The sequence below is a fragment of the Eschrichtius robustus genome, chromosome 4 (assembly GCF_028021215.1).
Source record: "Eschrichtius robustus isolate mEscRob2 chromosome 4, mEscRob2.pri, whole genome shotgun sequence".
In the NCBI taxonomy this organism is placed as follows: domain Eukaryota; kingdom Metazoa; phylum Chordata; class Mammalia; order Artiodactyla; family Eschrichtiidae; genus Eschrichtius; species Eschrichtius robustus.
Genome location: NC_090827.1, coordinates 148,777,223 through 149,319,814, shown reverse-complemented (window position 1 = coordinate 149,319,814; position 542,592 = coordinate 148,777,223). Strand labels below are relative to the sequence as shown.

The 542,592-nt window shown below is 53.1% G+C and overlaps 3 protein-coding genes across 5 annotated transcripts in view; 2 read left to right on the top strand and 1 right to left on the bottom strand.

Annotated features, from left to right (window-relative positions):
* Window positions 1-68,626: 68,626 nt before the first annotated feature.
* ABLIM2 (actin binding LIM protein family member 2) lies at window positions 68,627-170,475 on the top strand. Its single transcript, XM_068542349.1, has 18 exons — window positions 68,627-68,648; window positions 75,262-75,377; window positions 82,309-82,435; window positions 85,067-85,160; window positions 96,442-96,529; window positions 100,834-100,892; window positions 109,246-109,323; window positions 116,684-116,830; window positions 119,014-119,046; window positions 120,703-120,823; window positions 130,596-130,649; window positions 136,934-136,986; window positions 137,489-137,630; window positions 147,848-147,909; window positions 153,376-153,430; window positions 154,808-154,815; window positions 155,039-155,119; window positions 168,732-170,475. The coding sequence occupies exons 2-18, from the start codon at window positions 75,311-75,313 to the stop codon at window positions 168,843-168,845; spliced, it is 1,383 nt and encodes a 460-aa protein (XP_068398450.1). The 5' UTR covers window positions 68,627-68,648; window positions 75,262-75,310; the 3' UTR covers window positions 168,846-170,475.
* Window positions 170,476-187,006: 16,531 nt separating this feature from the next.
* AFAP1 (actin filament associated protein 1) lies at window positions 187,007-338,719 on the top strand. The gene is made up of 17 exons (XM_068543488.1): window positions 187,007-187,198; window positions 244,245-244,373; window positions 247,567-247,664; window positions 258,508-258,616; window positions 266,395-266,606; window positions 270,456-270,635; window positions 286,816-286,911; window positions 290,414-290,495; window positions 296,923-297,072; window positions 304,622-304,833; window positions 309,652-309,797; window positions 316,799-316,916; window positions 323,009-323,126; window positions 327,787-327,951; window positions 330,131-330,321; window positions 333,369-333,533; window positions 336,286-338,719. The coding sequence occupies exons 2-17, from the start codon at window positions 244,247-244,249 to the stop codon at window positions 336,310-336,312; spliced, it is 2,196 nt and encodes a 731-aa protein (XP_068399589.1). The 5' UTR covers window positions 187,007-187,198; window positions 244,245-244,246; the 3' UTR covers window positions 336,313-338,719.
* A 15,114-nt stretch (window positions 338,720-353,833) lies between these two features.
* The window catches only part of SORCS2 (sortilin related VPS10 domain containing receptor 2), a 501,532-nt gene continuing 312,773 nt past the window's right edge, over window positions 353,834-542,592 (bottom strand). For 2 of the 3 annotated variants that reach the window (XM_068543485.1, XM_068543487.1), the window contains 24 exons: window positions 439,566-439,730; window positions 429,009-429,082; window positions 424,690-424,754; window positions 420,883-421,001; window positions 418,299-418,388; window positions 408,453-408,632; window positions 403,555-403,701; window positions 398,285-398,387; window positions 391,684-391,760; window positions 385,915-386,006; window positions 384,881-384,988; window positions 377,396-377,516; window positions 376,400-376,533; window positions 375,509-375,637; window positions 372,928-373,099; window positions 367,463-367,649; window positions 366,522-366,655; window positions 365,231-365,354; window positions 363,765-363,877; window positions 362,650-362,775; window positions 359,724-359,823; window positions 359,131-359,233; window positions 356,342-356,487; window positions 353,834-354,544 (listed from right to left, as the gene is read on the bottom strand). In XM_068543485.1, coding sequence (XP_068399586.1) covers window positions 354,480-354,544; window positions 356,342-356,487; window positions 359,131-359,233; window positions 359,724-359,823; window positions 362,650-362,775; window positions 363,765-363,877; window positions 365,231-365,354; window positions 366,522-366,655; window positions 367,463-367,649; window positions 372,928-373,099; window positions 375,509-375,637; window positions 376,400-376,533; window positions 377,396-377,516; window positions 384,881-384,988; window positions 385,915-386,006; window positions 391,684-391,760; window positions 398,285-398,387; window positions 403,555-403,701; window positions 408,453-408,632; window positions 418,299-418,388; window positions 420,883-421,001; window positions 424,690-424,754; window positions 429,009-429,082; window positions 439,566-439,730 — 2,874 coding nt within the window. In that variant the 3' untranslated portion in view covers window positions 353,834-354,479. The remainder of the gene's footprint in view (window positions 354,545-356,341; window positions 356,488-359,130; window positions 359,234-359,723; window positions 359,824-362,649; window positions 362,776-363,764; window positions 363,878-365,230; window positions 365,355-366,521; window positions 366,656-367,462; window positions 367,650-372,927; window positions 373,100-375,508; window positions 375,638-376,399; window positions 376,534-377,395; window positions 377,517-384,880; window positions 384,989-385,914; window positions 386,007-391,683; window positions 391,761-398,284; window positions 398,388-403,554; window positions 403,702-408,452; window positions 408,633-418,298; window positions 418,389-420,882; window positions 421,002-424,689; window positions 424,755-429,008; window positions 429,083-439,565; window positions 439,731-542,592) is intronic. The other variant, XM_068543486.1, reaches the window with a different exon arrangement.

Below are 542,592 nucleotides of genomic sequence, written 5' to 3'. Positions count from 1 at the left end.
GACACTCTCCCTTCAGTCCAGAAACCTGGGCTCGCTTCCTGTGACCCCTCGGGCTCACCTGGGCTCACCCTGTCTGGCCTGTCCTGGGACTGGGGCTCTGGCCTCAGGGCTCACATTCCTGCGGGTGTCACCAACCATCAGGCCACAGGCGAAGGGCGTAAAGACGCTGATTCGTTTTCAACCATGGAAAGTAGAGATTTCACACTAAGATATCTGGCTGTTCTGGAAAGTCGGGAAGGCTGGACACACGGGGCAGCCTTCCCCCACCGCTCACCAAGGGCCTGCTGCCCCTGCACGGAGGGTGAGCTCTCCCATGGCCACGGCCACCGGGGGCTCCCCTGGCTCCCGAGTTGGCGCCCTGCGGGCACTGAGCTGTGACCCCGCTTCCCTGGGCCAAACCCTGGCGGCTTGGTTCCCAGGAACCTGCCCGATGCGCTGAAATTCCTTCTCATCCCCACCAAGCTCTCTAACGCTGCAGGCCTAGGCTGACCTGCAGGACCCCACCCAGTGGCCAGGGGAGGGTGCTGGTCCCTAGCCCGGGGGAGGCCAGGCTGGGGGCTTAGAGGTAGTTAGGTCCTGGCCACCCTCCTCAGGGGGTCCTCCCCCAGGTCGAGGGCTGGCAGGGTGCCAGGCACCTGGCTCAGGCTTAGATCCCGAGGGCACCCATCCCCCAGCCACTGCCCATTTCCAGGGATGGAGACCAAGGCCCCGAGGGGCCCGGCAGCTTGGACAGAATATCCCCCTGGAAGTCCCCTAGCCAGGGTCCCACTGTGGGATTTCCCGCTGCTCAGGTCTCGAGTCTGGAAGCCCTTTTGTGCTAGAGACCCATCCTCTGCCCTTCCCTAGCCCTGTGGGTCCTCTCACAGGGCTGAGCTGTGTCAGGAGCCCTGTGTTTTCTTTTCCTTTAAAATTTTTTTTTTTTTTTTTTTTGGCACTGTGCTGCATGGCTTGTGGGATCTTAGCTCCCCAATCAGGGATCAAACCTGTGGCCCCTGCAGTGGAAGCGCAGAGCCCTAACCACTGGACCGCCAGGGAATTCCCAGGGAGCCCTGTATTTTCAATCCCGGGGCCACTTCGGACAATACACAGCTCTCTCTGGGCCTCAGTTTCCCCATTTGCAAGTGGGAAGTGGATGGCCTGGGAACCTTCTGGGGACCACGGCTCTGGAGCAGACACCTTCCCAACTACCAGACCGCAGGCATCACCGCTCCTCTCGGCGGTGTGGGCTGAGGGGCCCGAGGCCACCGTGAGCCTGCTGGGATGCCCTGACTCCTCTCCTCAGCCTCACAGCAGCCTCACATCCGCCTCCTTGAACCTAATTCTGATGGGCTCAGGATTGGTACAAGGAACGCGAGGGCTCCCTGAGGTGCGTGAGATGTACAAACCATCTTGCCTCGGGGACTGGCGCTGTGGAGCCCAGAATTCACTTATAAACAAACAAATCACCTACGTCCTAAATTTCTTGTCTTAACCTTTTAAAGACCATTTTGGAAATCTTGCTTTAAAATAACGAAAGCCAAGTGCACCAGCCGTGATCTTAGCCCCAAGAGGGAGCACGGTGGACTGGGGCTGTCGTCCGGGTGAGTCCCCCCAGTGTGGAGGAGCCGGGGTGAGCCGTGCAGTGAAGGGCAGAAGGTGGCCTGAGGGGCAGGCATGATCACTCCACGAGAAGCTAGAAGACCCTAGAACGTGTGTTGACAGGGTGAGATACCCACAGCCGGGAAACGAAAGCTGTGAATTAAACGGACGGTACTTGGTCTGATCCCTTCTGGGATAAGCATTGCTCCCTGCAGCCAGAATGACATACAAACAGGGGCAAAGACAAGGCTGAGACCTGCAGGCCCGGTGGGGACAGGCATGACCCCACTGGCACAAAGCAGCTTTATATGTGAATAGGAGGTTGGGGCAACACCCCAAGGCCACGTGGCTTGGACTTGGTTCCTGGGACGGGGTCATGGGGGCTATCTCAGCGCACTCCCATGAGGTCTCTGGGGGCTCCCTCCAGGACCAGGGTCCATCCCAGCCCACAGACAGTGGGAAGTTGCCAGACAATTACTGTAGATGTTATGGCAGGATAAACACTGACTACACGAAGATATTCTCAACGTATCCTGCGAGGCCAGGCTGAAGGAGGGGATTTCAAAACATCATGGATGATCGGAGCCCATTTTTGGTTTTGAAAATGCTCTTTCGAGGAAGAAAACTGGGCAGAAGAATATGAAAATGTTCTCTGTGGTCATCAGAGTGATGAGGTCGGGGCCATTAAATGTTCATTATACTCTTTCTGTGTTTTCAGGGTGTATCACTTTTAAAATGAGAAGATGATTACTTTGTACTCAGAAAAAATGCAGCTGGTGGATAATGAAAACCATCTTTTGGATGCAAGTTTATACATGAAGGCGTTCCTGAGCAAGTTTCTGAGCCCAGGATGGGCACACTGGCAGCAGCCCTCAGAGTTCGGGCTCCTGGAGCCACTGTCCTCAGGAGGCCCCGGGCTTGGGACCCCCGGCCCCCCTCCCCCCAGTTTTTCATCCTTTAAGGTGTTGTCACTTGCTCATGGTGTATCTCCCCCCAGACCCCCACTGTGAACAGGCATGTGGATGAGCCCCAGGGGAGGGGGTGTAATTCTCTCCCTGAGTGGCTTTGAGCAAGTCCCTCCCCTGTAGGTCCCCGTTTCCCCCTCTCTAGACATCAGACCAGCTCCCTGGTGGTCCCCACTTTCACGCTCAGGCCAAACCCGGGGGTTGGGAGGACAGGGGAGTGGTGGTGGCTCCTGCCCGCCACTGCCCTCTAGTGGACGACTGAGCCCAAAGCGCCGCATGGGTCACCCCTCTGGGGCCCGCAGGGCTAAGATCCCTGTGGCGCCCTCAGGAGGTGCACCCCAAGGCTGTGTTCCTATAATCACCACCCACTCCCCAACAGGTGAGAGGGGCGGGGCTTGCCCAGGAAGTGCTGAGCTGGCTTCACCTGGTTCTCTCTACTTGCTATAGCCCTGGTTTTTCATCATACAATAGTATAGAGAATTTAGTGAGAGATAACGCATATTAAGAGCTTGCAGTGACGATACTGTCCCCAGCCACGTGGTCACTTGGGTCCTCACCTGATCACCAAAGCAGCCCTAGGAAGTGGGTGCTCTGGCCTCGCCTCCTTAGGAAGGAGCTCAGAGGAGACAGAGTGAGCCCAAGGTCAGCAGCTGGCGAGAGGGGTGAGCCTCAATATGGCCAGGGGCTCTGACCCCACTGGCGGGACTTGTGGCCTGCCACAAAATGGCTGGTGCCTGGGGTGCCATGTTCGGGGTGACGGGGTCATCGGCTGACCGAGTCAAGGGGAGGGCCCGGCACGAGCTCTCAGCCATCTCTGTTGCTCCAGACAGGGAGCTGACTGAGGGCAAAGAAGGAAGACCTAGTCTGAGTCCCACTTCCACCAGCCACCCAGCCTAAGTAACATCTGTGAGGTCACGGCAGGGATGCAGAAAGAGCCTGCCAAGCCAGGACTCAGTGCGGCAATATCCATGGAGCGTGAGTGAGCCCCCAGCGGTGGGAACTGCCAACAAGGACAGAGCAGGTGCCCTCCCCTTGGAAACTGCAAGCACCGTTCCCTCCTGGCTGCCCCTCGTGGCACCCACCTTTCAGAGGAGGCAGGGTGGGGTGGAAAGAGAGAAACTCACCCGGTTCTGACACTTCCGGCAGTATTTCCTTGAGTCAGACACTTAACGTCTCCAAGCTTCAGGTTATTCATCTTCAAAATGAGCTCAGAAGCGATCCTCCCCACCCACCAAAGCTTCGGATGAGACCACAGCCCTGCCGATGGCCTGACTGCAGCCTCCCAAGAGCCCTTGAGCCACAGAAACTGTGTGATAAGAAACGTCAATGGCTGTGAGCCACTAAAAATCACAGGGCTCACCCACAGGACAGGAGCATGGACAGTGGCATCAACCACACTTGGGGTCTGTGCACTTCTCCACTCTGCCATTTGCTGGCTTCGGGAGGACCTCAGTCTCCTCATCTGTGAAATGGAGCCAGCAATATCAGGGGCTGCCAGGAGGACAGATAGGGTAACTCGGGTAAAGCAAAAGCAATGCCTTCGCTAACAGGAGCGCCCATTGCTCTGGGGCCGAGTCTTTGGAAGGTGGTCATTGCTTCATCAGTGTCTACTCCCTTCCCCCATTGCCCTGGAATGTCAGCTCCTTGTTTGGAGAAGGAAACACAGGAAGGCCACAGGTCTGTTTGACTGCACCTTGGGAGAGCAAATGACAAACAGGACCTGATTTTCTGGAAGGACGAGGATGAGGGTGATTTGACAAAATGCTCTGGCAGACCCCCTTGGTCGCCACAGTTCACGAAAAAGCAACTGGGATTAGAAAGCACTTGATCTTGGGGGTGTTCCCGGCTCTGCTGATGGCTGGCTGTGTGACTGCAGGCAGGGTGCTCACCCTCTCTGAGCCTCGGTGCGCCCAGCTGTGAGGTGGGTCACGCGTGGACCAGGTGACACACGGACATATTGTGGCTCTGCCTATTCGCCCCCCACCCTGCCTGCCCCAGGAGTCTGTCTGGGAGTCCCTGGGTCCCCAAGTCTGCCTTCTCATCTGAGTCCAGATTTTACTGAATCAATCAATCTAAACTCTCCAGGTCCTGCTCTTACGGGCGGACCCTGTCTTATTGTACAACCGCCTGCGGATGGTCCGTCTTCAACCGTATCCCCCCCTCGACCTCCCTGTGAGGCCAACATTATCATCCACATTTACGGATGAGGAAACTGAGGCTCTGCGGGATCAGGAAACTTGCCCGGGTCACACGGCTCGGCAGTGGCCCAGCGGGGCTGGAGCCTGGGTCTCTGGCTCTCCCGGGAGCTGCCTCTTCTAGGGACCCGGGAAACCCAGCAGGAGCAAGGCCACAGGTGAGGTGGGGGCCAGGAGACCCGAGAGAGGTGGGGAGAGAGGACCCTCCCGGGGTGTTGGCTGCTCTCCCTCGTTCTGACCTGGCCTCCTTGGGGCCACCTTTGCCAGGCTGGCCGGTGCCTCTGCTCTCACCCTCCAGCTCCGAGGGGGCAGGCATGGTCACCTTGGCACTGGGCAGCCGTGGGCAGCTCCAATTACGGTCAGGTAAGCGCTGCTGTAGGGGATCCTGGTTAGCCAACCACGGGGAAGGAATGAGCCCAAGCCAGCAGGCACGTCCTGCTCACACAGTGGACGGGCTGGATGGCTGGACGGGCTTCGGCTGCCATTCCAGACCTCAGCCCAGCCCTGTACGCCTACTGTGCACCAGACCCTACAGAACACAGGGTGGACCTGGGTCTCCGGTCCCGGTGCCCTGGCCCCCAGTGCCATGACCTGGGGAGACCCTTCCCTTCGTCAGCCTGTTTCCTCACCTGTGCGAGGTGATCATGACACAGAGTTGGTGAAGGACTGTAGGTAAAGTATAGGAATGCGGTGTGCCCAGCACAGGGAGGGCACTTACTTCTTGCTGTTTTCATTATTTTTACAAATTTTACGTACAGTAAAATTAATTTTGCTCTGGTGTCCAGTGTTGAGTTTTAACACATATAATCACCCCACGACAATACAAAATGATTCTGTCCCCTCTCCAAACACTCTTTGAACTACGAATGCAATGCTTTTACCTGGAGGCGGTCAAGCTGGTGGGCTGGGCCCTGCGTCCCTGTCCGGTCTGTGTGGATGGCAGTTCCAAGGTCAGTTCCGCTTTTGAAGCCTTTGCAGGGCTATTTGGATCTGACTCTCGTGTGCGTGACTAAGACTCTGACCCAAACTTAGTCGGGCCCCCCGACCCCTTTTGCTTTCTTCTTTTTAAAAAATTTTTATTGGAGTATAGTTGGTTCACAATGTTGTGTTAGTTTCTGCTGTACAGCAAAGTGACTCTGTTACACATATACATATATTCCTCTTGTTTAGATGCTTTTCCCATATAGGCCATTACAGAGTACTGAGTAGAGTTCCCTGTGCTATACAGCAGGTCCTTATTAGTGACCTATTTTATATATAGTAGTGTGGATATGTCAATCCCAATCTCCCAATTTATCGCCCCCCCCCCCATGCCCTGGTAACCATAAGTTTGTTCTCTACATCTGTGACTCTATTTCTGTTTTGTAGAGAAGTTCATTTGTACCCTTTTTTTTTAGATGCCACATATAATGTGCCCAGTGTTCGTTCTAGCTTTGTCCTAAAGAGCCAGAACCCAGCTAAGCCGGTCCGACGCCTCAACCCCAGCGCCCCCTAGTGGATGTCCAATTCCCAGCCTCCAGCAAGGATGCTGTCTGGGGGTTTAGCCAGAACCTCTTTCACCCCGATGTTCCCTCTGAGTAATCTTCCATCCAGCGGCCCCACATGCTCCTGGGCCATAAACCCCGCCTGTCCACCCTGTATTCAGGACTGAGCCCACTTACACCTATTGCAATTGTCCAGAATAAAATCCCTTTTCACTGCTCTAACTGCCATCCAACTCTGGCTCTTCTCCGACGTGCACCCCCCAGGATTGTCTTTATGGTCAGAACCTAAAGCTCGCGCAGCTTGGGGTGGGCTGCCTCCTTGACCCCCCACCCCCACCCCAGGCCCAGGGAGAGCACTTCACCGAGCAGTGGTGGGTGTTCTGCTCATGGTCGGGACTTCTGTGGCGGGAAGTCCACGGAGGCCAGAAGGACTGAAGCTGCTAGAGCCGGGGGCACTGGGGGGCTCTCACGCCCCCCATTCGCCTGTGGCAGGGAGGACAGGTCGCTGAGCACCGGCTCACATCACCTCATTATTCCGTCCCTGCCAGCCTGCGAGGGCCCTAGGATTGTTCCCATTTCAAAGATGAGAAGAGTGAGGCCCGGAGAGGGATGACAGCATGACAACTGCAAATCCTTCCTCTGTGGCTGGCGGTTCGGGTTGTGGGCATAGTTGCTCAGAAAACCCACGTGCGGGCTTTTCCTTCGTTAGAAGTTGGGGGCTGCAGGGCCGCTACTGTCTTTTCTCGGCCTCTGTCTCTCCCTCTAGCTGAGTGTAAGAAGACAGATAGTTTGCTGTTCAGAGAATAGGTCAGATTACCTGTTATCAGCAAGAATCCTCCTAACTCCTCCCCCTTCTCCCTCCCAGCGGCCTGGGACGGGCTTAGAGAAACGAGAGCAGTATCCAGGGTGCAGGATTCTAACGCCAGTGAAACATCTCTTGCCTTTTTCTTCCTTTCAAACGTTCTCATCAAGGATTCCTTGAGAAAATGGAGCTCTAATACCCTCAGGCATCCATCGTTCTAACAAATTAACCCCCTGCCACCCCCATGCAGCTAGAATGTCCTCGGCTAAGCATCCCCGAGAGAAAACAGGCCCACGAATCACTGAGTCCTGGGTTCAGAACTTGGCTGGAGAAAGGCGGCTCGGCTTCCCTTTCCCATCACTCCCAGCTCCCGTTTCCCTTCCCCTACCCTCAACTTCTCCTCTGTTTTTTCTCTGCCTCTGTGTCTCTCTCCCTCTCTGCCCACCCCTCCTCCACGTGCTTGACGTCTCTAGTCTCTGCCATCTCACAGTCACTCAGATAGCTCAGACATGAGACTCGGCCGCTTTGATTCTAAGTTTCCCAGGAGCCCCGCCGCCTGGGATCTGCGCCTGGTATTCAAGGCTCCCACCCCCCAGCCTTGGCGGCCTCCTCTCCTGCTGGCTCCGACCCCTCCCTGTCTAAGCCTGGTCTTCCTTCCCTAACCCCACTCCAGAAAGGGAGACAGGGCTTTGAAGAGGAAGTTGACTGTGAAAGTGAACCCCGGGGACAGGAGTGAGGCCCGAGGAGAGGGCCACAAGGCGGGGTGGGGGGCAGTGATGAATGGACGTTGTCGAGCTGGTCACCCTGGGCCTTGATCGCTCTGAGATCTTCTAAGGAGCCGAGAGGAATGTGCCTGGGAATTGTTCACTCGAGCCTTGAAGAGGGGCCGTGGGTGCCCAGACCCCAGCCCCCTCGGTCAAGGGTGGCCTTGGCTGACGGTGGTCTTGCACCACTGGGTTGGCGGACTGGCCAGTCATGCAGGCATCCACACCACGCATTAGCGAAGCCCAGGGCAGAATCGAAGAGCCTTGCAGGGCAGCGCCCGATGTGCCCACTACAGTCCTGCCCTTGCGTGGCTCAGCTCTGCTCACGTCCCCGTCAAGGCCAGGCCACCACGGGGCCTCTACAGAGACCCACTCAGGAGGTTCAGCAGAACAAGGTTTGGTCCCGCAGCTTCAGGGGAGGCTCCTGTGGACACGCGTCCTCTCTCTCCTCCCTGCCCTTGGCCGGCACTTCCATCAAGGTCGCTTGAGGGGCGGGAGGCCCAGACCCTCAGCAGCCCCTACTGCCGGCCCCTTTCACACAGCGGTCCTTGCCCTGCCTGTTTACTGCCACCTCGGGTGGAAGAGCCCAGGGCTGCCGCCGTGGTCCTCCGGGTTCCAGGCTTACTCCCCCTGCCCTCACCGGAGGGGTATCCCTAGCTCCTCATGATGATCGGGGCAGTCACCACCCCCTCCACTCCCACCCCCGTGAGAGTACCTCTGCCTTCTGGTCCATCGGTCTGAGGTCGCCACTCGCAGTCAGTTTCAAGTTCAATGGAATCTTTACTCCGCCCCCTGGTGGAAGCATCCCCATCCCCTCCGCCCACGCTGAACCAGGACCACTAATCCAGCAGAGCCCAAGATCACAGAGATGAGCAGCACACATCCTACTAGCGGGTCACTGCGGATGATGGTGACAGGGGCCAGGCGCGCTTCTGCTCTCGGTTCGGTCCTGTGCACCGCCTGCTGGTTCCGGGCATGTACTGCATCCTGGAAGACAGGGCTCCATCTGCAGGGGATGGTCCCTGTGCTGAGCCTTGGAGGGGGCATTCTATCAGCTGGCAGCTTCCGGAGATGTCTTTTGGGGCAGGACAAGTAGATCCCTTGGTCTGGGACTCAAGGTCATGTCTTCCTTGCTGCAAAATGGTACTCTTGGTCTGAGGCCTCTTCCTCAGGAGCCTACATAGACAATATTGCTGATTATTATTCACAAATTGAGCACTGACTTCCTATCAGCCCCCACTGGGTGAAGAATTGGAAACCCAAGGAGTATTCCATGGTGAGTGTACTTCTCCTTCCAGCTCTTGGCAGGTTGACCTCTAAGAATTTCCCTGACACACAGCAAATATTCTTTTCTTGCTGAGTCTTGCCTGGAACAGAGTTGGGAGGTGTCACCTTTCTTTCCATCTCTGATGAGGGTCAGGCAAGCCAGAGGCTCTCAGGAATTCCCCCATCTCTCCTGCCAGACCAGGGAGCAGGTGAGTGGGAGGGCTTCCTGGACTGTCCTGCCACTTAAGTCAAGCGCAATCCAAGCATCATTCCATCTGGAGGGAGATTCTGCCCAGGACACTTCAATGTGATGTCGTTTCAATGACATCCCAAACAGTGATGCCTTAGGGGACTTGAGGGTGGTGTAATAAATAAGAAAAGACTCAAGTCCACGTGGCTCAAAGGTCTTTCTTGGCTCATGGACTTGGAAGTCCAGAGATAGGTGGGTCTCAGTACCGGCTTGATACAGGGCTCTGGCCCCACTTCTCCATGATTTCCTCCTGATGTTGGCTTCATTCTCAGGCTGTCCATATGGGGACAAAATTGCAATACATCCCCCATCACAACATCCATACCGGGAGAGAAGAGGGTGTTCTGGAGCTCTCTCCTAAGGAAGACAAATATCTTTCCCAGCATTTCTCCCTACTCGCATCCCATTGGCCTGAACTGGGTCATATGCCATTCCTGGAGAAAGTCCTGTGTCCAGGGAATGTTGGGTGCTAATTGGCGTAGCTGATCCTTGTCTCCAGAGGAATGGAGTCGCCCTTAGACCCGTCAGAACCTTCTGAACTGGGCCAGCTGACTGGGAAACCCATGGGAACTTCTTACTGGGGCTGCATGGTGAGAAAGAATAGAAATTTGGGTGTGTGAGAAAGCAAGGAGCAAGAGAAATGGGCATCAGGTAAACACCAGTCGGGAGACAGAGAGTAAGGAATTCCCGAGAGCTGCCCCACCTCTCCACACTCATATGCTTCATTAGGTCATGATTACAAACTACATACAGCCTCTGCAGCCAACACCTCAAATATCAGGAAAGGGTGAGAGGATGGCTGAAGACCTTGCATGAAATTGCACCTTCCTCTCTCTCCCCTTGTGTTGGCTGAAGGCAGGTGCGTGGGTGCTCTCTACCAAGAGCAATGTCTGCACACCTATCCTAGGCTGGATCTAAAGGCTGGCAACACAAGAGAATTAGCACTCTGCAGTAGCATGCCTGCAATTAGAGTACTCCACCACATGGGGGCAGTGAAGCAAAGAGATTGATTGGCCTTGTTGAAACAATAAAGCTTCCTGTGAGAACAGTATCCTGAGAAGTGTGGATGATAGCATATTTTTCTCCATGAAGTCATGTTACCTTTCTGTTAAAAATATGCCTCTTCATGAATACAACTGAGTTCCTTTTAGGAAACTTTTGCTCCTCACCTGCAAAGTGCCAGGCTTTCTGTGCCCTGGACCCACAGTCAGTGCCCAGGCCTCTGTGTCCAGCCACACGAGGGACAGACCCAAAGGGGTGGTTCGGGGAAGTGGCCCTGGGGATGGATGCTGCATGAGCTCTGGTTCGTGGGTGAAGCCAGGCTCGCCTCACCCCAGGGACAAGGAGCAGACTCCTAGAGTGTCAGAGTGGAGGACACACAGTTCTCAGCAATTGTTTTCAGTGCTGTGGACACAGAGCACATGGGGCTGACCGGGTCCCCTCTCTGCTGGGGCAGTGTTCCCACCCACGGCGGGATTGGGAGCCAGACCTCCACCCTCACTTCAATAGACTCAGCCGTTATGGGGAATCAATGCACCTTTCTCCTTCCATCCCGCCTGGAGAATTCAGGTGAACTGCAGGTGTGTGATGCTGAGCTTGGACCCGAATTGGCTGAATAATCCAGGTGTGTGGACCTGTGTTTGAGGCAGTGGGGCTCCAAGATGTGAGTCACATGTTATTTTTACTCCTGGTTTCATATGGCCTGGTTTTAAATTGAGTGGCTGGAAAGATCCCACAATGAAATCATATTTCATTTGTTTCTCCATTTGGCTGTTAAGTGAATCAATTTCTGGGCTGTATTTGGAGGTGAAGAAAGGACAGAGAAACCCGCGGCTTGGGCAAGAGAAGGCCTGGAGGTTCCCTGGGTTATTCAAGGCCTCTGGATGTGGCTTTTCCGTGGGCCGGGGGCCTCCCACTTGCAGGAGGTCTGCGCAGCTGGGTTTCCAGGGTGACACCTTTCTACACCAGGCCCCAGGTGAGCCCAGCCACACTGTACTCTCCCTGTGGAGAAGCAATTTGTGGGAAGCCTCAGCAGGCCCAGGGCAAGGTCAGGAATGTCGGGAAGGGGCTCAGGGAGTCTTACATCTTTCCTTTTGCTGTGCTGAGTGAGAGGCAGCAAAGGGAATGTCCGTGGGGTGCACGCTGACCCTGGAGTTCAGTGGCTCCTCTCCTGCATGCTGGAGACCCCGGGATGCACTGGAGAGCCTGAGATGTTCTGGTCTGAGACCCCTTGATAAGCCCAACATAGCCCTGCTTGGGTGGTCTGATGTCTGGTGAGGGAGTCAGGAAATAAATGGCAAGAGCATAGAGTGACCTGGCAGGGACAGTCAAGGCCTCGGGGAGCAGAGGTGGCCCCTGGTTTAGGCTGGGGGTTCGGGGGTCTTCTCCAAGGAGGGACTCTCCAGTGGAGTCCAGTGGGTGAGGCTGAGCTGTCAGGTGAGGAGGGGGCATCCCCCAGTGCAGGGGGCAGAGGGCCTGTCATGGTTTGGATCCAGTGGGGCAGGTCCCTGTGGACCAAGCGCCTCACCCTCAGCTCAGGCCCCTCAGCGTTGTCACTTGGCCTCCACAACGCCCCTTGGAGGCCCGACAGATCCAGGAGGGGTGTGTGCCGAAGCCCACAGGCTCGCTCTTCGGAAGGGCCTGGGCGTGCGCCCCAGCTCTTCCACTGGGGAATAGTTTGCATTTGGGCAAGCTAAAGCCTCGATTTCTCCATCTGTTAAATGGGTGTGAGGATGAGGATGAGGATGGAGGGTTCTCTGGCACAGAGTGGTCCCAGGGCATCACAGCCCTCCCTAGTCCTGACTGCTTGCCTCACCTGGCTTGGCCCTGGGCATCCTTCTCAGCTGCAGGGTTTTTTTTTTTTCTTTCTTTCATTCTTTTTGGGTCGCACTGCACAGCTTGTAGGATCTTAGTTCCCCAACCAGAGATCAAACCCAGGCCCTCAGCAGTGAAGGCCTGGAGTCCTAACCACTGGACCTCCAGGGAAGTCCCTCAGCTGCAGTTTTATACTTAGCCTTGGTTCCCTCTACCTGAGCATGAGGCCGGCCCCGCTGGGGTTAGACAAAACCCCTCCACCCAGGCTCTTCTGCCCCATTTAAGAAGCCCTCTGGCCCCTCTCCCTCCCAGCCGCTCCTGGGCCGGCCTCAAGAAACCCAACATAAATCCCCACTGCCCCCCAGACTGTGCTGGTCAGCAACGGGGTCTGCTCCAGCCTGCCCTGGTCCCACCCCACCACTCAGCATCCTTCACTTCCCAAGACCTTCAGGCTCCACAAAAGGGCAATAAACATTTGCAGGACAAATACCCTAATTTTGAAACGATTTGCAGGCCCTCAAAGCAGTGGTGGGGTAGGGGGTGGGCATTTGTCACAAAAAGAAAAGGTCTTTACCCACAGGTCACTGGACTCATTTCTTGAAAACCGTCACCCTGCACAGCCCATGCAGGAAAAATATTCCCCAAAGGTACACCAGGAATGGCTGTGTTTTTTTAGCTGAGCAGGGTGTTTTATGTAGTTAACAGATGCGTGGAAAGGAACACATCTGCATTTATTATTTTTGTGTTTTAGGATCACCTCTGGGTTACCAGGAATGGAACCTCCAAATTATAGCCTGGTGCCCACAAGAGAGCAGCGTTTGGTGTAGGAAGCTTGACCTTGGAACCAGCTGGGGCCAGGGGTCTGAGGCTGCCCCCACCATATTCCGCAGCCTCCATCACCAGAACAGTCCACATCCCATAAGAAGTGGTAGGAAATTTAGAGGAGGCGGTGGAGCTCCCCGTGTTTTCTCCAGGGTCCTACCTGGGCTCTTCCCATCTGCTCCTGGCCCCCTGTGCTGCCTGGCACCTGCCTGCTGGCACTGGGCACGCCCCCCCCTTTATGACCCAGGGCTCCCACATCCCAGCCCCAATTACACCACTGTCCTCCAGGTTCAGACAAGGAGGGCACCAGGCCACAGAGCAGGGGAGAGTGGAAGTGCCCGCTTCTAAGGGCTTCCTCATTCCAAAGGTGACCATGAGAGCCCCAGAGGCGGCAGGCTGAGTGCCCTGAGATCCATCCCAGGAGGAACGTGGGCCAGTGCTACTGCTGGAGGCTCTGGCCAGGGGACTTAGTCCACAGATGTCTTGGAAAGCTCAGCTCCTTCTGTGCTTCCCCTGAGTGAAGCCTGGCCTGGTCGCATCCGCTCTCCAAGCCTGTAGGGTAGAACACCATGGCCCTCCTTCAAAGGTTGTGGGGAGGATGAAACCAAATGAGAGCTGTGAGTCCTTAGGCAGGAATGATGGGGCAAAGGCAGCAGGAGCGGGTAGAGGGCCAGGGGCCCCCTGCCTGGGGCACCCACCTTCCAGGGGCTGGAAGGGGCCCCTGTGACATGAGCTGGGAACTCGCCCAGGGGGAACGTTTGATAAGCGCTTGAAGGGGGAGGGGCCCCAAGGAGCAGGCGTAGCCCCTACTCTGTGTCCCTTCTGTCTGCAGGAGGTGTGAGCCCGGCAGGGGCGGGGTGGGCGGGGGGCACAGTCCAGGGAAGCTCCCGTTGCCTCATGGCTCCTCCCTCTGCATCTGTACTCAACAAGGCCCAGCTGTTCCTCTAATATCTGAACGCACTGGACAAACGTTGAAAGGGTCTCGGTTTGACCGTTAGCCTGTCTAGGACCTCCTTGTGTCAAGGAGGCCCTCTGACACCCCTTCACTCAAGGCCTGCTTGAAAAGCAGGTGGTGGGACTTCCTTGGTGGTGCAGTAGTTGAGAATCCACCTGCCAATGCAGGGGACACGGGTTCGGTCCCTGGTCTGGGAAGATCCCACATGCCGCAGAGCAACTAAGCCCGTGTGCCACAACTACTGAAGCCCTCGGGCCCTAGAGCCCGTGCTCCGCAACAAGAGAAGCCACCGCAATGAGAAGCCCGTGCACCGCAATGAAGAGTAGCCCCCGCTCGCCACAACTAGAGAGAAAGCCTGCGTGCAGCAACGAAGACCCAATGCAGCCAAAAAAAAAAAAAAATCAGGTAGTGGCACTTTCTCCAATGAATCATGTGACTCGTGATATAACTTTTTGCCTGTTTTCTTCATTAGAATGGTGCCCAGTTCACTAAAGGTGTTGAATACATGGTGGGTGGATGGACGGATGGAAGACAGGTGAGAAAAGACAGTAGTCTTTAAGGGCTGGTGATGGCGCATACTGCTCTCTGGTCTGCTTCAATGACAATAAATATAATAACTATCATTCATTGAGCCCTGACTTTTTGAGCTTTTAAGTGTTTTAGTCACACTACTCATGGGATCCTCCCAACAACCCTAGCAGGCAGGCACTGTGGTTTGAAGGCTAAGGAAGCTGAGGCACAGAGAGGGCAAGCAAGTTGCCCGAGGTCACAGCTGGTTCACAGCACCACGGATGACAACCGAAACCTGGTTCAGTCTACCCAAACCAACCAGTCTCTGCGGGCCCCGTGCAGCAGGCCTGGCCCACTTGGAGTTCCCTTGTGGGAGAACCAGCTGAGACAGGGCAGAGGCTTGGCTACAGGACACCTAGGTCAAGTCCCTGCTTGCCAACTTGCTGGGCGACTCTGGCAGGACTTCCTTGGGCTTCAGTTTCTGCCCTTGTGAAGAATGGAACCATGTAACCCCGAGGTCCTTCCTCAAAGAGCTGAGAACTGCTGTGACTCCCCAGTCCCTGCCCCACTTGGAGGTACCTGCGCAGAGAGGTGGGGCCGGCTCCATGGGGAGGTCTGGGTGGCCGCCTGGCAGGCTGAGGTCTGGGATCAGCTGAGAGCCAGGCCACCCACACCCACCCTCTGACTGATGGGGACTTGGGAGCAAGTGCCCGACCACACCTTTCTGTGGGGAACTTGACGGAGAGCTTCCTGAAGAGGGCGAGTGGAGGCAGGGGTGCACCAATGTTGGATGGGCTGCTGCCCAGGGTGATGACCCAGAGGTGCCCGGTGCTGGGGGTCAGCACCCTCTCTCCTTCCCTCCATCCTTCTCTTCCTTTAGACAACAGGTACCCGTGGAGTGTCCACTCTGTGCCAGGCCCTATGAAAGGCACTGAGAAGAATAATAACAGCCTGATAACATCAAAGACATTTATTGATCTCAACTCCTGCTGGGGCACAGCACGCATTAGCTCGTGGGATCCCCAGAAGTATCCTGAGAGGCAGAGACTGCTAACAGTCTAGCGATGCACACCGAGGAGAAGCCAGGCTCCCCACCAGGCGGTCAGACGCCCGGGCCCCCCCACCCCTAGTGGCCTGCCTCTGCTCTAGCCAGGACTAACCACCTGAATTTAATGCTCTCGGCCCTGGTGGATCCTTCACTCAGCCACTTCATGGATGGGGCCCTGATGCCCACAGAGGGGAAAGGGACTCGCTCAGGGCTGCACTGCTGAGAGCAGAGCTGGGTAGAGAACAGGGCACCTGCCCCTCCTAGTCTCCTTCCGTCATCACATCCACTTGTGTTCTGGGCAAAAGGCTCCAGGGAACAGGCATTGGAGCTGGAAAGCTGCAGGACAGCAACCCAGCCAGGCCTTCTGGGTTTCTAGGGTACATGGGGATTTGTGCGACCGGCCTTGCCCATGGCTGGTTCTGCAGGGCTTCGGGTCTCCCCTGGAGCCGCTGTCCTCGGGCCTCTCTGCTCCTGGCCCCTCTTCGGGGTACATGGATGCTGCTGGGGGCCAGGGAAGCATATCTGCTTCTGCCTTAGAGTTGCGTTCAGAGACCACATCTTCTGTGGCCAGCCCCCCTCCCCCCTCGGTGCCAGGTCCGGGGAGTCCGCCTCCTGAACGCTCCTCGGGTCCAGGCCCTCCGCACCCCCGCAGACCTCTTCCATCAGTACCAGACACTCAGTGGGGTCCACGTGCTCCCACCGCGGGGCCTTCACTCTCCTGTAGCCGGACCCACGCCCTGGGCTGGGCACCTGACATCACAGAGGACAGTCGGCCACTCGGGGGCTGGGGTGGGGGGTCGGGACTGCAGACTGCGCCACCCGAGCCAGACCAAGGCGCCAAGCGGTGCGGAGCTCCGGGAGCCTGGGGCAGGCCACCGGGCCGCCGCCGAGCCCTAGACCTAGAGTCGGGAGCGCAAGCCTCGCCGGGGCGGGTGGGCGAGTCCTGCCGCCCGCGCCCCCCGCCTCAGTCTCCCTCTGCGGACTGGGGAAGGAAGGAGTTGACCCTCTGCAGCTGCACGACTCAACAAGAGCTGCACCAAGCTTGCTTCTCACTCGGCCGCCCGCCTCGCCACTCGCTGGATCTTGAACGCCGTCGCCAGCCAGGCCGCCAGCCGACCCAGAAGAACAACTCCGCAGAGCCCCACGAGCGACTGCGGGAGGCCGCAGCGGCGTCGCCCGCCTGCGCATGCGCGGGCCGCGCAGCCTGCCGGGACTGTAGTCCGTCCCTGCGGCGGTCTGGGCGTGAAGGTGGAGCGGCGGGGGCGCGGCGCCTACACTTCCCAGGGTGCGCCCCGCCCGCAGAGGGGGGGCGGGGCCTGTGGGGCGGGGCGGGGCCTGAGGGCGGGGCCTGTGGGCGGGGCGGGGCGGAGCGGACGCGCCGAGGGGCTGCGGCGGCGCTGCGGGCGGGCGGGCGCGGACAGGCGGACAGGCGGGCGGACAGGCGGGCGGACAGGCGGGCGGGCGGGCGGCCCTTCGCGCCGGGAGGCGCGGCACCTGCGGGCAGAAGCGTCGGCTGCCGCAGAGCCCAGACGACCCGACTCCGAGCTGCCGCTGAGATGAGCGCAGGTGAGTGTGGGGACCGAGGGACCCGCGCGTCCCCGAGCTGGGTCGCGGCGCCGCGAGGGCTGGGGTGGCTGCACCTGCAGACTGGGGGTCTGCTCCAGCCAACTTTTGCTCCAGGGTGTTGCAGTCCCGAGGGTCCAGCGCGCAGCCCCCTGTCCCTGCGCCCCAGGCGGTGAGCTTGGCAGCGCGGACTGGGGACCCTTTGCCGGCGCGGCGCCGGGGTGACTGCGCTGGGCTGTCTGGAAGGCGCCACTCCTTTGCTTCTCCCTGGCGTCCGGGGTCGCCACAGGCTTCAGGAGGCGGCCAGGGTCCGGCGAGGGGCGCGGGGCCAATGTAGACCCTGCCACGGAGAGGTGTGGTGACATGGGGCCTTTGCGGCAGGGGCCGCCGCCCTTGTGCGGCTCCAGCAGCGCCTGGGTCGGGGGGCGTCAGGCCGACGCCCGGCGCCCAGGGCTGGCCCCGGGGCAAACTTGGGGGCGCGGAGCCCGCAGGTGTGTGCGACCCGCCCGGATGTGCGCGCGTCCTGTCTCCGGCCCCTCACCACTGCGTATCCCCACTGCTGGCGCTGGCGCCGCACCCACCGGGTCTGACAGCCTCTGTGCGGCGCTGGAAAATCCCACGTCGCCACAAGCCAGCCGCGCCTAGTGCGCTTGGGGAAACTGAGGCCTAGAGCCGGGGGCCTTGGGTCCTGGAGAGAGTCTGGAGTGACCAGAGCCCCTTTTCGAGAGCCTTCTGGGGCTCGCCACTGGGCTGAGGGCTTCTGCCTACATTCCCTGGCAGGGAGGGGCCGTCACCCCATTTTTAAGGGTGCGACCAAGACTCAGCAGACTTGAGTCACTTGTTCAGCTCATGCAGCTGGGCCAGGTTTCGAACCTGGTGCTTCTGGACGCCTGTGCTCTCCCCTGAGCCTGTCCGGCCACAGACTGCAGTATGGCCCCTGGCCATGGTGCACAAAACAGTGGGGACAGCTGTTTCCCCAGGGGGGGCAAATAGGACTGGGGAGGGAGTGTGCATTTAGCGAGCACTTACTGTGTGTTCTCTGCTTGGGGGGTGTGCTTCCAGGGACCACCCCTTCCCAGGGGGAAACAGTTCCCTCCCCCTCCTAGGTGAGGAAGGAGGGACCACATGGGCGGTGGGAATTGGGAAAGTGGCGGGGAGCAAGTGGCAGGCCCTAGGAGGCAGAATTCTCTAGAAGAGGATTTCTGAAATGGCCAACCTGTTCTCTGGAGGTGTCTGGGGAGCAGGGCACCCCAAGACTTCACAGAACCTCCGGACGCATTTATCTAATGGCAGGTGGGGGTAATGGCAGGGTGCACACAGGGGAATTTTAGGCTTTCCACGACCATAATTGATACCTCCGGCCTCTCCTGTAATCAGGGGGATCTCTGGAAGGCGCACTGGCCTTTCCCCCTCCTCATGTGTGGTTGTCCTGGGAGAAGGGGTATGTGGGCACCAGGGCCCTGGGGGATCATGGGCGGAAAGAACAAGGAGACTGGGGTTTGAATCATAGTGCCCACCTGCTAGTCTTGGACAGATTGTGGCCCCTTCTGGAGCTTGGCTTCCTGATGTGTAAAAGCAGTATTGCTTCTTCCCTGGACGGGATAAGGTACGAGTGGGAAACCCCCCATGCAGTAGGTCCTCCCTCGGTAGCTTGTAAGGGTCAGTAAACCTCAGCCTTGCTGAGTTAATCGAGCCCTTCGGAACTGGCAGTGGGCATGCTCTCCCCTCAACCTGTCGCTCATGGCCCAGCTGATGATTTGCACTGCAGTGGTTTTCACACACAGCCGTGGTTGGGGAGAGCAGATGGTGGTCCCTTGTGCAGGGCTCTTGGGCTCTAACGTCCGGCCACTGTGCACATCTGGCGGGTCAGGGGCTTCCATCATCAACAAGGTCAGGTCCCCTGACGGCCCTCCCCAGGGAAGGCTGTCATCACCCCCGGAGCTCGGCGCCAGTAGGTGTGGCTGGGGTCACGTGGTCCAGTCTCCAGCTGCCCAGGCGAGCCGATGGTCAGACTCTGAGGCGACCTGTACAAGCACCCCGGGGGGGAGGCTCCCCTTTCCTTTATGCCATCGGGGCTGCAGGCATATCTTCCTTCAGTCCGATTACCCAGAGCGCCTTTGAGATGGCTCTGGCGTTGGCATCAAGGGCGCATGCAGTTGCCTACGTGCTTTGTTGCACGATCATTTTGAGTGGTCAGGGAAATTGTTTAAGTGGCACCATGGTGAGGTAGAAGGAGCTGGCATTCTGCATCAGATAAGCCTGCATCCAAGTGGAGAGCACTAGCTGTGCTTAACTTACTGTTACCCCCGCCTCGGTTTCCCCACTGTGTGCGGGGAACGCCTTTGGCTCTGTGTGCAATGCTGGTCCACACTTGGTGGGACCCAGGAGATGATGGTGAGTCTCGCGGTGGCTTCCTAACGTCACAGCCCAGGTGGTCACGGCAGGGCAAGGCGGGGCAGAGGAAAGAACCTGAGCTGCGAGGGGCCCCGGTGCCAGCTCTGCCACCGTCGGGTCCATGCTCTCTTGGAGCCTGCATGTCCTCCCCGGGCAGCTGCAGGCCTGGTGGGTAGGATTTCCCCAGGTGGTCAGAGGTTCGTGGGGGATTGTGTTAGTCTTCCAGGGCCGCCATAACAAAGTAACCACAGACCGTGCAGCTTAAACAGCAGAAATTTATCTTCTCACACTTCTGGAGGCTGGAAGTCTGACATCAAGGTGTGGGCAGGATTGGTTTCTTCTGAGGCCTCTTTCCTTGTCTTGCAAATGGCCGTTCCCTCGCTGTGTCCTCACATGATCTTCCCTCTGTGTGTATCTGTGTCCTTATTTTTTTTTATAAGGACACCAGTCATCTTGGATTATGGATTTGGAGGAGGATGCAGTCCCAAAACAGGAGTGCAGGGCCAGGTGGAGAGCTGGGTGGCCGCTCAGCCCTCTTCTGTTCCTCTGGCTGCTGTGTTAGGATCACGGAGCTGGAAGGGGCCTGGGGGATGCTGCAGTCCAAACCCACCTACCCACACAGAGGGGAAACCGAGGGCTGGGGAAGGAAAGGCAGCCATCCGGGGGCCAGGAGGGTGTGTGGCAGACAGCCTGAGACCCGGTCCCCTGCTCTGGTTGGCTCAGCCCCGGCATTTGGAGCAGAGAGACGCATTTCTAATCCAAGTGTGGGCTCTGCTGTCACCACAGACATTCACCACGGCGTTCCTAACAGCAGCAGAAAGTTAGAAACCAGCTACATGTGGAGGGGAGCAATGCGATACTAGCCATGCGATCGATTGTTCATCCAGTCGACAGATGTTTACTAAACGCCTGCTGTGTGCCCTGCACTGCTCCGGGCCCGGGGCTCAGCCGTGGATGAGAACAAAACAGCATCTATAGCCACCTGAAACCTGTCCTCTGGGGGTGGCGGGAACATTCTAGTTAACTGTATGACAGGAGTTTTTCATGTTAGGAGAACGTGCTTAAGAAAAGCTTAATTTAGAAAACAGCTGAGGACAAAATTGTATATCTCGTATGACTTCAACTTTACAAGACAGTGGAGGAGAGCAGACTAGAAGGAAGTCGGTCAAGATGTCCACGGCGTCGTCCTCTGTTGGAGGTGGCAAAAGAGCCAGTGGTCCCCCCTCTGCATCTTTATACTGCCCGTCACTTTCCCCAGTTTTCCTCATCGTGTGCGCCTTTCTTTTGCAATGAGAAATCAACTGAGACAAGAGGGCGTTGCTTCCAGGTCTAAGGCCGGCGCGTGCTGCTTCCGGAGTCTGTGACTTGGTGAGAGGTCGGATGATTCCATCCGCAGGGGCCGCTGTCCTTTGCTCGGATGGAGGTCTTCCAGATGACAGCACGTGGATCTCAGCACAGGTAACGACACTGGTGCCCACTTTCCGTGTGTGACTCCATCTGAATTAGGTGTGGCCAAAGACAAATCATCCTGACCCAGAAACTCATCCGAAATGGCATCTGAAAAGGATGGCCGTTGCCCAGGAACCAACGGGACGCTCTTTAACCCAGCCTGGGCATTCTGATCTCCGAGCTGTTGGTCCCTCACGTCCAGGGTCACTTCCTAACCCGCCCCCCGAGACCCTTCGATTCTTTATGGTTTCCGTCCGTGAGGTAGTCTGGGGGTAGATGGCATATTCTCTAGACCCAAGCCCTGACTTTGGTGAACTCTTGGGAAGTCCAGTCTTACTGTCCCAGAAAAGGGAGTGTGACCCTCACTCTGCAGAAGTCGCCTGTCAGACACCCGGACCGTCCAGAGCATCGTCTGCATTGTGGGAGAGCTGTGAGCTGGCGAGAGGGAATCAGCAAGTCTGGTGGTGAAGGGAGCGGGCGGGGAGGGGTCCAGCCTCTGGACGGGTCTGTCCTGCCGCTGGGCCTCAAGGCCAGGCCAGCTGCCGAGACGCTGAGCTGCTCGCCGGATGCCTGACCCCAGAGCCCCGGCTCTGCACAGACACGGGCGCTTCCTTGGGCTCAGATCCCAGCTCTGCCGCCTGCCAGCACAGGGTCGTCAGACCTCTCTGAGCTTCTGTTGCCGCCTCTTCTGGGGTCTCCGTGGGGGCCGAGGGTGCTGAGTGCCTGGCATGCGGAAGAGCCTGGAAACCAGTTAAAATAGTTGTAACAGGAAAACTTGGGTGGTGTTGAGACGGCAGCTTGTATTTCTTGATGATGATCGCGTGGTCTCGCGAGCTGCTGTGGGGACCGGTCAGATGTGTGCCCAACCCGCCGGCTGCGGCCTCGGGCCGCTAGGACACGAGGCAGAGCAACCTGAGCGCTGCGTCTTTGTTTACTCAGGGATGTTTCCATTGCCAAGGTCTCTAGGGTGTCGGGCAGCACCCTACTTCAGTGTCACACAGCCTCGGCTTGTGGGGTACTCCCTTGGGGCCCATGCCGGGACCAGATGCTCCTGGGATCCCTCTCAGGGCCGCTGGAGTGTCCCCACCTACAGATGGGGAAACAGACGCCCGGGAGGGCCCATCAGGTGCAAGGCATCACTTCGTGACATTTGCAAATGACGGAGCTGCATTTGAACCCTTTTCTGCCTGACTGGGTGGGCGCTGTCTGTCTGTCCCCCTGCACGTGTTAGCTGGTTACAATGGTAGCTTTGTAACGTGTGGCCGAGGTTAGGATGGGTAAGGCTTGACCCACCAGGGCGTCACGATGACGCTTTCTAGCGTGAGTGGTGGTTGCAACCCGTCTCCTCCCCTGAGCCGAGAAGCGTATTCCCGTTTCCAGGTGTGGCGCCTGCCTGCATAGCCAGGAAGCCAGAGCCAGAGCCTGCCCTGCTCTGTCTGCCCCCAAGTGTGTGCTCTTTCCCTCCAGCGGGGGCTCCTGTCTGGGGTCATGGCGTGGCCCCAGGCATCCACCTGGGGATGGACAGCTCGGACCGTGAGAGAGTTTCACCAGGTCAAGTCCACATGCCCCCCTGTAACCTTGCCCCCTGGCCCCAGTTCTTCCCTCTGCTGGGTCCTTGTGGCCTTCCGGAGCTGGAAGGCAGCATTCATGGCAGTCCCAGGCCTCTCCAGCCCCAGCTCAGCCCTCCAGCATCAACCAGCCCCATCAGTGCCTGAGTTCCTTGGACTCTCAGCCCCACCTGCCGGACCTCTGTGTGACCTTGGGCGAGCCGACTTCCCTCTCTGGGCCTCAGTGTACCTGTCTGTAAAAACAGGGACCACTGCCATCCTCAGGGGTGTGACTGGCTTTCTTCTGACAACACCTTTTCCCCCACTGACCCAGAGAGATCGTCTGGGTTTGAGGCTCAGCCATCGTTTCAGGGAAACACGCCATGTGAGCCAGGAGGTCTCCGATCACCCTTCTGTGCCACGTAGCCCTCATCTGACAATTTCACGGCAGGAAGCACTTTGCCCTTTACGCGAGGGTCCCAGCGTACGGGGGTTTCTCCACAGCCTTCCAGGGAAGCGCCATCTGTGGATGTCTGACTGATACCCAAGCCAGGAGAACATCTGAGTCCATGTCTGCAGGATGGCCTGCGGTGGGTGGAAGGTGTGCTTTGAGTTCTGTGATGCTCGCTTTGCCTTTGACTTAGCCAACAGCAAGCCCTGCGGGCGCCTCCTGCCCTCGGGGAGGCTGCTGGGCTAGTGGGGAGCCAGACCCATGTTAAACAGGTCCTGTTGCAAAATGATGTACTGGGGGGTTTCATGCACCATGTTGCCTTGGCTGAAGATTTCTAAGCAACAAGGGAGGTGGTCTTGATGCCCAGGTGGCTTTGGGGTCAGAACACCTGGGCTCCGGTCCCAATTGTCACCTCTAGGGGAGCCCAGAGGCGGGATGAAGGCGGGCAGCACTGTGCAGCCGCAGCGCCCACAGAGGCCTCCACGGGCCCCGATATGGTCCAGCCTCAGTCTGGTCGGGGCCACCTCTGTTCCCAGCCATCAGCCGCCTCTTGAGGGCTCACAGCTATTCTGGAATGCTCGTTCACTCTGTTTACTGAGCACCTACTGTGCGCAGAGCACTGTCCTTGCTACTTATCCCCAAACACTGCTGCCACCTTCTCCCATCCTCCCCACCCCCAGTCCTGGAATTCCTCCTCCTCCTCCGTCTCCCACACTTCCCCCGGAACCCAAAACATCCAGGACCCTTTCCTCCACTCCTTTAGGATCCTCCCTCATCAGGACCGTGGGCAGCAGGCGGAGCCAGGGGCTCCTGCCGAGGACTTGCGCCTGGTCCTGCCTGCTGTGTGACCTGGGGCTAGACACTGCCCCTCTCTGAGTTGCCTTATCTCAGACTGAATAACGGTCCCCCAAAGATGTCCCTGTCCTCATCCCCAGACCCGGTGGGTGTGTCACCTACATGGCAGAAGGGACCTCGAGGATGTGATTAAGTTAGAGAGCTTGCAGTGGGGGTGAGGTGATGCGGTGGGGTCCATGCCATCGAGGAGCCGGGGGCAGGAGGGTCAGAGAAGAGGAGCTGTGGTGGCAGAAGCAGAGGTCAGAGAGGAGAGAAGACGCGGCCCTGCTGGCTTTGAAGACGCGGGAAGGCGCCACGAGCCAAGGAAGGCGGGCGGCCCCATTTTGCCAGCTGAAGGTTGTTCTGGAGCTATGTGCTGTGCTGTGGTGTCACACGCAGCCGGGCCTCTTCCTACTCAGGCTGCCTCTGCCTCCAAGGGCTTTAATGAGCACCTGGGGGGGCCAAGGAGGAGACAGTAGCACGGAGAACTGGCCGATCCAGGCTGCGGCCTTACGCCCGGGGCGTGGGATCCCCCGCTGGGCTCAGGACATGCTGGGCCCACGCCGCGTGGTTGCACCCCTGCTGAGCGGGGCGTCGGGAACCCTCGTAAATATTCTGAATGTTACTCCTGGTTGTTTGCAGTTTACTGGTAAGGCAACTGAGGCTTGACAGCAGGGGTGTGTCCAGTAACCTGACAGCCAGGATTCTAGCCTGGCAAGTTGCCTGGTCCAAAACCCGCATGGCCTCCTGCTGAAATAACCCTCCCGGCCCCCGGTCGGCTTCCCGCTCCTGTTCCCCGAGTGAACACCTGACCCGTGGAGCTTTGAATCGTCCACACCTGCCGGTTCTGCGGCCACACTCTCTGCCAGCTCAGGTGGCCCAGTCTCCCCCGCTGGAGAGGGCGCAGTCTGATGCCCCCGGCGTGCGGGGACCCAGGGGGGGTGAGGCTGTGTGAGACCCGTGCGCTCACACGGGAGTGGGACCCAGGTAGGCAGGGAGGTGGCGAAGGGTCAGCAGACCGTCCCGTGTGGCTGGAGTGAGCCAGCCGCACGGGAGGGGCCGGGCTGGGCAGTGAGGGGAGGGCGTCAGGATGGGTGAGTGGGTGTGAGCCCAGCGGTGGGCCCAGGGCCTCGACACGGCCAACGCCCACAGCCCTGAGAATTCCTGCTGCTGCTCTGACCGCGCCCGCTTTGACTCGGGGCCCCCCAGGCCCTCTGTGACACCCCACTCGCCGGTGTTCCTCATCGTGTTGCTCTCCTCCAGCTCTGAGACCGGCCTCGCCTGCCAGGCGCTTGGAGGGTAGTTGTGGAGTGCAGGGTTTCAAGCATCGGTTCCCTTGAACACACCTCCGACGTGCCGCGGAAATCAGGAAACGTGATATGTGTGCAGAAGCCCGGCGTCCAGCCAGGTGCCTCCGGGGCTGCCTGTGACGGGTGTGGGACGGGCGTGGGGTGCAGCACAGGCGTGGGGCACAGCATTGAGCGTGGGGTGCAGAGCAGGTCTGTGTGCTGAGGCTGAGGGGTGGCCCTGCCAGTGCCCCCCAGGGCTGCCTCTGGAATCCTTGGGCAGGTCTCCCCGCCCTCCCGACCCCACCAGACCTCAGTGTTGCTGTGACTGCTCTTCCCTTCCAGCCCTCTCATCCCGCCGACTCGTTCTCTCCCCTCTGGCCAGGCTGGGCCCCTCTGCAGCCCTGCGAGGCCCGGAGCTGCCACGTGAGAGCTTTATTCTGCCCCTGCCACGGCTGACCCGTCCTTTCCTCCATTGGCACCCATCTCCTGACCTGACACCCCAAATTCCTTCTCTGAGAGCAGCTCACTGGGGCACAACGGAGCAGCCAGCCCCCAGCCTTTGAAGGAGCTACGAGGAATTAAAATAGCTGGCAGCAACACACACGCCGAGCCCCTAAGTGAGCCCCTTTGGGAGGCACTCTGCAGCCCACGGCGAGGTTTTCTGACAGCTCATGCTGTTGGTGAGGGAATGGGGCTGGCGAAGAAGGGCTCAGCCTCCGTCACTGGGGCGTCCAGTAGGAGGCGGGCTGCTGGAATGGAGCACCGTAAACCTCGGGGCTGAAAACAACAGAAGCTTATTCTCTCACAGTTCTGGAGGCCTGAGGTCCAAAATCCATGTCACTGGGCTGAAGTCAAGGTGTCGGCAGGGCTGTGCTTCCTCCAGAGGTTCTGGGAAGAATCCGCTCCCCGTCTCTCCCAGCTGCCAGCGCTCCTTGGCTTGCGGCCGCCTCGCCCCGACCTCGATGCCAGCATCTTCAGATCCCTCCCCTCCCATCCGTGTGTGTGGTCAGATCTCCCTCTGCCTCTCTGAGGATGCTTGTGACTGCAGTTAGGGCCCGCCCAGATAATTCAGGATAATCTCCCATCTCAAGGTCCTTAACTGTATCACATCTGCAAAGACCAACCCCACGATTTTTAACCATGTAAGGTCACATCCACAGGTCCTGGGGATTAGGACGTGGATATATCTGGGGGAGGCATTATTCAGCATACCCCAGGCAGCTTCTCAAACGTTCTGTTTCTGGGACTGAAACCCTTTTTCCTTCCTGTGCGGGTCTCTAGAATAGCTGAGGGTTAGAGGAAAGACCCGTCGTAAGTTAAAAATTGTTACTGTTAAGTCAGCTAATTGTACACATCCCCCGATCCCCTGAGCTAGATGCCGTCAGGGACGGCTGACCATCAGTGTGCATAGTCTCTAAGGAGCAGTTAGGCGAGATGCATTGAGCCTTAAATATGTTCATGCCCTTTGGTAGAAGAAGGCGGCTGATATGATTTGTGCATAAAAAGTCGTTTGCTGAAGGGGTCACGTACTCTGCAGGGTGAATGTCCAGCCACAGATGCTGGGCCAGTTAATCATCGTCCGTCCATCCGTAGCAGCTGTTCTCCAACTTTGAGGGCTTAGGACCCCTTCACTCAAAATTATTGGGGACCCCAAAGAGCTTTTGGTTGAATGCATTGTATTTATTGATATTTACTGTATTCGACCTTAAAATGGAGAATTTTTAAATAGGCTTAATTCATGGAATAAGAATAATAGCCCTTTGTATGTTAATGTAGGAGTACTTTCAGGGAACAGAGTGGCATTGCTTTACCGTTTTGCAAATCTCATTAACGTCTGGCTTAATAGATGTCTGCTGGAGCTCCTGTCCGGCCTGTTTTCTATCAGTTGTGATGTCACATGTCACGGGGCTTCCAGAAAACTCCATTGTACACTCAGGAGGGAGTGGGAGCGACGGAAGAAAATAACATCTCAATCTTTTTTATTTTTGCCTGCGCCGTGAGGCTTGTGGGATCTTATTTCCCTGACCAGGGATTGAACCTGGGCCCTGGCAGTGAAAGTGCCGAGTCCTAACCACTGGGCCTCCAGGGAATTCCCCATCTCAGTGTTATTATGAACATGGCTTTGACCCTGCCGGGTGCCCTGCTAGGGTATTGGGGATCCAATACCCTAGAGCAAACTTGGAACTGGTGATAAAAGATGGAGTATTATGTAGCCATTAAAATGATTGTGAAGGAGGAGTACAGTGCATGTGTCCATGCTGGTGATAAATGAAGAATATAGATTACACACCGCGTCATCTGCAAAACATGCAGACAAAATGCACCGGAAGAAAATACATCAAAATGCAAGAGTTACGGGCAACTCTGCCTTTTTTCCTGATGCTTGGCTGTTTTATTTCCTTGCTTCTTCGTTTTAAGGATGTGAGGGGGACAGGTTCGTGCTCGGTATGGGTCTCAAGAGGCTTGATCGGGGCGCAGCTGTCTGACCTGCTGGCACCAGCCGACTCCTGCCCCAGGGATAGGACGGCGTTCTCTATTTTGGGAGGTGGACTTTCACTGTGAACTGGGCCTTTGAGTGGCACTGACATGATACAGGAATTTGTGTGTGTGTGTGTGTGTGTGTACTCTTGGGATAATTTAGTCTACTGTTATAAACAAGGGGAGTTGTGCTCTGGGGCCAATTTCTCGGTGGCCGATGAGGAGCCGGGAGCTGGTCTGAAATTCAGCGTCCTCTGCAGGAATGCCCAGCCCCGGCAGGGCTCCAGCGGAGAGCTAAATATATCCTGGGTGTGTGCTGGCAACCTCGGGCACCCCAACACCCACCCGGCCGCGGAGCAGAGCTCAAGGGAGTAATTGATTTGTCTAATAAAGTTCAATGTCTGCCGTTGATGCAGCATCTAGTAACGCCAGGCCCGGTAGAGAGGTCGTCCAGGCTCCGTCTTGAATGCCACAGATCCCTGTGGGGCGAGGATTCTTGCTCCCAATTTACAGATGAGGGCAGGCAGACAAAGACAGGAGGCAAGACCCCCCCCCCAAGGTCAACCCAAGGTCAACGGCTGGCAAGGGAGGAGGTGCCCCGCTCTGGGAGCACCCCCAGTGCAGCCTCCTCTGCGTGCGTGTGTCTCCCCACTGGGTCTTCTGAGAGACCAGAAGCATCGTTAATGCTTTTCCAAGGGCTCAGGCCTCGCAGGTGGAAGAGAATGGCAACAACAATAATAGTAACAGCCCCGGACAGTATCACTCATTGAGTCCTCCCGACGCTGCGGGGGTGGTTTCCGTGACTGCCCATTTTACAGGTGGGGACACGGAGGCCAGGTGACCTCGAGAAACCCGCCCCAAGTACCCAGCTGGCGGTGGGAGAGCCGGCCTGTGGACCCAGGCAGCCCCTTCAGACCCTGGGCTTCTGCTGAGCTGTGTCTTCCCTCCCTCGTAATCTGCGTTAAATGTAGGTCAGCTTGCTCTCGGCTCAGTATGAGCCGGGCTTTGGGTGCCTCCACGCCTCACGTTGCAGAGAGGGTGGGCTCCTGCTCCTCCGGCTGGATTGGGGCGTGATGGCACAGGGATGTCGTCACCTGGGAGGGGGCATTGGGGGGGGGCAGCCTCTGAAAGGGACTTACAGAGAAACTCTCCCTCTTTTCACTTAAAGTATGACCCAAAGCCTCCAAGATTGGCACCTTGGGCAGGACATCTTGCTGGAAATTGGGCCTCCAGGACATTCCTGCCCCCCGTCCCCCAGGCACGGGGGCTGCTTGCCCATTGATGCCCTGCTCTGAGCTTTGCCGCCCCCCTTCCCCTCACTCCCAGGGCACCCCTGCAGCCCCGCAGGAGACCTCAACAGGGCTTTGCTCTGGATTTGGGGCTGACGGTGGGAGAGCCGGGCCTCAGACTGCTTCCTAGCCGTGGCACCTCCTGGGAACCCCCTGAAAGCAGTCTGCAGGGAGGGGGTGGCTCCCTGAATCCTCCCCAACAAAGTTCCTGTTTCCTCTGTGAGGGCCTGCCCCTCCCCAGGGTGACTGACACCGGGAAGGACACCCCTTTCACAGGAGACCCTCCCCCCCCTCCCTGGGTCTCATGGACAGGCAACGAGTCAACCCAGCATCCCCGGGCTGGGGGTGGGGGGCAGAGCGGGTGGTTTCACTTGAGTGTATGGATCCCTTGGCCAGGCGCTGGAGGTGGCCTTGATGGAGTTCTTCACTACAGGAGCTCCCAGCCTAATGAGAAAGGCAGACAGCACGTGAGGAAAACACACCATGAGAAAGTACGTCTCTGGGGAGGCTGTGGGGACAGAGAGGAGGCAGGTAAGGAACTGCTGTGAGAGAGAAATCCTGGCAGGCTTCCTGAAGGAGGTGACATCCCACTAAGTAGGAGTTAGCCAGACAAAGCAGTAGGAGAAGGGCATCCTGCAGGACATGCAGAGGTGTGAGTAGAGGGAGTGTTTGAGGAGCTTCATTCACGCCTCTGCCCCAGGCTAGGCCCTGGGTAAGGTACTGGGCCCATGGCAGGGGACCACAGCCCATCTGCCTCTCAGGCACTATGTCACCTCTCCAGGTACCTTGCACGGCACCTCGCTTGCAGGAAGCGCTCAGTGATGACGTGGCCGCAGGGACCGAGGAGTCACCGCATCCAGAGAGGAGAGAGAGGGAGGGAGCGTGGGACCATGTCTCTGCTGAATTCAGGCTCCTGGGTGTCTGCTAGAGCTGCACCGTGTTCCCCCTGCCCGCCCCCCCGTGATTCCGGGCAGAGCCAGGGCGGGGATGGGGGTGTCAAGCCCTCTCAACACGTCTAGCTGTGAAGGGAGGGAGTAAAGGCCCCAGCGCAGGTGTGGCCAGGTGTGCGGGGAGGCCACACCTGTTTGTCACTATGGATGGGAGGGGAGATGGGACCAGCAGAGGGGACACGGGTGCCCCACTCAGCTGTCTTCCTTGGCCGCTTGTCCTCCCCCAGACCTGGGGCTCATCAAGGGCCATGCCCAGCCCACTTCCTCTCAGAGGGCGAGGGGCCTGGCAGCTTGATTAGGAATGGTGGCCCTGTTCTCCGGGGGCAGGGGGAGGGCAGAGGGAAGCGGCACCTTTCTCCAGCCGTGCAGGGACAGCACTGGGGGTCCAGGTGGAGGCGCGGCTCCCGTTTAGGAAGCCTGGGCCCCCTCCCTGCCCAGCAGCAGGGATGCCCACGACCCAGTGCTTGACAGCTGACCCCACGAGCCCTTGCAGCCCAGACACAGCCCTGTGCATCATTTCATTCAAGAGTAGCAGACGGCTTGGGGCACAAGTGGCCTCTTCTGAGGCTTTAGCACATCTTATTAAACCCGGTAGCTCTTCAGGTCTGGGATGAGGAGGGCCACCCGTGACCCTGGGTGATGGGCATGTGTGCCCACCGCATTTGAGGTGGGAGCCGCGCGAACGGCTGTGTGCTTACCCTGGAGGTTGGGGTCCCTGCCCGGTCCCTGCTGGGTGATGCCAGGCAGCGCCCCCTGGAAGTACAGTCTGGCCAGGGAGGCGGGCCTGGGAGTGGTGGGTCACAGCGGTGGGCTTCAGTGCCGTATAGACTGGTGAGACCCAGAGACGCAGAGAGGGGGCTCGGGACCCACTGTCCCAGTTCTGGGAAAGGGGTTACACCAGGAAGAGAACCTTTTATTTCCCACGGCACCTCCTGACGCTCGGGGCCACAGCAGTTTGGAGAGGAACGGCGCTAGCGGCTGGGATCTGTGGCTCGAGGTCAGGGGGGACTGTCACCGGCCACCTGGGCAGCATCAGGACAGCCTTGTCCAGCAGCGCCTCCCCTGCACCAGCGCTCGGGGTGTTTTATCGCCTCCTGCTCGGAGCCGGGGAACAGAGCTCGTGCCCAGACAGTCATCCATTCTCTGTCCAGTGTGACGGACCCACTTGACACATAGGCTACCCCTTGGGAAGTTTGGGGGGCTTGGCCCCAAGCACACGGATGGAAGAAATTTCACGATGGATCCCTGGACCCCGCCTGGCAAGCCAGCGCCTTGTCACAATCGTCCTTTTACTTAGGGCTCTGAATCGCCTTCACTTGTGGATCAGCTGTGCTCAATCCTGTTTACAGGTCTGCTCGGGACACTAAACACAGTCTCACCCACCCTCCCCTCATCTGTGGAAGCAGAAATATTCAGATAGCGATTCCTCGGCTCTGCTGGAGCAAATAGACCCGAATCCTGTTAATATTTGGCAAAGGCCATTTCCCTGGGTGCCCGCGAGCTGCAGGAAGATGAATTGCACAGCAGGCTCTGAACGAGGCCACGCGTGGCCGTGGTCCTGCCCAGAAGGGGGAGGGGCTGGTAATTAACTGCCAGCCACGTCTGGGACCCAGACTTGTGGGTCTTTCTAGTTCTTTTTGTTTTTGTTTTTGTTTTCGCTGCGTTGGGTCTTCGTTGCTGCACGCGGGCTTTCTCTAGTTGCAGCGAGCGGGGGCTACTCTTTGTCGCAGTGCGCGGGCTTCTCATTGCAGTGGCTTCTCTTGTTGCGGAGCACGGGCTCTAGGCGCGCGGGCTTCAGTAGCTGTGTCACGTGGACTCAGTAGTTGTGGCTCGCGGGCTTAGTTGCTCCGCGGCATGTGGGATCTTCCCGGACCAGGGCTCACACCCGTGACCCCTGCATTGGCACTTAACCGCTGCGCCACCAGGTAAGTTCCTTTCTAGGTCTTATAATCCATAAGATTACAGTTCACATTCGCTTGGGCCATTACTTCTCTGAGCGCTCAAATGTTTGTGACCTCATTAGAGTTTCCCCAGAATCCTCAGAAATCCTTAGGGCTCTAGGGGTTGGGGGGGAAGGGGCGGCTGAGGTCACACAGCCAGAACGGGGCAAAGCTGTGATTCGAGCCCAGGGCTGTCTGTCGGTCCCAGGCTCTCCCCACCACCCGGCGATGGATCACAGGAGAACGGGGTGTGCAGACAGCGAGAGCTGGAGGTCAGGTGTCATGACCTTGCAGAAGGCGTGTCCGCAGGGAAGCAGGCATTGCCGTTGGTTTTAATGAGAAAAGAGGCTTAAAAAGACCCTGGTCACACACCCAGGCCTCCTCGGCATTGATTCAGATTCTACTGGTCCTCCAAACTTCTTCTCAGCTGCCACTGCGCTGCCCTGACCCTCCAAACTGGCAAGCTAGACCATGGGCATCTCTCTTTGGAAACAGCTGGCTCTTGCCTTCCTTCCACACATATCTGGGTGCCACCCTCTGCCACCAGGGACCTTAAAGGGGGGACCTGACCTCTTCTAGGGGTGTCACGCTCACCTGAGTTTTTCAGAGTCTGTTTTATTATCATTAATTGTACAATAAACAAGACAGGTGTTTGTTTTTGCAAGAGCGGACGATTGAAGAGGAAACAGTGCGTGACTCTGGGGAGGCCCGTGGCCGGCTCTCCCGTCTGCGTGGACCTCACCTCGGGACCCCACCCGGCAAGCTTCCCTCACGCAGGACATAGGGTCCTACAGCACGCTTATTAGCAGCTGCGTGTGATTCCGTTGAGTGGGTTTTCTGTGGTTTGGCCACGTTCTCTTTCCGTCACTAAGTGCGGAGTGTTCTTTGCATTCAAAAAACTTTTTCTATTGTGGTAAAGTATACGTAATATAAACTATGCCACTTTAACTGTTTTTAAGTGTGCAGTTAGTGGTACTAAGTACATTCACATTGTTGTGAAACCTTCACCACCATCCATCTCCAGAAATTTTTCCATCTTCCCCAACCAGCTCTGTCCCCATTAAGTTAACTCCTCATCAGCCTTCCCACCCCCCGACCCCTGGTGCCCACCGTTCTGCTTTCTGCCTCTGTGGATATGGCAACTCTAGGGTCCTCATAGAAGTGCAGTCAATCATGCAGTGCTTGTCCTTTTGTGACTGGCTCATTTCACTGAGCCTAATGTCCTCAAGGTTCGTCCATGTTGCAGCAGGTGTCAGAATTTCTATCCTTTTCAAGGCTGAATAATATTCCATTGTGTGGATGGACCACATTTTGTTGATCCATCCATCCTTCCGTGGACACGTGGGTTGCTCCCACCTCTTGACTGTTGGGAATGATGCCACTGTGAACACAGGTGAGCAATATCTATTCAAGTCCCTGCTTTCATGTCCTTGGGGCATGTCCCAGAGTGGGATTGCTGGGTCAAGAGGTGTCTGCTTCATTTCTTGAGATGCCATGATGCCGTTTTCCTGGTGGACTTTACCATCGGCGAGGGGTGCTTTGAGGGCGGGGCCTCATCTGGTGGGCCTCTGAGCCCACCTTGCCCCGGCCGGACTCGGGATGGCTGAAGAGCGTCCCCACAATCCCGCGTGCTCGCTGTGCCCGGCCGCCAGGCTGGGCTCTTGGAGGTTCCCCAAGTGGGCCACCCCCTCCCCATCCCCACATCCTTGCCCAGGCTGGTCCCCTCCTGGGGCGCCTTTCTTCCCTGCCCCTCCCCGCAGTCCTCTAGCATCTGCCCTGCGGGTGGATGTCCCGCTGGCTCCCTGACCCTGTCCCTCTCCTGTGTCAGGGTGAGGGTCCCAGGGCCACAGCTCCCAGGACCCGGGAAGCGTCTCTGTCCAGCAAGGCAGCCTTGTCCCCGAGGCCTGAGCGGGAACACGGCCATGCTGGGGAAAGTTGCAGCTGGACCCAAGGCCACAGTGTAAGACACTGCCCCAGGCAGCGAGGGATAAATTTAGCCACGTTGATGAGAAAATGTCCTGTACCTTCCTTCCTCTACTTCCCTTAGCCTGTGGATGTGACTCAGAGGGGTATAGTTGTAACTCCCCTTAACCTACCCCGTTGTCTGGTGATGCAGAGATGCTGGTGGGTGATGGTCCCCTGACCCATAAAGCAGACCCGACGGGGTCAGTGGGTGAAGCCCCTTCCTCCCTTGGCTCAGCCAGACCTCCCCCGCCCCCCGACCGCCAACACCTTACTGCTTTGGAGTTTTCGCTGACCTGGACACTGGGCCAATTAACTTGTGGTAAAATAAATACAACATAAAATTTACCATCTTAAGCATTGTTAAGTATACAGTTCTGTGGCATTAAATACATTCATCCTGTGCCACCATCAGCACCATCATTTCCTGAACTCTTTTCATCTTGCAAAACTGAAACTCTGTCCCCATTAAACACCAATCCCCCACCCCCTCCCGCAGCTCCTGGCAACCCCACTTCTTCTTTCTGTCTCTATGAGTTTGATGACTCTGGGGACCTCATAAAAGTGGAAACATATAATATTTGTCCTTTTGTGACTGGCCTATTTCAATGAGCATAACATCCTCAAGGTTCATCTGTGTTGTAACCTGCGTCAGAATTTCCTTCCTCTTTAAGCTGAATAATATTCCGTTGTATGAACAGGCCAACTTTTGTTTGTCCATCCATCCATCGGACTGTGGACACTCGGGCTGCTCCCACCTTCGGCCGTTGGGAATAATAACGGGTATGCAAACACACAGTTTGGGTTTTCATGGTCCCAGCAGCAGCGCTGTGGCAGGTGGTCCTGTGGTCATGCCACAAGCAGACCAGGCCAGAGCCCTTAACATGTGGGACTTCACTGGTCCTTCCCCACCATCCAGTGAAGTGGGTACTCCTTGTGTCCCTGGTGTAGATGGGTAAAGTGAGGCCAGCAAGGTGAAAGGACTTACTGCCATGCCAGCCTCTAGGCGAGGTGTTGGGGCACTGGGTGGAGGGTTTTCCACATTCAGAACCCACGCCATCACCTTTCCCATGGAGTGTCCAGTCGCCTATGTGCATTCATCCATTCTCTCGGCTATTTGCTCGTTCATCAGACAATGAGTGGATCCACTCTCCTCCTTGCCCTGGGATGGGCCAGGCGAGATGCATCAGCTCCATCCCACCCTTAGGAGCGCACAGGATGGGGACCGAATCACACGGACACAAAGAATAGTTGATTGACTATCTATGTCTGCCACAGATACGGGCAGTGGGGGTGTGTGTGCAAGCCGTGCATTTGCCAACTACAGGTGGGGAAACTGAGGGCCAGGAGAGAAGACGGTTTCCTCAGCCACAGAGCCAGGTGTTCTGAGCCCCGGGTCTGTCTCTGTTGCTGCAGGTTTTTTCCAGGATCCGTGAGGGTAAAGTTAGCGGGTCATGGTCTGTGCTGTTTCTGGGGGAATTCTTTGTCTTCTTCATCAGTTTCTCCCCCAACTCCTTCTTCTGAAAAGTTTTAAGCATAGAGAAAAGTTGGGAGGAAAAGCCAGTACAATGAACACCTTGTAATACTTTCATCTCGATGCATCAGTTATTAACATTTTGCTACATTTTGCTTTCTCTCTCCATCTCTCTATCTCTTTTCTGAGCCATTTGAAAGTGAGTTGCGTCATCACACCTACCTAGGCTTTAGCACATGCCTGTACCCAAATATCACCCACAGAAAGTTCCCGGTCCCATTTCCCCGCCCCCAGGGCTCCTTTACGGACGTTTGTCTACCTCTTCTTCTTCAGGAGTCAGTCTAGGGTCACACGCCACAATCGGTTAGCATGTCTCTCTGTCTTTAGTCTCCTTTATTCTTGAATGTTCTTCCCACCTGTGTTCTTTTGGTTTTCTTTCGTGCCATTGACACTTAAAGAGTCCAGACCTGTTGCCTTGTGGATCGACCCCCATCCGGTTGGGTCTGTTTCTTAGTGATGGGATTCGGGCTGAGCATTTTTGGTGAGAGGCTGCTGTGTGACCTGCTCCCCGCTCGGGGGGGTGCACAGGGCCCGTTGGTCCCACGTGCTTTCAGATTTTTAGCACAGCCAGAGCGCATCCAGCGGGGATGAGAATTCTCGCACGTTCGGCTTTGCACCCATGTGCAAATAGACCGGTGAGTGGAAGTTACAGATATTCCCGGAAGCAGAAAGTTAAATGGGAATATCGTCTGCCGACCTGCTCTCCCTGGAGGCGGACCCAGTTCACACCTTTACCAAAAGGGCACCAGAGTTCCTTGTCCTCGTCTGCTCCCTGCCCAACACGGGGCACTGTCAGTCTTTTCATATTTGCCAGCTGATGGGAAAAGAACACCTCCCTGCTTTCATCTGCCTTCTCGGGCACCCGAGGGTATTTTTCTAGCTTCCGGGCCATTTGTGTTTCTGTGAATTTGCTGTTCCCTCCGCAGCTTATTTTCTGTGGGGTTGCTTGTCTGTCTGTATCGACTCAGGAGGCGGATGGGTGTGTACCCGGCGCTCTGTCCAGCAGGGACATGGAATGGCTCTCCATCTGAGCGTGGGCAGTGGGGCCTGAGAGGGGGTGTGTGTTGGGGGCAGTGGGCAGAACACGGGCACCGCAGGGCCGCGTCCAGGTGTGTTGTCGGGCGGGGAAGGCAGCATTGGCTGAGGAGGGGGTCTTCGAACAGGGAGACAGAAACTCGGTCACCTCCGATCAGCCTCACGGGTGATTTCCCTGCTCACCAGGCTCGGGGGGCTGCTGAGACCCTCTCCCATGAAATCAGAATGCGTCTTGGCACGCAAGGCCACCTTTTGGGGGCTCCGGGCAGCCTCCTCCTGGCCTCGGGGGCCTCACACCTATGGACCCCTCTGCTGGTCTCAACCGCCTACTCTTAAGCTCTTTCTCAGCCTTCAAAGTTCGTTTCGGCTTCATTTCCTCTGCGAGGCCCTCTGATCACCCGAGCCCAGCGGCTGCCAAGCCCCGCTGCCCTGCAGCAACCGCTGGGGCTGGCCCTGCTTTTCTCCTTCGTTACACTGATCGCAGGTCGGGCCTGCACGTTCATTTGTTTCCCTGGCTGTGTTTGTTGCCCTGCTAATCTGCCAGCTCCCGGCGGGGGGCTTAGGACTGGCAGATTCCCCCCTCACCGGGCAGAATACCCTGCCCGACTCATTCCTCTGTTAATGTGGACGGGACAGCCTCCAGGTAGCCCAGCCCTTGGGCATCTGGGTCAGTCTGGCTGAAGCCACCTCCTGGCTGATACCTTGGGGGGCCTTGCTGTCCTTTGCCTTAGGGGACCCTGGACTTACTGTCTCAGGGGCATACATGTCACAGATGGTCCTGCAGATGCTGTGGGGACCCACGGTGTGGCCCTTCGTGAGCACAGCTCCCCCGTGGGGATGGGGGCAAGAGGAGTGGAGTGAAAGGCTGTGGTCCAGCCAGGCTGGGTGTCTGCGGCAAGGCGTTTGACGGGGGCAAGAGGAGTGGAGTGAAAGGCTGTGGTCCAGCCAGGCTGGGTGTCTGCGGCAAGGAGTTTGGTCCCAATCTGGGAGGCCTCGTGAGCCCCCGGAGGTGGTGCTCGGCGCTGGGGACCCGGAAGTCAGTCTGGCAGGGCGGGGAGGACCAGTGATGGGGGACAGAGTCTCAACCAGGTGAGAAGGGGTGGGTGGGAGGGGCCAGAGAGAAGGGGAGGCCCCGTGAGGTACAGGGAGAAAGCACTACCGGTAATGCCGACGTTTCGTGCTGGCTGCTCCGAGACGACAGATGATTTTGGTGACAATGGGAAAGTCCGTGTTTTGGGTTGAATTGTGTCCCCAAAGAGAGATGTTGAAGTCCTGACTCCGGTCCCTGTGAATGTGACCTTATTTGGAAATAAGGTTGTTGCAGACGTAACTAGTTAAGATGAGGTCATATGGAGTAGGGCGTCCTGATAAGAAGAGGAAGAGAGACACAGACACAGAGACACAGAGGAGAGGCCACGTGACCACAGAGGCAGAGGTTGAAGGGCTGCAGCTCCAAGCCAAGCATCGCTGGCGACCGTCAGGAGCTGGACGAAGCGAGGAAGGATTCTCCCTTACGGGTTCCAGAAGGAGCACGGCCCTGTTGACACCTTGATTTAGGACTTCTGGCCTCCAGACCGTGAGAGAATAGATTTCTGTTATTTAAGCCACTCGGTTTTTGGTCCTTTGTCCCAGCAGCCACAGGAATCTCATACAGTTAGGAATTGGGAAAGAAAGATGCCACTTACCAAGTGCCCATCATGTACCAGGCGAGGTACCCGGCCCCTTCACACGTATCATCTTGTTTGGTTTCTCTGCAGCCAGCAGGCAGGCACCCCCATTATATACATCGGAAATTGAGGCTCAGAGAGGTAGAGCCACTGGGCCAAGGTCACACAGCTAGTGAGAGATGGAGTCGGTTGCAAACACAAGTCTGCCTGAGTTGCAGAAGGGGAGCCAGCTGGGTGAGGGTATTGGTGTGTGACCTGTGGCCCTGTTGGAGGGTGGGGAGAGGTGGGGGAGGGAGGATGGCAACAAGCCAGACATTCTTTTTTCCGACTGTGAGGTTCCTGGGGGGCTTCTGGGTGGAGGCATCCGGCACGCTGCTGGCTCTGGGGGTTGAGTGCTCAGGAGAGGCCCGACTGGGCTCTTAGGAATCCTTGCCCAGGGACTGGACGATGTCTCAGATCCCTTCAGACCCAATTTTTTATGCCCCTGGGAAAGCGCCGGTGTCTTCCTGGCCTTAAACTCACCTGGAAGATCTGTACCATCTGTCGTAAAGTTTTCAAGTCCTTGATTTCATTTGTTTCTCATCTTTTAAGAGGCATTCAGAAATGAAGATGTGAGTGGGTGTAACTAGTGATGGCACAGTGATGAGTGGACGTGGTGTGGGGCTGTCAGGGGTGAAGAATTATTCTGGAATGTGGATCAGGGGGTCTGCCTGGAGGAGGGGGAGTCAGGGGCTTGGGGAAGCAAGTGGAGCCACCGAAGCCACCTGCGACCACGCTTCCCCTTGCCTTTCTGGTCCGGGCCCCTTCCCAAGTCACCTGATGAGCCGGCCTGCTCGGAGGATGCAGGCCACTGCGGGGGCTGCAGGTGGAGGGCCGTCCATGGGGCAGGGTGGCCTGGACCATGTCCTCGAGTTCAGGGGTCCTTCCAGGCACCAGTCAGTCCCACCCACCCTCTGTGTGCAGAAAGAGCGCGTTTCTCTCCTTTCTTTAAATCGTCATCATTTTTGCTGGGTCCCCCACCCTAGCAGGGGTACAGGCGTAGAAGTTAGGATGGAACTTTCTACACTGCAGGTGGCGACCCATTTGTGGGCATGAAATCAGTTTAGTGGGTCACAGAAGACTTTGTTACGTAAGAGGTTGAATCGAATGAAAAATAGCAGACCCAGCCCAGGAAAAAAAAAAGAAAAGAAAGAAAAATAGCAGAGCACATCCCGAGTAATAAGGCTAGGTATTGTTTGGTGAAAAAAATCTGTTATGTATTCACATATCATATAAACTATTGCTGCGTGTGGTAGGCTGAAAAACGGGCCCCCCGAAAAAATATATCATGTTCTCATCCTGGGACCTGTGAGTGTTGCTTTATTTGAAAAACAGGGTTTCTGCAGATGGGATTAAGGTAAGGATGCTGAGCTGGGGAGATTATCCTGGCTTATCTGGGTGAGCCCTAAATGCCATCACAGTGATTCTTAGAGAGGTAGAGGGAGGTGACAGACTGACACACAGAGGAGAAGGGGATGGGATGTGGGGGAGGGGCAGAGATGGGGTGATGCGGACATGAGCCAAGGATGCCGGCCGCCCCCAGGATCTGGAAGGGGCGGGAAGGATCCTCCCCCAGAGCCCAGAGGGAGCCTTGCCCTGCAGACACCTGGATTTCAGCCCAGTGGTACCGATTTTGGACTTGTGGCTTCCAGAACTATTGTTTTACCGGTTTGTGTTGGTTTGTTACTGTAGCTACAAGAAACTAATACACTTTGGAACGAACAACCCCAAAGCTCAGAGGCAGAAATCAGCGATCAGTTATCCTGGCTGGGGGCCTGCGGGCTGGCCGGGGCTCAGCTGACCTGGCTAGGCTCCATGGGGGTGGCTCTGCCCCATCTCGCGCCCTCCTCCTTGGACCAGCAGGCTGGCCTGGGGATGCACTCCATGTAGGGAGGCAGAAGCACAGTAGGGCAGAGGGAGCCACCTTAGGCCTGGACTCAGAACTGGCACATTGTCACTTCCACCCGCGTGCATTGGCCAAGCCAGCCGCATGAGCCAACACAAAGCTATGGAACTGGAGGAACCCTCTCCCCCAGAGAAGATCCTGGCGAGGGTGAGGATGCAGGGAGAGCCCAGGCTCAGTTCATCCCACAGGTGTGCACACCTGTGCCTGTGAGGCCACTGCCTGGTGTACCCCTCTCTCTGGGCGCTGATGTTGGAACAGTTTGGAAGCCACTGGCCGGTGGCAGAGGACCTGGCTCCAAGTGCATGTCCCCCGTGCCCTTGACCCTGGCGTTCACGGGTTTTCAGGGCCTGGCTCTGCCTCTCTGCGACTCTTCCTGAGAATCAGTCCGGAAGGTTCCAGGTGGGGCAGGAACAACATCTCGCCTCACCCCCTCAGCACCACATCCTCGGAGGAGAAGAGGGGCCCATCCTGCAGGGTCCAGGAGGGAAGAGGACTGCTTCCCCAGCCCCAGCCAGTCACGGCCCCAGGATGGGACGTGCAGATCCAGAATTAGCATAAGCTCCTCTGGGTCCTGGTCATCTGCCTTCAGACCACACCAGGGACCTTGGAGAGGTCATGGGGCAGGAAGCTCCCACGAGGCCGGGCGCCACGGCCTTTCCTCCCCATGGGTGCTGGCCATGCCGCCCCTCCTGCCCCCTCCACCCAGAACCGACAGGGAAGGGGCAGGGCTCAGGCGCCCCCTCCACCCCTCGGCCCTGGGAACCACCTGAGGCCGTGGGAGAGGAGGCCATGGGTCTCTGGACCCCTGGACCTCTGTGGGTAGGGGAGGGGTCCCCACGAGCCAGGGGCGGCCTCCCAGGGGCCCGGCTGCCACTACAGATAGGGGAGCAAGGTGCGTGGGAGCTGGGCTCCATGGGGGCATTGGTGTGAGGGGAGGGGAGCAGGGAGCTGAGGGTCGGGCAGACGCCTGGAGAGGCACGAGCCAGGCCCTGCGCTGATTTCTGCCCAAGGGTCCCAGGGGCCAAGAAGCCCCTACGCTAACATGCCCATCTCCTGGGAGGCTCTTCTTGCAGTGTTGTGGCAGATGGTCCCATGCACAGGTGTCCTGGCCTCCGGCCCAGATGAACAGGAGGCACCAGGCCCGTGGGGGACCCTGGTGGGGAGGATGCCGGCCCTGGGGAAGTGTGGCCCGAAGGCAGAGGGCCGGCCTTCTCTGGCAGAGGGAGCCAGCGGGCTCGGGGTTCGCGCCCACGCTGTCCTCAGGCGGGGCTCGTGGGAGGGGGAGGGGGTCCTTCCGAGGGTCCTTGTGACGTGCTGTTTCCAGAGCCGGAGCAGCGCCTGCCCAGTGGATGGATGGTACGCACGGCTCCTCCTGCTACGATTCTCTTTCAGACGCCTGAGCAAACCCTCAGCCTCCCTCATTCTCAGGGTGAGACCCATGCTTTTCAATGGAGTGCCCGTTGCCCTGGCCCCTGCCCACCCCCCCCCCACCCCAGCCCCGTGCAGCCGAGGGCGCCCGTCCTCCCGGGAATGTGGACTGGCCTCGCCCCCTTTCCAACCTCGCACAGGCTGTTCCCTCTGTCTGGCTCGCCCTTCCCGCTGTTGAGCAACTAGCCACCCGTGGGCCTCTGAACCTCCCGGGGCTCTCTCCTCCAAGGGATCCCGTCCACCCTCCGGGAGCTCACTCTGTGTTACCCTCGATCGGGCACTGGTCACCCACCGTGTTGCCCCTCGTTCCCCGTCTGACTCTCAGGTTGGGAAAGTAGGGACATGACAGTTCCTGTCTCAGGTGTGGTGCAGTGTGTGGGGCTTGCTGAGCGGGGGGCTGCTGTCATTGTCACCGACACTGTTGTCGTTTCTGCCCTGAGCTGGGCACGGGCCGCAGGGCGTAGATAGCTGCAGAATAAGCGAGTGGAGAAACTCTCCTCATTTACAAGCGCGAGGGGCTGTCATCCCCTGCCTGGGATGCATCGTCCGTGCCCACTTGCGGGGCCCGTGGAGTTTGCCGCAGGGATGGTGGGTACCACCCCCTGCCCGCCGGGTGGAGAGCTTCAGACCAGTGTGAGAAATGAAAGTCAGATCAGGCCAGGGAAGTCCCCACTGGCTGCCAGCACCTGTTGCGACTCTTCAGAGCCGCTGGGATGAGGTATTTTCTGCTGGGTGCTGTTGGAGGGGTAACGCGGCCCACCCAGAGCCTTGGCAGGCAGAGTGGTGGGAAATGGGACTCGGGCTTGAGGGCGTGGCCCCAGAGCCTCTCGGCTGTGGGGTCCTGGCCCAGGTTCACTAGGCTCGGTTTGCACACGTCATGTGCATGATTGAGCAGGATAATGCCTGCGGGTGCTGTGCGGCCGCGTGCTGGGGGCAAGGTGGTGCTTCCTGCTTACGCAGCTGACAGGTCACGTCGCATTTCTGCCCCCAGGAGATCTTAAAGCCGAGTCTAGCAGAGGGGCACCAAGGAGAACGGGGGTCACCTAAGGGACCAGGCTGTCAGCCAGACCTGGGCAGGACCCCAGTGCTGCCTTTCATGCCCCGCGGCCTCCCGTTGGTCTCCCGAGCGTCCCAAGCCTCAGTTTCCCCTCTGGCACGCTGGGGCTGTGGAGTGCGTTAAGTAGGTCGGCCCCAAATTCATGTCCACCTGGAATAGGGTCCACCTGTGACCTTATTTGAAAGAGTCTTTGCAGATGTAATTAACATAAGGATGGAGATGAGGTCATCCTGGAAGAGGGTGGGCCCTAAATCCAGTGACTGGTGTCCTTATAAGAGACAGAGAAGGACACACAGAGACGTACAGAGAAAAGACAGCCATGTGAGGACAGAGGCAGAGATGGCAGTGATGTGGACACAAGCCCCCAGAAACTGGCCGATATAGGGCAGTATCCTCCCCCAGAGCCTTTGAGAGGGCGTAGCCCTGCCTACGCCCTGATTTCGGGCTTCTGGGCTTCTGGCTTCCAGACTGGGAGAGAATAAATGTCTGCTGATGAAGCCCCCTGTTTGTGGGGCTTTGTCGCGTTGTCAGGCAGCCCCAGGACATGGGTGCTGGCTGGGAGGTGCTGGGAGGGCTTGTGGGCTGCGCCTGGCACGTGGGACAGTAGATGGTCCCAGCCCTCCCCCAGTCCCTCCCCCACTGCCTTTGCAAAGTCCCTTTCCCGGACGCCTGGGAACAGGTGCATTCTGGAGCCGGGTGGGAGTCTATTTCGGTGTGCTGGGAGGGGCTTGGCCCGTCCCTCCTCGGGCGTGAGGGTGGGCAGCTGCCACGTGACCCTCTGGCATGTCCCTCTGGAGCAATGTTGGCCTCAGAGGCTCGAGCCGTCACCCAGCTGCCGCCGGCAGCCTCCAGGGTGCTGGCCCTTCGGGTGGAGGCCACAGTCCATGGGGATGCCGGGAGGAGGGACAGGTAAGGCCCACGCTGCCCTGTCCACTGGAGCCATCAGCCCAAGAGGACGGCTTCTTTTCTAACTGGAAGTCTCGAGTCCCCCAAATAAGCTCGGGGTCCAACACGAGGGGGGCAGTGTGAGCTCTGCCTCTGTTTATAAAGGCACAGAGGACCAGCGCTCACGCATGCCGACTGTATGCCCGGCCTCGGGGACTCTCTCGTGAGCTCCTGATGACAGCCCTGTGCAGTGACCCGTTTTACAGATAAGCAAGCTGAGACTCGGGCAAGGGGAGGGTCTGGCCCAGCGTTGCGCCGTGGCGTGTGGGTGTTGGTGCTGGATCCTATAGTCTGGGCTGAGTCCCTGGGCCCTCGGCCCCTGCGCCTGCCCTTCCCGCCCTCCCTTTCTTCTTTCCTTTAAGGCGGTTCCTGGTTCTCAACCAAGGGTGATTTTGCTCCCGGGGTGGGGGGGACATTTGGCAACGTCTGGGGTCACTTCTGATGGTCACAACTTGGCGGGGGTAGGGGTGCCACAGGCAGCTGGGGGATGGAGGCCGCGGGTGCCACTCACCGTCCGGCAGTGCACAGGGCAGCCCCACAGAAGAGGGCTCCAGCCCAAAATGGTCGCTGGGCCGAGGCTGAGAAACCGGCCTTAAGCAATATTGCACAAGACTTCAGTCCTTCCGGTGTCGACGCAAAGAACAGGGCCCATCAAGCAAGTTAGACAGAAACAATAAGTAACTTGTAATCCACTCAAACCCCACCTGTTGACACGGTGGCCTGCGGTGAGGGTGACGGGGAGAAAGCTCTGGGGCAGGGTCGGGGGTGGGAGGAGGAGACAAAGGGGGATGGAGAGTGAGATGGAGGAGGGCAGGGGGAGGGACAGGGAAAGGAGCTTGGAGCCCCAGAAGCAGAGAGGTGGGTAGAGCCTCCGCGGGCCCAAGGTGTGCAGGGGCTCCAGCCGGGGTCCAGCCTCCATCCTGAAATGCTCCCACCCCTGGTCCTCAAGCCTCCGTCCCGGCGCGAGGCTCGGTGCCCAGCGGACCCCTCCTCTCTGGGCAGCCACGGCAGAGCCCTGCCCTCACTGGCGTCCTCCTTTGTGGCTGCGGAGTCTGTCCAGAGGCAGGATCCGGGACCCCTCGTCCATATGGCCCCGTCAGCGTCCCGCACGCTGAGAGACTCGGGAGATTTTTACTGAAGGAAGCAGCTCTGGGGTGGGGCAGCAGCAATGGCTTTGAAGCCAGACCAGTGAAGCGTCCAGCCCTGCCTCTGGCCTGACCTCACTGTGGCCCTGATCAGGGCGCTTCCCCGCTCCGGGGGGGCTCAAGGACCCACTCTGTAAAATAGGGGTGATTACATTCCTCCCTCCCAGGGTGCTGTGGACCAGCATGGCAGACCCTCCATCTTTGTCCCCCCAAAGCGTGTAGCTGTGGGTGCCCCCTGGCCTGGCCAGGCTCAGCCCCCCCATGGAGGTCTCACTCCAGGCCTTACAGCACCAGTTGGTGTGGGGTCAGGTAACATCCCCCGACCCGCTCAGTGTACTGGATTGTTCTGAAAATAGCGGCAGATTCCAGGAGCTGAGACATGTGACGATCTTCATTTCTCAAATGGAATTTCCATGTTGGTGGTTGGGCGGGTCTCCCCGCTCAGCTGAGAACGCAATGTCCTTCACTCCCTGCTGTGCTTTCACCAGATGATGGGCCGTAGTTCTGATGGCAAAGGGCAAAACAATAGTAATATTAAAAATTGCACAAACCCGATGAAATAAGCACTGTTGTTCCCGATTCACAGATGAAGAAATGGCATCTTGTGATAAAAATAGCAGTAAGGGAAATGTGATTCTATTTATGTAAGATTATAATAAGAGCTAAAAGTAAAAAAAGACCAAAAAACTATAAAACTTTTAGAAGAGGATATAAGGATAAGTCTTTGTGATCTTGGATCGGGCAGTGGTTTCTTAGAAATGACACTACGTACACAAACAACACAAGAAAACATAGATAAATTGGATTTCGTCAAAATTAAGCACCCTTGTGCTGCAAAGAACATTATGAAGAAAATGAAAACACAGCTCACAGAATAGGAGACAATATTTGCCAATCATATATCGGATGGGGGGCTTGTATCTAGAATATGTAAACGACCCTTATAACTCAGTCAGAAAAAGAACCAAATTCAGTGGACAAAGGATCTGAACAGACATTTTTCCAAAGAAGATATTCCAATAGTGAACAAGCACATGAAAAGATGTTCAACATCATTAGTCACCGGGAAGTGCAGATCCAAACCACAGTGAGACAGACTTCACACCCACCAGGGTGACTGTCATGGAAAAGACCAGCAGTAACCGATATTGGCAAAGATGTGGACAAGCTGCTGGTGGGAAGGTGAAATGGTTCAGCCACTCAGGAAAATAGTCTGGCACTTCCTCAGATGGTTAAACAGTTACCACAGGACCCAGCAAGAAAGGGAAACGTGTCCACACAAAAGCGATTGTGCATGAATGGTCAGAGCGGCTTATCTGTAACAGCCCCAGAGTGGACACAAGCCCCAAGTCAACGACGAATGGGTCCATGTGGTACGTTCATATAGTGGAGAGTTATTTGGACATAAAGAGGAATGAAGCACTGACACCTGCTGCAACGTGGGTGGACCTTGAAAGCGTTATATGTGTATATACCTGTACGATATGGGCTCCCACGCTGCGGTGTCTCACGGCACACCGCCTGGAGAGTAAGGGTCCCTGGTGGGATTAGCTCAGCCCTCACAGACCCTCTCGGTGGGAGTTGACAGCTGGGGCTTGGGACCCTGCAGGCCTGGGCTCCAGCCCCAGCTGTGCTGTGTGCCCGTTTCCAGCTCTGTGACCCGGGTCATTGGTGGAAATCGCCCAGCGCAGTGCCTGGCCCTTAGTCTGGGCACAAGAGCTGAAAGACGACATTGTCACTCCGACTATTCATTTTCACCCCCGCAGGGCGCTGTACTGGGCCCTGAGTCACCAAATGCATATTCTGTTTCCCATTAGATTTAAGGAACCTTTATGGGGCCCCTTCTGTGTGCTGGGCCCAAGGCACACATTGAAGACCCAGATGAGGTCACTGGTTGGTCCAGCGGTGGCCGCCCTGGCTCACGGCAAGGTGACACCAGGGACATGCACTGGCCTGGGAGCCCAGAGCCCCAAGCCCTGGTCCTGGCCTGGCCTCAGACTTGCCATCCGTGGCTCCCCCTGTGTGTGTGGGGAGAGGGGATGGGCCCAGGTGCCCATTAAGCCCTGACCTTCCGGAATGCTGCCCGTGAGATCCTCAGACACCTCTCCGGTCAGGAAGGGCTGCTCTTCCAGCGATGAAATAACACCCTCCAGGGACGTGGGTGGCCAGGGCACCTGGACCAGCTGCTAGAAGCTTCAAGAGTCTGTGAGTTGCTAGAAACTCAAGCTGAAGGTAACTGGACGCCCCTGTGGGCAGCCTGAGCTTCCAGGGGGCTGTTCACTGCCGTGTTCTCCCAGCTTCTGCCTCCGGAAGGAACCCCCCAACCCAGCACACACCACCCCCGCCGAGCCCCTGCCATGTGCCAGCCTCCAGAAGCCCAGCCTGGGGCAGCGCCACTGTCCCACGCTACAGAGGAAGACAGGCTCAGACCGGGAGCGGGGAGCCGGCACGTCCCAGGCCCTGCTCCAGCTCTCTCTCCCCACAGGGCTGCTTTCCTGGGGCCACCGTAACAAATGCTGCAGACGTTATTCTTGGACGGTTCTGGAGGCCAAAAGTCCGAGATCAAGGTGCTCCCAGCGTGGCTTCCTTCCGAGGACTGTGAGGACAGATCTGCCCTTGGCTTGCAGATGGCTGTCCTCCCCCTGTGCTTCACACCATCTTCCCTCTGTGCGTCTCTGTGCCCTAGTTTCCCGTTTATAAGGCCACAGTCATATTGCATCCAGACCCACCCAAATGGCCTCACTTTAACTCAGTCACCTCTCTCCAAATCAGGTCACGTTCCGAGGTGCTGAGGGCTAGGACTCCAGCACGTGAGTTTGGGGGACATAATTCAATCCATCACAGATGAGTTCCTTTCTGTGGCCTCGTAGGAGCTCCCCCCGGCGTTTTCCAGCTCACACACTCTTAAGAGTGAGGGAGACAGGGCGGCTTGCTGGTTTTCCTTTCCCTGCCACCCCTCCTCCACCGCCCGACCCCCGGCCCCAGCCCTGAGTAAGAGGCTCATTTCAGGCTCAGTGGGGCTGCTTGTGACCCCATGGCCATCACGGTATGGCTGAGAGCGACTTTGTCCGAAGGCTCCCCTGCTTCAGGACAGGAAGAGTCCTGGGGCTTCAGGGACTGCACCCCACCTCACGGGGCCCCCCGGGGGTCTGAGCTGAGTTGGCTGGAATCTAGAAGCCAAGCTCTTCTCGCTCAGCTAGAAATCCCTTCTGACTCTTCGGCCTCCCGGGGTCAGTGGAGTTTAACCTCGTGAATGTCCCCCCACCTCTCGGTCATGGGGGGGATCTTGGGACCCTGACCTGCCAGAAAAGGACCCAAGTATCAGTACCGCCACTGTGGGCATGGGGACCCTGGATTCATTACCCAAACTGAGACACGTTGGACAGAATAATTGTGCTGGGACAGCAAGCAGCACCCAGGATGGTCCAGGTGAACTGGGTCATTTGTTCCCTGGCCCGGCGCAGGTCTTTAGGGGGACCCGGCAAGCAGACAGGAGCCTCCAGGGGTGTCTCCACCTGGGGAGCCCAGACTACCTCCTGCGAGTCAGAGGCTCACTCACCGTTGTGGAGAGGTGACCTGACTTGTCCAAGGTCGCACAGTCCGTGACCCAGGGGGACGATGGGCAAGTCCCCTCACCTGCTGTGCCTCGGTTTTCACATCTGTAAAATGGGTACAGGTTCTTACAGGCTCACTGTGCTATGGGAGACGCTCAGCACACAGTGGATCGGTACGGAAGAGGCCCTGGACGGGGGCCTTGAAGGTTGAGCTGGGTTTTCACAGGCGATGATGGGCAGGCACAGCACCCCCAGGAGGGGACGGTGGGAGCCAAGGCTGGTGCTGGGACCCCTGAGGACAGCTTTGGGAGAGAGTCTGGGCTCATGGGGCGGTGGAAGGTAAGTCAGGGGACCAGGTGGGCACTGGGCTTGGAGGCTCGGTGGTGGCTCTGGGGCTGAGCTGTGTTCTGAGGGCTCTGGGGAGCCATGGAAGGTTCCTGAGCAGGGGCGGGACCTGCATGTGCTTGTGTTCAACGCCACCCTCCCCCATCCTGCCACCTGGCCAGCTTGGAGAGCTTGTCTGGGGGCTCTATCGTCCTGGCTGTCCCCCTGCCGTGGGCTCCGTGGGACTCAAGGGGACACTGTCCCACTGGGTCAAAATGGAGAACTTCTCAGATACTTGAGCCTTTAGAGGTCAACTCAGATTAGACACTGGGCGGGGGAGGGGGGACGGGAGGGCAAGGGGGCTGCTCCAGCTTGTTAGGTAAGACGGGCCTCGCTAGGACTGTAGGACATGTCTCCCAGTGGCCAGCTTCTGCTCAGGGTCTCAGGGGGCGCCTCTGGACATAAGCATCAGGGTGTTTTTCTGCAGCTGTGTGCCCTTGTCTCCCGAGACTCACTAGCCACCAGGTCAGTGTCCAAGGACTCCCTGGGTCCTGGGGACTGCGGGGTGGGCTCCTGCTGTGTGCCTGGCTTGGTGTCCGCTCCCTGCCTGCACTCTCTGACCCCCACTCCATCACAGAGCTGTGGCTGCCCTGTACAGATGATAGGCGAGGCCCAGGGGTGAATGGCCACCCAGAGCCCTTGGCCCAGAGCTGGCCTCCCATTGCCCTCACTGGTTGGACCTTAAAAGCCTCCTGGGAAATCCATGGTGGCTCCTCTTCCTGGTCACTCTGGGGTTATCATGTCTGGCTATGGGGGTCCCTGCATGAAGCAGGAATCTGGGGTTTTCCCCCCAGTGACTCCACCTGAGCTCTGCCCTTGGTCACTGGGGGCCAGGACAGCTGGCCTGCAGTCTAACCTGGCATCTCCCCAGGCTAAGCAGCTGGGCACCAGGCGCCTGGGGGATTTAAGTGAGATTGCCTCATGGGAACTGGCTAGGACAGCTCTGGTTGAATTTGGAGCAGGCAGGACCAGTTTCTGGAACCAGACCCAGAAGGTAGTAAACTTGTCCCAGTGCAAAGAGAGCTCAGAGCTGTCTTCGCTGGATGGAGGACAGGTGAATGACGTGCCTAAAGAGTCAGACAGGTCTGGCAGTGCGGGGACAGCCTGAGACCCTCGCAGCCGGCTGGCTGGGTCCAGGCTGCTGATGGCCTTGCTGAGAACAGGTGGGAACAGAGAGCCGCTTACTGGCTCCTGGTTATAATTAGCAGTCAGCCCTTAAGGAGGTTAAGATGGAAGTAATGACGTGTGATTTGGCTTGATTTTCCAACACATAACGAGTGGGAGGGCGGGAAGTGAGGCCCCGGCCTATTCCTGAACCAGAAGAAACCTATAGAGGACGTCCTGAGGGCAGGGGAGACAGACCCCCTAAGACCTTTGTGCCATTAACTCCATATTTAGAAAACCAGTCTAAAGAGCTGGAGGGTGTGCTAGCTGCAAGGATGCGTGTGGCCACATGTTATGTGAGAGCCGTCTCTCAGCCAGGCCTGGCTGAGTGCACCTTGCTCTGTCTGCACTGGTACCCAGTCCTAAGGAGCTGCACTTCTCAGATCCGGCCCCTGGCCCTGGGGGACTTCAGGCCAGGTAGGCAGATGGCCAGTAGGCAAGGGCCACCCAACATGGTCAGTATTGTGATGGAGATGAGCACGGTGATGTGTGCTTGCTGCTGTCCCAGAAGGCACCTGTGCATCTCGTGTCACCTCCTCCTGGAAGCCCTCCCTGACTACACACAGGTTCACCTCCCCACAGCCCTGTGCCTCCCGCCATAGTTCTCTGCTCATTGTCACGGTTAGAAAGAAAGGCGTGAGGGGAGGCGAGAACGGTGAGCCTGGGAGCCGCTCTAGGCAGATGGGACTCTGAGGAGAGGGTGTGATGCATGGTCATACAAAGCTTTCAACAGTAGAACAGAGTCATACGATGTGGAAACCCCAAGCCAGCTGTTTGCATAATACAGAGAGCAGGGTGGAGAGCTCTACAAAACCGCCCCGGCTGATGGAGCATGGGTTCCAGTTAGATCCCCAAGGATGCAGGGAGCTCCACCTCCTGATATCAAGGTGGATTTGCCTCAAGAGCAAACCCTGGAAAACTGGGCTGTTGAACGTGACTGAACGTGGGCTGTTGGTCTTTGGCCAACCCAGCAGTGCCTGCTCGGGGGTCCAGCATTAACTGGGCCCTTCGAGAAGGGACAGGACCAAATGCAGAGCCTTTGAGGGAGAGCGGAGATAAACAGTTGAAAAAGTCCCCAAGGACCACAGAACGACATGTGCTGTGCTGTCTGGGAGGTGAGACGTGAGATGAATCGCTGGAAGAAGAGGGGCACCTGCCCCCTCCACGCCCACTCCCTGGGCCCAGTGTGTCCCCTCTCCTGCCGCCTGCCACACCCGTGCCTGGCCAGTTTGCATACCCGCCTCCCCGGATGCCCACCAGCTCCTCTTTTCCTGTTTGGTGAACGAGCGAGCCCATGATTTGGGACTTGCAGACCAGCAGGTGGCAAAGGGGATGGTGGCGTCAGACACCTGAGGGGGGACCCCAGCTGAGTCCCTAATCCAGCCCTGTGGCTTTGGGAAAATCCCCGTGCATCTCTGAGCCACCATGTCCTCGTCTGTGAAATGGGGGTGATAGGCCATTCCTGTGGGGTGTGGTATGGACCAAATGATGGCCAGGACTGGGTCTGTTTTGTTCCAGTGGAATCCAGGCACATAGTAGGTCTCAGACATTTGTTGGGTGAATGAATGAATGAACAGCAAACAAGAAGAAGAAGAGCTTTATTGTTTGGTGTTTGGAGTTGAACGCACTTTGGCCGAGCACCTTGCAGTTTTGCCGTCAGAATGAAGTCGAGGTGACCTGCAGCGGTTTCCGTGGTTAGGGCACCGTGAAGGGTCAGGGTAGACGCTCCTTGGCAGAAGGCAGGGCCCGCCATGCTCCCTGCACAAGCAAGGATCCCGTGGAGGAGAGATGGTGGACACGTGTTCACGTGGCATCACAGCTGGCTTCCAGGTCCCATGACAGGAACACATGGCACATCTGCTTGTGCGTCTTGACCGATGCCAGCTTGGTGAATTTCTATGAACAAAGTGGGAAACCGCACCCAGGTGGGTCTGTGCGAATGGAGTGGAGGGGAGAATGGAGTGTTTGGTGGGTAACCCGGCCAGAGGCGAGCTCCCCCAGCTCGCTGGGCAGAGGGTGTTGAGGCCCCATCTATCGAAGTAAGGAAACCTACAAGCCCCCTGACGCTCTTGCGCAGCGTCCTGGGGGTCCGCCCACCAGGATGGACACGGAGCTGAGAGCCTGACGTTGACCTTGGCGGTGATGCTTCCGTCACCATGCCACCATGCCTGCTTCCCGAGGCGAGCACCAGCGAGGCCCAGTGCTGGATTTGGGTGGATCCCATTTGGAGCATCAGGACTGGGCACAGCTGGGCCAAGCGCTGGGGGGCAGAGGTCAGTGTCGAGAAGCCCCCACTGATCCGGAGGTCGCCATCAGACCCTCTCTGCAGGGAGCAACTGTGTCACCTGCACCCCGTCACAGTCCTTGCCTCCTGTGCCTGCCTTACCCAGCAGGCGCCCAGGGGGTCGCTGGCTTCATGTGTGTTCTTATCTGACCCAGACAAGGGTCCCACATTCGGGAATACTTACCCCCATTTTATAGAAGGGAAAACTGAGGCTCTGTATGGTCACATGGCCTGCCCAGGGTGACAGCCAGGGAGGGGGGCAGCTGGGGTCAGTGCAGGCTGCCCCCTTTCCTGCTCACCCACCCAGCCACTGACTGAGGCCAAAGACAAACCTAGGACAAGCTGCCGATGAGGCTGCCGAGGGAGCAAAGGTGTGGCCCCCGGGAGCTCCAGGTCCCCCTCCCGACAGCCTCTGCCCCTCCCCACCCCCAAGTCGCGGGTTTGCCTCTGAGACCCGGAAGGACTAAGCCAGCAGCTGTTGGTCCCCACACCTGTCAGGCATTGTACCAGAAGCTTTCTCCACTTCACTGGGTTCTAAATGATGCCTCCTGAGACCAGACTCCAAATTACAGTTGTGAACACAGAGAGGCTTCTCAGAGCTCAATCAGCTCTCAAGGTCACACAGCTGCCCCTGGACGGTGGGTGGGTTCCAAACCCGGCCCTGCCGGCTGCCGTCCTGGCTCCTCCAGGCCCCGTACCTGGTGGCAGATCAGGACGGTACCCGGAGGGATTATAGAGGCGGGATCACAGCGACTGCCTGGTCAGACCCGAGGAAGCCACGTCCCTCCACTGTGAACGTGAGCTCTGTGCTGATGTTACCGGTAATCGTTCTTTTACTCCCAGCAAGGCTCCCCAGGCTGGGATTTCATTATCACGGGGGGGATTAAGTAGTCACGGCCCCATGTGATTGATCCTTACCACTTGACTTTATGTTTTACGTTATTATTATCATCGCAGTCAGAGACTTGTTAAATGAAATGTTACAGCCGATCCAGAAATTGTAGAGAAATGAGCCTGCTGCCTTCAGGGTTAGGTCTGGAGTGTGGTAGTTTGCGTCTCTCTCCGTTTCTCTCTCTCTTTTAAGTTTTTTTTTTTATTTTTTAAATAGACTTTATTTCTTAGAGCAGTTTTCAGTTTATAGAAAAATTGAACAGAAAGTAAGGAGTTCCCGTATACACCCCACCCCAAATCCCCAGTTTCCCCTGTTAGCATCTGCCTGTTACATTGTTGTAATGTTTGTGTGTGCTACGTTTGTTACAACTGATGAACCAGTTTTGATATACTATTTTTTTTTAAATTTATTTGTTTATATTTTTTATTTTTGGCTGCGTTGGGTCTTCGTTGCTGCGCGCGGGCTTTCTCTAGTTACGGCGGGCAGGGGCTACTCCTTGTTGTGGTGCGCGGGCTTCTCATTGCGGTGGTTTCTCTTGTTGTGGAGCGCGGGCTCTAGGTGCACGGGCTTCAGTAGTTGTGGCTCGTGGGCTCTAGAGCGCAGGCTCAGTAGTTGTGGCGTACGGGCTTAGTTGCTCCGCGGCACGTGGGATCTTCCTGGACCAGGGCTCGAACCCATGTCCCCTGCGTTGGCAGGCGGATTCTTAACCACTGCGCCACCAGGGAAGTCCTTGATATACTGTTACTAACTAGAATGCACAGTTTACATCAGGGGTCGCTCTTGGTGTTGAGTGTTCTCTGGGTTTGGACCAATGTATAATGACGTGTATTCACCCCTGGGCTCCACCTACTCACCCCTCCCTCCCCACCCCTCACAACCACTGATCTTTTACTGTCTCCGTAGTTTTGCCTTTTTGATGACGTCATAGGGTTGGAGTCACGTGGTGTGCAGCCTTTTCAGACTGGCTTCTGTCACTTAGTAGCATGCATCTGAGGTGCCTTCAGATGGCTTCATAGCTCATGTCTTGATAGTTCTTGATGGAATGAGGTCTGGCCACAACCGCCCCATCCCTGTCTAGGGGCCCACTCCTGTCCTGTCCTGCCACGCGAGGGTCCCGATCCCTCCTTGTTGCAGTCACGTACCAGCTGGGCCGGCGCTCCCGATCCCTCCTTGTTGCAGTCACGTACCAGCTGGGCCGGCGCTCCTGGCCCCAGTCCGCTCTCTGGGCGGCAGCAGCAGTGACCACAGCACTTGCTCTGCCGGCTGTGAGCACCAGTCCCCTTTGCAAAGCACCCAATCGGGCAGCTGCAGGAGGTTCGAGGAATAAGTCCATTCTGAGGGGTAAGAAGGCCCACACCTCAAATCCACAGGATTCTCAGGCTGTGATCCCAGGGCCAAGGGGACAGATGCGGGCTGGAGGGGAACACCTGCGCGGGTGGTACCTGCACAGACAGGCCCCCTCTATGCAGTGTCTACTTCCCACCACCAGGGGGCAGCACCCTGCTCTCTCGCCCTGCCACCAGAGGTCCCAGGAGGTTTTGGAGGAGGCTCCAGGCGGGCAGAGTTGGTGCTCCCATAAAAACGATCCTCTTAAAGCAGCTTTCACCCCAAATCAAACAGTATTTCCAGTAACCAGGAAACTGGTGATGTCAGGCTGTGTATCCTTGAAAATAACAATGGCTATTGTGTATTGAGCATTTATGGTCTGCCGGACCCTGGGCTGCTTGCTAGACAGACATTTCTGCCCATGGTCCTAGCATCCCCTGGGGCAGATGCTGTGAGCAGGGGGCGGATGGCAGATGGACAGACGGCTGGGAGTTCCAGGTTACTGCGTGTAGGAGGTGAAGCTGGGCTGCACCCGGCCGTCTGCCCCCAGGGCTCTGACACCGATTTCCCCCCCCCCACGTGGGTGGAGGGTAGACCTTGCCTGGCTATTCATGGAGACATGAGGCACATTGTCCTTTGTATGCCTAATGGATGAAAAGATAATCGTGTTGAAGATCTTTGTGGCCACACCCTCAAATCTTGATTTAGCCTCAGTGTGGACGGGGTGACTCAGGACCCCATCAGCCCCAGGTGAGCCCTGGGCAGCCGTGAGCCGGCTCTGCCTGAGGTTTCAAACTTCAAGTCCAATGGCTCGTTCTGCACAGGGAGTCTTAAATTCTAGCCCAGGACATCCTTGCTCTCTGCCCCCTTATACCAATTTTATTAAGTACTGGATGAGGCAGTTTCTGTGATTATCGTATGTTGACACTTAAACCAGAGTGGAAGTGTCAGCACAGCTCCCAGGACGGCAGACGGAACTCTGGGGCCCTCGCTGGGCTCTGCGCTGCCCAGTTTGCCGTTTGGTCCTGACACCCTTGGAAACGCAGGCAGGCCTTGACACCGGGCCTGGGGTACTAAGGGCGACACCAGATGATTTTTTTGTGCCCATCATCTCCTTTCTGGCACCTGGTTCTCCAGGCTGTGTGGCTTTTGTCCCCAGACAGCTGGCACCTGCTACCCTTGGGGTCTTCAGAGCCGCCTCCTGGAAGGCCTGATGTCCCCAGCGTGGCCCAGGCCCTCGCGGGCGGGACCCAGAGGAGGGAGCCCTGTGCTGTGGATCCGGGGCTCCTGGGGCGGGACGGGGTCTGGGGGGCCTGGGGGGCAGGCTGGAAACCGGATGGAGAAATGTCCTCCTGTCTGACATCCACCTCCTCCGCTTTTACAAGAATGAGGAGACCTTCTGGGGCTGATACTCAATCAGGGCTGGCGTTCAGCGATTTTGTAAATGTGTGTATGTGTGCATGTCTGTCTCTGTGTGTGTGTCTATGTGTATTTGTGTGTCTGTGTGTGTATCTGTATGTCTGTGTCTGTGTGTATGTCTGTCTATGTGGGTGCATATGTATAGTTGTGTCTCTGTGTATGTATGTGTATTTGTGTGTCTGTATGTGTATTTGTGTTTGTGTGTGTGTGTATCTGTGTGTCTGTGTGTGTATGTATGTGTATCTGTGTGTCTGTGAAAGTATCTGTGTGTATACGTGTGTGTGTGTGTATGTGTGTGTCTCATGTGTATGTATGTGTATCTGTGTGTACGTGTATGTATGTCTGTGTATCTGTGTGCCTGTGTGTCTCTTTGTGTATGTGTATGTATGTATGTATGTTTCTGTGTGTATGTACATGTATGTCTGTGTCTCTGTGTGTATGTACGTATATGTCTGTGTGTCTCTGCGTGTGTATTGTGTGTGTGTGTGTATGAATACGCTTAACTCTACAATGAAGCGTGGTGTATCTGGGACATCCCAGGTGGCGGGTGTCTTCTGGGCCCGCACCACCTCCCCTGGGCCCCCCATGGCTCCAGCGATGTACAGGTGGGCGGTGCACCTGGGCCTGCGGACTCCCCGCCTCAGGTGCCCGTGGCTCCCTGGCTCTTTCAGCCTCTGCTGAAACCTCAGAACTCATTCAGCCCAGGGAAGGGAGACAGGAATTCTAGCTTTGGGGCAACCCTCACCAGGGGGTTAGGACCGGTGCCCCAGCCCCCTTCCTTCTGAGGGACGCCCTGGAGGGGCTCCGAGGGAGTGACCAGCTCAACAACATGCCATCATTGCCCCCACTCCTTCCTGCCACCCGGGGCCCCCTAGGTACACCACCTGCACCCTGCCCTTGCCTCAACCTCAGGTCGGTGACCCCAGATCAAGACGGGAGCGTGGGACAGAAGATGTGGATCTAAGCGGAGACCCGCACTTGAGAAAGGCAAAGGCTGTTTGCTCAGAGCTGGCTGAGCGGGGGGTCAGCCTTTGTCACTGTGCCTGGCAGAGACCAGAGTCAGGTAGAGGAGTGGGGGAGCTTCCCAGTGGAGAAAAGGGGGCTCAGGGGCCTCTGATGGGGGCTGGGAGCCTGGGGAGGCTGGGGGGCTGCTACAAGGGGTGTCCCAGGTGACTGGCTAGAGGCAGGCTGCGCCTTCTTGGGCTGGTCCTGAGTGGGAGGTGGATCTGGGCTGCTGGGGCCCCGTCGTGGGCTGTGCTCTCTGCCTGCAGCTCCACCTCCTCCTTGTGCTGGGAAGGAACTGGTCCCCAGCCCCTAGGCATCCCCCGACCACAGCTCTGCCGCTTGGCTTGCAGCTGGTGCTCCCCTGGCTGTCGCCACTGCTGGGCTGGAGCTCCCTGCGCACAGACCCGCCGTGGGCCCCAGCGTCCTGCACGCCCGGCCTCCGCGGGCACCTTTGGAGGATGTGGGTGAGCGACGGCCCTGCCCAGACCCCAGGAGCCCCACAGTCGGGCCCTTTGACCGTCCACCCTGACCTGTCCCTCTGGGGGTCTCCAGTGCCTCCTCAGCCATCCTAGGTCATGACTGGCTCTAAGGGGAGCGGTGACAATTTCAGGTCACTGTCCCCAGGGCACAGAGGGGATTCAGAGCGAGCTCGCAGGAGGATGTGATTATTGCACTCTCAGAATAGAGGACCTGGGTCCCTGGCTGCGGAAGGACTGGCCAGCTCACCAGGCCCCTGAGGGCCACGGTCGTGCCAGGTCAAGGCCGCAGGGGGATCGGCTGCCCTTTGGGAGGTGGGCACACAGAGGTGGGGGACAGGACCGCCGTCGGGGTCTCACATTACCCGACCTCCGCTGGTCCCCCGACTCCCTCTGGGTTGTGCTGGGAGATGCGCTGGGCCCCGAGTCCTCGCACCGTTGCTGTTTGCTCACCGGTGCCTGGCATGTCCCGCTTTCTAACATGGTGCCTTTTCCACACAGTGTCGGAGCCCCAGGCTGCCCACAGCCCCCCGGAGAAGCCGGCCAGCACGGCGATCCTGTGTAACACCTGCGGGAACGTGTGCAGGGGGGAGGTGCTACGGGTGCAGAGCAAGTACTTCCACATCCAGTGCTTCATCTGCAAAGGTGAGCGCCGACCCGTCTCCGCTACGGGGCCCGGCACAGCCCTGCCGTGTGGCCAAGCCCGCCTCCCAGCTGCCACGCTGGGCCCCGGAAACTCATTAGATCTGGGAGGCTGGAAAAACTGATCCCAAACCTTCAAACAACAGCGTGATCTTTTCATCGTGGCCCGTGTCCCTTATGGGGGTGACGGGGGCATCTGCCCAAGGGGGAGGGTCAGAGGACGAGGTCCAGGTCCCGGGCAGTGTCCTCGGATGGCTGTAGCCATGTCCATGATCCACCGGCCAGAGCAAAGTGGCCACTTGGGCGCCGTAGCCGCACAGTAAATGGCCGTCACTGGTGGCGTGAGCTCAGCACCGCAGGGTGCACGGGACCTAAGCTGGGCCACGAACCTCGGGCGCCCCGCACCCTCCCAGAGCGGGACTGGGAACGTTACTGTTCACTCTAAATGAACATGGCTTTTTCTCTGATTGTAAAAAATAACACGAATATCACTAAATTCAGATAATACCAAAAAGATAAGAAGAAAGTAAAACAAATCACGTGAAGTCCCTCTATCTGAGCCAGGCTTTGCTCAGAACATCCTTCCATCCTGCCCTTACTCCCTACACCAAAGTTAGTGCACATTCTGTCGTGTACAATGGGGTTTTGTGTATTTGCATTTAGTTTCCTGAGAATAAATGAAAAGTAGGACTTTGGGGAAGGGATGGGCAGATCAAACCAATTTGACACAGTGTCCAAACCCAAAGGATTTGCAGTTTTAAAGAAAGAATTCTTTCAGTGGCCCTGCAGACCCCTCCCTACCTCTGGACAGCAAGCGGTATCATCACAGCCTGCTTTCCTGTGGGTTTGAAACGACGTCCAGAGATGCACAGACATTCGCATGTGGGCCTCGACGGGCCGCGGGGGCAGTGAGCGCCTGGGCTTTATGGGCAAAGATGGGAAATACACCACGTGTAAGATAATCCAGCGCTGTGGCTTTTATCAGCACCACGGGGCCCGTTAACTGCCTGAGTCCCCTCAGCCCACCATGGTCTCAGGAGGCCCTACTGGGCACCAAGCCCGGCTTTGGAAAGCGCTAAGTAGGAAGGCGTGAGGTTTAGCTTTGACAGATGAGGTCTGGTGAGGAGATAAATCTACCAGCTCGCCGGGAATAGTTGGGTGTTAGCGGTAGAAGCCGAGTGCTGGGAAGGTGGCCCACCGGGAGGGATCTGGGAACTTCCAGAGAAGGCTTCACGGAGGAGGTGGCGTTTCGGCTCTAAGTTCAGCCAAAGAAAGAAGAAGAGAGCTGGGCCGTCGGAGGCGGCCAGGCCTGTGCCCGCGGTGTGGGGCGCAGTGTGGAAGGTGCAGCGGGGCCGAAGGAGGGGGACTGAACCTCAGGGGCTGCCAGGGAGCCTGCTGGTTCTGCCGAGGAGGCTTCCTTCTCTCACCTTCTCTCACCTCCTCTCACCTCTGCTGAGCACTTCCTGTGAGCTCAGTGCTTTCCGTGTGTTTTCTTCCGAAGTCCTCCAGTATTAGGGGGGGCTGAGGCGTTATCTCCACTTAAAGATGAGGAAGCAAGGGTGACGTGACGTGTGACCTGCCTGGTTGTCGCCTGTGGGAGCAGCTGGCGAGAGTCGGGGGAGCCCTTCCCACGAACCTCAGCTCTGCCCCAGACCCAGCGTGGAGGGACGGGGTGCAGGGCCCCCAGCAGGGTCTGCGTCCTGGTGAGGAGGGGCCGGGGGGCCGAGGTCAGGGAGCATCGGGGAGGCCACGGTCATCAGTGAGCGAAGGCAGATGCTGTGCTTTGGTATTGCCGCCTCGCCCAGCTGCCCTGGAGTTTCGGAAGTACAGATCTCCTGGTCCACACCCGTCCTCTCCCAGCTGGGGAAACTGAGGCAGGGGGGAGGGGGGCGCTTCTTTTCCGAGGGAGCACATCCAGTCAGCTGCTGGGAGACTCCAGACCGGAAGGTCTTCAAACGAGAGAGGGAGAAAGGCGGGTGAGAGAGGGACAGGAGGACAGATGCGGATAAACGGGCACACGGTATTTCCGCCGAATCAGAGAGCAGCAACAAACCTCACACGTGCTTTGGAAGAAGGAGACGAAACCCTATGTTCCAGCAGCGCTCCCCACCCCGCGCCCCGCCTACCCCTCACCCCCAGGTCAGTGCCACAGTCCCCAGCTGGCCCCCTGCCTCTAGCCCATTTGCCCTGCAGGGGCCAGAGCCGGCTTTCCAGGCAGACTGGCCTTGGCCTGCCCCATCACCCAGGATGAACTTACCTGGCACCAGGTAGCAGGATCAGTGTCCGAGTCACCTCTGCTTTCAGCTGGTGCACACGGGGACTGGCCCTCAAGCGCGCACACAGGTCGGAAGCGGATGGAGTGGGGAGGGGATGGAGGAGGAGGGACAGGGGGAGGGGGGATGGAGTGGGGGGGAGGGAGGGAGATTGGATTGATGGGCACGTGGAGCGTGGACAGTGGGACAGACAGGAGCCAGGCTGGCTGGCTGGCTGGCTGGGTGGACACGGTGTCACTTTGTGCTCTAACATACACCCTGAGGCCGGCCAGGCCTTCTGGAAGGAGCGAGTGTCGGGGCTGACCTTGCCCCATCCCGCCCGGGCCCAGGCTCCCGCCGGGCCACATGATGGGGCAGCCCCCGTGGTGCCGCCAGGGCTGTGAGCCGGGTTTCTCGGGAGCTCAGGTCCCCCCGTCGGTGTCCACGTGGGGAGCCTAATGGCCACTCTGAGTCTCCCCAGGGGCGAGCCGGCAGCTGCCCTGGCCCTGGATCTTCCATCCTTATCTCTTGCTCCTCCCATTTTCCACAAAACACCCCTTGTCCTCCCGCTGGGGACCAGTCACAGGCAGATGGTGCTGGAATGGATAGACGTCACACTTCAGGCTGGCTGCAGGGGCGGTCACTCTGCCAGCAGCCCAGTAAGGGACGTGTGCCTGTCTACTCAAGAGGGGCCAGCTGAGGCCTGGGGACGCAGGAGCACATCCAGGGCTTGATTCCAGGGCCCCTGCATGAGGGTATTCCATCCTGGGTTCCGTGGAGGCGCCTCCTGGGTGGGGGAAGGCAGCAGGTAAGAGTCCCCACCCGCCATAGGAGCTCTGCCTGTAGCCACGTCAAGTCACAGGTTCTGTGTGTGGACTTGTGTTGAGTCCCGTTGTTTGAAAACTTGAGGACCACCGGCCTGGATGTTTCTGCTGTGAAAGGGGACACCCCCAAAATGGCCCTGATGCCCCGGGGCCTCCTGGCCCGGAGGAGGTTGGAGTCTGGCCAGGAGACACGGGGGTCTGCAGGACACCGGTGACCCGGGGAAGGCAAGGAGCCACCAGTGACCCTGGGGACCCCGGGTGGGCTGCCCCGTTCCCGACTAGTGGGAGGGCCTGGGACCCTCGGTTTGAGGTGGGGGTGGAGATGGTGAGTCCTCAGCATTTCCAGAAACAAGAGCACAGCCCCCGCCCTCGCCCATGACTCTGTGCCCACTGCCTCCAGCTCAAGGACCACAGGCCTGCGTCGGCGTCCAGGGACCTTTCCTGTGGAGCGGGTGACCTGACGCCCTGGCCGGAGCCCGGCCCGACGCTTTTCTTCTGCTCTTCAGAGCTTCCCAGGCGATCGTGGGGTCTGCCTGGTTTAATTTCCTCTACTGTCCTACAGATGCATGCTCTGTTTCTGAAAAGCCAAATCCATTAGATTGCTCTTTTTAAAAGCTGATTTTAAAAGGCAAAGGAGAGGTGCCCACTGTATTTAAAAGGATTGTCTGGGAGCGCAGACCTTAGGAAGTTGATAAAAGGCATTAGTTGCCCAGAACCCAGTCCGTCACCTGGCGTGACCCACGGGGTCTGGTCAGAGGTGGGGACTGCCCCAGGTGGCCCTCCCCCAGTGTCCTCCTCTGAGCTCCAGCCTTCTAAGTAGACGTGGCATGGCTGTGACCCCTTCCTCGGCAGCCCGGCAGGGAAACAAGCTGGGGCGGGCAGTGCTGAGCCGGCACCTGGGCCTCACCTTCTGTCCCTGGCGGCCTCCAGAGGCGGGCTGCCACAGTAGTGGTGGCAGTGGCAGGAGTCTGTGGGCGCACAGGCCCGATTCCAAGAGTTCCCAGTATTAGGGGGGCTGAGGCGTTATCTCCACTTAAAGATGAGGAAGCAAGGGTGACGTGTGACTCGCCTGGTTGCCACCTGTGGGAGCAGCTGGCGGGAGTCGGGAGAGCCCTTCCCACGAGCCTCAGCTCTGCCCCAGAACCAGCGTGGAGGGATGGGGTGCAGGACCCCCAGCAGGGTATGCGTCCCAGTGAGGAGGGGGCGGACACGCATCCGCTCACCCACAGATTCATTCTGTGCCAGGTGCCTTGTCAGCCTGCAGACACAGTGGGGCCCCTGCCCTCAGTAGGTGGCATGTCTGCTTCACCTGCTGAAGGATGACGGAGAGCAGCTGAGATTTCCTGCAAGCTTTTAAGAAGTTGTGTTTTTTTAAGCTTGAGGATTGCATAGTCTTAGATTGATCTTTTATCCAGGGTCTCATAAAAATGCAAAGTCTGTGAATCATTGAGGGTGCCCTTGGATGAATAAAAAAGAAGACCCAACTTACAGTGTCTTAAATTACATGGATATTTATCATCTTAACAGGATTTCTGGAGGTAGCCTCCTCACCCCCAGAGCTGGTTAATTTAACAGCTCAAAAAAGTCATCAAAGACTAGGTTCTTTTTCCACTTCCCCACCCCCAACTCTCCCCCCCCCCCATCTTATACATGTCAGCAGTGCCTCTCCTCATGGTCTCAAGATGGCTGCTGTAGCTCCAAACATCACATCCTCACAGGTTGACACTCAGCCCTGGGGAAGAAGTTGGGCAGGGGTGTGCACAGGCAAAGGGGCCCTCCCCCTGCATGATTACTCTGATTGGGTAATCAGGGTAATCTCCCTTCGGTCAGGGAGGAGAACCTTTTCCCTGGAAGCCCGCACAGGCTTCCTGTATGACTCGCTGGCTAGAACTAGGTCACACATCCACTCCACCGGCAAAGAGTAATGGGAGGATGGGGACTGACTGACTCCAGCCATGTTTGTTCCAGGGTGGGTGTGTTGCCAGGCCAACCGAAGCAGGGTCTGTTAGCACAGAAGACAATTGTGTCTAATTCTGATCCAAGAGATTCCGGTATGTTGGGTTCCTGCCGCCCAGGGACTGGCTTGACGTGCCTTGGTTTACCTAAACCTGAAAATCTGTGAAAGAAATCACATAATTCTCCAGACCGTCTTGGCTGCCTCAAGCTTGGGCTTTGATGCCAGAAGGTCTGGGTTCAATTCCCCCCTCTGCCACCCCCAGCTCATGTGGGTCTTAGACATGTTTCTTAGCCTCAGTTTCCATTCAACAACCCAATTGGGCACATACTCCGTGCTGGGCAGTGTTCTGGGTGCTTGGGATGCATCCATGAACAAAACAGACATCCTTGTCCTCGTGGAGATCACATTCTAGGGCAGGGAGAGAGACAATAAGCACTAGATAGAATAAACAAAGAAATTTCATCATATGCTGAAAGTGAAGTGCTAGGAAGGGGAAGACAAGGAGCAAGATAAAGACAGGGTTGGGAGTGCCGGGGAGTTACTATTTTAAATTGGGTAATCAGGGCAGGCTTCGTGGAGGAGGTGACCTTTGCTTGAAAACCTGAAGGAGGTGAGGGAAGAGGATTGCAGCCAGAGGGAACAGCCAGTGCAGTGACACTGAAGCAGGGAAGTGTGCCTGGCAGGTTCCGGGACAGCACGAGCCCTGTGTGTCTGGAGTAGAGTGAGGAGGGGGAGTGGGGGAAGGCTGGGGGGAGGGGGTCCTCATGAGGACCTGGGCTCCGACACCGCGGGAGAAAGAACACAGGAGGATCCTGTCCATTTTAGTTTCATGGACCACTGGGTGCTGTGCTGATGCCGGGAGGCCAGGGCAGGGTGGGGAGAAGGACCCGGGCCCCCAGCCCGAGACCATGGCAGCTTGGATGAGAGTGTGAGGGGGCGTCTGCTTCTGGATTGTCTTGAAATCCAGCCAGCTCCAGTTTCACACTACAAAATGGGAATCTGTGTAAGATAGAAACATAGCAAACATCCAGCACATAGTACATCCTCAAGAAAAAATGAAATCTGTTACCATTGCTACAACTGAAATTTGCACAGAAAAACAAATCTGGTTCTCTTGACCTTTTATGTGTAGTGGAGTTCTGAGCTTTTAGAACTTTTGTGGCAGGGGGGCCGCACCACGCAGCATACAGGATCTTAGTTCCGCGAGCAGGGATTGAACCGGCGCCCCCTGCAGTGGAAGCACAGGGTCTTAACCACTCGACCGCCAGGGAAGTCCCTAGAACATTTGTTTTCAACCAGAATCTTTCGTAGCCCTGCTCATGGTGCCTTGGAAACAAGGGCCCCGACTCTGAAATGATGAAAAGATGAAGCCACAACCATGTGTGACCTCAGGAAAGCAGGCGTTTTCTGATCTGTGTGGCAGCGGGACTGAGCACACTTATGATTGCAGAAAGAGCGAAGGAAACAGGAGGGAGGGAAGCCTGTGTGTGTGTGTGTGTGTGTGTGTGTGTGTGTGTGTGTGTGTGTATTGGGGGAAGAGGCCACCAGCTCTGCCTGTAACTTGGTAACAGCAGGTGGGGTGGTCCACAAGGACACAACCACACGGGGACCATGAAGAGCCACACCCAGAGCTGGTCTTAGCGACTGGGGGTGACAAGGGAATGGGGCAAAACGATTGCGTCCCAGGGACATTTATGGGAACGGGATCACATGGCATAATTGTGGAAAGTCACGGCAGGAAGGAATCTCCGGTGACGTGGGCCTGTTATTTCCAGTTGGAGCATCTGAGGCAGAGGTTAGGTTAGGACCTGGGCTGGCAGTGACCACGCTGCCCTGAGCCAGCTCCCTCCAACTCATGTGAACGCCCTGGGGTTCTCGGTCTGCTTTGTGTTTTGACATCAATCGCTCTCTCCTCTTCCCAGACACCAGTACAAGAGTATCCCTCAGCTGACCACCCCAAGGGAATTGCCGTCCGTATTTGGGTAGAGAGCCTTCCAATCTTTTCCTTTGTAAGAGTCTTTTCAATTTGAAGTCCTGTTGTATATATACTTCTGTGTCCCGATTTATCCTCTTTAAGGGACCGTGTAAGCCCTTTCCCCATCATACATCCTTCAACATCAATTTCAATATATACCCAGATTCCTTCAGCTGCCTGGCCGCAGCAAACTTAGCCATTCCTCAGCTGTTAAACGTTTACATGGATTCCAGCCCAGCACTGGGCTAATCAGTTTCCTACGCCTCATCTCATTGATTTATTGTGACAACCATGAGCGATCAGTATGCTTAACCCTTTGTTACAGATGAGGACTCTGAGATTCAGAGAGGTTAAGTAACTTGCCCCAGGTCACACAGCCAGGAAGCATTCATGCCCAGGCTGCCTGTCTCTAAAGCCCAGCGTTTATTTACTGCATTATACTGTAGTGATGCTGCAGCCAACCCCACTCTGTGGACGTTCATGGTCAGTTCCTTGGGATAGAGTCCCAGAGAGAGACGACTGGGTCAAAGGGTAGGAGCTGTTTTCACATTCCTTTGCGTCGATGCCAAAGGGTATTCCAGAAAGTGGTACAGATTGTCTTCCCACCATGGCCCGCCCCCTCCCGACCGTTTCTCAGAAATGACCACAGTGACCGCCAAAGACGGGGGGCGGGCCGCTCCGAGTCACCCACAGCTGCTCGGTGCCCTTGATTGGGTCTCAGCTACTTGGATAGGCAGATGGAATGTAAGGACAATATGTTGTCTTGATTAGGACGTTAAAAATTATTAACGGATTTGGACTCTTTATTTTTAGCAGGCAGAGGTCTGGGTTTACTGTCTGGCCCTGACCTTAGTGGACCCAGGCAGCTACAATCCGGTCAGTAGCAGAGATGACTGGGGCGGGGCGGGGAGGACGTGGCATTGGCCGGGCCCGGCTCTCGGGGCAGGAAAGCTGCTTTAATTCAGTCTCCTGGTGCCTCCGTGATGTAGGTGCAGGTTTTAGTGGGGCACTAGATCCCTCTTCACATTTTTCTCCTTCGAGGAACAGTCAATACCGTCATATCTTTAAGAAGATTAGAAAATGAGCCCTGGAGCTCGCACGCCACTAGAGAGAAGCCTGCGCACCTCAACGAAGATCCTGTGTGCCGCAACTAAGACCCAACACAGCCAAAAATAAATTAAATAAATAAATAATAAATCTTTAAAAAAAGAAAAGAAAATGAGCCAAGTACCAGAGCCAAGGGTGTCGGTGAACCAGCCTATCACTCAAGGGCTGAATTGTTACAGGCGGCGTTTACTGAGAAAGACACTAATTCTCCTACAGAGGCCTCAGGGAGCCTGTTCTTCCCGAGTCGGGGTACATCTGCTTGGCCTACGCTGTGGTGCAAGATTTTTTTTTTTTTAATAAATTTATTTATTTTGGCTACGTTGGGTCTTTGTTGCTGCACGCAGGCTTTCTTCAGTTGCGTCGAGCGGGGGCTACTCTTCGTTGCGGTGCGCGGGCTTCTCATTGCTGTGGCTTCTCTTGTTGCGGAGCACGGGCTCTAGGCGCGCGGGCTTCAGTAGTTGTGGCTCACGGGCTCTAGAGCGCAGGCTCAGTAGTTGTGGCTCATGGGCTTCAGTAGTTGTAGCACGCGGGCTTCAGTAGTTGTGGCTCACGGGCTCTAGAGCGCAGGCTCAGTAGTTGTGGCTCATGGGCTTCAGTAGTTGTAGCACGCGGGTTTCAGTAGCTGTGGCTCACGGGCTCTAGAGCGCAGGCTCAGTAGTTGTGGTGCACGGGCTTAGTTGTCCACGGCATGTGGGATCTTCCCGAACCAGGGCTCGAACCCGTGTCCCCTGCATTGGCAGGCGGATTCTTAACCACTGCGCCACCAGGGAAGCCCTGTGGTGCAAGATTGAACAAAGGGTTTTCACTCTGGCTGGGTGAGAGAAGGATTTAGAGCTGGGCACCGGCTTCGGGCCTCCTGGGTCCTGAGTGACGTCAGTAAAACGATGGCCTGGATGGTGGCCCCACACGACTTGGGGCTTATGTTATGCTAGCGTAGGATGCGCCTCTGTGCTGCCCTTCTCACCTCTGAGTAGGCCCAGATGAGGACTTGGGGGCCCAGAGAGATCAGGGACTTGCCCAGGGGCACACAGCATAGTGCACGAGTGGAGCCTGCATCCCCCGGGCAGCCCTGGAGTCTGGGCTTTCAGCTGCTCAGCTTTATGTCCGAAGAGCCAACAGCTCCTTGGCGATGTGGAAGGAAGGATTTCCAACCACTCTGGTGGCTGTAACCGGGGAACAGCACGTGCAGCCCTGTGGCCCAGGTGAGAGGACAGGGACACCCGGGAGAGGCCCGCCACCTCGCCCTGTGTAGGGGTGGGAGCTGAGCTGAGTGGGTCCCACCTGGCAGGGCCACCCGGAGCCCCCAGGTCCCGGGTCGTGTGCACTGACCGGTGCGTGAGCTGACCAGACCAAGCAGACCTGACCCCCGGGGACCCCAAGACCCTTGGAGATTCAGACTCCCACAGATGCTCTTCCCAAACTGACCAGCCTGAGAAGCCACCTGCAGTGGAGGAAGGCTGCTAGGCTGCCCTCGCCTTCCGATCCGCCAGGGCACCAAACAAGGTGGAGTTTCAAAGTCGGGGCTCCCTTGATCAGACACCAGGAACTCCCCTCGACCACCACCATCCGTGTCATCAAGAGCTGCACTGTGAAAAGCTTGTCCTCTATCCACGTAATAATAATTTACCAAAATTTACAACATATGTGTTGTTTTGATAGCTTTATACTAGTAACTGTCATAACAACCCTATCCAGAATAAGCTGTTAAATATTTAGAGCCTTGTGACCATAAGAAATTCCTAATAAATCAATTTCCACGTAGACTGAGGGATTTTTGCTGCAGAGAAACATGGGCGCTTTCCATCTCCAAAACACGTCCCATGTGCATGCAGTTCTGTGGGGGAAAGAGATGGAAATAGGCTTTCCTAGCAAGAGAGGAACAAGGTGAAATGCCTGCTTTTACTCAGAGCCTGTCTCTGGGTTTTGTAAACAGAGGTCGGTGGTCTTGCTTTGGCATCTACGATCTACTAGTTAAATTTAAAGATGCCAGTACTTACAATTCACCAGAAACTACATCCTCTGCAATCAATTAAAGTTTTGATGAAAATTTTTAGGTGTTGATTCAAAGATGGGCTACATGGTATTTCAAGACTCTGGCTAGGGGGCTGCAACCCACAAAGACCCCGCCCTGACCGGCTGGCAGGCTGGGCCTCCGCAGGGAGGGGCTGGGGGCAACCGGGGTGCGTAGGCTGCTCCCTCTGGAACCAAGCCCGGTTCCCGTGTGCCCTGGGGCCTGTCCTGAGGGCAGGCACTCCATCCTCCGCCTGGCAAGGTCCCCCAGGTCCTCCCTGGGGCAGGAGGTATATTAGGGGTCAGTGCGAGTGTGCCTGGCCTCTCTCCCTTTTGCAGGCGGTCTGGCCTCGTCCATGTTGGGGGAGACGGGTGGACGGGGGTCAGGAAGCCTCACTGTGGTCAGGGGATCCTCCCACCCAGAACAGGGCCTAGCACGCAGTAGGTGCTCAGGTGTTAACCGCCTCCCCCATCTGTTATTTTCCTGCTGGGAACAGCCCACCTGGAGGAGCGGGGGTTGGGGGGGGCTCATGGGGCATCAGCACTTCATCCCTGGTGGGCTCAGGAGGCGAGGAGGCGCTGGGCTGGCCCCTCAGCGCAGCCTGCTTCTCATCCCAGGTCCGTGCCCCTTTCTAGAATCTTCCACAAGAAAATCCACTCATCTCCAGGCTGAGGGGCCGGAGCTGGAGTCTGTGCTTGGGGCCTGGCCCCCCGAGGGTTCAGCGAGCCACCTTGAGTTCGCACTGAGGCCTGTGTGTGGTGAGGGATACGCCTGGGGCCTGTCGGGACTGGGGAGCTGGTGGTCACCTGCTACCCTGGCTCCTCCCGTGTGTCCCCAGAATGCGGCTGTGACCTGGCCGAGGCGGCTTCTTCGTGCGGCAGGGCGAGTACATCTGCACCCAGGACTACCAGAGACTGTACGGGACCCGCTGCTTCAGCTGTGACCAGTTCATCGAGGGCGAGGTGGTGTCGGCACTGGGCAAGACCTACCACCCCAACTGCTTCGTGTGTGCCGTCTGCCGGTGAGTATGGGACCTGCAACCGCTCCTCCCCAACCCTCCTCCCTCCCTCCTCCCTCCTCCCTCCCTCCTCCATCCCTCCCTCCTCTCTCCTTCCTCCTCCCTCCCTCCCACCTCCTCCATCCCTCCCTCCTCTCTCCCTCCTCCCTCTCTCCTCCCTCCCTCCTCTCTCCCTTCTCCCTCCTCCCTCCCTCCTGCCTCCCTCCCTCCTCCATCCTCCCTCCCTCCTGCCTCCCTCCTACCTCCCTCCTCCCTCCCTCTACCTCCCTCCTACCTCCCTCCTCCCTCCCTCCTCCCTCCCTTCTCCCTCCTCCCTCCTCCCTCCCCTCCTACCTCCCTCCCTCCTCCCTCCTCCCTCCCTCCTACCTCCCTCCCTCCTCCATCCTCCCTCCTCCATCCTCCCTCCCTCCTCCATCCTCCCTCCCTCCTCTCTCCTCCCTCCCTCCTTCCATCCTCCCTCCCTCCTTCCCTCCCTCCCATTGTCTCATATGGCTATGAGAGAGGCGGGACCCAGCCAAGGGATGGCAGGTGGACCCTGGCCCTGCTTCGAGGCACACCTTCGTCCAGCCCCACACCTTGCAGGCCCCCACCCCTTGCCCGCAGTACAGGACCAAGCCCTCTTTCTGGGATGCAGAGGCCCGTGGGTTCTGAGGCTGCCAGCACGAGGCCTCTGATGGCTTCTGGGGAGGTGCTCTCCCCCCGCCTGTGCCTTCTCGGCCCTCTCCCTCACCAGCCCCTCTCCTGTCCGGAGCCTCCGCCTTGTCTCCTCTCACGTTGGTGCCTGCAGTGTCCACGCTTTGGCCTCTCCGTGCCCACCCACTGCCGCTCCCCTCTCCTCCACTATCCTGGCACATCCCACCTGCGCACCCCGCCTCTCTCTACCCAAGTCCCTGATCTGTAGGTGGCACTGGCGCCCAACCCATCAGACACACGAGCCCCAAGCATGGGCGTCTTCCCAGGTCCCCCCCACCGTGAACTTCCGAAATCTGCCCAGCCACTGCCTTACTCAGACCCAGAACTCACCTGCCTGGAGTCCTGCCAAGGCTTCCACACTGGGGTCCCTGTTTTCCCTCTGCCTGTCACTCCTCCGCGCCACCCCCATGGCCTCCAGCCTGGCTGAGACGAGCTTCACAGTCTGTTCCAGTCCCTTCATTCCTTTGTTCATTCATTCATTCATTCGTCCAGGCTTTTCTAAGCGCCTACGTGGGCCAGGCCCCAGCCTGGCTCTGGTGACTTGGAGCTGCATTAGCCCAGACCCTACGGGTGCAGCATCTGGGGACACAGCAGTGCAGCAAGAGCTGCCTCCCCCCAGCCTCCCCCCGGGAAAGCAGCCCCCTCCCTCTCCCTCCTCGCGGACCCCCTGCATCCTGGGCCCTACAACCCTTCTCTGGCACCGTGTCCCGGAGCTGCTTGACGGGAGCCCCACGTGGGCAGGGACCGGATCTGACTCTTCTCCGGCGCCTGCCGCCTGGCACGGAGCAGGTGTCCAGTGAATGGCCGCTAGAGACAGAATGAGGTCCTCAGCCCCGGCAGCAAGGCTACACCCGCTCCCCTCTCTGCCCTGCACCTCTGGGGCTCGGGGGTAGCAGCAGGCAGCCCTCCCACGTGGGCCTCCTGCCTCCCCCCTCCCTCCCTCCCACCACAGCCCCAGACACATTGCTCCCAGGGGGAATGTTCTGTCTAGAAAACAAAGAATGAAACCCCCAGAGTTTATTCTCTGTCTGTTCTCTCTGTCTCACCACACCCAGTTGAAAGGGGACTTGGCTGAGTGTTGTTACCACTGTTTTCTGTAGTTGTGGCACGTGCTCTAGGTGGAAGGGGAAGCTTTTGTTGGGGGTGGGAAGAGGTGCTGGGCCAGGAAGGAGCAATGACAAGGGACATTTCTAACGGAAGAGTCACTGTGTGTCATTGCAGCGTGCGTGGGTCAAGGTTCCCCCAAGGATAATCTGCATGTTTGATTTCTGTGCACGTAGCTTAGAGACAAGGGGTGACATAATCACAGTGGGTTTGAAAGATCGCCTCTGTAATCCGATATGTTAAAAATAATAGCTGACAGCTGTGTCGTGCTGGAGTCACTGGGCCTGGACTTATCCACCCACTATAAGCAACTAGAAAACTGGAAAATATATACAAAACAACTGTTTTGGGATACTGGGGCACAGGCAGCTCAGGACTAACAGAAGGCAGCCGAATGAAGGGACCCCTGTGACCACCCAGCTTTCTGCCTGGAGGCTGTTTCTTGAACCAGAGGACAAGCAGGGAACCAAGTAGGGCGTGGCATCCTCCCCAGGCTAAGAGACAGTGATGTGAGAGACAGAACAGCATAGCAGGGGGGAGAGAGCTATGCAGAACGAGACCTCAGGAGAGCTGCATAGAGGTGCCTTTGAATCTTGGACTAAATACGAAGCCATGTAGACAGAGAGGAAATTTCACAAGGTTGGGCAAAAAATGACCAGGTTGCTGTAAGCTAAACATTCCCAGGGCTGGGAGACATTCGAGTTCTGGCCAGGTGGAGATTCCTTGTGGAATACCCAGGCATGCAGTGGGGACACCAAAAGCATCATGCCTTATTAGTGGAACTGAAATTGCCCTAGAGTGAAGGCATAAACCTGCTCGAAGTTCAAGAACAAGCCTCGAAAGATCACGCTGGTCTGCAAGTGAGCTAACTGCCTGCCAAAGTAAAGTATAACACTCTTTGTAGAAAGAGAAGAAAACCCAGCCCTCGACAACATAAAATCGACAATGTCCAACACCCATCAAATGTGACTGGTCATAAGAAGAAGCTGGAAAACGTGACCCAGGGCCAGAAGAAAAAGCAGTCAATAGCAACAGACCCAGAAATGAGATCAATGGTGAAACTAGCAGACGATGACTTTAAAACAGCTGATGTAAATATATTTAAGTATTCAGAGGAAAACATGAACATAAGTAGGAGCATTATAGAAGACATAATATAGGAGAAAAGAAACCAAATGGAAATTATAGAAATGAAAATTGAAATTTCTGAAATAAAAAATTCCCTGAAAGGAATTAGCAGTAGATTATATATTACAGAGGAAAAGATGGGTGAACCTGAAAACATAACAATAGAAACTATTCAAAATAAAGCAATGACAGGAAAAAAGACTGAAAAATATGAAAAGAGACTCAGCGATCTGTGGATATAAATTTTTCTGTCTAGATTGGGAGTGGGGAAGACTGAAAATTTTTGAAGAAATAATGGCTGGAAAATGTCCAAATTTGATGAAAACTATAAACTCATCTCAGTGAATCCCAAGCAGAATAAACACAGCAAAAACCTACCAACTTCATCATAATCAAACTTCTGAGTGACAGTAAAAAGAAGAAAATCTTAAAAGCAGTAAGTGGGGAACAAAATAACCCAGTATGTAAAATGGAACAGAAGAATGACTGCAGACTTCTCGTCTGAAACAGTGTGCACCAGAAGATTGATAGAATAGCATCTTTAAAGAGCTGAAAGAAAAAAATCTATCAAACAATTCTATACCAAGCCTCCCCCACAAAAAAACTTTCAGAAATGAAGGCATGACTGCCAAATGGTATTGCATTTATTTTTGGGGTGATGAAAAATGTCCTCAAATTGATTGCGGGGATTTGATTGTGTATTCACAACTCTGAATACACTAAAAACCATTGACTTGCACACACTGAATGGTATGTGAATGTTATAGAGCACGTGAATAAAATAATGTCAGTAAAGCTGTCACACACACAAAATGAAGGCAAAACACTTTTGTAGACACACAAAAGCTAAGAGGATTTGTTGCCAGCAGGACCCGCACTATAGAAAAGTGAAGAAAAATAATATCAAAAGACGTCAAGAAAATGAAAAAGCAAGCCATCAGCTTAATAGAGGATATATATCTGGTGAAACACAGGTATCTACAATATATAAAGAACTTCTACAACTCAATAATAAGAAGACCAAAAAAACTATTAAAAATGAGCAAAGGAGTTTAGCAGATACTCCACAAAAATGTATGTAAATGACCAATAAACAAGTGAAATGATTACATTAACATCACTAGTCATCAGGGGAATTCCAATTAAAACTTGTTGAAATACCATCCAGTGTCCTCTAGAATGACTGACAGTAAGAAGATGGATAGTGTCAAGTGTTGGTGAGGATACAGAGTGAAAGGAACTGTCACACATCTCTGGTGGGAAAGCAAAGTGGTACAACCTCTACAGAAAGCAGTTTGGCAGTTTCTTGTAAAGTTAGACACACAGTTAGCACATGGCCCAGCAATTCCACTCCTAGGTATTTACCCAGGAGAAACAAAAGCACACGTCCACACAGACTTGTCAGCAAACGTTCTTAGCAGCTTTATTTGTAACAGTCCAAACTGGAAAGAATCCAGATGTCCTTGGACATGAGCACCTCACCCGTGCAAAGGAGCAGCATTTGACAATCAAAAAGAACAAACCAGTGGTGTGTGCAGCCGTGTGAGTGAATCTCAGAAACATGCAGCAGAACAAGACATCAAAGACTGCATACTGTGTGATTCCATTTATACGCAGTTCCAGAAAATCAAGGCTGATCCATGGGACAGAATGCCGATCATAGCCGCCTGGGGCCTGGGTGGGGGGGTGAGTGTGGACGGTCACAGCAGGCTTTTTACAGTGGACAAAAATGTCCCATACCATGACTGTGGTCCTGGTTACATGAGTGTGTACATTTGTCAAAATACACTTCAAGGAAGTTGAACTAATAAAATAATAGCTACCATTCATTCAGCCCCTCCTGGGTCCCGGGCGTAATGCTAGAGCTTTCCGTGCTATAGGTCAGATGCAAGGATGGATTAATAACAGCCCTGAGACATAGATGTTCTTAGTCCCATTTTACAAGTGAGAGGCAGGAACTCAGAGAGGTTAAGCAGCTTGCTCTGGGTTACACAGCCACAGATTCTCTCAGAGCGCATCCAGGGATGGCAAGGGACTCCCGCTGTGGCCCAAGACCCCCCGTTACCAAGGCAGCTGCAAGACAGCAAGCAGGAGAGAGGTAGACCCCAGCACTAACCACGCATGATGCAGCGCACGGCGTCAGATAGCTGCCAGGGCGGCTGAAGGACGGAGAGCGGCAGGACCATCTTGCAAGTCTTGGGACGGGGGTCAGCTCAGCTTATATATGTCCTTGCTCCCTAAGAGCCGAGACTGGCTGGTTGGGGCCCAAGAACACACCTGCTGAATCCACCTAGGGCCCTGAACGCCAGCCCCACAAAGTGGGGGGCTATGGCGGGGCTTTTTCACGGGAAGGCTTGGCAGCCTCATGGGTCAGAATGCTCCTCTGGTCGCAGAGTCGGGGCTGGACCAGAGCCGGCGTGACCCAGGCAGGCTCCGAGAGGAGGCCCTGCAGGGGAAGGCGGCTGAGCTAGGCCTCCAGGGGGACCTTCAGTTATTGACATATTCACTTACTTGCTCATTCATTCACTGACAGTGACCTGTCGAGCGCCTGGCATTGTCCAGTCCCGAAGGAGGCAGTGGGGACACGACAAAGGCTTAAGCCAGAGGACGGGGCGTGTCCTGGTCCAGATAATTCAGAGACTGCTGCCCGCGGGGCTCAGGTTCTCTTGCCAGGCTGAGCTGAGGGAGGAAGTGGCCCAGTGGCAGTAGGTGGGCTGACCCTAGCTCACCAGAGGCAGGCACCCGATCCACCTCTGTCACCAGAGGGGAAGTTCCGGGGCTGCAGCGGGTGGGCCGGCTCTGCTGCCCCCACCGGCCTCGCTTGGGCAGCCCAGGGCCGTAACTTCACCTTGCCCCAGGGCTGGGACTAGGGTGCAGCCAGTGGGTTACTTGCTTTGGATGCAGAATTTAAGGGGAGGCCAAAAAAATGATCAAGGTAAATGATATTTTAATGTGATATTTTAAAAATTGAAATTAATGCAAAAAAAAAAGCCATGATGAACAAAATGCCAGACTTTAAAGACGGAATCCAGCATACAGTCTTGCATGCTCCTAGCGGCACTGCTTTCTGAGAGACCCAGGTAGGCAAATCACGGTGCTTTGGAGCCAGACAGGTCTTGGTTTGAGTCTGGTTCTGACAGGCAGCAGCCGTGTGGCCTTGGAAAAGTCAACTATCCTCTCTGAACTTCAATTTTCTCACCCATAGAGAAAAATGAAGCAAAGACCAACTTGGTCAAGCATCTTAAAGGTGACAGATGAGGCAGGCATTAAGGAATCTGTCATAGAACCTGGCCTGGTACCTAGTAGATGCTCAGTAAACGGTGCTGTTGCCATTAGTATTGAACTGACAAAGCATCCTGGGCGGTCAGAGGAGCCAAGGTTGGATGGAGGAAGCCAATGGGTGAGACTGCCCAGTTGATCGCCGTGTGCAAGCACTGGCCGGCCCCCACTGCTCCGGCCCACTGCACCGTGATTCTGCCTGCCGGTGCCGATGAGGAAACTAAGGCTAAGATGTCAGTGACCAGCCTGAGGTCGCCCAGCGGGGCCACGGCAGCGCCTGCATGCAGACACCCAGCGTCCTGGGCCTGTGGTCCCCGGGGAGGTGACGGCGTGATGTCTAGGATGGGGCTCCCCCCACCCAGGAGAAGAGCCAGGAGGTGGTCCTGGCTGGTAATGCGCTGTCTTATTTCAGGTTGCCCTTCCCGCCCGGGGACCGAGTGACCTTCAACGGCAAGGAATGCATGTGCCAGAAGTGCTCCCTGCCCACATCAGCGGGCAGCAGCGTGCCCCTGTCCCAGGGCCTCTGGAGTAAGTGGACGCAGAGCGGCGTGGCGGAGGGGGCTTGGCAGTGCTGGGTGGCAGGCCTGACAACACTGGGACTAGAAGTAGTGGAAGCGAATAACTGTGGATGAACACAACGAAGGGAACCAGGGCCAGGCGTCTCTGGGCTACTCCTGCCTCTAAGCCTTTGCTCAGCCTGTGCACTCCCCGCTTTGTGCCACTCCATATTTCAGCCCGGCTCTAGCCCACCTCCTCCAGGAAACCTTCTGGCCTCCTTCTGGTCCTCTCCCTCCAGCACCCACACTCAGCTCCCCACGGTTATTTCCGGAGCATCCGGGAGCCCTTCAGGAGAGCCACTAGGAGAACAGTGACCTCTGGGCTCCTGTGGTCTGGGGCTCTTAGATTATCTGCTCCGTCCCCTGGGAGCTGGGCCAGGGTGAGTATGCAGTGGGTGCTCAATACATGCTTCTTGAATGAAGAAGGGGGTTGTTAGTGAAAAAGAACCAGTAGCAGGGGCATGTCAGGAGCTTGTGGATGTGGGGCAGAGAGTGAGGCGGGAGCAGAAAGGCGCTGGCCTTTCCCTGTGGGTGGCTCTTCCGGGACCAGAGATGGGACACAGGGACAGGGAGGGAGCCCAGCGCCCCAGGCCTGCTCCCACCAGGCTCCCACTGCAGAAACGGGGTGTTCAGAGCCCACCCTGTGTGCAAGGTGGCTGTGGTGTCCCCAGTGCCAGGGCCACGTGTCCTGGGACAGAGGAGGGGTTTGTATTGACTTCCGGAGCCCGCCCCTGGCTCTCCTCACTCTCCTGTCCTCGCCTGCCTCCTTGTCCGCGACACTGAAAGTCTCTACAAAGGAGACTGCATGTCCTCCCAGGAGCCGAGTGTTGGCTTCAGGGGCTGGTAATAATTTTATCTGGGAAATGAGGCGAAGCCTTCATCCCTTGGGGAGGCAAGCTCACAGCAGTTGCAGTTGGTGAGGCTGTTGCTTTGGGGTCTGCTAGGAGAGTTCTCCATTCAAAACTTTCTCTCCAGCTGAGGTCTGGATTGATTAAATTTTTGAGAATTTGCTTCAACAAACAGTCCTATTATCATTAAGCCTGAAATAGTAATCAAAAACTACAGCAAAATTTGAAAAGGCGGGGATTAGTTTGAAGAGTTTGTCCAGAGCTTCCTGGCAGCCAAAGTAAAAAGGGAAATATGCCCAATCACAGACTCACTGTCTGAGACTTTTTTGAGATTTTTTAAAATGTCATGGGCAGAAAGGGTGCCCTCTCCAAATGGAAATTTATTTTAAAATATCAAATTTGTGTTTTCAAAGAACAAATGCTGCCCTCACCCCCAGATGGGTCTATAACCTACCCCTTCTATAACCTATCCCTTCTCCCAGTCCATGGTGATAATCCCAAGCTTAGAACCGTTTTTGTGCCTAGAAGGCATTAAACATTCATCACCAGCTCTTGGCTTCTGTGTGGATGTCTACATTGCCTTCCCAGCTCCCACCTCCTTTTGTCCCCAGAGCAGCCTGGCCAGGCAGGAGTCCCTCCCTCCTTCTGCAGGAGCATAAGTGCCCTGAGCCTGGTGGAGAGCAGGGGAAGTGCTGGGTGCCCAGTGTCCAGCTAGGGAGGGGTGGGGCTGAGGTTTGAGCCAAGGCCTTTAAAGTCCAAAGCAGGGGAGCCCGCCCTGCTGTGACCAGAGGCTTTCTGAAGAGGTGGCCTTTGTTCTGAAACCTGAAACACAGGTTTTCCTAAGTAGGCATTGAGGGAAGGGCACTGCATGAGCTGGGCCCAACTGCCACCCCCATGTGAGTGGACAAGGGGGGGGGTTGCTGTGTGGGAGCAGGGAATGGAAGTGAAGAAACCAGGCGGCAAAGCCATGCCAGGGAGCTCCAGCTGCATCCTGGAGGCAATGAGGAGCCATAGATGGCTGTTGAGGGAGGTAGTGCCGAGGTGGGTTGGGAGCATGCTAGGAATGTGAGCCTGAGCAGCGTGGTCTGCCCTGCAGGTGGTGGCAGCTGGGGGAGGGACGCAGCCCTTCTTGCATGGGGTGGAAAGCCGCAGATGGCCACCTCTGGGGGCCGCCTTCCCTGGGGGAAGCGGAGAGTGGCCGGCTGCTCCCGTGGAGGTTAGGCTTGGTCCCAGGGACCGGAGCTTCCCTCTTCCGCTCATCGGCCTGAGCCTGTTGCTTAGTAACAGGATCGGCGCTTCCTGCTGGATGCCCGCGCCTTCCCCGGGGAGGGCGGCACCCCTCCTTCCGGGTGGCCAGCTCCTCCGCGGCACCTGAGCTTTCCACGCTGCTTCTGCCCTGGACTGCCTCCCCGACTGCCCTGGGGGGAAGGCCTCCTCCTGGAGAGCCCGCTTGGTGCCCATCCAGGCTCCCCTTTTCCGGGCTCCTCCCGGACTCTCCAGCTCTGAACCGGTTGCTGGTTGGAGCTGGTCACAGGGCAGCCCTCAGAGGGGCCTGGCGCCACTCCAGTCAGGGCACAGCTCTGAGCCCGGCTGTGAGGAATAGACCCCGCCACTCACCACCTGGGTGCCCAGGGCATGCTGTGTCCCCCCTCCGGGCCTTGGGAGTGGATATGGGGTCAGCGGTGGGTGTGGGCGGTGGCCCGGAGGGGTAGCCTGGTGTGGCAGCAGCCAGGAGCTGGGAATGTGGGGCCTTGGACCAGGCCAGCCCTGTCCAAGCTGAGGAGCCCCCGTGGCCCGTTCTCGGGCTCGGCTCCACCTGCTGGGGCCCAGCCCAGCCAGGACGGGGTCACACCTGGAACCTGGGATCACACTCGGAGCCAGGATCAGGAGGCCCGCCAGAGTCAGGAGGGAAGGGGCAGGAAGGGGCAGGGCCCTGGCATCCAAGGCCTCTGCTGGCTGTGTGCCGACGAGGGGCCGTCCTGTGGATGGGGCGGGTCCTCAGGCCTTCCGACGTGCATCCTCACCACGTGGGCTGTGGCCCTTGGAGCCTCTGTGTCTTCCGCCCACGTGGGGTTGCACTGTCCATGTGCTCAGGGGTGGGTGACGGGATCAGAGCCCCAGTCCCCCTTCTGGAAATGGGGTGAGCCTTTCTTGTGGCAAGGCTGAGGTTAAATGAGGGGACGACGTGGAAAGATGAGGAGGGGCCGGGCCCCATGGGGGGAGCAGGCACGCGGGCTGCCTTGTGGGGTGCATCTGCCTTGTGGGGTGCAGTGGCTGCCTTGTGGGGGTGCATCTGCCTTATAGGGTGCTGTAGCCCCCAGGAACCAATGTCCCTCCTGGCCGCCACTCCCCGCCCCCCAGCCACCGCGTTGCAGTCAGGGGGTCGAGTCGCCAGTTCAGTGCAGGGCCCAGTGGGTGGGATGCACTTGAACCTTTTTTATCTCTCCCAGCAGATGGCTTGCAGCTCCTCCTGCTTGGCCCGGGCTCCTTAGAGAAATCGCAAGCCAAGCCCGTGGCGTGTCAGGCATTTTAAAGTTAGAACCCAGTCGGTTCCTTGCCATCAAAGGTCAACCTCAGATTCGACCCAGACGCCCCTCCACTCCCAGTTAGATCTGAGGAGGACAGTGGGCAAGGGAGTCCGATCCTGCGCCCCACTCCCACCCCGAGTCCACAGCTGGGGCTCAGAGAGGCACCCGACACGTCCTGGGTCCCATGCGAGTTAGTGGCAGAGCCGGGCCTTTGAACCCATGACCACGTCTGCTAGAGGAGGGGGCACTTGAGGGGAAACAAGGAAACTTTTTGGAAGGTTCTAGAAGGGTCATGCTGGGGAAGGGGCCCAGGTCCATCCTGTTGCTGTGATGGCAGAGCCAGGCCCAGGGTGTGAGGGCGAGTGGATGGCAGGCTTTGGCCCTTCCAGGCCAAAGTGTGTCCCCCTTCTGCCCCCGGGCAGTGGGGACACACTCCCACAAGGACGTCTGCGCGTTGACAGCTGTTGTCAAGCGGATTCATCACAGAAGATTCACCTGTCATTTGCAAAGCCCTGCGAAGCTATGCTGAGCTCCAGATGTGTTTAGAAAATGATGATTGCCGTTTCCATGACAACAGTCCTCGCACCCGGCTCTGGCCTCCACGTTCACGGCTCACTATTAGTGAGACTCTACCCCGAGTTGATGGGGACGAGGAGGGGGTGTGGAGGTGCGGGCCACGTCCCACCTCGGCTGCAGGTGGCACGTTTGCCCGGAGCCTCGGACCCTGCCCTGGGGGGGGCACACTGCTGATACAGGAAGAGGCAGAGCGGGGGGCTTCCCGCAGGGAAGCAGCCCCTCATGAGGTATCCCCCTTGAGATAACAATGGTAATAGTTCGAGCGTTCGGCTCACGTGCGCTTATTCATTCCTCAAACGCTTCCTTCACACCACAGGCCTGTCTCTGTTAGCTCATGACAGCTGCGTGAGGCTGGTACTGTTGCTACCCCCATAAAATGCGTCCCTGTCTTAGTGGGCACAGAGACGTGAAGTGACTCAGTCACTGTCACACAGCTGGCGGGGGCAGCCTGGCTCCAGGGTCCGTGTTTCCAGCCACTGCCGTGCCCTGCCTCTCCCCAGGCCCGGCGTGGTCCGGGATGCTCCTTTGCTTTGCCCATCTACGAAGACCTGAACCGAGGCTCCGAGCAGGCTTTCTCGACTTCAGCGCTGTTGACATTTGGAGCCTGACGCTTCCTTGTGGTGGGGCCCAACCTGTGCCCTGGAGGGTGTTGAGCAGCATTCCCGGCCTCCGGGCCCCTGGGGCACGACCCCCACCTTCCCCGCCCAGTTGGGAGGACCAGAATTGTCTCCAGACACGGCCAAAAGCCCCCGGGAGCAAAATGGCCCTGGTCGAGAGACGCTGGCACAGAGCGTACCGTGTGTGCCCGCGGTCACCTGCTAGGTGAGGGCCCAGAGTCAAAGCTGTACGGATCCAGCGCTGGGAGGTGGTGTCGGCCCTGCTCTGCTGGGGACGGACTGAGGGGGCGGGTGGGGAGGGGTCTGGATGCCCCCTGAACTTGAGGAGGGAGCTTCCTCTTGGCTCCGATGCATTCAGGCGTTCGTTGACTGGGCTTTTCTCTGCCGCCAGCCTGGCTGGGCTCCAGGATCCTGAGATGGCTGGGAGGTCCCCTCTTCACTCCCAGCCCTGGAGCTTGGGGTTTGAGCCTGTTCTTCGGGTCTTTTCCAAAGTTGCCAGTGGATTTGACAGTGTTGTAAATTAAGAAATCTAGAGTTTGACCAACAGTTCTGTAGATATTAAATATTTTTTATTCTTAAAGATAACGTGACGCTGGGCTCTGCCCAGAAGGAGAACAAATCCCTGTCAGAGCAGAGTCTGGCGAGCCCGCCGTGCGTCGGGCGTGTCCCAGAAGCATCAGCACCTAGGCGTGCGGGCTCTGCTGTCTTCATATGAGATCTGTCGTTGAATGTGACTGCCCTGCCCCACCCCCCTGCTGGAAACAGGGCTCCACACGGAGAGGAAAGAGGCTTGTCCAGTGTGACCCCGAGGAGTAGGGCCAGGATTGGAGCCAGGCTGCTGGACCTTGGGCCTCATTCTTTCATCTTGGGTAGGTGGGTCCCTGCCTGGCTGAGCCCGGGAGCTGCTGAGTCCCTCAGGGCACCCCCTCCTCGCCTCTGCTCATCAGGGCCCTTTGGGGTCCCCAAGGCCCCACCCTTGTCATGTCCCTGACACACACAGATGTACACGGACATACTAGACACACACAGACACACACACAGACAAGACACATAGAGACACACACACGCAGCCACACACATACACACGCAGAGACGGATAGACCTACATCCAGATATACACACATGTATGCCACACACAGACACACACACACACAAATAGACTCACGCAGGGACACACATTCACACAGAGACACATACACTCATGCATACACATGACACATCACACACACAGGCACTAACACACGCATACATAGATACACTCATGCACACACACCCCTGCACACAGTCACATACAGATATACTTGTTTGCACACAGACGTGTAGTCACGCAAAGATACAAGTGCACATAATCAGACACAACACATGCACATAAGACACACGTATACGTACTCGATACAGACATGTTCACACACCCCAGGCAGGTCATGCTGCCTGTCTCTGCCCCTGACGTTGCCCGGCCTGCTCCACCCCCTGGTCCTTCAGCACACGTGGCACTGACTGTGGGAGCCCCCGGTGCGGCTGCCCGTGGCTGGAGGGGTCGGGAGGCAGCAGGGCCGTGTACTGAGCACCCGAGACCCCAGGGGGGGCTTGATCAGGGACGGGCGTGGCTGGAGGGGCAGGGGGGAGACCGGTCAGGGGCCCAGACCAGGCTGGGGGCCGTGGGAGGGAGAACACCCATCACCCAGACATGAAGGCGCTTCCTGGGGCCTGGCTCCGACCTGGGCTGAGACCGGGAGCAGGAGCGCGGGTGGTCAGCGTGTCCCATGTCCGGGATGTGGCACGGATGGCCACAGAAGGAGCTCAGAAGCCGGGGCCGGAGGGCTTCCTGGGAGGGGCACCCTGGCAGGCGAGCGCTCGGAGGACAGGCATTGGGGCTCCAACCTCTCTAAAGCGGCACCTTTCCTGGGGGGGCACAATTAGGTTCAAAGTCCACCTGCCAACAGAGCAGGACAGGCGAGGCCACCCAGAGCTCCTGCCATCATGGCACCCTGCTGCCCAGGCCATGCTTGGGGCAGTGCCCACGGCAGGGTGCCCATGTGCAAGTCCACATCTGCTTCCGCAAGCCCGGACGCGCATCTCTGGAAGGTGGGGCCTCTGTCTGGTTCATCCTGGTATCCCGGGCTCGCGGCCCAGGCTGCATGCAGTCGGCGCTCAATGCGCGCTCACACCGGCCGTCGTGTAACGCCCGCAGCTGGACGGTTCCCCCTGTCCCGTCCCCCGGCCCGCTCTCACTGCCCCTGTGGTGTCTGAAGTCCTGGCGGTGCAGGGCCGCCACCCCGCTGCTCTCGCCCACGCCCACGAGGATGACGGCTGTGCTCCGTTCTTTCTTCCAGGTTGCAAGGGCTGCGGGGTGGAGATCAAAAACGGCCAGTCCCTCGTGGCCCTGGACAAACACTGGCATCTGGGCTGCTTCAAGTGCAAGACTTGCGGGAAACAGCTGAACGCGGAGTATATCAGCAAGTGAGTGGGCGGGGCTCGCTGCCCTGTCACCTGGGGGCGGGGCAGGGCTCGTCCTGTGCCCACCCTCCTGCACGCTCGGCCTTTCTCCTGCCCTCCTGCCAGCTCCTCCCGTCCGTGCCAGGGGAAGAGCCCCGGCCGGGCCCCTCTCCCTACCAGCCTTGCTTCCTCAGTGTGGTTTGCAGACACTCCCATGCTGTTTCTGTTCACTGGGACAGAGACGTTAGCGCTCCCACCTTTGACCTTGTAAAACACCTCCCCGCACCGCCCCTGGTGTCACCCTCGCCCGTGGAATTCGCCCCCCTTGCTGGTGCCTGCATCCCCTGCAGAATGCAAAGTGGGCGTCAGCTGAGGCCGGCAGCAGAGCAAGGAAGAGAGGGCTGACCGGGCTCAGGTGTCACAGGTGTGACAGCACAGCCCCGTCTTCTGCCACGGGGCCATCGGGCAGCTCCCGCTGGCCGACACAGGGTCCCTGATGTGTGCACGTGAGAGTATACATGCATGCACACACGTGTGCACGCGAGAGTGGGTGTACACTGGGGGAATCCGAATCGGGCCGCTGCATGCGCCAGTGTCAATTTCCTGGTGGACCTTGTACTCTAATTCTGTAAGATGGGATCCTTGGGGAAACCTGGGGAAGGCCATCCTGGTTTCTCTGTCCCGTTTCTTACAACTGTGTTTGGATCCACAATTATCTCAAAATCAAACATTGCCGGTGAGAGTCCCCACACCAAGATGAGCCTCTGTCCAGGCTGGGGGGGTTTCTGGCCGCTTGGGCCAGGACCTGTTGCCTCTCATAGTAAAGGGAAGGGGTGAGTGACAGGCCAAGGCAGCCTCGGGGACAGAGCACTTAAAATAAAACAGAATGATGCCCAGCCCCCAGAGCGCTGCAGCCCCTCTCACCCACACAGCGTGTATGTTACTTAGCAGCCTCCGGAACAGCCCCGGAATTGATGATGAGGGCGCGGTGGTGTTGCCATGGAGACGTTAATCTTTGAACCTCCTGGATTTGCTGCATGTGCAGCCTTTTGTGGGGAGAGGTCAGGGCCCTGAGGTCAGGGCATTTGAAGGTGGACCCTAAGGGCCCAATATACACGTCCCCTCCCCTGCGGAAGGAAGGGCTGCTTCGTTTCTGAGGCTGCAGAGAAACACCGGGACCTCACCCCTCCTGCCGGCATCTGTGTGGCCCAGACAAGGTCCCGAGCTTTGAGGAAAAGAGGGCGCCACTAGCTGCAGTCTCCCAACAGCTTGAGAAATCTCACGTTCTGTTAGCAGCTGAGCAAAACTCAAAACCAAACTGGGGCTAACACGGCAACTTCAGCAGTGCGGGGCGGGGGGAAGGTGCACCAGAGTAACGCCCCCGACCCTGCACCTGCCGTGCCAGTCGCCTCCACATCCAAGTCCCATTGGGCTGGACCTGGGGCCAGGGGGACAGCCCCGGTTGGCGATGACAGTGACAATGGCCTCAGCCACCGAGTGCCAGGCGCCGGCCATACCTTGTCTTACTTAGACCTTGCTCTTACCAATCGCACTTTACAGCCAGGAAGCTGAGGCCCAGACAGGTTAAGTGACAGCTGGGACTGGGCATTTGAGTGCAAGGCTGTTCACTCACCGCTGCCCAGCAGGGAACGCTGGCACCACCTCCGACATCGTCACTGCCCCTCGTCCCGTGGTGCTGACCGCATGATGATAATTAAAGAGCTCCGACTGCAGGCCAGATGCTGTCCAGGCCTTGTGCCTGCGTTGTCTTCCGTCCACCACCTGCAAACCAGCTGTCTCTTTCCAGTTCAGTGAAGGGGGCTCAGCATTTGAGCAGCCCGCCCACGGCTGCCCAGATATTCAGGAGCAGCGCCCACGAGGGTGTCCCGCTCGTCCCAATTGCCCAAAGCCACAAGCCACGCGCGTGGCACGTAGTAAGCCCGCCATTGCTGTGCGCGGGGAGCGTGGACGCATCGCCGCCGTGTGGTCCTCCTGCTCCTTCCTGCGCAGCCTGATGCCCCTCGCCCCTCGGGTTTCGAGAGCAGGAAGCTCCCAGCCACGCCCAGGAGGGTGAGGGTCGGTCCCAAGGCACACCTGCCACTTGGCATCTTGTCACCCTCAGACCTGGTCTCCAACGTGGGCGGCTTGGTCACACCCCCTTGTCGGCTCACGTTTTTCTCCAGCACCCCAGACCCCTTTCAGAAGGAGCAGGAAGCCACCCGATGGGTAAATAGACTATTTCCCACCCCGGATGTTAAACATCGGGCAGAATGAACTGGAAGGAAGAGCCACGTCTGCGGAAACGTCTTTTATTTCCCAGACGCAGCTTTGATTCCTTGGGCTCAGGCTTTGGAGCCCTCCACCAGCCCTCGCTCGCCCCCTGGGAAGGCGGCCCCACCTCTTGCACCTCAGTTTGTCCACCTGTGAAATGGGACGATCTTTGTGGTATTTCTCATGGGGCTGCCCTGATGACCGAGGGGCCGTGCTTTTGCCCGTAAGTGCCCCATACATGCTGTCTAAGGGCTGTGCTGTTATCCAGAGTAGGAGGAAGTGGGCGTTTGCCCCTTGGACGTGGCCGCTCTCGTTGGCGAGGACTGTCGGGGCCTGGGGGTCCTGGGGGTGCCCCCGCCGTCCTGACTGCCGGCTCTGTTGCAGGGACGGGCTGCCCTACTGTGAGGCCGACTATCACACCAAGTTCGGGATCCGCTGCGATGGCTGTGAGAAGTACATCACGGGGCACGTGCTGGAGGTAAGGAGGCCTGCCTGGAGGCCGTGAGCGCAACACTCGCCTGCTCGAAGTCCTGCTCCGGGCGCTGGGGCCTGCCCGCCCCCTAGGAGTTAACAGAGAGGATAAGAAGGTGCCTCTCGTGGCGTCTGCGGCGTATGTTTGTGCAGGAACCCGCGCCCCTGAGCCTTTGCCTCCCAGCTCTGCCAGAGGACACCTTCCAGGGTCGGCCCAGTGAGCGCCACCTCCTCCAGGAATATTTCCCTGCAACACTCTCTCACCTGTGCCCTTTACACGTTGACAGAGAGGTGGGAAGAACTTGCGATCCTGGTTCAGCCCTTTGGCATCTAGATGGGAAATCTGAGGCTTGGCGGGTTGAAAAGGGAGCCTGGGAGGCAGGGCTGGGTCCACAGAGGCGGCCAGGTCACCCAGCGATTTCAGGTTGGGGCGTTTCTGGGGTGCTGACAGGTGCGTTTCTTGGTCTGGGTGGTAGTTACATGGGTGTGTCCCTTTGTGAAAATAACACGTGTTACGCACTTTACTACATTTGTGCAGTAAGATCAGTCCCATGGGGTGAACAGGACCAAACCCACCCCCCTGATGCTCTGGCCCAGCCTGCCCCTCCACCCCACTCTGCAGCCCCTCCCGGGCTCTGCGCAGGGGCAGGTGGATGGGCCATCCCTCGGCGAGCATATGGTCTGTTGGGGAGGGCAAAGGTAACCAGAGGACCTGGGGGATGGGGAGGGGGCAGAGCACTGGGAGGGGAGGGGCCCTGACCCAGCCTAGGGGCCTGGGAGCCTTTTCCGAGGAGGTCACAGAAGCAGCCTCTGGGGGTGGGAAGAGAGGTTGGGGTCTGAGGCTGCAGGACCCAGGCCACCCTCCCAGACAAGGGCTTCTGAACCCTGGAAACCCTGGGTCAGATTTGCATACTAGAGAGCTCCCTCAGGCTGCCACTGAGGCTGGACTTGAGGCCAGAGGCCGGGAGGCCAGCCAGGAAGGGCTGGGCATTCCCGCATCCCCAAGGACTCCTGCCCTGCCCACCCCACAGCTAGAGCCCAGCCATAGCAGGGCTCAGAATGCCTTGGTGAATTGCACATTGAGCCCTGAGCTGCTTTTCTTGAAATTACACTTGACATCAGAGCTGCAGGGAGAGAGTTGCCCCGGGGCCTCAGCTCCAGGTAGTGGGGAGGGTAAGGGGGTGGCCACACCCACCCAGAGGGCAGTGAGGCCCTCCCCACCATCTCCCCATTTCCCAGATGCCACAGCGGGAATGGTCCCAGGCTCTGTGCAGGGCTGTGCCCTTCTCTGTCCAGAGGCCCCTGCGGGGCGGCTGTGATTACACCCTCACTGACTGTGGAGAGTTTGCAAAGCACAAACAAGGGGGGAAGTCACTGACATGCGATCATATTTAGCTGAACTTTTTGGCTGGATTCCTTCCAGTTTTTTCTCCCTCCACGTGTCAGAGTTGGCATCAAACCATTTATACATTATATCCTGATTTTTTTCAACTCCCATGTTCTATTTAATAGAGTCCTATGTTTTTGCTTTGTGTTTTATGGGTCTTTTTGTAAACAGCTTTATTGGAATATAGTTCACATACCATGCAATTCACCCGTGTAAAGTGTGCGATTCGGTGGTTTTTAGTATCTTCACAGAGCTGTTCACCCATCCCCACAGTCCATTTTAGGATGTTCTCATCACCTCAAGAAGAAGCCTGTACCCCTTAGCTATTCCTCCCCTACACCCTGAACCCGTGGCAGCCACCAATCTACTTTGGACTCTGTAGAGTTCCCTGTTCTGGACACGTCATATAAATGGAATCATCCACTATGTGGTCCTCTGTGATTGACATCTGTCTCACAAGATAACATTTCCAGGTGCGTCGTACGTAAGAGTGTTTCAGTGTTGCATCGTATTTCATTGTAGGAGTAGACCAGAATGTTTTAGGCTGATCATTCATTGTTGGACATTCCACTTTTTCACTACGATAAATAACACTGAGATGAACATCTTTTTTTTTTATTGCATTTCTAGTTTTCCTTAAGATTAATTCACAGAAGTGTAGAAACTGAGCCAACAACCATGAACTTTGTAAGGGTTCTTGACACTTATAAATTGCTTTCCAGAAAGTTTATTCTGATTTACATGCTTATCAACAGAACACGATCTTTCCCATCTCCCACCCTGGGTGTAACCTTTATGAAATCCTATGTCAAGTTGATAGGGGAGAACGTGGGGCCTCGCTGTTGTTTTCTTCCCTCCCACCCCTAGTGGTGCCGGCTCTTCTTTGTCATTTTTAGCCAATCAGAGTTCTTGCATTTCAGTTATCCTCCGTCAGCATTGCCTGTTTATACACTGGGGGCTTCATGTTTTTCTGACGGAGTTGGGCGGGTGGTCACATAATGAGACTGTTGACATCTCGTCTGCTGAACATCTTGTATGTTTTTCTTGGGTGGTGATCACGCCTCATGTTTGTACCCCCATCCTCCGAACGTGCACGGAGGATGCGTCCTCCCCCCGTACCCCACGGTGACGTCTCACCTGGCCCTCCCGTCTCTCCGGGGCTCTCTCCTCACCCAGACCCTGCTGCAGACCCTGCTCTGGGGGAGTCTGGGCACCCGCCACCTCCGGCAGCAGCACTGAGGCTTCTGGAGGATTCCCCCAGCCAGGGCCCCACCTGCCACAGTGCCTGGCGGTTCAAGCCTGTTTCTCTCTGTTCCCCCAAAAGACTATTCCAGACGTTCCTCGCTCTCCTGGGCTGCTCCGCTCCCACCCCAGCCAGCCAGCCACAATGACCTTGTCTAAGATTTAACAGAGAGAGGGTCAGACGTCACTCAGGGCTGTCTGCAAAGCTTCTACCCAACCCCCCTCCTGCCCTTCCTGACGGAGGCTCTGCCTCTCCTCCCAGCCACAGCCGCCAACCCTGTGCTCGGGTCCGAACCCCGCCCGCCTCCTCTGGAGCCTTACCCTGCCATCTCCTTTCCTCCCTGGGGGCCACAAGGCACCCTCCTGGTGGCTGGTTGAAACAGCTCAAGTCGCCCCCATTTGAAAAGACTAGAAACCTGTCACCCTCACCTGTCCAGGTCCACCAGCCGCTGCACCGTCTCTTCGAGCAGCTCCCCAGAGCGCCGGCCCCCCAGCCCCGCCGTGCCGGCCCCCTCCCGCCCTCCTTGGTGCCCTCACTCTGTGGGCTCGTGTCTGTGTGTCTGGGAGAGCGTGTGCCGGGCTATCGGCCACACGCAGGGCCGAGCCCACTCGAACCCAGGAGGCCCAGCCGGGCTCCCGGTGCCTGTTCTTCGCCCGACCGCCTGGCCTCTCCCTGCGTAGATGTTGGTTTGTGCTCTGTTTCATGCCACGCTGTGATACCTGATGGCCTAAGCGGGGAGCCTCTTAGGCTCTGTGGGCCGAGCAGTTGCCGCTACAGGTGTGCGACTGGAGCCTGGCCCGCTTCCGGCACCCTTTGGGGTGGGCGGGACACACCAGACCCAGCCCCGGCGGCCCGCCCTGCCTCTCCGGGTTCTGATCCTGAGCCAGCACTGTGCCTGCCGAGGCCGGTCCATAGACATCAGCAGAACCTCCTTGGGGATCCGGCGGGTCGTGTCTGCGGAGCGTCCCCCAGCTCAGCGCCGGCCATGAGGTAGCTGATGGGGGGTGGAGGCTGCACTACCGTCGCTGGGCCGTCAGCGGGCCTCCCCCTGGTGGACCGGGCAGGGAGGGCAGGGGTGACCCCATCTGCATTTTTAGCGTCCCTGGTCCTTAATGGGCCAAGTACAGACTCGGGGCGTGTGGGGCCTGTGGATGGGGCCCCTCTGGCGCACTCGGGTTTATCCTCAGGAAGGGGACCGCCTGACTTGTGAGGAGCAGGAGAGAAACAGGCCTGGGGTGGAGGATAGAGAGACTCCCGGGGAAGATGAACGCTTCTGCCTTCGCCCCTGCGGGCGGGCGGGCGGGCTCCGCGGTGTGTGGCAGTTGAGTCAGCGGGCACCCTCCCTAGCGAGGCGGCGGCAGCTGCGGGCGGGCGGGCGGGGACGAGCCGGCTCCACAGAAGGGAGCAGCCGCCGTGCTGGCACCACCTGGGCTCGGCCCGGCGCGTGCTGGCACCCAGCTGGGCGTGCAGTGGGCTCCTGAGGGGCGGCAGGTGGCAGGGGGCAGGACCTGGAAAAGAAAGAGAAGGATCCCGACCGCTGGCTGGAGGGTGAGGGCATCTCTGTGCCCCCGTCCTCACGGTCACACTGTCTGTTCCTGCCAGCCCGTCCCGGGAGCGGGGCTGGACAGGGGCCGAGGGGCCGACTGCTCGGACCGGGCTCTGGTGCCGGGACCCCGTGCAGGTAGGAAGCTCCCTGGGCTGATGGGGAGGCCACACTGGCTGCAGGTGGGTGGGATTGCAGGGAGCGGGGCAGATCAGCCAGGTGCAAGACCCCCAAGGCACCTGCCACCCCACCCCGATTTGCCTCCTAAGGTGCTTTCCTCTCTGGAGCCTGAGTAGGAGAGCAGCCTGGGCCCCTTCCCCGCCCCTTGCAGGAGCCCTCGATCTGTGCCGCGTCTGCGTGCGCCGGGCCCGGTGCCATCTTATGCTGGGCGCCCGGCCGTGAAACGTGCATTTGGTGGTAGTGCAGTTCCCCCCACTCCCTCTGTCACTGTAAATGTTTAGCATCCTCTACTGCATGTTTTCCTGCATCCTGCGTGTCTGGGGTGTCTGTCCTGAGGAACCTATTCCGTGCCGGGTCTGGGTGTGGGAGCGTCCTGGGTCCGGCGGGGACCTGGGAGGGGCTGACACAAGCCCCCTCCCCATCGCGGGGTTGGCTGGCTGGGAGGGTGGGGGGGCCAGGGCGAGGAGCAGAGGTAGGGGGCTGGGAGCAGCCCTGCTGCTGTGCTGGCTCCTGGGGATGGAGTCGCTCCACAGAGAGAGCTGCAAGGTGGCTGTGAATTGCCAGGGGACAGTGGTCTAAGCAGATCAACCAGACCAGAGCTGGATGACTGGAGGGGGAGTTGAGTGAGAGGGAGTCCCTGGCCGAGTCCCTGCCATCACCTTGCTCTCTACTGGTTCTCACAGTATTAGCAGGAACAGGTGGGTGGGGGCGGGGAATGGGGTGCGTCTTGCTCAGCCCCATCCTCCTTAACCCTGGCGGGCCGCTGTCTGAGCCCCACCTGCCTCCTGCAGCCTGGCTGTCTCCATGGTAACGAGAAGCCCAGGGTCCCCCTGGGACCACTAATTAATCCCTTCCTCCCTTTACTCCTTCCTCTGTGCTTCCATCCCTCCCTCCCTCCTTCTTCCCTTCCTTCCGCTCCTGCATCCAGCACCCACCTTTCTGAAGGCTCACTGTGTTCCACCCTGGCCTGGGGGCTGAGTTCCCGGTGAGGACAGCGGCAGGGGTCCCCCTGCCTGACCTGGAGGAGCCCTGGAGGGAGGGGAGTGGCCAGCTGAAAGTTTCCCCATTTCAAATGGACCCTCTCCTGCAACTCCAGATGCTGGTGTGTTTATTTCTTCCTCTTTTCTCCTTGGCACTTCCTTTTCACCCTCCTAAGCCAGCAGGACTTTTATCACTGGGAGAAAACAAACCCTGAGTTCCGAACAAATAAAGGCATTTCCAAAGGACAGAGGTGAAGTCAACTTCCCAAGACCCCAGCTTCTCTCTCTCTTTTTAAAACTTAATGAATGTGTTTATTTTAAAAACACTCTCAGAGGGAATGCCTGTTTATCATAAAAGAAAAATCATCCATAATGAATGTCATCACCCAGAAAAACTACCATTAGCATTTAGATTTCATCCTTTTAGATTGTGTGCACACACACAGACACACGGACACACACATACACAAAGACACACAGAGACACAGAGATACACATAGACATACACACAGACACAGAGATACTCACAGACTTATACACAGACACACACAGAGACACAGAGATACACACAGACACACACACATACAGACACACAGATACACAGATACACACACATAGAGACACACACAGGGACACAAAAATACACACGCATACATACACAGACTGACATACACAAAGACACACACAGACACAGAGATACACATAGACATACACACAGACACAGAGATACTCACAGACTTACACACATGGACACATACACAGACACACAGACAGATACACACGGACACACACAGACACACAGCTACACAGATACACACACATAGAGACACACACAGGGACACAAAAATACACACGCATACATACACAGACTCACACACACACACATACACACACACAGATACACACACACAGGGACACAAAAATACACACGCACATACACAGACTCACACACACACACGTAGAGACACACACAGAGACACACGCCGACTTGCCTTCAGCCTGACGCCACGTCCCTGCTCAGCGCCCAGCAAGGATCAGTGTCTCCAGCCCTTGTCCTTAACCATCGGTCCATCAGCGCATTCCCAGGCATCTGGGTCGAGGAAGCCCGGCAAGGGTGCCAGGCCGACGTCCTTACTGCAGGACTTCTCAGAGCCTTGATAGCTGATGTGCCTGGAGGTGGGGTATGTTACCTCTCTGCTCCCACACTCACTGGTCAGAACCCCACTGTCCTCTAGGACCCCTTTATGCATGCCTGGCGGGTACTGTTCTCTCGTTCAGAACATCTTTATGGGACAGCCCCTCTGCGTGCAGCTCTGCTCTAGGACCTGGGACAGCAGAGAACGAGAGGACAAGGCTTAGTCCTGGAGCGGTCACCCCAGTCCTGGAGCTGGGGGAGAGAGAGGAACAGAGCCCAGACAGAGTCAGGGAGCCACGCCAGCCTCCATGTGGTCCCCCGAGACCCTGAGTCCGGAACGAGACCCCGAGCCCAGAGCGAGCCTGTCCCAAGGCCTGTGGCGTCAGCAACGGGGAGGGGGCAGGGCTGAGTTAGGGGTTCTGGGGAGGGTCTTTGCTGACATGGCACAGAGCTGGGAGGGTCTGGGGCTGCAGACCCCTCTGTGAGGCCTGCCAGATACTCCCCCCTCCCCCGACTGCATCCTTCCTGCTAAAGATTTTGATTAGCTTCTCGGTAAATTTCATTTGATCGGTGTGCTCTGGAGATTAGGCCTTTTAAGATCTGGATCCAGTTCCGGTCATTCACAAAGGAGACTAAAGCTTCAAATTGGGGCATGTGCCAGGAGCAGCCACTGGGAGCTGGCTGGTCTGGGCTGGGGGATGTGTGCCCTGCAGCGGGGACCCAGGGGAGGGCTCAAAAGCAGGCGGAGGCACAGCCGACTCTCCAGGGAATGGAAGAGGCCATGAATGGCTTTAGGGAGGAAAAGGGGGTGCCTGCTTCCGATGGGGTAGGGGAGGTCCATCCCTCCGTGCTTCCCACAGCTGGGGGAGGGGGGAGGGGTTGGCTGCTCCTTTCTGCAGGGAAGGGAGGGAGTTTCTGGAGCCCAGAGACACTGCCACATCTCCACGGTGCCAGCCCGGTCCCTAATGCCCACGGTAGGGCCGTGCTCAGTACCCTCCACTCTGCCTGGGTACCGCTGAGGAACAGAGCTCGCTCTGTGCCCTCGGAGGCTGCGTTCCTAATGAGCCTGGTTCTGTCTGATGAAAGATGACAGCCCCTTGTCAGAAGGCACAAGACATCGTTTTCAAACCACGCACTGCAATATCTCATGGGCTTTTGATACACTTTTAAAATCTGCGCCATCTTGAGTCCCACCTGGGTAAGGGGCTGCGCTGCCTGCCGGGCTGGGGGCTGGGCTGATGGCACAGATGACTGAGGCCCTTCTAGGACAGTTGTGGGGAGGAAAGGGCTCTGACGGAGCAGGGGCTGCTGCTGGGTTCCGATCACGTGGAACGCCCCGGCCACCGTGGCCACTGCGAGACAGCGGCAGCAGCAATGGGGATTGATGCAAGGGGTGAGGACACTTTTATTTTTGACTTCATGAGCCTGTCTTAGTCGGCTTGGGCTGCTCTGCTATGAGCTGCGAGGCTGAAACAACAGACGGTTATTTCTCATGGCTCTAGAGGCTGGAAGTCCAAAATCAATGTGCCAGTCCGCTGGGTTCCTGGCTTGGAGAGGGTCACCTTCTCCCTGTGTCCTCCCATGGCAGAGAGCTCTGCTGTCTCATCTTGTAAGGACACTAGTGTCCTTATAAGACATCATGGGGGCCCCATGTGGCTTTTCATGGCTTAATAACCTTCCATTGTGTTTATCACACTCACATTTGGACATTTGGGCTGGTTCCACCTTCTGGCTGTTGGGAATAATGCTGCTGTGAAGATCTATGTACGCGTTTTTGTGTGGACCCATGTTTTTATTTTTTTTGTTCTCTTCCTTTTTCTTAAATACCTAGGAGTGGAATTGCTGGGTTGTATGGTAGTTCCGTGTTTAACTTTTGGAGGCACTGACAAAGTGTTTTCCACAGTGGCAACACCATTTTACATCCCCACCACCGACGTGCAAGGGTTCCAATTTCTCCATATCCTCACCAGCACTTGTTACTTTCCATTTCGTTTTGTTTTAATTATAGTCGCCCTCGTGGGTGTGAGGCGGTATCTCATTGTCGTTTGGATTTGCCTTTCCTTAATGACAGTGATGTTGAGTATCTTTGATTTGCTTCTTGGCCGTTCCTGTATCTTCTTTGGGAAAAAATGTCAGTTCAAGCCATTTGCCTGTTTTTTAACTGGACTGTTTGTCTTTTTGTTGTTGAGCTGTAAGTTGTTTTGTTGTCTTTTTGTTGTTGAGCTCTTTATATATTCTGATCCTAAACCCTTATCAGATCTATGATTTGCAAATATTCTCTCCCATTCTATAGTTTGTCTTTTCACTTTCTTGATAACGTCCTTTGATGCACAAAAGTTGTTAATTTTTAGGAAGTCCAACTTATCTATTGTGTTGTTGCCGCTCACGCTTTCTGTGTCGTATCCGAAAATCCACTGCCGAATCCGGGGTCAGCAAAATATACCCCTGTGTTTTTATACTTTTGTGGGAAAACTCTTTTACTGGCATGTAACACACAGAGGAGTCCATGAATCTCACGCACTGGACACACCCAAGCCACCAGCACCCAGACCAAGAAAACACATGCCCAGCCCCCTGGGGCCCCCAAAGCAGCCACCACACCCTGACTCTGACCATATAGATTCATTTGCCTCGTTTTGAACTTCGTAAAAATGGAATCCGCTCTGCGGTGTCTGGTTTCCTTCCTCAGCCTTGCTTCTGTTCTAGGCCTCCAAGTTGATTGCTCAGGGCGTGGGGTTTGGGGGTGCGTGGGCATGGGGTGCACACCACAGAGTCAGGGACCCCCCCCCCGGCTGGGGACAGAGGCCACAAAGGCCAGACTCCTGGGCGCCAAGCCTGGCTCCACCCCCTCCTGCTGTGTGACCTTGCTCAGCTTCCTCCACCTCTCTGTGCCCTGATGGAAAGAAAGATAGTCATGAACCTCACAGGCTGTCACGGGATGAAGACCAGTTAGTGTGTGAAAGGGCTTCTTGCCTCTCCCTGTAGAAATAAGCGGTATCCCCGTTGCTGCTATTTTTGGAGACCGGGGGCGTTTGGCAGCTGCTGGGTTGGGGGGTGCTTTCCAGAGGGAAGAGTGTGGACGCTGGGCAAGCCCCTGGCGGTGGCCGCAGGGCTGTTTCTCTGCTCAGCCTTAATTCTCATTGGTCGGGCTGGGGTTTCAAGCCTGTCCCCTTACAGACTGTCCCCACAGCTTTCTCTCTCCACCTGACTCATGTGTAGACATGCCGTGTAGATGTGCTGTGTACACACCAGCGTGTGCTTTCTCCCCCAAGTGGCTGTCGCAGAACTCCTGCTGTTTGATGTCATGAGGGTGGGTTGTCCCCCCAACCCAGAGTGAAGGGGGTGCCTGCCTGAGGAAGGCGTGAGGACAGGTCAGAGGTCACAATGTTTAAAGTGCGTGAGTCGTCAGTTGACAACTGAGACCTGATAACAGGTGGTTTCTATTAAAGCTACAGCGCTGTTCCAGTCCCCTGTTTGTACCTCAAGGACGGAGCTGCTCTGACCGCTCAGCATTTTAAGGCTGAAATGGCAGCTTCACCCTCACTATGCCTGGGCCCAGTGCCGCAGTGTGACCTGCTCCCCAGATAGATCCCTGAGACTAGGGGTTCCTGCAATGGCCCCGTGCCAGGCCCTGCCCTCGGAGGCTCACTGTCTAGTGGGGAAGAATCACCCGAAATAATTGTCAAACCCTGTGAAAATGGGGCTGTGGGAGCCCAGAGCAGGGAAGCAATCAGGGGAGACTTCCAAGAGGAGGTGGCATTGGAGATGAGATCGGGAACATTCCAGGTGGTCCCGGGTGGGAGAGTGGGGAGGGCAGTCCAGGTGGAAGGGGCTGCAGGTGCAAAGGCCCGGAGGCCGCAGAGCCGGCAGGACTGAGCACTCAGCATTCTCACGCTTCCCCGAAGCATCCCTTTGCCTGAAGACATGGGTGGGCCACGCAGACTGGCACCTCCGGCCCCACGCAGGAAGGGAGTCTGTTCTGGATTCTTCCTCCCTGATACTTAGGGGTCCTCTTGGGCCTGGTTTGCACTGAAGGCACCGGTGGGGAAGGGGAAGGAAAGTGAGGTGCTTGTAATGAATTTGCACCCTGTTACTTACTGATTCAGCAGAGTATTACTAATTCAGTTTCAGAGAGTGGTGATTAACCTTCACATCTCAGGAAAGAGTGAGGGGGGGTTACATCCACATTTAGCAGCAGGCTGCAGCTACCCCCAACCCAGGTGAAGGAATAGTCACTGTACAGTCATGCTGAAGACAGTATTTTGGGGTGACTTTTTTGGTACCATGTAGAAATAAGCCAAACTTGCCAACGTCCTTTGTTTTGGTTATTTCGGTATTAATATTTTAATCGAATTGAATGGATTTCAAGAATGATAAAAACAGCAAAACGCTCATTGAGAAAACTGAGCGATACAGAGAGACAAAAAGAAAATGATCTATCACTTTCACCCCACCTGTCCTGTCCCTCTATCTGGGGAAATAACGTTAGGTCCTCCCTCCCCGCCCCACCAAGATACAGAGATGCACGGGACCTGGCCCCCCTCTGCCTCGTGGGTGGGGCAGACCCATCCACCGCTGAGCCGGGAGGAGTGGGCGACACAGGCGCTCTCCTGGAGGCTGGTCTCTGCTCCCAGGCGTGGCCCCAGCGGGCAGGGGCCACATTCACACACCCTGGACGGCCTGGGGCACCACCGGTCCCGTCCCATCCCCCTGGGTGTGGGCTCTCCACCACACAGCCCGCCTTCCTGCCTCACCTGAGCACCTGCGTGGGGACACGCTGTGCCCTGAGCAGAAACGCCCATGCTCTGTGCTTTTTCCAGGCCGGGGAGAAGCACTACCACCCTCTGTGTGCGCTATGTGTCGGGTGCGGCCGGATGTTCGCGGAAGGCGAGGAGATGTATCTGCAAGGTAAGAAGAAGACCGTGCTGCTCGGGACCCGAGGGCACCAAACAGGCGGCTCCCGGGCCCACGCCCTGTGCTGGGTGTGCCCTGGCGGGTCAGCGAGCTTTCCCGCTAGTTAGGGAACCCCGCAGCACAGCAGGGATGGGGGTCCAGGGCCCAGCGGGCTCTCCCCGCGGAGCACCCGCTGGCGGCGGCAGAGTGACGGCCTGCCTGGTTCTGCATCGTCCATCCACGTGATGTCCGTGAACCTGAGATGGACGAGATAAGAAAAAGGCCAAGTTCAAGAGTAGGATCCAGGAGTGTTGGAAATTGGGGTCCCAGTAGCCAAACGTAAATGGATGTGGTCTGTGTGTCTGTGGTCGCTTCAAGCCTGTCCCGAAAGCCCCTCAGCCCGGGGTCCATGTCTCAGGGCTTCCCCCGCACTACCCTCCCTTGATTGATGAATGAGTGTGGAGACCACAGGCCGCTCCTGAGGCTTTTTTCCTGGTCAAGGGAGTCGCCAAAGTGTCGGTAAAGAGAGTTCTGGAGAAAAACATAGCCAACCTTCTAACCCATTTCATGGGAAATCCCCAGCCCATTCACCATTAAAATAATAATAATAACAATAGAATAAAGGCGAAGGGTTCTGAGGCCACCAGACCTGGAGAAGCAGCAGGTGACAGCCAGTTGTCCCCTCCCTCCTTCTGCAGTGACCCTGTTCAGCTCATTGCTGCTTGTTCAAAAAATTACACCAACACTCAGACTGGAACACCCAGCTCCCAGCTATTTCTTTACATGTTTATTAACCGGGGTGCTAGCAATTCTCCTTCGAGCTGCACTTAGTTTTATCACCTTGAAGGCCCACCCCATCCCTGTGGCTTATTCATTCCCAAGCCTTGATAAAGAAAGATTATTTGGACACTTGTCAAAACGGTAGGAAGACGGTATTCAGGACGTGGCAGAAGGGCAGGGGGATCAGGCCAACTCCGAATTCGACAAGGACGGGGGATTTATAGCCAAGGAGGGGGTGGGGATTAGGGGGGACGGGTGGATGGAAAATTACCAAGAGGAAAGGCCGAGAAGGATTCCTGCTGAAGACAGGCCAGCGGCCTAGACGCAAGGTCAAAGGTGGGGCTGAGGCTCAGCAGGATCTTTGCTGAAACTGGGCTCACAGGTTGAAGACCTTCCCCAAGGGACCTGGGCGGGATGGGTTAGATGCTGAGACCCCCTGTCTCTGTAGTCACATTGTCTTTTCAAGGACGTCTGTGTCTCCGTGACCCCGGAGGCAAGCTGAGTAGGGCCAGACGGGCCATTGGATGACCTCACCCGGCATCCTTCTGGGGCCGTGTGTCACACAGGCCTCCCTTTCTGAGACTGAACCTCGTGGGGTGACGTCAGCCAGGACTGCCTGGTCCCCAGTGTCCCCTCTTGTTCTTCAGTCTTGAGAGCTTATGAAAAGGGTCCTTTACGCCTCTCCCAGCCGTGCTGGTGTGTCTGGGTGGGGAGGGGTCACCCTGCCCGAGGCGCCCACGCCCACCATAAGTGGCACCTTCAGGACGTACTGACGCCTAGCACAGTGGCATCGAGCCGGCAGCTTGGGGACACGCGCTGGCCATCAAGGGGACCCAGTCTCAGAACAAAGATGCTCTTCATGGCTCTGGGCTCCCTGTTTCTAATGCGGGACCTGCCCTGACTTTCTGTGGGATGTCGCAGCCCATCCCGTCCCCTCCCAACCTCTTTCCCAGTCTGTGCCGGAAGGATTCAGACCCGGTCGGTGATTTTCACGCCCCACTCCACGGAGCACCAGAGTCCCACAGTGAGGGGCCCCTTTGGGGCTCTGGCCCTGCCCTGCATGGACACCCCAAGACCCTCTGCCTGGTCCACCTGGATGCTGGGGCTCTAGGAGGGCGTATTTGACGGGTGAATCCCATGCAGTAAAAGCTCCAAGGAGCAGAGGTCCTGGTGAGCCCTTTGGCCTCCGAGGGAGATGAGGTGCCCCCCGCCAAACACCAGCACTGCCACCCAGCCCTGGATGCACCTTCCTGTCTGCAGACTCAGCGAGCATAGGCGGGGGAGTCTGACTCTCACTAAATATCAGGGAGACCCAGATTAAAATAGCGCGTTGATGTTATTCTTCCCGCTGGGTTGACAAGGGTTAAAAGGAAAGACACATCCCCATGCTATGGGGATTGGAGGAAACGGGCGTCTTACCTGACTCGTGGGCGAAAACTGGGAAATTGCCAAAATGCCTCAAGAGCCTTAAAAACGCCCACACCCTTTGAGCCAAGACCCCACTTTTGGGAAGCCCTCAAGTAAATCAGAGAGATGGGGTGGAGCTCGTGTACCATGGACTCCCCGCAACTTTTTTTTTTAATATAAATTTACTTATTTATTTGGCTACGTTGGGTCTTCGTTGCTGCGCACGGGCTTTTTTTAAAAATTATTTTTGGCTGCATTGGGTCTTCCTTGCTGCACGTGGGCTTTCTCTAGTTGCGGCGAGCGGGGGCTACTCTTTGTTGCGGTGCATGGGCTTCTCATTGCGGTGGCTTCTCTTGTTGTGGAGCACAGGCTCTAGGCATGCGGGCTTCAGCAGTTGTGGCACGTGGGCTCAGCAGTTGTGGCTCGTGGGCTCTAGAGCGCAGACTCAGTAGTTGTGGCGCACGGGCTTAGTTGCTCTGCGGCATGTGGGATCTTCCCGGACCAGGGCTCGATCCCGTGTCCCCTGCACTGGCAGGTGGATTCTTAACCGCTGCGCCACCAGGGAAGTCCCTCCCTGCAACTTTATTTAGAAATAAAACATTGGAACTAACAGGCAAGGAGCAGATAGAGATATTCTCATCAATCCGTACGATGCAATATTATGCAGCCCTTAAAGTTACAGTTTTGATATTTAATTACGTGGAGAAATACTAAGACACTTTTAAGCAAAAATCGCAGGATACAAAACTGTGTACCTACGTTGTATTTAATATGTATGTGTACACTGGAAGACAGCCCGACCCAAAGCAGGTAGGAGGTTACAGATGATTTTAATTTTCCTATATATTCTTTTTTAGGCTTGTTTAAATTTTAATTAATAAAGCAGCTATTACCTTTGTACTCATAAACAATGTTTTAAAAAAAGAAAAGCTTATGCACAAACCAACCAAGGCCCGGTCTCTCTAGGAGCTCCGAGTTGGTGCAGATATTTTTCCAGGGAGGAGCAGAAATAAGTTCCCTTCCCCGGTGTTACCTCACGTGACCTGGAGGCTTTGCAGGCAGAAATGGGGTGTAGCTCCTTCCTGCCACCACACTTTTAAGCCCCTGCTGTGTGCCAGGCCCCTACTACGTCCACTCTGTGTGGCTTGTTGGGGGATGTGAGAATGGGATGGACAAGGCTACCTCCACGCGGGGCGTGGGCTGTCCTGGCAGCGGTGGACGTAGACGTGGACACAGCAGCCGTGGCCACCCGCAGAGGGCGCGTGAGTGGAGTACGGATGGACAGAGGGAGAAACGGGGTCGGGCTGAGGTTCAGGGAGGCCCGAGGGGGGAAGCAAGCGCTCTGGGCCCTGAGGTTATTACCCCTATTTAGTTATATTAAATTCTGCCAAAGGCCTGACCAGGTAGGATTATTGTCGGCCCTGTGTGCAGGTGAGAAAACTCTGAGACTCGGGGAGGTCGAGTTTGAATTAGAAAAGAGCAGGGCCCTTGGGGTCCTTGGGGCGCTTGGTGACCTGTTACCTTGAGGGTGGCGCCTGTAGCTGTGGAAGCTGGGCAGGGCCGGCATGAGCGAGACAGCTCAGACACCCCGCGAGTGAGTGCGGGGTCGGGCCCCCAGCCTGCGGCCATGATCTTCACCCCACACCTAAGGTTCCCACCTGAGGGTCCCCAAGGAGAGCCCTGCCCCGAAGCCCTTGTTCCCCAGGCAGGTCCCACTGGGCTCCGGCCCCCCACTGCGCCCATGGCTGGGCCTGGCCGCTGCCCACCCGCACAGAGAGGATCCAGTGAAGGGCGCACGGCAGCCCCTCTTCTCTCCCCTGCCTCTGACTAGAAGCCACCTGCAGAGCCCTCCTCGGAGAAGCCTCGTCTGGGTGCCCGGGGATCCGAGGGACCCCATGGGAGCCTCAGCTCACGGTGGGGCGTTTCCTGTCTGTTTCGTGTCCTCCCCGTCCCGGCGGGGCTGTGAGCCCCCGCGATCTGCCCCAGGCCCAGCCCTGACCTGCGACTCCGGCACAGACGAAGGGGAGTGAGGGTCCGAGTGTGGACGCCGGCTCCCTCCTCCTGACCCTCCGCACGGCCCCTGCATCTCCGGAAGTACCACTAACACGTCCCTCTTGGGAATCCGTCCACAGGCTCCTCCATCTGGCACCCGGCATGTCGACAGGCAGCCAGAACTGAAGACAAGAGCAAGGTTGGTGGAATTCAGTCTCTTCCGACGCCTTTTCCCCGGCTTCTGCGCTATCCTCACACGGTTAGGAGGACGCTGGCTGCGTCTGCGGGCTTGCCGGCCGGTCCCACCAGGCTATGGGGCAGGTGGCCCGAGGCCTGGCGGTGGTGAGGTGTAAACAGGTAGATCAGCTGCTGGGTGGGACCAGGGGCCTTCCCGCACTGGCCCTGCCGACCTCTTCCTTTGTTCAGTGGACGCTGATGGCTGTGAACGTTTTGGGACAACTGCAAAGTTAGCGGGTCTCCAAACAGTCCCAAGACCATCCATAATTCTGACGCCAGCGGCTAGTTCAAGGGGCCCTCACGCTGCCCGCAGGTTCATTAGTGTGTCTGAAGGACTCACAGAACTGTTACAGCCCCGGTTTCGGTTTATCCCGGCAGGGGGCAGGGGGAGATACAGAGTGAAATCAGCCCAGCACGGGGCAGGGTCCAGGAGGGGTCCGGACACACGGTGCCATCGTCTTCTCCCCGTGGAGTCCAGACTCGGCCCCTCCCAGTGATGGGTGACAGTGCACACAGAGTATTGCCAACCAGGGAAGCTCCGGGGCCGGAGATCTTATCGGTGCTGCATTAAATGATTGATTGGTTGGTTGGTTGATTGATTGGTTGCCATGTGGTTGATTTCACTCTCCAGGTGAAATGGAGGACATTTCACCTGGAGAGTGAAATCATGACCCAAGACCACCAGAATCATAGGGTTGGTCTTTCTGGCATGGCCAGCCCCACTCTAAAAATTTTGGGTGCAGTTAGCCCCCTCCCTAAACAGAGACATCCTATCAGGTACGATCACCTTCCAGAAACTAGGGCAAGACCTCCCTCTGGGCCAGGCTAGACCACCCTCTAGGCCAGGCCAAATTCCTTGCCTCTCAGAGGCCCTGTGCTGGGCGCCAGGCTGCAGGTGCAGTGTGAGAAAGGAGGCCGGCATATCCCTGACCCTTCCGGGGCTGGCGTCCCAGAGAGAGGCAGAAATCGACGCCTCAGCAGGCAGATAATGCAGCAGTGATTGGCGGGGCAGGAGAGCAGGGGAAGGAGCGACTTTACCTGGGATGGTTGTGGGGGTGGAGGCGGTCCTCCAGAGGAAATGACCAGGAGCTGAGCCAGAAGATGAGACGGTGCCAGCCCTGAAGAGAGGGAGAGGGAGTGCGGTTCCAGGCAGGGTGGGGGTTCGTGCAAAGGCCCTGGGGCAGGAACAGGGCAAGCTCCCTTTGGCTTGGGTGGCGGTGCGTTGAGCAGGGGAGGGGTCCCGCTGCCCCCGGGCTACCGCGCCTCTGTCCTCACTGCTCTCTTTCTCCCCTGCACCTTCGCAAACGCGTTCCTTCTGCCGGAGATGCCCTCTCGTGCCCTTGCATCGCGTATCCTGGCAAGCTCCTCCTTTGGGTTTTAAGATTCACCCAGAATGTCAGCCCCCAGAGACCTTGCCAACTCCTCCTCCTGCCCCATGTCCTCAACTCACACCCCGCATGCAGCTCCCTCTTCCCTAAAAGCCTGGAGGAAAGGCTCCAGTCTCTCTGTCCTGAATTCCCGGCTCCCACACGAGTCCTGACAGGTGACACACTCAAGCATTTGCGGGCTGAAGGAAGGAAGTGAATCCAGGGTGAACTGCAGCCCAGGGGACCACAGGCCCTCGAGGGGAGGCATGTCAGCCAGCTTTGCTCTGTCAGGCACTACCAGGCCCTGTGCCAGGGAGCCCCCCACCCCTGCAGGACCCCCACTGGGAGCCACGCCCTGCAGGGCCCCAGGATAGTGCAGACGGGCCCCGGGCGGCGAGTGGTGTGTGACCCACAGGACTCCTGGCCCAGCCTCAGGACGCCAGCAACCCCTGGCTTTCCACTCTGTCCCCCATGCGTGGTGTCCCAGGCATGCCAACCCTTTTAAAGCCACCAAACTGGCTCCGGATGAGCCGGATGGCGGTGGGCCCTTGAAGACCCTGGCTACTCAGATGCCGCATAGCAGTGGGTCTGCATCCATGTTTGGGAGATGGGCGGGGAAACTGCTGCAGGGGGCGGGGGGACCCACGGGGTTGCTACCGTGCCTGCTTGGGGTGTGCAGACTGACGCTGGGATCACTGCGGAGTTCAGACCCAGCCTTCTTGGACCCAAGCCCGTGGGATGCCCAGAATTCCTTTCGAGGGGGAGGGGCTCGCTCTGCTGGTGGCAGCTCTGGGCCAAGAGGCCGAGGTGACCAGGGTCCCTGGGTGGAGGTGGGGAGGGGCTGAGAGGAGCAGGGGCTGGAGAGTCAGGCAGGTCCCCCAGGAAGAGCGTGGGAGGCCGGCCGATCCGGGGGTCTCGGTGGCTCCCTGAGACTCCGGCAGCTGTGTTTGGCAGGAGGGACCGTTGCCCAGAGGAATTCTGCTCCAGGAGGAAAGGGACGGAGCTCTGCTGTTGGGGGTACTTCGTTCTTTACTGTTGATGCTGGTTCTGTTCGTTGAGTCCTTCAATGATCCCTTGCGCTGTGGGAGCGAGGGGTCAGGGCTGCGGAGTCCCCCCACCCTTGGCTGTGGGGAGTGAGCAGACCCAGAGCAGAAACCTGTCCCCAGACCTAGCAGACACCGCGGGGGCTCAGGGGTTGGGAGTTCCTGGTGGGGCTGGATGGAGACCCACCTCATGAACTTTGGCCCAGAAGACGTGATGGGGGCATGGGCTGGTGGAGGGGACCCTCCTCGTATCGGGCCCTCGGGGTGGGTGGGACCCAGCCCAATTCAGCACACTCTTGCCAAGCCCGTTCTGAAAGAACTGAACAGAGGGAAATCCTCCCATTTTCTTTAGCAGTTGATTTCAGTGGGTTTGGAAGCCGCTGCTTTTTGGGCATCTGCCCCTTCGTGAATCATTCATGGCTCTCGGCTTGCGGCACCGAGGTGACTAAATCTCAAGCCCTGCTGTTCGTGATAGAGGCAGGAACAGGTGGACGTAGGTGCACGTTATGTCCGAGGGCCGTGGGGACCATCCTGCTACCCCTGGTGTGTCATGGCGACCTGGGGAAAGGTGGCCCTGAACCGGGGTGGGAGGGCTCCGCGGAGGAGGACCACGTGCCCCGGTCCTGTGTGTCCCCAGAGCCTCCCCTAACCAGGTCAGCGTGCCCTGCACCAGCCCCTGGATTCTGGACCCACTGTTGAGCTGGCCTCGGGGCCTGCAGGGAGCCCAGCTGCTGCCAGGCCTGGTGGCAGCAGCCACCTCTGCTCTCAGCCTAGAGGCCACTGGCCCAGCAGAAGGGAGGCCCGCTGAATGCTGAAGGCCGGCAGGGCAGGGAGGAAGGGAAGGCTCGTTGCCCCGGGGGCTGGTCTTTGCCCTGGAGTTGGCTTCCTGGGTTTGTTTCCACAGATGCTTTGGGAACGTTTGGGGCAGAGGCCAGCAGCCTGACAACAGTTGCCCTTCCGTGTCCTGGGACAGGATCCAGGCCCCAGTCATGCCCTGCTTGTCCCTCGTTTCACCCTCCCCGGGTCCCAGCCCCACCTCCGCCCCTCAGAGCCTCTTCTGTCTCGCCCGGGAAATGAGAATAAGCTCTGGGCCTGGTGGGCCGGGCAGTGAGTGGGCACGTCAGTGGGTGGACAGGGCAGTGAGGGGTTGTGGCAGTGGGTGGACGGGGCAGTGAGTGGAAAGGGCAGTGGTGGGCGGGGCAGTGGGTGGAAAGGGCAGTGGTGGGTGGGGCAGTGGGTGGACGGGGCAGTGAGGGGTGTGGCAGTGGGTGGGCAGGGCAGTGGGTGGACAGGACAGTGGTGGGCGGGGCAGTGGGTGGATGGGGCAGTGAGGGGTGTGGCAGTGGGTGGGCAGGGCAGTGGGTGGACAGGACAGTGGTGGGCGGGGCAGTGAGGGGTGTGGCAGTGGGTGGGCAGGGCAGTGGGTGGACAGGACAGTGGTGGGCGGGGCAGTGGGTGGACAGGGCAGTGAGGGGTTGTGGCAGTGGGTGGACGGGGCAGTGAGTGGAAAGGGCAGTGGTGGGCGGGGCAGTGGGTGGAATGGGCAGCGGTGGGTGGGGCAGTGGGTGGGCGGGGCAGTGAGGGGTGTGGCAGTGAGTGGAGGGGGCAGTGGGTGGGCGGGGCAGTGGGTGGAAAGGGCAGCGGTGGGTGGGGCAGTGGGTGGGCGGGGCAGTGAGGGGTGTGGCAGTGAGTGGAGGGGGCAGCGGGTGGACAGGGCAGTGGGTGGACAGGACAGTGGTGGGTGGGGCAGTGAGGGGTATGGCAGTGAGTGGATAGGGCAGTGGTGGGCGGGGCAGTGAGGGGTGTGGCAGTGAGTGGACGGGGCAGCGGGTGGACAGGGCAGTGGGTGGACAGGACAGTGGTGGGTGGGGCAGTGAGGGGTATGGCAGTGAGTGGATAGGGCAGTGGTGGGCGGGGCAGTGAGGGGTGTGGCAGTGAGTGGACAGGGCAGTGGTGGGCGGGGCAGTGGGTGGGTGGGGCAGTGGGCGGGCCGGGCAGTGTGTGGACAGGATGGTAGGGGGACAGGGCCGTGGGTGGATGGCACAGGCACAGATGACTTTCCCTGGGCACTCGGGTCCCCTTGGAGACAGTTCTCCCAGCCAGCTGACTGCTCCCTGCCCGGGCGGCGGGGAGAGAGCTGTATTTTCTGTATTGTTCACTGCCTGCAAGGCAGCTAATGCGCATGAACCAGCCAGACCCGGTCAGCTCCGGGTCAGCCCAGCAGAGTCTGCTCAGGGGACCATCAGCCCCTGAGAAGTGCAGCAGAGGTGGCGTCACTAACTCCCTCTGAGCCCGGCCTGTGGGTGGAGGCAGCTCCACTGTTATGTGGTAATCCAGACGAGAGCTAACTCACTCGTCTGGAGGGCTGCTCAGCAGTCATCTAACTAGCGCCCCTCACGCCAGGCCCAAGTGGGCTCCAGGACCCCCGGGAACCAGCTCCATCTCCGCGTCCAGCAACAGGGGCCAGCACCGGAGTCTGTGCCAGGCCGAGCCAGGAGAGGGAGGGCAGTCCTTCCTCACTGCCTGGAAGGTCTCCCTGACCGTGTGCTCCCCCGGGGGATGGGTGCCCCCCAGGACAAGGACGTGCGTCTGCTGAGTGTGCCCAGGGAAAACCCGTCAGAAGGCTGTGGTCCTAACTGCCCGTCCCCAGTGCATCGTTGGGCATTGGATCACGTGGTCATTCAACCCACAGCCGCTGAGCACCTGCTGTGTCCCTTCCGGGCTGGGTACCGGGAGCACAGAGGTGAATAAGACCAGCGGGTCCCTGCCCTACAGGAAGGCCTACGTCATCTGGCAGGGGAGACAGATGGGCAGGCTCCAGGGTGCAGGATGCTTGCCTGTGACAGGGGGAGGGACGGGGCCAACTGGATGGGCCGCAGGGTGAGGGAGAGGCCAGCTTCCCGGAGCTGAGACTTGGCAGGTGTGTGGGAGGGTGGGTCACAGGGCCCAGCCCAGTTCTGGCTCTGGGTCCCGAGTCTGAGGAGCCGCGATCTGCTGGGGATTAAGTGCGGGTTTCAGAGCCATGGCAAGGGGCGGCCCTGTGTCAGCTGAGTAGCTGGAGAGGAGCTCCTTGCGTGGAGAAGGTGGCCGGGGACAGCCGGGCGGGCTCCTGCTCTGGTGGGGGCAGAGGGAGCCTGGACTGACTGGGTTGGTCCCCCAGGCTGCAGGTCTCCACGTTTACCGTGTCAAGAGCCCGTGTCCTTCCCCACCCCCACCCCCAACCCGGGGCACAGAGGTCCGGGCTGCTTACCGCGGGGGGACCTGGGAGGAAGCAAGAGCCCCTGCGCTGACTGTGAGGCCGCTGAGCAGGGAGAAGACAGGCTTGTTGAGATGGTCCCAGAGCCCCAAATGCAAGGACGGGGTGACTGAGCATGAGTGAGAACGTTTTAGTGGAATTTGCAGCGGCCGCCGGGGTAGGAGAGCAAGCCTTGGTGTTGGACTCTGCCTCTGCCCAGCTGTGTTACCTTGGGCAAATCACTAGCCCTCTCTGAGCCTCAGCCCCTAGGCTTTAAGTTGGAGATGAGTGGGTGCTGACCCCTCACGCGGTGTCCATGCAGCTTGTGTGTGAACTTAATGAGAACCAGGCGCCCCCGTCACTGTTGTAGGACGACAGTTCCCAGGACCAGGCTGAGCGGTGGGGACAGGGCTGGGTGAGCTGCCCGGCCCTTTGCTGGTGTGAACAAGGCCCTGGAGAACACAACTGGGTATTGGGTTTGATTGTGAGGCTCCTTGGAACGAATTGGAGTCAGGGTAGGGAGAAAGTGAGAGAAAGCCCAGGTCTCCTGATTCTGGGAGAATCACCTGGACTCGGCGCCCTCGTGTCTGGGCTCCCTGACCTGTGGGACGTGGGGACGCCCTGGCCCTTTCCAGGGCTGGGAACCTGGCACAGGGAGGGGAGCACCATGCAGCCACCCACCTGCCTGCTCGGGACCCTGAAACGTGCCAGAGCAAACCCAGGCGCCCGCTGCCGCTCAAAGAGCCCAAGCCCCCTTCCGTCGGGGTCATGGTGACAGTAAGCCGGTGCCGCCCCACCTGTGCCAGGAAGTGTCCCTCTTGGTCTGGGGGAGAGTTCTTGTGCCACTGCTGCAGCTGTCAGCTTAGGGGCACTTTTCTTTTAAAACAACCAGTGTTCGTCGCCTTTGCAAAGAAGGGGCTTCCTGCCGTGAGCTGGAATAAACTGAACTGAAATGAAAGTAAGGATGATTTACCAGTGCCAAGCCCCTAACAGGCTGTGCCTGAGTCCTCAGAAACAGAAAGCGCCTTCCAAGCAGGTTTTTCCATTTCATGGAGATGGAAGCTGAGAGTCAAAGTTTTCTTTCAAATGTATTAAATGTGTACGTACATCATTTTTGCCTAGTAAAATAGGCAACCTGGCCACAGGGGCAGTGATAAAACAGACCCAGTGTTACTGGCCTCCGGTGGTGCATCTCCTTTGCAACAGCACTTGACGTTGTGTTTTACTGGGGGTGGCCGAGCCTCAGGGGTCAGGCTGAGCTCCTTGAGGGACCCCAGCCCCTGCCTCCGAGGGGCCCGGGGAAGCAGGGCAGGCCTCAAGAGGATGCCAGGGTCATAACTGGGGCAAGGAGAGGGGATGGACCAGCTGGACGAGTGACCGAGCGCAGAGATGACCACAGAGCAGCACACCCTTGCCCTCTTCTCTTTCCCTCCTAGATGCAGAACCAGGCTTCCAATCAGGTTTACCCAGGCACCACCCCCTATGCCTTTCAGGTTTGTCCCTCCCACTACCGTGTCGGCCTCACATCTGGTCCTGGTGTTGTCCCATTCTCGCTGGTGTTGTGCTGAGCGTAGCCAGACCTGGGGGTCATCCACTTGGCGGGGGTCCATGATGGGTGTTAGTGTCCTGGGGCTGCCATACAAAATGCCACAGACTTGGGGATCTTAAACAGCAGAAATGTATTTTCTCACAGTCCTGGAGGCTGGACGTCCAAGATAAAGGTGTGGGCAGGTTGGTTTCTCCTGAGGCCTGTCTCCTGGGCGTGTAGAGGGCCGTCTTCTCCCTGTGTCCTCACATGTCATCCCCCTGTGCATATCTGTGTCCTAGTCTCCTGTTCTTCTAAGGACACCAGTCAGATTGGATCCAGGCCTGTCCTAAAGACTCTGTTTAAACCTAATTGCATCCTTAAATGTCCTATACCTCCAAATACAATCACATTCTGGGGAACTGGGGTGTTGACTTCAACGTATGAGTTTTGGAGGGATGCAATTCAGTTCATAATGCGGCCCCTCCCAGGCTGCTGGCGCCATTGCAGCGGGTGTGGACCACTGAGAGGGGCTGGACAGAATTCCAGAGGGTGGGAGGAAGGGGCCTGCTTAGAAAACAAGAGAGGAGCCGTGAGTGGGTAGGGAGAGGGGGGCCCTTTGTGGAGATGGGTCCCGTTTAGACGGGGCACGTGGGAGGTGTGGAGAGTTAGGTACGTGGGTGGTCCCAGCAGGGATGAGGGCCGCCGAGTCAGACGACAGAGGCGGGGCTGGTGGAACGAGCTGCAGTACATCCCCCGTAATCGACATGGAGAATACGGTCTCTGAGCAGCGCAATTCTGCCTTTGCCGTTGGAGCGCGCAGAAACACGGAAACTGCATCGCTTGCTCTCATCCTCCGAAAAACAGATAATCTTGACGCCGTGAAAGCTTGGTGATCACGGGAGCGGTTCCGGCCGGCGCTGAAAGCGTGGCTGCTTTGCTTGCAGCCAGGGTCACCTGCTGTGTCTTCTGATTACAGCTGTGCTGTCGTTCATTCAAGCCTGCGTGTTTATTTTAACAATTCTTTCAACCTGCAAATGAAAAGTATCTCGTGAGCCGGCATTTCTGTTGGAGTGTAATTGCCTCTGAAAGGTTCTTCGCGTTGACAGTCTGCCTCAGCCTCCTCCTATCTCCTCCTCTCCTAGGAAACCAGAACCTCTGCAGAGAGCATCATTTCCGCCCCTGCTTCCAGCACCTCAGGGTCTCCGAGCCGCGTGATTTATGTAAGTTGGATTCTCTCTGTGGAGAGTGGGGAGGGGCCCCGGGGCCTGGGGTCGTTGCTGAGTGTGCCCTCGGAGTGGGGGACCGGGGCCAGCACCCCCCCGGAGGCCGTGGGAGGGATTGGTGCAGGCCGTGAGGCTGGGTCGGAGCCCCCAGCGTGGATGTGCTGTGTGACCACGGCTGCCCCGGGATATGGCGACAGGTGCACGGAGGGGTGTGCTCACAGCTGTGGCTACAGAGGTGTCGGTGAGTCACACCCGCATCCCCACAGCCAAGACTCACCTGCGTAAATAACACTCGGGCACGTATCACAAATAACGGTGCAGATCTGTGCCCGCTGCTGTGGAAAGTTCCTAACGTGTTTTTAAAAGACGCATGTGAAGGGTAATGTATGTTATGTGATCCCATTTTCGTTTGTGTGTGTATGTATTTGTGTGCACATGTATGTTTGGGTACATGTATGTATGTATGTGCATATGTGTGTACGCATATGTGTATATGTGCACGTGTGTGTGTGCGTGCGTGTGTATTATGGGTATGGGTATTTGTGTGTGTATGTGTGTACGTGCACATACAAGTCTAAAAATGATTGGGAACATTTTAGCGAATAGTTAATAACAGTTACCTCTGGGTGGTGGGGTTAGAAATGGAAGGTGATTGTTGTAATTATTTGGTAGTTTACTTGTCTAAGTGGCGAACTTCATTGTCTGGGAGAGAGCCTGTGCAGGGTGGGGGAGGGGAAGGGGGGCAAGCCCTGGACTGGGTGTCTTGGCCCAGCTGCACACCCGAAGGACAGCCGGTGACTTGGGACAAGTCGCCTCTCTCGTCCCCCCTGCCACCCGGCCAGGGCCTCATTTTTCTCTCACACGATGGAGATGGGATTTGCTCTTCTCAACACTGCTTTTCACTCCCCGAACTCTCATTCTAGTTGGGCTAGGGCCATTCCTGGCCCGAATTCCGATGGGTGATAATAACAAGGGTTCTAGTCCGGAGGGTAAATTGCAGGATGACCCTTTGCAGACGCAAACCCGGAGGCTCAGAAAGGCAGCATGAAGTCACCAGGCAGCTGTGTGCCCTTGGGCGAGATGTTAGCCTCTCTGAGCCTCTGGGAGCTCACCTGTACCTGGGGACCCACAGTGCCTGCTGCCCAGGGCCACTGAGGTACTGAGTGGGAGGCCCCGGGCCCAGCCCTGAGCCCAGAGGGAAGACCGGAAACGCTCGCTCGCTGGGATTACTGTTATGACATCTGTGCTCGTTTGCCGGGGCCGCCGTAAAGTACCGCAGACCAGGGGGCTTCAACCACGGAAATGTATCTTCTCACCGTCCTGGAGGCTGGGAGTCTTGAGTCAAGGTGTCTGGAGGGTTGGTTCCCTCCGAGGCCTCTCTCCTGGACGTGTAGACGGCCGTCTTCTCCCTGCGTCCTCACGTGGTCGTCCCTCTGTGCACTTCTGTGTCCTAATCTCCTCTTCTCAGAAGGACACCGGGCGCACTGGATCAGATCCCACCCTAATGACCCCTTTTTACCTTAATCACCACTTTAAAGACCCATATCACCAAATGTAGTCACTTCTGTGGTGCTGGGGGCTAGTGGTTCAACATAGAAATTTGGGGGGACACGATTTAGCCCCTAATACCATCATCATCATGAATAATAATAATAATGACTATTATTATTTGGATGAGATAGTATTTGTGAAGCACTCGGCATGCGGCCAGGCATGGTCATGTCCCCAGACTGCAGCAGCTGCTGCTGGTAAACTGCTCATTAAACGTGAACTATTATTTTTTGAACAAATTGGTGTTTGTAAGAGGCTTAGGTACGGTAGTGACCACGTAACCGTGCAGTGAGCAGGGACAGTGGTCTCTGTGATCACCGTTGCTTTAAAGGCCATGCAGCGGTAAGCAGCGGAGCTGCCTTTGAACCCAGGTCTCTGCCACCACAGAGCTTGGGTTCTTCCCAGGGAATTCCGCTGCTCAGCGCTGAAAACCAGCCCTGCTGGGTCCCTTCTTCCACCTGGCAGTTCTCAGCACAGCCAAGTCCACGCCCCTTGATCGGGTCACATGGCCTCCCTGCCCTTGGGGAACACGAACTTGCCAAGGGTGACGGTGGGCAAAGAAGTTGCCCACCAGCTGGGTGTGCCTTCAGCCGAGGTAGATTCCAGCTGGTCGCACCGTCCCAGCTGAGATAGACTTCTTGCTCAGCTAATAAAAGTGTGCTGGATTCCAGTTTTAAACAGAAGGCCTTGAAGTGTACACACTGCTATATTTTTTAAAAATTAAAAATTAAAAAAATAAATAGAAGACCTCGGGCGAATTCATTGAATCCTGTCTCCTGAAATCTGAAGCATCAGTTGTTAGTTGGACACTGCAGAGGTGCCTTCAGTCCTGGGTACCAAGGAGCGTACTCTGCTGTCTCCTCTTGCCTCTCGGCATCCCAGTTAGGTGCAGCTCAGAGAGGTGCAGAAGCTAGTCTGTGTCACAGCCTCTGAGTCATGGAGCCACCGTCCAAGGACCTGCATCCATTTCTAACACACGGACTCCCAGCACCATGGCCAGCGCCCAGCCGGGAAACGTCCCACCCTGGCCGTCCCTCCCAAGTCAGGGTTGGTATCAGCACCAGTTGGCAGGGCACATCCATGCAATTCCTTCACTGAGGAGACGAGAGTCTGGTCAAGCCTGCCCTTCTTATCTCAGGCTCAGCCCCTGCTCTTCCTTCCGTCTCCCTGTTGGTATCTCCTGTCACCCTACTGTGCACCCAACTCTGCTCAGTGCTGGGCACACTCAGGACCTCAGGACGGTGGTCCCAATTCATGCACCAGCTCAGCGTGCTTAAAAGGATGCCAGCCGCCTGGGACCCGCCTGCTGTGGGACGGTTGTTCTCAAATGCAGCCTTCTCTCCCTCCCTCTCCCTTCCTGCCCATCAGGAAGAGATCAATTCCCCGTGATGTCCCTGTGCGCAGGAATGGCAGGGAATTTATCATGTGATGTGGCTACCGTCTCCCACACGGGCTGTGAGCTCCTGGCGGGCGGGGGCCGTGCCTCACTCACCTTAGTATCTAGGATAAAACATGCACACAGTAGGTGCTCAATAAATTGTGGGTTTTTAAAAGTAATCTTTTCACTGCCTTTTTCTTGATTACAAATGTAACCCACATTTATTAGCAAAAAAATAGTGATTGGTGCAGAGGTGAAAATGAATACCATTTATAATCCTCCCAGCCAGAGTAGCCACTGTTAATATTTTGAAGTATGCCCTTCAGGTCTCTTTTTCTCTGTGTGCGTGTATTTTTTTTTTAACAAAACAAGGTCACATGGTCACTTTGGCTGTATTGTTTTGTAACCTTTCTTCACCATGGCAGTAAAGCAGTGAGTCGGCATAGCATAAAAGCAGCATCATAAGATTATATTATCGGTAGGATTATATTATAGCTATAACATCATCTATGGTCATATCTTATTATTATTTGTTATGCTGGATACAGTGTAAGGGAGAAGAAAGCTAAGGGAAAACACTTGTACGTACACACACTCCAGTGGCCTTCCGCCAATTAGACAACATAGCCCATTGTCATGGCAACCGCCGCAGGACTTGGATGCAAGGAAATGCATCTGTGAGCCCCGCTGGGCAGGACAAATGCTGAGGAGCCAGGAGCACAGCCACGTAGCCGGCCAGCTGGGGGCGGGCAGGCTTCTTTCTGAGCAGGGTCGTGTTGGTGGCAGTTGGCGTCGTCGGGCTGCCTCCCTGACCCCCGCTGTCAGGGCAAGGCGGGCGCTGCGGACTGTGCAGCTGGGGCTGAGAAAGCCAGCGGGCACTGAGTGCTGTGACCACAGCAGGACAGAGGCGGGCGGGTGGACACAGCCTGCACAGTGACCTGTGAATGCCGGCCTCTCCCAGCCCCTCGGCAGCATTGCCCTTTATGTCGAGCCGTGTTGATGGTCACGAAATCCAGCAGATGGACAAGGCCCAGGTGGTACTCCCGTTTTCAGGGGGAGACAAAGACCCAGAGAACCCAGCTGGCTTTGGCAAATGCGCGATCGATTCTAGTTCCATTCGGCATGCCTGCCCCGAGGACCTGTGCCGTGTCAAGCGTGGAGTTAGGGAGAGGGACTCCATGGTGAATCAGGGTCCTGAACCCCCGGGAGCCACCAGCCTTAGGAGAAAAGGAGACAGATGCGCCCACAAAATCAGCACCTTTACTCACAGGAGAAAGACATCCAACTCAGGTGGCGGAGGGGAAGCAGGCTGAATCTGAAAGGACCAGAGGATGAGCCGGGCAGAGAGGCCTGGGAAGGGCATTTCGGAGAGAGGGAACAGCATGCACCAAGCCCTCATGTAACCGAAAGTGCGGTCCGGCTGCTCGCCGCTCAAAAGCCAATGAAGAGGCAAGGTTGGTGGAAAGGAAACTTTGCTTTATTTTGGATGCCGGCAACCAAGGCGGGGTAGAGGAGGGCGGACTCCTGTCCAAAGGCTGACTCCCCCCGCTGACAATCGCTGGGCAAGAGCTTTTATAGACGGAGGGAAGGGGCTACATGCAGAAACTGCACAGTCAGCTCTGACAGTCGTCTTGAAATTGGTCATCGGTGGTCTGACCAGCGTCCTCTTGATTGTTTTAAGTACAGTTAGTCTTCAGTTCCAGGGTCAGTTTGTTCCCGTTTCCTTGAGGCCAATTCTTGGAATTGTGGCCACTTATGTCATGGCTACAGTCTGGTCATCATGTAGTTAACTTCTTCCACCTGGTAGGGGTTTCAGTATCTGCAAGTCAGCTCCCAGGATACAGCTCAGAATATTATCTGTAGCCCTTAAGGAGGAACTAAAGGTCTTTGACTTTGCTTAATGATTAAACTATTATTATTTGGTCTCCTTTGACTGTTTTCCTTTGTTTCTGCATCTTCTCACTTCTCTGATTAAACTTATTCTTTGGCTGGAGGTTTTCTACAGACAAAAGGCAGGCAGAGGACATGGGTGGAAACACCATAGGGTCCTGCTCTGTTTCACTCAGGCTCTGGATGTTCTGGAAACTGTAAGGAGTTGAGCGTGACAAGGGGCATGGGTGGGGGAGTGAGAGGCTTGGATGAGCAGATACACAAGGGCCAGATCCCCAGGGGCCTGAGTTCAGATTTCCCCGGAAGACAGAGAGGAGCAGCTCAAAAATGCTGATCTGCTGGCACCACAGTTACAAACGACAGACTCAGGGTTTGAACTCAGGTCTTCTGAACGTTGCCCAGGGTTCCCAAGGGAATCGCCAGAGATCTGAGGCATCAGGTGTTCACTCTCTCAACCTACGTCACAGATGGCAGGGATTGCCCCTAGCGTGCCCAACGACTCATGCGAGCCTTGGAGTTGGTGGTCAGGGAAGTCTTCCTGGAGGAGGTGGGCTGCCGGACTTCAGAGGATGAAAGAAAGCTGGAGGGTGGAGGCTGAGCCTGGCACACTTGGGGAAGAAGGAGGAGACACCTTATGATGAATGGGCTGGAAACATCAGGGCCAAGTTTGGAAACTGCAGTGAGGGCTGTGTCACCCATCCCGGAAGGGGCTGCCGGAGGATGTGAGCTGGAGGACGACGGGGTGCAGCTGGAGTTTGAGCGACGTGGCCCTGGCGGAGAGGAGAGCCATGGTGGGGAGCATGGCTCTGGACTCAGACAGCCTGCGTCTCCTCCCTGGCTGTGTGACTCTGGGCAAGTTACCCGGCCTCTCTGGGCTCCGGTTCTGCCTCTGTGAAGAGGAGGTCCTGTGAGTGCCCCCTGGGCTCAGCCCAGTGCTGTCCAGGGCGGAGGGCGTAGTGTCACGCTGCTGTTGGGGTGTTTGTTAGAAGAATTGCTGGCAGGACAGCCCCCCAGAGGCTGTGGCTGGATAGGGACGCGGGCAGTGAGGGCCTTGACCAGAGCCGCCTGGGTCTGGGAAGGGGCAGAGAGGAGGGCGGGGGCAGCGCTGACCTGGCCGGGGGCACCGAGGGAGGCCGGGGTTGAGGTGAGGGTTCCTGCTGGGTTTGGGGGTCGAGCCGAGCCAGCGGGGGCAGCCCCAGTGGCCAGCTTTGCCTGTGGCTGGCAATGCCAGGCTGAGATTAATCCTCAGAGGGGACCCGGGGGAAGGAGGTGACTGGTGTGTCAGCTCCAGGAGGGACGGGAGCCTGGGCATCTGCCCCACCAGGAACTGGCTCGTGCTGGGAGCAGGCTGGGGACTCAGGTCCTCTCTTCCGTTGGGCTCGTGGGCTGTAAACATTCCGTCGGCGCTGGAGGGGTGCTGCAGGGACACGGGGACTAAGACCGGTATTTGCGGGGGAACCTCGGCCCTGCTGTGAGAGCCAAGCCGAGGCGGCCACCCCGCTCCAAGGCCTGTCCTCTCAACGCGCCCCCAGGCAGCCCCCGGAGCCAGGAGGAGGGGCCGGCGGGCGGTGCAGGGGAGGCCAGGCCCAATCGCAAGGGAGCGAGCACCCAGGTGGACCTCACCTAAGCAGATGTGGTGGCCCCAGGTGCGTCACCACAAGTGAGCACCTCTGCAGTGACCTTGCTGAGGCCACACAGCTGGCCGGCAAACCGCAGGCAGTTGGCTGCGTATTGAAAGCGCTCCAAAGCCCTGAGTGTATGTGTGTGAGTGGCTGGGTAGGGAGGTGTGTACGTGTGTACTAGTTTGGGTGGGTGAGGTTGTGTGGGTGCGAGTGAGTGTGTGGAGGTGTGGGTGTGTCAGTGTCTCCCCTCCACAGTTGTAGGCGGGTACGTTCCCTGTGTGCGTGCATATGTACACATCTGTGTGCATACGTATATTGTGCGTGCAGGCCTGCATGTACGTGTTGGGTGTTTGCATGTGTGCATTCGTGCATGCACACATCGTGCATGTGTTTAAATGCATGTATGTACATCTTTTACGTATGTGTGTATTTTATGCGTGCGCACGTGTGTATGTGCGTTGCATGCATACAAGTATACTATGTGCATGTGTATCTATGCATGCATCCATGTGTGCATTTGTATGCATGTCTACATGTGTGTGTTTTCTGTGCCCGCATGCACATTATGTGTGTGTGCAGGTCTTTGTATGTATGCATCCAAGTGTGTATGTATGCATGCATGCATATATGTGTGTATGTGTTTTCAGTGCCCGCACACGTGTATTTGTTTACACGTACGTGTGTATGTATGTATGCAAGCATAGATGTGTGTGTGTGTGTGGTTGTGTGTGTATTTAGACCACGGGCTGAGTTCTCACTGTCTGCGGGGACGCAGGCCCGTGTGCCACGAGGCTTCCCCACGCCTTTGCCCCTCGGCCCCATTTTGCTCAGACCCACCTCTACCCATGGCTGCCAAGCGACCACGCCTCCAGGTGTGGGTCTGACCAGCCCCTCGGCTCTTTCCTTCCTCTCTCAGGCCAAGCTGGGAGATGAGATCCTTGACTACAGAGACCTGGCCGCTCTCCCGAAGAGCAAGGCCATCTACAGCATCGACCGCCCCGACATGATCTCCTACTCGCCCTTCATCAGCCACTCGGTGGGGGACAGGCAGAGCTGCAGCGAGGTATGGCCCTGCCCGGCCCGGGGCCAGCCTGCGGGGCGTGGCACCCATAGCCGGTCCCCTTGGCGTCCGTCCCCACGGCCGTCCGGCAGCCTCAGCCTACTTTACCCCCTCAGATAACCTGCGCCTCCTCTTTAAAGAATTCCCAGTGTGCTCTGGCCCCGAGCTGCCCCTCTCAGACACACTGACGGAGAGGGTCTGGACAGGCCCCCTCGGCGGGGGCAGAAAGCAGGAATCTCGCTGGCGATCAGGAAAGTGACAGGAGCAAAGCGAGAGTCTCTTTATTTTCTTAAGTTGGGCTGATGTTCATCATTGGGAAATGTATCCTGTTCCTTTGTCCAGAACGCTCCAGGCCACGCTCCGGCTCTCCCAGCCCTGGCCTGTCCCCCCGTCCCGTGAACTCCCCGGGCTGGTTTGACCCCTGGTTGAACCACAGACAACTTCTTGCCCGCTGTCCCGTGGGCAGTGTCCTTTGCTGGGCCTTCCTAATCACGGCTGCTCCTCTCCATTTAACCTGGAATTTGCTGATGGAGTCGCTTTTCCTTCTTGAGACTTCAGTGTGACCGGGCCATGGGGGTGGCTGGGATGGCAAGGCGGCGTGTTTGGCCAGCTGTCGGCCGTGTCTGTGCCGGTCACGTGTGGTGGCCCGGCATGGGCGCCCCACTCTGAGTCTCCCAAGGTGTAGCCGAGGCTCCGGGGCGCCGGGCTCGATGGGGTCGTGCAGGCAGGCCCAGCCTGGCAGACACCTGCTGTGGTCCAGCAGCTGGCACGGCTGCAGGGCGTGAGCGCAGGGCGGGGACAGCCCAGGGGTCCAGAGGTTCACAGCACACTCACCGGTCACGCCGCGGTGGCTGGTCCTTGTCGCTGATACCACAGTCGTCACCCGTTCCTCAGGCCCGCTCTCACTCTGCACTAACGCTGGGCTTCTGCGTCACTCCACTTCCTGTGGCCCGGCACTTTGGGAGTGACCGTCCCAGGATGTGGAAGAGAAGACGAGGGTGAGGGAGAATGAGTTGGGCCCAGGACCGTGCGGCTCACGGGGGCAGAGCTGGTGCTCGGGCCCTCGTGGCTGACTTTGGTCACTGCTGCCTCCATGCCAGCTGCGGCCATTGCCCAGAGCGAGGTATTGGGGTTCTGTCCCTCCTCCATCTCGTGGGACCTCAAGGCCTCTGCCCTCCACAGGTGCTGCCATGCCCCGGCTGGGAGGCTGCTCAGAGGTGGTCTCTGTGGGAGCCCTTCTGTGGGTAAATGGTGGAGTGGGCCACAGGACGTGGGTCAGCACGCTGAGCTGAACAGACACTGGCCTCGGGGCCGGACCGCTTCCCCTGCTTCTCTGGAACTGCAGCCTTCCAGCAGTTCATCCGAGTGTGGGAAGCTAGCAGAGGGAAGAGCAGTGGGCTGGAAGCACAGAGATCTGCCAGCCTTTCTGAGCCTCAGTCTCCCCTTCCATGAAATGGGAAGATTGGGAAACACTTTCCCCTTGCCGTGCTAATGGTACGAGCAAATGTCCCCAGTCGCCAGGGCTCCTCCTCGGAAACTCTCCACAGCGTCTTCCTACCTGTCCAGGAGAGGGGGAGGCAGGTGAGCTTTCCTGCCTGGAAGCCCCGTTTCCAGAGCCCCTTCTGCCACGCGCTCCCTCCCTAAGTCCTGGTAACACGTCTGTAGGTGGCAGGCGGTGCTCACCTGCTCCAGCGGGAGGTGCCTGGCCAGGGAGGCCGGTCACCTCTCCCCAGGGCCCCGATGACCCCCCCTACCCCGCCCACTGGTCCTCACCCCAAGCCCCGAGGCTCCGAATCGGGCTTCCTTTCTCTGGACCCCTTTTCTCTCTTCTGAAGAAACCCGAGGGTGATGGGCTCGCAGGGTGTGGCCACCCAACGCCCGGAACCAACAGTCTTCCCTTCGGAAATGGGTCCTTGTGGGGGAGAGGCAGGGCGGGGGCGGGCCAGGATGAGACGAGGTCCAGGCTCATCTGCACAGAGCACTGTCCTGGGGGCCTTTTCCTCGGGTGCCATTGACTGTACGTCTCCAAAAAAGGAGGTTCTGGAACGTGTGTTGGGTCTCGTGCTGGGGTTCCCTCCCGTGTGGAGGGGGGTCCGTGGTGCAGCTGAGCCTGGGCCGGGGCGCTCTCCTCCCCGAGTGACCACCAGGCGCCAGGCCTAACGGGTAACTCTATGTTGTGTCCACAGTCCCCTCGGCTGCTTTCGCCAACGCCGCCTGAGGTAACCGCCCCCGGCCCACCCCGTTTGCTCACGGCGCTGCCGCCCGGATGGTAAAGATAACCGCCCGAGGCTCCCCTGGAGGGTCTCCCAGGCCCTTGACTGCGGCCTCTGACTGTGGCATCAGGCCGTGACCCTCTGAGGCTGAGGCGTCCTCCTCGGCGTTGGTTATTTTTATAATCATATCTCATCTGCATGCTTCCCTTGCGTCTGTCGGTCCTGCGATGCGGACACCTGGGACACCTGTGTCTGACCTGAGGTCTGGGTCACGGCTTTCTTTAGAGAAAAAGTCCAGGGGCTGGGTTAGCCTGGGCCACCTCACGCGCCTCCAAGTGGGACTTGTGGGAATATCTTGGGTCCTCGAGGACACATGTGCTGAAAGCGTTTCTCTATCAAATAGCACGAACTAGCAGCCGGCTCTTCTTTCTTGTTTCTCAAAACTGATCCGTGACATAGACAGCCACCAATCAGACTCCAGTCTGCATGGGCGTCAGACCTTGGGTCCAGGAACGCGACAGCCGAAGCCTGCATGTGGGCACCTAGCACCGAGCTGCCACACCCATGTGTGGCCGCGAGCCCCGGGCACAGCGCAGGCGAGAAGACAGGACGTCTGTATGGTGTAAACTGGCCAGCGGGGCTGTGCAGAGGATGCCCGGGGCTGGAGACTAGACTGCAGGGCTGTAGCCATCCCAGGGGAGAGCGCGTGCCCATGGCCGGGATGGGCCAGGCCAGAGGGGCTCGGGGTGAAGCGTGGGTGGGGCCTAGCAGGTGTGCGCCCAGCATGAGGGCTGCCTGAGCGGAGCGCGCAGGTGGGCACACAGGCAAGCTTTAAGGACAGTGGCTCCGTGGGTTCTGCTAAAGAGCAAACCCTAGGAGGCGGGAGGTCAGCTTGGAAGGGCGTGGGAGCCGTGAGCGCCAGACCCAGACTCTCCCATCGCTCATCCCACGCCAGCCTGGGGGGGCAAAGCGGCAGCGTCCACCCCACGGCAGGACGCTGGCCCGTGTCGTGACTCAGGCCAACGTGCCGAGCTGTGGCAGGCGGGCGTTCTGCTCTGCCCCCGTGCCATGGCGCCACGCCATCTCACGCCACCTGTCACCTGCCCTGACCACTCCAGACAGCGGCCGTCCTGCTTGAACGGAGTCTGCGTTGTCAGTGCTTGTGGGTCTGACTCAGCTGGGCCTCTGGGCCGGGGTGGGGGGGCTTCTTCTTACTGCCCGCACCTGGGGAGCCCCCATCAAGGCCGGGGGGAATACAGAATCTCAGTGGTTCTCAAACCGTGTTCCAAGGGGCCTTGGGTGCCGGGAAGGATGGGGCAAGAGGGGAGCTGAAAGACATAGGTGGATGCAGGTGCCTCTGCCTCCTCTGTGGGAGCCCCAGCTGCAAGGAGGGGCTGCTGGAGGCGTGGGCGGGACCCTGCCCTCCAGTACCTGGCAGGCACGGGGACAATGCTCAGGCGGAGGGGAGTGTCAGCACCAAGGCCAGCCCCCCATCTGGCTCTGCAGCTGTGCCCTGGCAGGTGGGGGGACTGCGTCCTGGGGCCGTGTTGAGTCAGCCTCTTGGGTCAGGAGGGCAAACGCCCGAGTGGAGGGCGGAGGGGTGGGTGGATAGGGGTGGGCAGTGCTCTCGGCTCCAGGGTTCACCAGGCTGTCTTCTCCCAGGGGGATCAGGATGACCGCTCCTACAAGCAGTGCCGGACCTCCAGCCCGAGCTCCACCGGGTCGCTCAGCCTCGGCCGTTACACCCCGACCTCGCGGTCGCCCCAGCACTACAGCCGTCCAGGTACATGCCCCCCGCGGCCTCTTTTACCCCCAGGAAGCTGTGCTTCTTGTGGCTTTTCCTCTTATGAGTCTGTCTCTTACTTTAGCACCTGGAAAAACGACCAGCAGGGCGTGGGATTGCCAGTGGGTGATGGAGAGCCCGTCCTTTTAATGACGTAATGAAAAGGCCCTCTCCTGCCGGGGCAGGGAAGTTAAGTGCAGAGGCAGCTGGTTACCCCGTTGGTTAGAGGAGCCGGCCTGTGAAACACACAAGGCAGCGCTGAGCACGTAGAATCCAGCTAGTGTGTCCATAGCAAGAGATGTCAGGAAGGTAAAACAGCACAGAGGGCAGGAGACCAGGAGTCACTTAGTTGCAAGCTCGCGTGGTTCTGGGAAGGTTTGCACTATGAAGACAAAATCAACGAACAAAAGCTAGAGTCAGCATATGCATTGACACTTCACCGGTAGCTGGGTTAGTGGCCCCAAGGACAGCTGTCCCCGTGGGAAAATTTGCAAGGGGCCACTGCCAGCCCCCTCCCAGTGGGGAGAAGCCCGAGGAGGGTCCTCTACACCATCCCACCTCATCCCCTGCCTGGCGCCCAGCTATGTATTCCATTCCTTTCCCTTTTAAAAATCCGCGTTGCCCTCAGTGTGTCCAAGCCGCAGAGACTCCACACAGAGGCTGCTTCTTGAGGGATTTTTCCAGGCGTCTCCTCCTCGGCCAGCTGTTGCATGGCTCCGTCCTCACCTCCATGGACTCAACTCTGATTTTTGCAGCCTTTGTGGAAAAATCAAAACTCATTCATTTGCAAGGTTATTTTCATGGACTCCCTGCGATGGGCCTGGTACATCCTGCTCAGCAGATGTTTGGAAAGTGGGTGAGTGAGTGAATGAATGAATGAATGAATGAATGAGTGAGTGAGTGACCAGGCGAGCAGGTGAGTCCAGGAGAAGGGCTGTCAGCCTCTGCTGACCCCTGACCACCATATTTGGGTCTTCTGGCCTTGTTGCTTGTGCCCGGTCAGGTGGTCACCCCAGAGCCAAGACCCGAATCTCTCCTGGGCAAGGCCGGGGTACCTGTCACGTGACAGATCACTCCCTGGTCTGGCCAGCTGCCCTCCACCTGGGCCCTGGATCCCAAGGAGCCCCCTACGTGGGGCAGTGGGCAGGGCTCAGGGGCCAGCAGCTCCCACCCAGCAGGCCTGGGGGTGCTGCCACCCTGACCCCAGAGGGCAGGGCTTCCTCACTCGTAACCCGGAGCAGACTGGCCCAGAGTGTACTTAGCGGCCCCCCTCCAGGTGCCTCAGAAAGGTGTGCATTCTTCGAGAGAGGAAGCAGAAATGTTCCTAGCAGAGCGGGGCCTAGGAATATTTTGCGGCTTTGTGGCCACAAGTGCAGGGCCGACTCTGACTTGCTCTCTGTTGCCCGCAGCTGGTACTGTGAGTGTTGGTACCAGTAGCTGCCTGTCCCTCTCCCAACACCCAAGCCCTACCTCCGTGTTCAGACATCATTACATCCCCTACTTCCGAGGTAAGGTGCGCAGGGCTGCGGGCTGCGGTGCAGGGCCGGCCGTGCGTCTGTGTCTCGCTGTTCTGCGTCCGCCGCATGGCTTCCCCGAGCCCGTGTCTCACGCCCGTGCTCCGCGCTTTGTGTCTTGTGTGCCCAGCTCTGTCGGTGTGTAAACGTTCCCAGGAAGTAACTTGTGTCAGGGAGCAAGCGGCGAGGCACGAAGAGGGGTCTAGGACCTACCCAGCGCCCACCCTTGGGCTGGTGCCCAGAGCCTTTCCCTAAGTCATCTCCTTTTATTTCCCACGTCAGCTCGGCGGGTGCGGGGACCGCTAGCCGTGATTATTGGGAGCAAATGCTAAGGCACAGAGGCTGGAGATGTCCCCGACCTCAGCTCCTGGTGGCCGGGCAGGAGGCACACCCCGCACGGCTGCAACTCCTCCCAGGGCGCAGACCTACCCTCCTTCCCCACCCCTGCCCGGGCACGCGTATGTGAATCACACCAGGAAAAGGACCAGTTCCTTTTCAGTCTGTATATTACGGACTGAATTATGTCCCCCCAAATTCATACATTGAAGTCCCAACCGCCAGTGTGACTGCATTTGGAGAAGGGGTCCTTAGGAGGTTATTAGGGTTACATGAGGTCATACAGGTGGGGCCCTAATCTGATAGCGTGGGTGGCATTTACGAAGAGGAACAGACGCTCTCTCTGCACGCGCTCAGAGGAAAGGCCACGTGAGGACAGAGCAGTTGTCTTCAGCCAAGAAGGGAGGCCTCACCCAAAACCAAGCCCTGCCAGACCTTGATCTGGGACTTCCAGCCTCCGCAGCTGTGAGAAATGAATGTCCGCTGTGTAAGCCACCAGCTGTGGTCCTTTGTTACGCAGCCCTAGCTGATTAATACACCATGAAAAGGCTCCCAGGGCACGAGAGGAGCAGCGATGGTCTCTTGCTGATTCCCCCAGATGTGTGTTAAGGTCCCCGTTCCTTACAGTTGCTGAGTGGTGAAAGTTTCAAGGGAATCTTCTGTCCCCAAGGGACCAAGAGAGGACAGCTCAGCTGGATTATTCCATCACTGGATGGTCACCCGGCAGGGCTCCTTGGAACTTGGACGGTTCTCATGTGCGTCATCGTCAGCTGTTTGCATGACTCCATCAGCCTAACTGAGAAGAGAACCCCTGGTCATCGGGGTGCCTGGGGGCGGCTTTGCCTAGATCCGTCCAGGCTGGGGCAGGAGCCAGAGCAGATCCGGTGATGGCCCCTCCTCTGCCCCTTCTGAGCCTCCACGTCAAGCTCCTACTGCATCAGGCTGAGGCAAAGCCAGGATGGGACCTCAGCCAAGGACGGGCCCCCTGGGCAGCTGCCCCCGGCCTGCAGCACCGCAAACTCAGCCACATGAGGGAGGGCCAGGGAGGGAGGCCGAGGGAAGGGCAGCCCGCTCACCTCGGGTAGGAGCAATGAGGCCCTTCCTTCCATCCTGTGCTGGGGGCAGGCAGTGCAGGCGGGCCCGCACCCCACTGCCAACCAAAATGTGGTTTAGAAACCACATTTCTAAATGTCATAGCCCTTCCAATGGTGTCCCTGAGGTCAGGGGGCACGGTGCCCTGCAGTCTGCTCCGGGTGGGCACTGGCCCCGCGGTGGGCAGGTCTCTGCCCCAGTTCCCTCCTGGCTGCTTTGGCCCCAAGTTCTCTTTTTTTTTTTTTTTTTTAAACACCTTTATTGGAGTATAATTGCTTTACAATGGTGTGTTAGTTTCTGCTATATAACAAAGTGAATCAGCTATACATATACATATATCCCCATATCTCTTCCCTCTTGCGTCTCCCTCCCTCCCACCCTCCCTATCCCACCCCTCTAGGTGGTCACAAAGCACCGAGCTGATCTCCCTGTGCTATGCGGCTGCTTCCCACTAGCTATCTCTTTTACATTTGGTAGTGGATATATGTCAGTGCTACTCTCTCACTTCGTCCCAGCTTACCCTTCCCCCTCCCCGTATTCTCAAGTCCATTCTCTACGTCTGCGTCTTTATTCCTGTCCTGCCCCTAGGTTCTTCAGAACCATTTTGTTTTTTAGATTCCATATATATGTGCTAGCATACGGTATTTGTTTTTCTCTTCCTGACTTATCTCACTCTGTATGACAGACTCTAGGTTCATCCACCTCACTAGAAATAACTCAATTTTGTTTCTTTTTATGGCTGAGTAATATTCCATTGTATATATGTGCCACATCTTCTTTATCCATTCATCTGTTGATGGACACTTAGGTTGCTTCCATGACCTGGCTATTGTAAATAGTGCTGCAGTGACCATTGTGGTAACATGACTCTTTTTGAATTATAGTTTTCTCAGGGTATATGCCCAATAGTGGGATTGCTGGGTCATATGGTAGTTCTATTTTTAGTTTTTTAAGGAACCTCCATACTGTTCTCCATAGTGGCTGTATCAATTTACATTCCCACCAACAGTGCAAGAGGGTTCCCTTTTCTCCACACCCTCTCCAGCATTTATCGTTTGTAGATATTTTGATGTTGGCCATTCTGACTGGTGTGAGGTGATACCTCATTGTAGTTTTGATTTGCATTTCTCTAATGATTAGTGATGTTGAGCATCCTTTCATGTGTTTGTTGGCAATCTGTATATCTTCTTTGGAGAAATGTCTATTTAGGTCTTCTGCCCATTTTTGGACTGGGTTGTTTGTTTTTTTGATATTGAGCTGCATGAGCTGCTTGTAAATTTTGGAGATTAATCCTTTGTCAGTTGCTTCATTTGCAAATATGTTCTCCCATTCTGAGGGTTGTCTTTTCGTCTTGTTTATGGTTTCCTTTAATGTGCAAAAGCTTTTAAGTTTGATTAGGTCCCATTTGTTTATTTTTGTTTTTATTTCCATTTCTCTAGAAGGTGGGTCAAAAAGGATCTTGCTGTGATTTATGTCATAGAGTCTTCTCTCTATGTTTTCCTCTAAGAGTTTTATAGTGTCTGGCCTTACATTTAGGTCTTTAATCCATTTTGAGTTTATGTTTGTGTATGGTGTTAGGGAGTGTTCTAATTTCATTCTTTTACATGTAGTTGTCCAGTTTTCCCAGCACCACTTATTGAAGAGGATGTCTTTTCTCCATTGTATATTCTTGCCTCCTTTATCAAAAATAAGGTGACCATATGTGCATGGGTTTATCTCTGGCTTTCTGTCCTGTTCCATTGATCTATATTTCTGTTTTTGTGCCAGTACCATACTGTCTTGATTACTACAGCTTTGTAGTATAGTCTGAAGTTGGGAAGCCTGATTCCTCCAACTCTGTTTTTCTTTCTCAAGATTGCTTTGACTATTCGGGGTCCCAGTTCTCTTTGTTCAGAAATTGGACAAAGCCCCCTGCCCTCCTCTCTGGTGCAGTATGCAGGGGAGTCTGGCACCCGTGGCTCTGCCCCCTGCCGACTTCCAGGGCCGTCTGTGACCTCGGGAGCCCCAGCCTTTTGCCAGGACTCACCCCTAGGGTGACTGAGGCTCAGGGACAGGCCGCTGGGCAGAGCCCAGAGGCAGGCTCTCATTCACCACGTGCGTCCACCTGCCGGCCGTGGGACCACCACTTCTCCCTGACACCTCTCACTGAGGCCCACGGGCTCTGGCGCATCCCAGCCTGTGGGCACTCTGCAGCCAGCTGTGCCAAGGGCCGCCTGCCTTCTCCTCAGCTGGTCACGGGGCCTGGCATCCACCCACGCTCTCCAGAAAAGCCTTCCCTGGTCTCTCCTTACAGCATCTTCAGCTTCTTTGGCTCCTTAGGTGGAGATTTTCCCTCTGGACGACACTGTGGGTGGAGGGCTCACCAAGGAGAGGCCAGCGCTTGCCCTGATCTGGCCAGATGCCCCTCCTTCCCCCCCCATCCCAGACACACCTTCCCACCGTGTCCTGGTGCCCGGGGCCACCCTCCTGCCAGGACCTGCGTGCAGCGTAGGTGCCAGTGACAGCCATTTACACTTTAGTATGAATTTCAGTCCCCAGTGTGTCCCCCGGGACAGTGTCAGGTTTAAGCCTGACTTCTCACCTGTTAAGGAGCAGGCCGCGGGACCGCAGGTGAGTGCAAGCAGAAGTGATGCTGCCGAAACCATCTTGCTGGGCAGTGACGGGAAGTGACTGCTAAACCTGCTCCCCACAGGGTGTGAGAGGGAGAGGAGGGGCTGCAGATGCGGAACCTCAGGTCAAGGCCACTTCCCCACCCACCCGCCGCGCCCGTAGGCACCTCTTCATCTAGCCCCCATTCTGGGGCCCTCCACCTGGTGGCCGTGGTTGGCTCAGGTGGCACGTGGCAGTGAGCGGGGAAGGTGGAAACCCACCCACGTCTTGGTGACCCATGGGGTCCCTGCAAGGGGCTGGGGGCTGGCCTCGCCTCTGGTCACCTTGAGAAGATCCACAGGAGCAAGTGAGGGAGCTCCCGAGGGCAGAGCTGGGACAGCTGAGCAGCAGAATGAAGGACGTGATGTTGGATCGTAAAGCAAAGTACAAATGTCCACGCGTCCACACCGATATAAAGGAACGACTGGATAAATAAATAACTGGGGAAGAAGAGACAAACTCCCGGCAGAAGAATCCCCAGTAATTCATGCGGACCCTCCACCCTCCAGGAGGGGCCCCCTGCCCCGTGTCAGGTGTGGGCTGTGAGCACAGAGTTGGGGGGTGGGAGGAACTGGACGGGGAGAATCCTGGCCAGCACGACCTCGGCCGCGGGGCCAAGGTCAATCGCAGTGGTAGGCCACGTGGATGGCAGTGCCCCTGACGTGATGGGAGGGGGGCGCCTCCCCTCTGTGCTCTTCCTCCGAAACCCGTAACCCCCGTCCAATCATGAGAAAAGCATCCGACGAACCCCAGCCGAGGGACAGTCCACGAAACACCGACCAACACTTCTCAAAACTGCCAAGGCCGTGAAATGCAAGGAGAGTGTGAGAAACGGTCACAGCCCAGGGGAGCCTGAGGACGCGTGAGGACCAGTGTCGCCTGGTGTCCTGGATGGATCCTCAGATACAAAAGGGGAAAACGGGTGAAACCCAAATAAAGTAAGGTGTTTAGATAACACCCGCGTGGCAACGCGCTGGTGGCACGTAAAGTAACGGAGGGAATGACGTGCGGTCCGCAGGAAGGCTCCGTGCTGCCCGGAAATTCTCTGCAACAAGGCATCAATTTGGACAAACAGGCGAGGTGGCCGCTCACCGGCCAGGGGTTCCCCGGCTCTGAGAGGTCCCCTCCCCGGCATCCTCGCGTCTCCCTGAGGGTACCGAGGGCCCCTCCCTGACAGAGGTCAGAAGCGGCCTCGGTCCTGACCCATCTCCAGGAGAAGCCACGCACCTCGGCCCGAGGGGCTCCGTGCCTTTTCAAAGTTGCCGCTCAGCTGGGTGACCTCTGGCTGTCCCCCATCCCCGGTGACATCAGTGGTTGGGGTTTTTGCCCCCAAGGCCCACGGGGGAAGCTGGCCCTCAGAGCAGCACCTGGGGCCAGGCCTCACCAGGACACCGGCCCCTGCAAAAGGCAGTCATGGTGGCGTGGCCGCTGGGCTGTCGTGAGCAAAGTGCTGCGAGAGGCCCCACGTGGGGTCTATGTGAGGGTGCATTTGATGATGATTTAGCAACACGGTGAATGGGCAGGCAGGTGTGTGTCCAGAGAAGGGAGTAGTCAGCTGGGCTATGTTCTCTGGGAAGGCTTTGCACTTGAGCCTTGACCCAGGAAGGGTCTGCACAGGTGGGGAGGATTGGAAAGGGAGTCCAGAAGGGGATGGGGGAGAAGGGGAGGCAAGCAGAGGCATCCTGGGTCAGGTCCAAGGTCTTAAGAGTTCGGTGACCGGTGTAGAGGTCCCTGGATGGCAGGTGTGAGGTGGGCCTGAAAGCCCAGTGTGGCCACCGCATGGTGCCTCCTGACCCTGGTGAAAGCCGTGGTCCTCCTCAGATACGTGTGTGCGCGTGTGCGTGCACACACACACACACAGGAGTCTTGCCTGTGAGGTCAGACCCTGCACGGTGGACCTGGGGACTGGGGCGGGGGGGGGGGGGCGGGCAGGAGTCCTGTGACGTGTTAGAGACTCCAGCCACCTGGGCAGCGGTGGAGAGAAACAGGCCACTGGAAGCTGGGTCAAGACGTGCCCGGCACGGTGGTGCCGCCTTAAGTGAGCGTCCTCGGCGGCTCTGGAGTCCAAGCAGGTGCAGTAAAGCCCCTGCTTCCACCATATGCTCCGCTGCCCCTGGAGATGGATGAGCCACAGCCGGCAGGACGGATCTGAGGTTTTCTCTACGTGCCCGTGGGCGTGGTCTCCCCGGGTGCAGGAGTCTGGCCTGGCGTGAGGCTCCAGAAGGCTCTGTGCTGCGCTGGAAGGTGGCAGCTAAGGGAAAAGCAGGGTTCACGCCCCGAAGAGGGGGGCAGTCATCTGCCTGAAGCTCCATCCACGCTGACAGGTGAAATTGGCGCCACGCCCAGGAAGATGCTTAAGCTGTGGTCAGCAGCCCCCGTGTGGCCTCAGCCTGGTTCGGGCCGCTGGCTGTGGGCTGCTGAGCCCACCCCGACCCGCGGGCCCCCCTTTGCCCTCAGCACACCCCTCCGCCAGGCAGGAGTGTCCCCCATGAGCCCGTCTACTGCGTCTCCCCCCATTAGCCCGCCTCCAGGTTGGGCCCAGCGCTCACGCTGCCTCATCACCAAGTCACCTCGGGGTCCTGCGGCTTGCAACCGGGGCTATTTTCAAGTCAGGGGTGTCCGTTTCCCTTTGCCAAGCTGTCACATAACGCGGCGAGGGTTTCCTGGGGCTAAAGGGGAGGAAATGCATTGTGCCTTTGCGTGTCTCGCTAAAAGGAGCCGTATGCCTTTCGTGCCGTGTTCGACACGCGTCACGCCCTGTGTACCATCCCATTCCTCAGTAGGTGTGGTGCGGGGCAGGGAGGGTCAGCAGGTGACCACGGCTGTCGAAGTTTGTGACTTGATAATCCAACCTTGTTCGCAAAACAGAAATGACAAATCCAGACGGGATGAAAATCGGGGCCAGAATCAGAGGACTCTTTCCATTTAACGGGGCAAAAAAATTGCTTTATTTGGGAACATGGCAGCTGATTAATACCAACGGTCTCTTATTCTCCTGTAGCTGATCGAATTTTACTCAGTGGCTTTTCAGGATAGATGTAGATGAATTCTAGCCCTTTAATCCCGATTCTGAATGGCTAATTTGTGAATTCTCCAAGAAATCAGCGTCTTTTTACGCAAGGATACTGAGGACATGGGGGGGGTGGGTGCTTACTTTTGGTGAATTTGTGAGTTTCTGGCTTCCAATGGCAGCCACGGCAGAGCAGCAGCGTGGCTGGGCCCACCCCAAGGAGAGGGAGCTCTGCCGAGGGCCAGGCCAGACTTCGCAGGAACTGGGAGCCAGCACGGGCTCTGCCCTGGGCGTGCCTGTTCCCTCACCACGGGGCCAGCGAAGGGGGTCCCTCGAGGTTGGATTAACAAGCCGTGGGGCACACCTGGAGGTGTCGGTGAGGGTCCCTCTCCCTGGGCAGCGGGTTCGGGCAGCCCCGCCAGGCAGGGGAGAGGGGCTCACGAGCTTTCATGCTTGAAATGCTCTCCTCTGCTTTTCCCTTCCCGCCTTCTGTCTGCCGGCTTTGCTTTCCCGTCTGGAGGCAGTGAAAGTGGCCGGAGCACCTCCAGCCTCTCCGTGCTCTCAGACAGCAAGCCTCCCCCCTCCACCTACCAGCAGGCTCCTCGCCACTTCCACGTCCCAGGTAGGCGCCCAGGACACACGGCCGCTCGCCAGGCAGACCGTCTGTCCGCCCCCGAGCTGTCGGGGCAGGGGGGTGGGAGCGGGCCGCCGTGCCTCTCGGGGGTGGCGTGGTCCCCGAGCCTCCCCATCTCCCTCACCCCTAAATTCCGAGATGCTTTAAAAGTCCGCCAATGGGTGTGCACATCCCCAAAGTGGCACGTGTTTGAGTTTCTCCCGAATCTCCACAAACACCAGGGAGGCATGGCTACCCTCCTGAGAATGGGCTGGAGAGAGGGGCTGACCAGGTCACAGCCGTCGCTGGACACCCGCCCCAGCCGCCTCTGTCCCTCTGCCCCCTTCACGCGGCGGGTGGCATCGGGGCTGAGCAAGGCTGACATGCAGTGTGAGGCCTGGGTGCCAGTCGCCGGGGCGGGTGCCAGATCCCTGCTGGGGACTCTAAACCTGGGTGACGGATTGCTGCTGACAAAAGAGCAGTAGAATGGAAACCATCACAATTTGCCTGCTCACCCTGCTGTTCTCTCCTTTTTTTTTTTTCTTTCTTCTTTCCCAGACACTGGCATCAAAGATAACATCTATAGGAAACCCCCCATCTACAAGCAGCATGGTACATACAGTCGGATTCCTCTGCTGCTGTGTTTGCCCTGCATGCCTGTCGGTGCCTTTGCTTCTGAATGCTTCCTGTTGTTGTGTTCTGAGACATGATGGGGAGGGTACCTCGGAGGCCCCGCGGTCTAAACATTAGGTGCAAATTTGCCTGTAGGCTCCCGAGAGGCCCCTTCAGAAATTACAACAAAGGGTGTGTCCTACTAAGGACACCTCTGTGTGTCTAAACCCGGGGCTAACACACGTGGGCCGGGGCCGGGGATGGGGATTTATAACCAAGAGCTGGTCTCGGTGTGTGGCTTCAGGGATGATACTTTGAGAGAGGCAGCCAGACTGACTTTAGCCAAGATGATGAAGGACGGAGGTGCTTGGACCACAATCCGACCCAGCCTGGTCTTTGTAAAACAGAACAAACCAAAATCAGTCATTTATTCCTCCATGAGGATTTAAGTCCTGTGTTTTGAGAATTTCTGATGATAGAATAAATGACTCAGCCTTTGGTTGAAGGGATTTCTTGCATCAGCGAAGAGGGGCTGGAGATGCTTGGTTCCAGGGGCGTCTCTCGCCCCCCCAGTTTCCCTCTCAGAGGTGACCAGCCACCTGCGCTCCACCTGAGCCTGCAGGGGACAGGTACACAGGGAACAGAAGGCTCCAGATCTCACCTCTGTTTCGTCACAGAATCTCTGGTGATTTGGGGCTTGTTGCTTCGCCATCCTGAGCCTGTTTCCTCATCTGCAAAACAGGACCGACCCTCCACTCTGCCCTTTTCACAGGCTGGTTGTGAGGACCGGATGGGATAATGAACATGGAATCATGTTCTAAAACTGTTGAGTGCGGTGCACGTGATGGGGATTGTTATTAAGACACCAGAGAGGTGGGAAGAGGAATCCCCATACTTAAGTTCTTGTCTAGATGCACCCGAAAAACAGCCACATCCCCCGTTGACAACTGGGTGGACGCTGCTGGGTGGAATCTATAAAAGTGCGTTTTCTGAGGCTTACTGACAAATCGGTGCTCTAGTTGTGCAGGCTTTGTGTGTTTTATCATTTTCTCCTTGACTGCAATAGGCCCTATGCTTTGTGTATTTCTTCCTCTTCCCAAGAAAGAAAAAGATGAATGGGAACTCCTGGGTTTCCAGAAGGCGATGCCTTTCGCCGTTGCCTCTCAGTCAGAGAAGCAGGGAGCCCACATCTTCCCGAGGGATCAGAGAGAGGGAGGGGCGCGTAGACTCCAGGGCCCTCAGAGGTGGTCCAGACCAGCTCCCTGTGTTACCGGTGGGGAAACTGAGGCGCAGGAAGGAAGGAGCAGGCACAGAGCGGTGTCTTTCCATCATGGCGCCCGCACTGCTGCCAGGAGGCTGTGCGTGCTGTCTGCGTCCGCGGGAAGGACTGACTGACTCGGCCTTTTATCAGCCGCTAGCTGACGCATCATGTACGCACACAGGGTCGGAGGGCCGGCCCCTGGGAGGGGAATAGGCAGTAAATCAGATTAGGAAATTGCTCACTAGCATCTGACGGAGCCCGATCTAAGACAGAGAACTTCTGACAGTAAGGCCCTTAACCGAATCGTGCAGTGGAGATTCGGTTTATTCACCCTTTTCTTTTTTTTTGGCCATGCCGCGCGGCCTGCGGGATCTTGGTTCCCCGACCAGGGATCGAACCCCCGTTCCCTGCAGTGGAAGCGCGGAGTCTTAACCACTAGACTGCCAGGGAAGTCCTGGTTTACTCTTACCAGGGGTAATCTCTGTGTTTCTTTTTTAATCTGGATAGAAACACCTCTTCTATCCAAAGGCAAGTGAATTCCTCTTTGACTGAACCCTGAACAATGACCCAAACCCTCTTAACGTTCTAGAATGTGGGTTTATTGATTATTTTATGAAATAAACTTTACAGAGCGCCTGCTCTCTGCCACGCATTCGGCCACGTCGTGGGGATGAACATGAATACAGTCTGTCCCTGCTTGACTGTAAATGGGCCATGAATGAAGTGAGCACTCACGGGTTCTGTGTAGTCCTCTCCACCAGCTTTCCTTAGACAGCCGTTAGGACATCACGGATGTGGGAATTCCCTGGCGGTCCAGTGGTTAAGGCTCCACGCTTCCACGGGAGGGGGCTTGGGTTCCATCCCTGGTTGGAGAACTAAGATCCTGCATGCCGCGTGGCATGGCCAAAAAAAATTAAAAAAAAAAAACTAAGGACATAATGGATGTGATGGGATGCATTTGATTTCCAATAGATTTGAGATGTCTTAATTTTACAAGATTTGCCCCATCGAGCTGGACCATATCCGGGCAGAAGTGCGTTGGGGTGGGGGGGCATGCATGTGTGCATCATACATGTGTATGAGCATGCGTGTGTGTGAGCATGAGTGAGTGTGAGTGTGCATGTGTGTGTTTAAAGCCCACGTGCAGCCACCAGCCCCCCATCTCAGCAAACTGACCGTCCCCTCATCTGTCAAGGGAGAGAGGCACACACCTCAGGATGGAGAACCCATCCTTTTAATAGCCAGACTTTCCAGAAACAAACTCCGGGTGATGATGTTGAGTCCCTGGACCATTTAATTAGCTTAAGATAATATATTCAGTGAGTTTTAAAATGTTATGCTTTTTAATTAATGTATTTACCTTTCAACTTTTTATTTCCAACTCATCAGAAGTTGTTGTTTTTTGTTTTGTTTTTTTTAAATTAGCAGCACTCTTCTCTGGTGCTCTAGTCCCGTTGCTGTTTTTGGGAAATGAGCCTCCAGCATGAGGATGGTCAGGCCTGGGGACTCAGCGGGGGTGGGACCCTGGCGTTGAGGACGAGGGTTAAGGTTAGGATTAGCAGTCAAATAGCTGCCGCTGAATGCATCGCGTGTGCTGGGGTTTCATCTCAACACAGCCCTGAGGCAGGTATTATTACAGACAAGGAAACTAAGGCCAGGGCCGCAAAGTGACCCCGTCGATGGCCAAGTCACACCAGGTCTGCCTGACCCCTGAACCCACCACTCTTATTTTACATCATTTTGCATCATTAGAGACCAATAGTATTTTCTTAGACTACCTTAGTTCCAATTCTACTTGTTTACAATTTAATGGCTTCAAAAAAGAATAAGAGAAGAAAGGAGGCTAAAGAACTGAATGGGAAATAAGAAGGAAGGGGAAGAAGGAAGGGAAGGAAGAACCGCATCCCGTTGGGCAGAGATGCTGCAGGACCAGCAGAGGGCGTTGGACGGGCTGGGAGGCGGGGTGTGGGGGACCTCCCACCACCCACTAAAGGTCCAGCTGCTATGGGCACGTTTTTGGTGTCTTTTGAACGGTCCTGAATCAGTCGCAGTGTTGAACCCCGGATTCTTCGTGAGGCAGACAGGATTCCAGCCGCAGCCGCTCCCCTGCCAGCTCTGTCTCTCGCTCTGGAGAACGGGGTTCTGGCTTCGAGGGGCTCTGCGTGAGGCCACGTGATGCTTGGCACAGAGCAGGGACTTTCCTCTCAATGGAGTGAAGCTGGCCCAGTTTTTAGACTGTTTAAAATGAATTCAAGAGGAAAAAGTAACGCCTCCCCCAAATTTCCCAGGAAGCTGACTGTCCAGCTGCAGGGACAGACGTTTTGTTTGCTTGGTAAGCGCACGTGAGCCGTCAGATGGCAGTGTGTGTGCAGACGCTGGCCCAAGAAGCAGGGGTGGCGTCTCGCCACCTCCCACACCTGCAGACAGTTGGGGGCTCGCTCCCACCTCCCAGAGCTGCCCACCCACGCCAGACGGTAGAGGCGACCCAGGTAGCCTATACTCTTAGCTCTTTCTTTGGCGCCTGGTTTAAGACGGGAATTAATCACATCTCATGTGTCTCTGGGGTTCCTTTGTAGTGGGGTCGAGTCTCATTTTGGTTTGGGGATGGGAGGAAAGGGAATGGCCCTGTATCCAGAAAGAAAATTAGAGACCTCCCACTCTAGTTGGAATGCTCCCTATAGAGGTCCCAAGGGACGCAGGGAGTGGGATGTCAGCCTTTCCCAAAAGGGTACTCACTGGCAAATACTTTCCAGGGCTCAGAAGGATGCTGCCTTGTGTGCTAGGAAAGACACACGCAACTCGATTTCTCTGCTTGTCCTGAACTGATCTGTCTTTTCCTGAGACTCTGAAACAGCATGTTACAAATTAGCTGCCCGGTTAACCTCTCGTTTTATTCCTAATATTCCAAACCTGTAAGCTGAGCTCCCCATCATGTGACAGCACCTGCGTGTTATCTCATGCGATCCTCGTAAATTGGAGGGGGTGGGGTGGGTGGGCGTCATTTGCCCATTTTACGGATCAGGAAACTGAGGCTCAGAGCTGTTAAGGAAGCAGCCCGAAAATAACACAAAGCTCCAGGTTCCTCTATCTTCCTAGCCATGCTCCATTTCTCGAGAGAATCCGTTGGGTGTTTTGTGGGCTGGCAGACCGGGGCTCTGGAAAGCCCTTGGTTTGAGTCTGGTTAGCTTGTGCACACCTCGTGGAACTGGTGGCGTTTGCAGAGAAAACTGGCTAAATCTTGGTGGGATAGCCCCCTTTTTGGAGGTGGGGCCCTTCTTTAAGCCCTGAGGTAGCTCTCTAGCCAGAGTTAGTCTGGCCCAATGTGCTCCCCGAGGCTATGGAAAGTCCTCGGACCCAGGAGGGCCGCTGTGATCTGAACTCCTGGGATCTCACATTCCCAAAAGCCCTTTGGTTGGAGCCACTTAATTGTTTTTGCATTTGCAAATTACCCCAAGTGTGGCGGTCCATTCGGGGGCCTCTGTGGGCTGTTCAAGGATCCAGCTCACTTACTTTTACCAGCAGACCTGGCCCTGGAGGCCTTCTCTGGGCTGGACGAGGGCAGTGCTCTTAGAGCTCCAAGTAGCCGCTGGCCCGATGCCCCTGGGGTGACCGTGCAGCTGCCAAGAGTCCCGGCTGGTGTATGGTCAGACGCTCAGGGCTCCGCTGCCTGGCGACCACCGTTGTCCAGGCAACAGGAGAGCCTACCCTGACGGGCATGCGCCCCTCTGAGCCCCCTGCTCCCCGCCTCTCCTGCACGGTGCCCCGCACGCAGGCTTGTCGTCAATTTGCCTCTGCAAGTAGACACAGCAGGGTTTTTATCTTCACTTTGAAAACCACTGTCTCTCCCGGGAGACGGAGAAACAGGTAGCCGTCGGGAGTAACGAAATGTCAGTGTATCCAGAACGGTCTTCAACTGTGGCCTTATCTTGTCAAGGTCCTGTAGCCCAATCCCCAATTTCCAAGCTCTCGGGCCTGATGTCAGTCTTGTCCTTGCTGGTGCACAAGGGAGGGTGCTCCAAAAGCCTAGAAGGTCCGAGCCCTCCGCAGGCTGCAGGTAAGGAGCCCACCCTTGGCATGTCCTTACTATGGCCTCGGTCTCTGTGGCAGGTGGCGAAGGACACTGGGGGCTTTCCTTTCATCGTTCCTTGCATGGGGTCAGTGATTTAGCTTGGGAGGCACAGAATGGGTCTTTACCAAACTGGATGCTGAGAACTGTCAACCTGCCCTCGTGTGATTTATCTCATCATGCTTGGTTGGAGATGTCAGCCCGGCTGGGTGACAACCCCCCATCCCAAAACAGGCAGATGGAGAATACAGACACCTCTTGACTCAGCTCTAGATAGTCTGCTGAATAACAGACGTTTGCTTGCTCTGTTCCGTAGAGCGCACCTCTGGTTGTATGTTGTACCCTCTTTACTGCTGTTCGTGGAATTCTCCCAGTGGCATAGCTCACTCATCTTTTTGTGTTTTGTGAGCAGTGAGGTGGGGCAGACAGAGGAAGGACTTAAAGTCAGACTGCCTGGGTTCAAATGCCAGCCTCTGCCACCCGCTGATCCATGATCTTGAGAAAGGCACGTCATGTCTCTGAGCCTCAGTCCTCTGATCTGTGAAATGGGTCATGTGGGGATGAGCAGTCATGTCCGTGAAGCACCCAGCTGAGTCTGACCCAGTAGGGGCTGGACCACTGGGCCCTTCTGTTCCTTTGAACTTGGAAGATAGAAAGTATGTTCTTCGAAATGCCAAGTGGCCGCAGGGTGGTTGGCTGGAATGTAAATGAGGCATCACTTCACGCATCTGCTCTTGATTTAGCACATCCTGTGCAAGGCCCCAGGCGCTCCCCAGGCCACATTCCTGCGGGGACCTTCGCCAGCTGGTCTGGTTCCTCAGCCCTTAAAAGTACGAGTGCTGGCGACTTTTCTTTGATTATTTTCCATTTTTGAGCATGACTGTGAAGTGGGAACTGACACATGGAAACCCAGCATCTATGGTGCACTGCCTTGACAGATTGATTTTTCCCTTCCAGCCGCGAGGCAATCAGATGGGGAGGACGGAAGTTTCGACCCGGATAACAGGAAGGTAATGCAGGGGCAGACCTGGTTTTGTGGGGGACTTCTCCAGCTTGAAGCCTCAGGCTCCTGCTCTTAGGTTGTGCTCCTTAGGGATTAGGCAGGGCCACATGGAACGGGGACCCAATTTAAGAGGTGGTGCCACCAGCCCCCTTACAGTTAGGACTAGCACATCTACTACCAAAGTCCTCATTCTATGCTGTGTAACTTGGTCATGGTTCTATAACCAAGGAGATGGTCTGAAAAGAAAGGAAAATAAATCAAAATGCATATTTTAGGGTTTGGCCCATGGGCTGAGTTTGCCCGCCCACCCTGGCTCAAGAGGTGAGACCCCCTTTGCTTGTCTTTAAGGAAGGTAGGTGTGTGTGGAAAGAGCCCAAGGCTGGCTTACCCGGCTCTCCCCTTGTGAAGCCATGTGAGCCCCGACCTCCCTGAGCCTCAGTTTCCTCCTCTGTAAAGTGGGGCAATGCCACTGCAGGTGACCTCAGAATTCACTTCTTTTTTTTTCTCAGCAGAAGACCAACTGGCTGATCCTCAAGGGGGACGCAGACACTAGGACCAACTCTCCAGACCTAGACAGCCAGTCTTTGTCCCACAGTAGCGGGACTGATAGAGGCCCTCTCCAAACGATGCCAGGGGACAACATTTACTCACGTGAGTGGTTCTTTTGAGCAAGGAGCTGACAGTGTGGCCTGAAAGTCCTTGCAGAAAAGGGGCCCACAACCTCGAGCCAGTCCCCCCCAGATCTAAGCCTTGCTCATGAAAAACTGTGAGAGCAAACCCACAGACAGAATGGCAAGCCCGGTAGGAAGCAGACCAGTAGCCGTGTGCTGGCTTCTCTTGGTGGCACCCTGATTCAGCCAGCCTGCTGCCCAAGGGCCACGCCGGCGTCTCCCGGAGCTCTCCAGAGCTGGCAAGAGGGCAGAAAGCCAACTCAGGCTCCTGGGCTCCTTTGGGAAAAGGGCTTGCAGGCTGCCAGGCTGGAAGTTGAGGGCCCGTCTCCCTCCGGAGCGGACAGGAGCATGGTCCAGGGGGGCGAGTCCAGACTCGGAGCCGAGAACGGCATTATCGTGTCTCCTGTGCTCATCTTGGGAGAGGGGCCGGGAGCTGGGACTCCAGATCCTCAGGGAGTGCAGGAGACAAAGACCACGTCTGCCTGATCCGGGGGGTCGTGAAGCTGCAGTAGGCGTGACCTTCAGATGTCGGGCGAAACTCCCCATAACGTTCTTCACGTCCGGAGGCTGTAAATTATAGGCAAAAACAACGGCGAGCTGCCGTCTGATGCCCGCGGTAGATGGTGGGCAGAGTCTTTGGGTCTCAGCAGCTGTGGGTGGGTTTCTGTGGACAAGCTTGAGGCTTAGCTTGGAAGCAGAGGCCAGGAGGGGATGGTTGTGGATGTGAGAAAGCCGAGGAAAGACACTAGCTTTGCCATGAGACAGACCTGAGTTCAAATCTCGGCTCACCACTCGCTGGGCCTCAGTTTCCCCTGTGTGCCTGGTGGGGTCGTTAGAGACCCGGAGGAGGTGCCGCGTGTGCAGCCAGCACTTGGCCGGGCCCATAGTAGATGCACACCATCATCATCACCATTCTCGTGACTGTAAACCGTCTCACAAATGAAAGTGCGTGTGTTCCGACGTGGGAAGAGGGTGAGAAGCGTGGAGATGATCACTTGTTAAAGAAGACGTCTAAACAGAGAAAGCGTGTGTTGTTTTGTGTGTGATCTCTGTAAGCAGATGTCTGTGCGCCCCGGGCCCCGTCCACCTGGGCCTCTGCTCTCTAAATGGGATCCAGAGCCGGAGCCCAGGGCTGACATCCCCGTGGGAAGGTCACACCGGAGAGTCTCCCAGAGGGTCTCGTCCATCGGAGGCGTGCTCCTCTTGGGGAGGATCTGGAAGGGCCGAGGCAGGCTGCCCATCCCACCAGCGGCAGAGTGAGGGGTGAGGGGTGCAGGGCTGGTTACAGGAGGACCAGTGGGCAGGCTCTGGACCAGGCAGCACCAGCCTCCAGCCCTGCTCTGCCTGGTGATGCAGGACTTGCACGTGGCCCCCGGCCACCGGCCTTGACCATGGCCTTTTCTGTTTTGCACTTTGTTTTTCCTAATGCAATTGAGTTTGGAAGGTGGAGTGCTCCTGCTGTGCCAGCCCCCCAGCAGCCCCCAGTAGCCCCCCATGCCTTGAGGGCACCAAAGCGTTAGCCTTGGGACTCGAGAGCACCCAGGATAGGACTATCTGGGGTCCTCAGGGTGATCTTTTCTAGCTTCAGTCCTTCCCTTGCTGGGAGGTGGGTGGGCCTGCATCTGCAGCTCCCCGCCCTGTCTCTCCTCATGGGGGGGCAGCTGCTGTCCCCAGGGAGTCCCACTTACCTTCTGGCCTGCGTGTGGCTTGGGGCTTAGGGAGGTGGGGACACCATCTGGGGAGAAGCCTGAGCAGGAGATGGGCCGCCCCGTGGGGCCTCCCCGTGCCGCGCTGACCCGTCCGTGTTTCCTCACCTCTGTGCACTGCTTCCTCATCTGCACGTGCTGGACGAGGCGCCCTGGGGTCGTCCCAGGCGTCCCCCGGGTGGTAGACCCTGTGACACCTGGAGGCTGTGCAGGTGTTTTGGCCAGTCACACACCTTCAAGGTCTGTTTGTCAACCCCGTTCCTTGCTGCTGTGTTCCCATCACAAGCTGCAGGTGTAGCCGCGGATGGGAATGGACCGCCTCCCATCCAGGTGTGCCCGGCCGGCAGGAATTGGAGAGCCTATGCTAGAATTCGTGCTCTAACTGGGGCGAACCCTCCAAAGTACAAACAACCTGCGTGTGTGTGTGTGTGTGTGTGTGTGTGTGTGTGTGCGTGCGTGTCCTCCTCCTTCAGGGATGCAGGCTCACGATGACCGTGACAATGGTTCTGTCATCCCTTCGCTTTCTACGCATGTTCTGACGTCAGTTCCTCCGAATGGGAAACCTACTGTGTCTAACAATTGCAGCTGTGCCTTTATTTCTGTCCTGGTGACATCGCCGTGTTTCCCAATGTGCATGGAAATAGCAGCGAGGACCCAGGCTGCTGGTGGTGCCTAGGTCAGGCGTGCCTTGCTATCTGCCGGCCTCTTGAGACATTTGGGCGGGATGCGCACACTCTTAAACTGAGAAGAGAGGGGTATCCGCCTTCTTTTCTCGGGTTCCTTCCAGTTTCACCCAGTAGCCCCCAATTGTGAGTCCATCGACACCAGTTTCATTTGCAAACAACCGTTATTGAACAAAGTGTTTGCATGTGGCAAGGCACGCCTCCCTGCATCCCTGGGACATCCATCTGTAGCGCACCCAAGGAGGGTAGGATTGTGACACTCAACACAGTGGGCGCTCAATAAATGTTTGTTGAATTGAGATGCATTAAATTCAACGGGTATTTATTGAGCACCCACTCTGTGCCAGACGCTGTGCAGGATGCCGAGGGGGAGACCGAGAAGACAAGAGCAGCCCCTGCCCCAGAGACGCGCGCAGGGAGCCGGGACAGGGAAAGACGCCGTTGAGAGCAAGTGCACACGCAGCCTGCCGCCGCCTGCCTGGGGTCCTCCGTGGGGCCAGGCACAACCTCATCCCACTCATGACACCATCAGCACATCTCACCTGAGACTGAATTCATCATTCAGTCATTCATCCACCCCTTCACCAGACATTAACTGAGCACCTACTATGTGCTGAACACAGTGCTAGGCAGCGGAGAAGAGGTGGTGAATATGGCTCAGTGCCTGTTCCCCAGGGAAGCAGAAAACTGACAAACCAGTGTGACATCTCTCTCCGCTACGGCAGTGGTTCTCAGCCAGCTCCGTCAGCCCCTCCGAAGGAGGTGTCATTGAAACACACATTGTATGACAGACTACTCATTTTCCTTTATGCTACACTTAGGGCATTATCTGGACTATGCATGTAGTAGGTTATATTATTGATGGATCTGATTTCTGCACAGGAAAGGGACGGTATTGATTTTCTGTAACAAGAAGAGGGCCTTGAGCCTTACAGGATGAGATTCACTGCCCCAGAAGAACACGAGGTGGTGTGGGCCCCCCTCCCCTGGTCTAGACCCTGTGGACCGGCCCGCTGCTGCTCTGGGTCCCACCTTCCTAACCCTTCACGTCCTGTCCTCCCTTTTGAGGTTTCCCACATCCCCCTCCAGGTGGTCACAGGTGTGCTGAAGTAAGACAAAGCCCCAGGCCAGCTGGAGACCCTTCCCTGAGGACTCAGTGACCCCTGGAAAGGACCCTACCCTTCCAAAGGGAATAAGGCCCTTCCTCAAATCCCAGCACGTGAGGAGAATTAGGGTGGGCTTGGAGGTCGGGGTGAGGAAAGCTCCACGTTAGAAACCAAGGCAGTGCAGATGGTTGGTCCCGTGGGGACCACTGCACGCCCACCCTGCCTGTGGTTTTGCTGTTTTACATCACCTTCTGTGTGTCTGTCCCCATGGAGTCCCGTCCCCTTGTCTTCGCCTGCTGCCCACCCATTCCAGGCCTGGTCTGGGGCTGGGATCCGAGATTGCTTCCTGGGTCACCCACCCCCAGTGCCCACCGGTGTGAAGGTCGGGAGACAGCACCTCTGTTCCACTTTTGCTTCCCTGCTGGCAGGAGGAAAGCGGGTTTGAGGCCTGGCCGGAAGTGGCTTTCCTCACCCCCTGTTAGTCCTCTGGAGTTTCCAGGCAAGAAAAAGTCATTCTCACATTTCTTAGTCCACGGCTGAAAGAGAGAGAGACCTGAATCACTGTCTGCCGACCCCATGAGAATTTTGGGGGGTGGGCAATCCTCAGTCTGGGCGTTGGGACCTGAGGACCCCAGGGGCAGAATCCACAAGCATCACACTGACGGGACCTCAGTCCTGGCCCTCGTTTTTGGACAAGCAAGAGGAAGCCCAGGGACAGGGTGTGACCGCCGAACAGGTCCTGGGGCCAGAGCGGAGGCCAAACAGACAGCACCCCGGCCCCAGGAGCTGACGGTCCAGAGGAGGCGGGGACACAGACAAAAGCCACGTTAGAAAGTAAGGCCTATGGCGCGTGCAGGTCGGGGGGCCAGGCGCTGCCGATGGCTCGGGGAAGGGAGATGCTAAGTGAGCAGGCTTGAGGGCTGCGGGCTTGAAGGGGCAGGTGTGGGAGTGGGCCCTCCTCCCAAAGGTGAAGCCTGGCCGCTGGGCTCTGGGGGAGGGGTGGAGCCTGGGACGTGCAGGGTCACAAAGGGCGTTATGGGCCTTGGGAGGGCTCGGCCTGGCCTCCGAGTGGAGGGCGGACCTAGGGGTTCTCAGCAGAGCCCTGGCCGCCTCTGACTGAGGTTTCAGCCGGACTGTCGGGGCAGGAGGGGCATTGCCGTCACCCAGGCTGGGGGAGGGTTCTGGGGGAGGTGGTCTTTTGGGGGTGTCCTGGGGGGTGCCCTGGGGGGTTCTGAACAGCACGAACAGCATGCACAGAGCTTCGAGGCAAGAAGCAAGGTGGCAGTTTGGGAAACAGGAAGCCAGTGGGGAGGCGGAAGAGGGCAGCCAGAAACAGCTGGTCTGTGTGTGATGCTGGGAATTTTCTTCTCTGTGTGCTGGGGCCCGGGGTCGGTGCAACAGGGCCGTGAACGGGAGATGAGGTGACGTGTTTTATGTGTTTAAACACAGACGGGCAGCTTTGCAGAGGATAGACTGGAGGCTGCTGGGCCGGGGCTCAGGGGACCAGGGTGTCCAGATAAGCCACGGGGAGGCCCCCCTGAACAGTCTAAACAGCAGGACTGGTGCGAGCGGTGGAGGAGGGGTGGGGCAGGGGGGCGGAATCAGGAGTGACCTGGGGCGTCCTGGCTCAGGTGGGTGGAAGCACCTCTATTCAGAGCTGGGCAGGAACCAGGTGGGTTCTTCATGTTGAGTCGGGAGGCTGAGACGCCCAGACGGAGCTGCCGGGCCGTGGACGGATGGGCTGGGCTCTCAGGAAAGGATTCTGGGCTGTAGGCAGAGTCACAGGGGTCCTCGGCTCCCGGATGGGCCTGGGGGTGTGGGGGTGGGTCACCTGAGACCCAGGCCCTCCCCCAGGTGGGTTCCTGAGCTGTGTTACTTCTCAAAAGGCTCTGAGGCCCAAAGAAACCGTGACTCTCCTGCTCAACGCCTACCTCACTCCCACTCCTCAGCCTCTGTTTCCCATCTCCACAGGACATGGCGGGGAGGATGGAGAAAGCGTGCGCAGGGGGAAGCCCAGGGATGGAGAGAGCCCAGGCCAGCGGAGGGGTCGGGGGAAGGCTGGGAGGGAGAGGCCCGAGGGAGCTGGAGGGCTTGCGTCCGGCACCCGGCATCCAGCAGGTGGCTGGGAGTCCCCTGGGGCAGAGACTGCTGGGGAGGGCATGGCCCGCCCGGCCTCCAGCTGGAGGGACGGAGTGCCCTCTGCCCCCTGCTCACGTTCGGCCCCAGCAAGAGCAGTGCGGGTTCCAGACATCAGGGAGGGGACCTTGGCCCAGGAGAAGCCACCTCCAGGTGCGAGAGGGGGGCACCAGGACAGAGCCCTCTGCCGTTGCCTGGGGGCTGGCTGGGACTCTTCGCTTTTAGCAAAGGTCCCTGTGCCCCCCGTGATGGTCAGGCTTGCCCCCAGCCGGGGAACTGGACGGGGTGTGGCCTCAGATTTGCGGGCAGGGGCACAGGCAGTGCCTGAGACCCTCAGGTGTCCAGTGGCCACAGGGCCTGATACAACTCGGGGTCGTGAGTACCCAGCTGCCACCTGTCCCGGTCCAGCGCACCTGCCTTCTCCCTGTGCGCCTTCTCTCTCTCTCTAATACACACACACACACACACACACACACACACACACACACACTCTTAAGGCCAGCCAATGCCATATGCCAGCCAGGCAGGTCCCTAGAAGGCTCCCACGCCTGCAAACCCTCACCAGGGCAGAGCTGCTGGAGCAGATAGGGTTACCGGTTCCCGAAGCTTGGGTCCTGGGAGATTGTCTCATCGTCTTCGTGAGTAACAATTTGATCTTATACAGGTCACTTAATTTCACTAGGCCTCAGCTTCCTGAACTGTAAAATGGGCTCATGTGTAATGCCTTGGCTTGTGACAGTCAAGAAAATCTCTGAATATGTGAAGGGACCTTTTAAACGAGTGGTTCTCAATCTCAGCTGCACATGAGATCCTGGGACCTCTGAAGTCTACTGATGGCTGGTCCCATCCAGAGAGAGGCCTATTCTAATGAGTCTCGATAGCATCCCAGGGATGTGATACTGGAGACTCCTCTCTCCCTGCTCTCCCCCACTCAGTACAACTGAAAAGCCCAAGAACGATAGGGCAGACAATAACAGAACTCTGGAGGGTAGAGAGAGGAAGGTTCAGAGACCTGAGGACTTGAGGAAATACACAGGACCAGTGTCTCTCACCTCCCCTGCAGTAGACAAGGTGACCAAGTAGATGACTGCCCTCCCTGGTACCCAGCAGAAGGCCCACTGGCACCCAGCAGCCTGGAGAATAGGCCCAGGGAAACACTCTCCATCCATGGCTGGTGTCTCCCACCCCCACCTCGGGGTACGGGGCAACCAGGGAAGCACCTTTCCCCCCAGGTTGCTACCAGAAACACCAGGTGGACGTAGCAGACCAGAAGAGCACTTTAACGAGCATTCTGAAAACTAAACTGTCTTCAGACTCACAGCCCGTAATAAGCCATGCCCCACGTGTTAAACCTAAACACAGTGACAGCCTGCTAACAGGGAAAACTTAGCCAGGATCCAGGTCTCCCAACATAATATCCGAATGTCCAGGATGCAGTGGAAAATCACTCATCACACCAAGAACCATGGAGATAACTATTTGAATGTGAAAAGGCAGTCAACACATCCTAACACTGAAAAGAATCAGATATTGGAAATATCCTGAGAAGGATTTTTAAGGCAGTCATCACAAAAATGCTTCAACAAACAATTGCAAATACTCTTGAAACAAATGAAAAAGAAAAAAAGAAAATCTCACAGAAGAAATACAAGTTATAAAAAAAGAATCCAATGGAAATTATGGGAAAGAAAAATAAAATAACCAAGATTTAAAAATTCACTGGATGGGTTCAATAACAGAATAGCGGGATTTGTCAGAGGAGAGAAGCAGTGAACTTGAAGATAGAACTACAGAAATTATCCAACTTGAACAGCAGAGAGAAAATAGCAGAAAAGAATGAACAGAGCCTCAGAGACCTGTCAGACAGCACTTGTATCACTGGAATCCCAGAAAGAAGAGAATGGGTCTGAAAAATATTCAAAGAAATAATGTCTGAAAACTTAACAGATTTGGCAAAAGGCATAAACTTAACATGCTCAAGAAACGGAGTGAACCCCAAGTAGAATAAGCTCAAAGTAATCCACACCAAAACACACCATAATTAAACTTAAAAAAACTAAAGAGAAAAAAATAATACTGAAAACAGCCCGAGGGAAAAGACATATTACACTCCCTACTGGGGACACCAATGCAAATGACAGCCAATTTCTCCCCAGAAACCATGGAGGCCAGAGGAAGATGGCACGTATTTCATGTGCAGAAAGACTTTTGCTGTGGATGTGAATTCTATCTTGGATGGAAATATCCTTCAGGAATGAATGGAAAATGGAGACATTCTCAGACAAAGGAAAACTAAGACAAGTTTTCACTCGCAGACGTACTTGGCTAAAGGCAGTTCTCCAAACAGGAAGTGATAAGAGAGCTCGGAAATTCAGAAAGGAAGAACATCAAAACAGGTTACAATAGGGGGTCAATATAACAGACTATCCTTCTTGTGATGAGTTTCTTAAATCATTGATGATCGAAGCAAAAATTGTTACACCGTCCGATACGGAAGCTCAAGGCAGGTAGAAGAAAGAGTGAAGACAGTCATAGCTGATGAGTGAGGAAGATGAAGTGGCCTGAGTGGAAGTAAGGTCTGTACACCTACTGTGAGACCAGAGGCCGGCAGCCTGAGCACGGGGGATTTTAGAAGCTGGCTAGGTGATTGCAGTGCATCCGGGTAGAGAACCGCTGGTTTAGAGCAGGTAAGGCTGGGGGTGAGGGTGTAGTTGTTCTCGGGGCCCTAAGGGTTCCCAAGCCTTAGTGTGTATCAAAATGCCCTGGAGGGCTTGTAAAACACAGACCGCTGGACCCCAGCCCCAGAATTCTGAGTCTGTAGGTCTGGGGTGGGGCCCGAGAATTTGCCTTTGTAGCAAGCTCCCAGGCGTGGCTGGTGCTGCTTATTGGAGACGCCGCTTTGAGAAGACTACTCTAGCATCCCCGGCTGATCAGGAGCTCCTGGGTCTCAGCTGAGGGTCCCTTAGATCCTCAACCCGACAGCCTCACATGCCCGAGTGTGCCTGGCTCTGGGTGTAAATTGTGAAGCAGGTGTGTCCTGGAGGGACCCCAGGACTGTAAGTCAGGAGGCCCTTGTCTTGTGTCCCAGGGCTGGGTGACCTTGGGCAGGTCCCTCTGTGTCCCTGGGCCTCAGTTCCCCTTCTGTGAAATGGGAGGAGCTGGCAAGGTCACTTACCTGGCGGAGCCCAGGGCGACCAGGAGGAGTGAGGGATGCCCGGCAGGCCTGGCCCCACTTCTCTCCCTCCAGCTCCGCTCTCCTCTGTTTCATGTATTGGAGTTTTCACATAGATTTCCTGTGACAAGAGGGCTCCTCGGCTAAAACCAGTTTGAGAACCCTGCCCTTGATGTTGTGAAAGGCCCTTCCTGACCCACATCTGGAACCTTCCCACAGACCACCCTGGGACAAACAAGTCCCCAAAGCAGGTCCCCAGCTGAGGCCTTTCCTACGAGTGAGGCCTGTACAGAATGTCTTCTCTGACCCTCCACCCCACAAGACAGGCACCTGGATCGATCAGCATCCTTTGCTCGGAAGCGGGCCTTCCTGGAGGGGGTGGGCGGGTGGACAGACGGGCGGTTCTGTGCACAGCACCCGTCTCACCTTCGGAGGCTCAGTCCTCCGGTTCACAGCCTCGTGGACGCAGAGGGATGGGACCCGCCGTCCCCTCTGAGCCCTCGCGGGCAGCCCGGTGGCTCCCAGGAGCCAGTGCTATTGCCTGAGCTGTGGGGGTCAGGGACCCCCAGATGCAGCAGACATGGCCCCTGCTTTTTACGGGCCCACGGGCTATGGAAAGACAGTTCAGGCAGCCAGGAAAGGCCTCCTTAGGGTGCTTCTAAGGGTGGTGGCAGTCCCCTGCCCCTCCAGGGGGCCCAGGCTGTGCCCCTTGGGCTCCCTTCTGGGGCACATCCCACACTCACTTCTGAGCCAGGAGTTTCCGCTCTGCTCTCTCCAGACATGGCACTGAAGCGGTTAACGGGGCGGGGGGGTGTCTCAAAGTCCTGGGCCCCCCAGAACAGCCAAGGATGTGATCAATGGAGGGAGACCAGGTGAGGGATTCCCACAGGGAATCCAGGGCCCAGTGTCTCAGACTGGCCCTTTGAGAAGCTAGAAATTAGGATTTTAATGTGAAATCCCCCAACTGCAAACAGCTCAAGGGTTTTGAAAAAATGGTCTGCAGGCCACCTCTGGTGGTGCTGGGCCTCCGCTGGCCGCCTCTGGCACAGCCCTACCCTGCATGGGGGCCCCTTCCTCCCTCTGCCCCCCGCTCTCCTGGTCAGCCAGGTGAGGAGCTTGGCCTGGTGATAGAGGCTTCCAGAGGATGCAGGTGCCTGCCAGGCCGGGTCAGGCTCCGTGATGTTCCTGGTGTCATGGGTGGGCTCGGGGACGTCACCCCCTTCCTGGCTTCATCCTCAGTCAGTGCCCTGGGGATAGAGGTCTCAAATGAGGCAGGTGGGATCTTCAGGGCCATCCCATGTCACCTGCGCAGCCCCGCCGACCTGGGTGAGCCCCTCTCCTGCGCCCGGTCGAGCCTGGCTGCGTGCGTGACGGCTGTGCTGTGTCTGTTTCAGGGTTCCCCTATTCCAAGTCTGACCCTGTCCCAGGACATGGCAAGAATGGCTTGGACCACCGGGTAGGTACTCAACCCCGCACGCCTTCCCCAGCACGCGCGTACTAACGGTCGCCGTGAGCTAGGGCGGCTCCCACAGCTTGGTGACCACACGGCCAGGAGGACGGACCCTGGGGACCCTGCTCGCCCACCCACGTCTGCCTGCTACTCCACCCAGGGCCAGACCACCACCCGGCAACACCCCTCCTCCCCTCTGCTCCCAGCCCCCAGGGAGACCTCAGTGCCGGGGGCAGGGGCAGCGGGGCCACCCAGAGGAATCAGACCCTCTTTAAGGCCCTCCTGACCGTCCTTCTCCTGTCACCTAGAGCCTAATAAGGATCTTAAAGGATGGAGGGGTTTCGTGGGCCATGTGGGCCCAGAATCCACTTCCTTCCCTGGAGCGCCCTTCCTCCCCGGCCCCCGGTGTTAGTACCATCACCATGGTTACCACTGACGATGCCCTTAGCACTGTGACCGTTACTGGGGCCACACCGAGGGGCCGGCTTTCTCTGCCCACTCCCAGCCGAAGGCTGCTTTGACTGCCCCGTTCCCAGCTCTCTGAATCCGGGGACATGAGACCGTGAGCCCAGACAGCGTGCTGCCTGACTTGTCCCCTGCAGCTGGGCCCTCGTGTTTGTCCCTCTCCCCACAGCTTCGCTAGGTCTCCAGTGAGGACCCCTCAGGTGGAGCGGGCGTGATGACACCAGACCCCCGCCAACCCCCCGACACACACACACACACAGACACACACACACAGACACACAGCCCCAGGAGACTTGCTACCACTGAGGCAGCCTTTTCCCGGTCGGAGGAAGTTTGTCCACACACCGAGGCCATTCACCCCCCAAGAGAAGCCACTCAGACTTCAGTCCCCGTGTGTTGCCCTGGGGCGGTCCCAGCCGCAAGTGTGTAACGCAGGGGACAGCGACCCCTCAGGCAGACCTCAAATCCAGGGTCCAGGCCACGGGGCACATCCAAGAACAGGGACGCCACCACGGAAGCTGCGGGTGTCCTCGGGCCTTTCTCAGTCATTCTCGAGCTCTGTGGGCCCTGCCGCTGTGTGTGTCCCGGGCCCAGGTGCCTCTGCACGGTTTGCTCGAGGGAACCCCGCCCATCCCACTAACCACTCCCCCCCACCCCGTTTATTCCGAATGGGCCGAGTTGGAACGGGCACGTAGCCTGCTTCTCTGAATTCCTTTCTAAGGAAGGATGCAGGGGGCATGAGAAAGCAGGATGCAGGATGCAGGGGGCACGAGAAAGCAGGATGCAGGATGCAGGGGGCACGAGAGAGCAGGAGTCCACGGAACCCCCACAGCGCTGGGGATCGTGGATCCTCGGGCTCAGCGGGAGGGTCCTGAGGGCGGCGGGCACCAGTCAGAATGTTCTCTGTTCACCTGGCACAGCTGTTCTCTGACTCAGGGGCCATGAGTGCCGAGGTCACGGACTGGGCCACGTCCGCGCCGAGGCGTCCCACTCCCCAAGCCAAGTCCTGGGGTTTCTCTCAAAATAGGGGAGACAAGAGCATGGACGTCAGCGCTTCCAGGCTTGCGTCATTGGCGGCCGGGCTGTGCATCCTCTAGGGAGAGTCCCTTCTTGGTTGCCAGGCTGGAAGGACGTGGGTCGATGGCTCCCAGCACCTGTGGGGAAGGCGTGGCCTCCGGAGGCTCCACCCCCAAGGAGTCTGGGAACAGCTGATCCAGACACTCTGGCGGGGACACCATCTTCAGGCCTCTCCTAGAGCAGAGAGCAGACTCTTAAGCTTTACAGAGTCAAGAGCTGAACCCTCCGGGAATGTTTCCCCTGCTGGCCTCAGGGTGGGGAGCAGAGTGTCAGAAAGCCTGTGAGTGAGTCCTGCACATCTTGGGGAGGCGATAAAGATGGAATTCATCACCACAGGAGGATTTTTAGCTTTTCACATTAGAATATCCAGGAAATTGATAAAAATTATTGTTGACTTTTTGGGGGGATTCTTTTTTCGCTACTAATGTTCTCTCCTATTTTTTTTTTCTTCACTCTTTCTAAGACTCTAATGTAATCGTATGCCTGTTTCTCAGCTGAAAAGCCAGATAATTTGATGACCAGTCTTTTACAGCTCAGCCATGTCAGATTAAGTTGTTCCTTGGTTTGTTTTTACTTTCTGAAAGGATTCCAGGTGACCTAAAGTAAAAGCCCAGATGCAGAGTGACCAAAAACCCAGTAACAGCAAATCCCAAAGGAGAGGAAAAGAAAGAAGTAGGAGAAAATTATATCAGAGACACACAGAAGAACACTGTACGGGAAAAAGCATCGACGCTTAGCTGTGAGCTTCCTGAGCGTGACCAGTTGTGTAGTTCTTATTGTCAAATGGAAGGAAGGAAGTCAGTAAATCAGGGGAGGCAGAGATGTGCCTGATTCTTGTTCTGGAAGGGATTTGTCACAAGGGGCCAGCACCATATGTCCCAAAGCTTGTTAAAATGTCCTGATAACTAGCCCGCCACAGAGCCTGACACGTGGTAGATATTCACACCTCTCTGTAGAATAAATAAGGGAAACAGCCACCTACTAAAGGCTTTCCTGTGGATGAGACAGCATTGGTTCCAACATGTGCCACCCGGTCTGCTATTAAGAGACGGACCGCTGGTCACCGACAGATCCACACGGTAGCCCCTTGGAAGGAGTCCCATTTTGATAAAACCCTGATGCTAAATAAGAACAGACTGAATTTTCCTACTAAATGACAAAGACTCTCAGGTTAGATTTTTTAAAAAATAAAAGAAGAAAAACATATATCATCATGAGATAAACACAAATTATTTTTTACTGGATTGGAAGTCAAAGGATGGGAAAGAGATACCAAAATAAGTAGAAGTAGAAGGGAAAGCATGAGTGGCAGTATTAATATCAGATAAGGTAGAAGTTAAGGTTAAGATGAATCAGTAGAATTTGTGGTAAAAAGAAGGAACACTAGTTCATGAGGACACAAGTTATAAAGCAGTTAACAGCATTCATAAATTTAAACGTGCCAAGCAACATGGCAATGCCAGAGACCTTGATAAAACGCAAGTATGGTAGGCCGTTTGAACATGACTCTTTTGAAATCAGACATGGATCTAGTGAAGGAGAAGAAAAGTATGGAGATCAATTTAATAGTGCAAACAGCGAACTTAATCTATTAGGCATATGAAAAAAATTCATATCTTTTGAATCGGGTTTTCACATATCCATAAAACATTCATAAAAATGTTCATGTATGTCACTACAGAGAAAACCTTAACAAATTGTAAAAGTCAGATATGCTGGAAAGAACACACGCATTATCATCAGGCAGCCCCGAGTTCAAATCCCAGCTCTGCCACTTCCTGGGTGTGTGTTTGGGCAAAAGTTATTTAAATTCTATGAGTCTCTATTTCCTAGTCTTTAAAAAAATTATCCTTACCTCTTAAGGTTATTGCCAGGACACATAACATTATAGTCGTGAAATCTTCTAAGTTCTGTAGCGTAGTTCCCAAACGAATAGCTATTATAAAAGCAAGTCTCTACTCCTTCTTACTTCCACCTCAGTGGCTAGTGAGTAAAATGGCACACTCCAATGTGAGCTTTAGCAAGAAAAGAACAATGGTGAATGGCCACGATTTCCTTCTCACCGTTATCAATCCCAGTATAATTTTTGAAAAGTGAAACGCACGGGTTAAATTTTTTACAGTTCCATGTATTAGCTGTGTGACCTTGGGCAAGTTGCTTCACGTCTCTGAGCTTCAGCTATTAAATGATGTTAATAATCACCACTTGGCATTTAGAAGGCCAGGAGTAGAAAGCTCTTTCCCTGCTCTGGACTGACACGGTGACCTCCGCCCCCCCTCCACCCCGGGGATGCCCCACCCTCCCTCCTGAGAGTCTCTGTCTAGTCTCAGAGCCTGGCGGACCAGAGGAAGCCGGTTCTGCTGCCAGGAAGTGGATTTCCAACTGCCCAAGGTGGTGGCGGCGGTGGCCGGGGAGTTTACAGCCTGTGATGCAGAGCAGCGGGCACTAGGGGGCGGCATTTCTCTTTCGTATCGCGGCTGGGCCAGGTGGGAGACAGGTTTGCCTTGCTTTATGCAGGAGCTTCCCTAACCAGGCAGGTGCGCGGGGGGGTCCTTGTCAGTGGCCTGAGAAAACGTCTGCAAATATTGTTCTTGAAGACTCCCAAGGGGAATCATTCAGTCAAGTGGAGGAGGTGCAGGGTCACGGAGAGTCACCGGCGGGTGAGGGGTTACCGGGCTCTGGGTCCCAGTGCTGGGACTAAGGTGAGGCATTCAGGGCACTTACCAAAGGACTCAGTAATCAAGGTAAACAAGGTAATACAATGTTTTGAAAAATCCAAATTAATGAAAAAAATCCATGATGGACAAAGTATCAGAAATGTAAAGACCGGCTCCAACCCTCCACTTAGGTGCTTACCCGCCTCGCTGCCCTCATCCCGGCGTCTCTGGGCCTCAGTTTCCCCTGTTCAGGATGAAGGACTTTGGACTCGGTGCTTTCGGAGGCCTCGTCCTGCCCCCACGCTCGCTAGGGCTATGAGCAGCTCCTGACTTTTCACCTCTTGCAGTAAATTAGTGCTGAAAGCTCTTTCCCTGTAATACAACCCAAGGGTGAAGAATATAATCCCTTCTTGAACTGCAGGGCTCTCTCCGTGGAAATGTAACCCCTGTACCCAGTTCCAGAAGCGCTGGCCAAGAGCCCTGACCCCGTGTCAGACTCTGTACCAGGTGCCAGGGATACGGGCACAAATAAAACATTTTTCTCCACTGTGGGCAGTGGATGCAGGGCCAAGACAGAGTTGGACAGGAGAGGGACTGACTGACCCTGCGGGGCCTCAGCACCTGCCTTGTGGAGCAGGAACCCTCTGTCGAGGTTTGCAGGATGACTTTTTCAGGTGGGCAGAGGGAAAGAGAATTCCAGACATCAGAGTTGGCTGCTGGTGCCATGGAGAGGTGAGGGAGGCACCTGAGGCAGGTGGCCGGGGTCCCAGGTCCATGCCCCCTCCGAGTACCATCCCTGGGCATTGTCAGCAATCACAGCCACTGTGATTGTACGGGGTGCAATCTGTACGGGGTGCTCACGACACTTGGGGTCTGTGCTGGGGACTTTACAGACACCGGCCACCTGCGCCCCTGGGGACAGTGTGTCTGGAGGGAGCAGAGCCGTAGCCCTAGTGAGTGAGCCGCCCTCCGGGTCCAGGCCAGCTGCGGGCCGAGGGGCCGGGCGCCCTGGAGCTGTCATCGCAGCAGGAAGCAGCTGTCTGGACAGGCAAGGGCAGCTCAGGCCTGGAAGGCGGCGGGAGGTATGTGAGCAAACCCGCCCGCGTGGGAAGCCGGCAGCCCCGACAAGTGTGGGCGGCCACACGGCCCTTCCAGAGCCCGGCCTCAGTGGGCACCGTGAGCTGACCCTCCTCCCCGGCCAGGCCGCCAGGACCCCGGCGACAGCCTGCCCCCTGCAACCGGCCCCCTGCCGCCCTCTCTCTTTCTCTTCCAGAATGCCAATCTGGCCCCTTGTGGAGCAGACCTGGATGCCAGCTGGGGCACGCGAGGTACAGGAAGCGGGGACCCCGTGGGTCTCTGGCTGGGGCAGGGGTCGCTAACAGGTTTCCACGAGTTTCATTCTGAAACCACCCCCGACCAGGGCCGCTGGCGGAAGGCTGTGAGCGTGGTGGAGTCGGGGAGCCTGGGGCAGTCATGTCCCCTCCTCTTCCTGTCGGGGATTGCTTTACCTCCATCCTAACGTTGCCTGAGGTGCTTCCTCTCCTCCCCCCTCCCTCCGGCGCTCCCCACCCCCTAACTCAGATGCCCTTCCATTTCCTGACCCAGGTGCTCGCCTCTTGAGCGCTGCCAACCCCACCCTGACTTACTTGTCACTCCGGGTCACCTGGGGAGAGATCTGTGTTTGAATGACAGTCCCACGCCAGGGCTGAGGCCAACCCAACACCTACTGTTAAATTCTACAGCAATAGAGGAGGCAGAGACACAGTGAAAAGCCCGCGGGTCTGAAGTTGGGTCAGATCCTGCCCCAGCCCTGCTCTCCGCGTGGCCTCCCAGGGCTTCACACCAGCAGGGTGGCCTGCAGGGAGGTTGGTGTAACTAGAGAGACCCGGTCACGTGGTAGGCGCCTGCCCAAGGGCTCTGCCAGCCCTGAGCCGCCGGGCCCCGCGACGCTCACTCATGATTGTCCCCCGAGGGTGACCGGAGCCCGCTCTCTTGGGCTGCTTCACGCTGGATGTGGGAGTGGAGGGAGCTCTAAGTGGCCTCCAGGCCCCCGGGCTCAGAGCCGGGGCGGCCAGGACCCTGCATGGCACGTGGGGAAATTCAAGGACCGGCCCGCCGGTGCCCAACCCCTCGCCAGGGTCTCCCTGCCGAGACAGGCTCGCTTGTGGCCGAGATCCAGAGATGCTGCCCTGTGGTTTCTACGTGCTCACGGAGGCCTCCCATCCGTACAACTTTATTTTTTAGCAAGCCGCTTTTAGTCTGGAAGAAAAAGCTTTTAAAAAGCTAGCACGTGGAGCTCTGTATTGAAAAGGAGTAGCTACAGGGTAAAGAAGGTAAAACCAGTAAGAGGCAGGGGGGTTCGACCCCAGCAAGGCTGCCTGTCTCCACGGGGGTAAACCGAGGCAGGCCCGGACCACCAGGGAGACAGCAGCACAGCTGAGGGAGAACACGGTGCCGCGTCTGGCTCCCAGTCTGGCCTCCGGCCTCCCGACCATGCCTCCTGCTCCTAACCTCCTGCCCCTGGCTTCCCGCCGGAGATCCCAGAGCCCGTCCCCCTGCAGCTCGGAGGATGCTGCGGGCGGGGATGGAGACCACAAGGCCCGGCCCACCGCAGGGTGGGGGTCCTGGACGGGCTTGCTTCCACCTTTGGGCCGAGCTCGTGCGTGTTCTAACCCAGCCCCTGTGGTCTCTGCTTTCTCTTACAGAATACAAGGTAAGAGGGGCCGCCCGCTCCTGCGCTGACCTCCAGCTGCCGAGCTGCACCTGCCCAGGTTAAAAGTTCCTTTTGTTGTGCTTTCCCTGTGAAAAGCAGACATTTCCCTGTGAAATGTGTGTGTCAGATGCAGTATGTACCTCTCTGCTGGCCTCGGGCTCGGCTCTTTTGTCCCCGCACATGCTTGTTTCCTGGGTGAACCCGGACTTTCTTCTCCCCGCAGATCTATCCTTATGACGCCCTCATCGTCACAAACCGAATCCGCGTGAAGCTGCCCAAAGACGTGGACCGGACGAGACTGGAGGTGAGGGGGGCCCCAGGGGTGGAGGGTCACGTCTGCCGAGTGAGTCTCTGCAGCTGCCTTGACGTCCACAAAGTCGACGTTCATCGCCCCCAAGGTCCCTGTGGCGACCGCGCGGTGCCCGGTGATGGGCTTGGCGTCAAGGTCCCTCGTTGTTTCAAAGACCGGAGAACGTGGTCATGTACCCAACAAAGATGGCTGTGCAGAGCGGGGCACAGCTGCTTGCGTTTGGGGCAGGGAAGCCTTCGTCACTGTGCTTAACTGGGTAACATTCGCCTCTTCCCCGAGCGCTGATGTTCGGAAAATCGGCCCAATTCATGGCTTCCCGTTCGACCACTCTCGCCCCGACCTTGAATAATACTGAGCTCTGGGAGCAAGTGTATGTTTAAAAGACCCGCAGGTCAAGGGCACAGATATCTGTTGACTGGGCCCCACCACGAGCCACGGTCCCAAGTGGCCAGAGTGCGTACTTCATCCCTCCTCACTGTGCTCCCACAAGGAAATCAATGGCCAGCAATGGACTTCACCTCCCGAGCCATGTCAGGAAGGTTTCACTGGGGTGAGGGGTCTGGAGGCTCCTGAAGGCCCAGGGCCACCCGCCCCACCTGTGCCCCAGGGCTGGGAACACCTGAGGCAGAGTGTGTGTCCGGCCAGCGCCAGCCCCTGCCCTGCTGCCTGTGTGGGCGGGGGCTCAGGTGGCTGCTGGGAGGGAGCCGTAGGGGCGTGGATGTGGCTGAGGGGCACCAGCAGTGCCCGGGGCTCGGGAGGGCTGCCAGGTGGGAGCCAATCTGAGTGGAGAACAGGCAGATCTGTAAGGAAGCGCCATCTCAGGTGGTCCAGACAGATGCTCTGGCGCCCTGATCTCCGCCCTTTAAGATGAGGATATTGATAAGCACTGGGTGGGTGGCTGTAGCCACGAGAGGTCACAAAAAGCCCCTCGCCCAGGGTACGGGGTAGTGGTGGCAAGGAGGGGACAGGGACGCTGGTGTGGCCGCAGCAGTCGGGGGAGGCGTGTCCATTTTGACTTCTCTGTTGCAATAGTAGGAACTTGACCTGAAGTGGTTTAAGCTAAAGGGGAATTGCCAGCTCTTACGACTTGACGGGTCCCTTCGGGTGGGGCTTAGTCATGTCTCCAGACCCAGATTCCCTCCTTCCATCTCTTGAATGTTTCCTCTGTGTGTGTGGGCCTGACTGATGGACAGATGTTCACCTCCCCTCCCCCGGGGCTCAGAGTCTGCAGGGAAGAGACTCGGGGTGGGGGGCGGTTCCTAGAGGGGCTCTGGGACCTGGGACCTAGAGACAGGGAGGATGATGGTGGGCTCACACAGCAGCAAGGGCTTGGCTGCAGGGAGGTGGGGAGCTGAGGCCGGGGGTGGGGGAGGAGCCGCACGGCCAGCAAGCCCGTGGACGCTGTGGTCAGGCAGTGCAGCCCACCCGCTGAGTCTTGGAGTCCCCAGGGTGTGGGCGGCATCTTGCCAGCAAAGGACCACAGAGCCGAACGACCCCAGGGCCTTTGCTCAGGAGGCTGGCCACGTAGCAGGACATTTGGACCTCACCCCGTAGAAGAGGAAGGACGACTGGAATGTTCTGACCCGTTAGGACGAGTGCGGGTCACTCCCGGGGCTGGGGGCGGGGCGGCTAGACCGGCTCGGAAGCTGGGGTGTGAGTGGGGGGCAGGGGGAGCACGTGGAGGTGCTCAGAGCAGGCCCCGAATCAAGCTTAAGGGATGCCTGCCCGGTGCTCTGGAAGGCGAGGTCCTAGGCAGCCTCTTCCTGGGCCTCACCCGTGACCATCCCCGCTGCCTCTGCAGGGGACACACTCTTTGGCTCCTGCTGAAGTTGAGCCCTTGTGAAGGGTGTGGTCTTGTCCCACTGCTGTAAAGTCACTGCTGGGTGACTCAGTCAGGACCCGCCTGAAGGGCTCCCATTGTTCTGCATGTTTGTTCCTTAAGCGTGGGTGCCCTGAGGGCTCCTGACTCCCACCGCGGGGCTCGGGGTTGGGGTGCCTGCCGCTCCAGCTCCTGACACAGCAGCAGCCTCGGGGCCACCCGCCCCTTGGGACTTGCTGCTTCCCTCTTGGGTCTGGGGTTCGCTTTAACCAACTCCCATACCCCACCCCTTATTTTGCTACAGTACAGAGTGAAGGTGCAAAATATCAAGTGGTTAATACATGTAAGTGTTTCCCTTTTAAAAAAAAAAAACCTTGGAGGACGGGGTAATGGGTTTAATCACCCAAATCTCCAAGAACACACCCAAGGGTGCGTCCCTCTGTAATCATTCTCTTCCTGATCTCAGTCAAGCCAGGAGGCAAATTGGAAGCGTTATCACGAACGGGGCACGTCCCACAGCCTTCAGGGTCTGGAGCTGGGGTGTGAGCCAGGAGGGGCTCAGGAGGGGCTCCATCCCAGCAGGAGAGGAAGGGACACCAATGTTTTTATTTTAGGGGAGAGAGCTTTATTTTTAATATAAAAACAATTCATAACTCTTGTAAAAGTCCAGAAAAACACAAAGAAGAACGTAAACATTACATGGAATTCCCCTACCGAGTCAAAACTCCTGTTAGCTCCGGGGCGGACATGCTTCCGGAAATCTCTTTTTTTGCACAAATACCCAGAGATAACTGAATTCTCTTTTGGATAAGTAGCCTCGTACTGTTTATGCAGTTTGACATCTGCTTTTTCTCTCTGAAATTTTATGTGAACGTTTTTCCATGCCAATTCATGGGGATCTGCCCGTCCTTTTAGATGGCTGCGTGGTGGTCCCGCATCGCGTTCTGATGCCAAAACTTGGCCTCTGTGCACTGGTGCTGAATTGAATCTCGGAGACAGAGTTTTGGGTGAAGTAGAAAAAAATAGCTTTATTGCTTTGCCAGGCAAAGGGAGCCACAGCAGGCTCCTGCCCCGAAAAACTGTATGTCCCAACCTGGGTGGATTTGATGAGGAGTTTTCTAGCAATGGTTCAAGGGGGGGGATTGCTGATAAGATTAGGGTGTGTGCAGGGCCTGCACTCCTTTAATCTGGCCTCAGGTGGTCTTTTCTGGAGTGAAGAATACTGACATCTTCCATTTATTGGGGTTCTAGTTCGATAAAGAGCTCAAAATATATTGTTATGTGTATTCCTTGAGGTGGAACCAGGACCCTGCCCCAAGGCTGCACTATCGTTTCTTGGCTGTTCTTCCCTTGTTTCTGCATCCCGTCCCTTCCCTGATTAGCAACTGTTCGAATCTGCCCTTTGGAACTCAGGGAAGGTCATGGAGGCTGGAGTCTGATCCCTACAAACAAGAAACGGGGGGCACAGAAAGGCTTCCATGCCCAGGAGCCCCACAGTGTCCTGCTAGGCTTCAGTTCCACACAGGGGAGGGTCCCAGGGGCCAGGCTGTGGAGTGACAGGCCGTTGGCTGGGGCTCGGTCACATGGCAAAGCTGCGGGTCTGCTGTGTGCCCAGCAAGGGGAGAAGATGGACGTGGGCAGACAGCTGGTGGTGCCCACACACCTCTGTAGGGTTGGTCCCTGGAAGGAGGACCACTCTGTCCGTCAAATGGTCAAGGCTTGTTATCCATCCTTTACTGCCAGATTACTTGGCTGAGTCTCAGTGGTTTGGTGAACATGTGCCAGGCACTGAGCTGGGCCCTAGGGACGCACAATGAGCAGAAACCAGCATGAGCTCTGCCCGTAGACGCCGCCTGATGGGAGGTAGACGTCAATCAACTGATGACCCAGATGAGTGTGTGAAGTTATACACCAAGATAAGGGCTCTAAAGGAGAGGAAGGTGGGCCTGTGAGCATTTGAAAGGGGGTAAAAGTTAACTGGGTGCAGTAAGTATGCCTGCGTGTGTGTGTGTGTGTGTGTGTGTGTGTGTGCACTTGCACGTAAGGTGAGTCATGGCAGGTAGGAAGAGAATTCCAGGAAGAGGACACAGCAGGTGCAAAGGCCCTGGGGCAGGAGGCAGCATAGCCTGTTTGGGAAGGAACTAGCTGTGCTTGAGCGGGTGATGGGCAGGAGGGGCCAGGCCTCGTAGGACCCTGAGCCGCGATAAGCAGTTTGGTTTCTAGGAAAGGCAAGGCTTTAAAGTTGCAGGACAACCTGATTACGTAAGTAAAACAGTGCCCGAGGCTGCACTGTGAAGCCTGAATTGGCTGTGTGGATGCAGGGAGACCATTTTGGAGGCGGTTGGGTTGTCCGGGCAAGACATGATGGCATCTTGGACAGGGTGGTGGCAGTGCGGAGGTGAGAAGCGGGTACATTCAGGCCCTATTTCGGAGGTCAAAGTGGGAGGGGCAGGGGCACGCCTGGCGTGACTCCGGGCTGTCGGGATGGGGTGCTGGGTAAGTGGCGGTCACTTGGTGCAGCAGGACGAACCCAGGTTCTGATGACGTTTGTCGCTCTGGCCTGTGAGGCACAGATAAGGGAATTCAGGATGCTCAGCCTGACAAAGAGAAAGGCGCCATATAGGCACCTGGTGGCCCATAGTAGGTGCTCAGTAAAGGTTGGTGACTCATGGAGGTGTCTGGAAGGAGAGTGGCAGTCCTCCGCCGCTCTGGAAGCGCTGTCACAGGGAAGGCAGTCAGATGAATCGTGTGATCCCAATGCGCAGAGCCAGATCAGGCTTCCCGGGGAGACCCGTCCGGGGCCAGTTTTACACCATCCCTGAGATCCAGCACTTTCTGTCCTGGGGGGTCTGGGTCCCAACGCCTACCCCTGGCACCCAAGGACCTCATGCCTTGGAGGGTCTCAGATCCTTCCTGCGTTTGGCTGTGCCAGGAGCTTCCACTCTGAGGGGGAAGAGCCTTACCTGCCCTGGGCAGACTCAAGTGTCCTCTTACCTGAGGCCACTCCTGCAAACCTCTGCCCGGCTGCCCGGCATTTGCCGAAAGACGTGGCCATTTTGCTCGTGCATCAGCCTCTTGCCATCCAAAGGTGGCATCCTGGTGGAGGGAGAGAGCACTTAGGGTCGGGATGACCTCGGTGTGAATCCAGTCTCCATAATGTCTAGCTGTGTGACCGCGGACCAGTTACTTAACCACTCTGAGCCTGACCCTTACCTGTCAGATGACATCGCTGTTGCCTGTCCTGCTGGGTGGTTTGAGCATCTATTCAGTTGTTCAGAAGTAGCCATGAGCACCTGCCGTGAGCGAGCCCCAGGCAGGTGTAATGTGCACACGGTTTCAATTATTTTGTCCATCTCACCCCCAGTTTACCAACCTGGGAACCGAGTAGGCCAGTATGGATTAGAAAAAGGTTTCCACGGGGATGGGGTGCTATGGGCTGGCCAAACAATGATTGCTAAGAACTTAGTGGAAGAGCAAGGTGGCTGGCTGTGAATGGAGGTAGGATCAGCCACAGGCTTGGCCGCCAGGAGAACAGAGGTCCCTCCTTGATGCCCGATATGGGGTAAAAACAGGATGTTTGAGAATTTATCAGATTTGGCTTATTTACAAGCACTTGATCACTAGGCTGTTCCAAGCACTTGACACGTTCCTGTGCTTGGTTTTCACAAGTCGGTGCAGCAGCTGCAGAGGAGGCCTTGGTGGGAAGGGGTGGGGGTGCGGGAGCTGGAGGACGTCCCCAGGCCCTCGGCTTCTGGGGGACAGACCTGGGGTTCCGGCTAAGTAGTCACACAGGGCCACTGTGCTGTGCATCTTCCTGGATTAATTACAGTATTACATGTGAATTTCTAATCACCCTTCCTTGCCCCAACCTCCCAGAGCACACATTCGGCTCCTTAGGTAGGAAGGTATATCAGCCAGGGCCCTCCGGAGAATCAGAACCAACAGGAGACAGACGGACAGACGGATATGGACATAGATATGTATTAAGAAATTTAATTTAAGGAATTGGCTTCCCATGGGGCTGGCAAGTGTGGAATCCGCAGGGCAGGCCAGCAGCAGGCTGGATGGACACTCAGGCAGGAGCTGACACTTAGAAGCAGAATTTCTCCTTCTCCAGGAAGCCCTCAGTGATTGCCCCAACGGAGTGAATGAGGCCACCACATTATGGAGGGTCATCTTCACTTAAAGGCTGATTGTAGGCATGACCACATTGACAGAATACCTTCCCAGCCACCCCTAGACTAGTGTTTGGCCAAACAGCCAGGCACCAGGGCCTGGCCAGGCTGACTCATGCAGAGAGCAAAGGCTGCTGGCTGAACAGGTTTGGAAGGAGGGTGTGTCCAGGCGAGTCCCCCGGGGTCCTCCTTTCTGAGTGCTCAGCAGAGGCAAGGCTGAGCGGCTCCTCTGGGGCCACCTCTGCCAGACCCTGAGGCTAAATGCACACCTGAGTTTGCTCAAGCAGGAAAAGCCCGAGTTGTAGGAATGTGCCTGAAAAATAAGGTCCTGCAGTTAAAGAATACGTCCTTTGTTTAGACTCATCCGACCAGTCTGATAAGAGCCTGACAGACTGATGGTGAAGTGTGGGTTCCCAGCCACTGGGTGTGTCTGGGAGATGGGTCTGCCGCAGCCTCTGGGACCCTAGGGCCTCCAAGGAGAGGCACGGAGAACAAACAGGAGCAGTCCTCCAAGGCCAGGCCAAGTGGCAGGGACTTAGGGGTGGAGGGTGGGGAGGGAGGAGGGAGACGCAGTGCAGAGTAGGGCAGGCAAGTGGAATGGGCTCTGAAGGAGGAGAGAGGAAGCTGGGAGGCAGTGTGGCTGGCAAGGTGAGAGCACAGATTTAGATTCAGGGATGCAAAGAGCACAGATTGTCCCTGGATGAGGATGGCAGACAGGCCCATCCTGCCCTACCGGAGCTGAGAACCAGATGAGATCAGCAGTGACTCCGTACTGAGGGACACACATGGCCCGGGGCCTGCTCGCTTGGCTAGTGCAATCTGGGAGGGCTCTCTGGAGGAGGGGGACATTTGAACTGGTACCTGTAGGAGGAGGAGGAGCTGCTGTGTGAAGTGGAGGGAGAGCACTGCAGGCTCTGGGTGGCAAAGAGCCTGGCGCGTTCCAGAACCCGTAGGTGCCCACCGTGGAGCAGAACGGTGGTGGAAGAGGTGGGCAAGGACACGGTGAGGCAGGGCCTCGGGCCCACCTGGCAGCCACGTCACTCCACATCTCGGAGCCTCCGTCCCCGTCCTTCCCCATACTCTATGAAGAGGTCACGAGCCTGTGATGGAGAGGCCCTCACCTGGCACAGAGGAGCACTCCGCAGATGGCAGAGATCATTGTCATTATGGTGACGCTGTCGTTACGGTGATGATGTCAGGGACCTCCGGCTAAGACGGCAGAAGCTTCAGAGCATGGACCCAGCTCAGCAGGACTCCCTCTGCAGACAGGGCCTCCTTGCACAGTGTGATGGGGCAGGGAGGCACCGTGGGACCCAGGCCTCAGAAGAAACGTGGGCCCTTGCCGGTCCAGGATTCGCAGGCTGAGCGGGTCTGGGGCCTGAGCCCACCCGATCAGCCCCCATTGGAGCAGGGGGCCTGGCAGTGGCCGGTGGGCTGGCGTGGGACATCTGAACTTGGTGAGGTGGGCAGGGGGTACTGGGAATGCCCTGCAGGGAAATCGAGGCAGGCCAATCCCAGCAGGGTGGCGGCTAGCCTGGGGTACCCTGCAGAGCAGGGGGAGCGCAGGCCGAGGGCCTCCACCACAAAGTCCCGGACGCTTCCAGAAGCTGCATCAGGGGGCAGAAAGTCAGGGCTGAGGGAAGGGCCCGGGCTCTCCAGCCACCTGGCCTGGCGCCCAGGCTGCACGCCCTCGGGCGAGGCATGGGACCTCTCTGAGCCTGGCTTTCCTGAGGTCGTAAAATGAAAACTAGAATCTCAGGGCAGGTGAGGATGGCAGCAACTGTCATAAAGTCCCTTCCCAAGCCTGGCCAGTGGTCCTCCATCAGTGCAGGAGAATGGCGGGGTTCAGGGTCCGAACTGGGATCCCCGAGTAGGCCTCCTGGACCCGGACTCTGCGTGTATGAGCGTGCGTGATTCTACCAAAATGGGCCACTGCGTCGTCGTTTCGGAGGGTCCGTGACCCAGAAAAAATGGGGCTTTCTGCCACAGAGGGACAGAATGGATGGCCCGGCTTCCAGGTAGACAGGCCTCCGTGGGCCCGTCTGCCAAGGGGAGGGTAGCCCCCCAGCTGCGTGGACCTGCTGGTCTGAACGGCACGGTGGTCTCAAGGAGCAGCAGACGGCAGCTTCTCAGAAAGAGCCCTGGACCCCTGGCCAGAAGGTCCGAGTTCTAATGTGCCACTTGCAGGCTGGGTGACACGGGAGATGTCCCCGTCTGTGGCCCGGTCCACGTCCTCTGGGCACCACCAACTCCCACACTCGTTGCCTCCCTGGGTGTGAGTGCGCGTGTGCATCTGGCACAGAGCCGTGTGTGCCCTGGGTTCCCGGCTGCTGTCCCTTGATGAGCCCTTGCTGCGAGCAGAGGTTAGTGGCCGTTACTGATTCCTGTATTCAGGGAGCCCTTGGCGATGAAGCCAGGTTACAGGGTTAAGTCAGATCACGTCCCTCGGAAAACTACCTCTGGCTGTAAGATGCTGGTGGCATGTCATCAATGCTTCACAAGGCATCAAGGCCTCCAGGTCCCAGGCCCTCGCATGGACTTAACTGTGCTCTGACCCACCTGCCTGGCAGGTGTGAGATCTCTGTGGGGTGGGCGCACCTGCTCTGGTTTATTTCTGCGTCCCGGCACCTGAATGAGGAGAGAGCAGAGCGCCTGCATAGGACCAGCCCTTCCCCTCCCTTCTCTCCGCTCACCCTACCGCCCAGGAGCGCCCCAGGCAGGGTCCCAGGCCCTGTCCCTTCCCCGGGGGTGCTCGTTACGGAGCGACCCCTAGTGCATCCGGCTCGCTCAGAGATCAGGGGCTGCTAGAGCTGCCCCTGTTGTTATATTTTCAGGAATTTCCCACGCTGGTTGTTAAACCAGCCATTACTGAAAAACAAATGATGTAAACTTATGATTATGAAGATTACATTTAAAGCAAAGGTGATAAATACTCAGCACTCCCTGCTCCCTAATCTCTCGACTACATTTCACTACCATCTGTACTCTCGAGGTTACTTAACCGCTACTGCATCTGTGTGCGGGAGGAACAATCTGTGACAGTGTGCCCCCGGGCATCTCTTTCCAGCTCTGCGTTCAGGGGCGTCACGTTGGAAGCTTGAAACTGGCCGTGGTGTATTTACACCACGGAAAGGAGGCTTGTGGGTCTGGGAGCCTGGGGCGACGGGGTGCAGTCAGGAGAGACTTCCTGGAGGAGCTGACACCCAAGCCCAGGTCTGGGGAGTGAGTAGGGGTTACGTGGGCAGAGGAGGAAGGGCCGGCATTCCAGGCAGAGGGAGAATGGGTGAAGGCACAGACAGGATTATTCCGATTTTACAGACATCACAGCTGAGGTCGTGTCACTCAGCACAGCTGGACAGGCCTGGAGCCAGGACCGGATTCTTGTGTGTCTGGCTCCTGAGCCCCAGGTCTTTGCACAATGCTGCCCTGGAGGGTGACACATAGGCAGACCCCCGGCAAAGCGTGTGGGACCCCTACCATGCTGCAAAAATGGCCTCCTCCCCAGGGGCTCTCCCCGGTGCACCCCAGAAGCGAGGCCATCCCAGAACGTCCCTCGGCCCAGGCACCGTGCCCTGGGCTGCCTTCCTGCCGGCTCGGGAGGGAACTCGGCCATGTCTGGCCTTGGCGGGCCAGGGGAGCCTTCAGGAGCCAGCGGCTGGGGGAGTTGGGCCAGGGTCACAAAGCTGGCTCTGGCCTCTGGGGTCAGCCGTGCTCTGCCACGTCCCTCCTGCTGCGGCAGGCACTCGGGCAGGCAAGAAGAGCCCTGGATGGGGGCCCTGACTCTGCCTTGAGAGAGATTACCAATTTCCCAGCTGCCAGGAGCGGGAGCCCTTAGCCCCTTCTTCCCTGGGAGGCCGTGGGATCAGCCAGGTGTGGTGAGATACTATAGACCACACAGCTGGAGCTGGGATGGCTGAGCAGATCCCTCTGCCAGGCCTTCCCCATGTGACCCTCTCCTGCCCTCCAGAGCCCTCAGGCAGCCAAGTTTTGTTCTCAGCCTACAGATGAGGAAGCAGGACCAGAGCCCGGGGGTCCCTACCAGCCCCCAGGACTTGCCCTTAGCCTGAGTCCCCAAACCCAGCTGCCATCAGCTGCTCTGGGAGGGATGTGACACACGCGGGCTCCTGGGCCCCTAAGGCTGCCTTGGGAGGTTTTGGGGGGGCGGAGGGGAGGGGGCAGCCACTCTCAGATGTGACAAGCACCCCGGGGCATTGTGACAGGGCTGCGGGGTTGGGAACTCAGCTGGGACACCGTGCAGTACCCCTCCCTCCCTCCTGCTCCCGGCTGCCTCCCCGGCAATGGGGTGGGCTCCTGTGGCCAGGTGGGGGCCAGGCGGGGGGAGCAGGGTTGGGAGCGCCAGCCCCAGAGGGTCCTCTCCTTTGCCTCTCCTCCCGCCCGCTAACCCACCACATGTCCCCAGTTCTCAGGTCCCCAAGGTTGGGTGTCCCCTTGCCTGTAGAACCCGGGTTTCTGTGCAGCTTTTTGGACTCAGTCCTCAGGACATCTCGGTCTGGAGGCTGGAGGACGGGCTGCATGGGACCTGCGGTGGGTGCCGGGGGTAAGTGACTCCTTGCGCCCCCTTCCCACCCCCCGCAGGCCCTGCCGTGGTCCCCCTGCTGCTAGCGGGAGGCTCCCGGGCGGTGAGCACAGGGTCACCCTCACGCGCCGCTCTCCCCTTCCCAGCTTAGAGCGCGGTGACCTGTGTCGCCGCTCTCCCCTCTCCTCCCCTCTGTGTGTCACCGCCTGGGAGACCCAACCCCGGAGACACCCAGGGGCCCTAAAGCGGGAGATCACAGGCTGCAGGGGCGCTGGGCGCCACCCCGCGAGCCCGCTCCGTGCCCCCCTGGGATCCCTGCTCGCGGTCACCTCTGGGCCCCTTCCCCTTGTTTCCACCTCCCCAGGGCCCGGCCCTGAAGACCAGTGTCTCGCTCAGGCCTCTGATCTTTCTCTGCCCCGCCGCGCTCCCATGAACCGCCCGCAGCCATGCCCCCCGGGGCCTCAGGGCCCCGGCCTGTGTCAGGCTCCCGCTCAACACTCATCCAATAACAGGAGACGCGATTTTCCTTTTATGCTTCCCGCTGGGCATCTTGGTTGACCCACAGTCCTTGGGAAGGTTGTGACATGGTACCTGGAAGTGGGTGCTGCTGTCTGAAATGACAGTTCTGAGTCCCCGTGGGCCGGGTTGTGGATTCCCCAGATCGGCAGGAAACCCCAGTGTCAGCACCATGCAGGTGGCTCATTTCTGGCATGTGCCAGAACCTTCTTCCTGGTTGCAGGTCCGAGATGGCAGCAGGCGGCTTACGGCCCTTCCCTGGCAGAGACTAGCTTGATGGTGTGTGTATGTCTGTGATGTGTCTGTGTGTATCTGTGTATGTCTGTGTGTCTGTATATGTCTGTATCCCTGAGTGTGTGTGTGTGTGTGTGTGTGTCTGTGATGTGTCTGTGTGTATCTGTGTATGTCTGTGTGTCTGTATATGTCTGTATCCCTGAGTGTGTGTGTGTGTGTGTGTGTGTGTGTCTGTGATGTGTCTGTGTGTATCTGTGTATGTCTGTGTGTCTCTGTGTGAGTGTGTCTAGTATGTCTGTGTGTATCTCTGTGTCTGTGTATGTGTGGGTGTCTCCGTGCGTGTCTGTGTGTGTCTATATATGTTTCTGTGTGTGTGTGTGTGAGAGTGTGTGCGCCCTCTGAGGACCCCAGGCCCAGATTCAGTTAGGAGGGCCTTTTGTGACTCAGCAAAAATGGGTCCCTTGGGTTCCCTCCCCCATATCCTGCCGGCAACTGGGCTCCAAAACCCAGTGCGTGCCACACAGATTTGGTGATTTTTACGAAGGACACAAGTGGCAGTGACTGATGTTTCTGCTTTCCATAGTTAACCGTGTGTCTTCACACCGTTTTCTCTCTTGATCATCACAGTAACCTTTAGTATGAGGTGTTTTGTTTTAAATGTAAGGAAACCACTCTTTTGGGGGCAGGAATTGGGTTTTTTAAATTACAAAAGTCACAATTTTAACCATTTTAAAGCGTATGACTGAGTGGCGTTTAATACATTCTCAAGGTTGTACGACCTCCACTACCTGTATCCAATTCCAGAACACTTTTATCAGCCCAGCAGGAAACCCCGTACCGTTGACCAGCTATTCTCGGGTCCTTTCCCTCCCCAAGACCCCGGCAATGACTACTCTGGTTTTGGGCCCTGTGGATCTGCCCATCCTGGACGTTTCGTATAAATGGGATCAGCCTAACGGCCGTGTCCGTGTTTTAGCGAACGTCAGAGCTTCACGACTTTGTGTGGGTGAACCGTGTTCCCGAGTCTGAATCGAGCTCATTTTGTTTATCCATTTGTCCTTCGATGGGCAGTTGGGTTGTTTCCGCTCTCGGCCCTCGTGGGTGATGCCGCTGTGAACGTGGGTGTGCAGGTGTCCGCGCGAGTTTGGGTCCTCTGGGATCCACCTGCGAGTGGATCTGCTGGGTCGCGCGGTGATCCTGCTAAGCACACGGAAGATCAGCCAGACTGGTTTCCACACGGCCACACGGAAGCCACGCTTCTCAAATGGGGGCCAGAGGGGGGATTTGAACCGGGTCCTCTGGGGCCAGAACCTGACCCCGCCCCCCCCGTTGCAGACTGTCCCCCACCTCCTTTCCGTCTTCCCCTCAGCCCTCCCAGGCAGGAGGGGGACAGCCTCACTCCCCCTGGGAAGCTCCCCGGGAGATGGTGCCGTGCCCACCCGAGCCGGGTCTCGAAGGTCAAGAAGGAGTTACTGAGGAAGACAGATGTGGGGTTGATGGGAGCAGAAACCTGCAAGGAACAGTCTAGAATTCGGGTGGCAATCGGGGGAAAATCCACAGAGGTTGCTCTATCTCGGATCCTAACAAACGTGCCCAACACACACTGGCCCTGCCCGTGGCCGGGCTCAGCCCTGAGAGCTCACCTGCGCTGACCCACTCACCCACACAGCTCTGGGGGGGTTGCCAGGGTGACCCCATTTACAGGTGAGTAGACCGAGGCTCCAGAGGCTAGCTGGCGCAGGTGCCCTTGACACCGTGCTGCTCAGCCTCTCCATTGTGCCCCCGGGATCGGGCTCAGAGACACAAAAAACTCACTCATGGTCACACAGCAGAGGTGGGGAAGAGGGAGGATTTGAACTGAGGCTCCTTTGCTCGCCTTCCACACCTCAGCGTCCTCATCTGTGAAATGGGGGCGAAATAAACCACCCACTTCTGGCTCTCAAACGGCGGCCATGAAAATTAAATGAAATCATGAATGTGCCCACATATGCAAATATCCTGAAATCTCAGCCACTTCCAGGCAGGAGGAAGTCCTCTCCCGGGTGTGCTTTCAAACTTTGCAGTGGGACACGTGTCTGTAGGTGTCAGGAGTCAGGGCTCTGGCCCCGGTTCTGCAGCTGGTCACCGTGGGGCCCTAACCAGATCTCTTTCCTCTGGGCTTGGTTCTGTCCGCTGCAAAGCAGAGTGATGGGGATACAGAGGGAAGGTGGGGAGCCCGAGGGCCCCGGGTGCGCTGAGTGGGACCACCCCATCCTTGCTGCGGATCCCGCCTCAAGGGGCGAAGTTGCTGACTGCTCCCCTCTGGGTTTTCCTTTTTTTCTGAAGAGACACTTGTCGGCCGAGGAGTTCCAGGAAGTGTTTGGGATGAGCATGGAAGAGTTTGACCGCCTGGCCCTCTGGAAGAGGAACGAGCTCAAGAAGAAAGCCCTGCTGTTTTGACGCTGCCGAGACCCCTGACCACGGGCACGCCTGCGGGAACCACCAGACCCCTCCTCTTGCACTTGGCTTTGGCTTCTCTGTGTCCACGGTGGGCGGTGGGCGCCTGGAAGGGCCGGGCTGGGGCCTGGGGGCGGGGGGAGGTCCCAGAGCAGGTGCAGCCCCCCCGTTTCTGCCAGCACCGCTCCCGCCCGTAGTTTAGGGCCCAGACGCCTGGCTTCGCACTATTCCTTTCCCGCTGTTGCCTGCATCAGGGAGATGCTGCAAGTCACTGCCCCGGAGATGGGGGAACAGACAAGTGCAGCCCACCTCCCAGGCCTCTGGGCAGTGCCCACCCCACGCTGGGCCCTGGGGCCACAGAGGCTATGGGACCGGAGATTTGAGGAGGCCTGTCGATGACAGGCGCTGACAGGGTCATGGGTGGGTGGGCGCACGGCATGGCCCCCCTCACCTGCTCAGCCTCAGGAGGCACGGCCTGGCACATGGGCCCCCCACCCCCGAGGCAGGGGGAGTGCCACCCAGGGCTGCAAGAAGCATGGGGGCTCGGTTTTTACGGCCTTTGTGATGAATCAGTGTTTAGGGAGGAACTTCAGTCTGAACAGGCAGCTTCTGCCAGGGCCCTCCGTGCACAGCGTTTTTCTTCCAGATCATCCCTTAGATGCCTAAATGATATCTTTAAAGTAACACAGAAGTTTTTATTTTATTAAAAAGTAGAGCCTACTTAAAGACGACATATATAAAGAGTTTAATTCTATGGTCCCGCTGAAGGGGAGCACCTGCAGCCTGATTCTCCACTGTTCGCGTCTGTGTGGTTTCCGGTTTTGGGTGTGTTCCTAATACACAGGACTCCTTGTCTGTTCTCTTTGTGCTTTTTTGCTCTTTGACGTGTCATACAGGTACCCCGAAAGGCAGACCCACTCCCCGCCCCCCCCCATAATGCTGTTTGTAAGTACACGTAAAATACAGCCACCACTGTTTTTCTCGCTGTCGTTTTCCAAGTCTTGGAGAGAAGACATCCTCCCCTGACGGCCAGTGCCCCAGAATGAAGGATTTCCATGCCCTCTTGGTGACATGGCCAGGGGCGTCCCACCTTCCCGCCTTCTCCCCCATAAAACACAGACACCCCCAGGGAAGGGTGCTCCTGCCGGGTCCTGAGACCGACAGCCAGACCCTCGGGGAGACGGGATGGGAGGTGCCGCCTAGATCCGCAAAGTCAGCAGGGCATCCACGGCAGGAGGCCGGCGGGTCCCCCGCTGGAAGACGTCCTGCTTGTGATTAGGTGTGGGCTAGAGCGTGGTGCCTGACACAGAATGTTTGTCAATGCGTTGAGAGGCCTGTGAAACACTGCAAAGTTGTCCCCAGAGTCTGTCCCCCTCCCCGTCTTTGTGAAGCTGCATCTTTCTGTGTGTCCTGGATGTTCCCATCCGTGAGTCAACGTCACTCAGCTTCCTTTTGGCCCCGTAACACGCCAGTCCCTCTGCGCACCTGGCTTCTCACCAGCCCGGCTTGGCCAGGGAGGGGAGTTCTCAGCACCTAGTATGCTTCCCTCCACTTCGCGATCTGAGCCCAGGCCACTGGAAACTCCCAGTTTCTCACTAGCGAACGTCATGTCGGACTAGGGGAGCCTGGAAAAATAAAGGATGATGTATTATAACTTGTGAAAGTGAAAAGCCACTTCTTATAAAGGCGCGTCATTTCTAGGCATGGACACCCTTCTACTGACAGTCCTTGGGGAGCGCGTCTGCCGAAAGTGGTCGCCCCGGAAGCGTGCACAGAGCCGGGCAGGACGGCCCCGGGGTTGGCATCGGGAACGCCCTGGGACAGCGCTCTCAGAGGCAGCCCCTAAGGGTGGGGCCCTCTGCTTGCTCTAGAGCCCCTCAGCTAGGCATCAGGTGCTGAAGGGAGGGATGCTTATGCCTGCCCCCAGTCAGGCTGGGGAGACAGACCAGCAAACAGACAATGACAATAAGACTGACCCTTTGGAGAAGGTCCAGAGGAGGCACCATATACACCCCAGAGGTCAGGGGGCCGGGCTTTCTGAGAAGGTGTTGCCAAACTTATTCTTGACAGATGAGGAGGTGTTCCCAGAGGCCAAGGAAGGGAAGGGTGTTCCAGGTAGAGGGAACAGCAGGAGTGGACACTGAGCCAGAGGCAGCTTCCCAGGTTCCGGAAACTTGGGTTGCTGGTTATGGCTGGAGCACATGGCTAAGGAAGGGAAGAGAACGAAGGCCAGGCTCCCTCCAGGGAGGGCCCAGCAGGTCGGCAGATGTCATCCTGGGATGGAATGCTTTATAATCTCTACCTTTGTTTGCTCAGGCTGCTGTAACAAAAACCATAGACTGGGGGCTTAAACAACAAAGATTTCTTTCTCTTGGTTCTGGAGTCTGAAGTCCAAGATCAAGGTGCTGGCACGACTGGGTTCTGGTGAGAGCCTGCTTCCTGCTTACAGATGTGTGAGCTGTGTCTTCACAGGGCAGAGAGAGATCATCTCTCTTCTCATCTCACTCAGCTTCTCAAAGGGCACTAATCCCTTTGTGAGGGGCCCACCCTCACAACCTAATCACCTTCCAAAGGCCCCCTCCTAATCCAGCACACTGGGGATTAGGGCTTCAGCATACGGATTTGGGGGACACATTTAATCCACAGCAGTTTCTAATCTTATTCCAATGACATTAATGACTCTCATAAAGCCCCAGAAGCCTGTCCACATGTACACAATCTGCCCCATTTTAGTATACCCAGGTTTGCAAGTCAGAAACCAGCACATTCCTTCACCCCCAAGGACGGCCTGTTGGAGGTCCTGATTCCACCCTGAAGCATCTCTCTGTATCTCTCCATCTCAGCAGACACTGTCATGGAATTATCCAGATCAGAAAACATCCTGAGAGTGGATGGTGGCACCGTTACCAGTGACCCAGGGACACAGCATACACCTGGCCTGTCCCAGGCAAACTGGACATGTGGTCACCCTGACCATACTCCCTCCCCCCTCACCTCTCACCTGGGTGAACCCAGCTTCCCAATCAGCCTTCTGTCCCCACTCTCACCTCCTGGAGCTGTCATTTTTCACAGACAGCCAGAGTGATGCTTTGCAACCATCAGTTGGATCATGTCAAGCTCCCAACAGCACCTTCTATGACCCCCCGCTCTCCCCTCTCCCTGCTCCACATGGGATCGGCCTCTGTCCCATACGTCACAGCCACGCTGCCTTCCTTCGGCACAAGCCCTGAGCTTTTGCACGCGCTCTCCTCCCTCCTGGAGTTGGGGGCGTGCTTCTTCTCCAGGCAGGGCCCCTCTCTCCCCTCTTGGTTTGGCTCTGAAGTTCCCACCTCAGACAGGCCCCTCTGCTGACTCTAGGAATTTCCCCACCAATGCCCGCCCCTGTGTCAGCACATTCTTCTTCTTTTTTTCTTTTTTTCCCAAATCACAGTTTCACTTTGATTTGGGGACATCTTGTATTTTCTCTCTTCTTTTAATTTTTTTTTAATTTTTAAATTTATTTTATTGAAGTATAGTTGATTTACAATGTGGTGTTAATTTCTGCTGTGCAGCAAAATGATTCAGTTATACCCATGTGTACATTCTTTTTCATATTCTTTTCCATTACGGTTTATCACAGGATATTGAATATAGTTCCCCAGCACATTCTTCTTATCTGTTTACTGATGCTTTCCCTCCAAGAGGGCTGGCAGTTTTATAACAGTGCTCTGTGACCCGTCATTGGAATATTTGGTAACAGGACGGGAGCCCAGAGTTTCTCCTGGTATCGGTGCTTCTAGAGCAGCGCAGCCCAGTAGAACTTTCTGCACCCACACTGTCCAGTATGACAGCCACTAGCATTTGAAACGTGACAGGTGTGACTAGGGAATTCAGTTTTAAGTTTTCATTAGTTTAAAGGTCAGTTTAAGTAGCCACGTGTGACTAGCAGCTGCCGATTAGACAGTGCAGACCTGGAAGATTAGAAACTCCCAGTGTCCTGACCGGAAAGACCGGCTGCTGCAGGAGGCTCGGGACCTGTCATTCTGGCTAGTGGAGTGTCCGTTTGGTGCCTGGTGTGTAGGGTCATTTAGAGTACATTTGCTGAGCCCCCGTCTGTGCCTGGCACTGTCCCGGGTGCTGGAGGTATGCACAGCCAGCCCGTGTCCCCCAGAGCTTACACCCCCACCTGAGCCCCAGCTGTCTTGGGTTCTAAGGAGCTGCCCACCCCAAAGTCCCAAGCCAAGTCCGGCCCCGTTCTCCACGCCAGCCTTGGTGTCTGCTAACGGCACCAACCATCCCGAGTTGGCCCCAGCCTGGGCCTTGGTCAGGAGCCCCGAGACTGATGGGGCAGGGAGATGTCAGCCTACAGGCCTCCTTTCTGGACACTTCTCCCCAGGGTAGCTGTGCCTTCTAAGCCACTGAAATCTCAACCCAACGCTTCAGAATTCACTGCTTTGAATGTGAGGAGGAAGAGAGGCTGGCAAATCACACAGCCCATCCTAGGGTTTGGCTCAGAAGTGACACGTGTCACCACCAGTCAGGCCCATTGGGCAGAGTTAGTCACGTGGCTCCACCCAGCTGCAAAGGCATCTGGGAAGCACGACACCTGTGTGTTGAGAAGGGGAGAGGACCCGCTCGATTGGTGGGCACTCCCAGCTCTACAGCCCAGGCTCCCCGAGGCCTTCTTGTCCCCATGTTCATCCCCCGTGCCTTCGGTGGCTCTTTGTACGAATTGTCAGGAGGCCCCCAGCTGCCCCGGTCACCATCCTCTGCAGGTGAGCTGCCCTCATTCATCAGTGCCCAGCTGACCACCAGCACCACACGGACCCCAGTCCCTCCGAGGCTTTGCCGTGTTCCGCGCCCCCTCCTTAATGCACTTTACCCACAAATCACCATGTCCTGCCCATGACCTGCGGCCCCCAGCACAGGTAACCAGACCACGAATGGCCCCTGAGACCCCTGCAGAGCAGACTCCCTGGTTACCCTGTGGGGCATTTCCTCCCCAGCCCCAGCCCGAGAGGCTTCGTTCTGCGTGGAGATGGTCCCCCCAGTCAGCACTCTCTCAGGGAGCTGGACGATGAGGTGCATGAGCCAAACGGGGGGTGGACAAAAGCAGGGGACACCCAGCTGGAGCGCAAGCCAGCAGGGGCCATGTGGTAAAGAGGGGGCACAGAGAGAAGTTGGTCAGGAGAGCAGGAGGGGGAAGCAGGAAGGAGACGGAGCTGGAGTGGCCCGTCACAAGCATGCAGGACATCGTGAGTGGCCCTGGGGGTGGCTTGGGGCTGTCCTTAAGCCCACCCACCCCTGCTCTAAGTTCTGAGCCAGTTGAAAACCAACAGGAGATGGACGAGGAACCAGGGACTGTGTCAGTTTCCTTAATGCACAGGACTCCGAAACGCCAATGCAGAGCTTCTGGAACAGCTGAGTTGGAAGACGTTGCTTAGTGTGTTTTAGCTCAGAAAAGTCTGCAAGAATGGTCCACTTCCTACCCGACCCGCACCTGGACCTAGGGTCCCACCGGCTGACACCTGGTGGCACAGGGGGTGGTAGAAGCACCCTCACCGGCCAGCACCACCAGGAGGGGGCCTGCCTGTGAGCCCGCCTTCCCAGGGAAGCAGAGGGAGAAGGGCCTCCAGGCCCATCCCCAGAACCCAGGCCTGGGACCTGGCTTGGGCACAGCTCCCGCGGGAGGTGAAGAAGTGAATCGTTGTAGCGTCCACTTACAGATCTCACTGTCTGTCCCGCCCTGTTCTGAGCACCTGAGGTCCTCACAATAATACTATGAGGCGGACCCTTCCATAATCCCCACTTTGCAGATGAGGAAACTGAGGCACAGGGAACGTCAGAGAAAAGATCTAAAGCCCGCCCTCTGCATTTGGATAAGGGGCGTTATCTCCCAGGTGCCTGCTCCGAGATCCCTGGGCAGAGCTTGGGCGCAGGGCGCCCTCAGGCCAGGCCCGCAGCTCCTCCATCTCACCATCCAGAGAAGCCTCCGTCTTTGTGGACAGTCAGGGACACTCTCCACTGCGCCAGCGAGGGCGGTGGCCAGCTGTGTCCTGGATGGGGAAGATGATGTCCCAGGCCAAGAGGGAAGTCACTTCCAGCCACCCTTAGTTTACGAGGATCCCTAGACGGCCCGCCGGCCCCGGCCCCGAGGGCACTGAGCGTGCCCTGCTGCTCAGTCTTCGGCAGGTGGAGGGTGGGCTCCTTCTGGCCGAGCCCCAGCTGCCCCTCCCACTGCCACTGCCCCCGCCTACCCCCCCTCCTCCAAGGCCATCACCCCCCCTTTCCTTCTGCTCCTGTCCAGGCCCCCCTCCCCTACATCACCTCCACCCCTTGCCATTGTCTTTCTTAGCTCCCAGGCTGCCGCTCCAGAGGGAAAGCTGTCTACTAAACAGGTGAAAGCTGGATCATTCCAGAAGCCAGTTCCCCTGGCCCCTTGTCTCCCCCTCCCCGGCCTCCACCTTCCCCACCTTCAAGAGCGGAAGAAACCCTGGTATCGGGGAAGTCATCCACCTGTGCTACGCGATCCAGGATCTGGCCCAGTTCCCAGCCCACGGGCTGAGAGGGCACGTCCCCAAGTGTGAGAGCACTTCTGACAAATTAAATGAGAAAGGAGATCAGTGCCTCCCTGGTGACCGCCAGAGGCTGCCGGGCTATTACTGAACCAGGTTTCATGAATAATAGAGGCTTCCTTTTCTCCTGTCTGCAGCCTGAGCACCATGAACCCTCCTCAGCTGCACATCGTTTCTGAGCGCTCCAAGGAGCAAGCGCCGCATCCTGCCCGTGCTTCCCGCCTCCAACGCCCCTAATCTCTCTGTCCTGATACTTACGTGCCACGTCATTCCCCAGTCCACACTGTGCTCAGGGGCCCACAGCAATTGGTCTGTAGTGCAGGCTTGACTGTGCCACCTCCTGCCTGGACACCTCACTGCAGGGACCTCCGTGGCCTGTCATCCGACTCCTTCACGGGCACCATCTGGCCACTGATTCCCTCTCCAGACTCTTCTTTACTCTTCCGTTCTGGCAGCCTTATTTCTTGAGCATCATCTTCTCACCTCCCTCCCAAACATGGCACCCTTAGCAAGGGCTCTTTGCTTGGCCCCATCTAGCAAACTCCTATTCATCCTTCAATACCCAGCTGAGACGTCATCCTCTCTGCAAAGACTTCCATGATATGACCCCTCTCCCCAAACTGTTACCACTCTTCCTTCCATTCAGATAACCCTGTTTATGTACAAATATTACTGAGTTGGGCGTGACAAAACAGAGATGAAGAAGATACTGTCCCTGACCTCAAGAACTGATCACAAACCCATGGAAGAGATGTGCTACGGACTAAATTGTGTCTCACACACACGCACCCAAATTAATATGTTGAAACCCTAAACCCCAGTATGACTGTATTTGGAGATGGGCCTGTAAAGAGGTAATTAAGGTTAAATGAGGTCATAAGGGTGCAGCCCTAATCCAATAGGGTCAGTGCCTTATAAGAAGAGGAAGAAAGTTTTCTTGCACAGGCCCTAGAAAAAGGCCATGGGAGGACACAGGAGAAGGTAGCCATCTACAAGCCAGGAAGAGAACTCTGTCCAGGAACTGAATCTGCCGGCATCGTGATCTCGGACTTCCCAGCTTCCAGAACGATGAGAAATAAGATAATGTTGTTTAAGTCCCTGTCTGGGTATTTTGTTATGCAGCCTGACTGACCGGTACAAGGGTCACAGGAACAGGCAACAGCAGCACAGGTAGAAGTGCTGTGATGGAAGGTGGGGGTATGGGAAGGACCCTAACTGGGAGCGGGGCGGGCATCTGGGAAGGCTTCCTACACCCAGCCCCGCTACAGCTGAGTTCAGAGGGGTGAGCAAGGGTCAGCCAGTGAAGGCCGGAGTGAGGATGGGTGGAAGAGGCATTCTAGGCCGAGGACACAGCACAGCAAAGGCTTAGGACCGGAAGCTGCCTGGAGCCTCCAGGAGCTGCACAGTATATCTGGGGTTTGGGGCCCTCCCTGCCCTGGGCTCCACAGTAGCCTGGCTGTGCCCGGGATACTTTCCACCTCGGCTCATGATGACCTGTGAACCCTGCTAGGGAGACTCTGCTGGGCCCTGCCTGGAGGCCTGGGGCCCACAGGATCCGTGGATCACCTGGAGGCTCCTATGAGAGCATCTGCACCTCTGGCCTTGGGCTCTGCTCAGCCTACGTGAAGGGCAGGCCTGGAGTCCCAGGGAGTTAACCCACCTCCGGGGCAGCCCTTAACCAGTGAGGCTCCCCAGACCCTCCGCCATGGGTGGGACATCTCGGAGGTTGTCCACACTGGGCTTGAGTTCCCACTGCCCACAGCGGCCACCTGCCCCTGGACACGCCTCCCTTGGCACCTTCCTTACCTTCCCCGGCCCTTCCCTCCTCCATACTTAAACCATTTGTACGGAGTTCTGGTTTCTGGGGCTACTTCTGGGGACGCCTGTCTTCCATCAGGCCACCCCTGCCAGGGGGCCGGGAAAGAAAGGTGTACTCTTACAGCCAGCCTAGTGCTCTGGCCTTCCCAGGTGTAAGCAGAGCCATCTGGCATAACCGTGCAGGGCCACGGAGGGAGCGTGGGTGATTGATTGGCACCGCTGCTGTTGCAGTAGGGCAGGGGCGCTGCACCGTGGCCTCACCCCCACTGCTGATCCCAGGCACGCTAACACACGGAGCTCTTTCTCTCTCTAGCCTACAGAAAACACTTTCCGCATCTCATGATGGATCCTTCCGAAGTGCCCACAGGAAGCTTGGTAAACTAGGTAGTAGTATCTCCATTTTACAACTGAGGAAACTGAGGCTCAGAGAAGTTAGATAAATGGCCCAAGAGCACACAGCTAGTAATTGGCAGACTGGGATTCAGACCAAAGCCCATGTCTGTATCCTCTGTAACTGCCGTGTGGGAGAACGAATTGCATGTCAGGCATGGGGCTAGGAGTGTTACATACCTTATCATCTAGCTTAACAAGCACCCATTTTACAAATGAGCAGACTGAGGCTCAGAAACATTAGGTGACTTATCTACAGTCATATGGCTGCTTAGCAGGGGTGCTGGGATTCCAGCCCAGGACCACCGAGCTCTAACCCTCCTCCTTCCCTACCTCCCGCACACAAGGCTCAAATTCAGCAACTTTGAATGAGGCCTGTTATGCGCTTATTTTTTTCGATAAAGAGTCCCAAGGGAAAACTACTTATTGGCACAAGTTTCTGTGTGAATCATTTTCTTGTGTACAGATGCACAACTTACCACCGCCGGAAGATGAACATTGAATGAATGCACGCGTGCACCAATGGGTTCACATTCAATCAATCACATTCATCCCAGTCCAGAGCAGAGTGATGTTGGTGGTGTAGAGGACCTTGGAGACCAGTCAGTCCCATATGGGGATACATTTAGGGTTTGGGGGACAAGGGCACCCATACCTTTATTTTGTCACTGGTAGGCTGGCTTGTCAGAAATCTATGTATGTACCAACCTGTGACTTAAACTTTTTTAAATAGTAAAATACAGCTTGGTGGCTTTGGTTGAAGTGGCTTAATCCACTTGCTGGGTAAAAGCATGTAAGGTTCTGGACAATGTGGTGAGAATACTGAGAGATTTAGCAGGTCTCTCCCCTTCTGTACCAGCTCCTTCTCTGGACTCCAAGCTGATGCAGACAGGGACCAGCCCCTGCTTTATGGACCAAGACCTCCTCCCACCCCAATTCTGCCCACACAAGGCTAGACTTCCGCGGAAGGACAGCGAGAGAGGCCAAGGGATGAGCGTCACGCTGCAACCTGGGGTTAGTGGAGGTGCTGGGCAAAGGACTGGCCTCTGGACATCCCTGTTTAAAAAGTCCCAGGCTGACTGTGGAGAACAGTGTGGAGGTTCCTTAAGAAACTAACAATAGAGCTACCATATGATCCTGCAATCCCACTCCTGGGCATATACCCAGAGAAGAACATGGTCCAAAAGGATACATGCACCCCAATGTTCATCTGTTTTCATTAGCCAAGGCATGGAAGCAACCTAAATGTCCATCAATAGAATGGATCAAGAAGATGTGGTACATATATACAATACTCAGCCATTAAAAAGAATGAAATAATGCCATTTGCAGCAACGTGGATGGACCTAGAGATTGTCATACTGAGTGAAGTAAGTCAGACAGAGAAAGGGAAATATTGTATGATATCGCTTATATGCAGGATCTAAAAATAATGATACAAATGAACTTATTTACAAAACAGAAACAGACTCACAGACTTAGAGAAGGAAATTCTGGTTATCGAGGGGGGAAGGGTGGGAGGGGAGGGATAGTTAGGGAGTTTGGGTTCAACATGTACACACTGCTATATTTAAAATGGATAACCAACAAGGACCTACTGTACAGCACAGGGAACTCTGCTCAATATTCTGTAACAACCTGAATGGGAAAAGAATTTGAAAAAGAATAGATACATGTATATGTATAACTGAATCACTTTGTTGTACACCTGAAACTAACACAGCATTATTAATCAACTGTACTCCAATATAAAATGGAAAGTTAAAAAAAAAAAAAAAGTCCCAGGCTGTAGCTGCCACTAGACTTTTCCCAACAACCAGCTTCCCACTACGGCCCCTTTCCTCTTCTCTCCCGGCTGTCCTCACCCCTCTGCCGTCTTCATTTCCCCTTCTCTGGGGGTGCTCCTGGGTGCTCCCAAATGCAGCTGCCCATCCGTTCTTGTCCAGAGCAGTTTAGCTCTCTTTGTTTCTCTGCCTCAGCCCCTCCACTGATGACCAGTGGGTCTTTATAATCAAAGCTAACCTTCAGGGTGGCTTCCCATACAAATATATGTGCTTTTCTCTGGGAAAGGAATTTTGAGGTTTGCTCTTAAAGCACTATCTCCGCCCCCTTCCTTTGCCTTGGGCAGCTCCCAGGAGAAGAGGTTGGAGGGGCCAGGCCTTGAGGCAGAGAGACTGATAGGGATACTTTTGCCATGATGTTGGGGAGAGATGCAGCTTGAGAGGAGGTCGAGGCAGGGAGGCTGGGGTGGAGGATATGGGTTCCAGAAGGAGATTCAGCAGGACCTGCTGATTGGGCTGGAGGATGAGGGGCCGGGAGGAGTGCAGACTGGACCCTGCTTTCCCACGTGGCAATGGGAGAGATGGTGGAGGGGCGAGGAAGTGGGGGGGGACAGCAGGTTTGGGGTGCGTCCAAGAAGACAGTCCTGTCTATTGCATGTCACACATGAGGTACCCACCTCCAGGGGGAGGTGCTCAGGAGAAAGCTGGCCATGAGGCTCAGCGGATGTCTCGAATATCCTCACGGATGTCTGCGAGGGATGAACAGAGTCACAGGCTTGCGGGAGACCGTCCCGGGACATGGTGCCGAGTGAGCAGAGTTTGGTGGAGAAGAACAGAGTACAAAGGAGAGTAAGGAGGGGCAGCAAGACGTGGGCAGAGAACCAGGAGGGTGTGGTATGACCGAGCTCAAGGGAAGAAAGGGGGTCCAAGGAGGGAGGGACTCAGAGAGCGAATGGCGAGGTGAGGGCAGTCCGGTAGGACCCAAGTGCATCCTTTGGGTTTACTCCCAGCGAGTTCGTTGATGACCTTGGCAAGGAGAGTCATGTGAGGTGGAGGAGGTGAACAGCAGACAGAGTGTACTGAGGTTTGGGGGGGAGGTACAGGAGGCACCTTGGGAATACACATCTGAGTCCGAATGGGGGAGAGGCTCGGGCAGTGGCTGGAAGGGTGAAGGGTGAGGCAGAGGGAGGGCCTGTTGGCATGGATGATGGTGTAGAGGATGTGTTATTCTTTTAATGGGAGAGACCTGAGCATAAAAATACCAACGGGAAAGAGGCAGGGGAGTGATGGAGGGAGAGAGGAAGTGAGAAGAGGAAGAGAAACCAGTATGAATTGGGAGCACATGCCTGCCAGGCAGACTGGAAATGATTTGAACCTCCTCAACCTTATGACATTAACTAACTAATTCAGCAATTATTGAGTGCCTACTATGTGCCAGGCACTCTTTTGGGATCTCAAGATACAACAGTGAACAGGATAGATAAAAATCTGGAGCTTACCTTCTATCTGGGGTGGGAAGAGCAGACAGACAATACGTGTGTCAGGAGAGGATAAATACTAAGGAAGAAACAAACAGGATAAAGGGAGAGAGTGACAAGAGAGGGTGTTTTTGATACAGGGTGGTCAGTCCTGGGGGAGGGGAAGTCCCTTCTTCCATAGTGACAGGGAAGGAAGGAGGAAAGGAAGGCTGAGACACTGCTTGGTTTGTGTCGGAAATAGGCTCAGCATAAGCACAAGGTCTGGACAACACGTTTTAACCCTAAATTGCTCCAATCAAATAACAAATGTCCATCAAGCACATACAATGGAGCCAGGTGCCTTGTGGGTACCAAGGAGATAAGTATGAATCAGACACACCCTGCCCTGGAGGAGCTTGCTGTTACATGGGAGAGACAGATCTGGAAACAGACCATGACGGTGCAGGGTGTTAAATGTAATAATATAGGGCAGGTTGTTCAAGCAGCAGTGAGATCATGGTAGAGGCAAGGAGGCCTTCCTGGAGAGTGGAGGCAGCTTCACAGAGGCGATGACATTTAGCTGGGTCTTGAAGAATGAGTAGCAGTTTGCCAGGTCAGAGCTTGAGCTGGAAAGGAACTTACATCTATAAGGTGCTTACTAGGTGCCAGGCAATTTACATATATGATCTCATTTAATTCTCAGAAAAATCCAGCATGGTAGGTATCATGCATATTTGACTGTTGTGGCTACTGAGACTCAGAGAAGCTAAGAGACTTGCCAAGGTCATACAGACGTTAGAGCTGGGTTTCAAGAGATGGTTGTTATTACTCTCAAACTTATGATTTCTCCAAACACCAAGCCACCAGCATAATTTGATGGGCCAGTGTTTGCAAAGGCACCAAGCAGAGCAGGAGAATGACATGCTTAGGGCCAGCTAGGAAGTGGCTCTTTTCCTATCATACCATGTGCATGAAGGAGACAGAAAACAGTGCATGTAAGTGGTTGTAGCTTTTGGAGGAGACGGATTAACAGTTTTGTTTTGTTTTTGTTTTTTCTTTCAATATTATGAGACTGTTATCCCATTGTCTTTTGACTTCCATTATTTTGGGTAAGAAGTTATCTGTAAGTCTTACTGTTATTCCCCAGAATATGGTGTTTGTTTTCTATGTCTGCTTTTAAGATTTTATTTTATTTTATTTCATTTCATTTCATTTTATTATTTTATTTTATTTTCCACCACGTGGCATGTGGGATCTTAGTTCCCTGACCAGGGATCGAACCTGTGCACCCTGCCGTGGAAGCATAGAGTGTTAACCACCAGATTGCCAGGGAAGTCCTAAGATTTTATTTTAATCATGAGTTTTCAGCAGCTTGGTAGGCAGCCTCTGAGAAGACCCCCCAGTGATCCCTGCTTCCTGGTGTTCCCACCCTCGTGTGGTCCCCTCCCATTGAGTGTGGCCTGGACCTTCTGACTTGCTTCTGATTGAACACAGTGAAGTTGATAGTAACTTCCGGTAACCTGTGTAGCTTCCATCTCAGGTGCTCTGGGGAAAGTCAGCTGCTGTGTTGCGAGTGGCCCTGCATAGGTTTCACATCTTGTGAGGAATGTGGCCTGCAAGAAGCCATATGAGTGACTTGGAAACAGATCCGTCCCCCAGTCAAACCTTCACATCAGACCGTGGCCCCAGCCAACAGCTTGGTTGCAACCTTGTCAGAGACCTTGAACCAGAGGCACCCAGTTGAGCTGTGCTAGATTGCTGACCCACTAAAACTGTGAGATAATACTTATAAGTTGTTTTAAGCCTCTAGGTTTTGGGGTAACATGTTATGTAGCGATACATGACCAGTGCGGCAGCCCTGTGGGCTTTCAGTGCCTTGGTGAACTCACATCACATCCTAACCTGGGCTTGGATTTCCCACAGGTGCCCAGTTGCCATAGATGATCTTTGCTCCCTCTAGGCTCCGGAATCTAGGAAGACTGCATCAAAGGTGTCATGGAAATGCACCTTACCTTGTGATATAAATAGTTTGTATTTAATTTTCTCCCTCAAGAGATGTGTTACTGGAAGAATCTGGAAGAGATCTCTGGTCACTAACCCTACCTCATAGCCATTCACAGTATCAAACTAGGTCAGGAACTTCTACAAAGAGTGTTGGCCCAGCTCTTGGATCAATAAACCTTGATTTATTTTCCCATCAAATGAACACTCTCTTTACATCAGAAGGGCTGTGGTGGCAAAGAGGGATTGGACTTATTTTCTGAGGTTCAAGAGGTCCCCAAATTTCAGTTTTATATAGGGAAAAACTTTCTACTAGTCAGAGTTGTGCAATCATATCCTGACTGGTTTAATGGGTGGTGAGTTTCTTGTTAGCGGACATAAGCCCTAACAGGATGACCACTGATGAGGAAGGATGGTCAGGCTGAGTTTATTAATTTGACAAACATTTCTTGAATGTCTACACACTTCAGTTAGGAATTCTGTAAGTAACACAAACATTGACTAACAGTGGCTTACATCAATAAGGTTTTTGTTTTTCCCACCTAATAGAGAATCTGGAGGTAGATGATTCCTGGTCCTGATTCAGTGGCTCAGGGGTAGAAGAGTCAGAATCTCTCTGATTCTGACTTTTGCTTGTCGTTGTGAGATGGCTGCTACAGCTCCAGACATCACATGTGTGTTCAAGGTACTAATCCCTGCTGCTTAGAAAAAGCTGTATCTATTCCTTTCCTGGGGGAGAAAAATCTTCCCTAGAAGATGTGCTGGTAAATCTTCAATTACTGGCATTCTAGGGGATGGAAGGAAGGAAGAAAGTCCTGATTTGTAGCAATTACCAATTTCTGTGGTATAAATTCTCCTACCACATCTGATTTCAAGCTACCAACATGACATTGCTAGCTGCAGGTATGGGAAGAGATGGCTGTAGCACACCGTTATATACTATTTCTATCGTACAGTTACGATAGATGTAAAATCCTCAGTGGCATAGATCATTGTAAACTGCAGTGAAATAATGAGGAAGGGAGGAATTTTCAGTATTTATTATCTTTGCTTTTAATATGATTCTCATTGTAAGTTTATATAATTTAATTTTTGAGTAATGATTGGGTTTAACAACTGACTTGCAAAATTCCTAAACAATGAGCAATTGGCTCTCATGGTCTGGTCCACATTGGCCCCAGGACACCACTGCTGGAAACATTTCTGCCAACTTCCCCTGTGTCTCACTGGCCAGGACAATAACACACAGCCACCTTGGGCTATAAGGGAGGTTAGGAAGGCAGTAAACTATTCGAGTGTCTCTAATGGAATATGCCCAGGGAAAAGGGGGCTGGGAAGGACAGTAGGGTCAGCCAACCCACTGATAGATTGGTCTACCTTTGACCAATCGCCTTAGAAGAAAACTGTGAGGGCATTTGAAGCACAGTGATGAGCAAGACACACTCCATTTCTGTTCTCATGGGGCTTTCATGCTGGTGGCAAGAGAGCGATGCTAAACAAATTAGTAGAATTGTGATGAATGCCAGAAAGAAGTACAGGGGGCTATGAGTATTTGTATGGGGGAGGGGACCTAGTATTAGTTTTTTATTGTTTCATAACAAATAACCACAAATACAGCAGCTTAATGTAACACACATTTCTTAATTCAGTTTCTGCGGGTTGGAGTTTAGCCCATGTTAGCTGGATCCTCTGCTCAGGGCTCACTCAGTGTTTTGTCTGGGCTGCATCCTCACCTGGAGGCTTGACTGGGGAAGAGTCCTGCCAAGCTCCTTCAGGTTGGTTCCAGAAGTCACTTCTGCAGGCCTGCCTGACCAGGGGCCCAGCTCTTTGCTGGCTGTCACCTGGAGGCGATACTCAGGTCCTACAACCATCCACAGGCGACTTCTCCAAAGCCTGTAAGTAGAACCTCTCCTTATAGTCTGAGACAAATTCTTTTTTTCAAATTAACTTTTATTGGAATATAGTTGATTTCCAATGTTGTGTTAGTTTCTGCTGTACAGCAAAGTGAATCAGTTGTACATACACACTTATCAACTCTTTTTTTTAGCTTCTTTCCCCAAATAGGTCATTACAGAGTACTGAGTAGAGTTCCCTGTGCTATACAGAAGGTACTTATTAGTTATCTTTTTTATACATAGTAGAGTATATATGTCAATCTCAATCTCTCAGTTTATCCCTCCCCCCTTACCCCTGGTAACCATAGTTTGCTTTCTACATTTGTAACTCTATTTCTGTTTTGTAGATAAGTTCATTTGTACCCTTTAAGACGAATTCTTATGTAATGTAATGTGACCCAGAGAGTGACAATTCATCACCCCTGTCACCTGTATTGGCCAGAAGCTGTCACAGGTTCTGCCTGCACCCAAGACGGGGAGATCATACAAGGGTGTGACTCACTGGGGGTCACCTCAGGGTGTGTCTGCCATGGTTGTACTTGGCGCGGAGGTGGCTACAAAGCCTTCCTGGGGAAATTGACACTGAAGGTGAGACACTGAAGGGTCAGTGGGAGTTGGCTAGGTAGAGGGAGAAAAGTGTGTCAGGCAGAGGGCAGCATGAGCAAAGAGGTCTGGGACCCGGTGCTGTCCTTTGCAGTAACTACTTTCCTTCCTGAGATTTTTTGTTCCTGATCTCTGAGTACATCCGCCAAACATGGGGCCTGGCTGAAGAGGCATAGGGAAGTTTCTTATCTCCAGGGAGGAATTTGGCAAATCAGACTGGAAACTGGGCTTTCAGTGGTGTGCATGTGAGTGTGTGTGTGTGTAGGGAGATGGGGATAGGGTCTGCCCCAGTCACTGTCAAGACCTTATCCATGCATCCATTCCTTCTACCAGCAACCCTGAGTGCCTTCAGGGTGCCGGGCTCTGTTCTGCACGAGAAATGACTCAGTCAGACCCCTGCCTTGTCCTAGAGAGGTCACACTTCACTGGGGGTGAGAGGAAACCACTCAGATGGAAAGCTCCAGCTAGTGCTGTAACTAAGGTGGCCACGGATGCGTGGGGATGCAGAGAAGGCAGGCCTGGCGGTGGTGGGGGGGGGGGAGGGGGGAGGGGAAGAACGCATTCCAGGAGGATTTCAGGTTTCAAGCTGAGCACCTGGGCGGATGGAGAGGCCATTTACTGAGAAAGAAGAACGTGGAGGAGCAGGTGGGGGGCATTGAATAAAGCACTTTGTTTTGATGGTGAGACGTTTGAGATGCCTCCTGGGCGTCCAGCTGCGGATGCAGGGGAGGTCAGGGCTGGAAATACAGAGCAGGCGGTCACCACAGTCTGTGGATGGTTGAAAGCCTGGGAGAGCCTGAGATTCTCGGTAGGAGGGTCCATGCCCGAGCCATGGGCCACCCTAACACCCCAGCACCGAGAGGTTGGGCAGAGAAGGGGTGTATCCCGGAGACTCCCTGAGGAGCCGCTAGTGATAGGGAGGAAAACAGGGAATGCGGGGTCACACGACGCCCAAAGATCAAAGACGGAGAGGACAAAGGTTTTATGGATGATTGGTACTTGGATATATGGGGGGTGACAGGTGGGGAGAGGGGAGCATTGCAGATGGGGAACAGCGTAGCCACAAAAGCTTTGAGGTAGGAAAGGGAGAGCTCTGCTCTGCACTCCTTTATCCTGGGTTAAAGTAACTCCGAGAAATCTCTGGTCCTGCCTGACGGAGCTCCTTAAGGGAGGGCCAAGTTTGCCTCTACTCCACTCCGACCGTACACCTTACGGGCTGCGAAAATGTTTGTTGAATGAATAAAAGATGAACGAGTGAATGGGACTTTGTGACGTGGGGGGCAGGTGGTCTCGCTCCTTCGGCCTCAGTTTCCCTTTCTGTAAAGCAGGCCAATCCGATAAACTTGAGTTCCGGGTTTGGGATGAGCACGGCTTGCTGAGCGGATTCCAAGCGGACTTTACGCCCGGCCTCCCCGGGTCGGACCGGGTTGGTCCGCGGATCCGGTCGCTCTGGGTCCGGCCCCCGCGGGACCCAGCAGCCCAGCCCTGGAACGGCCCCGCCCCACCTCCCTTTGTTTCTCCAGGCCCCGCCCCCTGCGCGCAGCTCCCTCTCCATTGGTTGGGGGGCGGGCCCCGAGCGCCGGGCGCCGCCGGGGGCGGGGCGGAGGGGCGCGGGCGGGGCGAGTGCGCCTGCGCGTTGGCCCAGCCCAGTTGCAACCTCTCGCCGGCAGCTGCTCCGCGCAGAGTGAGAGACGGAGCCCGAGCCTGAGCGCGACACGGGCTGAGACGGCTGCGAGGCGGCCCCGCCCCGGGGCTCCATTGTTGCGGCGACTCCGGCTCTGCGGGCTGCTCGGCTCCGTCTCGCTCGGCCAGTGCACCTCCGGCAAGGAGTGAGCGCTGCCCGGGAGGCGGCCTGAGGTGAGGCGGCGGGCGGCGGGGCCGGGCCGGGCGGGGGTCCCCGGCGGACATGGGTTCCGGGGCTGGGAGAGGGTCCCACGGCCGGGCGGAGGTCCCGTGCCCGGACGGGGTCCCAGGCGGCAGGGGTCCCAGCCGGGCGGGGGAGTCCTCGGGAGGCAGGGGTCCCGTAGCCGGGCGAGGTTCTGGGCCGGACAGGGGTCTCGGGTCGGGCGCGGGTCCCAGGCCGGGCGGGGGACTCAGGCGGCAGGGGTCCCAGGCCGGGCGGGGGTCCCCGAGAGGACCGAGGTCCGCGAGCCGGACGAGGTTCCCGGCCGGGCGGAGGTCCCGGGGCTGGACTGGGGTCCCAGGCGGCAGGGGTCCTGGGCCGGGCTGGGGTCCCCGCCGGGTGTGGCAGGTCCGAGAGGGGCGCCGCGAGGTCGCTGCCCGAGTTGGCGGCCGCCGCCCTTGAGCGCCTGTGGGACGGGGACGCAGAGGGGGACTGACCGGGCCGTCGCGCGTCCGGGCGCCGGGCATGGTCTCGGCCTCGGGGTGGCACCGCGGGGGCACCGCGACTCCGCGTGGATTCGCGCGTGACGCCCCGCGCGGGGTCCTGGTGATCCTGAGGGTGGGGGACTGTCTCGGTCCCCACTCACTCGGAGTGGCTGGTTCGCTGTGTCTCCGAAGGTAGCTCTGCGTGGGCCCTCGCGCGTGGGGATCCCGGACATCCTGAGAGTGGGAGACTGTCTCTGTCCCCCCTCCCCTTCCCCCCTGGTGTGACTGGTTCGCTGTGTCTGCTTGAGGGTGACCGCGTGGACCCTCGATCGTAGGGATCCTGGGCACTCTGAGAGTGGGGGCTTTTTCTCGCTCCCCACCCCCATGACTGGTTCACTGTTTGTGTGTCACTGAGGGTGGCTCTGCGTGGACCCGCGCGCGCGGTGTCCTGGCCACCCTGCGAGCGGGAGGGCTGTGCCCCGTCCCCTCCCCCCGCGGCTTGTCGGGGTGTGATCAGTACCGGGGGCAGGCTCCCCTCTGTCCCCCAGCAGTGTGCGTGTGCGCGCGCGCGTGCGTAGGTGTGTGTTGGGGGTTCCATGTGTTTCGGGAGGTCCTTGTGCGGGTAGTGGCGCCCGTCGGGCTGTAGCCGGCTGTGCGTGGGGCACGCAGATGGCCTGCGTCTGACAGCTGACCCGCTGTTTTATTTATTGCCTTATTTGCCACTTGAGCAGAAGCGGCTGCACTTCCCCGGGAACTCGCTCCTCTCCCCGGCCCGGTCCCCGGGGAGCGCGGGGCTGTCACCGCGCCTGGGGACCGCGAGTCAGGCCGCCGCGTTTCCTGCTCAGGCGCGAGGCTCGGCCGGCCCGGCGGGAGCCGGCTCTGATTGGAGGGAGCCTGGTCCCTCTGCCCGGCGCTTCTTGATTTCTTCCGTTAGGATTGGGAAGAAAAAAAAAAAAAAAAAGGTCTGGAAAGCCAGATTTAACTTTGCAGCTCTCTCAGCGCCTGGAGAGTGGAGGAAACTTTCCCAAGAATTTGGCGGGCTGGAAAGTGCGTTTGAAGGAGGGGAATCCACACCCACGGAATGAGGCCAAGGCAGTTACAGTTAGAGGTCAGGTTTACAGAAGGAATAGCGGGGGTGAGGTTGTGGATCCGGAGACTTGGATTTCAGCCTGATGGCAAGATCTGATACTACCCTGCAGGCTGTGTATCTCTCAGCCACTTAAATAAACTGGGGTCATTCATTTACCCTTTTATCAAACTTACGAAAACACCTATTATGTTCCAGGGATGATTCTTTTCCCTGGGGATCGCAAAGTCTAACAAGCCTTGTTAGTCTTGCAAGTCTAACAAGACTCTGAAAAGTCTTTTCCTTTTCAGAGTGTTCTGGTCCAAGACAGGAGACTGAGCTATAGGCACAAGTAGCTCTAATGTCCAAATGGAAATTCTTTGTGAACAAGATGGTGTATAAATAACAGGAATGCAAGATGAAAATGCGGTCCTAACTGCAGCTGTCGCTGTTATGAAGTCCAGACAGCCTGCAGGCCCTTCCCTCTGCCTTCTCTGCCCTCTCTCTTCCATCTGCCCTACGCCCAGCTCCAGGCCTTCACCCATTCTTACAGTCTCAGTTTAGGTGACTTCTTTCTGAAGTCTTCCCTGACGTCCTCATGCCCAGCCCTCTGAGAGCTGTGGTCTTCAAGGACAGGGTGTTTTGCTGTAGTGCCCAGAGAGGAAGAGGTGTATCTAAATGAGAGGTCCTTCTAAATGAGAGGTCCTTTTTCCGTACCACGGAGCCAAGCCTTTCCTGTGATTTAGAATCTGCAATTCTTCAATTCTCCTAAGGGTTTTTAGATTAACATTTGCTGTTACTTCCTAGTGTTTGTTGCACAGTGTAGAGTACTTGATTCGAATTTGTTTGGTCTGATTCTGGCTCTGGAATAAAGTTGCCATTTGTTCCTGCAGAACCACTAGGCTTCAGTTTCCTCACCTTTGAGGGTTTTAAACTAGGTAAGAACCTTGTCAGCCCTAAACCTTTAATTCTTTCAACCAAATAAAGCAGAGGAAAGTTCTCTTACTGGCAGTTGTATAAATAATGGGGATCTTTGAAAATGTAGATTCTAAAGTAGAAGTTCTTTTTCTTTATTCTACCTTTTTTTTCTTTTTTTTTCACAGTTGCATGGGTGTATACTTTGTCTCAGAGTTGAAGGAGCAGGTCTATGATGGAAGCTTAGGCAACTTTTTTTTTTTTTAATATAAATTTATTTATTTATTTGTTTATTTTTTGGCTGCGTTGGGTCTTCGTTGCTGCATGCGGGCTTTCTCTAGTTGGGGCGAGCGGGTGCTACTCTTCGTTGTGGTGGGTGGGCTTCTCATTGTGGTGGCTTCTCTTTGTTGTGGAGCATGGGCTCCAGGCGTGCGGGCTTCAGTAGTTGTGGCACGCGGGCTCAGTAGTTGTGGATCACGGGCTCTAGAGCACAGGCTCAGCAGTTGTGGCACACGGGCTTCGTTGCTCCGCGGCATGTGGGATCTTCCTGGACCAGGGCTCGAACCCATGTCCCCTGCATTGGCAGACGGAGTCTTAACCACTGCGCCACCAGGGAAGTCCCTAGGCAGCTTTTTGATATTGTCTTGCATCTTCTTCATAACCACATTTTGCTTGCAACATCTGTGCTCTGTCAAATTGGCTTGAAGTTTTCCTTAATGAAGTTGTTGGGTGCAGAAGTCTTGGCAGGACCATGTTGCTGATCTTTTGAGTGTCATATGAAGTCGGCCAACTGCAGGCTTTTTAATGCCCCAGTCTCTAACAGAGATTTTAATTTGGAGACTCTGAAGTAAGTGAATTTTGGGAGTACCTTGAGTAAGTGTATGTGGCTTTGTATAATGGTTTAAAGCATAGTTTAAAATTATTACTTGCAAAAATTTACATATGTTAAATGACCTATAAGGAAACTCCACTTCTAAGGACTCTAGTAATTAATCCTTCAAAATATTAATCTCCCAATTTATTTGTTTGGCAAGATGGGAATTTGGTGTGCTCGATTATTTTAAAGCCACATGTCTGTCAAAAGGATACCTGATTTTCTCTGCTATTCTTTGTTTGTTTGTTTGTTTGTTTTTTGGCTGCGCTGCACAGCTTGTGGGCTCTTAGTTCCCCGACCGGGGATTGAACCCGGGCCCTTGGCAGTGAGAGCACAGAGTCCTAACCACTGGACCGCCAGGGGATTCCCTCTCTGCTATTCTTATTTGGATGATTACAGGGATTAAACATAGATGGTAGCTGTTTGGTCAAGGAGTGATGCCATCAAATTATATTTTCATGTTAAGTAGGATTTTTGTCCTTATTTTGATTGGTGGTCTTTAATTAATTTTAAAAAAAGCGCTCTGTTACATACTCCATGTGGTTTGTTTTGTTAGGGATCTTATTTTTTGGGAGGGGTCTTCAGAAACGCAAATGGGTTTTCTTTGTGGTTTCCTTAGATTGTCTTTTTTCTTTGATTTTTTCCTTAGATTGTCTTAATGTTTTCACTGAAAACTAGTTAATACTTGTTCTGCAAGAAGGCCTGATTTTTATATGGATTAACTGAAAAGGGTTTTTCATGGAAGAGAATGCCTGGGGATGGAGAAGATAGCGTTTGAGCTCTGCTTTTCCATGTTGTTCCTCTTGTTCTTTACTGGAGGAAGAGGGTTAACCAGTTCTTCCCTGGTGGCCTAATCAGAGCGCTGAATCTGCCCCACCTTAAAGAACTGATGGTGCTTTCCCTAGTTTTAAGATGATGATATTCTATAAACCATCTTGTTTAAGCATTGTTTGCCTAGAACTAGAAATTCAGTGATAAATTTTTTCTTAGACTATAAATCTAAGTCTTTGCTGTTACTTCCCCCCGCCATCCCACATCACCTACCAAATGGTTTTTTTTTTTTTAAATTAATTAATTAATTAATTTTTGGCTGCGTTGGGTCTTCATTGCTGCGCGCGGGCTTTCTCTGGTTGCGGCGAGCGGGGGCTACTCTTTGTTGCGGTGCGTGGGCTTCTCATTGCGGTGGCTTCTCTTGTTGCGGAGCACGGGCTCTAGGCACGCGGGCTCAGTAGTTGTGGCACACGGGCTCAGTAGTTGTGGCTTGCAGGCTTTAGAGCGCAGGCTCAGTAGTTGTGGCACACGGGCTTAGTTGCTCCGCGGCATGTGGGATCTTCCTGGGCCAGGGCTTGAACCCGTGTCCCCTGCATTGGCAGGCAATGATTCTTAACCACTGCGCCACCAGGGAAGCCCTACCAAATGGTTTTTTCTTCTTTCTTTTCCATTTTAAAGATCTTATCGTGTTCGTGTCTATCACTGCTGGCTACATCAAAACCGTTTTGAATGTTGGCAGGATGTAATATGAATAATGTAGTAAAGATAACTTGCTCCTGTTCTTTTGCACAGGAAACCTGGCCCCAGTAAGACTTTTGTTAAGTCCAAGTACTTCTCTGAACTGCAGTTCCCTCACTTGTAAAATGGAGTTAATCGTTGGTAGTACCTGCTCTATCTAGCTCAAGAGATTGTTCTGAGGATAAAATGAAATCATGAATGTAACGTAATTTTGTAAGTTGTAAAATGGTATGTTGTCAAGGATTTAAAAAAAGTGCTTCATTAAGAATGTAATGAATCTGGGTTTTTTAAAACTCCAAATGTTTAATGTACAGATGATCCTTAGCTTGAAGGGTGTCAGGCAACTTCATTTAGGATTGTTTTCTATCTTTCATTGGCCAGTGTTGTTTGATATCTTAGCCTTTTTGGGGGAACATCAAATTCAAGTTTCAGAGACGTGAATCTTTTGTAAGTAAGGCTACTGAATGTGCAGAAATGTAGCCTTTAACAGTCTGTCTCATATGTATGTTCCTATGAACCTTTCTTTAATGAAGCATAATTGCTGGGCACTTTAGTTCCTAAGTGCCCTGTCTTGAGGCTGGGAAAGGCATAGGCACCGTGAGGCCATGATCAGCAAAACGCTGGCCTGTTCACCTCTGAAACTTCCTCAGCACCACAGTGTCCTTGGGCCTCCTCTCCTCAAGCCACCTTGGAAACTGCAGTGCAGTTTATACTTTAGACGCAGATGGTAAGTTACACTGTCATATCATTTGACAGCCTTTCAGATAGATTACCCGTGATGTGCCCGAGTATGGGCTACATGCAGAGATTCGAAGGTGGGACCCATTGCCTCACTGGAGAATTGCTGGAGGCTCACAGTGTAGCGGGAGAAGCAGACCTGGTATCACTCAGTGCAGGTGGTGGGTGCTGCTAGGGGTACGCAGGAGAGTTTGGGAGCCGGGTTGGTGCACACAATGCAGCATTTATTCTCCTACATGGCACTTAGAGTTTGTCAGGCAAGACAGGCAGTGAAAGGTTTATAAATTAAAGGAAGGGCAGTGAATTACCTGAGGCCTAGAATATGTAGATATTCTGGGCAATTTATAATTCCCCAAATCTGCATTTATCAGAACAAGTCTATGGTCTGTTGTTTTGGATGGAGTATGGCCGTCCCTGTCTTTTGATTTAAGGAAGTCAGTTGACTCTTGTTGGACGTCGATGATGTGACAGACACTGCTGGGTATTTTCACATATATCACTGTATGAGTTTCCTGTTTCTGCTGTAACAAATTGCCCCACACTGAGTGGCTTAAAACAACACAGATGTATTATCTTACAGTCTGTAGGTTAGAAGTCTGACTCGGGTCTCACCGAGCAAAAAACAAGGTGTCTGCAGGGCTGTGTTCCTTATTGGAGAATCTGGAGGAGAACTGCAGGAAAGCTCATTCAGATTGTCCACCGAATATATCGATAGTAGCTGGCACTTGTAGGACCGGGGACCCTGTTTCCTTGCTGGCTGCCAGCTGGGGGACTGCCCCCAGCTCCTAGAGGCGTCTTCCTGGACCTTGCTCGGAACCCCCTGGTCCCAGAGTCAGCAAGGGCTGGCCAGTCCAGGTGTCCCCTCTGCTTCATCTCTCTTCTTCTGCCTGGAGAAAGTTCTCTGCTCTTAAGGGCTCATGCAATGAGATTGGGCCCACCTAGAACCCCAGGATAATCCCCCTATCTAATACCCCTGTCTGAGGTCTGTAGCGAAGCCCCTTTAATGTGACAAATGTGACAAATCACAGTTTCCAGGGGATACACATGGGCCTCCCACAATTACCCAATCCATTTATGACAGCGTCCAGTGACACTGTTATTGTCACCCTCAGTTCACAGAGAAAGAAAAGGCATAGATATTTTAAGCAAATTGGCAGGACCGTTAAGATCGCTGTTAAATGACAGGACAGTTCTTCTGACTCAATGTTGAGTTGATGGTGGGGTTTATAGCAGCAGGTCAGTCAGAAGCAGAGTAAACTTTGTGTTTTGGAGTACTTAAGTGGGCCACTCTGATTACAGAAGTTTCGCCAAGAAGTCATCAGAGTAATTCCTTTGTTAGAAAAAACACCCACATGGGGGATTTGGGACGTGAAGGACTCTTCCTCATGGGGTGAAGAGTGCATAATTCCATGTCCGGTTCTAGAATGGAAACAGCTGAGTCAACCCAACAGGGATTCACATTCCTGAGCTTTAGAGAACCTGTTTCAAGGCTGAAGCAAAGTGCAGTAAACAGAGTTCATACTTTTCGTTGATAGTTAGGAACGAGGTGCATCTTGCGGTCAAGGAAACAACACGTGATGGTCACCAGCATCGAAGACCAAGCATGATCTCATTTGATCGTGTAGGTGTTTTTAATAGTTTTTCATTAGGATTTTTTTTCTTCCCTTCTATAAGAAAGCAGAATCTAGAAATCCTAAGGCTTTTAACCTGGCCTTCAGGAATTTACCAACTGCCTGATACCCTTTGCAGAAATGTTGTGTGTCTGTGCCTGTGTGTGTGTTTACCGGGGGGAGGACTTATAGCTTTCCGTTCTTTTTCGAAGGGGTTGGATTCCAGAAAGTTTAAGAACACGCTGCTTAATCTGATATTCTTGCCGGTCAAGTATCAGATTTTGTTTAAAAATTAAATACCCAATTTTAAACAAAGTTATACAGGCGCATCGTTTTAAGCGTCAAAAGTTCTACAGGATTTAGAACAAAACACCAGCAATCACCTACCCCACCCTTCTGCACCCTGATTCCTGCTCCCCAGGGACTTCCCCTTTCAACGTTTCAGCTATTTCTTCCAGATTCTGGGTGAGAGACATCCTGCTAAGGAAGAAGACGATTTAGGTCACCTACCCACTCCTTGCACTGCCCACTTCTTTTTTCCTCTGTCCTCTCAGTATAATTATGTTAAAGGTTTTGGTTAAATATTCAGCAGCACTTATTATGATTATGGAAATATTATTCACAGCTGAGATATGTAGTCTATTTTGATTACATTTCCCTTCTTCGACAGTTTTTTTTTTTTTTTCTTTTTCCTAGAGTTGAGAATTGCCCTGCTTTGTTTTGCTTAGCTTTCTGTGCTGTCGCTTCTCCCCCTTCACCCCCGAAAGCCTCGTTCTCCTCTTTGTATATTCACACACCAGAGGGCATCATCCAGTTTGTCCTTTTCTTAGGATAATTCTTCCTGAACCTCTCACCAGCCTGCTTTTCCTCTAAATTGGTTGCTTCCTAGACCTGCTGCACATTCCCTATCGCCCTGAGAATTCCTTTCACCTCTTTCCCGGGTAAGATGCCTCCTTCTAAAGTTTTCTCTCTTATTTTGGTTGAGCATGTTCACCATAGCTTTCCAAGAAATACACTTTTTTGAGATTTTGTATAATGTTGGAACGTTTTACTCTCGTTCAATTGATAGTTTGGCTGAGTATAGAATCCTGGGTTAGAAATCATTTTCCTGAAGAATTGGGGAGGCACTGCTCAGTTGACTTCCAACTTCATCGTGACAGTTGATGTGTCCAGAGCCATTCCTTTGTATGTGGCCCGTGTTTTCCTCTGTGTGAGTTTTTAGGCTCTTCTTGATATTCCTCGTGTTTGCAGATGTCTTGGTGGCCGCGCCAGTGATGTGGATCTTGTCTCATTCATTGTGATGGGAACTGGGTGGGCCTCTTCCATCTGTAGACTGCCGGTCTTCTGTTCTGATCCTGAATCTCCTTAAATGTCTTCTCTTTTCCCATTTCTTTGTCTTTTTGTTTTCCTTTTTGGGATTTCTCCAACTTCTCCTCTAAACCCTTCTCTGAATTTTGTATTGCTCTGATTATTTTAATTTCAAAGGCTCCTTTATAGTCCCTGAAAATATTTTTCAAAAATACCGTCTTTCCTTGTTTCGAGGATGTGGTCAGAGGTTTTATTCCACCTGTATCCTGGAGGAAAGGTTTATCTTTTCATGGCTTTTCAGCTCGATTATCTAATAAAGCCCGAAGGATTTGAGAGTAGTTTCATGATACTTCTGTAGTTTGAAAGAAAAATTTCTGTTCCACCCGTTATCTATTCTCTAATATGGAAAAAAGACTTAATTCTCAGTCCTTGGTGGTATTAGAAGGTAGCTTTTTTTTTTTTTTTTGGCCGTGCTGAGTGGCATGCAGGGATCTCTGTTCCCGACCAGGGATCGAACCCGTGCCCCTCTGCGGTGGAAGCGCAGAGTCCTAACCACTGGACCACCAGGGAGTTCCCTAGAAGATAGCTTTTGTATGTCCTCAAACACCTCCATTGAGAACACCTCTTTTCCATCCATGCCCACGCTGCAGCTGACTTTGCCTTCTGTTTTGTGTACTTAGATCGTCCACTCAGTATTCTGTGAGGAGCCGCCACCAGTGAATTCAGGGTTTGGAAATCCAGTTTCCTTTTACCTGACCCAGTGTCCATGGTCTATGCAGCATCTCTGGGGGCAGTAGCATTGAGAAGGCTCCTTTTTGTGGGTTGTACTTTCATCATAAGTTTATCAAGAAAAGCAAAAAGAAGTAGTAAAAATGATGGATTCTTGCTCTGGACGTTAGATAGTGGTGTGACAAACGAGGGTTTTTTTTTTTTTTTTTTTGGCCGTGATGCACGGCTTGTAGGATCTTAGTTCCCCGACCAGGGATCGAACCCGCACCCTTGGCAGTGAAAGCGAGGAATCCTAACCACTGGACCGCCAGGGAATTCCCAAACGAGGGGTATTTTTTGCCATGGTAGGTGGAGCTAGGTTTGGGGACTGTCATCTAGTCTGGACCTTTCTGTCAGAAGGAGTTTACAGAAATGGCTTGTTGGGAGCGGGACACGGTGCCTCCTAGGTGGGTATTTCGTGAAGAGGTTTGTGGTGGATGTCCGAAGAGAAAGGAGAATACCTCTGAAAACTGTTTTGGAGCCATACTTTTTGAATGACTTTTGAAACCTGTACAGGGTTTTCCCAGACATTGACAGCATGTGATTCTGAGTTACTTTAACTGTGAGAGTCAGGATGGCTCTTGAGGATGTGAGGCATGATGCTTTCTTTTTAAATCCCCTCTTCCCATGAATACAGATTTGTGTGTTGGGAGGTCCTAAGTTACGTGAGATTTTTCTCTCCAGATGGGTTGATTGCTTGAGTCTTCTGTGCTTGAAGTGTGACCCTCTGTCTTAGTTTGTTCAGGTTGCCATAACAGAATGCCATAGACTGGGAGGCTCGTAAACAACAGAAATTTGTTTCTTACAGTTCTGGAGGCTGGAAGTCTGAGATCGAGGTGCCAGCAGGTTCCTTGTCTGGTGAGAACCTGGTTCAAGACAGCATATTCTTGCTGTGTCCTCGCCTGGTGGAAGGGACGAGGATGCTGACCAGGGTCTCTTTTATAAGGGAACTAATCCCATACAGGGGGGCTCCACCCTTATGACCTATTCATTTCCCAGAGGCCCCCCTCCAAATACTGAGACACTGGAGATTACTGGAATTTTGAGGGGACACAGACATTCAGTCTGTAGGACCCTCTAAGAAGCTCAGACGTACTGTGTCTTCACGATAAGGGAGACCAAATGGTTCAAAAAGGCTAATGTTAATAGCCTTTCGGAGTTTGTATCACCACCCCCATCGCTACCGGCACTGTTTGCTGAGCGCTTACTATGTCCTAGGCACCGTGCCAGACACTTTACATCTGTATCTCTTCTAGTCCGTCCAGCAACTTCGTGGGGTAGGTACTGTTCTCAGTTTGCAGTTGCCAAAATGAGACGGAAGTCTCGTGGTGGCCAGGGTTAACAATACCGTATTGTGTATTTAAAAGTTCCTGAGAGAGTAGATCTTGACTTCACATCACACACACACACACACGCAAAAATTGTAACTACGTGCAGTGATGGACGCTAAGGAGACTTACTGTGATCCTTTCACAGTACACACGTGTCCAATCCTTATGTTGTCTGCCTGAAACTAATACAGTGTTGTTTGTCAGTTACATGGCGATAAAAACACTGAGGTGAAGAGGCAGGGAGGAACTCGCTCAAGGTCACGTGGTAGGTGGGATCTGACTAGCGCGTGGCCCGGCCTCCTTCTTTGTTAGGGCTTTCCAGCCACTGACGCCAGGTGACTGCTGTGCCCGAGAGCTGTTACGATGCAGCCTCTCAGAGCCGGCCAGACCTGACACTGTTCCTGCTGTTGACCTGCATGGCGCTCCTGGCGGTCCTGGTGGGTCTTCGGTGTCTGTGCCCCTGCATCCCTTCCCTTCCCCACTCAGTGGTTCAGAGGGTGTGCGTGCAGGGGTCCCCGCCCAGGCAGCTGCACACAGTGGGGGGCCACGTGTACGGGATTGACCGTAGAGGCCGTGACAGATGCTGTCGGGGGGGGGGGTGCGCAGGACGCTGGGGTTTCGGAGAGGGGGGTGGGCAGGCACCTGCGAGGGGGAGGTTCTGAGGGGGACCGTGCAGGGGACGTTGGGTTTCCACGGTGGAACTGAGGCTCCGAGGCTTTCTCAGCTCTGAAGATTCCAGCCGCTTAATCTCACTCCAACGCCTTTTCCTGAATTCTCTTATTTCTTAGCGCAGAAAAAGGTGTCATCTCTGCGCCGTTAATTTCTGCAAGTCCTGCGTTTAGTTTTGGGCGTTCAGCAGATTGGGGCAGCCTGGGCTGTGAGAGAGAAGCCTGCATCTCCCGCCAGCGGGCCTCCCGTCAGGCGCGGCGCAGAGCAGTGTCACCAGACGGGGGCCCCGAGCCTCCAGCTGCGCAAAGACGGCTGCCACCAGCGCCGAGAGACGTTTCACCTGAAAAGACGGGACCCAGAATAGTTCGTGTGTCCCCCGAATGGGATAACCTCCCGGAACGGAAGGGTTTCTACTGATTCCCACCCTGCCTCCTTCCCGAGACTGGACCATCCTTCATACCACAGCAGGAGGCATTTCTGGCCATCTGTCAGCATCCATTGGGCCTTAGGCAGGGCGGCCAGCATCACAGGCCCTGTCGGACCGGGGCTGGCGTTCCGGCTCTGCCACCCACTCATCAACAGTGTGGAATCTTGGGCTGGTCCCTTAACCTTCCATGAGCCGCTTCCATAGGAGGGCAGTGCAGTACCTGTCGCCAGCGGAAAAGGCCAGGATGGCCGGGCTGCCTCTCTGAGGGGAGCGGTGGACGTTGCGGGGGGCGTCCGGTGAGCACTGAATGGAACGAGGCTGACTGGCCCTGCTGATAGTAGTTACAGCCTTTCCTCGTGAGGAAGCTGATGAGGGGTCCTCCTGGCCGGGCCACCGTGTGGTAGGAGCCAGTGAAAGAGCCTAGAAGAAGGTGACTTCGGGTAGAGCGTGTGGAGGAGCGAAGGGGGTTTGTTACTATACACAGGTGAAGGTTGGGCTCTTCACTAGCAGCCAGACGCCTGCTTTATCTCGGGACTCCCTGAGTCGTGCACAGCAGAGCTGGGGGACTGTGTCACAGTGGGATTGGTGGCAATTTCAATTCAGCTAAAGCTGCCGGTCGAAAAATGCGTCGATATGATATGAGAAAGCTTGGACTGCAAAGCAGAGCTGAATCCAAGCTCTGGGTCTGTAACTTGAACTGTGACTTCGTAGGTAAAGGGAGGTCCAGAGAACCCAAACGTTTTGTATTATGACAGTAAGAAAGGGCTTGGAGCGTCTGCATTGGTTGTGTACCAGTTCATTTAAATGACCTCAAAGCATTTACACTGGAACAAGACTTGATTTCTCTCATTTCCATTACTTTACCTTCCTGGAACAATCTCATTATGATTTGAAGATTTTTGGGGGTCAGGATCACATGGTCCAGCTACCTGTCTTGGAGCAAATTTAGGCACACACACATTTGTTTAAATATTTCGTGTGATATAGGCATAGACACATAGAGTAAAATGCTGAAGTTTGCACCCCTCCTCTAGGGTAACCACTGTTACTAGTGAAGCTTGTATTCCACACGTTTTTTGTGCATTATAAATATAATGGGAGTATACATATATATTTAATAATATCTACCGTTTATTCGGTATTCAGGACGTGTCTGTGGAGCTCCCTCTCCATGCCAACTCATTTTATTTTTAGAGCAGCCCTTTTTTTAAAAAAATTTTTATTTATTTATTTTATTTTTGGCTGCATTGGGTCTTTGTTGCTGCACACGGGCTTTCTCTAGTTGCGGCGAGCGGGGGCTACTCTTCTTTACGGTGCGTGGGCTTCTCATTGCGGTGGCTTCTCTTGTTGCGGAGCATGGGCTCTAGGCACGTGGGCTTCAGTAGTTGTGGCACACGGGCTCAGTAGTTGTGGCTCGTGGGCTCTAGAGCGCAGGCTCAGTAGTGGCGGCGCACGGGCTCAGTAGTTGTGGCTTGCGGGCTCTAGAGCGCAGGCTCAGTAGTTGTGGCGCATGGGTTTAGCTGCTCCACGGCGTGTGGGATCTTCCCGGACCAGGGCTCGAACCCGTGTCCCCTGCATTGGCAGGCAGATTCTTAACCACTGCGCCACCAGGGAAGTCCCTAGAGCAGCCCTATTACTGTGACTGTTTTACAGTGAGGAAACTGAGGCACAGAGAGGTTGGGGGCCTTGTCCAACATCACACAGCCAGGAAGTGTTGGAGTTGGGGTGTGAGCCCAGGCAGCCTGGCTCCAGAGCTCTGAGCGATCATTCTGGATCGCCCATGGAAACCTCATGCTCGCGAACCTTGCCTCCAGCGAGAGTCCACGTGATATTTGTCAAAGTGGTGTGCCTACCTGAGTTTTCTTTACCTCTTTAAGCCTGAACCTAAATCTTGGAATTGTTCTAAACCCTGGCTGGGACCCCTTGAAGACTGAACAGAGGTACTCTTCAGGTTAGTCTAGCTGGTTGGAAGGTGGAGGGAGAAGGGGTGATATTGCCAGAGAAAAAGGCCAAGGTGGGTGGGCTCACTCCTCTGACGAAGAGGCCCTGAAGCAGGCTCATGACCTGGACCACTTGGACAGAAGAGGAAGAAGGAGACCTTTACCCGTGATGGGTGGCCTTGACTGCGCGAACAACCTGTGTGCTGGTCCTCTTCCTGGAGCAGATGGTACGAGGTGCCGATAAACCCAGCTTCTGAGCCTGCCAGGGCAGGGCAGGTATTTGTCCAGCCCCCTGTGAACATAAGTAATGTTGTCACATTCTCACAGCCAGCCCAGTGTTCCAGAACTGCTTTCGTTTTTTTCTTTGGACAAAAGTTCAGTTTGTCTCACAGGTCCCGTTCTGCTTATAACAGTGTCACAGATTAAAGTTTTGTTTTTCGTTCTGAAGTGGATTTAGAGTTAATAAAGTCTGCTAAAAATACAACTATGGGGTAGTGTAGAAAAATCACTTCCTTATTATGGATCAAATAATGTGACTTAGAAGTGACCCATACCCAGTTGAACACTGGAAACAAATCTTGTCTTTTGGTAGCACTCTGGATACCCCTGCGACTCGTGTGAATAAAAGGTACCCAGGTGCGGGGGTCACCAGTCTTCTCTTGGGGCGTCTTGTGTTCCTCCTTGCGGGGGAAGGTGGGCCGGGAGGAGGGGGCCCGCACCTGCTGAGCACCCAGGACTCGTCAGCTACCTCACATAAGTGTCCCATTTGATACAATCTTAGAGGTGAATATTTCTATTGAAGATGAAGACGGAGGCTTAGAGATGTTAAGAAAGTTGCTCAAGGTCACAGAATTATAAGTGGAAAAATGAAATCCTTGATGAACTCAGGGGTTTGACCTCAAAGCCCTTGATCTTTCCTTAACACTTGGTTACTTCCCTGGACGGCGGGGGAGTGACTGAGAGCTCAAGGAAGTGAGGTTTTGTGGAAGGAGGGCCTGGAGAGGGAAGTCTCTCTAGACTTGGAATCTGCCTCACTGGGCTTCTAAGTTAGGGACTGACCATCTGGAGGGAAGCCCCTGGTTTGAGACTTTTCTTTGTGGAAATAGACAAAGAGCAACCACATGGGAAAGGCAAAAGCTATTTATTCAGAGCTGGCTTGTAGCAAGGGAGTCGGCCACAATCACTTGTGCCTGGCAGAGACCCAGAGGCAGGCAGAGGCGTGGGCGAACTTCCCAGTGGAGAAAAGGGAGCTCAGGGTGCCTGATGGGGCTGGAGGCCTGGGGGGCTGGGGGGTGTCTAGAAGGGGGGGCATTCCTTGTGACTGGTCAGGGAGCAGGTGGGACCTTCCGGGGTTGGTCCTGAGTTGGAAGCAGGACAACAGTTATGGAGGCCGTCGGTATTGATCGAGTCCTGGCCGATTTTCACAGGGGTGGCTGTTTGGCTTCCTGGCTTGTCACTAGAGACAGCAGTCTGCCCTCCTGCATGTCTGACTCCCAGCAGGCTGGCTCCCGGGGCTGGCGGCTGTGGGCCGAGGGTCAGATCTCTGCTTTTATATGGTCTGGCCATTGTCATTGTATATTGTCTTTCATCTTTCTCTTGTTGGCAAAAATATAAAATAAAAAATTAGATGTGTTAGGAGTTGTTTGGACGTCACGCCTTCTGGAAGAAGTTCTTCACACTCGCATTCAGAGTGACTCTAAACTGTCGGGCTTGATCCTATTTTAGAGACTAGAGAACTGAAGCTAAGAGAGATTAGGCAGAACCCACAGTAGATGGTTAAGCTCAGACCTGAACTTGGTCTTCTAATTTCAAGTTTTGTTTTCTTTGGAGGCAAGCTGGTATGAAATATATATTGCCTTTGACAAGATAATACTTAGGCTCTATTTAGTCCTTCTCCTAGATTATAAGCCTTTTTTGGGGTGGGGATTTTTTGATTTAGAGAATTTTTTATTGAGAGTCTAGGACAGTCCTGAAAAGGCAATGCAGATCATAAAATAATGTAGATTTTTCTGCTTTTTACTCTCAAAACATATCTAAATTGTCTTTTGATGTTGCAAACCTTCTGCTATAAAGATATATTCTAAGGGAGAAGTCCAGGCCACTTGTCTTTTAAGGATTGCAATTTTCTTGGTAAGAGAAAGGGAACTTTGTTAGTAACGCTTTTAACTTGGGAAGGTCTTCTGTGTTCAGTGAACTATATTTTCCATATGAGTTAGAAGATTGTCTTGAGACACAAATACAGTTTAGCAATGAAGTTCACTCCCTTGATAATTAAATTAGCTTTCCTTCTTTCCTTTATCCATTATAGTGATAGCATAAAATCTGCTTCTAAAGCCACTGGGTTTTGCTGTCATCCAGAGAAGGGTGACCCCCAAATATGGAGCATTGAATACCAAATTATAAATTTGGTCCAAAAAGATTGTGCATGGTTATTTTGATATTGTCAAACTTCCCACATATATGAACTGAATAATGTAATTCATATATGAATTGATTGTGTGTGTATGTGACTATAAACATATATTTATTTATTTATGATGTAGGAATCAAATAACACTGTGTAAATAGCCTTCCTTACAAATTCCAGGTAGCCCTCTCTTATTCCAAAAATGGGGAAATTTTGCATTCATCCTAAAAGTGTCCATGTGCTTATCTGATAGCTCTGCATTTTAACAATGATGTTACTAGTGTCATAGATCTGTTTTGCATCTTTCCTACTCAGGTGGGGTTTCTTTGTTTGTTTGGTTTTTGTTTTGGTTACGGAGCTCGTGATAACCTGTGTGAATTCCCTTCCCCATCTTGGGCACATTCTCTTTGTGATGCGTCATCTTTCTGTCTCATTGGACTTTACTGTTTTTCTAACAGTGTGAGTTCAGGGCTCTGGGCCGAGCAGTTTCGTGAGAAATCATCCTCATCTTCTGTAGTGGTGCATGTTTTCAAGGCAGAAGAAACATCAGCAGTTCTTATGGGGCTGCCTATCAACCTGGGAGTCCCGAGACCTGGCTCTGCCCTCCTTCCAGCAGGTAACTAGTTGAGTTACCAAAAAAAGCCAGGTCCACTCCCTGGTCTGTGTCTCTGTAAGTAGAATGGCAGATGGTGTGTTTCCTAAGGTGCCTTCCAGCGTGGTCAGCCGCTGACCTGTTCTCTGCACCGTGCCAAGTACAGTGGAAACAACAAGGAAACGCCAGGCGCATTTGTAACCACTAGGGTTGCAATCTAGTTTCAGACACAGGACGGAAGCTGACAGCGCTGGGCAGGGGTACAGACCGAAGGCATTTGGAAGGGCGGTTCCAGATCCCTCAGGGTGCGTGATGTGATCTGAGGAAGACACATGCAAAAATGCACGAGGTTGCTGAGAAAAATCTCGGTGTCCGTGTCCTGGATTTTCTCACCAGCGGGAAGGTGGAGGTTGGAGTCCTGAGTTTGCAGAAAGATGTGCTGTGGTTCACAGGGGCTTGCCCAGCCTGGACTCGACACTTAGGTTCATTCAGTTTTGTCCTCTGTTTCCACCTTCCTGATGCACCCCCTTGTTTCTCCAGAAAATTTGCAGTGAATTTTTTGGAAAAACTTTATAGAAGGAATAGATGCTCACTGAAGGTAATTGAAATAGTACATAAGATGAAGAGCAAAGGTAAATCTTTCTTTTCTTGCTGTCTTTGGGGTGACCGCTATTTTTTTTTTTTCTTTTGGCTGCGTTGGGTCTTCGTTGCTGCGTGCGGGCTTTCTCTAGTTGCGGCGAGTGAGGGCTACTCTTCGTGGTGTGCGGGCCTCTCATTACGATGGCTTCTCTTGTTGCTGAGCACGGGCTCTAGGCGTGTGGGCTTCAGTAGATGCAGCACGCGGGCTCAGTAGTTGCAGCATGTGGGCCCTAGAGCGCGTGGGCTTCAGTAGTTGTGGTGCACGGGCTCAGTAGTTGTGGCTCCCGGGCTCTAGAGCGCAGGCTCAGTAGTTGAGACACACGGGCTTAGTTGCTCCGCGGCATGTGGGATCTTCCTGGACCAGGGATCGAACCTGTGTCCCCTGCATTGGCAGGTGGATTCCTAACCACTGCGCCACCAGGGGAGTCCCAGGGTGACCACTATTTAACAACTGCTGTATTTCCTTTCAGATCTTTTCCAGTATACATGCAAATATATATGTACATTTTGGGGATATTTTTAAAAAACAAAATAGTATTTGATATATGCTGTTCCACAGCTCTCCCCCGGCAGTACACAGGGACAGCCTTTTATGACGATACAGTTGGATATGACATACTCCTTTTGCCCTGGGAGAGCCAGGTACTAATAGCTCATGACAGCTGGCGTTGACTGTGCATTCGCCGTGTGCCAGGTCCCGTTTGCTAAGCTCGCCACATGAATTAGGTCTTATGATTTTTCCCAACCACCCTGTGGATGAACACTGTTATTATTAAACATTTTACTTGATAAAACTGTAGTAGAGCGCAGCTAAGCTGCTTGCTCAAGCTCGTGGCATTATTTCCAAGAGAGACAACACATTTTTTAAAAGTCTTGTTAAATTGAAGTAATTTACATTTGCTCATTTCAGGAAGTATTTATTGGGTGCATCCTGTGTGTTGGGTGCTGTCCTGGAAGCTTTTCCTGAAAGCACATTTGGGATGGGGTAAAGGGGAGACCGGTCCACAGGCACGGGGCCCCACTCGTGCAAGGAGGGAGGGGCCCTGTGGGAAGCAGAGGGCACAGGGAGGGGGTCTCTGGACACTGCTTGCGACGTCGATGTTTGCGCCAGTCTGGCCCAAGGCCCAGTTCTTGTACAGACGCTTCCAGAGAGACCTGATTTTGATTTCGATTATGGCTCACCTGAGACTGAGTGACCGTTGATTTAAAACTGCCTGAGTCACGGCCTCAAAGGTTGGTGCTGGTGCCCCTCTAGCTGGCCTGCTGTCACCCCCCGACTCCTATGGAAGGGGAGCCACCCAGGGACTAGAGTGATGTGCCTTCCAGCAGCTAGGTGGGTGTCTCCTAGTAAGTGGATTTGATGCTGTTGGGATGGATCAGACTTTCCTGCTCTTTCCCACTTGGAAGAAAATTTTTCACTTGTCTTTGGGTTTTGCTGCGGGGCTGCAGGGTTAGAGCAGGGCCTGGCAGTTTTTTGGTTGATACACATGTTCTGCGAGCGCAAAAATCACAGAGCTTTGGGAAACGTGGACAGAAGTAGCACTCAGGGCAGTGGGGTCACTGGTTATAAATGTTTCTGTAGCAACGGCATCAGACTTGCACACAATGGCATGGGTTTCTGCTATATGCTTTCCCTGCTATTTTGGCGAGTTTGATTTGGGTGTCTCCCGTACAGAAGCCATGACATCAGCTTCTGCCATCAAGTATTTATAGCAGTTGGCCAGTTGACGTGGGTCACTTTTTGGGCTGTGATTTCTGTGAGGAAGTGGTAGCTCTCCTGTCCAAAGCATGCTGCCCGTTTCAAGGTGTTCCCGATTTCTGAGCACCTTGGGAGATGGTGCTCTGGATAGAGGAAGTACCCCTCCCCATGTGGTGGTCTCTGATGACTGTACAAGTCAACGAGGCCTGTAATGAGTGTCGTCCTGGCATTTGCGAGGTGCCAGACCTCTGTCCTTCCTGTGCCTCCTCTTCCTTCTCCTCCTTCTCCCTGTTTTCTTTCTTCCTTTCTTTCTTAAAAACATTTCTTACCAAAAATTGAGCAAGTATTTTGGTTTCCTTCATTTGCTGTTCTTTGCTAATTGCATGTAGAGTGAGCCTGGGACAGTGAAAAAGTTTTTACTTCCCTTCAAGGATGATAATAGCTACTCTTTTTTTTTTTTTAATTTTATTTATTTATTTATGGCTGTGTTGGGTCTTCGTTTCAGTGCGAGGGCTCTCTCCAGTTGCGGCAAGTGGGGGCCACTCTTCATTGCGGTGCACGGGCCTCTCACTGTCGCGGCCTCTCTTGTTGCGGAGCCCAGGCTCCAGACGCGCAGGCTCAGTAATTGTGGCTCACGGGCCCACTCGCTCCGCGGCATGTGGGATCTTCCCAGACCAGGCCTCGAACCCGTGTCCCCTGCATTGGCAGGCAGACTCTCAACCACTGCGCCACCAGGGAATCCCGATAATAGCTACTCTTAACTGAGAGGCTGACCGTGTACCAGGCATTGAGAAGTGGCTTTCAATCCGCACACTCAACCAGCTGGGATAGGTGGTGTTTACCCCCAGTTACTGAGGCGGGTGTTTAGCTCAGAGTGCTTGAGGGGCCCTCCCAAAGTCACACAGCTAGAACGTGGCAAAGTAGAACTAAACACAGATTGTCTGCGTCAGACAGATGGTCTGATTCCAAAATGGGCTCTTAAATCCTGGGGCCAAAGAGCTGAACTTGGATTGGAATTGCTATGATGTAGAGGGCCTTTCTCTATCTTTGTTATTGACCCTAGACATTTCCTTAAACTAAACTTTCCTGCCTTCAATAAATACGAAGTATTTGAAAGTTTAAATTTCAGCCCTGAATTTTGCAATATAGAGAAATAACACTTTAGGTTTGCTTTGGATATAAATATTTATTTTCCAGTCACAGGGCTTTACAATGATGACCTTTCCCCCCACAATTAATGGGAAATAAAACTCTAATTAATAGACACACATACTAATCATTTTAATTATTATACATTTTTAGCTGTTGTTCAGGCTTTGCTTGTGGTACTCATGTCAACAGGATCTGATATCATAGGTAGAAATCAGAATATTTAGGAAAAAATACGTAGAGTTATATTTTTCAAACTTTCAAACTAGACATTTTACATTGTTCAGTATACAGTTGGAATTAAAGCTTCACAAAACAATACTTACCTGTAATATGGATGACACACTAGCATATTATTAATTTCATTAAAAAAATGGAGCTCATTGCCTGGAGCAATTGGACATCCACAGACCAACAAAACAAAACAAAACAAAACAAAACCTTGACCTAAACATCACACCTTATATACAAAAATTAACTCGAAATGGGTCACAGACTTAAATGTAAATCTATAAAGCTCTGAGGAAACAAAAACGTAGAAACTCTTTGAGATTTAGAGCTAGGCAAAGAATTCTTCCTTGGACTCGACACAGAAAACACAGCCCATAAAAGGAAAACCTGGTAAGTTGGATGTATTGTAGAGCACAGAGAATATAGCCAATATTTTGTGATAACTTTAAATAGAGTATGATCTATAAAACATTGAATCACTATGTTGTACACCTGAAACGAATTTAATATTGTAAATCACCTATACTTTAATAAAAATAAATAAATCAAACATCTGAGTTATCTGTGCAGAGGGAACAGAAAAGACTGTGTTAAGAGGATGTAAAGACAAGCTACAGACCAGGAGAAAATATTGACAAACCACATGTGATAAAGGACTAGTATTTAGAATATATATTACAAAAACCTCGAAATTCAACAGTAAAATAAACAATCTAATTAGCAAATGAGTAAAAGACATGGAGACATTTCATAAAAGAGGATGTACAGATGAGAAGTATGCACGTGAAAATATTTTCAGCATCATTAGCCGTCAGGGAAGTGCAAATTAAGACCACAGTGAGGTATCACTACCCACCTACAGGACTGGCTAAAATAAAAAATAGTGACACCACCAAATGCTGGTGAGGATTCAGAGAAACTGGATCATACATGGCTGATGGGAACATAAAGTGGTGCAGCCACCTTGGAAAACAGTTTGGCAGTTTTTAAAAAAGACTAAACATGCGGGATAGTTAGGGAGTTTGGGATTGACATGTACACACTGCTATATTTAAAATGGATAACCAACAAGGACCTACTGTATAGCACAGGGCACTCTGCTCAATATTATGTAACAACCTAAATGGGAAAAGAATTTGAAGAAGAATAGATACATGTATATGTGTAACTGAATCACTTTGCTGTACACCTGAAACTAACACAATATTGTTAATCAACTATGCTCTAATATAAAATAAAAAGTTAAAAAACAAACAAACAAACAAAAAACTAAACATGCAACTACCATAGGACTCAGTAATTACAATCCGGGACAAATTTATCCAGAGAAACGAAGACTAATGTTCGCACAGAAACCTGAACGTGAATGTTCATAGCAGCTTTATTCATAATACCCAGAACCTAGAGACAACCCAGATGTTTTCAGGGCCTGAGTGGGTTTATCCCTGAAGGGCTGTGGTACATCCACTCCCACGGAACACTATGCAATAAAAAGGAACATATTAATACACACAATAACCTGGATGAATCTCCAGAGAATTATACTGGGTGAAAAAGAAAGCCAATTCCCAAAGTTTAAATAAGTATAGGAATCCATTTATATATAGCATCCTTGAAATGACAAAATTGTAGAAATGGTGAACAGATTAGTGGGCCAGTGGTTAAGAAGGGGGGAGGAGGTGGGTGGGGAGTGGGAGTGACTATAAAAGGGCAACTGAGGAATCCTTGTGGTGCTGGAAATGGTCTGTAATTTGACTCTTCTGATGCCAGCATCCTGGTGTGAGATTGTACTACGGTTTTGCAAGATATTACTACTGGGATAAATTGGGCAAAGAGTATGTGGGATTACATGTGTATGTATAAGTGAATCACTTTGCTATACACCTGAAACTAACACAACATTCTAAATCAACTGTAGTCCAATATAAAATAAAAATTAAAAAGAAGAGTGTATGGGATTTCTTCTTCTTTCTTATAACTGCATGTAAATCTACAATTATTTCAAAATAAAAAGTTTAATTATTAAAAACATGCTGGCTGCTGAGCATTCAGCTGATTTCATTATTCACCGGAAAACTCTTCTAGAGGAATTTAAATAAGAACTTTTGGCTTTTTGAAAATCATTGAGGTTCTTCTGAGATTTTATTTGCACATTATAAAGAAACAGTGCAGAAAAGTACACACGTGAATGTTTTAAAAATCACTCTAATCCCACCCTTCAGAAGTTACCATAACTTTGAAAAGTATACTATTTCCTTCACCACACATTTAATTTGCTTTCCTTCTGAAGGCTGTCATGGCAGTGATCACTCTCATTTTGACATTAGGAAATCAAGGCTTGGAGGATTTAGATCAAGGGCAAATGCTGAGTTAGTGGCCAGGGGCAGAATGGCTCCTCTGCGTTAAGACCCTTCCCAGTATCTTGTCTCGGGCCAGCCCTGCCCCTTCCTCTCCTTGTCCCTGGGAGCAGTGATTCTCCAAGGGCGGTGCTCCGGCCCACGCATCTCTGTCACTTGGGAGCTTGTTACCAATGCCCCCACCTGTGGAATCAGAATTTTTGTTTTGATAAGGCCTCTGAGTGGTTCTGAGGATACTCTGAAGGGTATCGCCTTGATGATGTTTGAACAGCAGACTGGTGCACGTTAAAAAACAGAAAACGTGGGCTTCCCTGGTGGCGCAGTGGTTGAGAATCCGCCTGCCAATGCAGGGGACACGGGTTCGAGCCCCGGTCTGGGAAGATCCCACGTGCTGCGGAGTGACTGGGCCCGTGAGCCACAATTACTGAGCCTGCGCGTCTGGAGCCTGTGCTCCGCAACAAGAGAGGCCGCGATAGTGAGAGGCCCGCGCACCGCGATGAAGAGTGGCCCCTGCTCGCCGCAGCTGGAGAAAGCCCTCGCACAGAAACGAAGACCCAACACAGCCAAAAATAAATAAATAAAAATTAAAAACAAAAACAAAAACACAACCAGAAAATGTGAATGAACTTTTGCCACCGCTTCTGCTGCTCCTTCACTGCACGCACTTCTGTTGTGATTCATGGATTGTCCGGTCATTTGTGTCTCTTGTTCGGTTCTGAGCTCCAGGTTGTGGAACAGGTTCTGCAGGGGCATCCAGCTCATCCAGGCACTCAGACAGCTGTTGACTAGGTAAAGGAGCCGGTGAACTTGACATGTTGATGATTGCTCAGTTTCTGTCCCAGCCTCCAGCATCTGGAGACTAGCCACCTAATGGTGGTTGCCACCGAGTTCCTTTACGTGCCTTCCTTCCCTTCCCCAATTTTAAGTGTCCAGTCTGGTCTGTGCTGGACTTGGGAAATCAAAAATGATCGCATGTGTCCCTCACCTGGAGTTGCTCCTGCATCTCAGATCCAACCTATCCACATCGTTCTTCCAGACCTGCTTCTCCTGCCTGGTTTGTTTTTACTCAGTTTATGGCATCCTTACTCATCCGTCTTTCAGACTAGAAACCTCCATGTTCTTATTCCCCTTCTTTCACCTCTGGGTCTAATTGGACCTCACCGTACATTTCTTTCAACTGTATTTTTTTCCTCTATCTAGCCTCACTGGTATGGCCCCGGGCTAGGACCTCATCGTGTTGCATTTGTTGTAATAAACATTTTATTCCTTCTCTGCCTCATCAGAGAATACTTGCCGCCCTGCATTCCCACATCGCCACTAGAATGATCTTTTCCGAAATGCAAACGAGCTCGGCCTACGCAACCGTCTCAACAAGTGTATGCTTTTTGTTAGAAATTTTATTACCTATCTTTGGGCATCCCAAGGATTCTAGGGAGACAAACCTGCTCATTTCTAAGATCAGGTGAGAATCCCTGGAGGGACCATGTGGAATGTTGGCAACAGTATTGGTTCTAGAATTGACACATACGTGCTGCTGTATTGAAAACGGATAACCAACAAGGACCTACTGCAGAGCACAGGAAACTCTGCTCAATGTTCTCTAACAACCTAATGGGGAAAAGAATTTGAAAAAGAACAGATACATGTATATGTATCAATGTAACTGAATCACTTTGCTGTGCACCTGAAACTAACACAACACTGTAAATCAACTCTACTCCAATATAAACTAAAAACTTAAAAAAAAAAAAGAGGCCCCTTGTCCCGGTCCTCGTCCTCTTCGCTGGAAAAGTTACTTGACGTCTGTGAGTTTTGGTTTCATTCTCTTAAGATAGGGGCGTGACGAAACATACCCTGCAGCCACACAGGGCTGCTGGGAGGAGCAGAGGGGATGCGGGGCGGAAATGCATTGCAGCCTGTAAAGCGTTCCGTGCAGGTGAGGGGCGGAGCGGTGTAAACAGCGTTTCTGGGATAATTGTATGAAACGCTTTTAAAAGCACGGTCGTAGGTCTGCCTGATGACACCCGTGGGTGCCTCCTATGACGGGGGAGACCCAGCTCAGCTCAGAGTCTCTCCTGTTGCAGAGTCAGAGGTGCCCAAGAGGATGCCCCTCCCCCCGCCCTCAGCCTAGAAAAGACGAGGCTCTTTCCTGCCTATATTTGGTGGCATCAGCTCGGTGCTTTAGGGACGACGGGAACGAGCAGTGGATTGTGGAGAAGAGAGCTCACTGCCCACTAGCCAGTTAGCCTGCACCCCACGGTGATGGGGCGGGGCGGGGAGAACGGGGAGGGGGAGTCGCTTCGTGGTAACTTGCCAAAGGCTTTCTGAGCCTGTCTGCTCACAGAAGTGACCAGCATGAAAAGTAAAAGATCTGTTAGAGGCAGATGGACTGTATTAGTCCCGTACATTTATGGCTTTTGTGGCCTCAAAACAGCCTGTGACAGAGCTGCCAGGACTTGATAGCTTTCTGGGGAATGCTGGGTCAGCCAAGGGGCTGGGGAAGGGAGGGGAGACCGTCCATGCCCTGCTGCTCTGACCTGGCTGTGGTTACTGAAAAGAGACGCCTAAGTGGGATCTCTCAAGTACTTTTCTTAACCTCTTTAGGCTGCAGTAATTTTCATCGGTAACAGCAAAGGGCTTCTCTGACAATTAGATGAGATTAATGCAGTAATGTATGTGGAAGTTTAGGAGGCTTGCAGGAAGTGAGCTTGAATTAGGGGCAGTGAGGAGCATTTGGCACGTAGAAGGTGCTTCAGATGTTTGAGGAATGAATGAATGAATGCATGAACGAATGTGCAAATGAATGATAATCCCTCAGCTGTTGGGGTGAGAGTCAGAGCATGTGTGTCCCTCTGTCCCAGGCTACTAAGTAGGATGGGTGCTTAGTTCTCTGCTTTCCCTTTGGACTTTTTAAGAATGGGAAAAGGTCCTTCCTTGAGTTATTTTTCTGGTCAATGGCAGAAGCTCCTTTTTACCACTGTTAGACTCTGGAGCTTGAAGTAACACCTGTCTTTTTTTACACTTGACCCTCTCATTTAACTGTTGGCCACCCTGAGACCAGAGAGGAGGATGGACTTACCTAAGGTGACATTGCAAATTGGCCCCGGGGCCAGGACTAGAGTCCCCAGCCCCTTGATTCCCAACAGCTCTGTTTTCTGTATTGTGCTGCTTTTCTGTTTCCACCCTTGACAAAACAGTAAATCTAAATTGTACTGTGCTCTTCTAGCGGGGAGGGTGCACTTTAAGTATGGCAGGTGGCCCAGACCTGAATTTTTCTTTCATGCTGTGTTCTCATGGCTCAGAGTTAATCCCTGGCTACTGACGGGGAAGATAAAGGAAGTTGTTTTGTATGTAAACTTATACAAGAGTATTTTTCCACCTGGGAGTTTATTTGGTTTGGACTGGAATAAATCTCTGGCACTGGTTTCTTTATCCTAAAAGCAGAGAGAACTGTAAACACTTTTTTAGGGGGTTGAGCCTGACTTGTCTTACTTGACCTGGGTTCCTAGTGCTTAGATTCTCAATAAGTGTTGGTGAACCGGGCGGAAGTGTGCGAGTGTCAGGGCGGTGGATTGCGCCGCCTCTCCTGAAGTGGAAGGTGCACGCTCACTGCACACCTGTTGAAACAGAATGGAGCCTGGGCATCTGTAAGTTTTAAAAGAGCCCCAGGTGACTGTGGTAGACGGTGAGGGTTGAGAACCCGTGTCCAAGGTGAGTGGGAGTCCTAGGTAACACAAGTGTTTTCTGCTTTCATCAGCTTAGAAGGGTTTTGGGTGCTTTGGGGTGATTAAAGAACATTGTGCAAATAGATGTGGAACTTACATAAAGGCCATATCCTGCTACCATCTACCATGAATATGTTTACCAGTCCCTCAGTTTATTCTGATGTCTACGCATTCTACTTTCTCTTCACGGAATAACAATTTGACAGTTAGTTATTCAGGGCTACTACAAGTCTGGTTTGATTGGCATGGAACGACCTGGGGTGAAGTGCTGTGTAGGTATTTGTTGCACTCCTGTCTGGTCCAGCTCTGTGCCCAGCAGCTGATAAATATTACCTCTAAGCAAGGGCTGTGGAGTCAGGCTGCCTCGGTCTTGCTGACCAGCCGTGCAATTTGGGGAAAGTTGTTAAACTTTTCTGAACCTCACTTTCTTCCTCTATAAAATGGGAAAACAGGTGTCATTATCATCTCACAGGATGGTTCAGAGGTGTAAGTGCAAACATGGATATAAGTGCATAGCGTAGTGCCTGTACCTAGCACATAGTAAGTGCTCAGTAAAGTTGTCATGATTATGTCATCATCATAGTTTTTCTTTTTTTATTAGGTTTTTTTTAATAGTTTAGTTTTTCAATGTACATATTCAAAGCTAATAAATTTGTCAAAGATAATTCATCCTTAGCCCTTGAACCAAGGATTTCTCTAGTTTTAACTGGTAGGGTTAATTCACCACTTAAATACGGGCCTCTTTAGCACCTTGTTTCAAACGAGTGTAGCCAAGGGATTTCACAATTGGAACCTTGCGTCTGAAAGCTGATTTTAATCCGTGTGAGTGATCAGTCCTGGAGCTCCATTTGTTTCTTTGGTTTCTTCCTGGACACTCGTCTGCGGTGAGTTCTGGTACTGAAGGGGTGGTTTTATTGTGGCTTCATTAGTAACCTTAGGGAATATGACCTTATGCTGTAGGAAGTGCTGAGATGGTGTTATTTATGTGCCATCTGGGCAAAGTTATGTGCTTCCCATGGCTACCTGTGCTTTTTCTTCTTAGCTCTCTCTCATCAAGCTGATATTTTTTTCGTCCGTTCCCCATTAGACTCGAAGTTCTATTTGAACCAGGACTCTGGTTGTTCTTGTCACCGCCAGGTCCTCCGTGCTTAGCAATGTCTCGCACATAGTAGGTGCTCACTAAATATTTAGCGAATGATAATCCAGCTGAACACAGGATAAATCCACAAGTTAAGATTTAAGCTGTGTGGTATGAATCCGACATCAACCCAACTTAGTACATCAGTTTTGTTAATGCAAGTTGAAAATGTTTTAGTAGCTAACTTAGTTCAGTAGTCATTTATTGAGTGTCGTACAGGCCAGGCATTGGGGCTAGAAGGATGATATCTGATCCCTGCCCTCATGAACAAGCGGTCTGGTGAGGTGGATGGACACACAGCTGTGATATAAGGTGGTACGGGGCGTACTGTGTGCCCTTGGAGCAGAGGGTAGGGTTTGTGCTTTATGAACACGGGTGACAAGTCCAAACACAATGGAAGTCACTTGTTACATATTCATGCTTGTATATTTTACAGGAAGCACCTACCTTTAAGTAGGTGCTAAATAAACTCTGATGGCTTTAATATGGATTGCATGGCTTTTGGCTGGGTCTCGTTTTTCTTTCTTTCACTAGGAAAAAAAACACAGGGTAGCATTGCTGCAGGAGCTGTGGACCAGAGGCTAGGCGAGTAGCTTTTGGTTCTGGCTCTGTCACTAAACCAGACTATTTACTTCCGTTACCTGGGTACCAGGAGGGCTGGGCCATCTGATGTCGCAGTACCTTTGAGTTCTGACTCCGAGACTGATCCTTTCAATCCATCTTCCTCGGGAGTGGAGAAAGGACAGGGCAGTTTGGGAATTGTTCACCTGCGCTCCTGGGACTCTGCAGCCTAATTTTGGGTGAAGGTCGCCATCAGCGAGGTCAGGGAGAAGCATCCGCGAGCTGTCTGCTTGGTGCTCAGCTGCGAGGGGTCCGCAGTGTCTTAACTTTCCTTGGCGTTAGTGGAAGCAGCATTGAGGTCCAGGCGTTAGCGGATGCTGAACGCATTGAAGCAGAACTCACGGAATCTCTGCCCTGAATATGTTTTCAGGATTCCGCCCAGCGTGATGTCTCTGGATTCAGCACAGGAAATTGAATATCATCATGTGACATCATTCGAATGCTCTTTTACCTTTGCTACAGGAATGTGCAAACACAGCTGTTGAGTCTAGCGGAGGCAGACCCCTTCTCTGCTCAGCCCTGCTCTAAGTTTGGGTGACTTCAAGCCCATGGAGGAGATAAAACGTGGTCTTATATGTCAGCTTGCTTCTCTCTTGGAGACCTTGGAGGGAGTGACGCAGTGCCAGTCGCGGGCTGTTTGCACCCGAGCCCTAGACCCCGGCTGCATGTTACGTTGCTTTCGGTTAGGAGAAGGCGGGGGTGAGGGAGGGGAGGCTCTCGTCTTAACTCGATTTCACATGGCTGTTATTAATGGTAACCATGGTTTCTCACATTTGTGTTTTGCTTCATAGTTCACTAGGAATTTTTAAATCCATTATCTCATTTTATCCTCTCAGCAGTTCTGTGAAAAAGGCAGGTCCGCGTTCATGCCTTCTGTTTTCCAGTGACTTTACCGTGACTTGCAGAAGTTGAGAGCCTTGATCAAGGTCGTGGGCTGAGTTAGCGGCCGAGCTGGGAGTAGATCTCGGACCTCTGGTGACCCCGTCCCTTCCTTGCTGTCACACCAGTGCTCTGCACCCCGTAACGGCACACGTTCGGGTTAGTCTTCTGTGGGTCCCTTACATCTGGGGAGGGGCTCTGGGAGGTTTCAGTTCAGTTCAGAGCCTTTCGATGTCCCGTCCTCTGTCTCCTTCCTCCCGATGCGTGGGCATCCCTGAAGGCCGCAGGCTGACCTTGTGTGTGGGGCTGTGCGAACCTTCTGAATGCGCTGTAGACGGGGGACCCCCTGTGCCCACCTCCACATGCCCGGCTTGGACTGACCTGAACATCACTCTCCTTACAGGAATGGGGTATGGTGTGTGCTAGGTTCTTTTCTTTTTGATTCAAGCTAGCGAGGGCCAAAGTGGAAACCAGGGATGGCAGTTAGCGAGCTGCCTTAAAATCGTGATGTAGAATCTCGCGCTCCCCAGCGTGAGCTCCTCAGGGCTATGGCCGGGTGGCGTTCCTCTGTGTCGTTACCGCAGTGCTGCCTGGCATCTGGGTCGCAGTCAACGTGTGATCAGTGCTCGCTGTGCCTGAGTGGAAGGCCAGCAAAGGTAGTAAATCTGGAAAACGGCAAGTCAGTTAAAGGAATTTTTACGAAAGACATTTGCAAAAGAAATCCTTTTAGAAAAGTGGACCTGTTTCTCGGTTGGGATTTAATTTCAGCTCTGAAAAGCAGCTGTGTGCCCAGAGGGCTTTGGGGTTTCGCTTCGTGACACATGAACGTAATTCGGTGTTGTATGACTGTGTTATCCTTTTGTGGCTTTACTGGACCTTCCTCCCAAATGGAGTAGATTTTTTTCTATAAAATCACGCTTCCTTTTTGAGAAGTCTAGCAGTAATTTTATGGGATGATGTCCTGCTTGTTCAACCCGAAAGATGACCCGCCAAGAGCCAGACACACTGCTCTCGGCTCTGGGAACGGGGTCTGCTTTCCGCCTTCGCAGCCGAAGGGACAGGGATGCTGTCAGAGCTGAAAAACAGGACACGTGTCTGCGTCCTGGTCCTTCCCCTTTGCTGTTCCATGTCTCTAAGCTGGCATCTCTTTCAGCTTTGAGGAGCTGAACGGGTGTGTGTACACAGGCTGTAGGGAGTAAGGTGTCCTGGTTTTCTCCCGCCCGGCTCTCTGGCTTTGGATAAGTCACATGGGGTCACCGAGTGACCTTCCCGTTCTGTCATGCTTTCCTCGAAGGGTTTTTGGAAGAGTCAGTGAGGTAATACGTGTGCAAGTGCTTTGTACTTTTTAAAAAACTGAAGTATCGTTGATTTACACAATTATATTAGTTTCAGATGTACAGTATAGTGATTCAGTATTTTTATAGATTACACTTCATTAAAAGTTATTGGAAGATAATGGCTCTAATTCCCTGTGCTATGTGTACTTTTAAATTTTGGAAAATTTCAAGCCTGTGTGTATTTTTGAAGCATATGTAATTGGCTGGGCTCTGGGCACTTGGATCTCAGGACGGTGCCATCTCCCTACTGGTAAGAGCGCCTCCTGGGCCTTAGCTGTTGTGCAGACAGACAGTATGGTTCGTGCCTCAACACCTGCTTTCCGTCTGGGAGTCTGGAGCTTGACACGCCAGGCAGAGGGGGCCCGTGGGACCAGCCCCCACTGAACTCTGCACTGGGTCTCTGACGAGCTTCCCTGGGGGACAGTACTTCACATGTGTTGTCACTGTGTGACTCCACTGGGAGAGGATTCTGGAAGCTTGTGCCTGGCTTCCTCTGAATTTCGCCCCGTGTGCCTCGTCGGTTGGCTGACTCGCTTTGTACCTGCCCGCTGTGACAAACCGCAGCTCTGAGTGTGCCTGTACACTCTCTTGGGAATCCTCCTAGCCGACCGTCGACCCTGGGGGTGGTTGACAGAGGTCCTTTTCTTTTCTAAGCATTAATAAATATGTAGATGTTTTTAATAAAATGGGTATTGTATCTTTTTGAGATCTCTTTTTTTTTTTTTTTTTAAAAGAGAAATGGGGTCAAGGTCAAGGAAGGGCTCATAGAGCAACCGACCTTTTTTTTAAAAAAATATTTATTTATTTATTTTTGGCTGTGTTGGGTCTTCGTTTCTGTGCGAGGGCTTTCTCCAGTTGCGGTGAGCAGGGGCCACTCTTCATCGCGGTGCGCGGGCCTCTCACTATCGCGGCCTCTCCTATTGCAGGGCACAGGCTCCAGATGCGCAGGCTCAGTAGTTGTGGCTCACGGGCCCAGTTGCTCCGCGGCATGTGGGATCTTCCCAGACCAGGGCCCGAACCCGTGTCCTCTGCATTGGCAGGCAGATTCTCAACCACTGCGCCACCAGGGAAGCCCCTTTGAGATCTCTTTTATCCAACAAATACCAATGAGCATTTTATCATATCATTAAATATTCTTTCAAAACATGATTTATAATTATCTCAAATTGTGTCTTAAAGGTTTATGCAGTGTTAGGAGTTGGAATTTTCCAATTCATAGCGCTCTTATAGGTAATGAAAATCCTTGTTTGTAGAACTCGGTGTGCATCTGTGATTATTTTCCTGGGACAGATTGTTCTTGGAGTGAGAAGGTGACAGGACGTGATCACGTGTGCGATCTGACAGACACGCTACATTGTTCATCGGAAAGGTGGTCTCCGTCCACACCACCGTGAGCAGTGCACACGGGCAGCCCTGTCCGTGCGTCCTCGCTGATACTAAGGATGATCATTTAAAACAGTTATTTGTCCATTTGATAAATAACTGATGGTATATTTTAACTTGCATTTTTGAGTGTCAGCGAGGTTGAGTGGTTTGTCATGTGTTCGTTAGCTCTTTTTTCTAACTCATCTGTTCATATCTTTTGGATCGAGAGTAGTGGGATTTTCCACCTTTTGCCCAGATATTTTCTGCCTCTTATTCTGGGCTGTGGCGGTGATCTCTGAGGCAGAAGGCCCTACACCCTCCCTCTGCTGTGTCTGTCTGCTCTATGCCTGCACAGCCGGACGTCCACGGCCGGTGCTGGGGAAGTGGGCTTTGGTTAGGATGAGAAGCGTGGCATCTGTCACCCGCTGACTCAGCGCATCCTTAAAAAAGAAGGCAGCAAGTGTGCATCGCGGTTAGTATCTGCCATGGGAAAGAGCCAGTGAAATCCCGGGGACGACAGTGATGGCGTTGGCAGCTCTTGGGAAGAGACTGGACAGGAGGAGGCCCTCCACATGTCACTGTTGCTGTAATGGTGTCAGTATCTCCGCCAGGATGGCTCCATGCCTTTATCAGGAAGTATGAAAAAGACCCACAAAGGGAGAACCTGAATAAGTGAACTAATCCTGCAGAATTGTGAAAACAACTCAGGAGATGGTTGAGGGCAGAAGCGAAAAGTCAGTTGTGCTGAGGATGTCTTCAGGGGGAGGCATAGATCCCATTGCGGCTGGGTTCTGCGGAGGCACATGTGGCTGCCGGAAGATGTTAGGGGGAAGATGTTAGGGTCGGCGGCAAAGTGCGATGCAGGCCTGGGCCAGCTGCCAAGGCGCCCCCTTCTGGCTAAAGTGACCTGGCCTTTTACCTCCTTTCGGGGGACAGGCTGTCCGTACTCTGTTCATTTGGGGTGGTGTGGAGGTGCTTCGTGGGTTGTGGGAGTGTCGCAGGTAAAGCCCCCTCAGGCCCCTTGGGTGATACAGCAGGGATAGTGTGTGGTATTCATCACACGTGTGTGCGGTTATTCCTGAATGCGAGGAGGAGGGCGCTCTGGAGGGACATATGACATACTGTTACCATCAGCTGCCTCTGAGGATGGGATTGGGATTGGAGATTGTAGTGAAGGGGGAGATTTCCCTGTTTTGTATAAGTCTGAGTGTTTATTCTGCTGTTTTATTATTCTCTGAGTCTCGACTACTTTTAAGTTTTGATAACGTTTGCAACTAAAGCAAGATTTACTTTTGAAAATTTGAAAAAAAATACTGAATAACCTGTGACCATGGAGAAAATACGTGGTTGCCTGGTATTTTCCTCCTCGGTTTCCTCACCTATAACGTGGGGATGATGTGGTACTGATTTAATAGGGTTGGAGCGAGAGAAAACTCAGAGCCTGGCACCTTGTCAGTGCACAGTAAACGTTGTTATTATTTCAAGTTTTAGAGGAAAAAGTATCATGGGCTGTTGCCGTGTTGGAAAGAACTTGAACTCAATGCCGTATAAATCGTGTGGTGGGGAAGGCATCACTTTGGGCATCAGGAGACTGCAGCTGTGTAATCTGGGCAGCTTTCTGGATTCCCTGCTCCCCTGTTCTCTCACCTGTAAAAGGGAAGCATGTCTGTGTTGCAGTACTGCGGGGGAGGGTTACAGGACACGCAACAAACCTGAAAGTTGCCTGAGGTGATAGAGCAAGAAAACGCAGGAAGCAGTATTTATCGGGAGAGCAAAATGTTGTCTGTGTGTGTGCGAACTGCTGCCTCCTGTTTTTCACGTGTCAAGGGAAAGGGGGTGGCCTCGTGGAATCCATCTGACAGCCGCCTGATTTGGCCAGTTGTCATTTGCTGTCATCAGAGCAGCAGTTGCTGAAGGGACAGCTTGCCTTGATCTGCATATTTGGGTGTTTGTGCTATTTATAAACAATTAGAAAAGACGTGGAAGCCTGTGTACGCAAGCTGGCAAAGGCAGCAGAACACGGACCGTCTGTTAGCCCGGGTTGCACGTGCGCGGGCACAAGGCAGTGAAATAAACAAACACATTTGCCCCTATTTAAAAGTTTCTCTGAAAAAGAAAAAAAGGCATTCAGCCATCGGCCATATGGTTTAGAGATTTTTCCTTGAAACGTGTGAGTTGGACTATCAGACATCTGAAATCTGAAGCTGTTTTAAAACATTGCCCTAATTTTGATGAGTTCCCCGCCACCGCCTCAGCACACATACACTTTTTTTTTTTTTTCCATTATGAGGAGGGAAGGATGGAGGGGAGGAGAGTGTCAGTTTGCAAAGGCTTTTGTTCCAGTCGGTCTGTCCTGTCCTTCCTCTGGTACCCTGTTCCCTGTTTACGTTTCACGACGTGAGCCTCTCGGTGCCTTGTCCGGCGGTAGAGACATTTGTTCTCCCCTTTCCTGCTCTGTTTTTTCCTAGAGCATTTCTTGCTCTCTAAGGTGTTTTTTGGTTTGTCTGTCTCCACCTCTCTGAAGGCCGAGATTACTGTCTGTTGTGTTCACTGCTTTGTCACCGGTGCCTGGCACGTAGATTAATCAATATTTGTTGAATGAATGGGCTGAAAAAAACCTGTCATTCTTCTTCCTTCTGCCACGTCATGAAAAATGCTTTTGGACGAAGCTGTCTGAAAGGGAATGGGGAGTAGTGTCAGCAATTGGGGTTGTGCAGGTGGCTGCCGGATGGCTTTTCGTCCCAAATACTTCACCTGGAGGAAGGTGTGTGGCTGGAGTAGAAGCACGGAGAGGGGTCCTTTGGGAAATTAGCTCAGTGCCCCAGCTTTTCAGGTAGGGGTGTGATGTTGCCGTCTGTGTTATGGGAAGGGCTGCTGGAGCCTAGAATCTCAGGCTTATAAAACCCAGTGCAGATGAAAATCGAGCTTGAGGCACAAGAAGGTGATTTGCCCAAGGTCACCCAGGTAGAGTTGGGACCAGGACCTATGCCTTTCTTCCCAGGACCTTTTAACTGCCCACCACACGCCCTCTTTACTGCTAAAGCCATCTGCCTTGACTCTGAATATGTAATAACACGGGAGAAATTGTTCTCAGGTGTCCCAGGATGCAGAGAAAAAAAAAAAAAACCCAGCAGCTTCAAATAATGTTCACAAATCTTGTATCCAGAGTGAGTGGCGCTTTTCCACAATTCCTTTCACATTTCACAATGCGTTTCATTTTCTCATAAGTTTTATGAAACAGATAAGACTAAAGAAGGAGTTGGGGGAACAGCAACTTTAGAAAAAGGCAAAAAATCAGATCAGGGAGTTACAATTTCTCTTTTATTCCCCATCTAGAACTTCAGGCTTCTGTCTGAGGTGCAGCTCGGACCCGATGAGGAACTACAGTGTGGCTGGTCATTATTCACAATTTTAGAACAACAGATGCGGCTCTGACCCTACCCTCTAATCGTGGTCTTATTAATTTTAAATTGGAACGACGGGGAAGCAGATGGCGAGGTGGGGGTGTGTATTTAGATGTTCGGCCATCGATAGCTTTGACTTCCGTGCATTGCATTGGGATTTGAGACTGGCTGAGCCCACGGAGCGCTGGTGATTATCCGTCCCCTCACCAGCTGGGTTCCTTTTCATCGCCTCCTGGGTCCAGAAGGATTGCTCCTGTAGCAGTTAGTAAAGATAGATTGCTGATTGTTTAGAAAGCACGAAAGTTTATTTGCACCACCCCAGATTCTGAAGCAGAGCTATCCAAAGGTTGTCTTCTCTAGTGTAGTTCAAAGCTGGGTGATTTTTAAAACTTACATTAGCCAACAAAAGTCTTCTTTCCTCGTTAATTGTGTATATTATTGATGTGAGTGAGGTATACACCACTGCAGAGGCCCTGGGACTTTGTTGACACGAAGATGTGAAACTTCCAACATAAACTGGATTTTCTAAACGATTATCGGGGCATGACGCCGTGCACCAGAGACGTACGTTTATTAAAGAGATCTCCTTCTGTTTTGTCTGTGTTCACAGTTTACGTCAGTGTTTAGGAAAACAGCAATAGAACGAGTCCAGCCCCCTGCTCATACCTCCATAAAATCCGAAGGAGCTTGCAGGGTGGCGCGTTCCCTGCCTCTCAGAGTTGGATGGCTCAGTCACTGAAGGTCCTTTCCTGGCTCCGTCACTGAAGGTCCTTTCCTGTCCACGCACCTTTCCCCTCCACCTCTGCTCTGTCATCAGAGGGGTGGCCCTGCCGCAGTCTTCCGCGGCCCGGCAGGCCTGCGGGGTGAGGCGTGGGGCTGCTGCAGCGCCTGCCGACCCCGCGGAGGTCAGTCTTGCCACTGCAGCTGCATCTGGTCCTTGTGTAGCACAGGAAGCATGTGTTGTTCCGCAGAACAAGAGATGAAGGTGGTGGGAATGGGATCTCTTCATCACAATGCGCCGGGTATTTTAATCGTGGGTGGAAAGCCATGGAAAAGTCTGTGATACCCGACATTTGATGTCAGAAGGAAGTCAGGGATGTGGAATGAGAATAGAGAAAGTTCCGGTGTAAGAGGTGCACCAGCTTCATTAGATGAGCCATTCTTCCACCTCCTACGAGGCAGACACAGACGATCGCTCCATCTCACATCTTGCTTATGAATTTGCCGTATAATCATGTGCAAAGTTACGTGATTCAGTGATACTTGTAATCATCAAGAATGTCCTTCTTGCAGGTTCTAAGAGGTCAGGATTTATTCAGTGTTAATTTGATATTGAGAGCTTTATTCCTGGTCAGGTATGTAAGTTAGATGTTCTCCTGGCAGGGTTGTTGCAGGTGTTTGCTATGGGTCAGACTTAAGGGAAGTACATGAGTTTGAATACAGTTTAAACCATGAATAACTGAAACACAGCCAGGTGCTTTGGGCCATATTGTTTACAAATCACTGTTATGCTTCTCAGTCAGGCCTAATGAATTTTTTTTTTTATCATCTTTATTGGAGTATAATTGCTTTACGATGGTGTGTTAGTTTCTGCTTTATAACAAAGTGAATCAGTTATACATATACATATGTTCCCATATCTCTTCCCTCTTGCGTCTCCCTCCCACCCTCCCTATCCCTCCCCTCTAGGTGGACACAAAGCACCGAGCTGATCTCCCTGTGCTATGCGGCTGCTTCCCACTAGCTATCTATTTTACATTTGGTAGTGTATATATGTCCGTGCCACTCTCTCACTTCGTCCCAGCTTACCCTTCCCCCTCCCCGTGTCCTCAAGTCCATTCTCTACGTCTGTGTCTTTATTCCTGTCCTGCCCCTAGGTTCTTCAGAACCGTTTTTTTTTTTTTTAGATTCCATACATATGTGTTAGCATACGGTATTTATTTTTCTCTTTCTGACTTACTTCACTCTGTATGACAGTCTCTAGGACCATCCACCTCGCTACAAATAACTCAATTTCGTTTCTTTTTATGGCTAACAGGGCTGATGAATTCTTGAGCCCTCCTACACACACACACACACACACACACACACACACACACACACACACACACACACACACTTTTTTAAAAAAAGACCATAACCCGTTGGGTGGCCACTATCATTCAGGCCCCTGTTTGCCATCTCTGGTTCAAACGTATCCCAAGCCCAGTGTTCCTTCTGTTTCTCTCTCACTTCCCTGGTGTCACCAGTCAGCCTGCCTCTGACATCTGTCCTCAGCTCTTGGAAGCCGTGGGGGCTGGGCGTGCCTTCACGATTACCAGGGTCTTACCCCACCCTGGGGATGGGAGGGAGTCATCAGAGGCTGGGGCTTGTTAGGTGCATGTGCTATTTGTTAATGATGAGATTTTATTTTGTGCCGGGAACTCATAATGCGCTTAGTAGGGTGGGAAATGTTTTGACTTCTGCCCTTCCTAGGGAGAGAGAGCTTGTGAACCCACCCTTGCTTCCCACAAGAAAAATACGATTTGCATATCAGCACATCCTGTATTCCTGCACATTGACTGACAGCTGTCCTTGACCTCATCATTCACTCAGCCACTGCTTCTTGAGCAGTGCGTGTGGTCCTACCATGGTAGGTACTCTGCTAGGCTCTAGGAACAACCCGTATGAAACCAACGGTGCAGGGAACTAATATGCAGAACGGCTAGATCTTTGTAAGCGCCGTCGCGGGGATGCTGTCAGGTGCGAAACAGCTCAGGTATCACCTCATCGAGGGGGTTACACATCTTATCAGCATGCTTCCATAGCTCTGCACCCCCTGTAGAGTGCTCATTACATCGTTGTGAAATTCTCTGCTCATGTGTCGCTCCTTTCTGTTCAGTTGAGAACTGTCTAAGGACAGGCTATGGGCTATGGATCCAGTTTTTTTTGTTGTTTTTTTTATTCACACTGCCTAGCACAGTAGGACAAGATAGGCAAGGGCTTGTTAGTGTTTCATGAAACAATAGATGGGCTTAAGGGAGTTTGTCCCCAGGTTGGCTGGGGGGACACAGGATGGGTTCACAGAGGGAGAGAGTGGGTTTTGGTTGTTTCACAACTCTTCCATTTGAAATAATTCAGACTTATGGAAAAGCTGCAAAAACAGTGCAAAGAATTCTTGTATGCTGTTCACCCAGATTTCCCCAAACATTTTACGACACTTGCTCCTTCTCTGTCTGTGTGTCTCTCTCTCTCTGTCTCTGTTTTTTTTTCCTGAAATGTTTGAGAGTGGAGGATAGGTTACAGGGGTGGGGTGCAGAGGTGGAAGACAAGAGGTGAGTTGGGAGCCTTTCCAGAGGCAAGAAGGTGATGGCTTGGGCCTGGCTGGGAACAGCAAGGGAAGTGAGAAGTGGTTAGGCCTGGTCCATATTTTGAAGGGAGACCTTGTAAGATTTGCTGATGGGTTGGATGACACGAGTGAGAAAAAGAAGCTTTGAGGATGGCTTCAGGAATTTTGGCCTAAGTAACCAGAAGACCAGAGGTGCTGTTACTGGGATGCAGAAGACATGGGGGAGGGGGAGTGGGTTTGGGCAGCTTTCGGGGGGTGGTTATGCTAAATCTGAGGTCCAAGTGCAGAGGCCATGAAGTGTTGGAGCGAGAAAACAGAAAGCAGGACGCCAAAGAACACGAGTAATTCGTAAAGATAGAATTAGCTGCTTTTATCATTAAGCAAAACAAATACTCTGCACAGCAGAGTGGCTCCAAAGCTGTTGGGTATTTTCAGCTCTGTTCACCCGGGGTGAAACCTGCCGTCTCTATACATTTTCCCTCCAGTAGTAAACGGCCGGTATTCAGCTTGCATCAGCCATCGCACTGAGCTTGCTCTGACCTCCTGGTTTTCGTAAGTCGCCATCAGTTTCCTCTGACCTCTTGTTTTCATGCTTTGTTGCCACCACCGCCTGTCCTTTGCCCCCCATGTCATCTCCTTCAGCATCCCGCAGGAAGGTTAGATTCAGTTCAGTTTCCCCGCAGAATGCGGCTGGAAATATGAGTTTGGAGTTGAGGGCAAGGTCTAGACTGCAGGCAGACATTTAGGGGTGACCACTGTAGTTAAAATCATGGGCTTGGAGGAAATCACCCAGGGAATGAGCATAATTAGGGGAGAAGAAAAGCTCAAACCTGGGTCCCTTCAACATTTGGAGATGGGAAAGATGAAAACAGCAGGGGAAGCAAGGCGACAGAAGGAAAGGAAGGGGTGCCCGGAAACCAAGCTAGGAAGTGTTTCCAGAAGGGCGGGTGACGGGTACGCCGTCAGACGCCGCCAGGTGGGTGAGGTGAGGGTGGGGCTTGTGGTAGGTGCCACGGGTGGCTCTACAGGAGCTGTGTCAGGAGGGTGGGGACAGAGGGATGATGGAGCCGGACAGAGAGGGGGACGTGACGTAGACGTCTCTGTGGAGGTGGTTGGTTTGACTGAGTAAGGCTTGTTTTAGATGCTTGGTCATGATGGCATGAAGTATGATTTAGTGTATCTTTTAACCTCTGGACCCTCACCCTGGGGAGCAGATGAGCATCCTTTAGCCAGAAAACTAAATGTGTATAAAAAAAAATCTCTTTTAATTGTGGGTTGGAGGTGTTTGGGGCTTTACAAAGAAAATTGTCTCTGTAGAAATGGGGCTCTTTGGATTAATTCTAAAAAGAAATATTTTGCAGGAGGATACACATTTTATTATGTAAATGGTAAGGTGAGAGAGAGGGGTTTTTAACTGAAGCAAAGATTATTGAGCTGGTAGTTGCTAGAACTTCTAATATTTTTGAGAGAGAGACGTTGTTAATGAGATGTCAGTCTGTTATATATTGGTTCTGTGTCCTTAGGTAAATTATTTATCCTCTGTGAGAGTTTTCTCTTCTACGAAACGACAGTATCTACCCTGCAGGTTAGACTGTTATTAAGTTTTTTTTAATGACTGGTTTGGAAGAGCAGTTCTCCGTAGGTTTATTGGTGGTTCATGAAATATACAAGGGAGAGTAGATTTGGTTTCTCTGGGGCAGGAACAGCTGCAGTTTATTGAGAGCTTACTATGTGCTGTGAATGCTCTGTATTAGGCAAGCTATTTAAAAAAAAAACACACAAAACACCCAAAACCTGTTGGCAAGGCTCTGCTCACCCTCATTTTATGGAGGGAGGGATGATAATGTCCCCGTGTACACAAGGCCGCATCCAGGTAGCGGTGGAGCAGAATTTCACCCCAGTCCCTTCAGCACCGGAGTCCGTGCTCTCTCGCTGCACGGGGACCACGCTGTCCCCCCAGTTTGGATCCCTCCTGGATCACGTGCATTCTCTGGGCGCCGCGGCTCCAAACCCTGAAAGCTCCTGTGAGACCACCCGCCTTCTTTAATTGGCTTCCATTAACACACGGACATATGTCACCCGGACGTGGGTGCCCACGCCCTCCCCATCCGCACATCACGGTGCCGGGCCCCATCTGCCAGGGGAGCAGGGGCCGGGAGACAGACGGCCGTCCTGCCGCCTCCCTGGGGGTGAGCCCGGCAGCCCCTCCTTCCCCTCCAGTTTGAGCCTCATTCTGTACCTGCTGTCAGGAGCCCTGGAGGCTTGCCCTCTTCTGCTGTCAGAGAGACCAGGATGGAAGAAGAGCCTGGGGCCTCAGCCTCTCACGCTGGCATGTGGTAGGAACCGGATTAATTCAGAAGCCCAGCTTCAGGCTCGTCCATTGGAGGCCTGTCACATAAGGGGGCCGTGAAGGAAAGGATGATGGACCAGATTTCCATAAGGAGTGGAAACAGTTACGGAGGCTGGTGGATTCAAACACGGATCATACTCTGTCTCCCTGTGATACAGAGTCAGCATTAACAGCAGGAAAACCACTGCACTTGGGCAGTGGGCTGGGCCTCTCCTTTCTAACTGGCATCCCTGTTTTCTAGCTTTTACCGGGCTTGCCTTAAAATACAGTTCTTCCCCCCCCCCCCATTTAATGTATGCTTTATTGGTTGTAAATACTGGTACATATTGACTTTTTAAAATTACTGCACCATGATTTTTAAAATGAGTTTTTTCTTGTCCCTCTTATTGGGCCTGTCACAAGTGGACTAAGCACTTCAATTATGCTGTGTCCCTATCAGCAGAAGCCCCCTAAAATACAACTCTTACCTGTCCCCGAGTTTGCACTGCTCTAGTTGCTTCTGCAACGTTGGAATTGTTTCCAGGGTCTTGGATTTCAGGTTTTCCTTTTCGGAGTTTATTTCCCTGAATACCCAGATCAGAGGTGAAAAAACTTTTTCTATAAAGGGTCACATTGTAAATGTTTTGGGCTTTAGATCACTGTTGCCATCACTTTACTGTGCTCTCCTAGCATGAAAGCAGCCTTAGACAATACATAAATGAAGGGGCGTGGATGTGCCCCAGTAAAACCATATTTACAGAAATAGGCTTCCGGCCAGATTGGGCAGTTTCCCCTCCAGCCCCCAACTTAGATGGATGAGGCTAAGGATAAGTTTATGCACACATTGAACCCTGGTATCCAGTCATCTTAGATCTGGTTGAACCTGACCGTTTGGAGAACGTCAGCCAGATGCAAAGCACATCTTTGGGGGTGTTATTACTTATGGAGCTCTCCTCTCCTGCCTGCTTTGCTGGTGGTTTGGATTAGGGTTCTGTTGAGGCCTCCGGCGCTCACGGAGGTTGTGGCGGGAGGGTGAGTGATGTAGCAGTGTTTCTGTTGTCTCTTTAAGGAGCGTTGCTGCTCTCCACGTCTGCACTGGACACACCCTTTCCTTGGTGCATCAGACTCAGTGTGGCTTAGGGCCTGGCTTCTCTAAGTGGAACCCGTGGACTGGGGGCTCCTGAGAAATGCAGGTTCTCAGGCCCCGCCCCAGACCTGCTGAGTCAGCATCTGCATTTTCACCAGACGGCTCGGTGAGCTGTAGCCCGTGAAAGTTTGAGAAGCACCAGTTTACAGTATTCCAGTCTTGAGGACGAAAAGGAAGCATTGGAAAAGACCTTTTTATCTTCAGCTTTTTAACATTGAAAGTGTAATCAACTGTAGAGCTGTGAAGGCAGTCTCATGTCTTTTCAGACATCCTGTAAGTGTCATAATTGACTGTTCTTTTCCTGACTGGAAAGGGATGCCACGGCCCACTAGTGGCGTGGTGTAAAAATTCTAGACTAGTTAAAGGTTTGAGGCTGTAGCGCTGCGCCCCCCTCGCAGCATGACCGGGCAAATCCCTCCAGCTCTCTGTGCCTGAGTGTCTCCTGCGTGGTACAAGACAGTTAGGACAGGCTGATGTGTAAAGCTCTTATTGGTTGCAAGTGTTCTATTTTATCTTTTACGGGCAGTGTGCTTTGATCCTTCTCCTGCCCCCGCCATCTCGGGGAGATTTGGAGATTTCCATTCCCCGCTCTCATATATGCCCCGCTCCTCCCTTTCCCCTTTTGACTGATGCTCTGCAATTTCAGCGCAGCTGGCAGGGGTCAAGGGTGAGATCTAAGATGGGTTGTAACTGTAGAGCTTCAGAATTGCTGAAAGGAAAAGCCAGCATGCCGAGGAGTCGCCATTTCCGTTTGTCGTTATGACATAGTTCTGGGGAGTTACAGGCGGTTGAGGCTTGCTCGCTGGGAAGGTCTAAAGTCTTAGAGGTATTTTCAGCATCCAGGAAGCCTCTGCCTCGACTTCATCCACCAGATCCGAAGGTCTAGTTTCAGATGACTTAATTAGGGCGGGCTTTTTGATTCAAATAAAGTAGTGGCTGGAGAGATGCTATAATCCAGTTGGAAGTGTGAAATGGCGGCGTTTTATAGGAAATACCTATTGCCTCAGTTATGGGAAACATGATATCTTACAGCTGGCAGCGCATCCTAATGACCCTGGACCTCCCTCCCCTCTCCCCTCAGGGAGTGCAGAGCTCTGTGAGCAGCTTTCTCACCCTGGAACCTCTTGCCTCTCCTTCCTCCACAAAGCCCGCTGTCCCAGTCGTCACTCTGGACATCTGCAGAGCCTCAGGTGTTCCGACCGGGCAGCTGGTGGCCGCAGCACAGGCTGGCAGGGCGATCTTTCATTCCGAGCAGAGAGGCCTCAGTGTCTTTTTGAATGATGCGTCTCCATTTAGAGGTGGTGCCAGGGCCCCTTTTGTGCCCGAGGGCTGAATTAGCACCGTCCCCCGGGGCTTTAGGGGCAGGGCGGTGTCATAGGAAGCGCACTGTCGAGCAACCAGACACGCACGCATGTGCCATCATCTGGGCTGGGGCCTGGAAGTCCCTGTTCCTCCCTGAGCTTCCAGGGCTACGTCTGTGAACCCAGAGTTTTAGGTAAGGAGCCCTTGTCGTGTGGGGAGAATTCAGCCAGCAGGATGGCAGGCGCGTTAGCAAATGCTTCAGCCCCTCGCTGCCTCTGTGTGAAATTGACTGCAGGAGGGATGCGTGATGGGGGCGTGCAGGGCTGGGGGCCGGGAAGCGTCTCCTTCCCTGCACACCTTGCCTGGGTTTCGCTTCCTCGCCGGGTCTTTGGGGACCCAGGGGCGGCACGTGGCCTGTCTCCCTGCCTGGTGGAGGGGGACTGTGAACTCATGTAGCCAGACGTCTCCCCTCCCCCTGCCCAACGGAGAGGCTTGCACTGCAGCAGGGTCTTGTCACCTCTGGAAGGAGATAGAACTGGTTGGGGTGAAATTTGTTGCTTCCTCCCAGCGGTGTGGGCTGCGTTCATCTACCTCACCGGTGACACGAGCGTAAAGCCTGTTGTTTCAACGAGACCATGTTTATACGTTCAGCCTTCCTTTCCTTTCCCCTTTGTTTGTGTTCCTTCTTCTGATTAGAAGGAAAACTCATTCATGAATAAAGATACACTGCACCTTTATGGTAAGGAAGAGAACTCAGCTCATTAGAGCTTTCTGAGTTTGTGCCTAAGATGAGGAACCCTGCTTTCTTCCTTGTAAACGCAGAATTAGCTCTCCATGTACCCAGCCAGTCCAGTGCTCTTACTTCCTGTTTATTGCTGTTGTGGGGCAGAATCTTTTCTTAAAATTCCATTTACCTAGATTTTCTTAAAATTCCATTTATCCAGCATTATCAGATGAAATATGCAGTGTCTTCTGTTTAATTTTACTTCACCTTCACTAGTTAGGTTTTCTTTTCCCTCTGACTCTTAATTCCCACCTCGATGTGCTTCCCTTCAGCCCAGAGTCCCCGTGCATGAAGAAGACAGGATCGTGTCCGTCACCCGCTCAGACCAAGGCAGCCACTGATCTGCTTTCTGTTAGTGCAGATTAGTTTTGCTGGTTTTAGAATTTCTTAAAAATGGGATCATACAAGTATGCCTCTTGTGTGTCTGGCTTCTTTCTCTTAGATTCCTTTTTGAGATTCCTCTGAGTTATGCATTGGATAGTTTGTTTCTTTTTATTGCTAAGAAATATTCCATTGTATGAATACTTTGTAATTTGTTACCAGTATGTTTGTTACTGGCTCTTTAGGTTGTGTGCAGTTTTGGGCTATGATGAGTAAAGCTGCTGATGTTTTTTGTGTGGACATGCGCAGTAATTTCTCCTGGGTAGATATCTGGCAGGGGAATTACTGGATCACATAGTAAACGTCCATTTAACTTTATAAGAAACTGCCAACTTTCCTGAAGTTGTACCTCGTGGACTCCCAACAGGAGAGTGCGGATTCTGCTGCCCAGGCTTGATATGAGCAGTGCTTCCAATTCCCGCCATTCTGGTGGATATACAGGGGTACCTCGTGATTTCAATTTGCATCAACCTGATGATTAATGATGTTAGCATCTTCTTATGTGCGTATGGGCCATTTGTGTCTTTTTTTGTGTGTGAAATATATTTAGCTCCTTTGCTTGATTCTTCAGGCAAAGAATTAGATTGTTTATCTGTATACATTCTCAGAATTGCAAGTATGTGTTGATATAGGTGCTCTGTCAGCCACGTGCATTGCAAATACGATTTCTCTCAAAAAGTCCAATTTATTAATTGTTTTCTTTTACGTGAGTATTTTTGGTGTCCTGAGAAATCTTGGCCTACTCCAAAGTCATAAATAATTTCTCCTCTGTTTTCTGCTAGGCATTTGAAGTTTTACTTCTTATGTTTACGTCTCTGGTCCGCTGGAGTTAATTTTTGTGTATGGTGTGATGCACGGGGTGAGTTCAGTTTTTCCCACGTTGGGATCCACTCCTTGAGCACTATTTCTTCCAAGACTGTCCTCTCCTGTTGAATTGGCCTCTTCGTCAGCAGTCATTTGGCCGCTTGTGTGGGGATTTCTTTCAGGACTTTGTTCTGTTCCGCTCCTCTGTCCTGACGCCGAACCACACTGGTTGGTTATTGTAGGTTGTACTGAGCCTTGAAACTAGGTGATTTGGGTTCTCCAACATTGTTCTTTTTTCTCCCCCAGCGTTTGGCTATTCTAATTTGTTTCATTTTCATGTATTTTAGAATCAGCCGGTCAATGCACTTTTGCAAAAAAAAGCTGCTGGGATCTTGACTGGCATTGTGTTGAGTCTATAGATTAATTTGGGGGGAGAATCTCTCAAATCAATGACTATGGTATCTCTCCTTTTGTTTAGATCTTCACTATATTTTTCCAGCAACGTTTCATGGTTGTCAGTTTATAGGCCTCTCACTTATTTTGTTAAAATTTATCCTTAAGTATTTCATGTATCTTAATGCTATTATTATAAGTAGTACTGGATTTACTTTTTCTTTCACTTTTCAGTTGTCCCTTGTTAGTGAGGAGTTTATTGTTTTATAGACAAATTGAAAAATAAGTAGACAGATGAGGGGCATTCCCTCTCCACTGAGTTGGTTTGGGAAGGCTTTGCAGAAGAGGTGGCATTTGGTCGCACCTAAAGAAATCTCGGTTGGTAGAGAAGGTGAGTGCCAGGGCGCGGGTGTTTCAGAAAAGCGCGCGCTAAGGTCAGGCGGGAACACGAGGAATGTTCTGAAAATGGGTGGTAGCTGGATCAGGCCACACCAAAACACGAAAGGTGGAATATGGCAGGTGATGAGTTTCTAAGGACGTTGGGGCCAGATTGACAAGGGGTTTACTGCTGGACAAGGTGAAAACTTTATTCAGTGGGTGCTTGGGAGCCCTTGTGTGTTTATGAGCCCAGGAAATAAGCCATTCTTTTTTTAAAATTTATTTATAAAAAATCATAGTAAATATATATAACAAAATTTACCATTTTAACCATCTTGAAATATATAGTTCAGTGGCGTTAAGTGTGTTCATGTTGTTGTGAGACCGTCACCACCATCCATCTCCAGGACTTTTCCATCTTACCCAGACTGAAACTCCGCACCCATTAAACGGTAACTCCCCATTCTCCCTCCCCCAGCCCCCGGCATCCACCATCCTACTTTCTGTCTCTAGGAGTTTGACTACTCTGGGGGCCTCATGTAAGTGGAGTCATACAGTATTTGTCCTTCTGTGACTGGCTTATTAACTTAGCATGATGTCCTCAAGGTTCATCCCTGTTGTAACATGTGTCAGAAGTTCCTTCCTTTTTAAGGCTGAATCATATTTCATGGTCTGGATAAAACACATTTCATTTACTCATTCATCTACTGATGGACACTCGTGTTGCTTCTACCTTTTGGCTGTTTTGCGTACAGAGCCGTTCTTAAAAGCAGAGGACCTCTGAGATGAAGTAGGGATTTGGAGCCAGAAACTCCAGATTTCACCTCCAGATTTCAATGTCTATTTCACCTAGTTTCAGGCATCATTTTCCCCAAAAACTCCAAATTTTTTTGACATAAAATTGTTGATGGGTGCTTTTTTCATAGTAGCCATCGTAATTTCTGGCTGTTTTTATTTGCATACTGTTTGTGTCTCTGACGTGAATATAAGATCATGTTTGTTTTGCTTATCATTGTATACCCCACAATTTATGCCCTCAGGTATTTTTGCGAGTTTTTTTTAGTAAATATTTTAAATATCTTACAATAAATAGAGCATCAATTTGCATTTTTCTTTTCCATCCTCCTATTGCTGTCATTCTCCATATCCTTTTTTTTAAAAATTAATTAATTAATTAATTTATTTATTTATTTATTTATGGCTGTGTTGGGTCTTCGTTCCTGTGCGAGGGCTTTCTCCAGTTGCGGCGAGCGGGGGCCACTCTTCATCGCGGTGCGCGGGCCTCTCACCATCGCGGCCTCTCTTGCTGCGGAGCACAGGCTCCAGACGCGCAGGCTCAGTAATTGTGGCTCACGGGCCCAGTCGCTCCGCGGCATGTGGGATCTTCCCAGGCCAGGGCTCGAACCCGTGTCCCCTGCATGGGCAGGCAGATTCTCAACCACTGCGCCACCAGGGAAGCCCCCCTTTTTTTTTTTTTTTTTAACATCTTTATTGGAGTATAATTGCTTTACAGTGGTATGTGAGTTTCTGTGTCAAGTCTTCTTACACCAGCCTAGGAATCAGGCTTCATGAATCAGGAAATCCGGTTCCTGTGGTGTTGTCAGGTTACACAGATTATTATGATTAATAAAAAACGTGTCCAGGTCTAGGTTTTGTCTTTTACTTTCTACAAAACAATAGCACGATATTTCTATTAGGGCTTGCATCATCCATCCCTGTATTAGTCTGACCTTTGAGAATCATGATAATTTCCGGAAAGAATTTGTGCTGTGGATTTTTATACCAGTGCCTTTGGGGACTTCCTGTTGGCTGTGTATAATCCAGAAGGGAAAAGAGTCTCAGGACTCAGAATGTACATGTACGCACCTACCTTTTTAGAGACACAGACTTTCCTTTAGGATATTGATAAAGCTTTTGAAGATTCAGAGTCAGTGCTGAAACCGAGCTGTGTTTGTCCTAAGTCCTGTTCAGAAACCTGACAAGTAGAGAAGAGACCTTATTTACTTTCTCTTTTCAGATTCAAATTAAACTAGCCTCGATTGAATGTCCCTGAACTCAGAGGCTTTTATTCACAGTGGCTTCTGGATTCTCCCGCGGCAGTCTTGCTGACACAGAACTGTGATTATGCCCAAGTTACAGACAAGGGCCCCAGGAGTCAAAGAAGCTTAGTGGTTTGTGCTCAAAGTCATCTGGTCACTCAAAGGGCGGTCATCTAGAGTTTGAAGGAATTTTAGATGTAGTCTAGCCGAGGGAAACTTTCCAGCCAGACAGCATCTACAGCTGTGCAGCTTTTCTGAGATTTCTCAGATCAACTTGTAGGCAGCCCATTTGGATTATCTGCGGAGGCTGTGGAAATATTTGGAAGAGTCTGCGTGAAGAGTCTTAACTGCAACCCTATAAGGGAAAATACTCAAGCGCTTTGCCTGAGTGTTGGCCACTTGGCTCAGTGCCGCAGCAGTCCTGCCCCTAAGCCTCTTCCGAGTGCTCTCCTGCGGTGTCTCTGCAACCTTAGCAGCACAGGGCCCTGACCAGGTGCTGGTCAAACTGAGACCGTGAACTAGTCAGAACCATTCTTTTACCGCTTTTGATGTGCACGCTCTAAGAATATCCCAGGAGACGCAGTTACTAACTGTGAGCGGGCGATCCATGGCATTTTTCTCTGCAACTTTCTCCCCAAAGCAAATCTCAGGAACTTTGTCTATTATGGAGATCCAGAAACAAGCAAGTGAATTAATTCACCAAACGCATACTGAGTGCCTCCTGTGTTCGAGCTTCCGTGTCAGGCAGTGTGCTCAGCGTTCTAGGTACAGAGAGAAGTCAAACGTGGTCCCCGACTTCAGCCTGCCTCGTGACGGGTGCAGGGAGGGAGGGACAGATTAACCCCTCGTTACAGCATGAGGTGAGAACGGCGATGCAGGTGGCCTAGAGTCTCCAAGGGTAACTAGGTAAGAGGTCACTGGTAAAAGACGTGTGTGGGGTGTGTTGGGGACGAGACGCACAGGGTTAAGTAAGGCACAGCGCAGAGAGCCGCAGTGCGAGCCGAGGTCCAGGGCAAAAGCAAGGCTGGTGTGTGTGGGAAACCGAGTCGTTCAGAAGAGCTGCGGGTGGGAGGTGGAAAGAGGGGTCTAGAAAAATAAGCAAGGGCGAGTTAAGATTCTGCCACAAGGTCAGGAGAAGTCACTGAAAAGAAGAATGAATGTAGGAGTCAGGGCAATTTTCTGAGGCGCCTCCAGCGTAGCCAGTGGTCCTCAGTGAGAGGGATGAGATGGGATTTTATGAAACCAGTTCTCCAGGGTCCTGACCCTGGACCCAGCCTCTGGAGACAGTCAGCATAAAGGGCAGGTGCATGGCAGGCCAGGGATTTTCCGTTGGCCCCAGGAGTTTATGGGATGCACTGTCTGTGTGAGTTCTGTGCAGGGCGGGTGGAGGAGACGCCGTCCGTAATTCGGTCCTTATTCTAGATGCTCAGTCTTTTATTTTCTTATAGTCTCATCAGTCAGTCTTGTCTTTTACATCTGAGTTTGAGTCAGAGTTAGAAAATCTTTTCCCATACCAAGGTTACAAAGGAGTTCACCTACTCTTTTTTCTAGGACTGGAATGGTTTCATTTACATTCTCAGGTATCTTTGGTGTTTTCTTCTGGTGTAAGATGTACTTAATTTTATCTTTTTCTTTTTTTCCCCCCCAAATGGCTACCAGTTGTCCGGACCCCAATCATCAAGAGGTCCATCTTTTCCCCACTGATTTGAGATACTAGCTTTATCATAGGCTATATTTCTATATGTATTTGGGTCTATATCTGGGCTTTCTATTCTATACTATTAATCTTACTGGGAATTTATGTATTAATATAACACCATTTAAATGATAGAACCTTTATATTATGTTTTAATGGGGGATATGGCTGGATCCTTTTCATTGTTCTTAGGCATCCCTTATTTTTCCCTATGAACCTTTTAGAATCAATTCATCTAGTTCGAGACACAAAGCAAAACAAAATTTGTTATATATTTATTGGACTTGCATTAGATTTAGCTGTTACCTCGGAAAGAGTGACATCTTTTGGATGTTAAGTTGTTCTGTTCAAAGGCAAGGGGTACTTTCCGTTTGTTCAACTTTCCTTCTCTGTCTTTCAGGAGTGTTTTAAAATTTTTCTTCTGTAAGTTTTACATGTTTCTTGCTAAATTATTTTAAGTATTTCACTTTCTTAATTGCTTTTTTAAATGGAATTTTCTCTTCCATTTATACCTTCTGTTTATTGTTTGGTATAAAAATCACGTGCAAAAGCAATAGTTTTTATATATCCTACTTTATTAACATTTTTTTGGTAGTAGTTTTATCATTGATTCTCTTGGGTTTTCTAGGTATACTTTCACATCAGCTGCACATAGAGATAATTTTATTCTTTTCTATTCTGAAGTTTCTAATTGCATTGGCTAATACTTCCAGTGCAGTGTTAGAAGTGGTGGGGAAATGGGCTTCCCTGACTTGTTTGCGACCTTACTGGGAATGCCCGCAGTGTTCCCTCATTAAGTAAGATGCAGTTTTTGTTTTATGTTAATGTCTTAGTCTGTTTGGGCTGCTGTAACAAAATACCACAGACAGGGTGGCTTGTAGACAACAGAAGTGCATTTCTCACGGTTCTGGAGGCTGGATGTCCAAGGTCAGGGTGCCAGCGTGGTCCAAGTTTTGTTGAAGGCCCTCTTCTAGGTTGCAGACGACTGTCTTTTCGTTGTGTCCTCACATGGTAGAAGGGATGAGAGCGCTTTCTTGGGCCTCTTTTGTAAGGACACTGATCCTGGTCATGGGGGCTGCACCCTCATGACCTGGTCACCTCGCAAAGGCCCCCCCCCCTCCTCACACCATCACACTGGGGGTTGGGATTCAACAGAATGGCAGAGGGGATGCAAGCACTCAGCCTATAACAGTTAGTGCACGTATTTCATCAAACTAAAGTACATATCAGTTCCCATTGTGTTGACTTAAACAAATCAGGAATGGGTACTGAATTTTCTTGAAGGCTTTTTCATCATCTGTGGATGATGAGAATCATATGATCTTCCTGTTAGATCTATTAATATGGTGAATATATATTAGTAGATCTTGTAATGTGGAGTCATCCTTGCATTCCTGGAATGAATTTCATTTGGTCATGTGTGCTATTAAGGTATTGTGTTGGTTTCTGTTTGCTAATATTTTATTTAGGAGTTTTGCATTGACATAAGTAAGATTGGTCTTTGGTTTTCTTTTTTGTGCTATCTCTACTAGGTTTAGGCATCATTATTTTTTTTTAATGATTTTTTTCCTCCATATTTTAAATTTATTTATTTATTTATTTATTTTTGGTTGTGTTGTGTCTTCGTTTCTGTGAGGGCTTTCTCTAGTTGTGGCAAGCGGGGGCCACTCTTCATCGCGGTGCGCGGGCCTCTCACTATCGCGGCCTCTCCTGTTGCGGAGCACAGGCTCCAGACGCGCAGGCTCAGTAGTTGTGGCTCACGGGCCTAGTTGCTCCGCGGCATGTGGGATCCTCCCAGACCAGGGCTCGAACCCGCGTCCCCCGCATCAGCAGGCAGACTCTCAACCACTGCACCACCAGGGAAGCCCATAGGCATCATTTTCATACCTACTCCTAAAAAAGAAAGAATTGGAAAGTTGTTTATCTGTTTCCATCTTCTGGAACAATTCACGTATTTTTTTTTTTTTAATTAATTAATTTTTGGCTGTGTTGGGTCTTCGTTTCTGTGCGAGGGCTTTCTCTAGTTGCGGCGAGCGGGGGCCACTCTTCATCGCGGTGCGCGGGCCTCTCACTATTGCGGCCTCTCTTGTTGCGGAGCACAGGCTCCAGACGCGCAGGCTCAGTAGCTGTGGCTCACGGGCCTAGTCGCTCCGCAGCATGTGGGATCCTCCCAGACCAGGGCTCGAACCCGTGTCCCCTGCATTAGCAGGCAGATTCTCAACCACTGCGCCACCAGGGAAGCCCACAATTTATGTATTGATAGTAGTCTTGATGTTTAAGGTTTGGTACAATCCCCCTGTAAAACCATCTGGGTCTGGTACTTTTTTTGTGAGGACAATTCTTTGATACCTTTCTTTGCTTTCTCTGTGTAAGCTTTCTGTAATTTGGTAAATACAGTTTGGTAAATTACATTCTTTTCTGTGAAATTGTCTATTTCACCTAGTTTCAAATGTATTTGCGTAGAGTTGTACAGAACAGTCTTTCATGGCTTTTCTTAAGGCGGAGGTAGGCATTTAAGGACTTCCTAGTTTTAGAAGACAAGAAGTCATGGGTCTTGTCCACTTGCTGTGTTTGTGGATCCTAAGGCTTAAAGTTCTAATAAGATGAGCATATGCTATAATAATGGTAATAGCTACCATTTGTGAAATGCTTGCCTCTGTATGGATATCAGCTCATTTTAGCCTCGTTACAATCCTGAGATACCTAATGATCATCTCATTATAAGGATGACATAATTTGGGGGAGTTACCCATTTTTCCAAAACAGAAATAGACTCACAGACAGAGAAAACAAACTTATGGTTACCAAAGGGGAAAAGGAGGGGGGAGGGATAAATTAGTAGTTTGGGGATTAAAATGTGTACACTACTATATGTAAAATAGATAACCAACAAGGACCCACTGTATAGCACAGGGAACTATATATAATCTACATTTCAATAAAAATTTTTTAAAAATGGCCATAGCCACTCACCAGGCCAGCGTTATCTCAACGTAATTCATGGAGTGATTATCATGAAGTAGTCAAAGCAGGGCCTTTGGAGTCAGAACTGCATTCAGATTCGTTCTGTTACGTTCCAGCCCTGTGCCTGTGAGCATATGATTACCTGGAGAGGCTCAGCCACTTATTTGCTTAGCAACCTTAGGTAACCTCTCTGAGCCTCAGTTTCTTCACCTGTAAAATGGGGATAAGACCAGTTTCTACCTCCTGAGGTCTACCTCATGAAGTCATACGTGTAAAGGGACTAGAAGTGTCCCATGCCTGTGATTGCCACGTAAACATTTGCTTAAAGAAAAGCAAACAAACGGGCCGTGGCTTCTAATTCCCCCGTGTAGGGGGCCCATCACGTCTTTGCAGCATTATTGTGAGAATTAAATAAAGTGTCATGTGTAGATGCCTAGGATGATGCCTTTCACACAACAGGTTCTCAGAAAATATTAGTTCTCTTACTTTATTAATTTGCTCATCAGAAATCCTTGCATGCTTTCTACGTGGCTTGTACCGCTAGGCTGCTATAAGGTACTCGGAGACAAGCAAAGCATAAAGCCTACTCTTAACCAGCTGATGAGCTATATTGAGAAAAAAAAAACAACAAACCTTAAGGTCGCTCAGTACCCGGTTATCAGTACAGCTGGTAAGAGACAAAAGAATTCAGTAACTGGGGAGGATTTGATTTGGGAGGAGCTTGTGGAAGATGTTGAATTAGAGAAGGCTAGGAGAGAGGGGATGTGAGTTTAGGTGTTTGAAGGGCCTGCTGAGGGTAAAATGTGGTTTGTTTAGTCCATGCAGGTCCTAGAAAGGAGGAACTTTTCTAACAACTGCATCTCTCTGATTTGGGGATGTTTTGCTTTCTGAGGTGCAAAGAGCTTTGCTTTGACAATCTTTTGGGTGCAGTTTCAGGTGAAAAGAAAACCACACAGTAGCTTAATAAACAATGAAGTGAAAATTCATTAGAAGGATGCAGATACCTCAGGGAATTCAGTGCAGCCCAGGTTCACAGGTAACCGAGACAAGTCCAGGAAGGTCTCAGGAACCCATCCAGTGCCCTGTCTGTGCGGCACTTCCTCTCTCTTGCCTCTGAGCATCTGAGGGTGTTAACTTCATTCTTTCTTCCTCTATTAATGACTTTCACCCGCTGGCACATACGTGGCGAAACATGGCAGCTCCGTAGCTCCTGAGTTTACTGGTCTTCAGTTCAAGAGATCGCAACTGACTACGAGTTCCTGTCCCAGGCAATATATACAGGAAGGAGACTCTGATGGACCAGTTTGGGTTAAGGTGGTCCTATTATGACCTGGGAGCAGGAGGTGGCCTGCAGGGCCCGGTGGTGTAGACGTAGCTGGCGGGAGTCCAGCTTGTAGCTGAGGGTGCTGCTCTCTGAGGACCATGGGCTGGGCAGGAACCTGACTGTGGTTATGATAAACTCCCAGCCCAGAGGGGTCTGCATAACATCCCCGATGGGAGCTCTGTAAGGGAGGCTCAGGTTGAAGACGAGATAGGACAGGTGCATGCAGTCTTTGGTCCTCTTCAGATATTTTGATGCTGCTAGGTGAAACCCAAGTGAAATCCTGCAGGATAAATATGATTTGGCTACACGCAAGCGAAGCATTTTTGATAAGAGTATACGAATGGGGATGGAGAATGGGTTCTGGAAGTTTAACATAGACCCATAGCATTTTTAACGTTTTTGCTTATAGCTTTTAGCAGCCCTTCCATTTTTGGACAAGGTTGATTTTGTTTTTATTGTGGTAAAATATACATAAAATTTACCATTTTAAACCTTTTTGAGTATACAGTTCAGTGTCATTAAGTACATTCACATCACCACCATCCGTCTCCAGAACTTTTATCGTCCCCAACTGCAACTCTGTCCCTGACAAACACTCACTCCCCATTCCCCGCCCTGCCCCAGCGCCTGGCACCTACCATTCTACTTTCTCTATGGGTTTGATGACTCTAGGGACCTCATAGAAGTGGAAGCATACAGTATTTGTCCTTTCGTGTCTGGCTTATTTCACTCAGCATAATGCCCTCAAGGTTCATCCATGGTGTGGCATGTGTCAGGATTTTCTTCCTTTTTTAAGACTGAATAATATATCACTGTATGGATGGACCACATTTTATTTATCCATTCATCCATCAGTGGACATTTGGGTTGTTTCCACGTTTTGGCTATTATGAATAATACTAGCAGCCCATCATTTTTAAAGTATAGATGAGATCGTTTTCTACTTAGAATCATCAGGAAGTTGTTCTCCTGATGACAAAGACCTTAAAGACTAACTTAATCCAGCCCCTTCATTTCGTAGAGGGGAAATTAGGAAATTGCCCAATTAGGAAAAGTGAACAGCCTCGGACACACCTCGCCTACTCTGAACTCATTTGCCATTCCTCTGCCCACTCGTCTAAGATTATGAGAGCTTTGGTAGTTATAAAAGGGTGGCCTCAGTTAGGATCTTGTATTCTGGAGTGTGTTGTAGACTTGTGGAATTGTAAATTTGGGAAGAATTCCATAGACCAGTGGTTCTTGAACTTTTCTGCTTAGGACTTTTTGGTCTCAAAATATATATTGAGGACCCCCAAAGAGCTTTTATTTATGTGGTTGTATCTGTAGATAGTTATCATATTAGAATTTAAACCCGACAGATTTTTAAGATATGTATTAATATATGTACGAAAAGTAACTGCATTAGATACGTACTTGGAAAAGAGAAGGGTATTTTCGTGCCTTTTCAGAAAATTGTGAATAGCCTTTGATACTACACCAACACTTAACAAGTGGTAGTTTCTTAAGGTTAGTTGCAATGTGGAATCTGGCGCTGTATCAAAGAACACCTCATTTTCTGTTACATGAAGATATTTCAGCTTATTTTACACACATTAGATGGAGCTTTACCCACGTGTGCTTTTATGACATCATGGTTTCCTGAGTTGTGTAGAGCTTCCAAATGTCAACACACTGCTTTATGCACCAGGAGATCATGTACCTCAATGTCATTCCTGATCTCATTAGAAAAGTCTCTGTTGAGAAGCTGTCATGCTCCTAGTGGTGGATACACGTGTTCAAAAATTCTGTTTTCCCGTGGAAGCTCAAATTGTATCATTGGCAACAAATGCTGTCATTGTTTACCTGGACGTGATAAGCTTACTTTGTTCATTATTGAGAAAATGTCGGTCACATACTCAAGTCTGAATAATCGCGGTTTGTCTATCATTTCTTCTTTGGTGCTGCATGAAAAAAGTGGCTTCGTGTAACTCACAGCTCAGACAGTTGTACACGTGCTTCTTCTCTAGACGACCATGGTACTTGAGTCTGCAAGAGAAGTGCTTCATGCGTACTTCCCACCTCACCACACAGCACGTGATAAAGGTGTATCCTCCAGGGTTGAGATCTAATGAAACCAATGATTTTTACTGCTTCATCAAAGACACTCTTAAGTGAAAGTAGCATTTTAAAATTTTTATTTATTTACTTATTTTTACTGCTAGTGTGTAAGTGAAGGATACAGTATAGTATAGTTTGGTGTCACTGCTTTGATTTGCGCTAAGATGCCAGAAGTTTAACCACCCCTTCATTTACACCATTAGCTCAGGAAAAAGTGAATAATGTCATATATTATGAAAATAGTTTGACCTCGCAGACGCCCTGAAAGGGTGTTGGCATCACTCAGAGGTTCACATCATGGGGTAAAAATTGCTGACATCAGCCCCATAGTGCAGTCTTGTGGGTGTCAGAGGGGAAGTCTGCTGTAATCCCAGAAAGAAAAGACATGATGGAAGCCAGGACCTGAACTTATATCGAGGTCCTCCCCGGCACCCAGCATCATTGTTGTAACTGTGAAGTGCTCACTGTCTTCCTGGGGAGGGAGCCAGCCCTGCAAAAGCACAGAGTTGGGTGTTGAGTTCCTACGTCCTAGTAGTTATCTGAAGACTATTTGGCATTTTAAACTCCCGTCTCCTTCTTGACACTGAAATTTAATATCATGCAGTTGACAGCAGATGATGCTGTCAGGCTCTTGGGTCGTGACTCCATCTGTTGGCAGCGTGGCTTTGGGGCTTCTCCCAGCCGAACACCTCTGCCTCAGAGCAGAAGTGATGGAGGAGCACATTTGTCTAGAAGATATTGCGTGAATCTTTTAGACGCCCTGGTTTCAGCTAACTTGCGTTTCCTGTCGGAAAACAATATTCAACCATCAAGCTAAAAACGAAATGCTTTGAGTAAAATTTAGCATTCGTGTTTTGACATTTGCAAGTTGGTGCGTCTCATAGTACCTTTCCTCTCTCCTTTGTTTTCAGCAATGGAAGAGTTAATCGTTGAACTTCGTCTCTTTCTTGAACTCCTGGACCATGAATATCTAACCTCAACTGTCAGGGAGAAAAAGGCAGTTATCACAGACATCCTGCTGAGGATACAGGCATCCAAAGGTACGTCTCATTCAAACTGTTAGTCTTTCTTTTTCCAGGCTCTTTTTGCCTCTAAGCCATCTTTAATTCTCATCTTTCCAAAACACAGTCATGAATGAATGTATTCATTCATCAAGCTGTCATCGAAGGCCTTACTACGTGCCAGGTACTGTGTTAGTCTCTGGGTTTAGAAAGATAAAGCCTTTAAGGAGTTAGGCTTAAAGTAGGTGTGTTGGGCGGGTCCCTAAGGGCACCCCAGCACTGGGAGGTTCGCTAGCGGGACTCAGCATGGAGCTGTACTTTCTCATGCCTGGGATTCATCACAGAGGTAGTAAGGATACACAGCCAGATTATAAGGGGAAAAGACTCAGGCCAAGTCTGGAGGGGCCATGCACAGGCTCCTATGCTCCTCCTCCCACGAGGCTCATACAGATCCCACTCTTTCCTCAGCAACAAAAATGCAGCAGCCTGCGTGCAACGTTGCTGTTCAGGGAAGCTCGCTGGAGACTCAGTGCCCAAGGACTTTACTGGGGGCGGGTCACATAGGCACCCTCCGCCTGGCACGTACCAAAATCCCAGACTCTCAGCAAAGCCGGTTTATTAGTCAGGGTTCCCCAGAGAAAGAGAGCCGATAGGATAGAGGGATAGAGATAGAGATAAAGAGGAGATTTGTTGTAGGGATTGGCTTCTGTGATTACAGAGGCTCAGAAGTCCCACAGTCTGCCCTCTGCAAACTTGAGACTGAGGAAAGCCAGTTCTGTAATTCAGTTCGAGTCCAAAGGCCTGAGCGTCAGGGGGGGCTGATGGTGGAAGTCCTGGTCAGAGAACTAAGAACGCCAGCGTCCGAGGGCAGGAGAAGATGGGCGACTTGGCTCAAGCAGAGGGAGTGCACCCGCCCTTCCTCGGCCTGTTTGCTCTGTTCAGGTCCTCAACAGGTTGGATGACGCCCACCCACCCTGGGGAGGACCATCCCCTTCTGAGTTCAGCAGTGCAAATGCTAATCTCTTCCAGAAACATTCTCACAGATAACACCCAGAGATAACGTTCTACCAGCTCTCTGAGCATCCCTGAGCCCGGTCAGGTTGGCACACAGAATTCGCCATCACAGCAGGTGTTTGGCATGAGATCATGTTGTCTGCCCAAACAGTCTAGGGAGAGTAGACCAACCTGATCGATTAGGGCATGGTGGGAACACTTCTGAAAGCCACATTCCCAGATGCCAGCCCTTGTAAAGACAGCAGCCTCAGGCCTGCTGTGTTAACTCTTTTGTGCACAGTGGGTAAGACAGAATAGCAGGGAGAGGGCATCAGTGTTAAGAGAACACCCAAGAGGAGGGTCCAAACCAGTTTAGTGAGAGAGAGAGAGCGGCGGGGAGGGGCTGGGGGCAGTTCTCGGAGGATATGGTGTTAGGATCCTGACGGCTGGGTAGGAGATACCTGGAGGAGATGTAGAGGTTTATTGTAAACAGCTTCACTGAGATATAATTCACATACCATGCACTTCACCCATTTGAATGTACAATTCGTTGAGTTTTAGCATACGAAGCCTTGATTTGACATAGTTAGATTTGCATTCCAGAAAGCTCACCTTGTCAGTCTGGGCAGTGGGTTCAAAGATCTGGCTGCAGATTGAACGAGAGCTATGTGAGGCCGCGGGTGGATGGTGGGACCAATCCCTGAGGTAAGAGTGCAGGATGAAGACCATGTTTGAGGGGCAGTAGGATAGAGAGAACCAGTAGGATAGATAGAGACAGTGACAGAGATAGAGATAAAAGATAAAGACGGAGATGAAAGTCCACTTTGAAATGATGTTGCTGCTTCCCTGCCTGGACCCTTTCAGTATCTTCCGTTGCCCGTGGATCAACCCCAGGCCCCTTATGACGTGTGGTCACGCCTGTCTACTATACAGTCAAAGGGGCTTTGATTTCTGTCTCTGCCCGTTACCCAGTCTGTGACCTCGAGCAAGTTACTTAATCCCTCGATGCTTCAGCTTCCTCACCTGTAAGAAGGGCGGACAGTAGCACCTACCTCGGAGGGATGTTGTACGGATTGACGAGATCATATAAAACATTTCCAAGCAGTGCCTGATGCGTGGCAGACGCTCAGCAACTATTGACTGTTATTTCCTACTGTTGCTTTTACTAGTAGAAGTAGCATTTCTTTCGACCTCATCTCCTCTGCGTACACCTGTTTCCCAGTCACTTCAGACTAATGGTCTGAACACACTGCAGTTTGGGCCTCCTGCCTCTGGCGTTGCTGTTTGCGTTCCCTTAATTTCCCTTCCTCTCTTGCTCTGCCCAATGAGTTTCAACCCCTTTTCTCTCCATGCTTTGTTCTGGATGTTATTTTCCAATTCACTGATTTTTCTCTTCAGCTCTTTAATTTGCTTAAAACTCAGCCACTGATTGTTTGATGGTAGAGTTTCCATTTGTTCTTTTTCTTTCTTTCTTTTCTTTTTTTATTGTTTCCAGGCCTCTGCCAAAATTCCGGTCTTGTTGTCGCGTCCGCAGGTCAGGGTCTTTGTCTTTTCCCAGCCTGCAATGTCGTGCTTGACCTATCATAGGTGATCATTGTTGGGCGGTTATTTTTCTAGATCTAGAAAGGTGAGTCCTTGGCATGTAAAAAACACTGTGCCCAGGTTAAAGTAGTTTCCTCCTCTTTCCTGCCTTCACTGGTACAGTGCTCACCACGGTTTCTTAGAGTCCATTGTATGTATGTTTGTCTTCCCAACTTGAATATGATGCCCTGAGGGTATGAGCTTAATTATCAGTCTTGTCAACAATAAGCATGTCTGTTACAGCATCGGACCTTAGGAGGGTACTTGATGCAGATTTACTGATTCCCAGGAAAGCGTCTGCCCCCTTAGTACGTGGGTAAGTATCAATACTAACCTGAGTGGAAGTTCAGGAGAGGCAGCTCGCCTTTGAGAGGCTGCCTGGCGTTGGAAAGGATGTCGACTTTGGTGCCTGCTCCGTCATTTCTACCTGTCAGCGTTCCAATTAAGTACTTTAACCTTTTTTTTCAGCCATAGATCCTTCACCTGTAGAATGGAGAAGAAGAATACCTACCTTGCAGGATTGTTGTAAAGGATTAGAGAAAATAAATACGTATTTGCGATGTATTCAGTATGGGGCCAAGGAGGTGATAGCTGCAAGCGGTGCCATCTTTATCTTCCTTCTCCTCCTCATCCAGTTCTGTGGCTTTGGTTGGTACAGGTTTTGAAGTGAAAGATCATGCTACGAAGCCAGAGACCCCCAACAGCCTGCCGGCCCCTCCCCAGATGCCTCTGCCAGAGATCCCGCAGCCGTGGCTGGTGAGTTAAAGTCCCACCATCACAAGAATCACCAGATGCCTGTGTTACTTTTGGTTCCAGGGGCAGGTGATAAAAGCCCAATTCTGGAAGAAAGGAGGCCACGTTTTGCCCAAGGCACTCCTTTGAGTGTGTTTTTTGGATGCTAGTAATGGCCAAGTGGGAGGCTGTAAATGTAGCCTTCTCTTAGGAGGCTGATGGTTCTTTGAAAATTGCTGGAGCTACAGGTCCATGGAAATCTGTTCTTAAGTTGGATTTTAAAAAACTCAGATGATTTAGCAGGCAAAACAATGACAGTAGAGCCTAGGGACTTGCCCCTCTTTCTGGGTTAACTCTGAATTTGAATGCCTTAGCCTGAAACTTTAATGCTCATTGCTTCTTCTGGGATTAAATATTCTTTTTTTCCCCCCAAGAAGAAAAATATGTACATAGTCCAGGAATGTGTGTTTTATTTGATTTTCTGCATTCAAAATTGGTTTTGGAGTTCTTTTACTATTTTCGCAATCTGGGGATACTCAACGTATGCCATTTTTCATGGACCATTCAGCTTTTTCTGCCTTCTGCTATTTTCTAATTTGCTTACTCAGGGAAATTAGGCTTTTATTCAGAATTAGAGCAAAATCAGTTACTTAGCAACTCTCTTCCTAACATTTGCGTTCTCTATGAATCATCTGATTATCTCTCTACCAGGAAAGGAACTGCAGGAAAGCAGGGCCCCAGCACATGGCTGATGTCCAGTGGATACTCAGTAATTATCATTGTAAAGGGGACGGAAGGAAATCAGTGCTTACTGGGTCCCTACCACCTGTCACAGATCATGCTTGCTCTTTTTTCACTTAAAATTTCACTTAATCCTTACAACCTAACCTCAGGGAACCCCTAAAGTACCCCTAAACATGTGAATAGTGTGTATTTCCATTTTCCAGAAAAGGAAGTGTGGGTCCAGTGAAGATGTGATTGCTCAAGGGCAGTAAGAAAGGCAAAAATACAATTTTTTGTAACGTATTCTTTTGATTTCAAATCCAGCCTTTTCTCGGCAATACTATTTGGGGAGGCATGGCAGCAAAGCTGATGCCAGCATGACTCACCGATGGGAGAAGGTTTTCTTAGGAACCTAAGCCTGTTCCCAAGCTGGGCTCTGGGGAGGCCGCGGGGTCCAGGGTGTGGATGGGAGCACGGTTCCTGCGTCCAAGCACCGGCTCTGACACTTACTGTGTGAGTTCAGACTGTGGCTTTCACGTCTCTGTGCCTGAGATGCCTCATTCTGAAACGAGTGTAATAATAGTGCCCCCTTAGTGCGATTCTTGTGAAGATGAAAAGAGTCGATGGACCTCAAGTGCTTGGAATATATGCCTTGCATCTGTTAAGCCCCGCGCAAGAGCCAACTATTACTTTGTAGGGCTGTGCTTCTCAGACTTTTCGGGGAGCGCGTTAAAAATGGACATCATTCTGGTATGCTGGTAACGTGAATTATATTTTAGATATATTGAGTTAAAGAAGATGTATTAATAAAACCAATTTCATCAATTTCTATGGCTACTAGAAAAATTTAAATTACATATGTAGCTCACATTTGTAGCTTGCTTTATTTTTCTTTTGTTTTATACATTTAATCTCTCCACTGTGGAAAGCGTATTGAATGTATGATTTTTATACGCTGTTTTTATTTTTTTAACATTATGTATTATGTATTTTTCCTTCTTTATAAACTTATTTTTAATAATTGTTTTCCTTTTTAAAAAAATTCTTCCTGTTTCTTGTGGAAACTGTGACTCAATTATCGCTCTTTTTCATTGTCTCATTTGATGTTTTTAGATATAATACAGAATCACAGTATTAATCCTGTTTACTGATATATTGTTTGTCTACAAGATAAAGAACTAGATGTGAGAAATCAGTAGTCCACGAAGCTCCTGGTTTTTGTGCTCTGGTTTACTTTTATTTTTCTTTCTAAACTGACCTTATGATCTGTCTCAGTACGCTGTGTCTTGTATTTTATCAGCACAATGCAGGTTGGGAAAGGTGTCTCAAGACTGAAGGTGAAACGCAAACCTCTAGAAGCAGCCAGAACAGTAGTGATGGTTATAGGAATTTCATGGACTGTTCTTTAGTGGTACATGCAGTGCCATCCAGCCGGCCTGGACTAAAATGCTTGTCTTTGATGTGTCAGGCCAGGAGGAGTGAATCTCAGTTTCAATGCCAGTTTCAAACAAAGAGTACTCATTGGATGGTCAACGTTTTGTACCATCTTTGACCGTTGAATCGTCAATCCCTGTCTGTGGATTTTTCCTCGAATGCAGTCTGTGCTTCATCCACTATTTTCTCTCCCTCTTCTCTCCTTGTCTCCTGCCCATCTTTGGCTGCAGCGCGGCAAACTGCTGTGGTTTAAGGTGAACAAGAAGCCGTCCTACCAGTGGAGTTGGAACTGGTAGCTGGTTAATTAAAACTGTTGGTTAAAGTGAGGAATTCTAAAAGGGGTACCATGTGCTTTAAACATTTCAAATCTAAACCAGTCATTTTTGAGCAGGAGTTTGACCAGTGGGTAATTCCTCCCTACTGGTGCCTAAACATGGGTGTCGAGAGAGTTTTCCAAACTCAGCCTCTAAGCCAATGCTGTTTCTTGATATAAAACTCCCAAGACCTTGATGTAGGGCCAAGAGCTGTGTCCTTTGAGTGTGGGGCTACGGGCTGTCTTTTCTACATAATCCATACCTGTGATACAGGACTAATAATTCCCAGTTTTTGTTTCCTTAAAGTGGAGTTAAATTCAGACACTTGCGAAACGATCTGATTTTTAGAGTCCCTAGAATCTTACCCGGGCTGCTCTTCTTTTACAGCTGACTTGACCACTCCTAATTGAATAACTGTGTCTTTTCTTTTTTTGCAGTTTGTCTTGACTGAACCTTTCTAAAGCATCTCAGAGAATCATCGGCTCTCCTTTTGCACTTGTTTTTGCACTGATTTATTTATGTAGTAGCTAACCAAATAAAGTAAAATAAGTAATTATAAGTGTAAGAATTTAAAGAGCAAAGCTGACTGTTAGTGATTGTTCAGACTCAGCCGATGGCACTCTTTTGTAGGCGCTCTGGGGAGGAGCCCATTGGCCACGAACGGTTAGCATTTTGTGGATATCCGTCAGGGCATTTTACAGACAGAATGAAGAATATCTGTCAGCTCAGTGAGTCAGTGAAGTGGAGAGGGCTTAAGACAGCTCTGCTGTATTTTCCAGGTAGTTTATCAGGGAATTCGTTATTCAGCAAGTAGGCCTGTCGTTCAGTAAATTGCCTTTGGTGAGGTGGCTTCCGTCCAGTTGGTCATTCGCTGCTGGCGCGTTGACTTCCAGGAGAACTAGCTGGTAGTGGGCTAGAAGTGGGATTGGGTAGGAGGCTATGCCAGGCAGAGGGCGAACCACAAATTAAGGCACAGACCCGAGAAAGACCCCGATGGACTAGAGGATTACAAGCCCCTCTGTGTGGCTGAATAATAGGATTTGGATGAGTCGTCCGCGGATGAGGCCGGAACACGCTGCGGGGGTTAAACCTCGAGGGGCCCGTGGGCCTGCAGAGCAGTCCGGAACGGTCCTCAAGGCAACTGTGAATGACCGAAGGATTTGTTTTTAGTGTAAGACTTAGGATGCTCCAACCAGGTATTATTTCTTACTCATTGGAACCACGATTGCATTTTTTACTCTTTCATGGCATGTATTGAAGGAATACTGCCTTTTATCACAGCTATGTGGGTTACAATCTCTGAGAAATGAGTCCGCTTCTATCTTTTTATCCCTTTTAGTGCCGAGCAGTGCTTTATGCAGCTATTGTTAACTATCTCTTGGCATCCTTTTTTTTCCTGGACCCTCGAGAGGCGGGGCGGGAGGGCGGTGTCACACTGGCCGCTTTCCCAAGCACGCTCGGCACCCCTCACCCCCCATTTCGGGCCTGGCTCACCCCTGGCTGAGGGCCCTCACCCGGCTCTCTGCGGCGCTCTCAGGCATCAGCGCTCCCCTCTTGCTGGCTGACACCCAGGTGGGCCCCCCACACAGGTGTGGCAGAGACTGGACAGGTCTCTGTGCCCCGGTTGGCTGGTGAATTACACTCAGGTGGTAGCAGTAAAAGAAAAAAAAAAAGGGATCCAGTGGATCTCTAAAATGTGTCCATTTTGCATAACTGAAACTTTATACCCATTGATCAGCAATGCCTCATTTTGACATTCTCTTAATTAAACTGAACTTTAACCTTTTGAAGATGATGCTTGTTTCTCTCCTTCTTTGTGTTCCTCATATCACAAAGCAGAAGGTGCCGACGGCCGCTCAAGGTCAGGAGCCGCATCAAAAGGTCCGTCTTGTAACGTTGAAGATGCTTCTGTACAGGAAGGGAATAGTGCATGTTTCTCTTTTGCTCTTGGAGTCAATGCGGCTGCAGCCCAGGGTCCTGGGCGAACCGGCGACCCCTTCAGTGTGGCTGGTGGAGCTTGGGCCGGGCGGCGGGAGTGTGGGTGTGCGCTCTGTGGAATTCAGAACTTCCCTCGACCTTTGAGAGCGAGGTACGGTGTGCAGCGTGTTTACAGACCCATCCGGCTCCCTAGCTTTCCAGGGGAGATGGGAGCGGGCCAAAGTATGCATATGCATAATGAAAACATTTCCGGGAAGGGCTGTGCTTCTCAACAGATTTTTGTTTTTGCTTCACACCAAGAGTTCTGCAGCTATCAAAGGGACGGTACTTAGTTAGCATGCAGCCCGTGCTGAGGGAGTGTTTGCGAAGGCGGCCGGTTCATCCGGAAATGGGTCCCATCTGTGTTGACATTGGCCGCCGGGCCCCACCGCCCAGCCCACCAGCCGGCTCTGATCCAGACAGTCGGGAATTGTGCTTCTTGCCCTCCCCTCCTCCGCTTCAGAGGAACGGTGGGTCTAGGGACAGGGAGACTTCAAACCTTCCTGGCTGAGAGAAGAGAGTGAGGAGACCCCTTTGGGGGCTCTATATGATCTGTATGATACCCCATCAAGGCATTTTCTATTTTTATTTGATCGTTTAAACGGCAGAGGGTTGCACCGTGTTTAGATGGGGTAGAAGACGCAATTTAGTGTTTTGCTATTTTAAGGCTAGACCTTATGTAAATGTGATGCCTTATTATACCAGCAGATAACAGCAAGGTCGTTTTTTAAAAAATATTTATTTATTTATTTAGGCCGCGCCAGGTCTTAGTTGCAGCATGCGGGATCTTTAGTTGCGGCATGTGGGATCTTTAGTTGCAGCCTGTGGACTTCTTAGTTTCGGCACGCGGACTCTTAGTTGCAGCACACAGACTCCTTAGTTGCGGCACGCACGTGGGATCTAGTTCCCCGACTAAGGATCGAACCCAGACCCCTTGCACTGGGAGTGCAGAGTCTTACCCACTGGACCACCAGGGAAGTCCCAGGTCGTTTTTTTTTACTGTGGTAAAATACACATAACACAGACTTTATCATTTTAACCACTTGTAAGTATCCAGTTTAGTGGCATAAAGTACATACGTTGTTGTGCAACCATCGCCACGATCCGTCTCCAGAACTTTTCATCTTTCCAAACTGAAACCCTGTCCGCAGTAAGCAATGCCCCCCAGCCCCCTAGCCCCTGGCAACCAGCATCCTACTTCCTGTCTCTAGGAAACAATGATGTTTTGGTCCCAGCCCTTACCACCTGCCTGCTGATGGCATTTTATCCTTCCTAAAGTACTTTCACAGCAACTTCATTATCTCTGTTTGACAGATGGGATTATGAGATTCTTTGAGATTGTATAACAAAATCAGGTATTTTATCAGTTGCAGAGTTTCGACTAAAGCCCAAGATTTAAAACAACAAAACCACTTTACTTCCCGGAGAAGTCAGACGTGATCCTTTCAGTGGCCGTGAACCATTCTGTTCCTTTTCTCCTTGTCTTCCGAAAATCGCAGAGTTTAGTGTCACATCTCATTCCTGTGGCATCTTCATCTTGGATTTATTCCGTGTCCCGTTGGCACTGCTGTTGCGCTGTCCTGCCTTCCCTGTGGGAGCCCGCCTCCTGGTAGAGAAGGAAGGGAAGAAGATGTGCCCCACGGGCTCTCATTCTTAGTCGTGTATAAATAAAACTTGAGAAAATATGTGTGAATAATTTCCCAGTGTTTACTCAAGTGCTGTTGGAATGCAAATTAAATAGTGATCAGAATGGAAAGGGGTGTCATTTGGATAAAAACTTTTATTTTGCCAAGAAGAGTATCTGCTCAAAATTCTTGATGTTAAGATTGAAACCCTGTTTTGCACTTGAGACCATAAACTTTTGTTATCTGTTGACAACCCCTCCCTTCCGGTCCTCGGGAAGCTTAGGTGATGGTGTGGAGTGCTGCTACCGTATTCTCGTCCGCCAGAAAGGGTTTTGCTGATACGTGGCAGAACTAGAGCATGAACCCTCCTTGTCTTCTGTCAGATCATATCGTTTTTAGCTGCGACTCTTAACAGATTTTAATCACTGTAACCAGAAAGATAGAATCTGGACGTATCACTGTATATACAGAATTAAAGTCAGAAAGCGATTCCAAATTCTAGGCTGGTGTTTTTCTCTGCTAAAATTAGGTCTCAGGGTTCATTGGTGTGTCTGGTGCAAAGGACTGAGTGATTAATGGGAGCCGGAGGAGGGGAAGGTGGGGGGCAGCAGCAGAGAGGAGAGGGAGGAAGGGCAGAGTGGGCATGGAGGTGGAGCCGGTGTGGACGTGCCTTCCTCAGGAGCGCACGGATCCCGCCGTGCCACAGGAGCCGGGAACATCGGGTTGGATCCAGTGGCCTTGGTGGGTTGCACGGTTCCTTCCCTGCATCCCGTCTGGCTCGGCCGCCGCAGCAGTAAGCGCTCGTCTGTGCCCACCCGGCCGACTCCTGGCTTCTCCACTAAGCAGCTCTGCAGCACGGGGGTGCTGGGCAGGGTCTTGCATCCCCCTCGGTTTCCTCGTTTGTAAAATCAGAATCAGAATACCAATCTCTCAGCGTTGTTTTCTCAACAAGAGAAAAAATATATAAAGTGTTCCAGAACAATGCGTGACACACGGAAAGCAGACCGCAAATAGTCATTATTATGATTTTGTTGGAATAATAGCAATAACAATAATAATCATTGTATTTATGCCATATAATTATATCTTAATATTTATTATTATTAATGGAAAAAATTTTCTATGAGGCCTTTCCTTAAAGTAGCAAAGACAAATACTGTGTTGGCCAAAAAGTTCGTTTGGGTTACATGAATGAACTTTTTTGGCCAACCCAATACTAATGGGCTTTTCTTTCCAAAAAGGTAGAAATTAAATTATGGCCAATATTGTGAGCCAAGCAAGCCTGTCGATTATATTCCTATCCAGTTGTAAGTATTGGTTTTCTCTAATAAGACGCTGACACCTTAAAAGAGAAATTTACAATGCCTAAGGCAGATAAGATTTCCTGAAAAAAGTCACATTCACTTAAGCATTCATTCGTGGGAGAAATATTTCAGTGAATTTAAAGGTTATCTAGTAAGCGGTACCATGCCATTTCTACTTTCCTGTCTAGGGCGCAGCACAGATCAGTCATTCCTTGAGGAAAACAGTTTCTCATCCTTCTTTGTCAGTATCTGAGAAGGCTGTGAGGGTTAGACTTGAGTCCCTTATTCTATTAGCATGTGTTTTCTGAGAGCCAGTCCAGGAAGACTCTGGTGACCAGTGCAAGATGGTGCCAGAGCTTTGTGCACGGACTGGGTCTCTTCTAGCATTGAAGGGAAGCTGCCAGATCCAAAGTAGAGTGATGCCACGTTGGTGTGTAGCCTTACTGTCGGAAGGTACATTTGAGTACGTGCTCTGGCCCGAGATTACAGTGTCATCAGTCAGGTAGCGAGGAGCCAAAGTCAGCTCTCACTACAGTTTTGAAATGCGTAAAGTTGGCTTTATTGCCTGATGACCTGCAACTTTATAAGGATACTACAGTTGGAATCTTAGAGCCGGGATGGACATCAGAGGTTATATGATCCCACGCCCTCATTTACAGGGAGGAGATTGGTACCCAGATTTAGAGGAAGGCTGCATAAACCAAGGCTGAGGCTGGAGCTAGGCCTGCCACATGCCAAGTATTGGAACATTGGTCTTCTTCACCCTACACGCTGGTTTCCTGCCTGTGCTCTGGTTTCCGTGACCCCCTTTGGAAACTTGCCTTGCTCATTTTGTACTGTTTAAAATTCCTGTGAATGGTGATTTCAGCGAATTCTGACCTACTGGAAAGGATGTGACAGAAGTTTTTCCTCTGAAAGCAACGGTGCTAAGTAGTGGCTCTGATCCACCCATGACCTCTATTCTCTTCCATTCTCAGCGACATCTTTCCTAGTCGTTTATAGGATATAGGTGGGGTGAACTAGTTAATGAAAGGGAAAACATTTTTTCTGTCTCTCCCTCATTTGCCCTTTAACAAACCATCAGACCTCTGCCCGTGTCTGGAACCCCTGTGGCAGAATTTCAAGGGCAAATGGTATTTGGGAGTGGAGTGTGAGATCCTTTCTGGAGAAAGAGAGTGCTTCTCTAGAAGTATTCTTTTTTGAGGGGTATTACTTCAAATGAAAGTCATTTTTTCCCCCTGGTTTTAAAAACAATATTATGTAGAAAATGCAAGCTATATGGATGTGCATAAAAAAGCAGTAACCCTGTGTTAACATTTTGGTGAGTGACCTGCCCTTGTATAGGTGTGAGCGTAAGCGCGGCTCTGATAAAAAGGCTAATAGTGTACCTGTTTTCTTTCACTTGGCAGTATCTAGTAGAGATTTTTCAAGTAAATGACTGCAGATGTGCACTGTCCTTTTACATGTCTGCACCTGGCTGTGTCAGGATACCTAAGCAGTCTTCTCTCAGGGAATGTTTAGATTGTTTTTAACTTGGGAGGGAAAAACTTTTATTGAACATCCTTATACGTTTTTGCTTGTATGACCAGTTGACCTTCTTGGCATATATTTCTAGAAGTGGAATTGTGGATTTAAGGGCATACGTATCGAGTGGTTGTGTCGAATGCACGACCACCAGCAGGGTCTGAAAGTCTGCTAAGTCCCATCAGCTGAGAGTCAGCGCCTGCCTTACACACCTTTGCAGCACTAGGAAGGGGCCTGTGCTAATTCGTAAACATGCGTTCGATCCAGCCACTTGTAATGCTTTTCTAGAACGTGAATAATCCGACTGTTTCAGCATACTAAGGGGAAGCTGAAACACCCTCATTTCATGAGTAAAAACACTCAGGGAATCAGACAGCCCCCTTCCAAAAGCACCACGCGGAGGCTTTCACCCTGGCGTGGACTCCTGTTCAGACCTCACCCGGGGAGGACAGTGTGTCAGGTTACACTGTAGGCACCACCTCTCCTCTCCAGATGATAGGAGTGGATGTGGTCCAGCGTGAGAGCACAGGATGAGGGAGGGCGGGCCTCAGCCTGGGGAGGGGAGTGCACGGGAATCAGGGCCCGGGGGTGGAAGGGAGATAACCGCCTTCAAGGATGGGAAGGAATACTGCACAGATGACCTGGAGTAAATTATCTTTGTTCATCTGGCGAGAGGAAGGAGTGGGTTGAGTGCACAGTGGTGATTAGTCATTTGCAGAGGACTTCTTGGCTTCAGACTTGAGTTACAGGAAAAGTGGTGGAGTTTCACATTCTATGGAACATTGTTCTTGGAAACTGCACTTGGTCGATCTTCAGTTTGGGGCCCTCTGTTCTCTTCCGTTCTCAGCGACATCTTTCCCATTAGCTTATAGGATATAGGTGGTGTGAACTAGTTGTGAAAGGGAAAGAGAGCGAGAAACAGAGAATATGAATATGAAAAAGCTCTTTACTGGACAGATCTGGTGCTTGAAAACCCCAGCTGTGTCGTGGACCAGTGTCAGATCTTGAGAAGGAGGTTTTAGACTGCGAGCCTCACTTCCCATATCTGTAAAACAGAAGGTGATGTGATATCGACCTTGAAGGATCCCTGGATGGACGGATGACTGATGTAGCTTGTAACCAGTGCCGAGGCTGCTTAGGACAGTGCCAGGCAGGTAGCAGGTGTTTGGAGGACCAGTGAGGGATGGAACGAGCAGATCCCGTACGTGTGCATGCGAAGAAGAGGTGGGCCTGCCTTAGAGTCATCAGGGACATTTGAGAGAATGGTGCTTCAGCTGGTCTTGCTCGAATCTGGATGGTCCTGAGCCTGCCAGCTCTCCATGCTCTGAAGTTATGGCTTCGAAATCAGGGTGCCTCCGTCTCAAGAGTCTGTCAGATTCCTTCTCCAGAGAATAATTTCCAGTTTCTATCAGAGGTGGGCTCATAGGTGATTTCCTCTTCTCTTTTTTTAAAAAGTTTCCCTGGCACACATGAGGAGTGTGGTGAGATTGTGGGCAAACATAACTCGTCTGTTCAGTCGCTGTGTCACTAGTGCTTGCTCTGTGATGAGCATGGGTGGATCTGAACCACCTCTGTGCCCCCCAGGGGTCTCCAGTGTAGGACACAGGCCGTGAAGGGGAAAGTCAGCTTGGGCATCTGGGAGGGCAGTGGCGTGGGGTAGAGGGGAGGAGAGACGCCTGTCTCTGCTCTGGGAGAGGGGTCTGCGAGGGCCAGCGCGCGTCTGGTGACAGCCGGCGGGTCGTGTGGGTTGAGTGGCGTGGCCAGGGCCGGGCTGAGGGTGACCGTGAGCAGGCGAGCAGCGGAGATCCCCCCAGGAGCCGAACTTTGGAGGCTCTTTGGACGATGTTCTTTCTCTCCAGGGACTTTACAAAGGAGGGAAGAAAATGCCCATCGACACCTGTTAGGTGCAAATCCAGAATTTCCTCCTAATGATTGTGCTCTGTTGTTTTTTCCTTCCTTCGCTCAGCCGCCTGACAGCGGGCCACCGCCGCTACCGACATCCTCTCTCCCGGAAGGCTACTACGAGGAGGCCGTGCCACTGAGTCCCGGGAAGGCTCCGGAATACATCACCTCAAGTGAGTGGCCCCCGACCTGCCGGGCTGTTGGGGAGCCCTCCCGCTTTTCGAGTGAAGGGGAGTAGGGGCATTACACAACACCGTGGAAATGTGAACTTCAGGAAATTCTGAACCCAAGGAGGGAGATACAGAAAGGGTTTTGAAAAGTCTAAGGTGTCCACCAAGTACCTTCGGTAATTTCAGATGGTTGTCTTTCTTGTGACTCAGAATTAGTGAAATCTTGTTGCTGTGGGAGCATGCATCAGCCAGTGAAACGTGTTCCCTTTGGTCAGAAGAGAATGACTTTTTGAGGCATGTTTTCATGGGGTCCCTCCCCGCCACCTTGACCAGGGCACATCCCTCTTAGGCTGCATTCATGGTGCCACCAAGAAAGCGTGTCTATAAAATAAATACAGAACAAGCAGGCATCTCATCGTAGCTGTTTGTTTGTTTTTCAATTTATTTTTTATTGAAGTATAGTTGAATTACAATGTTGTGTTAATTACTGCTGTACAGCAAAGTGACTCAGTTATACATATATATACATCCTTTTCCATTAGGGTTTATCCCAGGATATTGAACCTAGTTCCCTGTGCTGTACAGTAGGACCTTGTTGTTTATCCGTTCTGTATACACCAGTTTCCATCTACTAATCCCAAAACCCCACTGCAACCCTCGCCCACCCCCCTCCCCCTTGGCAACCACCAGTCTGTCCTCTATGTCCCTGTTTCTGTTTCATAGATAGGTTCATCTGTGTCATATTTTAGATTCTACATGTAAGTGATATCACATGCTATTTGTCTCTCTCTTTCTGACTTACCTCAGTTAGTATGATCCTCTCTAGTTGCATCCATGTCGCTGCAAATGGTATTATTTTTGCCCTTTTTTATGGCTGAGTCGTATTCCATTGTGTATATGAACCACATCTTCTTTATCCATTCATCTGTCGATGGACATTTAGGTTGTTTCCTGTTTCTTTTTTTTTTTCCCCCATTCATACAGGTTTTACAAGAAGGCTTTGGCCTAAGTTAGGGCTGTCATGACATGATCGTTAGCTGCCTGCTGGCACTCAGAAGTGCCCCTTTGTAGGCAGCCGGCTTTCACAGTCACAGAAAGAAGGGCAGTGGCGTTGAACACCTTTTGTAACTACCTCTGGAATTTGTTCTTAGATCTTTGCCTTTGTTTCTGCTCCCGATACTCGCAGCAGGCAGCGTGCTTTGTCTCATAATGAGGCAGATGTGGCATATCTGAGTGTGCTGCCCTAGGGAATCCAGCTTGCCTTTCCTGTAAAACATGCGTAAAATGGGGAGTGAAAGAGTGATCTGCTCGTGTCATGGAGAGGCTCCCGTGTGTTCGCATCCTGTGTCCCGTTCTCCCACCTCCTCCCTCTGCTTACGGAGACGCTCTCCATTGTCGCCGTCTGCATGTCCCCTGAAGTCTCTGCTTCATGCAGACTTGGAGTTTTCTGATCTTTCTCTCCCCTAGCAGCAAACAAGCAGGGCCATTTCAGCAAAGCGGAATCTAACTTGATCGGTCCAGGAAATCCCCCCGGGATATTTTCTGACCGTGAAGAGGGACACACAGAAGCCAGGCGAGCGGGACCTTAGGCCCTGGAGGGCCGTGGCCTTTCCCACTCACTCGTGCCTGTTTCCTCTGGAGCAGGCCGATACAGCCTCAGGCCAGCATCGATAGATACTTGAGGCCCTCTTAATGAATTCTGAATGAGAGACGGGACAGTTCTGACAAGGAGGCTATGAAATACTGGGTTTTGAGATCCGAATATTAAATATTTTAATTTCTCTTTCATTTTAGAACCATTTGGGAAAAATGCATTCAAGTAATTTCTAAGTGTCCACTGTTTCAGAAGATAGTAAATTAATTAGAAAACACAGAAAATTAAACGGCTTGATATAATTCAAAACTTCAGTGGATTCCTCTCTTTCTGAAAACAATGAAAAAGGAAAAAAAGTTGCTGATGAGGGTATTTCCCACCGTTGGGAACGTTGGGTCCCAGCCTTCTCCCACCTTCCTTCCCCCGCTCCAACATACTTTCAAGACTAGAAACCGAGAGTAATTTTGTTTGACTTGCGGGGACCTTTGGTCATCTTCTGTCCGAGAAGGCCCACGCGACCGGTGTGTCGTGTCCTTAACTGCTGAGGTCGGGCCCCTTTGGTTGAGCTAAGCCCAGAGGGAGGGCCATGGAAGGACTGCTGCCTGGGGAGAGACAGTGGGTCCGCAGTGCCAGCACTTCGCTCAGACGTCTGTGCCTGAGCCTCGGCTGCCGGCCAGGACCCTCCACGTGGGGAGCCGTGGCAGGGGTCTGCGGCCAGGTCGGGTCAAGGTCACTCCGCCTTTGCTTACTCATGGGCTTCTGGCAGCGTTGTCGAGCCTCGAGTCAGGCCTGGTTTACCGGAGAAGCAGAACCACGTCGTGGGGCAGGGGCGTGTTGTAGACGCGAGACCTTGTGGGGTCATGGGAACCGGGACAGACACGTGCCAGGGGGCCGGCCGGCAGCAAGGGGAGCTGCGCGAGGCCCGGGGGCGAGGAAGGATGCTGGGAACCCCCTGCCTCTCACTCCCCGATGCGGGGCCCCGCGCAAGAGGCTGGACCGCGGCTCCCTGGAGCCGCACGCACCTGGCCAGGACCAGAGGCGGCCGGGCAGGGGACCCTGCGGGAGTGCCGACAGGGAAGGCCCGCAGCCCAGCACCCGCGAGCGCAAGCTGCAGCGCCTGGCACCCTCCCGACCTGCAGCCGCTTCCCGTCGGCCGTCCAGGTTGCTCACAGACTTCTCTTGTGGCCAGTCCTAACCCAGAAGCATCCAGCAGAGGGCATCTGGGGGGATGTGTTCCAGCCCTGCTGAGTTGATACAGGATAAAAGCACCACCACCGCTCCTGGGTCGGCTGGGCATCCACGCACCTCTCTTTACCCACAGTGGATTTGCAAACGAAGACGGGAGCAGAGTCGTGGTTCAGCGTAACACGGGTCAACTATGACTGGTGTGACGGAAACTCCCTGACTCCCCAGAGGGTATGACATCCTCTGTCCACTTCGGGGTGACCTCGTTCTCTTCTGGCCAAGTCACACTCTCCCTTTTGGGAGCCTGCCACTGGAAGATGAATCCAGGGTCCACTGCTGTTAGCACTTCTCTGTTAGATGGTAGGGGACGTGAGAGGGGAAGAAAAGGATTCGATTATACGTACACAGATAGAGCCCTATCAAAATATGGACAGAAACCTCGTAACGGGGTCAGTCCTCATTTCCACAAACGGTCCATGGTCCTAGCTGGTATTTATAACTTCCTGCATGTCCCCTTTGCCTTCAGCAAGCACCCTGGTTGATGGTCCAGTACAGTGGCTCAGCTTTCCTTCCTGAAAGCTCTGGCCTCCAGCAGGACTACCTGTACTGGACAGTTGCAGTGTCCCGCTGACTTGAGTGCTAAGGGCATCCCAGGGATCTCCTGGACCTGGACGTGCTCTTCTCCCCATGTGTGGTCACAGCTTCGTGGTGGGCGGGACCAGTCACCCAGTCACTGCAGTGACCACTAGTTTGTCTGTTGTCTCCACTTCTGGGTCAGTGGAGCCATCACTGTGTCCCTTGGAGGGGACATTCTGCCCCTAGAGAGTAAGACCTGTGGCCAGCAGAGCCAGAATTTCCAGGAATGGAAGCAGAATTTTAGTGAGTGGATGTCTAGGGGTAATGGTGAGTGGAGTCACTACCATTTCACCCCTGGGTTCCAAGACCTGTGCTTGGAGATATTCTGGAAGATCCCACCCCCCAGCCCCTCAGGTGTGACCAATCAAGCTGGGCCTGAAGCGGAATATTCCGAAGGGATTGCACTGGTCTGCTGCGTTGGCTGCTTCAGGGCGATGAGGACAAGGCAAGACCGGTGAACTTCATGAGCACAGACCCACTGCTGTCAACTTCAGTTGCTGTAAAATGAGTTCCTTGGTCAGAAGCAAGGCTTCAAGCCCGCGGATGGCGCTTTCTGCAGCATCGTGGACAGCGGGTTTACTTTATCCCCTTTACTTTATCCCCTCCAGTGAGAATAAAGTGCTGCCCCTTCCCTGGTGCACGTGGTCCAGGGATAACCTGTGAGCAGGCGGCTGGCTGACAGCCCAGGGAACAGTGTCGTGTGCAGGCGGGACACTCAGAAGTGCCGGGGGTCAGATGGACCTTGCCGAGAGGAAGTGCATGTTGCTGAGTGCCACGTGTCACCTCCGCCCCTGACACCAGCTGCCTGTGCAGGAGTCCATTCGGACAAGAAATCTGGGCCAAGAAGCTCGCTGATGTCTATATAGTGGGTCGTGTGGTTACCTGGTGGCGACCTTCTGGCGAGGTTGCCCTTTGCTAAGCATTCACCTGATACGCAGGTGCTCACCTTCTGAGCCCATTTGTGGAGGTCTGTTCACAGCCCCTTCCGCAGACCTCCTTGCTGCCAGCCCCTCTCAAGTCTTGACCATCCAAGCAAGTGCCAGGCATGCTCACGAGCCAGTGTTGAGTGGAGAGGCAGTGCGGGGAGAATAGGGGCACAGGCTTCTGAGCCACTTGGCTTATGCCCCTCGCTTACGTCTTCAGGGCCCGATGGAGCCCAGCGGACGCACGCCTGCTTCGATGCGATGCCACGTGCTCCTCGGTGGGTTGGATGACCCGGAGCCCTTGCGGGGCAGCTCAGGTTGATCGTAGCCTGTCGCTCCATGATCAAGCGTTTAGACTCTACTATGGCGGCGGCGGCGCGCCCAAGGCCATTTCTCAAAATGAAGTGGTTCTCATCAGAGGCCGCCAAAGCTGCGCCCTGAAATCCTGCGGGTCGGCACTGAGCTTCACCTGTGAGAGCCTGCCAAAGGCCTCTGTTTCCAATTTCTAGAGCAGGGTTTGAGCAGAGGAGAAGAAGCACCACGAGGTGGAACAGGAGATTTATTCCAGGGGTTCGACCTCACACGATGGCGGAGCTGTTGAAGGTGTTCCCCGAGCACCTGGTCAGAACGGCCATTGGGAAGGAGAGCTGGAGGAGATAAGGACACGCCGTCAGTGATTCTCTGCTCTCCTCCCCAGCTCTGTGTCTTTCCTAGCTTTCCACAGGGCCCTCGTTACCTCCTAACGAAATCCCGACCCCCAGCCCTGACACTGGACCCCTTGACATCCTGTTACAGCCCCCAGGAGGAACCCTGGACTCTGTTGGGTGACCACCCAAGAGACTTGCCACTGAGCGGGTGGTCCTGTGGGCCCAGACTGTTGCTCCCGACTGCTTGGTTTGCTGCTAAGTTGGCTGACTTTCTTCTAACACGATTCCATCAGTCCTGCTCTCTCAGAAGAAGGTGGGCCATGAACTTACTGTCTTTTCCAGCCGTAGATCTCAACCCCGGGGTAGCCAGGGGCATGGTCTACTTTTTCAGTTCAGAATCAGGTTTTGGCTTCATCCTTCATCAGGATGTGGTCTTGGATGAGTCACCTGATCCCTCAGCGTCCTCGTTCCTTTCCTCTGAGATAAGGATACTGCTCTGTGCCCGCCTCTGGGCGGCTAAGAGGACCAGCAAGGCAGGGGGTGCAAGTGCAGAGCTGGCTTCCTCTTTTCACAGCCTTAGCCCACAGCAGACAGATACAAGTATAAAAAATACTGCCTGACACATAGTGAGCGCTCAATAAATATTTGTTGCATGAATGAAACGAAATTTTCCCATTTCTGACTGATTTAGTCATTAATTCTCTTGTTCATTTGTTCATTCAATGTTTACTGAATTTGATGTTCTAGAAGGTGAGCTAAGCACTGAGGGGTTCATGGTCCCCCAAGCTGCTGTGAGCACCACCTTTCTGGGATAAAGTGGGACTCGGTCCACCGTCCGTCTGAAATTTCTCAGTGAACCTTGGGCCGTGGAGCAGCGCGTGGTCTTTCACAGTTTCATACTTCCTTCCCCGTGTACTACGTGCCCGCTGTGCTAAACCTAAAAAAACTTTTATTATAAAATATATTTATCAAAAAGTGCAGAAAATATGACTTGCCAGAGTTACCTCTTCGGTCATCCTAGTCTCTTGCTTAAAATCTTTCCTTGACTACTTTATCAGGATTTAAAATTCAACCTAAACTGCCAGTCTCTCTGTTCCCCCCCGCTTAGTAAATAATTCTTTGTGGGGAAATCAACATGCAAGCGTGACCACGGAGTACAAATCAGTCCAGTTTCCAGTGAGTTCTGCTCTGTGCAAGGTCGGCCTTTTCTGCCCCTTCTCCCGTCGTGTGCAACCGGTTGCTTCATCCGTGGTTTCTCCTTATTTGTCGCTCATTCCTCGTTTAGGTGTTCATTCCTCACGTGTGTTATGAAAGCAAATGTATTCCAGATGTGTCCGGGGGTTGAGGGGAGTGCAGAGATGAATCAGACACGGCCTCCAGGACCTTATGATCCAGCAGGGCTGAAATGAATAAGATCACTCACAGTCACTAGTATTTATTCATCACTTTGAAGATGCCAGCCATCCTTCTGAGGGCTTTGCATTGAATTTCAGTCGATCTAGCTGTTCTCCCTTCTACAAATATTTGTTACTTGCCCTGTGCCAGGTAGTTTGTTAAGTGCTGGGACAATCACATCCAACAGGGTGGTCTCCCTTCCTGCAGGGGACTTACAGCCTGATGTGGGACAGGCAGACAAACAGAGGTGACAGTACAGTGAGATAAGTTTTGTGTTGGGTAGTGTGGAAGCAGAGGGGAGGGGCATTTCACCTGGTGTTTTAGCTCAGGCTGCCGTAACGAAATAGCGTAGACTGGGTGGTAAAACAGTAGGCATTTATTTTCTCAGAGTTCCAGAGGCTGGAAGTCCACGATCAGGGCGCTAGCATGGTCAGCTTGTGGTGAGGGCTCTCTTCCTGGCTTATGTACACCCGCCTTCTCCCCATGTCCTCACACGGCAGGGAGAGAGCGCGGGATCTCCCTCTTTCTTTTCTTCTAAGTGGATTACGACCTCATTTAACCGTAATTGCCTCCTAAAAGTCCTGTCGCCAAATACAGTCACATTGGGGCTTGAGCTTCAACACGTGACTTTGGGGGGCACCCAATTCAGTCTATAGCAGTCAGCAGTGCTGGCGATCCAAGGAGGGCTTCAGGGAGGAGGTGCTGTAAGTTAAATCCTGAGTGATGAGAGCACGTGTCCAGGCAAAGGCAGGAGACTGAGTGGGATGAGTGCGAAGCCTGGGTGAGAGCAGCGTGTGAGACCCCGAGGTAAGGGAAAGTGGGATCTAGCTGGGAGACTGCAGACAGCCCGGTATTTAAGTGTCGGTGCATGGCAGAGCCAGAAGGAGGTGTGAACCTTTCTGAAAATCCCACGGATGACCTGAAGGAGAGGGGTGGCCTTGGGTTGGATCTCGAACCTTAGGAAGGGTCTGTGCGTGTGGCGATGCCAGGAAGGAAGAGGGCATTGCAGACTTGAAAGGACTTTAACATAAAGGTGTGGGTGGGAGTTTTCTTTGGCGAAACTCTCTGCGAGATGGGGGTCATGGTGCCCGGCAAGAACGCAGCAAGGGTTCGACAGCGTAGGGTCTGCAGGTGCTGGGCCCGTATAGAACAGTCCAGAAGTGGTTTTTATAAATACAGCATTCTTAGTCACTTCAGTTGAAAACTCTTCATTGAGTTTCCGCCGCCCAAGTCTTAGTTATTTTTTCCCTGTTTTTGCTAACTAACGTCTCCCCAGTTCCCCGAAGGCAGAAGCCTCTTTCTCGTTTATGAATATGATAATGTGCCCCGGAGCCCGTAGGTGGTCCTCAAGATAAGGCTTTTGTAACCAGGTGTTTTACTTTTATTTCTTACTTTTGACAGATTATGACTCAGATGCAATGAGTAGCTCTTACGAATCATACGATGAAGAGGAGGAGGATGGAAAGGGGAAGAAAACGCGGCACCAGTGGCCCTCGGAGGAGGCCTCCATGGACCTGGTAAAGGATGCCAAGATCTGTGCCTTCCTGCTGCGGAAGAAACGCTTCGGGCAGTGGACCAAGTTACTCTGCGTCATCAAAGACACCAAACTACTGGTAAAGCCTTGCGACTTGGTTGCTCTTGTGTAGAGTCGGTAAGATGTGGTCGGCCGTCCAACTGGGCGGAATGTATACCCAGGCGGGTGGCGGTAACGTCGGTGGGAGGGAGAGGGAGCAGCGGTCAAGGGCGGGCCCATGATGGGCCGTCAGCGAGCCTTGGCCGAGGCTGCCATGGCTTTAACGCTGTTGGTTTCGCCAGCCCCCCTAAAGCAACCAGCGGGCAAAACCATCCCCATCTCGGGCCAGCGTCTGCGGTTCATGTCAGTGGAAATGCACGCTGCTTTAACTTGCCAGAGGTCGCAGGATGGATTTTCTCATTTGTAGTGAGTCAGTGAATTCCTCAAAGCCAGGTCATCGAAGTGGGCCGGGTAGGCCAGGCGAGGTCTGGGGGAGAGTGCCCAGGAAAGGAAATTCTTTTGGAAAGCTAAAGGCTGACTGTTTTTTTTTTCTTTTCTTGTAACTCAGAGAGGCAGAATAGAAAGATAGAGTAAGTAACAGAGGAACGGAGACAGGAGGACACAGACCCTTTGCTGTAGGCGTTAGTCCACCAGGGAACCTAGTAAGGAAGCAAGAGCCTTTGGGACGTACCGTCTGTCCCTCCTCCTTCCTCCCCAGCTTTAGAAACCATGCCTGGTTATTGGCATTGTGAATGTTAAGAGTGTGTTATTGTATTTTGTTTTGCCTTCAAATTAACCTTGGAGAAAAAAAATCACTCAGAAGTATATCATTAAAACAGAACACATGAGAATGTATGATTCTGTAACTCACTTTTCAGTGGAGCAGATAACCCCCTTTTTAAAAAATAGTCTCATCTGTGAATTATGGGAATCTGATTAACTAGATTCTTAGGACATTGTATGTTTTTTAATTAATGGTTTTGTTAAAAAAAAATTTTTTTTTTTAAACAGTGCGAGTACATGTTTTTTCCACATGTGTGGCCTGAATTTCTCCCAAATTTAGAATATGCCAAAAGTGATGATGCCGTGGGGGAATTTTAAAGTAAAGAACGAAAAAAAAAAAGATGAAAAAGATTAATATGGTCTGTATTTACAATCTGACATAATGGCTGCAAGAAGTGGATACATTATGTAGACATTGTAAAACTACACAGTCGACTCTCACGGAAAACGCGCTGTGGGAAGCTTGTGGTGGAGGGTGGGGTCAGCGGTCATCGGACCCTCTGCCCCGGCCCCGGTTCCACCCACCCCTGCTCTCATCTCCTTCCTCCCTCCCTCCTCATCTTCTGTTTCTTGCATCACCTACCGGGTTTCCCATCTTCCAAACCGGGATGATAATGCCGACCATTTAGAGGAGTCGTAAATATTTAAGAAGAGATTAATGGAAAACCATGTGAAAGCACCGTCTTTGATGAAATGCAGAATCAAAGTTCCATTACGAAGCATTTTTTCATTCAAAAATGACCTATGATCCGACGGCCCAAATGACCCCTGTTGATGGTGAAAAAAAAAAAATTGACAGAACAGAAAGCTATGAACAGAAAACAAAACGCCAGCCTCTTCCCCTAAGTGCTCCCGGCCTGTCTTCGCACAGGCACCACCACGACCAGCTGTTTTGAGTAGCCTTGCAGAACCTGCTCGTTTCTATGCCCAGGCAGCTCTCTGGTGGACACTATCGTGTGCTCAGACCCCTTCGGTTCCCTCACTTGCGGGGAGGGCTGCCGGCAGACAGCTGCCCAAGATCACGTCCCTTCCCAGGGGGTCTGCATCCCCTGTGGTGCCTGAGTGTGCATGCCCCGCCTCGTGGGACCAGCCTGCAGGCGCGGTCCAGCTCCAGAGCTCCCGTGGGGTTCGTCAGGGCCGTGTATTTGAACTGCACTGACGCTTACCTTCTTCCTCTGCCCAGTCCTCCTTCTCCTCCTACAGGTATAGCTCTTAAATAAATGCCCCTTAATAAATATCCCGTGTGCTGCTCTGTTTTAGAGCCATCGTCCCTGGGAATCCAACCTGCAGGGAGCTCCAGATGTTACTGTATGGTATTACTGATAACATATCCATTTTGAAGTGTTTAACTTAAGGAAAAATATAAGCGATAAAATTTCCTGGGACTTCCCTGGTGGTGCAGTGGTTAAGAATCCGCCTGCCAATGCAGGAGACACGGGTTCGAGCCCTGGTCCAGGAGGATCCCACGTGCCGCGGAGCAACTAAGCCCGTGCACTGCAACTACTGAGCCTGCGCTCTAGAGCCCGCGAGCCACAACTACTGAAGCCCAAGCGCCACAACTACTGAAGCCCGCGAGCCTAGAGCCCATGCTCCACAACAAGAGAAGCCACCGCAATGAGAAGCCTGCGCACCACAACGAAGAGGAGTCCCCGCTCGCCACAGCTAGAGAAAGCCCGCGCACAGCAACAAAGACCCAACACAGCCAAAAATAAATAAATAAATTCATTAATTAAAAAAAAAAAATTTCCTTTCCAATTCCTTCTACCGTTTTCACTTTTTTTTTTGCACATACCGAGAATGTGAAAAGTCTGGTAAATGGTAAACATTCATAGCAACCTGAGATTAGTTGTTTTTGGTGTATTTTTTTCTTCCTTTTTAGGCAGGGTGGCCATCAGTTTTACTTCTTAAAAAAGTGGGTATCTTCCATACCTGTGCCATTTAGGAGCCAAGGTCTTAGAACTGTAAAACAGGAAAGGGCTCTAGAAATCATTTCTGAAAAGAAGTATCTGTTCATTCATTCCTTCATCAGTAGATGGATTAGGGTCCTGGGTGCAGGCTCTGCACTCACAAAGTTTGGGGCTAGAGCCCTGGCTCTACCACTGTTCAGGATGCCTGATTTTGGACTAGTTTCCCAACCACCTGAACCTCAATTTCCTAATCTGCAAAATGGACAAACGTGACGATTAAATGAGATGTATGAAATGCCTCATATAAGGTAGACACTCAATATTTGGTAGCCGCTGTTATTGTTGCTAATTATTTAATAATAATGTAATTCAATAAAATAATAATAAAAACAGCAATAAATCATTTCACAAAAAAGAAAGCAGGCTCAGAAAGCTTAAACAGCTTGTGGGAACCCAGATTAAATTAGTAACAGAGCTGGGACCCAGATACCTGAACTCTTAGACCATGTATTGCCATTACGGAGTGTGCTTTTGGTCCCCAGTAATGCAGTGAACCCAAGGCAGGAGGGGAAGCCTTTGGGCAAAGATCTGGTTTGAGAGGTCTAGGTCAAGCGAGAGTGATGGGAACTCAGTGTCAGTGTCACCACAGCACTGAAAGCTCTAGGGCGAATGTCAGTGATGCAAACGGAACAGCATGCCTTTTGGACCCTCTACTCAACCAGAAAGCACAGCTTTGCAGACATTTTTGTCCGTTATATGTTGATGTGTATACTCTTCATAAAATCATTCACCTGTCTTTCAGAAGGAGGATAGGGGTGGGATAGGAGGACACCAAACAACATAGGTTGTGAAGTAAAGTACCCAAGGTCCTGTCTGCCCACATTAGGGCGGCAGCGCCATTTCAGCAAATCTAATATATTCGTGTCGCTTAATCGGGAAGCTCCACTAGTACATAAGCTCCATCGGAGCAGGGACTTTGTTTCCCACTGAGTCATCTCCTGGGCGCTTGGTAAATTCTGCTGAATTAACGAGCAGATGTTTCTGCACGCACACGGAGGTGAGGTGTCGGTGTGGAGCGGTGCCCTGTATGTGAGCCCCAGTGTCTGCAGGTCGCTCTTGCAGTCTCTGAGTATCTCCACCCTTCAGTCGGACCTTCAGGTGCTTCGCCAGTACTCCCGTTTTCATTGTGCCGGAGTTTTATCAGCGTTTCTGCTTGGCCTTCCTTACAGCCTAACTTTGATTTCTCCTGTCCAATGCAGTGCTACAAAAGCTCCAAGGACCAGCAGCCCCAGATGGAACTGCCGCTCCAAGGCTGCAACATTACATACATCCCAAAAGACAGCAAAAAGAAGAAGCACGAATTGAAAATTACTCAGCAGGGCACAGACCCCCTTGTTCTCGCTGTCCAGAGTAAGGAGCAGGCCGAGCAGTGGCTGAAGGTAACTTGTTGCTTTTGTTTCTGAGGCATTTTCTTTCCCAAACCTCTTTCTGAGATCTGTTTTATTTAACTTGTACTTTTTTCCAAGCGTAGGCAAACAATGGATTAACCTGAAGAGTTTTGTCTTTCATAGTGGAATATTCTGATTACTTTGAGGTTAATCACTTTAAATTTTGTCTTCAAAAGGCAATATACCCCCTGTTGACAGGCTGCTTCTAGAGCTTTCTCTTTTTTTTTTTTAACATCTTTATTGGAATATAATTGCTTTACATTGTTGTGTTAGTTGCTGCTGTGTAACAAAGTGAGTCAGCTATATGTATACATATACCCCCATATCCCCTCCCTCTTGCGTCTCCCTCTCACCCTCCCTATCCCACCCCTCTAGGTGGTCACAAAGCACCAATGATCTCCCTGTGCTATGCGGCTGCTTCCCACTAGCTATCTATTTTACATTTGGTAGTGGATATATGTCCGTGCCACTCTCTCACTTCGACTCAGCTTACCCTTCCTCCTCCCTGTGTCCTCAAGTCCATTCTCTACATCTGCATCTATATTCCTGTCCTGCCCCTAGGTTCTTCAAAACCTTTTTTTTTTTTTTTAGATTCCATATATATGTGTTAGCATACGGTATTTGTTTTTCTCTTTCTGACTTACTTCACTGTGTATGACAGACTCTAGGTCTGTCCACCTCACTACAAATAAATCAATTTCGTTTCTTTTTCTGGCTGAGTAATATTCCATTGTATATATGTGCCACATCTTCTTTATCCATTCATCTGTTGATGGACACTTAGGTTGATTCCATGTCCTGGCTATTGTAAGTAGTGCTGCAATGAACACTGGGGTGCATGTGTCTTTTTGAATTATGGTTGTCTCTGGGTATATGCCCAGTAGTGGGATTGCTGGATCATATGGTAGTTCTATTTTTAGTTTTTTAAGGAACCTCCATACTGTTCTCCATAGTGGCTGTATCGATTTACATTCCCAGTGCAAGAGGGTTCCCTTTTCTCCACACCCTCTCCAGCATTTATTGTTTGTAGATTTTTTGATGGTGGCCATTCTGGCCAGTGTGAGGTGATACCTCATTGTAGTTTTGATTTGCATTTCTCTAATGATTAGTGATGTTGAGCATCCTTTCATGTGTTTGTTGGCAATCTGTATATCTTCTTTGGGGAAATGTCTACAAAGCTACAGTAATCAAGACAGTATGGTACTGGCACAAAAACAGAAATATAGATCAATGGAACAGGATAGAAAGCCCAGAGATAAACCCATGCACATATGGTCACTTTATCTTTGATAAAGGAGGCAAGAATGTACAATAGAGAAAAGACAGCCTCTTCAATAAGTGGTGCTGGGAAAACTGGACAGCTACATGTAAAAGAATGAAGTTAGAACACTCCCTAACACCATACACAAAAATAAACTCAAAATGGATTAAAGGCCTAAATGTAAGACCAGACACTATAAAACTCTTAGAGGAAAACACAGGCAGAGCACTCTTGACATAAATCACAGCAAGATCCTTTTTGACCCACCTTCTAGAGAAATGGAAATAAAAACAAAAATAAACAAATGGGACCTAATGAAACTTAAAAGCTTTTGCACAGCAAAGGAAACCATAACCAAGATGAAAAGACAACCCTCAGAATGGGAGAAAATATTTGCAAACGAAGCAACTGACAAAGGGTTAATCTCCAAAGTATACAAGCAGCTCATGCAGCTCAGTATCAAAAAAACAAACAACCCAATCCAAAAATAGGCAGAAGACCTAAATAGACATTTCTCCAAGGAGGATAGAGCTTTCTCTTTTACTTTGATTTTCTGGTTTCACTTTATTGTGTCTGGATGTCAATTCTTTTTTATTTATTCTGTTTGGGATTCCCTGGGATTTTTAAATCTGTGGATTGGTACTTTTCTGTTTGGAAAAAATTTTCAGCCATTTCCCTTAAAATATAACTTTGCCTCATTTCCTCCTCTCCCCCAACTAATTTAAATATGTGTTAGACTTTTTCACTATATTCCACTTTTATCTTCTCTTTGTGTTTTACTATCCTTTTTTTCCCTTTAGTCTGGTTAATTTTTTCTTGTTACTTTCCAGCTCACTATGTCTCTTTTAGCTGTATCTAATCTGCTGTTAAGTTTGTTCCCGTTCACTGGATTCTTAATTTTGGTTATGGTAGTTTCCAGTTCTTGAATTTTTAGTTGTTTCTTTTTAGGAATGTTTGTTTGGCTTTTCTCTCCAATAATAAGCACATAACAGACATAATTGTTTTGACAGTGGTTTTGGTTGAGTTTGGACCTGATTCTGTTATCTGTTGTGCCTTTTCTTGTTCATGTCATTTTGTCTTCTTGCATGCCAGGTTATCTAATAATCATGCTGGACATTATATTTGGAAAAAAATTATTATAATTATTTTTAATAACAGCTTATTGAAGTATAATTCACATATCATGCAATTCATCCTTTTAACATATGATTCAGTGGTTTTTAGTATATTCACGGAGTTGTGCAGCTATCACCATAATCTAATTTCAGAACATTTTCGTGAACCCAAAGAGAAAAGCTGTCCTCACTGTAGTAGCAGTCATTTCCCCCACCCCCAGCCCCAGACAACCACTCATCTGCTTTCTGTCCCTACAGATTTGCCAACGCACTCATAACAACATGTGTCCTTTTGTGACTGTCTTCTTTTACTTAGCATAATGTTCTCAAGGTTCATCCATGTTGTATATGTGTTAATATTTCATTCCTTTTTATTGCTTTTCGTGTCATTTCTAAGAAACCATTGTTTAATCCTAGGCCTTAAGATTTACACCTATATTTTCTTGTAATAGCTTTATAGTGTTAGCTCATAAATTTAGCCTGTGATCCATTTTGATGTAGTCTTTGCTTGTAGTGTGAGGTAGGGGTCCAATTTCATTCTTTTTCTTGTGGGTATCTAGTTGTCCCTATAGAAATAATCTGATTCTCAGCACAGTGCTCTTTTCTATCCCAGAGCATTTGCCTGTGCCACATGCTTGAGGGGGCAGTAGGTCACCAAAATCAGTTTAATTTAATTTCAGAGCTTGAGATTTTCAGAGCCATCCAGGTGACTTGAAGTCAGCCTGCAGTCCATTCAAGGGCAGGCTTATTTTTATTTCAGTCTTACTCCAGCTCCTAATCTTGGGGCCCTAATATTAAGTGTGAGGGTTTTGCCAGGGGCCTCATCCTTGGCGAGCCCTGGACTCCAGCTTTCGGTCCCTATTCTGCCAGAGCTGTCAGAGTGCTACCTGGCTTCTTGGCTACCTCCTCTGGGGGGTATCAAAGGCAGTCCCGGCTGCTGGGCTACCTCTCCAGATTGCCATCTACTTCTGGATCATGGCCAGGTAATTCCACACTGTGATAATAGCTCTTTCTTGCTCTTAGGAAGATGCTGTGTATGTTTCATCTTGCTTTCCTCATTGTCTTTATCAGGAGAGTTGGTCCAAACCTTCTGGTCCATCATTGCCTGCTAGTACTTGCTTTGAAAAACCGGTTGGGAGCGGGTGGGAAAGCCTGATGAGACATTTTATAACAATGGTTCTTACAACATGCCAGCGTCCTTTCAACCTTGAGCCTCACTTCCCTCTCATCCCCCAGGGAAGTATAAGGGTCAGACTCTGTGATGACAGCAATGATCGTTTCTGTTGGGGCAGAACACATAGATGTGGCTTTTCTCATCTCTGTAATTTGGGAGGTGGAGCAGAGTGTTTTTTTTTTTAATGGGAGTCCCGTGATCAGGAGTTTCTGCTGCTGAGCTTGCTTAGCCTTCCAGACACAGAATCTTAATACGTTACATGTCAACCACTGGTGTTACCAAAGCACTTTTCCATCATTATTATCTCTTAATCCTCAAAACGGCTGCCTTTAGAAGGTGTTACTATTGGCCATTTCATTTTACAGGTGACATACCAAGTCCCAGGTAGACGGGATGTCACAGTGATCAACCAATTGATGGAGCCAGGAGTTGACCTCTGGATTTCCTGGCTTCATTTTCATTTTCATGTTCATTCTGCTGGGCCATCTTGACAATTTGCCATTTTCTCTTTTTATTCCTCTCTTCTAGGTTCTTAGCACCATTCCTTCAGTAAGGAGGGAAAGAATGAGGAAATAAACGAGGAGCCTTATATATGATTCTGTTTTCTTCACCTGGTCCCACTCTTGGTTACCTGTATCTGGCCTTCTGCATTTTTGTGTTTACCTGTACCCTAGTGGAGAACCCAAGAAAGGACACTCTGAAACCTAAGCTTTCTTCTCTTTTCCATCTGTTCTCATAGTTTGTTGAGTATTTTATGCATACTAAAGAGTAGCTCCCTTGTTAATGATATTGGTCTAACATGAAGTCATCTAGCGTTCACTGGGTTTTACTGTTTCGTTGGGAAATAACAATGAGCTGACATTGCAGCTCACAAACAGACAAAGACAAAACTTTTTCAAGATGTCAGGTGCTGATGGAGTGAAATAGTCTTCTTACACCTTATTTCAACAGATGTGAGATACAGATCACAGGCACTCAGCTAATTATAGAATGATGACTCTGTCAATGGGAGCTTAACTGCAAAAACGTTTTAGCATTTGCTGATATTGCTTTAAAAAGAAGTAAATACATGGTAAATTATCTTTTTCTAAAGGGTTTAAATTGATTAATTACTCCACTGAATGTTTGTGCTTTACTTCCATTGCATATTATAATACAAGAACCTAAGAAGTCTTGATTAGAAATGGAAGTCTGATGACAAAACTAGTTTCAATCAATCAGTTACAGAATTTTAATTTTTTAAAATCAGCAGAGACCTGAGATGTTTTAGTTTAGTTTCATCCAGATATTGTCATTAGATTGGCTGCCTTATCAGAATCAACTGGAAATTAAAAAAAAAAAAACAACCAAAAAACAAAAAAACAGATCCCTAATGATTAGATTCATTTGGGACCTAAGAATTTTTTTTTCTTTTTCCTTTACATATTTTACCCTTTTTAAGATCCAGAAAGCCACAGATGTAATTGAAACACGCCTGCCCTATTAATTCTCTCTCCCTCGACTGTGTCTTTTTATTCTTTCTGAACCATTTATAAGGGCTTTATCATTAGTAAAGATGTTAATCATTAAAAATAAAAATTCTCTCCCTCTTCCAAGGTCACTTATATCTTGAATTTGGTCTTTATTATTATCTAGGTATACTTTAGAAATACTTTTTACTTACAATGTCTGTACTCATAAACAAGAAATGATATTATTTTTCATGTTTAAAATTTCCATGTAAATGGCTTCAAACTGCACGTGTTCTGCAGCCTGCTTTTTTCACTCACTCATTTGCTTGCACCCTCTCACTGTCACGGGCAGTGTTCAGTGAGCGTTCTCGTGCGGGTCACCTGGTCTCGATGTGCTGGTTTCTCTAGGATGGAGACCGTATATTGGAATTGCTGGTGTGGATATGTGCACATCTTCAGCATTACCAGAGCCTCACAAATTGTTCTCCAGGGTTGTTTGTACAGTTGTCCTTCTACCAGCAATGTGTGAGAGCAGACACTTTGTATGTCTCCTTTGAGTTTCTTTGTACCTATGCAACAAACAGAAATGCAAATTTCAATACCCGTCCCCCAACCCTCATAAAAAGGGTGCAGAAACAAGGTTCTGCACCTTGTTTTTTTTTCCTAAATAGAGCATCTTGGAGATTTTTTTTCCTCCAAGTTAGAGAATAGAGCACTTATTCTCTTTTACAATACATAGCATTTCATTTTATAAATAGAATATACTTTAAAAAAATCTTATCTTCTAGTTGTGGATATTGGGTTGTTGTCATTCTTTTGATGTGACAGGGAGTTTCTGTAATGTTAATCCTGTGCCCGCATCATCTCACAGTTTTGCTAGTCTGTAGACTGCATTTCCAAACAGAGGAATTGTCTGCATGAAGGTTATAAGCAATTGTAATTTGGGGATACAGTTGAATCACTTTGTAGGTTTACCAGTTTACCTTCCCACCAACAGTATGTGAGTGCCTTTCCCCCCAACAGCGTGTGAGTGCCTTTTCCCCCCAACAGCATGTGAGTGCCTTTTCCCCCCAACAGCGTGTGAGTGCCTTTTCCCCCCAACAGTGTGTGAGTGCCTTTTCCCCCCAACAGCATGTGAGTGCCTTTCCCCCCAACAGCATGTGAGTGCCTTTTACCCCCAACAGCGTGTGAGTGCCTTTTCCCCCCAACAGCGTGTGAGTGCCTTTTCCCCCCAACAGCGTGTGAGTGCCTTTTCCCCCTACTGTCCTGCCAGCAGCCTGTGTTACCAACTTTTGAATTTTTGCCAGCCCGATAAGGGAAAATGATATCTCATCTAGTTTTAATCTGCATTTCTCTCATTATGAATGACATTGAGCATCTTTTTATAGGGTTCAAGAGCCTATGGCTGTATTACTGTTTCTGTGAACTGTCTGTTTATATCCTTTGCCCTTTTTGTAGATATTCTGCTCAGAAATCTATTTTTAAGGAACCTCCCAATGCCCGAGGCCAAGCCAGGTTTGGTAATCACAGCTCTAGCCCAGCCTGCTCATTTCCACTTGGATAAAAGTCCTCATGGAAGAGAGCGTTGGAGAGCAAGTAAGTGTTTCTGCAGGCAGACAGGCTGTTAAGGTAATGGCATTCCACAGCCATTTCCACTAAAGTTTTATTTGACTCTTATAACTGCTTCTGAAATTCATTATAATAACTGTAAAGGAGCCGGGAAGGAGAAGGTGGTGAGCCAGCACTGTGCAGAAAGACAGTTTCGCTAGAGCTCAGACTGGAGTCCGACGCTGGGTTCTGACCTCCGCCCCGCCAGTCACTCACTGAGTGTCTTAGATGAGCTCCTTGACTTCCCCGTGCCTCAGTTTTCTCATCTATGAAAATGCGAGGGGTTGAAAGTAGTGTCTGCTTTTTAGAGTTGTTGTGAGGCTGCAACCACGTTAAGATATAACGTGTTGGGGCTTCCCTGGTGGCGCAATGGTTGAGAGTCTGCCTGCCAGTGCAGGGGACACGGGTTCGAGCCCTGATCTGGAAAGATCCCACATGCCGCGGAGCAAATAGGCCCGTGAGCCACAATTACTGAGCCTGCGCGTCTGAATCCCGTGCTCCGCAACAAAAGAGGCCGTGACAGTGAGAGGCCCGCGCACCGCGATGAAGAGTGGCCCCCGCTCGCCGCAACTAGAGAAAGCCCTCGCACAGAAACGAAGACCCAACACAGCCATAAGTAAATAAATAAAAATTTAAAAAAAAAAAGATATAAAGTGTTTAGGAGAACACCTCGCCTGTATGAGCACATATGTAAGTGCAAGCTGCTATTATTGGTGGTGTTAGTAAACATACAAGCTCCTGTTGAAATCTGTTTGGAAATCAAGATGACAGCAGGCTGTTTTTAGGGGCCAGAGCTACGAGTGTTCACATCCCTTCCTCCCACCCTCCTTTGCCCAGACCTGCAAGGAGTCTGGGAAACATCTTCCTGTGTGCCCACAGAGAGGAAACCATGTGCCAGTCATCTGCCATATCCCCTATTGCAAATAAATTAATAAACATCCCAAAACGACTCTTAAAGGTCTATACCAAAGAGGATGTTGAAAGGAAATTGGCTGCACTGTAGACACCACTGTCCTTTTCTAAGGAGAAGCCATGAGAGTCCTAGCGCTGACCTTGGTAAATTGCATCCGTCCTTTTCTTGCTTTTCTCCCCCACTCCCTTGCTGGGTAATGTAGGGGTTTTACGGCACCTCCTGGTTTCAACCAGTTTTAGAGGAATACAGTTGAAAAGAGTTTTTCAGCATGATTTAATGTGCTAGGAGAGTATCGTTGTGGTTTTGCCAGACTTCTCAAGGAGGATCACAAACAAGTTTATTGTATACTTTAGCTCATAGAACCTGACCCTGTGTGTCCTTGAAGAAAGGTTGATCTTAGTTCCCCGACCAGGGATCAAACCTGCGCCCCCTGCAGTGGAAGAGTCTTAACCACTGGACTGCCAGGGAAGTCCCAAGAAAGGTCTTTCGTATTCTCCCAGGCATCTCCCCTTACTTTGTTCCTTCCTGAAGAAGGGCCTCCATGTAGTATCATCCTTTCCTTTCACCCTAAAGAAATTATTAAAATAAAATGATTTCTTATAGAGCAGACCTTTTGGAAATAACTCCTTTCCGCTTTTTGTTTGTTTGTTTTTTTCTTCTCCTTTCAGCTTTGACTGGAAATGTCTTTATTTCCCCTTAACTTTTGGTGAGAAGTTAGCCATCACTTGTATCAATTGTGCCTTTGAATGTGATGTGTCATTTTTTTTTTTCGTGACTCCCTTTAAGATTTGCTTTTTTAATCTTTGGTTTTCAGCAGTTGACTGTGAGGAGTCTGGGTGTGGCTCTATAGGTTTTTATCTTTCTCAGAGTTTTTTTTTTGTTCTGTAGGTTGATGTCTTTCATCAGTTTGGGACCGTTTTTGGCTATTGTCTCTTCAAATATTTTTCTGGCTCATTTTTTCTCTCCTCTCCTTTTAAAATTTGTTGGTACATGTTAGGTCATTTGGAATATCCCATGGATTTTGGTTTCTCTGTTCTGCTTTTCTTCACTCTTCCGTGTGTTTCAGTTTGGGTGGACACTTTAGATTTACCCATCCTCAAGTTTACTGGTCCTTTCCTCCTCTGTGTCCAGTGTGCCCTTAAGCCCATCTTATGAATTATTCTTTTGTGACATCCTATTTTTCATTTCTAGCATTTTTTTTTGCTTTTTTTAAAAAAATAGTTTCCATCTCTCTTCTGAAATTCCCTGTCTCTTCACACATGTCTTAATGCCTTTTTCACGATCTGTTTTGACTTCCTATCATAGTTATTTTAAAGTCTTTTGTAATTCTGATGTTTGGATCATCTCTAGGACTGTTTCTATTGAATTTGTCTCATGAGTTTACATTGTATTCCATCTGCTTTGTGTAAAAGAGCAGTAGAGACTGAAGTAATTACTGTTTCCTTCAGAAAAGGGTGTGTCCTTTCTCCCGTCTGCTGCTCATAGGTGGGCTGCCTCCGTCTCACCTGTAGTTGAGGCAGATCTGGACTGGGCTGCAGCTTTACTTTGATTCACTTTGCTCTTGCCTTCACGTAGTTTCAGGGCTGGATCTGGAATTTTCCATCAGCGTGGCTCAGGTTCTGAGCTGTGGTGGAAGTCTGGAGGTCTCTGTATGCTACAGAGACATGGTAGCTTTCTGGACCAGCTTGGTTTTCTTTTTGGCCTGATGCTGGCCAGCTCTTTGGTTTGCTGGGGTAGTCTCTCTGAAAAATTCTCTCTGAATATTTTTTAGCGCTCACCCACCTTGTTTTAGTCGTCAAGGTGAGAGTGGTGGCCTGCGTGCCTTTCTATGTGGCAACCAGAAGTCAAGATACCATGTGCTGCCCTTTTTTCTTCATCAGTCTTGCCAGAAGTTTATCCATCTTATTAGCTCTTTAAAAAAAACCAAATTTTTCCTCTGTTCATTTTTCTCTATAGTACTATTGTTTTCTATTTTATTAAGTTATCCTCTTCTTTCACTTTGTTTTGGCTTAATTTTCTGTAATTATCCCAACTTCTTGAATTGTGTACTTAGATAATTGATTGTTAGCCCTTTCCGTGTGTGTGTGTGTGTGTGTGTGTGTGTGTGTGTGTGTATGGATTTAAAGCTATGCATTTCCCTCTAAGTACAGTTTTAGCTGCATCCTCTATTTTGATTTTTTGTGTGTGTGTTTTTATCATTCAGTTTAATCGTTTTTTTGTTTTGTTTTTTGGCTGCAGTGGGTCTTTGTTACTGTGTGTGGACTTTCTCTAGTTGCAGCGAGTGGGGACTACTCTTTGTTGCGGTGTGTGGGCTTCTCATTGCAGTGGCTTCTCTTGTTGCAGAGCACGGGCTCTAGGTGCACGGGCTTCAGTAGTTGTGGCACGTGGGCTCTAGAGCGTAGGCGCAGTAGTTGTGGCACACAGGCTTAGTTGCTCCACAGCACATGGGATCTTCCCAGACCATGAATCGAATCCGTGTCCCCTGCATTGGCAGGCAGATTCTTAACCGCTGCACCACCAGGGAAGTCCCCTATCATTCAATTTAAAATATTTCCTAATTTCTGTTGTGATTCCCTTTTTTACTAATGGTTTATTTGGGAATATATTGCTTAGTTTCCAAGTATTCAGTGATTTTTAAAAAAATTATCTGATTGTTTTACATTTCTAGTTTAATTCCACTCTAGTCACAGAACTGTATATGGTTTCACAAAGTAGAAATTTATAGACTTGATTTATTGCTCAACATGTTGTCAGTTTTGGTATGTGTTCAGTGTCTACTTGTAAGGGATGTGTATTATGCATTTGCTTGGGTTACTCTTCTATATATGGTTGTTAGATCACAGTCATTAGTTGTCATGTTCAAATCTTCTATATCCTTACTAATTTATTTATTTGTTTTATCAGTTACTCAAAGGGAGAGATGTGGGAGTATCTACCACTTTGATTATGAATTTATCTATGTCTTTTTTATTTCTGTTAGTTTTTGCTTAATATTTTTGAGGCTATGTTATTTGTTGCATACAAAATTTAAATGGTTATATTTACTGGTAGTTAAAACCTGAAAACCCTCTTCCTCTCAGTGTTTCTTGCCTTAAAGAATTACTCTCTGATTAATATGTAGATTAATTATCTTCCTTAATGGTACCTTTTGATGGATAGGAATTGTTAAATCTGAAATCTGGTGTATCAGTCTTTACGTCTATAGTCAGTACTTTTTGCATCCTGCCAAACCACCCCCCCCCCCCAATTTTAGCATATTCCAAGTCACCAAGATAGAACCTGTATTTTCTTCCAGAATTTTACTGGCTCAGTCTTTACATTTAGGTCTCTGATTCATGCATATTGGTTTTCATGTACAGGATGAGATGTGGGAGTCAAGATTCATTTTCTTCCATATGCATAGTCAGTTATTTTAGTACCATTGAAATGGACTTAATTGCCACGATTGGAAATCAGTTGATTGTGTTATGTGTGGGTCCTTTTCTGGGCTCCTTGTTCTGTTTCATTCGTCTGTTTGTATATCCTCATGTCAACGCCACATTGTCTTGATTGCTGCAGCTTTAGAGAGCCTTGAAATCAGCTAGTATGTGGCTTCCAACTTTTTTTTTCTAAATGATTAAAAACTTTGAAATCATAGTTTTATGTGTAAGAAGTCAATGCTGTCATCATGTTTTTTTTATTTCACCTTGTCAAGGCCACATCTTTATGATTGAAGTAGATTCTTCTCCGTAAAGAACTATATAAAAGAAACAACCCTTCTTTATCTTGATGATAGCGTGTTAGAGTGACAGAAGATTGAATGAAAAGTCTGGAAATCTGGAGTATATTCTGCGAATGCCTTTAACTCATTATGATATTTTTGGTCAGCAAACTCTTTCCCATTTATCTATCAAGTGGAAATAACACTGATCAGAATGGTCAAAAAGCTAGAATGAAAAAGTTATATAAACACACTCTTAGAACTGTAACAAACAGTTGAAATTTGTGATTTATTAGTATCACGTCTTAGGATTCCTTCTGTGAAAATTCTAACAACTCTCTGACATGAATTGCTTTGTAAAACGGATGCCAAGTCTTTTATTCATATAAACTCCTCTTCTCCCATACTGTCCTAAACCTATTATCCAGGTGTTCAGTATTTCGAAACGTGGCTTCAGTGTAACAATTAAAGACCTTTTCGGTAAGTCACACACACTCCCTCTGTCAGGTATGAGAAGCCTGGGGCTTTTGTTGGGCCAGTACGGGACTTGACAGACACTTCTTCAAGGATCGTTACCAAATTTGTTTCTGTCCTTTTGGTCTGCAACTTCCATTACCAGCAGCTCTTGCCAAAGTTCACTCTTGGTGTGTGTGTGTGTACAGATGCTGAAAACATGAGCCATCTTGTTGGGGCTCACTCGGAAGACAAGAGTCAATGTTCCCAGAAATGCAGCGGTCAGATTTCCTTAAAAAATGTGCAGAGATTGTGTTTCTGGAGATGCAGGCTCAAGTTAAAAGCAAACAAAAATACCACAGAACATATAACAATTTGTATTTTGAGAGATTTGTGATTCTGAATTTGGATCCAGTTCTTTTAAATACGTATTAAACTTCTCACAGAACATGGCTCTTTCAAAAGAAGTATATTAGTATAAAAACCTCATTTGCAGCTATTTGAGAAATCGGGTCATAAACCTTTTATTTACTACTTCTGAATGAACTCTGCAGGGGCAATATGGCAATAAACAGCGATCAGAGAAGAAAGACAGTTTCATGAAGATAACCTGAAATAATCCAACCGTTTGATAAAACCCACGGAAAGAAAGGCTGGTTTCTCTCGTTGATCTTTTCAGCAGTGCCTTTCTCTGTACCTGGGATGTAATTACTGTTATTAAATAGTCTCATGTTGCTGGGATACGATGAATAACCCCACCTGGCCCCAGGCGTGCTGGGTCTCCTCTGGTCTACCGAATCCACCTCATTCTATTCTCTCCACGAGGAATTTAAGTTCTAGAAGGGAGAAACTAATAGGGAGGAAGGGGTATAGTTGATCTATGTACAGCATTGTAAGCATGCGGATATTTGGGTTGGCTTCATCAGGAAAGGCTTCTCAGAAGGGTGATTGCATTTTGTGAGTTGGCTTTGACGGCTCAGTAACCTCCCCTGGCTTCAGGTCTTCAGAGATTCCTCAGTTCCCCAAACGTTTGTTTGCGGGAAAAACAGGACCTGATATGGGACGGGGGAGAGTGGAGGGGACAGTCCAGTGACCAGGAGAGTGGGAGGAAGTTGGCGAGGCTGGGATGTGTTGGTGCTGCAGGCATGGCTTTTAGCTGATGCTCTTTTTCTTTCTCTCTCTCTTTTTTTTTTTTTAATTAATTAATTAATTTAATTTTTGGCTGCGTTGGGTCTTCGTTGCTACGCGCTGGCTTTCTCTAGTTGCGGCGAGCCGGGGCTACTCCTCGTTGCTGCACGCGGGCTTCTCATTGCGGTGGCTTCTCGTGTTGCGGAGCACGGGCTCCAGGTGCGTGGGCCCAGCAGTTGTGGCTCTCGAGCTCTAGAGCGCGGGCTCAGTCAGTAGTTGTGGCGCATGGGCTTAGTTGCTCCGCGGCACGTGGGATCTTCCCGGACCAGGGCTCGAACCCGTGTCCCCTGCATTGGCAGGCGGATTCTTAACCACTGCACCACCAGGGAAGTGCCCTCCCTCTCTTTTATTTTTTAAAACTTCCCCGTCCCTGAGGATTTTAGGAATCTATGCAGAGGGCTAGGGAAACTTTGTCACAAGGCTTTACTTTTCTCATGTGATGGCCTAGTCTCTTTCCTTCTGTTTTTCATTCACACCTTTTTTTTTTTTTTTCTCATAGGAAATTTCAGGTCGAATTTATCTCTTCATTCCCTCCTCTTTTTCTTTCATCAAACTTTTTTTTAGTCGCTGTTATGTGCTAGACATTGGGAATACCAGCCTAAGTGAGACGGAGCCCCTTCTCTGAAAGTGAGCCCGGCTTGATAGAAGCAGCAGACCTGCGGGTCCAGGATGCCCGTGACCAGGGCCTGAGTGCCGTGCGTGGCCCGTGGAGGGGCAGCCGCGTTGTGTCCCACGTGGGAGGGTCCGAGCAGGCTTCCTGGTCACGGGGGACCCCGGCTGCTCACGAAGGATGAGTCCCGTCCAGCCGAGAGGGGAGCACACCTTCTCCAGGAGATACCTGAGATCTGACTGGAGCTTCGTAGATCCTTCCCCCTTTGGAAAAAAGAAAAAGAAAAAGGAAAGAAAAAAGACAACTGTGTTTTGCATAAAAGCTTTTGCCAGAGATAGGTTTCTGCAGGTAGTGTTTTGTGGGGTTTAACCTTCTAGTGTGAAACAAGGACCTCGAGACCCTTAGCAGTGTGTGTACAATTGAACGCATTTTCGTGTATGTACCGCTCTGGTCGTGAGAAGAGAGCGCACGTTGGCGTCCTTGTTGAGCTGTCCCAGTGGGCGTCGCTTTCACACGTTCTGAGACGGAGGCTCACAGCCTGGGTGGCTCAGCCGTGCCTCTGGAGCTGGTGGTGGGACTGGGGTTTCAACCCCAGCTCCCATCAGATGCAGAAGCCCAGGAGTTTTCCATTGCATTATACCCTTTCCCAAGAGGGAAGAAAAAGTCTCATCCTTAGGTCAGATAAAAGTGTGCCTTGTCAGCTGAAGGTTTGAGAAACACAGGGGAGGTGAGGGAATAAAGACCTGCTGCAAAAAAAGCAGCAGTGAAATTAGCATGAAACGCGAAACTAAGGGAATCTTTTCCGCTCGGAGACATTCAGGAGGCGCAGGTCACCTGGGCTGGGGTCACCTTTGCTTACGTTTTCACACCTCAGACTCAACAAGGAGAAAAACATTGCAGCAAGCTCTCTGGGTTTCTTCTTTTCCTTTTTTTCCTGTTTTATTCTCCAACGTGGACCTCACTCCGTTGCTTTTTCGTGAAGCAGCTGAGCGCAGGATGGCTGGAAATGCTGTCCCGGCCTCCTGTCAGTTCCTGGCTCCCATCCCAAGCCCAGAGCAAGCCAAGGGAATCTGGATGTGTCTGCTGAGATCATATTGCAAAGTCACTACACAGATAGCTGGGGCTTTGGCATTGCTTTTTTATTTTTTTCTCCGAAGGCACTTGGGTTGAACCCAAATTGCAGCTTAGTTCCAAAAAGAATAGAAGACATTTTGAAAGCTTTGCCTGCTAGCTCTGCATTCACCAGAGTGTAAGTTGCACCAACCCGGGAGCTTGTCTGTCTTGTTTGCTGCATGTCCCCAGTGATCAGAACCACGCCCAGCTCCTTGCCAGGAGCTCAGGAAGGACGGAAGGGACAGTGGGTGGCCGCAGGGGTGGCTGTGATTGCCAGTAGTGCCGCAAGATGGTCCTGACACCTGCGGGTCTGGGCCAGGATCCCTTTCTGAGCTCTCAGCATAAACCGTACAGGTGCTTGGCAGTGATGATGGTGCTGGTGACAGCGGCCACCATGTCTTCAACGTACACATGCAGGTGCTGGCTGAGGCATCTTGCATACAGGGTCACGTTTTCTCTTCATTCAGCCATAAGTACAAGGCAGGTCATGTTGATAACGCCTTCCTTTTCTAGTAAGGACGCTGAGGTCAGAGAGGGGACCCGCCTCTCGGCCAGTACTGATGTGCTTGCCTCACACAGCAGTCAGGCGCCTCCTCAGACTCCTGCTGCCGCCTGCGCCAGCCTTCCTGCATCCTCCCCTGCTTCTCTAGAGCCCCGTCCCCCTCCTGTCTCTGCAGAGGCCTTCCTCCGCTCAGCTCCTCCCTAGGTGTCCCCTCCGGCCGGCCGTGCCCACCCCCTCCCAGTCCCTCCGCCTGCCTCAGAGACACTCCTCTGGGCACCATCTGCCTTGCCGTCTCTCCCAGCTCCCTCCCTCCTGCTCCCTCTTCTTGGAGGTGAGCTCTTCTGGTTTGCTTCTGGCTTCCCTGTCCATTGCAGCTCAGACTCTTCCGGCTGCTTCTCTCCTTTGGCTCCACCCCATGTCCTGACCGGCTTGAGGTCTTCTCCTGGGTCTCCGTCCTGCTTTGCCTCCCCCTCCCCCCGGCGGCTCATTCCATCCACGGCCAAGAGCATCAGCCTGTTGAGCTCCCGCTGGCCCCTCCCAGCCCATCTCCTGGCCCGTGGTACTCTGGGTCTTCCGTAAGCTCTTCACATCCACCACAGGGCCTTGCACCTTGTCCCCTCTGCCTAGAACCCTTTCCGCCGGTTCTTCACGCGGCTGCATCCTTCTGGTCATTGAGCTCAGCTGTCAGCTCACGTGTCATCCCAGGAAGGCCTCTCTTGATCTAAATCAGCCACCCCTTTTTGTTAAAGACCCTCTTCTATTCTTTGTAGCACTGACTGCTGTCTTACCTCCATTTTTTGGTGATATTCGCTGTTTACCATGGTATCTAACTTCTACTGGAGCGGAAGCCCCATGAGGACAGGACTCTCATGTACACCGTTCCCTTCTGTATCCCAGAACCTCTGTCGGTACCAGGATGGGATAGACATTCGGTGAATGAGGAGTGAAAGAATGAACAAACGAGTGCCTGGCATCCTGGAGCTTAAATCCAGATGCCTCTGACCCCTCGGACTTTCCTACCGCACCTCCTGCCTCTGCTTGGACCTTTGTGTAACCATCTCTGCCCTTGTGCACTCACCACAGGTGGTCAGAGAGATCTACAGCGGCTGCAGCGGGCCAGCAGACTCGGAATGTCCTCCCCCCTCCAGCTCCCCGGTGCACAAGGCAGAACTGGAGAAGGTAAGGGGCATGTTTCTTTCTAGGAATTAACCTTACAGTTAACTCAGGCCTTCCTCGAAGTTTTCATAACACCTCTGATGTTTCAGCACTTCTGGTTGAAAAAAGAAAAAAGGAAAAAAATAACGCAGGCCTGCTTCCTCTCTGCCTGCTCTGTACGAAGCTCAAGTTAGCTGTTTTACAGATCGCATGGTTAGTTTTATTCTTCCCAGCTATAGATGCAGGAATGGCTGTAAAGGTGGCACAGGATTTAAGGTGATCAGGGTCACCTGCTGTTACACAGCAGCATGAGATCCGCAGGCAGCTCTGTGTTCTTCTGGAATACAGCAGGTGCTTCTTCAGTGCACCTTCCCAGAGGTTTATTCCCAACAGACGCGTAACACTTCCTGTCCTTCTCTGCTCTGTACTTGGGCGCCGTGAGCACGCAGCAGGTGGGTAGGGCTAGCCCTTCCTTCCAGAGCGCGTGAACCTGGCACTCCTGCTGTCTGTCCCTCATGGAGCTCTGTTTGCCTGTATGTGCAGAGATCTCGTTTCCATGGAGATCCCTGGCTTCCTGCCCCACCGTGTTCTGTCGGTAGCCTCTGTCTCAGGAACTTTCTGAGCTCTCCCTCTTTGGCCCCTGCCCTACCAGTGAACAGATCCTTTTTTGTCTAGTCTTGTTTTAGTCAGAGTTCTCCAGAGAAACAGAACCAGTGGGGTGTGTATGTATGTATGGGTACACAAATTTTATATATATTATAAAATATACATAAAATTTCAATAAAAATAAAATTCTACATATACAGTTATATACATACTGAGAGATTTATTATGAGGAATTGGCTCACAAGGTTATGGAGACAGGTGAGTCCAAAATCTGCATCGTGGGGCCTTAGGCTGGAGACCTAGGAGAGCTGATGGCGCAGGTGAAGTCTTCGGGAGGACTGCCCCCCTGCCCCCCCCCCCCCCTTGCTTGGGAGGCCCATTTTTTATTTTTTTAATTCAGACCTTCAACTGCTTGGGTGAGACCCACCTACACTATGGAGGGCAATCTGCTTACTCAAAGTTCACCAATTTACTTTTTATTTTTTAAAATTTATTTTATTTATTTATCTATTTATTTAGTTTTGGCTGTGTTGGTCTTCGTTGCTGCACGCGGGCTTTCTCTAATTGCGGCAAGCCGGGGCTACTCTTTGTTGCGGTGCGCAGGCTTCTCATTGCAGTGGCTTCTCTTGTTGCGGAGCACGGGCTCTAGGTATGCGGGCTTCAGTAGCTGTGGCACGCGGACTCAGTAGTTGTGGCTCACGGGCTTAGTTGCTCCGCGGTGTGTGGGATCTTCCCGGACCAGGGCTCAAACCCATGTCCCCTGCATTGGCAGGCAGATTCTTAACCACTGCACCACCAGGGAAGCCCCACAGTTCACCAGTTTAAATGTTAGTTTCATCCACAGACACCCTCCAAGTTGACATATAAAGTTAACCTCACAACCCTCACCCTGATAATTGTGACATAGCAGGCCTATTTCTCTTTTTTCCTGATTACAAAACTAATGCCTGCTCACTGCAGAAAATTTAGGAAGTAAAGAAACAGAAATAGGATGGATAAAGTCACTTAGGAGTCTAGAGCTCCTCTCAAAGCTCTGCATGTTTTTAAACCAGTTTTTTTCTATTCATGTGTTTCTTTTACAGTTTGGATAATCTGATGCATAAAATTTCTTATGCTTTTTCCTTTTTTCTTTTCAGTTAACCTTTATACTATTAGCAGTTTTCCAGGTTTTTGAAAACACGTAACATGCAACAAGCATGTTTGCATTTTTATCACCTGAATAATATCAAATTCATATAACTCTATTATTTATATACCCCCCCCCCAACTAGGCTCTTTTTTTTCTTTTTTGAGTCGTGTAAAATAACCTGACACTTTTGTGTAAATCTTTGCTGCTTCTCTGACTATTACCTGAGAAAAGATTCCTAGAAGCTGGCTTACTAGACCAAAGGATAGAATTTTTAAAGATTTTGATTCATGGGGCTAAGCAAGTTACTTTCCAAAAGTTTGATCCTATTCAAACTTTGATGCTGGTTCTCATCAGCAATACGTCAGGGTTGTTCTTTCACCCACTCACATGGGAATCGGCAGTTCTCTTTTACTATCTTGGTTTCTAAGGTGGTATTGTTAGTGCCTGGCTGGACCTGTTGACCCGGATCCCAGGGGTGCTTCGTGGCCTGAGAGCTGGGCTTTCAATCCTACTATCACTGGAATATGGCACATACTAGGGTCCCACTAAAGCCATAATTCTTTTTTTTTTTTCTTTTTTTAATTAATTAATTTTTGGCTGTGTTGGGTCTTCGTTTCTGTGCGAGGGCTTTCTCTAGTTGGGGCAAGCGGGGGCCACTGTTCATCGCGGTGCGCGGGCCTCTCACTATCGTGGCTTCTCTTGTTGCGGAGCACAGGTTCCAGACGCGCAGGCTCAGTAGTTGTGGCTCACGGGCCTAGTTGCTCCGCGGCACGTGGGATCTTCCCAGACCAGGGCTCGAACCCGTGTCCCCTGCATGGGCAGGCAGATTCTCAACCACTGCGCCACCAGGGAAGCCCAGCCATAATTCTTTTACTTTGGCTCTTGCCGGTGCCGCTGGGGTTTACTGGCACCTGCCTGCCATCTTGGCCCAGCACTGCCTGGACCTCTTATCACGAGGTGAGTGTGTGTGTCCCTGTGTTCTGGTATCATCTGGATATTTTGATTGTCTCCCCGCTGGCCAGCCTCTGTGGCCCTGGGGTGTAATTTGAGGTTCTGAGGACGGGTGTTCTGGAGCCATTTCCTTCACTGTGACTCCACAGGGTCTCTGGTTGGAATGGAAGAGGTTCTGCTCATAGAAGAACTATGTCTCCTCTCCTGATACTAACCTAGAGTCCTAATTATGCTCCTCAAATCCATATATTAGGACTAAAATAATTACAAGTATCCCTGTGCCCTTTGATGGTTTTGATAGTAACTCATCTCTCTGTGTATATTCTGACTGTATTGTTATGAGCAGATACTTGACACTCGCCCAGTTATTGGTGAATGCTGGGGGGAAATTAAACGAATGGCGTAGGATTTATTTCTGGAAGGATAATGTGGCTTGGTGAGGGGGAATATTTTATGTACTCCTAATATTTGGTTGGCCAAAAAGTTAGTTCGGGTTTTTCCGTAACATCTTATGGGAAAACCCGAACAAATTTTTTGGCCAACCCAATATTTTTTTCAAGATTATTTGCAAGAAAAAGTGATTTGATTGAAACAAGCTTGGTACTATAGCGTGTGTTAGTGTAACCTCAGCAACTTTTTTCTTTGTTCTTTCGATGTTTTTAAAGCTCTTGTAGCAAACCAACCAGATAGTCTGTGTTATAGTTGAGCCCTGTCTCCAGATTATTAAGAATGTGGCCCACATTTTCTTTCCCTTTTGAGATGACTTTTGATGGATCCATGATGCATCACTTGGTCAGTGTGGCCATTGTTAAGAATAACTTAATCTTTTGATCCTCACAGAAACTGTCTTCGGAGAGACCAAGCTCAGATGGGGAGGGTGTTACAGAAAATGGAATTGCTGTGTGTAACGGAAAAGAACAAGGTGAGTTCTGTTCGTGCCAAAAATAGATAAACCAAAAAAAAAAAAAACAAAAAACTCAAAACAGAAGCACTGCAGCCGGGTCTGTAAACTCTGTATGGAAAATGTCCTCGGTAATTCAGTTATGCAGATGTCAGCATTCTGTGTTACACCCGCAGAAATCCAGAGAAACCCCTTTAGTTGATACTCCTCCTCCTTGTCTTTCTTTCAGTCCTTCCAAACGTTGGCCTAGGTTTTCTCTTACTGTTTTGATATGGGCCCTGCGTATATTTTAATTTATGACTTACAGCAGGTTACTTCCTCACCTGATTTACCACTGAGACAAATTTGCTTTGGGGGGCCGCCAGCATCTTGCTGGGAGACGTGATTTTCAGGGAAAAGAGCTTTGGATGATGAGACCGGGAACCCACGTGCCCATCCCAATGCTGCCTTTGCTGAAGAGTGAGATAGTGAGCAAGTGTTTCCTCTTCGGTGAGCCTCAGTTTCCCCATCCTTAAAATGAGGAGATTTCTGATCTTTTTAAAAAAGATTGTCTGAAAATATCTTTATTTCACCTTCCTTAAAAAAAATTCTTTTTTAATTGTGGTAAAATACAGGTAACGTGAAATTTACTGTCTTAACCATTTTTAAGCCCAGTTCAGCAGCATTAAGTATCTTCACGGTGTTGTGCAGCCGTCACCACCATGGGTCTCTAGAACTTTTCTCATCTTGTAAACTGCAGCTCTGTCCCCACGAAACACTAGCTCCCCATTCTACCCTCCCCCCGCTCCTGGCAACTGCCATTCTACTTTCTGTCTCTGTGATTTTTGATGACTCTAGAGACCTCATATAAATGGAATCCTATAGTATTTGTCTTTTTCGTGACTGGCTAATGTCATGTATTTCACTCGACATGCTGTCCTCAAGGTTCATCCACATTGTAGCACGTGACAGGATTTCCTTCCTTTTTAAGGCTGAATAATATTCCCTTGTGTGGATGGACCACATTTCGTTCCTTTGTTTATCCGGTCATCCATTGATGGACACTTGGGTTGCTTCCACCTTTTGGCTATGGTGAATAATGTTGCTATGGACATGGGGGTACAAATACTGAATTCTTTTTTTTTTAAGGTCAGCTTTATAAAGGTGTAAATTATATAGAGTCAAATTCACCCTTTTTGGTGTACGGTTCTTTGACAAACACATGCATGTAACCTTCATCACAATCGAGATGTAGAACATTTCTATCACCCCAAAATGTTCCTTCGCAACCACTGGCCTGTTTTCTGTCCTGTAAGTAGAATCATACAGGGTGCAACCTTCTGGGTCTGGCTTCTCTCGCTCAGTGTATTGCATTTGGGGTGCGTCCACGTGGTGGGTCAGTAGTCTGTCCCTTTTCTAGGCTGAGAGGATTCCAGTGTGGATGGACCAGTTAGTTTATCCACTCCCCGACTGAAGAACAGCTGGGCTGCTTCCAGGTTTGAGTGGTTTACAAGTAAAGCCGTCGTAGACATCCACAAACAGGCTTCTGCGTGAACACGTTTTCATTTCTCTCGGCTGATACTGCGGAGTGGGCCTCTTGTGGTCACAGGCATTCATGTGCCTTCTCACCAGCCTTTTATTGTCATCTTTGTTTTGTTTTGTTCTTTTCTTTTTATTTTAGCCATCTTAATAGGTGTGTAGTGCTGTGTAATTGTGACTTTAAAACACATTTCCCTACGACTAACAATGTTGAACATTTTTTAGTGTGCTTTTTTGCCAGCCGTTTATTATCTTTGCATATTCTTATTGGATTTTTTTGTTCACACTGACTTCTGAGAATTCTTTATCTATTCTGAATGCAAGTCCTCTGTCACAGCGGTCCCCAGCCTTTTTGGCACCAGGGACCAGTTTCATGGAAAACAAGTTGTCCACGTCCGGGGCTGGGGCAGGGGGTGATCCAACGCGAGTGATGGGGAGCAGCTGTAAATACAGACGAAGCTTCGCTCGCTTGCCCACCACTCACCTTCTCCTCCGCAGCCTGGTTCCTAACAGGCTGCGGACCGGTGCTGGTCCGCGGCCTGGGGGTTGGGGACCCCTGCTCTATCAGATGTCTTTTGCACACATCTTGTCCTAGTCTGTGGCTTGACTTCTAGTTTCCTGCGCAGTGTGTGGGCCCAGAGGAGGGGTGGGGTTAGTGGGTGGTGAGGAAGTTTTCCCTGTGCAAGGCCAGAAGCCTCTGTGCTCCCCAGGTGAGCAGTTCTGCCTGCCCAGCTCAACTGCACTCAGTTGCTGGGGTGGTGCAGGTGTCTTCTGGCTCAGAGAGACGCAGAGGTCTCCTGGCCTTAAACCAAATAGCAGTTCCGGCCGCTAAGAATCTTGGAGCCTAAACCGTCTGGGCTATTGTGATATTTCAAGGTTCACGCCAGAGGGTCGTGATCTCTGCCTTGGCCCATGTGATTTTCTAACTCGGTTGTATCTTGAGTGTAATTTCAGTTCTTTCCATCGGAAGTTATTCAGTGGAAGGTATCATCTGTGTCTTCACAGGGCACATTATGTGTAATCAAAGACAGGAAAGCTATCTTTAAGTTTTGCCCTGAAACAGAACAACATACAATCTCAGGGTTCCTGCTCAGATGCCAAGGCTCAGCGGGCACTGCTTTGGCTGGTCTCTTTTCTTGTTTGTGATTTCCTCTCCCAGTGCCCCTGCATGAAATTAGGTTCTACAGAATGATATATACGTCTAGATATACAGGTAAGTGAGTATGTCTGCATCTGATAGTCTTCTGTTTCCTTTTAACAAGAGCAGCCTTCTGTGCTTTGTAAAGGTGACCTTGGTTCAAACACTTTTTGCCTGGCAATGGTGCTTTGCCTATAGTAGACCCCCAATGAATAGTCACTGAAGGAAGCTAACAGCCTAAATACATTCTGACCGTCTACCTTAGCTTTTATCCTTGCTGCACTCTCTTGATTAGCTTGTAATTGAGAAATTCTAGTAAAGCTCCCTTGATCCCAGCCATGTCGTGACTCAGACAGATTTCTCTGCTGGTTGCATGGGAGCAATCCCCAACTCCTGCAGCTTCTCCTAGATGTTAGACTGTCAACTGTACATGGACACCATCCAGATTCTGTGACCAAAGCCACAGGCAATGACTCTAAAACTCTGGTTTCTTCTTTCAAGGTGTCAGGCCCTGGCACGTAATGAGCCAGTATGGTGGGATTTGGGGTGAAGTTAGTAGAGTTCCTACAGATACCGCAGCTGACATGAGCAAAGAGAATTGAGTCCCTAGGGCTGATCTGTGTGGAAGTGACAACTGTCCCCAACTCGCATTGAGCACGTGTACCATTTAATCACAGGTTAACGGGTCTGTTGGTAGACTTAGCAAATCAGTAGTCTGATGATATTCCTCCCACCTGCCTAAATACCAAAACACCTACACTCCCATTTATGTAGGATAAGAGGGAACCATCTGGGTTTATGACATTTACGGCTTTAAAAATGCTGCGAATTAGCTTTGCTTCAGTGCCTGTCAACACCGCCTCCACCCCAGCGCACCACATTGACACTGATGCCATTTAAACTCTGCGGCCTTTCTATTGTACAGCTTCAGTGAGTTGAGAGTTGTGAGTTTTTAGGTTATTCTTTGTAATTCTATTATGTGTGCTAAATTCTGAGTTTTGTTTATTGAATGGCATCAACATATTCTCGTGATTTCTTTCTCACGTTCCTACATCCTGTGGCTTTTTCTTCCAAGGACAGCCTCACTTTTGCTTTTGCAAAAAAGCAGTGGACGTTCAAGGAATTAAAAGTCTTTATTATGTCCTTTCTTTGTAGCCAGAGTCCAGCAAGTACTTTCCCAACAGGAGCAAATCCTAGTAAAACTGGAAGTAAATCTAACATCCTGGCTTTCTCACTTGTCACTCTGAGATGCAGGGAAGGACTGATTCGTGCTCCTGAGCTTTGCAGAAGGTCCCTTCCGGGCACTGACTGTCCTCGCTGAGAGGGTCTTCTCTTTTTAAAGCTTATTAGCTTGAGTGGGGTTCTGGTCAAAGACCAATTTCAGGCTCTTTAGAAACAGCTAAGAAGGGTCATCCACTGCTGCTTTCACTGTGGGTTTGGTTGAACTGAAATCAGTGATACAGGTATTCCAACCTCGGACTCCATGTCTGATGGCAACTGGGGAGGAGATGTGCCTTCAGACCAAGAGATTAAAGTGGATTCTTGGTGCTTTATTTTACAAGGGGTTGCGTGTGGTGGGAGAGTGTCAGGAGCGGGTGGGAGTGACAGTCCTGTGTTCTGTGTTTCTAATATGACCTGATTTGTTTAAAATAACGTAGAAGTGCTTGTACTAGTCAACTCAGGCTTCCATAACAAGATATCACAGACTGGGCGGCTTAAACAATGGAAGTTTATTTCTCACAGTTCTGGAGGGCAGAAGCCCGAGATCAAGGTGCCGTCAGTGTTGGATGCTGGTGAGGGCCCCCTTCCTGGCTTGCAGACGGCCACCCCTCACTGTGTCCTCCTGTGGCCTTTCCCCACGAGTACACCAATCCTGTCGGATCAGGGCCCCACCCTTAAGACCTCATTTAACCTTCAGTGCTTCCTTAGGGACCCCATCTCCAAATACAGCCGCACTATGGGGTTAGGGCTTCAACATGTGAATTCTGGGGAGATGCAAACATTCAGTCCGTAGTGCTGATTACCCTGAAATGTAGTGCGGCTTCTTTTTAAAACTATAATGTAGCACCTCCTGCCTCAGACGTTGTTAACTGTCGTTTCTTTCTGGAGAGGAAATAAGTGTTCAAGCACAGTGCCTGGCCTCACGGGACCTCACTGAGTCCGGGGGGTGGGGTGGGGGGAAGAAGATCTGCAGAGCCCAGACGAGGCAGGCCTGGGCGTGGGCGGATGCGCGCTGGCCTCGTTCCCTGGGCGTGGGGCGGGTGGCAGAGTGGAACTAGAGAAGGGGACGGCTTCCCCGCCCCCCACTGAGAGCAGCTCATGTGGTAGAAAGGAGGGGGGAGGGCGTACGCTTTTAGAGGGTAGGTTTAGGAATGAGGCCCATAGTTTATAATCTCACATCCCTGAATCCTCTTCCTCTGAAATTATCCTGTGTGATGTTCATGCATGTTCTGTGTCCACAGGGAGAGGGGTGGGGAAGGAATTCTTGACTTTCATTACATTTTCTGAAAGGTCCGTGCCACCCTCTGAGTTACAGAGGGGTGAGGGGTCCTCCTGGAGAGGACCGAGCAGGGGCTGTTGGGGTTCTCGGGGGTTCAGGTGATGGTGTCTGGCCTTGATGCTGTGGGTCCCTCCAGGGCTCTCCCAGACCATCCACACTGAGCGAGGCCCTTGGTCCCAGCACCAGGCACAGAACAGCCCTCAAGTGACAGCTCACCTGCCCGGAAGTGCTCTGGTGGGAAGGGTCTTGTCCCTCAGTCCTGGACACATCCTTAGTGTCCACTCTGGTTCTGCGCCTGGTCCCCACCCCTGTGATTCTGTCGGAGGTCGTAGACAAAGCCCGCAGGGGCTGGAGAGAGCAGATTGCCGCCACGGGTCAGGCACAGGATAGCAGCCGGCCACTGGCGCTCAATCGGCTGGGGTCTGGGGACTGTCGTCAGCTGGGCACGTAGGTCCTTGCTCACGGCTGCGGCTTCTCAGGCCCTGTCCCTGCCCGCCGTCGCTTACCAAAATGTGGGTTCAGAGTCGCCAGACTTTCCCGTTTTCCAAGGGAAGCCAGAAGTCATTCATCTTCATGCAAAACATTCATGAGTTTTGTGCATACGGTTTAGCACTGCAGGCCAAACAGAACACACGGGGCTGGAATGCAGGCTGCTGGTCTAAGAGCTCCGGATGGGGCAGAATCCCGTGTGAGTCTGACAGGTCAGTGAGGGGCTGGTGGAGGCTCGCTGAGTCCCCCTGCCCCCTCACCTGCCGGACCCCTCCCTGTGCTGGCCAGGTTGCAGCTGCCCGAGCCTGTCTTGTGTTTCTAGACGTGTCCGGCTCCTTCCAGCGTCACAGGCTCTGTGTTAGCTGATGCTCTTCTTGCCCGGACAGCTCTTCCCTCGGGTTTCTGCACAGATGCTGCCTTGTATTGGTATTTAGTTCCTCTGCTTCCTGACGGCCCGGTCACTGTACCACGTAACCCTAGTTTAGGTCTACAAAGGCCGTTCCGTCATCCGACCTCCCTCGGGGGTGTGTGTGGGTGTGTGCATGTGCGTGCGAGCACGTGTGTACACGCGTGTGCGTGTGTGTGTGTGTTCTCAGCCTGCTGTGGAACACAAGCTTCCTGGGAGCGCCTGTTTTCTGCTGTGTCCTCTTGTATCTAGACGAGTAGCTGATGCACTGCAGGTGCTCAGTAAGTAGAAATTTGGGGAAAGAAAATCGGCCATGAGTCATGCTTCATTTTGATGTTTCTTTTCAGTTAAAGTCTATCGTTGAAACATGCTCTTTTGTCGTCACCTTTCTTCACAGTTAAGAGGAAAAAAAGTTCCAAATCAGAGGCCAAGGGAACTGTGTCTAAAGTCACTGGGAAAAAAATCACCAAGATCATCGGTTTGGGAAAGAAAAAGCCATCAACAGATGAACAGACCTCCTCAGCGGAGGAAGATGTGCCTACTTGTGGTAAGACGGGGGTGCGTGGGGTTGCCAGATCTGCGCCCTCTCCCCGAGCACGCGGAGACCCTCTCCGGGGAGACCTCTGTATCATGTTCTTCTAAGTCTCACTGATTGGGCTCTTTTGCATTGAGCTTGTGATCAGTTAAATTGTGGAGAATGGATTACATTTTACTGCTTATTAATGAAGGCCTTGCAGGGGTTTGAGATGATCTCTGAAGTTCTCTCAAAACAAAAAACAAATTCTCTCTTTGATCCCATGAGGTTCTTTCAAATCCCTTTTTTTTTTTAACTTTATTTTTTGTTGTTTGTTTATTTATTTATTTATTTATTTATTTGGTTGTGCCGGGTCTTAGTTGCGGCAGGTGGGCTCCTTAGTTGCGGCTTGAGGGCTCCTTAGTTGCGGCATGGGAACTCTTGGTGGCGGCATGCACGCGGGATCTAGTTCCCGGACCAGGGATCGAAGCCAGGCCCCCTGCCTTGGGAGCCCGGAGTCTTCACCACCGGACCGCCAGGGAAGACCCCAAATTCCTTTTAAGCATCTTTAAAGGGAAACGTACACGTGGGCGGTTGGCCAGCGGAGGGGGGTGTGTAAGGCGTGTAAGAGCGTTTACAGGGTCCCTGGCAGCCCCTTCCCTTGGCCTGACGTCACACGACTCAGCCTTCTGGGGCTGCTTCACTTCTCAAGCTTCCGCCTCAAGTCCAGTCGGGCCGGCTGACCCCCCTCATGGGTCTGCGTCCAGTAAGTGTTCTCTGGGCAGCTGCTGGCGGCGGGGCTGCACCAGCGGGGCGGGGGGCGGGGGGTGTGATGTCCAGATGGCTCCTGCGATCCCACTGCATCCACTCTAGCGCCCGGAGGGCGGCCCGAGGCAGGGGTCACAGACACAAACGTGTGGTGACTGACTGTGATCACGAACCCGGCGGGGATACGAGAGGGGCAGCGGGAGAGTCTGGCGGGGGTGTGACTTACACGGAGGCACCTCAGGGACCACCTCCCTGGAGAAGTGAGACCGTACATGCGCAGTGTTTCCTAGGCAACCGCGTTTGCGAGAACATGCGACCCCTTTAAGGAGAAACGCTTTAGAGGCTGAAAAATGGATATTTACCCTTTAAGAAAAATAAGAATGGGCTGTACTTTCCCTTGCGGACCACAGGGCACATCACACGTCAGTCCCGCCATGCCTTTTGTGTGTGCTCGCTGTTTACCTCTCTCGCTCTCTTTTTTCCCTCTCTCATTGAGCATCTCTTCTGTCCACGGTTCTGGGTAACTGAGGATGCCAAAAGATAACAGCATTTAGATGCCGCCCGTTAGTGCCTAAGTTGGGCCACACACGCAAAAATGCATTTATTCAGCCGATATCATGTCCCAGGGTGTGGCTTGTGCTGAAAGGGCGGCGTCAGCTCAGAGCTGTGCCGGTGGGCAGGAAGGGTCGATTGTGGAGTGCAGCGCAGGTAGACTTGGGGTGGGGGGGGGCTTCTGAGGGGAGGGCAGGGGGGACTCGCAGCCCCTCACAGGCGTGACCCTAGGAAGTCGTGACAGACTTTTGGTGGCACGGTAACCCCCCTGGGGTGCTGTGCAGAAGTGCGTGTGGAGCGGAAGATGGCTGGGCGGGCAGTGGTCGAGGCCTCTCGGGGTTGAGGTGCCATCCCAGGGAGGCCCCCATGAAGCGCCCGCCTGTGGGTTCAGCTGGGAGGGGAGATGGTGACCCCAAATGGAGGCCAGCGGTCTGGGAGCCCCCGTGCATGCAGAGGTCGTGAACTTGCCCCTGGTCCGACGGCATCGGGTCACAGAAGCACGCTGACTGATGCCCTTTCCACGGAGAAGAAGCGCCCTGCGGAAGCTGAGCCAGCGGGACAGAGCCCTGGCGGGAGGGCAGGGGCGGGGCAGCTGTGGACGCCAGCGGCCTGGGGCCCTCTGCCTTTCCTGGAGCGGCTCACAGCACTGGGTGATCTGCGGTTGTTTCCCTCTGGCATTAGCCCTGGAGAGGAGATAGGAGTTAGGGGTTACAAATGGAAAGAGGGAATTACCCAACGGAAAAGGGAACTCCTTTTTTAGTTTGTTTGTTTGTTTTTCTTAAAACTGCCCTAGGTCAGCCAAGGAAATAGAGGTTCTTTCATGAAAAACAATTAAACATTCATATGGAAGGCAACTTAGCAACTGTGGTCCAGACCCCTCCTTTTACAGTGAGGACACCGAACTCGGGAAGGTCGTGGGACTTGCCCTGAGTCACACGGCCAGGCCCGCTGGCCAACCCTGTCGCTGTCCTGCAGCACAGGTCTTCCCTGTCCCCCCCCACCCCGTCCCCCAGGGCTCGCCACCCTCGTGACTCCTCATAAACAGCCGTGTGGGCACTTGGCCTGAAGGTGCAGTGGAATTGCTCAGAGAGCAGGCCTGGTGCAGCCGCGGCCCCGCACCATCACCTGAGGGTTTCCGCCCGGCTCTCGGTGGACATCTTTCACCTCCACTAAGAGACCATCCTCTGTCCACAAGGTTTTAAAATTGTCCTCTAGTTCTTTGCTGGGCCAGGGGACGGGGGGGGAGGTCTCTGGAGAAGTCGAGGGGGAGAATGACTGTCTTCCGTTAGGTTAGGACAGGTGCCAAGTCTCAGGCAGGAAACGTAGCTGGATGAAGGCCCAAGACCCCCATCCTGCCCAGCGTGCCACGCGGACGGGGCACAGACGAGAGCGTCCCCAGGGCAACTGGGAGCTGAGTCCAAATCCCAGCTCTTCTGGGAGGTGCAGCCCCGTCAGCTGGGGCTCTGGGTGTGCAGGAGAAATGCCGGCAGGTAGGAGAGGGTTCTCTGCAGATTTCCCGCAGGCGGGGTGGGAAGAGGCGCCCGCACCAGCCCCCCGCTCCGCCTGTCCTGCCTGGCTCTCACCCCTCTCTCGGGCCCTCAGCCAGCGGTTGCTGCGCTTAGCCCCAGCTGGGTCCGCTCCCCAAACAGCCACTTGGACTCTTAAGATGATCCGAGACTTGCACACAAACCCCTAAGCAAAGATGGGTCCTTTATTTTCCCATCTCCAGTGCTCAGGAGTCCCAGAAGTATTGTCACTGTATAAAGGCATCAGGAGATGCCTTTCACGTTTTTCTCTCTTCCCCAGCCCGTTTCTGTCTGTCTGTTTGGACTCGTCCACAAGCCTCTCGACTGTCCACCTTCTTCTCCTCTGGATCCCTGCAGGCCACCCCGTGGGAGTTTTGAAACCTTGGACTAATCGTATCATCCTGTGCTCAGTCAGTTCAGGGCCTCTAACAATCTTGCCTCACTGAATTTTCCAGCTTTTTCCTCTCATTACTGGATTAAGATACAGGTCGAATTCACCCACCAGTTGTGTTCCCAGCACCGAGCACACAGCCTGGTGGATAATAGCAGCTCAGTAAACACTTGTTAATTGAATGAATTAACTTAAGCAAGTCGCACGCTTCTCTGAGCCTCAGGTTCCCCACCTATGAAATAGGCTTATACTTAAACTACTTTCTTTTCCTTAGAATTGAGGATAAAATCATGAAACATTAAGCTCATTGCCTATTTCATAATTTATGCTCAGTAAATGGTCGCTATTATTATTCATTTGTTCACCTGAAGAAAACCTAAGCATACCAGACATAGTCAAGCCGACATGAGGGCAATGCCAGAGGAGTGGCATTGATAATATCGATAATAGAAATACAGAAGCTGAGTGAAAGGAGTGGTCCCCAGGTGCTAGGATGGAGGGCTTCCCGAGGCAGGGTAACCCGGGCTAGTTGGAAGGACCTTCTGGTTATTTCTGGGGCCACTTCTGGCTCTAATGGTCTGTGACTTTGTGAAGTTTTCAGCAGTAGGATTTTTGGTGGATGTGCAGGAAAGTTACATGCCTCTCACTTTCTATCGTAATCCACCCGACAAAAGGTCAGGTGACATTTGATCAAGGAGGAGGGACGCGTTCTTGACGTCAGTCACCACGTCAAGGGTGTCTCGGGTTCTTTGGGTGCCCGCTGGAGGGCGCGTGCCTCTGGTGGAAGGGAGGGTTTCGGCGTCACGGAGCGGGGATCAGCTCTCGGCAGCCCCTTTCCTCTCAGCCGATCACAGTCTGAGGCTGGCTAAGATGAGACGAGCAATTCGGTGAAAGTCCTCACAAAAGTGTGACCAGAGCACAGGAGACACTGCCCTTCCCGTGCTAGAGAAGAAGTCAGGGGACGCGGGCCCCCCTTCGGTCAGGCAGCCCTGCCTGCTCGTCTGCAGCTGCTGGACCAGAGGCGCCAAGTCCCCGCGCAGCTGACCGCGGGGGCGTTCACATCTGTCCCCTCCTCCTGTGGTTGTGTGTGTTTGGTCAGCCTCAGGCCGTCCTCATGAAACTTCACACGCACTTGTCACCAAGCTTTTGCAAGAGGCCTTGGAGTTCTTTCTTTAGAATTCGGAGCAAAGATAACCTCAGAACATCAAACTGAGATTCCCAGATGGTTACGATACCGTAACATCTCACCATAACATGATAGGTGGTAACAGGCAAACAAAAAATCAGGTGATACTGGAATCGCCTCTTTAGCAGGGCGCTGACCTGACCTGGGTGAGCCTGCGAAGGGGCCCGGTTGCTCTTTGGCGCCACCTGGTGGTGGGTGTCTGCTCAGGCTGATCGTCTTGGGGCTGATGGGGTCCTGTGTCGGCAGGGATTCCATCACAGCCTAGCCGTGTCGTGGCGGGGAGAAAGAATATTAGGGGACATGGGACCTGCCCTCTGACTCCAGGGTACTTCGGTGAGCCACCTGCCATGTCCCTGCGTGGTCCCTCCCTCATCCGGGGTCCCTACCCAGAAAGTAGGAATTTCGGCCACCTCTTTGGAGAAGGCGGTGAGCCTGCCAGGGGAGGCCAAATGCCAGATGTGGGCTTGTTTCCGTGGCGTTTGCTGTTTACAGAAACAGGCCCGTTACCCACCGTGATTCTCATTTTGCTTTTCCCTTTTGGGCAACTGTAACTCATTATGAGGAAGGCGTTAAAATATGGTAATTTCCTTTGAAGTCATGCTCTAACTAAAGTGTGGATCTGTCCAATGTAATCATTCCTTTTGTGACTCACATGCCAAGAGACCCATGGCATTTGGTGACCCGGTCAGGGAAGAAAACCTGATGAGCGCCTTCCCCTCTTCAGGAGATGCGTCATTCGTGTGGCTGGCCGAGCCATACTCAGAAACTGCGGCCCCCCTGCGCTGGGGACAGGTGCACCCACGTGGTGAATTCTAAAATTCAGAAGTCCTGTGGAAGTTTAGAGGAATCCCCTCACTGTTACTGAGAAGGCAGATGGGCTTAAATTCCTCAATAAACATTTTGGCATCTCCTTCCCCATTGTGACCCCCGCCGTCTTCTGCAACAAGGACAGGTCCCTACAGTAGCTTCCGAGGTTTTCTGTGACCAGGTCGCTAGACGACCTCAGGTCTTAGTTCACCACGCTCCCCGCTTCTCCAGGCCTGAAGGGATCCCCCCACCCCTTAAGGCCCAGGTGAGGACCCGCCCCAGAGCACATGTAAGCCTCCACTCTGCCAGCCCCTGTGGCCACGTCCATCAGTGCCCTGGGCCTTAGTGCTTCCTTCTACAAACTGTTCACTCGCCTGTCGACCTTGTGTGCCCAAGAAGACTAAGTCAGTTGAAAGCCATCCCATGCTTCCATTTATTTCTTCTTAATTACACGCCATCCTACTGTCCATAGGCCACGTGTGTCCATTCATGCTCGGAACATACTTAACGATGGATCCGGTTGCCAGCTATTTCATAAAAATCCAAAGATGTGGGCCTTCAGCGTGATTAATGACTTATAGACGGAGATATTAAATAGTTCTAATAGCTGTTGCTCAGATGTTCAGCTATTATATTTGACTGTATGTTTTAAGTAGAGCTTAAAAAAAAAGAATAAGTTGTATCAGAACTATGTCATTTACAAATAGTATTTCCCAGAATGAAAATAGCAGCTCTTTCTCTTCCATCTTTAACTGTCAAAAGAGCTTCAGGTCGGTCTTCGCTGGGTAGCCGTGAACAAGAAGGAAGAAGATCAGGGTGTGAGCTTCCTCTGTTTCTTTCTGGACTCTGCTTCTCCAGCCTGTCTTCGCCTCCCTCCAATCCCTTCTAATTGTGCAAAACACAAGGAGCTTCAGGTCCCAGGCACTTGAGCTGATAGGCTTGCTTCTCCATTTTCTCTAATTTTACAAATATGGCAACGTGTGTCCCAAATTGAAGTTTTAGTCCCAGGTACCCTTTAAGATATATTGGCAGAACTGATTTACATTCAGCTGAACGTACATTTAAGTATTATAAGCATTTTCCTAATGAATTCATTGAGCTATTATGTATAGTAATGTCTATACATAAAAGAGAAAGCATCATTCTGGGCCCTCTAACACCCCGATTTGGGGTTTTGCTTTCGTTTGGTTTTTGCCTTTATAGCATTTATCCATTGCTAATAAAGTGTGTAAGGTGTAGAACAGAAAAGAAGCAAAAGGCGTCGTCCAAATCCCTTTTGGAAAGACATTTAAAAAAATCAGGATCAGAAAGGATTTTATTTACTTATTTATTTATTTTTTGAGCTGCACGTGTGTGCGCACATGTGTGTGTGTATGAATCGAAAGAGCAGCCGAATGACTTAAGGAGTCCTTGTTTCCCCTCTTCCTTGTTGACCTGGACTCTATAAGCTGTTCCACTCCCTTCCTCTGTCTTACTAGCATTATGGACTGGTCAGAAGTCACAGCCACCCTGTGAAATCTGTTTGTCATGCCTTGTTATTTCCAGAAAAATGCACCGTATGTTTGTGACAAGTGAAAATGATCAGTTTCTTGTTTTTGAGGCGATTTCCTTTTTTTAAAAATGAGGACAACAGCTCTTCTTGTAATTCCATCACATTCCATCCGTAATGCACTGAGGATGTGGTGCAGCCTCAGAGGCATGGATGACGAAATTCCACATGCATCAGACTCAGGCCTTTAGACCTCAGCGGTCAGACAGAATCCTCCAGTCAGAGGGCACTGAGGAAGGGCATCTCTGGCCCCCAGGCAGGAATCTCATCCCGAGGATTTGCCGTCATTTGCTGGAATACTTCCAGTGGTGGGGAACTTATCACCTCCCACGGCTGCCTGTTTTGTGGAAAGCTTTCATTTTCAGATAGTTTTATTCCTCATGTTAAGCCAAACTCTGCCTGTCTTGTCACTTTTGCCCTGGCGGTGTCATTTGCAGCTACTCGGAATGAACCCGAACCCTTTCCTGGGTGAGGTCCCTTCAGCTATCTGAGGACGGCAGTGTGTCCTCATAGCCTCTCTCCTGCCAACCACTGACGGCTCAGTGACCTCTCGTACACCGGGCAAGCTCCGGGTTCCCGTAGACGGTCCTTGGCACGCATCACACGGTGCATTCGGGCTCCTGGGTGGTCTGTCCTGTCTCAGCCTCCAGAGCTGATGGAGGTCAGTCATCTCGCAGTGGCGGCTCTCGTTGCTCCCAGGAGCCTGCACTTGCAGACGTGCTGTGTGCGGGGTTCGTTCCGTCTTCGCGGCCTCCTGGGGCGCATCCTTGCTGGGGAGGCTGACCGGCCTGCTCTCGTTGCAGGCTACCTGAACGTGCTCTCCAACAGCCGCTGGCGGGAGCGCTGGTGCCGCGTCAAGGAAAATATGCTCATCCTCCACAAGGACAGGGCCGACCTGAAGACCCACATCGTCTCCATCCCGCTCCGCGGCTGCGAGGTCATCCCAGGGCTGGACTCCAAACACCCCCTGACGTTCCGGCTGCTTCGCAACGGCCAGGAGGTGGCCGTGTTGGAGGTGGGAGCCACGGGGCATTCGCTCGCGGTGGTTTGCCTTCTAGGGTCCGGCCTAGACGCCCCATCAACTCCTCACACCCAGCTGATGGCAGCTTTGGTTCTGTCCCGTCCCACGTGTCCTGCTTTTCTTCTCCGAGGGGCCCCCGCCGTGTGGACGGCACAGCCAGTTCTCTGCACGGTGTCCACGGCAGACTGCCTGCCAGGTCACCTCCTTGTCTGATACCCTCTCTGTTAGTGTTTGCGTGGAAGTTCAGTACACAATTCCAGGCAGTAGATTGCTTTCTAAAAGTGGCCACAAAACAACTTGTTTTAAAATTTCCAGTAAAACTTCTCCCCTAACCGTGGTCTGCCTCTGAATTGGTGGCATTTCCTTCAAGCTGTCCTTTGGAATGTTCTGGGCTTCTTCACAGATGGAGCAGGTGTTTTCTGACTACCAGTTGCCTATCGACAGTGGCCAGAGAGCCAGATTACAAAAGAACAAAAAGAACACCTTTGGTTTTTAAGAACCATTGGCTTTGCATGCATTTTATCGTTTGGCTGCTTTTTCAGACCTCCTTATTCACGAAAGCAGAGAAAGGCAATTAAAACTAATTTCTTAGCTACACACTTAAAACTTTTCGTTTTTGAAATTTAAAATTTTTCTTTATCGTCTATTATTAATTTATTTCTACCCAATATTAATTCAGACCTTTTTCCCTTTGTCTTTTTTTTTTTTTTCACTTAGCATTATCGTGATTAAGATACAAAGACACACACGCATACATATGTATATCCATGCATACACAAATATCAGAGTGTAGAATTTCCGGAGTACCTGTAAGTATATTTATGCTATACAATTGATAGAAATGAGGATATTTTGGGTTTGGTGGCATGGCTGATGTGTGTTCTAAATTAATCAGATGCAGAGCCTAACCTAAATGACTGCAGTGTTACTGACCAGTGAAGGAAAGGGCATGGGCTTGTGACCAAGATCAAAGGGGCCCCATTAGCCAACCTGGAAGGTCTTGGTAGGAGTTAGGAGTTAGTTTCAGAGACTGCTTTTTTTTGGTGGGGACAAAAAGAGATTAACAACGTAGTTCTTTCTCACACACGGCTCCTTGCCCGATGGTTTGGATGGTTTGAGATAACAGGTCGAAGGACCGAGCCTGCCCTAGTGGCTGACTTCCCAGAAGGGAGGCCAGGCCTGGCGGGGATCAGGGTATCTGGGCCCTAGTCCTAGTTCTGTTGCAGACTTTGATCACAACCCGATCTGTTTTTCTCTCTCGGCTTCTTTATTTGTCTGTAAAACAGAGCATTGGGCTAGAGTCGGTGTGCTTTGTAAGCATTTATGAGGGCTGAAAGCTATAGGGTGGATGAGAGAGGAAAAAAGCCAAAAACGTAAATGAGGAAACTGTACTCTTGATGCAAACAGCTCAGGTGTCACGTGGGAGCTCTGGCAGCAGATCTGAGAGAGGCTGCGAGGACAGGAAGACACACGCTGTGGGTTGGCACACGCTGGATTCGGGGGTGAAAAGTGAGACGTTGGCCTGGACACCGGGTGGTGACGGGAGCCCCCGTGGGGAGGGGCAGGGGCAGGGCGGAGCTGGGTGAGAAGGACCCTGTCCTGTCTTTGCTCCCAGCCCTGTAGGTGCAGCCTCATGTCCCCCAAAAATGGTGGTTGTGTTTCATTGCCTTTCCCTATTCCAGTTATTGAATCAAATGCACACACACACACACACACACGTAACCACACTCAGCGTTCCAACATAAGCAAAGAGTTTGCCTGAATCAGTTAGGAAATGCAGTGATCCGACCAGTAAAGTTGTATTCTGTACTTTTTCTAAGACCGTTTTATCTTAACTTTTGAGATAATTTCAGAATTACAGAAAAGTTGTGAAACTAGTACAAATAATTCCATATACCCTTCACCCGTATTCCCCAAATACTAACATTTTACCATGTTTGATATCTCTTGCGTGGTCTCTTCCCCTCTCTCTCCCTCTCTCTCTTTCTCTCTCTCTGTCTCTGTGTAAATTTTTTCAGAACCTTTTACAGATGTGTTGCCCCTTTATCCCTAAACACTTCAGTGTGAATTTGCTCAAAATAAGGGTATTTCTTTACTAAAACCACTGTATAATTATCAAAATCAGGAAATTCACACTCATGCAATACAATTATCTGACTTACAGATTTTAATCAGATTTTCCCAGTTATCCCAATAATGTCCCTTGTCAGCAGAAGGAAACCCCAGGTGGTGTGTTTCATTCAGCTGCAGTCTCTTTGGCTTTCTCTGTCTGGTTTCATGGCACTGATACTTGGGACAGGTACAGACCATTATTGTGTAGACGGTCCCTCAGTTTGGGCATATCTGCCATTTCCTTGAAATTCGAATCTGGGGTAGGCATGCTTGGCAGGGGCACGTGGAAGCAGTGGTGTGTTTGTCACTGCATCGCTTAAGCAGGTACGCCCGTCAGTTTGTCCCACGACTGGTGACGTTAACTTTGATCTCTCAGGTGGGATGTCTGCACGGCTTCCCCACTGCAAAGTTACTGTGTTTCCCGTTTGTCTTTAATAAGCTTCATGCGGGAAGATTCTTTGAGACTCTTTCAATATCCTCTCACTCACAATTTCACCCACTAATTCTTAGCGTCCATGAATGACTCCTGCCTGATACAAGAGTTATTAAAATGACAGCTGCTAAATGGGGACTTTCTAATTCCATTATTCCTTCCATTATTCCTTATTAGTTAGTATCTACTTTAAGGAAGATTTCCCTTTCTCTCAATTAATTATTCATTCATTTATATATGTATGTATATCAGCAGGGGTTCATAGATTACTGTTTTAATCAGTGATTATAATCCTTTATTGTCATGATTTATCCTGGTCAGATGAACAGAGTTGGTCAGCAGAAAGCCCTTTGAGCCATGTGGCCTTTGCTATGTCCCTGTAATAAAGACACCACAATCCGTGGTCCCCTTCATTCTTTGAGCTCTTTCCTCGTGTTATGATGCAACAAGATGTTCCAGGCTCATCTTGTACTTTTCTCTGCCCCAGGCCTCTTGGAATCAGCCATGTTCCGAAGAGCTCTTAGTGAACAACTCCTGGTGGATAATGGTATTTAGAAACCAGGATCTGGGTAGAAGGTGTGCTCAGAGCTACTGGGGTGTCATTGCGCCTAGGCCTTTTCAGTAGTCATAGGAAATTGTGTGTATGTGTATGTTTGTACATATATATATTCAGGCACGTTTCTATGTTATACATTTTACACACATGTATATGCATATATACATGTATACACCTGCATGTATACCTATTTATATACTAAAAGCCACAAGATCGTAACTAGTACTTCTAATTTTAGTTCAACACCACAGAGTTATTATTTTTTAAAAGTCTACGAGGAAATTTCTTAAACAATGAAGAAAACAGTTAACAGTGTAATGGTATCAACCACATCTTAGATATTATGTTAAACTACTTTTAAAAATGCTTAGATGAAATAGTTATAGATACATGGATATAGATTCAGTCGTAGATACATTCTTAACATAGATTTCTTTTGGGGGAGGACAAAAGACCAGTGAAGAGAACATAGTGTGATTTTTTTATTATCCAAGCACTCAAATCAATTCATTTCAATTTAGCAAACATTGATTACATTCTTACTCTCCGTAAGGCATGTAATTGGAATCCATTCACTTTGTCCATGGCCGCATATGATACTGTTGCTTGTACAGTATCAGTAGCCAGTTCTGTCAGCACACAAAACACAACTGCTTCCTCGTCGATGGCTCTTCCTCCCGAGAGCTTTTTGTGCCTGCCATGGGGTATATATGATTGCTTGTATTCTGATCAGTGTTCAACTCATCAAGGTTATAATGATGAAACCCAGTTTTCTGTAAGTCTTGAAGCTAAACTTACAGATCTTTCTTTATATAAAAAAGTTGTAATTTTTGCAAAAAGCTAAATATTCTTTTTTCTTTGACATTCAGTTAACTCACACATTTGATAGCTCAATTTCCCCTAAACTTTGACTTACATAGTTGATTAGCCAATAGTATTTAGACATTTGAAATACCATTATGAATGTAATGTAATTAATTTTCTGAATCACATAAGAAGGACGGCTTATAATTTTAATGAACCAAATCTTAAAGATATATTTCAGACTTGCAAATTAGGCAGATGACATCCGGGGAGCATTTCAAACATCTTAAAAAATAACATGCACAAAGCAGCCCAACGATTATAAACATTACACCTATATAAATACAACTAATATGAAAGTGAAAGTAGGTTAATTTTCTGTACCATCTAATCGGAAATAAAATTGCCATTTCAGGCCCATTTAGGAGACCACAGCAAGGGCTACTGGCCACCAGAGTTGGTGACCTACAGGGGCCGTGGCCTGGTGTGGTTTCCAGGTTAAGCAGCTGTGGTTGGAGGGGCTCCTGCTCCCCAGATTTTGTTGCCAAATTAAGGAGCCTTTCTAAACAGCTTCTTTTAGCTGAGATTTAAATAATCCCATTAATTTCCATGTCTTCCACCCTAGTGCCTTTCCCCAAAATAATTGGGAGGCATCTTAGGACCTCGGGTTTTTATTTCCTTGGGAATAACCGTTGTGCAGCTTCCGCATTAAGGCTTGGAGTGAACGCGGTGTTAATCCCGTGGCTCAGGCAGTGGCTGCCTCCTTGTTGTCGTCTACATCCTCAGGTGCTTCGTGTTCCACCGCCTTTCCTGTTAGGTTGTCTCTTTTTGGACATTTTAATGAAAATGTTAAAGCTCTTTACTGTTACTTAAGTAAAATGCACTTCTCCCCCCTGCACCTCAACAGGCATCTTCTTCTGAAGACATGGGCAGGTGGATTGGGATTTTGCTGGCTGAGACGGGGTCCTCCACAGACCCTGGGGCCCTGCACTACGACTACATAGACGTGGAGATGTCGGCGAATGTCATTCAGACGGCCAAGCAGACCTTCTGGTAAGATCCACTGCTGTGCGAAACGGCACTGAAATTGAACAACTTTATTTTTTCCCTAATTTTCTTTTCCTTTTATGTACGTGTATAGCCTTCAAGGGGGAGAAAAAAAAAAACAGCTGAAGACTCTCCTTTTTGTATAATATTAACCCAAATTTTGCTGAAATGTTTGTCATTTCAACCATCTGTGTTTTCTATTAGGACAGAGGTTGGCAAACTTTTTCTGTGAAAGGCAAGATAGTAATATTTTTGGCTTGGTGGACCCAATGTTCCCTGTTAAAACTACTCAGCTCTGCCACTGCAGTCACATACGTAAATGAATGGACATGGCTGTGTGCCAATAAAACTTTATTTGCAGACACAGGCAGTGGGCCAGATTTGACCCATGGGCTGTAGTTTGCTGACCCCTGTATTAGGGGAACAGTTCTATAAAGCATAAATAATTTGACATATTGCTGTAGTGACGACTGAGTTTTCAAAGCCATCAATCATATACTTTTAAAACTTAAATGTCATTTTTTTTTTAAAGTGCTGTTATGTACAAAAACATTCTTTTAAACCATGAATATTTCCTTAACATAATGATGGCAAAGAAAATTATAGCAGCAGTTCTCAAAGTATGGTCCACAGACCCCTGGGGGTATTCAAGACCCTTTCAGGCAGTCCCAAAGGTCAAAACTATTCTCATGATAATGCTAAGAAATTATTTTTCTTCTTCGCTGTAGTGACATTTGCATTGATGGTGCAAAAGCAACAGCAGGGTGGGGGGGTAGATTGGCAGGTGTTAGGACCATCAGTGGTCACTCCGCACTGTGCTGTGACCATTGCCACTGCCACTCGCTTGTAGTAAAAGGAAATGCCGTGTTCACTTAAGATGTCCGTGATGGGGACTTCCCTGGCGGTCCGGTGGTTAAGACTCCACGCTTTCACTGCAGGGGGTACGGGTTTGATCCCTGGCCAGGAAACTAAGATCCCGCAAGCCGTGCAGGGAGGCCAGAAGGAAGGAAAAAAAAAAAAAAGATGTCTGTGATGAAGCAGTACAATTATTACTATTTCTGTGAAGGGCCAGATAGTAGATATTTTTATTAAATCTCTTGAGTACGTGTCTTTTTAACATTTACGTAGTGGGCAGGACACACAAAGCACTTACATTGACTGGACTGTCATGTTGTCTTGAGGATACGCTCTTGTAAGACTGAGTTGCTAACTCAACTAGCTGCTCCCTAATCCCACCACCATTTTTTCACTTTTACTTGAAAGAACAATTAACAGGTGAACCTGTGGTTATTCAGACGTAGGTATTTGCAGACACTTTTTCAGAAATGAACCGAGTGAGCCTCTCACCTCGAGGTTGGCAGTGTTTGTTGCCTGCAATGGAGTTGAGCTTGCACTCAGACATGAGAATTTGGGGAGATTTGTATCTGCTACTGTGAGCTGACAGCTTCCCAGTACTCAGACTTTTCTGATAAGATTGATGGTGATATTGAGTGTGGTTTTTTTTGATATAGTATAGTGAAGTGTGTGCATTTGACAGGTACACATAAGTCATGCACAGGTAAAAGGTCCATCTCACGAGCAAGAGAAACTAATGGGTTTTCATGTAAAAGAGGACTAAAAGTTCATTGATACAGTTTGAGGTTCTACACGGCAATTAATCATTAAGAAATTACCACTTGTCGAGTTTTGGTGTAGCATCAAAGAATATCTACCGTGACCTGGAAAAGCTATTAAAATACACCTCACTTTTACAACTGGATATCTGCGGGAGGCTAGATTTTCTTCATGTGCTTCAACCAAAACAACTTGTTGCAACCGGTTGAATGTTGAAGCACGTGTGAGAATCCAGCTGTCTTCTCTTAAGCCAAACATTGAATAGATTTACAAACATGTATAACTACCACTTTTCTCACTCACTTTTTTTTATTTTGGAAAATATAGTTCATTTTTATAGAAATATGTTTAAATATGGTGGATTTATTCCCATTATTTTTAAATGAATAAAAATGAATACATTTCTGAGTTTCAATTTCAAATACAGTCAACACTGATCGCAAACACCCACATAAACCAAAGCTCTTTGGGAGTCTTCAGTAACTTCGAAGGATGTAAAGACTAAAACACTTGAGGATTGCTGGTTTGTAGGAACGGATCTGTGAAATTAAGAAGTGGCTGGTTCCTATTTCATGCTGTCCACTGTCTAAAGCAGGGGTTGGTCATACTTTTCTGTGAAGGGCAAGATGGTGAACATCTTCAGCTTTGCAGACCACATGTTCCCCACTGTGACGACTCCTCTCTGTCGCCACGTTCAGCTCCGCGTGGCCGGGCAAAAGCAGCAGGACAGTCCTGAAACCAGCAGACGTGGCCATGCTCGGCAGGAGCTTGCTGATTCTTGGTGTAAAGCGGTGCCCGTGGGATTGCGAGGGGACACGCTGGGCCAGGAGGAAGGAAATCGGGTTCTGGTCCTGCTGCAGTAGTTACTAAATGGAAAGTCTGGGCAAGTCATTCCTAACCTGTTAGTGCTCCAACTTCCTTGTGTAGAAAACAGAGAGTTTAGGCGACATGATGTCTGAAACGTCTAGCTCCCATAGCTCTGATCCCTTGATGCCCGCTTCTGTTTCCCTCATCCTTAGAGAGTCTGGATTGGGGCCAAGGAGAGGCAGATTAAAACAGAGCAGGTGATGGAGTTACATAATCAGCAGGTGATGATAAACATTCTATCAACTTCCTGCCCTTTGAGTAGGAAGAAGATAAACTCAAATGTTTACGCTGTTATTTGCCTGCTTAATAAGAACAGCGCCATCTAGTTTTTCCACCCAAGTGGTGTTTATGGGAGATTGGAGCATTCTTCCTTTGTATCTTGAATGGGGTTGTAGAATGAATGTTTATTTAATGATTGCTTGGGACATTCTGGGGCTGAGTAAAATGAAGATAACGTTTGCCCATATTAGGAGTCAAGCCACCATGTTACACCCAATTAAGGTAAATAGCCTTGACAAAATGAATTAATCTTGTACAACTTAGCCGGGAAATCTCCAGTAATGCTGGAGGATTTCTGAAGTACAAACTACTTATTCTCACTACTGTTCTTTTGTGTGAAAACCAGGGTGACAGAGTCAAGTGCTGACTGTTCATCCTCGTTATTTTTTCCATAATAACATTCTATCTAATCAGCAAGGTGTAGGTAAATTACAATGAAACTCCTAATGGTGCAGTAAATAAAGCACATTTAAAGTAGCTTTTTAAGAAATGTAATATCCTTAAGTCCAGTTTTGCAAAATCTACACACCTAGAGTGACATAAAAGAAAGGAGCTTATGGTTGTTAACCGTACTATTTTGGACCTTATTAGTTTCCAAAAAGCCTCTCCTAAGTCTACATGTAACTTCAGCGATAATAAGCAAACTGATAACCACATTTAAGGGAAACCCTGACTAAAAATATTTCCCCTAGAACACAAATGAGTGTGGAATATTCATCTAAACCAAATGTGGGAAGGTCACATTTTCGAGAAAGGATTGTAGATTGCAATTCTGAAAACTGATTTATTAAAAATATGCATGTAATGCGTTTGTGGCTGCAGGAGTCTTTGCTACCCCATTAAAACCTTTATAGGAAAAACCTTTATAGGAGACGTCACTTAGCAATAAAGTTTATTTTTATTTATTAGTTTTCTGCCAAACCTTCTGTAAAAATTGAGAGAAGAGATTTAACAAGGAAACAGCGTTCAAAATATAAAATACGGTAGCTTGCCAATGTGATAAATAATCTGAGGTTGAATTAATTTTTGCCTTTATGTAAATTGGCAGCCAGTTAATGAATCTTCTCAGGGTTATTAGGGGAATTTTTTGTACATTGGATTATGTCTGAGGGAGAAAGGTCAATGGTGTATTTTGGGAAGAGGACAGTAAAAGAAATAATAGTCATGTAAAGTCTCCCAGAAAAAGTGGTTTATTTAAGAGTACTAATAATGGTAAACATTTGAAACATACTTTCCTGCGGCCTGTTTTTAAATGAGATGTATATAGATGATATGATACAGGGCAAATGTTCTGAAATTTTCTTCTGGAACTCTTTTCAAGTCATGCTGGGTTGGAGCCCCATAAGAAAGTCTGTGACAACATTGATGGTGATAAAAGCGGTAGATCAGTGTGGACACAGAGAGGGGAGCGGGCAAACGGACAGGAAGCTTTCACCTTGAGTCACCCTCTCATCTGAATCCCTGGGAGGTTTTATTCTAAAATATATTTCCTGAAAACATGAATGAACCTTGAAGGTACTAACGCTAAGTGAAATAAGCCAGACACAACGGGACACATACTGGATGATCTACTTAGGTGAGGTACCAGAGTTGGCAAATCCATAGAGGCAGGAAGTGGGGTGCTGGGTGCTGGGTGCCAGCGCTGGCGGTGGGGGAGATAGCGCTTCAGCTTTTTGGGAAGATGGCAAGTTTTGGAGATGGGTGGCGGTGATGGCTGTACAACAGTGTGAATGTACTTAGCGCCCCAGACCTGTACACTTAAAAGTGGTTACGATGGTAGGGACTTCCGTGGTGGTCCAGTGGCTAAGACTCCGCTCTCCCAATGCGGGGCGCCGGGGTTCGATCCCTGGTCGGGGAACTAGATCCCATGTGCCGCAACTAAGACCCGGTGCAGCCAAATAAGTAAATATTTAAAGAAACGTGAAGATGGTGACATTCCTGTCATGTATATTTGACCTATACTTTTTTTTTTTTTTTCTGTCTTATGTTTTTGGTTTAACGAGTGGCATATGGTCTCTTATCTCATTTCCACTTTCCTATTTGGCTAAACATCCTATTGTAGGAAGAGTGCCAGGCCGGAAGGTGAGGGGCCTCTTACTCGGTCTTGGATCCACTCGCTGTTTCGGGCCCAGAGACTTGGTCTGGGGGCCCAGGTTCCCTCTCTGTGAGACGAGGGGCAGCCTAGCTCGTGGCCGAGGTCTCTTCCAGCTGGGACAGGACATCCTGTGTGTCTGTGACCTCCCCTTACGTTCCGTGGGTCAGAAGCAGCCTGCTGGTGTCCGTTCCAAGTGAGGGAGCCTCTGTCCTGCCCCCTCATGGTCCACGCTCCTTCCTGGCATCTGTGTCCCAGTGTGAGTGCCAGGCTGGGCGCCAGAAACCAGAGACACAGATCAGGCAGGAGACAGTCCCTGGGCAGGGGGTCCGTCTGCCAGGACGTGGCACAGATCCGGGTATCAGTGCCCACGGGCAGTGGAGCGTCCTGGGACCACAGGCATGGGGAGGGCGTGGTCATCCCATGTCCTGCCTCTCACATGACCAAACCCTCACCCCCAAAATACCCTCAAACGGGATGTTTAAACCAGAAAACTTCCAATATGTATCTAAAAACAAGGAGAATCTTTCTTTCTTGTATTCTTTCTTTTCTATACGTTTTCTTTTCCTAAATATATGTTAATATATTTTAAGTATAGAATAATGATATACATTTTTGTATCAGAAAAAAGCAAGAAGAGTTATTTTGTAAATTAAAGAGAATACCGTGTCCAGGGTGGGACTCGCCGTGCGTGCTGTGTTGTCCCAGCAGAGGGACACCTGAGCCGCCTTCCTGCAGCCAGGGCTGGGTGAGTGGAAACTGCAGCTTGAGCCGGGGGGGCTGACCCTTCACAGCCCCTTCCTCTCACCCTCTTCAAAACCAGAAATCCCAGTGTCGTTTTGTTGCAAGACCTCTTGTCAGAGAAGCAGTTCTCACCTCCCCTCTTACTGCCCTCACTTTTTCTCATTTGCTCTCTTTTTTATTCATCTAGTTACCATAGAAATGTAAGATCCCAAGAAGAAGCAAAATTGGAAAAAAAAAAAAACAACTATTTTTTTCATTTCAGGCTGTTTTAGTTTTCCCGATTAGGAGAAAGATGTTATCTAGATGTTGAGGTTTTTCGCTTATAACATCATGAGCAAACCATTCACGCATTCCTTCCTTCATTCGTTCCTGTGTTCATTCATTCGTGCAGCTCGTACTTGCCAAGCACCTTTTGTGTGCTGGATGAACAGAATTGGCAAAGGCCGTGTCCTCCTGAAGCTCATGTTCCGGTGAGGAAAGCAGACAGTAGACACACGATTGTGCAACACGTTAGGTGGTGATTAGTGGGAGGAAGGAGTACAGGGGACAGGACAGGGACGCAGAGGTGGGAGGTTGGGGTGACCGGGAAGTTCCCACCGAGACTGAAAGAAGGAGGGGTCTCAGAGAAGCGCTGTGGGCAGAGGGGGTGCCCTTGGCCAGCGAGCGAGAGCTACCAGGAGCCTGGGGGGGTGAAGGCAGCGGACACGGCGCTCGGAGCCTCGCAGGCCACGCAGCACTGGATTGTTCTCGGAGCCCCCGGGGTTTTGAGCAGAGCCGTGACACGCGGGACGGAGGTGGCCACTGTCAGAGGCTCCCAGAAGTTCAGGGCCGTGCAGGGCAGAGGGGGAGGTGGGTAGTGACGCTGAACGAACACTGAGAACTCAAGAAATGCTGTGGGACAGACGTTCTAAAACGCTTACAGAACAGGTCCGTGGACTTTTCCTGAAAAAAGCCAGAGAGCAAATATTGATACTTCAGTTTTGCAGGCCAGATGGTCTCTGCCTTTGAGAATTAACAAGCTCATGAAAGAGGCCTGTGAAAATAAAAGCAGCCACAGACGATTCGTCAACGAAGAGTCCAGGTAAAGAAAGGTGTTCCAGTAAAGCTTTGGTGACAGAAGCAGGCTGCTAATACAAATGGTGGTTATTTGCTGAGTGCCGGGTGTTTGCGGGCCTTGCTCTGGGAACCCGGCTGGGTCATCATGGGTCCGGGCCGCAGTCCTCCAGGCGGGTGGTGTCCTGTCCTGCAGGTGAGGAGTCTGGCCCGTGGCTGTAGGAACACCCGACTCTGCCTGGGTCCTGTGCTAACACTTCTGCACCCTGCAGCCTCGGACAGAGCCCGAACATCCATCAGAGCTCCTGGAAGCCTTGGTGATCAATTGGAGGGTTGTAACTCGTTTCCTCTCTTTCAGTTTCATGAACAGGCGTGTTCTGTCCACTAACCCGTATGTAGGGGGCACCGCCAACGGCTACGCACACCCCAGCGGGACAGCGCTGCACTACGACGACGTCCCCTGCATCAGCGGCTCGGTGAGTGCGCCGCGTGCAGAGCGAGGTCCGCTGTGCGGGAAGGCGGGGTCTGCGGATCTCTGTGACTTACACCCCTGCTTTCTGTCCAAACGAGAGAAAGCTTTCTCACGCTCTGAGGCAAGATGAAAACTCCACCCCATCTCTCTCCTTTTTGACACCCTGTTCATCTTAATCCGCATCTGAACACGCAGGTAATCAGACACCTGTAGACAGTTTGTCATTCCTGTCAATGCCATTAAACACCGTCAGAAATCACCATCGGAAAGGAGACGCCGCAGAGTAACGACCGTACTGCCAGCTCCTGACGCTGTCCCGCATCCTCCGGGTGGGGTGCGCTTGTAGCTGGGGCCCCCGTCTGGTGGAGAAGGAGGGGAGCGGGAAGGAGGAGCCAGCCCGCCTGGCAGGGCGCGTTCAAGCGCAGATTAACGTGAAAGGGGCTCACGTTAGGACCTGGGTGTCGGGGCGCGGGCCCACATTGAAATCCTGTCCCAGCTGCAAAGCCCATGGGATGGCGTCCCCTCTGAGTCCGGGGTGGTCTGGGGTGGCTGGGACATGGGTCCTGTCCCACAGCAAGAACACGTTAGGCCCTGTCGGTCCCCTCCTTGCCCCTCCCCGGTCCCACCACCACCTTCGCCTCGGGGTCTGCAGGGCTGGAGGGGCTCTGGTGCCCACTGTGGCCGTAGCCGTCCGCCCTGCAGAGAGTCTTGTGGAAGCCCACACTCGGGGAAAGCCCGCGGTGGCCCGACAGGAGCCGGTCCCAGTCCGGTCTCTGTGCCCCTGCGTCCTGGCCACTGTGCCCTTTCCAAGGGGGCCCAGCTCTCGGCCTTTGCTTGCTGGTCTTGGTGGAACCTGCCCTCACCGTAGACCCGACTGCCACCTCATCCTCGTAGGACACTCTGAGCCTTGATCTCAGCGCCAGCTTTTTTGGAAAGATAAAACACGCAAACCTGTCTCTGAATCTTCCTGCCCGAAGGCCCCCTCGTGTACCTTTCCCCAGAGGGGTTTCTCCCCATGCACGTGGTTTAGAGAAACCGTGGACCTACACAAACGCTGGTCTAGTTCCCCCATCCCTTCATTCCCGTTAATACTGCACAGGTTCAGGCACCCCCAGGAATGAGCTTTCTTTAGGTCACGCACAGCTTAAGCTGGTTTAGAAATGAAAAGCTGCCCTTCTCCAAGGCTCTGCACTTAGGAGTTGTTTCTGCGTATACATCGCTGGGCGGGCGACATAGGAGATTAAGACAGAACGTCCAGTGCCCAGTGTTTGTGGCTCACTTGCTTGTTAAGGGCTTCCTTGACGTTCAGGCCTCTCTTTAAGCTGTTGTTCTTCTTGCTGGGCTCTGTGACCGGGCCCTTTGTTTTGCGAGAGCCTGCACTTCTCAGTTTTATAAGGTTCATACTTTTGAGCCAATACCTGACATTTTAGCAATGTTTCAACTTCAGTAATTCTTACCCATGCAGCGTTCCCCCTGAGGCCTAGATGAAAGTGAATCTCAAAAAGGATCTTCTGACAGGCACACACACACTTTTAATCTAGAAGTTCTCTGGAGTTTGTTTTCTAAGTCTTCCATGTGACTTAATCCTTTGGTATTTTAGGAAAATGATGGTCTGGTCTAGACCATTTTAATAACCCTGGACAAATATATGCGAGGTTGTCATTATGAAACTCACATCCACGTTTATCTACATGTACCATTATTTTTAGGTTGTAGATGGGTCCCCGGCATCACAAAAATAGACACACTGAAGTGATTGCAAAGGAATGAAAAACACTCTTACTGTGAAATTTTAAACCTTTTCTATTTTTATAACAAAAGGCTGTAATTATATCCTGGCAGAAAGGAACTCTGCAAGAAGGATATAAAAATAGAGTCAGATAAGTATAGTATATGAATTAATATTTTCTCTTTTTTAAAACAAATGAAAGCAATTCCTTTAAAACTTAAAAGAATCTGGCTGTGGTTGTAAGTTTGGGTTTTAATTTATACTTTAATGTCCATGTTCTAAAGTGGCTTGTAGCTATTTTAATCCTTTGTAAAAAGGTTTTCCACTAAAGTAATGCCATTCTATCATTTATAGTTTGAAACATCCTATTTTCTATGATTATTCGATTTCTTTCTTTTAACAGCCTGTGTTTTTGGTTACTGCAGTTTCTTCAGGCATAACCAGGTGTGGAACAGGGGTGGTGCTGACAGTCGCCCGTAGAACTTAAATCCCCGATGCCCGCATAGCAGGCTTGGAAGGGTCCAGAGGTGTTCTGGCATCGAGCCCCTCATGCTATCCTGGAGTAGCCTGAGGTTCAGACCCCAAGCAGTGTGTAGTTATGAGCACAGCCCTAATCCAGCTCTGCCTCTTACAGCTGTGCGACCTCTCTGCCTCAGTTTCCCCCTACTTCATAAGATTCCTATGGGAATTATGTGAGTCGTTTTTACTGTGAAATAAGAAAAGGTGCTTTGGGGACTTCCCTGGTGGTCCAGTGGTTAAGAATCCGCCTTCCAATGCAGGGGATGCGGGTTTGATCCCTGGTCGGGGAACTAAGGTCCCACGTGCCACAGGGCAACTAAGCCCGCGTGCTGCAACTACTGAGCCCACATGTCACAACTAGAGAGCCCGTGTGCCGCAACTAGAGAGAAGCCTGCGCGCCGCAATGAAGAGCCTGTGTGCCACAACTAAGACCCAACGCAGCCAAAAAAATAATAATAGTAATAAAATACAGATAATAATATCTGTCAGTATTTTAAAAAAAAAAAGAGATAAAGTGCTTTGCTGGGATCTTAACATGTTTTCTCAGTAGAATCAGAGCCCCCGGTCTCCGGACGGACCCCAGTCCAGCATCCCTTTCGTCACATCACATTGCTTCAGCTTTCTGGGTCAGGAGGACTTCCGAAATCCAGTTCTTTAAAGGAGTGTCAAATATATATATATATATATATATATATTTTTTTTTTTTTTTTTTTTTTTTTTTTTGCCTGCTTTAACAAACAAAACAAAAAAAACTATCGTTAACCAATGGCCCTGGGAACGACTTAAGGAAAAAAGAATCCTTAAGTCCCCAAAGGTAGAAAAGTTCTTCTGAATCAGTCCACCTAGTTGAGTGTGTGTGTTTTATTGGGGGTACGTGCACGTGTTTTGGGGTGCTTGCTGATAACATCTCAATGTGCTTTGCTTCCTGTGGCCGAGGCCCTAACGACGCGCTGTGTGTGTTACAGTGGGGACCCGACGGTGGCTTTCCCGCTCCCCGTGGCCGAGGCCTGGGAGAAGAGGCGCTCTATGATAACGCGGTCCTGTACGATAACTTGCCGTCTCCGAAAATCTTTGCTCGCTACCCTCCTGCTGACAGGAAGGCCGCTAGGCCACCTCCTGACAAGCTGTCCTGTAACCACTACAAACACCCTGCCTCTTCCGGTCCGCCGTCCTCCCCGTCTGTCACTAACACCTCTTCTCTGGGGAGGGCATCTCTCGGGCTCAGCTCACAGGTACAGCACCTCCTTCTGTCTTCTAGAATCGCCTTAAGTCACGGCCCTCCCTCAGGGCTTTGCAGTGAGAGCTCTCGCCACCAGCTTGTGGTCAGTGAGCCCCATCAAGGGTTAAAGCGCAGTTTTTTCCCTCAACTAGAATGTAATCTGCAAATACACAGCGTTTGGCCACCCAGGAACAGATTAAATACAGTAAGTCCCCTACATACGAACCTTCAAGTTGTGAACTTTTCAAAGATGCGAACATGCCCCTGTACGCCAGCTGTTGTCTGGGCTGCTGTACTTTTCAAGGTACTGTACTGTAAGATGAAAAATGTTTTCTTTATTTTTTGTGTTTTTTTTTTTTTTATGTGTTATTTGTGTGATTATAAACCTATTCTATAAACCTATACAGGTATTACTAACCTATTATATAAACCTATACAAGTATTATAAACCTATTACAGTACAGTACTATATAGCCGATGGTGTTAGTTGCGTACGCAGACTAACTTTATAAACAGATTGGACTTACGAACACGCTCTTGGAACAGAACTCATTCGTATGTAGGGGACTTACTGTACACCTAACTAGTTCATGGTTTACGTTCTGTATTTCTTTGCCTGTGCCTGGCTCTCTTTCCATTCTTGGGAAGTTCCCCAGTGAATTTTGTGAATTACGGCAATTAAAGGCAAAGATGTTGAAGAGGGCAGGGACAGTGGGACAGTAAAAGTTTTCAGAAGATTTTTGAGCTACAAGTTCCTTTCCTGTGTTTCCATAACACGTAAGTGAGGAGTGGTGGGCTTCACGTGGCAATTGCTTTTCGATCTTTAAACATTAAATAGGATTATTCCGAGAACTACAATATTTTCCCGTAATGTACTCCCTAAAACCAAGTAGATAATAATGATTTCGGATTATAATTGAATGGTCAGTAACCTTGATACTGAACTATTGTCCATCTCACACACCTCGTATTTGTGGCAAACGGTAACATTTCAGTGTAAATATAATTTTGTGTTTTCATGCGTGTCAGCCTAAGATTTTTTTATGCTTTGAGTAAAGATCTAAGCACCACATGGAAGAATATTCTACAAACATAAAGCAGAGGGGCACATTTTTAATTTTTTTCTTTTCCTTCCATTTTTGGAGTAATCTTAAGAAAACGATGAATGCCAAGTAAGATTCTAGAATTTCAGAGAGTTATAGCAGTTCTTCGAAACCAATTCTTTTCATCAAACTCAACGTGAGAAGATTTTTGTTTGTTTTTTATTTAAAACAACCGTTAGAGATTCTCATTCACTGAACTGAGGGGCCCAGGCCGATGTATGGTCAGACATGGGAGCCGTTGGCTTCTAGTTTTTTTTGAGTATTTGGTAAAAAGTCTGGTAGGTCATGTGCTTCACCCACTAAGTGAATGTGTCTCTGGCGATGTATTTATCTGTCTTTTTATTGGTATTAGAGTTCCCTTGGGTAAAAATTATGGGACAAAATATACTATCTTGTACATTTGGATTGTCCCCAGATTAGTTTGGAATCAGTCATTCGATACGTGGTTCATGTATGTTTGTATTTTGTTCATTTTTATTTTAAGTAGGAAACACATTTGCAAGCCGTTTACCTTTAGCTTTTGTGTCCTCATTTGGCCGTTTGAATGGGGGACCTACTATTTAATGGAGAGAGCTCACACTCCCTACACACCTACCGTATGTGTGCTGTAGGTGTGTGTGCTGTGTCAGTTAACCTTCTGAGGAACCGTGTGGGAGACATCAGTATGTTTATATTTTTAAACGAACACACGGAGGCTCAGAAAGCGTTAATGATGTGCTCAGCGTCTCCTATGACGGAGCGGGAATTTGAAACTTCCAAAACCCAGGCCCACGACAGTAAGAAACGTGGTGCAGCAGAGGAGCTCGGGCTTGGACGTGTACAGTCAGCCTTTGCCGGTCGGCTGGACTTACGACCCAGCCAAGGTACACGTGCATCACTTAAGCAAAATGCAACATGGGTCGGCTTGCAGCCATCAGAGAAGTTAGGGGTATGTTGAATTTTTTTTAAAAACCTGTGGTTAGTTAAAATTTAGTTCATACTGTTTCTATATTTTGCCTCTTTCGCTTCCTTCCTCAGACCCCGTCAGTGAATCAAAAGGTAGTCATTTATCCAATTAGGACATCAGTATAGAAACCCTGGAAGCTGAACTCTTAAGTGCATGGTCATGCTACTTCCCCGAAGAGCATTCCACCAAAATTAAAGCTGTTTATCTTTGGAAACACAGACTTTTAGTAATCTCAACCAAAATGCTCTCAGATACCCACTGTCTGGGCCAGTGTCTTGATCGGCGTGTGTGAGCTCCTGGTGACACACCAGTCGAAATAGGTGACTTTTGGTGCGTTCCAGCTGAAGACATCCTAGTGTACCTCGTTTGCTTTGAACCTCGGTGCTAGAACCTTCTTAGCTGCTCTGGGGAAGTCACAGCAGTGCAGTGTTGGGAAAGCAGATTGGTTTTCTACTGCCCGCATTTTTGTCTGCCCATGCTACGTTCTACTTGAAGAACTAGGGACTGAAACAATTTACTGCAAAAACCCCAAGGTTTTTGTCTGTTTGGTTTTAATTCTCTCATTTGTTTATTTCAACAGTTGAAGGGTAAAAAGCCGCCCCCCGTGGCGTCCAACGGGGTTACGGGAAAAGGCAAGACTCTGAGCAGTCAGCAAAAAAAAGCTGATTCAGCGGCTGGCGTGAAGCGGACGCCTTCAAGTAAGTTGATCCTTCGATTTCCCACGTTCTAGCTTCGGGTGCAGCGTGCAGAGTTGGGGCTGTCTAGCCGCCTTCCTCCCTCACCTGACCAGGTGGAGAATGCCAGGTTGGGGGGCCAGCTGGAGAGAGGGCACCATTTGCATCTGCATCCTTCCTCGTTTGCTGGATTGAGGAATGGCCACGATTTTTAACCCAGCTTTTATTCTCTAACTGTTGCATATACAAGGAAAGACAAAGCTGGCTGAACTGTAGAATTGGCTACGCGTATTTCCGGGTGAGGCAGTTTGTGGATGCAGCTGGCAGTGCTGCTGTGAGCGGCCCTGGACGGTGGGTGGGGACACCTCGGTTTGTGTCCTTGATCTGCTGAGTGAGGGAGTGACCTGGGTTGAGTCACATAGACTCTCTGAAGCCAGCCTCTGTGTGTTAGAGGTGTAGACAGGTGGCTGCTATGTTTTCTGTGGCTGAAATAATTGGGGCAACTCGTGTACCTCAGAGCACGGGAGACTATCAGGATCTGTAAGGACTTCTTGCACCCGCTGTGCCTCCTAGCCTTCAACCAGCTGTGATTTCTCTCCTCCCGTGTCATTCTCCTGGCCACTTGATCAGGGCGGTGCCGTAATCTACCCCACTGGGCAGATGTAGACATAAGCTCAGAGAGGTGGCGTGGCTCCCCCGAGGTCCCACCGCTGGCAAATGACAGAACCAGCGTGAGGACCAAGTTTTCAGGTTCCAGACCTGGCAGGGGCTGGACCGGGCAGAGGAGCGGCGAGGAAGCGCGCTCAGCTTCCTTCCCCATCTGCAGATACATGATTCTAGGGGTACTGTTATCGCATGTGTTTGCATTTGCTTCAGCCCTGGCTGTGTTGGGTGGATTCCTCTTCAGCCAGCCAGCCCGGCAGTGTCTGTTCATTCTGGCCCTCTGCCTGCTGCAGGCACTGCAAAGGTAAGATAGAGCAGAGGCCGGGTCCCCCACGCAGACGCAGGCAACGGGCCTCAGCACAGGCTCTTACCAGGCTCAGAAGCTCCTCAGCGGACGCGAGTTTGATGTGAGCACCTGGGAAGCTGTGACGACACTTTCTGAACCTGGTTCAGTGTAGCTGGTGGACCAGGCTCCCTCCAGGTAGTAACCCTATACCAGGTGACAGGTCACCTAACTGCTGAGCTCCCTGTGTGCATGCCTGTTGGATTTCAGAGTCAGCACATGGGGCGGTGAGAGGTGGCTTTGTCCTTAGCCTCACGTGGACGAGCCGGGGCTCCTGCCTCTGCCCCGAGGAAGCGTGTGCTTGCTTTTTTTTTTTTTTTTTACATCTTTATTGGAGCATAATTGCTTTACAATGGTGTGTTAGTTTCTGCTTTATAACATAGTGAATCAGCTATACATATACATATATCCCCATATCTCTTCCCTCTTGCGTCTCCCTCCCTCCCACCCTCCCTATCCCACCCCTCTAGGTGGTCACAAAGCACTGAGCTGATCTCCCTGTGCTATGCGGCTGCTTCCCACTAGCTATCTGTTTTACATTTGGTAGTGGATATATGTCCATGCCACCCTCTCACTTCGTCCCAGTTTACCCTTCCCCCTCCCCGTGTCCTCAAGTCCATTCTCTATGTCTGTGTCTTTCTTCCTGTCCTGCCCCTAGGTTCTTCAGAACCTTTTTTTTTTTTTTTTTTTTTTTAGATTCCATGTTAGCATACAGTATTTGTTTTCTCTTTCTGACTTACTTCACTCTGTATGACAGACTCTAGGTCCATCCACCTCACTACAAATAACTCAATTTCATTTCTTTTTATGGCTGAGTAATATTCCATTGTATATATGTGCCACATCTTCTTTATCCATTCATCTGTTGATGGACACTTAGGTTGCTTCCATGTCCTGGCTATTGTAAATAGAGCTGCAATGAACATTTTGGTACATGACTCTTTTTGAATTATGGTTTTCTCAGGGTATATGCCCAGTAGTGGGATTGCTGGGTCGTATGGTAGTTCTATTTTTAGTTTTTTAAAGAACCTCCATACTGTTCTCCGTAGTGGCTGTATCAATTTACATTCCCACCAACAGTGCAAGAGGGTTCCCTTTTCTCCACACCCTCTCCAGCATTTATCGTTTGTAGATATTTTGATGTTGGCCATTCTGACTGGTGTGAGGTGATATCTCATTGTAGTTTTGATTTGCATTTCTCTAATGATTAATGATGTTGAGCATTCTTTCATGTGCCTGTTGGCAATCTGTATATCTTCTTTGGAGAAATGTCTATTTAGGTCTTCTGCCCATTTTTGGATTGGGTTGTTTGTTTTTTTGATATTGAGCTGCATGAGCTGCTTGTAAATTTTGGAGATTAGTCCTTTGTCAGTTGCTTCATTTGCAAATATTTTCTCCCATTCTGAGGGTTGTCTTTTGGTCTTGCTTTCTTGACATCAGCTCACCTGCGCTTCCCTTCTCCTCGGACACACATTCAAGCAGCCAGTTGGGCCAAAACCTCCTCCTCATCATTCGTTTACTGTGCTTCTTTCTTCACCTTATTTTTCTGGCAAATCTTATTTCCCTCATGCAGTTGGGTGTATTTATATTCACTTAAAATTTGAGTGTTGTCCACTTGGGGAGGGGCAGGTGGGGGGAGGGAGTAACGTGTCTGAAAAGCTTTGTTATGTGAGACCTGAACCGCAGGAAATCTCTGTCTGCATAACATCCCTCTCTCTCTCAGCACCTGTGCTTATTTTATTTCTTAGATGATGCATTCCTTTATTTTATGAGGGCTTCTGTAGGGAATTTTTATTAACTTTGGTGACATCCAATGACGAAAAAAGGGAAAAATAATTGTGCTCCGTGTTTTTTGCTGAATTCAGGCAGTTGCATTATAGCCTGGATGGGGTTTATTGCATGGGGAGCAAATGATGTGGAAGGTGGTAAGGGATTGCATACAGGTTTGTCGGGGAAACATCCTAGATCAGAAATGAGTGGACAGAGTTTGGACTGTGCTCTGTTTATAGAACCTGTGGTTACCCAAGCCACTAAGAGCAGTGCTTTTGTTTCAAGTTGTTGATTTGGTCATCCTCATGCTGCGATCCTTTTAATATCATTCTGTCTGTGGGGTTGGTTGGTTTTTAGAGAGGGGAAGATGGAGCGGGGAGTGATGACTTTGTACCTGCCTTCATAAATGCAGTTTTCATGCAGTCACGATGACTTGCCGTGTAAGAATCGGTGAATTCGGTGTTTAGGACGGGCGCTAGAAATCGTTAGAAATGGCTCACCATTGTCTGGCAGAGTGGACGGGGTTCCGGGGGCTCCGTTATCGCTGACAGGGATGAGAGCTGCCAGGGAGTGTCCACCACGGCCCAGGCATCACATGATTCTGTTAGGTGGGTTTTAGTACATGTATCGAATTTTTTTTTTTTTAACCCCACAAGTTAGGCCTTAGCACTTCTGCTTTATAGAGGGTGAAGCTGAGCCTTCGGGGCATTAATTGCTTGTCCACAGTCATGGTCTCTTCCCTGGTCAGCTGCCTTTATTATTAACCATTACACCGCCCTCCATGGCTTCTCCCCAGAAGTCGTTTCTAGTCTAATAAGGGAGTCAGACATGCAAATAAACCAGCATGGTATATCATGGCATGTGAGCTCACAGGTACAGGAGGTGCAGGTGGCCTTGGGTCGTCATCAGGTTTGAGCCGTTAGCTGTCAGGAGTCATTGGGAGACCAGAGAAGCTGCAGAATTGTGAACCCTTATTACTATTGAAAGGCCAGAATAATTCGAGGACAAGAGCGTTGGGTCAGGATTTTAACGCACTATTAACTAGTAGTGTGATGTTGGCCAAAGCTCTAAATTTTCCTTAAGGCTGGTTTCCTCTTCATGCATTTATCCACTGACTTTACGTAATGAGCATTTACATAGTGCCCATTCTGTGCTTGCTCAGACTTCTGTATAAGTATTACTTTAATCCTCATAACAACCCTGTGAAGTACCTGCTCTTATTACCCCCATTGCACAGATGAGGAAACTGAGACACGGAGAGACGAAGTGCCTTGTTGAAGGTCACACAGCTCAGGTGGCAAGCTGGGATTCCCACCTAGGCGGACGGGCTCCAGACACTGCCCTGGGTGCCCCTTCATTTTCTAATTGGCTCAGTCACTCACTCAGCGGATATTTATCGTGTGCTCCGTCCACGCCAGGTACCCACCCCACTGGAGGTGGGGATAGCGCCGTCAGGTCAGCAAAAGAGTTGGACAGCACGGTCGTAAGGATCAGACGTGACAGTGTAATGGCAGTGTTTTGAAAAATACAGAGAACTACACACATCGAGAGATTGTTTCTGATGTCGGTAGACCCCCCCTCTTTTCAGATTACAGAATGTTTTGTTCACTCTCGACCTTGCTGAAGATTATATGTTGCATGCCTCAAAGGGAGGCGTTAAAGGAATTTCCTAACATTCTATTTTCCTTTTAAAAATTTGTTTCAAAGAATATTGGATAATCTGAACTGGTCACTTTTCTGTTTGGCTCAAACCTGTCCTGTTGTCTTTCTTGTTGAATCAGCAAAATGACTAGCTTTGAGTTTATTTCACTGAGTAGGCTGATTAAACGGGCTTTATGAATTACCCTATCAGCTACTTGGTTAAACCTAATTTCCTGTTGACGCTTTTTTTTTTTTTTTTTTTTCAAGATGCTGACCAGTACAAATACGGAAAGAACCGGGTGGAAGCAGATGCCAAGCGGCTGCAGGCCAAAGAGGAGGAGCTGCTGAAGAGGCGGGAAGGCCTGCGGGAGAGGCTGGCCCAGCTGCGGAAGGAGAGGAAGGGCCTGAGGGCCGCCATCGAAGTCAACACCGGTACGAGCGGCCCGCTTCTGCTGGCGCCGGGGTCTAGGCGTCTCCTCTTCCGCCCTCGGGGTCTGCGCCTCGCGAGGGTCTCCTCTTAGTAAGGCCGTGTCGTCCCACGCCGTGCTTCTTGCAGTTCGGAAGCCTGGGTGCTAAGCCCAGGGCGGGGGCCACAATGTGGAATAATGGGCCAGGCCGGGCCTGGACCTCAACTCGCTGGTTGAGGTCGGGTAGGTGCCGGGGAGCCGTCCCAGCCTTGGGGGCTGCCGGCAGGGGTCGTGGGGAGCGCAAGCCTCCGGGCTCAGGAGTTATGGTCACTGTGTGAGGGGTGGTGTCTCAGCATGAGGACGGGTGATACTCAGAAGCCCAGCTGAGAGGTCTTTGCGTGGGTAGAAGGAGCCCTCCGTTCCCTGAGGAGGGACTGGGGAGGGCCAGACCGCGATGGATTCGTGGAAGGGACCAGGGCAGTGGGAACAGCCCCAGGGAGGAAAGAAGAGGGAGACGCGGGTGAGGACCACAGCCGTGTCTGTGGATCGGCCTGTCTGTCCTCGTTGGCAGGAGCCGGGTGTGTGGTTCCCGGTTCCGGCGCTGGGGCTGCTGAAATGTATGTCTCCTCAGCTCAAGACTGAGTCTGGTCCTGGGGCAAGGCCAACCCTCTAGATTTTTGGCCTCGGGGGGTGACGAGGAGGAATGTAGAGACCAGGGTGATCCCGAGAGGAAGAACCTGCTTTCCAGCGGCTTCTGTGCCGGAGGAGTTGGCGTGTATACAGCAGTTAGTCGTCAGGTCCAGCCTTTCCTGACTTGGTGCCTATATGGTTTTTAAGAAAGAAAGTGCTTTCAGAGTTTAAAGGACGGGAGGCTGGGTGTGGGCTGAGCCGGTTCGAGACAGCCTGTAGGAGGGGCAGGAGGTGGCATCTCCCATGAGGCCCCCCCCGGGGGATCAGGGGCTCCATCAGAGAACTGGATGGGAGCCTCCAGGTCAGCAGGACAGGAGTAGAGTTTCTTCCCGCTGTTGTTTCCAGTTTGTAGGACAGTGAAGATGCAGAAAGATGAGACCAGCTTTGGGCCTTGAAAAAGAGATTGTCACGTGCTACCAGGCGGTCGGCCAGGGCCGTGCTCACAAGTCGGTTAACCCTCGGGATCGCTTTCCTTATCTGTCCAGTGGGCAAATTGCCTGCCTTCCTGTGGCCCCGTAACACATTTCGAATAAGATGAATAAAGCAAATGTGCTATGTGCTATGGAGCTGCAAGCTCTACTGTATTCTGACCATAGGGGCAAGTGAGATGACTCAGAGTAGAGAAACATATTCAGACTTTTCAAGTCAGCGGCACCTTTGGAAACCACCTGGTCCAAGTTCCTCATTTTAAAATGAGTGTATTCATATATACAATGGAATATTACTCAGCCATAAAAAAGAAATGAAATTGAGTTACTTGTAGTGAGGTGGATAGACCTAGAGACTGCCATACAGAGTGAAGTAAGTCAGAAAGAGAAAAACAAATACCGTATGCTAACACATATATATGGAATCTAAAATAAAATGGTTCTGAAGAACCTAGGGGCAGGACAGGAATAAAGACGCAGACGCAGAGGATGGACTTGAGGACACGGGGAGGGGGAAGGGTAAGCTGGGACGAAGTGAGAGAGTGACAGGGACATATATACACTACCAAATGTAAAAGAGATAGCCAGTGGGAAGCAGCCGCGTGGCACAGGCAGATCAGCTCGGTGCTTTGTGACCACCTAGAGGGGTGGGATAGGGAGGGTGGGAGGGAGATGCAAGGGGGAGGAGATATGAGGATATATGTATAGCCGATTCCCTTTGTTATAAAGCAGAAACCAACACACCACTGTAAAGCAATAATACTCCAATAAAGATGTTACAAAAAAATACAAAAATAAAATGAGTGTATTGGGGCCCAGACCCCAAACTCCTGGCATTTGTGAGAATCAAGGTCCCATGGTTCCTGGTCCGTATTCTTCCAGCTGCGGCAAAAGAGAGAGCAGTTAGGAAGGGACCCTGCTCCTTTCAGGAAGGGGTGGATTTGAGTTTTGTGGGAAGGACCCTCGGCAGGGGAGCGCAACCCCCAGATTGCGCTGAGCTCCTGTCAGGGGCACTGAGTGTCCGTCCTGTGCTATCCGGAAATCTCTGCCTTCGGCTGGAGCAATAGCGTTTCTCCGGGATTTCAGGCAGGAAGACGCAGGTGATCCTGGAGGAGAAGCTGAAGAAGCTGGAGGAGGAGTGCAAACTGAAGGAGACGGAGCGCGTCAACCTGGAGCTGGAGCTGACCGAGGTCAAGGAGAGCCTCAGGAAAGCCCTGGCCGGCGGGATCACCCTGGGGCTGGCCATCGAGCCCCGGTCGGGGACGTCGAGCCCGCAGGTAACGCCTGCCGCTCCCCGGGAGAGGGCCGGGGGTCGCTTTCTCAGGTCGCCTCTCCTCCGTCGTCCCCAGCATCAGCACCGCAAAGACGCGGCTCCCGTGTCCATTTCAAACACTCTTCTTGGCTGTGGTCTAAGTTCATGGACGTGGAATTTTCTTACGTCTTTCACTGAACTTTTTCAAAGGCGGCGGAAACACTGAGTCTATTTTCTTTCCCCCCTTGCGCAAAATCTGAGTGTAACGGGTGCAGTTCTTTTTATCTCTTCTGAGCCACGTCCTCATCGGATGCCAGTTCATTAGATAGAAACCTTTGTTCAGTGTGGCAGATTTTTACAACATGTCTAGCATGTGTGTCCTGAGAATGATGCCAGGTGCTGGGGACATGGAAGTGAGCGAAACCGTCTGTAACCTCGGAATCTAGCAGAACGAACAAATTCGACGCGAATTAGCACCTCGAGTGATTTGCTGCTCACTGTCATTGGAGAACTTGCTCTTTTCCACAAGCTGTTCCGTCGAGTCAGACGTGATGGCTTCTGTTTTCCAGATGAGGAGCTGGAGGCCCAGAGAGCTTGCCTAAGAGCACAGCCCTGGGCCAGCTCCTCCAGCGTACTGGGGCTGGGGGGGACCCACAGGCAGGGTTTCTGGGTTACGGGTGTGTGGCACCACTGAGGTCCTGTCACCCACCCTCACCGCCCCCCCCAGGCAGTGGTCACCTCATTCTCCCACTGTCCGCAGAGACCATCTCAAAACTCCAGTCGCCGGTCCCTCTCCAGCGACCGCCCCTCACTTTCAGAGGACTCCCCCTCTACCCCCAGACCGCTTGGCAGAGCAAATTCCAGCAGCACAGTGCGGGCTTCCACCACCAAAGCCATGACATCAACCAGCCGCCCGTCCTTTGGGGCACAGCATGGCAGGGAGTTTAGGAAAGCAGGCTCTGTGAGCAAAGAGGCCAGGGCTCGAGATGACTTCCCTTCTGTAGGCCTCGATTTTCCATCTGTGAAATGGGGATGGTGCTGTCGCCTCCTGCGTGGGCTCGTGTGTGCGAAAGCTCTGGGCGTGGTGCCTGGCCTACGAGAGTGTCCATCCGCTCGTTGTGTGTTCACCAGCTCGTAGATATGTATTCACTCATTCAACAAATTAGATACACGTGTGCTGTGCCCCATCTGCGTGCCGGAAACGGTTCCAGGCGCAGCAGTGGACCTCGTAGATGAGAATCTCTCTTTCCGTGGAGCTCATATTGTAGCAAGGGAGGACCGCTAGACCGGGGAAATACACTCACATCAGGCACTGAAAGGTGCCGGGGGGAGCAGTCCAGCAGGGGAGGGGCTTTTCAGCGTCCGGCCGAGCCGGGGACCGAGGGTGTAATAAGGTGGCCGGGTTCTACCCGAAGAGTGGTGGCCGGGCTGTGAGTGCTGGCCCGTGCGGGGCAGGGGTCTGTCCCAGGGGCCCCCGGGGACCCGTGTCGGAGGCAGGCTGGAGGCAGGAAAAGCCTCTTGACCTCCCAGGAGGGGCCTGAGGATTCGCTGGCGTCGCCGTGCCGGCCGTGGTCCCATTGGATGGAGATGTGGCTCCAGACCCGCCCCCTGCTGACCCCGCAGGCACCTGCCACGCCCTCCCTGCTGTACCTTCACCTCTCCTCCCTCCTCGCTTCTTCCTTCAAAGTATCCACGGGGTCTGTAGTGTGTCCCATCTTACAAAACAGATTCCGCCCCAGCCCCACGTCCCCTGCAGACACCGTCCTGTGTGCCCAGGTGCCCACTCACCCACCTGCGGCGGTTCGGCTGCCCTGGAGCTGCCTTCCCTGACGTGACCTCCGCCCTCACCTCCCCAGGTCTGGCGTCTCCGGGCACCGCTCACCGCTCTCTGTGCCTGGGGTGACCGCGCGTCCTCCGGGGCTCTCCCTCCCTCTTGAGGGTCTCCCCCTCGGCCCCCTCTGGTCAGCTCTCCTTCCGTTTCTGCCCTGTCCGCTTGAGGGTGCAGCCCCGGCTTGATAAAGCTCCTGCTCTCAGGCCACGGGGCCGCTACTCCCTTCGGAGGGCTCCTCCTCGGACCTCGTGCCACTCTCTGGCTGGCGAGCGGCTCTCTGCCTTCTCCCCGCCCTGACCACGTCCTTGGGCCAGCAGCTCATTAGCCGTCCCAGGGGAGCGCCACGGGCCGCCCTCCTCGGAGCCCAGCTTAGCCTCCCGGGGATGGGCGGCGTGGTCCTCTCCTTCCCACCAGCCACGACACCCACGCCCCTCAGCCAGCGTGGCCTTTGGAGGCATTTCCAAGTGAACGAGCACGTGCGGAAAGCTGGCTGCTGGGGACCCGCGGTTAGTCGCCCCCAGAGGGGTTCTAAGCAGCCCCTTTGCATGATCATTAAAACACCGTTCTCCTCGAACAACGTTCTGTGTCATCTAACCGGTATTTTAAGTGACATGTTAACACAGCCAGAGCAGGGAGAGGTCAGTCCGCGGAGACCTCCTTTGGGGGGGAAGTACAGCAAATTGTCGACTTTTTCCCCAAAGAGCAGCTTGTAATCTCACGTGGAGACTTGGCGACTGCAGATTCACTCTGTGCCATCTTAAGTCTTGCTTTGACCTGCGGAGACCGTGCTGTAAACAGCCGGGAATCCTCGGTATTGATGTGTTTGGTCGCCGCAGGGAGCCCCACCCTGGGGAACTGGATCCCGTGAGCTTGTGCCCCCCCCCCCCCCTCATCCTGGTCACCGGTGGTTTCTGCTCCCGGTGCTGTAGCCTAGGAGCTCCTTGAAATCGGAAAGGTCTTTACAGGCGTTCACGAGGCTGCCCCGCCCGCAGGGCTGGGAGAGCCCGCGCTGAGTGCGGGGCAAAGCGTCCTTCAGAGCCTCAGTCTTTCCATCTGTAAAATGCGTATTTTAAAGGTGCTTTTAGAGTGGGGCTCTGTGAGGTGGTGCTTATTACTGTTGTTACCGTTTTTGCCTATTTCCAGAACTTGTTCTGTTCTTTAAAATAAGCCATTTTCCTAGGGGAAAATACTGATGACGTGGAAACCATACCTCACCCAACGTCTTCTCTTTCCATGAACAGTCTCCAGTTTTTAGGCACCGGACTCTGGAGAACTCGCCCATGTCCAGCTGTGAGACCAGTGATGCAGAGGGCCCAGTGCCCGTGAACAGTGCGGCCGTCCTGAAGAAGAGCCAGCCGGCCCCCGCCAGCTCCCCCTGCCGGGGACACGTGCTTCGGAAGGCCAAGGTGAGCTCCCGCCCCTCCTGCTTGCGGGGGAACGCCAGCACCGATGGGGAGCAGGCATCCCGGGGCAGGTGGGGCACGCCAGCACTGGCACAGGCAAGGTGTGGTGAGGCACTTCAGCCTCAGAGTTGGTGGGTGGGGTGCAGGAGCTCAGTGTGGCCTCCTGTTCCAGTTCTGCAGCTTCTGTATTAGATGCCATTTCACGAGTATCTACCCAGTTTTTTCTAAAGTCAGACCCTCCTATAGGAATCCTCCTTTTCAAAGGCAAAAAAGACCAGAACTTGTCTCTAGGCCTGGACCATCTATTTTCAGGAAAACCAGCAGTTCTGGTCCTATGTCCTGGCTTCTCCTGACCTGTTCTTTCACTGGTGAAGTAGAGATTGGCCAGTGACCGCTGGGATCCGTTAAAAAATCAAAAGTCGAGGCATAGACTCTTCTGCATACCCTCTTCTCCCCAGCCCCGCCGCAGCCTGTAATCCTGTACCCGAGGGGCCATCTGTCCTACCTTCCGGTCTTCTGATGGGATTGGCCACTAACGATTTTTGATGCTAAGCTTAAAAAAATCTCAGAAAATTTAAAAAGACTACAGTCTATCAAAGCAAACAGTTCCTGACGGCTGAACTGAAAGCGTGTGGTATGAAAAAAATCCCACTTGGTAGTCAGGCTAACGCATCCAGATGAGTTTAATTTGTTGTGACGAATGTGGAGGCCAGACATATTCCCTGCACTGTCTCTGGGACCCTCTCTTGCCGTCGTTACCTTTGTTCTTTGGCAGCTTTGGAACCCATTCCAAATTGGCTAGAAATCTGTTGTTTTCTGAAAAGCGGATGTGGCGTCAGATAAGAATGTGGGTGTTAACCTCTGGCTGCCGTGTTCACGGAGGGTCCCTGCCGACGGTGGTTGTAAACAGCATCCTGGAATGTCTGTCTTCGTAGCATGTGCGTTTGACTGAGCCTGTGTGTTGGTAAATTCGGGGAAAAGAAGAATTGCTGTGCATCATTTGTTACTTTCCTTGGCATGCGTCAAGTGTTCTTCGTTTGCAGAGGAGTACATCTTGCCTGAAAGATGTTTAGAATAGAGCTGTCCCGTAAAGTCCCCCTAATTATTTGCAGAAGGGAAATGCAGTAAAAATATTTCATTTATTTCTTTACTGTCAAAGAAATCAGTTTCCAGTTCTGTAAGTCCAGCCTCTGAAAGGGCTGCATTTTCCATGCCTGCTCTCACCGTCCGAGGCTCAGTACTTTGCACTTCCTGCCCCCTTGTCACGATAAATGTAAAACGTGTGGTTTTGGCCGGTTCAGATGCACAGCTGGCCGTTCGGACCGGCCCACATCCTCCCTGAAGGAATGGGATCGAGCAGGGGTTTCCCAGGATTCCTGAGAATAGTGGCAGGGGACCCACGGCTGGAGGGTGGGGTGGTGGCCTGGCCCCTTGCCTCTGGGAGCGTCCGTCCGCCTGTAGGTGCATCATACCCGTGGCCTCCTCTCGCACCCTGGCCTTTTTCTGAGGACCTTTCTGAGTCTGACTCGTTCTGGGCTCGGGAACCGTTATCCCAGGCTGCATTCCTAGAATAATTTCCGGTTCCCGATGAGGGGTGCTCTGAGCGTGAGATCACGAGCGCGCTCCTGAAAGTCAGAGGGTTTCAAGTCACCTGTCACGGGGTTTCCCGGCCGAGAAGGGGGCTGAAGGGCCCCGACGTCCAGCTCCAGGCCCAGCATTCTCCCCGCAGCCTGGGAACTCCGGGTGCCGAGGGACGTCCTGGGAGCCAGGGCGTGTTGGCTGCAGCGCTTTCAGAGCTGACACACGTGCCCCAGGTCCCAGCGTACCAGGACTGGGCCACCCCGAGCACGGGCCGCCCGCCTGCGTGCAGCCTTTTCAGTGACACACACGGCGGCCTTGGGTCCTCCCCACGTCCCCCCGGCTGGGCGTGTCCGTGGAGCGCCCTGCTTGGTGGCCAGCGTGACCTGTGCTGGGTCACACGATTACACGCGTAATCGTGCGCGTGAGGCTTTGGCAGCGCGTGCGGGCACATACACACGACTCCTCTCCAAGCCGGCGCCGCCCCGGAGGCTGGCGGCTGTGGAGGGAGGCTTGCCGGGGCGCTGGGTCCCCTGCCGCCCGGAGCACCGCCTTTGCGCGGAGCCGCCAGGCGTCCTCTCTGGGGAGCCCGGGATCGGGGGTGGGGCTGTGGGAGAGGCCGCGAGGTCGTCCACGCCTCTGTGGGACCGGCGCCTCAGGCGGCTCAGTTTTGGTTTTGTTTCTGCCACATTGGCTAACGCCACGCTTTAACCATTAATGAAGTTTGTACGTTTGATGCTAGAAAAAAGGTGAGAAATTCCTAATGTGACACAATATGAGAAGGTGTGCAGTGTCCTCACGGCCCAGTTAATGACCCCCTGGGGATACAGTAGGAGTCAGGCACTTGCATCAGACCAGCACTGCCGCGCTCGGTGCCCCCAGGGCAGGCGGGAGAGCGCTGCTTGGCGCCAGGCCCCGTGTGGGGACCGCCGCGCCGCGCACACGTTCTCTAGATTTGCCCAGAGTCCTTAGTGGGACGCAGGCCGATCTCGGTTTGGGCCGTGCGCTGATTCTCAGCCTGTTGCCGGGGGGCCTCGGCGCTGTTTCCACAGCAGCTGCGCCCTCACCCTCTGGGGCACAGGTGTGGATGGGGTGCAGCCTGACGTGTCTCAGCCCCCCCCCCCCCCCGCCTGTGCCCTTTTGATCTGTACACGCTTCCTCTTGCCTCACTTGGCAGGAGTGGGAGCTGAAGAACGGGACATAGAGCTCGGGGACGCCCAGCTCACACAGCGTCGTCCCATCGCGTGACCGCAGGGAGCTGGCCCGGGGGCTCCAGCAGCAGGACTCGGGGTTTGCGGCCGGACCAGGACCCAGGACCTGGGTGCCAGGACCCAGACCTGCCCGCTGTATCCTCTCTACTGTATAATGGTTCCCTTTAAAGAGATTTACTTGTAACACTTTGGCTTCCAACTTCATTTGTTTAAAGTCAGAAAAGGGACGGAAGGTATTGTGAGAGCCTCCCCTGGCGGATGGAGAAGCTGCATCTTCCCACCCAGGTGAATGATTGTTTTCACCAGTCTCGGCACTCCCACCCCAGACTGAAGATGAACGGCCAACGGGCCCTGGACGTGCTCCGCGCCCCCGGCGGGGCTGTGAGCGCGAGGCGTGGGCATTGGGCTGCCCGCCCCTCGGCCAGGAGGATCCGGGGATGTCGCTGCAGCGCCAACAGCAGGAAGTCGCACCCCGAGTCTCCGCGTCCCTCTCCCCACATGCCCGGCCCCCTCATCACTAGGGGTAATGGCGCGACAGAATTGTGCTGTGAAGCATTTTTTACCTTTTTCAAAAAAATTTTCTGGACAGATGCTTCTGTCACCAGGACGTGAAAAGCTGCCACTCTTCTTTAAACTTTAAAAAATTTTCTCTTTTTCTCCCGTGCCACGCTTAGCTCCAAGGGTTTTTCAGAGATTCTGTATCGTACTGTGTTATTTGTACTGCTTTTGAAAGGCAGCAGAGTGTTTTCGATACTTCACGCATATGTGTCCTTTCCGGCTTTTGCCAGCATCCAAACCCCTTCTACCCCCTCAGAGCCGGCGGGTGGTCCTCAGAGACCTGGTCGGCCTCGGGGTGATGGTCACACTCATTCCCGAGGGGCGCGTATGCCCTTTGAAAGGCAGCAGGTTCTGGGAACTGTGCAGCTTTAGGGCAAAAGAAGGACCCCTGAGAGCTTCTCTCCCACCCCCACCCCTGTGACCCGCCAGGGGACTTGGTTTACTGTTTCCCTCGGGCGCGGCCGCCAGCCAAGGCCTCTCTGAGTTTCCCCGTTTGCCTCCAGAGGGATGTTTCTCGAAGCCTTCAGACACTAAGGCGTGAAGGGGACAGGCCAGTTCACAGGTAGAGGTCATGTGGGTCCAAGAACCAGGCCAGCTCTCCTCTGTCTGCAGAGGGACCTCTCAGGAATTCTCCTTGTGCAGCCACTGCCCAGAAAATATATCTGTCACCCCGGAGCCCTCTGCAGACTGACCGATGGGACCACATCACACGCAGGGATGGGCTCTTTCTGCCTGCAGCTGGTGCAGGCCTGCCGTCCTCTGCTTCTCATCAGATACGGGAGCAGGAAGCAAGAAAACAGGGCGCCTGCGAGCACATCCCGGGGCGGGCACGGCTTCCGCAGGCCTTGCCAGTCAGGGTTGGAGTGGCCCTCGAGGCCAGCACGGGCCCCGTTTGGTTTCACTGACCAGAGCCGGAGTGCGATCTCGGCGGCTAAGAAAGTTCTGCCACAGGACCTGCAGGCTGTTTAGCTGGGGTCCACCTGAAACCTAAGATTTGTTGCAAAGCCGTCTGCCAGGTCGGTGGGCTGCCTGCTGGCGGCCTCACGCGCAAGCTCCTTCTCTGCTGTTTACAGGACGAAGGGGTCGTGTCTTACCTGCACGTAGCACGTTGGGCCCCCCAACCCTGGCCCCGGGAAATCCAAGTAGGAAGCGGGGAGCCAGGGAGCCTCCCCAAGCCTCAGGCCCATCTTCCCGGCCCTGCCGGGGAGGAGGAGCCCCCCTCCCCGTGTTCTTCCATCAGCGTAGGAAGCTGGCATCATAGGAAGCTAATTTTCTGTAAAGGGGAAAAGTGTGATCTTCGCTGCCTTCCGGTCAAATGAATGTTCTCCAAATAAGGCTCTCAGGCTATTCTGGTTGGCAGCCAACTTGGCCCACGACAGCAGCCAGATTTGGATTGTTGCTCAGAAGGGAAGACATGACCTTAGCCCGGGAGCAGGTGGGCACAGGTGGGTGGGCCGTTAGCAGAGGTCACTGCAAGTGTCACCTCGACCATCGCTGTGGGTCACGCCCAAGGACACAGCCAACTGGTGCCAGAGCCAGGATTTGGACCCTGGCCTTAAGACTCCTGGTGTACATATTTTGTGCTTAAAAACACCGGGTTTTTAAATTCACTTTCACAGCCATAAGCCTTTTAAAGAGGATGGTGGATTCAATCCTGTTACGTCCCCCGGAGCCATTTAAAACGGCCCCGCGGAAGCCAAGGCCGCCAGCGTCGGGCTCCTTTGATGCCCTCGAGGTGTTCCCCTCGATGTCTTTAGATTTGATCAGAAAGTTAGTTTAAAGCATTTGCTTCAGAATAAGTTATTTATTTGTATATGTTCAATAAATATAGTTTTTAATTTATGTCTGTACATATTAGACACACCGTGGACATCCTGCCAGCATCTGGACAGTGGTCTCATTACCCCCCTAGATGTGCCCCAGGGACCTGCCCCCCCTTATCTCAGGGCAGCCGGGAGACAGCGGTGACAGAGCCGGGCTGCGGGGGTGGTCCGGGGTGCAGGTCACCATCCCCTGGGAGAAGTGGATTCTTGAGAAATGTCCCCCTTCCTCTGACAGACAGTCATGGCTGCAGAGTGCTGGCCAAACTGTAACAGGATCCTAACCGAAATGACACACACGTGGTGGCCCGACCGGGGGCTGGCGTGAGGCTGCCACCCTCTGCGGGCCATGGGGCCCTTCCCTTAGAACGGGGGCCACCATCAACCTCAGGCTTCTGCTTCCGGCTTTGGTAAGGGGTCATCACCTTCAAAGTCCTCTCCGTTTTTATATTTTTATAATGTTTTTCATTCACTCACCAACCTTTTGCGCAGAGATACATTGATGGTGAGAGGGTGCTCTGTGTCACCCCCGACGTGGGCTCAGGTGGGGGTGACCGCCCCCTGCCCGGATGCCGCAGACGGTCGGCCAGGGCCGGGGAGCCAGCAGCCCTCCCGCCCGGCCCCGGGACGGTCCTCTGCGGGGACCCGGTGGGTCTGGGGAGGCTCCCAGCTGCGGGGCCTCCGCACAGCGGTCTGCCTGGGGCTCTTCTCTTGGCCGCATGTGTAGAGCTAGTCGTGGCCCCTCGGTTCAGGCACCTTGGCGTTGTCCAGCTTGACCGTCCGCCTTATTCATCTCGCTGGTCCCTGAGTCATTTTGGGCTCCTTCTGAAAACCCGAGACGATTCTGATAGGTTGGAATGTGCCACCTTTGAGAAGTCTGTCTCAAAAACCGTGTGTCCTGGGCCCCGAAGACCGCCCCCAGGGAGGAGTTTCAGATTTCCTGTTAATCGTGACAACAGTTTGGAATTTGCGTACAGGTTTCCAAGGGGACAGCTTTGCAGCTGGGGTAGGCCCGATGGCCGTGGGCAGAACTCCTTTGTTGGCGGTCCCATTTATTCTTTCCAGAAGAGTGACTCTATCAGCACGCTATTTTGAAGGAAATGTAAGTTTTGCCTACGGACCTACTTCACCAGGCAGCGTTCTCTGGTTATTCACCACGTCCTGCTGACAGGAACCTTCCCAGGCTGGGCACGGGGGTGGGCACTCGGGCAGGACCTCTCCCGCCAGAGCAATCAGGCGTCTGCGGGGGCTGCGTCCCAGCCCGGCCCCTGCACAGCCCAGCGGACGCCTTTTCCAGGAGCAGGAGGCCTGCCCGTCTCCACCGCGGCTCAGATAAAGGTCACGGCAACACCTCAGTGTTAAACTATTGCCTTCCTCTTTTTTTTCTAAATTAAGTCCTTTAAATAATTTCAGATCGTGGCATAGTTTTAAGGAGGGTAATTCTATTGTTCTTGTTGTCATTACTGTCTTCTTATTATCGCCACGAAGGGCCGGGTTGATACTGTGAAATAAACTAAAAATAAACTAACATTTTCATGCCCCCCACACGCACACGGTGCAGTGTCACGGAAAGCCTCTCGGTGACCCCCGAGCCATAGCGGGATAGCGTGTCATTCGTGAAGATGAGGTAGCTTCACGCCCAGGGAATTGCTGGCCTCACGTGCACCCTCTTGCTCATCTTTTGTGAAATAATTCACTTATGTCCTTCCAGAAAAGCCCAACTTGACAGCATACAGGTATTACCAGGTATTTCTGTTAGTTGCCATGGCAGAAATTTTCGAGATGGGATCATCAGACCGTAATTCTTAGGGACCAAAGGTGTTTTTAATAAGATAATCTTTGTATTTGATTTTTTTAACGAGAAAGGAAATATTAACTTTAAACTTTAGCATCAACTTTTAAATTATAGCGATTCAGCATTAATTGACCATGGCTATAAGTTGTAAAATGTTTGCATATTAAGAATGTAATTATTTCCTTATTGTATTTTTTAAAAACTAAAGTCATATTTAAAATTCTCTTTGAAAGAAACAGGCAAGAAACAGGAAGGATTTTTTTAATTAAATATGTTGGCAGTGTCCATTTTAAATAACTGTAAATATATTTTCACTGTGTTTCGCAATGTATTTAATTCATAAAGTAAAAAATTTTATCAGGAGAAACTTGCATTGGAAATATTCGTTTTCAGTCCATTTGCCCAGATTTTGTAATAGCCTCACTTGAATTTTCTGCTTTACTAACGGATTTTTCTGCAGTTTTACACGGTGTAGCCCGCAGACTGGCGCCCTCGGGCGTGCCTCGTTTGTGTATTGCTAATAAACTCGCTGTTCCAACTCGGCCTCTGCGTCTTGGCCAACTAGGTTTGTGGGCAGACGGAAGGACCTTCGGATGAACGGAGGCTTTTTGCTGACAAGGCATTTTGCTTGCCAAGTAGGGAGGGGTGTAAGAGAGATCAAGGTGGGGCAAGTGTTTTATTTCTTTGGCAAGAATCTTCTTTCGTGAAAGAAACGTTGTGTATTTTATTTTACTTATCTATTTAATTTTTGCCTACACTGTGCAGCATGTGGGATCTTAGTTCCCTGACCGGGGATCGAGTTCGTGCCCCTGCATTGGGAGCACAGAGTCTGAACCACTGGACCGCCAGGGAAGTCCCAAACATAGTGTTTTTTAAAAAGTTGCTTTTAGTCTTGAGGACCCGAATATCCGGGTCAAGGAGCGTCTGTGCTCCTGCTGAGTGCAGCTCTATGCCCCGGTGCCCAAAACAGGACCAGATGGGATGTGACTCTGTTCTCAGGACATTCACTCCAGCCAGGGACACAGACGTGTCAACAGGTAACTCTGAGTGTGGGACTGGAGAGTTCTGGAACCACAGGAGAAAGAGCGGCTGCCTTTCAGGCGGTTGGCGGTGGGGTTTGCGGGTATGGGTTTTTGAGCTGGGTCGTGCTGTTTAAATAGGAGTTCAGCAGGGAGAGAAGCAGGGGAGGCGCAGCAGGAGCCCAGGGTGGAGGGTGAGAACATGAGCCGCAGTGGAAGCCGGCTCTAGAAGAGCGGGCTGGATCAGCTGGAGGCCTCCTGTCTGCAGATGGTGGGGGACTCAGGAGTGCATGCAAGGCCTCTCTTGGGGGTGGTGGCTGGCCATGTTTCTGGTTTTAGGCCACTGCCAGCGGGACGGGAGTGAATCCCGCTGAGACCCAGGCAGGCATATGTGGCCACACTGGCCGGGAGCAGAAAGGCCGCCGCGGATGCACAGCCCACCCGAGGGCTAATGGAGATAGAGACGGAGGAGCCCCGAGGAGCTGGCCCTGCCGCCAGCCAATCTGTCACCCGACGTAGGATACAGGGGAGCGGAGATTGGCCAGAGCGGCCAGGATAAGGTGTCATCTTGGGTCCTGCAGGACACCTATGTCAACAAACGGGAGGCCAGGTCTGATAGCGGGAGGCGTGGCCTGTGTCTGTGTGTGACTTGGGGACGTCAAGGTGACACGTTACCCACCCGGACCCACCTTTCAGCGGTCGAGGACCAGGTGAGTGGGTGGTGCCTCCTCCGCCCCCATTCTCCTCTCCCCGGGGATGGGGTGGGCATTGGCCGGTCGTGTCCCAGATAATGAGGGGCCTCTTCCATTGCCAGACTGAAGCAACCGCCCTGAGTCGGAGGTGAGGTCAGTCCTCCAGCCCACCTTAGATGACAGGCAAGTCACTGTCTGCGTGCTCTCAGCTTGCCCCGGTGCCCTACGAGCAGTCCTCAAAGGCGGTCCTCTGCCCCAGCATTCGCTGTCCAATGACGGGTCGTTCGTCTCAGCGAGGGGCCTGGTCGAGCTTCATTAGACCTGTTTTTCATTGATGCTCCTTGGGCTCGAACGTGGGGCACGTCCCGGTGGGCTGCCAAAGGGAAAGGAAGTGCCTCTTTAATTTCTTTTAAAACTTAGCAAAAGGACGCCAGAGCTCTCGGTTTTGCTTTTTAAAAGCGTCGAGATGACTCAGGGATATCACGCAAGTTATAATTTTGGGAGCAGGCAACACAAAGCCTCGCCGGCATAAGTCAGGAGCCCAGCTCTTTAATGGGAAGCAGGGAAAACATTAGCTGATGTCTGTGACCCAGAGATTTTATGATGGAAACTTCATCAATTTGATGACGCTGTTTAAAAAATGGCCGGCTTTTCACACAAAGGGACCAATTAGTCAGAAAACAGGGCAGGAAACGTAGCAGGGATGAAGTGGGTCAGGTATACTCACCTCCCCACCTGGGGGGCTGCTTTGAGCTGATCCTGGACACTGAGAGGTTGGTCTGTCCTGGAACCACCCCCAGGGGTGGGCGGGCAGTGCAGCAGAGCTGAGAGCTAGCCGCTTCCTTCCTCAGGGAGGCTGGCCTCTGGCTGGGGCCGGGGGCGGGGGGGGGGGTCTGCCCGTGTGCTGAGCGTCTCTTCTTTTTCTGATGCTTTGACACCTGGGACCTGGCTGACCACGGAGGGACAGCCCTTCCCAGGGCCACCCAGTTGCTGGAGACGTCAAGGACTTGCCTGCCAACAGGCCTTTCATATGTGAACCAACCAATGCAGAGCCCACACCCCAGCCAACTCCTTTATGAGGTTCACACATGCTGCACCACTGTCCCCTGCCCTAATCACCCCCGGGCCAGGTGCCTGACAGCTGGGACAGCCCCTGGTCCCAGAGCTTACTGAAATTATTCAGACCAGCCCATCCTAAGCCTGTTTGCCCTGCCTCACCCATTCCTTCCTGTGAAAACCACAATAAAGGCTCTTGTTCCCATTTTTCCCCCCTCCCTCCCCCTCCCGACCTGCCCTGGTGCTTCCCCATGTGGCCCTGTGCGGCCTGGCGTGGCCTGTTGTGGTGTGGCCTTATGGGGAACGGGGAGTGTGACAAACTTTCCTGTTCAATGGCAGTCATCTGCTGATCTGCTGGCCCTCCCTCCATACTGCGGGGATAATGAAGCCTACAGTTTAAAACCCCCTGGTCCTGTGGAAAGGGCATGGGCTGAGATTCATGCGTATCAAGTGATGGGAGAAGGCCCATCCGTGAAATATCCTGCAACGGCTGTAAGACTCTAATTGAGCTGAAATCCTTTTCTCTGTGGGGTATCTTTCCAGCAGGATAAACACTGCCATTTTCTTCAACTAATCATTCATTCATTTATTCATTCGGGGACTACTTATTGAACACCTACTGTGCCTGGGGCACTGGAGACACAAAACTGTGAACAACACTGTTAGCACTGGTTCCTCACTGCTGCTGGTAATCAACATGCACCTGGCACAGGTGACCTGGCTAATAAACACGCAATTATAAACTGTGAAGAGCCATGAAGAGTGACACCCGGCTCCTGGTGGTGACAGACTCGAACCGTGGACAACCCTCCATGGGACACAAGGAGAAGAAGTCTCCCCTGGGCGTTATCGTGCTCATTCCCACCCCTCTGCATCAGGGGCCTCGCGGGTCCCAGGAACACTCCTGCACCAGTGCTGGGAGAAGGTCCCTGGCACAGGGGGTGTTCTTCAAAAGCTCCGTGGTGGCTGTTTTTTGCAAATCCGAGCTGAGAGTAGGAGCTCTCAGCCCTGAACTCGGGTCCCTGGATTCCGTGGGATGAAGAAGATTCTGGAGGAGGAGGGCCCAGGTGATGTCAGGGTGACTCACTGATCGTGGTTGTCCCTAGGATTGGGATCCACGGACATCCCACTAAGTTCCCAACTTGACCGCTACAGAGCAAACTGCCAACACACTCTGGACCTGGTGATTCAAGACCAACTTGAGTCACCACGACAGTTGGGACCGTTAACGCCTCCCAGACCTGGATGGTCACACACCTGGAGCCCCGGGAGTCCAGGGGAGGTTGCATCCCCTGGAAGCCTGATGCCGAACTGGATCTGTAATGTGCATCCCCTCCTAACCCTCCCCACGGGTGCGCACGTGTCGGGGGAGACTGCGCTGGGGGTTCGGGGAGAGCCCGCACGCTCTGGCCGGGGGGTGGGGGGGGGGGCGGTGATGGACACTGGCTCTCGTCCGAGGCAGGTTCCTGGGGATCCCCAGTTCCATTGAGGCCCTCCGGCCAGAGCAGAGTTTGCGGGGGGTCGGGTTCTTGGTGGAGCTTTGGCCCCTGCCTGGGCCACAGGGGTTCTCGTGTGATGATTCCCCTGGTTCCTGAAAGTGTGGGTGGAATACAGCCTGGGCCATGGGAAGAATCCCCTCTTGGTTTCCAGACACAGCCGGTTCCTGTGGTAGGAAGCGCCCCCCCCCCACCCCCCCGCCCCCAAAGTCCTCTTCCTCCTAAAACAGGGAACAAAGCAATCTTTCGACCAGACGGTCCTGCCATCCGGGACCTGAAGGTCACAGGGCAGTGAGTCCGCCCACATCCCCATCTAATTGTCCATTTTCCGTGTGAGAGGCGGTGGTGAGCACATTGCAGCTGCTGATGCGGATGTGGCACCTTTTACGGGAAGACGCACAGCTCCCAGTGCCTGGCATGCAGCTGACCCTTTTTGTTCCGTGCCTCTTGGTGAAGTTGCTCCCACCTGGAGGGAATCAGCACATCTCACGGGTCTCGGCAAATGCTCCAGCTCTTTCTAAGCAGCCAGGGAGGCCGGCGTCTCCCTCTCCAGAACCTCAGCAGCACCAATCACGCTGATCGGGTCTGGTGAGGAGACAACGGCAAGTTCTCTCCAAGCCTCCGTGGGACGCAGGTGACCAGTGGCTCTGGGCATCGCACACCTGGAGGATTTCGGAAAGGGAGCTAGAGGCTTGTGACCAGTGGCTCTGGGCATCGCACACCTGGAGGATTTCGGAAAGGGAGCTAGAGGCTTGTGCAGCTATGAGAAGGGCTGGTGGCAAGCAAGTCAGGCATCACTTTTGATTCCCTAAGTCATTGGCGCTCAAGAGGGCAGCTCTCGAGAACCAGAAGCTGCTGCAAGTCCCAGGAACCTCTCGGAAATTCTCAGTAACTGCCCGAATCTACGGCAGCAAAGCAAACGTTCCCAGTCTCGTGTCCACCCGTACATCTACCTGTATCCAACTCCTGGGATAACGGGGCCCCAGTCCGTCCAAATCCACACATGTGCCTCTCGTCGGGCAGATGCCACCTCTGTCCCAGCTTCTCAGGAGACCTTCCAAGGGGACGTTAGTGATGCTGGGTGGGTGACAGACAGTGCGGCACGTGGAACAGCGGAACAGGTAAAGGCAGCAATGCATCCCCCCGTGGGCCATTCCTGTCACGACGCCAAAACAGAAGGCGCAGGAGCCAATCTAAGCACCCACATCTCACCCTGCAGCTGTCCTAAGTCCCACACCAAACCTTGGGTCTCAGGCAAGTGCACAGGGACCCTTGAGCTTCTCGCTCTCTTTCGTTTGCACATTTATTACGATGAATATTGTCACATGGTACTGATGCCACCGCCATCCCCTTCTGCCTCCTAAATTGCCCACGAGGGGGATGCTTGCTTTTGAACCACCCCTCGGTTTATAAAAGGGTGTCTTTGAGGTTGTTTTCCTTTGGAAGGTGCACAAATGATACACTTTTGAACACTTCAAATCTACGTGTGCCCTACTTCCTTTACAACTGAGTGAAGCCCAGACAGAGCTGAGTCGTCACAACCCTCCCAATATCTCCCGGCCTCCGGAAAAGTAGAGAAGCCTCAGCCCTACTCATTCCCCCTGGTAAGTATTCTGTTTATTCTGTTTAGGACTTTTTAATCTTTATGGTTCAAATTCTGAAATTCTTACAGGATGGACTTTGGCCCAATACTACATAGGCCCTTTGATCTGCGGGCTCAGAATTTTTCCAGCTCCGCTTGTGTGCCCTGATTCCCAAGGAAGCCTGTATCTCATGGAGACCTCCTTCCCTCTGTCTCTTACAAGGCTTGTATTTACTCTATTTCTCATTCCCTTGTTATTTTTAGAGATTCGTAACCCGTTCTCTTCCGTGGTGACATGCCTTCACTTTCTGCTCTTTATTATCTTTAATGCAAATAAATGCTAATCCCGCTCCTGCCTTTTCACTTTCCTTCTCACTCCAGTGACTCCCCTCCTACTCAGCCTGTGAACTTCTACTCTCTGGTTTCAAAGAGGGCACATTCTCGGACATTCGTATCGAGACACGACGCATACAATTTTGAGCTGTGGTTGTCTTTCTCTTCAGTTACTTATCCTTGAATGAGGAGCACCCCCCTCCAGGCCAAGTGTCTTCTGGCTCATGAGCTGTGTCCTGTCTCCTCCTCGCTGCATTCTTAGCTGCTGGTGGAATCCTTCTTTTCCACGTTAATCTCAAAGGCAGCATGATGTGCAGCCCAGACAAATTGTGGGTATCTAGCAGGGCATCGCTGTGTGTGCACCTCTGGAATCGACCCCGTGGTCTGGGGTTAAGACTGCAGCCGAGCGTTTACATCGGCATCATCATCAACCCTCTGCGGTGGTTCCTTGTCCCGAATGCAGGGATACGTGGTGACCCCATCTCTGGCTCGGGGTGAGGGTGGGGGAGCATGTAGCTCAAGATTAAGACAGCGAGCTACAGGGATTCCTCCAGGATGACCATGTGACCTAATCAGAGCCTCTAGACTTTATGAGAGGAAGATGCCCAGGCTGGAGCTGCTGCAGCCATTTTGTGACCTGAGGACACCTACGTGGCTCTGTACCCCAGCAGTGGACTGCGGCTTGGAGAAACAGAGCCATGCCAAAGATCTCCATGTAACACTGTGACGCAAATCTTCAGTGGGGCCTCCGCACTGCTGACAATTTTAACAACTTCCTTAGCCGATCCACTTTCTCACTCTCCCGATAAAATTTCACACCTTTGGGACTTCCCTGGTGGCGCAAGGGTTAAGAATCCACCTGCCAATGCAGGGGACACGGGTTCGAGCCCTGGTCTGGGAAGATCCCACATGCCACGGAGCAACTAAGCCCACGCGCCACAACTACTGAGCCTGCGCCCTAGAGCCCGTGAGCAACAACTACTGAGCCCACGTGCCACAACTACGGAAGCCTGTGCGCCTAGATCCCATGCCACTGGCTGCAACTAGAGAAAGCCCGCGTGCAGCAACGAAGACCCAACGCAACCAAAAATAATTAATTAATTATTTTAAATTTCACACCTTCTCCTGTTTCCCTGGCCCCTTTCCCTCTTCTCCCTTTCAGGGATGACCTTACCTGTAACTCCCCTGAGAACACAGAGCAGCCGGAAGAGAAGCTCCCACCCCACGTGCTTCTAAGCCCTCCGGTTCCCCAGGGTCAGGGGTCTCCGCTCCCACGCGACCTGGCCCCTCAGCTCGTGCTTGGGCTCTGTCCCGCTCACCCCTCGAGGACTTGCTGCTGGGCATTCCCTCCTCCCCCTCCTGCACCTTGTGTCTCTCCACGTCTATTAGCTCACTCTCGCCCACATGCCCCCTTAGCTGCTGCCCCAATCCTCTGCCCTTGAGTCGCCAGAAAATTCCAGAAAACATTATTACGTGCACTGGCTGTCCAGTTCCTCACCTCCCGTGATTCCCTCGACTGGCCCCCAGGAGGGGTCTGTCCTCACGCCTGCCTGTGCTCTGTCCTCACGACTTGCCCGCTTGGCAGCCCCGGCCCTGCTGACCCAGCCCTCCTCTGAAGCACCCTTCATGTCCCGACACGGGGTCCTCCCTCTGCCTGCAGAAGTGCCGTGGTCGGCGGAGGGCCTGGGCTGCCCAGGGATGTCCGCCTGAATCCCAACTCTAGATTGCTTTGCACCTCGCTGCCCTCGACTCTGGGGCACCTATCTGGTGGGCTTGCTGTCAGCGCGGTTTACGGGCCCGTGCGTGGAAGTTGCCCACATCGGACTTGATACACGGCGGAGACTAGGTGGGAGCTGCTGTCACCACTGCGGTCACCTTGGCTTGTGGCTCTGCTGCCGGCATGGCCCCTCCCGCGCCTCCGCAGGCAGGTACTGCTGGGCCGTTGACAGGGCTGAGCACCGGGGCCATAATCTGTGAGCTGCAAATGATGAGAACGGTGCTGCCTCCCAGCGTGGAGCCAGGGAGGGTTTCGGAACGAAGTGCCATCTGCCCAGCCCGGTACTGTCGGAGATTAACAACCTAATTATAGCATCATGCAAATGCCAGTGGGTTATGAGCACAGGCTATTAAAACACCTGGGCTGGTGCACTTAGTGCCTGCAACAGGCAAGTCTGAGCTCGACGGGCTGCCAAAGCCCCCGGGCCTCGCGGGACCCGGCTGTGGAGATGAGGCAACAATGGGCCACGCACAGCCGGGAGAGGCTGGGAGAGGCTGGGCCGGCCCCTGGGCATCGCTTCCCGGTGGAAACAGCAGCGCGTGGTGATCGTTCTAGCAGGCTGGGGCCTGTGAGGTGTTTTCACGTCTAAGGGAATCGGGGTGAGCAGGGGCTGGGCTGCAGTGGCCAGAGCCCCGCCCCGGCCTGACCCTCACCACATAAGCCGGGTGGGCGCATCTGGCCGCTCTCCTTGGAGCTGAGCTCAGGGGACGTGGGTTTCTCCTCCGGCTGGTCCTGCTGAGTGGACAGCAGCTGCCGCACAGAGACTGCTCACCGCCCAGGGCCACCCCTGTCTCCTTAGGACCAAGGGTGCTGCCGCGGGCACGGCTGGTCCTCGTGAAGCGGGGGGACCATGCCCCTCGGAGGCCCAGGGTTGGCTGGGGGTCCCAGAGGTGCTGGGAAGGCCTGGCCGAGGGTGGGCCTGGGGAGGGGATTTGGGGAGGATGGAAGAAGCCGGATGCCTTGTTGTCGGGAAGTGGGGCCACGCGGTGACTGGGCGGGTCCGTGACCTGGTCTGGAAGGAGGGGCTCGGGGCCTGAGCCGTGATGGTGAAGGAGCCGCCCCCGCGCGCTCAGCTGGACGGCACGAGGTCATCAAGGTCATCGCCGGCTGGTCTGTGTGCAGATGTGATCACGGCTGGCTCTCAGCTCTGTCGCAGAGGCCTGGTCTGCTGCCGGTGACCCTGTCTGTGTCGGACGGGGGAAGGCGCGGCGCGCGGTGTGCGCCCGGCGGTGCCAGAGGTCAGGGGCCGCCGTGCTCTCTCTCATCTCAGTGGGGTCCTTCTCGAAAGGGTCCTGACCCTGACTTTACACGAATCCCCACCAGAATGGGTGTTGGCCTTGACACCAGACTTGGCACCTTTCGGGGGAAGCGTCACCGTGTGCCGGGGCGTCTTCTGCAGGGGTCCCTGGGCCGTGCCACACAGGAAGCAGGTGACCACCTCCCCTTGGGGATCCGCCGTGGGCAGGGGGCGCTCCTCCGGCCCACAGAGTCGCCCGCTGGCCGGCCTTGCAGCTGCTCCCTGGCCGGAAGGAGGCCCCCAGGTCCTTGGAGGGGGACCCTCTGTTATTGACGACACGAAACTGGTTGGGTTTCCGTTTTAGTGACAGAGCTGGAGGGGTGAGCCCAGCGGATATTTGAGGAAGTATTTCTGCTCCTCTGATTCCAGTTTGTCAAGGGCATTGCATGTTTCTGTCTGTTCCTTTGAGATTCGTTGCTACCTGATGACTCTGGACGCCAAACTTGGGTGTCTTGGGTGAAAACCAGCTTCAGTCTGCCTGGGATTTGGGGTGTCCCTGGAGCTTTAGAGCAATGCCTCTTATTTGGGCTAAAAATAACTTCCCCCTCCGAGCGCCTCAGTCTCTCCTCTGTGAACAGGGCACACTCATACCTGCCCCGCTCACGGGAAGCTCAAGCGTGATCACAGCGCCTGCACTTTGTAGCCGGCCATGTGGGCATGTTTGTGTCCTCGACGTCCTGCCACGAAGCTGTCACTGACTGCGACGTGGGGCGTCCTGAGAGCCAAGGCCCCTACGTGGCTCCCTGGCCCCAGTCTGGTCCATCGTTCAGGAAAGTGTTCCAGACGGATCGACATGGGAACAGCAAACATCTTATCACACCCACCAGCCTCTGCCAGGGAGAAGACCCCCGACAGAGCCGCCACGCACGGAAGTGGGAATCAAGATCATCCACCAGAGGGGGAAGGAACTCTCCCTGCCCCCCACTGCCCCGAGGCCTGGCAGCTATGACAGGAGAGGAAAAGGCCAGTTTCTGAAGCTCTCCAGACGCACCGTGGGTGCCAGCTCCCGGGTTCTGTCTCTGTCTCTCCACGCACACCGCACAGACACACACACACCACACACACACCTAGGCACACGCACACCTAGACACACACACACCCCTAGACACACACACACACACACACACACACGTCCCTAGACGCACACACACCACACACACACCTAGACACACATACACCACGCACACCACACACATGCCTAGACACACACACACACCACACACGCCTAGACACACACCACACACACACTACACACACGCCTAGACACACACACACACCTAGACACACACACACACCCCACATAACACATCACACACAGACACCACACACACGGACACACACACCACACACACCACACACACACACCCCCATACACACACACAAACCACACATCTCACACACACACACCTAGACACACACCACACCGCACACACACCCAGACACACACACCACACACACCACACGTCACTCACACGCACATACACGCTCCACCCTGGCCTCGGCACGGCACCCCCACCCTGGATGGTCCCACGCACCCCCTCCTTCTCGTCCTGCTGGCCTCACTCAAACATGGCCGCTATGGAAGGACTGGTTGGGGTCACTGCCCCTGGCCCTCACCTCCCTGTTGGACCCTGTGGTCATCGTCAGCTTCCCCGCCGGCCCGGGGCCTCCTTCAGGCCCAGGGACTTCGTCTCGTGCACTCGTGGCCCCGGCCCAGGGCCTGGCACCGGTTTGCAGGGGCAGGAGATCTGGCAGGAAGTTTTTGAGGATGTTGATACTGAACTCCACATACTGTGATCCAGAGAAGGAGGGGGGCATCTGTATTTGTGTGAGTCTAAGTGTGTCCGTGTGAGTGTGAGTGTGCCTGTGCATGGGGGTGGTGAGCTGCCCACGTCCGGCTTTCTCCTATCTGCTCCTGGCTCCTCTGCCTCCTCGAAGACAAGCGGACGGCATTTCAGGGACGAGGGGCTTCGGTCCGGCTGGGGTGCACCTGCCAGGCTCTCAACCCAGGCCCTCTGCGCCTCACCTGGCAAACGGGCTGTGCTCCAGGGCCCCTCAGCCGGCCATCAGGGGAGAAGTGAGGTGACACGGGTGTGAGGGTGTGGTGACATCACTGCTTTGGGGTGGCACGTCCCGATCCCGTGATGGAGACGGTCAGTGTCACGGCACCTGCCCCCCAAAGTGCGGGAATTCCTCCCGGCTCCTCCCAGTGTCCCTGACACCGAAATTCTAGGGCCCTGGGTGAATGTTTAGGGAAATGTTGACACAGCTTCATAATAAGGCAAACGCTGATCGTATTCATTTAATCTTTGTTAAAAGCATCACAAATGATTTATTGTTTTTTAAAAAGGAAAAATAAGAAAGAATCGATCGCATCTCTGTTATGTGCATATACGAAGTATGGGCTCAACCCGGTTGAATGAAACGTTAGCTGCCCAAGCCCAGCCCGTTATTCCCAGGTGCCTGCGTGTACCTGTACACCAAATACACAGAACCTCAAATGTAGAACCAGATAAATCCATAGACCTATGTGTTGATCGATACGATTATGGAGATGGGAAAGTATCAGGTTATAAGTGCCGACTTATTCCCAGGTTCTTGGGTCCACACACCCAAAATGCTCTTAATAGAAATAATGACATAAAATACATGAAAAACACAAAGAGCGAAAGCGAAAACCCTACCCCAACAGAGAGAATGAAGCTGAGGGTCAATGAAGGGCAAAGGGGTCGTCGCCCGCAGGCACTGCTGAGCTGGGGGCTGTGTCCTTGTTGACCTTGACCTTGGACCTGGACAGTGCTGACTCATGTCTGACCCTGGTTCTGACACTCACAGGACGGGCCGGGTGCGGGTGGACAGTGAGACACAGGGTTCCTAAGCCGTCTTTGGCGACCTCGGGCAGGCTGTGGGGAGGCAGAAGTCCCGGAGAGCCCAGCCTCTCGCACACAGCCCCCCAGCTCCAGCATGGAGTCCACTGCCCCAGCCCTTCCCCGAGGAGGGTCTTGAGGATGGCTTGCAGGGCGAGCTCTGCGGGGCTGGGCCAGGAGCTCCAGGCGGTGGGCCGGCGGGGTGGGGAGAGGGACGCCACCGTCGCCTGCCCCGTGACCTGCAGTGACCCCTTCTGAGTTGGTTTCGGGTGGTCTGAGTCCCCGTTTGTGACACAAGGAGCTGGACTCCAGGGGTCCCCCACTCCACAAGGATTCAGGGCCCCCCACGTGTTCTGGGTGTGAGAATGCATCCCTGGCTTCCCTCCCGCAGGCCACGTTTCTTTTCTGGGCAAGTGGGCTAATGCCCCCCAGGCTTCATTCCGGACTTCCCACGGCCAGGGAGTTCCTAGCCTGGGCTCTGGTGTCCCCACCTCTGAGGGGAAGGCCCCCGGCCACCTGAGAGCCCAGCCTGGTGTGGGGGGAGGGGGAGGAGGGAGAGGATGGGGAGGGGATACTGATTTCCAGTTTCAAGGCAAAAGGTGAAAATCTGCCCCCATATATCCCTAGTGTCCCTGATTCTAGGCGTCTGTGAGTGAGTGGAATCACACTGCACGGGCAGCAGGGGGCTGGCTCCTGGGCACCTCTGCTGCCGTCTTGCTGTGTGACCTTGGGAAAGTCACTCCCTCTCTGGGCCTCAGTTTCTCCATCTTCAAAACGAGGAGCACACTACTTGGCGGCCCTTCGGGCTCTGCCATTCGAAACCCCTCCTGGTTCCCGGTTTCTACGTGCGTCCCTCAAGCTATGAGGAAGCACAGAACACTCTGGGCATCTAGAGGCCGTTCCCACCGCGGCCACTAAGACGGGATCCCGCAGGCGGGAACCCCGTGCGAGGGCGCCGCCTGCTGGCTTCCTTCGGAAGTGCAGGCGCTGGATCCCTAGGACCCTGTGGGGGGCTGGGGCGAGGGGGGGGGCAGGGGGGAAGCCAGGGAGAGCCTTGGCCTTGTGGGCCCCAGGAGAGAAGGCTGCCAGAAGGGGCAGAGAAGCATCCCTGGGCATTCTGGAAAAGGGGTTCCCGAGAATGGGGCTACTGCCTGGCAATAAAAATAGGAAGTTGAACACCCCCCGTCCCCCCACAAAATGCAAACAGCTACCTAGAGAGGTATTTACATTATCTGCAGTTTAAAAAGAGGAAGGACAGCGGGAGGTGTGGAAGGCGGTATTGGGAGGGCCTACCACTGGCTTTCTGGATTCTGGAGGGGGCGGTGGACACCCCTGCAGAGGGACGGTCCTGTGGGTGGGAGCTGCTTTCCTGGAGGTTATGAGGAAGGAAGCAGGGCTCCGCTGTCCCTCTGCTGGGACGGGAGCCCGCGGCACAGGTGATGGGGCGGGTCTGCGGTGCTGAGAGCCCGGCCTCTCCCAGCCTCAGGGGGACCAGCCTCGGCCCCGAGAAGTCAGGCCCGGCTGCGGTGACCAGCCGTGGGCAGCCAGGGCGGCTGTGTGAGGTCCAGAGAAGTGCCCAGAGTCTGGGGGGGGGGGGGGGCAGGCGGCGCAGCGGGCGGCACGTGGCCTGGTGTCCGGGGGGGGCGGGAGCTGGCGGGTCTCCTGGGCGGCCGTGGGCTGGGTGGGCTTGAGCTGGACAGAGGCGCATCTGTCGCCTTGCGTGGACACAGCTGGAGGAGGAGGCTTTTCCGAGGTCTCTGAGGGGACGCCGGTCCCAGCCCCGTGCCGGTGGCACGTGTGGTCCTGTGCCCTCCACGGGGGATGAAGCGGCGGAGAGGAGAGAGCTCTGGGCGCGGCCTCCAGCGGCATCAGCCCACCAGGTAGCTGTGCATCTCTCGGGAGTTGACGCTCAGGACCACGCCGGAGTGATTCCCTGGAGGCACAGAGACGCCAGGCGTGAGCACACGCCGGGGCCCAGGGGCAGAGAGAGGACGGAGGGCCGTGCGGGACACGGTGTGGCCTCGACCGGCGTGCGGGGCATCCCGCGCTTCCTGCAGCCCTGTGGGTCGGGCCTGGACGCGGACGCGGAGGGGTGGGCGTCTCTAGGTTTCCTGGGGGGGGTGACTGAGGGTGGGCTCTCCTGGCGCCGGCACAAGCAGTGGACCCAGGGGGCCTCCGGGGGTGAGGCCATGCCCGCCACCATGCACCACACCCACTGCCTTGCAGTGGCCAGCCCGGCGTCGGCAGCAGGGGGAGGTAGGAGGGGCTCTGTGCCCCCCGGGCAGGGGGCACTGCAGGGCGGCGAGGCAAGGCCCCGGGAGGCAGCAGGAGAGAGAAGGGCACAGTGACGGTCAGATGGGCAGGGGTCTGCCGGGGTCCTGGGCGGGGCTGCGTTCTGAGCCTGGGGGCCGGAGGCGTGGCCGGTGGAAGGAGCCGGCACGGGCGGCCCAGAGCCCCCCAGCTCCCGGGCACGGGGGGGAGGAAGCGGCCCAGAGCTTCCGGCGGGGCCGCGGTGGGGCATGGGGTGGTGAGCCCCGCGTGCCGGGGGAGACCTCATCAAGGCGTGTCACCTCACGGCCTCGGTTTTGTCATCTGTAACTTGGGGACGATAATATGGCCTCCCGTAAAGGATGGTAGGGGGGTCCAGAAGGGACTGCCCCTGAGGATTTGGGCAGGGCCTGGCGCACACTAAGCGCTCCATTGAAAGAATCCCTTATTATTACGCTATCGCTGCTCTTCGGGGCTTGGCGGCAAAGAGCTGCGGAGGCAGGAGGGCCGCTCTCTCACCTCCCTGGGACGCCCACTCCTCTGCCCGAGCTTGGGAAGCCCGGGTTCACTGGGAGCCTCTGCCACCACCTTTCACGTGGGGTGCGACACCGCCTGATGAAGATGGGGGTGACCACTCGGGAGGCCGCGTGGGGCCCCGACGCTCTCCAGCCACCGCGGCCCTGGGCTGAGGGGTCTTGGGGCGCACGGGGGAGCTGGCCCCGAGCCTGGGCTGCAGCGCGGGGGAAGGACACAGAATCGGCTGCACCTCTTATCTGCTAAGTGACTTGGGAGACTGAGTGGCTGCTGTGAACCTCAGCTGTCCCATCTGTCAAATGGGCACACGGCCAGGGCCTGCCTCCCAGGCTGGCTGCGAGACAGTGTCGGGAAGCACTGGGCCTGGTGAGGAGCAAGTGCCCAGGAAATGGGAGCTGTTGTCACGGTCCCGGGAGGCTGCGGACCATGGCTCTGAGAGGAGCCCGGCTGGGCTGGTGGCCCGGGGAGACTGTGGGGCTGCGAGGTCGGGGAGCTGGAGGAGGGGGTGGTCAGCTCCCGACCACTCCAGGGAGAAAGGAGGCACGCGGGCTTTGGGGTCCGGCCGGCCTGCATCTGGATCCCAGGTCAGCCACTGGTCTGCTGTGCTGCCTGGGCGAGCAACGTCACCTCTCTGAGCCTCACCTCCAATCATTTAAAAGGTGAGGACAGCGATTCCACCTCCCACAGCTCCGGGGACACAGTGGATACGGGTGGGAGGGGATAAAGGGGCGGTGACAACACAACCCACGACGGTGACACGTTTCTGGTGTGTCCTCCTGGCTGCTTGTCTGGGGGCCTCACAGCAACCCAGGGGTGGGGCGGTCGCCGTGTAGGGGGTGCAGAGAGCGGCTGGTAAGGGTGGGGAGAGCCAGTGGGGGGGGGGGGCAGGTGGGAGGGAAGGGGAGGGGGTTTTCGGGGCGGGCATTACCTAGAGTCTGTGAGTGGAGCTCATCATCTATAAACTCCTCACCCTGGATGGCGCTCTGCACGTCCTGGCTGTGGCTCACGGGGCTCGTCATTTCCTGCTCCTTCTCGTTGTGCATCTGGGCGTACACGGTCCTGCCGGGGCGTTTCCTGCGGGACGGAGGTGGGGACTCAGGGCTCTGCCCAGGATGCCTGTCCCCAGAAGCCCCCAGCGGAGCCCTGGGCCATTCCTCTGTGTGGTGCTGACATCGCTCCTGGGTCTGCCTCCTGCCCTGCCTCTGCTCCAAGCCACCTCCTCCAGGAAGCCCTCCCTCCCGTGAGCTCCCGCGGCCCTGGGTTTCCCTCTGCCCCCGCACATGGGGTGCTTGCTGTCCATCCGTCTCCCCTCAGGCATGTTGCAGGGAGAGGCTGTTTTATTTTCTTTCAGGTCCCCGTCACCTTGCACCTCAGGGCTCTGGCTGGGTTGGCATGCATTCCCACACGGCACGTGATGTTGACTGGCTCTGAGAGGTGCTTGCTGAGCCCTGCCCGGGGTTCTGGGGCTGGCTGCACCGTCCTCAAGTTCCCATACCCTCCAGGGCAGAGGGAGAGGAGAGCAAGGGCACAGCCCCCTCTGCCTCAGCTGGGACTGGGCTCGGGGCCCCTGGACCAGGCTCCTTCATGTTCAACACCCCAGTTAGTTGGAGCAAAGCCCCAAAAGAGCCCATGGTCCCCATTTACAGAAGAGGGAACTAGACTCAGTGGGAGAGTGGGCTTCCTCAGAGCCACTCGCCGACACTGGCGGTTCTCTGGAAATATTGAGACGGCAGGATGCACATTCAGGGCCCAGGGTGGGTTGGACCATGTGGCCAGACCCAGTGGACTGTAGCACTTGATGGCTGTGAGCCTCTGAGACTTAGGGGCTGTTTGTTACGCAGCTGGGCCCAGCCCACACTGACTGCTGCGTCAGCCAGGAGAGCCCAGCTCCCTGGGCTCCACAGAGCTTAAAGCCTCTGGACAAATGGGGCATTTCTCTCTGCTGCTGCAAGGTCCTCCCCTTCGTCCTCCCTCACCGTCCTCTGGGGACAAGGTAATAGGTTCCTTCTGGGCCATTTACACTGTGTGTGATAAATCCAGAGCAATTTGTGGAAACTGCAATCTGGCCTTCAGGGGGTCTGAAGAAGGCAATTGAAAGAGACCGGAATTCTGCCCCTTTCACTCCCAACCTGCCAGGCCTGCCTTCTGCCCACCTCCAGGCAATCCTGCCGCCCTGCAATTCTCAAGTGCCCTGAGAGAAGCCCAAATGGGTGCGCCCAAACGGCGGTCCAAGGGGAAAGAGAAAGGGGTGGGGGCAGGTCCCAACTCCAGCCATTGCCTCCAACTCGGCTCTGACTTGGGAGGCGGCATCTAAATCCTTTTCTCGTTCAGCCTCTCAGGACTCACATCCCATGGCCTGCCTCAGCCAGGCCTGAGCCGGGCGGTTTTCACAAGGTCCCAATTAAACACGGCGTTATGGCAACAAGGGAGACGGGCACAGGAGAAGGTCTGCAGGAGCTGGGGGCCTGCGTCTGCGCCTGCCCAACCCCCCCTCCCCTCCCCATCTTCCCCTCCCTGCCCCCTACTCCTCTTCCCCACCTTCTCCCCCTCTTCTTCTTCCCTTGTCCTAGCCTCCTCCTGCTTAGTCTCCTTTTACAGATGAGGAAACTGAGGCTCAGGGAGGGGAAGAGACTGGCCAGGACCACAGAGCTGGTCAGCAGCAGGGCAGGATGGTGGCCCGGTCTTCGAGGCTGACCCAGCCCTGCTGCCATCTGGGCTGCCCTGCAGGTTGGGGGGCTGTCGCCCAGTGTGAACAGTGCTGGAGGACAGAGACCCAGAAGTGTCCAGGGCTCGGGGGAGGAAGGACCCTCGGCCTCAGAGGAGCAGGGAGGGGAGGGTCAGCTCCGTCTCTGGACTGTTCCCAAGAGCAACCCGAACCAGGGAGACCCCAAGGCCACTGGAGCCAAACCAGCAAGACGGGGAGAAACAACGGGCTCAGATCTGGCAGCTGCGTTTTGCAGGAAATGAGTCTGGTGACACTTTCTGGTCGTTTTGCTCATTCCCAGGCCCAGAATCCGGGTAAGTTCAGATTCACCAGGCCCTCGAGGGTGCCCACGAGTAATCCCAGCACCGAGGGTTATTAAACCCATTTCACAGATGAGGACTAAGGTCAGAGGGGGAGAGAGGCACCACAACCCCTCCCGATGACCGCACGGTGCGCTTGCCACCCACCCAACCTCGGCTCAAGCCCCTGCCCGCTCCCACCCTGGGTGTCAGCCGCCCCCCCGCTCCGGCCCTGGGTGTCCCGTGCAGCCGCTCCATCTGGAGGCTGGAGCCCCCTCCCAGTGGAGTGCCTGGCACACGGCAGCTCTGGATCATGCTTGCGGAGGGAAGGGGTGGGTGAGTGCTGGGGGAAGCATGGGGGCTGGGCACAGCCTGGGGTCAGAGCCCCACTCCTCACTCCTCAGCTGTGTGGCCCTGGGAAGATCACTTAACCTCTCTGAGCCTGGGTTTCCTCATCTGTAAAATGGGCACGTGGAGCAGAGAGGAGGATGGGGGTGGAGGATGCTCCTTGGGTTGTGAGCGGCCGGCTGTCTCCTCTGGGATCAAGGTGACTCAGAGCCAGGCTGTGGGTCCAGACGAGGCCCCTCCCCACCCCACGACCCGTCGCCGCCGGCACAGCCACAGCCCGCCAAGGCCCTGCTGGGAAGCTGCGCCCCCTCCCCCCCAGGCCCCGCCCTCACGCCCGGTTAGCCCAGGGAGGCCGGGTGACCTTGCCTTTTGAACTTGTAGAGGATGAAGGCTCCCACGGCGAACAGCCCGATGAGGAGGAGGACTGCCACCGCCCAGTAGCCGCCACCTCCTCCCAGGCTTGGAGAACCTGTGAGCAAAGCAGCCTGTGAGTGGTCAGTGTGGGCACCGGCCGGCCTCCTGGCGCCCAGGACCCCCACTGAGTAGATCCCGGCCCCGGTCCTTCCTCCTGGAAAGCGGACAGAACGCCTCCGTCCAGATTGATGCTGGTGTGGACACGTGGCTGCACAGAGCAGAACGCAGCTCTTCGGCTCCTGCAGAGATCCTTGCCCCAAAGTGGGGAGGATGGTCCACGGTGGGGGGCGGGGACAGGGTCACCTGAGGCTCTAAATGACATAAATTAAAGCAAGAGCTCCGTGCTGTGTCCGCGGAGAGCACCGTGAGGCCCTCGGTGTGACTGGGTTTTAACCGGAGGCAACCACCCGGCCAGGAGGAGCGTGCGGGCGGGCGGCAGAGGGGGTCCCTCTGCCCCCAGTGTCCACGGTAATGGGTGTCGTCTGAGGGGTCTGGACACACGCCCACCCCACCCTACAGAGGTGAGCTCAGGCCAGGCCTCTCACCTGTGTCCACGTCCCTCATGGCCACCAGGACCCGGACCCCACCACGCAGGAGGAAGCTGATCTTCTGTGCATTCAGCACCTGCTGGATGGCCATGAGCCTCTGAAAGCACAGGGCGGGGAGTGAGGGGGTCCTCGGGGACCCAGCAGAGGGAGCGGGAGAGCTGGGCAGATGTCCACCCTGACCCTCCAGAGCCATGGGGCTAGGGGAGGGCCACTCAGCCTCTCTGGGCCTCAGTCGCCTCCTCTGTAAAATGGGAATACTAGCCACCAGTGAACTCTCACCAAGAACCGACAATGGGACACAAGGTGACCTAAATGTGGCCCTGCCCTCAGAGAGCTCTAGTTTTAGTCAGGACCATGGAGTGTGGTAAAGTTGGGGAAACCCAGGGATGCTCCAGGAGGCCCCCAACCCCAGAAGTAATCAGGGGAGGCTTCTTGGAGGTGGAAGACCAGGAAGAAGGCAAGACAGAGACAGGAGAGGTGACCCAGGCAGGCAAGTGAGCCCACACCTGAGGCAGAAAAATCCCAGGAGGTGATGTTGCTGGATCATGGTGGGGGGAGGGGGCAGCTGGCCTCTGGGGCGCCCAGCTGGTGTGGCAGTTCAGGAGGGGGGAATTTTCCTGATGTTCAGAAGGGAACCACTCAGTCCACGTGGGTGTCAGGCGTCACCCTCTGCACAGGTGGGTGCAGATGTGTTGGGGGAGGGGTCCCCCTCAGGGATGGGGTCCCCGTGGCTCTGCTCCCTGGGCCTCGGGGGGATATACTCTGGGGACTCTGCTGGCTGCTTCCCTGAGCAGCGTTTCAGCACCTGGGACTCCACGAGGCCCGTTCCCTGCTCACGGAACGAGGGTCCTGAGTCGGGAACTGTGTAAACGACAGGCCAACAGCCCCAGACCTGAAGGGTCCGGGAAGACACCTGGTTCTGCCCCTTGACCTCATGGCCTGGAGGGGTCGCTGCACCTTTCCGTTCTCAGGTCAACGTGAGGATTCGTAGGAGCATCGGGCGTGGCGCCCTGAGCCCCGCGCTCCGCACGCAGCAAGGCAAGGCTGCTGTCCGGGGCCGTGGCGCGCGGCTAAGTTTTCTCGCTGGCTTCGGGCGTGTGGCAGACTCTGAGCACTCAGGACAGTGGGGGTGGGGTCCCCCCGTCTCTCACCTCCTTCCCTTCCAGCCCTCACTCGGAAGCGCCCCGAGTGGGTGCAGCCCCCGAGCCCCGTGCTGGCACCTGGGACCCCCGCAGCCTTCCCCTCTGCCCTCAGCTCCTCGTCTGAGAAGTGGGTCGATGCCTCTCAACCCGCCACTGACCCACCTCCAGAGACACCGCATCAGCGGGGGCTGGGGGCTTGGCCAGGAGCCCCCAGGTGCGGATGTGGACGCCCTTTGGGACGGGCTGTGGGTCAGGCTGGCACAGGCACAGGTCCACCAGGAGGCCGCCCGGGAGTGGCTCGAGCACGGTTTGGCAGCCAGAGTGACAGTGGGGCGCCACGCCCGCGCTGTGCTTCCCGGTGGGGGCCTCACTGAGCCTCACTTCCCTCGTCTGTAAAATGGGACGCTACCACCCAGCCACAGGGGTCCTGCTGGTCTTGCTGTACCCGTGCCTCCGTGCGGGTCACTCTTTCCAGACCGTCTGCATGAGCATCTGTCTTCTCGATCAGCTCAGAGCTTGGCTGCGGTTCTGATTCATCTTTTTTTGAGATAACATTTACTTTCTTCAAGTGTACAATTCAGTGGTTTTTAGTATATTCACAGTCATGCCCACCACCACTATCTAATTCCAGAACATTTTCTTCCTCCCAAAGGAAACCCCTAAAACCGTGAGCAGTCACTCCCACTCCCCATCCCCCAGCCCCCAGCAACCAGCGATGCGCTGTCTCTGTGGATTCGCCTGTTCTGGACATTTCATATAAATGGAATCACACAATCTGTGGCTTTTTGTGACCATCTTCTTTCACTTTACATCACGTTTCCAATGTTCATCCAAGCTGCAGCCTGGATCAGAATCGCATCCTTTTTGATGGCTGAGTAATATTCCACTGTGCGGATGGACCACCTTCTGCTCATCCACTCACCTGTGGGTGGACATCTGGGTTGTTTCCGCTTTGGGGCTGTGAACATTCGGGCACACACGTGTGTGTGTGGACATACATTTTCAGTTCTCTTTGGTACACTCCCGGGGGTGGGGCTGCTGTATCATTTGGTAACTCTGTGTTTAACTGTTTGAAGAACCACCAGACTGTTTCCACGGTGGCTGCATCATTTTCCGCTCCCCCAGCAGTGAATGAGGGGCCAGCTTCTCCACATCCTCGTCCACACTCATTACTGGCTGCTTGGCACGGAATTACAGCCGCCCTAGAGGGCGTGAAGTTCTTCCCATTCATCTTTTTTCTTTTTTGATGTGGACCATTTTTAAAGTCTTTATTGAATTTGTTACAATGTTGCTTCTGTTTTATGTTTTGGTTTTTTGGCCGCAAAGCATATGGGATCTTAGCTCCCCGACCAGAAATCAAACCCCCAACCCCTGCATTGGAAGGTGAAGTCTTAACCGCTGGACCACGAGGGAAGTCCCCCCCACCATTCATCTTTTGAGTCCCCGTCCTAGTTGGAGGTTCTGAAACTGTCGCCCGGGATCCCCTGGCCGGTGCTCACCCCTCGCAGTGAGGCTGGGGCAGTGTGACCAGCTCTAGCCAATGAAATGGGAGTGAAAGTGGAGCGTCCCCCTGAGCGGGTGGTCCTGCCCAATGCCCTGGTCCCCCCCACTCCCCCACCATTGTGACCTTGGTGTAGCCACAAGGGGGAGGAGGGGCAGTGATTGGTGAGAGATAAGCCTTTACGTGATGAGGAGACGCTGAGGTCCCCGTGCTTGTCGGGAATCACCACCAAACCCTGGGCGGCGTGGGGAGGACCCGGCCCGGTGGCCGCAGGAGATACCTTGTCACTTGTGAGGCTCCTCTTCCTCGTGGGCGTGGGAGGGGGCAGGAGCACGTGCAGGTCGGCCAAGGTGGGCAGCCCCGGCTTTACAACGGTCACCAGCAGCTCCTCGGGGATGCTGGTCTCCTGCGGGGACACAGACAGCCATTCTGATCCACCGGCCTTCTCTGTCCCCTGCCACACTCCAGGGGCCCAGGAATACCCTCTCTCCCTGAGTGGCCTGTCTGAGTCTTGGCCATTTCTGACCTCTGTACACCTGGAGTCATGGCCCCAGCAGCTTATGGCACTGCCTTCTACCTACTGCAGCCCAGCGCTCCTGGTCCCTCAGCCTTTGGCCACCGCCCCAGCCTCCGCTCGGCCAGGCCTGCCCCCTTCAGCTCATTCCTCCCACCATGCCCAGGTGAGCAGGCCCCTCCCTGGCTACTGTCCTCCCAAGTGTCAGGGCTCCTGACCACGCAACTCCCTCAACCCACAAAGCTCTGTCTCCTGAAAGTCCCACTCCATGCATGTTCATCTGGCAAACTCCTATTCATCCTTCAACACCCAGGACAATATTACCCGAATTATTAATGGGCCAAAGGGAGGCATGGCCAGGGTGGGCCTCAGTCTGTGACAGCCTTGGATGACTCTAGAGGGCTGGGTTTTCTCCCACTGGGGGCCCAAGGGCCTCGAGTGCCCTATGCCCACCCTGACGCACTGCCTTTGCTTTCTGTGAGCTCCCTGAGGTCAGCCATCACACTGACTCATCTCTCTGTCTCCAGTATCCAGCCCAGAAGAGAAACGTAGTGAATAAATGAAAATCCCTTTAAAGAGATTCTGTTGTAGGACAGCAACTGCGTCTTGTGCAAACAGCTGGTGCTCACTAGATGTCCATGGAAGAGGCAGTCCTGTCCCTCCTCTGCAAGGTGACAGTCTGGCTGCATGTCCCCCAGGGCCAGGTAAGAGGACCCTACATGGCTTCCAAGCGCCACTGTCAGCCGATGTGAAGGACAGAGCATCAGGACTGCAGGGCAGCCCGCCTGCCCTCTCCTGGGGGCTCCACAGCCCCCGCTTCTCTGGGGCACCCACAACCCAGAGGTGGGCAGGTGGTTTTGCCAGTGGTGGGCTGGGGGCACCTTGGAGAGGAGCCGGGACACCACGAGGCCAATGTCCTCCCTCCACTCGGGGGTGTTGGGGTTGTGAGCGTCCAGGTCCTTGGAAAACTGCAGAGGCATGACCTGAAATTGATCTGGAAAGAGGCAGAGATGGGAGAGTGGGTCAGTCCTGGGCGCCCGGCCCCGCTTCCTCTGCGGACGGTGGCCACACCCCCTGGATGGTCCAGGGCTGGCCCTGGGTGTGGGTCCTGCGGCCCACTTTCAGAAAACAAGAGGCTTCCCAGTCTGTGTGCCAGCAGCTGTCCCGGGCAGGGCCCACTCCACTGGCTGCCATTTAATAATAATAATAACGACAAAAAAGATGACAATGACGAGGACAGCAGTGCTGCCCTGGAGGGAGGGCCAAGCCTGCTGTGTGATTTGCCCCGTCAGCTCACACGTGTATGAGTCAGTGTATGTGTCAGACATACACGCCCTACGACGTTGACTTCTCGTCCCCCAGGGATCCATGGACTTTGACTGGGCTGGTCCCCCCACCAGAGTAAGAGTCCCTGGAGAGCAGAGTCCCCACTTTCTCTGTCTCTCACATTTCCCAGGGTCCGCAACTCAGAAACCTATTCTAGAGCCACAAGCAGCAGGGGGTAAAAAAGACCCGGCACCAGGAGTCTCAGAGTGAACTGCAATCTCTCTGTTTACCTCCCGAGCCTTGGTTTCTTGATTTGTAAAATGGGAGGAGGCTTTGCAGGGATGAGCAGCTCAAGGGACAAGTGCCCTGTGAACCGTGACCATGCAGTGCAGGTGGAGGTGACTGTTTCAAGGCTCTGGGCTCAGGGCCTGCTGCCCACATGCTCGTGAATGAAGGAATGGCTGAGGGCAGTCCCCTAAATATTTAACTGATGGCTGCTGTCCACAGGAGAGGCTGTTCTTAAAGCAAAATGAGGGTTTATCAGTGTGGTGATGAGGGCAACATGGTGCTGGAGGGGGGGGTGTCTCTTCCATTCTTAGGACTTATTTTCTATTGTAAATGTCTCCCGGGGGGCTCAGAGCCCCCAGTGAGCACCGATAAATGGGACACGGATTCAGAGCAGGACTCTCAACAAAATTGATATAATCACGTGACAATCCTCAGATGACGAGGATGCTGAGGACAGGCACCCGGTGGGCAGGCAGACCCGGTGCCCGACCCCAGCTCTGTTGCTGCTGGGTGACCTTGTCACGCCCCTCAGCCGCGTCCTCATTTGTGCCATGTGGAGCCTGTGAATGCCATGGACGTAGGAATTGTCGGTATTTATTTTACAGATGGGGAAATGGAGGCCAGCAAGGCCGGGGGCGTCAGAGCTGCGTTTGCTGGCCCCTCTGCCCCGCTGGGCCCTCCCTGGGATGACCAGGACGTCGGTGGCATATACACCGCCTGCCCCCGACCCTGAGCTCCTGAGAAGGAGAAGCTGTGCTGCCTGTCCCGGGGGGCGGGGAGGGGGGTAACTCACCCAGCACGCGGACCACCTTGGAGTCCTGCAGCACGGAGGTCCCGCAGGCAGCCTGCACCGTCACGCGCACGTCCCCTGTGTCCCCAAACCGTGTTGTCACAGAGTTCTCCAGGGACAGCAGGGGCTGCGGGCACGAGCGGGGGTCAGGGCTGGGCCGGAGAGCTGGCCCCGGTGTGCGGCCAGGGTTGCACTGAGAGTGCTCACTGAGAGCCCCCGGCGGGTATGGAGAGGGTCCCCCCGAGGCGCCCGGTCCTGAGCTCCCCAGCACGGACGCCGTCTCCCAGTGCCCCTTCCCTCCAGAGGCTCCGAGCCCCAGTCCGGGAATGGCGTCGAAGGCGCGTGGTGGTTGCCAGGCAGGGCCTCCCCCCACCCCCCGATCCCTTTCACCTTCTCGCCCCCTCCACGCTCAGCCGGGCTATGGCACCTTCATCCTCGGACCCCAGTGGCCGGCTCAGCACCCACCCTGTGGGGTGGGCACACTCATCCGATTGGGCCTCACTATTACCTCGGACCTTGTAGACGGGGAGGCAGAGGCTTGGGGAGGTGCAGCGACCGGCCCCAAGAGCTCGGTTGCAAGGGGCTGAGTCGCCATTCGAACCCGGAGCCCGAGCCCCTTCCTCGACCCTCCCCATGCCAGGGAAACACAGTCCGGAGTCCAGGGCCCCTCCTGGTCTGGACCCTCAGCCACTGTTTGGGGCTTTCTGCTTGGCGGTGAAGGGCTGCCGTTTGCTGAATAAATGAAGGATCCCCCTTTGGGTCTTGAGGCACCCCCCGGCCTAAGGATGGGCAGCTTCACCTGCAAAGGCCCTCAGGGTCTCCTACCAGGCATCTGCCCTTGGCTCCCCACTGCCCACAGGATACAACCCACAGCCCTGGGTGAGGCTTCTGAGGTTGGGTCCAGCCCCCGGGGCCCCCCTCCTCCATGAAGGCTTCCCTGACTACTCCCATGCAATAATTAGAAATGGCCTGATCTCTTCTGGAACTCCCAGACGCATCACCTGTCTCCTTCCTGTGACACCTGTCACACACTAACTTAGGTCACCTACTATGTTCCCACATCTTTCCCTAGAATTGGGTCTGACCCGATTCATCCCCCGTCCACCACACTCAGACATGGCCGGACCCCAAACAGATGCTCAGGGTGAAGGAAGAGTCGGTGTGTGATTTCCTCACCTCCACGGTGTCACACGATGTGTCCTGCCCAGTATGGAGGGTGGGGCCTGCCCCACTCTCCACCCCAGATGGGAGCCTGTGGGAAGGAAGGGCTGCCAGGGGCCCGGGGCCAGCGTACCTGCAGGCTGTGGCCAATCCACCAGTAGAAGACGGTGAGGTTGGGGTTCAGGGGCAGCAGCACAGCTGTGAGGGTCACCTCCTGGTTGATGCCAATGACAGGAACCACTTCGAGGTAGAGGGCCTGCAGGGGGGCTGCAGGGGCCAGAAAAAGGTTAGGGGTCAGAGGGCATCAGGGCGCTGGCCATGTCACAGGTTGCTGTCAGTCACTATCACAATCAACCTCATCACCACCATCACCATCATCACCACCACCACCACCACCAACACCACCATCACCGCCATCGTTACCACCATCATCACCGCCATCATTACCATCATCTCTATCATCATCACCATCATCACCACCATCATCTCTGTCATCATCACCATCACCATCACCACCACCATCACCACCATCACCTCTATCGTCATCACCATAACCATCACCACCACCACCAGCATCACCACCACCATCACCATCACCACCACCACCATCATCACCATCATTACCATCACCTCTATCATCATCACCATCACCATCACCTCTATCATCATCACCATCACCATCACCATCACCACCACCATCACCACCACCAGCATCATCACCATCATCACCATCACCTCTATCATCACCATCACCATCACCACCACCATCACCATCACCACCACCATCACCATCACCACCATCATCACCATCATTACCATCACCTCTATCATCATCACCATCATCACCACCGTCATCTCTGTCATCATCACCATCACCACCACCATCACCACCACCACCACCATCATCATCAACCACCACCATCACCACCAACCCCATTGCTGCACAGACCACCATGGGTGTGGACTCGAGCCCAGCCTGCCTGCCTCCCTGCCCTTGGTCTCCCTGTGCTTCCCCAAGAACCAGGTCTCTGTCACAAGGAGAGACACTTGGCCTCAAAGGGACGATGGACTTACAGTTGACCTGGACAAACAGCACTGCTTCGTCATGTCCCGCCATGTTCTCTGCCCTGACGGACACGCGGTAGACGCCAGGGCTCTCATAGCGGTGCCGGATGGGCTCCCCGGTCAACGTGAGGTTCACGTACATGGCCTTGAAGCCGTCCCCCAGGTCCACTTGGTACTTGGTGGTCAGGACATCGCCCTGCAGGAAACACCACAGGGCCACTTAGGAGTGGCCTGCAAAGCTGGGGGCCAGCGATGGGGCATTCACTCATTCATTCAATCATTCATTCCCTCACTCCTTTCCTCAAAGTGAGTGGCCTGGGGACCCCAGGGAACCAGATCTGTTCTGCCCTTGGGGCTCCCAGCCTGGAGGGCTGGGCTGAGAGCTGTAGGACGTGGGTGGAAGCAGGGGCCAGGGCCAGGTTTGCATTAGAAAGATCACCCAGCTGCAGAGAGGGAGAGGGGTCAGGGCCCACGGGTGAAGGCAGGGAGGCAGTTCAGGGGTGGGGATAGGGGCCAGGGAGGCCCACCGAGGCCTCAGCCAGGAGCCAGGAGGGCGGGAAGGGGCCTAGCACATGCTGGACGGTTTCAGTAACATGTCTAGGAAGATGTGTGCGTGTAGGAAGACCCTTAGTCTCCCAGGAAATTAAGAAAACATTATTTTTCCCTCTGTGATGCTGCGATTACTGCATTTTTCTTTTATCTCATTCTATGTTGTGCCAGGAGTGATGGTCGTACGCACGGGCTCTGTGCAGGAAGGGGCTCCCACCCACCGCTGCCTCTTCCAGGCGTTTCCCCACCCACACAAGCTGTCCAATCATCTGTATACTCCCCGCCACGAGGCTTATCCTTCCAATAACCGTATTTTCCTCATAGAGTCGTGGGGAGGAAATTGAGCGAAGGGAACAATAACTTTTTCAACTTTCTGGCAAGAAGTTCTCATATTCAGTCTCATGTTCTCCCTCCCTCCCCCCACCCCGCATCGTCCCTTCCTGCCACCCCTCCCCCTGCTGCAGGAACACCCAGGAAACCATTCCCTAGTGATCAAGAACAAGCAGGGTCATCACTAACTGTTTAGCAATCCTCTTATTTTACACCTGCCAAACCTGAAAACTTGATAGAATACTTTTAAGTAAATTATGTTCATCTAACTTTCTTCACAAATATGGTGTAATAGGTTGAATAGTGTCCATCCCTGCCCCCGCTCCAATTCAGTCCACTTGAAACCTCAGAATGTACCTTATTTAGAAATAGGGTGTTTGCAGATGTCCTTAGTTAAGATGAGGTCACACCGGATTAGAACAGGACCTAAATCCAATGACTGGGGTCTTTATAAGAAAAAGGAAGGGGATTTGAGACACAGGAGAAGCCATGTGAAGACAGAGGCCGGAGGGAATGCGGCCACAGCCCAGGGATGCCTGGAGCCCCCAGAAGCTGCAGAGACAAGGAAAGATCCTCCAGAGGGAGCCCAGCCCTACTGACACTATGATTTTGGACTTCTAGCCTCCAAAACTGTGAGAGGAGAAATGTGTGTTGTTTCAGGCCACCCAGTTTGTGGCCACTGCTGTGATGGCCTCAGGCACCTTATACAAGTACGTTCTATTATCCCCATTTTATAGGTTGGAAGACTGAGGCTCTGTGAGCCCAGAACCCGCAGGCTGGCCCACGGGCCGGTGCTCTCACGGGGGCCGGGTGTCTCAAGTCCGATTTGTTCTGAGAGGGAGGGATTTCCTGTATTGCATCCTGGGAGAGGAAGGTGCTTCTGGCTGAGTCGGGACCTGCGGCTTTGATGGGCAGGTGCCACCCCCTCCTGGGGACCCTGAGTCCTGCCTGCAAGCAACTAAGACAGGTGCAAGTTTAACTATTGAAACATTTCCTTGTTTAAAACACCTCGTCATAATCGGGAAAGTAATACAGTGTCAATGTAGGACAAGGAGAGAATACAAAAGGCAAAGCGAAGGAGCTAGAAAGGAAAAACGGTAACGTCACTGCAACACCCGCCACCCACACCGTGGTGTTTCCAGGCAGATCTGTGTGTGTGTGTTTATTACTGTGTGCTTCAAAAACACTCAGATGTTTCATGCTGAGCCAACTGCCAATTCACATGTAACTGTAACGGATAATACAGAGAGCCCCACGTCCCTGGTACCCAGTTCCCCATGTGCTAACATCCTGCAGAACAGCAATGTCACAAATAGGGAATCCACACTGATTCAGTCACCACTGGGGTCCCTCCTGCTGCCCTTTCACAGTCATACCCGCCCCTTCCATCATATCCCTGACTCCATGGGATTAGAACCTGCTCTCCATTTCTATAATTTTGTCATTTTGAGAATGTTCTATAAATGAAATCAGAAAGTATGGAGTCATTGGGATTAGCTTTTGCATTCAGTATAGCTCTCCGGAGATTCACCCAGCTTGTGGTGTGTAGTCTGTTCCTTTTTATTTCGGAGTACCACCCACGGGATGGACGTGCCACCATGCGTTATCCACTTGTCCATCCAGGACATCTGGTTGTCTGCAGATTCTGGCTGTTATGAATAAAGCTGCTGTGAACCTTGATGTAAAGGTTTCCCTGTGAATGTAAGTCTTTATTTCTCAGGAGTGTAATTGCTGATTCCTATGGTAGTTGCATGTTTAGCTTTTAAAGAAACGACCAACTTTTCCGGAATGGCTATACATTTTACGTTCCCATCAGCCACGTAGGAGGGATCCAGTTTCTCTGCAGCCTCGCCTGCATTTGGTGGTGTCACTATTTTTTAGTTTAGCCATCCCCGTAGGTGTGCAGCGACACCTCTTTGAGGGTTTGATTTGCATTTCCCTGATGGCTAATGATGCTGAACGTGGTTTCATGTGTTTGTTTGCCATCTGTACACCCTCTTCAGGGAAATGTCTCTCCATGTCTTTTGCCCATTTTCTGACTGGATGGTTTGTCTTCTTACTGTTGAGTTCTGAGTGTTCTTCATGTATTCTGGGTACTAGTCCTTGTTGGCTGTGGTTTGTAAATATTTTCTTCTATGGCTGCCTTTTCGTCTTCTTAGGGTCTGTCGCAGAGCAAAATGTCGCATTTTGACGAAGTCCCATTTATCAGATTTCCTTCGTGGATGGGGCTTGTGGTGCCAAGTCTGAGAACTCTGTGCCTAGCCCTAGGTTCCGGCTATTTTCCTCTATCTTTTTTCTAAAAGGTTTATAGTTTTCCATTTTCCATTTAAGTCTGTGATCCACTTTGAGGTGATTCTGCACCAGGTGTGAGATTCATTTTTACCGGCTCTTCATGTGCTGAAGCCCATCCTCCCTCCACCGAGATGCTTTTGCTCCTGGGCCAAAATCAGCCGGGCCTGCTTGTGTGGGTCTGTTTCTGGGTTCTCCATCAGATTTATTTTCAGTGCTTAAATATTTACAGAACTGGGATCCCCCTAAATCCAGCGCTGTTTCCACACCTGGGTTGGGTGTGTGCGTCTGTGGTTGTGTTACGAATGTGAATGCGTGAACATGTATGTGTGTGTGTGAGTGTCCGTGTGTGTGAGAACGAGCGTGCACCAGTGTGTGTATCCACCTCAACCCTGCACCCACTCCTTCCCAAGGCCCCGACACGGGAGCCAGCGGCCTCTTCCGGACAGCGGCGAGCACTGGACTCTCTCTCCCAAGAGCATCTTTCTGTTGCCCCCTCACCTCTGCCTGCTGCAGTCGAGAGTGCCAGCCCGCTGGGGCGGTGGGCTGCCAGGCGTACCCTGTCCTGGCTCTGGATGGAGCACCGCAGGTGTGACTTAGCTGCTGGGACTCCAGGCTCTAGGGGGCAGCAGGCGGCCGTTTTTCTTGCAAATCTGTCCCGGAGCTCCGGGCGGCAGCTGGGTCCCCTCTGAGGGTCCGGGTGGTCCCAAGCTGGGCAGCGGGCTGCGTCCTCCTCTGCTGTGAACAGGGTCCCCCACCACCCCAGGGCTGCCCGAGGCTGAAGCGTGACTCTCAGAACCAGGCTCAGTCACCACGGGGACGGGGACAGGCGGGAAGGGGAGGCCACCCCAGGATCAGCTCGTTTCTGGGGGCCGTGAACCAGGCGCTGTCCACACGGAGCCCCAGGCCTGGACCTAACGCCAGCTCTGTCACTGTTACTGTGTGGCCTCAGGTGAGTGGCTGCACCTGTCTGAGGCTGGGTGTCCCCAGCTACAAAGCCGGCTGATGGGAGCACAGCCCTTAGACACGGGGAGGGATGACACACGGGTGCCCACGAGTACAGCTCTTTGCTCTGGACCAGAGCCCCCGCTTTCCAACATCAAAGACCTCTGTCAGCATCACCCTGCCCCACCTGGGCACGAAGCACATGCAATTACAAAGCCCCACTCATTTCACGCTACATATTTGTTAACCGAAGACCCAAATGCGCAAGAGAGCCATGCGCCTGGGAGAGGCTGGGACCCTGGGGGTGGGAACAGGGGGTTCTGACCTCCCCTTTGTGCTTTTCTGTCATTTTGAATTTCCTGCACGTTTGTAAGTTTTTCTAATTTCTGCTTTTGAATGTTCTACAATGAGCATTTGTTACTTCTATAATCAGAAAAATAAGCATGCTGCATATTAGTTTAAATAGGTTAGAAGGAAATTAAAAAATTAACAGTGGGTACCTTGGGAGAACAGGATTTTTGGTGATATATTCTTATGTTTTTAATGTGGTTTTCCAACATTCTACAATGAGTATATACTGTTTTTAAAATCAGAAAAAAATGTAACACTTGTACTAAAGAAAAGAAAAGACTAGGAGATGGGGAAGAAATTTATGTATTTATATATAGGTATGTGTATATATATATTTGTGTGTGTGTATATATGTGTGTATATATATACATACAGACACACAAAATATTTCTATATCCATCCATCTGTATTTGTATCTATGTCTATCCATTATCTATCAGTCTATCATCTATCTATGTCTGCTTATCATCGATATCTATCTCTCCATTTACCTATCCATCTATCTATCATCTATTACGGAATTTGTCTTTGGCTATGAGATTATACGTAACGGTGGGTTGTTTTTTTTTTTTTTTTTTTTTGGTTGGCATCATCGCATTTATTTATTCATTTATTTTTACAGTTTTTTTTTTAAACTTCCTGCTTTTCTTATGATTCCAAAATTAACTAACTCAGTATAACGAGAGGTTCAAAAAGTTTTACGGCCGCCCACAGGAAGGCAGGAATCTGACGTCACCGCGCGGTGAACACACACACACAGAGATGTTTGAAGCCACGCCCCCCTGGGCCTGGGCCTGCTGCACGCGGCTCCGTTCCCTCCCTGCCTCCGCCCTCTGTTTCATCGTTTCAGTGCTGGTCTGGACCTGGGAAGGGGGGAAGGAGCCCCCCCGGCCCACTCTCCCCTCTCCCGCCATTCGGGAACCGCTGGTCCAAAGACGCTGCCCTAACCGACGTGGAGGGGAGAGAGCGCCGCCCGGCGCCCCGTGTGCCCGGTTGAAGCGGCGCCTCACCTGTTCCTGCCGTACCACGAACAGCACGTCCTCCCCCGGCCGCACGGCCACCGCCTCGCCGCGGATGCCGACGTGCAGGCCCCGCGGCGGCAGGAGGGGGCACTGCAGCTGCGCCGGGCTCTGCCGCGGGTCCACGCCACCCTCGCACACGTTGGACACCACCTTCCGGTACCTGCGGCCAGACAGCGAGTCAGACAGGCGGGAGTGGGGCGGGCCCTGCCGCCCGGCCGGACCTGCTTGTCGCCGAGAGGTGGCTCTTGGCTTGGCGAACTCCATTCTTCAACCCCCTCCCTTTTCCCGACTCCACCTGTTTGCTATTTCTGCCCCATTTTGGAGATGGGAAAACTGAGGCTCAGGGGAAGAAATGACCAGTAATGGCAGGACCTGCTTCCGTCACTGGACGTTTCCTTGGTCTGCTCGTATTCTTACAATAACGGTAACAGCTGTTGTTGCTGAGGGGAGGATTGAAGGAGTCAGTCTGAATTTCGTGGCTTTGCTGGGAAATACGGTCCTGGGAGGACAGAGTGCCCAGGAGGGGCCGGGCCTTACCGCTGATGCGCCACATGGCTGTGCGCAAACATGCTCCCAGGGGGCTCCTCTCCCTCTTACGTCAAGAGAGCGGGACCAGATGACACCTGATTCACCAGCTCATTCACACAACACGAATTTACTGAGCATCTGCTACGTGCCGGGTGCTGGGGTATGAGGTCATCACTCACAGCCCTGCCCTTGCAGAGAGGACTGTCTAGTGAGGGAGGGAGCCCTCACCAAACCATCCCCCACATCAAGGCAACATCGCAACTGGGACAGGTGCTGGGGAGGGGCAGCACCTGGGAATCTGGTCCCTGAGAAAGGGGCTTTCAGCTAAGACCAGAAGGGTGAACAGGAGAGGGAAGAGCATCCTGGGCAGCGGGAACAGCATGTGCAAAGGCCCTGTGGTGGTGGGGGGGGGGGCAGAGCCAAAGCCCAGAGTGGGCAGCAGGTGTGGGATGAGAGTGGGGAGGGGCTGGTGGGCAGAGCCCAATGGGCTCTAGTAAACAGTTAGGGGGCGACGGGAAAACCACTGCTCGGGTGGCATCTTCAGACTTGCCACTTGTGACGCTCCCTCGGGCGACACCGGGATTCTGGGTCTGCCAAAGTGCCTGGATCTGCCCACCTCCTGTGCCTGGTGCCCCGCCTGCCCTCACGGCCCTGCCGCTGAATGAACGTTCAGAAGTTTATCATGCAAAGACGCATGTGATTAGTTTGGAAGAAAATACGCTCCCTACGAGCTACCCAGCCACAGCCCCTTGGCACCCAGAGTGTGCAGATGGTATGAAATGAAACCCTCTGCCCTTGATATGGGTCCTGGCTCTGCCATCTCAGACAAGAGTTCCTGCGTGCCAAGCCCTGGTGGGTGCCCTGGAGCAGCTGCTGTGGCTCCCTGAGGGAGGGAGGGATGGATGGATGGATGATAGATGGATGATGGATGAACGGTTGGAGGGATGGGAGGATGGATGGATGATGTGTGAGTGAGGGGAAGAATAAATAGATGGATGATTAGATGGATGGATGGATAGATGGATGATGGATGGGTGGGTGGACGGATGAATGGATGATGGATGGATGGAGGAATAAACGGGTAGATGATTGGATGACTGGATATATGGATGGATGGATGGATGATGGGATTTATGCTGCTGAGGTCCAAGACTGCTTTTCTGCTTCAGCTTCTTTCTTCTCGGGCTCTGCCCTGCCCCATCCCCAGGGGCAGTAATGAGGATTTTCTAGTAAGTCCACAGGCGGTTTACTCCCTCTCAAAACTTCCCCAAAGGGAAGCAGAGACTTTTAGATAAAGCTTGTTTAGGGCCTCTGGAGCGGCAGGTTCACAGCCTTTACACACCTAACATTTTTATATGACGTTCATCCTTGACACGCCACATGGTCAGCCTCTGGTGGAGGAAAAGTGTCATAACGGCTCACACCTGTGGAGCACTTAACCCTCACGTACAGCGTGTGTCCACCACGCCACACACTGAGGGACCTGCTACGTGTCGTGGAGCTTACCGTCCAGTCGGGGGGACGACTGGGTGAGTGTGACAATAACTGGGATATGCGCCCTCACAGGGTAAGCGCAGGGCCCAGGGTGAGTCAGGGAGGCCTTCCTGGAGGAGGCATTGTTCAAGCTGAGACCTAAAGGGAGTGTGAGCACCTCCGGCCCAGCTCAGGCCGGCCTCACTCAGTGTTGGTAAATGGGGAAGGGTCATCCCAGCACTGCAGGGGCTCAGAAGGACCAGGCGAGGAGTGTTACTTCTCTGGAAGGGCTCAGCCTCTGCAGCAGGTGTGAGCTACAAAGCCCTTGGACCTTCTCTGCCTGTTGTTCTCTGTTCGGAGCCAGATCAAGGCACTTGTTCTCCCTGAGGCTGACCCACATGGGCTCTGATTGGAGAGCCCCGAGGGGTCAGTGCCTGGGGTGACTCTCAGGAACCCCGGCACACAGGCCATTCAGCCCCGACTTCTCTTTCCCTGACTCCATGCGGGGAGCCATGGGCACCAGGCAGGAAGGCAAGGGGCCACCCTGGTTCTGCCCCGTGCTACTCACCCGAGACTGCTGGTGTAGGTCTGGCCCAGGACACAGTCGTCTGGGGGGGACAGGGGGTTAAACCAGAAGTTGGCAAAGCACTTGTTGGCGTCGGACTCGGAGGAGGGGGTGCGCTCAAATCCGTAGTCACTGGGAGGAGGGAAAAACGGCCGTCAGGAGACAGCGTGGGTCAGGGGCCTAATGCTGAGGATGCAGAAGGGGATCCACAGGGCCCTGTCCCAGAGGGAAGACAGGACTGAAGGCCGACAGTTACGTTCCAGGTGAGAAGGGATGCAAAGGGGATTCTAGCAAATCACAGGAGAGCACTGAGCCCAGCCTGGTTGTCCTGGAGGGCTGCCTGGAGGAGGTGGGCTGAATCTCAATGGAAGATCAAGAGGCAGTCAGGGAAAGAGGGGGGAAGGGCACTGCAGGCAGGGACCGGCCCCTTCAACACTGGTGCAGGGAGACAGTGGGGAAGGTGGCTGACGGAGAGGGCTGAGGACGGCTGGGGAGGGGGGCAGGTTCCAGAGCTCGGACATCCTCCTGTGGGCAGCAGGCGGCCACGGGAGTCCTTGAGCGGAGGCAGGGGAGTGGTCAGGGGGCTTTCGGCAGAGTCTCTGGACAGAGGAGAAGGGGCTGGGTGGTATAGCCGGCCCCCGGGATGCCCTCCGTGTTCCTCAGTTTCCCCTCCCACCTGTGAGCAGTGCCACGTGCACTGGTTTTGGAACGAGGCCCATGAGTTCTTTAATGCGGGCTGGACCCAGTGGCTGGGTCCTAAGGCACAGAGTAAGGGGGAAGTGACGGAGTGTGACTCCTGAGACCTCCCCCGGCATCACCTGCGGGGACAGCGGCTGCCGGGTCACCAGGCTACTCAGGCAGCCCCAGGGGCCCGTGGCAGAGCGGGACCCTCACCAGAGGAAGTCCGAGTCGCGGCACTGGCACACGCGGGCCGTGAGCGCCGCCGTGAAGCTCCGACCCTTGATGCACCAGGACATAGGCTTCCTCCTCCGGAAACTCCTCTGCTGGCCCAGGACGCAGCGGTCGCCCTGTGCAGGAAGGCCAGGGTGAGGGGCCACTCTGCATCGGCTCCCACCCCTCCTGCTGCCGGTTCCTCACTCGCCGGCCAGCTGTAGGGGCCGGGAAACTGGGGCCTGGGGGAGGGGTGTGCGTGCCTGAGGCCAGCCTAGGGCAGCCTGGCTCCCCTCCCACCCGCCCTAGCATTCACTGAGCTCCCACTGTGTACAGGCTCCGTCTGGGCCCTGAGGGGTGGCAGGGCTGCTGGAAGAGGCCCCTTGCATTCACTCCTCAGGCCTGAGGGTGCCAGGTGGGCCCTGTGCAGCTGGGGTGAGCCGCGGCCTCCAGGACACACAGTAGGTCCTCAGCCAATGATCAGAAGAGGCCACACCTGTGTGAACGGGAGCCGTGGTGCAGGGTCCCCACAGCAATTCCAGAGCCCCCCTCACTCTGAAATCCTGTCCTGTGGCCACACCACCTGCTCTGAACTGCACTGGGAGGCCATTGCGATTCCTCATTTATTCCTCTCCGTGTGAATATGACACACTTTGCTGTAGAAACATGTATGTGTTTGAGATTACGGGGTGGGGCTGCCCCAGACCCACTGGGGTGTTACCTAATATATGATACACATGCCCTGTTACCGTCCCTCGATCTGAAAACTCCTGGACCCCGAGCACGCCTGCCTCCAGGCTGGCTGGGGCCCTGTGCACCTGTTCCCCTGAGTGTGACTGCAGACTCTGGCCCAGGCAGCCCCAGGCCCCAGAGGGGGGCCAGAGCACCCCGAAGGAGGGCTGGGCATCTGAGGGAGGCCCTCGGTCCCGCAGGACGGGGACTCTGTCTGGCGGAGGGGGCCCTGCGTGGTGCCCACCCCCAGCCTGCGGCCAGGCCCACCTGCAGGTTGGTGAGGTCCCAGGAGCTGTAGTCTTCCTCGCTGCACTGCCTGGAGAACCAGGGCCGGAAGTCCACCTTGACCAGCTCCCAGTCCGAGCGGAAGCTGATGTGGCCGAAGACGCTGGTGGGCGGGGGGGGGTGTGGGGAGGGGCGGGAAACCACCTTAGTCTGGCCCGCCCCCCAGGCGCCCACCGCTTCCTCTGCGGGCCTCTGTTCCCACCTGCGCAGCGGGCCCTACGGTCCCTCCCCTGCCCCCGCTGGGCTGCCCTGGGACCAGGCACCTGCCCTGGGCCCGGCTGGCCACGAGCATTTGGGCGTCGGCGTTAGTATTCCCACAGTCCTCACACGTAATCTATGGCTCGTTGATGGCCTTGGTGGGGGTCATCCCACCTGGCCCCCTGATGGATGAGGAAGCAGGCACGGTAGGGTCAGGAGCCTGGACCCTCCCACAGCCCCCATGCTAGTCCCTGCAGAATTGTTTTGCAGAATGATTCGTGGTCAGGTGTCTGCGTCCTGTGCTCTCTGGCTTCTCCTCGCCTTTCTTCCCAGCTGACCAATCCAGGAGGCCTGTGCTGCAGAAAGCCAGCTCCGCCTAGCTGGGCCACAGCCTTTTCACCCCAAGCAGAACCGACAATCCAAAGAGAAGTAACGAGTCATCACACCGGCTCAGAGCGGCAGGGTGGGAAGGATCTCAGTGCGGTCCTTGCTGCGTGGCCCCGGCCTCGGTGGGTGGAAGAAGCAGGGGACAGAGCACCATGGGGGCTCTGCAAAAGCCAGTCCTCTACGGAGCACGGGCAGTGTGCTGGGAGCCCCGTGTAGGCTATCTGGTCTAATCCTCACCACAGCCCGCTCTACAGAAAGGAAAACTGAGGCACAGAGAGGTTGAGTAACTTGCTCAAGGTCACACAGCTTGTTTGTGCCATTTCTTCTCCCTCAGCAGGCATTTGTTGAGTTGCCTACCATGTACCCAGATCCCTCGCTCTCTGGGAAGGCTGCTGCTGAAGGGATTTCCACCTGATCCTCCCAACACCTCACACCTGGGCTCCAAATACCAGCACAGAAGAGGGGACCAGCCTGTACTTCTCTGGTTCTTCTCCAGTCCACCCTATAGTACCCAGGCCATATTATCAGAGGTCAAGCATTTAGATGGAGGAGGTGAAGCACCCACTCTGGTCTTGGTCCCCTTCCGCACACACCGACAGGAGCCGGATACTCGGGGGAAGCCAGTCATGGTCTGAAAGGGTGCAAACCCCGTTCTAGGAGAGTAGTTGAGAAGGCTCTTGGAGTGTTTTCTGGAGGATATGATGGCTGGCTCTGAATGTCTGAGGCTGACATTTGAAGAGGAGTTTTGGAGTTTTGGCTCCATAGGGCACCTCTGAGCCAGGTAGGCCTGGGATGATACCCATTTACTATGTCTGTGACCTTGGGCAGGTCCATTCTTCTCTGTACCTCAGTTTCCTTGGCTTTAAAATGGGGACAATAACACTGGCCTTTCAGGATCGATGGTGGATTAGCAATGGTTTGTGTAGGATGCTTGGCACTTAGTAGGAGATTTATACACACATATGCACAACACACACTCACTTGTGCACATACACCCATGCACACGCACATGCTCACACATTCTCACGTGCACACACATTACCTCTACTGCCCAGAACAGTCCCCCGAAGCAGATACCATGATCTTTATTTTACAGACAAGACCCCGAGTCTCTGCAGGGGCCTCCTCTGATCCTAGCAGCCCCGGAGCCTCCCTCCGTCTCAGCCTTGACCTGCCTCTGTGGCCCGCCTCTCCGTCCTCCCGTCCTGGGCTCTGAGATCACTCTCCCTCCCCGATCGCCGGCAGCCCTGGTGTCTGGAGACACCCTATGCTCCTCCTTCCAGTCCTGGCCTCTCGCCCGCTCATGTCTGGTTGTGAATAATCCATTCTGCTTTTCTCCTGCCTGAGGTGCAAGTCGGAGTCCCCGCCACTGTCTCTCAGCCTGGGGCCTCTCCTGATGCTGATGGACGTGGCCCAGCAAGGACCGAACGGCCCGCTTCTCCTCCGCCGGGTCCAGCTGCGCCTGCAGGTGCTGTTTCCGATGGCGAGGTTGTAGGAGGCCCGGATGGTGGTGACCGTGGCCGTGAAGGTGTGAAGGTGTCTTGCCGGTCCTCTGTCCTGACTCCCATCCTGACACGGACAGCCCTCTCCCTGGGAGTGTCACCACGTGGGGATTTTCTTTGTCACAGTGTCCCCTTCTCCCAAGCAAAGCCTGCTGGGTTGGTGACTGAGAACAAGAGGGTCTTAGCTCCCTGAAGCGATGTCTCCAAGGGACAATTTCCAGGTCCTCAGCCTGAGCTGCGTCTCTTGCTCTTCTGGAAGCCACGTTATAATGGAAGTGACAACAGCAGGAACTGCTGGCCTGTACTCTGTACCTGCTACACGCTCGACCTTCCATCCTCTCCTCCTCACCAATCCCCTGCGGAACGTACTGTTAACACTCCCACCTTACGGACGAGGAGACTGAGGCCAGGGACCCCCTCAGGATGGCACGGCAGCGGCCCACCTCCCGGGGGAGCCAGGGTCGGTCCCCGGGTTGGCGACCACGGGGCTGGGATGCTTTGCCCGGGAAACACGCACTGGCGCGAGCATGACCACCGCGCAGTCTCCCAGGCGGGCGGCACAGGTGCCGCTGGGGAAGTCCCTGAAAAGAGGCTGGCTTGCTTGATCTAACTAGTCCCCTCCGTGTCTTTGAAGTCCTGCCTTTTATGAAGCCCAAAAGCTCAGCTGATACTTCGAGAAATATCTGTCATCCAGCTGATTCTGAGTTTTAGGAAGGAGATGCCAGAGGGAGGCGATTTATTGCTTCACGATTCATAAGGAAAATGTGGGTCAGCCTCTGCAGGTTAAGGAGGAGCCCCACGCCCTTCAAAGAGCTCCCTCCCCTCCCCTAGTGCAGCCCGGGGAGGATCTGGGAGCCCCACTATCCCCCCCCCAGGGCCTGGGGGGCCCTCACCCCTCTGAGGCTGCAACGGTGGGGACGGGAGGGTAAGCAAGGGTGATCCAAGCTGAGGGAAACATCCCCAAAGGTGACTACGGTCAGCTTGGACGTGACCTTTGGGCAGATTTGGATAAAGAACCATCTGGGGAAATGCTCTCAACTGTGCAGGAAATAGGACAGCGAGGGATAGAGAGAGAGAGAGGCAGAGAGACAGAGGATGGGGAAGGGAGGGAGAGACAGAGAGACACAGAGAGGGAGAGAAGGAGGGAGACAGGAAGGGAAGGAGGGGGAGTGGAGAGGACGCTAGGTCTGGGTGGGAGCACTTCCAGCAGTCTGGAGAGAGGCACCTTTATTCTAACATGCCAGTGTGTTCCCTCTTTCAGAGTTGGAATTATTTCTGTGTCAACTGGAATTTGAAAGTGGTCTGACGATGTGGCACAGTGAAGTAGGAGGCCTGTAGGAACAGTTCCGATGCTTTTTCAAAAAAAACTTGAGGTTACAGCATCTGGCTCTGAATTCTGCCAAGAGTGTTCCAGGAATAAAATGCCCCATCTGTTGATGAGTGCTGAAAACCAAGCTGTTTCTGGGGCCAAACCCAGCACGGATGTGGTGACAAAGGGCTTGACGCCCTGAAGCTCCTAGGTCAATGCCCTGGGGTAGAAAGTGCTCCCATTTCTCAGCTGGGGAAGCTGAGGCCTCAGACCCAGCTGACTTGTTCAACCTCTGCAAAACCAGCACGGGCCAGCCATCTCTCCCCTGGTGTTTCTGACGCTTCCCTCCTGCTCCGTGGACTCTGGTCCTGGAAAACTGGTCAACAAGCAGAGGGTCCAGGCTGAGCCTGGCCGCCACACCACAGAGAGCCCTGCATCGGCCCAGGCTGGAGTCTTCCTCCCTCCCCTGCCCACCCCAGACCGAAGCCTCCAAGAGCACGAGGGGAGCATAAATGTGTGACGTCCTGAAAGATTTAGCTCATTCCAGGGCCAGGGAGGAGAGGAACTAGGTGTCCAGGGAGAAGCACAAGTGGGGCGTTTAGGGAATTAGAAAGGTGATTGATTCCTGACCCAGTTTTTATAGGACAGCCTCTGGGGTCCCCCTTCCAGCTCTGGCTCTCCAGGAACCATGCAGAGCTGATGCGAGGGGTCCCCCTTTCCCACCACTCCCTCGGTGCAGAATTATTGAGATTTTTAGCACTTCTAGAAGAAGGGGGAATAAATCCTCCCTGGAGATTTCCTATGAGAATAAAATGAGATAACGTAAAAAAAATGGACCCATAACATATAGTATGTGCTCAATAAAGCTTCATTACAGAACTTGTTGCAAGAGGCCATACTGGGAAAGATGTAGGGCGGATGCCAGGCTGCCTCAGTCCTGGTGGCAGGGGAGGCCCCCTGGAGGGGCCACTGAAGCCGGATTTAGGTCTGGCAGGAACTTAGGTGGCTCTCCTGTCTCAAACGTCCTGAGAAAGGAGTCCGCACTACCGTTTCCATGTCCCTTTGCTCCATCTTCCGTTCCCAGAAGCCTGGGCGGTGGGCACACAGGCGGCCCGCGGTGGGGAGCTTACCAGAGCTGTGCTCCCAGCCCCCATCCCAGGCAGCCAGAGGAGGCTGGCACGGGGGCGTTCACATGAGCACCCACAGGAGCCCCAGGGCAGAGGCGGGCCTGGAGGGGTAACGTCCACCCTGGGCGGTTTCCTTCCAGTTCAGGCCTCGCGCTGGGGGCCAGGCACACCTGGGGGCTTATCCGAGTGGCCCCTCTGGGGCATTCAGAAGGATGAAGACCTGGATCTTCACAGGCGATGGGGAGCCGGCCGGGGCAGGGGCGTGAAAGCCATCGTGAGCTGCAAGGGCAGACAGGAGGGCATGAGTTGTTCTCTCACCAGGGACTCGCTCCCAGGCAATGACTCCAGCTGGGCACACAGACCTGGGCATGCTCTCCAGGCCGAGCGGGCAGGGTGAGGGGTCCTGGCACCCGGCCACTCCGCTGGGAGTGGACGGAACCGGCCCGTCTGCTCCAGAAGGGCTGAGCCAGAGCTGGGGGCACAGTTCAAATCCTCACGTGGAAAAGCATCAATCCTTCTGTGCCCACAGCTCGTCCTTGGGCCTGGGTCTCACTGGCCCAGTTCTGGTTCAAAGGTCAGCTGCTCCGAGACTCCTTGATCACCACCCACCCCAAAAGCGACCCTTCAGCCCCCAGCCCCTCGGCTGGCTGGCCCTGTTGTATCAGCATCTTTCACGTTATCGAGGAACCATGTCACTCTTGGTTATATTTGATCTGTCTGCCTGGGCCACCAGCTCTGTGGGTCCTTGGGGTCCCTGGTGCCCAGACAGAGGGTGGCACGTGGCAGGCCAGGTTGGAATGACCGGAGAAGGGCTGGCCTTGAGATAGGCTGGGACCTGGGACCTGGGACCCTTTGCTGCAGTGCTGGCACCTGGACAAACGTCTCCTTGAGCCACAAAATACAAAGAAACTATAAGGGACTAAAAATAACTGCGTGTATGCCCAGTTGGGGCAAATTATGGACAGCAAGATACAAAAAGACCAAAAACGCAACTGCCACTTCTGAAGAGCCGGGAACAAAAGCAGGGTCCTGCACATGCCCCCCGCACACAACCCCACCTAAGGGGTGGGCAAACCTCCTAAGCCACCCCTCCGGCTGACTGCAGCACACACCTCTACCCTCACCCCATATAAGGAAGCAGCTCGCCGCCCCCTCCCCCATCCTCGGGGATCAAGCAAGGGAACCTCTTACTTGTTTTCACTTCCTACTGCTACAGCAGGAGCCTTCCTGGGCTGGGGACTCAGACCCAGCCCTGCCCTCTGGAAGCTTCCTCAAAGTCTGCTGGGGGGAGAGAGGAAGTAACTTGGGAGGCCAACCAGAGACCGAGGTGTCCAAAGTGCCGGGTCCCCTCCCAGCGTCAGTGGCCCTGGCCTACATTGGGCTGTCGTGAGGGGAAGAGTCGTGGGGCCTTGGGTGGCTTCCTGGGGCCATCTTCACTCATTTCCACAAACTCGTGCTGGGAAACATATGTCCTCACAGTTCTGGAGGCCAGAAACCTGCGATATGGTTGCTCACAGAGCGGGCTTCCTCTGCAGGCCCCAGGGGAGGCTCCTTCCTGCCTCTTCCAGCTCCTGGGGCTCCAGGCGTGCCTGGGCTGTGGTCGCATCACCCTGGCCTCTGCCTCTGTCTTCACGTGACGTTGTGGCTGTGTACCTAACCCTAACCCTCTTCGTATAAGACACAAATCATTGGATTAGGGCCCACCCTCCTCCTGTGTGACCTCATCTCAACTAAGCACGTCGGCAAAGGCCCTGTTCCCAAGTAAGGTCACATCCACAGGTTCTGGGTGGACGTGGATTTGGGGGGACACTGCTCTCCCCAGTGCAGGCGTCATCCATAAAAGCCAAGCAGAGTGCACAGGGCCCGGTCTCCTGCACCCAGCGGCCAGGCATGCACAGCATTGGCGGGGCTGTTAGAAATGCAGAGTCTCGGGCCCCACCCTGGCTTGTGAATCAGCTCTGCCTGAACAAGTGCCTAGTCGGGCGAATCACCCAGGAAGGAGGCTTCCAAAGGCGGACCCTCATTTCGTGGTTTCTGGGTGAGCGCCTTGTCTCCCCAGCGGGGCCACAGGGCACAGTCAAGCCCTGTGTGCCTTTTTCAATCCCCGCCTGCTCAGGCTCTGCTCCTGGGCTGTGAGCCACTCTGAACAGGGATGCGCTTGACCTAAGCCAGGGTCAAGGGGCTGGGTTCACGGCCTGGATCTGCCCTTCACTGGCCCATTTGGGTCTTAGGTCCTCTCTGTGCCATGTGCCTACAAGTTCTTCACAGGTGCCAATAGCCAATAATCATCACTACCATTATCACCCTCACCATCAGCATCACCTTCATGATCACCATCATCACCAGCATCATCATCCGCACCATCATCATCATCATTGTCACCATCACCACCATCATCCTCACCATCAGCATCACCTTCACTATCACCATCATCAACACCATCATCACCATCATCACCACCATCATCATCCTCACCGTCATCCTCACCATCACCATCACCTTCATCATCATAACCATCACCATTATCATCATTACCACCATCATCACCATCATCATCACCATCATCCTCACCATCATCACATTATCATCACCACCACCACCACCATCATCATCAACATCCGAAAGGTTAAATGGAAAGTGATCCAGAGCTGACCCTTGACTCTTGGTTCCACCTCTCACCAGCACGTGATCCCGGGCAGGTGACACATGTCCCTGACTAGGGACAGAGTGGCCACTTCCCAGTGGCTGAGGATGAGAGGAAACAGTAGATGGTAAGAGAAAAGGAAGCAGGTGTGAAGATGGAGGTCAAAGCGAGGAGGATGGGGAGGAAGGCTGGGGGTCAGTGTTGAACCTGCCTAGAGCAGCAAGGCCCACGGTGGCCCTCCGCCACGGCCCGCCTGGGGTTCGGCTCTGACCTGCCTGCCCACCTCCCGTGGGCACTCACGTCATGACCAGCGTCTCGTCCCCCGGCTCACTCAGCAGCCCGTCCACAAACACGGAGGTGCTGGTGAAATTATGCGTGCTCCAGGTGAGGCCCTCGTCCACACTGAACCTGCCGAGAGAAGGGGAGTCACCACCTCGGGGCAGGTGGGAACACATCCTGTGTCCGGGACGAGCTGCCTCGCTGGACCCAGCCCTGCCCATGCCCAGGGACCAGAGCTGTCCAGCTGAGGCAGCTGGGAAAACAGGCAGGAGCAGTGGCCAACCCCAGGGCCAGTCCAGTGTCTCGGCCACAACAGGATCCCTGACCTCACGCTCTCCTGGGAGGTCACAGCAGCCACCCACCACCAGCAGATGGCATCCACATCTGCTTGGTGACACCACAGTCAAGGAGTCCTGGGTGTGTGGTCTGGGTCCCGAGCTGCTTTGTACCCCTTGAATTGCAGTTATCCAGGCCTTGGAGACATCCAGGTCAGCCCCACCCAATGCCCGAGCCCAGCCCGGGGTTTGCCGGGTCATTGATGGGAGCTTACTGTCTCTCAGTGAGGCATATCAGTATAGCCAGCTGCCGTGCAGAAAGATCTTTTTCAGACTAAAGTGATATTGGCTTCCTGGCAGCTCCCCCAGCTCTGCCTTCCAAGTCCAGAGTTCATATCTGCCCTCACTTCCCCACAATAAACCTTCACCTGTCTGAAGCTGAGGCCAACCCCACTCTCACCTGGGCACACGCTGCTGGCTTCCTTCTCTGACCCCACCTCCTCCACTGAGCTAATTCCTGTCCATGCATAAAAGTCACCTCCTCTGAGAAGCCCTCCCTGCTCCCCCCAGGATGGGGTGGGTGGGGGCCTCCTCACAGCCCCAGGCCTCCCTCTGGCCCACCGACCATGCTCGGTCATCATTCCCCATGTCCTCACCTCTCCAGGCCTGGCCAGAAGCAGCTGTTGGGTGGGGGGACTGGGGACTATTCTGAGAGGTTCCCAGGTGGGGAGAAAGAGCCCCTACCACCCCACACCCAGTGCTGGGTCCCGACGGCCTTACTTGAGGATTTTCAAGGGGATGGAGGTGTCCTTGATGGCCACGATCACGCCGCCGTGGTCCAGGTAGAGGATGTGATGTTCCTCCTCAAATACCTGCAGAAGACAGCGGACGGGGGTCTGAGGGCGGGACCCTGAGGAGGGTCGGAGGTTGTTCAGGGTCTGGGGTTGCTCTCCAGTGGGGCAGAACTGCCGACACGCTGCCTGGGGGGCGGCAGCAGAGTCCGGTTCCCTGAGGCGGGGCTGGTCTGAGGGCTCCAGGTGTCCCCAGGCCATGCCCATGCTCCCCCAACCACCCAGACTCAGTACGTGTGGGATGAATGGATGCAGATGGCGATTTCTAGACCACCGACAAGAGAGAAAAATGCAAAATAAACACTGCGGGTGGTCCTGCCTAAAGGAAAAACTCATGCACCAAAAAGGCCGACACATGAGAAATAGGGGAATTTAGAAAAGCATTTAGGATAAGAGTCACCAGTAAAAGCAAACCTCTATTTGATATTAAGATAGTCCACGTACCACCTCCTTCAGGAAGCCCTCCCTGATGCCAGGTTGGGTGGGGAGCATCTCTGGGGCCCCTGCCCCAGCACTTACTGCACTAATTTTTCATTGTTTCCTCCAGCCTGGGAGCTCCTCAAAGGCCGGTCCTGCCTCTGAATCCTTTCTGTGGCCCGGCACATGCCTCAGCTCACAGCTGGGGGTGCCTGTGCTCAGGGAGTGTGTGTGGGATGAATGAATGAATGAGTGAATGAGTGAATCTCCACCAAGTCCTCAGGGGACAAAAGGTCGAGTGGCCTGGACGGGGCTCTTGCGGGAGGAAATACCTCTGGTGGCCTCGCTTGTCTGCAAACAGCCCTGGGATGGGGTCCCGTTTTACAGATGAGCAAGCTGATGCTTGGAGCTGTGGGGGCCAAGCCAAGGCCTCAGAGCTGGTGGGTGGCAGAGCCGGGTGTGGCTCTTTAGTCCTGCCAGGACACCGGGCATCCCCCTCTAGATCTTCCATGAACGCAGATATCTAGACGGCCAGCCTGTGTCTTGACTCCACACAGAGAAGGGCACCAATGTCGTCTGCCACGTCCCCTGCAACCCTGTACCTCGCCTACAGGAAGTGGCCCCATCACGACCACCTGCAGTGGGCCAGGGCCGCATTTACCTCCCACCCTGTCTGACAGTCTCAGGGCCTGAGGGTTCTGTAGCAGGGGTACAGGGAAACTCAGGGGGAGACGGGATGGAGCCAGGACCCCACACCCACAGCCCCTCGCCGGGGCCTGCGCGCTCACGGATGTCAGCTGCTCCGCACAGGGGCCTGGCTAGGCCTTTGTGCCTGTGGTTCTGGGGCCCCTCCTGGGCCGGGGAGGCAGCTGCTGCAGAGCTTGGTGCCGAGCGAGGCCGGAATAAGTGCATCTCCAGGCAGATGTTGACCCAAACGTGGCTGCATCTGCACTTGCCCTGGCAGAAAGAGCCCCGAAAGCTCCCACACCCCGGGACCCTGTTCTAGAGCAATGACCGAGCAGGAACGGGGAAATCATTTTAAAAAAACCACACACACCCACACAACTATTAACTAGCATCTTCCCCCTATCTTCTATCTTGAGTCTTCCTTTGTTTGAATGCCTGCTTTTCCAGAGCCAGCGGGAGGCACTCGGGGAGGACCCGGAGCAGAGGCCTCTCCTCTTAGGAACGGGAACTTCAGCAGAGCTGGTGGTGCCTCCAGGCCAAGCCCTCAGCCCTGACATCCCATTACCCCCACACCCCCTAGCCCCACCAGAACCTTCCAATGGCCCCCATGGCCCTTAGAATCACATCCAAACCCTTCCCTGGTCACTGGGGCTCTGTATGAGAGGCCCTTGCCCACTCTCTCCCACCTCCCGTATACCAGTCACCCTGGCCTCCTTTCCCTGAACATGTCTCAGGCCCTTTGCACATGCTGTTCCCTGCCTGCAAAGCTCTTCCCCAGATATTTCCACCTTCTCACCATCTTGCTGGCTTTCCCGCTGCTCACAGGAATTCTCTAGGAAACCCTTCTGGCTTGACTAAAGAGGAGAGGTCCCTTACGAAGAATGGTGGAAGAGACCTGGATACCTGTGAACTATGCCCTTAAACATGTCTGATGCGGGGGAGGGGAGAACCGGGTGACTGGCACGGGGGCCTCTGCTGCGCCTACAGAGCCTTGTTTCATAGCAACCACACTCAGAGGTCATCTCCCCATTTTCCAAAGAGAGACCAGAGGCTCCGAGACACACAGTGACTTGCCTGCAGCCACAGAGCTGGTAACGGGCAGAGCTAGGGTAGACCCCAGGTCTCTGACTCGACCGCCTGCCGCTTCCACCAGGAGCTCCTGTTGCCACGAGCAGGACACACTCAGCAGGAGGAGAAGCTGTGTCTTGTGAGTGGTGAGGTCGCAGGGTGGAGTGGGGGCCCAGAGCACTAGCTTGGCTCCTCCCCAGATCCACCCCTGTATCTCCCTCCCACCAGATTCCACGGCCGCGCCTGCAGGGGTCAGAGGAGTCCCTGGGCCTGGGTGTCCTAAGCTCTGGGAGGTGCTCTGGGTGGCACTCTGGGTGGCACTCTGGATAAGTGTGCTGCCTGAGGCTACATTAACCAGATGGCATCTCCCGGATGAGGGAGGTGACGTCATGCGGATTTGGGTACTGTAGAGAAGAATTTCTCACAATTCCCCTCCCCATCTCTCCACCCGTCAGACAAACCCAGTGTCTCAGGTCCTCTGTCTGGGTCCTGGGATCCAGAGGTAGAAATGAAAGTTTCACGCCTCAGAAATTCATAGCCCAGGGAAACACCCCTCCGCAAGGAGGCAGACCACCTCCACCCAGTGACTCGCCCACTCGGATGCCAGCAACGAGCAGCCCATCGAACCCACCCTCTCTGCCCAGTGCTCGGCCCAGGTTCTGCCACAGCACAGGGGTCCCAGCCAGTGGTCTGGGGATGAATGATGTGAGCTGAGCCAGCGGGCACCCCAGGGAGGGGGTCATAGCGCATTGGGCGGGGCAAGGGCATTACGGGTGGGGAAACAGCGTGTGCAGAGGAGGGTAAAGAGAGTAGTGCGGCCAAGGGGCACGAGCTGCTTGCTGGGGCTGGAACTGTGGGCAGATGCAGAGGCCCGTGGATGGGCCGGGCAGCAGGGCACGTGGGTCAGCCGATGGTCGGGACTTCCTCCCTCCCGTAGATGGTGGGGGACACCCGAAGTTTGCTTGGGGAGCGAGGAGGACAGATTCCCCTTTTAGAAGCTTCCTGGGGGAGGGACGTTGAGGGGGGAGGGGGAGGTGCAGCAAGCAGACAGTCTTCTTCTCCAGGAAATAGTGAGCTCTCTGTCCCGGGGATTATTCAAGGAGAAGCTAGGCTCCCTCCTGGGACCTCCGGGCTGCCAGGCAGGGTGGCGGAAACCACGCTGAGTCCTGTGACGTGGTCCTAGAGGCACAGTGCATGCCGCAAGCACATCCGTCTCTGCCTTTGAACTTGCAGAGGCCTCTGCCCACCCGCCCGGTGGGAGCCCTCCTTCCCACTCCACTGGGGGCCTAACCCGCTTCCTTTCCTGGGGAGATCCGCAGGGGTGGTATAATGAGAGGTAAGCCGGAAGTGGGTCCTTGGATTGCCCCCCGAGCAGGATTTACCTCCGGGGCGCGGCCCTGAACGTGTGCACAACCTTCACTTGTGCTCAGACCCCACATCCTTTGCACCCTCCTCCCGCAAGGACAGGCAGGGGGGCGTTTGTCCTGTCCATCCACTGAGGAGATGGGGTGCCTCCCAGCCATCCCAGGGGACCCCCACGGGCAATTCCACTCTCGTTAGCTTGGGACTCAGGAACAAGGGGGCTCCAACACCCACCACTGGATCACAGGGTCTTTGTACATCCGTTGCTATGGTTTTCTGTGCCTTGACCATCGCCCAGGCAGGGGTCCCCCAATCCTTTCTCTCCCGCACCCTGAGTTCTAGAGGAGGCTCCTTAAATGTGTTCTGGCTATTTTTTGATCATTCCAGGGAAGTCATGTTTTTAAAATGACACATTCCCCTGCCCCCCCCCCCAAAAAATAAAATAAAATAAAATAAAATGATACATCCCTTAAGCATCATGCACAGTGTTATTTGTAATTCACATTCTAAGAGTTTTCCTGTAGAGACAGCTCATTGCATCCTTGACAAACCGGCCTGAGCTCACCTGGTCGTCTGGCCTTCGTGCCTTTGTCTCACCCTGGCCTCTGCCTACTGCCCCCCACCAGTAAACGCCCTCCCTCTGACACGCACGCGCACACGTGGGCACCCCCCCGCTCCTCTGCCAGGCACCCGAGCCCCCCTTCCCCCACCCCTCCCCCATCACTGGGGAAGAAATGGGTACCTCAGCTCAGTCGTGAACAGACATTCTCCCATTTAATTCTGACAAGTTCCCAAGTTTGAAGTCTAAGCAAATTGCTTGACAAAAGTGGCCACCGTGAATACCTTTCTCTTCTGTTTCACCTGGTCTATTAAGTCTAACAAGGCGGGAGCAGGGGCGGCGGTTTCTCTAATAAGTGGACAGGTGGTGACCTTTAAGAAAGTTTAGGCATGTTTCACTAGTTTTAGTGAAATAGGAATATTATAACACAATAAATCTCTTTTGCCCTTTTCAAAATTCCTTGTTTCTTGCAAATTATTAAAAACGCCAGGGCTTTAAACCCAGGGTGCAGGTGAACTTCACACTTTGGGGGTTAACATATTTGTCCAGAGTGGTACCTGGGCAGGGGGCTCTAAGTGGGATACTCAGGGGTGCAAAAAATTGACCTGAAAACAGAGCTTCTTACATCCACCGAAAGAGGAGATGCGCACGAAAATTTAGTGCATTTTCTTAAGCAGTTAAAGTGGAAACTGTCACTCCATGAAGCTGGCAGACCAGCTGAGGCTTTTTTTTTTTTTTTGCTGGAAAGAAACAGCAAGGGTAGAGGGAGACGGGGCCTCTCCTGGGGCGGAGCGCTTGGGTTCGGCTCCTGGGCTGCCTGACGGCACAGGGCGCCGGACCGTCAGCCTTCGCTCCCCAGCCGCCCTGCTCTGCGTGACGCCCACTGGCCAGCAGCACCCCGCCCTCCAGTCTGAGAATTTGAGCCGCACGTGGGCGCAGCAGGGAGGGGTCCTCACAGGGTGACCCCGCGTGCCGGGGGCCGTTCCCTGCGTAACTGCTTTCTCCTGTCTCTTCTCCCTTTCCTGCTTTTTCTTTTCTCGGGCCACGCTGAGCATCAAGTCATCATCCCATGGATGTGTCCCAGGAGGCCCAACCCAGACTCGCCGTGGACCCCCCACACCTGCTCTTCCCCATTTTCTCTTTCTCTCCCAAGTCTGTGCCATCCACCCAGCAGCTGCCCCTGCCAGGAACCCGGGGGTTGTCCTCGGGGTCCCCACTTCCTGGCCTTTGGGCTCAGCCAAGCTTCTGAGTCCCCGTGTGGCTTCCTGCCGGACAGCACCTCCACCCCGCCCCTGGCATTTATCCCCATTGCTTCGATGTTCACGGTAACCTGTCTGACCGTGGGAAGATGTGTCAGACCTGGAATTCTCCAGCAGTGGCTGCTGAAAGGACAGCAGCGGTGTGGGCAGCCTGGCCTGGGCTCTCTTTTCACAGATGCTGATGTCATATCTGCTAAAGGGAGCTGTGTGCAGCCCCTCAGGCCGGGGAAGATGAAAAAGCGTGTCTCAGAACTCCTCTGGGGGGGAGGGGCTGAGAGGACAGACTCTCCCAGGAGCCTCGGCGGAGTGACAATGGTGGGCTCCAGGCCCCTCCCTGCCACCTTACCTGCCTCCAGGTGTGCCCACAGTCTGATGTGATGTACATTTCTTCTTTATATTCCACCAGCTGGGAGCCCAGGTTACCTGGTCCAGAAGCAAAGTGGCAGGGTTGCTCTTAGGATCGGCCACTCTCCCCCTTACCAAGGTCTGAGTGCAGCCAGATCCCCAAACAAGGCTGGCGTTTGATGTGCTCTGGGTCTACACCTCCCAGCACCAAAGCCACCCGGCGGATGCCCCTCTCTGCCCTCCTTGTATAGTGATGGGCCTCCTGTCACCACTACGGGTCCTAGTGCGAGCAGTAAAAGATTAACTTTGCCCAGAGAAAGCCAGCCTCAGGCAGCTCCGGCTGAGCCCAGGTGCAGGCAGAGCTTGGGGGCTTCAGGGGGACCCACGGTGACGAGTGTGATTCAGGAATAAAAAGCATGGAGTGGTGGTCGGGGACAGGCTAGAGGGGACGCTGGCCAGGTGGGCAGTGTGGGGACATGGCAGCCCCTGACGGGCTTTAAACTGGGGCAAGACATGGCTGGGCTTGCCTCTGGAGTCCCCCTGGGGGTCGGGTGCAGGGGAGGCCAGAGGCAGGTCCAGGGCAGTCTGGGGCAGTCCAGGTGAGAGGCAGGGTAAGCACAAAGTAGGCGCTCATTAAATATCTGTTGAGGGGGTGTTTGGGAGGATGGTGAGGCGGGCACCAAACCAGCTGGGCAGCCAGGGGGCTCCTCCTTGGTCCTGGTTCACTTGAACCCATACCAGCCTGGCAGGTGGGTCACCAGCCTTGAAGGCCACTCTGAGGGGCTGGGACTTAATCCTAGGGCTGCTGCCAGAGGGGGAAGAATCCCCACTTAGCATCCAAGGTGACTCCAGCTTACAGATAGGAAACTGAGCCTAAGTGGACCCCTACAGAAAGAACGATGGCCACCTAGAAGACGCAGCTGCGGGACAATCTCAGTGGTCTCTGAGCTGGGCTGGATGGCCCTAAACAGCCTCCTGGGAAGGGTCTTGGACAATGGGATTTTCTGATGGGTCAGACTGGGCAGGCTTCTGCTGTGACCACATGATGATGCCAGGGACCAGGGGCCTGAGCTTCTGGGATGAAGGGGGCCTGTTATGAGGACACTGAAGCCGTCTGCACTCTCTCCTGGAGCCCCTGACCTGGGCAACTTGTGCACCACTTGCACTTCGGAGACTTATTCATGTGGTGCTGTCAGGAGTCTCTCTTCCAGAGCCAAGTTTAGATGTCACTGGAAAATCCCAAAGGAGATGGATTATCCTCAAATAGATGAGGCAAAGTGAGTTCAAGTAGAGTGGCAGAGGGTTTGTGTGCCTGCCTTTTTTTTTGAGGCAACCAACCACCAAATCTTCCATCCAACCATCCAACCATCCATCCATCCATCCATCCATCCTTCATTAATTTATCATCTGCCCATCTATCCATCCATCTGTCATTAATTTATCATCCATCCATCCATCCACCATCCCTCCATCCACACATCTGTCTCTTTTTCATCAGTTCCACCCACTCACCCACTGCTGCACTTATTCATCAGCATTTGCTGAGTGCCTGCTCTCCGTCCAGCCTTGTGCTGAGCTGTGGGGAATCCAAGCTGAGTAACCACGCGCCTGCTCCCAGGGAGCTCTCAACCTAGCCGGGGAAGAAGGATGCCCTGCAACTGTGCACAGAGCCCAGGGAACTGTGAAAGCAGAGAAGGGAAAGCTAACGGACCCCTGCAGGAGGGGAATCAAGGAGAGATTCCAGCAGGAAGTGACCTCTGCACTGTGCCTCAAAAGACAAATGCCACTGGCCAAGGGAAAGGGGCAGGTGTGCCAGGCAGAGGGACCGGCCTTGGCGACAGCATGGAGGTGGGAGGGGAGGTCAGTCAGGGGAGGTGGGGCAGAGGGGCAGGTGCTGAGCTGGGTTCCCTTCTACCCGCCTGGCCACCAAAAGGTGCTGAGGAAAGGCTGCTGAATGAAAAGAGGGAGATGAGTGAATGAACGCAACAGCTGGGGGTGGGCAGAGGAAGGAAGGGGAGCTCTTTATCTCCGCATCCTTCCAGATGCCAGCAGAGATGTCACGACCCGCGCATCAAATACAGAAGCCGCGCAGCAAATGATGCGGCGTCAGCTCAACTTCCCAGGCAAATCTGCAGTCCGTGATTTCAGGGGTGTGATGTCTGTCTTCTAAGTGACGCAATCTGTTTTCCTTGTTCCATCTACCAAGGCTGTCGGGCTGCCAGTCACCTAACAGGCACCGGGGAAAATTAAGGGGAAATTCACAGAACGCATCCACAGGCCACCAGAGTGGGAGGCTCTGCAGGAACACGGGGGCTGCTGCCCTCACTTTACGGAGGGGAAACTGAGGCCTGGGGGATGAGGCTAAGAAAGGCCTCCCTGCTACGTCCCCTCCGGGCTGTTCTGGGGTCTCCTTGGGCCTCCTCTCCCTCCACCCCGACCCCTCCACCCCGCTTCTGTGCTCTCAGGGCCTGGTATACAGTAAGCGCTCACTGAATGTGCATTTCCTCTCCCTGCTTCCTCGATCTTCAGGTTGCAGAGTGGCTCAGGCCTCAGGGCCAGAACAGAGCAAAGCGACAGCACAAGATCCACCCCAGCCCACAGCTGGCAGAGGGGGAAGGGGGCCTGGACCCCTCCCCGTGGCCCCCAGCGTGGCAGAGCAAGCCCTGCGGCCACTGAGATGCAGCTGGAACAGGAGCAAGGGAACCGCCCCTCTGGTCCTCCGGTTGCTGTCAAGTCCCCAGCTCCAGAGGGCCCGGGTGACCCCCGCCCGGCTGATGGGACTCAGGTCAGCTCTTGACCTGTTCACGCCCCTCGGCCTCTCAGCTGGGATTGACGAGATTGATTGATGGGATTGATGGGTCCCCGACTGGCTGAGTCACAGAGGAAGGGACTCTGCAGGAGGGCTGGGAGGCAGGGCTCCTCCTGGGATCCCCGGGGGTCTTCCCGGCACAGAGCGGGCAGGGGTGCTCTGAGCTCCCCGTCACGGCCCCTCAAGGTTTTCTAAGTCATGTGACTGTCAGAGCCAGCGTCCGGGAAGTGTTTGCAGCCTGTGCTCTGTGTGGTCCTGAGGATTCACGTCCGGACGAGGAGCCGGAAGCAGCGCGTGCTGCGTGGTGGCCCAGGACGGGTGCAGGGCAGTGGGGCAGGGAGGGCCTTCCACCTGCATCAGACCTTTCAGTGCCCCCAAGTCCGAGATGATTATCCTCATTTCACAGATGAAGAAACTGAGGCTCAGGGAGGCGTAGAGCCCCAGAGCAAGAGCTCAGAACGGCCCAAGTCAGAATTGGGCCCGGCGCCCTCTGTCTCAACCACCCATCTGTGATTTGCTACCTCTGCGGGACTCACCCCCTTGACACGCCCAGTCAGGAAGAACATTCCAGCTGGTACTCTCGGCCCGCTGGGTTTATTTCTGGGTTCACTATGGCTGTTTCTAGACCCTGGCAGTTAGAAGCTCGAGTTCCGGTCTTTGCTTCTTGAACCATCCTTTTCCCTTCCTCATTGGATTCATGGCTCCATTTTCTAGATCCGTCTGTGAGTCTGGCCTCTGTCCACTGAACCGGAGGACAGGTCCCCGGTAGAAGGGCCCTGGCATGCAGCCCGGCACAAGGGCAGTGGTGTCCAGCCACTGTTCAAATGACAGGGCCACCTGTGGAAACACACCTGGTGTTGATGCTTCCTACCTGATCCCCAAATCAGCCTTACGATGGAGGTTTCATCCTCTTTTTGCAGGTGAGGAAGCTGAGGTTCAGAGGGTCCAGTAAAGGCCCAAGGGCCAGCAGCTGGAGGTGGCAGAACCTGGGGCTTGTAACTCCCACCTGCCTGCCCCAGGGTGGAATGAGGGATGGATGGCGGGGAGATCAGGAGAGAGACTCCCTGGAAACAGGCAGCCATCGCCCCCGGCTGCCTCGGGAAGCTCAGCCAGGCCAGTGGGAAACTGGTCCCTGCTCGGCGGCTGCGGCGGTGCCCGAGGGAGCCCGGCTCATTCCACCTTCCCCTCTGTTCCCAGCAGACGCTCAGGGCTGGAGTGGAGGATGTAAAACATTTACACCAAAATTGGCCCACATTGCATGGATGGATCCATCTCAGGAAAGCCATGGCGAGATTAAAAAGCAGCAGAATGAAATATAAATGTAGCATCCTGCCCTTGGGGGGACAGTGAGAGGGAGGGAGGCTGCCTGGGCACCCCCTCCGCTCCCCGTTCTCCGTGTGACTCGCGTACAATGAAGTGAAGCTCCTGCAGAAACTCACAGCATCCCTGGGGGGCTGGAATGGTCGTCCAGAGCTTTCAAGGCCTTTGAGCGGTGGAAACATCTGAAATTCCGCCTTTTGTACTTTGGTCAAGAATTTGGGGTTTCAACCCATCACGAACGTGCATTTTAAATACACCATTGAGCTGATCTCCCTGTGCTATGCGGCTGCTTCCCACTAGCTATCTATTTTACATTTGGTAGTGTATATATGTCCATGCCAGGTGGGATAGGGAGGGTGGGAGGGAGACGCAAGAGGGAGGGGATGTGGGGATATATGTATACGTATAGCTGATTCACCTCGTGATACAGCAGAAACTAACACACCATTGTAAAGCCATTATACTCCAGTAAAGATGCTAAAAAAAAAATACACCATCGCCTTCAGGTCCAGGGAACAGAGTCCACAAGACAGGGGGTGCCCGACATGGGCGACCCAGCCCGTCCCTGCATGGGACCTGGAGCCCCATGAGCTGCACTGAAATCGAGGCCGATGTGTGATTTTTCGTTGATTGACGCACGTCCGTCATTGAAGCAGGCAGACCCCGCCCCAATCGCAGTCATTGACTAAGACCCCTGGGACGTAGATGAACAGAAGGACACTCAGAAAATGAAAGGTTTTACTTGCAGTCTTCTCTGTCTGGTTGTGTCGCTCGCTCCCCTACTGGAAAGCCCCCCTCTCCAGGATAACGTGAGACGCCCCTCCGATAGCCAAGGTCTCCCGCCATCAGAGACCCACAGAGCGGACAAGGGGTCTCACCTCCCGGCCCCTCCGTGGGCTCTGATTCGGTCGTTCTGAAAAACACGTTCCTGCCTCTGCCTGGAAGGCCATTCCTGCCATCTCAGCATGGCCACTCATTTATTCATACACTCATTCACTCATTCATTCATTCACTCTCTCACACACAGCCAGGCCCGGGCCTCAGTGCTGGGATACGTCTGCTGAAGGGGCGGATGTGTCATCCAGCTCAGGGTCTGGGGCGCGAATCCTCCGGGTCGCAGATGGTGCCGGAGTAGACAGAGGGAGGGAGCCCCTGGTTCAGGAAGCTGTGAGCCCCGGCCCAGGCCTTGGTGGTCCCCCCTGTGTGATGGGCAGAGACACTGCCTCTCCGACTGCCTCTCACCCCGTCTGCACCCTGGCTGTGCAGAGCCTCGGCCTGGCCATTCCACAGCCCGGATGAGGGGCGGGCCTGATGGGCCCGCCCCAGAGCCTTGCCTTCTGCAGGTTCAAGGGGCACGGCAGCCCCTCCCGGGGCTGGGGCTTCCCTTCCCTGAGGAGCCTGGTGTGGGTCTCAAGCTTCCTGATGGCACCTTGCAAGCTGGGGGCAAGTCTTCCTTCCCTCTCTTTGGGCTCGTTCCCTGCTCCATAAAGTAGGGGTATTGACCTCTCAGGGTTGTCATGGTGATTAGAAGATTTCAGGGCCTGGCCAGGGAGAAAGGGCCACCGTAGCAACTGTGGACACGACGGACACGGTCCTGCCTTCCCCACCTTTGTCTCCATGGCGTCAGGGACCCTTCCCCGGACTTAGCTGCTGAGAGCTGGTGAGGCTATCCTCACGCTGATGGGTAAAAGGAAAACCAGACGCCAGCCGCTACCTGGCAATGGACTTGTAAAACATGTGATTTTATTTGGAATGATTCTTCTAACTCACATAAACCTTATTTAAGAGTGTTATTAGATCGGCATACATTTAGTGATCCCTGAAGAAGGTTCTAGTTTAATGGGGTAGACAGACACAAGCACAATGTATACTTCTTTTTTTTCCCCTTATGTTAGCTGTATATGTGTCTCTCTCTCCCCACTAAACTAGAACCTTCTTTAGGGACCAATAAAAGTCAACCATGATGCAAATTGTCCTCCCGTCCATCTATCCATCCACCCATCCATCCATCCTTCTATGTATTCGTTCACCATTTTGTTATCCTTTCTTCCATTGGGCCATCTGACTATCCATTCTTTCAACTATCTAATTTTCCTTTCACCCATCCTCCCACCCATCCATCTATCCATCCATCCATCCTTCCATTCTTCCATTGGTCATTCATCCATCCTTCCATCCATCCATCCATGCATCCATCCTTCCTTCCTTCCATCCATCCTTCCATCCATCCATCCATCCTTCCATCCATCATCCATCCACCTTTCATTTAGTCAACACATATCAGGTGCCCACTCTGGGCTATGCAATCACCCCTCAGGGTGATGTGCCAGGTGAGCTGGCTTCCTGGAGATACTGCGGCACTGCCCCCAGTGGACACACCATGGCCCCAGGCCCATGACCATCAAGTTCTACCCTTGAAATTGGAGCGTCCTGCAGGCGGCGATGGCTCCTGACCATAATGGCAGCCTCTTACCTGCGCCCATGATGAGGCCGGGGGCGGTGTCCTTGGTGTGCACAGTGCCTGACACGTAGGGGTTGTCTGCCCAGCGCAGGTGCAGGTGCAGGTGGCAGTCCGGCTGCGAGGGGGAGAGAGGGAGCCACGGTCAGCACTTGGGAGGGAGAAGTGACCTGAGAAAAAGTAAGGCTGAGGCTGAATCCACCCCTGTGGCTTTTTGGCTGTGAAGGTGGGATCAGGAGTGCTTCAGAGGAGTCGGGGGAGGGCGGGAAGGAGGCCTGGAGGCTGACAGCCAGCTGAAGGCTGTCAGCTCGGGGCCAGGTGGGCTTCTCCAGTGGAGGGTTCTCCCAGCCTGGGTGCTGGAGGGTGGGCTCCCCAACGTGGCCTCTGAGTGCAGAGCTGGGCCGCAGAACGGGACTCCGGGAGGGAGGCTGCACGGTCCATGCCCACGTTCATTCATTCATTCATCCGCCCAGAACATTTACTGGGGGCCTCTTAGGTGACCACGGTAGCCTGGGCATCAGGCGACAGCTGCGGGACACCCCGTAAGCCCTGCGCCCTGTGGGAGAGGCAGGGGGTGAGGTGGGCGCGCTAGAGCCCAGTTTACTCACAAGCGTCAGTGCAACCTTGACGCAGCCCCGGCTGGTGCCCTGGCTGGAGGGGCAGAAACACTAGTTGTAATAAGAAATCCAGCGGCAGCTCACATTGCTGTTCGGCTGCCCCTGGGCAGCACCAGCACTTTACAAGGTGTGCGTCACTGAATGCTCTCAATATCCGTACTATCATCCCTTCTGCGTTGATGGGGAAACTGAGGCAGAGTGCATTTAAGCAACTTGCCCGGGCAGTGGTGGGGCTGGGACCACAGCTGAGGCTGCCTGGCTCCAAAGTCCATGCTCTGAGCCCCGTGGCGGGTCTGGTACTTCCAGGCAAACTGGGCCAGCAGCCCCCAGAATGAGGAAGCACCAGCTGTTTCCTGCCCGGTGCTGCCAGACCCCTCATCTGTCTCCACCCCAGCTGCCTGCATCCCCACCCTCTGCTGAGATGGCAGAGGCCACCGCCAGCTCCCCTGGGAGGGGCTGGGGGATCCCGGGGGAACAGACGAGCTGAGAATGATGTGTCCTCTGGACTGAACTTCCCGAGTCTCCTCTCCCCTGGCCTCGGTGACTCAAGGCCGCAATCCCTCTATAACATCCACAATAGACCACAAGACCACAGGGCACGGGACAAGGCCCAAGGTCTCCGCACAGCTCCCTCCAGGCCACCGGACACGGCACCGGGCAGTGACCCGCCAGCCATTAGCCAGGGCTGCCTGTCGCCCACACCTCCAGGGTCATTGCAGAGCTCCACTGTCATTGCTATATTCTACTGTCTACTGAAATCCATCCGAGAGAGGTTTTTTCTCTACAGTTTATGTTTCTTTAACACTTTCTTCTGGTCCGTGAACTGAGTATGTTTTACACAGATTATCTGAAGTTAAAAATGAAACCGATCAGTAGGTTGGATATGGATCTGGGTCAGATGCCACCAGGGCCCAATCCAGTGGGAGATGGGCTCTATTAGTCTGTACCAGAGTTTACAAAAATGTATTTGTTGCATCACATGCTGTATGGTTCCACTGACAGGAAATGTCCAGAGCAGGGAAATCCATAGAGACAGAAAGTGGATTAGTGGTTGCTCAGGGCAGGGGGTGGGATGGGAGATGGGGGGTGGTGACTAAAGGGTACAGGGTTTCCTTTAGAGGTGATGAAAATGGTCTAAAATGGACCACGCTGGTGGTGGCACAGCTCGTGAAGATACCAGAAACCACTGAATTGCACACTTTAAATGGGTGAATTGTATGGGATGTGACTGGTACCTCAGTCAAGCTACTAAAAACAAACAGAATAAGAGGTGGCAAAATGAGCTGTAAGAGGCCCCCTTCTGAAGCAGACTTGGTAGGCTAGAGACCCTCCCCGGGGCAGCCCGGGGAGCCCCAGGCTGAAGACGGCAGGGCCCGTGGAGGGGGGAGCCTGGTCACGGAATCACCCTGGAGGACAGTCCCCATCCAGGAACACCTGGACTGAACGGGACAAACTTGACCCACTGTGGAAGGTTAAGCTGTCCCACGTCCTGGATTTCTCCTGGTTTCTTACAGCTGACAAGCAGGTTGGTGACCTAATGCCTGTGGTGACACCCTTCAGCCCCCTCGCCCATCCAACGACCAGGCACTAACGGGGAGGGCGTGTCCAGGGCAAGGGGTGCCCATGACCTCTCTGAGCAGGGCCAGTATCCACCTGCAGAAGAAGCTCTATGGCAGGAGGAATAGGAGCCTGGGCAGGGACGTGGCCCGCCCTCCTGTGTCCCACTGGCACGCTCCCGGGCTGAGAAGGTCCGGCCCAGGCATGGCCCTGCTCTGGTGCCCCAGGGATCCCGGAGGGCCAGCTGGGGTCTGGAGTGGCCAAGCTTCTGGGCTGTCTCCCCAGGCTGCAGCCAGCCTTTTCCACATTCCCTGATGCGCTGTGCACACAATATCACTGTCTCTGTGTGCAGTGAACAGAGCAGGTCAGAGGCTGTGGCTCATAGAACCTGGCTGCCCCTCCCCTTCCCCGGCCCACTGCTGCTCTGTCCTGACTGCTGGTCGCTTGCTGCGACCAGAAGTGGAACACTCCTCAGGGTTCCCTGAGGTCGGCAGTGGCCCACAGACAGAGCTGCGGTCCCCTTTGGCGCCATGGAGGGCCACCCAGATGTCGTCCAGCCGGTCCTGGAGCTGTAGTGGGTGCTCTGCTGGTATCTGACAAGCTGACGCAAGGCCCAGCCGACTGGGCTGAGCTGATAAAGGGCGTGGAAGGCCAGGCAGGCCTGGAGAGGCCGACCCCCAGGGCACTGGGCACCCGCACGTGCGATGGGACGGGGAGCATTGAATGCCAGGCTGCTCTTGGGGTGTACAGTCAGACATGGCAGGGTCCCCCGAGGACACCCAGGGCAAGGGTGGGAAGACCTCAAGGGCAGGCTGGTGCCAGGGGAGTCGGTGCTGAATGCCTGGTCCTGATGGGGTGGCCCGGGTACCTGCAGGGCTCGGGTGGATGTGATGCGGACCGAGCTGGGAGGCCCACACCGTCCCAAGGCTCCCCCTTCTCGGCCCCTCTACATGCAGGAGCTGGCTGGTGCTGTCAAGAGGCGTCTGGCAGAGACCGCCGGAGGGCTGGAGGGCCACACTGCCAGCCGCCCCTGCCGGACACGCCACTGCTCGGCTCAGCCCGGATGCTGAGAAGAGCTACCACGGGCGGCAAAACGAATGGGTTTTCATTCTGAATCCAGATGTCAACAGATGCAAAACCGTCTTCCAAGGGCCATTTCTCATCCTCAAACAGGTCTGAGCCACAGTCATCTATTCCCTGTCACTGGAAGGAAATCTCCCCAGCCAGAGAGCTGGTCAAATGGCCCAGGGAAATCTTCATGACCCAGAGTTAAGAGAAAAATGGAAGACTCAGAAATCACTCATGTGTCAGGATCCCAAAGAGGACTTTTTTAACGTGAATATAAGCCAAAGGATTGACAAGAAAAATGCCCGATTACCATTACTTCTGGGTGACGTGGTTACAGGTGTAACTTATTCCCCTTTTTATACATTTCTGCTTTTTCCAAGTATTCTGCCATAAGCAGGAATCACATTTCTGATGAGAAATAAACCCTCAAGTGTAGCTTGCCCTGTGCAGTTGGAGGCTGAGTGGCTGAGTGGACACAGAGAAGAAACCCAGGAGAAGGGCCACGCTTGCCCACCCGGCATGCCCCCCACCCGCTGCTGCCAGGTCTGCACACACAGGGTAACGGGCCTCGGAGCCAAGGCTGCGATTTCTGTCTTTTGTGCCCAGTTGGGTGTCCCGGTACTTGTCCTCTGTCCATTGTGCTCATTGGGCTCTCTGCGTGCCTGCCTTTTATTATTTTAAGGCCGGGGCATAAATCTTGAAAGGTTATCTCCTTGCTGAGCTGCATAATTGCAGACAAGAATCTATTCTTAGCGAAAACTTGCTTTGACAGATTAAAATGGCTTAACTTTGTCGATGATGATACAAAAATTAGCCCTTTCACAGCAATTTTTTTCTCAGAAGAGCTTTTACAAGGGGCAGGTGATTAATTCTCCCCGCTGGTCGACAGGTGTTATTATCCCCTGTTATTAGCGGGAGGGGGGCTTGCGTAGAGGCCGAGCGCAGGCCCCTAGTCGGTGAGGTCAGGGGGTGAGGGACTGACACTGCCCAGGCCGAGGCTCTGCCCGGAGAGCACAGAGCCCCACCCTGGCCCTGGCGGGTGGTCAGCGGCTGTCCAGGCAGGGTGCCTACCATCTTCGGGGGCCCTGCAGAGATCCAGGCAGATCTCGAGAGGGCAGGATTGTTTACTGTTTTGTGTGCTGATGTATTCCCAACACCCAGAACAGTGCTTTGCACATAGTAGGTCCCCTTACGTGTTTGTTGAATGACTATCCCTGTGAAATAGGCACTGTTATTCTTTCTAGTTACAGAGGCACGGCAGTGGATGGGGGTCCTTGACTGTGAGGGGCTTCCGGTCAAAGCCAGGGGGAAATAGAAATAAGTGTGCCCAGTGAAGCCTTCTCAGTGGGGGGGACATCTAGACAGGGTTTTCAGGTGTCAGTAGGAGTTCACTGAATAAGAAGAAAAGGGCATTCCAGCCCTCTCCACTCCCAAGGCAGTGAAGACAGTGGGGCAGCCTATACTCATATTCATGTAGAAAGGCACCCTTGGAATAGCTGGACTGGCTCAGGGCTCATGACATTTGGGCTGTGTCCTGGCTCCCCCTCACTGATCCAGCCCCCCACTTCCACAGAGTGTACTTCCTGGCCCTTGACATTGGCCAACAGGGCTTAACAGATGCAGCACAAGCAGGCTTGCAATGTTTCTGCTCACTCTCTTGCACCTCTGCTATTGCCTGAGAATGTGCCTGGGCTGGTCCCAGAAGGAGGATACTAGATCCCTTCCTAAATCGACCAACCCCCAGGTGCATGAACTAGCCCAGCCTCTCACAGATCTCAAGAAGAGTGATTGCTGTTTGGGGTGGCTTGTTACACAGCGCTGTTGCAGCAGGAGCTGACTGATACACTCCCCTCTCTGACTTCCAGTTAACTCTTCTGTAAAGCAAGGAGTTTCATGTGGCCCTCTCCACCACACCCAGAGAAACAGGTGGTTCATGTCTCCCAGATGGCCCTTCTCAGACATCAGCACCTCTGACCCCTGGGTCCTGTGGTAACGTCTAGTGCCCACCCCGGGGAAGGTGTATGCAGTGATCAGGGCACTTACAGGCTTGCAGTTGGTTGGTTTCCCGTTCATGTCCGTGCTGGGAGGCCTCAGGTAATCCCAGTCTCGGCCCTTGCTGTAGGTTATAAGCGTCACCACCTTCCCGTCGACTTTTTGGTTCGCCAGAAAGACTCCTTTCACCCCTCGGACCTGGGACAGAAATACAAGAAGGATGGCAAAAGCCTGCCCAGACCCTTGCTAAGAGCTCTGTGTGCACGGCCTCATTTCACCCCAAGAACAGCCCAGAGCTGAAGGTGACTATACACCCTGGAGGCAAGTGGGTCTGCGGGGAAAAGGGACCAGAGACGCTGGCCTGAGCTTTGACTGGGAGCCGGTACTGTCTGACCCCAAATTCCGAGTGCATTTCACAACACTGAGCTGTCCTCCCAGGTCCAGACCCCGGCTGTCGGACGGCGAGCAGAGCCCTGGTCCCCGAGGTGCCTGTGCATTTCGGTCACGCTGTCTTTAGCCGGAGCTCCTGATTCAGAGCCCTAGCCCCTCGCCTCCCTCCCAGTGGATCCACAGGGCTTGGACCCACGGTGTCGCTCTGGGCTTTCCTCCGGGGACTGCCTCAGCTCAACCCCACACGCAGATGCCAGACTGTGAGGACAGGGTCCGTGCCGGCCCCAGCCTGCCCTGGATGGGGGTCGAAGTTCCCTGTGCCCCCTTTCTCAGGGTTTCTTGAAGGGCCCAGGGCAGTGACCACACACATCCCATAATCGGTTACTGAGTTCGCTCACAAGAAAGGGTCAGATATCAGCAATTCCCAATTGTTCAACCTCCTGGTTCCACAGAAATGAACTTTTTCGGCAAGTTCCTTGGGCACGGAAGACTCGGACCCAGTAACCGAGGCCCGCTGGTGTGGCCTGAGTTCCTCGGAGCCCCCGTGTGCCCGAAGCAGCTTTTGCTGCTCTATAAACAGCATGAAGCCAAGGCAGCTGAGGCTGAGTTGTGGGATTTACCTGAAGTTCCATGGCCAAGTGTGATGCTTAGGGTGAGAGTGATAATACACAGTTGTTAAGTGCCTTCTACGTGGTGGGCAAGGGAGTTAACGTGCCACCTCATTAAATTCTCAGGCTCCAGGAGGTTGGTGCTTTCCTAAGCCTCAGCGCCAAGTGCCTGACAGGTGGGGAGCAGGCCAGGGTGGATCCCAGAGGTTCGGACGCACAGTGAACTGTGTATGAGCTTCCTGTGGCTTCTACAACAGGTAACAGACAGAGGGGCTTAAACTACACATGTTGATCATACTATAGCTCTGGAGTCCGGAAGTCCAACACGGGTCCCACTGGGCTGAAAGCAACTGGAGTCTCCGGGGGAGACGCGTGTCCTTGCCTTTCCCCGTGTCTCGAGGTGCCGGGGTGCTTGGTTTGTGGCCCCTCCTGCTTCTTCAAAGCCAGCAGTGCAGCGTCTCCCTGGCCATTCTTCCATGATTCTGTGTGTTTTTCTGCCCTTCCTCTGCCCCTCCTTCCACATGTGAGGACCCTAGAGATTGCAGTGGGCCCCATGGAGAATCCTGGAAAACCTTCCCATCTGCTGATTGCTAACCTCAGTCCCCCTTCGCCTGTGTCTTCTGCTAGGATGCTTCTCTCTGGGTTGGAGACCAGGGTCTGGCCCTCATCTCCACAGACGAGGCTGAGGGGATGGTCCTTCTGGGGGACAGCCCCAGGGGCAGGAGGACCGCAGCCCCTTCTCTCACTCATGGTGACATCACGCTGTCTCTGGCTCACCTGAGGCCTCACCAGGGGGCGGGCATCTGGCCTGCTCGGTGCTGAGTCTAGATGCCTCCCCTGATGTCCTAGGGGCAGATAGGTTGCTGATTTGCTCAGTGATGGCTTGCTTTATTTGGAAAGCGCTCTTTTATATCCCGACTGGTCTCCATGAAAACACTCAGCAGTAAATAACATGGACCCTCCCATCCCAGAAGAGGTAGTAACATGCCGAGTTTCCCTGGGGAGGGTCTGATCAGCTGAGTACTGGCTCCCAGTATTGATGTGCCCACTTCACATAACTGCCCTCTTCATGGCTGTGCTCACTTCCTGGGGGCTGCCGTAACGAAGCATCACAAACTGGTGGCGGGGGGGAGGGCTTAAAACAACAGAAATTTGTTCTCTCACAGTCTGGAAGCCAGAGGTCCAAAATCAAGGCGTTGGCAGGGCTGCCCTCCCTCTGAAGTTTCTCAGGGAGGATCCTTCCTCGTGTCTTCCAGCTTCAAGTGGCTCCAGGTGTTCCTGGGCTGTGGCCACATCACCCCGCTCTCTGCTCCGTCTTCACGGGACCCTCTTTCCTGTGTGTCTGTGTCTCCTCTTCTGATCCTTATAAGGACACTTGTCATTGGTTTAGGGTCCAGCATGAGCTCATCTCAAGATCCTTCAGTTAATGACAGCTGCAAAGATCCTTTTTCCAAATGAACTCATGGTCACAGGTTCCAGGGATTCGATGCGGCTGTATCTTTTGGGGGCCCCCATGCAGCCCATGACAATGACTGTCTCCCAGCTGTGGCCAGGGCTCCTCAGGGTCAGGGCACAAAACTGGAAGCCCCCTCAACCCCCTTCCTCACCCAAGCTCCAACACAAAGAGGCCCCCAGAAAAGGGTTGCCATCTTGTTTGGAACCAGGACCCATCCTGCAGAGGTGAGAGCTCACAGGCCCTTGAAAGCCCAGGTCTCTCGGGGCAGTATTTGCCTGTGACGTCTGGGATAAGACATTTTTCCTGGATCTGCCACTGGATGAACGATAACCATGACAGTAATGGAATTGGGGCATGTGTAGAACCTCTAGGCCAGGCCCTTCCCATGCACTATCTCGAATCCACAGAAAAGGCACCTGCAGTGAAAACTGTCGAGAGCTTGCTGAGCACTGAGTTGGCACCAGGCGCTGATGTATGTGTTTAACGGAAACGGAGGCCTCGAATGCACACAGCAACTCTCTGAGGAAGGTACTACTGTCGTCCTCATTTCACAATGGGGACACTGAAGCACAGAGTAGTTAAGTAATGTGCCTAAGGTCACACAGCAAATACGTATCAGAGCTGGGATTTGAACCCCAGCAGTGGGGCTCCAGAGTTGTGCTTGTAACCACTACCTGTGATCCCCATGAAGTGGATTTCAGAGAAGCACAGTCACTTGCGAGGGGGCCCAGCTTTGGATCTGGCCACTGTGAACTCCCTCCCATCCCCACGGCCTCTCACTGCCTGGTCTTGGGCGTGAATCACTGTTCCCTGGCTCCTCAGCTGGCTAACTTCTGCTTAGCCTCAATTTGGTCTGCACCCCTTCCTCCAGGAAGTACTCCCTGACTTCCACCCTGGGCTGGCCGACTGTCCCTCATGGTGTCTTCTAGAGGCTGACACACCAGGTGGGAACCACTGTTGGGAACTGGTCTTCCTGTGGAGTCCGGAGCCCTGTGAGGGGTGGTCTACTCCTCCCTGTGTCCCGGGGGTAGGGCCTGGAGCCTGGCGTGCGGTACAGGAGCTACATATACCCGCAGTGGGCCGTGGACGCACCTGCCTGAGGTGCCCTCCTTACGTGTCGGTTACACGCCTGTCCCGTGTGTAACTTTCAGCAAGCAGCAGTGAGCCACAGGCTGTCCAGCTCGGGAAGTAAACCCTGACAAATGGGTTCTCATTGTAAACAAATGATTACATTCATTACTTCCTTGGTTCTGCTCCGCTGTTGACAATTCAGAGAGGAAGGCTGCAGCCCTGGCTCTGTCCAGGAGGATGCCTCCCACCCGGATTGACCCGCACTGGTGCCCAAGGCTCGGCTCGCCACCCACGGGACACCCTCCCCAGCCCCGCAGGGACAGCAGAGCCTGGCAGGAGCGCCACCAGCGTTTACTACGAGAACGCATGGCCCCTGCAGGCGAGCCCACTGGCTGGGGGCTCCCTGAGGGCAGGGCATGAGGGAGGAATTTAAGGGTGAATGGCCTACCGAGGGAGTGCCGGCCAGGAGGATGGATGGAGCTTGGACCGACAGACCTGAGCTGCTTCTGGTTTTTCGCTGACTTCTGGTCTACCTGGGCAGGTGGCTTGCCCTGTCTGAGCCTCAGGTTCCTTACCTGTAAAGCGGCTGAGGGACCCCCTCCCCGGCTCTGGTGTGGACAAGAACAGAGGAGGTGACCGTGAAAGGCCAGGTCCAGGCTGGGCCCATGGTGGGTGTGGGATTGACATTTGCGGAATCCAAGTACAGGATGGTGCCCTGGGTGTTTTCTCGGGGGAGGGAGCCCGGCGTGGGAGCCAGAAGCCCCAGTTCAGAGCCTCTGATCTGCCCCTCGGTGTCACGTGCCAAGAGCAAGTGGCTTACATGGGACACAGATGGGGGCGGGACCCCAGGGAGGGCACAGGGAGGTCTGAGGGCTGCAGGTGGGGAGAGAGGAGCTGCAGGGCCAAGGGAGGGGCAGAGGGAGCGAGAGACAGCCAGACGGACATGGGATGCACAGAGAGGAGGGACGAGGAGACCAGGGCTGGGGCTGGGGAGGCCGCGAGGCTGGAGATGGACAGGGGAGGGTCCCAGCTTCTGTCACCTGCCTGTTTCATGCAGTGGCGTTCAGGGCAGGAACGGCTTTACAGATAACAGATGGTGATCGAGTCGATGATGGGGACCACTAACCTGAACCCCAGCTCAGCAGAATGTCATCCCCCCAAATTCCATTCTTCTCATTAGCAGACCTGTATCACAAGGTACTCCATTACTGTTACTTGAATTTCATCAAAAAGAGCAAGTTTTCTCTCTTGTTCTAAAAGTACCTGCGTAGTACCCTTCTGACCGGCAAAGCCTAAAATATTTGGCCCTTGACAGAATTTTGGCCAGGTCCCTGGGTTGGAGCAGTGGAGATGGCGGGGGGTGGGGGGGGAAGCCGGGACAGGGGTGCCACCTGGCCCACCACAGCCCGCACTGAGGGTCCCACCTCGAGGATGTCGATGACCACGCTCTCCTCCGCCTGCCGCGAGCTGCGCACGTCCCCCAGCACCAGCGAGTAGCGCACGCCGCGCGGGTCCGACTGGTAGAGGTTGTAGGTGTCGGTCTGGTACCACTCCTGCACGGCCACGAACACCTGGCTCTCGTCTGTGCTGATGACCTGCAGATCCTGGGGACGGCGGGGGAGCCAGGGTCAGAGGTGTGCTGGGGGCCCACGCGGGAGAGGGAAGCTGGCCTGAGGGGAGGGGGAATGGGGGGAGGGGTGAGCAGGCCTTGGGGGCGGGGCAGGCCTCAGCCCTGGCGGGAGTGGGGGGCTTGGCCACAGCCCTCTTGGAGTCAGGCTGACCTAGATTTTCATCCTGGCTCTGCCCTCTCGGCTCTATGACCTTGGCCAAGTCCCTTTACCTCCCTGGGCCTCCGTTTTCCCACCTCCGAAACGGGGATGACGTTCCCGCCCTCTATACTGGGTGGGGGGAGGGATGCCCAGGCACTGGGTGGGGCGCAGTGACACTCCTCCCATCTGTCCCTGCAGCGAGGAGGGGGAGCTTTCCTCCACGCACCCCCAGACCGTCAGAATGCACCCCAGACCATCACCTCTGGGAGGCGGGGATGCGCCTCCTCCCGGGCCCCTCCCCCATCCCATCCTGAGGTTCAGGCAGGTCATCTGTCCGTTCATTCATTCAACGCGTATTCATTAAGCGCCTACTGTGTGCCAGGCACTGTTCTAGGCCCTGGGCTACACCAGGGGGCCACACTGGCCTCTGCCCTCTGGGAACGTACACTGGCGGGAGGGATGGATTAATTCACTCCAGCCTCACGCCCAGGACCGCATCACCGGCCTGCTACGGGAGCTGCCCTTTGCCCACAGCTCCTCCTGGTCAGGCCACGCTCACCCTTGGCCCCCGCCAGGCACACAGCCAACAAGGCCCCCTCCTCCAGGGCAGCGGGCTGCCCAGGGCCCTATGGGAGCCGAGGGCAGGCAGCTGGCCAGTAGGCAGGCGGGGGGGCTGCCCTGAGCAGGGGAGCAGCCAAGGCCAAGGCCCAGAGCCTGGGTTCCACCTGGAGCAGGAGGCCAGGCACCTCCCGACGGGGCCGGGCAGCCGTCTGGGGCTTCAGCGCCAGATTTTACAATTCAGAATTAAACAAAACAAAACAAAACAACCAACTGAATAAAAAGGAAGAAGAAGAAACCCAGGGCTAACCTTAGTTTCTTGTTTTTCTTTTCATTCCCAGCCAGCGCCAACTATTGCATGGGAGGCACGTGAAAAGGCATCTGAACAGGCCCATTTCAAAGCCATAAGGAGCTCTTTTTCTGCAGCCTCTACCGTTTGCCTTCTATCACTCCGAGACTTTTATTGCCCCTCTGGCAGTAGAGCTGCCAAGATCCAGGAGCTGAAGACGGGTGGCGGAGGGAGGGGGCTGGCTACACCCCTCCGTCCCGCCCACTGCGGGTGGTGCAGTTTGGGGGTACGCTTCCTTTTGCGTTTCTCACCTGATGTTAGGGCACAGCGACAGGAAATGTTTCTCTTTCTCTAATAGCAGATTGGGTCCCTATTCTGTCCAGCCGAGCAAGACCTTCAATTGCCAGAAGAAGAGGCCGCCTGGGCAGGGCACAGGCTGGTGAAGGCCCCGTCCCCTCCTGCCTGCGCCCACCCACCCCCTGAGCTGTGCAGCCAAAAGAAGGGGCTTTGCAGAAAAGGGATGTAGTGCCGTGAAACACCTGCAATGCACCTCCCAACCAGGGAGAACCCTGCAGCACGAGCGGGGCGTTGGTCTGTGGCTGTAAATCTAACACACAGACATGGGTGGACCCAAGCAGCTCACAGCCAGGGAGGGGTTACAGAGTCAGGGGTCACAAGCTTGGCGGTCCCAATCTGTGAAATGGGACAGTAGGGTGGTGGGGCGTCTGAGGGATGCCTGTGAAACCTGGGAAGTGAGGTCATCTCTGCTCCTCTCGCCCACCTCCCCTCCTATTTCTCCATGCTCGGCCACAGGCCAGGCTGCACTGTGTCCTTTGGGGTACTGGTCATTCTGCGGCCTCAGCAGGAAAAAACCTTCCATCGGCCAGAGTTTCTGAGCTCACGCAGTGCCCGGCATTAATCACACGAGAAGCAATCAGTATTTATTGTTATCGCGTTAATTCCGACTTTGCCTTCCGCGCACCTGGGTAAATGTTTACTATCATCTGGGAAACAAAGAAAAATGTGTAAAGGAGCAAAAGTTTCCTGTAGTGCTACCCCTAGAGAGATCTGATATTAACATTTAAAAATGTTTACTTCTGGGCTTTTTCCCAAGTGGGATTCATATACTTTTTCATGTATGGTTTGCACCTTGCTCTTTCACATTATATGGGGAGCATTTTCCTCTGTCATTAACATTATTTATAAACACCACTTTTAGTGACTGCATGGTATTCCCTTTTGTGGATGTACCGTATTTCATTGAATATTTCCCCACTGGTGAGCTTTTAGCATCTCCAACATTATGTGCAAGACAGTCATAAACATTCCCAGACATAGATCTCTGCATATCTGTATTTCTTCAACATAAATCTAAGAAGGGAAATTGCTGCATCGGAGAGTAGGAACATTTTTAAAGCTCTTGTTACATGTTGTTCAATCATCGTCCTGAGAGTATACGTTCCTTCCCCACCAGCAGGGCTAGAGGGCGCTCATTTTACTTCATGCATTGAAACAGTCTTTTTAAAATCTTTGCTGATTAGAGAGTGATAAATAATATGCAATTTTTTCTTAAATTTGCCTTCACATTATTCTTTTTTTAAAAAGTTAGAAGCAGAGACATTTGTTGACTCCATTTCTAAACAATAGACATTAAAAAAATTACACATATGTATATGCGTTTGCATGTATATATAGCTATATGCCCTAGAGAAATATGTGGAAAGAAACACCAGAGTTGCCAATGTTTGTTATCAGGTAGAATTAGGTTTGACTGTAATAGAAACTGGAAAAAAAAGTGACTCAAATGAGATAGAAACTCATTTCTCATGAATGTAAAAGAGGTCCAGAGATAGACATTCCAGGATGGAAGCTGGAATCACCAGGGACAGAGGCTCCTTCTGGGTCACCATTCTACCGTCCCATGATATGGCCCTTGTCCTCATGGCTCCAGATGATTGCTAGAGCCCCAGCCATCTTGTCAACATGCAAGGCAACAGGAGGGAGGGAGGAAAGAGGGAGAGAAAGGCTTGCCTTTAAAGGAGGGCTTTGAGAAGTCTCTCAGACGTGACAATTCCACTTAATCTCACTGGCCAGATTCTAGAAACAACCACATGTAGCTGCAAGGGAAGCTGGGAAATATAGTCCTAGCTGGGAAGCAATGTACCAGCTAAAATTTGGGGTTTGTTAAGCTAAGATGAAGAAGAAGAACGAACATTAAGATGTCTCTAAGAGTTCCTACAACAGTTACTCTGAGGAATGAAGAAGTGAGATTGTCACGGAAAGGAGGAATGCAGAGGTAAGCAGGTAGAAATGGTATATATTTGCATTATTCCATTAGTTGCAGTGAAAACATTTTAAAGAAGTAACTTTGGAAAGTTTAAAAACATTTTTAACAAGCATGATAGGGGAAACTTCCCCATAGATTTTTACATAAAATCCAAGGAACAGCCGAATGAACGAACACCTTCACCAAATTCTTTCAGCACTTTGAATATAGCAACTCACTGCCTTCTGGCCTCCAAGGTTTCTGATGAGACATCTGCTTATAATCTTCCTGATGATCCCTTGTATGTGACGAGTGGCTTCTTTTGCTGCTTTCAGGATTCTTTCTTTGTCTTTCTACAGTTTGATTATAATGTGTCTTGGTGTGGAACTCTTAGTGTTTATACTACTTGGAGCTCACCAAGCTTTTAAAGACATTTACAGTCACGTCTTTCATCAATTTTAAGGAAGTTTTGGGCCACTATTTTTCCAAATAATTTTTCTGCCCCTTTCTCTCTCTCCTCTCCTTCTGGGACACGCATTATGGAATGCGTGTATTGGTCCACTTGATGGTGTCCCACAGGTCTCTTAGATGGTGTTCACTTTTCTTCAATCTTTTTTCTTTCTGTTCCTCAGATTTTATCATTTCAGTTGTCCTATCTTCAGGTTCTCTGATTCTTTCTTCTGTCTGCTCAAATCTGTTTTTGAATCTCTCTAGTGGAGTTTCCATTTCCATTACTGTTCCTTTTAGCTCCAGCATTTCTTTTTGGCTCCATTTATGTGTTCTATCTATTTTTTTTGGTACAGGCATACCTTGGAGATACTGTGGGTTCAGTTCCAGACCACCACAATAAAGCAAATATCACAATAAAGTGAGTCACATGGATTTTTGGGTTTCTCAGTGTATATCAAAGTGATGTTTACACTACACTGTAGTCGATTAAGTGTACAATGGCATTACGTCTTACGAAATGTACATACCTTAGTTAAAAAGTACTTTAGTGCTAAAAAATGCTAGCCATCATCTGAGCCTTCAGTGAGTCATAATTTTTTGCTGGTGGGGGGTCTTGCCTCTCGATGTTGATGGCTGCCCACTGATCAGAGTGGTGGCTGCTGAAGGTTGGGGTGCCTGTGGGAATTTCTTTAAAGAAGACAACGATGAAGTTTGCTGCATCAATTGACTCTTCCTTTCATGAACACTTTCTCTGTAGCAGCAATGCTGTTTGATAGAGTTTTATCCACAGTAGAACTTCCTTCAAAATTAGAGTCAGTCCTCTCAAAGCCTGCCACTGCTTTACCAGCTAAGTTTAGGTAATATTCTAAATCCTTTGCTGTCATTTCAGGAATCTTCACAGAATCTTCACCAGGACTAGATTCCATCTCAAGAAACCACTTTCTTTGCTCATCCCTAAGTAGCACCTCCTCATTCCTTAAAGTTTTCTCATGAGGTTGCAGCAATTCAGTCCCATCTTCAGGCTCCACTTCCAATTCTAGTTCTCTTGCTGTTTCCACCACATCTGCAGTGACTTTCTCCATGAAGTCTTGAGCCCCTCAAAGTCATCCATAAGGGTTGGAATCAACTTCTTCCAAACTCCTGTTGATATTGATACTTTGACCTCTTCCCAAGAATCACAAATGTTCTTAAGGGCATTTAGGATGGTGTATCCTTTCCAGAAGGTTTTCAATTGACTGCTCAAATCCATCAGAGGAATCACTGTCTATAGCAGCTATAGCCTTATGAAATGCATATATTAAATCATAAGACTTGAAAGTCAAAATTACCCCTTGATCCATGGGCTGCAGAATGGATATTGTGTTAGCAGACATGAAAACAACATTAATCTCTCATTGTATGTCTCCATTAGAGTTCTTGGGTGGCCAGGTGCATTGTCAGATGAGCAGTAATATTTTGAAAGGAATCATTTTCTGAGCAGTAGGTCTCAACAGTGGGCCTAAAATATGCAGTAAACCATGTTGTAAACAGATGTGCTGTCATTCAGGCTTTGTTCCATTTACAGAACACAGGCAGCGTAGATTTAGCATAGTTCTTAAGAGCTCTAAGATTTTGGGCACGGTAAATGAGTACTGGCTTCAACTTAAAGCCACCAGCTGCATTAGCCCTTAATAAGAGAGTCAGCCTGTTCTTTGAAGCTTTGGATCCAGGCACTGACTTCGCCTCTCTATCTATGAAAGTCCTAGATGGTATCTTCTTCCAGTGGAAGGTTTTTGTTTACATTGAAAATCTGTTGTTTAGTGTAGCCACCTTCATTAATGATCTTAGCTGGATCTTTTGGATAACTTGCTGCAGCTTCTACACCGGCACTTGCTGCTTCACCTTGTACTTTGATGTCATGGAGGTTGCTTCTTTCCTTAAACCTCGTGAACCGACCCCTGCTGGCTTCAAACTTTCTTCTGAAGCTTCCTCACCTCTCAGCCTTCATAGAATTGAAGAGAGTTACAGCCTTGCTCTGATTAGGCTTTGGTTTAAGGGAACGTTGTGGCTGACTCGATCTTCTATCCAGATGACTCAGACTTTCTCCGTATAAGCAATAAGTCTGTTTTGCTTTCTAATCATTCATGTTTTCATTGGAGTAGCACTTTTAATTTCTTTCAAGAACTTTTCCTTTGCATTCACAACCTGGCTGTTTGGTGCAAGAGGTCTAGCTTTTGGCCTGTCTTGGCTTTCAACATGCCTTCCTCGCTAAGCATAATCATTTCTAGGTTTTAATACAAAGTGAAGGAAGTGTGACTTTTCCTTCCACTGGGACACTTAAGAGGCCATTGTAAGGGTATTAATTGGCCTAATTTCAATGTTGCTGTGTCTCAGGGAATAAGGAGGTCCAAGGAGAGGGAGAGAGATGAGGGAATGGTCGGTTGGAGGAGCAGTTAGAACACACATGACATTTATCAATTACGTTGGCCCCAAACAGTTATAGTAGTAACTTCAAAGATCACTGAACAGAGTTCACCGTAACAAATACGGTAATAATGAAAAGTCTGAAATATTGTGAGATTTACCAAATGTGACACAAAGACACAAAGTGAGCAAATGCTGTTGGGAAAATGGCACCAATAGACTTGCTCCATGCAGGGCTAGGGTTGCCATAAACTTATAATTTGTAAAAAAACAAACAAACAAAAAAAACAACATCTGCAAGGCACAATAAAGTGAGGTATGCCTATATTTCTAATTTGTTTGTACTTTGTTTTCTTGACTTTCTCCTCATTTCCTTTAGTTCTTTGAGCACCTTGAAGACAGTTGTATTAAAGTTTTTGTCTAGTAGATCTGCCATCTGGTCTTTCTCAGAGACAACTTCTGTTGGTATCTTCCCCTTTGAATGGATTGTACTTTCTTTGTTTGCCTTGTGGTTTCTTTGTTATTGAAAACTGGATGTTGGAATCTAATAATGTGGTAACTCTGGAAATCAGATTCTCTCCCTTCCTCGGGGTTTGCTGGTTTTTTAATTTTTTACTTAGATTTTATTGCTGCAGGCTATCTGCATGTCAGGGATCAGCCTGAGGTGTAAACTGAAGTTCTCCTCAGGTCTTTTCTGAGCCTGAGCTTTTTCCTGGGCATGCTTGGTGACTTTCTAAATTCCTCCATATGTGTGGTTGCTTTTGAACGTCCTAGTCCTTAAATGTTGGCTCCCAAAAGGGAAAAGAAGGAAAATAAAGGTGGGGTGGCAGTGGAAACAGGTTCTGGCTGCAACTGAGCAGGATCCTGTGGGGACTTCCCGGGACAGACCCCTCCTCCATATGCTCTGCTTTAGCTCCTCTCTAAAGGACATAGATAATAGTATCTGATGCACATTTTCTGAGTTGTTTTGCAGATGCTAATACCACCACCAAATGGGAGAAGTTAACTACTTGATCATGAGCATGTAGCCCCAGAACTACTGGTGCCCAAGGATTAATAATGTTAACCCCTATGACCCTGCCCTGTTACCTCACCATCAACCAATCAGAGAATTGCGCACGAGCTGATCACATACCCTGGGATGCCCCTCCCTCACCTTGCCTTTAAAAATGTTTTGCTGAAACCTGTTCAGGTATTTTGAGCACTAGCTGCCTGGAATCCTTGCTTGGTGCCCTGCAATAAACACCGCACTTTCCATCACCACAACCCGGTGTCAGTGGGTTGGCTTTGCTGCGTGTGGGCAAGTGGACCCAAGCTTGGCTTGGTAACATGGCCCTTTAAATCCCTTGGAAGCTGCTTCAGCTGGTGGTGGCTGCAATAGTAGCTGTGTGCCTGGGTGTCTGCATGCATGATAAGAAACACCAATCAGAGCACAGACTCCCAATATTGGGGGGCAAGGTCCAATATTTAAGGACAAGGTCCTATGCCCACCCTGGCTCCGGCAAGCTGTGTGTCTGCTGCTCTAGGAATATGTACACAGCTGCCGGCCACGCAGCTGGGGGGCAGGAGTGGGAGATGGGGAGCTGCTTCCTTGGGAAGAGCTAAAACTGTGGATATTAACCTTGATTTATGGTGCAAGCCTTCCCCTGGAAGCTGCAAGCCTTTGAATAGACTCTGGAGTTCCAAAACAATTACATCAGGCAGATTCTGCCAGTGGATTGTTGTCTAAGTGAGAAGACAGACTCCTGTGCTTTCCACTCGACCCTCTTCCCTGACGTCACTTCCTCCCTTATTCTTACGCTTTATGGGTTTTATTTTATTTTATGTAAACAAATTACAGATAAAAGACTATTTAATTTATGCTTATGAATGTTTCTATATAATCAATAGTTACTTGGATTTTTCCCCTCTTTTGTCTGTTTATAGGCTTTGCCTTTTTTTTTTTTTCTGTTAGGGAACATGAGTAATTTTTTTTTTTTAATCTCTACAAGTAAACAATTTAAGCAATGGATGCTGGCAAATATAATAAAAACTGTTTACCCATTACAGGTTTCAGAGACAGGTGAATTAAAACAGCAGAACGGTACCTTTTATACCTTTTTAAGTACAAGGAAAATAGAATTGATACCACACAAAATTTGGCAAAGCTGTGTTGAAACTGGTCTATTCTAACTTTGCTGGTGGAACCCTTTTAGAAAGCAACTAAGCTCCACAAAGATTTATATCCTTTGTCCAGAAGTTTTTCTTAGACTGACTTGAGAGAATAAAAAAGGAAATACCTGTGGGCACAGATATATTCGTGGCAGCACTGTTTATAATTATGAAATATGGAAACAACCCAAATGTCTAAACAACAGGAGTCTGGCTTAGCTGAACAAGGTAAGGTCTCCTGAGTTGCAAGTTTTGCAGCCGTTTAAGGTGGATATCATGTATCATGTGGGAAAAATTCTCCTGAGACATGTCATGTGAAAGCCAGGCTGTAGACAGAGCGCCTGCAACGATATAGCTACAGCAGTGTCGCCTTGGCTTGGGGCCCAGGACCGAGGGAAACCTTACAGGGCTCGGGAGGGAGGGAGGGAGGGAGGGAGTGGGGGGAAGGAGGAAGGGAGGCTGTGGTGAGCTCCCCTCTGCTCTGAGTTCTATTGTTTCCATGATGTTACTTGGGCAATTAAAGAAAAAAAAAAAAAAAAGATGGGGGTGGTTTGCGGGGGAGGAAACAGGCAGGAGTTACAAATTCACCGTATAACAGCAAAATCTGATTAGGAAATTCAATTAGCTAGCTCTCCGTTGTTGGTGAGAACACGGGTCTGGCTGCTCTCCTGAATTTGGTGGAGAGGAAGCAGGCAGCTCTCTGGATGGGCAAGGTTCTCAGCAAAGATCAAATGTGGTCTTGAGGACCCTGCAGGGCTCGGGGTGGGGGTGGGTGATCCCTGAGAGCAGCCTGACTTGTGCGTGGTCCTCCACTGCCTGCCGCTGGGTCCTGGGCAGGACCCCCGCGTGAGGACACGTCGTGCCAATGCAAATGCCACCGATATAAGTGGGTTCCTGGCCATCCCTTGAAACTGGATGACAGGAGGGGCATGTCTGCGTCTGGTTTCTGTCACCACTTATGATGCGGGGGCAGTACCTAGCTAGTTGAAAGCAGGCGACGGACACACGGGGTTCCCAGCACCCTGAGTGTCAGGAAGGAGAAGGGTGGGGTGTGAGCAGGAAACTGAGGCCTGGACCAGCCTGGAGGGTCAGTGGGAAGAGACATTTGTCTGAAACATCACATGTGCAGGAGTCTGGGGAAAAGAAAGACCAGGCAGAGGGAAGAACATGGCAGAGGCACTAAGACAGAATGAAGCTGGGCACGTGTGAGGATGGAGTGGAAGGGGAGGGGGCAGTAGCTGGAGGGGGAGGGGGGAGTAGCTTGCTCTTATCCATCCTGACCTGGCCACCACCAAGCACAGGTGCAAAAGCCCTGCAGCCCCACGAGTCAGGGCAGGCTCAGCACCCGGCTCAGGGCCCGGTGGAACGGGGAACCCACTCGTACCTTTGGCAACGCATACTTCGGCAGCTTCATCGGGACAAATTCATTGCGACGATAAGAGATGTAGTATTTGGTCTGGTTTGTTGAGGTTGCCTAACAGGAGGGGAAAAAACAAGTTTTTAAGGGACTAGGTTTCTTGTCAAGCCAAATCCTGGTGCAAATGCCCTTTTACTTTGCTTATACATGCTCTGCTTGAAATGGGCAGACTCCTATTCATCCTTCAGAGCCCCACACCAAATGCCCCACCTCTGGGAAGTCTTCCTCCACCTCCCTCAGTTAGAACTAACCTCCTTCCCCATGCTCTCTCAGCACCTGGCTTCCCTACGTCTGAGTTACAGACAAGGTGAAGAAAATTCTGTTCCCCAGAACTCCTCTTAGGGAGAGTACTTGGTGAGCCCCTGAGTGGAGGAAGAGGCAGGCCAAAGGTAAGCTCAAGCCACAAAAGATGACCACCAGGCCACGAGGCGAGAAACTGAACGAGAGGCAACACTCCTGAGATTGTCATGTGGCCAGCACTGTCCCAAACATCTCATCGGTATCAAACCCAACAACTCCACGACCTGTGATCATTTCCATTTTAAAGATGAGAAAAGTGAGGCCCAGAGATGGAGTAACTTGTCTCCAACGGGATATAATAGAAGACCCAGGAAAAGAGCAGCATTTGCTTCTTTGGGGAAGGGGCAAGGAGGAGGGGGTGAGAAGGGAAGAGGAGGAGCAAGGGGGCAAACGGGTGATGGGAGAGGGAGCGGGCCAGGAGCTGGACAGAGCACAGTGGCCCCTGACCTCTGGCCCCGGCCGGGCATGCACCGCGGGCTGGGCCTTCCCCTGTCGGACACAGACAGGGTCACCAGCGGCAGACCAGGCCTCTGCGACAAAGCTGAGAGCCAGCCGTGATCACATCTGAACCCAGACCAGCCAGTGACGACCTCGCGTCATCCAGGCTGAGTGCGCGGGGGCGGCTCCTTCACCATCGTGGCTCGGCCTCCTGAGCCCCCTCCTTCCAGACCTGATCACCGAGCAAGCCAGTTACAGCGTGGCCCCGCCTCCCGACAGCACCCGATCTGGCATCTTCCATCCTCCCCGAGCCCCCTCCCATGGCCCACCCTCGGCCAGGCCTTCCCAGCACCTCTAACTGAGCCCCCCACCTCATCCCGGGGCCCCGTGGTGCATGGTGCCTACTGCTGCACGAGGACCAGCCCAACCTGCCCAGCCACAGCTGTGCCCCCGGGGTCTCAGGCTTGGGGCGCTGGCAGACCAGACAATCACAACATTTAGAAAACACTCAACGTGAGATACGGTTGTCAAAGAAGCCAATGCTGTCATTGCTCCAACCCTTGGTAGATATTTGCAGAAACACAGTGGGAGGTGCTGGGAAGACAGCGGTGCTGAGAACAGACCCGGAGCCCCCGCCCGCACCCGACTACAGGGTCTACAGTAAACAATAAAGGACGACAGTGTGGCCTGGCTGTGACGGAGGAAGGCACAGAGCTGGGGGTGCTCCGAAGAGGCAACCTGTGGGCCTGAAGTAGAGTGGAAGTCAGGGAAGGCTTCCTGGAGGAGGTGGTGCATGACAGTGTTGGAGAAGGTGGTGAAGGGGGCGCGAGCGGTCCACGCCCAGGGAACAGCGCGTGCAAACACACAGAAGGGATGGGAAGCCGTGGGGCTGGGCGTCAGCAGACGGTGAAGGAGAAAGGGGGCGGGGCTGGGAGTCAGGGGCGGGGCTGGGAATCAGGGCCGGCGGTGGCAGGAGCCTCTTGCCTGGCCTGCTCTAATGGGGACCGTGACGCACCCTGCCAGTTCCAGCCCCCAAATCCACAGGAGGCCCTGGTACACTCTGCGTGTGGAGAAGGGCACCTGGGGTGATGAAACGTCCCTGAGATGGGGGAGCCTTCAGGGGAGAGAACACCAGCGGCTGCCCCTAAGGGGCCATCTTCATAGGAGCCTTTGGATTTGTCTCATGGGGTTCTAGAGGGTGGAGCAGGGGTCACTGGATGAGAGTAGAGGAAACACTTCGTCTCAGTGCTGGAATGACATTTCCAAAGATTTGAGCTATCCAGGAGAGGGGTAGGCTGTTTTAGAAGGAGTGAGCTCCTCGTCAGTGGAAGTAATCAAGAAGTGGTATGACCAGTTTTTTCCTGGAGTGTCTGAACCGTCAGAACACATGGTGGTCCCAACTGTGATGTGAGTACCTGTGTGTACAGGCAGCAGGGCTTGGTCCCTGGGCTCTGGACAGCTGATGCCTGGCGGCCAAGAGAAATGACCAGAGACCACAGCTTTGAATATCATTTCAAAGTCACCGGAACCAGATGGAACAAAACGGGTTTGGGCTTGGGGGCCCTGGGCTGTGGGAATTTCCTGGTGGGCAGAATGGAGAAGGAGCAGGTGGCATCCCTGTGTTTTGGCCTTATGGGGTTTGGGGGGTGCCTTCCACCACCGTCACAGGGGCAGGGGAAACTGAAGTAAGTAGCACTTGAAAGTAAAATAGCCATTTTATTGCTTCCTGTTTGAGTGATTCCATTTTCCCCCGAGTGGCTTATATCCCACATCACCTATTGCCGATTTCCAAGAGCCCCAGCAGGAACCTCACCTTAACGAAGATGTAATCGTCCTGCACGGTCAGAGAACTGTGGTCAATGGGGCCTGTGAACGGCACTGTCAGTGTCTTATCGGAGCAATTGTGGATCTGGCAGGTGACGTACCGAAAACCTGCAGGAGATAAGAGCCAGCCACGCGGTGCATGAAATCTCAAAGACTCAGACTCTAGCTGAAGGAGTCAGACACAGCCTCAGACATGCTTAAGTGCTGAACCTTTTTGGCTCGGTCTGCGTTCCGATACCCCTGCCACCGGTTTTGTTTGTGGGTCTGAATTTTAAACGGTGTGCCCTGTGATTACACCTGCTGCTGAGCGGGGGCAGCTCTGTGCCAGGCGCTCTACGGCGAGGAGTTCTTTTAATACTCAGGAGCATGCAACGATGGTCCCATCTTCCAGATGTGGAAATTGCAGCTGAGCAAGGTTAGGAGACTTGTCTACCTCAGGGCCACCCGGACTGCCTCCAGCTTTTCCTAAAGGAAGTTTCACTGGAACACAGCAGTGCCTGCTCGGTTACGCGTCACCCATGGTGCCTTCGCCGTACAATGGCAGTCACACTGGCAGCAGAGACCACACGGCCAGCCAAGCTAAACCGTTTACTAGCTGGCCTTGACGGGAAGCGTTTGCTGACCCCAGGGGGAGGTCGTGCAGGGGAGCACTGCCGTGTGAGTGCAGGACTTGATCCACATTCCGTCCCATGTGCCCTCTGCCCCTGGCTTTGGGTTAGGGTTAGGGTTAGGCACGGCACCTGCACGTCCGTGGCCACCTGTATCCTCTGTCTGGGAGAGGGACCTCGGAGCAATCCGGAGAGATGGTGGGCAGGAGAACCCCCCACACACACATCTCCCACCCACCAGCCTTCCCTGGGCAAGCTGGGTGCATGTGGTCACCCAGGGAAGGGACAGTGCAGGGCCGTGGCACGCATCCATGGCACCCATCACGACTTGGGACCCCTCCCACCCTCCTGGAGTCTCTCCAACTTAAACGGGTGGGTGTGGGTAGGACTCAGGGGTTCTTCCCCCCTTAACTTTAGACAAACACTTTCATCCCTTTAGAAATATCTACGAGCAAGCAAGTTGAACCCCTTTTTTGCCAGGCAGCTGCTGCTCTTACGTCAAGCCCTCTGTTTCCCGGGTTGGGGGCCCCAGCGGAGTTGCGCAGAGGCCTGGAGCCTGTGCCCCGGGGGAGCTCGTCTCTACCGCTTTCGGGCAGGAGAGGCATTTAACCACAGGGGCCAAATGGAGCCCAGCCAGGGAACTCAGAGACGTCAGTGCTTTCAGGGCACATCCTGCCCACAGCCTTGGGTGGTCGGGCAGCATGCAGAGTGCCAGGGGCCTGGGCTGCGGGCCGGAGGACCTGCCCTAGCTCACCAGCAGGGTCCCCTGGGTCTCAGCTCCTCCACTGTAATGTGGGTATTAATGCCCACCTCAAGAGAGCAGTTGAGCGTCTAGGAGACCGTGCGCACAGTAGGCCCGCAATCAGCCACGGCTGTGCCATGGCCCCCTCCTGAACCACTTCCATCTCCCCTCTAAACGGCCTGGTCACTCCCTGTGGTCAACGCTGAATTTCCTGTCTTGGGCTTGCCTGGCTGGACACGCCGTGGAGCTGAGCCCAGGCCAGACTCAAAGCGGACCACCTGCTCACTCATTCATTCATTTACTCACTTACCCACTCATTCGTGCATGCATGCATTCATTCATTCATTTGTTCACTCATCTCACTATGGTCAGGCCCTCCCTGTTCCAGCTCTACTGCCAACGAGACAGACAAAGACCACCTTTCACGGGGCTGATGGTTTGTGCAGTAGGAGGAATGCTGATTCACAGCGCTTGCCAATTTCTCTGGTGTAAACCACCGCCCCCCCCCGGGGGCGGGCAGTCTCAAGCCGCCGAGATGAAGTTTCTGACCACGGGGCTGAGAAGGGAGGTGGACGCTCGGCTCTCATGAGCCGGCACCAGCTGCAGCTCTGGGGAGAGGCAGACGGACCGACAGTGACCACGTGGTGTGACAGTCAGTGAGTGTCCTCATGTCCACGGCACGGATTGTGGCCGCAGGGTCCTGCCACGTTAGCGCAGGGGCCCAGCATCTGCTCAGGGAGACTGGCACCTGGCCATGTGCTTATTCATTTGGTGGCTCTACTGGGGACACAGAGGTGAATCGATCAGGCCCTGCCCTGTCCCCAAGGAGCTCCAGGCCCGGGGAAGTGTGCAGAGCTGTGACAGGGCAGTCCGGGTGCTGTGGAACCCAGAGGAGGTGGTGGGCAGCCCAAGAAAGATGTTCAAGGTGGACAGATGGGGAGCAGCCTTCCCGCAGGGGCGAGGACAGGTGTAAGGTGACCTTGGGGAATGGCCCGTAGCTCAGGCTGGCCAGAGGGTAGGTGGGGCTGGTGAGCGGGGTGGGTCCTAAAGGCCCGGAGGCTGTGCCACCAAGCTTGGCTGGACTGGATTCTAACAGGGCTCCCGGGCTGGGGTGGCTGGAGGTAGGGGAGACGGGGGAGGGACGCTGCTCTGCCCTGGGGGCTCTTCACGTGCACGCCACAGCTGCTAGGCTCACGGTCCCTCCTCCCCTGGGGAAGGTGGGCTGCGCGGAATCATCGCTGGGTGAAAACGGCGCCCCTTGTTGAGGATGGAGGCCTGGCCCTCCTCCTCACTGGAGGTGGGAGATCACAAGACATCCCCCACCTCTGCTGCGTTGAGCCCCGCTGGGGATCGTGTCGCTGTGAGCGTGGCCAGGATGCTTTGGATTTGTGTGTGGAGGATGGTGGGGCTGCGGTCTGTCCCGGCCCGTGAACCTGTGATTTGGGGCAAGCTGGAGCCTCTGTGAGCTTTTTCTGCTCCTGGTCAGTGAAGCTGAAGAAACACTAACATTCCTGCAGGACGGGGGCGTCCAGGGAGGAGCCGAGGGCTTGGATGTGGTAAAGGGACCCACCGCACGTTGACACACGACGTCCCCAGGCTGAGTGCCACGTGTGGGGCCCATTTCACAGACAAGGAGGCCGAGGCGCAGGGTCACTTCCAGGGTCCCGTGGCTGGCACGTGGCGGGCAGGGAGCTGACTCCGGCGCCTCTGTTGCCAGCCAGGACTCCGGTGCCTGCCACCACTGAACCTACCCTCCACATGGTATGGCCCAGCCAGGGGACAGCTGTTTGCACTTGTCAGCTCCCACTGTTGGTTAAGTGTGACCCTGCCCGGGTCTCCACTCCGAGAGAAACCACCAGGAGGTCCCACCAGGCAAGGGGCAGGGCTGCATCTTGTTCTTGACCCTGCTGGGGACACTGATGCATCTCCAGGGATGTGACTGGTCCACAGGGGACTCAGTCAGTGTTTGTTGAATGAAGGCACAATCTACAGGTCCTCTCGGCTCTGATGTTCTAGAACATTCCATGGTTCTGCCGCCAGTGCCACTCCTTCAGGAGCACAGAGGACCTTTCTCATAGCATGCACAGCCCCTGGGCTCATTGGCCACGAAGCCCCTTGCCCCACTGGAGGGGGGGAGCCATCGGAGGCCCTGCCCCACCTCAGCGCTCAGCAAGCTTGATGGGGGGCAGGGTGGGCGCTGAGAGATGGGGAAACACTCAATGCTCAGGGGCCAGAACAAGTCGTCCTCTCAATAGACTTTGCCACTGGAGTGCAGCTCCTGGACTTCAGTTTATCCCCGGTTGGACAACAAGCACATTTAAAATTATGCCGCATTGTAACACAGCAAGGTCAGCCATGCAGGGCCAGCCACGAAGCACCAGGGCAGCCGAGCCGGCCATGAGGTGAGCAGACTTGGGGCGCTGGCTCCTGTACCCTCCCGGCTTACCTCCTCCGAGCTCCTGGGCCTCCACGTGGACCACGTCAGGGTCAGCGTCCACCCCAGAGACAGCCCTGGAAAAGAACGGCTGAGGTTGGCGTCGGGAATGGAGCCCCCAGGCCCTTCTCGCGGGGCCTATGTGGTCCCCGAGCCCCAGGCAGCCATGTGGCCTCCCGGATCTGGGGCTCAGAGGACACGGTCCTCCCCGAGAGCCCACCTGCGCCTGGGAGGCCGACGGAGCCCCGGCCTCTGCCTTGCAGGGCCCAGGGTTTGCTGGGCATTCTTCCGTTCTGAGTAGTTTAGAGAAGACGTTCACATCCGTGCGTGTAGGTGTGTGTATGCGTGTAGGTGTGTGTATGTGTGTGTGCGTGCGCATGTGTGTTAATGATCAAAACAATCCTAGGGGGCAGGAGATGCCTGGGAACGTCACCCTAATTTAGCCACTGAGGGCACGGAGGCTCAGAGGAGCAAAACAACCCCCCGGAGGGCGCAGACCCGGATTCACAGCAGGACCCTTCTCCCTTAGCCCTGCTCCCCTTCGTGCCCCCTTCACAGTGCATCCTTGGGAAGGCACTGCTGTCAGCCACTGGCCCCTCCCCTGACCACACTGCTCCAGGGGTTCGGGCAGCGCACGGAGCCCAGGGGGACCGTGGCTGCCCACGACGGAGCGTTCGACACGGCCCGAGATGAACGGGACGAAGACACACCCTGGTGGGGGGGCAGGGACTGGGCTGCCTCCTCCAGGGGAGCTGGGCACAGCACTGACCCCCGCCCGCCCAGCACAGGGCCTGGCACCCAGGAGGCGAAGCGCAGGTTTTTCAACTGATGATGTGACGTGGTCCAGGGTTTCCCGGATTTTTACCGGTTCCAGGTATCAACTGGACTGTCATCTCCTGCCATGTTCTGTATGTCAGCTCCCTTTAGAACCTTCTATCTACTTCAGCCATCTCCTGAGCAAGAACACCCGGGACGTCACGGGTGTGGGGAGCTGATTGTATTTGTTATAACGTACATTCCAGCCGGTGTGACTGTTTAACTCCATCCACCAAGCCGACCCTCTCACAGACAGTGATCTGAGGCAGCACCTTGACTTTGCCAAAGAGCAAACTGAGAGTCTGATGCAGAGGTCACTTCCCACGGCCACTCAGCGCCCAGGACAGGCATCCCCATGGCTCCTGCAGGCCAATGAGATGTCCCTGCCACCGAGTGCTCAGTCCCCACCACTGACAGCCCCCGGAGTTGGCCCCTCTCAGCTCTCAACCCGATTCCTAACGGGCTTGGCACCAGGGTGCCTGTCTGCTCCACCTCCTCCAGGGGCCAGGTGGTCCCAGGTGGACAGGGGAAATCCACAACGCTCCCCGTGGCGGGATGTGCAGTCTGTGATGCTTCAAACGTGGGTGCCGGCATAAATCACTCTTGACTCTCCATAGAGCCTCCATCGCAAGGTGAAGTGTTGATTTAGGTTTTGTGAATAGACCATTTGTAAGCTCCTTGGAAGGAGGTCTCCTGCCTGACATTTTCCTCTCTTTTCTGAATAAAGAGAGACATTGTTCCCTTTACCAGGAGCACTGACCGGTCCTCAGCTGGGCAGATGGAATTTTAGTTTGCCCATCCATCATCTGTAAATGGGGTCATGACACTCGGCCTGTCACTCATCCGCTCACTCACTCTCTCATTCCCCCTCTCTCTCTCACTCTCCATCGGAGCCTCTCCCCTGCCACTTCCCAGCATGCCCACACCAGGCCCTGCACCAGGCAGGGAGCACAGTGGGCCTGAGGTCCCTGCCCCAGAAACCCTTGGTCACGGGTTTTGAAGACCACGTGAAACTCTGCATCTACACACCTCAGATGAAGCCTGGCTGCCTGTGGGAAATGACAAGCATTGAGCCCTGGGCCTTCTTGTTTGTCAAGGTCCCCAAAGATAGTATTTGCGGAAGGCCCTTGGTCTATTGTTTAGAAACAGCAGTCACATGAGAAGACCTGTGGCCATGCAGGCTCAACAAAGAGTGCAGGGAGTTGATTGCTACTCCTTTGGATACTAAGGGAAGCTCTGATGCAAACAGTTCTGGTAAACCCTCTAAGACACCACCACCAGGGCTGTTGTGGGATGACCTCTGTCTTCCCCTCACCTCCCTTCAGGACAGAAGTACTGCCACTTGCCTCACACCTGGGCAGGCAATGGAGCTCATGGAAGTGGAAGGCTGAGGCTTTACGGGTGAGCATGGGTTCGAGGCGGGAGAAGACTTGGAAACGCCTGGGGAAGTGCAGGTGGCCAGACTGCCCGGCAGAGAGGCCGAGGGCAAGGTCACTGGCTACGGACAGAGGCAGCCATGGCCCATGACCTAGGACAAGTGCCCTGGCCTCTCTGGGCCGCCGTTTCCCCTCTGCAACGTAAGGGGAAGACAGTTGGGTGCCGTTGTGTCGCTCTCATAAGAGGATGCACTCGGACCCGAAGTCTGGCGCCCGGTGCCCCGTCAGTGTTCACAATGTGGCTGCTGCTGGGCAGTCCTTACAATGTCGTCCCAGTGCCGTTGAGAGACCAGCAGGGAGGCGACGCGTCAGGGCATTCGTGGGCCCAGAACGTAGTAGGTCTCCCAGCCCCTAGCCACGGCCCCATGAGGCCAGTCTAACGAGCTCACTTGTTTAAGCTTCTCAAAACATTAAGGGTCTGAGTCTCAGACAGAACACGGGGCTTCGGCGATTCCTGCTGTCAGTTCAAGGACAGAGAGCGCCTTGGAAGTGCTGTCAAAACAGCATTATTCACTGTTTACAAGAGGGGCCCGTCCCTGTGCTGTCACCACGTTCCCGGGGAGACTCCAGGGCCCCGAGCAGACAAGTGTCTGGCGTGATTATCCCTCTCGCATAACGACTTGGAGCAATTTGAGAAACCTGGGGGAAGACATAATTTGATTTGCCCGTGATAACAACGTGTCTGAATGAGCACAAACTTAGCTTTCAGTGCCTGCGGGCTGTTTCTCTCTGTGGCCCCAGAGGGCTCCCTGGGACTTGGACGTGCTGGCAGAACCGCTCCCCGCCAGTCCCCCCCATTCCTGATCTGCCAACTTCCCAGGCCGCCCTGCTCAGAAACCCCACCTCCTGGCCCCCCTCCCCACCTCCTTGAGCCCCTGCGGGCTAACAGTTGACAAGAATGACAGGGCCTGTGATTGATGCCGTGCTCCAGTTTCCAAGGAAGGACCCAGGACCTCTCGAGGGCGGCCACGTGGAGGGAGCCCTCACACCACCACCACCCCCCAACCCGGGGCGGAAGACACACCCCCAGGCCGTTGTTCCGGAGGCGAGACCAAAGCTTCCCTTCAGCCTGTGGCCCTAAGTCCGCAAACTAGTTCCTGGCCCCGATTAGCATGAAGACGCAGAAGGAGCAAGAGGGGGACGGGAAGCTCGTCCCACAGCGTTTGTCCTGGGGACGCAGGGCTGTGCCTGGCTGGGAGGCCTGGGCGTGCGTGTGCAGCCCAAATGAGATAAGAAAGGAGAGGACGTGAGTGTGTGTCACTTTCACACTCAGGAAAACGCAGTTTGGTGGAAAGAGCCCGCGTGTCACTGCACGCATCTCCAGAGGTAGTTTAGGCGGGGGTGGGTGGCAGCCGGGTCAGGGGCGCCAGCGTGGGCTCTGAGCCCCGCCTTTGGCTTCTGCTTCCTCTGCCCCTGGACCTCGTCCCTGTCTCATCTTCGTGGGTCACACTTGCTTATCCAACAGGCGTTTCCTGCGCACCGGAGCCTCCTTGCTGGGGCCGTGAGACTAGAGCGCCACGCAAATCGATTGTTGAGGGGCTCCCAAGAGATGACACAAACGCGGAGGGGGCCCGGGCACCAGCTGGGGCAGGAGTGAGGGTCCAAGACTGGCAGGGGCTGAGGAAGCCATGGGGCAGGGGAGGCTGCACTGCTGGGCCGTCAGCCGGGGGCCGAGTCGGGACCAGGACAGGAGAGGCAGGGGCAGTGGGAAGGGGGGAGGGGGGGTCCGTGGGGAGGGGGACAGTGGGCCTGCTGTGTGTCGGGCACTGGGCCAGCTCTATGTGCATTAGTGCCTCTCCCTACTATGGCGGAATCGGAGGCCCAGAGAGGGAGATTCACGTGTGCGAAACTGCACAGCTGGTTCGTGGGTGCGCGCGTGGCCTGAGCGACACCAAGCCCCAGCTCTCAACCCTTTCCTACGCTGTCCCAGCAGAGCAGAGAGGATGCCCCGGAGGCCCCCCTGGGATGAGGAGGGCAGGGCTGGGGCAGAGAGGAGAAGGTGGGGGACCTGAGCTGGGGGCCGAGGGGGCGGACTTGGCCTCGCCGGGGCTCCCCGGGTCCTGGCGGGGGCATGCTCACCAGAACACGTGGTCTTTGGTCACTCGCTCCTGCAGAAGAGTCCACTTCTTCCCCAGGTCAGATGATACGTAGAGCTTTAGGGCGGAAGGAGGAGAGAGAAAAGTTTGGTCACGACATGAGGAGTGAGTCTCTTCTGAGAGCTGCATCACCCTTGGATGACGACTGCCCCGGGGGAGGCTGGCCGGTCCTGTCCAACCTGGCGAGGACCTGTTGGGGGCAGGCCCTGTGCTCCAGGTGGGTACAGACCAGCCTCCGAGAGGCAGAAGGTCAGGCACGGGGGCTCCATAAAGGGCCAGTCTCGACCCCAGGCCAGCTGGTAGGAGCCCAGAGACAGGGGCAGAGGCCCCCGGAGGAGGTGTGTCTGAGTGCAGGCACCCAGGAGGCACTTGAATGTCCTTTATGCATGTGGGGCGGGGGGAGGGCGCTCTGGAGGAGGGAGCAGGAAGGGTGAGACGGTCAGTTCAGGACACAGCAGAGACCTCTGAAGCCTGCTTGGGGCCTTGACCACTATGGTAGCCCAGGGCCTGTGCTTGGGGTTTAATGCTCCGCGGTCGCTAACTTGAAGGACCTAATAATTTTATCTCTGAACTCGAGATTTGTGAGCAGAGCCGGACGGATCAATGAGCTGGTGTGGGGCTTGGAACCCGGGTTCCGGTGGCTCTGCCAGCGCCTCCAAGGGCGCTGCCACCTTCCACCCCTGGGGGGGGGCCTGGGCCTGGAGAGGGTCAAGGTTGGGTGGCCGTGCGCTGAGTCCTGAGGCCCTGGGAGCCTGGAAGGCCTGCGTCCACCCTGCCTGTGTCCCTGTGCACAGAGAGTAGGACATTAGTACCTAATAAAGACACCGTGACAGCTGGAGAGAGACCACGGAAGAAAGGGTTTGTCCCAATTTTTAAACGCTTCTCATTTTGCACTGGACCCTGTAAAGTACACAGCCAGCCCTGCCTGAGACCACCAGGCCGCTGGACAAGACGAGGCTCTCAGGAGGGCTGAGGCCAGCTGCCGTGGGGCGGAGGCAGGGAGGCCCCAAGGAGGCCAGGCCTCGGTCCGGCCCTGGGCTGCAGGCTCATGGAGAGGAGGAAAGGGCTCTGGAAGGGGCCTGTTTAGAGAGCTGAACAGGTCCTGGGAGGAGGGAAGGGGGAGGCTGCGTCTAGGGCTCTGACCTGGGGACCTCGGGTGGGGACAGAGCCTCGAGCGAGCAGAGTGGGCTTGGGAAATGCCAAGTTGAAGTTGCAGGGGCCACAGGGAAAGACCTGAAGGGGAGGGAGGGGACAGCTCTCTGGGGATCACAGGACAGGGTCGGGGGGAGGAGCACCCACATTGGAGCGCCCGCTCCATCCTGCACCAACCTCCGCTGGGACTCAGTAGCTCCATTTCTTTTCTTTTCTTTCTTTTTTTTTTATAAATTTATTTATTTATTTTTGGCTGCGTTGGGTCTTCGTTGTTGCACGCGGGCTTTCTCTAGTTGCGGCAAGCGGGGGCTACACTTCATTGAGGGGTGCGGGCTGCTCTTGTTGGGAGCACGGGCTCTAGGCACGTGGGCTTCAGTAGTTGCGGCTCGCGGGCTCTAGAGCACAGGTTCAGTAGTTGTGGCACACGGGCCCAGTAGTTTTGGCGCACGGGCTCTAGAGCGCAGGCTCAGTAGTTGTGGCACACGGGCTTAGTTGCTCCGCGGCATGTGGTATCTTCCCAGACCAGGGCTCGATCCTGTGTCTCCTGCGTTGGCAGGTGGATTCTTAACCACTGACCCTCCAGGGAAGCCCCTCAATAGCTGCATTTCTTAAACCAAGGCCCTGGGAGCCAGTGTGATGTGCAGGAGGTGGCCGTGATGGGTGTGGGCTGCCCCATCACAGCCCTGGTGCTTCCCCAGATGCGTCTCCACGCCCTGGAGGCCAAGAGTAGCCAAGTACAGCACAGGCTCCCCGGCCCAGAGCTCCGGGGCTGAGCCACACCCGGCCCTGCGTCTGCAAAGCTCGTGGTCCAGGAGGAGAAACGACAGACCCGAAGGCAAAGGATTGCCCCTGAGCACAGACACTTGCCAGACGCTGGGGGAGCAGGAGGGAGGATGGTGCCCAGGGCCCTGGGGCAGCTCACACAGAAACATGTGTGCGAGCACCCCTACAATGCATACACGTACTCACAGACATGCACACACGGAGACAGACACACAGAAGCCCGCATGTGCACAGATACAGGTATACACGCAAGCTCACACGCTCAAGCATATACACACAGGGAGACACACAAGTGCATGCGCCACCCGGCCCCCAGACACAGACGTGCACGTGCTTACATGCATGCACACACATGTGAACGCACACAGACACAGAGACACAGCTAGGCATGCACGCACCCATAGACACATACGCACACACACGAGCAAACCCTCCAGTCGTCACTGGGGCCTGGTGGTGGGAGGGAGCCGGCGCCTGTTGGGTCCTGGCCCCATGGGGCTGGAGCGTGCACACACACACACGCACACACACGCGCGCCCCTGTGGGATCCTGGCCACCACATACCCCTCCCCTCCCCTCCAGCCTGGGGGTGGCGGGGATGTCTGCAGCCTCTGTTCTGGGGATAAACCGCCATCCTGTTTTGCTCCTGTTGCCCTTCTGATGCCTCTGTGACCAGTTCCCTGTGTTAGGGTCCCTCCATGAGCCATCTGGAGGTTCCTTGTTCCTCCCTGGACACCGCCTGTTGCCTGGCATCAGTGCATCATCAGGGTCGTGGGGATGTCTGCAGGCAGAGGAGGGCAGAGGCCCTTCCAGGGGGAGGGAGCTCCCGAGCACAGGCCTGGGAGCAGGAGGTAGGGGGTGGGAGGTGCTCAGCAAACAGCAGGTGCTCAGCAAACAGCAAGTCGGCCTCCAGGTGCTGGGCCTCAGTCTGTGCAAAAGTGAGGCTCACAGCCAGACGCTGAGGATGGGGCAGAGCTGTGACTTCATCTCTTAGGGGTGGGGAGTCAGGGAAGAGTTAAGCAGGTGGTGGCAGCTCTGCTCACGTGGTGGCCCTCCGTCTGCTCTATTTGGGAGGCTAGTGGGATGGGGAGTGGTCCCTATCCTGCTGGAGGAGGCCTGGCCTCCTCCTTCCTCTCCAGAATGGCTGGGCAGTCCCCAACGGCAACACGGAAACCCAGGCCCCTGTCTCCCAAGTTTGGGGCCGGCACACCTGGGCTCAGATCCCTGCCCTCCCTTTCTGGAGTCACCCAGGTGAACCTCGGCTTTTCGCAGTTGTAAAACGGGTGGCATCCTCCTTCAGGAGGTCAGGAGGGTTCAAGTGGGTCCCACGTGTCAGGACTTCACGCAGGCAAGGCGTGTGCTGAACTGGGGCTCTGAAGCCCCCGGACTGAGCGTCGTGCCCACCGTCCTCCTAGACAGAGCTGCCCGGGGCGAGACGGAGACTGCGGATGTGAGCCTAACACTCCCACTTGGCCCCGCGATCCTGTTCAGTTCTGCTCCTGCCCACACTGTCACTCTGGGGTGTCCGAATCGCCTTTCCCCCTTGCCAACAACAGCCCTGAAAACTACAGATTCCCCAGCTGCCTAGGAGAGAAATTTCAGGAAAACGTTCTCTCCCTCTTCCCCGCAGCTGCAGAAGAGCAGACCGGCCCCTGCGTGAGTGATTCCTCCTTGAAAAGGTCATCTCCTAACCTTGGGGTCTTGTGAGAAGACGCCCCACTTCAGGATGGCTGTCCCTACCCATAAAAATCACCAAGAGCCTCTAGAAAGAAAGTCACTCTGAATAGTTGTCTGACTGACACTGTGACCTGGTGACAATTGCATAACAGTTGTCCCTTTTTCTTAAACTTGGGAGTTTTCTTTGTTAAGCTCCTCTCCTCTGCTCTCACCTGCAGGGAGAAAACACTCAGGCTGCGAGATTTTCTTACTCAAAGAGGCTGAGAGTCTGCATCTTAGTCTGTATTCCACCCGGTGCCAGCCGCTGCCCCCAGCTACCCCTTCAGGGCTCCCCAAACCCTGGCTACTCAGAGCCAGTGTCCCCTCCCCAAATTCCTCAAGCCCCAGGCTCCTGCTATATTCAACTCTTGCCGTTTTCTGGACCCACCTTTTTTCTCTCTCTTGCCTCTAGGCCTTCGCACATGTTGTTCCCTCTGCCTGGAACACCCTTCTTCCCCTCTCCCACCACCCGGCCGACTCCTCCCTCTCAGGGCAGTCTCACTTTACCCATCTGCAAATCGGGAGAGCACAGCTCATATCCTCAGGCAATAAGTGAATAAAAAGGAGTCTGAGGCCACCAGTCTCAGGATTATGTAACCTCCGGATTAACGGATGGCGTTATCGTTGCCATCACCACCGACGCACTTGCATTTATGACATCTGCCCCAGAACTTTACGAAGCCTTTCCAATTTGCTCTCATGGGAGGTGATTGCATAACACACAACCAACTGCTGCAGAAATAGAACATTTCTGCTGAATAAAGGACAAACACCGGCAAATAAACACGTCAGGGACATCCTAGTTACTGCAGCTGAAACCCACACAGCAATGTCCTGGGGAAGGGTCGACTTCCTCTAGACCACTCCTCTAAGAAAAATAAAAAGATCAGAAGATGTTCTGATCTGATGTAAAGGTAAAACGATCAGAAGTGAGAACAAGGGAGAAATAAAGGAAAAGGAGGAGGATCAAGTCAGAGGGAAGGTGCATCCCATTCACAGACATGTGTGCCAGTAAGTCTCACACAGTAATTAGAAGCATTGCAATTCCGCCCGGCTTTCAGTGGTAGGTTGGGTATGATGGTTGGAACTCAGCATCCTTCCTTCCCTTGCTGTAGGGCACCTGGGCACACTGCAAAGGCTGAAAAGCTGAGATGCAACATTGCTCAGACTCCCTTGCAGCTAGAATTCTGGGTAAGATAGATGCATGCATGTGAGGTTTGGAAGGGGACAGTGCCATGGAGGCAGTTTCCTGCTGCCTTGGGCCATTTATTTTATTTTATTATATTGAAGTACAGTTGATGTACAATGTTGTGTTAGTTTCAGGTGTACAGCACAGTGATTCAGTTTTATATATATACATATGTATATATGTATATATATATTCTTTTTCAGACTCTTTTCCCTTATAAGATATTACAAAATATTGAGTATAGTTCCCTGCGCTATACAGTAGGACCTTGTTGTGTATCTGTTTTATATATAGTAGTGTGTATATGTTAATCCCAACCTAACATATCCATAGGTTTGTCTTCTATGTCTGTGGCTCTGTTTCTGTTTTGTAAATAAGTTTATTTGTATCTATTTTTTTTTAGATTCCACATATAAGTGATGTCACATGGTATATGTCTTTCTCTGTCTGACTTACTTCACTTAGTATGATCATCTCCAGGTCCATGCATGTTGCTGCAAATGGCATTATTTTATTCTTTTTTATGGCTGAGTAATATTCCATCATATTGTATATATGTACCACATCTTCTTTATCCATTCATCTGTCGATGGACATTTAGGTTGCTTCCATGCCTTGGCTATTGTGAATAGTGTTGCTATGAACATAGAGGGTGTATGTGTCTTTTCGAATAACAGTTTTCTCTGGATATATGCCCAGGAGTGGGATTGCTGGATCATATAGTCACTCTGTTTTGCTGGCCAGCAAGGTCATGGGTTTGTGTTCAGCAGCCATCTTCCAGCTCTGTGGGGTGGAGGGGCAGATGTGGTGGAGGCAGCAGCTGGACAAACCTCTGTCTCTGTGGACGTTCCCAGGCAGTGTGGGCTGCAGCAGTGGTGCTTTCAGATGCCTGGACCGCGGCCTCAGCTGCATGTTCTTGACCTTGGTGACCCCAGTGGAGTTCCCAGTCCCCCATCTTCCCCTGCTGGTCCAGCTTCACAGGCTTCTGGGAGGATCCTTGGGAGTCTGGCCTGAAGCCGCACCTCTAGCCCTCCCAAAAGTTTAGAGCGCACCCAACGCCCCACGCTAAATCCTTTTTCTGCTTAAAATATCCAGAGTGAGTTCTCTTTCCTGCCCTGAGCCTTGTCGGACACAACAGTCAGAGCAAAAAGGAACACACTCTGAGCTGTGAGATTCTCACTGCTCACAAAGCTGTTCTCATGATGACAGCACCCTCTACTCATCCCTTTCTTTTAAAAGTTATTTTTAAATTAATTTATCTATTTTTTAAAATTTATTTTACTTTTGGCTGCCTTGGGTCTTTGTTGCTGCGCACAGGCTTTCTCTAGTTGTGGCGAGCAGGGGCTACTCTTGGTTGTGCTGTGCGGGTTTCTCATTGATGTGGCTTCTCTTGCTGCCAAACATGGGCTCTAGAGCACAGGTTCAGTAGTTGTGGCACACGGGCCCAGTAGTTTTGGCGCACGGGCTCTAGAGCGCAGGCTCAGTTGTTGTGGCACATGGGCTTAGTTGCTCCGCGGCATGTGGGATCTTCCCAGACCAGGGCTGGAACCCGTGTCCCCTGCATTGGCAGGTGGATTCTTAACCACTGCGCCACCAGGGAAGCCCCAGACTCATCCCTTCTTAAGGGAGCTCTTGCCCGCCCCACCCCACCCCACCCCCTTGATAGCACTCCTCCTCCTTTTCAGCCTATATAAACGCAAACACGGCTTCATTTGGGCTGGAGGATTGCAGGGGTTCATTTTTCTTTCTTTTCTTGTGCGATCATCTTTGTGGTTCTGAAGTTGTATTAAAAAGTAAATTTACATCCTGGCTTATTCTCTAAGCCCCTGGTCAACCCCCCTCCTCCAGGAAGTCTTCCCTGATTGGCCACCCAAGGTGTCTTGTCTCCTCTACTAAGTTTCTGGAAGGCAGTCTCAGGCTCAGACCAATTTCTCACAGTGCTGGGAAGCAGAGGAGGTTCTCGATGGGAAGCAGAATAAAACATAAGAGTGGGTCTATTGATGTTTTAGAGGTAAGTGCCCAGGGCTCTGCCTGTGAGCAGGTCTGAGGTCCGAGCAGAGGGGAACAGGCTGGTCAGTTTTGTGCCAGGGGTCCCCAGCGAGCTGGCGTGGGGAGGGACTGCCCAGCTCTCACATCCTTTTGATTCCAGGAGCCTAATGCAATTTGCTGAGACTTGAAAGAAAAAAAACCACTGCATTCAGCTCTCACCCAAGGAGGCTGTCCAGGCTCCAAATAAGGTAGCCTCAGAGCGCCCCAAATTCTAATGACACAGTAAAGGAGGGAACTAGAAGTAGGGGGGCAGAGCAGCCTGAGGGGTGGAAGGACAGTCTTTGCTAGAGGAAGGGGCAGGCATCTGGGAGGAAAAGGAAGGGGAGGGAATAGAGGAGAGCGTTTGCTTTTGTAAAAATCTGCAAGTCCTTGTGAGCGAGATATTTATGTCCAGCCTGTGGACTCTGGGTTTGGCATATGAGTTGCTTTGCCCAGCAGGAAGGGATGTGATGTTTTCCAGGTCAAAGCAGACACGCGGAGGTTCTCATGTGGTTTCCTCTGCCCCTCGGAGCCTCTGCCCTCCATCATGAGAACGGCATGTCCGCAAGTAACTGCTGGTTCCAGAACAAGAGACCTGAACCCTGGCAGGAGGCATGCCTGTCTAGTCAGTCCCAAGCGAGCCCAGCAGGACCCCCGCTGACTCGCAGACGCAAGAATAAGAAAGAATGCTTGTTGTTGTGAGCCATTGAGGTTTGGGGCTGTGTGTTACTCAGCATTATAGCAGCAGACGCCTACCGAACACACCAGGTCCGTTGGCATCAAAGTCAGTGTTGTCCGACCAGCCATCCTGCTGAAACCATAACGCCTAAAAAAACAGCCCTGCTGTCATTGTTATTAATGTCCTCAAATTCCTCATTCCTTTTACGACCACAGTGAAGCCTTTCTTCCCTCCTTTTTCTTTCCTCATAGTCACAGAAAAGACCCAAAGAAAATAACTGAGATTTCAGCTCCATTAATTTTTCAGGGCACCATAAATTAAAAAGCAATTGCAATGCAGTCAATCTCTGTGGGAAAATAAGTCTCTGTGATTGTGCTTTAGTCTAAATACATGGAAGGCTAAGTAGCACTATTAATACCCAGAATACATGCTGCTCCAAAGGAAAGCACCCAGAGCAGAGGCAGCCCGTGAGGCCAGGGAATTTCAGGGACATCCTGAAATTCAGTCAGTTAGCAAGGACCAGACCTTGGCACAAGACTTGCTTTGGCCAGTGATGTGTGAGTGGGTGTGATGTATTCCAGGTCAAAGCAGATCCACTAAACTGAGGACCAGCAAGGAGGGCAGGTCCTGTAGACAGCCATGGCTCAGGCCAGCCAGGAGTCTGCATGTGGAGGTCCCTGACCTGGGTGATCCCTCTTGGTAGAAATTCATTCATTCATTTTTCATCCATCCAGCTGCCATCCATCCATCTCCATGATCCATCCACCCCCATGCATGCATGCATCCATCCATCCATCCACCCATCCATCCATCCATTCTCCCATCCATCCATCCACCCATCCAGCCACCATCCATCCATCCATCCATCCATCCACCCATCCATCTATCCATCCATCCACCCATCCACCCATCCATCCACCCATCCAGCCACCATCCATCCATCCATCCATCCACCCATCCATCTATCCATCCATCCATCCACCCATCCATCCACCCATCCATCTATCCATCCATCCATCCACCCATCCACCCATCCATCCACCCATCCAGCCACCATCCATCCACCCATCCATCCACCCATCCATCCATCCATCCATCCATCCACCCATCCATCTATCCATCCATCCATCCATCCATCCACCCATCCATCCACCCATCCATCCACCCATCCAGCCACCATCTATCCATCCATCCATCCACCCATCCATCTATCCATCCATCCACCCATCCAGCCACCATCTATCCATCCATCCATCCATCCATCCTCCCATCCATCCATCCATCCATCCATCCATCCATCCATCCATCTATCCATCCATCCACCCATCCATCCACCCATCCACCCATCCATCCACCCATCCAGCCACCATCCATCCATCCATCCATCCACCCATCCATCTATCCATCCATCCATCCAGCCAGCCAGCCAGCCAGCCACCATCCTTCCATCCATCCATTCAATATTTTCAGCCAGGAACTTGAGGTAAAATGGTGAAAAAAAACAGGCATAGCCCTTACCCTCAAAGAGCTTACCCCAAGCATGTGTGTACGGTGCAGACAATAATCAAATAGTGGCACAAATACATAATTACAGTCCTGGGAAAGAGAGGCACTGGAATCTGGGAGAGTGTGGAACAGTGGGTCCCAAGCAGGCCTGGGGGCTGCCAAGGAAGCTCCTGATCTGGACGGCTCCCACCTGCTCCAGACCCAGGCCTTCTCCACCTTCTTCCACCCCTGGGGGCTGGCCCTGTGTAGACGCCACCCACAGGCTCCTTCTCTCTGGCTTCGGGTGGGATTCAGACCACGGGAGGCACCAGCAGAAGACCGGAGGGCGGGAGGGGAGAGAGCTGGGTGCCATGACTCCTGTTCTCCGACTGCCCAGCCGCCGTTCCTAGGGGCTGAGCGACCCTCTCCTGGACCAGCCTCCTCCTCGCCCTTTCCTTATGACTCTGGGGATCTGGCCTCCTACTGGGCAAGGTGGTTGGCTGAAAAAGGCCCCCCAAAATATCCATGTCATAATCCCTGGAACCTGTGAATGTAACCAGATGGAGAAGAAAAAGACTCTGCAGGTGTGATGCAGTGAAGATGTTTAGATGGGAAGATGATCCTGGATTATCCGGGTGGGGCAGAGGGAACTTTCACACACACGCGCGCAGCAACGTGAAGATAGAGCAGGAAGAGTTGAAGACGCTGCCTTTGAAGATCCCAGTAACCCCTTCACACGCCACAGAACTCCAGAAACTGGGAGAGGCAAGGGAGGGATCCTCCCCAGAGCCTCCAGAGGGAGCGTGGGCCCACAGACACCTTGGTTTTCGCCCCATGAAACTGATTTTGGGCCTTTGGTCTCCGAAACTGTGAGAGAATACATCTCTATTGTTTTAAGCTATCAAGTTTGTGGTCATTTCTTACAGTGGCCGCAGGAAACCGACACAGGCCTTTCCTACAGCCAGGGTGGCCCCTCCTCCACGGGCCCTTAGCAAGCTCCCTCCTCAGCCCCAGGGTCTCTCCTACCCCGCCCACGCTGGCCCTGGAGAGAGGCCCCCATTACGCTCTCCTCTGTCGCCCTGTGAAGGTGCCCTGTGTTCCTGGGGCCCTGCCGCTCAGCCCCTCAGAGGAGGGGATGCTGATTTGGGGTCTGAAGGACGATTCACTCTCATGGTGGAGGTGGAAGAGGCCTCCAGGCTGAGGGGAGGGCCTGGCGTGGGAGGGTGCGTGGAATGTTCTGGAAGTAGAGGAAGGCCCTGTGGCTGGACTGCAGAGAGAGGGGGACAGAGTGGAAGGGTCCCCACAATTATCCACCATCTATCGACCGGCTCTCGGGCCCATTTGTGCCAAGCGTGCAGCTCACCTCCCCCGCTTGGTTCTCCTGCAAAGCCTCGAGGTCCTGGTGGGCATCCAGCCACACGGCCCAGGGGAGACGGGGATGATGGGGGGTCCCGGGCCCCACGTGATGGAAGGCTCCGTGCCCTCGTGCGTCACCCAGGCCTGCTTACCTTGCCCTCCCGGGTGTAGGCCAGGACCTTGTCTTCCACCCGGGGGTGGAAGATGAACGTCTCCACGGAGAAGGGGATGACCTGCTTCTGGAAGGTGGCGCCCTCGTCCGTGCTGAGGAACAGGCTGTGGTCCCGGTCGCTGAGGGAGGCGCTCACGAGGATGATCTGAAACACACAGTGGGGTGTGAGGCCTCCCCGTGGAGGTCAGGCGACACGTCTAAAAGCCAAGGGCTGCTGGAGCTGCCAGAGGCCGGGAGGGGCCCTGGAATGGGTCCCCCGCAGCCCCCAGAGGGAACCAGCCCTGCCGACACCTGGCTTCGGACTTCCGGCCTCCAGAACTGAGACGACAGATTCCTGTGGTTCGAAGCCTCATCTGTGGTACTCTGGTACGGCCGCCCCAGGACACTGACCTGCCCGGCTGACAGCTCTACAGCGGGGAGGGCTTACTGTCAAGTACACCCAGGAGCAGGGGCCATTTGGGAGGCTGCCTCGCCCTGAGGTCACCTGGTGGAATGACAGGGCCCCTCGGAGGGACACACGAGAGCTCCTGTGTCCCTGGTGCCAGAGGTCGACCGGCCCGGTGGGCTGCGACAGTGCCAGGAGCACCGGCACGCGGGGTGGAGGGGCCGCGAGCCGCGTGGTTCACCGCCCAGCGCTGTGGCCCCGACTCCCCCCTCCAGCATCATCAGAAGGTCCGTTCCCCACACAGGAAGCCAGGGGGCCTCCTGCACACGGACCTTGTAGAAACTTCATGGTTCCTGGGAGCCCCAAGGAGACACCAACCCCCCTAGCAGGGTCCCCAGGCCCTTCCTGGACCGGCCTCCCTCCCAGCCTCCACTTGCACCCTGGCCATGCCCAGCATGGGCCACAGCCCCACCCTGGGGTGGGCCTTCCTCACCCCAGGCTGGGTTGAGCTCCTGCCACAAGGCTGCTGGGGACCCAGGACTTGCCCATCACATGCTCACCCCATTTCATGGAAGCGGCCTCTTCTCCAGGGACTGAGGCCCTGTTGGGCCAGGGGCCATGTCTGTGGAGGTCACTACTGACCACCTCCCCAGCCCACCCCTGCAGGGCCTGGGCACTCCACCCGTCAGATGAATGAATGAGGGAATGAAGGGATGAATGAATGAACCATGTATGCTGGTGGAGTGGGGGGCTGGGGGCACACACTCCGTCTCCAGATAACCCAGTTCAAATCCATGTCTCTGTGACCAAACACCCTCTGTGCCTCAGTTTCCTTGTCTACAAAATGGGTAGCTTTCCCCGGGAGGGCGTGGGGCAATGAGATGCCCCCCAGGACGGCCTTCCTCAACCTCCGACACTGCTCTAGAAGACAATTAAACACACACAGCACAGATCAATGAACTGCACAAAACTCCTGTCTCATGTGAACAAATGATAACCCAATGTGTTCTTTCTTTCCAGGGAAACCTAACGAGCTCCCCAGGGGCGGTCATTCATCTCCTCCAGCACAAAAGCCTTCTGTCCCCAGCAAACGGAGGGTTGTGGAGCCTGATTCCTGCAAAGATTGTGCTCTCAGATGTTCCTCATGGTGTGATTTACATGCAGGAAAAATGGGGCGGGGGAGAATGGTCAGGGGAGCCAGAGAGCGTGTACAAATGTTTACAGAGAATGTTTAGTGACAAGAGAGCTCATGCACACATGACATTTAAAAAGCAGGGCACTAAACTATAAGCAAGTCTAATTTCTGTACATTTCACATTGACAAAATTGTAAAGAAGTGTATTATAATTTTGTCAATGGTAGGTGTACAAAAGTAGGTATAATTTTATCAGTGGAAAATGCATAGAAAGAAGAATGGAAGGATTATTATTCGGCCATAAAAAAGAATGAAACTTGCCATTTGTGACAGCATGGATGGACGTTAAGGACGTTATGCTAAGTAAAATAAATCAGAAGGAGAAAGCAAGTACCATGTGATCTCACTTATATATGGAATCTAAAAGGAAAAAGGGGGGAAAAAAACAAGCTCATAGTTACAGAGAACAGACTGGTGGGGGGGAGGAGGGTGGGCAAAAAGGGTGAAGGGGATCAAAAGGTACAAACGTCCAGTTTTAAGATAAATAAGTACGGCATGGTGAGTATGATCAATAAAACTATACTGCATATTTGAAAGTGGCTATGAGAGCAGATCTTAAAAGTTCTCATCAGAAGAAAAAAAAATTCTGTAACTATGTATGGCGACAGATGTCAACTGGACTTTTTGTGATCATTTCACAAGACAAACATCGAATTATTATGTTGCACGCCTGAAACTAATATAATGTTGTATGTCAATTACATCTCCATTTTAAAAATAGAATGGAAAGAAACACAGGGGGATGTTAATAGTGGTGGGTTTAGAAAGATTTTTTTAAAAATTTTAAATAAACTTTTTAGTTTAGAATAGTTTTAGATTGCAGAAAAGTTGCAAAGATCGCACAGAGAGTTCCCATATGACACACACTCCGCTTCCTCTTTCATGAATAGCTGACGTCAGGATCATACATCTGTCACCACTAAGGACCCAACATCGATACATTGGTCTTATCTAAACTACACACTACATTTCACCCGTTTTTCCACCAACGTCTTTTTCTGTCCCTGTTCCAGGTTCCCACGTGACGTTTAGTTGTCATGTCTCCTCCGGCTCTTCTGGGCTGTGACAGTTTCTCAGGCTTTCCTTGTTGTTGATGACCTTGGCAGTTTTGAGGAGGACTGCTGGCTGTTTTGTAGTAGTTACCTCCCCATTTGGGTCTGTCTGATATTTTTCTCGTGCTGATGCCGTGGTTCTGGGTTTTGGAGGGGGGGGGAAGGAGCAAAATGAGGGGTGCCTCCCTCGTTGTAGTGGACGTGCAGTGGACGTGACCTGTCACCAATGATGCCGCCCTCGCTGGCCAGGTGGCACTGGCCAGGCGTTGCCCTGTAACGTTACTCCATTCCTCCCCGCCTCCATCCTGTCCCTTTGGGAGGAAGTCGCCTTGCGCAGCCCACACCTGGCGGGGAGGAGTGGGAGGGGAGAGGCAGGCGGCCCTCCTGGAGGGTGGAGTAGCTACATACATTATATGGAATTCTTCTGCCTGGGAGATTTGTCTTTTCTCCCCCCCCATTTATTTACTTATTCAATCATGTATTTGTATCACTATGAACCCACAAATATTTAGTTTATGCTTTGAGTTGTATTTCAATAATATTTTCTTATTTTGCTGCCCAAATAGGTCCAGCTCTGGCTACTGGGAGGTCTTTTGGGGTCCTGTGTCTCCTTTGACATCGTCCTTCAACTCCTAAATGTTCTACACAGAACCTGGCTTCCCTGGATAATCAGGAAAAATGAAATAAATCACCAAGACTCCTTCCACATCTTTCCCGGATACAGCACGGTTCATTCAGTATCCACTGGACACTCTCGGCCTGGCTCCGTGCCCCATCCCAGGGCAGCAACTCTCACGCCCGGTTCCATCTGGGCCGTCTGGCCAGGGAAGCTCGTTAAAGCACTTAGCTCGTGATGCATTTTCCACAATGTTTTTACAATACAACTATTTACTTATTTACCTCCCCCACTAGACTGTGCCCCCTGATCTCAGGGGTAGGGAATCTTTTGGTTTCTCTAGCACCCTGCACAGGCCTGACCCCAAGCTGTCGGTCAGCCAAGCCCTGACGGATACACGAAGGAATGCACGCATGCATGCATGAATGAATGAGCAATTCCAGCTCAGTTTGTGACTCCCAAGAGAACTGTTTCTTTTTCTCCTCTGGGAGGAAAACATCCTTAGGGATATTTAAGTAGCCTGGAGAACAGAAGGCATAAATAACCTCATTCACTTATTCCTGTTCACCACTCAAATTTTCACACAGCAATGAAGGCTCATTCGTTCGTTCATTCATTCATTCTTCCACAGTTGCTAAAACTGCAAGGTCAAACAAGGATTTAGGTATGCACAGGGCTTTAAGGGAGCAGAGCAGGGGGAAAATATCATCCAGGTGCAGAACAAAAGGAAGGGCTTCCTGGAGGAGGTGATACCCAGGCGAGCCTCGAAGAATGAATGGAAATTTGATCCAGACCCAGGGGAGGTTGTTTTAGGCAGAGAGGACAGCATAACCAAAGGCAAACAGGCAGCGTCCCAGCTGAGACCGTTCACATCCTGACCACCTTTGTGTGTCTTGTTCCCTTTGGCTGGAACGCACAGCAGGATCAAGACACCCCCAACATCAACACTGGTAATCCAGAATCAGATTTTAAAATCTCAAAATGTCACAAAATCCAAGCGTGATAAAATGAAAATGGTTTCCTTGAAATTTTCTGAGCCCTGAATTCTGGGCAACTTCAACAAAGCTGAATGTTTCTCATTTATTTTTGGCGTCCCTGCTTTGCCGTTGCCCCCAGCATGAGTGTAGCCTGTTTTTATGATGGGACATCCTCCCCCTTTTATCTGCTTATCAAACGCCTCCTCATCCACCAAGGCACCTTTAGAAGGTCACCTCCTCCAGGAAGCCTTCTGTGATACACATCCTCCAACAGTTTTTCTCATCCCTCCTCTGACCCTTCCCCCAGCATCTTGTACATTCATTGGCTCCAGCCCAACATTCCTAGGGTTCTCCGCAGGGAACCCTCGGAGAGCCTGCCTTTCCCTCCAGGTGGGGAGGCTGTGCAGCCTGGCAGGACCCAGGTCCTCATCACTGCCATCCAGCACGGGGCACGGGACCTGGTCCAAGAAATGGGTATTGGTTTTCCCACACAGAATGAGGGCTCTAGGTACCGGGTCACCTCTCCACGACAGCCCTCAGTTACAGCCAAGGCCCTACCCACGGTGGCAACTGAGGCGGAAGGAAAAAGAACCTGAGGAAGTGATTCTGGCCGGGGGCCCAGCAATCTGTGGTTGTGGGCTATTTTTGGCCTCAGAGTGGGACAAGCCAGGAAAGACGGGGGAAGGAAAAAGTGATGACAAGGAAAGGATTATTGGAGCAAAGAAAACAAAGCAATTAGCATCGTGCAGAGAGGAGGCTGGCAGATTGTTCTTCCAAATTGGGAACTGGACAATTTTAAATGGTGTATTTTCACTGCTTACTATTCTGGGGAAACATATGGCACCCGAGCTAGGTTCTGGGGGCCCTTGAGGCTGGGTGTCTCAAAATCAGAGGCAACACAGTTGAGGACAAATATTTGATAGATTCATTGGACTAATGGCCAGCCCATGTGAAGCATGAGTTCCAGGGTCTAATTTGCCAGGCCAAGTACAAAGTGCAAATGTGGGGCTCCTTGTTCAAGAGGAATTAGGAATTTCAAGATGGTGCCAGTAGAGCAGCAAACCAAGCGCAGATCCTCCTGTGATGGCCGAGGTCACACGCCCATAAAGTGGGCTCTTTCCAAAGCTATTCAGTTAATAAACTCTGGGACCAGGAGTAGCAGCAGCCCCGGGGCCTGTTAGGAACACAGTGTCTTGGCCCCATCCGGACCCGCGGGATCAGGGTCTGCATTTTCTCATGGCCCCTGGTGAGTTCTGAGCGCCCTCCCCTTGTCGGCGGGGGAGCTGCTTTAGGCCACAGCTCCTGCTGGTTTCGGCCCTGTGTCCATTAGCTGTGCAACTCTGAGCACGCTGGTGGACCTGGCCTCTGCTCCCCACCAAGTGACAAGGAAATAACCATTGTGAGCTCGAGCCCTGTTCTCGGGATTTTACTCCTCCCAGCCCTGCTCTCAGCCACGCTGATGGGGTCCTGCAGGATGGGGGGACCCATGATGGCCCCGGGAGTCCAGGCCACGCTGCTCATGGAACACGTAGCCCACAGCAGAGGCCTGGTTGGACGGGAGCAGGGCAGGCTCTGGAGGCCCACGGAGCTGGGCTTCAACCCTCCTTTGCTCCTGTGAGCTGTGCAACCTTGGGAAAATGACTTCACGTCTCTGAGCTGCAACGTCCTCCTCTGTAAAATGAAGATAGGAATTACCATGGCAGAAGCGAGTTGAGAGTTAAAGGAAACAAAGTGTATAACAGACTACCCCGGCAGTCCAGTGGTTAAGACTCTGCGCTTCCACTGCAGGGGGGAGGGGTTTGATCCCTGGTCTAGGAACGAGGATCCTGCATGCCATGCAGTGGGGCAAAAAAAAAAACCACAAAAAAAGCCAGACTTAGCATAGTCCTGGGCCATGGCGAACCTGCCGTAGACGACAGTGGGTTTATTATTGCAGCATTTTTCAAAGAAGTTTGGTTCACTAAACACCTCCGTGGTTCAGGGTCCCGGTGCTGAGGCAGCTCAAAGGCGGTGGTGAGAGAGAAAGTACAGGGAGCATATGATTCCCTCGCACCAGGAAACCCCAGGACAGACGAGGACAGAAGGCAAAGAAGCTGTCCCCAGGGTGAGTGAGCTGTCTCTCTGGGGGGTGAGGGGGGGCCAGGGCACCTGAGTTTGAGTGCCTCCCTAACTGTATACCTTAGAGCCTCCCTTGCCTCGCCCTAGGCCTGACCTTGGGCTGGGGGCTTCCTGGAGGGGGTGGCACCTGAGCCAGCCCTTGAAGGATGAAGAGGAGTTCGCTAGGGGAAGCCAGTGATGGTGGAGTTCAGTGGGACCAGCACATCGATTCTGAGCGGGAGTGGCAGGGCGCTTCTTCCGAAGGAAGTCACCGGCTTGGGGATTTTTTTTTTTTTTCAGATCACATTATTGACATGTGCTTTATTGGATATGCTTCCCCGACCACCAAAGTCTATCGGCAGGTCCGTAGATGAGATTTACTTCCCGCTATGCAGGACTTATGGTAGAAATGGGCGGTGGAGGCCTGACACCGGGCAGCGGGCACAGAGGAGGGCCAGCCCAGTGCAGGACACAAACGTGGTACAAATCACTGTGACATGGAATAACAGGAGCCGCCATCGAGCTGGCATGCAGCATGGATGTGGGCAGAGAGAGAGACAGAGCTCCCCAAGGTCCCCTCCCGGTGAGGACGGAGCAGGGGTGCTCGACTCCCCGAAGGCCGAGCTCTCCGGGCCAGTCTGCAGGCGGCTGGGCAGACAGGCCCTGTCTTCCCCCAACCTCTGCATCACCCCCACGGAACCCGTGTTAAAAACAGATCTGCTTAGCTCTCTCAGCCGGGATGTGCTGGGTGGGAAGCCTGCAAAGTGGCCGGGGCTCGGATGCGTGGTAATTAGCAACCCTTCTGTTACTTCCCATCCAAGCCTGGCAGCCAGCCCCAGGGCCCTGCCAGCATCTGGTTGGAGAGATGCAGGAAGTACTAGCAGGGCAGCTCTGAGGCAGCGTAGAGATGATGGGCAGGGGCAGGTGAGGGGTGGAGTGCATCGCTTCCTGCACTTAATACAGCACACCTGCTAAGTAGGCGCGACCATCCCCATTTCTCAGATGGGGAAGCTGAGGCCAGAGAGCCCTTGTGGGTTCACACCCAGCTCTTCCCTGTGTCACTCATCGGCATCACATCATGGCCAGTGATGTGACTGCATCAGCCCGGAATGTAGCAACAACACGGGGGTCCTGATGCAGCAGACGTGGGAGAGTCCAGACAGATTCCCCCCACTCCCATCCCAAAGACTATTAGGCATGGCTTCCAGACGTCTGCAGGTCCGTCCCGAGTTTTGGGGATGATTTCTGACCACATGAAGGGGCAGAGGAGGGTGGCGGCAGCGGGGGGAGTGCCGTTCTGTTCCTCTTCATCTTTGCTTCCTCTCCTTGGTCCACCATCCTATTCTTTGAGACCATTCACTGACTCATGCAGCTGTGCCTCGGGCCCCAGGCTGGGAGATGAACCTCACAGGATCCTTGCCCTGGAGGAGCTAATAGCAGACAAGGGAAGTCATTTACTGGTGTGAGCAGTGCCCTGGGACAGGGGACCCCGAGAAGGGAGGCCCCTCCCCCAGGCAGGACTGGAGGAGAGGAGAGGCCGTCTGGAAAGTTTCCCCGAAGGTGAGCTGCACGCTCAGGAAGACGGCGGGAAGACTGCATGAGATGCCCATGTGGGCCTCCTGTCTCCCTCTTGGCCAGGTCAGGAGACCTGCCTGAACCTGGCACCCTGGACGCCCCAATGGGACCCTTCAACACGGGCCTGTCCCTCCCTGCGTGCCCAGATCACGTGCACCTGGCCTCCTGCTCGGACCTGCCTGCCTGAACCACCCCTGCACGAACCAGGTGCCAAGTCGCCTTCCCTGGTCCCCTGCTGGGCCTCTAACCCATCTCCTCCAAAAGGTGGTGCCAACGTGCCAGTCTGCCTCGCAGCGAAGCTCATGCAAATCATCGCTGTCGAACCTCCGAGTTAAAAAAGGAAAACAAACAGCATCCAGAAACTACTTCTCACCTCCGCCAGAGCTCTGGCTGAATGCGCCACAGATGTCTGGTTTCCATTCAGACTCTTTATCAAGGTGAGGATTTGTTTTTAATCTTCTCTTTACCAAGTGGAGCCCTAAAAGGGTTCCCTCCCCACCCCCGGCGATGGGTGTCATCTGGAATTACCTTTCTATTTGAAACCCAATCGCCCAGTCTATTCCTTGCCAGACAGATGTGCCCAGCTGGGGACACAGAAAACTAGGCTTTGACGCCAGGAGAGGCAGACAGTGGAGACAAACAAATACAGGTGGCATCCACCCCCGGGTCTCAAATTAGAATCTGTGCAGAGCGTCTTATAGACGCCGGTGTGAGTCATGATGAGCAAAAATAACTCTTCTACCCAGTGCTTCACTCTTGTGGATGAATGCATCTCTCTGGGCTACTCAGCACAAACGCAGATCAGCTATCCAGAGTTTTAGGAGGAAGTCACTCCATGTGATGGTTTTTGGTCTGAGTAGCCATAAGCAGAGGAGAGGCCACAGGATATGAGTCTGACGGAGATGCGGCTTTGCTCAGTGACCTCCCCTCACCTTGAAACTGGAGGCAATCATCTCTCTGGGTAGAGGTTCCAAATTAGGCACAACATGTGAAACTGCTGCAGATACAGAAAGGCTCTTCACTACTTTTGTGCTTCCTTAAACCAGAAAGGTCTATTCTTGAAGAACTTATGGATAACGGATTTACGTACACGCAAGCGTGCGGTATCATGTCCCTGCTTGAAACCCTTCAGGGCCTCTCCTGCCCCTGCTCCTGAGTCTGGCGTTCATGCCTCCCTCCCATGACCTCACCCTGCTGACCTTACCTCCACACAGCCCGGGTCCAGCCGCCCCGGGCTGCTTCCAAGTCCCCAGATGTCTGCTGCACCCTCACACTCCCTTTGCCTGGATGCCCTGGCTGTCTCCCTCTGACTGCAGTGAGGAATAGGGCCTGGAGGAGGCAGGCCAGAGGCTGAATTGGAGGCCACGGGGGTCACCCAGGTGAGAGAACCTGGTGACCTGGACTGGGGCAGAGGTCATGGAGAGGAGAGGGCGGGTGTCCATGACATTTCATAGAGTTCAGTGGGTTTGGCGAGGAGGAAAGAGACGGAGAAATAAGGGAACACACCTAAGTTTTCAGCTCGGGCAGGTGTGTGGAGGGAGGTACCGTGGATGGAGATGAGGACACAGGAGGGAGAGCCGGCTTAGGGGAGATGAAGAGGGGGCCGGTTTGAGCCTCACGCTGGAGCTGACCCTCCTGAGGGTCACGCAGGTGGAGGGAGGGGCTCGGGAGGTTGGGATATGGGGTGAGCTCTGCAGAGAAATCTGCACTGGGGTAGGTGCTCGGGGTAGGTGCACAGACATGTGACCGGTGGTCCTGGGAGTAGATGAGCCCCCCTAGGGGCTGTGTAAAGTGAGAAAAGAACTGACCTGGGATGGGGACCAGAAGGAACCCCACAGAGAGTGTGGAGGGGCAGCTGGAGGGGGGTGATCTCCTGAGGGCCAATGGGGGGGGCAGGGAGAGTCCGTCTGCCACTGCCCCATCCCCTCCTCCTGCACTCTCACCTGGGGCCGCCAGCACCCACAGATCTCCCTGCTTGTCCCCCTCGGCCCTCAGTCCCGTGTGACTGGCCCTGATGGGCTTTGCTTCACACCTGCCATCCCTCTGTCACTTCGCTCCGGCCAGCCTGGCCTCGGACTGTTCCCGTTCCATGGTCTGGCTCCAGGGGGGGCCCTTTCCAGAGGCTTCGGGGCCGCTTCCTTCTTCACTCAGCTCCAAGACCACCTTCTAAATCGGCTCTTCCTGATCCCACGGTCTAAATAGGCCCTGACACCAAGGTACTCTTTTACTGTCTTAAAAGCAATTATTAACACTTTCCAGAAACATCCATTTGCATTATTTTTTAAATTGTGGCAAATATACAGAACATGAAATTGACTACGTTAACTCTCTCGAGCAGACAGTTCAGTGACATTTGCATCGTTTACACTGTGGTACAGTCGTCACCACGCTCCGTCTCCAGAACTTTTCCATCATCCCAAACAGAAACTCTGTCCCCACGAAACACTAACTCCCCACCCTCTCCTTCCACATTCTTGTGTCGTCTTTCTTCCCGTCCAGGCCCCGCACACATCCCGCCGTCAGGGAACGCGCGCGTCTTGCTCATTGCTGAGTCCCAAGCCCTCACCTGGCACAGAGTAGGTGCTCTGACATTATCTCCTGAACACCGTGGATGGAATGTATTTAAGTCTCATTTTGGGCAAAAGTTTAATGTATAAGGGAAGGGCATTCTATCCGTGCTGATATTCAGGCCATCTCAGCCCTGCTCAGCCATCCCTGAGCCCAGGAATTGGACGCGTGGAGACCACATTCCCGGCCTCCCCAGCGGGCGGCCTTCACGGGACAGCCAGTAAGACGAGGAAGCCATAGGCCTCCAGCAGCGTCTGCAGGCAGGCGCAGGGCCGAAGGTGTCTCCAGCATACCCTGGACTACCCACTCGGCTGCAGCGGGCAGCTGACATCGCGGGCAGCGGTTTCCCGAGGTTCCTGGGCTCCTGACCTCCTGCCGTCAGCAGCGCCCCCCTGACCTCCACCCCCAGCCTCCCATCAACTGCGTCAGCCTGCACGTGTCTGCATTAAATCCCTCCCCACTCCAGTTGCCTCAAGTGTTCCCGATCAAGCTCTGACTGGTGATGTATGTAGAACCATTTTACCGAATACGAGTTGACCCCAATTCCCTTTCTCATACCCACCGGCGGCAGGCCTTCACGTCAGCCATTGTGTCTGCCAAACTGTTTTTTGGCTCACTCCTGCCAAAGGTCTTGAGACTTCTCAGGTCAAGGGCCAGGAGCTTTGCTAAGACGCTCCAGTGTTTCCTCAACCAACAGAGGCACATCACGAGTTAAAGCGCACTTCATTGCCAACCAAAATATTAATAGGATCTCTTGGTGAACTATAAATCAGGGCAAGAGAGACCTCCATTTGTTCAAAACATGGATCCTAAAAGAGCCTTGCAAAATATATTGAAATAGGAAGGCGAGTCCCCTGTCCCCCATGGACACCTCTTGGAAACTTATTAGGAGCTGAGTAGACGGACGTCAGGGCTTAGGTGGGTGGTCTTGCCCATCCATCCTGGAGCAGGGATATTTAGAGCCTGCCATTCTGAGCAAGATGCCCCCCACTGCCCTCCACTTAGCTGAGGGCATCTGTAAGAACCCATGAAGCAGGAAGTTCAGGAGAACTATGCCCCAAAGACCAATATCACCGAGGAGGAGGAAAGACATACATGTGAGATGCCTATTTTTCAATTTGTTGAAGATGTCAACACATATTTATTGAGCACCAGTGCTGAAGAGATGATGGTGAACAGGACGGGACAAAATCCCCCTCCCATGGGCCTTACGTCTGAGTGGGAGAGACAGGGAGTAAAACAAATGCAGGAACACGATGATCTCAGATAGTGAGAAGTACTATGAGAAAAATAAAATCAGGTGATTAAATGACTATATGCATATATGTGTGTCCATGTATACATACACATAAACTTGCAGTATATATGACACACAAGCTTCCATATAGGCATGTCTAAAGAGATATACATATGCATGAATATATAGAAAAAGAATGAATGAAACAGTCCAGAAGGATAAAAGCACTGTGTGTTTCTGGCTGATGACACTTTGGGTATTAAGTTTTTTCTTTCTTAGAGTATGTTTCTGGTTCCATTCTTAGTATGTAATATGTAATCTAAGATGGGAGAGGTACTCAGTACATATTTTTGGAGTGAATAAATACATTTTATAAATAAATATTTTAAGATGAAAATGTGTTAAATGTGCAATCAGAAAAAAACAATAGTATACTTTTACGAAAAGAAGAATTTGCTTGTGGGCAAAGGCCTAAGAATGTGTATTCAGTTCTCTACTGAGTAGACAAGATAGGGAGAGAATTTTTTTTAAATGAAGGTTTACTTCTAGATAATCCGTGAACAGTTATTAATATTTAAATTCAACTGTATTTCCTTCCCTCTCTCTACCCAACATCCAACCACCCACCCATCCATCCATCCATCCATCCATCCATCCATCATCCATTCATCATCTATCCATCATCCATCCATCCGTCCACCCATCCATCCACCCATCCATCCATCCATCCACCCATCCACCCATCCATCCACCCATCCATCCACCCATCCATCCATCCATCCATCCATCCATCCACCCATCCATCCACCCATCCATCCACCCATCCATCCATCCATCCACCCATCCATCCACCCATCCACCCATCCACCCATCCACCCATCCACCCACCCATCCATCCACCCATCCACCCATCCATCCACCCATCCATCCACCCATCCACCCATCCATCCATCCATCCATCCATCCATCCATCCATCCATCATCCATTCATCATCTATCCATCATCCATCCATCCATCATCCATCATCCATTCACCACCCACTTAGCCATCCATCCAATCACCCTTCCTTCCTCCCTTCCTTCCTTCCTTCCTTCTTTCCTTCCTTCCCTCCCTCCCTCTTTCTCCCTCCTTCCCTACCCCAATTCACCATTCATCCTCCATCCATCAACCCATTGAAAATTGGTGTGGGGAGAGACTGTCAGAGCTCACGGGAAGGGAGTGTTGCACACTGAGCCCTGTGCACACTTTAGTCACCGGCTGTAAGCATCACCATGCAGCCAGCTCTGAAGCCACCCTTCCTGGTGTGGGCACCAGTAGCTTGTGCCTCCCAGTCTTGTCTCTGCATAAACTTGAACTCCGTCAAGTAGGGGTGGGGAAGTAAGAGGGAAATAACATTTACTGAGCACCTACTGTGTACCTGGCCCTGCACTAGGCACTGGCATTTTATCATTTTATTTTCACAACAGCAACAAGGTGGGTGTTTTTGTTTCTATTTTATAGACAGAAAACCCAGAAGCTCGGAGGGGTGAGATGACCTGCTCCAGCCCACACAGTCTGTGTGCCTCGGCCCCGGCATGGACCCGACTCTGAGGCTGAGAGCCCTCGTCCTGCCTCTGTGTCGAGACCGACAAGCATCCAACACGATTTAGTAAAACATCGACTCAAACACAATTACAGAACTGATTGTCAGGAAAGGATTGGTTCAATTTTAATTACCAGCCTGACAATCACTGAAATGCCAGGAAATATCCCCGAGAACATTTGTAAATTGAACGGAGAGGCAAACATTTTCCCTTTGGCCCGGAGGCTGACTTGGAAGATCTTGTGTCTGGATCGATAGTAACCAGATGAGGCAAACATATTTCAGGACATATGAAAACAATTCATCACCAATATTTTAGAGCCTTGACTTATTAATAATCTTGTCTGCAGCATTCGTGAAATGAGATGCCCCCGCCTCCCCCCTAATTATTGATGATCTGAGTTCTCTAAAGGGGCTTACACTGAGGCTTTGGTGTGAGTAGAGTGTAATTGTGTTCTGTTTGGTTGTCTGAGGACATTTTGCAGACAAAGCTAAAAAGCCTTCTTGCTTGGGCAGAGTGTGGCGGACAGTTAATTTTCTGGAGTGACTGTGTTTGGGGAGACTGTCTTTTATCAGGACAGTTGTATTAACAATGCATGATTAGATCTGTGAACAATTTATTCATTCATCTGCCCCTAATTGAACAGCAGAAAGCAAGGGACTGGATCTCAGTACCTTCGCAGGGTGCCTTTTCCATGCTGGCTTGCTCGGGCAGCCTCCTGGCTAAAGACGATAGCTTTTGGAAATGACTGGAATCTCCAAAGGCTCTCTCTTCAAATCTTTGTGATTACAGACCAAGATATTATTGCCATGCTGGTTTGGCAAAGCATGGCCAAGGCCACGGTCATCAGTGCAGGGACTTGATATTCTGTGCTCGTAGGATCAAGTAAGGACACAGCTGAAAGGCGCGTTACTGCAGCTTCCTGGTATCTGAGGGAGGAAATTGACTCTCTACCTGGGGGACCCCCCGTCAATGTCCCATAGCTGAAATCACCTGGATCATGGTTTTCCTGAATGAAACACTCCAGCATCACGTGGAGCAGATAACAGCATTGGTAATGAAGTAATCCTACGTGGCATTAATTGAGCACTTACTGTATGCCAGGCAGCGTACTGAATGCTTGACTCCTGTTTTCAGCAGCCCTCCGATGAGGTAGTCGCCATTATTATCCCTGTTTGGTGGATGAAGCAAATGAGTCCCAGGGAGGGCGGTGACTTCCCAGTCACACGGCGGGAGCTGAGGCCAGGATGCGGCCAAGGCAACTCCTCCGTGCACGCTGCAGAGACGGGCCGGGGCGCACGCTGCCCTTCCCTCGCTCTTTACTTGTGCATCATGGAACCGATGTCGGCTGGTGATGGGGACACAGTGGGCACAGCCTAGCTGTCCTTGGCTTCAAGGAGCACCCAGTGTGGTGGCAAGACAATGACCAAAGACGCATATAACTGGGCCATCATGGACTCTGGGGAAGGCCCAGCCACTTAACGACGGTGGGGAGCGGGGAGGGCCCTGGCAAGACCACAGAGACAGTGAGGTGGGCCGGGTCCAGCAGGAAGGGGATGGGGAGGCCGAGGGTGGGGAAGGGAGGACCGCGGGAGATGCGGAGAAGGTAGACCTGGGGGACTGGACACCCACTGGTTGGGGCAACAGGGAGCCTGGAAGGACCCACGGCTCCTGCCTGGGATGCTGGGAGGAAAGCAGTGAACCAAATCGACCCGGTGCCTCGCCGGTGGCACTGACAGTCTCCCCAGTGGAAGGAGTGTTGGAGGAAAGCTGAGCCAGAGAAGGAGACTGAGAAGAGGTGGGCACAGAGGTGACAGGAGGACCAGAGAGCACAGGGCCAGGGGAGCCACGGGCCAGAGGTGATGGGCACAGGGCAGCGCCACAAAGAGCTCAGACATGGGGAGGATCCAGCAAGCACCATGATTGTCAAAGGTGGGGCACTTCTGTCCCCAGGTGCCACTGACCGTCACAGGTGGGGCATTTGTGTCCCTGGAGGAGGGATGGGGTAGGGATGGTGCCACCTGCCATCCCTTTTTCCTGTCCTGTTACCCATGTGCCATCAGTCACCCGTGAGTCCTGTGGCTTCTACTCCTTAGGGACAAGGAGTGGCCCTGGGGTCTGGCCCACGGCCCATGTCAGAACGGACGCTTCATAAGCGGTGAATGAATTGGACAAACACGTGGCGATAACGGGAGGGATGAGTAGTAGTCTGTCTAGTCAATTTCTTCTCATCCGTCGGACCGCAAATGAACGATGATTTAATTAAAGTTCCTGGGGAAGGAGCTCTGCAGCAGCAGATTCCCGAGGGCTCGGGATCATGTGGAGACCGAGGTGAGCCCAGGCTCTGGTCTCCTGTGAGAACCATCAGTGTGGATGTTTCTGGATCGAGAAGTATGGACGTCCATCCTGCATGAAGCCTCCCGGGACCTCTCCCCACAGCCCTCCAGCTGGGTGCCTGGCCTTCCCCCCACCAAAGGCACAGACCGAAGAGACGGTGGTGGGTGGGAGGTGGGATGGGACAGATCCAGCCCCTCCTGTCACTAAAGACACAGTGACGCCCAGAAATAGGTGGTCAGCCGAGTCACAGAGCCTCAGAGGTGGCCGCAGTCCCAGCCGGACTGGCACGATCTCTGATGCTGGAATTGCTGTGATGCGGTCCCTGTCCCTCTGCTGGACACCCTGTGACAAGGGGTCCCTCACTTCACTCACTGGACAAGGGGCCCCTCACCTTACTCACTGGACCATACTGCATTTGCCACAATAGCATCCCTGCCCCTTTGCTTGGTTACCCCCGGTGACGAGGGGCTCCCTACCTTACTGACTGTGTGTTTGTCTTTGAAACAAGCTCAACGCTGCAGGACACAGAACAAAGGGCTTTGGAGTCCAGCAGACCTACACTGAGTTCTGGCCCTGCGCATACAGCAGTGTGACCTTGAGTCAGTTCAGTGGACCCGGGATCCCAGACACCACCCTTTATGAAGGAGGGGGACACCCTCCACCCTTCTTGCTCCCCTGCCAGTCTTGTTCTTCTAACCAAGCCTCAGGATGAGGTGGGAGAGTGGGTGATGGGAGGAGGCCCCTGGGACGAGCAGGGTGGTCCTGAACTTCCCCCACAGCTACTCTGCGGGCATCTTTCTTGGGAGCCGACCTGGGTGAGGGGTTACACTCTGGGGAGGGTGCGGGCATTTCTGGGCCCTTCTCAGACCAGAATGTCATTAAAATCCCACACCATCCTTGATCACGCTGATTATTATTTTTTTTTTTTTTAAATATATATTTTTATTTATTTATTTATGGCTGTGTTGGGTCTTCGTTTCTGTGCGAGGGCTTTCTCTAGCTGCGGCAAGTGGGGGCCACTCTTCATCGCGGTGCGCGGGCCTCTCACTATCGCGGCCTCTCTTGTTGCGGAGCACAGGCTCCAGATGCGCAGGCTCAGTAATTGTGGCTCACGGGCTTAGTCGCTCCGCGGCATGTGGGATCTTCCCAGACCAGGGCTCGAACCCATGTCCCCTGCATTGGCAGGCAGATTCTCAACCACTGCGCCACCAGGGAAGCCCAGATCACGCTGATTATTAACTCACAGGCTTGCTGTCAGAGTGTACAGATGTGACAATGTCCAGAACTCACCAATAATCATAGCAATAACAATAACCATAGCAATAACGATAACCATAGCAATAACAATAATAGTAACAGCACGGTGGGCACTCATTCCGGGCAGATGCTGCTCTGAGCGCTTTAGTTGTGTCCAGTCACTGGTTCCGCCCGAGAAGCTGTTCTGTTATTGTCCCCGCTTTCCAGAGAGGAAAACCCCTTGCCCAGAGGCCCCCCAGCTCACAAGAGGCTGAGCTGGTGACAGGGACTCTCCAGGCCAGCAGCCGGGCCGCCTTCTCTGATCGGATTTTGCTCAGCAAAAGGTATTGATGTTAAAAAAAAAGACATAGCTCACCGCATTGATTTTGTCCAATCACCATCACGCAACACACACACACACATACACACACCCCACATTTTACAAATGAGGGGAAGGAGTGTTTAAGAAAACCTTCTTCAGGAGAACCGAGGAGAAGATTCCTCTGCTTCTGTGTGCTGGGTGCCACCCATGGGCCGGCTCTGGGCTGGGCAGGCTGCCCACATCCCCACTGGCCCTGAGCACACCGCCCAGGGCGGACCCACCTTCTCCCCACAGGGGACGTGTCTGAGGTTCAGAGGACCCGGGGGTCCCTTCACCACGGTAGCCAGAGCTGGATGGGACCCAGACCTGTGTACGTGTCTAATCCACAGCCAGTTACCTCCCCTCTCCGCTGGCCACTGCCTCCAGGGGTCTCAGGCTGGTGGATTAACTATGGGGGTGGCAGACAGGAGAAGGACGGTGGGAGGTGGACCACGCAGGATGGCCTGGAGTCCTCGGGGCGGGCCTTGTGGCCAAGAAGCAGGAGAGCCAGGGAAGAGACCCCTGCCTGGGGACCCTCAGTCCTGGCCTTCCAACTCGCCAACCCCCAGGCCCACGCTTCAGTGTCTAATCTGTAAGAAGAGGGCAGGTAACTCCCACCTTGCCAACCTTCAGGCCGGCCTATGGGAACCGAGACAAAGCCAGCTTTGTCACAATATCAAGCTTGCAACAAACGCCCACCTCGATGGTGCCCGGAGCCTCGTGGCTGATGCCGTGCTGAGTCCCAGACCTGTTGGCCGCCAGCCCCTTCCCAGAAAACTGCCCTCAGCTGATGAGAGCCCCGGCCTGGGAATTGATACCGTCCCCCGGAGGACCCCAGACAGTGCTGTATGGACGGGGGAAAGGCTACCCCTGCCTCAAGGAGGGGCAGCTCTGTGGTTCATGCTCCTGGACAGATCACGGACAGGGCCTGGCCAGACTCCGCCTCAGAGCACATCCTCCTTCGGCCACTTCTTCCCTCAGGTCCCTCCCCAGAGCTCCCCGCTCAGTACACTACGCGCACCAAACCCCTGCCTCAGGCTCTGCTTCTGGGGAACCTGACCTAAGCCTGCTGCATTCTCTCCAAGCCGTGGTCTCCCGAGGCAGGGCCAGGTCCTGCACAGCGGGGACCTCAGACACACTGTCCTCATGGGCCTGGCACATGGCAGGTAGGACTCCATTAGCGTGGGCTGCAGAAATGAACGAGGACCCACTGTGAAGACTCAGGTCCATAAAAGGCTGAGAAGCCCCAGAGACCAGCGGCCACACACTGAACCACGACACAGGATGAAGCAAGCCTCTGCTCTCAGCAAAAGCCCAGGCCGATTGCCTCATGTTTTTAAGATGGAGGAAGACAATAAAGAGTGATATTGTGGCACGGGCTGGTCCAGGAAAGGTCTTCTCCAACCGGAGCAGAACCTACAGCAGCTGAAGAGGTTTCGGGGGTGAGAAGCGCCCAGTGGTCCCCAGCACTGGGGCTGGGGGGTGGGGCAGGCAAGAGACTCCATGGGGCCGAGCTGGGCCCCCAGCTGCATGATGCTGATGCCGGGACAGAAGACTCTCCCCCGACCCTGAGCGTGGACTGCAGAGGTGGCTGGGCGGACTGAGGTACTGCTGGCCTGAAGCTTCCGGGCTGGTCTAAGAAAAATGCCTGCTGGGAGGACATGGGGCATGGGGGTGGCTTGGGCCACGGTGCTGACCGTGGGGTGGGAAGTGGACAGGGCAGTGCGGTTTGGACACATCAGCGTGGAACTTGCCGATGTACTTGATGTAGGTGGTGGGGCAGAGGGGTCGAGGGTGACCCCGAAGCTCTTGGCCCACCTGGGGGTGGCCCCTTGTTCCGGCGAGGCGATGGGAGGAGTTCTGGCTGCAGCTGACGCTTTGAGGTGCCTGTTAGCGATGCCCTGCAGGAGTCGTGGAGACCGCGGTAGATCTGAGCGTGGAGCCTGAGGGAGACGCTGGGGCTGGGGGTAACTGGGGGGCATACGTGGTACGTGAAGCCATTAGACTGGGTGGGATCAGGAAGCGAGAGGGAAAAGCAGGGGGATCTGGGAACATTCCACGCCCACCGCTGTGAATCCCAGAGGGAAAGTGAGCTGAGAAGGTGAACAGAGCTGGCATGGAGGCCGGTGGGAGGTGAGTCTCCCCTTTTACAAGACTAAGACTCCGTTCCAGAAACACAGCCAGGGATGGCGGAGCCAGATTTTGAACTCAAGGTCCTTGATCTTAAACTTCAGAATTAAAAGTGTTGCTTAGAATGCCCTTCCCTCTTCCACATGGTCAACACCTATACAACCTTCAAAGGCCAACTCAAATGTCCCCTCTTCTATGAAACACTCCTTGTTCCCTTCTGGTGCCCAATCCCCCATCGTAGTTCCATAGAAACTTAGACACACCTCCACTTCAGAACTTAGTCTACCTCAGGATCGTGGTTCATGAGCCCCCTGGGCCGTGAGCTCCTTGAGGTCAGGGAATGGGTTCTGTTCCCATCCCCCTCCCTCCACTTGCCCAGAAACTCAAATGCAAGGCGTTCTATAAAGGCCTGTTGAATGGATGGATGGATAAAGGGATGGATGGATGGGTGGGTAGGTGAATGAGTGGGTTGGTGTTCGGGTGGATAAATGGGTGGATTTAATGGTGGATGAACATGTGGGTAAGTGGCTAGATGAATGGATGGGTGAGTGGATGATGGATACATGGAGGGATGGATGGATGGATAGATGACTGTATAGATAAGTGGCCCATGGATGGGTGGATGGATGGATAAATGGGTGAGTGTGTGTCTGTATATATATGGATGTATGGATGGATGGACATACGGATGGGTGGGTAGCTGTATGGGTGGATGGGACCATCAATGGATAGATAAATGTACAGATAAATGGCACTTGGTTCGGTGGTTGGATGGATGGGTGGATGGGTGGATGGGTGGATGGATGGATGGATGGATGGATGGCAGGCATGGTAGAAAGACAACACGACTTGTAGTCAAAATATTCAGAATTTTGTCCTGGCCTCACTCTTATGAGCTGCCTGGCAAGCATCACAAAGTTCCTGTTGCTGGTCCCTCTGCCCCTCCCGTTTCATGTGGAGAGGGGTGGCAAGTTGTCTGCCGGCTGGGGCTCTGCGAGAGCAGCTTGGGACGGTACGGGCCGTGCACACGCAAGGCGGCCTGGCACGGTCTGCATCACCGCAGAGTTCTCTTTGCCAGAAATCACCTCCAGAACGTACATCGAGGGAACATACTTTCCACATGGCTGGTTTTAAAACCAAGTAATTAAGTGGTTTTACAGTTAGTTTTTAAAACAAGCTCTTTAAGTTATGAGTATAAAGCATGTCCCTATAATAGCCAAGTTGTTCTGTTTTGTGATTTTTGTTGCAATGGATTTTATAATTAGGCAGAAAGAAAAATCTATCCAGGGCCAAGGCTACTTTACTGAACTCACATTTTGGCATGGTGTGATCTAACCAACCCACAGAGATGGGACTCCCTCAGGACCTGGCCCACGTGGAGCTTTGTTAGGGGGTTTGAGGTGTAGAGGGTGACTGACAAGGACAAAGGACAGCCCAGCTAGGATGGAGGGAAGCCAGAGGCTATGGCTCTGTGTGTGTGTGTACATATGTATGTGTGTGCACATAGGTGTGCATGGGGGCGCTCAAAGGAGGGGGGCATTCAAGGAAGCCTCCAGATGAAGGCTATATCCCCAGCACCTACAGCAGTGCCAGGTAAATCTCTGATAAATTAGTATTGAGAGGGGGAGGGGGAGTAGATGGATGGATGAATGGGTGGATGGATAGATAAGGGCATGGATGGATGTATGGATGGATGCATGGGTGGATGAAGAGGTGGATGGATGGATGGATGGATGGATAAATGGATGCATGGATGGGTAGATGGGTGGATGGAGGAATAGATGAATTGCAGGTTTCAGGATGGCAGGGCCCAGACCTTCCATCTGAACGGATGGAAGCCTCCTCCCTCCCCCTCCTCCCCTTGCTCTTCCTCCTTTTCTTCCCTCTTCCCCCCCACCCCCGCTTCTTCCCCCTCTTAGAGTCACAGCTATCATTTTTTCAGGTGCCTACTGTGGGTCAGGCCTGTACCAGCGCTTAACCTGTATTATCTCCCTTGTCCTGGCAGCTACCCGCGGGGCAGGATTAAAGGCATCCTGGATGTGAAAGGACATGGCAAATTGGAAATTGCTGCAGTGATGTGAGGGGTTATTACCGATATTGCTTTCTGCCAACATAACAGGCCCTTGATGGAGAGGTAAGGTGTGGGGAGGGGGCGCGCCTGCAGGGACCTAACACACCGGCCCAGACACTCCTTTGCAGGGTTCACGGAAGGGAGGACGGGGACAGCAGAGCAGGCCTGGTTCTTGGGGGATTCAGGTGCAAGCTCCAGGGGCTGCAGACGTCACCCCCCTCCCCAGCCCAGCGGCATGACTGGTGCGGGGCCACACTCCTGGGGACACCGAGGTGACTCAGGCAGAGGAGAGAGCCCAGTCTGCTCCCCTAACACTGGCCATGGACCAGGCAGGGGGGCAGCAGGAGGGCACGGCTGGCAGAGCCCTAGGGACGTGCAGGGAGGGGAGCGTCTCTGCCCCAGCCACTGGCTCCACGCCCCTCTCTTCCCTCCCAGGCCTGAGCCACCTTGCCTTCACCCCTCGGCCTCCACGAAACCATCTTGGATTCCTGTTCTGTCCTGTTCGGGTGATCTCATTGTTTTAAGAAAACACTCCAACATCCTGGCTGCAGCCACTCAGATGGGCCTCCAGCCCAGCCTTCTCCTGAGTGCTGGACAGCAGCCTGCCAGCCCTCGGGCACAGGGCGAGACTCCTGCCCCGTCCAGCAGGTAGTGAGGAGGCCAGGACCAGGCTTGGTGACCAGCTCCGAAAGGACCAGAGAGTCACCCTTTTAGCCTGCAGGCTGCACAGCCTCGGTCCTAACTACTCAACTCTGCCGTGGAGCGAACGTGGCCTGGAGCAGCCACGGGCAGCAGGTTGACAAACGGGGGTGGTGTGTGCACGTAAAACTTCACAGCTGTGCTGAAACCAGACATCAGCTCATGTGTTGGGAGAGATGATCATTCTTTTAATTTTTTTTCAACCACTTAAATTTTTGTCCGACCGTTTGTAGAAAAACCGCGCATGTCCCGATTTCCTGGGGCTGGCCCTCTGGAGGGACATGGATGGGCGGGGCGGTGACGCCTCTGATCCAGAAGTTTACGTGAATGAGTGAAAAAACCACGGATGGAGAACTTCTCCCGAGCGCTTCCTGGCTCAGCACAGCTGGGTGCTTCCATCCTGCTGGCCCAGCTGATTCCCTAAAGGGACCTGGGCGGTGGGAGGGACCCCATACGCAGGCAGTCCGGGACTTGTCCAAGTGCGCCACCCCACCCACCTCAGCCCAGAATTGACCCCGGTTGCTCTGGCTCCGAGGCCCAAGCTCCTCTGGATCCTGCTGACTTCCAAGCTCCCGGCTTCGTTCAAGACTCCTTCCAATGCTAGGAAGCACTGGCCCCACACAGGCTCCACGCAGGGTGCCGAGCGGTCACGGTTTCTTCCTTGAGATGCATAGTCCTTTGGAGAGGACTGTCACTCAGCCCCAGGGTGTCTGCATGTTTCACGGCGCCAGCAGCTGCTAGGAGTGGGGCACTTACTATGTGCCGGGCGCTGCACTACTTAGGACCCATCCCCCCATTTCTCCTGCAACCACGTGTGTGCACAGGTGCAGGGGAGCGAGCGGGTGTGAGTGGACGGCCAGGTGCCCATCGACTAGAAATCTTCATGAACCGCCAGTAACCAAAGGATGGCATGAAATACACATCAAAAAGCCCAGCTCCAGGCCCTGCACACCCTGGGGTTTAAGTGCTCGTGAGTCCTTCCCTGCTTCTCCCTCCGCCTCTGCCTCTCTTCCCACAGGACAGGTGCCAATCACAGCACCAGCCAGGTCGGAATATTTATTATCTCTGCACTTGGTAGAGCCTTTGTTAGGTCAGGAATTCCTCACCTTCTATGGTTCTAAACCCTGAGAGAATCTGTTGGGAGTGATGGATTGCATGCCTAGGAAAAGTGAGCATCGAATATGCCCCTACACACACCCCTCACACACACCCCACCACACACACCACACACACACACCACACACCACCCACCACATACACACCCATCACACACACATACCACACACACACCACACAACCACACAACACACACACACACACACATTATATATACACACACCATACACTACACACCACATACACACACACACATTACATACACACACACCCCATACACCACACACACACACTACATACACACACACACCATACACTACACACCACATACACACACACACATTACATACACACACACCCCATACACCACACACACACACTACATACACACACACACCATACACTACACACCACATACACACACACACATTACATACACACACACCCCATACACCACACACACACACTACATACACACACACACCATACACTACACACCACATACACACACACACACTACACACACACACACCATACACCACACACCACATACACACACATCACACACACATACCATACACTACACACTACATACACACACATCACACACACACATTACACACACCATACACTACACACCACATACACACACACACATCATACACCACACACCACATACACACACACACATCATACACCACACACCACATACACACACACACATTACATACACACACACACCATACACTACACACCACATACACACACACACCATACACCACACACCACATACACACACACACATATTACACCACACACCACATACACACACATCACACACACATTACATACACACACACACCATACACTACACACTACATACACACACATCACACACACACATTACACACACCATACACTACACACCACATACACACACATCATACACCACACACCACATACACACACACACATTACATACACACACACACCATACACTACACACCACATACACACACACACCATACACTACACACCACATACACACACACACACCATACCTACACACCACATACACACACACACATTACACACATACACACACCATACACTACACACCACATACACACACACACACACCATACACTACACACCACATACACACACACACCATACACTACACACCACATACACACACACACACCATACACTACACACCACATACACACACACACACCATACACTACACACCACATACACACACACACACACACCATACACCACACACCACATACACACACACACATTACACACATACACACACCATACACTACACACCACATACACACACACACACACACCATACACTACACACCACATACACACACACATTACATACACACACACCATACACTATACACCACATACACACACACATACCATACACCACACACCACATACACACACATCACACACACATTACATACACACACACACCCTACATCACACACCACATACACACACACACACATCACACACACACACTCCACTTGGTCTGCATTTTTAAGGCACTTGAGGGCCCTAGGGACCCGACTCACCCAACCGCAGGAGAAAGGACCTCACTGCGGACTGGGTGTTTTTAGGCTGCCGGTCTTGGGGACCCCAGCCAGCACAAGAGAAGAGTCAGCTTCCACTCTGCAAACAAGTCACGGAATGAAGCGCGTGGGGCCTCGTCCTGAGCGCCATCCGAGCAACGGCAGAGGCGGATGCAGACATGGGGACACACAGTGCCAAGAGAGGACGAAGTCCGCAGCCTCTGGGGCCCAGCCCCACACCCTCATCCCCCAAGTGTACCCTCCTGTAACAGGCAGCTTGGTACGGCCCGCCCCGTGTTTGGGGAGGGCCCACGGGGGTCTGGGCAGTGGGGTGGCCATGAGCCCGACTCCCAAGCTTTCCTTTTCCAACAAGTCCCCACTCGACACAGCTAATTGCATCTTCTGAACGCACTGACACTCAGTAATTTCAGAGCTAGTAAGATTTCCAAAATTCCCTGACACCGTGAACTTGACTTAGCACGTCTTGCAATAATTAGTCTGGGGGCCCCAAGGAGGCAGTCCAGGGAGAGGGCATTAGTGGGCTGATCTTCAGTCTCGTGATTGAAAAACAGGCCCGTGGATGATTATGGTCAAAAATTCACTGGAAAAAAAAAAAAAAATTCACTGGAGCTGTTCGCCCAGAGCACAGTTGCTAAGTAATGAAGGAAAATAAGATGCCGGGTTGCATTAGCCAAAAATAAAATACAAAGCGAGAGGCAGATAGCTTTTGTGTTTGGAGTCTGGTGGACCCCATCCAAACAGGCTGGGGCTGGGGGCACTGACCAGTGATGCTCAAAAGACATGTCACTGAGGGGGTGACCAGCAGAGCCCCTCGCCCTCCTGGCTCGGTCCCATCTCACCTCCCAAAGCTTATCCTGAGCTGATGGGGTGGGGTGTCACTTGAACAGCTCCCATTCCATCCTCTGGAGCCCGTGTCAATGCTCACGGCCCCTCTGGCCCTGATGCTTCCATTCTGATCATTTATCTGCCAGGCTCTGGGCCAAGGACACAGAGCAGGACATGGTCCGTGCCCTCCGGAAGCTCAGGGTCTAGAGGAGGAAAGTCCTTTATAACACGGTGGGGAAAGGGTAAGGGGAGGAAGCCCAGGGGTTGAGGAAGAGCCCAGAAAGGGGAGTATTTAAGTCTGTAGGGTGTATCAGGGAGGCTTTCTGGAGGTGGTGACAGCCGAGGGGGATGCCGAAGACGAAGACCTCACCAGGGAGAGCAGAGGATGGGGGAAATGGGAGTATCCTGCTGGGATGACCGGTGACCTGGCAGTGGGAAGGCAGGCGCAGTGCATTGTAGGCACACCTGCAAGTCTGCAGGCTGAAGGGGCTCTGTTCCCAGGCTTTCCGGTCCTGTGGACGGGCCATCACATTCTATGAGAACAGAAGCGTTGTTTGGGAAGCACAGGGGTGGGGAGGGCAGAGAAAGGGGAGGCTGAGAAGGGGCAGGGCCAGTGGGTTTGAAGCAGGGCGGGGCGTGGTCAGATCTGGTTGTGAAGCAGGCTGACACCTAGTGGTGGACTAGAGGCCGGCTGCTGGCCCAGGGTGCAAGACCTTCCGCCTCATCCTTCCTGCCTGCACCCAGGAGCGGCTGGCAGGCTCAAGCCTTGACCTTCTCATCAACAGAACGAGCAGGGCAATCGATGCTGCCCTGAGATCCCATCTGCTCTGAGATCCTGGTGACGCAGGGTGGCCCAGAGGAGAGAACCAAAGGGACTTTGCTGGCACCTCAGATCCACCGATGATTGGATGGAGTTGCCTTGAGAAAAAGTCACTTCCTTCTCTGAGCCCCAATTTTGTCTGTAAGGCCAGGATATGGATTCTTGGCACATAGAGCTGTCGTAAGGATGAGATGAGGTTACCCTTGCAACAGCAGGCGTCCAGGAGGTGCTTGGAACCAAAGCAGGAGGGGCGGCGGGAGGATGGAGGGCTTCACGGAGGAAGAGTGACACGGGACCGAACCGGGAGGAGGGGACAGTCCATAAAATAAGAATTCTCCCAGGTGACTTCTCCACCTCACCCCGAGGACCCCGCCTCCAGAGCAGAGCACGCACTCATTTAAATGCTGGACACAAATTTCTTTTCATTATTGCAAGGCCAGTGAAAGATACAAATTAACACCAGAAACACAGAGAGATCACTTTCAAGGATGGCAACACAGGTCTTCCTAAGTGTGAATCTGTGGCCAGACCACACAGTCAATTAAAATACCTAAAGTCAAAAGCTATCAGCAGGGCTTTTCATCAGTAAACGGGTGACAGGAAGATGGATCCTGGTCTAGGGGCTCTCAGGCGCTAAGCTCAACGCTCATAGTTAAATAGCTTCAAAGGAAAAGCTCAGTACGGAGGGTTATGATTCAGCGGCACCAGCCGCAGCCCCACCCCGTTTATTCAGGAAGGCAGTCAAGGGGTCCCCTACAGCCCCGGGGGCCCCCATAACGTTTTCATGGAGGATGTGATTGCAGACGCTAATTATGCGCAGAGGATACTATGCTTGGGGTCGTGATCAGCCGCTCAGCCCTCACCATCCTGACAGCCTCGCCACGTGCCATGCCTGCTCTGCAGAACGCAGGACGAAGCGGGTGCAAATGGGGCCGGTCCAGTGGAGCCCGAAGTGACAGCCCCGAGGACACACGTCCCTGTTCTGGAGAAGGTGCAGAAGCTACGCCCTCTTAGAAGCCTTCCACCAGAAAGGCACCTTGGAAAATTCTGAGAGGGGCGAATGAATCTTCAGGTCTGGGACGCAACCATTCCCAGCAAAAAGCCAAGAGTCAGAACGAGATGCCAGAATGCCAGGGAACCGTTTCAGTGCTTGAATTACAATCGCTGGAGTCTTAAGGCCACAGAGACAATCCTTCAATAAATACTAAAAAAAAATGCAATCCACAGTCAAATGGGTTTGAATGGATATTATCCATCGCTAAAAAGACCCAAGCCTCTCTTCTCCAACAGGCCATAAAGTGCAAATTGTTCTGTGATTTAAAGCAGCTCTTCATTGGAATAACTACTGCAGCTCAGCTTAAAGAGTCATAAGCTCTTTATAGCCAAGGCATTGAAACTCAGCTTTAAAGAGTAAATTATTATCAAGAAAGGATGGCTCATGGGAATGGAAATGGACTGGTCCAAGTTCAAGGGCTAGGAATTAAAGAAGCAGTGCTGTACCCCGACTCATACAGCTGGCGTCCCCTCCCTGGCACCAGGGCACCCCACTCTCCGCACCCTGGGTGCCCCAGGTGTGTTCTTTCAGCACTCGTGACTTTGCTGATGCCGCTCGCCCGACCATCTCCACCGAGACCACCTCCTGGAGGATTGTTCGTGGGCTTTCGAGGCTGTTCTGCTGCCTGATTGCCTACTCGCAGCAGCCTCCCACCCCAGGCGGGTCTATGCGACCCAGCTGTGCCTTTCCCACCCCCAACACCAACTTAGGCCCCACCAGGATCGACATGGAGATGCACATGTGTTTGACCACTGTGTGAGGAACGGAACCGAACAGAGAGTAGAGCCAGGTGTGAAATAGCAAGTTTTCCCAAAAAAGTCCACCTGGGGAGACTTCCTTTTACAGGCAAGATGGCAGACTAAATAGCATCGAATTCCTTACCACAAAAACAAGAACCAAGCTTAATTAAATGTACCTTAAAATATTTTAAAGTGCATTGTTGAGCTGGCAAACATAGGAAACTCTAGAGGTCAGAACCCAAAGTAGTCACAGAGCTAGCTTTGAGCCAGCTTTCCTTCAGTGTATCCACAACATCCTGGAGTGGCAGGCTCCAAAACTGCAGCCATCCTCCTCTTCTTCCTAACAATAGAACTGTCAACTTTCAGCTGGACATATGACCACACAGAATAGAGGCCACACTTCTCAGACTCCCCTGAAACTTGGGCTGACTATATAGCTAAGTTTGACCCAAGAACATGAGTAGAAGTGCTGTGTGAAGTACCTAGGAAGCGTCCTTAAAATGACAGCACGTTGTTCTGCACCCCCTTTCTCCTTCCCAGTAACTGGAATATGGACACAATGGCTGGTATTGCAGCAGCCATTCTGGAGTGTGAGGGACCTTGAGTGAAGCATAAAGAAGAAACCTTGATCCCTTATGCTGAGGATCAGCAAACCAGCCCTGCACTGACCACTGCCAGATTTATTTGTCATAAGAGAGAAACAGACTAGTAAACATCTATCCTAAGTAAGTTGCACTGGTTTGGGTTTGTATGCTATTATTCATGCCCAAAATGAATCCTAATACAATGGGAGATCTTGGATCTCTGTTTTGATGGCTGCATGAAAGGTGGGGGTCAGGAGACAAAGCCAAGAAAGGGAACCCAGTAAGAAGCCCTCTGCTCAAAGCTGGGACCCCAGAGGGCTATATCTTTGATGTAAGAGTGAACTAGAGGGAAAATTATGATGTAGAAGGAAACCTGCCCATCTCTACCTTGTCCCTGGGAAGAGGAATAAAGTACATACAAACACACACACACACAAGTCACACACACACACACACTCCAGGCAAAATCATTGCCAGATGGATGAAAGTTCACTAATTTAATGATAAAAGGTTCAATTTAAAAGAAAGATATAACAGTATATAATATTCTAACCTCATAATAGAATATAGCCTCAAAATAAATAAATCAAAAGTTGACAGAGCTACAAGCAAAAAAGTCACAAATCTGCATTCAGTGTAGACATTTTAATACATATCTCTCAACAATCAGTAGTCAAGCAGACAAAAATCAGTGAGACTACAGGAGATTTGAATGACAGTTTAAACAAGCTTGATCCAAGGATATGTTTGGAGCACCCTAACCAGTTCTTTCGGACACTTAGGGAACAGGCAGCATAATACACCACGCACTGTGTCAAAAGGCAAGTTTCTTCTGATTTAAAGGACTCATGCAGGCCGCATTCTCTGTGTGGCCACCTGGGGGGCTGGCAGAATAATGCCCCTACCCCCAGAGAACCTGCATCCTTGGAATGCAGGATCCTTGGAACCTGTGAGGATGTTACTTTCCATGGCCAAAGGGACTTTGCAGATGTGATTAAATGAAAGATCTTGAGCTGGGAAATTATCCTGGATTATCTGGGTGGACCTCATGTAATCACAAGGGTCCTTGTAAGAGGGAGGCAGAAGGGTCAGAGTGAGAAGAGGAGGTGTGACAATGGAAGCAGAGGGACTGAGTCAAAGAGACAGATTGAAGATGCTTTGCTGCTGGCTTTGAAGGTGAGGAAGGAGCCACAAGCCTAGGAATGCAACTCGAGGCTAGAAAAGGCCAGGAACAGCGTCCTTGCCTAGAACCTGTGCAAGGAGCATGGCCCCGTCCGCTCACTGAAACCCATTTCAGACTTCTGGCCTCCAGGCTGTAAAAGAATAGGTTTCTGCTGTTTCAAGCCACTGGAAACTAGTACAACATGCCATCAAATTAGAAACTGACTAAAGAAAAGTTACATAAAAACCCTCATACCTTTAAACATTTAGAAAGCCTTCCCTGGCCCTCGCTGCTGTTCTTAGAATGATGTCTAAGCTCTAGAGCAAAGACCCCGCTCTCCCCATAACCCGGCCCACACCCATCCGGCCCTCGCATCTCTCCCAGCTCTTCCCCATCAATGCTTGGCTCCAGCCAAGCTCCTCAGAGGGAGGAGGGAGCTGCCCCTGGACTGTACCAGAATCACAGTGAGAGTCGCCAAATGGAACTGTGCACGTAGGCCGTGTGTGCAATTTGTGGGGCAGCCTGGGGGCAGAAGCTAGAGCAGCAAAGGAATCCATGCCCTGGGGGAGCTTCGTGGTACACGGCTTGGGGCCCGGGGTGGCCCAGTTTTCCATTTGAAGGCCCCCGTGGCACACCTGTCTTCACCTGGTGCCTGCCAGCACCTCCTGCACGGGGACCCTTCCTCCGAGATCCACATCTGGGTGCAGGTGGGCAGGCTGGCGTGAGGATGGGTATTTCTAAGGCTGCCAAGGAAACCACCTGTGCCAGTGCTAAGTGCCTGGCTTGGTGCCTGGCACATGGACAGTGGTCACTTCCATCGTCACAGTTGCTGCTCCAAGGCCACTGGCTAGGCTGGCAGTGGCTGAAGGGCAAGGGGGGTGCATTCCGGAGTCGGGCTGACTGCTCAGCAGCGCAAGAGCCCGGAGGACCTGGGGGAGCCAGAGCCCAGGCTTCCAGGCCGCTGTGGGTATTACTCTGCAGAAGGAAGCTTTGTCCCCTCCTGACTTAACAGCCGGTGTCCCTGGAGGACGGGTCTCAGCAAGGCTCCCGTGTGTCAGCAGCCTCTCCTGGCCCCTCTTCTCCCGCTGCCTTCCCGGAAAGCCTGTGCTTCAGTCCTGCAAGAGCATCATTGCCAGGCAACATCGAAGCCAAGGAGGTGGCCGCGGCTCCCCACGCGGCAGGGGCTCCACGTGCCGCAGCCATGGCGCCTTCATGGCGGGACTCAGAGCAGCTCAAGACTAACCCGGCTTGAGGAGATCGCCCGCACCCCTCGCAAGGTGCTCACGGCCAGGGCAGGCTAGCTGTGGCGTCCACACTCCACTTCTGAGAAATGTGAGAATACCGTGTATTAGAAGAAACCTCTGCAGGAGGTTCTTAGGGACAGAGCTCAAGCGAGCTTGGCAGGAAGGATGTTCCAGTGTCAGAAAAGCGGGGCGGGGAACGTCAGCCCCTGTCTGCCTCCCGCCTTCTGCCACGCTTCTCCCCACCCCTCCAGGAGCCTGCCTGCGAGCGCACCCTGCGCACAGTAGGTGCACCCCTGGCACATGTACCCACCCGCCCATTTCTGCACGTCCGGGCTGTGCCAGGCTTGGTGCGGGCTGGCCTGATGCGTGATCACAAGTGCAGATGACTAACCAGTTCCAGATGCAGAGGGGGGCTCGGACGCAGAGCCCCTGGTCGCGCTGGACCAGCTGCCCCCTGAGCCCCTTGGAAGCCCCTTCCCGACAGACGTACAGAACTCAGACGGATTTGGGCGGACGGTGGCAGAGCCAAAACCTGCCCCAACCCCAGGTGAGGAAACTCTTCCTCTGAACCCGCGAAGCAGCTTGACCATGAGTCAGATCAGCGGCCCTGCGGCCTCCTCTGAGGTGACAGCGTTGAACTTGACCTGAGCCTGTGCTGCCGGAAACGCCGATGGTGAAACCCCTGCCATCTGTGCTCCAGAAAACAGCTACTGCAAGAACCCCTGCCCGTGTGACTTACAGGAGATGCGGGTGCCCCCTCGTGTACTTGTGACACAGACCCCCAAGTTCCCATTCTCTGCTCATAAAAGAATTGCCAACCTGCGGACCCCACTGACGGAGCTGGACAAAATGCCGACAACGCGCCTTGACTGGCTTCTGGCCGGCCTCTCTCCCGCCTACAGGCTGGAACTGACTCACCCCCTGAGGTTAGCAAACTCGGGGACACAGAACGACCTCTCTTCCACAGCCCCTCCTGAGAGTCAGCTGACCGCAGAGCAGAACACTACCTGCTGACGCCGTCCCGTTCCACTCCTTCCGCCCCATTTACTCCTCCCCAAAAAAGAAACCCTCTCCCCTCACCTGTGGGATGCTCCAGGTCTCACAGTCAGAGCCCAGTTGTAATAGATCCACCTTATTGTGACAGCCCCTCCCCTTACTGTGACAGCCCCTCCCCTTATTGTGACAGCCCCTCCCCTTACTGTGACAGCCCCTCCCCTTACTGTAACAGCCCCTCCCCTTATTGTGACAGCCCCTCCCCTTACTGTAACAGCCCCTCCCATTATGGTGACAGCCCCTCCCCTTATTGTGACAGCCCCTCCCCTTATGGTGATAGCCCCTCCCCTTATTGTAACAGCCCCTCCCCTTATGGTGACAGTCCCTCCCCTTATGGTGACAGTCCTTCCCCTTATTGTGATAGCCCCTCCCCTTATTGTAACAGCCCCTCCCCTTATTGTGACAGCCCCTCCCCTTATTGTAACAGCCCCTCCCATTATGGTGATAGTCCATCCCCTTATTATAACAGCCCCTCCCCTTACTGTGACAGCCCCTCCCCTTATTGTGATAGCCCCTCCCCTTATTGTAACACCCCCCCCCCCCTTTATGGTGATAGTCCCTCCCCTTATGGTAACAGTCCTTCCCCTTATTGTAACAGCTCTTCCCCTTATGGTGACAGTCACTCCCCTTATTGTAACAGCCCCTCCCCTTACTGTGACAGCCCCTCCCCTTATGGTGACAGCCCCTCCCCTTACTGTAACAGCCCCTCCCCTTATGGTGATAGCCCCTCTCCTTATTGTAACAGTCCTTCCTCTTATTGTAACAGCCCCTCCCCTTATTGTGATAGCCCCTCCCCTTATAGTGACAGCCCCTCCCCTTACTGTAACAGCCCCTCCCCTTATGGTGATAGCCCCTCCCCTTATTGTAACAGTCCTTCCCCTTATTGTAACAGCCCCTCCCCTTATGGTGATAGTCCCTCCCCTTATTGTAACAGCCCCTCCCCTTATTGTAACAGTCATTCCTCTTATTGTAACAGCCCCTCCCCTTATTGTGATAGCCCCTCCCCTTACTGTAACAGCCCCTCCCCTTATTGTGATAGCCCCTCCCCTTATGGTGACAGTCCTTCCCCTTATTGTAACAGCCCCGCCCCTTACTGTAACAGCCCCTCCCCTTATTGTGATAGCCCCTCCCCTTATTGTAACAGCCCCTCCCCTTATTGTAACAGCCCCGCCCCTTACTGTAACAGCCCCTCCCCTTATTGTGATAGTCCCTCCCCTTATTGTAACAGTCCTTCCCCTTATTGTAACAGCCCCTCCCCTTATTGTGACAGCCCCTCCCCTTATTGTAACAGCCCCTCCCCTTATTGTGATAGCCCCTCCCCTTACTGTGACAGCCCCTCCCCTTATTGTGACAGCCCCTCCCCTTATGGTGACAGTCCCTCCCCTTATGGTGACAGTCCTTCCCCTTATTGTGATAGTCCCTCCCCTTATTGTAACAGTCCTTCCCCTTACTGTGACAGCCCCTCCCCTTATTGTAACAGCCCCTCCCCTTATTGTGATAGCCCCTCCCCTTATTGTAACAGCCCCTCCCCTTATTGTAACAGCTCCTCCCCTTATGGTGACAGTCACTCCCCTTATTGTAACAGCCCCTCCCCTTATGGTGACAGTCACTCCCCTTATTGTAACAGCCCCTCCCCTTACTGTAACAGCCCCTCCCCTTATTGTGACAGTCACTCCCCTTACTGTAACAGCCCCTCCCCTTACTGTAACAGCCCCTCCCCTTATTGTGACAGCCCCTCCCCTTATTGTGACAGCCCCTCCCCTTATTGTGATAGCCCCTCCCCTTATTGTGATAGTCCCTCCCCTTATGGTGACAGCCCTTCCCCTTATTGTAACAGCCCCTCCCCTTATTGTGATAGTCCCTCCCCTTATGGTGACAGCCCTTCCCCTTATTGTAACAGCCCCTCCCCTTATTGTGATAGTCCCTCCCCTTATGGTGACAGTCCTTCCCCTTATTGTAACAGCCCCTCCCCTTATTGTGATAGCCCCTCCCCTTATTGTAACAGCCCCTCCCCTTATTGTGATAGTCCCTCCCCTTATTGTAACAGTCCATCCCCTTATTGTAACAGCCCCTCCCCTTATGGTGACAGTCACTCCCCTTATTGTAACAGTCCCTCCCCTTATTGTAACAGCCCCTCCCCTTATTGTGATAGCCCCTCCCCTTATTGTAACAGCCCCTCCCCTTATGGTGACAGTCACTCCCCTTATTGTGGTAGTCCCTCCCCTTATTGTAACAGCCCCTCCCCTTATTGTGATAGTCCGTCCCCTTATTGTAACAGCCCCTCCTCTTATTGTAACAGCCCCTCCCCTTATTGTGACAGCCCCTCCCCTTATTGTGATAGTCCCTCCCCTTATTGTAACAGCCCCTCCCCTTACTGTGACAGCCCCTCCCCTTATTGTAACAGCCCCTCCCCTTATTGTGATAGTCCCTCCCCTTATTGTAACAGCCCCTCCCCTTATTATGATAGTCCCTCCCCTTATTGTAACAGCCCCTCCTCTTATTGTAACAGCCCCTCCCCTTATTGTGACAGCCCCTCCCCTTATTGTGATAGTCCCTCCCCTTATTGTAACAGCCCCTCCCCTTATTGTAACAGTCCCTCCCCTTATGGTGATAGTCCCTCCCCTTATTGTAACAGCCCCTCCCCTTATTTTAATAGTCCCTCCCCCACTGTAACAGCCTGGCTCCATTGTAATAGTCCCTCCCCCTATTGTAATAGCCTCTGCCCCGTTGTAATAACCTCTCCTCCTGTCGCAATAGCCCCTCCCCCTACTGCATCAGCCCCATCCCCCGACTGAGACAGTCTTTTCAAATCAAGTCTCTCCTAAGACTGGACTTATTTTTTATTTGACAGAGGAAATCCGCCCCCAGGCACAGCGCAGTGTCTCTTTCGCTGTGTGACACTGTGTCATGGCTCCTTGAGGTTTCCTACTGGGATTTTCCACATTCAAAGAGCTGAGCCCCTTACTCTTTGAAAATCCCCGGGGCGACCTGTGAGCCCGGCACCACTTGAATAGGGGTTGAGTGCCGCCCTTCCTCCACAGGAAGGGTTGGACTGGCCTCTAGGGTCCCCCGACACCTGTCTACTCAGCTGCCCCGGGGTGGTGCATGCTGCCGGGTGCCAGGACATTTCCTGTAACTCCGGGTCGAGTGGGTGTGGACAGCGAAGACCCCAGCGCAGCGCCAAACCAGCGGAGCCTGGGAGGCCTGGGCAGAGACGCATGCATTCCCGAGAGCCACGAGGTACTGGAGCAGCTGTGCCTCAACTGCTCCCCAAAGGAAGGCGGCTTCCTCCTAGAACGTTCCTTTTAAATTAGATTTAAAAATTAACGAGCTTGTCAGAGGGAGGATGGAAACGGGTTACTGCACAAGAGGAGAGAAAATTTGAAAGAACAGGTTCTTCCAGGCCAATTTACCCAGAATTGGGTATCTTTTTGAGCCTGCCAATTAAACAGCGCTTTCCCTGAGTCAAAGAGCTGAGTCTTGGCACCAAAGACACTCTGCAGACAGAATCTGCCATGCAGGTCTGGCCAGCCCCTATAAAAAGCCACCTGAGCAGAGAGCACTGCCTGTGCGTCAACCGGGAGAGGAAGCTGTCCTCCCGCGGAGGAGGCGTTAACCACGCCCTCTGCCTTTAGCGTCTGATCGGTTCCCTCCGCATCCTCCTTCCTCGCAGAAGGTCCTTGAACATCCCCCGTTGCACATATCTGCGCCAGGCTCACAAATCCACTCTTTAATATGCTTGGTTTCTGCTAATCCAACGTGGAGTTGTTTTATGTCTTCTGAAAGCAGCAGAACCGATTAAAAGGTGCAAAATGCTGCTGAGTCAAATCTGTGAGGAGGGGCGCTGCTCACGCCAATGAAAGCCTCATTTGCAGTCATGCAGACTTAATAGACACCTGCCAGTTCCTGCAGCAGTAACGCAGGATGGGGGAGATGGAGAGAGCAGTGCTGGGCACTTGTGCATCCCCCCAGGCCCAGGGCAACGCAGACGCCAGACCGCGACCCCCGAGGGCGGTCGCTGGCCTCCGCTCCTGGTGCACCATGAAATATCCAGGTGCAGCCCGGCACCGGGCACCTGGTAAGCATTCAGTGAGCACCTGTGAGTGCACGGACACTAGAATAAACAGACTCACTGCCCACCGATACCGCTGTATAGGACAGCGAAGGGATGAGGAAGCCACAGAATCCTGGCATCCGGGTGGGTACTGTGGCAGAATAAGAAGTCTCTACTTGGTCTTTGTCCAGGTTCCTCCCACACAAGTCCTAAAATCTTGGGAATCTCCGGAGTGATAAGAGTTGCTTTCATATGCTAATGAGAGGATTGGGGGCTGGGGGCCTCTGGATAGTTTCAGGATGGGGGCTGGTCACCAGCAAGACCAAGGCGAGATTAGAGGGTCCGAACTGTCAACCTCCCCCCACGCTTGTCTCCAGCAAAGCGAGAAGGGCTGGAGCTTGAGTTCAATCACCAAGGGCCAAAGATGTAAGCAGTCGTGCCTACGTAATGAAGCCTCCATACAATCCCCAAACAGTGGGTTCCAGAGCTTCTTGGCTGGCGAACACATCCAGGTGCTGGGAAGCCCCCTACCCCACCCCCCCAGAGCCCACCTTGCCCTGGGCAGCTCTTCACCTGCTTGTCCTGAGTTGTGTCCTTTATAACAAACCAGCAGGAGTAAGTGACGCTCTATTCTAGCTCTGTGAGTTATTCTAGCAAATGGTCAGCCCTGGGGAAGGGGGTGTGGGAAGCCCCTGAATTAGTAGCAGATCTGTCAGAAGCACAGGTGACAACCTGGGACTTGGAACTGTTGCCTGAAGGGGGGCAGCTTTCTGCAACGGAGCCCTTAACCTGCGGGGTCTGTGCTGACCCCAGATGACAGTGTCAGAACTGAATGGAGAGTTGAGACGTGGTGCTGGGGAGGGCGCCGCGCATTTGGCCTCACGTGTCGATCTGGTACAGCTCACGTCCCATCTCCTTTAGTCCTTGAAACAGCTTCTCGAGGTCGCCACTGTCATTGTCCTGATTTTGCAGATGAGGAAGCTGAGGCACCCGGACGATGCATTCCTTGAAGGAGCAACGGCTAATGAGGAAGCATCAGAGCCCAGGGCACACCTCTTAGACGCTCAGAACTCCACCTGGAGCCCCCGTGTAGGACCGGTGTGGACGAGGAGAGCCCCCAACACCCCAAATCAGCACCCCCTCTGTGACCCACGAGAGAGATGGGCAGGCCTCCATTCATTCTGTAACTTCTGAAAGCGCATTCACTTTATTTCCCACTCAAGGCCACGTGCAGATCCTGCGGCAGGCGATGACCATTCGTGTTCGTGAACCCCACCGACACCGAGGCAGACAATTGCACCTGTTTTACCGATGGGGAAACGGAGGCACAGGGCGACTGAAGCTCAGGGGCCAAGGTGCTTCCCCAAGGCACACAGCTGTCGGCATCTGCACCGGGATGGGGGCCCAGCACCCTCACTCTGGGCAATCCATCCCATCCCTCTCTGTCCTTGTTTTATTAATATTTCCCTAGAGACCAGGGACATCTGAAGCCAGGAATTGAGTGTCTTTATTTCGGTATCACCTGATCTTTCCCAGGTCCAGGCAGACAAACGTGCTCAAGAAAGGCCTAATAAGTGAGCAAACTGAAAACTGCCTCGAAGTGGAAAAATGTCGGGATGGCTCCCATAAACGCCCGTTTGGTCTGCCCTCTGTGCTTCGTGAGCCACGTGATTCTCCGCGTGGCATCTTCTCCTGCACAGGCTCCCAAGAGGGGCAGAGGTATCGCTGCAGTTGACGAGTCTACCCATAATGGCAGTGTGATTCGTTTAAAATTGGGCAATTTCTGTACAGTAAGTTACAACGGCTCAGCTGCAGCCTCCTGTATTAATTGGCGAATGGCATCTCCGCCTGCTACTGCAGAGTCTGGCCTTGTTTTCTTTGTCCCCCTGGGGCCGCCCCCGCCTCACAGGCGCCCTCGGGGCGGCCCGGTCTCTGCAGGGCTCTAAGCAGCATCACGTGGAACCGATCTGGTCTTTCAAGGGCTGTGAGGCCCGGCCAGAGGCGAAGATGGCAGAGCCAACACTTGGAGAGTGAGAGGCGGGGGACCAGGACAGCTGGGTGAACTTATGCCCCCGCCGCCCCAGGACGAGTCCATTTGTGATGACATCGACAGATGTTCTTGCCCCTTGATTACAGGCACCTGCAGCAGACTGCATTTTCCAACAACGACTGCTGTGGTATCTCCCACCTCACCTGCTCTTGTGAGGCATGACCTGGCTGCTCCCCCACTAAGTGGCAGAGTCTCTTTCCCCTCCCCTGATTCTGGGCTGGGCTTGGTGACTTCCTTGGCCAAAGAAGTGCAGCAGAAGTGATGTTCCAGGGCTTCTGAGGCTTGATCGTAAGAAGTCTTTCACGTCTGTCTGGGCCTCTTGAGATGCTTAGAAATGTTCCCTCTCAGAACTCAGCCACCAGGACACGCAAGTCAATGCAGAGGTCACATATAGGTGTATACGTGCTCCAGTGGAAGTCCAAATGAGCCCTCAGCCAACTGCCAATATCAACTGAGGGAGCAACCTCATCCAGCCCAGTCGAGCCTTCAGATGAGAGCAGCCCAGCCAACATCCAACCAAAACTACACGGGAGACTCAAGCAAGAGCCTCTCAGCTGAGCCCACTCAACCCACAGAACCCTGGGAGACAAGGACGAATTGGTGTTTTAAGCCAGCAAGTTTGGTGCTTTGTTATGCAGTGGTACAGAACCAGAGCAGCCCCTGTAAACTGGCATTTACTTTCAAGTGGGGAAATTTCTAGCATTTATGGTACAGCTACCAGGAGCCAGACATTCTGCTTGGTGCTTTATGTCATTCATTCATTCATTCATTCATTCATTCAACAAATCCTCACAATATTATGAAATAAGGATTATATTTTAGAAAGGATAGGCTAGGTTTGGCTGCAAACTCAGGCTGCAGTCCCAGCGACCTGACACATCAAAGGTTTCTGTGTTGTTTGTGCCACGTGTCAGTCGAGGGCTGACAAAGGCTCTGCTCCACGCAGCCATGCCGGGATCCAGGCCAGCAGAGGCTCTGCTCTCTGGACCCTTGCCCTTCCCAGTCGTTAGATGGGGAGGGGGATTGGAGATTTGCACGTGGGCTTTTCACGGTGCTTCCCTGGAAGAGACCCCCATGACTTCCCTTCCCACATGGCCACACCTGCTGTGAGGGGCTGGGGAGCTCCAATGTCCACACAGCCTAAGGAAAGGTGAACCGGAGGTGGGGGAAGCACTAGAAAAGTCGGCCCCTCTGTTCTCCTGCTCTGTTCAAGGGGCGGGGGATGCCCAGGCTGGGGAGCCCAAGTTCATTACTGTGGTCACAGGATTAGTGAGTTGGTTGCAGAACTGACCTGTTTGGCTCCAGATACACCAGTGTATCCCAGTGCAGCCTGCACTTAAAAAAAAAAAAAAAAAAAAAAAAGATAATCATTAGAGTAGCAACAGAGGGCTGAAAGCGGCCAGTTGGTGGAGCCCACAAAAATAATGAACAGGACCAGCGTTATAAACAACAGAGCCCTGGAGAAAATGAAAGGGGCTTTGTTGAGAGGTCTAAACCAGAGGCTGGTCTTTTCAAACTATAGAGAAGCTCAAGGCTGCATGTAGTGTTGAAAAACCTCAAGCATGACAGCCCGGCGGCTTCCTGGTTGCTTTGCCAATTTAAAGGAGGCTTTTTTCCCTCACCCGCAGCCTGCTGGGGTTTTCTGTTTGTCTGCTGAAATGGCCCCATATAAACCTTTGAGGAGGTCTTGAATGTCCCTTGGAGGCTGACACAGAAGCCCAGAGAAATGGAACCGCTGATCCGAGTGCCCCAGATAAAAGTAGACACGGCCGGAGGAGGGCAGCGGGCGTTTGTAGGAAACCCACCCACCCCTCCGTGGGGTGGGCACCCCTGACCAGAGACCCGCGGGGCTGCAGGCCTGCACCGGGATTCCAGGGCCTTGGGGCTGCTTCGGGAAGCCCTGCGGGGTAGGGCGGGGGTGGGATAGGATTTGCATCAAATCTAACACCGCCTGCCCCAATACCGTCTTCAGTCCTCGCGAGCCAGCTTCCAGAGGGCTGCTGGCAGGAGCCTATGAACGGCCGAGGGCTGACGGGGCTGGAGGCTCAGCCCCACGAACCCACCCCAACCCTCCAACCCCCGCCCGCCGAGTTAGGACGACTGTCCGCTCCTGCCGGGCCCAGGGCTGCAGTTTCCTGTATTAATGGCTGAACTTGGGCCTCACTAGCTGTGCCGAAAACCACCCCCCACCAAAAGCCTTCCAGAAGCTCCTCCGGAGATTTCCCCCCCGGACCAGATGAAGCAGAGGGTCTGCCAGTCTTGGAGGGGCTCCAGACAGCTCCCAGGCTGGGCTGCAAAATGGAACGGCAGCTCTGTGGGTTGGTGAAACGTCTTAGGCTGTGGACACACCCGCAGGAAGGCGGAGGCGGGAGGGAGAAGGGGAGGGAAGAAACGTGAGGTGGTTTGGAAGAGGGAGGGAAGAGGAAGTGGAAGCAGGAGTGGGAGAGCCATTTGGAAGGACAGAGGGAGGGAGGACAGAGAGAGAGTGTGGCTGGGTCCAGTCCCGGCTTCTCTGCCATGAGCCTGGGGGCTCTTTCAACTTGTCTCCCCGACGGAGAGCCGGCCTCTGGACAGGATGCATCACCGAGCGGCCTGGGGTCAGAAAACACGGCCACGCTAACATCATGTCTGCAAAACCACTTTTGGATTTAAACTGCCGGCAAGCTGCAAAGAAGATATTCTCTACATTTCAAAGATAAGAAAGTTAACTCATTTAAATACAGTGATGCCTTAGTGATCTATTGCTCCCATGACAAATGACCACAAGCCGAGTGGCTTAAGACAAGACACGTTTATTATTTTACGGTTCTGAAGGTCAGAAGTTGAACACGGTCTCGCTGAGCTAATGTCAAGGTGTGGGCAGGGCTGAGCTCCTTCCGGAAGCTCCAGGGAGAATCCATTTCCTTGCCTTTTCCAGCTCCCAGGGGCACCTGCATTCCTTGTATTTCTTGGCTCATGGCCCCCACCTCCATCTTCAAATCCAGTAATGCACACGGCTCTGCCATTCTTACAAGTCACGTCTCCCTCCAACCAGGCCCAGAAATGATCTCTGCTTTTAAGGACCGGTGTGAGAGGATGGGGCCACCAGGATCTTCTGGGATCATCCTTCTGCCACGTCAGGTGACACAGGTACAGGTTCCAGGAAAGAGGGGCCATGACTCTGCCTTCCAAAGTGGGCTCTACCAACAGTGTGTAAATATGAAGCCAAATGCCAAACAGCTGTGCTCATGCTTAGGCTGGTTTTCTGCTCATAAACTGTCAGGTGGGAAAGGGGAGTGGGACCCGGTTTACCCAGGGCAACCTCTCCCGTGGGCAGAGCATGAGGCTAAGAGCTCAATTCAAATCCACTCAACTCACTTCCACAGGTATTTGCCGTGAGCCTCCTATGCTGGGGGCACCGTTAGGCAACCATTGCCCTGTGCCCCTGGTGGGAGCTCGGTGACGTCTGTGGATTGGACGAGTGAATGGAGGTCTCCAGGGCAGTAAAGGGTCACAGGATGAGGTGATGCTGAGCCCAGCCCCATTCCCCATTAGCAGCGTGTCTTTGCCAGTTTCTCTCCTGCCTCAGTTTCCACATCTCAAAAATGGGTACGTTTATCTACCTCCCTCATCCACTGTGTTTGGATGTGATAAAGCATGTGAAAATGATTCACAATGGACCCAGTGCCCCACTCCCGGCTCCTGTGAGGAGAGTCAAGCCCCTGAACTCCCAGACTGTTCACAAGCCCTTCCCTCCTTAGAGTTAGCAAGTAACAAAGAGAATCCAATTGGCAAGATGAAAGCACAGCCAGGAATATGCATGCCTCATTGAGTAATCAAACACCCCAAGTCCCTTCCAGAAGAAGGGATCACAGTGTAATTTTCCGCCACATACTTAAATTCAAATTAGTCATTATTTAACATTGGGACAAATCGCCGGAGAAGGTCGTGTTTTCGGTTTAATGTTTCTTAATAAGCAAGGCTGACTCCCCAGCAGGGTACACATGCCCCACTAATGCCGTGTTTCTTTCTCTTGTTCTACTCATGCTGAAGAGATGCACCCTGGAAACAGTGGTAAACGGCCACTCCCATTCCCGGCTTCCTTTTCTCAACGTCCTGCAGTCCTTTCCCTCCACATCTCCTGGCTTCTCCAGTGCCATCATCTCTCCTCGCCGACCCACCCCGGTTCACGCACAGATCTGCCGAATCTTCCTGTTTGTCTGCAGACAAATCCAGACCATCTGGGTTCAAATCCTGCTCTGCCATTTCCCAGCTGTGTGACCTCAGCTATATTACTTAACCTCTCTGAGCCTCAGTTTCCTCATCTGTCAAAGGAGGATAATAGTAGTTCCTACTGCTTAGGTCACTGTGAGGATTACTATATGCAAGATGCTTAGAAAGGTGCTTATCCAAGGGTCACACCCATAAATGTCACCTATTACCACATGCTATTATTGTTGTTATTACTAATACAGCCAGCCATCAATACAAATATTCCATGCCTTAAGTCTCTCCCAACCTCTCCGCCCTCATTGTCAATGTCAGATTTCACCCGTGGACTATTGCAATGGCCTAACTGGCCTCCCACATAGAATTTGTGGGCTCTGACCAGGAGGAGCCCAGACTCTTTGACACAGCGTTCAGGGCCCTCATAATCTCACCCTGCCCTGCTGGATGCTTCATCCCACCCCTCCCCCTCCTGCCCGTGCACTAGGCTCACTGGGAGGCGCCCCATCTCCCTAACAGGCTATACTCTTTCAGTCCTCTGTGTCTTTGCACATGCTGTTCCCTGGGCCCACAATGCTTATCCACTTATCTCTGAATTGCCAGTGACCCCCCCCAGAGAAGCAACTTCATTTTCACGTCCTCTGTGAAGTGTCCCAACCTGGGCTGTGTTAGTAGCCAGCTCCTCTGTGCTCGGAGAGAAAAGGAACAGAACAAAATGAAAGCAAAATAATACAGAAATCTTTCCTGCACCACTGTCTGAGCGTTCACCACACTGTGTTGTGGATGGATGGATGGATGGATGGATGGATGCATGGATGGATGAATGGACACGTGTCCGTCTTCTCTACCAGCTCCTTCTCCTCCAAGGCAGGAGTTCTGACTAGTTTCTCTCTGGAGGCACGTCTAACACCAATTTTCCAAGATGGAAAATAAATGCCTTTACAAGGACTTGTACACCAACTACTGTCTGTGGACAAGGCAAGCCCTTGCAAGTCCCCTGAAGTGCAGTCAGAAGGGGGTCTTCAACCACAGACAAACCTTGGTCCTCTGGGTATCATTCAGCAGATTCCAAACTGGGTTCCCATCTGCAGCTCCCTTAGGACCAGATCGACCCTAAAATGTGCAGGAGCCAGAGCGAACCCCAGGGCCTGCTCCCTGAGCCCAGCGACCCCAGGACACGTGGAGAGATTTCCAGGTATAAGAGGCCACCTACGCAGAGTCCAAGTTAAAATACAGCCTTTCCTTCTAATAAAAAACAAACCAGCAGCCACACGTTCCATCAACCTATAGAAACCCAAGGCCAGCTTCGCCCAAGACATTTCACAGCCCCAAGCTGCCTCTGGCATGACACTTGAGAGATGGGACGTCACTGCGGCTTGGCTGCTGAAACAAAAGAAAGGATTTGCTGACCCCAGAGGACGCTCACTAATCAGCCAGTTCCTTATGCAGAGAGACCAGACGGGCGGCCGTTCTCATGCCTGCTCGCTCCTCTCCCTGGGGACCCCGGATGGAGGACAGAGGACATCGTAGGCTGTCAGACAGACAGGAAAACTCCGTCTCTGGGAGCTGTGACAAATCCTCAGGGCCACTTTTTACAGTTAAAGAAACTGGTTTTAAAGTCCTGATAAAGTGCATTCTGTTGTTACAGAAAAGCAATTCATCTTTTTTCGTGGTTGGCACTGAGATGACAAATTGATTCTTTAAAAAAAATGTCTGCTCCGTATCCCTGAGGACAGTCCAGCTCATAAGACACGGCACTCGAGGGAGAGGGTGCTGGAACTCTCCCAGCACAGGTTAGATCTGCTCGGAGGACCCCGCCAACCCAGGCAGGGGTCGGGCCAGCTGAGCTGCTGTCATCCTGATAGCCCCACGGGCAGGAAGTGGAGGTGGCAGGACAGAGTCCCCCTGACTGGCCACTTCCTATTTTCAAAGTGATGGGGAGACAGGCAAACAGGCTGGAGCCAGCCTGAAGTGGTACCCACCTTCTCCCCTGCTGTGAGCGCCAGACTGGGGTGCCTGGCGGGGGCGGGGGATGACTCCAGGCACAGTGGGTCTCTATGGAAACCCTGCAGGCAACCGCCTTGGGCCTCACCAACCCACCGCCCCATGGACCAAGTACCTGCTTGAGCATGGTCCCCACCGTCAGAGGGGAGACCCGGGCTCACCCCAAGGTCGCAGAGCAGCTGAGCAGGCAGCAGTTACCCACAACCCAGAAACCCTCAGCCCACCTCCTCTTCCAACCCAGACCAACACCACAATCCGGAGACCCGACATCTGAGAGCCGAAGGACGTCTGGCCACCATCCAAGACCAGACACATTTCCACGATATTGTTCCAAGGGGTTGCCTGGCCTCTGCTTGTACATCTCTCGAGACAGGGCATTCGCTCCCTCACGACACTGCACGCCCCATCTCTGAACACCTGTAGCTGCTAAGGGGTTGTTCTTCATTTCCGGCTGAGGTCTTGCTTCTCTGTTGCTCCCAGCCATCTGTCCCCAATTCAGATCAGAGTGGCCTTTGGAGGGAAGAGCATGGGCCCTGGATGCCTCGTGCTGGGTTCAAATCCCCCTCTGCCATTTATCGGTTGAATGAGCTCAGGTGAGTTACTCAATATCCCTGGGCCTCAGTTTCCTCTTCCTGGGACGGGGATAATAGTGGCCCTTGCCTCGCAGGGCTGCCCTGAGGGTTGAATGTACTCCTGTGGGTGTTTAGAACTGGACCTAGGTACTGACATCCATCACAGAGGCCCCTGGCATCACACGGAGGTTCATAGACCTTCAACACTGTTAAAGAATAATGTTTATCTGAGATATAAATCCCCAAAGAATTAAAACCAAACAAATACATGCACATTTAGAACAGCACCGTTCACAAGAGCCAAAAGGTGAAACAACCCACGTGTCCATCAGTGGATTTAGTGGATACACAAAAGGCAGCATATTCGTGCAATGGAATACTACTCGGTCATAACAAGAAGTGAAGTTGTGACACTTGCTACAATACGGGAGAGGCTCAGAAACCTGAAGCTAAATGAAAGAAACCAGACGCCCAAGGCTACATATTCTGTGACCCCATTTCTATGCAAGGTCCAGAACAGGCAAATCCAGAGACACAGAAAGCAGACGACCGGTTGCTGGCGGTGGGAGGGGCTGCTTCCTGGGGGCAGACTGTTCTTCCAGGGAGATAAACATTTCTTGGAACTAAATACAAGTGGTGATTGCACAACCCCGAGAATGTACTAAATGCCACAGAATTGTTCACTTGAAATGATTAATTGTATGTTAAGTGACTTTCACCTCAATTAAAAAAAAAGAATATTATAGAGAGAGTGATAGAGATATAGGTCTAGTCCTTTCTCTCCAATTAGAAGAGACACGTTAGTTATTGATGATATAAGAAAAAATGTAAAGTGGAAAATGAAAATGAGATATATTCATATATGGAGGCATTTTGTCTTTTTCTTGGTACACATATCTTACTTTTGGTAAATTAGGAGACGGACATGCATACTTTCGGTTCCAGCTTTTTCACTCAGGTACGTTCCTGGGGTCTTAAACATTCTTCAAAACATGCTTCTAAGCAACTGGACACTTAGCCCTCGTGTGGACTCAGCACAACTATTTAACTTGGCCTGTGTTTATCTTCAGAGGGGCTGAGATAAAGCCCCTCTGAAGCAGCCACGTGGAGAAGCGTGGTGTTGTGTGGTGAGCCCTGCACCACACTTCTCCACGGCAGTGCCCAGCACAGGATGCAGGCCACATTGTCATCCACTGGTGACCTGCAAAGGAGGGAGGGGACAGCAGGAGCAGCGCTGGCGTCAGCCAGTACAGACCTGGGTCTGCCAAGCTGTCCCTCTTCACAGTCAAGGATGCTTTTCTGAGAAAGGGACCTCAAATCCGCTCACTTGGGACTCTAGACAAACCACTCACCTGCCTTTCATTGCATCTCTCATCCCGCCCGAGATCTGGAGGAAGGAGTGGGGTCTGAATCTCTGAGTACTTCTTGCTTGCCTCTGAGGGCTGAGTGTCACTTGCTGTTTTTATTATTTTTAGCTCTGAGCATGGCCTGGCCGGCTTTGGGGATGTCAGCCGAGCAGCCAGTGGAGGACTGGGGGTGGGGTGTCCGTGGTCGCCTTCCCTCTGGGAGAAAGATGGGGGCATGTGAGGAGGGTGAGGGAGGCCCTACTACGCGCCCAGCAGAGCTGGGGAAGAGATTTCTGCCCTTGCATTGGGTTGTAAGAAATGATTACTCCCAATAATACTGGTCTTTATACATGAAGTACTGGAGGTGTTTGAGCTTTGTTCTAAGGGATTAGCCAATATAATTCCCATCACAACACTGGGAAGAAGCAACCGTCATCATCCTCATTTTACAGATGAGGAAACTGAGGCACAGAGAGGTGAAGTGACTTGCCCAAGGTCACACAGCAGAGCCAGAGCTCACACGAACCCGTCTGGCTGCATGCCATCCTTGACTCTCCACTGCATAGCCCTAACCCTGTGGGACCAGGGCTTCCTGAGGTCCAGCCTTCCCCCACCCCGTGAGTACTGACGGCCACCATGGGAATCACAGCAGAAGTCCACAGAAAACGAGCCCATTGCTGCATCTTGAACACCGCTTGAGCTCAGATACTGGCAGATAAGCTTCCTGGCTGTCGGTGGGAGCCGCTGTCCCACAGTCTCCCCATCCGCGTCCTTGCTGTTGTGACGGGAGCATGTTATGTGGAAAGGAAAGCTTGGGGACTTGTTAACTGCCTGCAATTAATTACCTGTGGGACAGCGCAAAACAACATGCAGAGCAAGGCAGATGGAGAGATGCTGGTCGTATTTTTCCTTCTTTTTTGGCAGGAAAAGAGCAAGGATCAAGAATTGGATACTCTTGACAGGGCACGTGTCCTTCTAGGAGGAAGCTTTAAGAACCAGTGAGCTGCCGGGGATTAACCAAGATGGCGGAGTAGAAGGACGTGCTCTCACTCCCTCTTGCGAGAGCACCAGAATCACAACTGGCTGCTGGACAATCATTGACAGGAAGACCCTGGACTTCACCAAGGAGGATACCCCACGTCCAAGGACAGAGGAGAAGCCACAGTGAGACGGTAGGAGGGGCGCAATCAGAGTAAAATCAAATCCCATAACTGCTGGGTGGGTGGCTCACAGACTGGCGAACACTTATACCACAGAAGTCCACCCACTGGAGTGAAGGTTCTGAGCCCCACGTCAGGCTTCCCAACCAGGGGGTCCGGCTACGGGAGGAGGAATTCCTAGAGAATCAGACTTTGAAGCCTAGTGGGAATTGATTGCAGGACTTTGACAGGACTGGGGGAAACAGAGACCCCACTCTTGCAGGGCACACACAAAGTAATGTGTGCATTGGGACCCAGGGGAAGGAGCAGTGACCCTGGGGGAGACTGAACCAGACCTACCTGCTGGTGTTGGGGGGTCTCCTGCAGAGGCGAGTGGTGGCTCTGTTTCACCGTGGGGATAAGGACACTGGCAGCAGAGGTTCTGGGAAGTTCTCCTTGGCGTGAGCCCTCCCAGAGTCTGCCATTAACCCCACCAAAGAGCACGGGTAGGCTCCAGTGTTGGGTTGCCTCAGGCAAAACAACCAACAGGGAGGGAACCCAGCCCCACCCATCAACAGTCAAGTGGATTAAGGTTTTACTGAGCTCTGACCGCCACAGCAACAAGGAGGGAACCCAGCCCCACCCATCAACAGTCAAGTGGATTAAGGTTTTACTGAGCTCTGACCGCCACAGCAACAGTCAGCTCTACCCACCACCAGAGCCTCCCATCAAGCCTCTTAGATAGCCTCAACCACCAGAGGGCAGACAACAGAAGCAAGAAAAACTACAATCCTGCAGCCTGTGGACCAAAAACCACAGTTACAGAAAGATAGAGAAGATGAAAAGGCAGAGGGCTATGTACCAGATGAAGGAACAAGAAAAAACCCCAGAAAAACAACTAAATGAAGTGGAGGTAGGCAACCTTCCAGAAAAAGAATTCAGAATAATGATAGTGAAGATGATCCAGGACCTCGGAATAAGAATGGAGGCAAAGATTGAGAAGATGCAAGAAATGATTAACAAAGACCTAGAAGAATTAAAGAACAAACAAACAGAGATGGCCAATACAATAACTGAAATGAAAACTACACTAGAAGGAATCAATAGCAGAATAACTGAGGCAGAAGAACGGATAAGTGACCTGGAAGACAGAATGGTGGAATTCACTGCTGCGGAACAGACTAAAGAAAAAAGAATGAAAAGAAATGAAGACAGCCTAAGAGACATCTGGGACAACATTAAACGCAACAACATTCGCATTATAGGGGTCCCAGAAGGAGAAGAGAGAGAGAAAGGACCAGAGAAAATATTTGAAGAGATTATAGTCGAAAACTTCCCTAACATGGGAAAGGAAATGGCCACCCAAGTCCAGGAAGCGCAGAGAGTCCCATACAGAATAAACCCAAGGAGAAACACGCCGAGACACATAGTAATCAAAGTGGCAAAAATTAAAGACAAAGAAAAATTATTGAAAGCAGCAAGGGAAAAACGACAAATAACATACAAGGGAACTCCCATAAGGTTAACAGCTGATTTCTCAGCAGAAACTCTGCAAGCCAGAAGGGAGTGGCATGATATACTTAAAGTGATGAAAGGGAAGAACCTACAACCAAGATTACTCTACCCGGCAAGGATCTCATTTAGATTTGATGGAGAAATCAAAAGCTTTACAGACAAGCAAAAGCTACGAGAATTCAGCACCACCAAACCAGCTCTACAACAAATGCTAAAGGAACTTCTCTAAGTGGGAAACACAAGAGAAGAAAAGGACCTACAAAAACAAACCCAAAACAACTAAGAAAATGGTCATAGGAACATACATATCGATAATTACCTTAAACGTGAATGGATTAAATGCCCCAACCAAAAGACATAGACTGGCTGAATGGATACAAAAACAAGACCCATATATATGCTGTCTACAAGAGACCCACTTTAGACCTAGGGACACATACAGACTGAAAGTGAGGGGATGGAAAAAGATATTCCATGCAAATGGAAATCAAAAGAAAGCTGGAGTAGCTATACTCATATCCGATAAAATAGACTTTAAAATAAAGAATGTTACAAGAGACAAGGAAGGACACTACATAATGATCCAGGGATCAATCCAAGAAGAAGATATAACAATTATAAATATATATGCACCCAACATAGGAGCACCTCAATACATAAGGCAACTGCTAACAGCTATAAAAGAGGAAATCGACAGTAACACAATAATAGTGGGGGACTTTAACACTTCACTTACACCAATGGACAGATCATCCAAAATGAAAATAAATAAGGAAACAGAAGCTTTAAATGACACAATAGACCAGATAGATTTAATTGATATATATAGGATATTCCATCCAAAAACAGCAGATTACACGTTCTTCTCAAGTGCGCACGGAACATTCTCCAGGATAGATCACATCTTGGGTCACAAATCAAACCTCAGTAAATTTAAGAAAATTGAAATCATATCAAGCATCTTTTCTGACCACAACGCTATGAGATTAGAAATGAATTACAGGGAAAAAAACGTAAAAAAGACAAACACATGGAGGCTAAACAATACGTTACTAAATAACCAAGAGATCACTGAAGAAATCAAAGAGGAAATAAAAAAATACCTAGAGACAAATGACAATGAAAACACGACGACCCAAAACCTATGGGATGCAGCAAAAGCGGTTCTAAGAGGGAAGTTTATAGCTATACAAGCCTACCTAAAGAAACAAGAAAAATCTCAAGTAAACAATCTAACCTTACACCTAAAGAAACTAGAGAAAGAAGAACAAACAAAACCCAAAGTTAGCAGAAGGAAAGAAATCATAAAGATCAGAGCAGAAATAAATGAAATAGAAACAAAGAAAACAATAGCAAAGATCAATAAAACTAAAAGTTGGTTCTTTGAGAAGATAAACAAAATTGATAAGCCATTAGCCAGACTCATCAAGAAAAAGAGGGAGAGGACTCAAATCAATAAAATCAGAAATGAAAAAGGAGAAATTACAACAGACACCGCAGAAATACAAAGCATCCTAAGAGACTACTACAAGCAACTTTATGCCAATAAAATGGACAACCTGGAAGAAATGGACAAATTCTTAGAAAGGTATAACCTTCCAAGACTGAATCAGGAAGAAATAGAAAATATGAACAGACCAATCACAAGTAATGAAATTGAAACTGTGATTAAAAATCTTCCAACAAACAAAAGTCCAGGACCAGATGGCTTCACAGGTGAATTCTATCAAACATTTAGAGAAGAGCTAACACCCATCCTTCTCAAACTCTTCCAAAAAATTGCAGAGGAAGGAACACTCCCAAACTCATTCTATGAGGCCACCATCACCCTGATACCAAAACCAGACAAAGACACTACAAAAAAAGAAAATTACAGACCAATATCACTGATGAATATAGATGCAAAAATCCTCAACAAAATACTAGCAAACAGAATCCAACAACACATTAAAAGGATCATACACCACGATCAAGTGGGATTTATCCCAGGGATGCAAGGATTCTTCAATATACGCAAATCAATCAATGTGATACACCATATTAACAAATTGAAGAATAAAAACCATATGATCATCTCAATAGATGCAGAAAAAGCTTTTGACAAAATTCAACACCCATTTATGATAAAAACTCTCCAGAAAGTGGGCATAGAGGGAACCTACCTCAACATAATAAAGGCCATATATGACAAACCCACAGCAAACATCATTCTCAATGGTGAAAAACTGAAAGCATTTCCTCTAAGATCAGGAACGAGACAAGGATGTCCACTCTCACCACTATTATTCAACATAGTTCTGGAAGTCCTAGCCACGGCAATCAGAGAAGAAAAAGAAATAAAAGGAATACAAATTGGAAAAGAAGAAGTAAAACTGTCACTGTTTGCGGATGACATGATACTATACATAGAGAATCCTAAAACTGCCACCAGAAAACTGCTAGAGCTAATTAATGAATATGGTAAAGTTGCAGGATACAAAATTAATGCACAGAAATCTCTTGCATTCCTATACACTAATGATGAAAAATCTGAAAGAGAAATTATGGAAACACTCCCATTTACCATTGCAACAAAAAGAATAAAATACTTAGGAATAAACCTACCTAGGGGGACAAAAGACCTGTATGCAGAAAACTATAAGACACTGATGAAAGAAATTAAAGATGATACCAACAGATGGAGAGATATACCATGTTCTTGGATTGGAAGAATCAACATTGTGAAAATGAGTATACTACCCAAAGCAATCTACAGATTCAATGCAATCCCTATCAAATTACCAATGGCATTTTTTACGGAGCTAGAACAAATCATCTTAAAATTTGTATGGAGACACAAAAGACCCCGAATAGCCAAAGCAGTCTTGAGGCAAAAAAATGGAGCTGGAGGAATCAGACTCCCTGACTTCAGACTCTACTACAAAGCTACAGTAATCAAGACAATATGGTACTGGCACAAAAACAGAAACATAGATCAATGGAACAAGATAGAAAGCCCAGAGATTAACCCACGCACCTATGGTCAACTAATCTATGACAAAGGAGGCAAAGATATACAATGGAGAAAAGACAGTCTCTTCAATAAGTGGTGCTGGGAAAACTGGACAGCTACATGTAAAAGAATGAAATTAGAATACTCCCTAACACCATACACAAAAATAAACTCAAAATGGATTAGAGACCTAAATATAAGACTGGACACTATAAAACTCTTAGAGGAAAACATAGGAAGAACACTCTTTGACATAAATCACAGCAAGATCTTTTTTGATCCACCTCCTAGAGTAATGGAAATAAAAACAAAAATAAACAAGTGGGACCTAATGAAACTTCAAAGCTTTTGCACAGCAAAGGAAACCATAAACAAGACGAAAAGACAACCCTCAGAATGGGAGAAAATATTTGCAAATGAATCAACGGACAAAGGATTAATCTCCAAAATATATAAACAGCTCATTCAGCTCAATATCAAAGAAACAAACACCCCAATCCAAAAATGGGCAGAAGACCTAAATAGACATTTCTCCAAAGAAGACATACAGACGGCCACGAAGCACATGAAAAGATGCTCAACATCACTAATTATTAGAGAAATGCAAATCAAAACTACAATGAGGTATCACCTCACTCCTGTTAGAATGGGCATCATCAGAAAATCTACAAACAACAAATGCTGGAGAGGGTGTGGAGAAAAGGGAACCCTCCTGCACTGTTGGTGGGAATGTAAATTGATACAGCCACTATGGAGAACAATATGGAGGTTCCTTAAAAAACTAAAAATAGAATTACCATATGACCCAGCAATCCCACTACTGGGCATATACCCAGAGAAAACCATAATTCAAAAAGACACATGCACCCGAATGTTCATTGCAGCACTATTTACAATAGCCAGGTCATGGAAGCAACCTAAATGCCCATCAGCAGACGAATGGATAAAGAAGATGTGGTACATATATACAATGGAATATTACTCAGCCATAAAAAGGAACGAAATTGAGTCATTTGTTGAGACGTGGATGGATTTAGAGACTGTCATACAGAGTGAAGTAAGTCAGAAAGAGAAAAACAAATATCGTATATTAATGCATGTATGTGGAACCTAGAAAAATGGTACAGATGAGCCAGTTTGCAGGGCAGAAGTTGAGACACAGATGTAGAGAATGGACATATGGACACCAAGGGGGAAAACTGCGGTGAGGTGGGGATGGTGGTGTGCTGAATTGGGCGATTGGGATTGACATGTATATACACTGATGTGTATAAAATTGATGCCTAATAAGAACCTGCAGTATAAAAAAAAAAACAAACAAAACAACTAATACTAAACTTTCATTGGGTTATTTGTATGGAAATATGTTAATATAAATGTTTCAGACATTACATGAAATTTCTAAAAATCTTATATTTGTATTTGTATGGAAATATGTATGGAAATATGTTAATATAAATGTTTCAGACATTACATGAAATTTCTAAAAATCTTATATGTTCTGGTATAATGTTATAAGTCATAATCCTAGTTATTACTTTAAAATGTATATCTCAGAAATAACTAATTTTCTTGTCAACTGCATTATTATGAACTTTCATCAAATCTTTAACCGTGGTCATTTTTAAGTCTTTTGTCATTTACAGACAGTTCTGGGTGTACTCTGATGATTTTGCAAATATGTTCCTATAAAAGGGTTTCATCTTCAAGAAATTCATGGAAAAGACTCTGACAAGTACAGGTTTCTGGTAACTGACTGTACTGCTGAACTGAATGAATAAGCATTTTCAGAACTCTAATGAAAAACTGATGAACTCATAAAAGTGCTAACAAAAGATCAAGATGAAAAAGAAAATTAATTACATGGGACTGAGTGAACTGAGGAGGATGAGTATAATTTTTGTGACTTTCTGACTGAATTTAAAAAAAAAAAAAATCCCACAAGGACTCAGAGGCAAAGAATATACAAATCAATTTTCACTGCAAAGTAAAGGAGCTGTTACAGTGGAGGATTACTGGACTGAATGTCAATATTATGACATAGTATGAGTGTGTTTCATGTTTGGTAATTGCAATCATTGTTGCTTTTGTTGTGGTCATCCATGTACAATGCTTGGTGTCAGTCTATTTATCTCTTGTAAAAATAAAATACAGTGTGTGTGTGTGAAAAAAAAAAAAAAAAAAAAAAAAAAAGAATTGGATACTCTTGGCTTCCAGCCCCTGGCTGGCCACTTGTGTAGGTGTGACCGTCTCCGAGGCTCCATCTCTTTATGGAGAAATGGGATCAAGAAGACGGCCCGCCTTGCCAGCTCCAAGGTCCCAGTGTTATCTTCAGCATCGGGGGCTTGGCTGCCATGCTCTGTGGGCAGATCTCAGAGCCTGTGCACAGACAGGGCCTCGGAACACTCCAGCCTTTCCAATTCATCCCCGTCAGGAACGGCAGGGGCCGTTTTGACGTGGCTCGAGCACTGCCCCAGACCCTCCCATCAGACTCTCTCTTGCTAAATCTCCTGGGTGACAAAAGCTCTCCAGGAGCAGGTGACAGGAGCCGGGGGCTCTGGTAAGGGGCCCGTTGCATCCTGGCAAGAGGCAGATGTCACCGTAGGGGCAGGGCACGCTGGGTCTGTAACTTCTAGTGAATTCTCCAAGACCAGAGAGGGGGACACACATCAAGGAGAGATGACCTCGGCCAGAGGAACTGTAGGTGCCACGGAGCACACGAAACAAGGCTGCAAATGCTGAAACTCCCTGACAGGGCCCCGAGGACCCAAGCGGCTCAGACCCAAGTGGATAGCGGGCGGGGCTAAGCAAACCCACACCTCCCTTCTGCTATGGGTAAGGTTCTCCTTTGTCAAAGATGGGTAAATAGAAAAACAGAAGAAAAAACTAGCATGGCACTTGTGAAAGAATGCCACAGCCGAGTTAAAGGAACATTATCCTGAAAATTCAGAGAAAGACATTCTCTCTGAAAAGGACTTACCTCCAAAACCTGGGTAACATGTAAGGAAACTTCCAGCTGGCATCCTCAGGAGGATGTGAGAACATAACGGGCTTTCAGAAAGAGGAGACTGAAAGGAAAAGCTCAGGGTAAGAGTGGGATTTAAATTGTCAAGGGGGGCAGGCAGAGAAGGTAGATGTCGAAAAAGAAATCAGGGATATTCAGAAATGCTTGTGAAACTCTCTCAGAAGGTAGCAGAAGAAGACAGACAAATAAAATTAACAGGAGAGAAAAGTTGCCTTAAAGATTAGAGCCGGGGATCCATCCTCAAAATTGTAAGTGTTCCTAAGCAGCCAGAACAATTGTAAAGGAGAGATCACCAAAGACAAAGAAGGAATCTTACAGGTCGAAGCAGCTCAGTTCAGCTCAGCCAGGATAAAGAGAGGAAGCGAAGGTCAGACCCATCCTTGTGAATGAAGACATTTAACCATAAGGAGGGGGAACATCTGACAAAATAAATGAACAATCAGATTGGTGAAAGGCGCCTCTACAATGCTAAGAATCAAGCAAGCCGAGCACCCCCTTTGGATGCTTGGGACAAGAGGGGTGACTCAAAAATCTATATTGGGGGCTTCCCTGGTGGCGCAGTGGTTGAGAATCTGCCTGCTAATGCAGGGGACACGGTTTCGAGCCCTGGTCCGGGAAGATCCCACGTGCTGTGGAGCAACTAAGCCCGTGCGCCACAACTACTGGGCCTGTGCTCTAGAGCCCGCGTGCAGCAATGAAGACCCAACGCAGCCAAAAAAGAAAATAAATAAGTAAATTTATATAAAAAAAGAGCTGTATCTTCTACATTAAAAAAAATATTAAATCTATATTCACAAGTTGTCATTCAGTGGAGTCAATAAAAGAAACTCCCAGAATGCACGGCCAACCCACAAAGTCAGAACCTGACTTTGTCACCATTGCTGTCAATGTGCCTTATCTCGGCACGACCCGCACACTCATCCTGACACAGTCTTCAGCATGAATTCCAGCCAATCCAAAGGTGATTCACAGCTACCTCCAGAGTGGGAGGGACTGGAATAAAAACCACTGTGAAAAGCCATTCACCTATACGGCTGCCTTCACGATGGTAGCAAATACAATTACAAAACACTGAAAACGCTGCAAGTAATTCTCGAATGCAAAGATGTATGATGAAAAAGGAATAATTCAATGACCGTCATCTGTAGATTGTGGCTGCAACCCCCGGGGCCCTGTGATAGTCCAGCTATCTGTTCTGGAGTTTCAGCCGCGCTGGGACACAAGAGACACACAGAAAGATGGGGGAAGTGATTTGCCTGATGTGGGGAGGAGCGCTGTCCATGAGGGTTTGCCTTCTCTGGCTGCTTCTGTGACCAGCGCTCCCCTCCCATGAGCTGGTCCAAACCCTTCCTTTGAAGTGCCACGGCTGCTGCAGGAGTGCGACCCCATTAGGGGTGAAAGTTCAGCCAAACCCCCCGTCTTCCTCAGAGAAGCCACGACCCCACATCAGGGAGATGCAAGAGCCTCCACAGCCCATTACGTCCGTTTTCTGCTGTGGAAAATATGGCCCGAAGGGGGAAATTACATTCTTCACTTTCATACTCTCAGGTCTTTGCTTTCCTCTCCCTGATCTTCTTGTGCATCCAACAAAGCAATTTTGAGGACCTATGACATATCGGACAAGAAGGATGTCACTTCTCTCTCCCTCAGTGTGGGAATGTGGAGAAACAAAGTGGCACCAAGAATCACTACGAGATACTGACGACACAGGTGCACCTCGCTTTGCGTTTTGCAACGTGCTTTCCTTATCTTGACACCCCTTAGCGCCTGGCATCGGAGGCTGCAAACAGAGTCCACATCATCAGGCAAATGACATTGACAATCTCAGTTCAACTGGGTGGTGGCAGTGTTAATTTCAGTTTGGAAACCTCACGTGCACTCTGTTGAGGGCTGCAGAACTATGACGCTCTCGGAACTCTGCCTGCAAACCTACCCAGGCTTGGATTCACTCCCTCCAGTGGAGCCCAGCTGTGGTTTCGTGGTTTCGGCCCTGGCTTGGGGAGGGGAGGTAGGCACTTGATCTCACTGGCACTTTTTGTGGCCGTGGAGGCAGCCTCATTCCCTGCGGTAGGAGAGGCAGAGGGACCGACTTGTTACCCCCAGAACCTGAATTATCCTCATTTCTGTCACTGTACAACCTTGAGCAAGTCCCTTACGTTCTCCAGACCTCAGCGTGCCCCCTCTAAGGTGAGGGCTGACACGGGAGCATCTAAGTTCCTGATTAGGACTAAATGTCTGTTAAGCATCTCTCTTCCAGCCTGCCGTGGCGTGGAAGCATCTTTTTCTGAAATGTACTCTCCGTTTCCAAAGCATGGTGGGTGTTGGACACAGACCTAGCTGTAGGGTCAGGAGATGGTGCCTCCAGATTCCTAACTCCACTTTATCCATGCTCCCTCCATGTCCAACTCAGAGGCCACTGGAATTCCCATTCTCTTGTCACTGATAAGAAGGAATTCCTACTCCTTATCAGCGACAATGGTTTGTTACTACTACTACTAACGGTTTATTCCACTGGCATTTCCGGAACGCCTGCCATGGGACAGACACCATGTTAGGAGCCAGCATGTGGATTGTGAAGGAAGAAGACGAAGACACTGCTGTAATACAAACACTTGTACGTTAGAGTCTGCAAAGCATGGCCACAGACACTGTGTCAGTCCGCCAAGCATCTGTCTCTGGAGCAGGTCTTACGAATCCTATTTTACAAATGAATGAGTGAGGACATCGAGACATCGGGGCTGCACGTAAGACACAGCACATCAGAGGCGGAATCTGGGTCTCCTGGCCCCAGACCCTGTGCTCTCTGCACTGTACCGAGGCTGGTGATGAAATTGACCGCGTATGAGCCTCAAGGGGACAAGGACCCCTGGGCTGAGCGTGACGCCCAGGGTGTAGCTCTGCTTTGCTCTTACATGGCGGGTGACGTGTGCGAATCGAGTCCAGGTTTTAACCTGTTTAATTTAAGTCCTCTAGAGAGTGGAGAGAGGGGTTGGAATTCATAATAATGTCTTATCCAGAGCAAACCACTGTGTTGCCTGCCCGCTCCCGAAAGCAAGCTCTCCAGTGGCGCCCCTCACATCAGAAGGAAAGGAAGACTCGACACTTGGGAATCATTTCAAACCCTCGGACGCACCTGAGGTGGGGTCAGGATGGTGACAGGCAGGTGTGCTGGGCCCTTCCACAACCCCTGCATCTTCGCACAGGGCAGCTGCTGTGTCAGGCTGACCCGTCTTTGATCTGCCTGTTGTCCCAGGCAGAGGTGCTTCTGGGCAATTCTCTGGAGCTGGGTTAACTTTGCCAAGGTTCTCAGGAACACGGAGCCAATTGTCTTCACGTCAACAAATGTGTATCGAGCATCTGCTCTGTGCCAGGTGCTGGGAAGCTACAGCCCCATGTTCAATGGATGAGCCCAGGGTGGGCGGGGACCTGACCTGAGGGGAGCCCATGCATAGGAAGGGCAGTGAAGTAGGGTGTGGGTGGCCGTGATCGAATGGACCACTCAGACTGCTTCTAGGCTAAAACCACAGCTGTAGCTGCTAATGGAACTGACTGGTCCAGGCAGCGGTTTCAGTGGGAAGGGGGCATTCAAGCAGGGCCTGCACGCTCTCTTGCTGGATGTGGCATACCCATAGAGGGGGAAGTGGAAAGACATCAATCATGCCACGGGGTCTCCAAATCTCAAACTTCTGTGATCCTTTCATCTTTAACAATATTCTGTGTGACAACACAAAGCCATCTAGATGTCCGACTACCCAGTGATGGGTAAGTGAATTATCATATATGCGTGGTTTATTTAACCATTTTATGTAAAGGATTGCTGAAGGCAGTGTGGTGCAATGGCAAGGTCATGGCCTTTGTCATCAGATATCTACTGATTCAAAACCATCTCTGCCCCTTACTGAACTGTGTGATCTAGGGCAATTTACTTACCCTCTCTGAGCTTCAGTTTCACGATCTGTAAAGTTGGGAATAATAACACTTTCACTTCAAAGTTCTTCTGTGTATTAGAATTAATGTTTGTAAATACCTTAAGGTCATGCTGAGAACATAAAATGTCTCCAGTAAATGGCAGCTAACTGTAAAAATGGCTACATCATCATTATCTAAATCACAGACTATTTTGAAGCCATTGAAAGGATGCTTACAAAGCATTCTTAATAATATGGGGAAAGACTCATATGATGAAAATTCAGAGTATAAAATGTCTCAGTGACATACTAAAGATTCCTAGAAAAAAGACAAGAAGGAAATATATCAAAATATTACAAGGGACCACCTCTAGGTGGTGGATTTACAGGTATAATACTATTTTCAGTGTTTGAGTTGTTTTCAGTAAGCAAGCGACGTGCAGGACTCAGGTTCAGGGTAGGTTTCTGGCAGCAGGAGTCCATGCTCAGCACAGGAGGACCTGGCTGGGGCTCCTAAGGGCACCAACCAAGCGGCGTAGAGGCTTAGCTGGGTCAGCACCATGGACAGAGCCCAGGGCAGGCCCAAGCACTGGTCAGCATGGCGCTCCTGGCCCTGGCTGGGGAGGTTTGATGGGCCTCAAATGACCAGGTCCAGCCACCGTTAGGCAGGCTCCCCCTCACAGCAAGTTCTTCTGTGCCCCAGATGTCATGCCAGCCAAGAAGACGACAGATGCCTTGTTTCTTCTTCAGGACAGAGTCTGCTGTGGTCTTTGATTGAAAGGTCACCGACTTTGGTTTAACATTCTGTTTTAAACATAACAATAAGGTGAGGAGAAGCACATACTGCCAGAACTCCTATTTCCTTATATCCTGGTCAAAAGGGATATTATCATTGGTGGTACCTCAGTTTTTTACCAATTTAAGAACTAAAAAAAAAAGGCAATCAGCTGTTTGGTTTGCTTTTCATTAAGAGGCTGAACATCTTTTCATATGTTTATTAAAATCTGTATTAAATTTGTTATATTTCTGTACAATGCTTTTTAAATGTCTTTTTCCTTAAAAAATTCTTATTGTAACTTTTTTTAAAAAATTAAGGACACGGGAAGGCCAAAAGACTTTGGTGTTAGATCTGGGTTCAAGTCTCGGGTCCACCCTCTCTCGCTGGATAAACTTGGGCAAATCTCTTCTCTGAGCCTCAGTTTCCTCATCTGTAAAAGGATGATAGGTCTTCCCTGTAAGGCTGTTGTAAGGATTTGCATATAAAGCAAAGAATATACAGCCCAGCACATAGGTAATAGTGACATTTGGGAATGGTCTCCCACTGTCCTGCACCTCCTAAAACTGGCCCACAGGTCTCTAACTTCTGCACGATGCAAGAAATCCACCCTCCTCAGGCGTTTGGGATTCGTGCTCTTGTCACGCTTGGCTCCTGCCCCAGACACTGTTCCAACTCTTCCCCCATCTCCCCAAGCCCCACCATTATGCAGGGACGTTCAGTGATGCCCCAAATAGCTCCCAAACAGGTAGATATTAGAGATGATCGGTTCCTCCCTTGAGACTTTCCGTGGGAGAAATTTAAAAGATCAAGAAATAACTTTGTAAAGAAGTGGGTAAATATGCAAAGCAATTTCTATCAGCTGAAAAAAAGGACTGCTTGTCGATGTGCATAGGAAGTGACAAGTTAAACCTACCTGCCATAAAATTGGAAGAGTTTGCATTAAGCCTGTGTTTTGGAAGCCCAGCCGACGGTGCACTGGTTTAACAACACCCATTTACATACCTTCATATGCATATACATCTAACTGCATGAAAAAATCATGCCCAAATCTTACTATGAGCACAGCTGCCTCCTCTTCCAGGAAGCCTTCCTGGGTCCCTCCAGGTAGAAGGGATCTTAATCTAAGCTCCCCTGGTACTTTGTGTCTCCATGTTCTGGGAGTCCCAGAACATGCATCGGTTTGTCTCCCTGACTAGAAGGTGAGCTCCCTAAGACAGGCCATGCCTCATTCACCTCCACACATTCAATGCTTCACACAAGGCCCAGAGCAGAACAAGAGCTCTCCAAGTGCATTCTGCTGAGAGCCAAGATGATGCAGAAGATGTAACGAGAAGCCTGGCTCATTTCTTACTGGCCCTGTGGCCTCAAGGATACTTGAGGGAGTCCTAAAAGATGAGTAGTGTTCAGGAGAGCTTGAGGAGTTTAAAAGAACCAAGCCTCGTGTCTTAATCCTGGCTCCCCCATGTACTGCTACATGGGGAAAATAAGTTCTTATCTTATGTGGGTGTAGAGGTGGCCTAGAAATTTTGTAGGGACTCAGCAGGTGGTGACTATTATAAAATTTAAAAATAATTATAATGATACAAGTAAACTTTAAAACCACTCATGCATCATTATTCATGGATGGGAAAAGTAAAGAAAAATGGGAATTCCTCACTGAGGGATGTCATCTAGGATCTGGGAAGCCCCGTGTGGTGTGGGTCTGAGGGGTTGGTGGATTCGTGTTGGAGCCGAGAGGGGGCTACTTGGGCTTGGTTGGGTTCCATGAGATGGGCTTATATGCAGTAAATAGAAATGTGAGGTTTAAATCATCAACCTTTTCCAGGAAGTATGAAACTGAGCATGACTCCAGGACTGGGGGAAGCTTTGAGGCCAAATACTCCACTTCGTCCACTTTACAGATGGTGAAAGTAAGTCCCACAGAGGTTACGTGTCTTGGCCAAGGTCACCGGCCAGTCACGGAGCTGGAACCGGAACCCAGCTGGTCTGGCCGGCTCTGAGGCACCCAGCACTCACTCTCGGCTCTGTTTGCCTTTGACACACTTCAGAGGCACGGGGGCTAAACACTCCCTTGAGCATACAGTCAAAATTAAGAAAACTCCTCAACCAGCTCGAGCTGAGCAGGACAAGTTAACTGGAAGTAACTGTGATAGATAATTTGGTCGTAATTCACAGGCGTGAACGTGAGCTGCTGGCAGTTCAGTGTAAACCTTTCAAAGTACTTTCAATCAAGTGCCCCTTCATTTGTCTGCTCACCTGACTTCACCTGTCTGCCCCTCCTACTTCATCCATATGCCCCCTGAATTCATCTTATGCCACCTGACTTCACCTGTATGCCACCTAAGTGTGTCTATATGCTCACCTGACTTCAGCTGTCTGCCCATCCTACTTCATCCATATGCCCCCCGAATTCATCTTATGCCACCTGACTTCACCTGTATGCCACCTAAGTATATCTATATGCCCACCTGACTTCACCTATTTGTTCACCTCAGTTCATCTCTATGTTCACCTGACTTCACCTGATTTCACCTGTCTGCCCAGCTGACTTCACCTGTATGCCCACTGGAAAGCTGGTACCGGGAGATGCAAGGTGCCCTGCCTTTAAGGCACCCAGTCCTCCTTACTTACACCTGTCACCTCCCTTCTCCCCTTCCTGCTCTGGAAAAATGCCGTGATCTCCTACTTGGACCCACCTGCAGCTCACGCCCTCCACGTGAGCCTTCTCGCCGCAGTGGCAGGCATCTCTCCAAAGCAGGAGCCCGACTTGATCAACCTCCCTGAAACCTAACAGACCCAGCAGACGGGCTGCCAGATGACCCCATCTGTCCTCACAGGGTTTCAACAATTGTGAAATTTCATATGAATATCCACAATTCTGATCTCTCTTGTAATCTCAGAAGACAGTGGCAACCGGGCCCCATTCCCAGATGGTAAAAACTGAATGGACCCGAGTAGCTGCTGCCCTCTCAGGCAGGGCACACACACTCCGCAGTCCCTGCTGGCGCCATGAGCCAGGCCAGCTCCATTTACCACCCCTGTGGCCGCTGGAGCTGGCATCCTCTAGCTCTCCTGCACAGAGTCTCAACCCCTTACCTGGCTGTTCCAGGCCCTTCCTCTCTGATGCTTGCTCCATTTTCCAGATTCTGCTCTCTCTCTCCACCCCTCCATGGCCACACCTTACAAATGTGTCCCTCTGTCACCACTTTTCAAATAAGCATACCTTTGAACACAACTTCTTTGGATCTTTTTCTGGTCAACCCTCAAAGCCCAGTATAAATGTCACCTCTGTAGTAAGATGCACGCCAGGCTGGATTCGACCCCTTCTCGGTTACACAGAGCTTGACACCCAGCAGGCACTTATCTGGTTGGCCCTTTCCTACTGCTTTCTTTTGTTAAATCCAAGGAGATGCTAATATTAATTGATGTCATCAATTCATTTTTTAAGGTCTTCCAAAAAATGATTACTGAAAGTAAGCTCCTGTTTTTAGAAGGAGATTACTCATTAACAGATTCCTACTGACTTGTTACTACGTGTAGGCAGCCAATTCCCCCCAGCCACTCACGGGGCCTGGACACACGGTTTCTCTTGGCTGCTTTGGCATTTTAGCTGAGCTTGTGGCTTTGGTCAGAAAGGAGAATGTGGTGTGGAGCTCTCCCTGGCGCCTACTAACCCTCTTTCCAGGGAGAACATCCTGCTGCGGGAGCTCACACTTGCCCTTCCTACGTCACCACATCCTAACACATAGCTGTGCACCAGTCATTAAAATCTTGTCTGTTCATTGAGATGTGACACCCCGCCCCGAACGCCGAAATGTGACAGTCTCAACTTCATCAATTCACGAACAAATGGAGCTCTGCAAAAAACTAATTTCTCAATTACGAACTCAGATCATTCATTTGTCAAATTACCGGACAGAAGCAGAAACAACAGATAGTTTACCTATCTCACCGCACGGCAAACACTGGACCATAAACACCTCAGCAGTCAGACATGGATGCCTGCTTGATTCAGCTTGGAAAATGCAAAACAAGGGCAGCGTGAGTAAACACACTGGCTAATTCACTGGATAAAAAAGAGCGAGCACGGTGCCATCCAATTGGACGTGCCCGTGTGACTGAGGAACTGCCATTTTAATTTAATTTAATTTAATTTAATTTAATGTAAATTAATTTAAATTTAATTTTTAAAACTGACACTTGCTTGGGTTATTGGAAAACTCAGGTATCTTTGGAGCAACTCGGGCATGCGAATCCACCTTTTCAACTGCGAATTCTATGAACTCTAAATGTAGATCAAGTCCTTCCAATGAAAATTTAGAAGCTGAATTGAGATGCACGGTCAGAATAAAATATAAGCTGGATTTCAAAGACTTAGTGTGAGAAAGAGAGTGTAAAAGATCTCCTTGGCTATTTTTCCTTCAATTATTCATTGACCTGATAATCCTGCCTTAAATAAAATATACTCTTAAAATCGACTTCACTGTTTCTCTTTACTTTTCAAGTGTGGCTATCAGAAAATTTGAAATTTTGTATGTGGCTTGTATGGAATGTCTGTGGACTGAGCTGCCATGGAACTGGGATGGGAAAGGTGGACGGAGATCTTCCTTTAACAGGAGAGCGCCTGAGGCAGGCTCTAGGGACCGGCTCCCTCTCCTGGGGTCTCCAGTGGAGGCCCGGGCTCCCGACTCCAGCCCCAGGACCTACTCGGTGGGCCATCACACCAGGACCCCTCTGTCGTCTGACTTTGTCTCACTGTCTACTCCGCTTGAAGGTCAGACAGCAGGACTCTCAAACCTCGGAAATGTGCACGGCGGTTAGCCCAGGCCAGAAAAGAGCCACCCACGGTCAGGAGACGGCCATTTCTCCATCTTTAGGAGAAGAGCTAGCAAGAAAGCCTTGCAAGACTGAAACACTCACTCCAGGTGTCCTGGAAGACAGGCGGCACCAGCACGGCCCCCTGCATCTTTCACCCGAACACTGCCACCTCCTGGGTTTCAGGCAACGAAGCTACAGGTTCTCCCGCTGATGTGGGCTGACCTTTACGAGTCCTGAGCTGGGGGAAAAGGGCCTCCTCAGTAAGTGACCGCCCTCCCTCCCATCTCTCTCTCTCCTGTAACAAGACATGGTCCCAGCTGCTGCCCCGCCCCGGGCATCTGCATCACACGTGTGGTCAGGGGTGGCAGGAACTGTCATGACAAGCTTGCGGCCGGGGCAGGGGAGTTGGAGAATTTCATCTCCCCTTTAAGACCTGAATATCAACAGCTCCCTGTTCTCTAAGTGAAGACGCGTATTTGGCTCTAAACATGCAAGCTTGTGCCTTTGCTCCCGGGGAAGGACCCTCCTCCTTCAGTCCATCTCTGCGATGGGCAGGCGGGTCACCAAGGTCACCCATGGGGAGAAGGGCAGAAGAGCCACCAGGTACATCTTGTCACTGGGGCCGTGAAGGAACACAGGACACAGCCCACCTGAGCTTGGCTCACACCTGAGCTTCGGGGAAAACTGGCTGAGAACAAGGAAACACGCGAACAAGATCCAGTCGGCCCTCTGTAGCCGTGAACGCGGAACCCGCGGATACGGAACCCGTGGATGCGGAGGGCCGACAGTAAGGGACTTGAGCATCCGTGGATGGTCCTGGAACCAATCCCCCATGGATACCGAGGGACAACTGTAATTTCCAAACACGACGAGAGCTTTGAAGAAAATGGAGCAATGGAAAAGGGCTGGAGAGAACCTGGGGGAGAGATGGGGGCCATTGCAGACAGCTTTCTGCAAAGGTGATGTTTGGGAAGAGGCAGGAGGGGGGCCGAGGAGGGGGCCCTGTGAGGACCTCTGGGACCATGTGCCCTGGGCAGAGGGAGGTGAGTCCCAGGAGCAAGTCCGTGCTTTCCGGGCACAGCCAGGAGGCCACAGGACCCTAGTGAACATGGGGCGCACGCCCTGGGGACCAGGATAGCAGTTTGAAATTTATCCAGTGTGTGTCAGTTGAGGATTCAGAAGCCTGAAGCCACCGGGGCAACTCTTTTTTTTTTTTTTTTAAATTTATTTATTTTTATGGCTGTGCTGGGTCTCCGCCTCCGTGCGAGGGCCCCCTCCAGCCGCGGCAAGCGGGAGCCACCTCCACCGCAGTGCACGGGCCCCCCGCCACCGCAGCTCCCCCCCGCCCCGTCGCAGAGCACAGGCTCCAGACGCGCAGGCCCAGCAACCGTGGCTCACGGGCCCAGCCGCTCCGCGGCACGCGGGATCCCCCCAGACCCGGGCCCGAACCCGCGTCCCCTGCACTGGCAGGCAGACTCCCAACCACTGCGCCACCAGGGAAGCCCAACCGGGGCAACTCTTTATCCAAAAGACACCGGGAAGCTTGAAGCCTGGCAGGGGCACTGACATGTAGCTTCTTATCAGACACTTTGCAGGAAGACTTTCCTTTGTCCTTGGAATTCCTTGAGGCCGGAGGAGGGTTATGCAACAAGAAACTAGCAGAACTCTTGTTTATGCTTATTTGATCTGAAAAGTAAGGAAGAAATTGGCTTTCCTTTTAACTGGATTGACAATGGTGCCACCACTCTACCTGCCTTGTCACATGCGGTGACCAAGGTCTTACCACTGTGACCTGTTGACACTGACCTGCTAAGAGGTGTCCCAGAATTTAATTTTATAAAGACAACACCCTTCAATGGAAGACTTATGTTTTCTTTTTTGGCCACAACGCACGGCATGAGGGATCTCAGTTCCCTGACCAGGGATCGAACCCTTGCCCCCCTGCAGTGGAAGCACGGAGTCTCAACCAGTGGACCTCCAGGGAAGTCCCAGACTTTCGTAACGAGATGTGCATGGCCGCGGAGAGCGTGTGAACTTGCCAAAGTCAGGTGAGCAGATATCTCACAAACAAGGAACTTTCAAGAGCTGTTGAACTTGAAGATGAATTCCGCATTTTTTTTTTTTTTTACTGAAAGACACAAGTTCCAAATGGAAACCGAATGCAGGCTGTTATCACCCGTGGGCTACTTAGCTCACATTTTCAAAAAGAATCAACACAGGCCACTTATCTCCTCAAATCAAAGGCTACTTTAATAATAAGTGAGAAAATCCCTCTTTTCCAAAGAGATTCAGGCTGCAGTAGGAGTACTTTGAAAACGGATCTTTGGCAGTATTTCCAATGTTATGAAATGATGTATATTGCTTATTAAATCTCTCAAAGGTGCTACCTTAAATTCTTGGAAACTAACATATCTAGCCTGTTTCAAAACGTTCCAAAGGGGCTCAGTATGTGTTTTAGCCCACTTGTTAAAAAATATTAACAATGCAGCACTTCTCAGTGAGTTTGCTGTGCAGAGGGAGGGAAGGATGTCCGCCCCCTGCTCTGGGGGGGGATTCTCCTCTGCTTTCTCTGGCTCTTAGGAGGACCACCCATCCCCCAGCATCAGGGGAGGACGCCCATCCCCTCCACCATCCACCCATTCAGCCTGCAGTCACTGGGCGGACAGGTGTAAAGCCACACAGGCTCTGACAAGGCACTGACAAGGACGGGACCACCCGTGAACCAGACCAACACGGGCCCTGATCCCAGGGAGCAAATGGGCTGGAAGAAGACACAGGAAAGAGCCTCACTGTCGTGTCAACAGGTGGAACAGGAGCACGCAGGGCCCCACCAGGGGACCAGGCCTGGTCAGGCTCTGGAAGGCTGCCTGGAGGAAGCGGTTGGTTCCGAGAGCTGAAGGTGAGAAGAGGGGGTTAAGAGGGGAGGACGCAGGGCTTCTCGCCCCCATGCTGGCCTGACGCAGTCAAGGCCCTTACTGAAGGGCAGAGACTGGAGCCCAGAAGGGGGTGGCGGCGGGGGGGGATGAGGTCTCAGAGAGGCTGGGGCTCGAGGTTGGTTCTGGGGAGAAACGGGCAGCCCCTGCAGGGTCTCCAGCCCGGGAGGAACAGACAATCAGACCTGCATTTGGACCTGTGAACACACACTGCCAAGTCCTCCCACTGTGGCCAGACCACGCCCAGCGCCTGACGGTACTCGGCTCACGACGCACCCTCACTGCATTGAGTGAAGGAGGCTGAGAAACGCTCCAAAGAGCAATTAAGTGATGGCCCATCACCGCACAGGGGTTGGTGGGTCCCAGGAAGCCAACTAGCCACACTTGTTAACAGGATAAACTCGTCCTTTCCATTACTGATAATAATCAGCATTATTAACATGGAGTGAGGTTCGTAACTTAATGCTGTGCCTCCTCTGGGGCTGAGGCTTTGAAGTGGCCGGCCTGGGGGGCCGTTTTCCCCATGACATGTCCTGTGGGCTTGCACAGACCCCCAGTCTCAGCCCAGTCCCCTCCTGCAGCCCTGCACCAACCCCCTGCCCCTGGTCACTCTGAGCGTCTCTTGCCATTCGCTGTCGCCTCTTTCTCCTTGCAACTCACACTGGCCTGCTCTGATGGGTCCCAGTTCTCCTGTCTCATTCATCTCAGAGTCCGCCCCAGCTACCCACACGGGCCTGGCGCAGAGCTGCAATCAGCAACCCTGGGATGCGCGCAAGTTCCCATCCAGGAACCGGTCCAGGGACCAGCTCTGCGCCTTTGCCCTGGCCGTGCCGACCCCCGGGATGCCTTCTGCTTACTCCCCACCCGGCTCAAGTCTCCCCCTTCATGGTCCAGCTTAAAGGCTATCTTGCACGGTTTCTCCAGCCAGCAAAGACCTCTTCCCTTGTCTGCCTCTCCTGAGGCTGGGCCTGCATCTGCTCCACTTCCATGTCCGTGGCACACAGCTCTAGGCAGAGGTCATGCACAGAGAGCATTTGCTGAAAAAACTAAAAGAACAAATACTGCAAAAGCTCCTTGCCATTCTCTCTGCTTCTTGAACAAACAGGATTCATTATTCTAATAAATACGGGATGCTTCAGCTCGGGAGGTGTGGACAGCTTGGCAAGATGCTCATTAAAGCTGCAAGCACAGATTTCCATGGAAAGCAGCTCCCTCTGAAGTCTCTCTGGGCTGCCTGGGGATGAAAAGAGGCGGCCAGCAGCCGGGGACACAGCCCCTCCTCCCAGTCAGGCTGCACACATCGCAAATAAACTCACCACATCGTTTTCTCAAAATAATACCTCTCAGGAATTGTGTTCTCATATCACTGCTCCCCCGACCCTGCCCACATTTGAATGCTGGACCATGGCTTCCTGCACTGATGAAAACCCCCTCTTCTGGAAGAAAGCTGGAGCTTCCTGGAGACCAGAGGTTTGGTGCCAAAGCACGGCAGATGTAGTCTGGCATGAAGGAGAGGACTAAATCAGTGCCAGGAAGCCACTTTCCAAGTCACGGCACCTCTCTGCGTGCCCTCCCCCCACCGGCCTCCCGTCCTCATTAAGGGGGGCCGGTCCACAGGGCAGTGTGGGAGGCTCATGGGATCAGACTCGCTTCCCTCTGAGAACAGTGAGAAATGGGGGATGTGGAAGGGCCACTGGCTTTCTGGTGGCGTCTCCAGCCTGCACGGGAGGGCGGGTCTCAGAGGAGGGGACCAGTGTGGGCATTGAGCGGGGACGAGCAGCCTCCATCAGTGGGCACTGAAGGATCCGAGTCACCTGCAGTGCCTGGAGTTGGGCCAGGGCTCCCCCTCCCCCACCACGGACGCGCACGTTCGGGGCCCGTCTGTCCCCCGGCTCCACCGGCCGCTGCTTTATGGGCCCATAAATCGGGACTCCACAGGAGGCAGGCCGCTTCTAATCCATTACTCACTGCCATCCCCTCCGCAGCCATCGAAACCCAAAATAATGAATTTCCCCTCTCCCTCTGGCTGGCTTTATCAGTAACACCTTAGACCAGGCAATTAGCATTTAGAACCAGGGTCAGATCTGGCCGGGGTGGCCGTTGGTGGCTGGGGCGGTGGGGTGGGGAGGGCGCCTGGTCTCATCCCCTGTAGCGGCGGACTGCGCCCCTCCCTCCTGGAAACAGGCTGTTTGCTCCTGTTCCTGCCGGCAGGGCTGGAGAACAAAGCACCTTGTGCCCCACTAACAGATCACCCCAATTGTCTTTAAAAGCCCATCCATCCGGGTGGGGAAGAGGAGGCCCCAGAGTGGCTGCATCCATCCCGTGGCTCAGAAAGGACAATTTACTTGGGCTGAGAGCAGTTAAACGGTGCCTTGCTGTTTTCAAGATACTCTGTGTCCTATATCACCCGGCCTCCCCCGGACCACTGCCCTGGGGTAGAGGGGAGTGCCTTGCCGTCCCCCACGAGGTGGGCTTGAGAAAGTCAAATTGACCTTGAGGAGGTTTTAAAAATCTCCGCAAAAGAAGGACCATCCTGTTGTGTGTACAAGACACACACGTTTTACAAGTGGAATATTACATCTATGTGTCTATGTGCCCATGTGCTCCAGACACATATAATACGATATGCATGGACACACATGCCCGTGCATGACACGTGCAGTGATGGACAGGATGAAATGTACATTCTTTTGCAAAACAGAACCTTACAGCCTTCGTTCTTTAAAGCTCCAGCCTCACACTCAGCAGGTGGGGGGCGCCCATGTAATCATCACCCTGGGGAGGCTCCAAGGGCAGAGGCTCGGGGTGGGGCACCTCACCACACGCGCGGCACCTGTCCCCTGGGGCCGTGGCGAGCAGAACCCGTGAGGCGCCGCACCTGCTCCCTGCACCCACGTCCCTTCCCACGGGCACACGCTTGAGTTCTTGTGGGTTAAACACGTGGATAAGGCCACTCGCCTGTATTGTCACACTTCTGCCCATCTTGCAGAGAAGTAAACTGAGGCTCAGGGGGCCTGGGTAGCCACCTTGCCCGAGGTCACACAGAGAGTGGCAGAGCCCAGCCCCAACGGAGGGCTCCACGTCTGCTCCTCCCCCAGCTCCCAGCTCCTTTCAATGGCGACATGCTCCCCGCGGTGGCCTCTGGGCTCAGCCGCCACCCCAGGACTTGACCTGGAAGCACGAGGTGGAGGAACCGAGGGAGGTGGTGTATGGCCAGGATGTGAGTCCAAGGTCTGAGAAGGTGTGCAGTGCCCAGCAGGTGCACGCACCCCGTCAGCAAGTAATGGTGGAAAAAGAATGAAATAATGCCATTTGCAGCAACATGGATGGACCTAGAGATGATCATACTAAGTGAAGTCAGACAGAGAAAGACAAATATCATATGATATCGCTTATATGTGGAACCTAAAAAAATGATACAAATGAACTTATATACAAAACCAAAATAGACCCACAGACATAGAAAACAAACTTATAGTTACCAAAGGGGAAAAGGGGGGTAGGGATAAATTGGGAGTATGGGATTAACAGATACACACTACTATATATAAAATAGATAAATAACAAGGACCTACTGTTATAGCACAGGGAATTATACTCAATATTTTGTAATAACCTATAAGGGAAAAGAATCTGAAAAAAATATATATATGTATAGTTGAATCACTTTGCTGTACACCTGAAACTAACACAACATTGTAAACCAAATATACTCTAATGAAAAATTAATTAATTAATTAAAAGTAAAACTAACAGAAATTTAAAAAGTAAGTAATGGGGAAGGATGAAATGACAATATTATATTTTCTTTCAATTTATGGGTATTTTAAAAACTGATTGCTATGTTATTAGGACATATATACTTATTAAGTTGTTTGGCCCTAACTACTTAATAAATAGTACTTTTAGGGTTTGGGCGGTTTTGCTTTGGTCTAGGCATGCTGTGAAAAAATTACTGAGGCATTAAGTGCACCATAAACTGAGAAAATCTAGGAACCTCTGGTACAGTGGGGAAAAATTACAGGTGTTGCCTAGCACTCTCATCTGGGTTTCTAATATCATTCTTCAACAAAAGGAACCAGGATTTCGTGGAGAAACGGCTGATTCTAGAACTGGGGTGGGAAGTATATAAGGTGAGCATGGACCAGAAAGTGCAGAAGTGCTGAGCACAAAAATCACAATGATGGGTAATGATGGGCGTGTGTCGAAGGGACACGGGAGCCATCTGAAAGAGCCCCCGAGGACCACAGCTGGGACAATCTGAACCACAAAATAACACAGTACTGCATTATAACCCAGAGGATAAAATAAATATTCATGTTCCATCCTCATATAAATAATCGATGGAATAAATAAATGGGGGAGAAGTCACAAATCTTTGTGAAGAAGAATTCTAAATAATTCATGTAGACCTTCTGGCCTCAAGGAGAGGGGGCATAAATCCCCGCCCCCTTAGGTGTGGGCTGCCCACGGTGACTCCCTCCAAGCACGGGGAACTATACTCGATATTTTGTAATAACCTATAAGGGGAAAGAATCTGAAAAAGAATATAACTGAATCATTGTGCTGTACACCTGAAACTAACACAACATTGTAAATCAACTATACTTCAGTTTAAAAAAATTGAATTGGTAACAATAAAACTGCATCACCTATGTAAAGAAAAAAAAGGCAGGATGGAAAGAGAGCAAAAAAGAACTAAAGAGGAACTAAAAAAATAAAAACAAAAGTTAAGAGGAAATTTACAGTTGAGAAACCTAAAAAACAGCACCTCAGCCAGGTGGTCAAGGTCAATGTCCACAGTGATAGGTCATGTTGAGAGTATCTACCTTGACATGATGTGATGGAAAGGCCACTTTACCTCTGTGGGCTTCCTCCAAAGAGGCATAACTCAAGCCTAACATTAGAAAAACGTCAAACAAATCCTAATTGAGAGACATTCTTAAAAAAAAAAAACCTGACCAGTACTCTTCAGAAATGTCAAGGTCATCAAAACCAAGGCAAGTCCTAGACCCTGTCACACTCTAGAAGAATGTAAGGAGACAAGACAACTAAATACGACGTGGTATCCTGGGTGGGATCCTGGACAGAACAAGGACATAAGGTAAAAACTAAGGAAGTCTGAATACAGTGTGGAGTTTCATTCATAACGGTGCATCAGTGTTGGTTCCTTATTTGTGACAGATGTACCGTACTAATAAAAGATATTAATAATAGAGGAAACTCTCTATACTAGCGTTACAATTTTTCTGTAAATTTAAAACTGTTACAAAATTTAAAACTCAAAAAAAAAAAATACACTTGAAAAATAACTATGGGTGTTGAAGTCAGCAGGCCTGGGTCCAAATCTAAGCTCAGGTGCTTCCTAGCTGGGGGGGAGGGGAGGAACCGAGAAAGTTAGCATCCGCCAGCCAGCCACGGGCCCACAGCTCCCAGTCTCCCTCGGGTCAAGCTGGGCCGCGTGACTGGCTCTAGCCAATCGGCTAAGAGACAGCACGCGTGTCACTTCCTGACCGAGGGAGCTAAGAACTGAGTGGCCTCAGGCTTCCTGAGTGAGAAATGGATTTGTGTTGAACAACTGAGATTTGGGGGTTGGTCTGCACAGCAGCTGGTGTAAATTACTCCAACTCTACCCAGCTGTGAGACCTCTGCTGGTCATTTTCCTCTCCCTTAAAATGGTGATAAAGATGGGAACATTAGGTGGCACACAGGAGGCTCAGTAAATGATAACGGTGATGGCTATCACCATCATCATCATCTTCATCATCATCATCATCTCCATCATCATCACCATCATTATCACCATCATCATCATCATCATCTTCACCATCATCATCATCACCATCATCATCACCATCATCATATCATCTTCATCATCTTCATCTTCATCATCTCCATCATCATCATCATCATCATCATCATCTCCATCATCATCATCATCATAATTACCATCATCTTCATCTTCATCATCATCTTCATCATCATCTTCTTCATCATCATCATTACCATCATCTTCATCTTCATCATCATCTTCATCCCCATCATCATCACCATCATCATTATCATCACTATCTTCTTCTTCTTCTCCATAATCATCATCATCATCATCACAAGTCCCTCATCATCACCATCATCATCTCCGTCACCACCATCATCACTTTCTGATGAAGATGCGGCCCATAGCCTTTATCCCGAGGACGGGGCAAACCCCTCACCTCTCACCTTTCTGTCAGCCCGAGAGAAGGGTGGGAGTTCCCATCTTGGGGGCAAGCCAGGAATCCGTTGTAAAACTCTTCTTCCTCAGGGACTAGTTTTTCATTTTAAAAATCGTGTCTCATCAATCCTCAGTCAGGAGAAACAAATGCGGCCTGAGCAAGCGGAGTCCCCACAGAATCCAGCGATGTCAGGCAGCCCCTGCTCTGTCCTCCCTCCGAGCTCGTGGCAGCGAACAAATAAGCCATCAGAGTGACGTGAGGAGGAGTACCAGAGGAGGGACATTAATACCCAGAGCCTGCCGGGGCACTGCGTCGTGTCGGAGAGAGCCGAGGGCCGCTCCCCAAGTCAGCTCTTATGGTTAACAGCGGGGACACAGGAGCAAGCCAGACATCTGCCAGAGAACTTGGGGGGGGGTTCTCTCTTAATTACTGGGACCATTTGCTTTTTCTTTCTAGAACACTCACTGCAATAGTTGCCATGGCCTTGGCTTTCCTTCTACAAAGAGCTTTGTGCAGCCCGCTGCTGCGGAGACCAGCACAGGATGAAGGCCTCGCGGGGCCGCTCCCCATCTCAGCAGCCTCTTCCCGGCCATGAGCTCAGGCAGCCTCCTCACCTCCCGGCGCCGTGGTGTCCTCATTCGTGAAGTGGGAACCCCGCAATCCAGGACCAACGACCCTGTGAGCGATGTGCCCAAATTCCTGGGTCGGAGTCCTAACCCCCAGCACCCCAGAATGTGGCCTGATGTGGAAACAGGGTCTTTACAGAAGGAACCAAGTTGAAATGAGGTCATTAAGGCAGGTCCTGATCTAACATGACTGGTGTCCTCATAAACAGAGGCAATTTGGACACAGACAGGCACACAGAGGGGAGGCCACGTGAAGATGGAGGAAGAGATGGGGGTGATGCCAGCTCTGCAGGCCGGCAGCCTTCCTTCTCTCCCTCCCTCTCTCCTGCCCCTCCCACTCCTTCTTCCTTTTTCTCCCTACCATGACTATTCCTATGTCCAGGCAGCAATGCAGGGGCGGGGTGCCTCGGCCGACACGACAGACACAGGGACATAACAAATGCTCCATTCACTGCCTAGCTGTGTGTTCACCCTCCTCGGGGAATAGAGCCCAGGGACGCAGACCCACAGACACGCGGTAGGCCTCAGGGTCCCGAGTGTTCTGGCAGGAAGCGGCTTCCCGGAGAGGATGGAGGAGCCCACGGGGCAAAGCGCAGGAGACAGGCGGGGGGAGGAGCCTGAGGGAAGGACCAGAGAGCGATGGATTCTGGAGCCCTGAGGATGCAGTGCTGGACCCCGACGGGGGGGGCGGGTATTGAGGGGCTGGAGAAGGTCTCAGGAGCCAGTCCTCGGGGCCTTGGGAGAGCCAGAGAAGGAGCCCCAGGACCAGCGCCAAACTCTAGGGAGGTGAGAGGAAGCGGAAGGCCTGTGGAATCGCCCCCTGCTTCGTCCCCTCCAGCCCCAGCCCTTCTGCAGGATGAAGCCCCTTCTCTCTGGAGGAAGCCACGGAGGGTCCAAGCTTCATCCTCTGAATGAGGCTATTTTCAGGGCAGAGGGAGTGGCGGCATCCCTGAATTTAGAGGGAGGTGTGGAGCGGTAAGAGGCAGCTGCTAGCAGGGGCTGGCAGGACAGCGCATCCCCTGAGATTTGAAGAGGGAGATGGACGACAAAGACGTGGGTGGGATCTGGGAACCAGGAAACAGGCTGAAAAGAGTTGGCCATCCCAGGCTCGAGAAAGAGATGCAAAAGGGAGATTCTATCTTGAAACGGAGTTGACAGCGACTGGGTCCAGGAATCCAGGTTCCTGAGACCTTGCCCTGCAGCATGGGCAGGCAGGCGGAGAGGGCCTGAGGTCTGGGGCCGGAGGCGCTCGGCTCGGCACGATCCCCACGTGGGGCGGGAGCTGGCGGGTGGTCTCTGTGGGCAACAGGACGTGGAAAGCTCCTCCCCCACACACGCCCCGAGATGCAGCCACACGTGGGATTCGTGGCCGCCTGGCTGCTCCCTGCCGCTCTTGCTGGTCCCGTGTCTCATTCCTTCCCTTTCACGCTCCCCTAAGCGGCTCTGCCTGGGGATGCTTCCCTGTCTCTATCTGGGGTTCCTTTCTCTGACCCTCACGGGGCTGTATCACCACCCGGGGCCCCTGCTTTGTTACTGACTGGAGGCCTCACAGAGCTCCCGTTCTGGGAGGTCCCTGCTTCTCTTGGTGACAAACAAGCCCTTTTCTGCTCTGACCGCCAGGGACCCACTGAGACCCCTGGGGTGAACAGGGTTGGTGGGGGGAGACTCTGTTCTAGCCAGGGGTCGGGGCAGGGGAGGGATCAACCTGTCCCTTGATGGGGGCTTCCACAGATGGGAAACACCCGTGAGCTTCTCTCTTGGGGACCCCCCACCCCAGGTCCTAGGCACCCATTGGCAGGAGCTGCCGCAGAAGGTGCAGACTAGGGCAGGGGCGTTGAGTCGAGGCTCCATCACTTTCTAGCTGTGTGGCTTTGGGCCGATCACTTGACCTCTCTGAGCCCCTACTTCCTCATCTGAACGGGGAGGAGGTGAGCAGATGTGGGGAGCACCAGGTCACGTAGGTGTGGGCACCCCTCCTCAGGAAGACCCCAGAGAGGGCTCTGCACGTGGCACCCGGCTTGTTGTCATGGGCTGTCAGCTCGGAGACAGGGAGGGGATGGATGGGGGCTGGGGCTTCCCGGAGGAGGACGTGCCTGCCCAGCGTCCCTCCCCCTCAGCGTGGCAGAGTGCCTCCTCCAACTGCTGCCCACCCCGGGTGGCGAGGGTCGGCAGGGATTAGGTCTAGTCACTCAGAGGATGCTTGGCCAAAGCAAGTGAGGGCTGTGCAAACGGTCCTCCTTGTTTCTGAGCACCCCGAATTTTCCAGAATGCTCTGACAGATGAGGCTGCATTCATTCATCAGGTACGTGTCGAGTGCCTCCTTCCTGCTAAAGACAGCTCCCCGTCCCAGAGACACAGGAATGAAAAAAGTCATTGTTCTTCCCATTCGAAGGTAATAATCCACCAAAACAAATGTTTTTAAGGAGAGAATTTGCTGAGCGCCAACTCTGTTTAAGGAGACGCACGGTGCAGTTTCACATATAATCACCTCTTTTCATCCTTGAACCGCCCAGAGAAGAGGCAGAAAAATCTCCTTTCCACAGATGGGCAGCATCTGAGACTCACCCACTCCTCCGCCACCAGCTGGACAGAGCACGGACAGCAGAGATTTGCAGCCGGGTCTGCACCCCACAGCCCTCCCCGTGCAGGACATGGCCCGGCCAACAAGTACTCAGCAAAGCAGGGAGATGAAATTCTCCCCATGCTTGCCGAGAAGTATCCTTCGAGCTTAAGCTAAAGTCTTATGCCGTTGCCCTGGCAGGTTTCTTTCTGCTAAAGCAAAAACACCCAACTTGGGGAAAAAAAGCAAAGGAGAAACATGTTATCAAATAAATCAAGCTGACATTCTATGTTTCATAAAGTAATCTCTAACAAGTATTGTTTCACTGGAATTAGGTGGTTTACATTTTAGCCAAATTGTTCCCACTTGCCTTGCTTAGCGATAGTCAAAAGCAATAAAGCCCTCTGTATTGAGAACAGTTTAAAAACTGACAAGACTGTTTTGGATTCTAGAACACGTAAGTGCACATCAGATAAACAGGCATGAATGTGTGTTGGTGTGGGGTGAGGGAATAAGCTCACTCTCTGTAAACTAGAACGTGCAGGACTGAGCTTCCCAGCTGAGCAGTGTGTTAGAGGCAGTGAGTCTCCCGTCAGTGGAAGTATGTAAGCAAAGGAAGATGGCATCTGTTCAAGGGGAGTCCTTCTAGGAGGGGGCTGGGGCTGGTCAGACTCCCTTCCAAACCCTGGGGTTCTGGGAGCGCGCTTCCCATCCCAGTCAGCGGTGATGTCCACCCAGCAGGAAGAGAAGAGCTCCAGCCGCAGAGGAAATAATCCCCCCAAAGACTTTGCTCCGCATGAAGATGGTGAGACCTGGCCAATGGGGAGATGGTGCAGGGTAGTCGAGACAAGGTGTGTGGACTCAGTAACAGTCACAACTGGAGCCAGTTCAAGCCACCTCCTGTACTGCCTGCTGTACCCTGCTTGCCCTGGACAGGTCACTCACTCCCCTGAGACTCAACTTTCTTGTTGGTAACATGGAAGAAAAGGATGGAGGCTCCAAGAGGGACTATTGTGCATGGTGTTGACTGCTGTGTTCCCAGCCCAGAGGGCAGGCTTACAGCGGCACATAGTAACTGTCTGCACAGTCCCTGAGGAGTGGGAGTGAGATGGAACCCTGCACGCTGAGCTTGCCCTCATGGTCCCCACCTGCAAGCCCATCCCTCGGCCCCTCCGTCAGCAGAGAAGGGAGGACACCCATTCTCGGCTTCTGTTCCTCTAAACCAGGGGTTGGCAAACTGCCACCTGCTGGATGAATCTTGCCGTGGCCTGTTTTTATACAGCTGGGGAACTAAGAATTCTTTTTACATTTTTAAAGGGTTTTGTAGTGGGTGAAATAGTGTTCCCCCCAATTCATATCCTTTCCATAACCTCAGAATGGGACCTTATTTGGAAATAAGGTCTCCACAGACATGATTAGTTAAGATGAGGTTATACTGGAGGAGGCTGAGCCCTACACCCAATGACCGTGACCTTATAAGAGGAGGTGGATTGGGACACAGACATACACGGAGGAGGAGAAGCCATGTGATGACAAAGCAGAGATTGGAGGGATGCAGCCACAAGCCAAGGTTTGCTGACACCACCAGAAGCCAGAAGAGGCAAAGAAGGATTCTTCCCTAGAGTGTTTGGAAGGCGCATGGTCCTGCCAACACCTTGATTCCAGACTTCTGGCCTCCAGAACTGTGCAAGAATAAATTTCTGTTGTTTCAAGCCACCCAGTTTATGGGACTTTGTTACATGGTACTTTGTTACAGCAGCCACAGGAAACAAGTACAGGTTATATATTTAAAAAATGTAAATCAAAACAAAAAAAAGAAAAGAAAAATATGCAACAGAGACAGTGTGTGCCCCACAAAGCCATTACTATCCAGCCTTTTATAGAAAAAGTTTGCCCACCCCTGTTCTTGAGTAAAACCAAACTCGCTATCACCACCACAGCCTCAGAGCTCGCTGACCTCCCAGCCCCATCCCAGGTGTCTCCACCTCTCTACCCATCTCTCTGGCCCCAGGGCCTTTGCACATGCTATGATCACAGACCACACACTTCCTCAGCACAGCCCTCTCTCTCCAACTGCTCCCAAAGTGGGTCAAGTGCTTTGCTATATGGTCACAGGGATAATTAAGTACAATTAACAGTGAGTGATAATTAGTTAAAATCGATAGTTAATTGTAATTAATCAGGCAATTATTCAGTCAGTGCTTGCTCTCACACTAGGCTCTCAACTCCATGGGGTAGGAGCTAAGTCACTGGTGTCCACCACAGTGCGCTGTGCAGATCAACTAAGCTCTTTAGAAACAGTTGAGGAAGGAGGGAAGGAAGGGAAGAAGGAAGGAAAGGAGAAAGGAAGGGAGGAACGAAGGAAGGAAGGAAGGAAGGAAGGAAGGAAGGAAGGGAGGGAGGGAGGGAGGGAGGGAGGGAGGAAGGAAGGAAGGAAAGGAGAAAGGAAGGAAGAAAAGAGGGAAGGAAAGAAGGAAGGAAGGAAGGGAGGGAGGAAGGAAGGAAGGAAAGGAGGGGAGGAAGGAAGGGAGGAATGAAGGAAGGACGGAAGGAAAGAAGGAAGGAAGGAAGGAAGGAAAGGGGAAAGGAAGGAAGGGAGGAAGGAAGTGGCTTACTTTCAGGAGCTCCAAGTCTTCAGGCCTAATCCTGGGTTCCTTCCTGGCTGGAGACTCACCTGAACCTCAGATTCGGGAGCTACGTGGGGCTCAAGTTCCCAGGCCCTGGTGGCTCTGTGTGACTATATACAAAACATCACGGGTTCGAACAAAGTGACAGGAGGAGCCCGCTCTGGTCCAGGCTCCCACGGGGCCCCCATCACCAAGAGGAAACGTTTACTGGACACCAGCTCTTCTCTTGGGAGATGCGTCTTAAATCACCTTGACCTGGGCAAGATCCATGGGGCCGGGTGGGGGGAATGAGGGTGTGGCTAAAACTGCCTGAGGCAAGGCTTTAGGGAGGAAGTGACATTCAAACTGTTCACCGGGTGGGCTGGGAAGAAGGCTAGACTTGGAGTCAGAGTCTGGGTTCCAGCCTAGGTGTCTGCGCCTGTCGCCCATTCACCACCGTCCCCGAAAACAGCAGCCAAATCCATCTCGCTTCTCGCAGCCACTAACTAGAAGGCTTTGCTTCCATCTCGCTTGGCAAACCTCAGTCTCCCTAACTACCAAGGCTGCATTTTAACCCACACCAGCCTCTGTGGATAGGGAAATAAGTGTGTATCGACAAGGGGAACAAGTGTCTCAGAGATGATCAACATGCTAATAAGGACACATTATTGGTCCTAAAAGGACTAACATCAAAAGAAGGAAATGCCGCACAAGTATTCCCTCCCCACTACAGCAGGCGTGCAGAAGAGCCATAAGAAGGTGACAGCGTGAGGGTCTCGGCGGCCGGGCTGCCCATGCCCTGAGCTGGCTTCCTTCCCTTCCTTTGAAACTGGCTGTGCCCGGGCAGGGGCGGGAAAGAGCCCCGTGATTCGGGGGCTGTGCACGGCGTGCTGGGCAGTGCCTTGGATGCTGTACCTGAATCCTCTCCTTCACTCCTCCCCGTGGCTCAGGGAATGAGCCCTGGGATCCCCTCCTCCCCTCTTGATGGCTGAGGCACCTGCCATCAAGGAGGGGAGGCACAACTTCCATCTGCCCAGCAGCTGGGTCCACCTTCTTCCTTCCCACAACCACCCTGCCTCCAGCCAAAGAATTCCTCAGAAATTACCTTTCGGGTGAATAACAACCAACCCTCACTCTCCCCTTCCACCCACAATCCCACCCTGACCCTAAGATGCTGTGTTCTTCGTGGCTCCTTAGACCGTTGAGTGAATAAAGACAACCAGACCCGGACAGTCTGCCCGAAGCTCCCCAACCCCGGCCAGCCGGATAGGGATGAGTGAAACAGAACAAACAGATCAATAAATGTAATTACCAGCTCTTTCGGTGGGCTCGGCGGCCAGCATTTTTCCTGCACTTCTCAGCTGCCAGGATGGGAGCATTTGTCAGAGCATTACATGTCCCCGGAGTCCTGGCCAGGCTTCAGCAGTTCAGCCAGCCTGTCACCAGCAGGCATGGGAAGGACAGTCGGTCCTGTGCCTGCTTCCCAACCAGGATGGCAGGGAACGACGTCCCAGCTCCACAGTGTCTGTGGTATGGCCGAGCGTCGCACCTCCTGACCACAGATGACGGCAGGTGCGGATGTCTGTGAGTGGTCGCTGGGTACCAGCCACCGGGCTAAGCCCGTGTGGCGGCAGTTCATTCCTCTCGTACAACCACCCGGGGGACGGTACTGCTGTCATCCCCATTTTACAGATGAGGGGGCTGAGGCACAGGGCAGACGGGAACTTGTCCGAGATTGCACCGTGGGTTCCAACCCAGGCCCTTCGTGCTGTGCCACCTCCGGCAGCGCCTCGGCCCCAGCCAGGGGCTCAGGCAGCTGGAGTCCCTGGTGCAGGTGGTGACCGCCTACTTGGGCCTTCCCTGATGCCACCCTCGGGACCTCTGCCTGTCCAGACTGCCTGCCCCACCATTCCGGGCCTTGAAGTCCTGCATGAGTCCTCGGCTGGGAGGGCTCTGGCGTCCTCGGGGCATGCGCTGCCCTCCGTCTGTCCCTCACAAGGTGCCCATGCCCTCTGGTGGCTTGGCGTGTCCACCGGGCCATCCACAGCTTCAGTGCTCTTCAGTCCAGCTTTGCAGAGCCGGGCTGGGACCTGGACCATCTCACTGGGGTCAGAGATGAACCAGGCCTGGCCGGGTCTGTGCGGAGCTCACAGGGGCTGCAGGAGGGGCTCAGGGGACACTAGTGGGCGTAGGGACCATGAGCTCTCATGGAGGAGGGGCACACAGGATGGGCTTGGAGGGCAGAGCAGAGTTCAGCGGGGGAGGGAGTGCTGGGGGCAGAGTGCCCCAGAGAGAACCACTTCCCCGCTGAGCTGCTGGAACAGCAAAAGACACAAAGGAGACATAGTTCCTAATGTGCAGAGAACAAGGAAAACTGGCGCCAGGGTCAGGGGAGGAGTGACATTTGGTGGGTAAAAGGTTAAGGGCAAGGTGGGTCAGAGGAGGACAGAGAGGACCCCTGGGGTTGGGCGATGTCGGGGCCGGGGAAGGTCAGCCCAGGGTCTCGGGGGACGGGCTGGGGTGGGGAGGAGATGAGGTATGGGGCCAGAGGATGCCCCCTGGGAGTCTGCGAGCCAGCCCCATCTGCCCAGGGAAGATGCCAAACGTCCCTGCAGACCCGGCGGGCAGGGCGAAGGGCAGGGCACAGGCGGGGCCACACTTAACGTTAGCTCGTGCCCACATCACGTTGTCAAACGCCCAAGGTCACGGCCCAGCCCAGGGAGCTGGGATCCCCCCTGTAGCTCTGCTCTGAGAGCTGGGGTCTTGTCCTGTCACCTGGGAGAGGGGTCCCCATCAACTGGGAGGGGGACAGTTCATCTGGGTCTTCCTCAGTCTAAAGCAGTGGCTCTAATTGCAGGGACTTTTACCTCCAGGGGTCAATTGGCAATCTTTGGAGACGTTTTTGGTTGTCACCCGGGGAGGGTGGTACTGCTGGCATCTAGTGGGGAGAGGCCAGGGATGCTGCTAGACACCTCCCAATGCACAGATCAGCGCCCTGCCCACGTCACAGAATTACCCAGCCCCGATGCCAACAGTGCCAAGGTTGAGAGAGCCAGACTGGCCCTGAGGACATGTCTCCAAATGGAGTTGTTTATTCAGCCTTCCCCCATTTAAGTGTCTCTGGTCACCTTGGCCAGCTGAAGGCAGAGTGTTTCAGCACCCCAAGGCAGCCTTGGGAGGAGGGGACCCCTCCTCCCTCCACAGCCACCCCCTGCTCTTCTGCTGCAGGAAAGCCAGAGGCTTTACCAGGGAAGCCACCTGGCTGGATCCCGGCCCCATTGCTTATCTTCTCTGTGTCTGTAGGCAAGTCACCCTACAGACTCCCTGAGCCTCACTTTCCTCATCTTGTTGCAGCATGAAATGTGCCAATGGATACAAAGCGCTTAGAATATGCCTGTCGGGATCTGCTCTTCCTCCGATGCCAGCCGCTGTGCTCCCAGCTCCACTCCTTCTCCAGCGAAGGCATCACCCATACAGGCGGCGGCATCACGTAGACTGAGTCTCAGCTCCAACCACTACGTTCTCCAGAGGAGCCCCGGTACCCCCCGTGCTTTTCCCAGAGGCATTTGCAAAGCAAGGTGCTTCAAATGGCTCATCCATAGGAGGACGGACCCTTTTTAAAGGCACTTGACACGGGAAAAGCACTTGGTAAATATTCATTGGGTGAACAAATGATTATCATTATGATAACAGAATCTAGCCCAGAGCAGTTAATCCAGTTCTCAGGCTTCATGCTTGGCTATTAATCTCTATCTACTTAATCAGTGTGATGAAGAGTCCTTGCATTGCCAGGACGCTGTACAGTCTATAAAGCACAGACAGTCTTCCAAGCCTTTTCTTATCTGTATGTCATTTGTATCACACAACAGGCAGAAGCCAGAACAGTGTCGCCCACCCCAATTTACAGATGAATTAATGGAGGCTCAGGTACGAGAAGAGATATGCCTCCTCCCCGTCCCCATCCTCTGCCCAGCTGGGTGATGAATCTGAGATCAGTGTAAGAGGAAGGAACATGGAAAGACCTCAGGTTCTTTCTAGGAAGAATGACTAACTCATTGAGTGATTGATTAATTGAACTCAATGAGTGAATTCAGTGACTATAGGGCTGTAAATGATAATTTAATATACAGACAGTTTCAAGTCCCTGCAAACACTTTAGAAACACCAGTTGGCTCATGAACAATTGATAAGCTAATGGCAGACTCTTCTTATCTACTCCTTGTCAATCCCCACCCCTAAGGTGAGCCAGACCCAACCTGGGCATTCATCTCTCTGAGCCGTCACACATGCAGTTCTCTCCAGGATACTGAGTACCCTTTCTCCTTTTCGGTCTCTGATTGATCCTTCACAATCCTGAGGAGTTGTCCCTCATCCAAACCCTTACCCCTACAGACAAGGCAGATTAAACTGCCCCTCCTCTGTGTCCCCACGGGAGGACTACCTGGTGACAACTGCCCTCCTTGTATGTGATGTTTGCAGAGAGTTGAGCAGAGAGTGTCTCCGTGGTGTACCTGGCACAGGTGAAATGGGAGCTAGGGTGGATGGATGGGATGGATGGATGGAAACAAAGAAGGGAGGGAGGGAGGGAGAGAGGGAGGGAAAGAGGATGGGTGGATGGGTAGGTGGGTGGTGGATGGATGGATGGATGGATGGATGGATAATGGGTGGGTGGGTTGATGAATGGATGGGTGGATGGATGGATGGATAGATGGATGGGTGGGTGGATGGGTGGATGGATGGATGAATGGATGGGTGGATGAACAGCAAATTCTGGAGCCTAGTTGTGTGACTGCATCTTCTTGAACTCTTCTTCTTGTGCAGACTGGACTTGCGTATATTTCCCACCAGCCTAGGACTGGGTCTGGGTCTCTTTTGTCTTTGCACGGTGTCTAGCTCAGCCTGTCAGCTCTGGGACCAGGCCTCTTCCTCTCTGGCTCTCCACATCCCCTCCGGGAGAATTCCTCGGTGCCCAAGTTCTAGCTGACACATGCTGCCCAGGGGTCTCCAGCCCAGCGCTTCCTCCAAGCTCCTCACTCACACATCCAAATGTCTGCTTCCCACTCAGATGTCTCAGGGTTCTCCAAAATCAACATGCTCCAGAGAAAATGCATGATTTTCACCCACAAACCCACTCCTCCCCCAGCATCTCCCCCTTCAGAGGGGTGACCCCACTGTTCCCATTGCTGAAACCCAACTACCACAGTCCAGACCTCCATCACCCCTCACCTGGATGATGGCAGTGGCCTCCAGCTGGGTCTCCTCCTACCCGACCATAGTAGACCTTTTCAAATACAACCCCAGTGTTGTCATTCTCTGTTTAACACCCTTTACTAGCTTCCATCTCTCTTGGGAGTCAATGACTGTTAAGATGTTAGTGGAATGTGTAATACACAGACTGTTTCCAGAACTCTTAACCACTTCAGATGCACCTTTTACTAGTGGGCAATTGCTATGGTAATTGAAAACCATCTCATCTATTCCTTTTTTTTATTATTTTATTTATTTACTTATTTATTTATTTTTGGCTGCGTTGGGTCTTCGTTTCTGTGCGAGGGCTTTCTCCAGTTGCGGCAAGTGGGGGCCACTCTTCATCGCGGTGCGCGGGCCTCTCACTATCGCGGCCTCTCTTGTTGCAGAGCACAGGCTCCAGACGCGCAGGCTCAGCAATTGTGGCTCACGGGCCCAGCTGCTCTGCGGCATGTGGGATCCTCCCAGACCAGGGCTCGAACCCGCGTCCCCTGCACTGGCAGGCAGATTCTCAACCACTGCGCCACCAAGGAAGCCCCTCATCTATTCCTTTGGAACAGTTTCCTCAGACGGCTCTGCAACCACGCTGGCTTTCCTCCAGCTCTCAGCCTCAGGACCTTTGCACCTGCTGTTTCCTCCCCACCTTTCACCTATGTAACTCCTGCCTTCGGATTTTGGCTCAAGTGCCACTTTTGCATAGAGAACTCCCCACAACCCTCTACCAGAGCGACTTTTAAAGCAATATGTTCTCCTAACACTTGTGCATTTCCTCCACCACCAGGGTTTGCTTGAGTCAATGCCACTTTCCCTCAGGGGAAGGAGAGCATGCGTGCTGTCTGTTTTGTTCCTTTTCTTATCTCCAACGCTAAATCATTGATGGATGAGTGAGAACGGGGTGCTTTCCCCAAATGTTGGCTTTGGGTGGAGAGATTCCCAGGGCACCACTGAGTGGACCCCACTTCGGATCCTCTTCACCTACCTGCCTGCACATGCTGGTGAGGGTGCTGGCATTTTCCTCTGGGTTCCGCCAGCCCACGCAGGTGGGCGGGGAGTTGTGTGTCTCTGCTAGAAAGCGCCATCAGAACGCTGCCTGCTGTAAGTCATTCCCAGACAATTTCGGAGGGGGTTGTACCTCACTGCTCCTCGGGAAAGTGGCCATTAAAACGAGGCAGTTTAATAGCGACCCACTCACACAGTCGGAGGTTCTGGAATGATCCGTCTCACGCAATTACCATCACGTTCATGCACAGGGTGTGTTTATCCTGAAGGGGTCCCAGCAGGTCGTCTGCGTGTTTTGGATCTGAACTCCGGCTTCCAGGAGAGGCCTAAACAGGACACGCGCCTGGACAATGCTTCTCCGTCTTCCTCCTGTGATCAGCCCAGTGATCTGCCAGGCCAAGTGGAGGATTCCAGGCAGAGTTATGGCTGTGATGACTTCTCTGCATTTTCCCCTGAGCCTCGGCACCTCAGCCTCCAAGCACTTAGCTTGCATCCCTCACACCTGTCCATACGCACCCGTCCCTACACACCTGTCTCTACACACCAGGACATTTATGTCATCAAGCCTTTCTCAAGTGCCCTGCTCTCCCTGCTTTCCCTCGCATGGCCAGCTGAGCCCACGTGGCATTTCTCTCAGGGATCTGGCCTTCCTTGAGGCTCCCACAAATTTCAACGTCGCAAATCTCGACGTTGGCACTTAATTCTGTGTCTCTGCCAGGTATCCAAATGCCCTGCTGTATCCACAAGCATACGTAAGCATTCAAGTTTTCCGTCTCCTTCAAGATTTGAGCTTTGTCTTGTTGGAGAAATCCTTCCTTATTAACAAGGTCAGGAAAATATTCTCCTGCTTCATCTTCTAAGAGTTTTATGGGTTTGTCTTTCATGTACAAGTGTCCATTTCACCGGAAATGAATGTTACATAGTGAGGACGGGGGTTCAGTCTCACTTATTTTCAAGGGCATCACCAATTGCCCTGCCACCATTTTAAATACTCCATCCCTTCCCCGCCAACCAGCAGGGCCTAAGGTTTCTGGACGTATCTGGGTCTGTCTCTGGGCACTTGATTTGGTCCCATCGGTCAATTTGTCTTTCCAAAGTATGCCAATCGTTGTGATAATTCTGGGTGTTTTCAGTAAAGCAAGGCACCTGCTTCGTTCTTCAGGGGTGTTGAGCCTTCTTTGGCTATTCTTGCCCCTTTGCTCTTTGATATTCATTTCCAAATACTCTTGCTAAGTTCAAACAAAACGAAACAACCCCAAACCTATTGATGTTTTAACGCAGAACTGAATTGTCTACTGATACATTTGAGAAGAACTGACTTCTTTGCTAAGTTGGTTTCCCCCCCACCCATCAACACAGTATAGTTTTCCTTTACTGGCATCTTCTTAAATGTGTTTAAATAACTTTCTATAATTTTTTCCACAAAAAACATGTCCTGAGGACAGTGCAGGCACCTTTTTCATCTTTCTATTTCCACATCTTCTAAATAGTTTACCTCTAACTACTTCAAAGGTGTTTGTTAAGTCTACTTGGGGACTTGAAACTTTAATGGTGGAATGTCTAGCACCAGAGTCACCTCCCAGGGAAGATATTCTCAGAAAGAGGGCTGGGGTGGGTCAGCATGGAGAGGATATGATGGGGGAGGGGGGCGGTCCTTCTCTAGTCCCTCAAATAATATCATAATGTCATTCACTGGTGTCATCTACCCATCCGTGATAAGAAACACCTTTCACACTTCCCAGCTTGCAAAGCATCTTCAAGTTCACAGTATTCAATCCTCCAGCATCAGAAGCGCATCAGGTGAGACCCCCGGGAGTACTTTAAAGCAGGTGAGGTTCCGCCTTTGGTGTCCTGTGTCCCTGGTCCATCCCTCCCAGGAGGCTGAGTGCTCAAGGGCAAGGAGTCAACGTCTACTTCACGGTCATGAGTGATGTGTGACTTATATCAGCTACCTTGTTCTAAACACTTCCTTGCTGAGTCACGCACTCCTGTCTTTTGCCACGTGGTTGTTTTACTTGCGTTTATCTTCTCCAGGGATGTGGGCAATGAACTTCCTGATTGGGTTCAACTAAAGATTATTTAAAGTTTCTAAAAAATATTCTTCAGTTTATGTTTTTCCAAAATAAGGAATGAAGCGTGGCTTTGACTTCCCTCGATGTCTGGAAAGGAGTCCAGAAGCTTCTCTCCCACCTTCATCTTCCTCCTCCCGCTTCCCAATATCACAGTCCTTATTAGTATTAACCAGATTTCGGATGAAAGCTTTTCCTTTCCAGAAAATATATTCTTGACATGTGCATTTAGTTTCTATCCATTGTTACAACACCTGTTTGAGCTGCATCTGGTGTTTACCTGGCCTCAGTCCTCCCCTGCTTCTACGCCAGACCTTCTCAGCCCTCAACTGCCCTCAGCTTAACCCATCTCTCTGCTGCCAGAAGATCTCTTCAAGGCATTTTCCTTTCAAGACTGATGCCTGGCCATATAAGTTAGATGCCTTGGTATTCCCTAAACCTACAAATGACAGCTGAGCTGGGGATTAAATTTTGAGATCACAGCTTTTCCGTACTTCTCTGCAGACCTCGAAATACATTCTATTATTTTGAAATTTAATACTGAAAACATGTCTGTAATGGCCTGGCTTTTATTCCTTTATAAACAATTTTTCTCTTTTGAGAAAAAAGACATTTTCCCCTCGTAACTAAAGAAAACAATTCAGAATGTGAGGAAGGCTTAACAAGGGCTTTTTTATTTCACTGAAGAACTCACCCACTCCCCAAAGCCCACCTCCCCATCTTTGATCACTGCTTCCGGTCCCATTGCTCCAGATTCTTATTTGGATACACCTGTGGTTCTCAGGCAGGCCCTCTCTCTCCCCTGTCTAGCATCTTCCTTCTTATGACCCTTTTGTCTCGAGCCTCTTTATTGGTGAGAACTTCCTGAGTTTCTCCTCCGCATCACTGATTCATTTTCCCTGCGGTGTCCATCCTGCTCTTTCACGCCTCGAGCAGCCCTTGGTCTGTCATTGAAATTTTGGTGTCTTACAAGTGTTCCTTAACCCCCTCGCTGCCTTCCCACTTCTTCCTTCTCTCTGGGAGCTGCATTTCATCACTGTCCTTTCTCCTGAACTTCCGCCTTCCACCCACACTGACTGTCCTGCAGGGATCGCGAACCACAGGACGTAATCTCCCCACAGAGGTACCCACACCCCACTCCTGTCTTATAGGCTGTGCAAGTACAGAGGTTCGGGGTGTAGGTGGGGCCGAGGGAGGGAGCAGCTTGCCTTCGCCAAGATGCCCACCCAGCTGGGCCTTTGATGGAGGGTTTCCCAGCCTCTCGCTGGTGGGCAGGGCTGCTCTGGTTCATGAGCGTTCTGCTAAGTGGAAGGTCTCAGGTCCTAGCTTGGTCTCTGTTTCTGGCATTTTATCTATGCTCCGTCTTCCTAGCCAGTTTAGAGGGAACTTGAGGAAGCCTGGGGCAGGGGCTGACACTGTTTGTCTGAGAAATCAGTGCCATGGTCTAGAGATACCCCTACCCTGGCAGCCTTCCTATCTCCATCCAGGTTTTTTTTATTTTTTGGCCACGCCGCGCAGCATGTGGGATCTGAGTTCCCCTTCCAGGGATCGAACCCGCGCCCCCCTGCATTGGAAGCGCAGAGTCTTAACCACTGGACCACCAGGGAAGTCCCAACCACCACCCAGGTTTTTAGCACAGGATCACCCTCTATGCCTCGGTGAAAGTGCTGGTGCCCAGGGGGGCAAAGACCCCTTCCTGGGGATCTTTATCTTCCATGCAAAGGCCAGGAAAACGACTGGTTAACTCAGAGAACAGAAACCCCAGTGGCATCACACACACCGCTGAGGACCCTTAGAAACTTTCTCTGCTCGTCTCACGAGGGCCCTCGCTCTAGGGGAGAAAAGGTATTTATTTCCCTGCCGGTGAGGTAGATGGCCACATTTTGCTAAAAGTATCACAGGACTTCGGAGGACATATAATGGCTAATTTATGTGGGACAAATAACTATTTAATAGCTTTCTAATTACATGACAATTAGAATTCCTATCGTGGCTGTGTCCTTAGGTATCTATTTATGGGCTGCGTGGAGCGGTTATGGCGCCTGCGACCATTAAGAACTCCAGGATCCGTGGAGCGGGCAGCACTGACAGCTACAGAGCATAATTACCCGTGCAATTATTCTCCTCTACCTGAGTAATTACATGGTGGTATTATTTGTGTGGTATTACAATTTATTCATATACCTAATCACAGTCTCCTTTCACAAACTGGGACCCGGCCCAGGAGGTGCTGATCGATTTTTTTAAAGTAACATAAAAGTCATCTGATGAGCAGCTTGGCTACCAGGCTGCCTTGTGTTCACACGGAGAGGCGGCCAAGGTCTGGGGGGAGGGAGTTGGGAATTCACACCAGACACCAAGTTCATGGCGGCAAAGCCCACCCGGCCCGACCGTGAGCCATGAGACAGGAGGACGGCTGCCCTCGGCACTGTGCCCACTTGGGTGGGCTCTTTGCTGCTACGTGGCGCCGTGGTCTCTGCTTGGTGCCTCTCTGCAGGTCCCAGCCCTCGGCCACCCTCTGGTCCAGCATGCATGACCCACTTGTGTTAGGACCGCCCGTTTCCTTGTCTGTCAGCTCTCCTGGACTTTGAGACTCACCATGGCAGGGCCCTAGGAGGGTCTTTATGTTTTTCGGTAGTGCACAGAGAAGGGGGTCACTGTGTACCCACCAAACCAGGCTGGAGGGACAGGCCACACTGAGCTCTGGCCCAAGAATCCCACTTATAAAAGCAATCCTTTCTCAGGGTAGGAACGGGGGGAGGACGGGCTGAGAGATTCAGACCAGTGATATCAAAGTTACTTTCCCTTAAGAATTTCAATCACACTTTTTATAGCTCCATCCAGCATCTCTTGCACGGCAAGCTAAAAGCAATCAAGGGGGTGGCCAAAAAACTTCAGGAACAGAGTAGCGGGCAGGAGAGGCCAAGTCCCTGGCAGTCGCTACTCCTGTCAGTGCAATTATCAAAGCTCAACCTTGAATCAGACACCCCAGGTAGAAAACAAGGGCTGAGACAGAAGCTGGGCAGGTGGCGCCCTGGTCCCCAGCAGCCCTGTCCCCACCCTGGGGCCCTCTTGCCGGTCCAGGGCGCTAGATCTTTGACCTGAACAAGGATGACCGCCCGCAGCCTGGGAAGTGCGGGTCACAGTTCCCCATTTACCAGGCGCACCACTCTCTCCAGACTGCAGGAGGAAGGGCCCCTCCAAAGATGGTGAGTGGCAAGAGTGTGCCAAAGGTTAGAGCTTTCTCAAGGTGACAGCACCAAGGATGGTGGGTCTCAGGTCTGCAGTCTTTGCCTCATGGGTGGAGCCTCTGTGGCCACAGCACCTCGAGGCCTTGTGTGGAGGGAGGTGACACTGGTTGGGAACCTGCTGTGGGGCGTCTCTCCCACTGAAATGCTACGGAAGGTGACAGCAGGTGCCGGGAGCGTGTGATATTTCCTGTACCTGCTGTAACAAAGCGTCACAAACTTAGTGGCTGTAAACAGCCCCAAGGTACCTTACCGTTCTGGAATCAGGCGTCTGAAATGAAGCTTATGGGGCTTAAATCAAAGTGTCAAAGTGTCAAAATGTCAGTGAGGCTGGTTCCTTCTGGAGGCCCCAGAGGAGAACCTATTTCCTTCCTTCTCCAGCTTCTCGAAGCGCCCGCATTCCTTGGCTCGTGGCCCCTCCTCTGTCTTCAAGCCAGCAGCACAGTGTCTTCAGTCTCTCACTCGGACCCTCTGATAAGGACCCTTGTGATGACACTGGGTCCACCTGGATAACCAGGATAATCTCCTATCTCAAGATCCTTAACCTAATCCCGTCTGCAAAATCCCTGTTCCCACCCATTTATGGTGACATTCATAGGTTGTGGGGATCAGGATGGGGATGTCTTTAGGGGACCTTATTCAGCCCCCAACTGTGCACAGTGGCAATGCCCCCGTGGGCCTGCTGTCATCCGTCCTTGTCACAGAGGAACCAGGAGGCCCAGACGTTACGTAACAGGTCCAAGGGCACCCTGGCTGAAACAGGAGGGTCACACTGGAACCAACTTTGTCTTTTACCGTACCCCGTGGTCCCCTGTCAGACAGATGGACAAAGGGACTCGGACACTTGGACATTTTATTTCCCCCCTGTGTGGTCACAGGCACCCACTCCCGTTTATTTGGGAAGACTCACCCACCTCCCACGGCGGACTATCACGTTGGGACCATCCATCAGGGCCCCTCCCTGCCTTCGCAAATGGCAAGTCCATGATCTCCCGGAGACACGGGGGAGGGTGACACTGGGTTCTTTGTCCCTGCAGCCTCCCTGCCCTTTGCCAGCCACTTTCTTGTGGTTCTAATTCCATCTGACATCTTTCCAGTAAAGATCCCTCTGCTGCTGCCAGCTTGCACTGGTTTCTGCTGACCGCCACCAAAGCCCCCCAGCCACATAAAGTTGCAGTGCTGGGGGACCGTGGACTTGCAGGAGGCTGACGTTCCTTTTGCAGGTGCAGAAGCTGAGGCCCAGAGAGATGCTGTCCTCTGCAGGCAGCCCTGGAGGACAAGGCAGGGGCAGGCCCGGAACTCAGGTCCCCACTGACTCCCAGCCTTTACCCTCCACAGCACAGTCTTAGGGCTGCTCAGGGCCAGGGAGCCCCCCTGGTGTACACACACACACACACACACACACACACACACACACACACAAACACACACACACACGAGGAACAAAAAGACGCTGTCTCCCTGCATTGTAAACAGGAGCGGCCCTGCAAACAGGTTCATCTGTATCATTTTTCTAGATTCCACATATATGCGTTAATATACGATATTTGTTTTTCTCTTTCTGACTTACTTCACTCTCTATGCCAGTCTCTAGGTCCATCCACATCTCTACAAACGACCCAATTTCGTTCCTTTCTATGGCTGAGTAATATTCCATTGTATATGTGTACCACATCTTCTTTATAGAGACACAGACATAGAGAACAAACATAGGGACACCACCAAGCGGGGAAAGGGGGGGTGGGATGAATTGGGAGATTGGGATTGACATATATACACTAATAGTATAAAATAGATAACTAATGAGAAACTGCTGTATAGCACAGGGAACTCTACTTCACTTTGCTGTACAGTAGAAACTAACACAACATTGTAAAACAACTATACCCCAATAAAAAAATAAAAAAGAGGAGTGGCTATCTCCGGTCGCGCCACCAGCCCTCCCCCAGTCCTGCTCACCAGCAGATTTGTGTTTGAGCTATGTTGGACTCATTCCAGTCTTTGGGAACAAACGCTAGGGTTCACTCCATCTCCTGATCCCATCCCCCCGTCCCCATGCCCCCAGTGCTGGGAGATGATGTGGTACATTCTAGTCAGTTCCCAGGGGCCCATGATGTGGTCGTCCTGAATGAGCCTGGGTGGTAAAGTTGGACAAGACGTGGTGCTGGCCCAGGAGGAGCCTCCACTGGTCTGGAGAGAATGGATGAGATGGACCCTGACAACGAGCCCTGTGCATACAGTGGGCTGTGGGTGCTCATGGGAGGCAACAGGCGTTAATTGAGCACCTACTACACGCCCAGGCGGGTGCTGGGCCCTTCATAAGCTTTGTCATATTTTTTCTTTCCTGTGCAGAGCGCATCATGTCACATTGAGGACACAGGGTCTCGAGAGGCCAGTGGCTGCCCAAGTTCACCCCACCCCAGTAAGAGCAGGGGAAGTGACCAGTGACAGGTAGATTATCAGTGCCCCAGGTCCTGGCCTGGGTTCAGGGCCTGCTGGCATGGGGAACCACCCCCCCAGCTCCTCACACAAAGGCCCCCCCACCCCCACTGGGGTCCACATCTGGAACACTGTGAGGGCAGGGCACCTCCACGGGAAAGCAAGTTGGCTGAAAAGGCTGGCTGTGAGGTCTTTCTTTCAAGCTAAAAATATACACTTACTGCTGAGTTGAAAGAGGCAAGAAGAGGGAGTTTGAGATTTGAAAGAAAAATTCCTCAAATAAGGAATGATTTTTTTTTAACAGTATAGTTAGAAGAAACTCAACAGAAGCAATGTCAGTAAATGCTGGTTGACGTGGGCACATGGGCTGTTCTTTCTTCCCCCTGTTCTTGTTAACAAAACCTTGCTTGCCTGGCTTGGGGACCCATCTTCCCTTCACTATATTCCACTTGGGTGGGCTGACCCTGCCCCCCAGAGAACACATGACCAGACCTGGCCAATCAGAGCACCAGCTCCCTCTGGCCACACCCACCACTTCAGGAACAGGTCATATGATCCCAGCCCAGCCAATGGGAGTCTTCCTTGGGATCTGTGCTGAAACTACTGGGAAAGGACCCCTGCTCCTTCTGAGATCATGGTGCCAAGGATCACATGTTCCTGGGGCTGCCAGAGGTCATCTTTTCCACCAAACAATCCAATTGTGCCTGAAACTGAAGCCTGAGCTCAGGAGAGCAGAGCCGAGAGGTGGGGAGAGACAGACTGATTCCTGATGTCTGTCACTGTTAGAGGCCCTGGATCAAGCTGTGTCTGAAGGAAGCCCTACCCCTGATCTTCACAGTTACATAAGCCAATGTATTACTCTTCTTGTCTGAGTGACTTCATATTACTTGCAATCAAATGAGTCAGCATGGGGGGGGTATTTATTTGGTGGCTGGTTTGTCAAAGGAAGACAAGTAGAACAGAAAACACTAGAAATAGAAGGCCCCACAAAGGTCACGCGCAGACAGCTGCTATGTGACATGGGTGCTGCCACTCTATCCCTTCGGCACCCAAGCCTGACACCACTGACCAATCAGGCCTCCTTCCCACTGCACTAACACGGCCCCAAGTCCTTCCCATAAAGACCTGCAGAGAATGACAAAGGTCGGTGGTGATATACCTATTTCCAGCCAACGTCTAGTTCAGAGAGGTGAAGTGGCTTGTCCCAGCCGCCTCGCTAATCAAATCCAGGTACGTACATGAGACACTTTGTTCCCTTGATGTATATTTTCCCTCATGTCTGACAATTCCTCCTAGTGTGGGAAGCCACCGGATAAACCACACAACTTGCCAAATCCCGGAAACCGGGGCATTTGTACGTGAGGGGAGGAGAGGCATGACCAGTACCTTTGTGAATTCTAGAACGCAACTGCCAAAGCTGGGTGACAGACAAATACCGAAAATATGCATACAAAGCACTTTGCCTGGGCTTCCCTCTGCCTCACCATCGATGTGCCCTGTACCCCCGACAGAGCCTGGGTGGCAGGGAGGGCACAGTAAGAACCCCCGCCCAGATGGGGGTCCAGCTCCTCCACACCCCCCACACTGCCCTGACCCCGAAGAATTACTTCATCTCTCTGAGCCACAGGCTGCGCACCTGTAGGGGGAGGACACCTGTGGTTCAGCTGCCGTGTGGCTTCAGTGCATAATGATCAATGTCACTGCTCACGGGACGGCAATGGCTCGGCTCGGTGCCCGACCCCGTGCCCAGGACCCCGGAAAGCACCTCGTTCAACCTTTACAGAAACCCTGTGATGAGGGCGCCCATTTTACCGACAAGGCTCAGAGGGGCTCAGGAAATAGCCCCAAGTCCCAGTTCTTCCTAGATCCAGGACCTGCGTCTCCACTGCTGGGATGTAGAGGACCCGCACCCTCCTCTCGCTGGGGCTGCTGTCAACCCCCGACCCCGCCTGAGCCAGCATCACCACGCCCACCAGTGCCATCCACGGGCACACGCCTGCCCACGGTTTTCCGTCCAGGCCCTCACATCACAAAGCTCCTTGCATTCCGAGGAGAAGCCCTTCAACCCTCACCCCAGATGGCAATGGGACCAAAAGGGTGTGGGACGACCTGGACCCCGGTGGAACCCGATGGTGCCTGGCTCTCCACGGGCTCAGACGCCGTGGTATTCTCAGGTCCCTGGCAGCTTGGGGACCCTGGGACTCTGGGTAGTGCATGAGTTTCTTATGGTTGCTGTGGTAAATTACTACAGCTTCAGGGCTAAAATAACACAGGTGTATTGTCTTACAGTTCTCCAGGTCTGAGTCCCAGATCAGTGTCGCTGGGCTGAAGCCCAGGTGTGGGCAGGGCTGCTTCCTTTCTGCAGGCTCCAGGGGAGAATCCACTCCCAGCCTTTCCCACCTCCTAGAGCTGCCCGCATTCCTTGGCTCGTGGCCTCTCCCGTCTTTAAAGCCAGCAGCACAGCATCTTCCAGTCTCCCCACTCCCTTCTCTCCCCGACTCCCCCTACCACCCCGTGACCTTCTGCTTCCAATGTCACATCTCCTTCCCTGATCCCCCTGCCTCCTCACAAGGATTATTGTGACAACGGTGGGCCCAGGGGATAATCCAGGATAATCTCCCCATCTCAAGAGTCTTAGCTTAATCACATCTGCACAGTCCTCTTTACCATGAGAGGTAACATAGTCACAGGTTCTGAGGATTCGGATGTGGACATCTTTGGGGGTCATTATTTGGCCCTAGCAAGGGGATGGAGAGGTGTCGTCTGTCCTAACTGCCTTAGGGGAGGTGTGGCCCGGGGAGGGTGTACCCTGAGCGGGAGGAACATGGGGAGGGGCCTGAGCTGGAAGGGAACACCACTCCTGATGGCCAGCTGGCCAGCGGGCACAGGCCTGCGGGCTGGGGAGGCGGGCAGTTTGGGCTTCACACGAAGAACAACAGAAGGCCAGGCGGCCCAGGCAGAGCTGAGCTCTGGAAGCTGAGGGACGCAGGTTACGGTGGTACTGGGGTGATGGTGAGGAGGTCAATGGGGTGAGCCAGGTCAGAGGAAGGGTAGCTCGGGCGGGGGTGGCAGAGGACACGGAGAGAGGCCCAGGGCATTGGCGGGAGCCCACAATGGGTGGGGTGTGGAGAGTGAGGAGCTTGGCGGTGCAGAGGACCAGGCTTGGGGTTCTGCCCGTGTGCCCGCGGGGATGTGGCACCATCTGTGGATAAAGGCCTGGAGAAGACCAGCTTACACGTCAGGATAGGAGTTGATTTTGCAGCCTCGGGGAAAAAAATTCAACCAAGGTGCTGATGCAAAAAAAAAAAAAAAAAAAAAAAAAAGATGCCAGAAGCTGGAGGTGCTCTTAACCTATCAAGGGCCTCCTCGCGGTGACTGGGCTTCCCCCATTGCGGAAATCACTTTCAATTTTAAGTCGTTTTTCCCAGGCTATGGTCCTTCAAGTCTCCTAAGAGCCCCCACGGCACAAGGACAAACACATCATCTGCCACGCTTTTCTGAGCACTTGTCTTTGAAGGGAAGAGGGGTGAGATTCAGGCTGCAGCCGACAGCTGATCAGAAGCAGTTCTCTTAAGCCCCGCCCTCACTTAACGGGGATGCTGAGCAGGGATGCCCTGGGAAACTGGGGTGGGGTCTGCGCTCTTCAGGAAGCTTGTGTCAGTGTCCTCAGCCCGGAGGCAGCTTCCCTCCCCACACCGGCTGCACAGGACACAGTCGATGACCTTCAGTGCCACGCGGCGTGGTCACCCTGTGTTCGTGGGTCCCCTTGGCGGCCCTCAGGCACGAGGGAAATAAACCCATCACCTGCTCTCCCAGCCAGAGGACAGCACCAACCATTATGTACCTCGTATTGAGCCAGCCAGGGCTTCTGTCACTGCGATGGTGGCCACGTCCAATATAGAGATGGGGCCACGATGGGCCAGGAGGGGGGTCCACACTACAGGTGAAGAGGAGAGACGGTGATCACCCACCTCCCGGTCTCTGGGATGCAGCAAAGGTGGTTCTGGGCCAAGGACACACACCCTGGTTTGCCCTGAAGACAGAGCCAGCCAAAGGCTTCAATTTATGGGTCAAGTGAGGGCAGCAGGTCTGGCAAACACCAGGGCCTCCCGGGGCCTGCGGCGACGGAAGAGTGGACTCGTGTGACGTGGGGCCCCGAGAGACACGTCCACATCCCGCTCTCCACCCCATCGCCTCACTCCGCGAGCCTCTGTTTTCCCATCTCTGATATGTCGGCTACAGTCACTGCCTTGGGGTGCCACTGTGCCCCTGGGTGACGCCCCATCGCTCTCGCCTCCCCGGCCCCGGCTCGGCCTCTCTCCCTCTCACTCCACCCGGCCCGGATGGACGGACACGTGCACACACAGAGCACTGAGAAGAGCACAGTAGGTGTGCATCAGGGGGTCCCTGGGATCCCGCCAAAGAGGATGAAGTCCCTGACACACAGGTGCGTGGCCCCGAGACGCCCCCGGGATGGCCTTTTTACATTCTACTTGATTTCGTGGTTGTGGTCTTTGGGGTTTCAGAATCTGCACCGTCTGCAGGAGAGAGAGTAAATCCAGAGTCTCTTTCCCTCTCTGTTTATTAGTTCCAGATGTCAGAGCCCAGGAGACGTGTTTTCTGAGAAGTAAGGCTTTTTCCCTTTCTCTCCTCTCTCCTGCAAAAACCTACTGGCTTTAAGAGGGCATCATTTTCCACACATTAGCTGAAGTTTCGAGGGTTTCGCTCTATTTCTGAGACAGAAGCTCTGTATACCGACAGGCCCAATTGAGCCATTTTTCTCACGGACAGGAGAGGACACTCGGTGCTCAGGGGAAATGAAGCACATCGCTGACTGTAAGCGAAGGCCCATGTAGCACTAGGTCTACTTCCCAGCCCCCCCAGGCCCCCGCAATCTGGCTTGTCTTCCCACCGGGCAGGGGCTCCCACCCCTGGTAACTGATCTCAGGGCATCTGGCCACGCCCTGAGCGCCGATCCGGGGGAGGGGGTGACAGCTGGGGACCGTGGAGGCGGGGTTGGGGAGCCCTGGCTTTACCCTCAGAGAGCTGGGGGTGCTGGGGATCAGTACTCCACCCCATCTGCCTCGTCCTGTGTGCCGAGGCTGACCAGAGAACTCCGGAACAGGAAAGAGGCCTGTCCAGGCTGAGGGGAGCCCCCTGAGAGCCCACCCCGTGGAATCAGAACAGCAGTGGCACACACGGCTCTTCTGTACTGCCAGCCCTGACTTGTCTCCTGCTCTGGCCTGGCCACCCTGAGGGCCTCCTGGGCACCAACTCTGGATGCTGCAGGCCAATGGACACAGTGTATCCCATCCTGGGTTCTTCATGCTCCCCCTAAGGTCTACCGCCTCTCCAGGGCCCCCCCGTATCAGGAAACAGCACCCCCATTCACCCACTGCTCATACCAGAAGACTGGGGGCATCATCTAATCACAACATGTCTCCTGACCATGTCCCTGCCCTCCCCGTGAACCTGCCCACCCAGGATCAGCCTCATCATTGCTCACCTGGACCCCACAGGTGTTGGAGCCACACAGATGCCCATCAGATGGCTGAATGAGTGGATGGATGGGTGGGTGGGTGTGTGGATGGATGGGTGGATGGGTAGATGGGTGGGTGGGTGGATGGATGGATGGGTGGGGGGGGTGGATGGATGGCTAGATGGGTGTGTGGGTGGATGGATGGGTGGGTGGTTGGATGGGTGGATGGATGGATGGGTGGGTGGGGGGTGGATGGATGGGTGGATGGGTGGGTGGGTGGATGGATGGGTGGATGGATGGGTGGGTGGGGGGTGGATGGATGGGTGGATGGGTGGGTGGGTGGATGGATGGGTGGATGGGTGGGTGGGTGGATGGATGGGTGGATGGCTAGATGGGTGGGTGGTTGGGTGGGTGGATGGATGGATGGGTGGGTGGGTGGATGGATGGGTGGGTGGATGGGCGGGTGGATGGGCGGGTGGATGGGTGGATGGGTGGGTGGATGGGCAGGTGGATGGATGGATGGGTGGGTGGGGTGTGGATGGATGGCTAGATGGGTGGGTAGGTGGATGGATGGGTGGATGGGTGGGTAGGTGGATGGATGGGTGGATGGATATATGGGTGGGTGAAGAGTGGACTGTCCTTCAGTCCACGCCAGTCTCCCCACCACAGCAAAAGAACTTTCTTAAAAGATAAGCAAACCAGCACATCTGATCTCATCTCATGGACCCTTCCAGCCTCATCCTTGAGAACAGCCCACTCAGGGTTCCCAGGGAGGCCTGGGTCCCCCCACCAACAGCCTGCATGCATCCTGCCTGGAGAGCGTCATCCAGGCATGACTTCAATTTGCAAGCATGCAGGAGCACAGGGTGCCATGAATGCTCCCTGGCAGGCAAAAATCTACAGCAGAAACAAAAATCAACAAGACCTGCCCACCTCCCATCCCAGAGAACTAACGCTGTGGGTGCCCAACCTCTCCTTACGTCAACGGAGCACACACCAAGAGGGTGCATCTGGCGTCTCCCCGAGGTGTTTCACATTCAGGTGGCAGCCCCGGTCCAGGCCCAGGTCCCAGGGTCCGGCGAGGCGTCCTGAGCGTAAGCACTGCATGTGAGGGCGCCACACCAGGGTGCCCATGTCCCTGTGCCATGGAAAGCCACAGATACAGATGTGGCCAGCTCTGCAGCAGCCCAGATCAGATATGGACACCCCTGAGCTTGCCGCCTTAAGTTCAGTGTGCATCTCAAGCCCATTTTCTGACAACAGGGAGGAGGAGGGTCCTCCCAGGGTGACGGGAGGACAGAGTAGGGGTCCAGGCTCAGGCCTGATGGCACTGTTAGTCCTGGGAAAGATGCGCAGTGGCGAGGTTGGTCCTCTCAGAATCCCCGCTGTGTGCCAGGCACTGTGCCTGCAGGCCCATGCACTGGCCTGGCTCAGCGGTGGGGGCACTAGCCCCTGATGCTGTACAACACACACACTGCGTCTGCGACACGGGGGCCAGGCGCCATGGTACATCGTGCATCATCTCATTTAATCCCCAAATTACACCTCAGAGAGCCAGGAGGGGGAGACACCAGGATGCGAACCCCCTCAAAGCTGGGTTCCCCCCACTCTGTGCCTCGGTCCCTTCCTCATGGCACGTTCTTGGTCAGATGTTTGGGCCAGAACAGGGAAATGCTGGTCAACACTCGGGAAGAAGATTTCAAAGCAAAATATAACACAGTCGCACAAGCATCTCAGTGAGAGGAGAAACAAACAAAACGAAGTCCTTGCTGCTTGGAACACTGTTTAAACACACAAGCAGATCCTGGGCTTCCAAGCTCCTGGAAACAGGATCTGGGGATCCTGCAGGACACAGCGGGCAGCAAGTCTGCCAGGGGCTGCTGCTCTCCATGTGGGGGGAACGGACAGAGATCACCCCCCCAGCAGTCCTCTGAGCAACAGGAGGGTCTGCAGGTGGCCATGTCCATGCGACGGAGCTAACCTCGGCTCCCTCCCGAGGGCCGACCACCACCGTGCACCGCTGGGGCCAAAACAGGAAACAAGACAGGGACTGATCCAAGAGGTCAGCTGCCAGCGAAGAGGGGGTGGGGCTCCACCCAGAAAGGGGCGGGGCCTCCACAGCAGGGCGGGGCCTCTGCACTAGAGAGGAGGGGCCTCCACAGCAGGGAAGGGAAGGTGCCTCCATACTAGAAAGGGGCGGGGCCTCTATACCAGGGAAGGGGCAGGGCTTCCACAGCAGGGAGGAGGTGAGGCCTCCACACTGAAGGGGAGGGGCTGCCAGGTAAGGGGCGGGGCCTCCATACCAGGAAGGGGTGGGGTGTCTATACCAGGGAAGGGGCAGGGCCTCCACAGTAGAGGGGAGGGGTCTCTATACCAGGGAGGGGGCAGGGCTTCCACAGCAGGGAGGGAGTGGGGTCTCCACACTGGAGGGGAGGGGCTGCCAGGTAAGGGGGTGGGGCCTCCATACTAGGAAGGGGAAGGGCCTCCACAGCAGGGAGGGCCTGGAGGGGCCTCTATACTAGTGAGGGGGCTCAGGGTTGGAGACCAGGTTTGGGATAAAAGGCAGGGGAACTGAGTAGAGGAGAGAGAGACAGAGGCAGAGATGGAGAGACAGAGAGAGTGCCTAGGACCTGTTCTACACCTGGAACAGAAAAGACATCCAGAGACAAAGAGTGGAAGAAAGTGCTTACTTTCGTGTTTTCACACACTGAGAGTCCCACGGAAGCAGACATGCCACGGGCTGCAGAATAATTCACAAGCCCCAGCCTCGCCTGAGCTGCAGGACACAGTTGCACTAATGGGGCAGCAGGGGCGGGAGGCAGCACCACCCGTCTCCCCAGGGAGAGCTCTGAGGTCCAGAGAGCTTGGTTAAACTGCTGCACTGGGATTTGAACTCGGCTCCCAGGCCTGTGCCCTCTCCCTTAGGCTTCCCGCCGCCCGGAGGGGGCGGCCTCGGTGACCCTGAGGACAGGCTGTTAGGTGTGGGAACAGAGCTGCTCACAGGTGGAGCTGGCAGTGGGAAGGGCAGTGACAGTAGGGCCACCTGGGCAGGGTGCAAACCGTGACTTGGCTGTCCACTGGCGTGTGGCCTCGGAGAAGCTCCAGGACCTGTCTGGCCTCGGTCCCTTCTCCTGTGAGATGGCGCACAAGTCCTGACTTTGCCAGGGGTTGCAAGGATCAGAGATAACGTACCTAACGCTCCTGATACGGAGCCTAATACATAAAGAGCCTTTGGAACTCGGGCTGTTCCGCATCACGACCAGTGCCGCCTCTTCCCAGCCATGGTTTGCTCTCTGCGACACTGAGTTTCTCGAAGGCAAGATTTTGGTCAGATTCATTTTTCGATCCCGAGTGCTCGGCATGTGGCAGTTTCTCAAAACGTCTCAGGTGAGCGAGCAGAATGAATGAATAGGTGAATTGATGGAGATCTTGTCCTGACCCTGTGCTTCTCAAATTAGGAGTCATGTACCCAAGAGGGTCCACGCTGGTGGCTGGGCCAGGGGTCCTGAGGCTTAAAACAAGAGCATTCTCCTGAGTCATCAGGTTAACAAAAACTTTTTGTTGAAAGTGTGTGTGTGTGTGTGTGTGTGTGTGATTTTAGTATTCAAACCAACACTGATATATCATGAAGTAAAGTGAAAATTCACATGACACTTGAAAGCAATTCCATGCCGTGGCCAACTCCCCGGGGCTGTGCCTTCACACCCTCTCCCCGTGCCATGGGGTTCTCGTGCCGAGTCAGAAATGTACTGCTAGTCCAAAGCCAAATCGGGTATTCAGACAGCACGGAAGGCATACGGGGGATGCTGAGGGATCCTCAGGGCCCCCAGGGTCTCAGGTCATGC

Coding starts and splice junctions, on each gene's coding strand:
- AFAP1 (XM_068543488.1), top strand. CDS start 244,247: ATGGAAGAGTTAATCGTTGAACTTCGTCTCTTTCTTGAACTCCTGGAC. Junction 247,665..258,507: donor AGATCCCGCAGCCGTGGCTG/GTGAGTTAAAGT, acceptor TCCTTCGCTCAG/CCGCCTGACAGCGGGCCACC. Junction 327,952..330,130: donor CGCCATCGAAGTCAACACCG/GTACGAGCGGCC, acceptor CCGGGATTTCAG/GCAGGAAGACGCAGGTGATC.
- ABLIM2 (XM_068542349.1), top strand. CDS start 75,311: ATGTGCCAGAAGTGCTCCCTGCCCACATCAGCGGGCAGCAGCGTGCCC. Junction 75,378..82,308: donor CCTGTCCCAGGGCCTCTGGA/GTAAGTGGACGC, acceptor TCTTTCTTCCAG/GTTGCAAGGGCTGCGGGGTG. Junction 85,161..96,441: donor TCACGGGGCACGTGCTGGAG/GTAAGGAGGCCT, acceptor TGCTTTTTCCAG/GCCGGGGAGAAGCACTACCA.